Raw genomic sequence first — 568,058 nt, forward strand, 5'->3', positions numbered from 1 at the left:
CACCTATGTGTGGGATATTCCACTTGTCATGGCTCTGACCCCATGGATGACCTAGGGACCCTCCTCAGGAAGAGCCTTGACCCTTACAACCACTAATACAGCTTGTTTCATATCTTAGGCTTTCTGATCTCACACACATCTGTCTTACGGTTAGGTATCCAAAGATCCTGGGCTGAAGGGAGAGGGTGATATTAAGGAGAACTGGGCCTAGGACTTCATCAGGATTCAGGCAAATGGAAATGGAGCTGTCTGATCTGAGAAGACAGCTTCAGATGGATGGCAGTCACTGAGGGGTTTATATTGTGGGGTCTATTTAGGAAGAACTTCCAGGAGAGCATGCCATCTCCTTACTGTATCTTCACTTATCCTGTTCCTATGTCCAAGAGGAACCAGTGGAACCAGAGACACTCACTTTTCTTCCTAGTCACCTTAAGTCCTTCCCACCCTCCATTTTCTATCCTTTCTGCATCCTCAAGAAAGTGATTTGATTAAAGGGAGTTGGGAGAATGGGAGGGAAGACTGTTGGACCCAAATTCCTGGGCTCTAATCACATATTATTTGTCATTATTGCTCTGGGGGATAGAGGGAGATATACCCAAGATAGTTTTCCATGTAAGCCATGTTATGCGCCAGTGGAACATAAATCCATAGCCATTGAAGCCTCAGTAACCATTTAAACCAGTAATTCTCAATGGTCCAAGGACCTCTGGACAAGGAAATTAAGAGGAAAAGCATTATATGCTGCCTACTATGATACAGGCACTATGGTAAATATTTTTTATTTTTTATTTTTTAAAAGGCAAGGAATCATTTTTATCTTTTACCCCCTTCCCATTAGTCAACACTCTGAATCATGTGAAAAAAAAAACCAAGCCTGTTTTCACGCTCTGAATCTGATTTTCTTCCCTTTCTTCAGGCCTGATGGAGCCTGTTTTGCCATCCCAATCTGCACCCATTCTCCACCTACTTCTTGGCATCCCCAATTCCTCCTGCTGTTATTGCGAAGGTGGCTTCATTTTCAGGCATCTCAGGGCTGTCATAAATTTTGGCAATGCGAAGCTCTCCCCTTCCCTTTCGCAAGCAGATCCTTGTCGTTGAAGCATGGGCCAGAATGTGGCCCCCGATAGGCTATTTAGGGTCTGCCTGAAAAGTCATGGTTGCCCCGGGATCAGCAGTCATCTGATTGGTCACAAACACAGCCACGTTGTATTCTTCTGATATTTTCTGAAGCTGAGACAGCATCTGGGCCAGTTTCTGCTGCCGCTCTGCTAACTCGCCCCAGCCACTGAAGTCCACGCGGAAGAGCGCCATGATTGAATCGATGATCAGAAGCTTGAAGATGCCGGCCTCCTCATGGAACTTGGCAGCCACGTAGTCCAGCAGCTCCATCTGATGCTCACTGGTATAAGCGCGGGCATAGAGTACGTTGTCCAGGACAGCATCATGGTCTACGTTAAAGCGGTCAGCGATGTCTCGAAGACGGTCTGGACGAAAAGTATTTTCCGTATCAACGAAGATCACCTTTCCTCCTGGGTAGCCTCCAGCTCCTGGAAGCTGAGCTGTCACACAGAAAGTGTGAGAAAGTTGGGTTTTTCCTGTTCGAAATTCCCCAAAAGCTTCTGTAATCGCCATGCTTTCAATGCCGCCCCCCAGCAGCTTATCAAACTCCTGGCTTCCAGAGGTGATGTGGAAAACCATCTTCCTCTTCTCGCTGTACTCAAAGGCAGTCAGGAACCCTGGCTCAATGAGTTTGTTGGCTGCCTCTTTAATTTTGTCCACTTTGGCTTCTGAGAGGCCTTTGATGTTGCACAGGGCCCTTCTGGTGGTCATCTGGATCCCCTTGACCGTGCAGATCCCCGCTGACTTCATTTTCTTGATATCAGCCACATTAATGCCATGCTTTTGTAACAGGTCAATGTCTTGAAACAATGATTCCTCATCATCCAGCAATCCTTGTTCTTCCTGAACAACCTGATCCTCCGTGGCTTTCATTGTATGAAGTCAGTGAGAGGTCAGTCAGTTGCGCTCGAGGCTCCTGGATCTGCGCTGCCTCCTCCCGGGTCCCCCCCGGCACCCCCAGGCTCCCCGGGCACACCCCAGGCCGCAGAGGCGCCCACAGGCTGCGCGGGAAGGCGGAGGCGGCGGAGCGGCAGCTCCCAGGAGGAGGAGGAGGAGGAGGAAAAGGCGGGATGGGGCGGCGGGGGCCGGTAAATATTTTTTGTGAATATTAACTCCTTGACCCTCACAGTAGCTCAGAGAAGTAGGTACCATTGTGGCCCCTCATTTTACAGTAGAGGAAACTGAGCCAAAAAGAGGATTAAGGCCTTAGTCAGTATCACACAACTAATAAATATCTAACTGATTCCATCCCCAGAATTCTATTCCCTGTACCACCAGGTACCTTTCAGCCCTCAGCCTCTTTTAGAGTCTCTTTATAGGTCATAACTATTTATATAATTGTAATAAGTCTCTATTTGCCTCTTTAAAAATATCTCCCTTTCCCAACTATCTTAGTGTACGTCAGCTAAAATAACCAATTGGAAGAGATCAAATGCAGAGGATACAGGAGAATCTAGCTTTGTCCTACTAAGCCAAAGAATGAAGAGATTTCCACAGTTACATAAAACTCTTCTCAATGATGTTTTTTAAAAAAGTGTTTTAAATTTTGAATTAACATATAATATGTTTACTATTATTTTAGTTAGATCAATCAGTGAATAGATTAATCAAACTTATCAGTTTTAATTTTTAATATGATAAAAAAAACTGTAGCTGTATCTCATACACAAAAGCATATTGAGATTCTCAGTAATTTTTAAGACTATATTGGAATCTGGAAACCAAACATTTCAAGAAACATTGGTTTAAGAGTTCAGTTTGGAGAAAATTCAGAAGTCATTTGTCCATCTGTACATTTTTAGAACTTTTCCTGAATAAATTCCTGACAAAATGGTGAGAACTACATCTCTGCATATGCAGTCTCCTGACCTTTGGAATCTGTCCAGCTCACAGAGATCTCGAGGTTTGAGAGTGATGTCAGGGAGCAGTGAGAACATCCATTATTCTTAAAGATGATAAAAACATAAGGTGAGGCCAGGTGGTATGATCCTCAGTCTTGTCATGTTCTATGTAGGAGAAGAAAGAAAGCTGGGCCTTGGTCATGTGATCTTCCTGAGACAAGACAGACCAGAGACCTGCATAGCAGCAGATGTCATGAGGCTCCATGAATGCTTCTGCCAGCCAAACTTCACAATGATGACATTGGGCTAATCCATCCTGCTGTCTTGTGAATTAATGTAAAGTATCATAAAGTAAAGTAGATGATTGTATCAAAGGTGACTTATTCAGTATCTCAGATATACTCTCTACCAGAAATGGGAGAAATTTATGGGAAGAGTGAGGAAGGAGCCTATTGGTATTCTTGTCAAAGTTTTGAACTACACTCACATAAGTGCTTATAAAGGGAGATAAAAGCTATCTTTGGTAGAATTTCAGATGTGATTTCCGGGTTCTACCATTCATCAGTGGGGGAGGGGAGAGAGGGCAATTAGCCACAGAAGGAAAAGTCATCCCAAAGGCTATCTTGACCACCCTCCTGTTAGCAGGCTATGTCTGATACAAAAGCTAGATGTGTGTTGGAGACATATTACTGATTCTCTCTATAGAAAATATGTGAGATTTTTGTATTTTATTTTTTACAGTGGGGTTCTTTATTCAGATGGCTCTCCTGGTATAATTGCTGGGCTCCACACACAGCCTACAAGTGGAAAATGACTGATCAAGTTTATCTCATTTGAAAGGTAAGGAAACAGAGGTTCAGAGGAGTCAGGCAAATTTCCAAACCAATCAGAAGCAAATATGTGGTTAGATCTGAGGTCTCCCAGCTCTCAGGAAAATGTTCTTTCTAATACATTGTAGTTCCTGGATTCAAAGACCATGCAATAGGAGACTGGTCCTGGCCCATTCCTCATGGGAGGGTTATGGGCTTCAAGAAAAGACAGGGGTAACTTTTTATCCCTTAGAAATGAGTTCTTTATTTATTTATGGATGGGGGAGAATTCTTTCAATAGAATAGAACAGCTGTAGATGTTTCTACTCCAGAAGAAGGGAAGTGCCTGGTCTAGATAGATCCTGTATAATGGGAAGAGGGACTCCTTCTGAGTTAATAGTTGAAGAATGATGTGTTAGTAAGTCAGTGAGCAAGCATTTCGTAAGTGCATCCTATGGCAACTGCTTATTCAATTTCAACTTAATTCAATAAACATTTATCAAGTACCTACTGTATGCTGGGCAACATACTAAGTGTTGGAGCTACTAAAAGGAAAAAGAGACAGTTCTTGACCACAAAGAGTTTGTTGTTTCTTTTTCATCCTTTGGTCTCAAAGAGGAAAAATGTCATCATGAGCATGACATATTACCTTGTGAGTGGATTGGATTTAAGTGAGGGAGAGCTGCTCAAACTTAGCAGCCTCACTCTCTCCTTCAGGGTCATAGGAGTCCATTGGCAAGACATAAGTCAAGATGTTGACCATGGTCTAGCATGCAGTAGGAGTCATTGATCTTTTAAGCTACGTGCCTTTCCAGGTGTCAGATCTTCTGAGCTAACGTTTATTCACCAGAATATTACAATCTTAGAGGAGGAGAGAGCACACAAAAAAGAAATCAGAAAGGGGTATTAGCAATGCTGGGAGTACTCTTTAAAGGAAGGCATTGAGAGGAGTTTGATGCACAGCACTCCTGTCAACCAATTAAAGGAAAGAGGCCATTGAGGATAAACTGTGGAGATGAAGACTATCAAAGCCTGAATCTTGCTTCCTAGTGATGAAATCTCAGGTGATTAGCTTTTCCTGAGAGGAAGCCTGATATTCTCTGGAGTCAAAGTCAAATGGAGCTGTGATGGAAAAGTAAGTTCTTAAGTTATAATTAAAGAACTATGTGAAGTACTGAAAGTTGCAATTTCAAGGTGTGTTTTGAGGTCACCTCAAAAGAATTCACAGACTCAGACCATCACCAATCCAAGCCAAGGACTTGAGGATTATGCTGTCCAGAAGGCTAGGCTCCTGAGAACAACCAGCATCTTAGCAAAACAAAATGGGGATTTTTATAGACTAGAAAGTACCACCAAATATCCTGGATTTGATCCAAAGGTACTGCATGTAGTTCAAGCACAATCCCCTGGTTACTGAAACATACACAAAGACAAAGTAGAATTGTGCATGCAGCTACCCTTAATGTATGCAGAAAAGCCCACTGGTGGGGCATTAATGTATGATAATGATATTATTATGAACCTCTCTATATTATAAATTCACCTAAAAGACAGTCCTTGACATTACTGTGTAGGCATTCACTTAGGGAAAGTTCCTTCAGTCAGTTACTGTCCAACATCCTGTCTAGGAAAGGCATTCATTGATTAGAACATATTTATCTTGGACTAGAGGTGTTCCTCATTGCCTTGGTGATGACTCAAATGTTGCTAAGAATGCAATTCTTGCTAACATTGGTGCCCCCATAACTCCCCCCTCAAGCAATATGGCATCCAAAATCATTTGGGTGGATAAAGGGAGGAGGGATCATTTCCGAGAACTTCTTCAGGTGGTTAAGGAGCTGAGAGCTGTCCCTTCATCAATGATTCCAGAACTTAGCACAGACCATATGCAGGGGATGGTGGATGGGTATGGGTTGGTATCCACTGTTCACTACTAAGTGTAGGTGAATGACCTATAGTCTAGAAAATATAAATCTGACAACCAAATTCAATATGCAGGACCTAAATATGAAAAGCATCAAAATAAATAAAAATAATATGAAAATCTGGAAAAGTAAAAAAAAAAAAAGAAACCAAGAGCCCTATTAGAATAACTTATATTTGACATACAGGATTATCGGATGTTGTTACTTTCTTAACAGTTTCCACTCTGATTCCAATTTCTTCAGGACGAGCAAACACTATTGAGGAACAACATTCTTGCACGTGGAAGCTTTCCACTCCTGGGTTCAATAATTACAGAAATGAATTTACTTATAAGTAGCTGACTTTACTCCAATTGCAATAAAACACTGGGGAGGATACTTAAGTAATTCATTTCAAAGTAGTATAAATCAATAAGTTCTTCATAATAAAATGCGTTTATAATGGAATGGACTTTCATTTCATAAGTTATACCCCTTTGAGAAAATAGATTGTGTTAAATTCTCTTTCCTAAACCAAACTAAAGATATTTCTGACTTACTTGCAGTAATTATTAGAATAACAGAAATGTCCCTGAATCAGTTGTACCAACACATCATTATTCTTATACTTGGTAAATGGGCAACATAGTTAGATCTTGGCACTTGTCCTTACTACAGTGCCTTGCTCTTGGTCTCACATACATTGGTGTGAATATAGGATAGCCTTTTGACCTGGTGCACAGGCTGTTCCTGGGGACGGGAGTGTTCTGGTCCAATCCCATCCCCAATATATACAGCCCTCTCTGCCTGTCTTTCTGGCCTAACCAGAGATGGATAAATGATTCAATGTGACATGCTCTGAATTTCTCCATCAGGAATCAGTCTGCTGCCTTTTCTAGGTGTTTTAGAGGAATTTTGTGGAGGTGAACTTGTCTGTCTGGCTTCCTCCTAGTCTGCCATATTGACTCTACCTACCTAAACCCAATGGTGATCGACAGTTCTTCCTTGAGCCTGTAAAAGGAGAAAACTAGAAGTTTATCTTGTCTTATTGCACTGATTTTTTGTTCTCTCACCCATGAACCCTGTGTGAAGGAATCCAAGGATTCTGGGGTTTGAAAAGAGAATGAGTAGGCAAAGATGCTGGAATTGAGGCTGGGATTCAATCAGGACTCAGGCAAATGGAAATGGAATTGTCTGGTATGATAGGGAGCACTTCAGATGAACAGCAGATTCTAGGGATATGAGGGTATATTAGGAAGGAGATCTTAGAAAGGAGATCTTTGGCAGAAGCAGATGAGGTCTCCTAGATTTCCTCACTATCTCTTCCATTAACCTCTCCCTATGGCTAGGAGGGGCCAATGCCAAATGAGAGACTTCCTCTTCTCTAATTTTTTCTGCTCACACTAGATCCTCCCCACTCAGCCTTAGTCCTTTTTCCAGCTACAAAGTAGGCATTTAACTAAGGAAGGTTAGGAACAAGGGGAGGATTGAATATTGAACACACAATCCTGTAATCTAATCAGAGATTAATCTCCCATTGGTCTGCTCAGGTCTGGAGAGCAATTTCCAGGGTCATAGAACATAGGTCAAGAAATGAAGGAAAGCACAGAGACCATCAAATCCAGAGGTTTTCAAAGTGTGATTGAAGAACCCTTTAGAGTACCTGAGACACTTTTAGAATATCTGCTAGGTTAAAACTATTTTTATCCTGGAGTAAGGCCAAAGTTTTTCCATACCTTCCAATGAAAACAATAGACTGAATGCAGAATCAGATAGGACCATCCAACTATCTTCAATTAATTCTGACTTTGAGAAGCTTTGCAGGAAGATGCAAAATAATGCCATTCTTCTCAATAATTCTGTTTCGTTTGAGAAAGCATTTTTTCATTTAAAAAAGATATTGACATGTAATAGGCTATTATTATTTCTTCAAATGAATTAATAAATATTTTAAAATATTACCAATTCTTATTTATAATACAGTAAACATGGATAAATAGAGCCCCCACAAACAAAAACCCTTTGGTATAATCAATGATTTTGATTAGTGTAAATGGGTCTTGTAACCAAAACATTGGAGAACTGTGGGCATAGGAGGTCAGTTAGGGCAATGCTCTAAGCTTGAACCCACTAGGTGATTTGGTAATTCAACTATTCTTTAAGTTGTTTCTGTATCAGGTCTTGGGTCTGTGGTGAGAACTAACCCTCTGCACAAGTAGTCTCCTGACCTTGGGAACCTGCGCACCACATAGACATATGCAAACATGAGGCTGAATTTAGGGACCAGTCACACCCTATTCTCTTAATAGTGATAAAAAACTCAGGCTGGGATGAGCTCTTAGGATGTTCATCTGGTTAAGTCCCACAAGTAGGAACCCAATACCTCTGGGCCATCATCACATTCATCTCTATGGGAAAAGAGATCAATCAGCTGAATAGTGAAAGACCCTGAGAGGCCTGATTAATGCCTCTTCTGACTTTGCTCCCCAGTGCTATCATCAGTACAGCCTGCTCTCCTTTCAATTGAATGACCATAACTCAAACTAATCAGTTGTGCCCACAGTTACATGTGCAGTGTTTCACATCTACCTGCTGTGTCAAATGACATTGCCCAATAGAGACGTAGACCTTTGATACATCTGATCCCCACCCCCATTTTGCTGTAACCATGATGTTTGGGATGGTAGACAACAAAGAAATGGACTCTCACTGAGACTGTATCATCCCCAAGTGTCTATTCCTTCTATTTTTTCATGTTTCCCCAGAAGTTACCAAGAGAGTTCAGCCTGTACTTTATGGGCTAATCTGTATAGTCCTATCCCTACTCTTGGTTGGTAAGGGATACTCCAGAACAAACTCCTACAATTGTCTTCTTGATCTACTGATCACCCCCCTCAAGTAATCAATGCATCTGTCTCCCTCCTCTTTTTTTTATTTCCTTGACTCTGCAGTGGGACAGTCTCTTCTTTATTATCTCTTATATTAACCCCCAGATGCCCTCAAAAATTCTCTGTAATATACACTCTCTGTAATATATACTCTGTAATATGCAATTCTTTCTAATATACACTCATCCTTTAGGAGAAAGGAGGGGAGAAGCTTTTATGAAATTCTCCATAGCTCTCAAAAGGGATTCAATCAAAGATGTCTTGTGAATGCCATTGTATCAGAGATCCCAGTGCTCAGGAGTTGTTTTGTTCTTCATGGGGTTGGTTACTTGTCTGGGTACCCTGAGAAAGGATTGCTATTGTGTGGTAGCAATGGAATGTAGAAATGAATGAATCCATAAATGTGTGCATGCATGTATGATGTGTGTGTGCCTGTGTGCTAGGACTACTGGAGTTTTACAAGATAATAGATTCAGCTTAGCCAATAGATTTATGAGACTCACAATTCTCTGTTTATTTGTGACTTGTCCCAAGTCCTCCACATCTTTTATCAAAAGACATATTTCATAACATTATCCAATTCAGAGAATAATAACTTGACAAAACAGGAGATAGTAAAATCATGCTGAGATCCCTAAAATTTCAAAGCCCACCTCCAGATATACACAGGACATCTCTTCCATGGTCAGATCTCTCTTTCAAAGATGTCCTTGTTCTCTTTTATTTATTAAAAATACATCATTTATTTTAAGTAACAAAAATCTATGCCCTCATGCTCCTGCCTGCTTTCCACTCTCTCCCCTCACCTGAACTCACCTTCTAGATAAGAAGAAAAACAATACCTCTGGGACAAATATTGTTTAGTCATTTTCTGTCATTTCCAATTCTTTGTTACCAAGTTTGGTAAAGATACAGGTAAATATCAACTAAAGATATGGGAGTGGTTTCCCATTTCCTTCACCTATTTGTTTTTCAGACGAGGAAAGAAGAAAATAGGGTTGTGACTTGTCCAAGATCCTTGAGGTAATAAGTGTCTGAGACCAGATTTGAACGCAGAAGAGGTGTCTTCCTGATTCCAAGTGCAGTGCTTCATCAACTGTGTCACCTAGCTGCCTCAAAATCAATTCTATTGGAACTACTTTTCAAAATATTTGTAAAAGAGGTCATATATACCAGGGTGAGATCCTCTAGTTTATAAGAGCCCATATCAGGAGAGTACAAGAGGGGAAGTGATAAATGTTGTGAAAAGAAAAATAGAAGGTTGTGGTTTCCAAAAAGAGGGGCCTCAAATCTGGTTGGAGGATTACATAGGTCTTCAAGGAGTTAGGATTTCTAAAAGGTGTATTCATCCTTTGTTGCCGAAGACCATGCTGTCAGAGAAATAATGACATGACTTGCACTTAACTTTGTTTTGAGTGAGGGAAGGCTGTGCAGGTCACCAGCCTCACTTCTCCTCTAGAGTCATCTGAATCCAGTGACCACATATTCATCAGGGTGACTGGAGATGACCCAGGAGGAGGCAATTGGGGTTACGTGACTTGCCCAAGGTCACACAGCTAGTGAGTGTCAAGTGTCTGAGGTGAGATTTGAACTCAGGTCCTCCTGACTCTTGCACTGATTCTATATCCACTGCACTACCTAGCTGCCCCAAAAGGTTCTAAAAGGTTCTAGTGAATAAATAGGAATAAATAGGAAGCCAGGGAGCAGGATATTAGAAGCAGGCAAAATAGGAAGGAATAAGGCAGAAGGCAGAATGTGACCCTGTTCTGGAATAGATGTGACTGCACGCCACCCACAATGTTATCAAATGCATCTTAACCATATTAAAACATAATTGAGAAATAGATACAATAAATATAATATATAATGCAGATAGTATTACTAGATGCTTTTTAGAAGTCAAACATAGCTCAGAGTGACTGTAATGTACAGGTTAGTGGTCCTCATTTATATTTCAATTTTATATGGTGTTCTAGAAAGCATGAAGAGCCTAACCTGGCCATAGGGCCAAGGAAAGAGTGAGAAAGAAGAATGGATCAATAATTGAAGGCCATCCTGTGAAAGGTCTTGAGTACCAGGGATTTGAACTTTATTTCAAATTCAATGAGGAGCCATTCTAAAGGCTCAGAGAAAGAGACTGTCCCATCTATAGAACAACAAAATTGTCAGGAAAAGATATGGGGATGGTTCTCATCATAAGAGAAAAAAGGAGATGAGCTCTGAGATCCACTCAGAGCTAAAAGGGCAGGCAAAGGGTTTCAAGGATGTGGCAGGGAATTAGCATGGGGATAGTGGCTGGATTTCCTGTCCTGATGGTCTCCATGTTGCCTGTGGCCTGGGCCAGGCTCAGGATGGCAGAAACATGCATCAGGCTGAGATGTACACTGCAATGAATTCATTTCATTTCCTGTCATTTTGATCCTGAGAAAGCTCAGATTGGCTCCTCTTTTTCCCTGAGGAAAGAAGAGAAAGTTCAGTTGATAAATCTTTCCCTATTGTCTAAAGCCTGAAATTATTCTTTTTTCAACCCATGTGTGACAACTCTTGTTTTCAGTTTTCACTCAAATTCACCCACAACAGATGTCTAGGTACAGATCCCAGCCCTAGGGGCAGAATCAATGGCAGAAAAAATAAACAACCAAGCTACCATTTTCCCTCCTTCATTATCCCAAGTTCTTCCCTCTCCTTTGAGAACACAAGTGTGTCTCCTGCCAGCTCTCCCTATGAACACCATCTCATAGCCTTCAGGTCAATGCCAGAAATAGTTACTTAATTAGAGGATGACATTTCCTCCACTTTGTTTATCACTGTTGGTTTTTCAAGGAATTCTCAATCATGCCACCTCAGGGTCTGGTCCTAAGAATGAGGCTTTTAGAAATTCCCAGGCATCTTTCCTTCAGATCTTGGGGCTCAGGGAGCTGCTTCTGTCTGAGGAATGAAAAGGTCATGCTTCCTGGTACATTGAAAGTAAAGTCAGATTGAGGGTCCCTACTCACCTAGGCCTGTGCACCTGGCCAGGAAAACAACCAGAGCTGTGAAGACTAGAACTTTGGTCACAATGAGGCCACATAGTACTTGAATAACTGGGGAATTGAAGAAAATGGAAGAGTGTGGTGGCCTACGGGAGGAAGGAAACACGAAAAATGAGATATAGGCACAAGGAATATACAAATAGAAGAAATATAACAGTGTTGTGGTGGGGTGAGTGACTCCTTAGGTCTAAGCCTTAGCCCCACCTGTAGTCATTCCCTACATTCCCGCTGCTGATTATCTCCTGGTTGACTTACTGATGGAATCCTCATCAGGTACTGTTTCCATTGATATATAATGCCTACTGCAAAGGGTTAATGGATTAAGGGTGAAGAAGATGAGGACTCCCTGGGACCTCCAGGGAACACTAACAGACTGGAGGCTTCAGAAAATAAAAGAACAAAGGGGACATTCAAGGCAAGACATCAAGGAGAGTGAAGGGAAGAGAGAGGAAATACAAGACATCCTTCAGTAGGAATCCTGGGCACCAATTCTCCAAATGTCAGGGTACATGAACATTTGATTTGTGTTTGTTTAGTTTTCTCTTGTCACAGGGGCCCAGAGCAGGGCTGAGGCTCTCAATGAATCCAGGAGCATTAAGGAATTAAAGGCCTGCTCAGAGAAAGGACCTGCAATGGATGTTGGGAAAGGATAGAAATGAAGGGATCTCATATTGCAAGAAGCTGCCTGTGTTCTGGGGGAATGACAACACATCCACCAACAGGTAGATACAATATTCTAACCAGATAAACACAAAGGAATATTTAGAGAAGTCAATGATAATGAGGGGGAATGAAGAAAATCTCCCCTAGAAGGAGGTGCTTAAGTTGAGCCTTAAAGGAAGGCTGCAGATAATTAAAGTTGGAGGTGAGGATGGATTGTATTGGAGGCATGGGACAGAGCCAGGGCAGATATAGAAATGAGAGCTGGAATGTCATGTATGAGGAAAAGCAATGAATACTTTGGCTAGAGCATGGAGGGAGTGGAATACAGCAAAGTTTTAGAAATCTAGAAAAGCTGGCTGGAGTCAGAGGCTGAAAAGTATCTGATGGAACCCAGTGGATTATATCCTGAAAGTAATAGGGAGCCACTAGAGGTTCTGGGGGTGACATAGCCAGACTCTGCCCATCAGTCATGAGTGAATGCTGCCCAGTTTATCAGGAAGAGAGAGATGTTTAACAGAGAGGAATTGGAAGATTTGTCTGCTTTTTCTGGAGATGAGGAAGTAGGATAAAAATATCTACTATCAAAAATGTGTTGCAGGAGGTGAAGGGCTTAGCATATGACAGAAGGCAGTGTGGGTTCAGCGCTAAAAAATGCCAGGCCAGGGCTAAAAGAAATCAGATGCCAAGTCATCCTCAACTTGGAAATGAAGGAAAGCAAGAAAGCTGGTAAGTATATTTCCATTAGACCTAGGAAAACCCTCTGTTTGCCTTTTCTTAACCCATACAAAAGGGAAGGCTAGAAAGAGCCTTTGGACTAATACTCTGGGCCAGCACAAGTGAGCCCAACGTTAACTGCTGAGACTGGGAGCTCCTGAGACACATCTCTAAAAAGGAGTTGTACCTGCTGGTGGCCAAGGGAATGGTGAGAGGTGTCTCAATGCCAGGTCGAGAAATGGTAGGTCGAGAACATTTGGTGGTCTTTGATATAGTGCCTGAAAGAAGAACAGATGAAGGAAACACTTAGGCCTGAAACGTACACCCTCAGCTGCCTCCTCTTCCCTGAAGAGGCCAGAACACTTCAGTGCTGGCCCAAATAAATGCTGGGCCTTGAAAAAAGTTTATGTATTACATGCATACATATTGTGGGATAATATCGTTTATCACATCCAATTCCTTATGTATTTTCAAGTACTCTATCCTATTGGTTTACTACTAAGGCTACCATCAGACCCCTTTGTCAGCCCCAAGCACTCTGATGACCTGACCAAGAATATCCCCATGGATTGCTTTCTCTACGTCCATTAGTTAGGGTGAGGATGTCCAGAAGGTAGGTAATCCAAAAAATTCCCAGATACAGAGAATTTATAATTCACAAAGAACATTTTCTCCACTCATTATCACAGTATCTTCCCTCTCCCCTATACCTCCCATTTTACAAATGAGGAACTAAGTCTAATAGAGTTAGAATGACCTTTTAGGCTCAAAATACAACCAAGTTCACCAATACTCAACCATATGTCTATGATCTTCTATTAGAACTTGCCAGGATCTGCTCCAACATTATCTCCATTGGAACTACATCCCTCACCTTTGTCTCTGGGGCCCAGAGCTTCAGCCATCCGAAATCAGTAAACCACAATTATATGAGTCTAGGTATATGTTAGGTGGACTTTATGTGTGTCTGTGCCTGTGTAAGCCACAGGTGCATTTGTATGAATGAGTGTGAGTGTGTGACACTGGACACCCAAGACTTGGAAGCCCCAGGACAAATGTCTGCCCTTCATGGAGATGAGAGCAGATAAGAAAAGTCCTCACCTTCAGAAGATGACTTGCCATCAAAACCTTGGAATGGAAGGAAATGAGGAGAGGATGTGGAAAAAGAAGGGACAGGGAGCTGGAGAACTGAAAGAGGGTGAGCAGTTTCTCCCTGGAGACCCCAAGGAAGCTTAACCTCACATCCTAGCCCAGAGTCATATTCACACCAGGTATTTCCTGGTGTGAGGGTGAAGGGGATTGAGTTGGCAGGGACTTACCTGGAGAAACCTTCAGCCCTACTTTCCTAAGAACATCAATAGTGTCGTTGACAGAGTCATAGATTCCACACCAATAGCTGCCTGAATCCTCCACAGTGAGGCTACACATGGTGATGGTGATGGTACCAGTGGAGGTGTCATCCTTCAGGGAGGCTCGTGGCTCCATAAATGGCAACATAAAGGAGTCTGATTTCTTGGTAATTATTCTATCACACACCTCTCCATCCTCTCTCAGTTTACACCAGGTTTTCCACCTGTCCTCAGTTTTCTGGGGCTTGTAGCTACAATTGACTCTGAGTGTTTGCCCCTCCTGGTATTTCACTTGGAACACTTGTCCCTGTGACCCTGAAAAGCAGATCATCAGGTCAGGGGGAGTCCAGCTCATCTTCCCCAACTCTCCTCTCTTCCTTGACTGAAGTATATGAACAAGGTTCTAGGAGCTGGTCTCCTTAAATAATATCTTCTGAGAAAACATGCCTCAAAGAGGCCATCCCTCACCCAAGGGAGTCCCTAATCAGTGGTGGACTAGTAAACAACTAATAACCAGTTCTTTTAATCTTTTTCTTTCCCTCCTGGTGTCCCTCTTCCTCTTCTTTTCTGTCCTGCATCTATCTTTCCTTCTCTCTTCTCTCTCACTTTATATTTACAAACATATCCATAGATATATACCTATTCTTGACAAATTTTAAAATTCAATTTGCATTAACCTTTTCTCCATTCCTTTTTTTAGTTCTAATAAATTAACCAAACAACAAATCAACTCCTCATTTGTATGCAGTGCTTGCCAATTTTCAAAATGTAAATTCTTTCACTGGAAATGTAGCCATCAGCTCTTTCAAGCCAGAGTAAGCTGGCTCCAGCACACCGCTGCTCGCATTTCTCCCCAGGCCCTTATAGCCACACAACATTGTCTTCTTTTCCTCATGCCACTCTCCTCTCTCTTCCTCTGATCCCTCTCAGTCATCACTTCAACCCTTCCCTAACCAAGCCCCACTCCCAGTTACCCATTAACAGCAAAGGAAGCAGCAATAGTTGGGCTGCCTGGCCCATCATGCCTCCATGGGTCCAGAGGAAGGGAACATGGGAAATTGTCTCTTCATGTTGTCCTGGGCTGAGGGATGGCAGGAGGGAGTTGGTCTTGATTCTCCACTGCCTGATTCTGAGTCTTTGAGAAGAAAGAAGAAGTAAGAGAGAGTGGGGGGAGCTATGGTTTGGGAAGTGGGAGGAGTGGAAGGAGGAGATCTGTTGACTCATACAAGAAAACTGAGAGTACTTATGTTTGGAGGATTCTACTGGTCAGGGCTCTATCTCCAAGAATGACCCAGGGACCTTCCTCAGAAAGAACCTTGGCCTTTAAAACCACTAATGGAGTTTGTTTTACACCATAACCTTCCTGATCTCACATATATCTGACCCATTTTTAAGGATTCAAAAATTCTGGCCATAGGGGAGAGGGTGCAGGTAAGGAGACCTGGGCCTAGCACTTCATTTGGGATTCAGGAAAATGGAAATGAAGCTGTCTGGTGCCAGAGGATAAGCCCATATGGATGGCAGCTCCTGAGGAGGTCTATATTGGCAAGGTCTATTTGGGAATATGATCCAGGAGAGGAGCATGCCATCTCCTCACTGCCTCTTCCCTTGTCCTCTCTCTATATCTCCCAGAAGAACCAGTGGGATATGGAGAGACTGAGTCATCGACTCATCATCTTCTTCCTCTTATTCCTGGTTACCCTAAGTTCTTCCCACTCACCATTCTCTATCCTATCTATCCTATCTTCATCTTCAGGGAAATAATTTGGGTAAAGGGAGTTGGGGGAATTCGAGGGAAGCCTGTTGGACCCAAAGTCCTATGGTCTAATCACATGTCATTTGTCATTTTTGTCCTGGGAGATAGAGGGAGATATATCTAAGAAAGCTTTCCATGTAAGCTATGTCACGGGCCCATAGAGCAAAAATCCATAGCCAACAAAGCATCAGGAATCATTTAAACCAGCAGTTCTCAATGATCCAAGGACCTCTGGAAGGGTAGAATGAGGGGAAATTCATTATATGATACGTTCTTAAGCCAGGCACTATGGTAAATGCTTTTTGCAAATATTATCTCCTTGATCCTCTCAATAATTCAGGGAAGTAGGTACTATTGTTGCCCCTCATTTTACATTTAAGGAAACTGAGGCAAAAAGAGGATAATGGACTTAGGAAGGATCACACAATTAATGAATAACTGAGGCTGGATTTGAACCCAGCTCTAACTGATTCCATCCCCAGAACTCTATTCCCTGTACCACCAGGTACATTTCAGCCCCAAACCTCTTTTAAAGGTTTTTTATAGGTCATAACTATTTTTATAATTGTAATAAGTTGTATTCATCTCTTTAAAAATACCTCCCTTTCTGAACTATCTTATCAGTGTGAGCCCAGTTTTTTTTTTTTTAATGTGATCTAGGTAAAACAACAGATTGGAAGAGATCAAATGCAGAGGATACAGGAGAATCTAGCTTTGTCCTCTTAAGCCAGAGAATGAAGAGATTTCCACAGTTACATAAAACACTTCTCAACGATGTTTTTTGACAAAATGTTTTAATTTTTGAATTAACATGTAATATGTTTCCTATTATTTTAGATGGACCAATTAATGAAGAGTTTAATGAAATTTATCAGTTCTAATTCCTAATATGATAAAAAAAAACACAGATGTATCTCATACATAAAAGCTGTTCAGATTCTCAGTAATTGTTAAGACTGTATTTGAATCTTGAAACCAAACATTTCAAGAAACATTGGTTTAAGAGTTCAGTTGGGAAAATATTCTGAGTATGAAATCTTTTGGTTATCTGTACATTTTTAGAGTTTTTCCTGAGTAAATTCCTGACAAAATGGTGAGAATTATCTCTCTGCATATGCACTTTCCTAACCTTTGGAATTTATCCAGCACACAGGGATCTCGAGGTTTGAGAGTGACGTCAAGGGCCAGTGAGAATAACCATTATTCTTAAAGATGATAAAAACCTAAGGTGAGGCCAGGTGGTATGATACTCAGTCTTGTCATGTTCTATGTAGGAGAAGAAAGAAAGCTGGGCCTTGGTCATGTGATCTTCCTGAGACAAGACAGACCAGAGATCTGCATAGCAGCAGACATCATGAGGCTCCATGAATGTTTCTGCCAGCCCAACTTCACAATGATGACATTGGGCTAATCCATCCTGCTGTCCTGTGAATTAGTGTAAAGTATCACAAAGTCAAGTAATTAATTTCATCAAAGGTGACTTATTCAGTATCTCAGATATGCTCACTACCAGAAATGGGAGAAATTTATAGTGAGATTGCCTTTTGAGAAGAGTGAGGAAGGAGCCTATTAATTTTCTTGTCAAAATTTTGAGCTACACTCACATAAGCGCTGGTAAAGGCAGATAAGAGCTATCTTTGGTGGAATTCCAGATGCTATTTCCAGGCTCTACCATTCATCAGTGGGGGAGGGAAGGAAGGGCCATTAGCCACAGAAGGGAAAGTCATCCCAAATGCTATCCTGATCCCCTCCTGTTAGCAGACAAGGTCTGATACAACAGCTATATATATGTTGGAGACATATTACTGATTCCATCTACAGAATGTATGTGAGATTTTTCTATTTCATTTTTTACAATGGAGTTCTTTATTGAGATGGCTTTCCTGGTATAATTGCTGGACTCCATGCACAGCCTACAAGTGGTTTATCTCCCTCATTTGAAAGATAAGGAAACAGAGGTTCAGAGGAGTCAGGCAAATTTCCAAACCAATCAAAAGCAGACAAGTGGCTAGATCCAAGGTCTTCCAGCTCTCAGGAAAATGCTCTGTCTAATACACTGCAATTCCTGTATTCAAGGACCATGTAACAGGAGTCTGCTCCTGACACATTCCTCATGGCAGTGTCATGGGCTTCAAGAAAAGACAGGGGTAACTTTTTTGTGCCTTAGAAATGAGGTCTTTATTTATTCATGGATGGGGTAGAGTTCTTTTAATAGAATAGCACTGCTGTAGTTGTTTTTACTCCAGAAGAAGGGAAGAGCCTGGTCTACATAGATCTTATAGAATGGGAAGAGCAACTTCTGAGTAAAGAGTTGAAGAATGATGGATCAGTCAGTAAATCAGTCAGCAAACATTAATTAAGTGCATCCTATGGTGATTGCTGATTCAATTTCAACTTAATTCAATAAACATTTATTAACTACCTACTATATGCCAGGTAATATCCTAAGTGTTGGAGCTGTGTGTGTTGCTGAAGAAGACCATGACATCAGAGAAATAATGACATGACTTGCATTTGATTTTGTTTTGAGTGAGGGAGGGCTGTGCAGGTCACCAGCCTCACTTCTCCTCTAGAGTCATCTGAATCCAGTGACCAGATATTCATCAGGATGGCTGGAGATGACCCAGGATGAGGCAATTGGGGTTAAGTGACTTGCCCAAGGTCACACAGCTAGTGAGTGCCAAGTGTCTGAGGTGAAATTTGAACTCAGGTCCTTCTGACTCCTGCACTGGTTCTCTATCCACTGCACCACCTAGCTGCCCCAAGTGTTGGAGCTACAAAAAAGAAAAAGAGACAGTTCTTGACCACAAAGAGTTTTTTGTTTCTTTTTCATCCTTTGTTCTCAAAGAGGATCAATGTCATCATGAACATGACATATTACCTTGTGAGTGGATTGGATTTAAGTGAGGCAGAGCTGCTCAAACTCAGCAGCCTCACTCTCTCCTTCAGGATCATAGAAGTTCATTGGCAAGACGTAAGTCAAGAGGTTTGGCATCGCCCAGAATGCAGTAGGAATCATTGTCCTTTTTAAGCATAGTGCTTTCCTATGTGTCAGTTTTTCTGAGGTAACACTCAATCCTCAAGATATTACAATCCTAGAAGAGAAGACAGCACACACAAAAGAAAAGAGAAAGGGATATTAGAAATTCTTGGAGTTCTTTTTAAAGCAAGGCATTGAGAGGAGTTTGGTGCACAGTCCTCCAGCCCACCAACTAGAAGAAAGAAGCAATTGAGAGTAAGTTGTGGAAGTGAAAACTATCAAAGCCTGAATCTTGCTTCCTGGTGATGAAATCTCAGGTGATCAGCTTTTCCTGAGAGGAAGCCTGATATTCTCTGGAATTAAAGTCAAATAGAACTGTGGTGGAAAAGGAAGTTTTTAAATGATTATTAAAGAACTATGTGAGGCACTGAAAGTTGCAGTTTCAAGGTGTGTTTTGGAGTCACCTCAAAAGAATTCACATACTCAGATTATCACAAGTCCAAGCCAAATAATTTTTTGAGGATTATGCTCTCCAGCAGGCTAGGATCCTTAGAGAAGCTTAGCAGTTTCACAAAGCAAAGCAGGGATTTTTATAGAGTAGAAAGTTATCACCAAATATTGTGGATTTGATCCAAGGGTCCTGGATGTGGTTCATGTACAATTCCCTGATTATAGAAACATACACAAAGACAAAGTAGAGTTGCACATGCAGCTACCCTTAATGCATGCAAAAAAGCCCACTGGTGGACATTACTGTGTGATAAAGATATTATAATGAGCCTCTCTACAATATAAGTTCACCTAAAGGACAGTCTTTGCAATTACTGTGCAGGCATCTACATAGGCAAAGTCTCTTCTGTGAGTTAGTGGCCCAGATCCTGTCTGGGAAATTCATTCATTGATTAAAACATATTTATCTTGAACTGGAAGGATTCCTCATTGCCTTGTTGCTGATACAAGTGTTGATAGAAATACAATTGTTGATAACATTGGTACCCCTATCAACATTCCTCTCAAGCAATATGGGATCCAAAATTAATTGGGTGGATGAGGGGTGAAGGGGTCACTTACTGGAACTTCATCAGGCTGACAAGGCATGTAGCACTGTCCCTGGCTCAATGAATCATGGAGGGGAGATTGACCAGAATTTACCACAGGCCACATCCAGGGGATGGTGGGTGGGCATAGGTTGGTATGCACTGTTCATTACCAGCTGAAGGAGAATGATCTATAATCTAGAAAATATAAATCTGGCAAGCAAATACAATATGCAGGAACTAAATATGAAAAGCAACAAAATAATTAGAGACAATATGAAAATATAGGAAAACAAAAAAAGAAACCAAGAGCCCATTGGAATAATTTGCACTTGACTTATAGGATGATCTGATCTTGTTACTTTCTTAACTTTCCATTCTGATTCCAATTCTTTCAAGAGAAGCAAATGCTATTGAAGGTGGAAGCTTTCAATCCCTGGGTTCAGTAGTTATAGAAATGAATTTATTAATGAAGTATTGACTTACTCCAATTTTCATAAAAACCTAAAGAGGAAACAAATAATTCATTCCAAAGCAGTACATATCAATAAGTTGTTTATAATAAAACATGTATATAATGAAATAGTCTTTTATTCTATAAGTTACACCCCTTTAGGAAAATAGATTGTACTGAAATTCTCTTTCCCAAGCCTAACTAAAGACATTTCTGACTTAGTTTCAGTAATGACACATCCCTCAATCAGTTGTACCAACACATCATTATTCTTATGCTTGGTAAATGGGCATATATCCTTGACACTTCATTGGCATAGTCTCTTCTTTATCATCTCTGATGTTAACCCCCAAATGCCTTTTAAAAAATCTCTGTAATATACACTCAACCTTTAGGAGAAAGGAGGGGAGAAGTCATGATGAAATGCCCCAAACATAGGGAGTTTTCTCAAAAGGAATTCAATGTAAGATGTCTTATGAATGCCCTTGTACCAGAGATCCCAGTGCTCAGGAGTTGCTTTCTTTTTCATGAGGTTGAATGTCTCAGGGGCCCTAAGAGAAGATTACTCCTTTGTGGTAGCAATGGAATGTACAAACGAATGAATCCATAAATGTGATCATACATGTATGGTGTGTGTGTGTCTGTGTGTGCCTGTATGCTAGGACTACTGGAGTTTTACAAGGTAATAGCTTCAGCTTAATCAACAGATTTATGAGATCCACAATTCCCTGTTTATTTGTGACTTGTCCTAAGTTCTCTACACCTTTTATCAAAAGACTTTTCATAACATTACCCATTTCAGAGAATAACCTGACAAAACAGGAGATAAGGAAGTCATGCTAAGATCCCTAAAATTTCAAAACCCACCTCCAGATACACACAGGATATCTCTTCCATGGTCAGATCTCTCTTTCAAAGATGTCCTTGTTCTCTTTTATTTATTAAAAATACATCATTTATTTTAAGTAATAAAAATCTATTCCCTCATGCTCCCGCCTGCTTTCCACTCTCTCCCCTCACCTGAACTCACCTTCTAGATAAGAAGAAAAACAATACCCCTGGAACAAATATTGTTCAGTCATATCCAACTCTTTGTTATTTCATTTGGTAAAGATACAGGTAAAGATAAATTAAATATATAGGAGTGCTTTCCAATTTCCTTCACCAGTTTGTTTTCCAGAAGAACAGAAGCAAATAAAGGTGTGACTTGCCCAATGTCTCTGAAGTAGTAAGTGTCTGAGAATAGGTTTGAATTCAGATGAGTAGTCTTTCTGATTTCAAGTACAGTGCTTCATCAACTGTGTCACCTAGATGCCTCAAAAACAACTCTATTGGAACTACTTTTCAAAATGTAGAAAAGGTTACATACCCCAGAGTGAGATCCTTTAATCTATAAGAGCCCACTTCAGGAGAGTACAAGAGGCGAAGTGATAAATATTGTGAAAGGTGAAATAAAAGGTTGTGTGTTTCCAAGAAGAGGGGCCTCAAATCTGGTTGGGAGATCACATAGGTCATCAAGGAGTTAGGATTTCTAAAAAGTTCTAGTGGATAAATAGGACCTACATAGGAAGCCAGGGAGCAAGACATTAGATACAGGCAGAATAGGAAGGACTAAAGAAGGAAGCAGAAGATGACCCTGTTCTGGAGCAGATGTGGCTCCATGCCACCCACAATGTTACCAAATGCATCCTGAACGAGATTAAGACATAATTGGGAAATAGGTACAAAATAAAGAAATATACAGTATAATGTAGATAATGTTGATAAATGCTTTGCAGAACTCAGGCATAGCTCAGACGGACTGTAATGTACACATTAGTGGCCCCTATTTACACTTGCTTTCTATGATATTCTAGAAAGCATGAAGAGCCCAACCTGACCAAAGAGGAGAGTCTCTGCAGGGAAATAGTGAAAAAGAAGAATGGATCAATAATTGAGGACCATGCTGTGGGAGGTCTTGGGAACCAGGGATTTGAACTTTATTTCAAATGCAATGAGGAGCCATTCTAAAGGCGCAGAGAAAGAGACTGTCCCATTTATAGAGCAACAGGGTTGTCAGGAACAGACATGGAGTCTCATCATAAGAAACAAATGAAGTGAGCTCTAAGGTTAACTCAGAATGAAAGGGGCAGGCAAAGGGCTTCAAGGATGTGGCAGGGAATGAGCATGGGGATGGTGACTGGATTCTCTGTCCTGATGGGGCAATCTCCATATTGTCCATGGCCTGGACCAAGCTCAGGATGACAGGAGCATGCATCAAGTTGGGATGCACATTGCAATAAATCCATTTCATTTCCTGTCATTTTGATCCTGAGAAAGCTCAGATTGGCTACTCCCTTTCCCTGAGGAAAGAAAAGAAAGTTCAGTTAATTAATCTTTCCTCATTGTCTGAAGCCTGAAATTATTCCCTTTTCCACCCAAGCCTGACAACTCTTGTTTTCAGTTTTCACCCACAACAGATGTCTAGGTACAGACCCCAGCCCTAGAATCAATGGCAGAAACAAAAAATAAACAAGCTACCATTTTCACTTACTCATTACCACAAGTTCATCCCTCTACTTTAAGGACACAAGCTCAGTGTGTCTCCTGCCATCTCTCCCCATGACCACCATCTCACAGCCTGCAGCTCAATACCAGAAACAGCTCCTTTTATAGAGGATTACTTTTCCTCCCCTTTGCTTATTACCATTGACTTTTCAAGGAATTCTCAACCATGTCACCACCAGGTCTAGCCTTAAGAATGAGGCTTTTAGAAATGCCTGGGCATTTTTCCTTCAGAGCTTGGGGCTCAGGGAACTGCATCTGTCCGGGAAATTAAAAGGCCGTGGTTTCTGGTCTTGTTCATCCATTGTTGAGGAAGACCATGCCATCAGAGAAACGATGATATGGCTTGCATTTGACCTTTTTTTGAGTGAAGGAGAGTAGCCTCACTTCTCCTCCAGAGTCATCTGAATTCAGTTACTGGATATTCATCAGGATGAGTGGAGACGACCCAGGATGCACTGGGAGACGTTGGCCCCTTTAGGCTAAAGACTATGCAGGTACTCACTTAAGGTGAGACAATGCCCATTCATTGAACAGGCCTGTTTAAGAAGTAGCCAAGGCACGGACCCTTTAATGAGGCAAAGACAAAGAAAGACATCAGGCTGGAAGGGAAACAGTAACAGTTACTATTGAAAATCACTCCCAAGGCAGGAGGGTCCTGGTACTTTTAAAATAAAGTCTGATTGAAGGTCTCTACTCACCTGGGCCTCTGCACCTGGCCAACAGAACAACCAGAGCTATGAAGATTAGGCCTTTGGTCACAATTAGCCCATATAGAACCTGCATCACTGTAGAACTAGAGAAAATGGAATAGTGTGATTTCCTATTATAGAGAGTAAAACAAGAAAAGCATGAAGGGGGTGGGGGGAGTGAACCAGGGGAAGGGCATGTTGGAGGGTTAGTGACTTATTAGGTCTAGCCCTGAGCCCCAGCTGTAGAGGTTCCCTACATTCCCTCTATTCATTATCTCCTATGTGTGTTATCCCATACATAGATTTTTCTGTAGAATTACAGGCATATTTTCTGCCCCATTTTCTGTGAGTTCCTTGAGACTTGAGATGGTCTTGTTTTCCTTCCTCTATATCCTCAGAGCTTAGTATAGTATTCAGCACACAGAAGGCACTTAATAAATTCAAGCTAACTTATTAGCTGAATTACTGATGGATTCTTCCTCAGGTACTGTCCACATTTGGTACACAGTGTATCTACTGTAAAGGGTTAATGGATTGAGGGTGAAGAAGAGGAGGCCTCTCTGGCTCCTCCAAGGAACACCAAAAGCCTGGAGGCTTCAGAAAATAAAAGAACAAAGAGGGCATTCATGGTGAGATACCAAGGAGGGGTAAGGGAAGAAAGAGGAAATACAAGACATCCTTCAATAGGAATCCTGGTCACTAACTCTCTGCATTTTGTGACGTCAGGATGTATGAAGTTTTGATTTCTTTTTGTTTAGTTTTTTTATTCTCACAGGGGCCCAAAGCAGGGCTGAGGTCTCTGAATGAATCCAGGAACATTTAGGAATTAAGGGCCTGCCCAGAGCCAGGAGCTGCACTGGGTGGTGGCAGAGAAGGACAGAAATAAAGGGATATCATCCTGCAGGGACCTCCCTGTGTTCTGGGGGAATGACAACACATTCACCAACAGGTAGATACAACACTGCAACTGGATAAATACAAAGAAATATTTAGGGAAGTCACTAGCAATGAGTGGGAATGAAGAAAGTCTCCTGTAGAGAGAGTTCCTTGAAGGAAGCTCCAGATAATTAAATGTGGAGGTGAGGAGTATTATATTGGAGGTGTGGGACAAAGCCACAGCTGGCATGGAAATGATAGCTGACATATCATATGTTAGGAAATGCAACTAAGACTATTTGACTGGAGAGTGGAGGGTGTGGAATACAGCAAAGTTCTAGAAATTTAGAAAAGTTGTCTGGAGTCAATCTGAAGAGTATCAGATGTCTAACTCAGGTCTTTGGATTATATCCTCCAAAAAATAGGTAGTAACCAGGCCTTCTAGAGTGACATATGATCAGTTTTGGCAGCTGTGGAGGATATGACAGAAAATGGAATGAATGGAATAATACTGACCAAGAGGTTGTACTTAGAAAGCTTTTCATATAGTCCAGTCATCTGTGTTTGTAGACCTTGCATAATCCCATGAATGTGGAAAAATGGACTGGGGCTAAGATGTTGCGGAATTGGAGCAGAGGGGATAAGCATTGGCAAGAGATTAGATCTGATGAGGGAAATAAATAGTCAAGGATGATGCTGAGGATGAAAGTCCACATGACTAGCAGGATGGCAGAGGACTAGATAGAAATACGTTGAAAATTTGAGAAAATGATTGGTTTGGGAGAAATGGCAATGAGATTAATTTCTAACATGTTGAGTTTGAAGTTCCTCAAGGACATCTAGGTGAAAATGGCCAATGGTAGTTTTTGCTGTGTATCTGGAGTTCAAGATGGACTAGGACTATGTATTTACCTCTGGCAATAACTTGTGCTAAATTGAATAAGCCATCAATGAACTCCCTGGGAAAAAATCCCCAGGGCCAGGTGGATTGACAAGTGAATTCTATCAAACATTTAAAGAATAGTTAATACCAATAATACATACACTATTTGGGAAAATTGATGGAGTACTACCAAATTCTTCTAATGATACAAATATGGTTCTGATACCTAAACCAGAAAGAGCCAAAAGAGAGAAAGAAAATTGTAGACCAATTTCTCTAATGAATAGAGGCAAAAATTTTAAACAAAATATTAGCAAAAAGAATACAGCAAGTTATCATGAGAAAAATACTTTATGATCAGGTAGGATTTATACCAGGATTGCAGGGCTGGTTCAATATTAGGAAAACTATCAGCATTATTGATCATATCATCAACAAAACTAACAGAAACTGTATGATTATCTCAATACCTGCAGAAAAAGCTTTTGGCAAAATATAACACCCATTCCTATTGAAAACAATGGACAGCACAGGAATAAATGGAGCCTTCCATAAAATAATAAGCAGTATCTACCTAAAACCATCAGCAAGTATTATACGTAACGGGGATAAGCTAGATGGATTTCCAATAAGATCAGGGTTGAAACAAGGATGTCCATTATCAGCACTGTTATTCAATATGGTACTGGAAATGTTAACTTTAGCAATAAGAGAAGAAAAAGAAATTGAGGGAATTAGAAAAGACAAAGAAGAAACTAAGTTATCACTCTTTGCAGATGATATGATGATGTACTTAGAGAATCCTAGAGAATCAAGTGAAAAACTGCTTGAAATAATAAATAACTTTGGCAAATTTGCAGGTTACAAAATAAACCCACACAAATCATTTGCATTTCTATATATTACTAACAAAGCCCAACAGCAAGTCATAGAAACAGAAATCCCATTTAAAGTTATGGTAAACACTATAAAATATCTGGCAGTCTACCTGCCAAAACAAACCCAGGGACTATATGAACACAATTACTAATCACTTTTCACATAAATAAAGTCAGATCTAAATAAGCAGAAAAGCATCAGTTGCTCATGGGTAAGCCAAGCTAATATAATAAAAATGACAATTCTGCCTAAATTAATTTTCTTATTCAGTGTCATACCACTCAAACTACCCAGAAAATTATTTTCTAGAGCTAGAAAAAAATAATATCAAAACTCATCTGGAAGAACAAAGGGTCCAGAATATCAGAGAAACTAATAAAGAGAAATGCTAGGGAAGGTGGCCCAGTCCTACCAGATCTCAAATTGTATTATAAAGCAGCAATCATTAAAACCACTTGGTACTGGCTAAGAAATTGAAGGGTAGACCAGTGGAATAGGTTAGGTACTTAAGACACAGTAGTCAAGGAATATAGCAATCTACTTGTTTGATAAACTCAAGGACCCCAACTTCTGGGATAAGAACTCATTGCTTGACAAAAACTGTTGGGAAAACTGGATAACAGCATGGTGGAAACTGGGTATCAATCAATGCTTGACACAGGAATAAAGTCCAAATGAATACAAGATCTAGGTATATAGATTGATACTATAAACAAATTTGGTGAGCATGGAATAGTGTATTTGTCAGATTTGTGGAGAATGGAGAAAACAACAGATAGAGAATGCTATGATGTTCCAAATGGATAATTCTGATTATATTAAATTGAAAATTTTTTGCAGAAACAAACCCAATGCAACCAAGATTAGGAGGGAAGCAGATAGCTGGGAAAGAATTTTTGCAACTAGTGTCTGTGATAAAGGCCTCATTTCTAAAATATACAGAAAACTGAGTTAAATTTACAAGAATACAAGTCATTCTCCAATTGATAAATGGTCAAAGGATATGAACAGGCAATTTTCAGAGGAAGAAATTAACAATATCTATAATCATATGAAAAAATGCTCTAAATCACTTTTGATTAGAGAGATGCAAATCAAAACAACTCTGAGGTCTCACATCACACCTATCAGATTGGCTAACATGATAAAAAAGGAAGATAATAAATGTTGGAGAAGATGTGGGAGAGCTGAAACACTAATTCATTGGTGGAACTGTGAGCTTATCCAACTATTCTGGAGAGCAATTTGGAACTATGTCGAAAGGGCTACAAAACTGTGCAAACCCTTTAACCCAGCAATTTCACTTCTCGGACTATATCTCAAAGAGATAAAAATGAGAAAGAGTCCCATGTGTACAAAAATATTTACAGCCGCTCTCTTTGCGGTGGCCAAAAACTAGAAATCAAAGGGATGCTCATCAATTGGGGAATGGCTGAGCAAGTTGTGCTATATGTATATAATGGAATATCATTACGCTGTAAGAAATGAAGAACAGGAAGACTTCAGAGAGGCCTGGAAGGACTTATATGAACTGATGCTGATGAAAGGAGCAGAACCAGGAGAACATTATACACAGTAACAACTACTGTGTATGAAGTATTTTTCTGGTAGACATAGCCTTTCATAGCAATGCAAGGACCTAAAACATTTCCAATGGACTCCTGAGGAAAAATACTTTTCACATCCAGAGAGAGAACTATAGAATTGAATCGCAGAATGAAACAGACTGTTTTTTCTTGTGCTATGTTTTGTTTTGTTATGTTTTTTCTCATGGTTTCTCCCATCCATTACAATTCTTCTATGCAACTTGACCAATGTGAAAATGTGTTTAATGAGAATGTATGTGTATAACCCATATAAGATTGCACACTGTCCCATGCAGGGAAGGTGAAAGGAGCAAGGACGGAAGGGGAGAAAACTTAAGACTTACAGAAGTGATCGTAGAAAACTGAAAACAAATAAATTAATTTAAAAAATAACCTGTGTTCAGGTGATAACTGGATCTATGATAGCTAATGACATGAACCATAGAGAGATGAACCAGAGAGAATGGAGAGGTCATTGAGACTGAGAAGAAGCAACTTGGACTAATAAACTGGGGCTGAACAAATAAGGACCATGAAGAATTTTGGGACTGGAGGTACTTATATCACAGTGCATTTTATGAAAGTGTAGGGTTAATGGAATATAAAATCTTCTATGTGACCATGTGCCTCTTTTCCCTTGGAACAAAAACCCTGTTTCCAGGTCCAAAGGCACACACATATTTCAATCACAAATATCTTGCTGCTTTGAACTTCTGTTCAGTTCACCACCATGATACATTCTGAGTCATATAGAGCCCTGGAAGGTGCTGAGCTAAATAGGCACTGAGTTACATGGGTTGTGATGCCTTCTGGCTCTCAGTCTATTATCTGAAGACTATATATACTGGTACGTTGGTATTTTACTTTGTGTATCACTCATGGGAAGAATGTTTCTTTTTGGTTTGGCCAGATGAGACTCTGGGGAGCCATTGTTAAAGGACCCTCCAGCTTTGTGAACCCAGATGTTGGTGCTCCCTAGTCTGGTGAATATGTGTCTATTTTTCTGCTTAGACAGTTGAAGTCCCATCTACTGGATTCTTTCTCTCTACTTATATATCTTTCTCATTATTTAATTGAAGTAAGATTATTAACCCCTTTGAAGCTATCTTTCCTTTAGAAAAGCAGATCAAGAACCTGTGTTAGCAGCCCTCCTGTGTGCTGGTGTTATTTGTCTTACACCTCCACAGCAGCTGTCTATGGGAAGGTTGAGAGGGAAATATTTAGAGCCCAGGAAAGACTCTGGGAGCCAACCACCTCAGAAGAAACCGTAGGCAAGAACTTTGGAATAATATCCACTGATAGAAAATGGGGTTTGAATGGTAACCCAGCAAAGGAGATGGAGAGAGTTGTCTGACGAGCTCCAGGAAAAGAATAGTCATAGCTAGCATCTCTTTGGCATCTTCTGTTGTGCTAATCACTTTACAAGTATTATCTCATTTAATCTTGCCAACAACTCTGAGATATAGGTGCTATTATGATCCCCATTTTACAATTATAAAATGAGGTAAGCAGAAGTTAAGTAACTTCCCCAGGGTTACACACTAAGGAAGTGTGTGAGCTTGATTTAGAAATCAGGTCTTCCTGTCCTGGACCATTTCTCTAACCATTGCACCAATTTTGCTGTTGTTGTTCAGTTGTTTCAGTTATGTTCATGATCCATTTTGAGTTTTCTTGGCAAAGATGTTGTAGTGGTTTGCCATTTCCTTCCCCAGATTATTTTAGAGATGAGGAAACTGAGGCAAACAAGGTGAAGTGACTTGCCCTGGGTCACATATTTACTAAGTTTCTGAGGCCAGATTTGAATGTTTTCCTGACTCCAGGTCTGGCACTCTTTCGACTCTGCCTAGCTGCCCATTGCACCAGTTAGACGCCTCCGGAATCCAGGGAGGAGACAGTAGAAGTGCTTATTGGTATTAGAAACTATGGAGAGATCAAAAAGGATGAAAACTAGGAAAACACCATAAGATTCAGAGATCAATGGTTGCTTTGGAGAGAATGGTATCACTTGGGTAATGAAGCAGATAGCCACATCTTTAGGTGGTTGAGAAATTAAAGAAAGCATTAAGTGTTAGATTGGGGGAGGGCAGAATTAAGATGGCAGAGTGAGAGGGGACCACCTTCTTCTTTTTTCTTCCATACTTCTCCTACAACAGTCGCTGAAAACATGCTAAACTGAATTTTGAATGAGAAAGGCAAGAAAAAGCATAGTGAATCATTGCGCCCATCCAAGACAGCTTAGGAAGAGACGGAGAGGTCTGAGGACATTGAGGAAAATGGAAGCAGAATCATTTGGTTCTGGATAAGAAAGAGAGTGGTTGATCAATACAGAAGATTAGCTACATGATATACAGAAGCAAATGAACACTGTGACTTAGTATTTGATAAACTCTAAGACTGTACCTATTAGAGCAAGAAATTAGTATTTGACAGAAAATGCTGAGAAAACTGGAAGGTGGTTTGATATAAACTAAGCATAGACTAATATCTCACACAGTATACCAAGATAAGCTCCAAAGGGATAGATAATGGAGATACAAAAGGTGATATGGTAAGATAATTAGGGGAACACAGAAAAAAAAACTTCTCAGATCTACAGCTACATGATCAAATAGATAGAAGACAAAATTTCACAGGAGGCAAAATGGATAATTTTGATTGCATAAAATTGAAGTTTTTTGCACAAAAAAATCAAAGTAGAAAAGTTAGAAGAAAAACAGGAAACTGAAGATGGTAGAGAATTTACAACAACTTTCTCTGACCATGGTCTCCTTTTTTAACTACATAGGGAACTGAGCCAGGTTTTTATTTATAAAAATAAGAGCCATTTTCTAACTGATAAATAATCAGAGAAGATGAACAGGTAATTTTCAGAGGAAGGAATCAAAATTATCAATAGTCATATAAAATGCTTTAAATCACTATTAATTAGATAAAAGCAAGCCAAAATGACTCTGAGGAGCCACTTCACACATCAAATTGGCTAAGATGACAGCAAAGGAAAATAGCAAATGCTACAGGAAATATTGGAGGAAAACTGCATTGTTGGTGAAATCATGGACTGGTCCAGCTATTCTGGAGAAGAATTTGGAACTATGTGCGAAGAGATATAAAACTGTGTATACCAATACCAATACTAGGTATAAACTCAAAGAGATCAAAGGAAAAGATTTCATATATAGAAAAATAGCTATAGAAGCTCTTTTTGAGATGGCAGAGAAATGGAAACTAAGGGAATCAATTGAGAAATGAGTGAACAAGTTAGAGAATAAGAATGTGATGGAATACTATTGCATGGAAAAAGAGTGAAAGGGATGGTTACAGAAAAACTGTTAAGATATATGAAATGACACAAAGTGAAGTGAGTAGAACCAAGAGAATAATTTACATAGTAACTGCAATATTGTAAAGACAATACTGTGAAGGATTTAGTAATTCTGATGAATAAAATGATCCACAACAATCCCAAAGGACTATGATGAAAAATGCTATCCATCTCCAGATAGAGAACCAATGGACTCAGAATGCCAATTAAAGGATATACATATACACACATCTGCATATGTATGTGTATATGCACACATATACATGTATACATATATATACATGTATACATGTATATACATATAAGTATGTATATGTATATATACATATATATGGAACATGGCTAATGCAGAGATATGTTTTGCATGACTTGATTTGTATAATAGGTTTTAAGAAAGAAGAGAATTTGGAACCAAAAAAAGAAAAAAATTAAAAACACACAAAAAATGTAAGCAAGACCTTTAGGCAAGTAAACTTTTTCGATATGCAAGTTTTCTCTATTTCACAATTTTACTTGGGGCTATATGCTCTGGAACAAATTGGAAAGAAAGGGACAGACAGCCATTCACTGGGGAGTCTGCCCAGTTTGGGAGGAAGAGAAAGTCCTTTGCAACAGAGGAATCTTTGGGCACCAGCACCCTAGCCTCATTGACTCAGAACTCTTTGGTTGATTTGGAGGTGAGAAAGCATAAACGAGTCAGAGGTTTCTTCATCTTACATGGTTGTTGGTACAACAAGGAAACAGTGGAAATAGGACTTAGCACATAACACAAATCATTGCATAACATAATGTCAGGGCTAGTGCTAAAAGAAATCAGACTTCAAGTCATCCTAAATTCAAAATCAGGAAGAATGGGGAAGAGACAACAAGCATAGATTCCCCAAGCCCAAAGTACCTTGAGTTCCTGGAACCCCTTGGTAAGTTTGTTTGTTTGTTTTGATCAGAATGAGGAAGGTCATTAAGGCTAGGGGAAGTCCCATTTAGATGGATATGCTGGAAGCAGCACAAGTGAGACCATTCTGATTGTTGGAGTTTATGCTCTTGGGACAAGGGATTGCAAGGAAGGAATTATACCTGCTGATGGTCACAGGGGTGGTCAGGTTGGTGGTAGGCATCTCTGCAGTAGTTTGAGAATATTTGGGGGGACTCACTTTTTGTTCTGCAAAAACAACAGAGTAAGGAACAAATCAGATCCAGAGCCCCATTCTCATGTGACCCCTCTTCCCTGTAGCTGCCCAACAAGATTGCTGACCCCTGGGCTTGAGGTACCAGATGCATGCATTCTGTGGACTAACATTATTGCACATTTTATACCATAAATTATATATTATTTAGTACTCTAACCTATTTTTCCTGCTCTTTTTTTCACAAGTAGGCATCTTTGCCTCCTCTATGGATATTCCTATGGGAATGTCAGCATGAGCTGAGTATCCAGAATGAAGGAAATGCTAATAAACTCCCAGATATAGATCATTTTATACTTCAGAAGTGTGTTTCCCTACTCATAACCTCCTCTTCTCTACCTCACCTCAATACATGAACATGGAAAGTTAGTTCGGAGAGAGCTGGAGTGACCTTCCAGGGTTACAACCCAGGTCAGTTTCACAACTAAGACTTAATTTATTCCTGTGTTCTTTCCATTAGAACCTTCCAGTATCTATTCCACCTTTGGTGGACCCCAAAATACCCTGCCCCCGTATGTTATGGGCCAGAGCTGCTGGCACCATAGATCAGTAAAGCATAAGTCTGTTTGTGTGTATATTTGTGTATGTTGGTACAAAAACAGGGGATTCTATGTGTGTTAGTACCTGTGTAATAAATGATCATATTTGTATAAACTGGTGTATATGCTACACTGAAGACCCCAAAGGTAGAAACTCCAGATAAAGCATCTGCTCTGTATGGGACTGAGCCCAGAGAAGAAAATGTCTCATGATGCCTGGAGACCAGAGAGTAAATCTCCTACTCCTCCTTCTTTTACCCCTCTCCCTCCACCCAAATCATAGTATGGAAAGACATGAGGAGAGGATGTGAAAGGGGAGGGGCAGGAAGTTGAAGGACTGAAAGAGGGTGAGCATCTCCTCCCTGGAGACCCCAGGGCAGCCTAACCTCACATCCTGCCCCAGAGTCATGTTGATGGGGTGTTTGAGTGCATGTGCTTGGACCCCAATTCTAAAATCACATTTCTCTTTAAAAATCACATTTCTCCCCAGCCTCAAAACAGTATCCCAGGCAGTTTCTTCCCAGCTCAAGGACACAGCCTGCTCTAGCAAAACTTTTATCTCTTTTCTTGATACAGTAGCAAGCTGCAACTATAGAACTTATTAGTCTGAACCAGCTGTATACTGGCTGAACTGGTTGTGTACTGAGTCATAATGACATTTACTACTCACTGACCAATCATACATATCCTAGACTTAGACATACATATACTTCCTTACATTTATTTTGTCTAACAAGACATTGATGAGAGCAGCCTGGTATTCCTTAGTCAACCCTGACCATTAGTTGACTTAGTGACATTTCAGACCTAAAACCACACCTCTATTTAGCCCCTCCTTGATATATTTTTCCAGTGAACTCTGGGTAAAATATCTGAGCAGTAGATACTAAAAGTGTATGTTCCATTAAGAACTAACCACTCCCTAATCTCACCTTGAATCACCTAATTAGCATATTTGTTACATTTTACTATAGAATATCCTATATAAACTTTACCTGTACTCCTAAAAGGTTGCAGGTTCCCTAAGAACTCTTGCCCATTGAAAAGCATAGTAAATCTTTACCTTGACCTTAACAGTGCTTGAGTCTGTAAATTCTTTTCCAGACAGGCAATGCAGGCAACTCCAGTCTTGGAGTTCCTATTCCTCTCTTTCCAGCCCTCATCAATGTGGTATTTCCTAAGCTCTGCTCGAACTGAAAGGGATTGAGTTGCCAGGGACTTACCTGGAGAAACCTCTAGGCTGATTGTCCTGATAACACCAATAGTGTTGTTGACAGCATCATAGGTTCCACACCAATAGATGCCAGAGTCATTCACCCTGAGGTTAGACATGGAGATGGTGATGATACCAAAATGGTTGTCATCCTCCAGGGAGGTTCGTTGGTCCTTAACTTGCCAAGATAAGATTGACGTCCTGGTAATTAGTCTATCACACAGCCTTCCATTTTCTTGCAGTTTACACCAGGTTTTCCATCTGTTCTCAGCTTTCTGGGGATTGTAGGTGCAACTCAGTTTGAGTGTCTGCCCCTCCTGATATTTCATGTGGGACACTTGCCCCTGTGAACCTGAAAAGCAAATCATCAGGTCAGGGGGAGCCCAGCTGGGCCTGCCTTGAGTCTCTCCCTTCCTTGACTGAAGATATGAACAAGGTAAGGGAGGTTGATGTCCTTTAGTAACATCTTCTATGAAAACATGCCTCAAAGAGCCAGTCCCTCACCCAAGGGAGCCCCCTAATCAATGGTGGGCTAGTAAACAATTAACAGCCAGTTCTCTCAATCTTTCTCTTTGCATCCCTCTGCCCCTCTTCTTCCCTCCCCCTCCTCTGTCTTTGCTTCTCTCTCCTCTGTCCCTTTATGCACATATCTATGTACATATTCATGCTGGTGACAATTGTTAACATTTTGCCCATTCCTTTCTAAGTCTACTCAATTAACTAAACAATAAGTCAACTCCTCATTTGTATGCAGCATTTGCCAATTTTCACAATGTAAAAGCTCTCACTAGAAATGTAACCATCAGCTCTTCCAAGCCAGTGTAAGCTGGCTCCAGCACACCACTGCTCCCATCCCTCCCCAGGCCCTCATAGCCACACAACATTGTCCTCCCTTCCCTCTGCCTCTCCTCTCTCTTCTCTGTTCCCTGTCAGTCATCACCTCTACCCTTTCTTAACCTACCCCCTACCCCAGATACCCATTAACAGCAAAAGCAGCAGCAGTAGCCATGAGGCTGCCTGGGCCATCATGTTTCCATGGGTCCAGAGGCAGGAGAAATGGGAGGTGGTCTTTTCATGCTGTCCTGGCTGAAGAATGGCAGAAGGGTGTTGGTTCTGATTCTCCCCTGCCTGATTCTGAACTTCTAAGAGGAAAGAAGAAGTAAGAGAGAGTTGGGGGAGCTATGGTTAGGGAAGTGTGTATAACTGAAGGAGCAAAAATGCTGATCTCATACAAGAGAGACGAGAGGCACTTATGTCTCAGGGATTCAACTGGTCAGGGCTCTGATCCCCAATATGACCTAGGGAGCCTTCTTAGGAAAAGCCTTGACTCTTAGTACCAACCATGGAGCTTGTGTTACACCATAGGCTTCCTGGTCTCACATACATCTATCCCATGATTATATATCCAAAAAGTCTGAGCAAAAGGGAGAGGATAAGTGGATGAGGTAAGTGTGAGAACTAGGCCTAGCATTTAATCAAGATAGAGGCAAATGAAACAGAGCTGTCTGGTCTGAGAGGATAATTTCAGCTGCTGGGGGGAGAGGTCTATTTTGGGGAATCTATTTAGAAAGAACATCCAGAAAAAGAGGATACCATCTCCTCACTGCCTCTTCCCTTGTCCTCTCTGTATGGCCCTGAGGAATCAGTGGGACACAGAAAGACTCTTCCTCTTCTTCCTGGTCACACTGAGTCCTTACCATCCACCATTCTCTGTCCTTTCTCCTTCCCTAGGAAAATTATTTGAAAATGATTAAAAGGAGTTGGGAGAATGGGAATGGAAGACTGTTGGACACAGAATCCTGTGGTCTAATTAGAAATTATTGTCCATTATTCCTCTGGTGGAAAAAGAGGGATATATCTAGAATTGTCATCCATGTAAGCTATGTCACGGGACCATAGAGTGTAAATCTACAGCCAAATAAAACCTCAGAAACCATTTAATCCAGCCATTCTCAATGGTCCAAAGACCTCTGGAAGAGGGAAGGGAAGGGAAAAGCATTATATAGTGCCTATTTTAGGCAAGGCACTATGCTAAGTGCATTTACAAATACCTCACTGCTCTTCACAATAACATAGAGAAGTAGGTACTATTGTTTCCCTTCATTTTATAGTTAAGGAAACTGAGGCAAAAAATAGAGTAAAAACAGGATCAAACAGTATCTGAGGCTGGATTTGAACCAGCTCTAATTGACTCCAACTGCAGAACTCTGTTCACATTACCACCAGATACCTCTCAATCCCCAACCCTCTTTTAGCAATCTTCATAGGTTACAGCTATTTATATAATTGCAATAAGTCTCTGTTTGCCCCTTAAAATATACCTCCCTTTTCCAACTATATATTGGTGTGAGTTCAGATCATTTTACATACTTCAGTGGAAAACATCAGATTGCAACAGATGGAATGGAGAGGAGACATGAGAATTCAACTTTGTCCTATTAAGTCAGATAGTAAAACAGTTAGTTAAAACAATGACACTTCTCACTGTTGTTTTTTAAATAGCTGTTTTTAACTTTATTAAATAATAATTAATTAAATAAATAATAATTTATTATTTTATTAAAATGTAGCAGTTTCATTATTATTATTATTATTTTAATTGAATTAATAGTACATTCAAATTTATTTTTATAATCATTTTGTTTTATATTACATATTATTTGTATTATAGTTATTTTTAATTTCTAATATGATAAATATCAACAGATATAGCCCATAAACAAAAGCACTTTGAAGTTCTTAGCAATTTTTGGCCATAGGAAGAGGACAAGGGAAGACTATTGGGGTCTTGTGACCAAAAATTTCAAGAACCATTGGTTTAAGAGTTCAGTTGGGAGAATGTTTTGAGTGTGAACTCCTTTGTACCTTGTATATTTTTGAAGTTTTCCTTCAAAAATTCCTGAGAACGTGGCATCTCCTGAACTTTGGAACTAGATCAGAGCACAGATGTATTCAGGTTTGAGACTGAGCTCAGGGAGTAGTGATAATATCCATTGTTCTTAAAGATGATAAAAACCTAAGGTGAGGTGAGGTAGTATGATCCTCAGCCATGTCAAGTCCCACATGGGAGAAGAAGGAAATCTGGGCCCTGGCCACATTCATCTCCATGAGACAAGAGAGACCAAGAACCTGCATAGCAGGAAACACCATGTGGCTCCATGAATGCTTCTGCTATCAAACTTCACAATGATATCATTGGGTTAATACATTCTGTTGTCCTACAGGTTAATTTAATGTAACATAAATTAATCGATTATGTCAAGGGTGACTTGATCAGTATCTCAGATCTGCCCACTACCAGAAATAGGAGAAATCTATGCTAAGATTGCCTTCTGGGGAGAGGGAGGAAGGAGGAGTCCATGGCTCTCTTTTCAAAGTTTTGAGCCAAATTAACTTGAATGCTCATAATGGGAATTAATAGCTACCCTTGGTGGAATCTCTGATACTATTTCCAGGTCTACCATTCATCAGTGGGGGAGAGGAGGGAGTACAATTTGCACGGAAAGGAGTCATCCCAACCTCCCTCCTATTAGCAGACTATGTCTGATACAAGAGTTATATGTGGGTTGGAAATATATTACTGATTCAATCTACAGAAAATATGTGAGATTTTTGTATTTTTATTTTTTCCTACTGACTGCTTTATTGAGATGGATCTCTTATTATAATTTCTGGGCTCCACGGCCTACAAGTGGAAAATGACTGATTCAACTTATTTCCCTTATTAGAAAGATGAGGAAACAGAGGTGCAGAGGGGACAAGCAACACACATAATGAGAAGCAGATCTGGGGCTAGATCTGAGTCTCCCAGCTCTCAGGACAATGCTCTTTCTAACACACCATAGTTCCCAGATTCAAAGACCATGCAACAGGAGGCTACTCCTGACACATTTCTCATAGCAGGATTATGGTCTTCAAGAAAAGACAAAGGTAATTTTTTTGTCCCTTACAAATGAGTCCTTTGGTGATTCATGGATGGGGTAATATTCCTTCAATAGAACAGATTTGTTGACCTTGTTTTTACTCCAGAATAAAGGTAGAGTCAAGCCTGAGTAGATCCTGTGGAACAGGAGGAAGAACTTCTTGTGAAGCAATAGATAAGGAATGATGTATCAGTCACTAATTCAGACAGCAAATATTTTTAAGTCCTTTCTATGGCAAGTGTTTGTTCAATTCCAACTCAATTCAAAAAATATTTAATAAGTACCTAGTATATGCCAGGCAATATGCTAAGTCCTGAAGCTACAAATAAGAAAAATACGAAGTTCCTGCCTACAAGGAGCTTGTTGTTTGTTGTTCATCTTTCTTTCTCAAAGAGGATCAATGTCACCATAAACTTGACATCTTGACTTGCGAGTGGATCAGATTTAATCAAGGCAGAGCTGCTCAAAGTCTTCGGCCTCACTCTCTCCTCCAGAGTCATAGGAGTCAAGTGGTAAGACAGAAGTTAAGAGAATGGCCATGGCCCAGGATGCAGTGGGAGACTTTGGCCTTTTTAAGCCAGGTTTTTCCCAGGTTTCAGTTTGTCTGAGGCAATGCTCATTCTCCAGGAGCTTACAATTCAAGGAGGGAAGACAACACAAAAAAAATAAAGTAGGTAGGAGTTACTAGGAATGCTGGGAGCTCTCTATAAAGGAAGGCATTGAGAGGAGTTTAGTGCACAGCCCCCCAATCCACCAATTAGAGGGAAGAGTCAATTTAGGGTGAGTTGGGAAGGTGAAGACTATCAAAGCCTGAATCTTTCTTCCTGGTGATGAGATCTCAGGTGATCAGCTTTTCTTGAGAGGAGGGCATGATATTGCCAGGAGTCAAAGTCAAACAGAGCTGCTGATGAAAAAGTAAGTTACTAAGTTATTTTCAAGGCACTATGTGAGGTAACAAGGACACAAAAAAGACAAAATACTGCTCCTGCTCTCAAGAAGGTCACAGTCTAAAGGGTTAGACCCCATGGAAACAATCATGCTATACAAGAGAAATTAAAATAATTAGCAAAGGGAAGAAAGTAGAATTAAGAGAGAGTGGAAAAGGCTTCATGTAGAAAGTGGTATGTTAGGTGAATCCTGAAGAGAAGCCAGGAGGCTGAGGTGAAGAGAAAGAGAGTGTTCAAGTCATGAGGGAGAGTGAGTGAAAATGCGCCATCAGGAGATTGAATGTTTTGTGTGAGGAACATGCCACTGTCACTGGAGCCCAGAGGACATGGTGGGAACTTGAGGGTGTAATGAGTAAGAAGACTGGAAATGTAGAGTGGTTATGAAGGCTTTCGAATGCTAAGTAAAGGACTGTGTATTGGATATCGGAGGTGAAAGGGAGCCCTTGAAATTTACTGATTGAGGGATGACATGGTCAGATCTGTACTTCAGGAAATTCACATTGATAACTGAGTGTAGGATGAACTGAAAGCAAGGAGACGAATGAACAGTATAAATTATTGCAACAATCAAGGTAGGAATTCATGAGGTTTCAAAGCAGGAGGATAGCAGTATCAAAAGAGAGAAAAGGATATATCTGAGAAATTTTATAAAGTTAAAATCAACAGGCACTGACAACAAATTTTACTAGAGGAAGTGGAGGGGAGGATACTGGGGAATTAAATATAACACCTACATTCCCAGCTTGTATGATTGGGAGGATTGTGATACTCTCAGCAGTGAAAATGAAATTTGAAAAAGTGCAGGGTTAGGGAGGGAAAAATAGTAAGAGTTGAATACAACTGAAATGACTTAACAATAATAAGACTAGGAAGAGTTCCAACCTTATAAGAGGGAGGTTGGAGAGGTCAACCTTGGGTGATTCTACTCATTAGGGCTTTAAGCCCTAATGTTGACTTAGGTCTCCTCTTGAAACAGCCTGGGACCTTCAAAGAACAAGACTACAGTTTCTGTAAAATTTGAATTCAGTCAAAAGGCCACATTTAGGGACCTAGAAAGTCATGTGTGGCCTTACGGTCACAGGTTCTCCACCCCTGGTATAGAGGAAGGGGAGAGAGTAAGCTATAGTGCAAAATGTGCTAGAACTGAGCTTTAGATATAACCAGGACTCTGACAAATAGGAATGAAATTGTGTAATCTGGGAAGTATAACTTCAGGTGGATAAAATGACAGCTGTTGAACACACAGAAGCATAGCTAGGAAGGACATTCAGGGCAGAAACTGCTAGGTAGCACAGTGGATAGAATGGACTGAGAGTCATTCAAATCATACTTCTGGTTCTTAGAAGCTGTGTGACCTTGAGCAATTCACCTAACTCATCTAAGCCTCAGTTTCCCTGTCTGCAAAATATGGGGTATTTTGAGGCTCAACTGAGGTAATTTCTATAACGTACTTTTTAAGAACCAAATGCTAGTTCTCATTATTAAGAATCAGCTTATGATGCCTACAATTCCTCATGACCTCTTCCACTAACCTCTGCCTTTCTCCTTCTGGCCAAGAGAAACCAGTGGCACACTGAGAAAGTGCCCTTCCCTCTCTTCCTCCTCACATGAAGTGTTCCCCTACCTAACTTTGTCAGTCCTTTCTCCAGCCCAAGAGAATGGATTTTGCTAGAGGGGTTGGGAACATGGGAAGGTTGACTATGGAGATAGTGGATATAAGTTTAACTCCTAGCTATAGCATTGATAGGTATTTAGGTATAGCATGTTCTCCCATAAAGGACAGTGGGGATGGGTGCTAAGCTTCAAAAGCAGAAAGCAAAATGATGACCCTGACCAGAGGCACCTGGCAATAAACAGCTTCTGGGAAAAAGTAAACTCATTGACAACAAGGAGGCATCAGAGAGAGAGGAACATGGATATGCAAATCTTGGCCTCTTCTCTCACTCCAGCTCCACCCATGGCTGTCATGAAAAATGAACAGTTGTGGTAGGATTGTATAAGTGTTGAGCCGGGAGGCTGTGTTTTTAAACTCATCATATAATTTGGCAACCAACATTTTTTTTAAATTATTGCTATAAAAATTCTAGAGACTAGATTGAGTGCTCACCCAATAACCAACAGAACCTGGTCAGTACATGGTTGTTGAGACTGAGCATAGGGCCAAGTCTGGAATCCCACTGTCCTTAACCAATATAAAAAACTCAAGCTTTGTTGAGCCCCACTGTGCATGAGCCCAATACACAAGGGTTGGCCGCATATATCTCTATGGAGCAAGGGAGAGCACAAGGAAACACTGAGGCACATTGTTTATCTTAAGTTCTCATCTATATGCTTGCCTTAATGTATATTTTTATGGTATGGTACATGTAAGATTTCATTATGCCAAGTCCCTATTCTTCTAACTAAAGGTGACAAATTAGTTGTTGATTTTTTCCAATGATATTTTATTTTTCTCAATTACATGTAAAACCAGTTTTTAAGTTTTTAAAAATGTTAATCTCTAATTTATTTCCTTCACTCCTTCCCCTAGTCATTCCTTGAGATGGTAAGGAAATTGATCCGTTATACATGTCCAATCATGCCAAACATATTTCCATATTAATCATATTGTAAAAGAAAACAGATAAAAACCCATAGAACATAAAGAAAGGGGGAAATAGTATTCTTTGATCTGCATTCAGACTCCATCAGTTCTTGCTCTGGAGATGGATATGATTTTTCATCATGAGACCTTTGGAACATTGCTGAGAATAACTAAGTCATTCATAACTAATCATCATATAATATTGTTGTTCCTGGGTACAATGTTCTGTTACTGGTTCTGCTCACTTCATTTTGCATCAATTCATACACATCTTTCCAGGAAATTAACAAATTGTGTTGAGCACCCATTGCTTACTATCTGACAAACAGCCTGAGACAAAAGGTATCCTGAGTGAGACTACCCGCAGCTGGGCTGGGAGAATCAACTATTAACTTTCTAAGGCATTTTGAAAAAATGTTGAGCCTGGTGAACTTGAGTGTTTATAAAAGGAGCTGATGACAGTGATCCTCAGAGGAATGAATGGTGGATGCTGACTCAGTTTCCTCATCTATAAAATGAGCTAGGGAAGGAAATGGCAAAGCACTCCAGTATCTTTGCCAAGGAATCCCTAAATGGGGTCATGAAGAATCAAATATGACTGTAATGACTCAACAACAAAGTCTGACACTAGGTTTATCTAGATATTGGAGAGATATTATGTATTCTACCTATAGAAAGTATAGGTGTTCATTAGGGATAACCTAGGTCTGTTACTTTATTGGCAATGGAACTCCAAGATAAAGAAACTCTACCAATGCAGGATGATTCTCAAAACACCAGGATCTTAGGTGACTTGCCCAGGCTCAAGGAGTCAGCATGTATCAGAGGCCAGACTTGAACCAAGGCCTTCTGACTCCTAAGCTATCTCCTTAATTAGATGATATTTTGCAGTATTTGCTGTCTTCCCAGCCTTGGGGTCCCATAACCCACAGTTTGGGAACTACCAATCTAATGCATACCCCTTATTTTCCAAGTGATAAAATGGAAGTTCAAAGGAGTGAACTTCAGGGGTCTGATCACCTGTTTCCCTCAATAGACTTCTCTCCAGGACCTGATACTCTGCCTGGACTCATTTCTCAATGGTTAACACCCACCCACTCAGTCATATCTGCCCCATTTTTCCTCAGTTTTGAACCTTGACAGTCATATAAACCCTATTCCCCATTTCCCAAGAGAGATTTCTTTCTTCTGTCCCCCTTGACCTTACTCAGGGTCAGTATTCAATCCCAGATATATTCTCCCCTTCCATTGTGTTCTCAAATATCTCCTCCAAAATTTTCATCTTAAAATTCTTCCTTTTCTGCACTCTTTGCTTTCTGTTTCTCACTGAAAGTCAACTCTCTCTTTATGACATTGCATCCCTGGCCACTACTGCCAATACTGATTATATCCCACTCATATTTCCCTATTCACCAATTGTGGTGGAGTTAGAGAACACCTTACACCCCGTGGCCACTTCCATGTTCTCCCTCACCAACCACCACTTAGTAATCCTTCTGCTTTGTTGTTGTTTAGTCAATTAGTCTGGCTCTTCATGACCCAATTTGAGTTTTTCTTGGTAAAGATACTGAAAATGTTTGCTATTTTCTTCTTCAGCTCATTTTATAGATGAAGAAACTGAGGCATATAGGAAAGTGATTTGCCTAGGGTCACAGAGCTAATTGAGTATCTAAGGTGGGATTTGAATTCAGGTCCTACTGATTCCAAGGCCATCACTCTATCCACTATGCCACCTAGCCACCCCTTCTCTTTTGACACTCATTTAATCTCAGTTTAATACTTAATCAAGATTCTAGAGGGGGCAGAGACAAGATGGTAGAGTAAAAGCAAGGACTTGCTTGAACTCTCTCCCAAACCCCTCCAAATACCTGTAAAAATGACTCTAAACAAATTCTAGAGCAGCAGAACCCACAAAATGACAGAGTGAAACAAATTTCCAGCCCAGAACAACCTGGAAGGTTGAAAGGAAAAGTCTGTTGCACCAGGCTGGGAGAGGTGCACAGTCCAGCACAAAACCTGCCAGCACAGACCTGGCCCTAGCAAGCCCAGAACAGGTCTCAGGGGAATGAATCATTGACAGCTATAATGATTTTCAGACTTCTCAACTCACAAATACCAAAGACAATTTAGAAGCTCAGCAGGAAAGGTCTGTTGAACTTGAGTGAGAAAGAAGTGTGGTCTGGCCACTGCCCAGGGCAGTGGCTGCTTCTGGAGCTCTTGGCCGGCAGATGAGGAGGGGGTGGGTCTAGTAGCTGATCAGCTGGAGATCGCAGGGATCTCTTTACTAGCACTGAGGAAGGATTCTCTTGCTTTGTCTATGCTTAGATCTGGGTCACAGTCCTAGGTAGAGGTCCTGGGACAAGGATGAACGCTGGCATGGTGGAGCTTGTGGTGGTGGTGGAATGCTCACAGTTCCAAAGGAGAAAAGAGTGCTTGTGGGCACTCACAGATCAGAGCACAGGCTAGGAGAGGAATAAACACTTCTCTTTTGATCATACAACCTTGGAAAAATGGAAAATTTACAGGTCTCTAGAAGTATCTCTGAAAACAACTGCACAAAACACCTGAAGCTTAGGACAGTGCACCATCCACACTGGAAGCTGGACCCTATCTTAACAAAGAATTATAAAGTCAAGTAATTGGCTGGAAAAATGAGCAAACAGAGGAGCCGAAAAACAAGTCAGACTATAGAATCTTACTTTGGTGACAAAGAAGATCAAAACATACAACCAAAAGAAAACAACAAAGTGGCAAAATTCCTACATCCAAAGCCTCCAAGAAAAATATGAATTGGTCTCAGGCCATGGAAGAGCTCAAAAAGGATTTTGAAAATCAAGGAAGAGAAATAGAGGAAAAAATGGGAAAAGAAATGAGAGTGATACAAGAAAATGATGAAAAATATATCAACATCTTGGTAAAGGAGGCACAAAATAAAATGAAGAAAAAAAGACATCTTAAGATTCTATTAGCTGTTATCTACTGACCCCAAAGACACTCTCATTTCTTCCTCAGTGAGTCTAGGTCTTGCCTCACAATCTTTCCACTTTTCCTTCCACTCCTGTTCTCATAATAGGGGACTTCAGCATGTATAATGATGTTCCCTCAAATTTCTTAACTATCCAGAAATTCACTGCATTCAATTGCCATGAGCTATTTCTCCACTACACCTCAACTATGCCCAGAAATGACTACATTCATGCTCTTGCAATCAGCCACAAGTATTCCATCTCCATGTTCCTCCAAAATCCCTTTATCTGAGCATGATCTATCATTTCATATTTACCTCTGCCTATGACCCCTAACCCTATTCTTCATCCTCATGTTGACCTCCAATCTCTTCACCCTTCAGTTCTTTCACAATTTATTTTTAACCATGTGTTGAATACACTTTCCTGCCTTTTCTGTCTCAAATCATTAGTGAACAAATTCAACTCTATAATATTACCTATACAAAAGTCCTTTGCCCCCTTATCCTATTATAGATCATGCCTTAGCAAATCCTACTCTTAATTTCCAAATTTAATGGCTTTTCCTCCTTTCTGTTGTATTTGTTTTTATCTTGCTTTATTTTGGGGGTATAGAAATCTGTCTTTTATTATTATTTTTATTTTTTAATGTTTATTTATTTATTTTTAGTTTTCAACGTTCATTTCCACAAAATTTTGAGTTCCAAATTTTCTTCCCATCTCTCCCCTCCCTCCACCCTAAAACACCATGCATCCAGATTACCCCTTCCCTTAATCTGTCCTCCCTTCTATTACACCCCTTCTTTCCCTTATCCCCATCTTCTCTCTTTACTTGTAGGGCAAGATAGATTTCTATACCCCATTACCAGAATTTCTTATTTCTCAGTTGTATGAAAAAACAATTCTCAACATTCGTTACTAAGACTTTGAGTTCCGACTTCTCTCCCTTCCTCCATCCCCAAACATCCCCAATGAGAAGGCAAGCAATTCAATATAGGCTATATTTGTGTAGTTTTGCAAAAGACTACCATAATAGTCATGTTGTGTAAGACTAAGTATATTTGCCTCCATCTTATTCTGCCCCCCATTTATGCTGTTCTCTCTTTTGACCTTGTCCCTCCCCTAAAGTGTTTACTTCTGATCATTCCCTCCCCACATTTGCCCTTCTTTCTATTATTCCATCACCCCACTTTTCCCCTTCTCCCCTACTTTCTTGTAGTGTAAGATAGATTTTCTTACCAAATTGAGTGAGCACATTATTCTCTCCTTAAGTCAAATGTTATGAGAGTAAGCTTTACTTTTTCCCTATCACCTCCCCCCTTTTCTCCTCCATTGAAAAATCTTTTTTCATAGTTCTCTCTCTCTGGATGTGAAAGGCATTTTGCCTCAAGAGTCCATTGGGAATGTTCTAGGTCCTTGCGTTGCTGTAAAGGGCTAAGTCTACCAGAAAAATTCCTCACACACTGTGATTATTACTGTGTGCAATGTTCTCCTGGTTCTGCCCCTTTCACTCAGCATCAGTTCATATAAAGTCCTTCCAGGCCTCTCTGAAGTCTTCCTGTTCTTCATTTCATATAGCACAACAGTATTCCATTACATTCATATACCACAAATTGTTCAGCCATTCCCAAATAGATGGGAATCCCCTGAATTTCCAGTTTTTGGCCACCACAAAGAGAGCTGCAAAAAATATTTCTGTACACAGGGGACCTTTTCCCATTTTTATGATTTCTTTGGGATATAGTCCTAGAAGCTATATTTCTGGGTCAAAGGGTATGCACAGTTTTGTAGCCCTTTGGGCATAGTTCCAAATTGCTCTCCAGAATAGTTGAATCAGCTCCCAGTTCCACCAATAATGAATTAGTGTTCCAACTCTCCCATATCTTCTCCAACATTTATCATCTTCCTGTTTTGTCATGTTTGACAATCTTATAGGTGTGACATGGTACCTCAGAGTTGTTTTGATTTGTATCTCTCTAATCAACAGTTATTTAGAGAATTTTCTCATATGACTATAGATAGCATTAATTTCTTCCTCTGAAAACTACCTGTTCATATCCTTTGACCATTTATCAATTGGGGAATGACTTGTATTCTTGTACATTTGACTCAGTTCTCTATATATTTTAGAAATGAGACCATTGTCATAGACACTAGTTGCAAAAATTCTTTCCCAGTTTTTTCTTCCCTTCTAATCTTGGTTCCATTGGGTTTGTGCAAAAACTTTTCAATTTAATGTAATCAAATTATGCATTTTACTCTTCATAATGTTCTTTATCTCTTGTTTGGTCATAAATTTCTCCATTCTCCATAAATCTGAGAAATACACTATTCCTTGCTCATCTAATTTGTTTATATTATCAGTCTTCATACCTAGATGATGTATTCATTTGGGCTTTATTCTTGTGTGTGTATCAAGCACTGCTCTATACCCAGTTTCCACCACACTGTCATCCAGTAGTTTTTCTCAAACAGCGAGTTCTTATCTCAGAAGCTGGGGTCCTTGGGTTTATCAAACAGAAGTTTGCTATATTCATTGACTACTGTGTCTTGAATACCTAACCTATTCCACTGGTCTACCTTCTATTTCTTCGCCAGTATCACGTGGTTTTGATGATTGCACTTTATACTACAGTTTAAGATCTGATAGGGTGAGGTCACTTTCCCTAGCATTTGTTTTCATTAATTCCCTTGATATTCTGGATGTTTTGTTCTTCCAGAATAATTTTGATATTATTTTTTCCAACTCTGGAAAATAATTTCGAGATAGTTTGATTGATATGACACTAAGTAAATTAATTTAGGTAGAATTGTAATTTTTATTATATTGGCTCAACTTACCCATGACAGCTGATGTTTTTACATTTACTTAGATCTGATTTTGTTTGTGTGAAATGTGTTTTATAATTGTGTTCATGTAGTCCCTGGGTTTGTTTGAGCAGGTATACTCCCTAATATTTTATAGTGTCTAGCTTTAAATGGGATTTCTCTTTCTATTTTTTGCTTTAGGGCTTTGTTAGTAATATATAGAAATGCTGGTGATTTCTGTGAGTTTATTTTGTTATCTGCAACTTTGCCAAAGTTGTTTATTATTTCAAGTAATTTTTTTACTTGATTCTCTAGGACTCTCTAAGTATATCAGCATATCATCTGCAAAGACTGATGATTTAGTTTCTTCTTTGACTATTTTGATTCCTCTAATTTCTTCTTCTTCTCTTATTATTAAAGCTAACATTTCTAGTAACATATTGAACAACAATGGTGATAATGGATATGCTTGTTTCACCTCTGATCTTATCTAGATTATATGCCTTGCAGATAATGCTTGATGATGGTTTTAGGTAGACACTTATGATTTTTATGGAAGGCTCCATTTACTCCTATGCTCTTCAGTGATTCCAATAGGAATGAGTATTGTATTTTGTCAAAAACTTTTCCTGAGATAATCGTATGGTTTCTGTGAGTTTTGTTATTGATTTGATCAATAATGCTCATAGTTTTCCTAGTATTGAATCAGCCCTGCATTCTTGGTATAAATCCTACCTCATCATAATATATTATTCTCATGAAAAGTTGCTGTATTCTTTTTGCTAATATCCTATCTAAAATTTTTGCATCAATATTCATTACAGAAATTGGTCTTTAATTTTCTATCTCTCTTTTGACTCTTCCTGGTTTAGTTATCAGAACATATTTATATCATAAATAGAATTTGGTAGGAAACCTTCTTCATCAATTTCCCCAAATAGTCTATATAGTATTGGAATTATCTCTTCTTTAAGTGTTTGATAGAATTTAATTGTAAATCCATTTGGTCCTGGAGAATTTTTCCTAGGTAGTTCATTGACGGTTTGTTCAATTTTGTTTTCTGAGATGGGGTTGTTTAAGTATTCAACTTCATCTTCTGTTAATCTGAGCATTTTATACATACACACACACACACACACACACACACACACACACACACACACACACACATATATATATATTTTAAATATTCATCTACCTCCCTTAGATTGTCAAATTTATGGGCATGCAGTTGGACAAAGTAATTTCTAATTATTGTTTTAATTACCTCCTCATAGAAATGAATTCACCTTTTTCTTTTTTTGATATCGGTAATTTGGTTTTCTTTTTTTAATTAAATTGACAAAATGTTTATCAATTTTATGGGTTTTTTCATAAAACCAACTCTTAGTTTTATTTACTAATTCAATAATACTAATTCTTAATTTCAGTTTTATTAATCTCTCCTTTGCTTTGCAGTATTTCTAATTTCTTATTTACTTGAGGACTCTTAATTTGTTCTTTTTCTGGCTTTTTCTACTGCATGGCCAATTCATTAATCTCCTCTTTCTCTATTTTGTTCATGCAGGCATTCAATGACATAAAACTTCCCCTAAGAACTGCTTTTGAAGCATCCAATACGTTTTGGTAGGTTGTCTCATTATCGTCATTCTCTTGAATGAAATTATTGTTTCTATGATTTGTTGTTTAATCCATTCCTTCTTTAGGATTAGATTATTTGGTTTTCAATTAATTTTTGGCCTATCTTTTCTTGGCCTTTTATTACATATAATTTTTATTGCATTATGACCTGAGAAGGATTCATTGACTATCTCTGCCTTTCTGCACTGGATTGTGAGGTGTTCATGCCCTAGTGCATGGTTAATTTTTGTATATGTGCCATGTGCCACTGAGACAATATAAATTCCTTTCTAACTCCATTCAAATTTTTTTCCAGAGATCTATCATATCTACCTTATCCAGAGTTTTATTCACCTCCTTAACTTCTTTCTTGTTTATTTTGAAGTTAGACTTATCAAGTTCAGAGAGGGGGGAAGTTGTGGTCCCACACTAGTACAGTTTTGCTGTCTGTTTCTTCCCACAACTCCCTTAACTTACTCTCTAAGAATTTAGTTGCTGTATCACTTGGTGCATATATGCTTAGTAATGCTATTGCTTCATTGTCTACTGTACTTTTTAGTAATATATAGTTTTCTTCCTTATCTCTTTTTATTAGATCTAGTTCTACTTTTGCTTTGTCTAAGATTAGTATTAATATCCCTGCTTTTTTTACATGAGCTGAAGCATAATATTTTCTGCTTCAACCTTTTACCTTTACCGTGTGTGTATCCTCCTCTTTTAAATGTGTTTCTTATAAACATCATATTGTTATAATATGGCTTTTAATTCATTCTCCTATCTGGCTCCATTTTATGGGTGTTCATCCCATTCACATTCACAGTTATGATGACTATTTGGGTCTTTCCCTCCATCCTATTTCTCCCCATTTATGCTTTTACTTCTCCCTTACCCTCCACAATAGAGTTTTAATTTTTGACCACCGTCTCCCTCAGTCTTCTTTCCCTTCTTTCAGCCCTCCTCCCTTTTATTCCCCCTTTCCCTTATTACTTCTTCCCTACCTTTTAACCTCCCCTCCCTTTTCTTTCCCCTTTCCCCTCCTACTTTCTGTAGGGCAAGTTAAATTTCTATACTTAACTGAGTTTGTTGTTCCCTCCTTGAACTAAATCAGATGAGAGTAAATCTCAAACAGTGCTCATCCACCTCCCCTCTTTCCCTCTACTGTATTATGTTTTGTGCCTCTTCGTATGACATAATTTACCTTTTTCTGCCTCCTCTTTTTCACATCTCCCATTACAATCCTTCACATCCTTAAATTGCATTTTTATCATCACATCATTCAATTTAATTTGTACCCATTCCCTCTATCTATGCATACCTCTTTTGAATTTCATAACAAATATACAATTCTCAAGATAACCAACTATCATCTTCCCTTATAGGGATGTAAACAGTTTGCCCATATTGAATAACAAGGTTTTTCCCCCTGTTTATCTTCTTATGCTTCTCTTAAGACTTACATTTTAAGATCCAATTTTCTATCGAGCTCTGACTTTTTCATCAGGAAGGTCTGGAAATCCCTTATTTCATTGAATGTCCATCTCCTTCCCTGAAATATTGTGATCAGTTTTGCTGCATAATTGATCCTTGGTTGTAGTCCAAGCTCCTTTGTCTTACAAAATATCATGTTCCAGTCCCTCTGATCTTTTATCGTAGAAGCTGCAAGGTCCTGTGTAATCCTGATTGTAGTTCCTTTATATTTGAATTGTTCCTTTCTGGTTGCTTGCATATTTTCTCTTTAACTTGATAGTTTTGGAGTTTGGCAACAATTTTCCTTGGTATTTTCATTTTGGGATCTCTTTCAGGAGATTCTTTTGATGACTATTTTGCCCTCTAGATCTAGGACCTCAGGGCAGTTTTCCTTGAGGATTTCTTGGAAGATACTGTGCAGGCTCTTTTTTTAGCAGTGACTTTCTCATAGACCAATAATTCTTAGATTTTCTGTCCTGGATCTATTTTCCTGGTCAGTTGTTTTTCCAATGAGATATTTTACATTTTCTTCTATTTTTTCATTCTTTAGATTCTGTTTGACTGATTTTTAACATCTCATAGAGTCATTAGCTTCTACTTGCCCAATTTTAATTTTTAATAGATTGTTTTCTTCAGTTAACTTTAGCATCTCCTTTTCCATTTGTCCAATTGTTACTTTTAAGGAGTTATTTTCTCCAATTAGGTTTTATGCTTCCTTTTCCATTTGTCCAGTTATCTTTTTAAATTGTTCCATGAATTCTTTTTTCATATTTCTAAAATCATTGGCCATTTTTTCTTCTATGTCTAATTTGGCTTTTAAAATCTTTCTTGAGCTCTTCCAAGAATGTAATTTGGACTTGAGAACAACTCATATTCCCTTCTGAGGTTTTAGATGGGAGTACAGTCTCAGTGCTGACCTCTTCAGTATTTGTGTTTTGGTCCTTGCTCTTTTCTGGTTTGTTTCCTGCTCAGAATAATTGCATTTTTCCTCACTTTTAAAGTAGTTCTCTGGTGCAGAGCCAAGATGGTGGAGTAGAAAGATGCACATACACTAACTTTTCTCCCACAGCCCATAAAATACCATAAAGAAAGACTCTCGAGGGGCGGAGCCAAGATGGCGGAGTAGAAAGACGCACATACACATAGCTCTGAACTCACAACCCACAGAACGGCTAGAGGGGACCAACCCATGGTGAATTCTGCACCCAGACGCCATGGAATATTGGAGCGAGGGAGATTTCTGTTCCGGAGAGACCTGCAAACCTCTCGCGGGGGGTCCTTCACGCTGTGGACTGGGTGCCGGGACTGGGAGCTGAGTGCAGCCCTGCAGTGGCCGGGACACCATGAGGAAAAGATCCGAACGGGCTACAGGGACGAGATATCCTGAGGCCACGAGGGTCCCTCCACCCACAGAGGGACCTGCAAACCTCTCGCAAAAGGTCCGTCGCGCTGCAGACGCGGAGCCCAGCCCGGACCTGCGGCGGCCGCGGCTCTGAGAGGTACAGATCCGAGCAGGCTTTAGGGACGGGATCTCCAGCGGCGGCACAAGCCCCCCACCCACAGGTGACAAGGATCAGTGAGAGAGTCTCTTTGGCGGGTCGAGAGGGGAGTGGGATGCCCCCATAATTCAGGCCCCCCCGGGAGGTAGAAGCTGAGAGGTGGCGGCAGACCAGGGCTCCCCAAGCAGGCGGGAGCCTGGATCCATTGTGGAAGGTCTGTGCATAAACCCCCTGAGGGAACTGGGCCTGAGAGGTGGCCCTGCCCTGACCTGACCACCTGAACTTAATTCTCACACTGAATAGCAGCCCTGCCCCCACCAAAAGCCCTAAGGCGGGAAGCAGCATTTGAATCTCAGTCCCCAAACGCTGGCTGGGAGGACCAGGAGGCGAGGTGGGTGTGAGGAGAATATTCAGAGGTCAAGCCACTGGCTGGGGAGAATGCCCAGAAAAGGGAAAAGAAATAAAACTATTGAAGGGTACTTTCTCGGAGAAAAGACACCTCCTCCCTTCCTTTCTGACAAGGAAGAACAATGCTTACCTTCAGGCAAAGACACAGAAATCAAGGATTCTGTGTCCCAGCCCACCCAATGGGCTCAGGCCATGGAAGAACTCAAAAAGAATTTTGAAAGTCAAGTTGGAGAGGTGGAGGAAAAACTGGGAAGAGAAATGAGAGGGATGAAAGAGAAGCATGAAAGGCAGATCAGCTCCCTGCTAAAGGAGAACCAAAAAAATCTTGAAGAAATTGGCACCTTGAGAACTAGCCTAACTCAGCTGGCAAGGGAGGTGCAAGGGGCCAATGAGGAGAAGAATGCTTTCAAAAGCAGAATTAACCAAATGGAAAAGGAGATTCAAAAGCTCACTGAAGAAAATAGATCTTTCAAAACTGGAATGGTACGGATGGATGCTAAGGACTTTATGAGAAAGACAGATATCTCAGAACATACCGTGCAGATTCGAAAAATGGAAGATAATGTGAAATATCTTATTGGAAAAACAACTGACCTGGAAAATAGAATCAGGAGAGACAATGTAAAAATTCTGGGACTACCTGAAAACCATGATCAAAAGAAGAGCCTAGACATTATCTTCCATGAAATTATCAAGGAAAACTGCCCTGAGATTCTAGAACCAGAAGGCAAAATAAATATTCAAGGAATCCGCAGAACACCGCATGAAAGAGATCCAAAAAGAGAAACTCCTAGGAGCATTGTGGCCAAATTCCAGAATTCCCAGGTGAAAGAGAAAATATTGCAAGCAGCTAGAAAGAAACAATTCAAGTATTGTGGAAATACAATCAGGATAGCACAAGATCTGGCACCCTCCACATTGAGGGATAGAAAGGAATGGAATAGGATATTCCAGAAGTCAAAGGAACTAGGACTGAAGCCAAGAATCACCTACCCAGCAAAACTGAGTATAATACTTCAGGAGAAAAAATGGTCTTTCAATGAAATAGAGGACTTTCAAATTTTCCTGATGAAAAGACCAGAGCTGGAAAGAAAATTTGACTTTCTAACACAAGAATGAAGAGAACCATGAAAAGGTGAACAGCAAAGAGAAGTCATAAGGGACTTACTAAAGTTGAACTGTTTACATTCCTACATGGAAAGACAATATTTGTAACTCTTGAAACATTTCAGTATCTGGGTACTGGGTGGGAGTACACACACACACACATGCACACACGCACACATACATAGAGACAGAGTGCACAGAGTGAATTGAAGAGGATGGGATCATATCTTAAAAAAAAAAATGAAATCAAGCAGTGAGAGAGAAATATTGGGAGGAGAAAGGGAGAAGTTGAATGGGGCAAATTATCTCTCATAAAAGAGGCAAGCAAAAGACTTATTAGTGGAGGGATAAAGAGGGGAGGCAAGAGAAAAACATGAGGTCTACTCTCATCACATTCCACTAAAGGAAAGAATAAAATGCACACTCATTTTGATAGGAAAACCTATCTCACAATACAGGAGAGTGGGGGACAAGGGCACAAGCAGGGTGGGGGGGAGGATAGAGGGGAGGGCATGGGGAGGAGAATGCAATCTGAGGTCGACACTCATGGGGAGGGAAAGGATCATAAGAGAACAGAAGTAATGGGGGACAGGATAGGATGGAGGGAAATATAGTTAGTCCTATACAACACAACTAGTATGGAAATCTTTTGCAAAACTACACAGATTTGGCCTATATTGAATTGCTTGCCTTCCGAAGGGAAGGGGTGGGGAGGGAGGGAGGTAAAGAAGTTGGAACTCAAAGTGTTAGGATCAAATGTAATGTTCTTACCACTGGGAAATAAGAAATACAGGTTAAGGGGTCAAGAAAGCTATCTGGTCCTACAGGACAAAAGAGGAGACGGAGACAAGGGCAGAGAGGGAGGATAGAAGAGAGAGCAGATTGGTCACAGGGGCAATTAGAATGCTTGGGTTTGGGGGGGGGAGGGGATAAAAGGGGAGAAAATTTGTAACCCAAAATGTTGTGAAAATAAATGTTAAAAGTTAAATAAAAAAAAAAAAAGAAAAAAAGAAAGACTCTCCACAAATTCTAGAGCAGCAGAAGACACAGAACAATGAGGTGGAGGAGATTTCCAGCCCAGATTAACCTGAAAGGCTGACGGGAAAGGTCTGTCGCACTGGACACAGAGTGGAGCCCAGCCCAGCCTTGGCTATGCGGCACAGTGCCAGGAGGAGAATCAAGCAGGCCTCAGGGGTGGAATCCACCAATCATCTCCTGAAAGAGATCCAAAAAGAGAAACTTTTAGGAGCACTGTAGCCAAATTCCAGAGTTACCAGGTCAAGAAGAAAATATTGCAAGGAGCTAGAAAGAAACAATTTGAGTATTGTGGAAATACAATCAGGATAACACAAGATCTAGTAGCTTCTACATAAAGGGATTGAAGGGCTTGGAATATGATATTCCAGAAATCAAAGGAACTAGGATTAAATCCAAGAATCACCTGCCCAGGAAAACTGAGTATAATGCTTCAGGGGGAAAAAATGGTCTTTCAGTGAAATAGAGGACTTTCAAGAATTCTTGATGAAAAGACCAGAGTTGAAAAGAAAGTTTGACTTTCAAACACAAGAATCAAGAGAAGCATGACAAGGTAAACAGAAAAGAGAAATCATAAGGGACAACTGTGCTCTACAGAAGATATTTGGATCCCTGAGAGAAGATGTTTGGAAGGAATATCAAATCTCCTGTATGAAGTAGCATATTCACCAAGATGGAGAGACTATCTGGGCTTTTTCATTGGAATAGAAGGGATCCATTATCCCCTAAGGCCACCAGTATCTCCCCCCCCAAAATCAATCCAGAGAAAGAGAACCTTGCCAAGAGCAGGGAAAACTGATGAGCACCAGCCCCAAAGATGTGAAGATAGGCCTAACTTCCCTCAAACAAAGTAAAACTGGGAAAAAATAAGCATGAAAATAGATGTGGGAGCCTAGCCCCTTCTATGTACCAATGACAATCATGGAATCCAACTCCTACAGGATTGTAGTCTCTCTTATTTACTCCTTTTGTTTATTTCTGTCGCTTTGTTTTTTGTTTATAATAGTGAAAATCCTTAGAAATCTCTTGAGGTTTCAGACTGCTTATTTTAGAGACAATTGAGTATGAGGAGAAGTGAAAATCTGGGTCCTTCTAACCTTGGAGAACTCAAGCAGAGAAGGAAGGGATACTAGTAAATCAAGGCAACAGAGAGGAGAGCCCTAGGTGTGTGGGAGGGAAAGAACCAGAAACAATAGTTTTTAGGTTTTTTGCAAGACAATTGGGTTTAAGTGACTCACCCAGGGTCACACACCTAGAGTGTCCTGTGTCTGAGGTCAGATTTGAACTTAAATCCTCCTGACTCCAGGGCTGGTGCTTATCCACTTCACCACCTATCTACTGAGGAGATAATAGTTTTAATTACTAAAGGCCTGCCTTGAGACCCAGCAAGAGCTAGGTTCTCATATGCTCTTTCTTACTGTGCGACCTTTGGCAAATCCATCTCCCTCTCTGGGCCACTGTTTCCTCATCTATGCAAAGCAATTGGGCAAGATCATTTCTAAATTCCCTTCTAACTAGAATAGTGCATACATCAACCAAGACAAATGTTTCAACACTAGAAGGAGCAAACTTGCTATATGTACCTCAGGGAGGCTCTCCTGAAAGTGGAGAATGAAGAAACAGAAATATAGAAGTTGAGGGCATCCTCTCCTGGCAGCCAGTGGTTTAGCAAGAGAATACCACTGAGCAGATTTTCCATTTTAAACTTTGTTTTATCTTTTAAAATATTGACCTTAACAGTTATCAACAAACACAAACATTCAAGACATAAAGAAAAATAAGGAAGAAAGTTGCATTGAAAACTCTGGTCCACTTTATAGTTTTTGAAATATTTCTGAATTGTTTTGAAGGATAGTAAAAACAAACAAACAAACAAAAAAAAACCCCCACCATATCTCTATATCCCCTTCTGTACTTTTTTCTTCTATGCCATTTTACAAATATGTTATCTGTGTTTCTTTTCCCTGCCATGTCCATCACTACACATCTCCTCCCCCAATTAGGAGTAGAAACTGTCTTTTTAAACAAATAGGTATAATTAAGCAAAAAAACAATAAACTGATTGTGATTGAACTAATATATATTGTATGTCACATTTCTACTCCATCCCTTCTCTGCCAAGCAATAAGATGAGTGTTTAATATCATTCTTCAGAAGTCATACTTGGTTACTGCTCTTTTCCAAGTTCTGAGGTTTTTCAAAGGCATTTCTCCTTATATTATTACTGTAGTTATTACCTGAGTTGTTTTCCTGTTTCTTTTCTCATTTCACTTTGCATCATTCTTAGAAATCTTTCTACATTTATATGAAACTATATTTTTTTTATTTTTATGGCAAAAAAAATTCCATCATGCTCCTATATTTTTCCCTAATTCATACATTCTCAGAGTGCCATCCATGAACTGCTGGGGATCCTTGGGACCTTTTCATGTAGTCTACAAAGTCAAAACAATTTTTTTAAAATTAATTTTAATGTTCTACAATCACTGTCATAAAACTTAGATTTTTACCCCCCAACCCCCCTCCCTCCCCAAGACGGCATACAATTATAGGATCTACATATAGTTTCCTATTGAATATGTTTTCACTATAGTCATGCTGTGTATACGAACTAAAATGGAAGAAATCATATAACAAATCAAAACATAATGCACACACACACACACACACACACACACACACACACACACGATCTGCTATATCCTGCGAATGAATTCCATAGTTCTTTCTCTGAGTGTGGAAGGCATTTTGCCCATTGGGAATTTTTTTTTAAGTTCTTGCTTTATTATGAAGTTCCAAGTCTACCAGAAAAAACTTCCGCACACTGTGGTCATTGCTGTGCACAAAGTTCTCCTGGTTCTGCTCCTTTCTCTCAGTATCAGATCATATAAGTCCTTCCAGTCCATTCTGAAGTCTTCTTGTTCATCATTTCTTATGATGCAATAGTACTCCATTACATTCATATATCATACTTGATTCAGCCATTCCCCGATGGGCTGAATGATGGGCATCCCCTTGATTTCCAGTTTTTGGCAACTACAAAGAGTGCTGCTATAAATATTTTTGTACATGTGGGACCCTTTCCCATTTTTATGATCTCTTGGGGATACAGTCCTAGCAGCAATATTGCTGGGTCAAAGGGTACACACATTTTTGTGGCCCTTTGGGCATAATTCCAAACTGCTCTCCAGAATGGTTGAATGAGCTCACAACTCCACCAACAATGAATTAGTGTTCCAACTTTCCCACATCCTCTCCAACATTTATCTTTTTCCTGTTCTATCATGTTTGCCAAACTTATAGGTGTGATATGGTACCTCAAAGTTGTTTTGATTTGCATCTCTCTAATCAAAAGTGATTTAGAGCATTTTTTCATATGATTATAGATATCTTTAATTTTTTCCTCTGAAAATTGCCTGTTCATATCCTTTGACTATTTATCAATTGGGGAATAACTTGTATTGTTGTACATTTGACTCAGTTCTCTATATATTCTAGAAATGAGGCCTTTATCCCTGAGCTTAGCTGTAAAAATTCTTTCCCAGTTTACTACATCCCTATGAATTTTGGTTGCATTGGGTTTGGTTGTGCAAAAACTTTTCAGTTTAAACTTTTCAGTTTAATGTAATCAAAACTATTCATCTTGCATTTCATAATGCTTTCTATCTCTTCTTTAGTAAAAAATTCTTCCCTTCTCCATAAATATGATAGATACACTATTCCTTGCTCCTCCAGTTTGTCCATGGTAGCAATCTTTACACCTAGATCATGTACCCATTTGGACTTTATTCTTGTGTACAGTGTCAGGCATGGGTCTATGCCTAGTTTGCACCACACTGTTATCCAGTTTTCCCAGCAATTCTTGTTGTACAGTGAGTTTTTATCCCAGAAGCTGGGGTCCTTGAGTTTATCAAACAGGAGGTTGCTATATTCCTTGCCTACTGTGTCTTGAGTGCCAAGTCTATTCCAGTTGTCTACCCTTCCGTTTCTTAGCCACTACCAAGTGGTCTTGATAATTGGTGCTTTATAGTACAATCTGAGATCTGGTAGCACTAGGCCACCTTCCCTAGCATTTGTTTTCATTAGTCCCTTTGATATTCTGGATCTTTTGTTCTTCCAGATGAATTTTTATACTATTTTATCCAGCTCTAAAAAATAATTATCTGGTAGTTTAATTGGTATGGCACTAAATAAATAAATTAATTTAGGTAGAATTGTCATTTTATTATATTAGCTCGGCCTACCCGTGAGCAATTGATGTTTTTCCACTTACTTAAATCTGACTTTATCTGTGCAAAAAGTGTCTTGTTATTGTGTTCATATAGTCCCTAGGTTTGTTTTGGCAGTTAAACTCCCAAATATTTTATAGTGTCTTCCCTAGCTTTAAATGGGATTTCTCTTTCTATCTCTTGCTGTTGGACTTTGTTGCTAATATATAGGAATGTAGAAAATTTGTGCGGGTTTATTTTGTAACCTGCAACTTTGCCAAAGTTGTTTATTATTTCAAGTAGTTTTTTACTTGAATCCTTAAAAAATAGACTAACTCAACTGCAAAAGAGGCCCAAAAAGTCAGTGAGGAAAACAATGCTTTAAAGAGCAGAATTACCTAAATGGAAAAGGAGGTTCAAAAGCTCACTGAAGCAAACAGTTCTTTAAAAATTAGATTGGAGCAGATGGATCCTGATAATTTTATGAGAAACCAAGAAATTCAAAACAAAACTCAAAGAATTGAAAAAATAAAGATAATGTGAAATTGGCTAAACAACTGACCTGGAAAATAGATCCAGGAGAGACAATTTAAAAATTATGGGACTACCTGAAAGCCATGATCAAAAAAAGACTACACATCATCTTTCATGAAATTATCAAGGAAAACTGCCCTGATATTCTAGAACTAGGGGGCAAAATAAATATTGAAAGAATCCACTGATCACCTCCTAAAAGAGATCCAAAAAGAGAAACTCCTAGAAATATTGTAACCAAATTCCAGAGTTCCCAGGTCAAGGAGAAAATATTGCAAACAGCAATAAAAAACAACTTGAGTATTGTGGAAATACAATCAGGATAACATAGAATCTGGCACCTTCCACATTAAGGGATCAAAGAGCTTGAAATATGATATTCCAGATGTCAAAGGAACTAGGATTAAAACCAAGAATCACCTACACAGCAAAATTGAGTACAATACTTCAGGGTAAAAGTGGTCATTCAATGATATAGAGGACTTTCAGGTATTCTTGATGGAAAGATCAGACCTGAAAAGAAAATCTGAATTTCAAACACAAGAATTTAGAGAAGCATGAAAAGGTAAACAGGAAATAGGAAAGCATAAAGGACTTTCTAAAGTTGAACTGTTTACATTCCCACATGGAAAGAAAATATTTGTAACTCTTGAGACTTTTCTCAGTATTTCGGTAGTTGGAGGGGTTACACACACACACACACACACACACACGCATGCACACACACACGTATATATATAGACAGAGAGCACAGGGTGAGTTGAATAAGAAGGGATGATATTTAAAAAAATAAAATTTAAGGGGTGAGAGAGGAGTATATTGGGAGGAGAAAGGGAGAAATGGAATGGGGCAAATTATCTTTCATAAAAGAGGCAAGAATAAGCTTATTCAATGGAGGAGAAAGGGAGGAGGTCAGAGGGAAAAAGTGAAGCTTACTCTCTTCATATTTGGCTTAAGGAGGGAATAACATACTCAATTTGGTGTGAAAATCTATATTACACTACAGGAAAGTAGGGGAGAAGGGAACAAGTGGGGTGAGAGTGATGATAGAAGAGAGCGCAAATGGGCGAAGGGAGTAATTAGAAGTAAACACTTATGAGGAGGGACAAGGTCAAAAGAGAGAATAGAATAAAAGGGGGGCAGGATAGGATAGGGGGAAATATACTTAGTCTTACACAACATGATTATTATGGAAGTCTTTTGCAAAGCTATACATATGTAGCCTATATTGAATTACTTGCCTTCTCAGTGGGGATGAGTGAGGATGGAGGAAGGGAGAAAAGTTGGAGTTCAAAGTATTAGGAACAAATGTTGAGAATTGTTTTTGCATACAACTAGGAAATAAGAAATATAGGTAATGGGGTATAGAAATCTATCTTGTCCTACAAGAAAAGAGAGAAGATTGGGATAAGGGAAGGGAGGGGTGTGATAGCAGGGAAGGCATATGGAGGGAAAGGGGTAATCGGAATGCAAGGCATTATGGCGTGGGGGAGGGGAGAGATGGGGAGAAAATTTGGAACTCATAATTTTGTGGAAATGAATGTTGAAAACTAAAAATTAATAAATAAATATTTAAAATTTAAAAAAATAGTATAAGATAATCAGCTGGAAATTACTTAGCTATTCTCAGCAATACAATGATCTAAGACAGCTATAAAGGACTTATGATGAAAAATGCTGTCCATCTCCAGAAACAGAACTAATGGTGTCTGAATGCAGATTGAAGCATGCTTTTAAAAAAAAAACAAAAACTTTATTTTTCTTGAGTTTTTTTGTCTGTTTTGTTCTTACAGCATAACTATTATGTATATGTTTTGCATGACTACACATATGTAGCCTATATCAAACTGCTTGCCTTCTCAATGAGGGTAGGCATGGGGAAGGAGGCAGGGAGAGAATTTGAAACTCAAAATTTGAAAAACAAATGTTAAAAACTATTTTTACATGAAACAGGGGAAAAATAAAATTCTAAATTTTAAAAAATACAATCCTGGGAACAACCCCCATGTAGCTACTTGTCACCAAACCCTCTGTCAAACAGCTTGATATCAGATATTGATATAATTTTATCAATGGAAACCACAAGAAGTATTGCCATCTGTGTTGTCTCTGCCACTAAGGACTTTTCCTTCTGATTTTCAGCTGTGTTTTCTCTCTTATTAGATTGTGACCTCTTTTAAGGCAGGGACTGTCTTACTTTTCTCTCTGTTTCTCCAGTGTTTGGTCCAATGCTTTGCATTGTTGTTTAGTCGTGTATGACTTTTCTTGACCCGTTTTGAGATTTTCTTGGCAAAGCATGCCGGAGGGTTTACCATCATCCTCTCCAGCTCATTTTACAGATGAGGAAGATTAAGTAGCCTGTCCAAGGTCACAGTTATTAAGTGTCTGAAACTGAATTTGAGCTCAAATCTCTTGAGTTGATGTCAGGTACTCTCTCCATTGTGCCATCTAGCTGCCCTGCTCTGCAGATGATAGTCACTTAATAAATACTTTATTCATTCATAGAAACAGATTGTTAATTTTCTCTTTAATCATAATCTCTATACAGGCCTGTTAAAGGAGGGTGATTCTTAAGCTGACCCTTGAAGAAAATTAGAAATTCTGAGAAGCAGAAAAGAGGAGGGAGTCTGTTGCAGGTCTGGGGCAAACCTGTTCCAAAGCATAGAGAAAGAGAATGGAATGTAGTGAGTGAAGAAGAGCTTCTCCCTGGCTGCAACACAAAAGGTATAAAAAGGAGAGTAATATGCCATAAAATTTTCAAGGTAAACTAGGGCCAGATTCTGAAAGGTTTTAAAAGCCACCCAGAGGAGTATACATATTATCCTGGAACAATAGGGACCAACTGGAGATTCTGCTTTTTTTTTCAATGTCCTAATTTTATTAATTAGGAAAATGAAGTCCCTAAAGGTAAAGAGAATTGTCTTAAAAATTTAAACTGGTAATAAATGAAAGAGTAGGGATTTAAAAGCAGATACAACATTCTGTCTACTTATATTTAGCTATTTTTTAAAAGGAAATAAATTTTTTCCCCACAAAAGGAAGATTTACATTTTCTTCTTCTCCTAACCCCACTGAGAAAGTAAGAAAAACAAAATCTGCTTTTCAAACACACAGAACGAAGTAAAACAAATTTCTACATTGGCTGTGTTCTCCCCTCCCCATAAAAAAAATACTTCAGTCTTCACTGTGATTTCATTACCTCTACATCAGAAGGTGGATAGGCTTGTTTAATTATGAGTCCCCTAGGATCATAGCTGATCACTGTGTTGATCAGAATTCCTAAGTCTTTCAAAGTTGTTTGTCTTTAAAATATGATTATTGGAGGTAGAGCCAAGATGGTGGAGTCAGAGCAACTACTCAACTTAACTCTTACACAAACTCCTTCAGATACCTCTAAAAAGAGAATCTGATGAAATTTTGGAGGTGCAGAATCCAATAAGAGACAGACTGTGGCAGAGTCACAACCCAGGACAGACTGGAAGGTCAATGGGAAGGACCTGTTCCATGGGAGTGGAGGAGCATACAGCACACAGTGCAGTGCATCCCTGCCATGGGAGGGGTGAGCAGGAAAGGCCCGGGGCAGACTGAGGCAGCAGCAGGATGGCAGAATCTCAAACAAAACATGCCAGGGTGGGAGTCCAGCAGAACCAAATGAGTGAGAGCCGCAGAGTCCTAGGTATCTGCAGCAGCTGCTCCTCAGACAATCAGCCAGCAGATTAAATGTCTGTAAGTCACCTACTTGAACTTCCTGGAGGCAAAATGGTGAAGTGATCAGTAAATGCTCTCTCTCCCTACCCTTGTTGACCTTGAAAAAAACAATAAAATATTTCACCAGAAAAATCCTGGAACAGTGGATCAGCAGAAGGGGCAAACAGCACCTGAGGATAGGAAAATTGCTAAGGAGTATCCGTCTTGCTGTGGTGGAGGATCAGAGCTGTCCCAGACAGCCCTACCTCAGCAAAGTAGGAGGAGATCCAGAGCTCCAACATGGTGGAGCCTAGCAACCATAAACACAAGGACCCCAGGCATGCCTTAGTACTCCAGGCGGAACAGGAAGACACTAGGGCAGCTGGGATCACCAACCACTGAGCTTGCCTCTGCTGTAACTCAGCTGAGAAGATCTCTCGTGACCAGACCACCCCTCCCCTACACTTAACAAGCTAACTCCAGGGTGAATTTGGAAAGCACAAAACAAAAAAAAAAATAATAATTCATCTGCCCTCTGTTTTCTCACACTAGCTAGCTCAGCACCAGGTTCTTTAACTTCTGGCTGAAAGAACCATAGGCCACAATACATAAAGCATCATCGTTATGAGCAAGAAGCAAAGCAGGAAAGAAAAGACCATAGAATCTTTCTATGGGGACAAGGACCAAAACAGGAATACCAAAAAGGTCAGTATTGAGACTGTACTCCCATATGAAACTTCAGAAGGGACTATAAACTGGTAACATGCACAAAGAGCATGCTTGGAAGAGAGTGCTAGAAGAAAAGAGAAGAAAAACTGACCAATGATTTTAAAAATATGAAAAAAGAATCCACTGAAGAGAACAATTCCTAATAAAGGAAAATTGAGCAACTGGAAAAGGAAGCACAAAACCTAAATGGGAAAATTGGACAAATGGAAAAGGAAGTGCAGAAACTAAGTGGAGAAAATAATTCCTTAAAAAGAATAATTGGACAGATGGAAAAGGAGATGAAAAAGTTAACTGAAGAAAACAATTTGATAAAAATTAGAATTGGCCAAGTAGAAGCTAATGATTCTGTGAGACATCAAGAATCAGTTTTAAAAATCAAAAGAATGAAAAGATAGGAGAAAATGTAAAATATCTAAGTGGAAAAACAATTGACCTGGAAAATAGATCCAAGAGAGAAAATGTAAGAATTATTGGCCTACCAGAAAGCCATGATGAAAACAAGAGCCTGGACAATATCTTCCAAGAAATCTTCAAGGAAAACTGCCCAGAAGTGCTAAATCCAGAGGGCAAAATAGTCCTCAAAAGAATCCAGTGCTCACCTCCCAAAAGGGATCCCAAACCAAAAATACCACGGAATATTGTTGCCAAATTCCAGAACTAACAAGCGAAGGAAAAAATACTACAGGCAGCCAGAAAGAAACCATTCAAATATCGAGGCACTACAGTCAGGACCACACAGGACCTTGCAGCTTCTACATTAAAAGACTGATGGAACTGGAATATGATATTCCATAAGACAAAGGAGCTGGGACTACAACCAGGGATCAATTACCCAGTAAAGTTCAGCATAACATTTCAGGGAAGGAGATAGATATTCAATGAAATAGGGGATTTCCAGACCATTCTGATAAAAAGGCCAAATTCAGTGGAAAATTTGATCTTCAAATGCAGATCTTAAGAAAGGCATAAAAAGGTACACAGGGGAAAAGAAGAACTTGTTAATCAATATGGACAAACTGCTTACCTCTCTACAAGGGACGATGATACTTGTTAAACTTGAGAACTGCATATCTTTATGAAATATAAAAGGGAGGTACATAGACAGAGAGAGCAGGTATACAGTAAATGATGTGATGATAAAAATGTGATTTAAGGATATGAAGGGATTGTAACAGGAGATGTGAAAAGAAGGAAGCAGAAAATGATAAATTACATCACAGGAAGAAGCACAAAATTATATTACAGTCGAGGGAAAGAAGGGAGAGAGATGAACATTGTTTGAGATTTACTTTCATCTGATTTAGTTGAAGAAACAACAAGCTTAATTAAGTATATAAATCTAACAAGCTCTATAGGCAGTAGGAAGGAAAGGGGGAAAGAAAGGGGAGGGGAGGCTAAAAGGAAGGGAAGAAGTAATAAGGGTAGAGGAGAGTAAAAGGGAGGGGGGCTGAAAGAAGGAAGGGAAGGCTGTGAGAGGTGGTGGTCAAAAATTAAAACTATTGTGGAGGGGAAGAGAGAAGGGATAACTAAAAGCACAAATGGTAAGAAAGAGGATGGAGGGAAAGACACAGATAGTAATCATAACTGTGAATGTGAATGGAATGAACTCTCCCATAAAATGGAGATAAGTAACAGAATGGATTACAAACCATCATCTAACCATTACAAACAACAATATGTTATTTACAAAAAACACATATGAAATGAGGGGACACTCACAGGGCAAAGGTAAAAGGTTAGAGAAGAATATATTGTGCTTCAGCAATGTAAAAAAAGGAGGGGTAGCAATCCTAATCTCAGACAAAGTAAAAGCAGAAATAGATCTAATCAAAAGAGATAAGGAAGGAAACTAAATCCTGCTAAGAAGTACCATAGACAATGAAGCAATATCATTACTAAACAGATATACTCTAAGTGATATAGCACCCAAATTCTTAGAAGAGAAGTTAAATGAGTTACAGGAAGAAATAGACAGCAAAACTATGTTGGGAAAGACCTCAGTCTCCCCCTCTCTGAACTTGATAAATCTAACCTTAAAATAAACAAGAAAGAAGTTAAGGAGGTAAATAAAATTCTGGATAAAGTAGATATGATAAATCTCTGGAGAAAATTGAATGGGGATAGAAAGAAATATACCTTTTTTGTCAGTGCTGCATGGCATATACACAAAAATTGACCATGTACTAGGGCATAAATACCTCACAGTCCAGTGCAAAAAGGCTGAGATAACAATGCAATAAAAATTATATGTAATAAAAGGCCATGGGAAGATAGACCAAAAATTAATTGGAAACTAAATAATCTAATCCTAAAGAAGGAGTAGGTTAAGCAACAAATCATAGAAACAATCAACAATTTCATTCAAGAGAATGACAGTAATGAGACAAATTACCAAATCTTATGTGATACTGCAAAAGAATTTCTTCGGGGAAGCTGTATATCTTTGAATATGCCTAAATGAATAAAATAGAGAAAAAGGAGATCAATGTCTTGGGCATGCAGCTGAAAAAACTAGAAAAAGAACAAATTGAGAATCCCCAAGCAAACACCAAATTAGAATTACTGAAAACTAAAGGAGAGATTAATAAGATTGAAATTAAGAAAACTATTGAACTAATAAATAAAACCAAGAGTTGCTTGTATGAAAAAAACAATAAAATTGATAAACCTTTGGTCAATTTGATTTAAAAAAAAGAAAGAAGACAACCAAATTACCAATATCAAAAATGAAAGGGGTGAATTCACCTCCAATGGGGAGGAAATTAAACAGTTATTATAAATCACTTCGCCCAGTTTTATACCCATAAATTCGACAATCTAAATAAGATAGATGATGATTTTTAAAAATATAAATTGCCCAGATTAACAGAAGAGGAAGTTGAATACTTAACCCCATCTCAGAAAAAGAAATTAAATGAGCCATCAATGAACTCCCTAGGAAAAAAAAATCTCCAGGGCAGGATGGATTAACAAGTGAATTCTATCAAACATTTAAAGAACAGTTAATTTCAATATTTTATAGACTATTTGGGAAAATTGGTGGAGTCCTACCAAATTCTTTTTATGATACAAATATGATTTTGATACCTAAACCAGGAAGAGACAAAGCAGAGAAAGAAAATTATAGACCAATTTCTCTAATGAATTTGGATGCAAAAATTTTAAATGAGATTTTATCAAAAAGAATACAGCAACTTATCATGAGAACAATACATTATGATCAGTTAAGATTCATACCAGGAATGCAGGGCTGGTTCAATATTAGGAAGACTATTAGTATTATTCATCATATCAACAACAAAACAACAGACACTACATGATTATCTCAACAGATGTAGAAAAAGCTTTTGACGAAATACAACACCCATTCCTATTAAAAACATTGGAGAGCATAGGAATAAAGGAAACTTTCCATAAAATATTAAGCAGTATCTACCTAAAATCTTCAGCAGGCATTATATGCAATGAGGATAAGCTAGATGCATTTGCAATAAGATCAGGGGTGAAACAAAGATGTTCATTATCACCAGTATTATTCAATATGGTACTAGAAATGTTAGATGTAGCAAATGGACAAGATAAAGAAATTGAAGGAATTAGGAGAGGCAAAGAAGAAACTGAGTTATCACTTTTTTCAGATGATATGATGATATGTTTAGCAAATCCCAGAGATTCAAGTAAAAAGCTTTGGCAAAGTTGCAGGTTATGAAATAAACCCACACAAATCTTCGGCATTTCTATATAGTAGTAACAACGTCCAAAAGCAAGAGATAGAAAGAGAAATCTCATTTAAAGCTAGGGTAGATACTACAAAATATCTGTGAGTTTACTTGACAAAACAAACTCAAGGACTATATGAACACAACTACAAGACACTTTTTACACAAATAAAGTCAGATCTAAGTAAGTGAAAAAACATCAGTTGCTCATAGATAGGCTGAGCCAAAATAATGAAAATGACAATTTTGCCTAAATTAATTTGCTTATTTAATGCCATACCAATTAAACTATCAGATAGTCATTTTCTAGAGCTAGAAAAAAATAGTATCAAAAGTCATCTGGAAGAACAAAAGGTCCAGAATAGCAAGGGGGCTAATGAAAAGAAATCCTAGAGAAGATGGCCTAGCACTACCAGATTTCAAATCTTATGAAGCAGCAATTATCAAAACCACTTGGTACTGACTAAGAAACAGAAGGGTAGGCAAGTGAAATATGCTAGGTACTCAAGACACAGTAGAAAATGAATATAGCAATCTACTGTTTGAAAAACCCAAGGACCCCAGCTTCTGAGAAAAGAACTCACTGTCTGACAAAAATTGCTAGGTAAACTGGATAACAGTGTGGCAGTAACTAGGCATACACAAATGCCTCACACCGTACATAAGAATGAAGTCCAAATGGGGACATGATCTTGGCATAAATATTGATATCATAAACAAATTAGTGGAGCAAGAAATACTGTATTTGTCAGATTTATGGAGAAGGGAAGAATTTTTGACTAAATAAGATATAGAAAGCATTATGAAGTACAAAATAGATAATTTGGATTATATTAAACTGAAAAGTTTTTATACAAGCAAACTCAATGCAACCAAGATTAGAAGGGAAGCACAAAACTGGGAAAGAATTTTTGCAACTACTGTCTGTGATAAAGGCCTCATTTCTAAAAATACAGAGAACTGAGTCAAATGTACAAGAATACAAGTGATTCCCCAATTGAAAAAAGCCTCATTTCTAAAAATATAGAGAACTGAGTCAAATGTACAAGAATACAAGTGATTCCGCAATTGAAAAATGATCAAAGTGTATGAACAGGCAGTTTTCAGAGGAAGAAATTAAAGCTATCTATAGTCATATGAAAAAATTCTCTAAGTCACTATTGATTAGAGAGATACAAATCAAAACAACTCTGAGATACCACATCACACCTATCAGATTGGCTAACATGACAAAACAGGAAGATGATAAATGTTGGAGAAGATATGGGAGAGTTGGAACACTAATTCATTGTTGGTGGAGCTGTGAGCTGATCCAACCATTCTAGAGAGCAATTTGGAACTATGCCCAAAGGGCTACAAAATATGCATACCCTTTGACCCAGCAATACTGCTTCTAGGACTGCATCCCCAAGAAATCAGAAAAATAGGAAAGGGTCCCACATGTACAAAAATATTTATAGCAGCTCTCTTCGTGGTGACCAAAAACTGAAAATCAAAGGGATGCCCATCAGTTGGGGAATGGCTGAATAAACTGTGGTATATGAATGTAATGGAATACTGTTGTGCTATAAGAAATGATGAACAGGAAGACTTCAGAGAGACCTGGAAAGACTTACATGATCTGATGCTGAGTGAAAGGAGCAGAATCAGAAGAACTTTGTACACAGAAACAACCACAGTGTGCAAGGATTTTTTCTGGTAGATTTAGAACTTCACTGCAATGCAAGGACTTTAAAACTTTCCAATAGTCTTTTAAGGCAAAATGCCTCCCACATCCAGAGAAAGAACTATGGAATTCAATAGCAGATTGTAGCAGATCATTTTCTTTTGCATTACATTTTGATTTGTTTTATGATTTCTCTCATTCATTTTAATTCATCTAAGCAATATGACTATGGTGAAAATATATTTAATAGGAATGTATGTGTAGAACCTATATAAAATTGTATGCTGCCTTGGGGAGTGAGGGGGGAGGTAAGGCGGAAGGAGGAGGAGGGAGGGAAAAAAATCTAAGTTATATGGTACTGATTGTAGAACACTGAAAATAAATAAAACAAAAAATAAAATAAAATAAAATACAATTATTAAATGAATTGTTCTCCTGGTCCCGTACATCTGGGGAAAAGGGAGAAGGATATTCTTTCAAGTTTCCAGCCTGGTCTTATGCCTTGGGGGAAGCCATTCCTGCAACTCAGAGTATCTGTCCCCTTGACTGAACTACCAAAGGCCTTGAGAGGTTTAAACCTGAGGCCAAACCTCTCTGGACAAGGAAAATAGAAGCGAACTCATGTGCCAATGAGTAACAAATACTACCCCCCTTTCATATCCATGCCTTCACAGAGTCTCTAAAACCCCAGCTGTCATCATTCAAACCCATCCCCCCTGGCCCATTCCCTTACTTTCATTCCCTATAATCTAACTCCCCCAGTTTCCCACTCAAAAAATCTTTCTACCACTTCTACTGTGCTCTCTGTAATGTTTTTTCCATAGGTAACAGACTTGCTTTCACCTCAAATCTTTTCCTTTCTCACTCCTTCCATCTTCTAGCTTTCACTGAGAATTGGGCCCCACCTGATGATACAGTCTCCCTTTCTAGCACTGGATTCAATTTTACTCATTCCCCTCAACTCATAGATCAAAGTAGGGGAGTTAAAATACTCCTTACTCCATAATGCCATTTCCACATTATCCCACTGCCACAATCATTCATCAACCTCTCCTCCTTTGAGGTTCACTCAATCTGTATATCATCCAATCAAGATTCTGGTGGCAATTGTCTACTCACCTCCAGTACACTCTCCTTCCTTGCTTAATAAATTCAGTGCCTGACTAGATGTTTTTTCTGCCCTCTTCAACTTCAGCCTTTATACTAGAGGATTTTAACATGCATAGTGATACTCCCTCAAACATCTTAACCTTATAGTTGATCAGATAATTCATTTCATATGACCTACTCTTTCACCCCATCTCAACTACATGCAAAGAGGATCAGACTCTTAAGCTTTTTACCAACTACAAATGCACCATTTACATGATCATTAACTCTGAAATCCCCTTATTGGATCACAATCTATTGTTATTCCATGTCTTTCTCTGTCTTGGAAGTCCAAATCCTGTCCTTTATCTTTATCATGAACTCAGTCCCTTGAGCCCTCAGTTCTTTCCCAGACCAAGCCCCTCTACTACCTACTATACTTTCCTCTTTTCCCCATCTTTACCCCTCAGAGAATGAGTTCAATTCTATACTATCCTTTTCTGTTGATTCTTTATCATTTTCCCAAACTTGCCCTGCAAAGTATCAGTCTTGAATCATTCCCACAATCCATTATATCCTTCTTACATATGTGTTGCCAAATGAAATAGGAGAAGATAATGAAACCATGTTGCCAAGTTCCAGTAGGAACTTATGTTAAATCATTTCAACTGAGTCCTCATTGCTGTAAAGCAATCCTTTTCCACCTCCCTAATTAACTTGCTAACCCATTCATCACAGTAGTGCTTCCAAACCTTTCATTCTTCCTCAAATATCCAATATCTCTCCCTCTTTCTACCCTCTCAGTTGAGAACCTAACCTCATATTTTACTGGAAAAAAGTTGAAGTCATTTACCAAGAGCTCTCTATTTTCCCCATCTTCATTTAACATAGTCTCCCATTGCATCCTGGGCCATCACCAGTCATCCTGAAGAATATCTGGTTACTGGATCCAGATGGCATAGGAGGAGAATGTGAGACTGGTGACCTTGCACAGCCCTTCCTCATTCAAATCAAAGTCAACTACAAGTCATGTCATCATTTCCCTGATATCTTAGTCCTCTTCAAAAACAAAGGACAAAAACAATCTATGTATGTATGTATGTATATCTATAAATATATGTGTACATACAAGTATAAATACACACATATATACATATGCATATATACTCATATATATATATGTGCATGTGTGTGCATGCATATACTTATTGGGTATCTCAAAACATGTATGAATATATATATACATGCACATATACCTTATATATACATACACATGTACAACTCAGAATATCTCAAAGCATGTATGAATATACATTATATACATACATTATATATGACATATGATAATACACATTATATAAAGATACATACACACAGGTACAATTCAAGATGTCTCAAAACATGCATGGATACTGTATTTCACCATACAATCATTGCCACTGCATAATCATTGCACCCTATTCTTTTCAGTCCAAAACATTACTTTATAACCTTTCATTGTGTATTGTTGCATGGTGATTCTGTTTGTCATGCCACGTATAAGGTAAACAGAGCAGCAACGTATTCATCAGTGGCATATGGATGCACATTTGTCTCTAATGCATTGTGAGTCTAGAATTCTCAGTGCACATACATTTTCAGTATATTTCCAAAAGCTGAATTGCATGATTTGTTTAGAATGCTGCAGTACCAATCATATTGTCATTCAACCCAAAGAAGAGCCATAAGCACAAGGGAAGCAGGCAGGCAGGCAAAGCTGCCATGAGTAAGTCAGGTGATATGGTAAGACTTGCATCTTCCCATGCTAGCTGATCTCTATAGCTCATCTGCCATAATGACTGGAACTTAAAATCAAAGATCACTATCCTTAAAGGAGATGATAAGAAAGGCTGGCCTCCATGAATTCAAGTCCCATGATAAATTACATTCCCTAGGTCCTTAAAAATGGCAGGCATAATTGCTAAACCATTGTTTATGTTTGCAGCACATGTCATTAAAGGGATTATTAAGAAGATCATCTAGAAAAGGAAATGGAGATCACAAAGCGTAATGAACTACATCATAAACAGATCTTACATGGATATCGTTTCTCTTATGACCTGTCTAGTTAGCCCTTCTTCATATCCTTTACTGAATCATCATCCTTATTTCCAAACTGTGTGTCTAGCCCAAGATTTTATCCTAAATTCCTCTCTTGTGCATTGATTTGGACTATTCAATTTTAACATGAATTCTAATCTTACACCAAAGAAAGTTTAGTAATAAATTATTTTTAAGTAATACCTGCACAACTTTTAAAAATCTTCTTATAATGGTCACACGTCACTTTTTGCCAAAAAAAATTGTCATAGAATCTGTAATGATTGTGTAGTGAGGTATGGCGTGTACATGTACACATATATGTGCATACATATTTAATAATTATATATCATATGTACATATACATCCACACATATGTCTATGTGTGTATTGTATATATGTGTATATATGTAAAATCATATTTACAAACATGCACACATTCATAAAGTGTCCTAAAATACTCAGTACAGTTTTCAACTAATAAAGTTTTATACTGTAGTAAGATTTTTAGGACACCCTATATATGTGTGTGTATTGTGTTATTTAACAAGGTAGGAAAAAAGTTATTTTTTATTTCCCTTCTTATAATTCATATATACATATTCGGAAAGAAAGGGAGAGACAGAGACAGAGGAAAGAGAGTTTAGCAATGTATTAATAAGTGGTTCTATTTTTGTCCCTTTCTGATAATTCTTTTTTCCCCTCTGCATTAAAACATTCGTGCTTTTGGTGATTTTTTTCATGTCTGTCACAACCCACTAACACCAACCCATTTCCCACTAACAAGTAACATTAACCTGCCCCACCCCAGCCCGGAGTAGAAGATTGCTCTTATAACAGATAAGAACAAGCAAAACAAAGCCACATATTGACCACATCTGAGAACCCATGACTCATTATGTACCTCCAGTTCATTTCCTCTCTACCAAGAGGTGGGACATATGTTTCAGCACTATGCTTTTGAGGTTGTGATTGTTTACCACTTTGGTCAAAGTTCTGATCTTCTTTCAAAATTGTTTTCTCACATTAGTATTGTGTCACCTGAATTGTTCTCCTGGTCCTATATTCATTTTATTATGAAATAATTGATTATAGTTTTCATTTATGATGGACAATAAAATTCTATTACATTCAGTACCACAGTTTGTTTAGCCATTTCCCAACTGATGGAAACCTTTTGAAAAATTGTTTTTTCTTCGTTAGATCAAAAAGTCCTGCCATAAATATTATTGTAAATAAAAATTCTTTCCCTTTGTCCTTGAATTCTTTTGGAGGGAGGTCAAAAGATATGTACAGTTTAACAAACTGTCGGGTATTCTCCCACATTACTTTCCAGAATGTTTGAATCATTTCACATTTCCACCAAAAATGTTTTCCTGTGACTGTCTTGCCACAACTCTTCTAACAACTGATTATCATCTTTACAAATCTCATAAGTGTCATATGCAGATTCAGAGTTGTATTAATCTGTATTTCTCTGATCATGATGCAGTTTTCATATAGTTATTGATTGCATTACTGTATTTGAAATTGTCTGTATTTAGTTAATTCCAAAAGGCAAAGGAAATTCATCTTTAATAAAGAGAGGTTTTATATAAAGGCAGATTTCCCTTTTCCCTTTCCTAACCCCCTTCCCAAAGGTAGAGTTAGTAGGGAGAAGTGAAAGATAGGAAAAGAGACAGAAATACACACACACACACACACACACACACACACACACACATTGCCTGTGTAGACTGTTTGACCATTATCTATTGTGCAATGGTTCTTATTCTTACATATTTTTATCAGTTCTTTATTTATTCCTATGTTTTCTAGTATTTTTAACTGAAATAGGTGTTGCATTTAGTTCAAAAGCCTTTTCTGCCATCTATTGATATAAACAGGATTTATTATATTTACAGGAAATTCTTATTTTACATAAGTAGACTGTTGCATAGATCTTTACTTAAAGTGATTTTTATGTAATACAAATTTGCCTTGAGGAAAGGAGGGAGAGAGCCTGGAACAGGGCCTTATGAATAAAAGGAGGGGGCCAGCATGTAGTTCAGTTGTTGGGACAGTGGACAGACAAGTGAGGAGGAACAGAATGGGATCAGATCAGCCATGTGGGAGGCAGGTCAAAGTGAGAGGAAGAACATGGGAGAGGGAATGGGGGCAGATACATGACACATGGACCTAGAGGGGACTAGATGGGCAACACCCCTAGGGACAGACACTTGGTACACAAATTAAGATAAACACGTAGGGGTCAGATAGGTGGGTGGGAGATGGATCAGGTCAAAGATCTCCTCTCTATGTAGAGGCTTCAGAAGCCACAGAGCACGAAGCTAGGGACAGAAGCAGAGAGAGAGCATAGTACTGTACAGTAAAGTTAATATAAGTGTGTTGTTGTAGTTGGAATACAGATTTCTTTGAGAATTCTTCACATAAAGTTAAATCTATATAAGCAAATTTACATAAAGAAAGAACTATCTGCACTGTATTCCTTAAACTAAATCAATTGTGCATTCCTGGTGTAAATACAACCTGACCATGTTGGTGTTGTTCAGTCATTTCCATCCTTGTCCAATGCTTGGTGACTCCATTTCAGGTTTTCTTGGCAAAGATCCTGGAGTGGTTTGCCATTTCCTTCTCTAGCTCATTTTACAGATTAGGAAACTGAATTAAACAGCATTAAATTACTTTCCCAGGGTCAAACAGTGTTTGAGGCTAGATTTGAACTCACGAAGATGAGTCTTCTTGACTCTAGACCTGATACTCTATCCACTATGATGTCTAGCTGCTCATTATATATGACACTGGTCATAGGGTATAATCTTTCAAATATTGTTGTAACTTGGAAGTATATGACAGTAAAAAAGCGAGTGACCTAGAAAATAGATCAAGGAGAGACCTTTTAAGAATCACTGAATTGAGGGGTGGAGCTAAGATGGTGGACTAGAAGAATGGACCTGTAGAAGCTCCTTTCTTCCACAGCCCATAAAATACCTGTAAAAATGACAAAAAAAAATTCTAGAGCAGCAGAAGCCACAAAACAACAGAGTGAAAGACAGGACAGCCTGGAAGGTCAACAGGAAAGGTCTATCACATCAGGCATGGAGCAGAGTGCAGCCCGACCTTGGCTGCTTGGCTCAGCATGGACAGGACGAGAGAAGGCCTAAGGGGGCACAATCACAGGGAGCAGCTATGGTTCCCAGATTGCTCAACCCACAAATGCCAGAGACAACTTCAAAGGTCAGTGACAAAGCTCTTTCACCTGGGTGAGAAGGGAATGCAGACTGGCCACTGCAGCAGCAGCATCCATTTTTGGCGCACTTGGCCTAAAGTCCCTAGGGGAATTGAGCAGATGATCTAGGTGTCAGCCCTGAGTGGCTCTCCTGTGTTGAGAAAGAGTGCTGGTGGTGGAGCAGGGGGTGGCTTTGGAGAGGGAACCCTACTGGCAGATCCTGGGCAGAAAAGAGTACTTGTGGCTGCTCTCAGACCAGAGCACAGGCCAAAAGAGGAGGAAACTCCTCTCCTCTGATTGTGCCACCTTGGAGGAACTGAGAAATTATAGGTCTCCAGAGTATACCTTCCTCTTGACAAAGGACTCAAAAGTCAAGTACCTGATTAGGGAAATGCCCAAAAAAGGGGGAAAAGATAAGACTATAGGAGACTACTTTCTTGGTAAACAGGTATTTTCTTCTATCATTTTGGATGATAGAAGAACATACTACCAGAGGAAGACCTAAAAGTCAAGGCTTCTGCATCCAAAACAAATATGCAATGATCTCACACCATGGAAGAGCTCAAAAAGGATTTTGAAAATCAATTAAGAGAAGTGGAGGAAAAATTGGGAAGAGAAATGAGAGCAAAGCAAGAAAATCATGAAAAGTGAGTCAACAGCTTGCTAAAGGAGGCCCAAAAAAATGATGAAGAAAATAACACCTTTAAAAATAGGCTAATTCAATTGATAATGGGGTATAGAAATCTATCTTGCCCTACAAGAAAAGAGAGAAGATGGAGATAAGGGAAGGGAGGGATGTGATAGAAGGGAGGGAAGATTGGGGAAAGGGATAATCAGAATGACAGCATTTTGGGGTGAGAGAAGGTAGAGATGGGGAGAAAATTTGGAACTCAAAATTTTGTGGAAATGAATGTTGAGAACTAGAAATAAATAAATAAACATTAAAAAATAGAATCACTGAACTACATGGATGTCATTTCTGGGGTTGGGGGGAGGAAGAGCTTACACATCGTATTTCAAGAAATCAGTGAAGAAAAGCTACTTAAGTCTTTTAGTATCATATGGCATAGTAGAAACAGAAAGAATCCAACAGTCATCTCCTAAAAGAATCTCAAGATGAAAACTCCCAAGAATACTGAGTCCAAAATCCAGAGCTTTCAGGTCTTGGGGAGGGGGGGGAGGAAGCAATCAATAAAATATTCCAGTACCAAGAAGTCACAATCAGAATCACCCAAAATTTAACAGCTACCATTACAAAGGAATGAAGAGCTTAAAATATGTTATACCAAAAGGCAAAAGATCTAGTCTTATAGACAAGAATAACTTAACCAGATAAACTGAGTACAATCATGCAGTGAAAAATGGATTTTCAGGGAAGTGGACAACTTTCAAAAATTCCTGGGGGATGTACCTGAGTAGAAACATTGATGGAGGGAGAGGAATAAACATTTTTATAATGCCTATTATTTCACAGGCACTGTGCCAAGAAATTTTTACAAATATTAACTCATTTGATCTTCAAGCAGCCCTGAGGGGTATATATGGTTTTTATTCTTGTTTTACCATTGAAGGAAAAGAGACAAAGATTAAGTGGCTTACCCACTGACACAGCTAATGCCTGATCTGAATTCAGCTCTTCTTGACTCAAGACCCAGCATTCTGTCCACTGTGCCACCAAGCTAACTCTACCTCGCAGCCTACATTGAAATGCAGATATAGGAGTAAAGAAAAAAATGTTTAAAGTAAACATGAGTTAAGAAAAAGGGAAATATAAGGGGCTAAAGAAGGAGAAACTGTTTGCCTTCTAGTATGAGGGAATTATAAATAAACTTTCTCTGTCTCAGTTTTCTCAGCTATAAAAAGGGGAATCTGCATCACAAAGTTGTTGTGAGGATCAAGAGAAATAATATTTCTAAAATATTTGGCATGTGCTTGAGATTGGAAAGAAACTCTGACTCAGATTTCTTGCTGGCAGTAGAATAAGAAGAAAATACTGCCTCAATCACATCAATTTCACAATCAAGGTTAGCAAACAAACCACAGCTTTTGCTCTGATCAGCTAGCAGTGAGCCTCGTTCTCCCCTCTTCTGGTGTGTATATCCTTATCTTCCCCTCCTGCTTTCTGTAAAATTCCATTTTCATGTGTTATTTATATATTCACATTCTCTATAAGATAGCTGAAGCTAATGTGCTGGACTCTGACTTTTCATACATATGAATCTGTAATCTGAGAATAAGTAGAAACTTCAGGTAACTCTCTCCATATCATTGTTTCAGTTACTGAAAGCAACCTAATCAATGAGCTCCTATGATAATTTTTATTACAATAAGTTGAGTCAATGTAATAAAAATGACAGTACTACCTGACTTCATTTACTTATTTAGTGTGATAACAAACTACTAAAGGATTTCTAAGTCTGGATTCAAAATATATAAGAACTGAATCAATTTCTTTATGAATAAAAACTATTCCCTAATCAATAAATGATAAAAGCATATGAATAAAAAATTTTCAGAGAAAGAAATATGAGCTATCAATAGCCATATAAAAATGCTCCAAATCACTAATAATTGGAGAAATGCACATTCAAATAACTCTGTGGTAATGCTTCACACTTATCAGATTGGCAAAGTTAACAAGAAATGAAAATAAGTACTAGAGGGACTATGGAGAAAACAAGTTAATTCATGCATTCTTCATGGAGCTAAAACTGATCTAGCTACTCTGAAAAACAATTTGAAATTATGTCCAAAAGCTAGTAAATTGTGCATACCCTTTGACTCAGCAATGCCACTACTAGATCTTTGCCTAAAAGAGATTAAAGTAGGTGGAAAGAGATTTATATGCACACAAATAATTATAGCAGCTCTTTTTGTGAGGGCAAAGAATTAGAAACTGAGGAGAGTGCCTATCAACTAGAAAAAGACTGAAAAAGTTATAGTATATGAATGTGATGAAGTGCTATTATACTGTAAGAAATGATTAAGGGGATCATTTCAAAGAAGCCTGGTAAGACTTCAAGGAACTGGAGTGGAGCGAGTGGAACTAGTATAACAATTTATACAAAAACAGCAATATGGTAAAGAAAAACAACTTTGAAAGACTTAGGAAGTCTAATGAAAACAACAATGAGCCCTGACTCCAGAGGACTCATGACAAAACAAGTTATCCACGTGCTAATAGAGAGGTGATAAACTCAGAGTGTATATTAAGACATTTTTTTAAGCATGAACAATATGGAACTATTTTTTTCTTGACTAAACATACTTGTAATGAGTTTTGTCTTTTCTTACTTTACCATAGTGGGAGGGGGAAGGAAGAGAGAAAATCTGAACCTGAAAAAAAAGTTGAATTTTTAAAAATATATGAGTAATAAATGTAACGTCCTATAATTCAGGTTCAAAACTTCACAAGTGTATAATAAGAAATATACAAATTGGGGGTAGAGTCAAGATGATGGATTAGAAGCAAAGACTTGCTAGAGCTCTTTCCCCAAGCCTAGCCAAATACCTGTAAAAAAAATGACTCTAAACAAATTCTGGAGCTGCAGAACCCACAGAATGACAGAGTGAAGCAAACCTCTCATCCAAGATAGCCTGGAAGGTCAAGAAGAAGCATCTATTGCACCATGCTGGGAGCAGAGCACAGCCCAGCATGGGCCAAGCTAGCACAGACAGAACCTGAGCAGACCTCAAGGAGACAGAATCTCTGGCACCTGTGGTGATTTCCAGACTTCACGACCCCAAAACACTGAGGATAAATTGAAAGGTAAGTGGAAAAAGCTTGTGGGATCTGTGTGAAAGGGCACAGTGGTCCCCTGTGGCAGTCACAGCAAGTAGCAGGGGCAGCAGCAGTGGTTGTTTCAGGCCCACAAATTGTGCAGCTGACAGTACCCCCCCCCCCCACTCACTGGAAGCAGAGAACTACCTTGACAAAGAGCTCAAAAGTCAAGTAAATGGCTGGGGAAATTAGCAGAAGCCAAAAAAAGAAGCAGACTATAGAATCTAACTTTGGTGACAAGGATGACCAAAATATACAAACAGAAGGAGACAACAAAATCAAAGCTCTTACATCCAAAGCCTCCAAGAAAAAATACGAATTGGTCTCAGACCATGGAAGAGCTCAAAAATGATTTTGAAAATCAAGGAAGAGAAGTAGAGGAAATATTACCAAGAGAAATGAGAGTGATGTGAGAAAATCATAAAAACTGAGTTAGCTGCTTGCTAAAGGAAATCCAAAAAAAAAAAACTTCTGAAGAAAATAACATCTTAAAAAATAGACTAACCCAATGGCAAAAGAGACCCAAAAAGCCCACAAGGACAAGAATGACTGAAAACTCAGAATTGGCTTGATGGAAAAGGAGGTCCAAAAGTTCTCTGAAGAAAATAATTCCTTAAAGATTAGAATGGAGCAGATGGAAGTGAATGACTATATGAAAAATCAAGAAATTATAAAAACAAAACCAAAGGAATGAAAAAATAGAAGATAATGTGAAATATCTCACTGGAAAAACAACTGACCTGGAAAACAGATCCAGAAGAGACAATTTAAAAATTATTGGACTACCTGAAAGCTGTGATCAAAAAAAGAGGCTAGATATCATCTTCCAATAAATTATCAAGAAAATTGCCCTGATATTCTAGAACCAGAGGATAAAACAGATTTTGAAAGAATCTACCAATATCTTCCTGAAAGAGATCCCAAAAGGAAAACTCCTAGGAATTTTGTATCCAAATTCCAGAGCTCCCAGGTCAAGGAAAAAATATTGCAAACAGCCAGAAAGATACAATTTGAGTATTGTGGAAATACAATCAGGATAACACAAATGTAGCAGCTTCTACATTAAGAGATTGAAGGGCTTGGAATATGATATTCCAGAAGTCAAAGGAACTAGGGTTAAAACCAAGAAATCACCTAACCAGCAAAACTGAGTATAATACTTCAGGGTAAAAAATGGTCATTCAATGAAATAAAGGACTTTCAAGCATTCTTGATGAAAAGACCAGAGTTGAATAGAAACATTGACTTTCAAATACAAGAATCAAGAGAAGCATGAAAAGATAAACAGGAAAGAGAAATCCTACAGGACTTACTAAAGTTGAACTCTTTACATTCCTACATGGAAAGGTAATCTTTGTAACTCTCGAAACTTTTCTCAGTATTTGGATAGTTGGGTGGATTATACACATATACACATATACACATATCTATATGTGTATATGTGTGTATGCCAGTGTCACTGGATCAAAAAGTACCTATTGGGGAATAAAGTGTGAGAAGACTGAAAAGATGTGTAGGGGAGTGCTAGGGGACAAAAGTATACACACACACACACACACACACACACACACACATATAGAGAGAGAGAGAGAGAGACAGAGACAGAGACAGAGAGCATAGGGTGAGTTGAATAGAAAGGAGTGATAACTAAGAAAATAAAATTAAGGAATGAAAGAGAAATATATGGGGAAGAGAAAGGGAGAAATGGACCTGAATTCAAATCTCACCTCAGACACTTGACACTGATTAGCTGTGTGACCGTGGGCAAGTCAGTTAACCCCAATTGCCTCATCCTGGGTCATCTCCAGTCATCCTGATGAATATCTGGTCACTGGATTCAGATGGCTCTGGAGGAGAAGTGAGACTGGTGACCTGCACAGCTCTCCCTCACTCAAAACAAAGTCAAGTGCAAGTCATGTCATTATTGCTCTAGTGGCATGGTCTTCTTCAGCAATGAAGGACAAACACACTCTACAAGAAAGTAAGGGGAAGGGCAAAAGAAGGGAGTGGAGGATGACAGAAGAGAGGGTAAATGGAAGGAAGGGTAATTAGAAGTAAACGCTTTTGAGGAGGAATAGGGTCAAAAGAGAAAACAGAATAAATGGGGATCAGGATAAGATGCAGGGAAATATAGTTAATCTGTCACATCATGCCTGTTATGGAAGTGTTTTGCATGATTATGTATGTGTAACCTATATTGAATTGATTGCCTTCTCAAAGGGGATGGGTGGGGAGGCAAGAAGGGGGAGAAGTTGGAACTCAAAGTTTTAAAAGCAAATGTTAAAAATTGTTTTCACATGCAACTGGTAAATAAGACATACAGGCAATGGAGTATATAAATCTATCTTGCCCCACAAGAAAATAGAGGGGAAGGGGATGAAAGAATGAAGAGGTATGAGAGAAGGGAGGGCAGATTGAGGGAAGGGTTAATCAGAATGCAAGGTGTCTTGGGGTGTGTAGAAGGGAGAGATGAGGAGAAAATTTGGAACTCAAAATCTTGTGGTGAATGTTGAAAACTAAAAATAAACTTTTTTAAACAAAAATAAATACACAAATTTATTGCAATTGGTTTGAAAAAGATTTGGCAGATTTACTTCAAGGTCAATGTGAGTCAATAAAATTGAATCTAAAGAAATTAGTGCAGCCTTAGGCTATGCAAACCTGGATTTTGTGTTTAGTTCTGGTTACATTTTAGGAGAGGTATTTTATTTTCACCAGTTGCCCAAATGAGAAAGGGAAGGAGAAATGGCCAGAGAGGTAAAGATTGGGAGGAAGAGGAAACTTTTATTTTCAACCTGAATCTATCCTTCATTGCCCTCTTCCATACCCAGAGGGATAGGGCAGCTTTTCACTTTTGTCCCCTAGCACTCCCCTACACATCTTTTCAGTCTTCTCACACTTTATTCCCCAATAGGTACTTTTTGATCCAGTGACACTGGCATCCTCGATGTTCCATAAAGAAGATACTCCATTTCTTGGCTGTAGGTATTTTTTGTCCTCCATTCCTAGATGCTCTATCTTCTCATCTTCACCTCCCAATTTCCCTGGCTTCCTTCAAGTTCCAGTGAAATCCCTTCTTCTACAGGAAAACTCCCCCAATCCCTCTTAATTCTAGAGCATTCAATGATTTCATACTTACCTTGTATATAGCTTGTTAGCATATATTGGTGTGCTTGTTTTCTTCCCCATTAGATTGTGAGCTCCTTGGGAGCAGAGACTGTCTCTTTGTATCTTTGTTGCTTAGAACCAAACCTAGCACATAGTAGGTACTTAATAAATGCTCTTTAGCTAACTGACAAAAACAATAGGGCCATGTATTTATGGCTTCATATTCATTCAGTTCTAAATGACAGGCAGTTTGTACTGACATTCTGTCTCAGCAATAGCAGGGTCACGTGCTCTTGGCTTCATGACATTTTTGGGTGAAAGACAGCCTATCTCCCACCTGGAGTCCCATAACAAGCAGTTCATCTTCCTCACTCATAGTCAACAAAGAAAGAAAAGTTGGAGTTGCCCTGTAGGTGTCTCACCAGCACCCTTCATCAGTTCTTAGCTCTTGGTTTTCAACTCCCATCAACCATGACAAGAATTCACAAGGTCATGGAGAAAGAAAGAGCTGGGCAGATTAATAACAAGAGATCAGATATGCAGCTCTACATTTCTCACATGATGATCACAAGATGAACGATCTCTCACGGTTTTCTTCTCAGAGGCTTCCCAAATCACATTCAAAAAGATGTCACCAAACTGCTAAACTCTGCGACAGAGTCTATTCATCATTTCCAGTTTTTGATATCTTTATGACAGAGCTTATTAAGTAGAAACCCAAAACATGGGAGTCCAGGGTTAGAAGTCCATGGTTTAGGAACTCCTCCCCTATAACTTTTACTATTTAAAATCATAAAATAATAATATTTTTGTATTATATATAATACTATATAATATAATCAATAATGATGATTGATGAAGTGCTTTAAAATTCACAAAGTGATTTCCATGTGTAGCACTTACTCTGGGTTCATTCACCCAGCTCCTACTTCCATAGACCAAATGGTTCCCCAAATGAAGGTTGATTCTTTTCTCAGTGTTCTAAGGGATAATTATGATGGGCTAGGATAATTTTTTAGTATTATCACTCACAAGTATTCACCACTGTGCTCTCCACTGAATATCTAGTTGATATCAATATGCCAGCCAGCATTAACTAACTTTTAGTTAGGGGTATTTACAGAGGGTATTGGGTCAAGGGTATTTATAGAGTAACAATGCTTGATAGAAAACACTTCTCCCCTCGTAAAGTCTGTCAAACATTGTCTCATAAATGCATATGGAATTAAGGACAATATTGGCTCAAGTATATGAGACAAAGAGATAACTCATAGCTCCTGAGTAGATACGTCTTTTTCTCCCTTTCTGGAGTCCTTAGGAATTTCCCCAGAAGTACATGTAGCTCTCTGCTGGGTCCTGGTGGTCAAGAGCCCTTGTAAAGTCCTGAAGTGGCACCTCTATTCCTCCTGAAGAGGTCATGTCAGCTGAATGTGCCTTTCCTTACCTTTTCTGGTTTATCCTCTCTCAGTCCCCAGCTGGATGCACTGGTCCAGTCTCTCTGCTGCCTTGTTTAATGGAGGAGTGGGATATAAAGGGACAGTGTTGACACTCCTTCTGGGCTCACTCTTAACATGAGTTGAGCTATCTCCTGCCCTCTTGCTGTCCTTTTATAGAAACAAGGGTGTAGGTTCTTCAAAGTGTTACCAAAGTTCAACTCTCAAAGCAGTTGCTGGAACCTGGGTGCTAAAACATCTTTTCTCTGATATGTTATATAGGCCCAGAGATGTTTCTAATTATTTCGAACAATTTCAATGCATTTTTGTCATCTGATTTCATCCAATAACTCAAAAGGACTTTATTTCTTTCTTATTTGTAACTAGATTGTCTGTACCTATCCCATCCCTTTGGTTGATTTATTCATAGAAATGCCCAGAAATTATTTACGTTTACTTTAAACCTTTGATCAGTTGATCAATTGAGTGACAAGACTTTAAAAATGGAAAATGGATTTTACTTTATTTACACATTTCTAAAAATATATTTTCATTTGTTTTTCAACAATAATAATTACAATCGACAGTTACGAGGCAATTGTACATATATTATTTCATTTGATTCTCATAATAACCCTGTGAGGTAGATACTTAAGAGCTTTTCACACTCAACAGATAGGTAAACTGAGGCTGAGAGGTTAATCAACTTTCTCAGTATCATGCAGCTAATTAAGTGTTGCACTCAGGATTCAAACCCAAGTCTTCTTGACTCCAAACCTAGCATTCTCTCTACTATATAAAATTAGTTTGTCCATAGATTATTTCAAGGGTAGAAATATATAACCTAAAATTCTGTATAAATCTCAAGGAGGATTTAGTTATTAAGGGAGCAGAGGAGGAAGTATTAGGAAAAATTTAGAATGAAATTCAGAAAATGAAGCTTATTACAATCCTGAAAAGTTGGTGTGTGGAATATTTTTTGTAAAAAAAAAAATACTCAGAATAAGAATAATAACTTCACTGCTATTAGTCTAGAAGGGAAAAGATCGCTAGTATTGAAATGTTCTCAGAGAACTCACTTAATCACATGGTATTGAAAACAGGGGTCCCATAGGATACAGCAAGAGGAACTCTATTTTAAGTTTAAAAAATACTGGAAATGATTCATAAAGGACAGAGAAATTAAATTATTCCCTCAGAACTTTTCTAACTTTTTTCACCTGGCTCTCATAAGCATTTAAGAGAGTTCCTGTACTTATCTAAACCATGACCCATGGACCTTCGGAGTCAGCTGTGCCTGATTCAGGGTTCTGTATAAGTATGATACAAGAATTGGGACAGGGACAGGGCCCGCATCGAAAGAAGGAGTCTAATAATCATGGAAATCTGAGATGGGGTGGGAGAGGGCATGTGGGGTAAGACTTATAGAATATATAACAGGTGAAAGGAATGACCCTTAAACCTTTCCAAAATAAGAATTACATACAAAAGGTAAAACAATTTCAGTTGTCTCCATAGTCTAAGATACCAAGGACCCTAATAAGATAACAATCCAATGAACTAAGAGTGGAGAAGGTTAACCCTTAATCCTCAGCAATATCAACATCCCCTTCACCACCATCCACTACAATCTGTCCTGGATGCAGAAGTTGACCCACAGGATTGCAATAGAACTCAACGTCACCTCACCTCACCTCACGCCACACAAAACAGGAATGGTGCTTTGCCAGAGAGGGCAGCATGGCATGTTCTTTTACGTAACAAGAATAATGATGGCTAACATTTACATATTGCTTACTGTGTGCCACATACTGTGCTGACAGCTTTTTTTTACGTTATCTTATTTGATCCTCACAACAACCCTGAGAGAAATATACTATTATTATTTCCATTTCACAGATGAGAAAATTGATATAAACAAAGGTTAAGTGACTTGTCCAGGATCACACATCTAGTAAGTGTTGAAGTCAGGTCTTCCTGACTCCAAGGCCTATAGTCTATCCATTGTGCCATCTAGTTGCCACCAGAAGTTCTCAGTCCAAAACCATAGAAACAAAGGGAACAGGGGAAGAGAGTTAGTGTCTTGAGGGTGGGGAGTAGAAGTAGGAGAGGAATTCACCAAGACTAAAGGAGAAAATTGGGAAGAAAAAAACACCTATGTGAATAATAACAAAACAATAGAAGAATCACTGGTAGAATCACCTTTCTAAAAGGCCATCCTTCTAGTACATCAGGAAATGGGTGAAAATGAGATGTAAATAGGAGAAGCAATAATGGGAAAACAGACTTGAAATATCATGTACTAAACCTCACAACACCTTACCTACAGATGAATCAGGTTTTTTTGTGAGACTAAAGAGCAAAATGGGAGGGCATATAAAAGAGGAGTGGGGAGGAAGAAGATTGAGGGAAAACTGGTATATCCTAAGTAAAGCAATAGTTTTAAAAAATGAAGGAAAATTCTCCCCAAAGGAAGAGAGCTTGAGGAGAATGATTGAGTATGCAGAAGGGAGGGACTGAAACAGGAGGAAAGGAAGAGGGAAATGTTGATTCAGTGACAGGAAAGTGCCTCACTAAAGAATGTTCTCATGGGGGCCGAGAGATATTCTTTAATGAAAAACAGGAAACTTATAGCTGTTATAAGCTGCAGAGATTCAGTACTTGGAGAGAATTGTACCTCTGAGAGAGTGGACATCATACTGTCTTTAGAGGAGAACCAGTGTTTCTAAGGGCAAGTGACACCCTGAAGAGTAGGAGCATGTGGATCCATAGAGATGTCATGACAAATGGGGGGGGGGGGAGGAGATGATCCTGGGAAAGAAAAGGGGTAATAATGAAATACATAATCTACTTTGTCTCCCTTACCCTCTTCTTAAACCCTTACAATCTGGCTTCTGACTTCATTATTTCACTGAAATTGCTTTTTCCAAACTTACCAATGTTAATTGCTATATGTGATTGGCTTTTACACAATCCTCATTCTCCTTGTTCTTTCTGCAGCATTTGACACTATTGATCACCCTCTCCTCTTTGATCACTCTCTTCTTTCTAGGTTTTTAGGACAACACTGCTGGTTCTCCTTTTACCTATCTGAACATTATTTCTCCATCTCATTTGCTGGCTCATTATCCATATTACTCCCTCTAACTACAGGCCTGAGACCATCTCCAGTCATCCTGACCTATGTCTTGCCACTGGACTGCAATCACTTTGGAGAAGAAAATGACTTCGGGCAACCCTGCCTCACTTAAATCATTTATTTGCAAGTCCTGATGACATTAATCCTCTTTGAGAATGAAAGACAAATAAAAACAATCCAACCACAGATGTTCCTCAGGGTTCAGCCCTGGGTTCTCCTCTCTTCTCCTATTATATTATCTTACTTGTTGATCTCATCAACTCCCAGGGATTTAATTATCATTTCTGTGCTGATGATTCTCAAATCACTATCCTGCCTTAACCTTTTTGTTGACCTACAACTTCACACCTCCTATTCCCTTTCAGATATCTCAGACTGGATTCCAGTAGACATCTTAAATTCAGCATTCCAAAAGTGAACTCATTATCTTCACTCCCAAACCCTCCCCCTTTCCAAACTTTCCAATTATTGCTGAAGGTAACACCATTCCCTCAGTCCCCCAGGCTCACAACCTAGATATTGTTCTTTTCATTTCTCACCTGCCCTTAGGTACAATCTTTTGCCAAGGACTTTTCACTTCACTTTCGTATCTCATATATATCCCCCTCTCTCTTCTGATACTGCCACCAACCTAATGCGGGCCCTCAAATCTAGACTATTGCAATAGTCTGCTGATGGGTCAGCCTGCCAGAGATCCACTCCTCCCCACTCCAGTCTATCTTTCACATGAATGCAATGAACTATTATTGTACAAATAACAAATATGATGAATGTAGAGAAGCATGGAAAGATCTATATGAACTGATTCATATAAGCAGAACCAAGAAAATATGCATGATGACTACACCAATGTAAATGGAAAGAACGACAAAATAATAAAAAATGAATGTTAAAAAACAAATAATAGGCCTAGGGGGAAGAGCCAAGATAGTGGAGAAAAAGAAGGTTACTCACCTAAATTCTCCCCAAAACTCCTTTCAATACCTTTAAATAATGCCATAAAACAATTTCTGGAATAGCAGAACACATGAAAAGATGAGATGAAATAATTCTCCATTCAAAGACAATTCAGAAAGTCAGTAGGAAGGCATGTTGCTCCTGGCTGAGAGTGGAGTCAGAACAAACCATGCCAGCAGCCCTGACCCCAGCAACCCAGGAAGAGGCCTTGTGTGCCATTGAATCAGCAGTGATTGCAGCTGCTTCCTGAGCTCTCAGCCTACAGATGGTAAGGGGATAGAACAATTGGTCAGGAGGAGATTACAAGGGCTTCTTTGCTAGCACTTAGGCAGGACTCTGTTGCTTTGCTCATACCTAGATATGGTTGACAGTCCTATATGGCAGACCAGGGGAGTAGAGCACACCACTAGCAGTGGACCGCAGACCTTGGTCACAGTTATAGAGCCTAAAAGAGTGCTTGTGGTCACTCATAGACCAGAGCACAGGCCAAGGGAGGAATAAATATCTCTTCTTAGATCATGCCCTGTTGGAAAAACTGAAAATTTACAGGTCCCTAGAAGTATCTCTGAAAAGAGCTGCACAATATCTCTGATGTTTGGGACAGTGTGCCCTCCACCCTAGAAGCAGAGTTTCACTTTAACAAAAAGCTAAAAGTCAAGAAATAGGCTGGGAAAACGAGCAAACAACAGAAAAATCTCTGATCATAGAAAGTTTCTATGGTGACAAGGAAAATTGAAACATACACTTAGAAGAAGATAATTAAGTCAAAGCTCCAATATCCAAAGACTCCAAGAAAAATGTGAATTGGTCTTGGGCCATGGAAGAGCTCAAAAAGGATTTTGAAAATTGAGTGAGAGAGGTAGAGGAAAAATTGGGAAGAGAAATGAGAGTGATGCAAGAAAATCATGAAAAATTAGTCCACAACTTGGTAAAGGAGAACAAAAAAAATACTGAAGAAAATAACATCTTAAAAAACAGACTAGGCCAAATAGTAAAAGAGGTACAAAAAGTTAATGAGGAGTAAAATGCTTTAAAAAGCATAACTGGCCAAATGGGAAAAGAGGCACAAAAATTCACTGTAGAAGAAAGAAACTCCTTAAAAAGTAGAATTGGCCAAATAGAAAAAGGAGATACAAAAGCTCACTGAAGAAAATAATTTCTTAAAAATTAGAACGGAGCAGATGGAAGTTAATGATTTCATTAAAAATCAAGAAATAAAATAAAACTAAAAGAATGAAAAGATAGTAGACAATGTGAAACATCTCTTTGGAAAAACAACTGACCTGGAAAATAAATCCAAGAAAGATCATTTTAAAATTAGTGAACTACCTGAAATCCATGATCCATAAAAGAGCCTAGACATCATCTTTCAAGAAATTATCAAGGAAAACTTCCCTGATATTCTAGAATCAGAGAGTAAAATAGAAATTGAAAGAATAACCTCCTGAAAGAGATTCCAAAATGGAAACTCCCAAGAATATTATAGCCAAATTCCAGAGCTCCCAGGTCAAGGAGAAAATGGTTCAAGCAGCCAGAAAGAAATAATTCAAGTATTATAGAGCCATAACCAGGATAACACAAGATTTAGCAGCTTCTACATTAAAGGACCAGAGGGCTTGGAATATGACATTCTGGAAGTCAAAAGAGGTAGGATTAAAACCAAGAATCATCTACCCAGTAAAACATTATAATCCTTTAGGGGAGGGAATGGATATTAAATGAAATAGAGGACTTTCAAGCATTCTTTATGAAAAGACCAGAGCTGAATATAATATTTGACTTCCAAATACAAGACTCAAGAGAAGTATAAAAAGGTAAACAGGGAAGGAAAATCATAAGGGACTTAATAAGGTTAAACTGTTTACATTCCTACATGAGAACATGATACTTGCAACCCATAAGAACTTTCTCATTTTTAGAGCATTTAGGAGTATATATAGATAGAGGACACAGGTGTGAGTTGAATATGAGAGGGTGATATCTTTAAAAATAAAATTAAGGGGTGAAAGAGGAGTGTACTGGGAGACAGGGCAAGGGAGAGGTAGAATGAGATAAATTAGTTCACATAAAAGAGGAAAGAAAAAGCTTTTATAGTGGAGGGAAAGATAGGGAAGGTTAGGAGAGTGAGTGAACCTTACTTTCATCAGAATTTGCTCAAAGAGCGAATAACATATACCCTCTTTTGGGTATAGAAATCTATCTTACCCTACAGGAAAGTAGGAGATAAAAGGGACAAGACAAGGGGGAGAATGATAGAAGGGAGCACAGATAGGGGGAGAGAGTAGTCAGAAGCAAAACACTTATAAGGAAAGACAGGGTGAATGGAGAGAGAGAATAAAATAAACAGGGTGGGGAGGAAATAGAATGGAGAGAAATACAGTTAGCAATAGGAATTATGAAAAAGATTTGGAAGCAAGTCTCTCTGATAAAGGCTTTATTTCTTAAACATATAGAGAACTGAGTCGAATTTATAAAAAATAGGAACCATTCCCCATTTGACAAATAATCAAAAGATATGAACAATTTTTAGATGCAATAATCAAAGATATCTGTAGGCATATGAAAAAATACTCTAACTCACTACTGATTGGATAAATGCAAATTAAAACAATTCTGAGGTACTACCTCACACATATTAGATTCGCTAATAGGACAGAAAAGGCAAATGACAAATGTTGGGAAAAATAAGACTTCAATGCATTGCTGGTAGAGTTGTGAACTGATTCAACCATTCTGCAGAGAAATTTAGAACTATGCCAAAAGTGCTAGAAAATCAGGCATATCCTTTGATCTAACAATAACACTAAGTCTGTACCCCAAAAAGAGATTTAAAAAAGGAAAAGGACTTATATATACTAAAATATTTATAACAACTCTTTTCAGGGGACAAAGAATTTGAAATTGAGGGGAAGCCCAACAATTTGGGGGAAGGGTCGAACAAACTGTAATATGTGCTTATGATGGAATACTATACTGCTTTAAGAAATGATGAACAACATGCTCACAGAAAAACCTAGAGAGACTTACATGAACTGATACAAAGTGAAATGTACTGTGTACAAAGTAATAGTAATACTGTAAGATGATCAACTATGAATAACTTAGCTATTCTCGGTAACAATGATCCAAGACAATTCTGAAGGACTTAAGATGAAAAATGCTGCCTACCTCCAGAGAAAGAACTGATGACATCTGAATATAGATTGATGCACACTTTCTTTACTATATTTTTCTTGAGGTTTTTTTCCCCTGTGTTTTCTTTCACAACATAACTAATAAGGAAATGTTTTGCATTACTACACATGAATAATCTATACTGAATTGCTTGCTTTCTCAATGAGAATGTGTGGGAAAGGAGGGAGAAAATTTGTAACTCAAAGTTTTAAAAATAGCTGTTAAAATTGTTTTTTGCATATAACTGGGGGGAGATACTAAATAAACTCAAAAAATAAAGATAAAAATAAAAAAGATTCTTTTAAAAAATTAATGTTGCCAGCTTACAAAGAATAAACCTGACTCCAAAGATGAGCTAGGAGATGGCCCCACCTCACTCCTTTGCAGAGGTAGAAAATACTCAGATATGATCCATTGTATACAACTTCATATTTTCTCAATGTATTGATCAGTTTGACTCATTTTCTCTCCTTTTTTTATATTTTTCTTTAAAAAAAATCTTGGAGTGGGGGGAGCAGAACCAAGAGATGGGGGAGTAGAAAGACTGACCTGCTGTAGCTCTCCCACCATAGCCCATAAAATACCTGCAAAAAAAGACTCTAAACAAATTCTAGAGCAGCAGAAGCCAGAAAACAACAGTGAAAGAGATTTCCAGAACAGGAAAGGTCTATCGCATCAGACTCAGAGCAAAGTGCTGCCCAGCCTTGGCCAGGTGGCACTGATAGGACTGGAGCAGGCTTCAAGGTGCAGGATCATGAATAGCAGCTGCGGTTCCCAGATTTATCAGCCTAAAAATGGCAAAGACAATTTCAAAGGTCAGTAAGAAAGCTCTTTCACTTGGGTGAGAGGGGAGCTCAGTCAGGTCCGAGACTCAGGGCAGCAGTTGCTGTGGCAGCAGCCACTGCAGCAGCAGTATCTACTGTTGGAGCCCTCAGCTTAAAGACCCTGGGGGAATCAAGCAGTGATGTGGATCTCAGTCCCGAGTGCCAGTCCTGGGGTAAGGAGGTACACCAGAGTCGTAGAGCTGGTGGAGGCTCTGGAGAGGGAATTCTACTTGCAGATCCTGGGCAGCAAAAGAGTTCTTGTGGTTACTCCCAGACCAGAGTGCAGTGCAGGAGAGGAGTAAACTCCTCTCACTTGATTGTGGCACCTCGGAGGAACTGAGAATTTATAGGTTTCCAAAGTATACCTTCCACTTGACAAAGGACTCAAAAGTCAAGTAACTGGCTGAGAAAATGCCTGGAAAAGGGGAAAAATAAGACTATAGAAGACTACTTTCTTGGTGAACAGGAAGAACAAAGCACACCATCAAAGGAAGACCTAAAAGTCAAAGATTCTACATATAAACCTCCAAAAAAATATGCAATGATCTCAGGCTATGGAAGAGCTCAAAAAGGATTTTGAAAATCAAGGAAGAGAGGTGGAGGAAAAATTGGGAAGAGAAACCAGAGCTATGCAAGAAAATCATGAAAAGTAAGTCAACAGCTTGCTAAAGGAGACCCCAAAAAAAATGCTGAGGATAATAACACCTTTAAAAATAGACGAACCTAATTGGCGAAAGAGGTCCAAAGAGCCAATGAGGAGAAGAATGCTTTAAAAAGCAGAATTAGACCAATGGAAAAGGAGGTTCAAAAGTTCACTGAAGAAAATAGTTCTTTAAAAATTAAAATGAAGCTAATGACTTTATGAGAAACCAAGCAATTACAAAACAAAGCCAAAAGAATGAAAAAATAGAAGACAATGTGAAATACCTCATTGGAAAAACAACTGACCTGGAAAATAGATCCAGGAAAGACAATTTAAAAATTATTGGTCCAACTGAAAACCATTATCAAAAAAAAAAGAGCCCAGACGTCTTCTTCCAAGAAACTATCAAGGAAAACTGCCCTCATATTCTATTACTAGAGGTTAAAATAGAAATGGAAAGAATTCACCGATCACCTCCTGAAAGAGATCCCCAAAGGAAAATTCTTAGGAATATTATAGCCAAATTCCAGAGTTCCCAGGTCAAGGAGAAAATATTACAAGCAGCCAGAAAGAAACAATTCAAGTATTGTGGAAATACAATCAGGATAACACAGGACTTAACAGCTTCTACAATGAGGGATTGAAGGGCTTGGAATATGATATTCCAGAGGTCAAAGGAGCTAGGATTAAAACCAAGAGTCACGTATCCAGCAAAACTGAGTACAATACTTAAGGGGAAAAAATGGAATTTCAATGAAATAGAGGACTTCCAAGCATTTTTGTTGAAAAGACCAGAGCTGAATAGAAGATTTGACTTTCAAATACAAGAATCAAGTAAAACATGAAAAGGTAAAAAGAAAAGAGAAGCCTTAAGGAACTCATTAAAGTTGGACTATTTACATTCCTACATGGAAAAATGTTATTTGTAACTCATAAGACCTTTAGGGTAGTTAGAGGGAATATATATGTATGTATGTATGTATGTATGTATGTATGTATATGTAGGTGTGTATGACTATGTATGTATATATTATACATGTGTAGATATGTATATATGTATGTATGTGTATGTGTGTGTTTATATATATGTATACACACACACATAGAGGGCACAGGGTGAGCTGAATATGACAGGAGAATGCCTAAAAAAATAAAATTTACTTTGGAATGGAATGTACTAGGAGTAAGAGAAAGGGAGAGATAGAATGTAACAAATCACCTCACATACAAGAAAGAGTTTCTACAATGAAGGGAAAGAGGGGAGAGATGAAAGGAAATAATTGAGCCTTACTCCCATGGGATTTGGCTTAAGGAGGGAATAACACCCACTCAATTGCATATGGAAATCTATTTTACCCTGCAGGAAGGCAAGGGGAAAGGGAATAGGAGAGGGAAGATAATAGAAGGGACAGAAAATTGGGAAAAGGGATAATCAGAAGCAAACACTATTGTGGGAGGACAGGTCAAGGGAGAGAATGGAATAAATGAAGGGCAGGATAGGACAGAGGGAAATGTGGTTAATCTTTTACAAAATAATATTATGGAAGTGCTTTGCATTGTTACATATGTATGACCTATATTGAATGGTTTGTTTTCTCAATGAAGGTGGATGGGGAGGGAGAGAGAGAATATGAAACCCAAAGCTTTAAGAATGAATGTTAAAAATTGTTTTAGCATGCAAATGGAAATTAAGCCATACAAGCAATGGAATATAGAAATCTATTTTGCCCTACAGGAAAACAGAGAGGAAGGGAGATGGAAGAAAGGTCAGTAATAGAAGGGAGTACAGACTGGAGGAAGAGGTAGATGGGGTGCATGCTGTCCTGGGGTTTGGGTGGGGAGAGATGGGGAGGAAATTTTGAATTCAAATTCCTGTGGAAGTGAATGTTAGGAAATGAAAAATAAATAAATTATATATTTTTAAAAATTTCTGCCTATATTGTTCTCTGAAATGAGTGAGGGGGAGAGATACTATGGAAATTTTGGTGATGCAAATAACAAAAGGTATCAATAAAAATTTATTTTGAAAAGTATGTTCAGCAGGTGAAAGTGAAACCCAGACTAATGGTTGGGTCCTTCTGATAATTTTTAGGGTTCCCTAACAACATGCCTAATATAACTATTGGTTACTCTAACTTTGGGTCAATTTCGGTCAGTTAGTCAATGTGCACTTAATAAGTATTTACCTATGTGCCAGGCAGTATGCTAAGTGGGCAAAAATAGGCAAAAACACAATCTGAGACTAGACACTGAGGTCCACTAGCATCTGACACCTGAACTTGACCTTTATTCTCCACTTTTTTGAGCAACCATCCTGGCCTGGAGAATGGGCAGAGATCCACTCTTCCCAGGAGATTTTTCAAGTCACTCTCAGAGCAAGAATAATTTTCAGAAGCTCATTCTAGTTACACATCCCCTTGGATATCTGTCAATGCAAAGGATCCAGCATTAGGTGGGCAGGGCATCCACGGATGACCTGATTAAAGAGGCCTCTGGCTGCTGATCTGATCTACTTGGGTGCCCCTCTAACCAATCAATTCACTCTATAATCTCATGTTGATCAGATAGCTTAGGGTCATTCTCTTGTTTCTCACCAATATGTATGCCCAAGGTCAGGGACTTAACCTTTCATTGCATCATCAGCCTCCTTTAGCAGTCTGATGAAGCCTATGGATATTCTCAGAATATTTTTGAATTAATATAATAAAATATTATGTTACAAATGTTTATATTCTATTACAAGATTATAAAATGTCATATTACAAGATTACAAAGAAAACTAATCATATTAAAATACAGTTATCAAAATATTTTTTAAAATGAGTTCATCTACCTCAGTTTAAGAAGCCCTGCAAGTGAAATACACAGTATAAATTCAGAGGGAAGGGTCCACAATTCCTTCTATATCTCTGACATAATAGCACAGTACTGAGCACACAGTAAGCTGTAACTAATGCTAAATTGTTATTGAATTATTAATAAATACCAACTATCATTAATAAATACTTCTTGAATGAATGAATGAATGAATGAATGAATGAATGAATGAATGAATGAATGAATGTTAATTGGATGGTGGGTCTTATTTTGCCCAGGAACAGGGTGCACAATCTAATTCTGATCTATAAACTGATTGTGGACCGTGGAGGTTCCTGGAACTTAGACATTAGATTTGAAATAGCCCCAAGATGGGGAGAGGAAATGTCCTGAGGCAAGGAAAGTCAGTTATCAGTTACCCTAATGCTCCCAAAGTTGCCTCTGTCAATGACCAAGCTTACCCAGGAGTGTCCAGAACTGGGACAGTGATGAATGCCATGTTTAAAGAATTTAAATCCCCTTTCACCACCACCCACTCCCAGGAAAACAAGGAAAGTCACAGGAAAGCGACTCTTACCCAAGTTAAAACCAAGGGAACAGATTCAAGTCTGGGGGTAGAAGGAGGGGGTAGAAGCATATAGACTATGAGATTTTTCCCTCAGAGAGAACAGACCCCATTGAAACGGGTTTAGTTTCAATCAGAGACCTCATCTCAGGAACCATCCCAAGAGGGTTTCACTTCTCCTCAAAGGAAAATTCCAGACTTTTTCTTCCTTCAGAGAATCCAAAAAGGGAATCCACAAGTACCTGTGGTCTCCTACATTCCCACCTTCCCCATCACTCCATGAAGCTGAAGTTCAAGATGAGAGAATCAGATGATGCAGTTATTACCCCCCAGAAAAGAAGAAAAGGGAAAGTGGAACTCCAGATTTCTCCAGTTCCTCCCTTTGCAAAGTGGCGATATGTTTTTTTTTTCATTTATAAAATGGGCTTGTTAGTCCCTTACTCTTAGCCATTGTATCTGTTTAGTTGTTTTCAGGCATGTCCAACTCTTGGTGAACCCTTTGGGGGTTTTCTTAACAAAGATACTGGAGTAGTTTGCCATTTCTTCTCCAGTTCATTTTACAGATGAGGAAACTGAGGCAAACAGGGTTAAGTCACTTGCCCAGGGTCACACAGCTAGTAAGTATCTGAGGCTGGATTTCAACTGTTATGCATTAGGATTTATGTTATCTGGGCCTCTCATTGTGGGCAGAGTGAAAGGAATTTCTCTAGTATCATATTAAGGGGTATTTTCCCAAGATTGCTCTGTTTTGGAAGATTCTGCCAACCAGGAGAAGGCTCAAGATCCCCCTGTCTTCAGGAGGTAGTGCTAGAAAAACCTTTGATCTTACATCTAGCCTAGCACCCTGTCTGCAAAAGGTCACAAGGACCCTTTCCCAAGCTGGTCAGGCTGTCTGGGTTGCTCCTCTACTCCTCTGCCCTATCATCAATGGACTGAGCACTGAGCCTTCTCACCCCTTGCCTTCATATTTGAAAGGGGAATAGTATCTGTTTTCACCCCTTGTATTACCCAAATCCTCTTACAATAGCCAGCCATCCTCTGAATCCAGGAGCATTCTCATCCCACTGGATACTGGAGTCAACCCTTCATTAACCATCTTTCTCTTTGCTGAGTCCAGCACCAGAAGACCAGTTGGAGGAGGATCTTTCTTCCATGATGACTGGGACAGGGTAGTCTCAGACTGCCTTGACCTGCTTCAGAGGATTTCAGCTCTTCAGGCCTGTTGGACCAGGGTCAAACTTGGCCATGCTATACATAATAAGCTGTAAAGATATAAAGAGAATAGAGTCTATAGACACTATGCCAGAGTAGTATTCCCAACACATACTGGGATATACTAGGTGTATGTTCTTCCTTCACTCCCATCCCCTAGATTCTGGACTAAAAATGGAGAGGAAAACTTCTTGTACTCATTAGAACATAAGCCCCTTGAAGGAAGACTGTTTCCCTTTTTTCTTTGTATTCCTACAGTGCCTGGCCCAAAGGGATAGGGAGTATACCTGTGATTTCATTGGTACAGGGAACTCCCACATGAGGAAATTCCCTCTACCAAGACAGATCAGCAACAACGGTATAGCTTATAGGGTTAGAATGTTTAATTAGAGCACCGAGGGGTTAAGTGACTTGCTCAGGGTCTGATATCCAGTATGTGTTAGAGTCAGGACTTGAATCCAAGTCTAACTGGTCTAAATGTGCTCTAAAGCTTGTTGTTTGAGTCATTCCCCCATGCCTGGATTGTTCTGCCTACTTCTAGGCTTCCTATAAGATTCAGCTCAAATCTCCCTTTCTGCAAGAATTTTTCTAGGTGCTAATGTCTTCCTCTTTCAAATTACTTTCCAACTACTCTATACATATATGTATGTGTGTGTGAATATATGTATATATGTGTGTAAATATGTGTATATGTGTATGTATATAGATGCATATGTGTGTATATACCTACATATATAATACACATATACTCACATATATAGCATATATATGGAAAGTTATATAAATATACATAGGAAAGTTTTTTATATATGCATATATATATATATATGTATATATATATATATATATATATATACACATACATATCTTGGATATGTCTAGTTGTTTACATGGTCACCAATTAGAATGTGAACTTCTTGAAGACAGGGACTGTTTTTACCTTTGTCTCCCCATTGATCAGAACAGCAAACAGCATATCTTAAGTGCTTAATTAGTTCTTGTTGACTGACTGGCTGATTAGTTGCCCTGGGACCTATGTTCTGCTGTTCCCCATTCCTTTGGCCATGAAGTATCATGAAGTACTCTCTCCCCAGAGACAGGAAGCAGGACATCCAGCAAGAAGATTGAATGACATGGAATGACCAGTAGTAGTTCTGGAGCTGACCTCAGATGAGATCCAAGTCAGCTTTAGGCAGGTCAAGTTCATACTCACTTCCCATGCGTTTCTTTTTCCATAGGATACAGAATACAGCTGAAAACATCAGGATTGTAAAACTTCCCCCCAACAACATGGTAACAGTGAGGCCAGAGTTGTGGAAACTAAAAACAAAACAAAATGGGAAAATGAGGGGAAATAGGGTTAGCACAGGTGTGTTCCTTCTGAAACTCCCATTCTGGATTGAAGGAACTGATAAATCCAGAGTGATGGGAGTAGGGAGGGAGAGGGGAGGGATACTTAATGCTGCTCCAAAGAAAGGACTACAGACACCCAAAGGTTCTTTAGCTGGAGATGCCAGCAGAACTGCCCAAAGAGCACCCTTATTTATCACTGGATTCAGACTAAGGAAACAATAGTCCCTGAGAACCCAGATGGAATAGAAAATTAATGATCCTAAATTTTGGAGGGAGAGGTCACTTACACACAGAAAATTGCCAAAGGATACTTAGTGTGGTTGTGATTGTTTCCTCTGGTAAAAGGAACCCCCCTTCTAGCTCCTTAATCTCTCCTCATCATAAGCTACACACACACACACACACACACACACACACACCAACTTTACTCTTCAATCAGAGCATGTCCCCAAAGAGGTCTCCATCAGTAATTGATGAAAAAATTATTTTTCCTATGAATGATGGAGAATACCTATCTTTTCTCCCATCCCGCATTTCCTGTTTCATATCCATAACCTAATATTCTTCACCCCTTGACTTGCCAACCACTTCTCTCTCTTTCTCCTAACTCCCATCCCCCCATAACTCCCATGATGCATCTCCTATCTTCCATCTCCCATCTTTCCATTTCTGCTCTCTCCTGCCCAAACTGACTGACTCAATAGCATCTCCAAAATGGAAGAAACTTCAGAAGTTTTCTAATCTGACAAATACCTAAGAAAAGGAATCTCCCTACCATATCTCTAGCAATGCTTGTCTAGTCTCTTCTTGAAGATCTCCAATGAGGGAGCATCCATCACCTCCCAAGGGAATTTATTCCAATTTTGCAAGCTCTAATTGGTTTCTTTAAGAGCTCAACTAGGGATTTCTTTAGTAAAAAGTACTCCTGATAAAGAAATTCCCTCTGTCAATGCAACCTGGCACCTCCACTGAAACTTATAATCTGGGAAACTGAGAGGTTAAATGAATTGTCCAGCGATTTATTCTTTTTTTCTTAATTAAATTTTATTTTATTTTCCCAGTGATTTATTCTTAAATAAATCATGCTGATTTTTGTGCTTGTGAATTAATTTTCTAACAATCCCTTCAAAAATACATTTTTGAATTTTGCTGAGAATCTTAGGCAAGCTAATTGGCCTGTAGATGGTGGTCTCCATGTTCTTTCCATTTTTAAAAATTACGCCAATGTTTGGTCTTCCTAGAAGTCTAAGAGATTACTGAGCATTGATCAACAATCATATCTACCAGTCCTTTAAGGACCACAGAATGGAGTTTGTGTGGTCTTGGGAGCTTGAATTCATCAAGGAAAGTTGGGTTTTCTCTTACTATTTCCTTACTTAGCTTCGGTTTCAATTTCTTATCAATCATTTTTGTTAAGCCATTTTCAGTCCAAAAATATCCTTCTTTACAAGGGAAAACAGGAGCAAAGCTAAACTTGCACAGTTCTTCCTTCTCCCTGCCTTTCACAATCACTATCTCATCTGCTGAGAGTGGTAGCACTATTCCTCCTTAGAGCTCTTCTTTTCCACAATTTCGCTTAAAAAAAAAAAAAAAACCAGAACCTTTGGACTTAACTTTCCTCATTAGCCTTAGCTCACTTGAAGCTTTACCAATTCCTTATATTTTTCTCAAAGGGTCATGTAACGCTTTTGTATTCATCTCTGTTCCCTGTCCTTGCCTTCTTCTGTACATGACTTTAAAAATCTAAATTGATTAGTGAGCTTTTTGTGCACCGACATAAATTTCCTTAGGCACTGACCCCCTTTCACTAGTTTTTCCTTCTTATTGGAATTGTTTCTTCTTTATATTTTCAGAATTTCACATGAATTTCCCATTTTTACAGGATGGATTTCCCCTGATTTCTTCATATCATATGTCTTATCTCTCACTCCAACTTCCCAACCAGTTTTCCCCATCTGTATCTCTTATTCCCCATCCCCTGTGCACATGCCCTTATATTTAAAATATCTTGATTTACCATTTTCTATACCTTATCTATCTCCCCCTTCATCATTTTGATTATATAAAGTTCTCTATATCCTATTCCCAAACTCACCTTCTATTGTCAATTCCACACAACTGCAATCCACCTGCCTGTCCCCCATTCTTCTCTCTCAGTTCCCTACTTTTTAATCAACTTTATCTGACAAAATATCAAATCAGAAAACAGAGATTGGGTGGCAGTTCTGATGTGAACCTTGAGTCAGGGAACCATCAAAGCCTGATAGAGAGTTGCTAATGTACTTGACAAATGGCATTGTCATATCCTAAGATTGGTAGGGTACCTGTTAGGAGGTAATTCCTTGGGATGTGACCTGATAGTAGTGGATATGGTACTGGAGGATCTGGCCTTGACTGTGACCAACATCACTGGAGCAACATGGGTGGATCTTGTCTTGCAAGGAGATCCATTGGTTGCTGAGGATCTTGTGGTCATCTTTGACATAGCAGTGGTTATGGGTCTGGTGACTGGTGTGGATCTCATCGTCACTCTAGATACAGTGGTTGCTGCTCTGGCCATTGTAAGGAGAGTAGCTGAGTCAGTTGGCATCCTACCCATTGAGGCAGGTAGAGAAGTAGTGATAGGAATAGCCAAGGACAGCTCCTTGTCCTTGTTGAGGAATGGGACAGTGGTGACAGCAATGCTAAAGATGTGATCTGGTTCCTGGATGGAGGTTTCCTTTGTAATAAGTGGAATGTTTCTCTCAGTTGAAGGTACTGAGGAAGAAGATAGAAGGAAAAGTTAGTACAAAAGTGCTGGCTGACATGAGGGACAGAAGAACCTATCTCCAGAAATTTCCGGTGGGGTTGACCAGTGTTTTCTTCATCCACTTTGGGGGCTTCAAGCATACAAGTTGAGGTGTGTGGATTGGGATGGGAATGAGGGATAGCAATGAAGCTGGGGTAAAACTGAAAACTCCTTTGTGTTTCACAACCCACATTCATTACAACTACTGTCTATGTGGGTGAGACATACCTGGGACAAATTGAGTTTGGGGGAGTGAAGCAAGGATAAGGAGTTATGTGGTTAAGTACAGCAGTCCCATCTCCTCTGCTGGAAGGGGTTGGCCTATTATCCAAAGAGTAATTTCTCTCTTTTCCATAAGATTTGGGAAGAAAGAACAACAGGATTCTAGATCCACTGATTTAGAATTGGAAGAGACGTTTGAGGTCAGCTAGTACAACTCAGCTTACAAATGAGGAAACCGAGTCCCAGAAGAGGTATACCATGGCAATGAGACCCTGGGAATGGCAGCTTTGGGCAGGGTTTACACTAGACCCTCAACATGAAATGAGGCTTGGTCTGGGGAGGAGTGCCCCTAACTGTCATCACCCTGAGACAAAGCTACCTTTCTGGAGTGATAGTTCTGGTTTGGGCTCTTCTTGTAGAGGACATTCGCGTGATTCTTCTTTTCTCTCTTCACCTTGCACTCTTTCCTTATGTTGCTACCCCTTTTAGAACGCATATAGCTTTGTCCAATTCAGAGAAAAATTTTGCTTCCTTAAATACTAATTTGAGTTACCAGAAGTAGTGCAGGGGGTACATGGGAAAGAGTCTCTTCTCTCCTCATCCATGACTTTATCTCTTTGATATCAACCTCAGTAAAGACAGAAGCTGATAAGAATTCAAGGAATTAAAGTGACCTCTTTCCCCCGTCTTAGGTCAGACACTCACTCACCTCGTGAGACCACCAACTGAATACCCTTCACGGGATAGAGGGAGCGTGAGCTATTTCTCATACACCAGTATTTCCCAGAGTCCTGGTGTCGAAGTTTCTCCATGGTGACAATGAGGAGCCCAGCCTGGGAGTCATCATGCAGCTTGTAGGGGGGGCTAAATCCTGAGCCCCGAGTGAACCTTGAGTCACACTTCTTTCTCCTCACCTTGCACCAGACCTTGCCCTCCCATCGATCAGAACGGACAGTATAAGAGCATTGAACAGACAGTGTCTCTCCCTCTTGGTGACGGATTGTTGTATACACATCCTCTGCCTGGGAATCTGGAGGGACACACCCCAGTGGGGATAGATAAAGATAGGAGAAAGAGAAAAAAGGTGAAATAATAAAACTAAACAATGTAGGAAAAGTCTAGGAGTCCCTAAGACTTGGAAGGGACCTTAGAGGCCATCTAATCCAACTTTCTCATCTTCCAGATGAGGAAAGTGAGGCCCAATCACATAACTTTCTCAAGATCACTCAGGCAGTAAAGCAGCAGAGCTGGACTTTGGTCCTCAAGTTCCAAATCCATTCCTTTTTCCACAGTACAAAGGAAGTATTGGTATTAGGAGTTCCTCTATGGGATCTCTATACACTAATAAAATTATGGGTCTAATAAAAAATAACTAATAACTGACACTTGAAAAGTATTTTGCATACAGAATTTCATTTGCTTCTTACAACACGTCTGGGAGGTAAGTAATATTATTGCCTCCATTTTACAGATAAGTAAACTGAGGCTCAGTTTGACCCGCCCAGGACCATACTAATAGTAAGTGTTTGAGGAAGGATTCAAACCCAGGTCTTCTTGACTCTAAGTTCGATGATTTCCATACTATGGTACTGGTCACTATAGCCTTCTTCTACATAGTGTCTTAAGAACTAAGAATCAGCTAGTAAGTGCTGTGTTGAGTATTCCTTGATAGATAGATAGATAGATAGATAGATAGATAGATAGATAGATAGATAGATAGATAGATGTAGATATAGATATAGATAGATAGATATAGTCTTATAGTTGGAAGTATTGGAAGGAAGGGGAAAACATAGTTCCTGCTTTCATAGGACTCCCAGTCAGATGGGAGTCCTCGGAGTCCCCATCCCTGGGATGGGCAGAGGGTAGTGTGAAGGCAGTGTGGTACAAAGAAAAGGGTGGTAGCCTGGAGTCAGGAGAGCACTGAGTCTGAATCCTACCTCTGACCTTGTCTGTGCTTCCGTGGTTAAGTCATTTCAGTGGTCTGAGTTTTCCTGTCTATCAAATGGGGATTATAATAATAACTGCAATATCTGTGTCACACAGTTATTGTGAAGACCTGTAGCTGTGATATCTGTAAAATACTTTGCAAACTTTAATGTACTATACAAAGGTCAGCTGTAAGTGATACTTGTTTAAGTGTGCTTAAATATGAATACATTCTACTTTAAGCAAATTCATGATGTGAAAATCCCGAATTACAAAAATATGATAAAGGAATGACTATTTATTTCACAAGTTCATTTACTATAAGACTTCTTCAATTCGCAAATCCCAGTGTATTTAAAATGAGGTTTATTTAACACATCTATCAATCAACAAGCATTTTATTAAGTACCTACTGTTTGCCAGATACTGATTTCATTTCCACCACACTGCAAGGAGGTAAAACTTTTTGGAAGGTCCTATAAGCACTAAGAAGATTAGGAATAAAATAGAAATCAGAAATGGGTAAGGGCTAATCAGAAGAATTTTCCTGGAAAAAAGATAATTAGTTATAAATGAAATTTTGGAGGCCAGGGAAATTAATAATAGGATTTAATGTTAAAAGAAAACTTTGAGGTCCTCTGATCCTTCTTATATATCTGACTACTCCTTAGTTTCCTGTGCTGGGTCCTCATCTACCATCTCCTGCCTCCTCTAATAGTTAAACTTCGTCACCCTGCGCAAGTCATTTAGCCTCTGTGTGCCTCAGTTTCCTTATCTGAAAATGATTTTGTTAGATTGAATGGCCTCTAAAGGACTTCTAAGTCACATTACCAATAAGACCAAGTAGATTTTTTTTTCAGATCCTTACAACCTATCAAACTTCTCCAAAATGGAAATTATGCACCAAAGATAAGGCAATATCAGGTGTTTAGAACACAGGAGTCCAAAAGAATATTCAAAAATATATGGACTCTGAACCCCTTCAGCATCCCTTTCCCCACCACCCACCATGCTTCTAGCAGCAAGGCTGCTTATCTGATCCAAAGACTTCACCCATAGACTTGCATCATAACCCAGCCCCACACCTCAGCATCTCTTCCTTTTTTCTAGTGCCTTGAGGAAGTTTTCTGAAAGCTCAATGGCCAGAACTGCGGCAATGTTCTACAAATAAAAATTCTATAGAAGGGCAAAGGAAGAGAGAAACATGTATGAGGGCAAGAAATATGTCTGGGGTTGAAAGAATTCAACCCCATGCCTTCTCCACCCAGAGCGTCAGAGATTTAAATTCCAAATGACAGAAATTCTCCCAGCTGGGGTGTATCTAGTGTAATAGCACTGTGGAATAGAGAAACAGAGCATTGGGGGATGGTGATGCAGCACCCCACCAAGCCTGAAGGAAAGAGCCTAGTATCCACCTTGTGACAGTTCTGTCCCCCCAAAGTCAGTTGGGGCAGAGACCTGAACTGGCGAACCATGAATTGCTCACTGTTACAGGATGCTGAGACACTGAGATTTAAATCCAATAGAAACCACCATCAGACGGGAGAGAATGAGAAAATGAGCAATAGGTAAAATAAGGGGGTTGGGGGGGGAAATGGCTAAAATTGCCAAAGATTTTAGGAGGAAGAAAACACAAAGGTTTTGAGGATAAGAAGATAAATCAACAGGGAAAATATTAACAGCAGGAGGAAATATGGGCTTCAGATCTGTAAAATGAATTTGAGCTTCTAGAGGAGAAATACTGTAAAATAAAAAAAATTAATCAATACTTGAGGAGATAGGGAATATGTGAATTTGAGAACAGAACCACAGCAAACCATCTTAAGAGTAATAAAATAGAAGTGATAATAACGTCAGAATTTATGGCCTGCAGAGAAGAATAGAATAGAAAATGATTGTAATAGAAAGTCTCACCAAAGGAATACTAAGGAAGATAACTGATTAAGAATAAAAATATAGACATGAAGGGCAATCTAGAAGAAGAAAATCAAAAGCAGTAACATTCAAAAAAGACATGCTGTCCATTCAATATTGATTTTGAAGATAGGATGCACAGAGACAATATAAGGATTATAGGTCTCCTAGAACATGGCAAGACAAAAAACCCAAACACCCTAATGAAAGAAATAATACAAGAAGGAGTAGAACTTCTGAACACAGAAAAAGGAAATACCAGTTGAAAGACTGCATAGATTGAATCTGGATGGATTCTAATGTTCCTTCCACTTCCAAATCTGATTGTTTGATCCAAGATTGCTCCCCAAAACTGTCATGGTCCTTGTTCTCGTCTATCTATACCCTGTCTGTTTATGATAGCATCCATTCCTATAGGTTCAGCTGTCATATCTATGAAGATGAATCTCAACTCTGTATACTCAATTATCATCTTTCTTCAGAACTTCAGTGTCACATCACTAACTGTTCTGCTTAATGTTTACATCTAAATGTTTCATTATCATCCCAAATTTCCATAACGGACCTGGTAAACTCATCCGCCACTGAACTTGCTTATTTTTGTCGAGAAATCATCCTTAAGTCATCCAGGTTTACAGCCTTGGAACTGTTCTTGACTTCTTCCTCTCCCTCACATCCCATTTTCAAATAATTTGATTGTTAGCTTTATCTTCCTAACTTCTCTGACATTCATCCCCTTATCTCCATTTGAAGGGCCATTATCATTACCCAGATTGTGCTCATCCCAACCCAGACTGCAATGCTATCCTCACTGGTCTCCTACCTTTCAGTATTTTCTTCCTCCAATCCATCCTCCAAATAGCTGTCAAAATCATCATCTTAAAACATAAATCTGGCAATGTTACTTAACTAATAAAAGTGGTTAGTGTCACTCTGTTGCCTCTAGGATAAAATACAAGCTACCATTTAAAGCCTCCACTCTCTGATTCCAATCTGGATTTACAAATTTATTTCCTATTAATTCTCTTTCATACACTGAAATTCTAACCAAATTCACATTCTAGCTATTCCTCAGATTTGTAACAATCCCCTCTACAATCATATAAGAGACTTGCTGGAATTTATACTGGAATGCCCTCCCACTTCATCTCCCTTAGCACAGTGTGTGGCATGTAAAAGGTGCTTGATAAAGGCTTATTGACTGACTTCATCTCCACCTCTTGGAATCTTTGTTGTTGTTTGATCACTTCGGTTTTGTCCAACTCTTTGTGACCTCATTTGGGGTTTTTTTGGCAAAGATACTGGAGTAGTTTGCCATTTCCTACTGATTTTACAGAAGAGAAACTAAGGCAAACAGGGTTAAGTGACTTGCCCAGAGTCACACAGCTAGTGTCTGATGCTGGATTTAAATTCAGTAAGATGAGTCTATCTACTCTATCATCTAGCTACCCTCTTGGAACCGTTAGGTTCCTTCAATGCTTCATAAAGATTCCATTTCCTATGTGAAGGTTTTTCTTCATCCTTCTTCACCATTTCTTCCTCTATTATTTTTTCTCCTCAAGTTACCTTGTACTTATTTTACCTGTGTGCAAGCTATACTCATCCTTCTAATAGAGCATAAATTCTTTGATTACAGAATTTGTTCAATTTTTATAGTTATATTCCTGGTGACTAGCATACAATAGGTGATTAAAAAATGTTTGTTGAAATTGTGGTCATCTAGTCCAGCCCCTCATCCATCCATTTCGTGACTAGGAAAACTGAGATCCAAACAGGAGAAGTGATTTGTTGATGTTGCTATTTCCATTATACTTTGAAATCTTCATGAAGGGGAAGATGGAGTTTTCTTGGGTTGCCTGGCTCCTGCTCCACATTAGATCACCTGCAAATACTAATTTCTTGAGGGCTCCCTGGTAATTCAATGCCAATGACAAGGATGCCAAAGAGAAAAGGGAGAAGGGGTCCAACTCCAAGTCACAGGAAAATCCTAATCCTAATCCAATATCCACTATAGAAATGTTTTTTCCCTTTTGAAAAAGTCTATTTCCTACTCTGAACTGTACGGTCCCAACCTAGATGACTTAATATATGAAGGACTTCTGGAAGCCCCATCTAGAAGTCAGAACTTTACCTGCTAGATCTCTAGCAAAGGGGAGATAGATTTCTATCTCGGATGAGACAGAGCTTATCCTGCCCTGAGACCGTAGGATGGATAGAATGCCTTTGGTAGGGCCCTGCTGACCCAGTGTCTATATAGTTTGGAAAACAACTTGACCTTTGCCTTCCAATCCAACACTTGCATCTGGAGAAGAGGTTTCCTAAATGTTGGAAAGATTAACAGGAAGTGGTAACCCAGTAGCCATGACACTAGGAATGGACAGCGTTTCCAAAAAGACCAATAGTCATTGCTATGCTAGATAGTTGCCTTTAGGGATTGACCCCAACCCAGGACAGGAGGCTGGTATGAGCGTTCTGAGAACCACACACATTCATTTATACTCTCAAGGGACTTGTAAGTTCACCTGTTGATGAAATCAAAGTTGTGATGTCAGCGCCAATCAGAGACAGTGAGTTCATAACCCCTTTAAGAGAGCTTAAGGACATATTTTAAGAGTCGTTTCTTTCAGGAGGAAAGTTAGTATCCAAGGTAGAAACCTAGCAAATGGAAGACCCCCAAACAGAGACTGATCTGGGTTCATTAGTATCTCTGACTTCCTTGGCCCTTTCCCAGACAATTAGCTTGATATGTTCAGCAGTAACTGGCCAGAGAAGTTAAGATCACTTTCTCACAAATAATCACATCTGTCTCAAATAATATTCAAGTTTTTTAGATAGCGAGGGAAAGGAAGAGATAGAAAAGGTCTTTCTGAAACAGAAATAGGTCATGTATAGATTCAGTAAAGCCCAGAAAATCCCTCTCCCACCTCTAAGACAACCTACCTCCCACCCCTCAGAATCATACAGACATCCCAGGCCCCACCTGCCTTCTCAGACTCTCACCTGAGACACAGAACAGCACCAAGAGAAGTAGCAGCAACCAGAGACAGGTCCCTGGCTCCATGGGGCTCTGGGAGGTCACAGCCTCCTCTGAACACTCCCCCAGGGACTTGGGCACCTTGGGGTCCTGAGGTCAACGTCCAAAGCCAGCTCTGGGCCTTGCCACCTGGGTCTGGTGAATAGGATGGTGAAGTTGTAAAAGTGAAATTGCCCATTTAGGGAAATGAGGAAACTGCTGGGAACTCAAATGTGCAGCAAGCCCAGGGCCCCAACCGCAGGGGCCCCAGAGAAAGCCTATCACTGGGAGAGGCAGCCTGCTGTCACTTCCGTTCCTCATTATTTGCAGGTGTGGTCAACTCCACCCTGTGCTCTAGAGCTCCTCTGCCTCTGGGCTTTCATGCCCCTTCAGTGGGGGAGATGATCAACAGTCTAGACAGAATAATTGGCACCTATATTTAAAGCTTGTAAAGCATTTGATACAAACTGTATCTTTTGGTCCTCCAAAGACTCTTGGAAGGTAAACACTGCACGTGTTGTCATCATTCTTTTGCAGATGAAGAAATTGAGGTTCACAGTGAGGTTCAGAAACTTTGTCCAGGGTCACACAGCTCACCATTGCCGGAGGCAGATTCAAAATCATGTCTCACTCAAACCCAAGTTTCCACTTCTCTGTTATGACTCCACAGATAATGTAGGAGTCCAGTTCAGAGGAGAAGAACATTTGGGTAGCTAAGAGAAAAGTCTGTAAAATAAATGTGGTATGGGGGAAAGATGCAGGATCTGGGGTCCAAGGACCTAGGTTTGAATTCTCATTTTGCCATCGACTACCTATATGACCTTGGACAAAGCCTGGGACCCCTCTTTCTTAGTGTTTTCTGTAAAATAAGCTTCAAAATTCCTTTTCAGCTCTCCTGGTACAAACTAAGCGTTGTTATTTGTTGTTCAGCTGTTTCAGTTGTGTCTGACTCTTTGTGACCCACTTTGGACTTTTTCTTGGCAGAGATACTAGAGTTTTTGTCATTTCCTTCCCCAGTTCATTTTACAGATGAGGAAACTGAGTCACACAGGGTTAAATGACTTGCCTAGGGTCACACAGCTAGTAAGCATCTGACACCAGAAACTAGGTAGTATCTCTTTAAAAGGGAGCTTCCTGGGTCAACATGGTTTAATGCCTACAGTGTTGCCCAGAAAGAAGTGCTCCCCAAGAGAAATAATGCTTCATTCATACACACCCATTCGTACTTTCAGAATCAAAGAATATTCAAACAGGATGGGATACCCAGTTCTAATCTGGCTCATCTAGTTCAACCCTTGCCTTTAAAAGAAACTGAGTCACAGAGAGGGAAAGATGTTTACCAAAAGTCACACAGAGAGAAACAAAGCTAGAGGCAAGGTTTCCTAAAGGCAATTGGATGGTATAGTGATTAGAATGCAGGAATTGGAGGCAGGAAGACCTGAGTTCAAATCCAGCTTCAGACACATAATAACTATGCTATCCAGGTGGGAGTTTGCTGGAATTGAGTCATGCCAATGATTGCTAAATTTTCATTGGGAGTGTATGTTGCATTACAAATCAGACACTGTTTTTTTTAATGATTGTCTAGACTTTAAAAAGTATTAAAGAAAATGTTAATAATGCAAATTAAACTCAAAAGTATATCATGCATGTATTTTTCCCCCTGAATGCCTATTGTTAAGCACTTACAGGCATAGCCCTGAACCCAGGGTAAGTCATTTAACCTCTGCCCCAGTCTCCTCATCTGTAAAACAGGGGTAATAATAGAACCTATTTCCCAATGTTGTGAGAATAAATGCAATGGTAGTTGAACAATGCTTTGCAAAACCTAGTGCACCATATAAGTTATTATTCTCTAGTGCCCTTTCCACTATATCTCCTCTGACTCATTCACACGTTCTCCCTTTTAACAACCTTATTTGTACATAGGTGTTTCCTCCTGTATTAGATTGTAAGCTCCTCAAGAACAGAGCCTGTATACATTACCCTCTTAGCACACAATTGGTGCTTACTAAATTTTTGTTGGATCCAGTAAAATGGAACAGAACCATGGTGCATATCCATTTACAAACCCTCATTCCCACTCAACCATGTTTGCCAATTATTCCTTTACACATATCGACACACAGTCCTGCTCAATTAGAATCCTGCTCACTCACCCACATTCATTCATTCACTCCCACATGCATATATTCCCTCCCTTGGAAAAATATTTTGTCACCAAACTGGAAGAGGAACTCTGAGGTCTCCTCAGAAATCCCTAACCCTTTTGGTTTCTCTCCTTTCTCCCACCCCTTATTTTTTGTCTTTAGAGTGGTCCCCATTCACATACCATCTTCCTCATGTCTTCCACACTGCCTTACAAGATCCTGCATCTTGTTGCCTTCTTCCTTTCACTCATCTCTTCTCACAGAAACCACTCCTCAGCACCACCCCCTTCTTCCTCTCAGTCGCATACACAAATACATGCATGCCCTCTTTTCATCCAGCCTCACTCTTATCTCCATCCCACAGCTGCCAGCAACTGAAATGACCCAGCATTTAATAGGAGGCCTCCACCCTTCTTGCTACATCCCTCTAGGTCAACTGTTGACATCTGTTAGCTCTGCACCTTTCTGCTTGGAAAGAATGGTGGATTATGGGAGGCCCAAGAGGGAAGAAGGGAGCCATCAGGGTATCTAGGTGCACAATCTGGAGTAGAGTCCCCTCATTCTTCTCAGATGGGGCCTGGATACCCTCCTGAACCTCTGGAGCCCAAGATTTTAACACTGAGTTCAGAGATCAAAGGAAAAGAAAAAGGTCCTTTGTGTACAAAATTATTTGTAACAGTTCTTTTTGTAGTGGCAAAGAACAGGAAACTAAGAGAGGGGGTTGCCTCTCAATTGAGGAATGGTTGAGTAAATTATGTTATGTGAATGTGTTAGAATATTATTGTGCTGTAAGAAGAAGTGAATAGTTTCAGAAAAACCTAGGAAAAATTGTATGAACTGATGGATGCAGAATGAAGTGAGCCTAACCAGGAGAACCATTTATATAATGACATTGTAAACGGGAAAAATTTTGGAAGACTTAAGAACTCTGATCAACACAATGATCAATTATGATTCCAGAGAATCTGGCATACAACTCCTGATAAAGAAGTGACAGACTAGATACACAGAGAAAGAGAGATGCTTTTGGACATGGTCGATAAAGGAATTTGTTTGTTTGTATTTTTTACTATGTATTAGATCATGAGCTCTTTAGCCTCTTTTTGTATATCCAGCATTTAGCACAATGCCTGGCATAGAGTAAAGATTTAATTAATGTTTGTTAATTAATTGATTGATTATGCACATTTCTTATGAGGATTTTGTTTTTCTTTTTTCAAGTTGGAGAAAGGTGTAAGGGAGGGGGAAAATTAAGTGCTTGGCAACTGAAAGCAAATATAATTTTAAAAAAGCCACTGAACTCAAAGAAGATGTTTTTGTTGTTTGTCCTTCACTCTCAAAGAGGATTGTAACATCAAGAAGGTGATGCCATGACTTTCAAGTGAATTGGATTTAAGTGAAGAAGCCTGGGTAAAGTCATCAGCCTCATTTTTTTTCTCTGGAACTCAGTCCAGTGGCAAGATATAGATCAGGATAATTGAAGATGGCCTCCCACCTACAGTAATAAAGAAATTAGAAGGGAAGAATGTTTGGGGGAAAGATGATGAGTTCAATTTTGAATATATTGGGCTTAAGATGCCTACTGGGCATCCAGTTTAAAATGTCTGAAAGTCAGTAGGAGGTCAGCAGAGAGGTTAGGTCAAGAGATAGATCTGAGAATCTGAGCATGGAGATGTTAATTAAATCTAAAGAACTGATGAGATCACCAAGTGAAAGAATGTAGAAGAAGAAAAAAAGGTCCAAGACAGAGACCTATGTAATACCTACAGCTAGTGAACATGACCTGCATGAGGATCCGGCAAAGGAGACTGAGAAGGACTGATCTGAGAGATAGGAGGGAATCCAGGAGAGAGTATTGTCCCAAAAATCTAAAGAGAAGAGAGTATCAAGAAGAAAAGGATGATTGACGCTGTCAAAAGTTGCAGAGAGAACAAGAAGAATGAGGACTGAGAAAAGGGCATTGGGTCTGACAATAAGCAGATCATTAGATCATCACTTTGGAGAGAGCAGTTTCAGTGGAATGATGAGATTAGAAGACAGATTACATCGTAGAAGTGAGTGAGTGGAGAGAAAGTAGAGGTACATATTGTAAACATCCTTATCAAGGAGTTTGGCCACAAAGGACATATAAGACATTATAAGACAAAGGAGATAGGACAATATTTAATGGTGATGGAAGTGAGAATTTTTTTTAAGATGAGGAGATATGGGCATGTTTATAGGCAGTGGGGAAGATATCAGTAGACAAGGAAAAATTGAAAATAAAGGAGAGAGTAGGGATGACAGAAGGAGACATCTGTTTGAGGAGATGAAACAGAATAGGATTCCCTGGTAATGAAATGAGTAGGGTCACATATTCTTGTGAGAAAAAGGTTAAGGAGGAGATAATGGCAGAAGACATATGAATGATAGCACACGAGGAAGAGGAAGAAAAAGAGAGCTCTCAGGGAAAGACCTTAATTTTTTCTATAAAATATGATGTAAGGTTTTCAGCTGACAGGATTGAGGTAGAGGAAGCCCTAGGACATTTAAGGAGAAATGGAAAGGTTTGGAAGAGCTGCTGTGAAGAATGGAATAGTGTATTGATGAGGGAAGTATAGAAGGATTGCCTATTGGCAGTGAAGACCCAGCTGAGGTTGTATAACATAAATTTGTAGTGGATCCAGTCAGGGTGGTCATATGGTTTTCTCTTGTTTTATTTATCAGCACATATGTAAGAGTGAAAGCAGAGGATGGTGGGAGTCATTCAAGGCACAGAGATATGATAAGGAGGTCAAGGACTTAACAATTGAAGGCAATGTAGAGTTGAATTTCTTCTTCAAAGGATTAAGATGAGGAAAAGAGTGATTAGCACAAGGGTGATGGCCTGGGAGAAAACTGAGAGGTCAAGAGATTAGAGGTTACAGTGTAGTTGAAGATTAGAATTTGGTAAGGGAAGGCACAGGGAAAGGTGGAAAGCCTGTAGATTATGGTCAAGTAAGGTTAGTTAGCATTTTTGAACATGGAAGCAGTACATTTATGAGTGGCGACAAGATCAAGGATTTGACTATCTTTGTGCGTGACTGAAGTAGGTTGGAGGTCATGGGAAATGAGTTGAAGAACTGAATAGTTAAGGTATTTGAGGGAGATTCAATATGCAAGTTGAAGTCCCAAATATGTGGACAAGAGTTGAGGAAGAGAGAAAAATTGTGAGCCATGTTGTTTTTTGTTCTTCATTCAGAAATGATCAGGAAGATGATACCATGACTTGAAAGTAAATTAGACTTAAGTGAGGGAAGGCTGTGCAAAGTCACCAGCCTCACTTTCTCCTCTAGAGCCATCTGGGTCCAGTGGCCAGATATAGATCAGGATGACTGGAGGTGGCCCTAAAGCCAGGTACTAAACTCAATGAGGTAAGAAGCGCAGTAACTGGCAGGTCTGTAAACAATAGCTACCTTGATTTTGATTGCTTGGAAGATGTGGATTGTCTTTCCTAGGTTTATTGTTCCTCCCTCAAGACACTCTGTACTCTTTCTAGGTAAATTTTTAACTGACTGTTTTCCATGACTTGAATATGCTCTCTACTCAGCTCCAAGTCCTGGCTTCCTTCAAGCCAGGAAAATCTTATGTTTTGCAACAACTTTTTTCCAATTTTCCTTAATGCTAGTGCCTTCCATCTGAAATTACTTCTCATTTATGCTATATATATATACTATAGGTACATAGTAGCTTTCATGTTGATTCCCTCATTAGAATGTGATCTCCTTGAGGCAGGGATAGTTTTTCATTTTCTTTGTTTCTCCAGCATTTTGCATGGTGCCCGGCACACAGTAAATGTTTAATAAATGCTTGTTGTTGACTGACAGAGAGATTAAATATCATATAGGATGAGAGATCACAGGATGACAGCTTCAAATCTGGAAAGGATAGAAGTTAGATCATTAAACACTTTCATTTGACATATATCACATTTAGAGAGTATGCGTTCTAAAGGCTCTTTCTTCCTAGACTGAGACTGGCTTATTTATCCCCAGACTTCACTCACACTGCTACTCCTGGTGTCCTTTCCACTTACCAAATTAGTATCAATGACACTATTAAATCTCAAACACGAAACATGTATTAATTGAGAAAGGAAAAGCAAGAATAATTTTAGTATATAAGATGGCTAATATAGAAATGTTTCATATAACTTCTCATGTATCATATGATGGGTACCATATTGTTTGCCCTCTCAATGGGTGTTGGAGGGGTTTAAGGGAGGGAGAAAATTTGGAATGCAAAAATTTTAAAGTGAATGTTTTTAAAATATAAATAAATAATCCCCCCCAAAGAAAGTATTTAAGAAGAAATTTCCTATCAGTTCTACAGATAGGTGAAGAATTCATGACCAAACAAGAAATAGAGAGGAGATAAAATGAAAAGCTTTGAGAACATAAAATTAAAGACTTTGTACAAACAAAACCAATTCATCTAAAATTAGAAGAGAAGCAGGAAATGGTTGGATGGGATCTTAGCAATAATTTTTTTTTGTAAAAGTCTCATATATGGGGAAGTAAGACAAATTTATAAGAATGAGCCATTCCCCAGTTGATAAATGATCAAAGGATATGAATAAGCAGTTTTCAGGGGAAGAAATCCAGACTATCATACAAATACATATTAAAAATATAAAAATTCTAAATCAATAGTAATTAGAGAAATTCAAAATAAAACAACTGTGAGATACCCCTTACACCAATCACATTGGCAAAGTTGAACAAGAAGAAAATGACAAGTGCTGGAGGGTCTGTAGGAAGATGAGTGCATTAATGAACCATTAGTGAAAGCTGTGAACTTGTCTAGCCATTCTGTAAAGCAATTTTGAACTATGCCCGAAAAGTTATTAAACTGTGCATACCCTTTGATCTAGTGATACACTATTAGATCTACGCCCCAGAGAGATCAGGGAAGGAATAAAGGGATCCATAAATACAAAAGTATTTATTGAAGCTTTTTTCATGATAACAGAGAACTGGAAAATAATGGAATGACCATCAATTTAAAAATTGTTAAATAAATTGTGGTACATGAATATGATAGAATACTTACTATGCTGTAAGAAATGGTGAAGGGAATGGTTTCAGAAAATCTGGGAAGAATTATATGAACTGATGTAGAGTGAAGTGAGAAGAATCAGGAGAACAACTTATACAATAACAGCAATAATGCAAAGATAACTTTGAAAGATTTAGAAACTCAAATCAACACAATTACCCATCACAATTCCAAAAGTCTCCTGGTGAAATATTCTTACCCATCTCCAGATAGAGAGGGGTTTGACTCAGAGTGCAGATTAGAGTGCATGCTTTGTTTTGTTTTGAATATATATGATACAAGTTTTTTTCTTTTCTTTTTTTTGACTTGAACATATGTTTGAAAAGAGCTTTCTTTTTCTTGCTTTCTCATTGTAGGAACTTCAGAACTTAATAAAATGCAACTTCAAAAAATATAGTAGTAATAAATGCAAATCTTACAGTTTAATAACAAAACTTCACAAATACATGATAAAGAGCAATTGCTTTGAAAAAGATGTGACTACTTTGGTGGACTCAATGTGAATCAATGTTATAATATGGCAAAAGAAGCTAATGCAGACGTGGGAAGTACCCTGGCTTTAAATATATTTAATTCAACCTCCTCCATTTTACAGATCAAGAAATTGAATCCCCGCAAGGTTAATTGACTTATTCAAAGTCATTCTACAAAAGCAGGACAACCAGGATTCTAACCCAGATTGTGACTCCAAATGAGGTCATATGCAGTGGGTATGGTTGACCAGGGGGAGGTTGCTGACTTTTAGAAAACAGGGAAAATATTTACTACACATTGTGGGAAATTGAATAGGGATTCACTAAGTATTGATAAAGTAATTGTCCTTGTGACACTCATACATATGAAACATATGTTAAAGGAAGACTCCAGGTGCAAAAAGAGGTACCCTAAATGAAACAGAATCAGAATCTGATCCCTCATTCTAAAAGTGTTTATTGTCTGAGAAGACCTTGCAGAAGAAAACTTTCAAGGAAGGAGAGAGAGAGAGAGAGAGAGAGAGAGAGAGAGAGAGAGAGAGAGAGAGAGAGAGAGAGAGAGAGAACTTAGCTGCCCAAAGAAGAAGAAAAGGGTGAGATAATATAGTTTCTAGAGGCTTTTAGGTGAGGAACCGGGTGTGCAGAGCTAAGGCAGAAATCATCTGTAAACATAATAAACCAGGCATTAGGATGTTTAGAAAGTCCAGTCAAGGTCTTAAGTCTACAACTGCTGTTCAAGGTTCCTCTTGAGTTGGGCAAGGCTGGGTCAGTGGTTTCTGGCTGCTACAGGCATCTCCAAATTTGACTAGCATTCACTCTCAAAGAATCATTGGTATGTCAAGAAGTTTTGGACTTCAAAATCCTTTCTGATTGGCTAGTTGTTGTGTAATTCTGACAGATTAATATAGTCATTTCAGAGCCCCTGTTAACATCATGAACCCCTACATGTGACAGAACCAATGACAGTAAATATCCATGTGCTATTTGCTTAGAATATGGGTTCATAGGTACTGCTATACGGGGAGAAATCTAGAGAAGGATTTTGAATAAACTTAGATTGCAGTATCTCATTTAGCCTTCAGGTGGTGCTCTGTTTGAGCTAGTCACCTTGTGTACTTCAGGATGTTCAAAAAAACTTCTGAAGAGTCTCACAGTCTAAACTAGTCTAGGAGATGAAATACTGATAAAATATTTAAATATGAAATTTACTTACATTTGCACTTCACACTCTCTCAGAACTCTTTTCTGATAATCCATATACTCAGTATGTAATCACATAATTTTAATTAAAAATTTATATGGCAAAGGGGAGAGAGGATAAAGATAGTAACAGATCTGTTTGATGAGTTGCCCAATCAACACGATGAGATTATGAAACTTCATCATATAATTGGCAGCTCTATGAATTGTGGACATTCCTACCACCATTTCGCAAATAGAACACAGGAAACTCAAAGTAATTAACTGATAGACTCAGGGGAAACAGATACATATTGAAGAAGCCGTCTCTGCATGTGGAACATAAAAAGTGAGTGGTGAATCAAATGTTCTCAGTATGTGTTCATTACTCCTTCTTTATTTAACTTTAAGACTAGAGCTATATTCTGAGAGAACTAGGATTAAAATTAGAAGGGCTTTTAGATAACTTGCAGTTTCTCCCCCAACCAGGATGGTGGCTTCTGCCAAAAGCATATGGAAGAGGAAGGCATACTTGCATGTGACTCAAGAGGTAATTTGTGGGCAATGTCCCTAAATTCCAATTTCCCATGTAAAAAGAGAGGGATTTTTAAATGTCTCACCTGTATGATCTCAGAATGAATCTACCCTTTTAGTCAGAAAAGGGAGATTTCTTAGAAAGCACTAATTTGGGGTGTTGTCTCTTGGGTAAGCCTAAATTCAAGATTTTCCAAGTTTGAAAGTTTGGTCCTAGACCTTGAGAAAAATGATTCATTGAGGACCCCTACTCAAACTCTAATAAATATTAATCAGTTCATTATGAATTATTTTTAGTAATTATTTTAATATATTCATCTACTAATATATATCTTATCAATTATCTAATAATAGTATAAGAATAAGCTATATATTAATTCATACTTTGTATAAGTTACATAGGAATATAGATTCTAATAAGAGGACCTTATAACAGTCCTCAAACTTTCATATAATGTTCATTACTTATTTACCAGCTATGGAGCTCACTGTGCAATCACAAGAATGCTGACAGAGATCTCCATCCTGTTTTGATCAAATTGCATCGTCAAACCAAGCATGGGTGGTGGTATGGTATGGAAAGTCCACCCTGGTATGTTCTTAAAGCATAGCTTGTACCATCTCCTCCTGCCTAACCAAAGAGGAGCCCATTCATCTTTCTTGCTTCACCTAAATTGTCACCCTGCTGACAGATCATTTCACTTACTTTAGTTTATGTGTCATATGTCAACCAATGGGTTTCTGTATTTTACCATGTCTCTTTTGTATATTTGGATATGAAACTCAACATATACAAAGTTCCAGAAGAAGGGGACATCTCACATTATGAGGAAGATCTGAGGTTCACTTCATTAGAAGGGACCATGGACCCTTTAACAAAGTGCCATTGTTCAGAGCTCTGCCTCAGTCTCTTTTATTGCAGATTGGACAGTTTTCATCTCCGTTCCTCCTAGACAGACAGAGACATTTTCTATTTGTAAAAGCAAGGACCCTAACATACACAGGAGGACCTGCTATCACAGGCTCTTAGATCTGCTTTTCTAAAAGGAAAGCAACTTTTGAGGGGTCAACAATCACTGTAATCAAATACATATATATTATTCACTTAGTTCAGGGGGGTTCTTGTTAGGAACTGCCCAGAGTCTGGTCTGGCCAAACAAACACTTCCAAAGAGTAAGCCCCAAAGTACAACCTCACCTCAGAGTCTTTACACTTTTCAGAGTCAGAAGGTATCACAACTCTTGAGAACTAATGCCTCACTGGAAAATTAACAAAAGGTGTGAGCCCCCCTAATCAAGCTTCCCTTAATGGGCAGGCCTATTAGTGTGTGGGGAAGATCTTTAATCTCATTAGCCTTATACTATTGTAGCCTATTCATTGGACAAGAGGAAAGTTCATATAGTTCTATGCAACATCGTACTTGCAGATCAAAGCTAGTGAGTTGTTAAATGATTTCTTATTCAGCAACACCCAAAGTATTCTTTTCTTTTTATTGATATCTACTGTATAAAACAAGACAACCAAGTGGCATAGTGGATAGAATACCAGTCCTAGAGAAGGGGGGATCTGAGTGCCAGTGTCTCCAGCTGGCCATTATTTCCAAATCTGTGCCAGGCCTTCGGGGCATTAGAATGTTTCACAAAACGGTAGACTCATCCCACAGTTAGGTTATGTCTCTCTATTATGTGCATCTCTTCCTCCTCTTCCACCAGATCTTGTAATGCTGAAGAGTAGAGTTAGTCAGAGAAACTCCACCCTCCCTTCAGTTCCCACCTTCCAATTCATGCATGTTTTTCCTCCTCCAGATTTAATTTATATTACAGCTCAAAAAGAGGATAAGCATAGGTAGTAGATCTATGATTTATTTTTAGTATAAGTAACTCCCAGGTGAGGAGATTCCCCTATCAATTGGTGCCTTCTTTGCAATTTATACTATACTGAGTCACTGAGAGATTAAGTGACTTGACCAAGATCACACAGTCACTGTGTATCAGAGTGGATCCTCATCTTCTGGAAATGTCAGCACTCGGTCCACCAAGGGACACTGTTTAGAACAATAATGGGTTCCATTCATATAGGCTTTTAAGGTTTTCAATGATAGACTAACAGATCTCATCCCCCCTCCCTTGAAGGGGAGACAAAAGAAAGGAGGTGGTCAGAGCACTTGGTTCTCCTCTCTCCCTTTACCCTAACTTGTCCACATTCTTCAACCAAATCCCTCTCAGTTTGAGGAGAGCTGAGATGAGGAAGGGTAAGAAGGAAAAGGTTATTGTGCCCTATAGGAAAAGAAATGGAACAGTTTCTTGCTGAACAGTTGACTCTGATGACAGCCATTGTGGTTTATCCTTCATTCTTGAAGAGGACCCTAACACCAAGAAGATGATGATATGACTGACATTAAATTGGATTTGAATGAGGGAGGAGGTGAAAAGTCACTAGCCTCACTTTCTCCTCCAGAACCAGCTGGGTCCAGTGGCCAGATATGGATCAGGATGACTGGAGATAGCCCAGGATGCATTTGGAGACCTTAACCTCTTTAAGTTATTAAGGTCTTTACACATTCTCACTTTGAGTTGAGGCAACACCCACCCATTCAGTAAATAGGCCTCTTTAAGAAGTGAGTCAAGGGGTGGTCCCTTTAATTTAAAAAAAAAATCAAAATGAGAGGAGAACACCCTTGGATTGCTGACCAAAAGAGAAACTATTACTATTTATATTCACTGAGCCAGGAGAACCTGAGTGGTGTTGGGACTGGGTCCTATTGTCCAATCAATGAGATCCAAAGTGACAACCTTTAAGAATAGAGATGTGTAGTGTGTGTGCTGTACACCATAGTCCCTGATGTTGGAGAGGCTAAGGCTATTTGACTCATGTGAGCTCAATAGTTCTGAGCCATAGCAGGCTTAAAGCTGATCAATCAGGCATCCACACAAATATAGTGGGTCCCAGGGAGCAAAGAGCAACCAGGCTAAGTAAAAGCTAAATTACTTAGGTCAGAAAAAAAAAATGATGCAGGCTAAAGCTTCCATGGCAATCAATACAGGGATCAAGCCCAGGAGTGAATGCTGCACTTCCAAGCTGGGTAAGTTAAAGAGACACAGTCTTTAAAAAAAATTAAACTAAAAAAAATACAGGGATAGGGACCAGATTTGTGATCTCATTGGTATGGGGAACTTCCAGGTGAGGAAACTCTGTTTACCAATGCAGGTGGGCACTTAAGCACAATACGATATATTCTCATTTTTTAAAATAAAAGTTCCAGAGCTGGACTTCATAATCATTGAGTTGTATGGAATTTGCCCCCTCTCCATGCTTCTGTAAAGCAGTTTCCATGCCTTCAGCGTCAGTGGCCTGAGAATGTCAGTCGGCTTGACTGACTAGGAGGAAGGGCCAGAATGGGAGGAAAGGGCTCGGTGCTTGAGGTCATAGTCTCAGGAAGCTCTTGTGATATCAGCTAAAATGGGGGGAGGTGAAGGAGGGATAGCAGGAAAGGTTGGGGATAGGGAAAATCCTAGATGGGACAGAGTAGGTACAAGAATCAATAATAGGAGTTGAATGGCCAACTCTGATAAGTTGCCTCCAGATTCCAAAATAACTTACTCCAATTTCACCAACTCATAGATTAATCATCTCCCAGGACCCAGACATTCCCATTTCTGTGTGTTTGGCACCTACTCTTTTCCATACCTGAAATGCCCTCCCCTCTGCTACCCAAACCCTATCTCTTGTCCCTCCCAGCACAAAGAAGTCCTCTCTCTATGGTGCCTTCCCACCCCACTCTATTCCTCAGAATTTTTTTTCCCTCCTCTGAAATTGTAGCAGGTAAGTAAATACATAAAAACAAATGAATTTGAAAAGACATTTTGGTTGCTTACAAAGATAGTAAGGTGACATGGTGTAGTGGAAAAAATGGTGGGGTTGCAACTAGAAAAAAAAAAAGACCTGCCTCTGACTCAACCACCTGGTTGAATTTGGGCAAACATTTAATACTTAACATATTTAAAAAGGAGGTCAGAAATATTCAATGACTTCTCAGGTCCCTTTTCATTCTCAATCCTGTAATCCTGTGAATTCTGGGCTCTCCTTTGACTCAGATAGCAGCTGAGCCTCCCTATGCACAGTTACCTGCACTCTCATCCCTCCCCAAGCACCACCTTTCCCAAGGAAATAAGTGAAAGGGTGAAATGAAGAGTAATTAGAAAACTCCTTTTCAAGAGCTCCTCACTGGTGCTATACTTCCCCAACTCTGCCCATTACAATCTCCATCATGCTTGTACCTTCAACACAGAGAAATAGCAAAAGCAGTATCTTCCACTTCCAGTGTCCTACCACCTCCATCTTATTTCTAGCTCTTTGATCCACCTGTGACTGACTGTGCCCAGAGTTTCTGTCCAAGGACTTGATGCCACCAGTTCCCCTCAGCCTCAAAATATTTTCAGGATGCTGCCTGATAGGATGTGTGTGGGTGTGGGTGTGGGTGTGTATGTGTGTCATATTGGAGGATGAGAGTTACTGATGTGGGGAAACAATGGAGTAGAATGTGTCATGAAGGAGTTTTCAAAACTTGCCTCTGCAACCTACCACCTGATTGGGTTTAGGCAAAACAATGAACACTCATAGGTCTCATCTATTTAAAAAGAAGCTCATACTCAATGACTTTCCAGATTCATTTTCTTTTTTTATCTTATTTAAAAATTTTTAATACTATTTCGTTTTCCCCAATTACATGTAAAAACATTTTTTAACATTCGTTGTTTTTTTAAGTTTTGAGTTCATGCCCAAAGAGCTATAAAACTGTGCATACCCTTTGATTCAGCATTATCCACTACTAGTTCTGTACCCCAAAGAGATCAGAAAAAAGGAAAAGGACCTCCATGTACAAAAATATTTATAGCAGCTCTTTTTGTGGTGGCAAAGAATTAGAAACTGAGACAATGCCCAGCAATTTGAAAATGGCTCAACAAGGTGTGGTATATGAATGTAAGAGAATACTATTGTGCTATAAGAAATGATGGGCAGATGGATTTCAGAAAAATCTGGGAAGACTTACATGAACTGATGCTGAATGAAGCGAGCAGAACGCAGCATCATTGTGTAATGATCAGTTTTGATAGACTTAGCTCTTCTTGGCAATACAGTGATCTAAGACAATTCCAAAAGAATCATGATGGAAAATGCCATCCACATCCTCAGAGAAGAAGCTATGGAGTCTGAAAGCAGATCAAAGCATACTATTTTCATTTTTTTGTCTTTTTTTCTTGCGTTTTCTTTCCTTTTGCTTTAATTCTCCTTTCACAACATGACTAAAGTGGAAATATGTTTAATATGATTGTACACATATAACCTACATCAAATTGCTTGCTCTCTTGGGGAGGGAGAAAATTTGGAACCCAAACTCTTATAAAAGTGAATGTTGAAAAGCATCTTTACATGTAATTGAAAAAATAAAATATTTTTAATTATTAAAATATTTTTAACATTTTAATAAAGTTTTGAGCTCCAAATTCTATCCCTCCCTCCCCTCATCTCTCTCTGAGATGGTAAGCAATACAGGTTATATATCTGAAATCATGTAAAATATTTCCATATTAGTCATTTTGTGCAAGAACAGAAAGGAAGGAAGAAAGGAAGGAAGGAGGAAAAGAAAGGAAGGAAGGAAGGAAGGAAGGAAGGAAGGAAGGAAGGAAGGAAGGAAGGAAGGAAGGAAGGAAGGAAGGAAGGAAGGAAGGAAGGAAAAAAAGAATAGAATGTTTCAGTCGATATTCAGAAAATATCAGTTCTTTCTCTGGAGGAAGATAGTATTTTTCATTAATAGTCTTTGGGATTGTCTTGGATCATTGTATCACTAAGGATAAATAGTCATTGCTAAGAATACTGTCATTCACAGTTCTTCATCATACAACATTTTTGTTACTGTGTACAATGTTCTCCTGGTTCTGTTGACTTCACTTTGCATGAGTTCGTTTAAGTCTTTCCAGGTTTTTCTGAAAATCATTCAGCTTGCCATTTCTTATAGCACAATAATATTTCATTTCAATTCAGGTCCCTTTTCATTCTTCATCCTGTAATCCTATGAATTCTAGGCTCTATTTTGTTTCAGGCAACACTTGGTTCCCCCACAAACACACATAATTTGTTGCACTCTCATGCCTAGAAGAAATGTTGCCCTTGGTATTCTTCTTGCTAAAATACTGTCTTCATCATGTCACTTCCCTGCTGAGAAACCTCGAGAAGGCTCCTCTTTCTTATCATGTAAATTCTAAATATTTCTGCTTGACTTTTGAAGCATACATAACCTAGCACGTAACTTGTCAATCTTATTTCTATATAGACATAGACATATACACATATACATACATACACGCATATGTATATATAGGCATGTATATGTGTATGTGTGTGCATACATGTATGTTTACATATAAACACACATATATGTGTCTGTGTGTATGTATGTATACTCTGTTACAGTCAGGCTGGTCTCCACAGTGTCCCTTGAACATGCCATACATTTTGCATCCATTTATTTTTACTGTGTAGATTGTCAGACCATTCTATTTTGAGCAATTACAAAGCTCATTGAAAAAACTCCTTAATATTCTGAGGTTTGAAAAATTAACACAATAGAATCTAGAGTATTTGGGGTGTTCAAGGAAACCTAGCACTTCTGGTATGAGGGCATGCTGAGCCTTCTTCAGGACTGCTCATCCACCTTTTTTATCTACCTGCCACTCAATTCTCCCAAGAAGCTACAGCATATGCAGCAGCCACACCCTGGTAAGCCCTCTCAGCAGTCAGGCTAAACCAGGTTGAAGGTAACCAACAGGCCTCTAACCCCTCTGTGACTTAGGAGGGTGTCTAGCACAAGTATGCGAAGACTTCCCCTGGTGGAATGGGTAGGTGAGAATCAATTTGTTCCAATGGTAGGAGTTGCGTAGCACTTGGCGCTTGGTCAAATATCAAGAACACCAAAGTCATGCACTGCATCCTGGGCCATTACCAGTCTTCCTGACTTTTGTCTTGCCACTGAACTTCAATGATTCTGAAAGAGAAAGTGAAGTTGAGGCTGATGACTATGTGACCATGGATGAATCATTTAACTGTCTTCAGTTTCTTCCACTATAAGATAGGAATAATAAAATCCCCCCACCCCAGAGTTGTTGTGAAGATCACATAGTAGGATCTTAACAAATGCATACCCTTTCCTTTCTCCAATAAGAGGCATGATGTCCATAATTAGGGAGATGTAATATCCAATGTCCCTGTCAAGACCACATCTGAAGTAACATGTCCCATTCTGGTCATTACATTTTAGAAGAAACACTTACTCTAGGGAGTATCCAATAGAAGGTAAGCAACTAGAGTAAGGACATTCATGGAGAAATAGTTGAAGGAATTGGGACTATTTAACAGCAGAAGGATAGGATAGCTGTCTTTAAATATTTGAAGAACTTTATATGGAAAGATTGGAGTTGTAAATAACCTAATACGAGGTAGTAAGTTCCCTGTCCCTAAAGGTATTTAATAGGCAGTAATTGAACAGTGTCTGTAAGGGTCATTGAAGAGGAGATTCATATATCACATAGTCCCATAGGGTATCAGATGAGGTGATTCTTAAGATCCCTTCTTCTGGAGGCTCAGCTCTAACACCAGTAATGCTCCTCTTAGTTTGATATTGGGATAAAATGAGGAACTCATAATTCACTGAATATTTGAAAAAGGAGGTTGACTTTTCCCTAATATAGCAAGAATACATTAGAACCTGACTCTTCTGGACCAAACTTTCTCATCTCCATCTGGAAACACTTGGGTCACTAAATCTAGTGGTCTTAGACAACCACCAAGCCTGAGAGACGCAGACTATATATGGCTGAGATTTTTTATGTTCCTAGGGGCAGTTTCAAAAAGTCTCTCCACATTGTTGAGGATGGAAGGAAAAAAGAAGCTTACAGAAGATAATGATACTATCACACTTTCCAACTCAAAAATTTTATTGTTGGGGAGGAGCCAAGATGGTGGAGTAGAAAGACATACATATACTGGCTCTTCCTATACAGCCCATAAAATACCTGTAAAGAAAGACTCTCAACAAATTCTAGAGCAGCAGATGTGGAGGAGATTTCCAGCCCAGGGTGATCTGAAAGGGCAACGGGAAACGTCTGTCACACCAATGTGGAGCAAAGCCCAGTCCAGCCTTGGCTGCATGGTGCAGCTCTGAGAGGAGGACTTGAGCAGGGCTCAGGGGCAGAAACCCCAGTTGCAGTAGCAGCTGTTTGCAGATCCCTCAACCCACAGGTACCAAAGGTCAGTGAGAGGATTTTTTCAGCTGGCCAGGAAGGGAGAAGGACTTTCCCATAGCTCCAGTTTCAGGTAGCAGCTGCAGAGGCCACATCGGGTGGGCAGCAGCAGTTCCCACAGCAGCCCCTACAACAGCCTGCATCCATTGTTGGATCGTAAAACTCCTGGGGGCACTGAGCAGCTGATTCTTACCTCAGCCCTGCAGCAGCTGATCTTTATCTCACACTGAATGGCGGCGCTGCCCATCCGGCTTATCTGAATCTCAGCCCCCAGTGCTAACTTGACAGAACTGGAGGCGAGGTGATTATGAAGAGAAAACTCTACTAAGATTCTGGGCACAAAAATCTCTTCTTGCTCCCAGACCAGTGTACACACTTGATTGTGCCACCTTGGAGGAACTGAGATCTTACAGATTCCCAGAGTATACCCCACTCTTGACAAAGGACCCAAAAGTCAAGTAACTGGTTGGGAAAATGCCCAAAAAAGGGAAAAAAAAATAAGACTATAGAAGGTTACTTTCTTGGTGAACAGATATCTTCTCCCATCCTCTCAGATGAGGAAGAACAATACTTACCAACAGAGAAAGACATAAAAGTCAAGGCTTCTGTATCCCAAACATCCAAAATAAATATTCAATGGTCTCAGGCCATGGAAGAGCTCAAAAAGGATTTTGAAAATCAAGTAAGAGAGGTGGAGGAAAAATTGGGAAGAGAAATGAGAGAGATGAAAAAAAATCATGAAAAGTGGGTCAACAACTTGCTAAAGGAGACCCAAAAATTGCTGAAGAAAATAACACTTTTAAAAATAGGCTAACTCAATTGGCAAAAGAGGTTCAAAAAGCCAATGAGGAGAAGAATGCTTTGAAAAGCAGAATTAACCAAATGGAAAAGGAGATTGAAAAGCTCACTGAAGAAAATAGTTCTTTAAAAATTAGAATGAAACAGATAGAGGCTAATGACTTTATGAGAAACCAAGAAATCACAAAACAAAACCAAAAGAATGAAAAAATGGAAGATTATGTGAAATATCTCATTGGAAAAACAACTGACCTGGAAAATAGATCCAGAAGAGACAATTTAAAAATTATGGGACTACCTAAAAGCCATGACCAAAAAAAGAGCCTAGACATCATCTTTCATGAAGTTATCAAGGAAAATTGCCTTGATGTTCTAGAACCAGGGGCAAAATAAATATTGAAAGAATCCATCAATTACCTCCTGAAAGAGATCCAAAAAAAGAAACTCCTAGGAACATTGTAGCCAAATTCCAGAGTTCCCAGGTCAAGGAGAAAATATTGCAAGCAGCTAGAAAGAAACAATTTGAATATTGTGGAAATACAATCAGGATAACACAGGATCTGGCAAATGGGAGAAGGGAGTAACAAGAAATAAACACTTTCAGGAAGGGACAAGGTCAAATGAGGGAATAAAAAATAAGGAGGGATAGGGTAGAATAGAGGGCAATACAGTTAATATTACACAACATGATTATTACGGACATCTTTTGCAAAATGACATATATTTAGCCTGTATTGAATTGCTTGCCTTCTCAGTGGGAATGGGTGGGGAGGGAGGGAGAGAAGTTGGAATTCAAAGTATTAGAAACAAATGGTGAGAATTATTATTGCATATAACCAGGAAATAAGAAACACAGGTAACAGAGTATAGAAATTCAACTTCCCTACAAGAAAAGAGAGAAGATGGGAAGAAGGGAAGGGTAGGGTGTGATAGAAGGGAGGGTACATTGATGGAAGGAGTTATCAAAATGCAAGGTATTAAGGGGTGGGGAAGGGGAGAGAGGGGGAGAATGATTTTACATGTTACAAAATGATGTAAAAGCAATTAGTATCAAAACAATTGACTGAATTAATTACTGAGACTAAATCAGAGACATCTTTAGTTTGGGGAAAAGAATTTTAGTCTGTTTCCTAGAGGCAAGTAACCTCAGGTAAAATTTGGCATTGATGGAAAAGTTAAGGTTTTAATGGTAAATTTGATTTTATGATTGTTATTTAATCAGGAACTAGAACATGTATAGAAAGGCATGTAATCCATGTAAAACTTGCCTCGAAAGATATTCCTTAGACAATGTGAAATTATAGTCATATCTGATACCTGGTTATTGGAACTTGCTATTTTAAGATTCTATGGGACTATTAACTGACTACTGTTCCTCTGAGTCTAACTCCAGGTGTGGATAGCAAGAAAGGCAGTCTGAGTCTCCAATCCATGATGCCAGTAAGCCTGTGAGATGCTGGTATGAACTGCAAAAGGTGATCTCATGGGAAGGGTGGGAGAGCAGCTGTACAGCCTGGGCTGAGGTAGGATGCTCCTGACTCAATTTCCCTACTGACACCTGGCAAACTTTAAGCCTGACTGAATGCAAGTTGACAATCTACTCCTGCCTGGAACTGACATGAAGCTGGGGAGATTCTAAGTTGACATGAAGTCGGGGAGATACTAAGCTACTCTTAGTGGCAATTTCCTATAGTCGAAAGTTTTGTAAGCTTAATACCAGATCTATTAAATTATAGATTGTTGGTAGGGGAATTTCCAAGGTTAAGTCTAAAATTAAGCTATTAGGCTTAGGACTTTAGACCAACAATAATAAGTTAGGGTCCTTAAATTCTTAGTCATAGTGGGGAGACAATTAGGTCAAGGGCTTGTGAAGTGAACCTACATAGTTATTATTTGTGTCTCAGTTGGTTTAATGTTAAAAAAAATTCATTTGTGGTCTATATTGTAAATGCTTTAAGAGAAGTATCACCTGACCAATAGTTGGAATTGTTTTAATGTGATATAAACTGTGTTAAAAATGAAAAATTAAAAAAAAGAAATTTAATTTTCTTATTTTATAGATGAAAAAATTCAAGCCCAGTGTGGTCAAGTGACCTGCCCAAAGTCATTTGCCTGGACATCACAGAGAACTAGAATTAGAACCCAGTTCTCCTGACTCCTAATCCAGGGTTACATTCAGCATACCAAGCTACATTTTTGTAGCTCATCCTTCTAACTATCTGTCTGGCTATTTCTCTGTCCCAGAAACCAAAAGGCATAGAAGGCATCTTCATTTCCTGACTCCTCCTTGCTGCTTACTGTCACATGTAGTTGGTAGGAATGGGTTCTGCAGGATGAGGGGTTCCTGGGGTAGCTGGTAGATCACACATTGGTATATTCCAGAGTTCTGCTTCTGGACTCTTGTAATTGTGAAATTCATCATAGAGTAGGGAGGTTTGTCTGAAAACAGATAAACTTGTCAGTCTGAACCTGGTTTAATTCTCCTTTCATGTTACTCATTAGTACCAGGGTCTCCAGTTGGCCATCACTCCCTAATCTTTGCCAGGCCTTCAGGACATTGGAATACTTCTTAATGTTGCAGGCACAATTCAGAGTTGCATCTTGTCCCTCTACTGTACACAAGGGACCTTGTCATCCTGGGGGAAAAAAGAATTTGAGTCAGAGAGAAAAAAATTGAGTCACTTGCCTCCTTCCCTCTATTTCCATCCTCTAATTCATTTCAAAGATGTAAAAAAAACTGAGAGATATGAAAAGACTTAAGATAATAAAAGCGGCAGGGCTTGGATCCTGGACCAGATCTCTCTGATACCCTCAACCCAGGGCAACAAACCTGAGCTCTCTTGACTCACATATCCCTTATTAGAACCAATCCAAAAAAACTTTTGATATTTAGCATCAGTTTTGCCAACTAGCTTGTTTGGTCTTCATATTTAGTTCATTATTTTTCAATGCATAGTCACAAATGTCAGAGTATATGATGAGGGTAAGAGAATCTGTAAGGTGTAAGAAGATTGGAAAGGTAAGGGATAGGAAATGAACTTTGAACATCATTATGAGCTTTCAACACCAAGCAGAATGTTTTTATATTTGAGATTTATATTTGACCCTGGTAGTAATAGAGACCTACTAACATTCATTAAGTAGTAAGGGTAGGGGATGGCATAGTCAGAAGATCACTTGACAGCTGAATGAAGGATAGACTGGAATGAAAGATTTGGAGTGATCAAAAGGCTACCACAACAGTCCAGGTGTGGGGTGATGAGGGTTTTGAACATAGAGGTGGAAGTATCATAGGAAAGAAGGGCACATATGCAAGAGGCAAAATTCAAATAAAAACCAACAGTCCTTAACAACCAGTGGTTGGTTGTTGTCCTTCGTTCTTGAAGAGGACCAAAAAGACATCACCATGATGAAGTTAAATTTCAGTGTGTCCAACTGTGACTGATCAAACCAATATGAACTTGGACTGCTCTACCACAGGTTGGGCAGAGAAAGTCCGTGTGAATATTTGGGGTGGATACTCCAAATTTGCACATCCTACATTTACTTTGTGCTTTCTCAATTCTACTTTGCTCATAGAGCACAGCAGATGTGGGTATGCCGTGTTGAGTGGTTCTGTGCCAGTGTCTCCCATGTCACACAGTCAAATCCAAAGTTCTTGACAGAGACCTTGAGTGTGTCCTTGTATTGCTTCTTCTGACCACCATGTGATTGCCTGCCCCATGTGAGTTCTCCATAAAGTAGTCTTTTTGGCAAGAGTACATTTTGCATTAGAACAATGTGGCCAGTCCATCGGAGTTGCACTCTCTGAAGCATTGTTTAAATGCTTGGCAGTTCAACTCAAGGGAGGACTTCAGTGTCTGGTACCTTATCCTGCCAGGTGATCCTCAAAATCTTCCAAAGACAGTTCAAATGGAAACTATTCAGTTTCCTGGCATGGCGCTGGTAGACTGTCCATGTTTCACAGGCATACAAAAATGAGGCCAGCACAATGGCTCTGTAGACGTTCAGTTTGGTAGTCAAATACCTCTTCTCTCCCAAAATTTTCTTCAGAGCTTCCCAAAAACTGAACTAGCTCTGGCAATGCACACATTAACCTCATTGTCAATGTGTACATCCTTGGAAAGTACGCTACCAAAGTAAGGGAACTTATCCACAGCATTCAAAACATATCCATTTGTTATAACCGATGGTTCCACATATGGATGATGTGGTGGTGGCTGATGGAGCACCTGTGTTTTCTTGGTGTTAATTATTAGGGCAAAATTAGCACAGGCAGCAGAGAATTGATGCAGACTTTGTTGCATCTCAGCTTCAGAGGCTGTGTTGAGTGCACAATCATCTGCAAACAAAAAATCATGCACCAACACTCTCTCCACTTTGGTCTTGGCTTGCAGCCTTTTTAAATTGAAGAACTTTCCATCAGTATGGTAGTTGACTTTGATGCCATGTTCATCTTCATTGAAAGTATTAGACAACATGACTGAAAACATCATGCTAAAAAGCATGGGAGCAAGCACACAGCTCTGTTTCACTCCATTGGTGACTAGGAAGGCATGAGAGCATTGTCCGCTATCCAGAACCTGGGCAAACATTATGAAACTGATATACAATACTGATGAACTTCTCTGGGCAACCAAACCATAAGCTCTCATGACTAACAGCATCAAAGGCTTTCGTCAGATCTACAAACATTGTGTACAGACCTCTGTTCTGCTCCTGGCATTTCTCCTAGAGTTGTTGGGCAGCAAACAGCATATCAACTGTTCCTTGGCCCTTTCTGAAGTCACACTAGTTCTTAGGCATATTATCATCCTTCAGGTGAAGGAGCAGTCTATTAAGGATGACTCTAGCAAGAATTCTGCCAGCAATGACTAAGAGAGAGACACCCCCCCCCCCCCCGGGATTGTCACAGGACAATTTATTCTCTTTCCTTTTATAGAGATGGATAATGGAGGCATCCTTGAACTCCTGGAGGATAACCTCCTCCTGCCATATAATCTGGAAAATTTCAGTCAGCTTTTGTGTGAGTAATGTTCTCCCTACCTTGTAAATATCAGCTGGAATAGAATCAGCACCAGGTGCTTTGCCACATGAAATGATTTTAATGGCCCTCAAAACCTCTTCTTCAGTTGGAATTTCAGCTAAGGAGGGATTGACTTCAATCTGAGGTAAATGGTCAGTGGCCTCAGCATTGATTGATGATGGTCTGTTGAGAACACTATGGAAGTGTTCAGTCCATCTCTCTAGGATCATGTCCTTATCACTAATCAATGTGGTTCCATCAACACTGAGTAGTTGTGATGCACCATGAGTTTTTGGTCCATAAATAGCTTTCAGGGAATCATAAAAGCGCTTTGGATTGTTACTATCAGCATAAAACTGAATTTCATTTGCCTTGTTACCAAGTCAGGAATCCTGTATCTCTCTATGTTTTGCTTGTACTTTGCTTTTGATGGAATTAAATGCTGCCCCCTTAGAGGTGGATAAACTATCCAGGGGGTATATCCTGTGGAGTTCTTGTTTTTTGCTTAGCAGCTTCTGAATTTCCCCATCATTTTGATCAAACCAGTCTTAGTTTTTGTGAGTGTTCTGACCCAGATGAGCAAATGCAGTGCTGTACACCAAATCTCTAAAAGCTGCCCACTTCTTTTCTGCTCCACTGTTGCCAACTATGTGTTGACTCAACTTTCCCTCCAAGTTAGTAACAAACTGTTCACTCTTAGAGAAGAGCTTTAATTTGTATCAGCAATTAAAGAGAGAGTGAATACAGGAGGTATTGAACTTGGATGACTGGGAATGGTACCAGATAATGGTACCCTCAACATAAGTATTATGGAAAAAAGATGTTTCTTTTTAGATATGTTGAGTTTAGGAGGATATGCATTTTGAGACCCCTAACATGCAATTACAAATGAGAACCTGGGGATCAACAGAGAGGCTAAAATTATATATGTAGATTTGAGAAGCATCAGTAGGGAAATAATAATTGAATCCATTGGAGCTTATGAAATCATCTAGGAAAATAGTACAGAAGAAAATGAGAGCCCAGGACAGAGTCCTGAGGGGCCCTTCATAGTTATTATGTGTGTCTTGGATCAAGATCCAGCAAAAGAGACTGAGAAGACCTAGTCAGATAGATAGAAGGAAAACAAAGAATGTTATCAAGGAGAAGGAGGAGGGTGGCAATGTGAAAAGCTGTAGAGAGTTCAAGAAAGGTGACAATTGAGAAAAGATCACATTTTGGCAATTAAGTAATCTTTGGAGAGATCAGTTTCAGTTGAATGGTGAAATGGGAAACTAACACTGTAGAGAGTTTTTTAAAGAGCATAAGGGAAGCAAACGCATTATAGATAGCCTTTTTGAAGAGTTTAACCACAAAAATGAGAACTCAGAAAGACCCTAACTTAAAAGGGTCAATGTCTCCCACTGCATTCTGGGTCATTTCCAGTTGTCCCTGACTGATGCCTGGTCACTGAACCCAGATGGCTCTGGAGAAGAAAGTGAGGGTAGTGATCTTGCACAGCACTCCCTTACTCAAATCAAAGTCAATTGCAAGTCATGTCATCATCTCCCTGATGTCATGGTCCTCTTAGAGAACAAAGGACAAGCCACATACAATCACAAAAGAGAAGACAGATACAGGACAATATCTAATGTAAATGAATAGATCAAGTGAGTTTTTCAAAGCTATGGACAATATGGGCATATCTGTAGGTAGGTGAGAAGCAACCAGTAGTACATGGGGAGAGACTGAACATAAGTAATAGAATGGGGACAATCTATTGGAGAGGATGAGAAGGAATGGTATCACTTGTATATGTAGAGGGACAAAGAAAAGAATCACATGAGACAGGAAAGTAGCAGAAGACATCTAAATAACGTAAGATGAGTAGGAGGGGGAAAAAGCGAACTCTCAGAGAATGGCCTCAATTTTCTCAGTAAAATAAGAGACAAGTTTCTCAGCTGAAAAGGGAAAGAGAGGGGGAGTTGTAGGAGGCCTGAGGAGGATGAAAGAATTTGGAAGAGCTACTATGGGAAGTGATTCCGATGTTATTTTCAATTGGTCAGTGGCACCCAACCCTACATGACCCCATGAACTTTGTCCATGGAGTTTTCTGGGCAAAGATACTGTAGTGGTTTGCCATTTCCTTTTCTAGTGAGTCTCCATTTTACAGATGAAAAATTGAAGAAAATAAGGTTTAAATGACTTTCTGAGGGTCAAATAGCTAGCGTCTGAGGTCACATTTGAACTCAGATCTTCCTGAATCTAGGCCCAGTGCTGTATCCACTACACCGCCTAGTTACTCCATGGGCAGGTAATTAGGGAGGTATGAAAGAATTGCTTTGCATTAATAAGGGCCCAATTGAGTTCATGTTACATTAATTTGTAGTGTACTCAGTCAACTTGATTTCATGATTTTCTCTAGCTTTGTTCATCAACATATATATAGAAATGGAAGAAGTGAATGGTGAGAATAATCCAAGGTTGAGGCATGGCAGGGCAAGATCAATGATATGATACAGGGGAAAAGGTTTCAATATGGCAATGAAGAGTCAGATTGGTTCACCAAAGGGTCACGATGGGAAAGAGAGGAGATTATAGCTATTGTAGAAGTGATGGGCTGAGAAAGATCTGAGGGACAGAGGGATTGGAAGTTAAGATGTAGTTAAAGAATAGTGTTTGAGGTTGTAAGGCAGAGAGAGAAGTGGAATGAGAATAGAAGGATCATGGGTATAACTATTTTTGTGTGTGTGGATGAGGTGGGGCAGAGGAGCATGTAAAAAAAAAAATGAGTAAGTTGAGGAACTATGAGGTTAGAATGTTTAAGGTTGTATCAATATGTATGCTGAAGTACCCTAGTATGAGAGTACAGCTAAGGAGGAAAGACTAAGCCAGACACTGAACTCATTGAAGAAAGATTGGGAGAAGTCCTGAAAATTAGTAGACCACAGCTACACCACATCCCATTCAACATGTTCCAAGCTTGTTTGTCTTTTGGTTTTCCCTGAAACCAACTCCTTCTCTTCACTTCCTCATTTCTGTCAATTACACCATTTAAGTAATAGTTATCCAGCCTCAAAACCTTTGAGTCATATGTAGTTCAATCTCATTCTCTTATGTCCTGACTCCTACTGATTCTGCTAGTGACTTCAGAATTTATTTCTTACTTTCTATTCTCAATGTCATTGCCTCAATTTTGTCCTTACTATTTCTTTTTCAAAATTCTCAACATTGTCCAAGTTTTGAGGACAAAAATTCACTATTTGACAAAAACTTCTGGGAAAACTGGAAAGCAGTTTGGCAAAAACTAGGTGAAAACCAACATATTTCATAACATATGTCAAGATCCTTGGGTATTTAATTTAGACATAAATGATGATAGCATAAGCAAATTAGGTGACAGTTTACTTGTCAGATCTATGGATAAGGGAAGAATTTATGATGAAACAAGAGATTACAGGATATAAAATGGATAATTTTGATTGCATTAAATTGAAAAAAAGGTTTTATATAAACAAAATCAATACAACCAAGATTAAAAGGAAAGCAGAAAATTGGGAAGAGGCAGGATTTACACCAAGTTTCTCTGGTAAAGGCCTCATTTCTCAAATATATAGAAAACTGAGTCAAATGTATATGAATCATCCCAAGTTATTTCCCAGTTCATAAATAGACAAAGAATATGAATAGGCAGTTTTCAAATGAAGATATCAAATCTATCTACAATCATATAAAAATGTTTTAAATTACTATTGATTCGAGAAATGAACATTAAAACAACTCTGAGGTACTACCTCATACCTAGCTGACTAGCTAGTATGTCAAAAAAGGAAATTGGCAAATGTTGGAGGAGATGTGAGAAAATTGGGACATTAATACTTTATTGGTGGAGTGTGAATTGATCCAACCATTTTGGAGAGCAATTTGGAACTATGATCAAAGGGCTATAAAACTGTGCACACCCTTTGACCCAGTGATACCACTACTAGGTCTGTATCCCAAAGAGATTTCAAAAGAAAAAGGGGAAAAGACATATATATAAAAATATTTTTGGTAGTTCTTTTTGTGGTGGCAAAGAATTGGAAATTGAGGGGATACCCATGAATTCAGGAATGATTTATAAGTCGTGGTGTATGATTGTGATGGTATACTATTGTGCTATAAGAAATGACAAGCAGGATGCTTTCAGAAAAACCTGGAAAGACTTACATTAACTGATACAAAGTGAAGGGAGAAGAACCCGGAAGACACTGTACACAATAACAGCAACATTGTAAAATGATTAACTGTAAATGACTTAGTTTTTCTCAGCAATACAATGATCTAAGACAATTCTGTACAACTCATGATGAAAAATGCTCTCCATATGCAGAGAAAGAACTATAGAGTCTGAATGCAGATCAAAGAATACTATTTTCTTTTTTGGTTGGTTGTTTTTTTCTTTCTTGTGGTTTTTCCCTTTTGTTCTGATACTTCTTTCACAATAACACTAATGTGGAAATATGTTTAATATGATTGTACGTTATAGCCTATATCAGATTGCTTGGAAAGATCACCGGGTCTAGAGTCAAAAAAAACCTGAGTTTAAATCTGCTGTGTGACCCTGGAAAAGTCACTTAATTTTTGTCTGCCTCTTTCCTTAACTATAAAGTGGGGATAATAATATCCACCTCCCATGGTTTTTGTAGGGATAAAATGAGGTAATATTTGTAAAGCACTTAGCACAATATCTGGCACATAGTAGGCATTTAGTAAGTACTGGTTTCCTTCCTTCCATGCTAGTAGTTAAACAATCAGCTCTCTAGGAGAAAAAAAAGGACACATAATACATTTTTAACCTGCATTATTGACATTTTCTTCATTACTTTCATAAGTCTAAAAATCAACAGAACAATAAATCACACCCTGATTTGTAGCATTTGTCGATTTCCAAGATGTAAATGCCCACAATGAAAATTTAACAGTTGGTTCTCAAAAGCAAATTCAAGACAGCTCTAATACACTACTGACTACGTCACATACCATTTGTTTTACTTTCATTAGCTAAATATAGTATATAAAGTGAAGAGATAAGAGATATGACTCTTGACAGAGACATATGAATTCATCATTTTGACAAAGTTATGAAATAAATTATGAGATTTTTTTCAACCTTAGACTGAACAAGATGAGATAGAATCTTGGCCAAGGCACTAAGAGTCTAGCTAGTCTATTCCTCCCAAAACAGTGGGATAAACAGATGACTCATATTCGAAGCCACAGGTATTCTAATAAGGTCCTGGCATGTTTAAGAGCCAAGTAGGAAGTCTACATTCACATAGGTAGAGAGACCCTGGTCAGATGGTAAGTATCTTGATCTCAGAGCACCACCTGGTGGTAAATACAAAAATTACACTCTGACTCGACCACCCACCCACCTCTCCACTGTAGTACCCACGTAAAGCAGATGCTCCTAAGGAGATGAGAATCCCTGTATCTATATAATGAAAAGGATTGTCTTGTGTGACTTTAAGGATGAACAAAGTAACAGTTGAACTTTTGTCCTTTTTCTGGTTCAACCATGTTAATGACTTTCTGAAGAAAAAGGCAGGGGCAGATTTAGAGGTTCAGCTATGGCATGGTGGATAGAATACCAGACTCAGGCAATCCTGAGGATTTAAATTCAAGTCTCAATTCTGACACTTATTAGGTATGTAAGCCTAGCACCTTGTATAGTATGTAAGTGTGTGTGTGTGTGTGTGTGTGTGTGTGTGTGTGTATACTGACTTAAATTGAATTGAAGAAAGCCCAATGTATGCTCTTAAGTCCTCAAATTTCTTGCCCAGTACTTCATAATTCCTAGGAACTTTTTCTAGGTTCCTTCTTCTGGTATCATTTCTTGTCATGTAAATTGACTGAAGTGAGCATTAATTTCTGGTTTAGAAATTCCTAGAAGATTTTCTTTCACTTCCCAAGCACATGTCCCAGAAAAACAGAAGCCACTCTAATATTTAGAGGCACTATGTAATGGGAGGTAAAACTGTATTCAGAGCCAGAAAATTCCATGGGTCAGAATCCTTGTTCTACTACTGTGTCATCTTGGCCAAGTTACCTAACCAATCTGGACCTCATTTTAATCTGTATGGAAGATATATGTGAGTGGTTTTGTAATATCTAAAGATGACTGGTTTACAGATCACATATATAGATCTGATCTGTAATCTGGCCCACTTTTGCAGAGAGTAGGAGGATGGTCATGTTGACCACCTATTTGGAGTAACTGGAGATCAAAGTACCAAAGATCCTGACCTTTGGATAGAAAATGAACAGTATAACCAATGGAATGTGAAAGGTACTTTTTGTTGTAATTTGGCTTTGAATAGACATAAGGATATTGTGCACATTAATAAAATACACTTTTGTATGTCTGAAGATGAATTACAGAAAAAAACAGAAACACTTGTGCTTCGTAGCAGAAGTGGTAGTCATCCTGGACCCTGAACATAAGGAAAAGTTGATCTTATCCTCAATTAAATCCCTGCTAATTAATGCAGAAACACTACTGTAAAGATACTATCAAGAAAAAGAATTATTGCTTGCTATAATTTCATACTACCTGGGCATAAGTACATTATGCGCATGAAAAAGAATTAGTATTTGGTTCAGAGAAAGCCAATGCCAACAAAACCAGTCTCGAAAACTGAGACCATGTGAATTCACATTTCTTTCCAAAGAATGAGACAAGATTACAAAATTTGGAGGAGTTTTTCTTGGTAGGGATTAGGAATGAAAATTTTGTTTTTCAGGAAGAACTTGAGAAACTTGTGAATCACTTGGAAGTTGTGACATGTGAGATACTAGAATTTTAAAAAAAACCTGAAAATTAAGGGCACAGGGTGGACAGGTGGCACAGTGGATAGAGCACTGGAGTCAGGAGGACCTGCGTTTAAATGTGACTTCAAACACTTACTAGCTGTGTGACCCTGGACAAGTCACTTAACCCCAATTTCAAGAAAGAAAGAAAGAAAGAAAGAAAGAAAGAAAGAAAGAAAGAAAGAAAGAAAGGAAGGAAGGAAGGAAGGAAGGAAGGAAGGAAGGAAGGAAGGAAGGAAGGAAGGAAGGAAGGAAGGAAGGAAGGAAGGAAGGAAAAGAAAGGAGGAAGGAAGGAAGAAAGAAAGAAGGGAGGGAGGGAAGTAGGGAGGGAGGGAGGAAGGAAGAAAGGAAGGAAGAAAAAAATTAAGAACACAAAAGTAATAATGTAACCAGGAATCCAAGTGATACATCAAAAGAAACTGCTCTGCTGAAACAGAAACCAAAGACTACTGAAAATGAGTGTGTCTGAGAACTAACAAAAAATACACTGCTGTGATTCAGAAAAAAGTTTCAGAACTAAAGACTCCCATTCAAATGATCATGACTTAATTGCCCATTGGGCCCAGTCAGAGGTTCAGGGAATTCCACCACTAGCATCTCAGTGAAATCTAAGGAAATTTAAGAGGAATAAAAGTTCAAAAGATGATGAGGAAAGATTACATTTAAAAAATACGCCATTTGACCCGGAGAATTCAGCCGTCAAGAGAGAACAGATTATACCAGTGGGGAAGATAATATGCAACCTAAGTTGTCCATAAGCATCACATAATATTGATAACAAAATATCTAGAAATTTAGAAACTGAGATAAAGATATAGGAATGATCAATCAGTTGTTAGACTTGCATACAAAGGAGAAATAACCAACTGTACATGACATGGAAAAGGAGAGGGACTTATCCACATACAAATAACTAGGTTGTATAGTTAGACTGCTAGGCTGAGAGTCAGGAAGATGAGTTCAAATTCAGCCTCAGACCCTGTGTAAGTCACTTAATTTCTTGTTTGCTTCACTTGCTCCTTTTGTAAAATGGAGTTAATAATAGCACCTACCTCCCAGAATTGTTTTAAGGATCAACTGAAATAAAAATTGCAAAGTGTTTAGTACAGTACCTGGCTCATACTAGTAACTATTTAAATGTCTGCTACTATTATTATTATCCATTGTAAAAAAGTTATTTGTTGTCCTTAAATTAGAGATGCCTGTAGCTTTCTCTTAAGGATTACCTCAACCCAGATGTCTTAAGTCAAATAGACTTCTTTAACAGTTGTAAAAGTGTTATAAAGTATTATTATGGTATAGTATTATAAAAGTATTCTTCTTTCTTGTCCTTGAACAGGAGTTTCTAGGCCAGGTAATGGAAAGAACATTGAACTTGAAACTAGGAAGACAAATTCGAATCTGCCCTCAGACACTTACTAGCTGGGCAGATCACTTAACTTCTCTGTTCCTCAGTTTCCTCATCTACAAGAAAGGGATAAAATAATAGCACCTTTCTTCCCAGAGTGGTTGTGAGGATCCAATGAAATATATAACTTGCTGTGTGAACCTTAAAGCTCTATATAAGTGCTAATATTTCAATAAAAAACACTGCCAATTGCAATCCAAATATTACCCCAGAAATCCACAATTCATTTTCTCTCTTGAATGATTCTCATTTCCTCTACGTCAGCTCTCCAATAAAAGGTTTTACTTATCTGTTCTAAATTGCTACTAAATGCTTTTCATTGGTTATGTACTCTAAAAAGGTCTGAAATGTTATGAAAACCCAATCTGCACCCCCAGAAGCTAAAACACCTACTCTTTGAGCAAATGGTCATCTTTGGTGTGCTGGTAAATTTCCTTTCCTTTCAGTTTGGTTATTGACTTTATTTGATAACTAATCATTCAGCCCTTCTGATGAGTGAGATGCTCCCCAGGCCTTCACGAAACCCAGGCTGAAAAATTTGAAAATGTAATTACTAATAGCCAAATGTCGTCCTATAACAACAAATAGAGATATGTATTCGAATGTGCTTATATTTTATTTTTGCCATTTTTGTCATTTTAATTAGCTTATGAAATGTTGATGTGTACATTTATTATTGTTGTTATATATTTATACATAATTTTACATGTTAATTATGTATGTAGTGGTTTATTTGCTTATGTAAATTATGTATGTATTGATATTGATTGTTATACAGGGAAAAGTTAGCTTTGCCTTCATATTGATCATCGATGAGCCTTGGCAACAGCTTAGGTATTGCGGGTGAAAGATAGTGAGGAACAGAGGATGACAGTTTGCAAACCTAAGAAACTGAGAAGGTGGTATTTCTGTCTATAGTAAGAGGAAAGTTAGGAGAAAAGGTGGGTTTGGGGGAAAAATAATGAGTTCAGTTTTGAACATGTTGAATTTAATATGTCTACATGTAGTTTGAGATATCTGAGAAGTGGTTGGAGATGTGAGACGAGAGAGTAACACTAAGAAAATTTTTTTAAAAATCATATATACACTTGAATGTATATATACTTTGGAATGATTTAAAAAATAATAAAATTATTATTACCAAATTATTAGGAGAAATTTGGGAGGTTGAGACTTTTTAAATAAAAGGCCAGTTTTTAGTTTAAAAAAAATTTTTTTAAATAAAGGAGGTTCTCATATATATCATTGAACTACAACTTCCATAGCAAGAAGAGAATAACAGAAGGGAAAGAGAAGACAGAAACAGCTGGAAAAGAGGACTGTGAGAACTGAATTGCACAGCTGGCAGATTGGGAAAATTGTTGAGTCAGAGCTGCGGAAGTGGAAATCAATTAAGAGATGATTCAGTCCCTGTGATTCTGGAGGGTAGGAGAGAACTGGTGTCGTTGGTCAATAGTTCAAATACTGTTGGTAAAGCTTGTATCAAGAGCTTGTTGCTCTCTGCTGCCACTTCTGGCCTAAGAAGGAAAAGCATAAGGGGTGTTCCGGGGCTTCATAAACCTGAGAAGAGAAAGGAATTGTATTCTGATTGGACAGCACAGCATCCCCGTGAGTGAGTAAGTGGTTGGACTGGTCCAGAGATAACCAATTTGATGGTTTTGTCAGTTTTCTGTTTTAAAGAGAACTACTATTCACAGTAAGAACGAATACTTTCTAAACTCCCTTTTAAGGGTGATAATTAATTAAGAAGATCAACAGTCAAGTAATGAGCAGAGAAGTAATTTCTTATACGGAAAATGTTCCCGAATGGAACGATAACGGAGAAGCCTGTAGTCTAAAGTTAGGAGTTATCTTAAACATGAAATTTTCTCTTTCATGTGTTTCCTTGTAGGTTCCTGTAAGCGTTTCTCCTTTTATTCACCATTCCTATTGAGTACATTTGTAGGAATATGATCTGAGTTTCTATGAGTATTGGATGAATTTTATTATTAATAAGTTTGCCTTAATGTGTGAGTACCTATAATATTATGTAAATATTATATATTAATTGTACTACATATGATATTATATATTACATATAATTGTATTACACATAATATTATATATAATTATATTACTGTCCTGTATTACATTGTACATAATACAATTGTACATTTTTGCATTTTGCTTCAAGGTCTTTTCAGGTACTTCCTAATGTTGTCGCTACTGAGGTCAATTCCTTGTGCTCTTTTTTTTTAATTACATGTGTGAGTCTTAGAGACGGTTATCCAAGATATCCAAGGACTGTATTTCCAGAGGGTCCTTCGCATTTTCTGGCACTTTGTGCATAATCCTGGCCAGTGTGAAAGCTCTCTCCTTTCACCTTTAACAAAGGGCTGTGATGAGAAATTTATTGTAGTCAGGTGCTCTTAAGGATTTGGTAATATCTCTTGGGTCTGAATTTCCATTATATTACTAAGGATAGAAAAATTGTACAAAATATACTTATACTAATTATATTATATAATATAGCATTTCTTTTTCCTTATTAAGTAAATAATTATGTTTAATATATAAAATTGTCAATCTAAAATTATTTAATATCTAAAATTGTCATTATTGCAAATGACTGTTTAGATAGCTAACATGTTGGTTATGGGTTCAAGACTCTGAGTGGTAGAAAGGTGAAGTGTATTTCCCCTCAAACAGGTTTCTCCTAATACCATGAGAGAGTTTGTAACTTGTGGTGCTATTGATTGTTGGGCACTTGATCCTGTTAGTGTTAGAGTAGGATTGAGCTAAATCTAGAGTACTGGGGATGTTTCACATACTTACACAAGATAATATGGTCATTATCTATATTCCACATATAGCGGCCCCTTTTTACCATTGTTACGTGTGGCGGGAATGGAAGAAACCACAGACCACAAATCATACTCCATTATTGCTATTACAACAAGTTATGAAGAGTTTTAAATGACAAATATATTGAATTCTAGAGATAATAAAAAATGCTAGAGCACTGAATCTCTGAGCAGAAAATATGACATGATCATACTTGCTGTATAGAAAAAAAAATCACTTTGGCAGCTAACTGGAGAATAGACTGGAATGGAGAGAGACTTGAGAAAAGAAAACCAACCAGAAGGCTATTGCCATAGTCTAGGTGAAGGATGATGAGGGCCTCATCTAGCATAGTGGCTGTGAGAGTGGAAAGAAGGGGATATATAGGAAAGATGTTAAGATTGTAAAAACAACAAAATTTAGCAACAGATTAAATATATGAAACAAGTGACAGTGAAGAGTTAGGGAAAAAACAAGGTTATAAACCTGGGTAACTGGGGAGATGTTGATTCCCTCAAAGGTACTAGGGGAGTTCAGAAAAGGGGGGGGGGGGAAGATAAGGAATACTTTCTTTGCGAATGTATTATTCAATATTTTGAATCAATACTCATTAATTGATTAAAAATATTCAATACTCATTAATACTCATGTCGGTCTATAATTTTCTTTTGTGCTTCAACTCTCCTTAATTTGGTAACAGGACCATACGTGCCTCATAAAAGAAGTTTAAGATACTTTTTCTACTTTTGCAAAGTAATTTATTTAATACCGGAGCAAATTTTCTTTAAATGTTTGACAAAATTCATTTACAAGTCTCTCTAGATCTGTTTCTTTTTCTGAGATTGGGTTACTTAAATTTTTATATTTCTTAGTCTGTTAACCTCAGTATTTTATGGTTTTGTAAATAATCAATCATTTCATTTAAGTTGTCAGTTTCATTGGCATATAATTGGTATAAATAGTTTTTTAAAAAACCGTTTCCTTTATTTCTTCATCTGTATGAGTTTTCCTTTTTTCATTCCTGATTTTGATAATTTTGTTTCTCTCTTGCATGGTAGGTGAGTAAAAAAGATTGCAAATTGGCTAATCTCTTATTTATGTTCCCTTCCCTCCCCAAAAAAACTTGCTCCTAGTTTCATTTAACAATTCACTTTTTTCTTTTTCATTTTTTCATCTTTTCTTTGATTTTCAAAATTTCTATTTTATTGTTTATCTGAGTTTATTTGTGCTTTTTCTAATCTTCTAGTTGTATGCCTAATACACTGATCTATTATTTTTCTCTTTTATGTATGAAAGTGTTTAGTAATATACATTTTATTCTAAGGATTGTTTTGGCTGAATGCAAAAATTTTGGTATGTTGACTCATTGTTATCATTTTATTTGGTAAAATTAGTTTTCTTTCATCTACAAAATCTTTAGCATTATTTTATTTAACCTCCACTTAAGTTTGAATTGTTTCTTCCATCTAACCTCCTGAAACAAATTTCAAATTGAAAAAATACCCAGATATATAAAAGTCTAAGTTAAGAACTTTCAGGAGAAAAGAAATACTGCAGTCCAAAAAAGAGCTGAACAAGGTATCAACATAAGTGTGTCCTGTAAGGAGGTCCAAAATTAATCTCCCATTCGCCTCAAGGTCTTTTCAGGTTCGTCCCAATGTTGTCGCTACTGAGGTCAATTCCTTGCGCTCTTTTTTTTAACTATATGGGTGAGTCTTAGAGACAGTTATCCAAGATATCCAAGGATTATATTTCCAGAGGGTCCTTCGCATTTTCTGGTACTTTGTGCATAATCCTGGCCAATGTGAAAGCTCTCTTTCTCCTTTAACAAAGGGCTGTGATGAGAAATTTATTGCAATCAGGTGCTCTTAAGGATTTGATAATATCTCTTGGGTCTAAATTTCCATTATATTACTAGGGATAGAAAAATGTGTCTTTAATGGATGACAATTAAATTATGCTGTGAATTTACTGGTCTGAAATATTGAAAAGAAATTCATTAGACAATGTTTACATATCTCACCCGAAGAAACTTTGAAAGTGTAAATAAACATAAAAATTATATTAAGCTGCTTTAAAACAATATGTACAGCTAAAAAGTTGGAGTTGGGGTTATTTTAACTTGGAATTTGTGCCAAGTCTCTTAAATATTGAAACTTTGTGAAATTTTTTTGCTTCTATGTTTTACTTTCCCAGCAGACTACATAAGAAATTGTGCTCTTCCTATTGGTAAAGGAGCTTTCACTGAAATCCAAACGTCAAAGGTTTCCTTTATTTTTCCATGTTTGATTTGAGGGGAAGGGTGGTATGGATGATTGGATGGGTAGGTAGCGCTTATTCATCATTGATATCTATCCTATGAGCTTTCTAAATGTGCTTATTTTATTGAAGTTTATTAAACATCTCCTTAATATTAAAAAGATTTAAAGTATCAAGAAACCACAGTGAGTATCGCACAATATTATACAACAGCTATTATAAAGGAAAGATAATTTTGAACATGATATGGCAAAAATCAAAAGAAAAAAATTTCTTACCAATAATATCCTGCTAAACTGAGCACAAGTTTTTAGGGGGAAATAGACCTTTTATAGGAATACTTTGGAGCATTTCTGCATAAAAAGTAGCAGAGCTGAAAAGAATCTTTCAAAAACAAATACAGGAAATAAAAGAGAGCTAGAAATTTTTTTTTGAGCAACTGATAAAGTGCTTATCTTCTAATAATGTGCCTTTGGAACAATACTATCTATTAAGCACATAGAGTGAAAAATAGCAAATACAGGGCCTGGGTGTGGTTTTATTCTCTTTTTTTGTAGGGATTTGTTTTGTTCTTTTTATTTTAGGAGAAGAAAGAGAAAGAAAGGGAAAAAAGAATATGCTAGGGAGGAAATGAGGAAGAAAAGAGAATTATCATAGGCCAGAGAAATATAAGCTACAATCTAAAAGAGAAGAATAATTTCCTAACCCCTACAATAAAAGTCCAAGCACAGTTTGCCCAGATCAATTAGAACACCTAGAACAAAGGATACAAAAGTTTAAAAATGAATTTAAAATATTATAAACTAAATGAAAGCTGTAGCAGAAAGAATTAGGAGAAAAAGAAAGCAATAGATGAAAAACTTGGAGAGAGATTAATAGCTTAATAGAAGGGATAAAAAAAAATCTTGCCCAAATTACAGCTTCCTCTCAAATTTGAATGGATCAAGCAGAAAATGACAACCCCATGAAACAGCTAGAAAAAATAAAACTAAGCCAAAAGACTTAAAAAAAAAAAAAGATGAAAATGTAAGGTATTATTTATTAAAAAAAAAAAAAACAACAAACTTACCTAGAAAACATCAAAAAGGAGGGATAATTTTAGAATCATTAGACTACCTGAAAGCCAAGACCAAAATAAAAGTCAGACAACATTATTCAAGAAATAATAATAAAAAACTGCCTATCTCTCCAGAGAATAAAGTGAAAACAGACAGATTTTGCCAGTCACCCTCTGAAAGAAACTCTCAAATAAAAACTCTCAGGAATATCATATCCCAAAGACACAGCTCCCAGGTCAAAGCAAAAAAAACAAAAAACAAAACTGCAAACAGACAGAAAGAAAGAGTTCAAGTATCAACTACCAAGAGATATCACACAAGATTTTGCTGCTATCTCCATAAAGAAGTGGAAAGCATGGAATACAATATTCCAAAAGGCAAAAGGTGTAGGCTTATAAATAAGAATAGCTTTCCAGGAAAACTAAATATAATCCAAGGCAAGGGAATAAAGGAAGAGATGGACCTTTAATGAAATAGAGGGGTTTCTAGTATTCCTTTAAAAAAAATTTTAAAGGCCAAAGCTGAGTAGACACTGGTAGTGAACTGAATAAAATGGAAGTCCTAGGAGTGGTTTTTGTTATATTATAGTGATAAAAGAGAAAAGAAAAGTGAAAGGGAGGTGGAAATGACATACTAAAAAAGATAAGAGGATGGAGGGAGGAATGGGAGAAACTTACCTCACATATTCAAGGATTATGGGGGAAAGTGCAAGTAGAAGTCTACACAACAAGGCAGGAGGAGGGAGAGTGGGTGTCACTTGAACTTCCTCACTTTGAGCTGATGCAGAGCAGAGTAAGCAGAACCAGAAGAATAATTTATACAAATTGTAACAATATTTTCAAAAAGAACAATTTTGAAAGACTTAGAAAGTGTAAAGTGAAAAATAAACAGCATTATGTGACTAGTCACCAGTTCAGGACATGAGTTATGAACTAAATCCCCACAAAGTTCACTCTAGGATATCACCAGCATTCACCTGTTCACCATCATCACGACCATGCTCTGGGCTATATTATTGTGGAATCTAGTACTCTGCCAGACATAGCACTTCTGTCCTCAAGAGAGTCTACCTGCTGGTGTCTCCAAGTAATTTCTTTCTCTGAGAAGGAAGAACATTGAGGGGACGGTGTCTTTGAAGTATCCTGATGGAAGTTATAACCAGGATGTAGTGCACTTGGTGCCAGTGCTCCTGCAGAACAGCGGTGACAACAGCTGAGAAAACAGTCTAATCATGGGTACTAGGAGAGAAGGCAGCTTTTCTCTAGCCTTCACAGGCTTCCACAGGGACAGAGACGCCACAGGGGCTAAAAGGGAAGATAGACCTTGGGAGAAGGACGTCAGAATGAAGAGATCCTGAGAGCAGCAGCCTAGGGCAGTTTCACCATGTTGACATTGTGGATAGAGGACTATGAGGCTGGGTATAGAGGTGATAATCTCCATAAGGAAGAAGCCCCTTCCACAGATGTTAATGACCTAAGACAAAACTGTTTATCACCTGTTAGTTTTGCCCCAGAAACAGACCACCTCCCTGCAAACTTCAGTATTTCAATTTCTTCGTAACTCCCTTTCCTTTCCCATCAACTCTAACAATATCTCTGAGTTGCCATATAAAGTCTTCTTCCTGTATTAAAAGCTTATCCTGGTTACTTCCTGTTCTTATTTCTTTTATGCCTTAGTTTTCCATCTTCCTTTTCTGCTATTCCCCAGATGCTACGTTCTAATGTACTTTGTACATGTGTGTACCTTGAATGTATTTCTGCCTCACCTCTACATGGTAGAATTCCTAACTTCCTTGAAAATTCAGTGCAAATGATACATGGAAGCCTCTTCTGCTTTTCATTTCCCAATTGCTAATTCCCTCTCCTTGGAAATTACTTTGTATAGATTTTGAATTTAATTTTCTTTGTATATGTTTCTTGGTTGTTGTAAGGTCCTTGAGGGCACAAGCTGCTTTGCTTTTGTTTCTATCTCCCCAGTGCCTGCTGTATGGTAAACACTTCATACATGCTTACTGAAATGAACTGAATCTCATCCCTCCACACTCATTGCCACACTCTTGCTTCCCTGGGCTCCCCTGCCCCAGGTCACAGTCAGGTCCAGCTTATGCCTTGCCTTGCTATCTCTGAAACTAGCACCCAACTGAGCTGTGATTTTCAAAGCAATCTTACCTCAAGGAACCACAGACAAAAATAAAAATAAGGAAACAAAGGGGGAAGTTACAATGAGGTCTAGATACACTAGTGGTAGATAGGTATCACCTGTCTTTATTGAGCTATTGATGGAACTTTCATACCTTTCCTCACCATACACTGACTCAGCATCTCTGTTGTGGTTTTCTTGGCTTGTGAGTCAACCCACTCTATTCACTTTGATTTTGGGGGTTGTTTCTTAACAGTTTCTCCACTTGCTAATCCCACACAGTCTCAGAGTACAATAACCTTAGGAGTTAATGGTGGGCTCCCACAAAGGAGACAAGGTTTTGTTTATATCCCCAATAACTCCAGTCTGGAGTATAGCATACAGTGGGGACAAACTAAAGGCACTTTTAAAATGTTACTTGGTCACTTCTTCAAAAGGACTACAGTTTCCTTAGGATGAACACTTAATCATCTATACATACCTGATGCCCTCCAGGCTTTAAGAGTTGATCTTCCTCTGTTTTTGTGTCCAAAAGAATTCACTCCCCAGAGGCCAGTTTTCTGGCAAATGAAGTAAAAAAAAAAAAAAAAGCATTTATTAAGTGTTTACTACATGCCAAATATTGAGCTTATTGCTGGGGATACCCTTAGAACAATGAGACAATTACCCTCAAGAAACTCTCATTCAAATAAAAGGGTAAAGAACGTAGGTGAGATTTGATCAAGGAAGGATACCTTTGTCCCTGAAATCATAAGGAGGAATGAGGCAGTCAGTTGACATACCCTTTCCAGAAGCAATCAATGATACAATCAATTTGACTACAGTTTGCAGAGCAAAAAGTGGAAGTGAGGGAGGCTGGGGCGCCAAGATAGAATTCATTTGAATGAGCATGGTCCTAGAGCACCAGAGCTTAGTGGCTTAACTCCTCCTGGGTGTGGTCTCTGGAGGTCTGGTTTATAGGGTAGAAAACAAAAGATGGCTGGAATAAAGTGAATCAACATACTCCTGGGGTGGAAATACAGAGCTGAATAAGTGGTATAACTCCTCTCAGGCACAGTGTCAGGATGATGGAGCAGTAGTATCTGAGATAGCAGGCACAAATTCCATAACTGGGTCAATATCCAAAGTCTTTTTATCTAGGAAAGATCCATCAAAGCTTATTCTCTGCTTAATTCTAAGGGATTGGCTGGTCAAAGAACAAATCGTAGAAATAAGTGATCAATTCACCAAAGAAAATGATAAGATGTCAACACTTTACTGGGGGAAGGGGCAGGGGCAGGAGAAGTGCAGCCAAAGCAATCCTTCAGAAAATTTTTATATTTTTAAATACCCTCATCAACAAAGGAGAGAAAGAACAAATAACTGAATTGGGCATACAACTAAAAAAAACTAGAAAAGCAACAACTCAAGAAAACCTCAACTAACAGTAAATTAGAAAATCTGAAAATCAAAGAAGATATTAACCAAATTGAAAGAAAAAATGAACTGATAAATAAAAACAGGAGCTGGAATTGTCTGGTTTGGGGGTTGGTTTTTGTGTTCTTATTGTTTCTTTAGGAGGGGTGAGGAAGGAAAAAAATGTAAACAATAACCCAGTCTAATTTTAGGGCATTCAGGGCATAGGATAGAGTGCCAGGTCTGAAGTCAGGAAATCTCATCTTTCTGAGTTCAAATCTGTCCTCAGACACTAGCTGTGTGACCCTGGACAAGTCACTGAATCCTATTTGCCTCAGTTCCTCATCTGTAAAATGAGGTGGAAAAAGAAATGGCAACATGAGGGCTGGGGGAAGACTGTGGGGTGCAAAACTGCCAAAAAGAGAATGGAGTTGTTGAAAGGATGGACACTCCCCTCCCCTGCCCTCACCCTGAAAAGGGAACCAAGAGTTCAAGTTCTATGAACAAGACATACATCATAAATTCAGTGTTTTAATGTGTTTTTTTTGCTTTGAAGTCCTAAGTCTGACAATTATAGGTTCTAACATTCATCAAAGCATCATAGCAACATTTAGAGCTGGGAGGGACCTTAGAGACTTTTCAATCCAATCCCCTTATTTTACAAATGATGAAATTGTGGTGGAGAGAACTTAAATGCCTTGCCCAGGGTCACAAAGATAATGGCCTTTTTTTATTAAAGTTTTTTTAACTAACAAATCTATTTTCTCTCCTTTCCGCCCTCTCACTCCCACTCCATTAGGAAAAACAAAAATAAAAACTTTGTAACAAATATACATTGTCAAATGATATAAATTCTCTCATGGGCAATGTTCAAAAAATACATGTTTTATTCTACATCCGGAATCCATCCCCTCTCCATCAGCAGATGGATAGCAGATTTTACCATCAGTTTTCTGAAATCATGGATGGTCATTGCACCAATCCTAATTCTTATAGCTTTCTGAGTTGTTTATCTTGATAGTATTGCTATTATTGTTCTTCTGTTTGCTCATTTCCTTCCTCAATGGTTATAAAAATCTTCAAAATTGTTCATTTTCAGAATATTGATCTATAGCATAAGTTGTTCTCCTGTTTCTGATCACTCAGCTATGCATCAGTTCATACAAATCTTTCTATGTTTCTTGGAGAGTATCTAGTTCCTCACTTCTTACATAGCACTAGTGTTCCATCATGTTCATATATCATACTTTGTTCAGCCATAGCAAGTGTTTAAGGCAGGATGAGTCTCATGTGTTATCCACTATTCTGTGCTGCCTTTTTAACATTCTTTTTCCTATGATTCAAGAACAAATTCCACTACTTTATTTCCAACCAATAGGAGGCTCCTCATTCGTAGACCCATTTAAATAATCTGCTTCTAAGCTGTGAGATAGGAGAAAAGGAGGGAAGATTCTTCAGACACCCTCTTGCATAGGATTATGCTTCTTAGAAGAACTAGCTTCCTATTTTTGCTGTCAGCACACAGAGCTGGGGGCTGTTTCCTGTGCCATCATCTCAATCACAGAGCTACCCTCTCCCCAGTGAGGAATCCTAATCCCACTTTTCTAGTCAAACTTAATTTCCTTTGAGCTGGTGCTCCCTTCCCCAATCTACTTTCTTCTACTCTACCCAACAGGGGCTCATACAATAGAAGTTGCAAAGATGCTCATAACTTTTGACTGAATAATCCTTCTTTTAAGTTTATATACTAAAGAAGTCAAAGGAAAAAAGAAAGAACACATCTGTACAAAAATTTTCCAAGTGGCAGCATTTGTAAAAGAGAAGGAAGGAAGGAGGAAAGGAAGGAAGGAGAAGGAAGGGAAAAAGCAAGGAAGAAAACTATGTTCTTAATGACTAGGGAATGGACAAATAAATTGAGGCATATGGAACTTAACAATCAAAGTAGCTGGATGGAGAAATACAACAATAATATACAGTATTGTTATACCATCAAAAATAATGTATATGAGGAGCAAAAAAGAAATATAAGAGCCAAGATGGTGGAGTAAAAGAAAGGACTTGCTTGCGTTCTTCCCCAAAACCCTCCAAACACTTGTAAAAATGACTCTAAATAAATTCTAAAGCAGCAAAACCCACAAAATGACAGAGTGAAACAAAGTTCTGGCCCAAGACAACCTGGAAGGGCAACAGGAAATGTCTGGGAGAAGAACACAGTTGAGTGTGGGCTGTGGTGGCATAGACAGGGCCTGAGCAGATCTCAGGGCACTGAATCATTGGAAGCTGGGACAGTTTCCAGACTTCTCAACTGCAAAACACCAAGGACAACTTGAAAAGTCAATAGGAAAAGGCTGTTGGGTCTGTGTGAAAGAAGAGTGCCATCTGACCCCAACCCCAGGGTGGCAGAGAAGCTGGGGAGATCAAGTGATCAATCAGAAGGGGATTACAACTACTTCTTCTTTGGTGTTGAAGCAGGGTTTTCTTATTTTGTCCTATTTGGATCTGGGTCGCAGTCCTGGGTGGAAGTCCTGGGGTGAGGAAGAGTGCTGGCATACTAGAATGAATAGGATAAAGCAAGTAGAACAGTCTAGCTGGAATACAAAGTATGTAAGGGGAAATAATTTTAATTAGTATGAAAAGGTAGCTTATAGACAGATTATGAATGGTTTTAAATTTCAAAGAAGAGTCAACTTTGGCCCATGGGGTTCCCCTCCTATTAATGGTTTCCACTGTGGACTCTTATGATCTGGTTTCAGTCTTAAGAGTAATTTGATCCCAAAAATAGGAAATCAGGCCCTTCTTGAACTCTGTCTCATTATGCCCTCACCCTAAAATAGAACTCAAGAAAAAGCTCTTACAAAGCTTGGCATGGCTGATGTCTAGGATCTTTCCAAAAGGATTAACAGAGTTCATTCTAGAAAAGATACTCAGTGGACAAAGTAGATGTCATATATAGGACTTTAAAAAAAATTCTAACACAAAAAAATGCTTGAAATACAAAAGACTCTTGTGTGCCTTACAAATAATTGAAATATACGATAGTCTATCACAACCATTATAATCTTCCCAAGAGGAAAAAAACAACATGTTCAGCTTGGAACTGAACATCTGGTCATGGATCTATCCCAAGAATGAAGCACTCAAAAGAGAGAGGACTCTTATAGACAACTAAAGAGCCAAATCTGCTCGGTTCAGTCATCGATCATCTTTAGTCATAGTCCACTAGTCATGGAGACCAATAAGAATTTGCTGTGTCATTACCAAGTGTGTGTCCTTCAGCAAACAGCCAGGACATCCATCTAACTGAAAGGGGCGAGAATGAATGCCCAAACCTATGGGGATGGTGGTGTCCCAGTTAAACAGATCATAAGGTTCCTCTGATCACACCCACTGTGGAAAAAAAATAGTAAGTACTGAGAAGGAGTCACTTGAGCAAAAGAATGATATGACTAGATTTGTACTTTAGGAATACCAATTTGGTAGATGTAGAGAGAAAGGATTGGAGAGGGTAAGCCTGGAAGCAGAGAGGCCAAATAGGAGGTTATTACAATGGTTGGGGCAAAAGGTGACTAGAATCTGTATTAGAATGATGCTTGTGTGAGTAGAGAGAATGGGACAAACACAAGACATACTGTAGCACTGAACTCAACAATATTTGGCAAACGATTTAAGGAAGAGTCCCAGATTAGAGGTGACTACAAGGCTGCAAATCTGGATAACTACAGGACCCACAATGAAGTAATTAAGAAGATGGGAAGAGTGATAATGAACTCTATTTGGAGCATGCCACATTTGGGATAAGTTTGAATTGAGCCCAGTTTACAGTTAGATCCCTTGTAGTTGGAAGAGGAAAACTGTGTACCAAACCAAGGCATGTGGGAAAAGAAATTATTTGGCTTTTTCCATCTTGGAATCTTAAAATCCCATTTTTTCCATGTAAGCAACAATTTGGGGGCCACTGTAGCTTCTAATGATAAGATGAAGACCCAATAGAAACAATAATAAACAGATTATCTTCTATGAAACTTTAGTAAATACATATCTTCCCCACTGCTATTCAAGTCTAAAATAAACCATTGATTGCCTTGAAGTGAAAAACCAAACTGATGCAGTCTTCTTTTACATTCTGGATACTCAAAATATGACCCAGGTGTCTTGTTTTTGTTAAAAGCACCACCATCCTCCTGGTCATTTAAGCTGCTCATATCCTTGAATATGACATCCTGTACTCTTTCTTCTTCTTCTCTCTCATATATAATCAATTGCCAAGTCTTGTTGAGTCTACCTCCATAACATCACTCACAGTCATCCACTTCTATCCACTTACTGAGCCACTGTTATATATCAGACTTTCATCAACATATGCCAGGATTATCATAGCAGCTTCCTAACTGGTCTCACTGTAACTAATCTTTTCCAACCCTTCCTTTATGTAATTGCCAAAATGATCTTTCTTAGACATGACAGCTAGGGGGCACAGTGGATTGAATGTTGAGCATGGAGTCAATAAGACCTGAATTGAAATCCTGCCTCAGACAAAGACAGGAATCTGAGAGGGTGCCTATAAATTGTTATGGTATAGAAATGTGATGAAATACTATTAAGCATAATGACCATCCAAGATTCCATAGGATTAATGATGAAACATACTACACACATCCTTACAGAAGAGTGAAACATGAGAGAAATTTTATTTGGACATAGCCAAGGTGGAAATTTGTTTTGATTGACTATACTCATTTGTTATGAGGGGAAAAAAAAGAAAAACTTGCTTTCTGAAAAATAAGAAGTATAAATTCTGCCTCAGAGGACTCAGTTTCCTTGGTTGCAAAATGAATGAGTTGGATTCAATGACTTCTAAATCTGTGATCCTATGATTTAAAAACTTTTAGTGTGTCCTTGTTGAATAAAATAATAACCCCTTAGCCCAATATTTAAGGTGCTCCTAAGTCTGGCCCAATCTCCCTTTCCATTCTTTTGTTCCCCATAACCCTTTCACAAACTCTAAGTCTTCACCAAATACTATACACTAAACATGATTCTAAATCTTCCATCTTCATCTACTTAAGCTTGTCTTCTTCCCCCATTAAACCTTCCTTTATCTCTCTAGTTTTAAGTTCTTTCTCCCTCCTCAATTTTTTTGGTCCTATACTTATTTGTGTTCATATTGTGACCATATTTGTAGCCCCCAAGTAGAGTGTGAGTTCCTTAGGAGCAGGAACTATTTTATATCTTTGTATCCCTACTACCTTAGAATAGTGTCTAGTACTTTCGTTGTCTAGATCTGTTGCGGGGAATTCCCACTGTAGAAACAACTTCCTGTAATGAAGGCTATAATTCTCTGAAACTTAGAGTCATAAAGAGGCACCTCATACACAAGAGATCAGATAACACACAGCCAGTATTTGTCAGAAGCAAGACTCGAACTCAGCTTTTCCTAAGAACTCTCTAGAAAGAGTTAGCCCTGGACTCAGGAAGACTTGAGTTCTAATCCTTCCTTATACATTTACTAGGAGTGTGACCCTGGACAACTCATCTAACCACTGTCTGCCTCTGTTTCCTCAGCTATGAAATGGGGATCATAACAGGATTGTTGTGAAGATAAATCAGATATTATTTGTAAAGTAACTAACACAGTACCTAGCACTTTGAAGCTGCTTAAATGTTTGTTCCCCATCCCACTTGCCTAGAACAGAACAGGCAGTGGTAAAATAGATTTAGTGCTGTAACAGACCTTAGATGCCATTGAAACCAAACCCCTCTCAATCATTTTACAAATAAAGAGACTAAAGTCCAGAGAGAGTGAGGGATTTGCCCAAGGTCATTCAGGCAGTAAGTGGTTTGGGCCCAAGTGCTCAATAAATGTTGTGTTGAGTGAAATTGAAAAGGGAAAAAGGTCACTATTTCCATAAGCAGATTGAAAAGTACTTTTGAGGAAAATGTGTGGCAAGATTGATGGAATTTGGATTTTCAGAGGGTACCATGCCAACTTGGATGGCATTTTGACATACAACAGCCATGCCATTTGGGGTCCCTTCAGGAAAGCTTTCATATTTCTAGGTCAAACTCATTTCCATTACCCACAGTATTTATTATTTCAGAGTACAAACTCCAGTCCAAAAGAGGATAGAATGCATTTTTTCAAGGATAATCGTTCATGGTTGACACATGTTTCCAAGATCAAGAACTATGGTTTGCCAGTGAACTGACTAAAAACAAACCATAAAATATGACATAAAGTAGAAATGTTACTGTTATTGGTTTTCTTTTCTGGAGGGGGAAAGGCAAGGCAATTGGGATTAAGGGACTTGCCCAAGGTCACACAGCTAATATGTCAAGTGTTTGAGGCCAGATTTGAACTCAAGTCCTCCTGACTCCAGGGCAGGTACTCTACTCACTGTGCCACCTAGCTGCTCCAAAAGCATCTGCTATCGTTCAGTTATTTTCAGTTGTGTTCTACTCTTTATGATCTCCCATTTGAGGATTTCTTGGCAAAGATACTGTAGCAGTTTGCCATTTCCTTCTCCAGCTCATTTACAGATGAGGAAACTGAGGCAAACAGGGTGAAATGACTTGTCCAGGGTCATACAGTAAGCATCCAAGGCTGGATTTGAGCTCAGGGAGATGAGTCTTCCTCACTCCAGGATCAGTTTTCTATCCACTGTGCCACTCAATTCCCCTATTATTATCGTTAATCTTTCCATTTACGTTGATCCTTCCATCTTTCTTTCATTTCTTCTTTCTTTCCAGGCATGCGGGATGACCAGAATAAAGGCATATCCAGAGCTTTCTTGGAACACATGCTCTATTTTGAAAGTTCATAGTCTGATTAATGTTACTGTTTTCCTGTGCCAGCTGGTGGGGTATGAAGAGAATAGGGAGGGGATGCCTATTCCAAATATTCATCCAAAATGATTCTGGTTTCAGGTAAATAAAGGATTCTTTGAATGGGGTTTTTCAATAAGAATGTCCTTTGCCTGGCCAAGTGCCCTAACTGTGGGATTTGAAAAAACACAAGATCATCATGGCCCTGCCTCAGGGACTTCCCTCAAAGATCATCACAGCCCTGCCTCAGGGACTTCCCTCAGAAAGAGAGTCAATGAAGTCCTTAATGAATATGTTCTCTCAGTGACTTCTGCTCCATCTCTAGGTCTTTATATTATCCCTGGGAACTACTGAGTGTTACCTGGGTCTCACAACCTCATAGTAAACCCTACAAACCAGCTTCCTTTTCTCACTTCCCCATTGTTATTAACAGCAAAACTTCAGCCCTAATTATACCACATTTGAACAATGAAGTTATTGCTAGCTCACCATCCTTCAACGGATAGAAACAAGAGAAAATTAAGTCTTACTGATTTCTTCCTTCTCTCTTTCTTCATTTCATCCTTTTCTCTCCATTTTCAGGGTGACCACTCTATTCTAAAACCCCTTGATCTTCTCACTCTCCCCCTAACTATTAGGGCCTCCCTTCTAAGACTGCCCTCCAATTTACTTACCCTCCAGGGCTGTTGTGACGATCAAATGGGTATTTATAAAGCACTTGGCACAGTGTCTATTATTTTTATTATGATGTAACTTACACGTGCACATACATAATTACTTACATGTTGCCTCCTCCATTAAAATGTGTGCCCCTAATGGACAAAGACCATTTTTTTATTTTCTTTGTCTCTTCAGCATTTAACACAATGTCTGGCTTCCAGAGCTTTGATTCATTTAATGCCATTTTGGCTATAAGTTATTATAGGCATGGGGCATCTAGGTGGTTCAGCGGGTAGAGCAGTGGGCTTAGAAACAGAAAGACTCATCTTCCTGAATTCAAATATGACCTCAGACATTTAATGGTTGTGTGATTCTGGACAAGTCATTTCACTCTGTTTGCCTCAATTTCTTTATCTGTTAAATGAGCTGGAGAAGAAAATGCCAAACTATTCCTTTATCTTTGCCAAGAAAACCCCAAATGAGTTCATGAAGAGTATGACACAACTGAAAAATCAGTTGACTAACATAGCTTTCCCTCTAGGCCCTCCTCTGATCATTTTTACAAACCAGTCTTCATAAAGTACCACTCCAATCACTTATAGGTTCTCCAGTGTCAATTGCATTAAGTCTGAAGTCCTCAGCCTGCCATGCAAGACCTTCATTAGTTGACTCCTTTTATCCACCCCAAATTTCCCACTATTTCCCCAAGTAGAATATTCTGCTCCACTCAGGCTGGTCTCTCTCCTAGTATTCCACAAACCTACTAGGCTCAATATTATTTCTATGCCTTGGCTCATGATTTTATTCAGCCTAAAATGTTCTCTTTCCCATGCTAACCCCATCCTCCAGCTCAGGTGAAGATTCATCTTCTCTAAAAAGACTTCCCCAACAGACTAACCCATGGTAATGCTTCTCAATTCTGAGTTCCCTCAGTGTTTGTTTATATGAAGTCTATAATCTCACAGTCAAGCATATACCATCATATTGTCATAGGTTGCTTTTTAAAGGGAAGTGGGGATTAAGGAAGGTTTGTGTGGGAATCCAATGGTGGTCTAGATTTGAAGTCAAAAGACATCAAGCCTTGACTCTACTGTGTGTGTGAGCAAATGAAGATCACTTCATAGTCGGAGCCTTAGTTTCCTCATCTATCAACTGAGAGAGCTGGCCTATCAAGGGTGGGGAACCTGTAGTCTTGAGGCCACATATGGCCCTCTAGGTGCTCAAGTGGAGCTTTTTAATGGAATCCAAACTTCACAGAACACCACAGATTCCCCACCCCTGGCCTAGATGATATAAAGACATAAGGGCCCCTTCTAGAACTAAATCCTGTGATCATCTGTTATTTTCCCATCTAGACTTGTTATATTTTTCTAGGGCAATCAATTAACATGCATTACTATGTTTTAGATGCTGGAATGCAAATACAAAAATAAGAACTTTTTGTTGAGTCTTATCTAGCTCTTCATGACCTTGTGGACCATACAGTCCATGCATTTTCTTGGCAAAGATACTGAAGTGATTTACCATTTCCTTCTCCAGTTAATTGGATGAAGGCAAACAGAAGTTAAGTGACTTGCCCAAGATCACATGGCTAGTAAGTGTTGGAGGCCGAATTTGAACACATCTTCCTGACTGAGGAGCCCAGAAGGCTATCAATAACAACAACAACAAAAATAAGACAATCCCTGACCTAACATTCTGTGATTCTGTGATCATTGACCCTCTTCTGAATCATTCTACCTTCAAAAGTAATTAGGAAACTTCAAGAAGTCTACAATGAGGGTAGTTTGTGGGGGGAAATATGTAACAAATGCTAGTCCAGGGGATCCTAACATTTTGTATGTCATGGGATCCATGAACCATGAACAGTCCAATAATAACTGTGACCACCTCAAAATAATGTTTTTAAATGCATAAAATAAAATACATAAGATTAAAAACTATATTGAAATGCAGTTATCAAAGGGCTGTTATCAAAGTTATCAAAGTAGATCATGAGGTGGACAGAGTACAGGCCTGGAGTCAGGAAGATTCATCTTTCTGACTTCAGACACTTACCAGCTGTGTGACTCTGGACAAGTCACTTAACCCTGTTTGCCTCAGTTTTCTCATCTCTAAATAAGCTGGAGAAGCAAAAGGAAAAAACACTCTAGTATCTTTGCCAAGAAAACCCCAAATAGTGTCATAAGAGTTTGATATGACTAAAAAACAACTGTGACAAAAGAAAAGTTATGTCAGCAAATAATTAATAAAAGAAGTCAGTGGCACTCTCAGAAGTCAAAGATGAATCAGGGAGGATGCTCAACACTAATATGCCCTTGGAAGAGTGGGTGTTCCTGACAGGTGAGAATCAAGTCTAATTGGCTAACAATTAATGAGAGAATGAGTATTATAATGAAAGGTGGACCTATTCTAATGAGGGCTTGGTACGTGACTCTAATCATGTAATTCATGGAAAAAGACTCACCTCAAGCCAGATCCTTCTATACAAAAGAATCTATCCTCTACCAGTCAGTGAACAATGAACAATGATGGGGTAAGAATTCCACCTACATAGGATGATCTGGGTGGGGTAAATTTCTGGACAAGGTCAGAAATGTCCTTGAGAGACTGGACTTTGAATAAATAAGTAGAAAAGGGAAAAAACCCTGGATCCCCAATATTATTAGTAAAAGACAGAAGTAATCATTTCTCTCACAGTTGAACAAACTTGCTCTTTTAATACGCTATAGATCCCAAGAATTGATGTGAGTCTTTCACATTGGTCAATGCTACCTAAGTTGAGATGCCATTCCACCTTCCTTCCAGGAAATTGTCTTAACTTCTGCCTCCAAAATATCAGCCACAAATAGAATTTATGAGGTACCTACTATGTGCCAGGCAGTGTGCTAAGACCTGGGCATATAAAGAAAGGTAACAAACAATCACTTGGTTTTGAGTCTGGGTGACTGGGAGGATGTTGGTACTCCCAAAAGTAACAGGGAAATTTGGGAGAAGGGAGGATTTATGTGAAGAAAGGGAAGATAATGAGTTCAGTTTTGAACATGATGAATGTCATATGTTCACAAGGTATGCAGTTTGAGATGTTCAAAATGCTGTTAGATATTAGATACTAGAGGTTAGGAGAGAGGTTAGAGATGGACAAACAGACCTGAGAGTTGTCTTCATAGAGATGTGAAAGAATTATGATTTTTATAATAATTGTTATGATATATATAATGAATATACTAAGAAATTAGATTTTTCAGAATTGCCTCTCTTGTGAGTCAGATTCACAATGCAGCTTGAACTGATAAATTAAACTTTGACAAGGTTCTCAATCACTGATATCCTTCTGCCGTGTACCTGAAGTGAAGCAAATCAAAGACTATAGAACCTGTTCCTATCATAGAACTCTGGTCTGGTTCTAGTATCAATCCCCAAGTACTCAAACAATATTGCTCCCACAGGACTCCAGAATTACTGTATAGTCTTCCATTTGTGGGTTTGTTGGGAACTGCTCAAATCAGAAAATACCGTTTGTAATTCACCTTCCCACTTGTGATTTATGTATATAATCTCTGCCTTCATTTCAACCAGTTGGAATTCTGATCAGGAAAATTCCCAATTTGCAAATCAGCTCTTCCTAATGAAACTAATTCATTAAATGACTACCTGATTATTGGCACTTTGTCTCTGGCCTGCTGTTTCATCATTCTCAGGTTAGAGACTGCTTCAGTAAAATCCTGTTAACAGAAGAGAATTCTGGGAAGATGGCAAAATAGGTCAGAAAATTCCAACCTCTCAAGATTTTCTTCCAAAATAACAGTGCCTCAAGGCAAACATAGAGGGGTATAAATAAATTAGAGGAGGGGTAGAACAGGGGTCTTCCTGAGAGAGGAGAATATCTGAAGAAAAGTCCCTGGAGAAGGTTTGGTTCCTGTGAAGAATAAACAAAGCTAGGGACTATTTAAACAACAAGAGGAAAGCCCTGGGGTTAGTTGGGTTGGGAGTCAGTCTCAGCCCCAGCCACAGGAACTCCCCTCTCCCTTCCACAGTGAGGAGAGTTAGGTATCTGAACTGGTGAAGCAAGGAATTTGAGAACCAGCTGTGCTGGGACAACACAACAGGGCCAGGGATGAGAAGGAACAGCACACATCTGGTGAGGACGGAAGCAGTGGGATTAGATGTTGCTAGCTTTGGGCACTTACAGGAGGCTGAAATCCTTGGTTTGGGTTCAAGGTCAGGGAGGAGAACTGAAGAAGGATCTGAGACCACAGGCAACATCCTTCATACCCTTGGACTAGAAGTGATGACAAAAATTAAGCTATTACAAAAAAAAATGTACAGGTGAAAGAGAAATAATCTAACCATAGAGAGTTACTAAGGAAATAGATAAAATTGGATTTCATCTTCAAAGGAGGATAATGAAGCAAAGAAACCTTCCTCTGCCCCAGAGAGTAATGTCAAATAGTCACATGCACAAAAAGAATTCACAGAAAAACTTTTAAAAGACGTTAAAATTCAAATGAGAGATATTGAGAAAAAACTACAAAACAAAACAAAAAAAATAACAATCCAAGATTGTCATGAAAATAAAGTCAACCAATTAAAAAAGGAGATCCAGAATCTTAAGGAAGAAAATGACTCCTTGAAAACCAGAATTAGGCAAGTGGAAGCCAGCAAAGTTATGAGACCAAAAAATAATGAAACAAAATATAAATAATGAAAAATAGAAAAGAATGTGAAATATCTCATAAGAAAAATAATTAATCTGGAGAATAGATCACGAAGAGAAAACAAAAGAATAATTGGACTACCTGAAAGGTATGGTCATGTTTTCTTTCTTTCCTGTTTACCTTTTTATGCCTCTCTTGAGTCTTTTTACTTGAAGATCAAATTTTCTGTTGAACTCTGGCCTTTTCATCAGGAAGGTTTGGAAGTCCCCTATTTTGTTGAATGTCCATCTCCTTCCCTGAAAGATTATGCTCAATTTTGCTGGGTAGCTGATCCTTCATTGTAATCGAAGCTCCTTTGCCTTATGGAATATCATATTCTATGCCCTCTGATCTTTTAATGTAGAAGCTGCAAGGTCCTGCATAATCCTGACTGTGGCTCCATGATATTTAAATTCCTTCTTTCTGGCTGCTTGCAGTGTTTTCTCTTTGACCTGGTAACTTTGGAATTTGGCTACAATATTCCTTGACGTTTTCAATTTGGGATGTCTTTTAGGAGGTAGTAAGTGAATTTTTTCGATGACTATTTTATCTTCCAGTTGTAGGACCTCAGAGTAGTTTTCCTTGATGATTTCCTGAAAGATGCTGTCCAGGATTTTTTTTTCACCATGGCTTTCAGGTAGACCAATAATTTTTAAATTGTCTCTCCTAGGTCAGTGGTTTTATCAGTGAGACATTTTACAATTTCTTCTATTTTTTCATTCTTTTCTTTATGTTTGACTGATTCTTGATATCTCAAAGAGTAGAGGCAAGCTTCCACTAGCCCAATTCTAATTTTTAACAAATTGTTTTCTTCTATTACAGTTTGTACCTCCTTTTCCATTTGGTCCATTTTACATTTAAAGGAGTTCTCTTTAGTGAATTTTTGTGCCTCCTTTTCCATTTAGCCAATTCTACTTTTTAAGGACTTGTTTTCTATGATCAATTTTTGTCCTTTATTTTCCAAACTATTGACTCTCTCTTGCATACCTTTCATTTTTTTTTTCCAATTTTTCTTCTACATCTCTTATTTGACTTTTAAAATCCTTCTTGAGTCTTTCAAGTAGGCTTTTTGGACTTGAGAACAGTTTATATTCCCTTTTGAGGTTTCAGATGTGGGCATATTGACAATGTTGTTCTCTTCTGAATTTCTGTCTTGATCTTTCCTGTCCCCATAATAAGAATCTATGATCATTCTCCTTTTCTGCTTTTTGCTCATGGTGTTTGCCTAAATCCTAGCTTTTAGAGATGAGCTCTCCTGCTGGAGCACATAGGGCACTGACCCAAGCTTCTTATGCTAGGCACCTGGGATCTGGTCACTGACTTTGTGTGCTAGGGCCTTAAGTGCTAGCAGTTGGAGGCTGTAGGGGTCTGACAGCTTATCTGATGTTGAGCTGGGGTCAACAACACTGGAGCTCTCAGAGTTGGGGTGGGGAGTCTGGTTACTGGGGGATGGATGGCTGCTCACCCTGATTTTGCACTCAAATGTTTGGGTGCTGGAGGATGTATTCCAGCCTGGAGCTGTGCCTCCTGGAGTTGTGCTTCCCAGAGTTGTGCTGAATCACCAGGAGATTTGGATGCTGGAGAATGCCAGCACACATGGTAGTTTCCTGAGTTAGTGTCTACCAGTTCCCCTTCCTGTTATGAGGAATGGAGGTAGAGGGAGGGTGGACTCCTGGTATTGGCACTTGCCTGTTCTACCATTCTGGGGCTCAGGATCTCCCCCTGGTTTGTGAAGTGGAACTTGCTGCTGGCATGCCTCCAAATCTGTACTGGTCCCCCTCTCCCAGAGCAAGAAGGGCCTTTTCCATTAATCCCTCAAGCTTCCTGAGCTACAAGACTGTTGCACCCCATCTTTCTGCTGGTTCAGCTGATCCAGAGTTTTTCCTGGGGTGATATTTTCCGGACTTTTAGATGTCAAAAAGGGAGGGTGAAAGTGATTTACTTCTTACTCCACCATCTTGGCTCCCAGAAGCAGAACCAAAAGTTATGATCAAAAAGAAGAATCTTGATGCAATAATACAAAAAATAACTAAAGAAAATTGTCCTGAAGGATTAGAACAAGAAGATAAAGTAGAAATAGAAAAAAAAACCCACCAATCACTACCTGAAAGAGATCCTGCAAGGAAAACCCAAAGGAATTTTATAGTCAAATTCTGAAACCCCCAATTCAAGGATAAAATATTACTAGCAACAGGAAAAAATGCATATGGTGGTGCTGCAATGAAACTCACACAAGACTTAGCAGTGGCAACACTAAAAAAACACAAATCTTGGAACATTATATATCAAAGAGCAAAAAAACTGTGGTACCAAATGAAAATACCATACCCAACAAAGCTAAGCATAATCTTGAATTTAAAAATGGACATTTAATGAACTGTCAGATTTTCAGGACTGTATTAAAGAAGAAAACAACAACCCTGAACTTAATAGACCATTTGACACACAAGAACCAAGAGAAACATAAGGTACATAAAAAAGAACAATTACAAGGGACTCAATAAGGACAGACTGTATACTTTTTATGTATGTAAAATATAAAACATATGGGTAAGACTGCTATTAGTAATTGGGTAATTCATAAGAAAGATTGGGGTAGACCTGAGCATGATAAGACTTCAAAAAGTAAAACTGTTCAGGAACAGCTAAAAAGAATCTTATGCATATGAGGTGATAGAGGAAGAACCGATACAGAGGAATTAGATGGAGGAAGAGGGCTGTTAGTTCTGATAACCTATTTTCATTGAGAATGTGTTTAACAGAGAACAATACACACACATTTAGAAAAGTATAAACGTCTTCTAAATTTAGAAAGAAATAAAATGCTAAGAAGATAAGGAGGGAGGAAAGGGTAAGTAAAGGATCTTTAGAAAGAAGGGTGAGGGAATAGGTCAAAGGAGCATATAAAAGTGTTTAGATTTATGGGAATGGAGGCATAAGTGGGGGTAGGTTAAGCAATAGGAGGGAAACAGCAAGTAGAAGAAAAACAGAAAAGTCAGGAGGGATAGGAAATAAGAGATATGCACAAGCATAAAAACAAGAATTAGGAGGAGACTGTCTTAGTAAAAGTGTATGTTTATATATGTATATATATATATGCATGTATATGTGTATGTATATATCAATACCTCTATATAAATATATCCACTCTTAATTGTAGCCTGGAGAAGGAAGAGGGAGAAAAAAGAACAAAGCAAAAAGTGTACAACAGAGAACAAAAGAAAACCTAAAAGGAAGCAAAGAAAAGATGGACAACTTTCAATACATGTAGTATTTAACATATAGGCTTTCTTGAAATGGAAATTTATTGCTATATATTTTGAATTCTCTCTTATGTTCTACTGTGCATACAACATGTTCTCTTCTCTTACTTTATATTTAAGTTTATAATGTTTCTTTTTTATTATGTATCTAAGTTTTAGTGTTCAAGTCTAAAATTTTTTAAAAGATAAAAAATAAAATGTTGTTAACAGAAATGATGATCAAAACAATGGGGGTTGATGAGATCACCAGATGAAATCATAGAGAGAGAGAAAAGAGCCTAAAACTGAGCCTTGAAGGACCCTTACTGTTAATGGGTGTGACTAGGATAAAGACCCAGCAAAGGAGATCGAAAAGAACAAGTCAGATGTATAAGAAAATCAGGAGAAAGTAGTATCATGAAGGCCTAGAAAGAAAAGTATATAAGAGAAGAGGGTACTCAATAGTGCCAAGGGTTATAGAGAGGTCACATGTGATGACTGAGAAAAGGTCATTAGATTTGATAATTAAGAGATTGATAGAGAACAGTTTCAGTTGCATGATAAGGTAGGAAGCAAGACTAAAGAGTTAAGAAGAGACTGGAAAAGGGGTTGGAGTTGCCTATTGCAAATGGCCTACTCATGGAGTTAAACAAAAAAATAGGAAAGATAGCTATGTTAACTAACAGGGATAGACAGATCACATGAGGGTTTTTTGAGGATGGGAAGATACGGGCTTACTTATAGGCAGTAAAGGAGCAACCAGTAGATGGGGAGTAATTAGAGATTAATGAGAAAAGGGATGATAGAGGCAGTAATTTGTTGAACAAGAAGGAATACCTTAACAAGGAGAAGGGTCATCTCACTATTTGAAATGTGTGTAAAGGAGGAATTAGTAGCAGAAAGCATCTGAGTGATATGAGATAAGGAAGACAGGGTAAGAGGAAGTTCTTAGTAAAAATAGTCTCAATTTTTTTTCAGTGAAATACAAGGTAAGATTCTTGGCCAAGGGACAGGGAACATATAGAGGAGAGAGGAGATGTAGGAGGCTTGAGAGAAGATGAAAAGTTTAGAAAAGACATTGTAGTGAATGGATTAGTAACCTGATTAGAGAGATGTAAAAGACTTGCCTTGCTGTGATGAGAACTGAGATTATGTGATATAAATCTTAGTGAATCTGGTCAGCAGAGTTTTGTGATCTCCAGCTTCTTATGTGAGTAAAAGCAAAGGCAGCAGATGATAGGTTTAATGAAAGACCTGAGTTTGGAAGGGCAAGATCACCTAAAGGATAAAGGAGCAAGGGATTCAAGAGACAAGAACAACAAAGGGTTGAACTGATTCATCAGGGAGTCAAGAAGGGGAAAGAAAGAGACTGTAGCCAGTGCAGCAATGTTGGCCTAGAAAAGAACTGAAAGACTGAGGGATTGGAGGTTACTGTGAGGGGAAAGAAGAGGGTTTGGAATTACAAGGCAGAGGAAGAGATGGAATGATAGATTATAATCAGATACAGGAATTTTGGAGTTGATGGATGTGGAGTATTTGTGGGTGATGACAAAATCAAGGATATGACCACCTATATGGGTCTGTAGATTGTAGAGTGGAGAAGTAGGTCATGGGAAATGAGTAAGTTGAGGAATTGGGAGTTAAGGCATTTGAGGATGTATCAATATGTGTTGAAATCCCCTAGTATGAGAGCAGAAGTTAGAAATGAGAGAAAAACTGTGAAGGAGGGACTGAACTCATTGAGGAAGAAAGGAGAATATCCTGGAGGTTTACCTACAATTGCTAACAAAACTTGATTAGTTGTTAAATATGTATTGAATGAACCTCAAAGGAGAAGAAGTTACTGAATGACTGGGTAGAGAGAGAGCCTAAAAGTGGTGATGAAGAACAAAGAGTAATTCAACTAACTGCTTGAAATAATTAGCAACTCTAGCAAAGTTGCAGGATATAAAATAAACCCACCTAAATAATTGGCATTTCTGTATATTACCAGCAAAGCTCAGCATGAAGAGATAAAAAGAGAAATTCCATTTAAAATAATTGTAGACAATATAAAATATTTGGGAATCTACCAAGATAAATATAATAAAAATGACAATTCTACCTAAATTAATTTACTTATTCAGTGACATACCAATCAAACTACCAAAACATTATTTCACAGAGCTAGAAAAAAATAGTAACACAATTCATCTGGAAGAACAAAAGATCAAGCATATCAATGTTAAGCAATGAAAAAAATGCAAAGGAAGATGGCCTAGGCATACCAGATCTAAAACCAGATCTATTATAAAGCAGCAGTCATCAAAACTATTTGGTACTGGCTAAGAAATAGAGCAATGGATCGTAGATTAGGTACACAAGACACAGTACTAAATGATCGTAGTAATCTGCAGTTTGATAAATCCAAAGACTCCAGCTTCTAGGATAAGAACTCACTATTTGACAAAAACTGGTGGGAAAACTGGATGGCAGTTTGGCAGAAACTAGTCTGAGACCAATATCTCATAGCAGATGCCAAGATAAAGTTGAAATGGGTACATGATTTAGACATAAAGGGTGATATAAGCAAATTAGGAGAGCAAGGAACAGTTTACCTGTCAGATCTATGAGGAAGGAAGAATTTGTGATCAAACAAGAGATATAGAACATTACAAAAGGCAAAGTGGATAATTTTGACTCCATTAAATTGAAAAGCTTTTGCACAAACAAAACCAATACAATCAAGATTAGAAGAAAAGCAGAAAGCTGGGGAACAATTTTTACAGCAAGTATTTCTGATAAAGGCCTCATCTCTCAAATATATAGAGAACTAAATCGAATTTACAAGAATATGTCATTTCTCAATTGATAAATGCCCAAAGGATACGATTTCTAGTTTTCAGATGAAAAAATCAAAGCTATCTATAGACAGATGAAGAATGCTCTGAATCACTATTGATTAGAGAAATGCAAATTAAAACAACTTTGAGTTACCGCCTCACATCTATTAGATTAGCTAACATGACACAAAATGAAATGATAAATGTTGGAGAAGATGTGGGAAAATTGGAATACTAATGAACTGTTGGTGGAGTTGTGAACTGATCCAGCTATTCTGGAGAGCAATTTGGAAATATGCCTGAAGGGCTATAAAACTGTGCATAACCTTTGATCCAGCAATACCAAGGCTAGGTCTGTGTCCCAAAGAGATCATAAAAAAGGGAAAAGGACCTACACATACAAAAATATTTGTAGCAGCTCTTTTAATGGTGGTGAAGAATTGGAAATTGAGAGAATATCCATCAATTGGGGAATGGCTGGACAAGTGGTGGAATATGAATGTAATAGAATACTATTGTACTATAAGAAAGGATGAGCAGGCAGATTTCAGAAAACTGGAAAGACTTACATGAACTGATGCTGAGTGAAATGAGCAGAACCAAGAGAACATTGTACATAGCACACATTAAACAGTATCAGAAATATCATGCAATGGTCAATATGATTGACTTAGCTCTTCTCAGCAATACACCAATCCACAACAATTCCAGAAGAGTTATGATAGAAAACGGTATGCACATCCAGAGGAAGAACTATGGAGTCTGAATACAGATTAAAGCATATTATTTCACTTTTTTGTTTTTGTGGTTTTTCCTTTTTGTTCTATTTCTTCTTTTACAACATGACTAATGTGGAAATCTGTTTACATGATTGCACATGTATAACCTATATCAAATCGCTTGCTGTCTTTGGGAGGGGAGATGGGGGGAGAGAGAAAAAATTTGAAATTCAAAATCTTATACAGAAATGAATGTTAAAAAACTATCTTTACATGTAATTGGAAAAATAAAATATGAAAAGGAAGAAGAAGAAGAAGAAGAAGAAGAAGAAGAGGAAGAAGGGGAAGAAGGGGAAGAGGAGGAGGAGGAGGAGGAGAAGAAGAAGAAGAAGAAGAAGAAGAAGAAGAAGAAGAAGAAGAAGAAGAAGAAGAAGAAGAAAATTTAAAGTCCTACTGGAAAAAGCTTTATTTTGCAAATACCAAAACATGCCATATGTAAAATCAACATCATCAGTGGAAGCATTTAGAAGGCTTACAGCAAAGGGATAGCACACAACAACTTTTATGCATGTTGTTGTCTGCTTTGATAGGAACAAAACTCAATTATGAAAACTAAAAACCATTTTTAATCAACCATGTATTGTTTAATTGTCATATAAACTTTTTATTTTCAATAAAATCATTGATGAATAAAAAAAATAACCGACTCCCCCACCACAATCAATGATTTGGGGTGAATAAGTGAAAATACAACCAATCCTAGAAAGGGTAGCCAGAGGAACTACATCATCAGGAGAGAACCAGGTCTCAGTGATTACAAGGAGATTGTTATTGTTCATTCTTCATTCTCAGAGAGGATCGATGAAATCACGGGATGATGTTTTGACTTGTGTGTGAATTTGAGTGAGGCAGAGTTGCACAGTCATCAGTCTCACTCTCTCTTCCAGAGTCATTGGAGTCCAGTGGCAAGATAAAGATCAAGATGACTATATGGCCCAGGATGCAGTGAGTAACCTTGACCTTTCTAAATTAAGGTCTTTCCCAGGTCTCAGTTTGTCTGCAGCCATGCCTATTCAATGACTAAGGGCTAGGTAAGAATTGAGAGAAAAGATGTCCCAATTTACCGTACCAAAGATACCAATCTGAGTGGGAAAAAAAAATGAAGAAATTTTGGGTCCCTTTGTTAGAAGCCCAAGCAGAGGACATTTTTGTGCTGTGCCAATGCAAAATCAGAATCTCCTGCAGGTTCAACACCCATAATCATACTTGGAGATTGGGTAAAGACAAGAAACTGAAATGAGGGGTGCAAAAACACAGAGAGGGACATTGGCAGGAAATTCTCTCAAATTATACATTCTGCAACCGAACAAATGTTATCTTAAAGGAGGAGTCTGAAGATGTTAGAATTAGTTTCTTCAGACAATGAAGACTGAATGTGTCTACAAAACTTCAGTTAAATGAGGAAAATGTTAAAACATTAGTAATTTGATGTATCTTGAAATGTTTGTATGTTTTGGTGTAATAGTATATTTTTTTCTGTGAAACAGAGTCATTGGACAGGCTTACCATCATTCTGCTCAGTTTAATATGTAATAGTTTGGAAAAGAGAACCCACCAAACAAAATGTGAATGTTTTGAGTCATTGGACAATAATGTTCTACTAAGATACAGTTGCTTGACTTTATGGCGTCCGTGTGTCACTTAATTTCAAAACCCCATTAATAAAATCATAAATACATAATATTACTTTTATGAATTGAATGTTTTCATATAAGGAAGAAAGTTGAAGATAATAAATTACATACCTAAAATAACACAACATTGGGGAATAAATTTTCTTATACAATAAACTGTCTGACTTTGTTCTGATAGATTTTTAACTTAAATGTTAAGCTACACTTGTGTAGTATTATACAGGAAATAATACATCCTAAATATCAAGCTGTATGATTTTATTATTTAACATAATACCAGTGAAGTACCTGAGTTATACTAGAAACATTTGAATTCTGATAAGTCAGATCAGCAATTTTAATATCACTTAGATGAAAATGGATTAGAACAAGTATTAGAACCATCACTGCTTGTTTCATTCACCTCAAGCATTTTGTTCTTCATGTCTTTATTAAAGAATATATAGAATCACTTAATTCTATACATGAATGTACCAAATTAGCTAGTACATTGTTTTTCTTTGTTAATCAAACTGGTAAAAATAATGTGTCAAATTTATTTATAATAATTCTCTAGACGCAAAGTCCTACAGGTTACATACGTTTGGGCCATTTCTGTTTGCACTAGGAAGCTATTGATTCTAGCTCTTCTGGCAGACTCCCTTTCCTATCACCCTTTAGATATTTCTAGGGTGGAAATATTCATTTATTGAGTTGCTCATTAGATTCCTTACCATTATCTAGTCTAGAATGAACTTCTGAGTTTTGCTATAATGACATCTGAGCAGTTTGTTTCCCATTCAGGCTGTCATCTTGACCAGAAATCCTCAGTTAGGTTTATAACACATAACCGGAGATTCAAGAGTTGAATAGCCACAGAGAGTTTCATAACCCCATTATGCTTAGAACTCTAAGTTACCTCTTGCTCCAATACCATCGATCAACATACTTGGCTAAAACAGGACAAGATTATTTCTTAAATGTTACCATCTGTACTTTTTTTCATTAGAATAGGAAGATGATAAAGTGTTTTGGTTTAAAAGAGCAGGCTAACATAAAGTCAAGTTTGTGGTTTTATGTTATAAAACAGACTTCAGAAGTTGGACACATACAAAAATGACTGTTTCATTTAGGGGGCAAGGAGGGAACTTGGAAATGGTTTTGCCTCTGCAGTGAAATTGTGTATCTTCTTCTTGTCTGCAATGATGAATTTGTCTTTCTGGTGTCTGGACAAATTTTTTTTCTTCTGCCTTCTATATGGAGAGTTCAATTCCGAACTATGTAGGCATATTTATAGTTGCCCTCAATGCTGTGAATGTTGCCTGGGCAATATATTTGGCATGAACAATATCAGAGGGTATACAATCTCCATTTGGAGGCAGAAATGATTTAGAGGAAGAAATTAATATCCCAGGATGGGAGGATTTATCGTTTTCCTCCTTAGCAAGGAAATGGGTTAAAACCACTGGACCCTGTGAAAACTGGGAAGCAAGGTTACAGGATGGGGAACCTAGGGATCTGGAAAGGTGTTTGCAAGGAATGCCAATAAGACCAGGGAAAGAACTGGCAGGGGTATATAAGAGAGGCTGGATTTTATTAACATGTTACCCTACTATGTGTGAAAGCAGAGACAAGCTGCTGAAGGAAAAAATTCAATGCAAAAAGAGTTAGCTGACTTCTCAGCATTTGGGCTACCATTTGAAAGAGTAAGCTGGGGGTGAGGGGGCGCAGGTCTCAGATGGAAGAAAAGCTTATTCATTTAGCTAAGAAGAAGCAGAAGGCTGCCAAAAGAAGTGTGTGTACAACCTTTGTATAGACCCAGCATAGTTGCTATGATGATGACTATATTATGAAACCCCAATGCAAATCCAAAGTGACAATGGGTCACATTTCAAAGATAATGAAATGAACACATATCATGTATTAAACAATACAGAATGGATATATCATATTCCATATTATCCACAAGTTTCTGGGTTAATTGAAAAAATGAATGGATTATCGAAAGGACAGTTAAGAAAGTTAACTTATATTAATTCTTATCAACACTGAAAAGATAATTTGTTCACTGCTTTGCATACTCTGAATAATAGGCCATTGGGAGGAAGTACATATCTAGCCAGAATGATGACCCCAAATCTGCAAATTATTGGAATATGTATGAGAATTCCTAAAAATAATTTTGGATGAATACTACCTAAATCAGGATTAGCAGCTCAGGGAATACATGTATTAGCTGGAGTGATAGATTCTAATTATCAAGGAGAAACTACTATGACATTCCAAAATTTAGGTGAAGAGCCCATACAGTTTTGTGAAAATGATAGAATTGTTCAAGTGGTTATTATTCCTTGTGAAACAATACCCCTTATGGAAACTAACCCTCTTTCCAAAATAACTAGCAGAAGAACTGAAGGATTGGGTTCTATTGATAGAATAAGATTGGGAGCTAGCTTATAGGTAAAATGGGAGCCAGACAATGTTCCAAAGGCTGCAGAAATTATGGCACATGGAAAGGATATTACCATAACTATTGTTTATTTGGGAGAAGATGATTTCCAAAGTGTACCCTTAACTCATATATTCTACTATGAATGAGGCTATGATAGTAGGTTCATGGACTCCAGATGCACAGTTGAGCCTATATCTATCCTGCTTCTGGTTATTATCTCCTTGTTTCTTTTGGGGTTTTTTTTTTTTGTCTGTTAAACTTGCTTGCTAGATTTGTTTTCTGTAGGCTTAGTACCCTCCACCTGATTGCTTAAGCCAGATGTCATCCTTTGTCCACTACTGTGATGTGTCACCCCTGGACTTGGCCTTGACCAAGCTCCAGATGTCGACTAAAGAACTGATCCCTTGAGTGAGACTTCTTGGGGCAGAGACAGCCCTACATACAATCTCAGCAGAAAGTAGCTGTGGAAGCACAGACTTTCACCATTTACCTAAGATTTGGGGCTCCCATCAGTTCAAGGAGGGATGATGGGGTGCTTGTGCTCAAGTGCCACCCTAAGATATTATTTTATGTGCTTATTTTGTGTGATCCCTGTTATATTGTTGTAAAGTTTTGTTGATACCACTTGCCTAAGATATTGTTCTATGTGCTTATTTTCTGTTATTTCTGTTACAATTCTGTTGATACCAGTTGCCCCACCAAGCTATGTAATGCATACAAAAGATCTTGGGGCTGAATGTAATGGCAATTTAAATAGGAAGATCTTTCTCATTCATTAATAGACCCATGTGATTTGTTTAAATCACATGGAAGACTAAGTAACATGGTAGGAGGAGCTTGTTGAAGGGATGGAACAAGAAGGGTGGAGTAGAACTTGGAAGAAGTTATTGAGAGCAGTTAGAGTGGAGGGAAAGAGAGGACACAGGCAAGCAGGCATAGCAAGGCTCTGTGAAGTTTGTTTGCAGGAAAACCCCAACAGGGAGTGGGGGGAGGCTTGAGGAAGACTTTGTCCCCCGCAGTGATAATATGTATTGACTTCTTGGTTAATATGACAGATTTGTCTTTCTGGTGTTTGAATAAAAGTTTTTCTTCTGCCTTCTATATGGAGAGTCTGTTATACTTTGTGATTCTGAACTACTCAGGCATATTTATAGTCTCCACCAGTGCTGTGAATATTTCTTGGGTGATACACTAGTATGGAGATTAAAAATCTTATGCTGTACACACTCAGTTGGATATGGAAATCTATCTTACCCTACAGGAAAGTCAGAGGGGAAGGGGATGAGAGAAAGGTGGGGGATAGAAGGGAGAACTTACTAGAGGAGGGATTAGTCAGAAGCAAACACTTTTAAGGAGGGCTTGGGTGAAAGGAGAAAATAGGATAAATGGGGGGTGGGATAGGATGGAGGGAAATACAGTTAGTCTTTCATAACATGATTATTATGGCAGTGTTTTGCATGACTGTACATGAATGACCTGTATCGAATTGCTTACCTTCTCAATAAGGGTGGGTGGGAAGGGAGGAAGGGGGAAAATTAGAACTCAAAGTTTTAAAGTGAATGTTAAAAATTGTTTCTACATGAAAATGGGAAATAAGATAAACAGGTAAAAGGGTATGGAAATTTTTCTTACCCTACAGGAAAAAAGAAGGGGAAGGGGATAACAGAAGGGGGGGAGATAGAATAGGGGATTGAGGGAGGAGATAATCAGAATGAACTCTGTCCTGACATAGGGGAAGGGGAGATATGGAGAGAAAATTTGGAGCTCAAAATCTTGTGGAAGTCAATGTTTAAAAATAAATAAATAATTTTTTAAAAATCCTATGCTGGTTTGCCTCAAGGTAAATTTCTATTGTTTATGGAAGTTCTGAAAACTAAAACATGTAATCTTTTGTGATATTTGAAGGATTATAGAAAATGAAAGAGGTACAAGATTGGGGAAGGCTGAATGCTATCCTGATTTTCCAAAAAGGGAATTGAACAGTCTGTAAACTATAAGCTGATGAGCCCAACTTTGATTCCTGGGGAAATTCTACAGTGGACCATTAGAGATGCTAGGCAAACATCTAGAAAGAGAAGCAGTGATTACAAGGTGTCAGTTCATCAAGAACAGGTTATGTCAGCCAAATCTAATTTTCTTTCTTAATAGGATTACTAGACCAGTAGATGAGGCTAATGATGTAGCTGTAGAGCTGTAGTTTACCTAGATTTTTAGCAAATCTCTTGACAAAAATCTCTATATTTGTAAAGAAAATGGAGAGATGTGGAATAGACAATTATACAAACAGATTCAGAATTGCTTGAATGGCCAGATTCCACCTTATTGCAGCTATGGGTACCTGCCCCCTTCTCAGCTTTCTTTGTGTATTGTATTCCCCCATTAGCTTGGACTGTCTTTATTTTTTGCATTTGTATCCTCCATATATAGCACAGTGCTGGCATGGAATAGGTGCTTAATAAAAGTTTGTCAGCTGACTGAATTCCTCACATCCTGAGTACAGGAAGCTAGGGGAACTTTCAGATGCTTAGCTAATGGGTTTTGAAGGGAGGTTCACTCTGTTGAATCACCTGAAAGGTCTCTGAATGCCCATCCCTGTTAAATAGTCTTCTCCTACTAAAATGTCCTTTTATTAACATTGTAGATCATTACCTATGAATACATCATTTTGCTTCAATATTAGTTTCTAAATTAACAATCAGGTCCAACCCAGAAATTGTGTGTATATATAAACATATATATATATGTATGTATGTATAAAATGGAGATGTGAATTAATAGCAGTCATTCTGAAAAAGTTCTGAGGGCTTTAGTGGGCTGCAAGCTCAAGGTAGGATGTGACAAGAGCCAATGCAATCTTGGGATGTGTTAAAAGTGACAAAATGTCTGGAAATAGGGACATGAGAGTATTTGTATGTGCTGCCCTCCTCAGATCCCATCTGAAGCATTATGGTCATATCTGGGCTTAAGAAGGACATCGATACCCCAGAGAATGCCCAGAGGAGGGTAACTTAGGGGGCAAAGAGTCTTGAGTCTCTGACATATGTGGGTCAGTTGAAGGAATTGTACACATTTACCCTATACAAAGAAGACTCCAGGGGATATGATGGCTGTCTCCAAGTATTTGAAGAATTGTCATGTGGAGGGTGATTTAGATTTATTCTATTTGACATGAGAGGACACAACCAGGAGTAGTGGATGTTTAATTTAGACCCAATGTCAGACATTCCATATGTAGAATGGGAGTGTTGTATGTCTCAAAGGGAGGTAGAATAGGCATCTCTAGTCTCTTCTCCCTTTGCCTTTATCCAAGACAGACTTTACTTCCTAATAGGAGGGGAGGCTGGAGATTGAGGCCACAAGCTTCACTACTTTGCTCTCCTCAAAGAGAAGGGTACTGGGCTAGCATTATATCTATTTTTTCCCTTAAATATCATTAGTCTAGGGCAGAAGTAAAGAACCTGTTGCCTTCTAGATCCTTAAGGGTGCCCTTCTAATGAAATCCAAATTCTATAGAACAAATCTTTTTAAAAAGGATGTAGAGGGCCCCATGTGGCCTCAAGGCCACAGGTTCCCCATTCCTGGTCTAGGGGATGTGGTTTCAGGTTCTAGCTAATCTTCTGATTGCTGTTTCTTAACGGGGAAAGCTTTATATCTCTTCCCACCAAATACCAGTTTCACAATTAACACACATAAGAAGCAGTAAAGAAATCTATTTATCCAAGTTGATAGTGAAATAGAAATCAGAGAAAGTATATATATGATAATATATGCCAAACAATACAAAGTGAAGAAGCTGTCCTACTGAGAGCGAGGTAACTCTGCTCAATTGAAAAAGAGAATCCCAGATCTTACCCAAAGGGGAAATTTCCTCAAAGTCTCTAGTCTAGCCAGCTGAGGTTAGGGATGTGAAGGAGACTGTTAACTCCTCTCATGCTGGCTTCTTCCCAGAGTCTTATTTTCCTTTAGTAACCTGAACAGGAGTTAACATCATCCATTTTTTCTCTTGAAGCTAAAAGCCAGATGCTCCTGAAGTGACTGCATAGTGCAAAGAAACTAAATACTGTGTGTGTGTTTGTCCTTCGTTGCTGAAAAAGACCATGCCATCAGAGAAATAATGACATGACTTGCACTTGACTTTGTTTTGAGTGAGGGAGGGCTGTGCAGGTCACCAACCACACTTGTCCTCCAGAGCCATCTGAATCCAGTGACCAGATATTCATCAGGATGACTGGAGATGACCCAGGATGTGGTAATTGGGGTTAAGTGACTGCCCAAGGTCACATAGCTAGTGAGTGTCAAGTGTCTGAGGTTAGATTTGAACTCAGGTCCTCCTGACTCCTGCACTGGTGCTTGATCCACTACACCACCTAGCTGCCCCTACAAAGAAACTAAAGAGCCTCCCCCAAAGAAGTCCAGAGACAGATTCTCTCTTCTCTTCAGCTCGACCCCACCTTTCCTACAGGTGTGGGCCATTGATCTCCTACAGTGAGGAAAGAGTCCCACACCACTGGTCTTTGGGACTCAAGTTACACCGAAGAAAAAAATAATAATTTCTGACAATTAAAGTTGTTTCAAAGTTGATTAGACTTGAATATGGTGTATTCTCTCTCCTTAGAGGTCTTCCAACAGAGCTTGGTTGACCATTTGTCAGAAATGTTATAATAGAGATTCTCTTGGTGATAGGTTGGACTGGTTGGTCCTTAAGGTCCCTTCCAAATCTCCAATGCTATGATATTGTGATTCCACAGCTCATGTTTCTTGAATTGAACTAAACTGTAGTGACCAACTCTGAAATGAACTGAATGAACTGAATGGATTTAATTGAATCCATGTGTCTGACTGATGCCTCTAGGATCATTGCGAGGTCTCCCGACTCATATACACCCTTAGAAAAGTGAAACTGACAGACATCAGTATTGCTCCCTGCCTTGCCCTAAACCCTGCTTCTGCATATACACATAACTTCCTTCAAATGTTTTATGCTGACCTGAGGAAAGGACAGAAAGAGTTGAGTAAGAAGTCAGTAGAGGTAGGTAATCATTTTTTTCTTTACTGAAAAGAGCTATTTGGCATTTTCTCATAGGGATCATTTTAATGTGCAGAAAGATGAAAACTGATCCTTCTAAATTATGGAAAAAATGCTTTAAGAATAATGTAGATGGCTTAGAAAGAAATAGCCATAATTTATTATTTGATACATCCAAAAGTGAAATCAAAAGTTACCAAATATTAACATTTCAAGAGACCAGAAGTTGCCAAATGGAAACTAAATTCTGGCAAAAACTGAGATTGAAAAGAAAGATCTTCATCCGCCTTTCCAGAGTTCAAATTTAATTTTGCAAATTATTTTCTTCATAAACAGAAAATTTAAGCTCTGGCAATATGTCATGTGATCTGAGATGGTATGGTGGCTAAAACACTGGGCATGGAGTCAGGAAGACGAGTTCAAATGCAGCCTCTGATACCAGCTGTGTGACCCTGGGCAAATCACTCTATCCCTTGCTTGCTTCAGTTTCCTCATCTGAAAAATGGTAATGATAATAACACCTACCGTACACTATTGTTGTGAGGATCAAATGAGAAAACATTTGTGAAGCTTTTAGCATAGTGTTCAGTACATAGGAAGTGCTCAATAAACATAAGCTGTGACAAAATTCCAATAATCCCTCTTTCATCTCCACTATGGTATCTTGGGATAGATGAAGTAAGTCATTTCCGGTAGGTCCAAGGAGGGCTTCATTTCTGTTCAAGAAGTAAATTCATTAAAAAATAAACATCCTGCTCTAAAAAATCAGACACAAAGCAGTATGTTCAGATAGCTGAAAAGTAAGAAGCCATCAATCAGTCAAGTCATTAGGCACCTGGTAGCCTACAGCAACAAAGACTGAAATAATCCCTACTCTCAAGAAAGTTACATTCTGAAAAATTCCGTGCAAATCTTAAAATACATAAATACAACAGGGACCCGTCAACAAGGACTTAATTGTTGTGCTAGTCATCATCATCATATCACTGTAATGTTTTTGTTATTCTTATTATTATGGGAGACACCAAGTTATGGTAGGGACATTTTCATTTGAGGGACAATTGCATTATCGCTACTCTATTTCCTTCATGGGGATGGAGAGGAACTGGGCAGGAATATTCCAGGAGGCCTGCCTTCTACATGCTATGACTCCATCTTCACCTTCCCTGTTATTTAGACAGCTGCCACCCATCCTAGATAACTCTCATCCTACTCCCAGAACCCCATCCATACACCCTCACCAATCACAACACCCCTACCCAGCTAGGTCCTCCTGCTGTCTTTCTTGGAGGGGGAGATAATAAATATTATATAAGAAACTGATCAAGCTTTTCCAAAGCAATGCCACATCTTCTGGTGATCCATGGGGCTTTACAGCCCAATCTCAAGTCTCTCCAACCCCTCCCTTCTGAACTCAGCACTTCTACTTATCACCCTACCCACTTCCCCAAGTAGGACATAAGTTCTTCTTTTGTTTCTGGGATTCAGAAAGAGCCAAAAGAGCAATCAGTCTCGACTGTTCTTTTCAACTCTAACAGACATACTTAGCGGCTTCCTGTATTCCTTGAACCTCTGATCATGGAAAGAAGCAAGTTGACCCCAGAGGTCCTGCTTCATTTGCTGCTGCTGCTTCTATGGATTTCATCTGAGAAGGGTAAGGAGGAAAAAGGAATAATAGGAGAGTAGAGACAAGATGAGCTGGGAAGATGGGAAGGGGAAGGAGAGAAGAAGATGGTGAGGGAAGCTACACAGATGGTATATTCACAGAGAAGTAGGTTTGGCTCCCCAGGACAGGAATGGGATCTTGGGAGACACACTCAGGGTATAACAGTGCTGGTGTTAGAGGGGCTGCTTTCTGAGGAACCCAAGTTCCCTTCCTTTTCTTTCCTTTTACCTTTATCGATTAACATGCTTTAATTTTCTTTGACTAGACTCCTAATTATTTCTAGTCATTGTGTTTTTTAAGTCTTTCCCCATCAACTATTATTATATTTTATTATATATTATATAATATATTATGATATATTATGTTGTATTTATATGTTTTATTGTTCGACTTATTTTTTCTCCCCTCCCAACTGAAAAAAGAGAGAAAGAGAGAAAAATACTTGTAACATACAGTCAAGCAAAACAAATTCCCAGATTGACCACCACAAAAAATATATGTCTCATTTTGCATCTTGAATCCATTAACTCTATATCAGGAGTAGCATGCTTCACAAAAGGTGCCCTGGGATCATGGTTAGCTAGAGAACTGATGAGGTAGCTGGGTTGTACAATGGGTAGAGTGCCAGACCTGGAGTCAGAAAGATCTGAGCTCAAATGTGACTTCAGAACTAATTATCTGTGACCCTGGGAAGGGCACTTTACTACTGCATGCCTCAGTTCCCTCATCTGTAAAATAAGGATGACAAGGGTTGTCGTGAAGATAAAATGAGATAATTTTTGCAAAGTATTTGTGGTTGTTCAGTCATTTCAGTCACATCTGACTCTTTATGACCCCATTTAGGGTTTTCTTGACAAATCACTGGAATGGTTTTTCATTTCCTTCTCTAGTTCATAATGCATTATGTAAACCTTAAAATGTTATGTAAATGCGAACTATCATCATCATTATCATTATTTCTTTTAAAGTTGTTACTCTTTAAAATGTTGTGGTTATAGAAATTGTTCTGGTTCTGCTAATTTCATTCTGTATCAGTTGATACAAGTCCTCCCAAGCTTCTCCTAAACCATCACTTTTGTCATTTCTTATGGCATAATTCCAATATATTCATATACCATAATCTGGTCATCCATTTTCCAATTAATGGTTACTCCTTAGTTTCCAGTTTTTTGCCACAATGCAAAAAGAGCTCTTATGAATAATTTTGTTCATATGGATCTTTTTCTTTCTTTGATTCCTTTAGGAGTAAAGTCTCAATTCAGTAATTTTAGGACATAGTTCTAAATTACTTTTCAGAGTGGTGTGTTGTACAGTCATTTTTCAGTCATGTCCAACTCTTCATGACCCCATTCAGGCAGAGATACTGAGGTGATTTGCCATTTACTTCTCCAGCTCATTTTACAGATGAGGAAACTGAGGCAAACAGGTTTAAGTGACTTGCCCAAAGTAACAAGGCTAATAAGTGTCTAAGGCCAGATTTGAACTCAAGAAGATGAATCTTCCTGGCTTCATGCCAAGCACTCTATCCACAGAATGCCACTAGAATGGCGTGATCAATTCATAATTCCACCAGCCACAATTAATTGTTCCCTATTTCCCTGCAGCCCCTTCAATATTTATCATTTTCCCTTCTTATTGACTTTGCCACTCTAATTATGTGAGGTGGAACTTCAGAGCTGCTTTAATTAGTATTTCTCTAATAATTAGCCATAGGGAGAAATTTTTTCATGTGATTATTGACTATTTGGATCTTTTCCTTTGAAAATTGTCTATCCAATCCTTCAATTTATCAATTGAGGAATTAGTCATTCTTATAAATCTGAATCAATTCTTTCTATATCTTGGAATAACAATGATAATAATAATAATAGTTTCCATTTATATAACACTTTAAGGTTTGCTAAATGCTTTACAGATATTATCTCATTTTGAACTCACAATAATCCTGAGAGGTAGATGCTATTATTATCCTCATTTTACAGATGAGGAAACTGAGGCAGGCCAAGGTTAAGTGGCTTACTTGCTCAGGATCACATAGCTGGCCAGTGTCTGAGGCCAGATTTGAACTCAGGTCTTCTTGATTCTAAGCATAGTGCTGTATCCACCTCACCACCTAGGAAAGAAAATGGTTATACAAATTTTTCCCAGTTAACTATTTCTCTTTGGATTTTAGTCATGTTGGTTTTGTTTACAGAAACACTTTAATTTTATGGAATCTAAATTACCAGTCTATTTTCTGTGATCCTCTCTATCCTTTTTTGTTGTTGTTTGTTTTTGTCATTCATTCTCCCCAGATCCAAATTAGATTAGAAAATATTCCTTTGGTAGTTTGATTGGTATGACACTGAATGAATAAATTAATTTACATAGTATCGTTTATTGTTATATTTGCTAACTCTGTTAACACGATTTGTTGTCAGCCTTGTGGTTATATTTCTCAGAATTGTTTTAATTTGTATTCTCCTAATTATTAGTCATTTAAAGCATTTTTTAAATATGGCTATTGATAGGTTGGATTTCTTCCCCTCAAAACAGCCTATACATATTCTTTGACCATTTATGAGTTGGGAAATGATTTATTCGTATAAATTTTAATCAATTTCCTATATATCTTAGAAATAAGACATTTATGAGAGAGGCTTACTGCAAAGAAGCTTTCCCATTAATTTGCTACAATTCTATCAGCCTTGATTTTTTTGTACAGTTTTTTAAATTGTAATCAAAATTGTCTATTTTACCATTTGTGATTTTCTATGTGGTTATTTTGAATGGAATTTCACTTTCTAACTCTTCTTGCCAGTTTTGTTGGCAATCTACAGAAATGTTCCCTCTACTCCTTCTTTCCTACCTAAGGAAGGATGCTTGTTGTCCAACTGAGCTCCTAGTGACCCAAGGTTGTATTCTGCAGGATCCCTTGGACAAGAAGTCTATGAAGAGGAGCACAGAGTGGTTGGGGAAACCCTCACAGTGAGCTGCCAGTATACACCTCCAAAACCTGACCATCTAGACAAAGCCTGGTGTAAAAAGATAGAAAATACAACTAGATGTACTTTGTTAATCACAAGATCACAATCTCAGTTAAAGACTGAGGACCCTCGATACTCCCTCAGTTATAACACTAGTGTCATCTTGGTCACCATGTCTGGACTCCAGGTGGAAGACTCTGGGGAATATTGGTGTGGAAATAACAATTATAGTGCAAGTGTTATTAGTATTTTCAAGAAAGTTCGTCTAACAGTAGATCCAGGTAAGTCCCTTCCTTGAAAACTGGGCTTTCTTGAAGCTTCCTGTCCTTTGTAAAGTACTTTAATCATCCCACACACTCATACCCTTGAACATATATATGTAACACTAGTCCTCTCACAATTCAGGCAGTTCTTCCATAGCTTGGTCTCCTAGGAAAGGTAAGCCATTTCTTTCCTTGTCAGTCCTTTTTCTGACTGGTGGGCCACTGAACATGACGTTCCACATCACACATGTGCATGTAGGCACAGAAATACTTGTGTACACACACACAAGCATGCACAAAAACAGAAATTCACTTCAACATTTTCAGTTCTTGTAATCTCAGGAGCTAGTGATGGAGGCTGAAAACTGCATAACTGAATCTTGTAACATACTGGTTTTTATTTATGCTAGAACAAGTACTTTGAGGCAGGGAGAACCCCAAAGCTCAATGACAGACATTTTTGGTAATCCCCAGACACTGTTTTCGTCTGTCTGGTAATGGCCAAAAAACTTTCAAAAGACAAGCAGCCTCTCAAGACTCAAGGGCACATGAGGTGGTTCATGGTTCTCATGCCAGACATTGGCTAAAGTCTGCAGTTCTGGGCAATGGATTTGACTCTGCCTTCCTTCTCTCTCTACAAAGACAAATTAGCCCCATAGGCAGAGACTCAGTCAAATCTTGAATCTACCAAATGTCCCTCTCCCACAGCCTTCCCAGCTCTGCCCTAGCCCAAGGAATTGTTTCAGTAGCTTCTTAGATTCATTCCTAACTCTCATTCCCCTAAAGCAATTCTCCCTACACTTTCATGACATAGAACAGTCTTAGATGCAGCATAAGAAAAGAGCTCCATCTCAGGAATCAGACAACCTGAATCAATTCTCACCTCTGACACTTAGTGACTATTGTGTAAGTTTGAGCAAATGATTTTATCTTTCTGAGCTTCTGATTTCCTCATCTGTAGGGGGAGATAAGAGACATTCACAACTGATCCTATGTGCTTGTTTTGAGGATCAAATGTGATTATTAAGTTTTTGTTTTGTTTGTTGAAATTAAAAAGCATTACATAAATGTGAGCTATAGTTATAGCATAAATAGGTAGGTAGGTAGATAGATAGATGGATGGATAGATAGATAGATAGATAGATAGATAGATAGATAGATAGATAGATAGATAGATAGATAGACAGACGGACGGACGGACGGACGGACGGACGGACGGACGGACGGACGGACGGACGGACGGACGGATGGATGGATGGATAGATAGATAGATAGATAGATAGATAGATAGATAGATAGATAGATAGATAGGTAGATAGGTAGATGGATGGATGGATGGATGGATGGATGGATGGATGGATGATTGGATGGATGGATGGATGGATGGATGGATGGATGGATGGATGGATGGATAGATGGATGGATAGATAGATAGATAGATAGATAGATAGATAGATAGATAGATAGATAGATAGATAGATAGACAGATAGATAGACGGATAGATGGATGGATGGATGGATGGATGGATGGATGGATGGATGGATGGATGGATGGATGGATAGATAGATAGATAGATAGATAGATAGATAGATAGATAGATAGATAGATAGATAGATAGATAGATGGATGGATGGATGGATGGATGGATGGATGGATGGATGGATGGATGGATGGATGGATAGATAGATAGATAGATAGATAGATAGATAGATAGATAGATAGATAGATGATAGATAGATAAATAGATAGACAGACAGACAGATAGATAGATAGATAGATAGACAGACTTTATAATATAAGGATATGTCCAAGATGATGTTACCTCTGAAGTGTTAGCTCCTGAGAATTTAGTTGGGATATTGAGAACTACATCCTAGGTGAATCTAATGTGATTTTGAGAATACCAGTCTCTTAACTTCCCTGGCCCTCAGTTCCCCCAGCTATCAAATAAAGCATTGTGCCAAATTGTCTCTAAGGTCTTTTTCCAACTCAAGATCAGGGATTCTTAATCTGACATCCTTCATGAACATAACAAATACATATATATGTATATATACATATATGTATATAACTGCCTTTTCACACAGTTTTCTTTATTTTATGCATTTAAGAATATTATTCTAAGAAGGGTCCCATATGCTTCACTAGACTATCCAAGAGATCCAGATCACAAAAACAGTCAGTTAGAATATTTATCAAGCATCTGTTACATGCCAGGCACTGTCCTAAGCACTGAGGATATAAAGAAACACAAAAAGACAAGTCTTCAGGGAACTCACAGTTTAACAGGGAGGCAACACGCAAACAAATACATCAAAGTAAGTTAAATAATGGATAAAAAGGAAATAATTAACCAAAGGAAGGCACTAAATGTAAGAAAGATTGGGAAGGGTTTCCTTCAGAAGGTAGGATTTTAACTGGGACTTGAAGAAAGCTAGGAGAGTCACAAGGTAAAGATAAGGAAGGAGAGCATTCTGGGCCTGAGGGACAGCCAGAGAAGATGCTCAGAGCTGGAAGATGGAATGTCTTGTTCAAGAAATAGCTACAAAGCCAATATGATGGAACAGCAAAGTAGGAGGGGTTATTGTTTGAACTTCGCTCTAGAAAAGGGACCATGATATCAGGGAGGCAATGCCATGCCATGCAAGTGGATTTGGATTTAAGTGAGAGAGGGCTGGGCAAAGTCACTAGCCTCACTTTCTACTCAGGAGCCATCAGGGTCCAATGGAGAGATATAGATCTGAATGACTGTAGATAGCCCTGGACACGGTGGGAGACCTTGGCCTTTTTCCGCTAGGTTTTTAGCACACCTCAGTTTTGTCGAGGCAATACCCAATTAGTGATTAAAGCTAAGTAAGAAATGAGGCAGAGAATGGCCTCTTTATGTAGTCAAAAAAAAATCAATCTGGGTGGGCAGGGGAAAACTTAAGGCAGGCCTGCTCAACATACAGCCAATGGACTGCTTGTAACTTGCCGATGGATTTCGAGTGGCCTACAAAAAAGGTAGAGGATGTAAAAGAAAGTAAAGATATGAGTACTTATTCTGTGTCCCACTTAACCCACCTTCCACTAGTCACTATTGTGTCTGTCATGTAACTTGGCAGATGGTTTGCCACTGCACCCTTTCTCCCACGGCAGTGAATGATCATCTGTCTCTAGTTTGAGAGGAGGGAGAGTCATATCTTTTTGCTGTGTTTTCATTCATTACTAGCATTAAACAGGGACAAAGTGAGTGCAGTCATGTGCCAACACAGCTGATGCCCGCTGTGTAATGAGCAGTAACAATGTGAGGGTTTCTTTCCCTCTCTCGCTGCATAGCAACCCTCCAAGTCACACGAGTGTCTGGCACCTTCTCCAAGATCAGACACTCAGTTCAGTACTTCTTTTCTATGAGCAGTTGCCATGGAGATCTTTTGGCTCTAATATTAATGTTTTGGGGGTGACTTTGTAAAATGGATGATAAAAAGAAATGGAATATTGAATCAAAACATAGAGTGTTTAATCCAGAGTGGACAAATTGATACTTTTTTACTTACGTGAGAGATAAAATGCTGTGCCTTGTTTACCAAGAAGTAATAGCCCTTTAGAAGGAATACAATCTTTGTAGCCATTTCAGTCAAAACATCCTGACTTAAGCAAATTGGACACCAATGAAAAACGAATTAAAGGATCCAAAATATTGAATAAAATCGGTGGGGACCAGTGGTTTTTCAAGAAATTAAACTCAGAAAATGAGGTGACTACTAAGGTTAATTTTCAGATTTCTAAAGAAATCGATTTCAAACATGATTCTGGAGTATGATAAACTAATTGCTGACAAGAAGTATAATGTATCCCATTAACTAAATGTGAACAGTAAGAAAATCTGAAAAATGTATTAAAATTTGTACCATTTAGCAAAGTAATTTTTTAACATTAATGTGATTTCATGATAAGTAAAAATCTTAATAAGTGCAATTAATTGATATTAATTGAAATTTACCCTTTCTAAAAATATGATTAATTTGCAAAATAGTTCAATCACTAAATATACCTTTACTTTGAAAATGAGCCACTAAAACCTATCTGCAGCCTGAAGAAGTTTAGCCTGTTTTAATTTTGTACCCTACCTACTGCCAAGTTGTGCAGATCTAGTAGAAGGTGTAAGAAGACTGGAAAGGCAGGGAAGGAAGGTTATTAAGTGCTTTGAAGGTCAAGCAAAGGATTTTTTATTTGATCCTAGAAGTGAGAGGGAGTCACTGAAGTTTACTGAGTATGGAGGTAACATAGATTAGTGCTTTAGCAAAATCAAAAAAACTTAAAAACCCCTTCCCTAGACATATGATCCTGTGATCTTAAATTTCCTAATTCCATTTTGCCATGTTAAACCAGATTCTGGTAGAAGGTGGATGTTAGAGAATGGAGGTGACATTGATAGGGAGAGGAGGGGGCTGAGGGACCATGAAGTGCATAGGAATATATAGGAAACTTGATCAATTTGTAATGTGGCCCTGACTGTCTGCCAGCCAGAGAACAGAACCTGACAAGACTGGAGAATTTTTAAGGTTCATTCAAAAGCATAAGGATTATTCAAAAGTCAGATAAAGCCCTGTTCTGGTGGGAAGTAGCAGTATATTTGCTGTCTTTATTTTTTTTTTTAATCTGTAGATAGAGTGTTTCTACATTACCTTTTATTTCCAGATGTCTCATTTGCCCTTCCACTACCCAATGGGCCATCCTTTATTTAAAAAGGAAGGAGAGGAAAATAAACAGTTCAGCAAAAGAAACCAACATATCAACCAAGACTGACTGCACAGACACTTTTATAATCATCATCTCTTACCTTTTCTGCTGCCATTCTAATTAGCAAAGTTGAGGTGCCTCATTGATACCAAGTGGAAAAATGCTAGACTTGGAGTCAGATGATCTGGGTTTGATGCCCAAGTCTGGCAGTTACTACCGGGGTGACCCCAAGTAATCAATTAACCTCTCTAGTTTTCAGTCTCCTCCAGTATAAAAGGAGAGTGTTGAACTAGATTACCTGTGAGGTCCCTATTGGCTCTAAATCTGTGATCCTATGAGTCATATACTCATGGGTTTTACCATTTAATTCAAAATTTTAATCAGCAGTGTATCATAGTCTCCTAGTGCAATGTTGAACCTGGGAGATCCCTTAAGAATTATCTGGTTCAATCCTTTCTTTTCATTTTTTATTAAAAAAATATTTTAGTACCACAAGCACTTCTTAATTAGCCCTCCATCCCCATCCTGTAAGGATAAGGAGTTAGGTAGCCCAGTGGATAAAGTGCCTGGCATGGAGTCTAGAAGATTCATCTTCATGATTTCACATCCAGCCTCAAACACTTACTAATTGTGTAACCCTGGGCAAGTCACTTAACCCTGTTTGTCTCCATTTCCTCATCTATAAAATGAATTGGAGAAGGAAATGGCAAACCACTCCAGTATCTTTCTAAGAAAACCCCAAATGGGATTATGAAGAGTCAGACATGACTGAAACAGTTAAACAACAACAACCATCCTCACAGAAACCTTGCTCATTACCAAAAAAAAAAAAAGCAGAATCAACAACTGACCTAGGTGATACCAAATGAAACATTGCTGACCATAACCCATCACCTCTAATTCCAAGAGGAAAGGAAGGAAATAAAGATTTATTAAGCAACTCCTGTTTCAGGCACTGTGCTAAGCACTTTATAAATATTATCTTATTTGATACTCACAACAACCCTAGGAGTTAAGTGTTATTTTTAATCTCTATTTTAAAGATGAAGAAATTGAAGCAGACAGAGGTTATGCCCAGGGTCACACAACTAGTATTTAAGGCTGGATTTGAACTCAGATCTTCCTGACTCCAGGTCCAGTACATCCATTGCACCACCTAGCTGCCATCTAGAAGAGGAAAATTTTTCATTACTGATCCTATGGCATCAGTGTTGATCATGGCAATCAGTCAGATTTCATATGTCTTTTAGTTCATCATCCTCATTTAAAAGAAGGATCCTAGAGATAAGTCATTTGCCCAAGTACATATAGCATGTTAGTGGCAAGACCAGGTGTTGGATGTAAGTCTCCTTAGATTACATCACCCCTGGTGCTCACACATCATCAGTACCTTCTGCCCCATGTGTCCTCCCTCCCTCAAATTGAAAGGTAGAAAACAGAGAGCTCCTCCAAGAACCTCCACTTAAGGAGGGTGCCCAGGCCAGCCATCCCTTCATTCCCATCCTACAGTACTCCTTCAGCTTTATCCATAATTCCCCACCTTCTCTTTCCTCTTGTTCCCCTTTTCAGTGAATCATTTTTCACTAAGCCAAGCTCTTTCTCCTTACACTATGATCATCTTGGTCACCTTAGTGCCAAGGATAATAGATAGTGACAACCAGAAAAAGACAAGATAAAATGGAAGATGAGAGAATTGATCGTTAATGAGGCTTGATATAATGTCTTTAATAATATCACATATTAATGAGGAACATTTGACTTTACATTGTGCCTTTATTCTGATTATCCCACAGGTCTGTGTAAAGTCTGAGATTTTGACATTAGGCAAACTTATGGGTAGGGAGATGTCAACTGTTTAACCCTTTGTCTTTTCTTTGCAGCCCAGACACAGAGGACAACCCAGCAGAAATTAAGTACCATGAGAGAAGCTATTTCCATCACCTCTGCCACCATCAGGTAAAACTTCTCTCTAGGAACTCTCTCAGTCCTATGACACTCCACCATCCACTCTGCCTCCCCAGAAGTCTGTGTGTGCCCCCTACCCTCCACTTATCCAGAGACTCCCAGAGTGCCATGCTCCTATAGACTCCAGCCTGTATATACCTGGCCTGTTCCCAACCTCACCGACCCTCTTGACCTGTGAGCCTATCAGGCTACTTCACAGTCCACAGCTACTGCAACTGTGGTTCTTATGAGATTTCTTGGCTCAGACCAGAGCTCTGGTGGGGCTCAGGGAACCATACCTCTCATTTTTTCTCTTATCTTCCAATATATATGGTAGGCAATCTGATTCCTTTTTACCTCCTAGTTCTCTATCTGGTTGTACTCTCTTGGATTTCATCACATCCCACAGAAGCCTCTTTATCCTGCAAGATTGTATTAACCCTGGTGCTCATACTTCATCAATATGCTCTGCTCCAGGTCCCCTTCCTCCCTCCGATTTAAAGGTTGAAAGTCAATGACTTTTCCTATAATTTCCGTTTAAGGAGGGTCCCCAGGTCAGCCATGTCTTTCATTTCCCACTCCACAGCACTCCTTTGAACTTGTCCATCATTCTCCACCTTCTCTTTCCTAGCCTTCACCTTTTCAGCTTCCTTTTCTGTGTGTTCTTTCCTCTTTAGATTGTAAGATCCTTGAGGGCAGGGACTTTTTTTTTGTATTTGTATCCCTAGGACTTGGTATAGTGCCTGGCATACAGTAGGCACTTAATAAATGTTTACTGAGTGACTGACCCCTGCCCTGATATTTTTCAGGTCCCAGTTCAATATAACTGGTAAGACGTATTTGGTATACACAGATGTCCAGCTACCAGAAAATTCTACTTCTAGAAGTCAAGTTGTGGATCATGTTGGCTCCGTGGACCTGAGGTAGGTGGTTCCAATTGGGGTCCCCTTACTGTGGAATAGTTGTGCTTCTCCCTCCAGTTTCATTTCTGACCCTTGACTTTAGCTGAATTTCATGCTTTGACTCAGTCCAGTATAAGTAGATCCCTTTGACAAGATGCCTGTTAGAACTGGCAATGAGAAAAGGGCACCTCATTTAGTATTAGATGACCAGGCTTGTCTCTTACTACTTGTGTGACTTTGGTCAAGTCACTTCCTCTAGCTAGGCTCATCTGCAAAAATGAGACAGTTGGACTAGATGATCTCTTAAGGTGCTTTACAGATTTAAGCTTTTGTGATCCTATGATCCATTCAGCAGATTTCAGCATGGGCTACCTACTGCTCTCCCCCTACTCACTCCCCTCCATCCCTTCCTTAACAGCCATTCTGAAGGTAGCAAAATGAAAGTACATTGTTCCCAACCCAGAATTGAGGAAGTTTTCATTTCTGGTGCACTGTTTAGTAAGGGTCTCTACCACTTCCACTCGTGCCAATTCATTAATAACAGAATCTGAAAGCCTTCCCACAACTTTATCAACACCTGTTAATATCAAAGATAATGCAAGTCCATGATGAACCAACTCCTAGCTCTGCCAGAGCTGGAGGATGGGCTCATAGTCCAATCTGCATGACAGAATCAACAAAGGAGATCCAGCATTCTTGGGGAAGCCCTTGGAAATATCTGAGAAGTGGCTTGTCTCTTCTCAAATGAAACTTAGCTCAGGGTTCCCTTGGTCGTGTCAGTATGGAATTCCTACATGCAGATATCCATGGAAAGCTCTGTGTGATAACCCTGAGGACATCATATCTAGAGAGCTAAGGGGGCTCCTTCAGGGTTTGATTCTAGGCTGCTTTGGATTAGGATGGTTCACAACCAGTAGGATTAGTAGCTCATATTTCCAAGCACTTTAAAGTTTACAAAGTATTTTTTTCGTATATTATCTCATTTGTCTATCACAATAACCCTGTGAGGTAGGTGCTATTATTATCCACGCTTCATCCTATAGCATATATAATGTAATCTACACATACACACATATATAGAGATATATATACATATATGTGTGTGTGTATATATATATATATATGTATATATATATGTATATATATATATATATATATATATATGTGGAAAGAGAGAATGCTTTGAGTACACTATACTATTTCTGCTTTTCTTGGCAAAGATAAGGAAATTGAGGTTGGGAGATATTGAGGTTAAGCATCAGCTAAGGCCCCAGCCAGAGTCAACTCAAGCAAACAAAAGCTGATTATTAAATTTTCAGTGTGAGAATTTATTTACACTCCCCTTGTTGTTCTGTTGATTGTCTAGACAAAAAAGGAATGGAGAAAATGTTAATGACGTTGATTAAGATTAAAAGTAAGTCGTGTTCTTTTTTGCTTTTCTTGGAGAACAAGTAGTACAATATTTATGAGCTCACACCTGCCAAGTCACACAATTAGTAAGCTCCTCAGCTGAGATTCCATCCATTGTACCACCTAGCTCTTCACAATAACCTACTTCTGGGCAGCAAGGCGGCATTGTGGATAAAGTACTGGTCCTGGAGGTAGGAAAAACTGAGTTCAAATCCACCTTTAGACACTTACTAGCTATGAGACCCTGGGCAAGTCACTTAACCCTAAATGCCTCCAAAAATAATAACCTCCTTCTACTTACAGCTTCAATTCACCTCTCCTGCCTCTACTCTCTCTCATCTTTCTGTATCGAATCTGTTTCAGAGTCCTGTTATTTCTGGCTTCATAATGTCTCTTCTATGTCATCTCTCCTATATCTTCTCTCCTCTGACTTTACCATCAGCTGGAGCTCTCCCCTCCTCATCTCTATTTCTTTACTTTCCTGACTTACTTCTGCCTCACTTTCTACAAAACCTTCCCCTGGCCTCTTAGTGCCTTCCCTCTGAGGGAATTTCTCCAATTGGTGGGAATATCTCCAATTTTTGCTGTCTGTATCTTGTAACTGAACTTTGTCTCCCCCATTAGACTAGGAACACCTTGAGGGCAAGAAATGTCTCTTAGAGCCTTTCTTTGTATCACCAGCATTTAACACATAATTGGCACACAGTAGTGCTTAATAAATGCTTGTTAACTGATTGTTTACTAAGAGTCTGCTAAGGTAGGATTGTAATTAACACTATTAACGTATGGGGCAACTATGTGCCTCAGAGGATAGAGTGCTGGGCCTGGAGTCAGAAGGACCTGATTTCAAATCCATCCTCAGACACTTATTAGCTATGTGACTCTGGGCAAGTCACTTAACCCTATTTGTCTCAATTCCCCATTTTTAAGATGAGCTGGAGAAGGAAATGGCAAACCACTCCAGATCTCTGTCAAGAAAATCCCAAACAAGATCTTATCACATGTAGCTAAGGTTTGGGGTTTGTCAAGGAGGAAGGGTAAGGCTGCATACTCATTAGCTTACTAGACCAGAGTTAATGAAACTTGGAGATGGGGAAAAGTTCTTACTGAAGAGGGCTTTACTTCTAGTTAGAAATTTACTATCTGTGTGATGAGGAAGGGGCCACCATTTTTTGGGTGGATCAATGAGACTAGAGTTTCTTTGTGGAGGACCATATCTTATAGTGTACCTTCATGTCCTCTCTGATTATCTTGTAGGAGTCTTCAGCTCAGGTGGAGTTAGACATGGCTACGTTTAGGGTGTTGGATTGTAAGATTTCCTGGACTGAAGGTCAGCCACCCAAATTAGACAAAAAAGGATAGCACGCATGGGACCTGCTAAGGACACAGCTTTTGCACTGTGAAAGATGGCCTGTGTTCTGTTAGATTGGACCACACAATGTTCATTGGTGGTTTGAGTTGGTTTTTGTTTGTTGTTTTGTTGGTTTTTTGGAGGGGTGAATCTAATCCATGAATCTAATGTTGTGCTCTACCACTAAGATTTTATTGAAGCATTAATATTGGTCATGGTTTCTGGGTGTTCCTCCTAGTCCCATGTACAGTGGGAAAATTTTGAGGGTCACTGAATCAAATGACAAGGTACCCTGAGGAAACCATAAACATCATCAACTCAGTCCCAAATCACAGAGGAGCTACAAAGTTGGGTAGTCAATCAATCAATTAAGGACCAACTGTGTGCCAGGCACTATATTAAGTCCTGGAGATACAAGTTGTTTGTCCTTCGTTTTCGAAGAGGACCATGACATCAGGGAAATGATGACATGACATGTAGTTGACTTTGATTTGAGTGAGGGAGAGCTGTGCAAGGTGACCAGCCTCACTTTCTCCTCCAGAGCCATCTGGGTTCAGTGACTAGATATTCATCAGGATGACTGGAGATGGCCAGGAATGCAATGGGAGACCCTTGACCTTTTAGGTTAAGGCATTTTCAGGTACCCTCAAAGGAGTCCACACTCTAATGGACCATGATTCCACAAAGAGTTTTTGATAAGCAGCCATCTGTGTCATGGAAAGTGCTGTCCCATAGGGAGCATGGCCCACTTATCTAGATATCAGAAAGTCTATTCAAGCTTTATGAATCATTCAATCAGAATTTATTAAGCATTTACTATGTTCTAGGCCCTGTGTTAAGAGATAGGGATATAAAGAAAGGCAAACACTACCCCTGCCCTCAAGGAACTCATATTCTATTGGGACAAACTGCATATAAGTAAATCAGGTACATATAGGATATGTATGGAGTAGATGGAAAGTAATAGAAGAAAGTTCAGAAGGAAGCACAGACCAACAGAACAGATATGAAAGTAACATGGGGAATTTATTATATACTTTTTTAAGATGACACAGCATGAAACAGAGATTCACAGTTTCATATATAACCTTCTTTTTTTGTGTTCTGTAAATATGTATTAAAGGAGGGCCTTAGCACAAAGGCCAACACTCTCTTAGCTCAGATTCAGTTTTAGCATAAAATAAGACACTTGTAAGTTAACAAAAAGGAAGTTTCCATTGCCCTAATACATATGCAACAAGGTTATGGTGGCACTTCAGTTTGGTAACATGGGACTTCCCTAACCTCCTTATGGAGGTTAGTAGGGCATGTTATGACAATTCAAGAGGTCTTATACCCACCAAGTCTGAGAGACCTCCCTAACCCCACCTGGATGAGACTTTTTATCCCTTTTTATATATTGTTGTTCAGTCATTTTCAGTCATATCTGACTCTTGGTGATCCCATTTGGGGCTTTCTTGGCAAAGATACTGGAATGGTTTGCCATTTCTCTCTCCAGTTCATTTTTGCAAATGAGGAAACTGAGACAAAGAGGGTGAAGCAACCAGGGTCACACAGCTAGTAAGTATCTGTGGTAAAATTTGAACTCAGGTCCTCCTGAGTCCAGGGCTGGCACCCTATAGGTGACCAGAAATCTATCTTGGAAAAGCAGTGCTCAATCAGATCACTGAAGATTTTTTTTCCTTTTGGGGAAAGAGTGGGAAGAGTGGGAAAGCATGAACCCAATCCATCTAGTATAGAAATGCTGGTAGATATAGATATATCAAAATATGAAAATGTTCCTCTTTTTTCTTTTCTTTCCTTTTATGCTTTTTTCTTTCTTTTGTTTTTTTTTCTCTCTCTCTCTTTGTCTATGTGTGTGTGTGTGTGTGTGCACATGCACGCATGTATTTATGCTCAGAATAAATTGTTCCTTAAGTGTATAGGGAAGACACGACCAGGATTCTACCACAAGCACCTTCAGAGCTGGAGAATGTACCAGAGGACTCAGCCTCACAGGTGTTTCACCCTCTTCTCTATTTTCTCCTCCTAGGTTCCCAAATTGTCTCCTCATTCTTGTGGTGTTTGGCCTCCTCCTGATGAAATGTCTGGCCTTCTTAGTCCTTCTCGTTCTCCTGTTCAGGTTCAGGAATCAGGTGAGTGGTGGTACTCCAGAATCATTATAGATTTAGAGCCCAAAGGGACCTCAGAGGCCATAGGTCCCATACTCCTTATTTTACAGTTGAGGAGACTGAGGCAGATAGAGGTTAAGTTATGATTTACCCAGGGTCATAAAGTCCAAGGTAGGATTTGAACCCAGGTATACCTGACATCAAGTCCAGTGTTCTTTCAACAACACCATAATATCTTTGTTTTGGCTTTGGTTTGAGTTAGAAATAAACCAAGGAACATCCTCTCCACCATCCTAGGATGGAAGTAGCTCCCACTGGTACTAGAGGCAGCTAGGTAGTGCAGTGGGTAAAGTGCTGGGCTAGGAGTCAGGAAGACGAGTTCAAATCCAACCTCAGACATGTGCTATCTGTGTGACCCAGGGCAAGTCACTTAATTTCTGTCTGCCTCAGTTTCTTCAACTGTAAAATGGGGATAATAATGGCACCTACTTCACAAAATAATGTTTGTAAAGTGCTTAACACAGTACCTGGCACATAGTAGGTATTTAATAAATAATTGTTCTCTTTCTTCCTACTTGGCCCTTAGAGAGAAATGAAAGATTCTCAAAGTCTCACCTCAGAGCCACACTGCTAGAATCTAGCCCTGAGAGCACAAAAAGATTCAGAACAGTCTACAATGACAAATGAGGGGTATGTAAGGCATCTAGATGACACAATACACAAAGCACTGGAACTCGAGATTGGAAATCTTGTGTTCAAATCCAGACTGCGACACTTACTGGTTACATGAACCTAGGCAAGCCAATTAATCTCTTTGTCTGTTTCTCCAACTCTAAGATGGATGTACATTTTAGCTGTCCTAAGAGCTAACACAGCTCCTATCCCAACAGAGTTGCTGTGAGGATCAAATGAGATGATATTTGTAATTTTAGCACAGTACATAAAATGCAGGGACCACTAATATAAATGTTAGATATGAGAGCAATCACAGTTGTTCACACAATTAGCTGTTTTATGGATAGGTCTGGGTTTACTGGAAAAAGGACAGGCTAAGGGCTGCCAAGACAGTCTGGAATTAGGGTCCTAGGGTGGTAATGGGGTGCTAATTGGATTGAGATGACAGCCAGACATGATGTGGGGGCATTTCTACTGTGCCTCTCACAGGGATTAAAAACCCTGCCTGATCATATGAAGTGGGTATATGAGTTGGAAGGCCTTGGAGGGAATATAAAAATTTTAAGTGGAAAAAAGAACAAGATTGCATAACGAAGGGACAATGATCAGATATGTAACTTGTTTATTTTCTTAACTTTTTCCATCCTCAGGGTAATGGGAACACTGGAAAAATAAAAGAATTGAACGAATTGGAGGTATACGAGATATCTCCCTATCTATCCTCCTATTGATAGAGGTGTCCTATGTGCCCCTAGTTCAACCCAGGATACTAAGTACAGAAATTTCATGTCTTGCCAAGTTCTTAAGCACCAAATGCACCACCAGATTCTGGAGCCAGGTGTGCTAGTAACTATTTAACAACCCACTCTTTGAAAATACATGCTGCAGTTTCAAGTTTAATATGCATGATTAATATTATCTCGAACACTGTGTTAAGTCTTGACAGTCAACAAAGCATTAAATCCAGTCCTTATTTGTAGCTCATACTAAAATGCTCATACTAAAAATTTAACAGTTAGTTCTCCTAGACTTATAACGAACTGATGCAGAGTGAAGTGAGCCAAACCATGAGAACATTGTACACTGCTACAGTGTGCGATGACTGATTTTGGAAGACTTAGCCCTTCTCAGCAATGCAGGAACCTAAGACAATTCCAGGGGACTCATGATGGAGGATGCAATCCACATCCAGAGAAAGAACTACGGAGTCTGAATGGAGAGTGAAGCAAACCATTTTCTTTTTTGTTTTATTTTGTTTTTCTTTCTCGTGGTTTCTCCAGTTTATTATAATTCTTCTATGCAAGATGATTAATGTGAAAATGTGTTTATTGGAATGTATGTGTAGAGCCTATATCAGATTGCATTGGGGAGGGAAGGGGAGAAAATTTAAAACTTATGGAAGTGAATGTTATAAACTAAAAATAAATAAACTAGCTAAGAACAATAATAACCATCAGTTTTCCTGAGTTCTTTGGAAGTTCTGTCTTGTCCTCTTATTGCTTTGAATTTCTGCTTTGTTTTTCCTGGGGTAATGATTCAGGGGAAGAGACAGAGAGGGGCAGAAGTCAATAGTTAGTCCTCTTTCCTCATTCACCTGGCACATAGCGGATGCTTAATAAATACTGATTGATTGATCCACCTTGGACTTCAACTCAATTCAATTTAAAGCATTTTTCAAGCACCTGACATGTCAAAGGTGCTGTGGCAGAGGTTGGGCTTAGGAAGACATTCAACATTTTTGTCCAGTCCTTCTTTAAAAATAATAATGATAATCAACATTTATGTAGTACCTTACGTCCATTATCCTACTGGGCCCTTATAACCACTCTGTGATGGAAATGTAGACATGCAGCTAGTAAACATTCAAGCAGGAATCTGAACCCAACACTTTTCTTATTCCAAGTCCAGCACTCAAATGCTGCCCTATCTCTTCTCCTTTGATTTCCATGTTACTGACCTGCTTGACTATCCCTTTTAGCTTTGCTTTGAAGGTTCAACCTTTTCCTTCCATGTTTTAAGTGTTAATTTCCCTTAAGGTTCTCTCCTCAGCATCCTTCCCTTCCATACTTTCACCCTTGGCAAGCTCATCTATTTCCATGGTCTCAGTTAGTGCCTCTATGCATATGCTGAGTCCCAAATGTATACATCCAACTCTTGTGAGCTCACATCTCACATTTGCAACTATCTGCTTTCTAATCTGTATTCCCACTGATATCTCAAAGTTAACATTTCCAAAACAGAACTTATCATATCTCAACTTAAATCTACCATTCCTTCTAACATTTCTACTTCTAGAGATAGTTCTACCATCCCATCCTCCCAGTAACCCTGACTCAAAACTTCAGAGTTATATTTAACCCTTCTCTCTCACTTCCCCAATCCAATCAGCTGTCATTCTTTATTGATTCTACTTTGACAATATCTCCTGATATCCATTGACAAAATTTCTTGATATCCACCTATAATATCTCTTGACTCCACCACTCACTAAGAGACTATTATAGAGAAGAGTCAAGGGATCAGAACACAGCCCTGGGAGAAACCCATAGTTAGGGGACAGGAGATGGGTGGTGATGTTACTAAGGAAACTGAAAAGATCAGCCTGACTTATAATGGGAAATCAGGATTGAACAGTGTCAGGGGAGCCGAAGAAGAATAGCCAGGAGTGGTTAACATCAAAAGTTGTCAAAGCCTAGAAGAATGAGGACTGGGGAGGAGGGTAGAAGGGAGAGAGAGAAAGCATAAGTTTTAATAGTAAAGACAAATAGAGGCTTATCAATGATCAAAACAAAGCACCAAAATGCAGAAGGTTTGCTGCTGATCCGTATGCATAATAAAGGGAGGAGTGTAGAATGAATAAATGGCAACCTATGAGTAACATAAGTGATGTGGCCTCTTTAGCTTCCCTTACCTTTTTGTTCTGGTTAAATTCATTTACATGCTAAACCAGAAAAAATATGAAGAATGTCAGTGTGACAGTTGATTGGAAGAGAGGGTTACAATCTCCACCCAAGCATAGGGGTTCAAAAGACTTATTCTTATCTTTAGAAGGGCACTGACTGACTTTTGTTGGCTTGCTATGATGGCTATAATTCAAGAATTACCAGGCTACCTTTCCCAGAGAGAGGTTCTAGCCATTATATCCTAACAGACTAGAGCTAAAATGGCTGGCACATGGTAGGTGCTTAATCAAGTTTATTGACTGGTTCCCAAGCTGTAGACTGAGAACTCTAGGCAAAGTGGGGAGTAGGAGAATGGGAGGGAGTAGTTATGGACGAGGTTACTGCAAAAAAAAAGCTGTGCGTATTTACTACCCACCTTTATTTCAACCTTTATTTTGCTCCAACAAAATATGCAGCATGACTCAGTACAACAACAAAGTAAACAGACCTCCTGCAGACTAAATAAATAGTATGTCTCCTCATACATGTATTATTGGGGTGTTTTGTTTTTGTTTTTTACTATAGGTAGATTACTCAGATACTAATTCATTTAAAAGAATGGGAATCTTATGCCATTGTGTATTTTTTCAAATCAATGAAGACAAGCAGAATTGATCCTATTGGGTGAGACTGCAAAACTTTTTGAAATGAAAAAGGGACTTCATGTTTGAAGACTTTGGGAACCTTTGATCTTATTTAGATATGGGTTGATTTAGATGGCTCTGGTATCTCTCCCAACTCTAAAATGCTAATGTATGGTAATATAATTCCATTCAATACACCGTTCTGTTTCTGCTGGTCTTCATGTGTCTTTTACATTTCTTTTCATTCTTCATATTTTTTTTTTCTCTTATTATGCTGAGGCAGCTAGGTGGTGTGGAGGATCAAGTGTTAGATTTGGAGTTGGGAAAAACATGAGTTTGAGTCCCAAGTCACACGCTTCTTAGCTGTATGAGGCTGGGCAAATCAATTCACTTCTCTGGGTCACAGTTTCTTCATTTAAAAAATGGGAATGATTATAGACTCTCACACAGGATTTTTGTGAGGGCTAAATGAGGACTTTGTAAAACATTTATAAATTTTTAAGCTCTATACAAATGTTAGCTATTATTATTAATATTTCAGTCTATCTTTTTAAAAATAAGAACAGACTTTTTCTCTTTTTTGTTGCTGATGGGAATTTAGAACAAAATGTCACCATTCTCTGTCTTGTCCTTTCCGTCTTGCTAACAGAAGCTCCCAAGCCAGTGATTTGCATGAACTATGATGGGCATCACAGACTTGGAAAAAGCTAAAAAGAAATTTCTCAAAGTTAAAGGAGTTAAACTCTTGGATGGGCAGATTAGATAAAGTCGAAGGAGTTCCAAAGACAAATTTAACTTAAGCCTTATGACATTTGATGATCTTCAGGCTAATTTTGGTTTGGTTGTTTAAGTCACCAAAAAAGGGAAATCATTCTAAGATTTAAAAAGCACTTGAAAACTCTTCCCTTCAGGTATCTGAAAGACATATAGTAATATAAATTCCAAAGAAAGCCAGTAGATGGAAGCAGAGAGCAGCTGGACATGGAAAACCAGCCAACAAGTGACAGAATGACTTAGCAGTGAAGTCTCATCAGCAGAGCATAGTGACTCACAGCTTGATGGCATTATTGGGCTGGCTCTGGGACATCAGTGATTCTATGGAGGGAGAGTAGTTACCAGATGCACCAGAGGCAGAGAAGGATGACGTCAAAGAGGCCACCCCAAGAGTGAGAATAACTATCACTATTCATGTTGCATCACCCACAGGTGTCACCATGATCATTTGTGGTTCCCAGGTGTATCGGTTCTCCCTACAAGCTCCCGAAACTGATTCCCTCTCCACTGGTGTTATGATAATCTGTGGGAGAGTGTACCCTTCCCTGTATGTATAGAGGACTTTCCAAGTCAGTTTCTTCTGTGTTGTTTAATTAAATGAATGCTGTTCTTTTTTTACTTTGAATTAATGTGTCCTCTTTTTGGTATGGCAAAAATTACATCAGTGAGGACTTGAAATTGTGGTTTTGAGTGAATACTGACCTAATGTGATCCATAAATCACTGAATCATAGATCTGTGTATCTGGGTGAAAGAACCTCAGAGATCATCTCATCCATCTCCTCTCTGAAGGAAATAATACTTTCTATAACATTCCTGACAAGTTTCTGTCTAGTTATTGATTGAATACATCCAGTAATGGAGACCACATTACCCATTCCATTTTCAGGCAGCCTTTTTCATTAGGAAGTTCATCTTTCTATTGATGAGAAATCTGACTCCTTGTATCTGGACCTTTTGAGAATCCATCTAAGCTTCCCCAAACTCACAGGTCTAAATACTAGGCAATCGGTCATATATAAAGGATCCATCCCAATTCTAGTTTCCTGAATTCCCCCTCCCTTCAAGACTTCTGCACTTTGATTTCAGAGTTTTTACCTTTCACTATTTTCTAAATGTTAACTAGTCAATGGGACCCAAGTCCACACAGAGCATCTCAAACTTTCCTGACCAATTTAGTTTCTTGAGTTCAGAGATTGGTGGTCTGTGATCCCTATTTATGTCTCCTGATTCTTCTCACTTAGTCACTGTGACTGGATATTTGTTATTGTTTTTGCTCAGTTGCTTCAGTCATATCTGACTCTTCATGACCACATTAGGGGTTTTCTTGGCAAATATACTAGAGTGGTTCGCCATTTCCGTCTCTAGCTCATTTTACAGATGAGGAACTGAAGCAGATATGGTCAAGTGATTTGCCCAGAGTCACACAATTGTTGGTTGTTCTTCTTCATTCTCGAAGAGGACCAAAATGACCACCATGCTAGAGTCAAGTTTCAGTGTGTCCAACTGTGGCTGGTCAGACCAATATGAGCTTAGAATGCTCTATCACATGTTGGGCACAAATAGTCCCTGTGAACATTTAGGGTGGATACTTTATATTTGCACATCCTGCATTTCCTTTGATCTGGAACAGCTCAAAGAGCTTTGCTCATAGAGCACAGCACCTTCTCTGATGTGGGTGCGCCATACTGAGTGGTCCTGTGCCAGTGTCTCCCATGTCACACAATCAATTCCAAAGTTCTTGAGAGAGACCTTGAGAGTGTTCTTGTATCACTTCTTCTGCCTACCATGTGAACACTTGCCCTGTGTGAGTTCTCCATAAAATAGTCAGCTTGACAAGCATACATTTTGCTTTCAAACAACATGGCCAGCTCATCGGAGTTGCATTCTCTAAATCAGAGTTTGAATGTTTGGCAGTTCAGTTTGAGTAAGGACTTCAGTGTCTGGTACCTTATCCTGCCAGGTGATCTTCAGAATCTTCCTAAGACAATTCAAATGGAAACAATTCAGTTTCTTGGCATGATGTTGGTAGACTGTCCAGGTTTCACAGTCATACAACAATGAGGTCAGCACAATGGTTCTGTAGACCTTCAGTTTGGTAGTCAGTCTAATACCTCTTCTCTCCTATACATTCCTTCGGATCCTCCCAAGAGGTCAACATGAGGGTACCTGGCAGTCTCCATCATATTCTCTATTGGTACTCTAGAGATTTCAGGGAGTTTCTCTTTGGGTAAGATTAAGACTTTCTCTTCCAGTTGAGCCAAGTCACCTCACTCCAGTGGGAGAGCTCCTTCAATATGTATTGTCTGATATGTGTGTGTGTGTGTAAATCACTTTCTCTGATTTCTGTTTTTGTTATCAATTTGGATAAAGGAGTTTCTTGGCTAATTCCTACATGTGTTCATTGTGGAAATGGCATTTGGTGGGAAGGAACTCAAGCCAGAGATATAAAGCTTAGGGTACTGTCCCACCAAATGATGAAACAGTGATCAAAGTTAGGCTGAACCTTAAAGTCACATCACCTGGATGAAGAATATTTAATGTAGTACATAGATATAGTTCTAGCTTGATAGACCTGTGGAGAGCAGAGTGGTCAAACTTCTGACCCCAAACTTTTGCTTCCCCTCCTAGCAAGAATTTAAAATTTCTTTAGAGAAAGGTGGGGGGGAAACAGGCTAGAGATAACTATTTTACTTCCTTTTGAGACACATAATGACACTCACTCTCATGCTACATACAGGGGACAGCCCTCTTTACATGTAGAAGGCTATGTACCTCCACTTTACAGGAAACACAACAGAAGCATTCAGACTGAACATGGAGTTGTCTCTTTATGACTGCTGAAAATCTGTTTTCCTTTCCCTTCACCTTTATGGTTCTCTCTCCTCTGCCTTGGTTAGACTGCCTCATGTACTTTTTATTGGGTTTCCTGGCTGTTTTAATTTTTGTTATTTTTTTTATTTGATCTCTCCCCTCTCACATAAAACCATATATTTGAATTTGAAATATTTTGAATGATATGTTTGCTATGTGAATACAATGTGGAAGAGATATTGGTAAGAAATGCTAGAGCTAGTGTAAGATGAGATGCTAGTATAAGAGAGATTCAGTCTCTGTTCAATAACTAGAGAGGAAAAAGTCCTTTTCTCTAGCCTGGGGGCTCTGAACTTATCAACTTTCATAAATAGTCAGCATTAAGTATTGGATCCAGCAAACTATTGCCCTGGAGTTAAAAAAAATAAAACAAAAAATGAGCTTTTACTGTGGTCTCCAGCACCTCCTAGGGGTTTCACTGGGGAGCTGCTGAATCACGTATAGACAGTTTTTGCTTCGTGTAAATTCACATTATGAAAAAATTGACTTTATGTAAAAAATTTTGAAAGAAATCCTCATTCCAAAAAGAATTATGAAAATTCCTTATGCAAACCAGACACTTTATGATAAGATAAAAATAATGCAGATAGTGTAAACAGTGGTGGGAAGCTGAGAAGCATCTCTAAGTCAGTCTCTGCCAGACAGTGAATCCGTAGACAGTGAGTGATTCCATGCCTTTCCCTGTGTTCAAGTGATCCTTTTATTTTCACCATGGCTGGTGACAAACGTGCTCTTAAAAGGAAAAGAGGACCATCTTGGGAGCATAAACCAACAAACTGGGAAATGAAAATGAAAATAATTAGAAAATATGGAGGACAAAAATTATCATCAATAGCACATGAATTTAGTCTTGCAGTGTCAACTATAAACACCATAGTGAAGGACGCTGCCCAGATAAAGAAGTCTGCAATGGCAGTGCTTGCAGGAAATCAACTTATCTGTCGAAACAGAGAAAAGGTGCTATTCCAGAAATGGAGGAACTATTTTCTATGTGGATAGAAGACCAGACTCAGAAGAATATTCATTTAAACTTGATAACAACCCAAGACAAGACTAAAAGCCCCTTTGAAGATTAAAGATAAAGTATTGTTAAGGAAGACAGGTGATTGGTTCACCAGATTTAAAAATTGTACAGGAATTCATAATGTGCAAAGGTCAGAAGAGGCTGCCAGTGTAGATACTGATGCACTAAAGAAGTTCCCAGAGTTCTTGAAAAAAAATAGTAGATGAAGGTCCCTACTTACTGGAGCAAATCTTTAGAGACCAGCCTTTTTATCAAAGAATGTCATCTCAAACCTTCATTTTGATGGAAGAAAAAACCATCTGAGATATAAAGGTTGGAAAAAGGAATTACCCTTTTGCTTGCAGGGAATGCATCTGAGATTTGCAAATTAAAACCTGTTCTTGTGCACCATCAAAAAAGTCTGGAACATTGAAAGGAGTCAGCAAGGCGACATCACTTGTACATTATTTTGCTAACCTTATCATCTTTGAACAATTTTTGTAATGATAATAGCATTCCTTTCAAGATTCTACTTACTTTGGATAATACCCCAGGTCACCCTCCTCATCTGGTTGATTTTAATGAAAATGTAAAAGTGGTCTACCTTCCCATTAACACTACCTCATTATTACAACCTATGGATCAGGGAGTGACTGCAAATTTCAAGCGTATTATTTACACACTACATTTGCTCAGGCAACTGCTGCTTTGAATGCAAATAAGGACTTGACATTGAGAGATTTCTGAAAGTCCTACAATATTTACCATGCAATCTAGAATATTGCTAAGGCATGGGAAGATGTAACAGAAACATGTATGAAGAGAATTGGGGGGGGGGGGGAGTGTGTCTGTGGTTCATTCCCAATTTCAAAAAGACAAAATGTTCAAATAAGTTGAGTACAAGATTGTAAAATTAGTCAAGAATTGGAACCAGAAGTAGTTGAGAATGATATAGAAGAGTTGATTGAGTCTCACGGAGAAGAACTGTGGAATGAAGTCTTGACTGAGCTGCTGGCTGCAAAGATTATAAAAGAAGAAAGGGAAGTTTTGAGCCTGAGGTTGAACCAAAAAGGCTCACAACAAAACAGTTGGTGGGAATATTTCATCATTTGAATGAATTTTTTTTCTTGTATTGAAAAGATGGATCCAAATACTTCAAGATTTTTTTAAAACTCAAGGACTTCTTGAGGATAATACTGTTCAGTTATATGAAGAAAAAAAGGGGACACTGTCCAAACATGACTTGATAGCTTCATTAAAAACATTATGCCACCAGCCAGTGATAATGACTAGGTGTAGCGGGTAGAGAAAGAGCAACATACTGCACACCTGTGTTAACTTCACTGTACAGTACTGTGCATACTTTATCATTAACTTTACTTTTCATTTCATAATTCAATTATCATAGTACAATATTTAGTATAGTACATTTTATGACTTACATAAAGGCATTCTTTTCTGTGTGCCTTTGTTATATAGGCTAAGTGACATGGGTGGGTAGGGGCAAATCTGCATTGTGCAAAAATCATTTTATATACAGATCTGCAGTCCATAAAGCAAGAACTATTTGTACAAGGCACTGAGATATAGAAATCTATTTTGCACTATAAGAAAATAGAGGGAAGAGGGAATGGGAGAAGGGGATGAGGGTGATAGAAGAGAGGACAGACTGGAGGAAGGGGTGAATGGGGAGCATGCTGTCCTGGGGTGGCAGGCGGGGAGAGATGGGGAGAAAAATTGCAATTCAAATTTTTGTGGAAATGAATGTTGAAGACTAATAAATAAATTATCTATATATACATATTAAAAATAAAGAACTATCTGTACATTACACTGTAGGAAGACTTAGGAGGGGGAGAGAAAAAGTGAGAAGGAAACCTCTACACTTTACTATGAACTAATTATCTTGGATTCTCCAGAAGAGACACTTAAGTGTCTCCCTCTAGACTTCCTCCTTGAAGCACTTCCTCACTTTGTGCCTGGTTCCCATACTCACATTGAGGGGAAAAGGGCTAGGAGGGTGATAGTAAGAATAGGACTCAAGCATATATTCCAATTCACCATGTGTCTTTCTGTGTGTTCACGAATGCTTATGTGTATTGATTCTGTAATGCACTATTCAAGAAAAATCACTGCAAAAGAAAAAAAATCACAGGAGAAAAATCCTTTCTATTATTGCCCTTTATCAATTCCAATCTCAAACATTTTAGCATCCTTACTTCTCACCTTTTTTGTTTAATAAAGATTCAGGAGTTTGCCCAAGGTAATACAAGTATTCTGACTCAGGTCACCTGACCTGAAACTATATACTTCTTTTATCACACACTCTAGAGGCAACAAGCAGTCATAGAAAGACTTTGAGTAGGTGAGTAACATAGTCAGACCTGAGCCTTAGGACTATTCTCTGGATCTATGTGAAGGCTGGACTGGAGATGGAAAAACTAGAGTCACTGAAAATAGAAGGTATTTACAACAGTGGTAGGAGGAAAGTGATGAGGGCTTTAACTAAGGTGGTAGAAATAAGATTCATTTTAGTATAAAAACAAAACAAAAACAAAACTAGCAAGATTTGAGAACTAAAAGATGTGAGATGTAGCAAAGAAAAGTCAATTACCCCAAGGTTTTAAGCCTTAATGGAAACAGGAAAGTTGGAAAGAGGTACAGGTTTGAGGGCAAAGAGGATAAATTTGATCTGGAATCTACTATGTTTGAGATCCTGGCAAGACATTCAGATGGAGATATTCAAAAGGCAAAAAGTGGATTTGAAGACCAAGAGATATGGTGAAATTAGATATGCAGATCTGGGGGTTATCTGTAATGGAATGATCATTGAAGCTATTAGAGGTGATAAGATCATATAGGCTGAAACTACAGAGAAGAGGACCAAGGACAGAGCATTCAGAGGCACCCACGCTCAAGGGGTGGAGGGAAGAAGTTCAAGGGGTGTAAGAGATTGAGATGGAGGATGACTAGCAGAGACAAAAAAACATTAAGGAAAGAAATGGAGGGTGAAATAAAAAGAAATAGCAGTTGGTCATCAGCGTTAACTGTTACAAAAATTTCAAGGAGAATATAGACTAAGAAAAGTTCATTGGACATAGAAATTGAGGGAATTTCAGAAATCTTTTCAGTAAAGAAATAAGGTTGATGATTAAGCTCAAGTGGTGAATGTAAATTCCCCTCCTTGAAAGTTAAGTAATTAAAGAGTAGTGAAAGGAGGAGATAAGATCAAGAGGTCTTTATAGAGTAAAAGTAATCAGGCTTTGGGGCTTATGGTACAAGACTCAAGTGCAGGGATTCTTTAACCTTGAATACATCAGCTTCTAATAGATAATATAAATACAAAATACATTTAATATATATATTTCATGGTTTCTCACAGCATTTCTATAGTGCCTACTATGTGCCAGGCACTGTGCTAAGCACTTTACAAATTATTATCTCATTTTATCTTCAAAACAACCCTGGGAGGCAGGTGCTATTACTACCTCTATTTTACTATTGAGAAAACTGAGTAAAGCAGAGGTTAATTGATTTGCCTAAGGTCATATAGTCGGTAAGTGTCTGGGGTCAAATCTGAACTCTGGTCCTGCTGACTCCTGGGCAATGAGATGGGGCGGTGGATAGAGAGCATTGGGCTTGGAATCAAGAAGGTTCATTTTCATGAACAAATTCAGCCTCAAAAAGTTACCAGCTGTGTGACCCTGGGCAAACCTCTTAACCCAGTTGGCCTCAGTTTCCTCATTTGTCAAATGAGCTGGAGAAGGAAATGGCAACTCACTCCAGTATCTTTGCAAAGAAAGTCCTAAATTGGGTCACAACTGAAAAATGACTAAGGTGCCAATAAACTATTTTTAGCACAAACTCTTTGGACCATCAAAGCAAATCCCCAAAGGATTTCTCCACTTAGGTCATAGTAACTTGTACTTCCACTTCTCCCTTTAGCCTGAAGTCTTCACACATACTGTGAGTTGTGGTGTTCTAAGGATTTTTACTTCCAGAAACTAAAAGGAAATAGATGAATGTAACAAGACTCTAGATTTCTCTTCCAAAGATTTCTCTTCCTGAATATCAAGGTGTCTCCCTGAGAGTCAATAGGGTAACTTTTCTAATGCCATTGATTTGAGCTCCCTTTCTCTCCTCTGAGCTATTAAGGGGATATCTGTCCAAAAAATCTGGCATGAACAGAAGTACATACATTTCCCCCAACACCTGGGGAGCACATTCTCCTCTTTACTGCCTTGACCTTTTAGTGGAGTGGAGTCAAACCTAAAGTAGTTTCTCCACAGAATTTGTCCTTACCAAGTTCACTTATAAATACGGTCATCCTAATGACCATCTGGTCACTGAATCCAGATGGCTCAGGAGGAGAAAGTGAAGCTGGTGACCTTGCACAGCCCTCCCTCAGTAAAAACAAAGTCAAGTGCACGTCATGTTGATAACAGTAGGGGTAAGAACAGTGGATGGAGAAGTTCACATCTCTGCAAGGTGAAGAAAATCAATGGGGACTTTGCTGCTCATAGTCTGACTTCCAGCAAATCCCAGCATGGAATCAAGCTCCCAGATTCTAGCAGTTTACTCTACTGAACTTTTGGAACTCACAAGGTCATAGCTGTCTCCAACCTATTTTACCTAAAACAGGAAAGAAAAAACACAAAGGGGCAAAGAACAGAGGCCCATATTCACAAGCCACATGTTGGTCTTGGATGCGGAGGGCCTGAAGTCTTCCCCATTAGAACATTGCCTCTCATGCTGCAACACAGTTAGAGAAAAGACAGACCCAGATCCACGCTCTGTCTGATTAATGCCTTTTGAATTCATCCCAGTTCTGGCTACACGATCAGTCAGCTGTCCTCACCAAGTGTTTAACAGACCAGAATTAGCTGCAGAATGTCTACGCATGCTCTAGGTTGAAGAGCAGGATCCTTCTATTACACATCATCATGTGTTTCTAAAAGCAGACTCAACCTCTTCCATATAGGGGAACACCATATATGTGGCAGAGTAGATAGAGCACTGGTTTTAGAATCAAGAGCACTCATCTTTCTGAGTTCAAATCCAGCCTCAGACACGTACTAACTGTGTGACCCTGGGCAAGTCACTTAATGCTGTGTGCTGCAGACACTTCATCTGTCCAATGAGCTGAAGAAGGAAATGGCAAAGTATTCCAGTATCTCTGCCAAGAAAAAAATTCAAACGGGGTCACAAAGAGTAGGACACAACTACGATGACGCAACAACAGCAACAAACTGAAAGAAATTGAGAGACATCTTATTTTTCTATTTTTTTTCTCTATGTTTCTTTGTCTTTAGACTCATCTTCAACCAAGCCCCATCTACCTCTTTTTTCATATCTGGGGCTGGTACTCATCAGTTTCCCCAACCCTTGGTAAGCCCCCTTTCTCCTCCTATACCAAATGGCAGAACAATATATCCATAGGAGTAGGGGGCTACTTTTATGTTTGAGAGAAGGTCCAACCTGGTGTAAAGTCAACTAGAACCACCACCCAGCATCCTTTTCTCTCAAGGCCCAGTCTCAATTGTTCCCCCAAGTTAGGGTACAAAGCAAGGGTCTTCTCAGATAGATCCAAAGCCAAGTTCAATGCCATCTAGGGATCAAACACTCTGTCATTTAGAGAATCTTATTTTTTTATACTTTAAGCCTACTCCCTCCTTCTGGGATATGGCAAAAGGGAGAGGGAGTTAGTTGCAGGTAAGAAAGATGAGTTTTAGAGAAAATGTCAGAGATAAAAGAAGGAGGTAAGTGATGACATCCAAGAACTGCTTCTCCCTACTCCAAGACAGACCCACTGACCCTTCCTGACTCCTCAGTCACTAGGGTTTATCTGGAAGCATGCCTCTCAGGCCAAATATGTGCCATTTTTCCACCCCACCAACCCTTCCAGAGGTTTCCCTATGGGGATGAGACAGTCACACACCCTGGAAAGTCCCAAGATTTGCAAGCAGAGAGGTTCTGGCCCTTGTCCTGAATTTTTGCATCCATTTCCTCTGAACTCAGTGTCCCTGTTCCCTCCACTCCTTTCGCTTCCCCATTCAAGTCTCTGTTCCTGCCTCAGTTCTTTTTCCTTCCTAGTGGTTTCAAGGGAACCCATTTAAGGCAGAGTTTGGCTTAGCTTTTTTATTCTAGATCTCCAGATGCCAATAAGATGTGGGGGCCTCAATGTGCCCCTTTCTCCCTTCAGTACTTTTGGACAAAAATCCTAATCTCTTTCCTCTGACCTTGGGCTAATTGTTTCCTCTCAGCTTCTTCAGCAAAAAAAACATTTCCCTAGGGGAAGAAGGAGTCCCAAAGCCTATAAATAAAGCCTACAAACTCCACCTGTGCAGGGAGGAACTTCTCAGAGTCTAAGCAGGTGTCGATCTGGGGTCAGACAAACAAGAAGAGTGTGCTGGTGCTTCCACAGCACAGGGAACAGGAAAATGAGTCCTAGTGAGGTGTGCTCTGCCTCAGTTGAATCTTGCAGGAAGGTTGGGCTAGAAATGGAGAGGAAGGGAAAATGGTCCTTCCTCTGCCCCAGATATCTTTCCTATAAGAAGCTCCCCTGGGATAGCAGAAGTAGAATCCTAGGATATTAAAGCTAAAAGGAATGTCAGAGATTATCCATGTAGACCAGCCCTCCCATTTTACAGATGGGGAAATTGAGACTCAGACAAGAGAAATGATTTGCCAAAATTCCCTGCCAGCCCTTTCTCCTCTAAAGCAAGTGGAGGGAAAGAGCCCTTAAACTTTCCCATGCACTGGGACCTATGTCCCCAGATAGCTTAGCCAGCGATGGGGAACCTACAGCATCCAGGCCACATGTGGCCTTACAGGTCCTTGGATGCTGCTTTTTGACTGAGTCCAAGCTTTACAGAACAGATCCTTTTATTAAGGAGACTTTTTTCTGTGAAGTCTGAATTCAATCAGAGGCAGCAAGATCCCCACCGTTGGAGCCCCAGTCAATCCTGCTAACAGGGAATAATACAACAGAATTGTCATCATCCTGTTCCTAAACACCATGCCTTTCTTTTTTAATTTTTTTTAAATTTTAGACAAATGCTGAAACTTAAATATATACTTGGAACGTGGAGTTGCTCCTTGAGGCTGAGGCTTCAAGGAGGGAATTATCCCCTCCTGCCCCTGCTTTCCTCCTAAAGAAGAAATGGAATTTTGCCTTTTTTTCAGGTGATAGAATGGCATACATAAAGAACCCTAAAGAGTTGACTAAAAATTAACTGAAATAATAACTTTATTATATAGTTAACTTTTATTATGTGTAATTAATTTTATTATAGAATTAATTCCTATTAATAAATTTATATTCTTCAAAGTTGCAAGATATAACCTAAATCCACAAAAATTATCAGCATTACTGTATAGTACCAATACTATTCAGCAAGAAGAGATAAAAAGAGAAGTTCCATTTTAATTCACCATGGAATGTATCAGCTACATGTGAGCCCACCTTCCAAGATATAAACACGAACTACATAATACAACTATAAACAGCTGTTAAAAGAAACAAAGACAAACCTAAGTAACTGGAAACTGTTAATTGTTCATGAGTAAGACAAATCAATATAATGAAAACAATACATCCTTATTTAATCAATCTAACAGAAATACAGATCTAAATAATTTAAAAAATATTGGTTGTTTATGGTAAGATAAGCCAACATAATACAAATAATAACATATCCTTACTTAATCAATCCCATACTTATCAAACTATTCAACAGAAACAAAGACAAATCCAAATAATTAGAAAAATATTAATTATTTATGGTTAAGATAAGTTATGGTTATAAGTTATAATAATATAATATAATAATATAAGTTATTATTTATGGTTAAGATACGATAAAAAATATATCCTTCCTTAATCAGTCCATAACAATCAAATTACCAAAGCATTACTTTACAGAACTAGAAAAATAGTCATGAAATTGATGTGAATGGGGGGAGAGGGCAAGAATCTTTATAAAAATAACAAAAAGAAATGGGAAGAAAGGAAGTCTAACTGTGCCAAATATCAAACTATACTGCAAAGCACTTATTATTTTAAAATAATTTGCTACTGGTTAAGAAATAAATTGATCGGTGGAACAGAATAGGTGTGTAATATATGGAAGCAAATGTATCCATTACCCTAGTGTGCAATAAACACAAAGATCCCAACCTCCATGCATCACTTTTCATTCTAGAAGTAAAAACAGAGAAGGCAGGTTCTAAATGATGATAAGCACACAGAGTCATTAGAGTCCAGCTCTGTCTAGCACTGGAGTTATTCTTAGGAATAATTATAATAATTATTACTTCCATACTTTATGATCTGTGATTGGTTTGGGTATTCACATCTCTCACAGATGCCCCCTTTTCTCTTCTGACACTGCTATTATCCTACTGCAGGCCCTGATCACCTCCCACCTAGACTATGGCAATCACCTGCTGGTCATTCCCCATACCTCAAATCTCTCTCCATTCCAATCTATCCTTTACTCTGTTGTCAAAATGTCCTCTTCAAGCACAGATCTGACTGTGTTACCACTCCCCTCCATTGAATAAACTTCAGTGGCTCCCTATTACTTCCAAGATGAGATATAAAACCCTGTTTTGATATTCAAAGCCTTTTACAACCTGGCTCCATCCTGTTGGGATCGATATACTAATATGATTATTATTTTGATAGGCTAAATTGGAATTTAGATAAGAGACGTAGATCTCTACAGAAATTAAATAATCACTATATTGTTAGACATCAGATTTTTGTTAAAAGTTAATTCCTAAGGAAAAGCTACTCTTTCTTTGGTTGTAATTTCCTTTTTTGCATCTCTCAGAAACTTGTTGTTGTTTAGTCATTTCGAGCTGTGTTCAGCTCTTCATGACTCTTTTTGGGGTTTTCTTGGTAAAGATATTACAGAGGTTTGTTATTTCCTTCTCCAGATCATTTTACAGATGAAGAAACTGAGGTAAGCAGGCTAAGTGACATGCCCAGGGTCACACAGCTAGTATCTGAGGCTGGATTCAAACTCAGGTCCTTCTGACTCCAGGCTCAGGTTTCTCTTCTCTGCACCACCTAACTTTAAATTAACTGCAGATGATACTGCTGTAGGACCTTCAAGGTAAAATAAGCCTTTGGCAGTCAGGATGATGAACATAAACTCTAGTCTAGTCTAGGAAATGTCACACCCTAGAAAGTCCCCGTTATGCCTCCAACAAACCCCAAGAAACACACTAATCAAACGACTTGCCTCGTCCAAATGGAGTATGTTCAAAAAAAGTTTCTCAAGATTTCTGTAATTTGCAATTCCTCTTTTTCTGTTATAAAACTAAGCTCTGTAAATTATTCCTTTGTCTCTAACTACTGAGGAGTCAGCAGACCTGATTTGTTGGCAACTGCGAACCTTGCAGATAAGTCTTTATCCTTGGAAGCTTGAGCCTCAGTTTCCTTTATTCATAGATTTTTATTGTGATAATTGGTGAACCTAGATAAGTCCTGAGTGAGGTGCTCCAACCCCAAGGACATCTCTCCAGAGATCCGAGGTTGGACTCCTCCTTGGGTTCAACCCAAATTCTTCTGAGATAAGGTAAATAGGGACCCCTACATTACTGGGAAAACTCTCTTAAAGCTCCCAGATGGGGAACCTCCACAGACTGGGTGGAAAAAGTCCTTCCCTAAAAGTCCTTAGGAAGATCCTCTGCATAAAGAAGGTAAAATCCCCAAACTAAGTTCTTTCCATTGGGAAGGCCCTTTAAGGGAGATAGGGGATACTCCACAGTCCCCAAAATGGAAGAGTGTCCAGAGAGACAAAAACAACTTCACCAGCTAGCAGAGACTTGACTCACTAATTTAAGTCTTATTTTTTGTTTTCTCTCTTTTTTTTTTCTATGAATTGGTCAACTGCAGAAAACTTCTTTTCAATGAGAGGAAGATTTTGCCATGCCACTGTTTAAGAGAGGACTTTGAAAACTGGTATTACAGTCAAAAGGTTCAGCTGACAAATTATATGAAATTTTATGAGGGTTTCTAATCTGATCCAAAGAAAGGATTTTTCAATTACGAGTAACTAAAACTTTAAGACTACTCTTTTTTTTTAAGTTGTGCCCACTTTTTTATTAAACTGATTACAAATTAACAAAAATCCTTGTAGGCAAGTACATCTATGTGTCTGTTTATCTGTGTTTCTGTCTTGATAATTAAACCCATCTTTTCCTTTGATCTGATAAATCAAAGGAGAACAATATAGAAAGTAAAAACTTTCTTCAAAACTTTGAAAAGCCTTCAGAAAAAATTTCCCTCTCTGCCTTTCTACCTTTGGCCAGACTGGGGAGGAAAGTGGGGGCAGACAAGAGACATGAATAAGAAGGAAGAAGTCTTTGTTCCCAACTGCAGAAAAGTAAGTAACATTATAAATTAATTAGAGACTAAAAGTTGGTTCTTCTACTACAAGGCTCCAAATTGTAATGTAAAGTTTCTGTAAAATTTACCTTTATCACTCTTTCCCTAGAGAATAACTAGTTTGCTTAGTGTAAAAAGGGCAGGTGACTTCACTGATTAGAGAAAAATAAACTGAAGTAGTAAATCCTCAATTTGCAGAATGAGCACAGCAAGAAGAAAACTTGTTTTAAAAACAGAAACAACTGCAAATGTAAGCAAAATGTAATAATACCACTGCATTTAAAATTAATTGTTTAGGTAAATTAGAAATGTAAATTTGTGTTGAAATCAATGGAAGTGATAGTTCAATATTGTATTTCAAGACTAATAAGGCTATAATAAGTTAAGGTGAGAACTATTGAAGGTAGAATTAAGCAAGAATATAATATTATAGGAGACTATAGGAGTCAATTAACTGTTTGTTCACCTAATGTGAAAAGTGATCATATTTTTTAAAATTTCAAATTAAAAGGAATATGTTATTTACAAATATCAGTATTTATACACAGGACTTTTGAAAGCTTAAAAAGGTTTTTCAGCAAATTATTTCAGGGTATTCCTTGCCTCGTTGTCTTGGGTACTGTTGGGGGACAGCTCTGGACCGGGGTCCCCCGTGAGGACCGTGAGACGCCTGAGGGTCCGAACCTGCCCCCTTGTGGGGTACTGGGATGGCCCTGGTAACAGGCTGGCTCCACCCGCGGGGAGGCACTTAGGAGGAGCTCGCCCGCCCATGGGAGGTACGGGGGAGGAGACAGGGATAATAAAAGGGGATGATCACAAGGGCTTAGAAGGAGAAGGAGAAGGGGAAGAAATGCAATAAAGCTTGCTGACTGCAACTCCTTTCGGGTGCTCTGCCTGTTTATTGCCCTCCCCCAACCGGGAGAGGGGCCGGAGACGTCTGAAGACCGGGGATCAGTAAGTGGAGAGGCGAAGGCCCGGGAGTAGACCCCGGGCAGGGTACCAAAATAAATAAACATTTTATAGAATAAAATTAGAAAGCTTACAATGGAAAACAAATTTTTATCACTTGGGAGTATAATCTTATATTTTCCAAAATATAATTTTATAAAACAAGTGCTTTGTACTTTGAAGGAGAACAATCTGCTTCAGTATCAAAGAATTAGTGAAATTGATAGAAGGGGTGTGCTTTTTTTAAGTCAAAGGATTTTTATAGGTATACTGGCATATGTCTGTTAAGTGTACTGTTGTTTCATCTACATTTAATTGTTTTAATTAGGCCCAATGTGATATTTACTGTTCACTGCATCTCAGAATTATAGCTTTGACATCACTTCTCAGTTTGTGGGGTTAAAAACTTTGTAATATAAATTTGAAATATTGATTTTGAAAAAATACAGCTTAAGTTAGTTGAAAACAGTCAGCTTTTGAAAAATTGAGATTAAATAGCATCATTATAGATTATAAATCTGGGTTTGATCTTGTCAAAATTTCATTCTGAAACCACATTGTAATTATTGAATATCAGAGAATTTAATCAGTCTTTTTTATATATTAAGGAGATAATAAATAATAGCACCTCCTTCCCAGGGTTATTGGAGGAATTCAATGATTCTACAAAGCTAAGCATAGTGAGCCCTGTGTAAATGCTGGTTATTGCTACTGAGTTTTGGATTAAGTAACATATGAAAGGTAATAACATGGATGATTTTCTAAGAAGGATAAGTTAAGATTTTATCAAAGTGAATAGATGAAATTTTCCTTGAGAAGAACTTGAGAAGTTTCACATTATGTTTAAAAAACAAACATGATATTCTTTAGACTTCCAGTTTTTCTTGTATTGTGGAATTTGGAAGAATATTAGATATATAATTAGAAATGTGAATTCTCTTTTAATTAGGAGAATGTGCTTTTAAATACATACTGTTAGGTGAAATTTTTCTAAAATATTGTAAAGTACAGAGGTCACTTCCTTATTGGATTATTAAAATGAATGTGCTAATAATCTTTGGAAAATGGTAATAATAAAGTCTTTTGCCTTAAATTCTTATGATTTAATAGGAGGTTTAAGGACTTATTGTGAAAAAGTGTCATCCATCTCCAAAGAAAAAAATTGATGGAGTTTGAATACAGATCAAAGTATACTCTTTTTTTGCTTTTTGTGTTTTTTGATTTGTGCTTTCTTTCACATAACTAATAGAGAAATATGTTTTATATGACTGTACATGTATAACCTGTATCAAATTGCTTGCCTTCTCAGTGAGGGGAGAAGGAATGGAAGGAAGAAAAGAAGAGAATTTGTATGTGATTAATAAAATACCAAAGGAATTAAGATAGATATTTTCCCTGTAACAAAATTTTAAAATGCATTCCACTGAATTATTGTCATCTGACTAATAGTGTTTCCTGTTTTAATTATATTATATCGGGCGTACAAATTTTTTCTCTTGTAAAATCTGAGAAAAACTCTCAAGACAAGTTACTTTCCCTTTTGATCTGAATTCTGTTAGATCATAAATGTATCTGTTATAGAATGTGACAAAGATGTCTGAAAAACTTAATCTTTAATGAAGTATGTTTTATTTTAGATTAAATATATAATCAAAATGATAAATGGCTTACTCTTAGGGAAAAAAGCAGAGCAAAACCCGAAGAGAGCTTTGTCTGTGAAGTTCCTTGGGATTTCCTATTTGTACGAAGTTAGAAGATCTTACCAGTCCTGCTGATAGCATGCTGTGAAACTGATGTGCTGTAATTTAACGAACAGGAACCTCTCCCAGTCATTTTTGTTGTGCAGTCATGTCTGACTCTTCATCACCTCATTTGGGGTTTTCTTGGCAAGATATCAGAGTGATTTACCATTTCCTTCTCCAGCTCATTTTATGAATGAGAAAACTGAGGAGCACAAGGTTAAATGATTTTCTCAGGGTCATAAAGCTAGGAAGTATTGGAGGCTGGATTTGAACTCAGGTCTTTAAGACTTCAGTCTCAAGACTCTGTCCACTGAGCCACCTAGCTACCTCGGTATTTGTATGGAGTAAAGTTAGATTTTTAAACCAACTGTTTTTTGCACTGTGTGCAAACTATTGTTTGCTATATTCATGTAAAACTCCAGAATTTAGTATTTCTGATTCTTGTCCAACTTATCCAACATTCAACCAGCTTGCCTCTCATTCATTTCCTGTGCTAGTTGCCCTCAACATCCATACTTTGATTTCATATGTATGCCTAAGTCTGGTCACTATAAAGTCTCCCTTCTGCTTTTTCAGTGGGCTAAAGTTTTTTCTAGACCATAAAACTTCTATTGACAAGATGACCTAAATTAAACCTGGCATTTCCATTCCTTTATCTTATCTATAGGGCAGACCAAGGGGGAAGCTGCATTAAATTATTAATTATTTTATACGTTATATATTTTAATATTTATAGAATTAATATTAATTATTAAAAATAAATATTAAAACCTATCACATATTTATCTAGATATGCTTTTGAACATATTTGCATGTGGTGAATTTTGTCTCCAACAGCTATATTGCATACATAAAAAGTCTTCCTGTTAATGAATACATGGTGAATTTGAAACAACCCTGTTAATAATTATTGTCACATGAGCACAATCATTATATCCTGCCCTAACATATGATTAAAGAAGTTTTGCTATTTAAGGCGAAATCTTGTGGGACTTTAACTTGATATGCTTCCAAATTTTGATTTCAGGTATAAGTGTCTGACCTTTCATAAGACCGAGAATCGATCATTCAAAAAAATGTCACTAGCTCAATAGGATTGGCATTTGTGAACTCCCACTAGTGGGCAGCTGTCCCCAGGGAACAGTTGGGTAAGGAGGGCAATGTTAAGAAGACTAAGGTAAGACTATCATGACTCAGTTTCCCATCCAAGACATTTTCCACCTGGTTAATTCTGAGACTGACTATGATATCTTATCATACAATTAGCTGCCTATGACATACCTGAAATGAAACAGAACTAATGAATAGTATTGACACTGCCATGTCCCTCCTTTTCTCCTCACATAACAAATTCCCTTGATAAAAGTAAGTGAACAATGATGCCTCATCTTATTTTAATAAAGCCATAAAAAGTAAATCCTACTGGTGACTTCTGACTTTGATCAGTATAGTGTTTACTATAGTGAGGAATCATTTTATTCTCTTTTCTTCATGTGCCATTGCCCCTCTGAAAATTTTGTCAATGCATTGACCACACATGATAAGGCTTTGATCTGTAGAATAGCCCACTTACTATTTGACAAATGAGTTCTTCCTTCTTTAGGGCAACAAAAACACAAAGAAGAAATATTGTTGCATTATTCATGAAATCCCCAGATTTATACTCATTTTAATAATGCTTCCTGACACTCCCAGGTCAGCATAGCCCATGAGTAGCATAGAGGCTTCCCCATCTGGGTTGGGACTCTCCGGTGAAACACCTCTGGTCAAGTGTAAAAGTTCAGATCCATAAAAAAGTTCTGCCTGCCTGTCCCTAAGATAATATTGTTATGGTGGGTTTAGAGTATTGCCTTCAAGGACTTGCAATGACTTCCTATTGCCTACCAGGTGAAGTGGAAACTCCTTAATCTGGCAGTCAAGGCCCTTCACAATATGGCCCCCAACTGTCTTCTAAGTCTTTGCTTACACTTCTACCCTTAGAGCACTCTGCATTGGAATCAGGCTTTGGAAAATGCCCCTACTTCTTACCTCTCTACTTTTTCACCTTCTGAAACGCACTTTGGGATTGGAGGACCTGTTTTCATTTCCTCCTCCTAAGCTACATTTTCCTTAGATTTTACTGGCAGAGTCTTGGAATTTTGCTTTGTTCCTAGACACAAACACACAAGACGTGGGTGCCTCTGGGCATAGGACTTTTGAAAGAGGAAAGCTGAAGGCAGGGATGCCCAGGAATGGAAGCCATGGGAAGAATTCCTCCCCAAGCCATGGCTCCCCACTAACCACTCCCCCTCAGAGATAGTTTGCATTTTGCTGGCATGTAGAAGACTAGACCAACTGAGTCTCCACCCAACTCCATCATTGAGCAAGCAGTAGTGAAGCCATCAGGATCTAGGTCCCTGCCCACAATAGACCAGAGAGTAAGGAAGAACAGTGTGGCATGGCAGGATCAAACTAGGAATTCTAGTACCTACTCTGCCTTCAGGGGCTCCCTAAATGAACAGATGTTATAAGGGATTGAATGAAGCACCTAAATTGTGTTTCTATCAACTCTGGAGCATTTCTATGTGGTACTTAAATATACAGTATTTAGCAGATCCATTTTCGAAGACACCATAAATTTCTTAGCTCTAGATTCCCCAGAAATTTCTTTAATTCTGTATTTTCCTTTTTGTCTTTCTGTTTTCTTAAATTGTCACAAACTGAGAGAACGATATTAAAATTTCATGCCACTATTTTACTACTGTCTATGTCTTCTTGTAACTTTTCCTTTATGAATTTTGATACTAAGGCATTTGGAGCATATAAGTTTAATAGTGATTTTGCTTTATTGTCTATGGTTCAAGAATAATATATTTTCCTTGTTTATCTCTTTGTGTCATAAATGTTTGGTTTTGTTTTGTCTGATATTATGATTCTAATTCCTGGTTTTTTTTGGTGATTCACCTGATGCATAATTAATATTGTTCCAGGCCCTCTTTTTTATTCTATGTGTGTGGGAGGGAGAGTTGTATGACTATTTGAATATAGCAATGGATTGTGGGGTTTTATTTTCTTAATTCTTAATCCCATTTGTAACTGGGGGTTTTTTTTCATTTTATTGGATTATTTAATCCATTCACGTTTAAATTTGTGAGAACTTGATTTATTTTTTTCCTCCATTTGATTTTAATATAAAGATTTGGTGTTTTATTTTTCAAAATAGGATTTTTTTTCTCTTCCACTGTAAGGACAGTACTTTTTCTCCTTAATTATCTTAACTTGTACTTTAAGGTAACCTTATTCCCATCAGTTCTCTTCCCTCCACCCTTATCCATTCCTTACTCTTCTACTTTTCCATAGTTTTAGAATTCTGATTAGTTTATTAATTCTTTTTTCTTTGTTTCTTTTAACTAGACATCTAATTTTTCTACTTTCATTTAGGAAGTTAAATAAGACCCTCCTTTCCTCCCCTTCAATTTGTTTTGTTAGTTTCTCGTTTAATTTTCTGAACTTCTTTTCTATAGAGAATTACTTTCCCTTATTCTCTTCATTATTTATCTTCCTTTTCCATTATAGAATTTTATGCTTTGATTATGACTCATCTACTTATTATTGCTTCTTCAGTAATAAGATGCCTCATAGCTTTTAAATTACCTATTTGGAGTTCCCTCTTCTAAATAATTTTTATATTATTGCTTACAGATATCATACCCCATAACTTTCTTTTTATGTTATACTTCATTCTTAGAAATAACAATTCCTCAAGGTAGAATAGGATAGTAGATAAAAGTCTTTCCACTTGGTAGGAATTTGCCTATGACCCTGACCGAAAGTTTATCACTGCTCTTTGCCCTCACCATGATCAATTTCTCCCATTTGCCAGGAAATCTATTCTCTGGGTCCATGCCCTCCCATTCTCCTGGGAGAGTGTCCCCAGAGCTCTGATACCCTTTTTTTCAAAGGCAAGATGAGTACCAAATTCATGAAAATTAAATCTAATTTAGAGTCCCTAAATCTCATGATAAAATATCTTTCCCCATGGACATGTTCTTCAGTGGGACCACCTACCAACACTGAAGCAAATTTTATTCTTTTCTTTCTCTCTCTTTTAATTCTTTCTATGGTTTCTTTCCCAAATCTCTTAAAGGCCTTCTTCCTGAGAGACTACAGAAGTTATTTCCCCTTCATTGTTAACCTTTGACCAGTTGGTGTTTAATGCCACATTCCTTTCCGTTATTAATATCTTCCTTCTTGGTTCACCTCTTTATGGTCATAGTTTTTAAATGAGTTTTCTTCCTCATAAAATTTCTAGTAATTTCATCTTTTTTTTTCCTTATATTCCTCTACTGCTTACTTTCAGACTCCTTCACCTTTGGTGGCATTTTCCCCAGGAACTAGATCTCAAAGATATAACGCATTCCTTCTATCTATCTTCTTCCCATCTCCCTTTTATGTAGCCTCCCATTCTGCAGTTTATTCCCATTGAGGGGTAGCTAGGTGGTACAGTGGATACAGCACCAGTGCAGGAGTCAGGAGGACCTGAGTTCAAATCTCACCTCAGACACTTCACACTCACTAGCTGTGTGACCTTGGGCAAGTCACTTAACCCCAATTGCCTCATCTTAGGTCATCTCCAGTCATCCTGATGAATATCTGGTCACTGGATTCAGATGGCTCTGGACGAGAAGTGAGGCTGGTGACCTGCACAGCCCTCCCTCATTCAAAACAAAGACAAGTGCAAGTCATGTCTATTTCTCTGATGGTATGGTCTTCTTCGGCAATGAAGGAGGAACACACACACTCCTGTTGAAAGCATTCATTCAACTGGGAAGTAGTGAAGCTTAATCTGTGATGATCCAGGCTTGTTCCTCCACCATCACTTCTGTTGGGTTCACATTTCACCTTTGTCTCCTTGTGAACTTTTAGAAAGAAATCTCTTAATGGTCTCTCTGTTGTGGTGGTTGTTGTTAACACTTCCTTTTTTTCCATTTTTCCCCTTCTTTTTCTAGTGTTAATGGATTTTGTTATCTGTGCCTTCCTTGGTGGCTATACTTGTTTATCTTTTCTTGTATTTCTGTTTTCTGGAGTGTTGGCAAAACAAATAATCTTAAGTCTAATTTTATTTTTCAGGACTCCTCCAAATGTGTCTTCTTTTTAATGAATGCCCATCCTCTTTCATTAATGGTAAGGTTCAGGTTTGTAGGGTTGTAGGTTGTATCTTGAGCTCCTCTACTCTTAGTAACAATTTCTCTTGCAGTTTCTTGTACATGCAGAATAATCTTGTATTAGTTCAATTTCTTTTCTTTTATATTTAAAATTTAATTTTATTAATTTATACGTTTAATTAAAATTGAAAATACATTTTATTTCTCCTGGTATCTTGTTGCTTTTGTTGCTTATTATTCATTTTATTTTATTTTATTTTATTAATATGTAATAATATATTATATATAATATGTTATGTTGTATTATATATTATAATATGTATAACAATATATAATAATATATAAATATGATAATATAATAATAATTGTATTATTAAATTTAATCATTATGTGTCTTGGAATTTGCAGCAAATGCAATGAATCAATAAACATGTATTAAGCACCTGCAATGTACATTTTTTCCTTCTGGAAGCAGTCTCTGGATTCTTTCAATTAACAGTTGGTTTTCTGTGTTCTGGGGAGATTTTTTTTCTATTATTTCTTATATTATGATGCTCAGGGTTTTTGACTTATCATATTCTTCTGGATGACCTATAGGTCTTCAGTTTTGTCTATACTTCTGTCCTAAAAATCAATATTCTTTGCTTGTATCGAGATCATTTTTTAAAATGTTATTGCTGTTTGCTTCTTTTCTTCCTTATCATCTTTCACTTTTATGTGTTTGCATTCCCAATCAGTTCTTCTTGCTTTTATTTTCTTGGTGGTGTTTGTCACAGTGAATTCAGGTTTTTTTACTTGTTGATTATTTCTCTGTGAAGACCATAAATTCTGTTTTTCCAGTCCTTATTTCCTCAATAAGTCATTTGGGAATCTCCTGCTCTCCTGAGAATCCACATGGTCCTCTGCCTCATCAGGTATTCATTCATCTTCCTTTATCTTACAATATTTATTCATAGAAGTCTAAATTCACTTAGAGGATCTGGAGGCCATATTCTCCTCTCTTATTTTTCTTTATTAACCTGGTTGTGGTCATATTCTTTCAAGAAATTTTCTCCTTAAACCTTTAGCAATTTCAGCCTGTTTTCCTCTGCTGTTCACTTTTCTGACTCTTTCCTTTTTGATGACAGGAACTAGACCTCAAAGCTCTCTCAGACTCCTTTCATACTGGGCAATTCACATTTCAACAACTTTAGTCTCTGCTCCAAGTAGCTTCTAGGCTTACTGTGGTTGGATGTGAGTCCCCTTTGCTTCAGCTATGATGAAGCCACACACATGGAGGCACCCTGCCCTAGCACCTTCTGTTCATTGTAACTCTGCTTGAAAAGTATTGCAGCGCAAAATGCTGCTGTACTGCTGTCTCAGCTAGAGCAGTCTTCTGGCTTTTGACTTTCTGTAGCATAAGAAAGGGTGATGTGAGGAGAATGAAGTTCTATTGTAAGCTCACAAGTTGGTTTGTACAGCCCTGTCAAAGCCTGATGGGGAGAGGGCATTAGTGTGGAAATTAGAGATAAGCCTTCTGTGCTATTCTTACATTAAGATATGTTATTGCATTAGACAAATTAGGCTTCTTGGTGTCTCAGGTCACTCAAAACTGAAATTACTCTATCTCTTTGACATAATTCCTATCTTGGAAGGGTCTGAGCAGTCATGAGGATAGAATCTAGACCTTCATCTTATTGACTCTATGACTCAGATATGTTTCTGACCCTCTTGAAGATAGGAGAGTAGAATGATCTCCCAATCAAAGCCATCCTCTCACTCTCCACAAAAGCAGAAATTGAAGTTTCCCGAAGAGATGTGTAGTGGGACATTCCACAACACATCCATCTATAATTCTCTATTAATATATGATATGAGTTATTATTTATTGAATATTTATTATATCCACCATCTCATACCAGGTACCTAAGGAAGAATGCTGTTCCAAAGTAGGGTGATACACAATGGAAGAAAGCAACCCTATCCATCCCTGTCAAATTTTCCCCAAAATATATTGTCTCCCAAATTTCTGCTGTGGAGTCCCTGTCATTAATTTCTCATGCTTTCCTGGAGCCAGGAAACAATACAATACCCAAAGGAACCAAATTTTTCTAACATCAAAGTTTAGGTTTCTACTATGTCTTCATAACCCACACCCAAAAAGGTAAACGGAAAATAACAATCTCTATGTGGCTCCATTTGGTGTTGGTTGTTGTGGGAAGCTGGAAAGAACTGACCCACTGGGAAGGCAGCATTGACAAAGGCAAGATGGTAAAGTGTTTCCTAATCTGAAGGGTCTCCTGCCAATCCCTGTCCAGGTTCACTTTGACTCCCAAATCCCCATCAGGATTTTTGACAGGTAAAATAACATCATAATCAAGATCATCGTCAAAATAGTTAGATTTATCCAAATGCTCCAAGGTTTCTAAAGTGCTATACTTTATTATCTCATTTTATCTTCACAACTCTAGGAGGGAGATGCTATTATTATTCCATTTTCCAGATCAGAAAACTGAGGCAAACAGAAGTTAAGTGGTTAGCTCAGGATTAGACAGGGAAGTGTCAGAGGCTAGATTTGAACTCAGGCCTTCCTGACTCTAAATCTAGCGCTCTCTCCAGTCTATGCTAAGTCTCCATACTTAGCCTTTGTATAGTACTTTACAAAGTGTTTTCTTCCCAATTATCTGGTGAGATGGGAAATGAAAGTGATACTAACCTCATGTTCAAGATTTTGGCGGGGAAGGGGTTGCCCACTCTGGACTCTGTTGACTATGGATTTGAATGTGAACTCTTTAGTGTTCATGACTTTGTAAATATACAAAGATTAAATGATTTATCCAAGGTCATTCAAACCACATACTGCAAGGCTGGGATTCAAATTGATATCTTCTGGTCCCCAATCCAATACATCACATTGTTACATATCCCTGAACTGGTAGCATCATGTGTTATAAAAGGGCTCTGATTGGAACTCAAGAAGTCCTCTGATTAGCTCTTTGACTTTAAGCAAGTTGCTTCCTCTCTGAACCTCAATTTCCTTAACTATAAAATAGGAAGGATGAACTAAAGCCTACCCCACAGGCTTGTGATCTTCAAGTTATCACCAGAGACCTATCTCATTAGGTAATCCAATATGCTAAAGAAGCACATATGCCATCTGTAGACTAAATAAATAATTCCTCAAATAAATATGCATCAGAGGCTCCCTCTTGACCCTTTGAGGTCGTCTCACTTCTGTAGCTTCTTACTCCCACTAAATAGAACTTGAATATCAGTATCCAACACTCCTCAACCCTACTCAAGGCTTGAAGTTGTAGTTGAGTTGTTTTAGTCATGTCTGACTCTTCGTGACCCCATTTGGGGTTCTCTTGGCAGAGATACTGGAGTGGTTTGCCATTTTCTACTCCAACTCATTTTACAGATGAGGAAACTGAGGCAAATAGGATTAAGTTACTAGCCTAGAGTCACACAGCTAGTAAATGTCTGAGGCTGGATTTGAACTCATGAAAAGGAGTCTTCCTGATTCCAGGTCCAATGCTCTATGCCCTCCACCACCTAAGCCTCCAGGACCCCTTTTTAAATGCCCAGGATCAAAAGGATTAAAATATAAAACAGTTTAATTTACAAAATAATGAACATGAAGAGTTTGCATTCAAATCCATAGTCAAAAGAGTCCAGAGTGGGCAAGCCCTCCCCCAGATACCTGTAAACAGGAATGTGCTGGTAAATGTTTCACAATCATCTCTCCAGAAGGGAAAAAAAATGTATTCACAATACACTTTAAAATGTAATCTTCATTACTAACCTTTTCTCCATCACTTTAAGTCTAGACAATAAACGAAACAATGAATCAAGTTCTGGTTTGTATTTGTTGATTTCTAAGGTGTAAATTCTTATGCTGAAAATTTAACAATTGGCCCTCCGACCCAGGATGAGCTGGCTTCAGTAAAGTCTGCCTGTAAAGCATCAGGCATCGTACCCGTACTGCTCTCAACTCTCTTCATCTCTACCTCAGTGTCTTTCATAGCTCCATCCTCCTCTTTTGCTGATACTTTCATGCAGATGAAATGCATTACAGAATAAATCGGCAGGTGTCCCAAGTCAGCTGTGATTTTTCTCTATCTTTTCAAGTCACTAAAACAAAACTCTGAGAGGCTTAATGCTTCACAAGTACTCTGTAATGAGTTTCTACTTATCCACATTCAGAGCTAATTAGACATTAGCATTACCAACAGCCCTTCTGCAAAGTGTATTGGCACTTAAGGGCACTGAAGATTTCATTTACCTGGGTTTGGGAAGGCTGATCAAGTCATGGGCGTATTGTATAGAATCACAGACTCTCAGAGCTAGAAGATATTAGAGTTCAGAAGACCACAGGTCTGGAGCTGGAAGGGACTTTAGAGGACTATGTCCAACCTTTTCACTTTTTAACAGATGTAGAAACTGAGGCTCAGAAAGTTTAAGTGACTTACAAAGAGAATGATCCAAAGATCAGAGATTTTCTGATATTTATTAAGTTTTCTGACTCCAAATCTAGTTCTCTTCTCCTCTACAGCATGCTGTTTCCTCGTCCAATCCATCCCTGAGCAGGAATTTCCTCTGGAAGTGTATGTCAGTCTTCATTTAAATATCTCCAGTGATGAAAAATACACTATCTTTTGAGACAACCCATTGTACTACTGGATAATTCCAGTTCTTAGGGAATGTTTTCTTTCATTAAGCCTAAATCCTCTCTGCAATTTCCACCCCTTATTCCTCAATTGTTCTCCCTAGAGTGAAGCAAGACAAGTCAATTACTTTGACCAACCTCAACAGAAAGCAGCTTTCATCACCACCATTCCCCTTTCTTCTCTAAGCCATGCATTACTAGTTCCTTTGATCATTTTCATATGGAAAGGTCTCTGCTCTACTCACAATCCTAAATAATCTCCACTTGACAAACTGCAATGTTTATCCTAATCTCTCAATGTTTATCCTAAAATGTGATGCCCAGAACTGACATACTGATCCAGATGTGTCTGACCAGAGCAGAATATAGCAGAACTATCACATTCTTCATTGCAGACACTATATTTCCCTTAAAACCTCCTAAGAAGGATTTGCTATCCAAAATTCCAGTCCCTCCATCCCTTAGTACTTTCTTTGGCTATTACTGCTTGAATCTTGGGCCATCTCCAGTCGTCCTGATGAATATCAGGCCCTTGGACCCAGATGACTCTGGAAGAGAAAGTGAGGCAGGTGACCTTGCACAGCTCCCCCTCACTCCAATCAGTCAACTGCAAGTCAAGTCATCATTCCCTGATGTCCTGTTCCTCTTTGAGAACGAAGAGCAAATGCAACAGCAGCAACCCCTGTCCTAACCTCCTTTTCCTCCTTCCCCAACTTCAACCCAATAATTAACCATTTCAACTCTCTACTGTCCTCTGCTTTCAAAGCTCTTTTGTGGCCCCCATCTTATTATTGCACTACTCCACCCATCTAACTCCTTCATTCCTACTCACAAACTGCTGAGTGACCCTAGAGGAATTTCACAGCTGTGCTGACTGAGTAATTACAGTACATTCATGTTCTCCAACTTCAACTAGCCTCTCACTACAGAACGATATTCAGTCTTTGTTCCTTGTCTCAGTCCCCACAGAAGCTATTCCAAACCTTCCCTTCCCTCTTCAAGCTTCCAATACCTTCTCCTCTCCTCCCTGTCTCTTATTTTACAGACAAAAATGGAAGCTACTCAACATGGACTCCCTCCTCTTCTTTTCTCTTTGTCTCTAAAGCCCTTAACATTATCTCCCATTCTCTCCTCCTTTTGCCTGTCTCTGCCAAAGAAGTGGCCCTCCCTCCTTCTTGCCATGACCAACTTCTTTAAAAGAGTAGTTCATTCCATCCTTTCTCATCTTCTCCAGTAGGTTGAATCCTCAACTATTCCCCATTTCTCTCAAATCTTCAACCCCTCCCTATCACCTTATTCTCTCCCTACTGCTTTCAAGTATATCCATCCCACCCCATCTTTAAAAAAAGAAAAAAAATTCACTGCAGCTCCTCAAGCTATCATTATCTCTCTGCCCCTTCTCAGCCACATTGACAAAAGTCATCTACATGCACTGTTTCCACTTCTCCTTTCACCCACTTCCCAACTCTTTCCAATCTGGCTTCCAGCCTCATCACTCAATGGAAACTGTTCTCTCCAAAGTTACTGATGATCTTCCCTCAGTCTTAATCCTTCTCAGTCTGTCTGTTGCAGCTCATACAGTGGACACCCAGATAGTCTTTCCTCTGAATTTTTGTGATACTACTCTCTGGTTTGCCTTACTGTCTATCAGACTGTGCCTTTTCCTCTTTGCTGGCTCATTATCCAAACCAGACCTCCTAACAATGGTTGTTCCCCAAGGTTTCTTCCTAGATTCTCTTCCTTCCTCCCTCTATACTCTTTCTCTCAGTAACTTCATTAGCTCACATAGGTTTAACTCATCTCTACGCACAATATTTCCAGATCTGTCTATTTATCTAGCCTTCATCTCTCCCCTGAGATTCAGTCAAATATTACTAATTTCCTACTGGACATTTCAAACTGGATGTCCCAGAAACAACTTAAACATAACTGAAAGTTAATCCTTTGCCCTAAACCCTACCCTCATCCAACCTTCCCTATTTCTGTTGAAGACATCCCACCCCCTCAGCTTCCCACTTTTGTAACCTTGGCATTTTCCTAGGACTCTTCGCCCTCCCTCATCCCACATATCCAATATTGTCTTTACCACCTTGACAACATCTCTCACATTATTCCTTTCCACTCACATAATTACTGCCTTATTTCTCTCTCCAACCCACCACATTAGTGCTAAGTAATTCTCCAAATGTATTGCTTGGTCCATGTCATACCTCTACTCAAAAGCCTTCAGTGTTTCTTCATTAACCACCAAATAAGGATAATCTCCTGATCTTGGCATTCAAAATCCTCCATTTATTTTTATCTCATACTACTCTTCTCCATGCACTCCATGTTCCAACTCCAACACTGGAGGCTCTGGGAACACTGACTTGGAAGCCCAATTCCTTTTTCCATGTTCATTATGGGTTGTTTTGGGTAACCAGTTTTTCAAATCAAGGCCTAAGTCCCCTGATAATACAGTAACTCTATTACCAGACCATGAAAAAGACAGGAATCTATTTCTAGAACTCACAATTTCCAGAACTCCTCAAATTCATCACTGTCTCTAGACATTCATCTTCTAGCAAGATCAGAACTCACATCACATGAAACTCATACCTCCCCAGTACACTCTGTCCCTGGGGTCCCTCCCTCCCTCTGACTGGAGAGGATAGAAAGTAGGTATCAGAGACCTCCTCCCAATTTAAAGAGGAGGCACAGTACAGCTACTTCATAATTTCTCATCTAGCAGCTGGTCAACATGCCCTGACTGCGTAGTATCCTTCTGTCCAACCACTGTGCGATCTATTTTTATGCATTATCTTCCCCTTATAGATTATAACATTCCTGAGAGCAGGGATTATTTTTTGCCTTTCTTTGTAATTTCAGCATTTGGCACCTAGCCTGACACATAGTAAATGTTTAATAAATGTTTGTTGACTAACTGATAAATCCAATAGCAAAAGTATTTAGGTAAGACATGAATATAATGTAAATAACAGAAGGGAAAGAAATAACAATGAGTTTTTCCCTACCCCCAGTACACAAATAGGTAGAATACCTTCTACACTCCAGCAGATACAGAATCTAATTCCTCCATCATTCACATTATCTTCAGAAAATCAAGAGAGGGATATAATAACTTTAGAACTTGAGGTCTAGTGGTACAATCTTGAGTTTCAATGCCACCTGTATCAAGAAATTCTATAAAAGTCTCTCAGAACATGCTGGAATCTGCTTACTATTTAGTTGCAGGGTCATTGAATTCCACTTAGACAGGTCAATTTGGAGATACTATGGCATGACCTCTTCGTATACTTCTTCCTTATTCCCACCAACTACATCCTGCAGTTTGCCTCTCCCTATTTGTTCACATCCAACAATTCTGAAAGTCCCATTTACTTTTATTTCTGTCCCCTTTCCAGTCAACTTTCTTCCTTTTTTCCTTTTTGCTATATTGTCGTATCTCACACAGTCCATGTGTCCATCCCAAGGTTCCATTGGGAGACTGATATGTTGGAGTTTTCTCCAAAGAACAATAGCTATATTGCTTTGTGATTGTGGGCACTTAAAGTCATACTTCAAGGTTACTTGAACTAAGCAACTTCCCTATTTCTGTTGAAGACATCCCATCCCCTCAGTTTTCCACTTTTGCCACCTTGGCATTATTCTAGGACTTTTCACCCTCCCTCATCCCACATATCCAATACTGTCTTTTCCACCTTGACAACCAACCCAATAGAAAGATCTGTTTTCTCCCTAGGGACCTATCAAAGGCATAAGAAAACTTTCTAAGATTGGTTGAAATGGATGATTGCTACTCACTTCTGGTGTTTCCCATGGGCGCAAATTATGTTGTCAGAAATCTAGAAAGTATTGCCAAAGATTATGCAGTCTTAGAAAAGACAAGGAGGAATGTAGCAATGCAGGTTTTATTTTCTTACCCCACCCCACCACTGAAATCAAGGGATGCAGAAGAGAAAACTTGATTTGGGAAATGAACATCTAACCAAGAAGCTGTTATCTGAGAATGGAATTTGGAATTTTAGACCAGTACTTAAAATATAGGAATAACAGATGGTTAGCCAAGGAGGAACAGAACAAAAGTTGGTACGAATTCCAGTTAGATACCATGGAGAGTTGTGGCAATAAGGGAAAAGTTGAGATACCCCAAAGTTCATAGAAAACAAAATCCAAGAAAGGAACCAGTAATAAAAACCCATGGTAAATGGATATACATGTATGTCTACAGTATAGGCAAGACGCAACCAGACTTTTACCCACTTCTGGTGTTTCACATGGATGCTAATTATATTGTAAGAAGAAACAGGGAAAGTATTACCTAAGACTATGAAATCTTGGACAAGAAACTGAAGTCCATTGAGACTATTTTCCTTACCGATTCCTAGTGAAGACAGGGATGCTGAAGAGAAAAAAAAATTGATTTGGGAAGTGAACTGTAGTCTACAAAAAAAGAATCAGAAATCATAAAAGGAGGGAAATTTGACCTTATGTGAAATGGTGGGATAAAACCTATAACTAGAAAATGGCTCTGGATGAATAAACCTTCTTCAAAAAAAATTGTATTGATCCAGGAACCAGAGTGAAAGAAAGATGGCGGAGATTTGGGGGCAAAGATCAATAGAATAAGAAACAGTTATTTTTGTCATCCAAGTATACTACAGACTACCTAGACAGAAAGAGGAACCAGATAAGGAGTTTGGAAAATAAATCATAAATGTTTCACAGAGATATGATATAGTAGTGATATTCTTCATTCATCTTGGTCATGTTCAACTCTTTGTGGCTGCATTTGAGTTCCAGTATCTTGGCAAAGATATTAGAGTGGTTTGACATGTCCTTCTCCAGCTCATTTTACAGATAAGGAAACTGAGGCAAACAGGGTTAATTGTCTTAACAAAGGTCACACAGCTAGTTAGTGTCTAAGTTCAGATTTAATCTCAGGTACTCCTGACTCTAGGTCTGGTACTCTATCCACTGAGCCACCTAGCTGCCCCATAGAGTAGTAATGGGAGATTTCAGTGATCCATACATCTACTGGTGCTCTCTTTGTACCAAAAGCAAACTAGCTAATAACTTCTTAATTTGCCTTAATGATAGTATTATCTTTCAGAAGGTGGGAAAAATAAAATTCTATTCTATATCTCATTGTCACTAAGGGAGAAACTCTGGTTATTGGTGTGGAAATGATGGGAACCTTTGGGGAAAATAACCACTCCCTAAGTACAACATGCCTTCCAGAGTTGGAGGAGGCAGATTACAAAGGATTCAGAAAAAGAATAGACAAGATACCATGGCCTGAATTTCTACAGAGGAAATCAGCCCAAGAGAAATGGAAAACTTTGAAGAGTGGCATTCTGGAGATACAAAAGGAAAATAGGACTTGTCCCAAGAGACTTATGTGGATTCACAGATAATTCACCAACAAATAGCTTAAATCTTTCAAATATGTTCAGTAGATGGAGGCAATGACAGGTTAACAGCAGATAAGTACATGAATATGTCACTGTGCTGCAAGAATAACTTCAGCAACACTAAAGTCCAGAATGAGTTGAGAATTCATAGGAAAGTTTAAAAAAAGCTTTTTTTCATAGTTAACATTTACATAGTGCCTACTATGTACTAAGCCTACTATGTACCAAGTGCAAAGTGTTTTACAGTTATTATCTCATTAGATTCTCACAACAATCCTAGGATGAAAGTGCTATTATTGTCTTCATTTTACAGATGAGGAAACTGAAGAAAACAAAAGTGATTTGCCCAGGAACACGACAGATAGTACGTATTTAAGGCCAGTTTTGAGCTGAAGTATTCCAGATTCCAGTGGCACTTAGGTGGTTCAGTGGATAGAACATCAGACCTATTATAGATATTCTATATCTATAAACCTAAAACTGCCATTCAATGATTTTTTTATACAAATTGTGACATCAACAAATTTGAAAAGTATGCCAACAATGTCTTTATCCAAGTCATTGATAAAAGTTTTGATTAGAAGAATACCAAGAACAGATCTCTTACCAATGGCAAATGGCAGACAAAATGTAGTGTAGCCTCCCATTTGGACTCACTCTTCCAGCTCTCACTGGACTAGTAAGTTAGGTTTCCAAAGGGAAGAAGTAAGTTTTAGGAGTGACCTAGAAGAGGTTTTGCTTCTGATAATGCCATTCACGAGTTTCCATCTGGTATTCTCTTCAATATCAAAAAACCAATAGAACTCATATTATATTCAAGAAAAGGATTATTTATTGAGAATGTATAGCAGTAATAGTAGTTATGAAACATTTCTCCCAACTCCCCCACTCCACCCCAGGAGCACACTTTTCCCTTCCACATACATAAGTTCTCTGGGGACACTGGGTTTAAAACTTAAAATAAAATGGAAGTGAAGCAAATATAAAGAGAATATACATGATTAAGAAGCACCTACCAACTCCTGGCCCAGAAGTCCTTTTATTTTTTGTAGAGTACTAACATAACAATGACTCCTTAAAGTCTTGTTGTTTTCAGTCAGTCATTTTCAGTCTTGTCCAACTCTTTGTGAGTCATCGGGGGTTTTCTTGGCAAAGATACTAGAATGGTTTGCCATTTCCTCATCCAACTCATTTTAGAGGTGAGAAAACTGAGGCAAACAAGGTTAAGTGACTTGTCCAGGGTCACATAACTAGTACGTGTCTGATATGAACTCAGGAAGATGAATCTTTCCAACTCCAGGACCAACATTCTATCCATTCATTTCACCACCTAGCTGTTGCCTTTTAAAGTCTACTAACAACATTTCTTTCATTGACAAAGGATCATGGTCCCTGAAGCTACCACCACCATTGGTAGATTATTTGTCTACTTCCCATCCTCTGTCATTAGCCATTACTTCTCTGACAGACTCTGCTATAGATTCCAATAGCTAACAGGACCTATGAGGGATTTAATGAATCTTTTGGTCTCCCCACTTGCCTGAGAACTCCCATTTTCCCATTTCTAGCTACTGATTCACCTAAAATCAAGAAGCAGAAAACACAAAAGAAAAAAAAAGAGACACGTACTTGAGAACACGTGGCAACCAGCTACCCTTCCCTCAACAGCTCACCACCAGTCCTCACTTGAAATCTGACCAGGAAGAGATTGTGACATTGGCTGCTTGAACTTCTTGCACACACATTCAGTTCCAGCTCGTGTTTTTCTGAATCATCGGTCCTTCTAGCTCCAAAGCCAACTAGAGGGCTTTTTATCACATAATACTAACTCTGAGTCATCATGGGCAAAGCCAGTATCTAAAGTTCCACGTGCTGAATTGTCAGCAAGCAGAGGCTATCCAGGCATACTTCAAGGACTGAGCCCTCATTGTCCAGTTTTCTCATTATGTAAAGGGTATCATCAAAGAGACATAAAACTAGAAAAGTAGGTAGGCTGCTCCTATAATAAGAGAGAGAAGGCTAACAGAGCAGTCAATATTAAGCACTTACTACATGCCAGGTACTAGGGGATATGAAAAAAGGCCATAGGCGATTTCTGCTTTCAAAGAGTTCACAGTCCAGAGGGTAGAAATAATATGTGAACAACTGTGTTCAAGCAAGATAGATATAAAGATACAGAATAAACTGAAGCCAGTTGGATTGCAGAGCACATGGGCGAGGGAGTAAGATATAAAAAGACTGGAAGGACCAAGTGTATGTGCTACACTCGTGAAATGTCAAAACCATAGGGAAGGGCCCCCCAGTACATTGAATGGTATTCCTATGGAAAACATGAACGAAAGTTGCAAAGGAGGAGAAAATGTAGAACAGTTGTCATTTACAACATTGGAAGGAAGAACCAGATCAATGCACTAAAGCGTTTTTAATGAATGAATGAATTTTTCCAAAACTCTTTCGCTTACTAAGGACACAAGATGGGATTCCTGCTCAGACATCATTTGAACTAGATAAACTTCTGTAAGGTTACTATAAGGTGAATGGTGAGTGGGGGAAGAGTTAAAGCTCTTCCCTGCCCATTAATAGGCCTCACATACCTTTTGTTAATTTCTAAGGAGGCACTGGGCCACTAGGGTTGTGACCTTCATCCCTGAAAAGAGTATATATCCTCTGAAGTGAGGTTTTACTTTGAGTCTTATTTGTTGGAAGAAGGCTGGTGTGCCTAATGAAACTGTGGGCAGCTGTTTTAAGAAGCCCTCCAGCTTTGAAAACCCAGATGTTGGTGTTTGTCTCTCTGAAAATGAGGTATATATTATCTATGGTCAGATAGTAGGAAGCCCTGTCTGCTGGTCTTTCTGTTCGTAATTTCTGTTTGTAATTCCTATATTTATTTTCTCTGAAGTTCAAGGTGTTGACTTTTTCTCCTGAACTAAGTGAATGAAATATGTGCTTGATTAAAGTGATTGTTAACCCCTCAAAAGTTGTTTTCCTTTTAGAAAAGTAGCTCTAAGAACCTGTACAGTGGACCATTCTGTGTATGTAAGGGTCCTTGCTGATACAACTTCTTACTCTAAATTCCTGCAATTCAATGATTCATATTTTTTGGAGTCAAAATTTATAGGTAAACACCAAATACATTTCTCATAAGTTTACTGTGGTTTCCTTTGGGAGTAGGGAATAAGAGAACTAGTCAAATGACAAAGCCAAAGAATATATTCCCTCTACCATGTATAAGGGAAAAACATATCTTTGTTTTAAAGATTATGGAAGAAAGAATTTGTGATTCACATTTATTATTTCATTTGATCCTCATAATATTCCTATGAAGCAAGTAGGTCAATGATGAGGGTACAGATTTGTCTATCATTGTCATGGTAGCTTTGATGTTACAAACCTATGCTAGGAGGAAAACTTAATAAATGCTTATTCATTCTGAAAAAATCACTGGAGGACACCTGAGGGACAAGTCATCAAAGATGCTATTGAGTGAAAATTTTCACATCTGTCAATCAGTCATTTACAGTTGGACTAGTTCCTTCCCTGTTCTGACAACCTACGATTCTATTATAAGAAGGAGGGAGGGAAAGAGAGAGGGAGAAAGAGAGAGAGAGAGAGAGAGAGAGAGAATGGAAAGAGGGGAGAGAGAAGGAAAGAAAGAAGAGAAAGAGAGAATGGAGAGAAAGGAAGGGAAATTTCATACATACGTGTGTGTGTGTGTGTGTGTGTGTGTGTGTGTATGCAGAAAGAGTAAGAATGGATAGAGAATAGAGACGGGGAGAGAAGAGAAACAAAGAGAATGGAAGGGAAATAATGGAGAGAGAGAGGAGAAAGGGAAAAGAAGGGGAGAGAGGGACACAGAAAGAGAGAAGAGGGGGGGGAGAAAAGGGGAAGAGAGGGAAGAGAGAGGAGAGGAAAGCAGAGAGAAAGCAGGAGAAAGAAAGAGAAGAGAGGCAAGAAGGGAAGAGGAGAGGAGAGGAAAAGAGAGGAGAGGAGAGGAGAGAGGAAAGGGTGGCAAAATTTTTTTCAGGGACAACAGAGAGGCAAAAGTTAAAGAAAGTGTATTTTGCTTGGTTTTAACTGTGGGCATTCTGGTAACCACAGTGCTGAGGGGGGAAAACCTGATATGGAAGAACTAGCAGTCCTTATTTATCCCCTTCATCTGCCTTACCTAAAATACATATGATGCTCTTTTGTTTGTGCTGTGGCAGAATGGGGAGTCAGCTCCATTAGTCACACAAGACAGATCATCTTTCCTAGTACAGAATTGGGATCCCAACCCTCTCCCTACCTCCCTAGTTCTTTCCTAGAGTTTTTCTCTCTCTAACTAGGGGTATGATCATAAACCATTCATATGTTTCAGCACTTCTAAGAGAAAAATTACTACAGATTTAGACCTTTACATCTACCCCATCAATGACAAGCCTAAACCTGTTGTGAACCCTAGTGGTTATACAAGCATACACAGGAATACATATCAACCAGCAAACCCAAATGCGGAAATACAGTTCCTTCTTTGTTAGAGACTAGGAACCAAAAGAATCGTGCAGATTCCCAATTACTGGGTATATGGTAGATCCAACTGATGAAAAATCAGGAAAATGCTTCCAGCAGAAAGACTACTACCCCAAATGCTCAGTGACTCACAGGTAGGAGACTGCTGGTAAACATTTAACACCTGGCTCTTCAGGAGAACAAAAAAGTTACAACCAACACATTTTTAATATTTTCTCCATAGTGTTCTTAAGTCTGGACAAGCAACTAAACTATAAACTAAACCCTGATTTGTAGCATTTGTCAACTTCTGAGGTATAAATCCTCACACTGAAAGTTTAACAATTGGCTCTCTCTGGTACAAGCCAGCTCCAGAATACCACTTTATTGCTTCTTGCTAGATTGGGAACACATTGAAGACAAGGACTGTCCTTGTATGTTTCTTGCCAATAGCAAAAAGCCTTACACATAGTAGGAATTCAGTACATGTTTGTTCAAGTGCTGTTTGAACTGAAGATATGTGTGTGTTAGTGGGATATAAATAAGCCTGGAGAGATAGCATATGTATTGTGAAAAGATAGATACAACCTAAAAAGTTTAGATTTTGTCCTCTAAGCCAGAAGTTCTTAACCTGGAATCCATAAAATTGTTTTGAAAAATCTACTTTGATAACTATATTTCAATATAATTGTTTTCTTTTGTAAACCTATCCATTCTACTTTGTAGACAGCGAATACACTCTGACCCTTTTTCTCTGGTCTAGGCTGCTTATCTTGTTCCTCTCAGTAACTAGCACGCCAGTTTCACTTAACCAATTAAAATCAGTTAGCTTTTACAAGGGATATTTACTCTAAATATAGCAAAACAACAATAATAACATTTTTACCAGTACCTGTGGGGCATACTCTCTTTTATACAACTTCATTCTCAGGGGAAAAGGCTCAAAATTGAATTCAGTTCCTACATAGCACTGATCCCACCAAATTTATGTCCATATGTGACGTGATTTCCAGGTGAATCATTCCACTAAGCTAGAATCCCAAAGATCATTCCCAAAGATGGCTACCTGAGGCACTGATGCTGCCCCTGGGCTGGATTCCAGTCCCCAGATTCCACTGCCAAGCTTTTAAACTCCCAAAGTAGGAGACTCTAATCTCCTTCACATTGAATGAAAAAGAACAAAGGAACAGGCCAAGGTCATTTCTTATGCTCATATGGCCTCAGAGGAGAGAGCTCTAACTTTCCCCTTAAGATACAGTTTCTCAATGGATACTGTGAGCAAAGTAGGAAGCCAACAGAGATGGCTGAGGCTGATTAAGGCCTTCTTCAAGGCACCAAGAATTCTGACTAAGCAGCCAATTAAAAGATGTAAAAAAGGATCCTCCCAACCATGTGCTTGGCAGATCAGAGCTGGTTACAGAATACCCCTCAAGGCACCTCCCTTTTATATTTTTTTCCCAGAAGTAAACTCCCTAGAATTTTTCAAATAGATTCTACTAACCAAGTAAATTATTGGGGTTTGATCATGCAGCAGACCCCCATTTCACATGACTTTCATAAAATTATTCTGTGAATGAGTCAATAAATCTCACCAAACTTTCAAAGCAGTCCATTACATACACACACACACACACACACACACACACACACACACACACACACGCCCTGTTCTATAGAATAGGAAACCATTGAAGGTTTAGAACCAAGAAGTGATATTCCTATTAAGGAACATCCCATAATTCAGAGTTGAAAGGGACTTCAGAGGTCATCTGATCCAATCCATATTCAGACGTGAATCCCCTCAATATTATACACAACTGTTTTGGAAAGGTTCATGTAGTGGGGCCTCTTCCAAAGACTTGATTCAGGGTTTCACCTTGGCATGAAAGTGACCTTGAGTTCTCAATGACTTTGCCAGAAAAGTTATATTGAGAGAGATAATCTCTCCAGTCTTGTTAAGCTACTTGCTGTATGAGCTTGGCAATGCAGTGTCTGTCATCTGTGAACCAACCCAGCCAAGTACAGAAAAACTCATCATCCAAGAGCTGGTCAACAGGTGATCAATTTTTTTTTGGCAACATAATTCATTAAGTCATTTTCTCATGTATGGAAGGATTGTGATCAGCATTATGGAAGGCATCCCCACACAGATCCTTGCAGCACTGAAGCATATCAGTGATGTACTTGTAACCCATCTTTTGGAGCTCTGCCAAAAGGACTTAAAAATAGGACAAGGGAACTAGATGGTGGGGCTGCACAAGGACAGACCTTTTTCTTATATTTTTCAAGTTCTGACGGGATTTTAGACTTTCTGAGGGTAAACTATCCAGACTGATTTTTGACCTAGATCTTGAAGAGAACATGGGAGTAAGAGAAACAGAAACCAAGGCCAGTAAGCAATAGCTGGTGGTATGGAAACTTTGACCTTGGCCAATGGTAGGGAATGGTAAAGGTTAGAGATAGAATAGCTGGCCAAATTTTCTATCTGGGACTGAGCTGAGCAGTCAGTCATTGCTATTTACCAATGACAAGAACAAATCTTAAGAAACCAGGGATAGCAGCCATTTGAGTAGCAGGAACAAAAAACTACCTTGGAGAGTTTCTTCTGTACTTTCTTGAGGGGCTGAGACCCAATCTCCTGATATCTACCCCATTTACTCTCTTGTTTTACTCTTTTCTCAACATTGTTGGAAGCCAAATACACTGGGGAATCCAGGTAAGCTGCTCCCATTTCCCCTCCCTTCTCTGGTGGCTACAAACTGTGACTGCTTCTTTTAAAACCAATATTTTTATGATGTTATTTTAAATGTTACCTCAGTATGCATGTGATAATGTATTAATATCCTGATAGATTTTCGAATCTGTTCCAATTCTACTTACTTGAATACTAGTTGTAAGTTTGAGAATGGAAGAAGAACATCGGGAAAGGAAGATTTAAATTCCCTTAAGAAAAGCAATTTGGATTTTGTCAGCACAAACTGGTGGGAGACTCAGACTTAATGTTTAAGTGATGGTGCAGTAGATTAGAGGCAGAAAGCATTTGGGGCCAGATTCCTCTTGAGACACAAGTGAATAAAAAGCCCCAGACTATAAGAAGGTAAGGCTTGAGCTTTGCTTTTTCTCCTTGGGTTCAGCCATGCTGGCAAACTGGATTTGGAAGGAGAGTCACAGTTTCAAACCCACAGCTGGGTTTGAAAGGAGAGGCAGTGGAAGGGGTGAGTTTCTCTCCCCCTCATATTATTCATATTGTCCCCAGTATCTTACTAACTCAGCCTGCCTTGTTTGCTAGTGTTGCCAAGAACTTATACTGTATAGGGAGTGTGTCTGAACCATTCTCAAACAAACAAGAAAGAAATACAACCCAGACTACATCCAGCCTCATCAAAAGCAACGCCATCTTGACCTGACTGACTGAAATCAGACCCAAGGTACCCCACCATTATAGACCCACAGAAAAACACAGTGTTCCCCCTAGGAACTTTGCCCTTCCAGGAAACATGAGACAAAACTGCCTCGGGGACTCCATCTAGAGATCCCCTGGCAACAATCACCCACTGATGCAATCAGGATCCCAAAACTGTATCTTCAAAGATTCTTGACTCACTAGGCCCTTTCCTGCTTACTGTGTAGGAGGTCACCGTGTGTACTTCTCAGATTACCTGCCCTGAACATGAGCCACTATTGGGCACAGAGGCATCAAAAGTCCCATCCAGTTGAGATAGCACAAAGTAAACACGAGATGTGCAAATTTGGGATATCCAGCCCAAATATTCACACAGACTATCTATGCCAAACCTGTGGTAGAGCATTCTGAGCTCATATTGGTCTGATCAGCCATAGTCGGACACATTGAAATTTCACTTTATCATGGTGATGTCATTTTGGTCCTCTTCGAAGGCAAAGGACAGCAACCAATAATCCTATGGATTATAATCTTATAGTATAGCATATAACACCACACACACACACACATGCACACACATACACACAGAGCTCCTATCTAGTTAGAAGGTACAGTGGTTAGAGTGCTGGACTCAGAATGAGGAAGACCTGATATCAAATTCTTCCAGGAGACACTTACTGGCTATGTCACTTAAACTCTTTCAACCTGTTTCCTTATCTGTGAGGGCAGTTGGGTGGTGCAGTATATAGAGTGTTGTACCTGGAGTCAGAAAGACCTCAGTTCAAATCTGACCTCAGACACTTAACAGCTCTGTAACGCTGGGTAAGTCTTTTAACCCTATTTGCCTCAATTTCTTCATCTGTAAAATTAGACAGAGAAGGAAATGGCAAACCACTCCAGTATCTTTGCCAAGAAAACTCCGAATGGGGTCATAAAGAATTAGACACAACTGGAATGACTGAATTACCTTAACTATTCCTGTGCTTCAATAGGAGCACTTCAACTTATTGTCATCCACAATTTCATGTTCATGAACTCCAAAATTTAGATCACAATATGTTATCATTTCATTTTTCCCTCTGCTTCAGGATCCCTATCCCAGTTCTTCCCCTTCACCATGACCCCCATTTCCTTCCATCTCATGGTTCTTTCATAGACCATCACTCCTATACTCTCCTACATCACTCCGACACTCTCTGTTCCATTCACTATCTAGACCTCTTGGTGAATCAGTTCAACTCCACATTAACCTCTACACTCAAATCCCTTGTCCATATGTTCTATAGCCAATAACACCTTACCAGAGACCAACCTTGGAAAATTTCCGCTATCTACCTTCTTTGCTCCTATGCAGATGCTACTGAACAAAGGCAGAAAAAATCAGGAAACTAGGATGACTGGGTCCACTTTAAATTTCAAACTTTAAATTGATATGAAGCACACAGCACAGAACTATTCCTCCCCTTCCTTATTTAGGTGAGAGAAGATAGTTATTTTTTTAATGTTTTCAAACTATTCATCAGAAACATTTATTAAACAGAAGCAAAGCAAGAATGATCATAACTGAGTATTTTGCCCATAAACCTAGGATGGTCTCCCACGGCTGCACACAGGGTTCATGGGGGGAAGAGGAGATACAAACTTATACAGATGTAACAAGCTACATCATCTCAACTGGGCCCTCACTGCAGCAAGGCAATCTTTTTAAACCTTGAATTTGCTATTTCTCCATCTCATCTATTCCAAATCTTTTCATCCCTCCTCCTCCCCCACCTTCTCAGATAAGGACCTTGCCTCATACTTCATTTGCTGAGTTCCCTCTTCTCCTCTCCTCATCTCATATCATTCAGACATCTTCATTTATTATCTCCTCCTATCTTAGATGAAGATATGACTTTTCGCCATACCAAGACAAACCCCTTAATACATACCCTTGATCATCTCCTCTCCCATTTTCTCCAGCAGTTGGCTTTTTTTAATCAGTCCCACTATCTCTATAAACTTCAATCTCTCTCAATCTACTGGATCCTTCCCTATAACCTATAAATGTACCTGCATCTTTTCTATATTTAAAAAATACTTACCTGATCTGATCATTTCTACTAGTTATGGTCTGAGATCTCTCTTCCCCTTCTCAGCAAATGTCCTTGAGAAAACTGTCTATAATAATAGCCTCTACTTCCTTTCCTCTCACTCTCCTTCACTCACTACAGTCTGGCTTCTGACTTCATCATTTAACCAAAATGCTCTCTCCAAAGTTAGTAACAATCTTTTCATTAACAAATTGAATGGCCTTTTCTCAGTCCTTTTTCTTCTTGACTTCTCTGCAGTCTTTGATACTGTTGATCACTTCTTTTCCTTGATATTTTCTTCTCTCTAGGTTTTCATGAAAACAGTCTCCCTGGTTCTCCTACCTACTGATCTGATCACTTCTTTTCGGTCTCCTGTGCTGGATCTTCATCCAAGTCATACTTGCTAACAATGGGTGCCCCCCAGGGCTCTGTACTGAGCCCTCTTCTCTTTTCCCTCTATATTATTTCATTTGGAGATCTTATCAGGTCTTATGGATTCAGTTATCACTTCTATACTATGATCCTCAGATCTCCTTATCTAGTTCTAATCCTAAATTTCAGACTCATATATAACCAACTAACTATTAGACATCTTAAACTGGATGTCCTGCAGTCATCTCAAATTCAGCATGTCTGAAACAGAATTTATTAACTTCCTTCCCCACTCAATCACTATGCCCTTTTGAAATTCCTTATTACTGTTTAAGGTACCACTATCCAATAATTCCCCTAAGTTTGCAATCTAGGTGTCATCCTAGACTCCTCTCTCTCTCTCTCTCTCTCTCTCTCTCTCTCTCTCTCTCTCTCTCTCTTTCTCTCTCTTTCTCTCTTTCTCTTGCTCTCCCCCCTCCATATCCAATCTGTTGTCAAAGCCTATAAATTTTACCTTCATAACAAGTCTCTTCCCACTTCAATCCATCTTCCATTTAACTCAGACACCTACTAGATGGACAAGTCATTTAACCTTTGTCTGCTACTAAGCGTCTGAGAGCAAATTTGAACTCATGTCTTCCCAACCCCAGACCTAATGGTCTATCCATTGTACCACCTAACTGCCCTAAAATGACCTTCTATTTGCACAATGTATGTCTTATATGTACTTATTGGCTAGAATTAGTCTAGAATAGCAGTTATTGCCACAGCTTCCTCTGCCTTCTAAAAGGAAAAATATCAGCTAGACATATCAAGAATTAATCAGATAATAAGATTCTAATGGAATTAAACTTCCATCAGATGCCAAGTTTCCTGAATATGCCCATCACTACTCTATCTTCTTTTGGTGCCAGGTTTGGGATTTGTATTCAGAAAGCATTGTCACAACTCACTTATTCCCTCGGATAGACCTTCTGGGTGCCCTCTTTCTCTATTAAAAAAAGTTTCCAGTTCATATTATACACACACACACACACACACACACACACACACACACGCCCCTACTCTTACCCCATAGGCCTTATAGGAAGCAAACATAGAAGTGATCATGTGGAATTGTACATAGAAGACATAATACCTTACATCTGTGCAGCATTTTTTGTGAAAGTATCATGGGATGATGGTTAGACGTCTAGGCTTAGAGTCAGAAAGATCTGGTTTCAGATCCTGCCTTTCTGACACTTCTAATCTGCATGACCCTAAGAAAGTCATTTAAATATCATAAACCTTGAACAACTCCCCAGAAATCCTAGATGAATCAATCAATCAACAAGTCTTTATGGAGCACCTATTTAAGGCATTGTGTAATCGCTGGGATTTTACAAAATCAAAAGTGGAGTAGCCCGTGCCTTCAGGGACCTTATATTTCAATGGAGGGAGAACATGTGTGCCTATATTCAGGATATATACAAAATGAACAAGTTAGTTTTGGAAAGGAAGGCACTATCATCTGAAAGGGAGGAAGAAAGAGATTAGGAAAGTATTCATGAAGAAGTTGGTACTTGAACTGTTTTAAAGGCAATCAAGAATTCCAAGGACCACTAGGGAGGAAGGAATAGATTTCAGTCATACGGTTTAGCCAGTGCAAAGGCACAAAGAGGGGAAACTGAATGCTATCAGTAAGGAACATCAGTAAGACAAAAACGTTGGGTGGGAGGAAGATGAATTGTAATTTATATTAGTGGAGGGAGTTTTCAATGCTGAAGAATTCACATGTACTTCAAGTATGTAGTGTTTTAAAGAATGTAAGACTCTCCCCTCTTAAGAGCACACTTATTAAAATATTAACACCCTCATATTTATAGAAGAGCTCAGAGAAGTCAAAACTTGCCTAGTTCATACAGCCAGTAGCTCAGAACTCTAGAACACCAACTTCAGTGTCTCCAGTAGCAGATATTGCAAATGTCAAGGCCATCACCAGTCATCTTGACCTATGAATTGTGAACTCTGATGACTCTGAAGGAAAAAGTGAGGCTGATTATAGCTCTGCCTCACTTAAATTCAGTTCACTTGTCAGTCAAGACATCACCTTCCTGTTGTCACTGGTCTTCTTCAAGAATGAAGGAGGAATAGCTATTGCAAGTATGCACCACCAGGTCTGGCAAAATGAACATTAAGGACAGGAAAGTCAAAGCAAAATCCATTGCTTCCACAGAAAGAAGAATCTCCTGGTACTTTGGCATTTTGACCAAAATTGACTTCCTTTGAGAAGCCCTTCCTTTGACTGCAAGAAAATTTAGCCAAGATTCTAATTTAGAGTTTGTTGTGAGGCCTAGTATCATGTCTCCAAAGGTCATCATGTACCTAGCACTGGCAGCATGTAAAGAGGACCCACAGCTTACTCAGAGAGCTATACTCTCCAAGGACAATGGAGGAACTGCAACAGAATGAAGCTAGAGTTCAGTGCTAGTTGTGTAGATAACTGTCCCATGAGACCAGTATGTTTGTTACTTTATTATGCAGCTGAGTAGAACACCTGCTATAGTAGAACATCTGTTGGATGCTGAAGGAGCTGAATGGGCTGCAAAATGAATGTGGCAGTTTAAAAATATATATAACTCATATTCTGAACTTGTGTATTTATCTCATTTGGACCACAGTTATATCCCCCTTGGGATTTAAATCTAAGACTGCTGCAGTCTTAAAACCACAAGTATTACTGGGTTGTTTTTCAATCGTGTCTTACTCTTTGTGACCCCATTTGGGACTTTCTTGGCAAAGATGCTAGAGTGGTTTGCCATTTCCTTCCTCAGGTCATTTTACATATTATTCGATGGTAATTCTTATTTGTTGTTGTAATTCCCATTCTTTTTATTTTAGATCATAATTAAGTTAGATTTCAAATACATAAAAATGTTACCTATGTTTCATCAGATTCAGTTGATATGTTGGTTAAGTTTTTTTTTTTCCTTTTCTATTTCTTATTTATTCTTTGTTATTAGGGAAAGGGATCTGGTTAAGGAAAGGAAAAGAGAAAGAGATTTGGAAATGGAGACATAAGAGTCACAGGACAACTGAGAACTAGAGGGTTTCAGCAGAGTCCTTTTACTAAAATTATGCCAGTACCCTCAGGTAGAAGCAATTTTTAAGGCAGCTTAAAAACAGTAAAGAGATTTGAAAAAAAAAAAAAAAAAAGGCAGTCAGCAAGAAGGTTCCATAGAGTTTTAGAGGTCTCCCCCCAACGTCTCAAAAATCACTTTTATATTATTGTTGCACATAGGGCTCACATCTGTGTCCCAGATCAATCCAGCTAGGGGCAATGTTAATCCCATTTTTCCCAGGTCTGCACCACAACCCCCTTGCTTACTTCTAATCTTGCCTAATGCTAGTGCTTTCCCTCTAAGGTTATCTTCAATTTATCCTGTATCCTGTATCCTTACTTACACATAGTTTGCATGTTGTCTCACCCATTAGAAAGTGAGCTTCCTGAGAACAAGGAGTGACTTCTCCTCATTTTCTTTGTCTCCCCAGTGCTTAGTACATTGCCTGGCACCTAAGAAATACTTAATCAATACTTGTTGACTTTCAGCGATCTCAGTTGGGGTGTTGAAAAGGGAGAGGGGAAGGAGAAGAAAAGGGTTGTGTGTGTCTGTGGATTAACTCATATTCCCCACCCACAAGAAGAGATGATATAAAAATAAAATCAGTTTTTACAATTGAGTTCCTTTTGTTGTCCACAGTCTGGATAGTATAGACTATAGTATAGACCAAGTACAGTGGAATTTGGATGGGCTAGGATAGACATAGTCTATAGCACAAACAATTTAGGAATGAGGATTGTTCCTAAACTAATTCCATTACTTTCACTAGAGAATTATTCATGTCTACTACATTAGACTGCTTCTTTCTGACACGCATCACTATCAGTAACAGCTGGTTTTACGGTATTTTCGTAGCCTTTTTCTCCCTCTCCATAAAAGCCAGTTTAAGACCTCTTGATCAGAGAGGTGAAGCCTTTGGCTACAGCCTGTTGCTATGATGGTCCCAGAGGAACAGCAGGAATACTTCCCATCCAAAGAAAAGTTCCAGAGACTACCTGGAAACTACATGAAACCTAGTTTCATTTTCACAGTTGATGAAAACTGGAATAAAGAGTAAGATCACTAAACACTTAAACAGTCTACATGACCGCATGTCTTCTATAAGGGGATAGCAAGCTTTAAAAGGATTCACCTTTCGGTAAGCCATATGGACAAAAGGGAACCCTTGGAATGTAATTCATTTAGATTTCCAAAAATCCTTTTGTAATCTTCCACACCAAAGGCCAGTAAAACACCAAGTCACCATGGGATTGGGACAGAATTATTTTACCATGGCTGATTAACTGACTTAAGAAAAGCAGACAGAGGATAGAGATAAATAGGCACTGGTGGCATCTAGAATTTATATGGAGCTGTAAGGTTTAACAAATCACTTCATAAGGTTATTTCATTTGATCTTCACCACAATTCAGGGAGGTAGGCGCTATTATTATTTACATTCTACAGATGAGGAAACTGAGACTGAGAGAGGTTAAGTGACCTGCCCAAGGTCACATAGCTATCATTTCTCTCACATATTAATAGCCAATTACTGAATTTGGACTAAGATTTTTTCCCCTATTTCCTCATTCAGAAATTAGCCCTTTGTGTGTTTTTCAGCCAGCAACAGATTGCTGATAATGAGATTGGATTAACTTTCTCCTCAATCTTGTTCTGACCTCATTCAAAAGGGGAAGCCCATTGTGTTCTACTGTGGCTGGGGGTGAGGGGTGGGGATTGGAGTGGATTGTTAGTCTAAACTGCCCAAGGCTGTGGGTGATCTGTGTAGAGATAGCTAAAAGTGATACAATCAGTCATGGTCCCCACCTCGTCATCAGAATAGGTTTATCTCTCACTATAATATTCATTCTTCCATTAACTGAACCTGGATGGTTCAGAAGAAGAAAGTGAGGTTGGTGACTTTGCATAGCCCTCCCTCACTCAAATCAAAGTCAATTGCAAGTCATAATGTCAAGGTCCTCTTTGAGAAGGAAGGACAAACACAAAAACAATGGTTAGCCAATAAGAATTGTCATCGGTCAGGAACACCCACTCTTCCAAGGGCACATAAGAGTCAATAGGCCACCATGATCTGTCTTTGGTTCACAAGAGATGACCAAATGATGATCCTTTTATTAATTACTCACTAGCCATGGTTAATAAAATGAGTAATTATGCAGAAATTATGTCTCTTCAAACTTTTTATATGTCCCACTAGTAAGTGTTCAAGGTAGGATTTGAATCCAGATTTTCTGATCTCCAAGACCAGCACTCTGTCCACCATACCACCTAGCTGTAGGTTCTCTAGCTAGAAAGCACTGAAGAATAGGATTTTATTCTGGTCTTATTTCTTAACTGGAGAAAGAAATACACATTCTAAGTCTTCAGGTGACCCAAGCTCTTCTGATAGTTTATAAAAAAAAATCCTGGTGTACTGAAAAGAGCCCTGGGTTCATATTCCAGGACTGCTATTTATGACCTGTGTGACCTTGGTAAGCAACTTCAGCTTTCTGGGATTCATTTCCTCATCTGTAAAATGAAAGGAATGGATTCAAAGATGACCAAGGTCCCTCCAGCTTGAAAATCCTGAAATTCTCTCCAATGGTGTGGGTAAACAGGATGCAAACCTCTCAGAGCTATGTGAGTTGGCAGAAGAACAGGAAATGAAGACACAGTATACATAAACATAAGATCATGTATTTAGGGGAAGATTATGCATGCTATGATTATAGTCAGTCAGTAAACATTTACTAAGCACCTACTATATGCCAGGCACTGAGAGAAGTGCTGGTGATGTAAAGAAAGACAAAAAATAGTCCCTGCTCTTTACAGTCTTTACAATCTCTACAGTTTACAGGCTCATGAGAGAAGACAACTTACAAAGGAAAGCAGGAGAGTGGCGTGTGGAAGGAAGAAAGTACCAGTGTGGAAACATAATGGAAAAGTCCAGAGAAGGATAGCCTAGTGGGGAGAGATGGCTGACCTGGGATTCCTCCTTAAGTGGAGTTTCTGAGAGGAGAGGTCTCCACCCCCAGGGAAGAGGGGACTGAGGTGAGAGTTCCAGGGCTGATGTGATCTTGTAGAATGGAGAGATTTCTGGCATCTGATGGAAGACTTCTTGGAGGATGAACTCCAAAATATCACCTACAACTCAAGAAAAGAACGTGGGAGTCTGTGTAGCCCAACATATTACTGATTGCCAGATTTAGAGTCTCAGAGCATGGCTTCCAACTCAGGCTCTGCTCTTTGCTACCTTGTGTGACCTTGAGCAGGTCATATAAATCTTGGGGGCCTCAGTTTCTTCATCCATAAATGAAAGGGCTGGACTAGATAACCTCAAAGTTCTCAAGTAGTGCTAAAGGTATGATCCTACGAACCCATTGGAGCAGCTAGGCAAAGTGAGTAGAGTGCTGGGCCTGGAGTCAGGAAGACTCATCTTTATGAGTTCAAATCTGGTCTCAGACACTTAAAAGCTGGGTGACCATGGGCAAGTCATTTAACCCTGTTTGCCTCCGTTTCCCTATTTGTAAAAGCTGGAAAAGGAAATGGCAAACCACCTCAATATTTTTGCCAAGAAAACCCCAAATGGGGTTACAAAGAGTCAGACACAATTGAAAAATGACTCAGCAACAATTCTTTTTCTCCTCAAGCCTGTAATATTCTTCAAGGACAAAGAAAAATGAAATCCAAGGACTCTGGGAAATGTATGCCCATACATTTGCCTCGTGGCCTCCCCCTGTTTAACTCCCTCTATTTCTTTTCTAGAAAACATTAGAAAAGCACTGTTTCATTCGTATATAGTTATCTCCTTGCCTATTATGACCCTCCCCTCCTTACCAGAATTTAAGCTCCTTGTGATCAGGAACTGATTTGCTTTTTCTTTTCTTTTTTAACCCGAGTTTAGCACAATTCTTGGCACATAATAGGTGCTTAATAAATGCTCTTTGTACTGGATTAGGTTAGGTTAGAACATCCCCCAGATGAAATTTGATGTGGTATTCCACCAAAAAGAGCACTAGATTTGGAGCCAGAGGTCCTATGTTCACATCCCATCTCTTTCATTTATGATTTGTGTGACCTTGGACAAGTCACCTAACTACTTTGAGCCTCATTTTCATCATTTGTAAAATTAGGTGTTGGAGTCTTCCATCTCTGAATCTCTGGTCCTTGTCATTTAGCCTATCCAGTGCCCCAGTGACTTGGCTTTTTTATGATGTAAATGTCTATGTATATGATACATTGTGTACATGTACACGTTGCTTTTGTTCAGTCATTTTCCAGTCATGTCTGACTCTCCGTGATCCAATTTAGAGTTTTCTTGGCAAAGATACTGGAGTGGTTTGTTATTTCCTTCTCCAACTCATTTTACAGATGATGAAACTGAGGCAAACAGGGTAAAGTGACTTGCTCAGGGTCACAAAGCTAATAAGTATCTGAGGCGAGATTTGAACTGGGAAAGAAGAGTCTTCTTAACTCCAGACCCTGGTGCTCTATCCACTGTGCCACCTTGCTGTCCACATACAGTTATATGGATGCATATGTAATATAGGTAATGTTATAATATATACTAGATCATGTATATAATATCTCCTGTGCACAAATATGTGTACAGACTATATTGTATACATAATGCGTATATTACATATACATATTCTACATGTTTGCATTGTTCATGTGCATGTATATATGGTACATATTACATATTATATGTATGTATGAATGAATGATATATTGTGTGCCCATGTGTCTGGTTTTGTGTCTGTGTGTCTCTGTATGTGCATATACATGTGAATAGATGGGTGTGTCTGAGTCTTTCTCCTATATTTAATTATATCTAAGTATTGTTGTATCTCCACTCCCCCAAGTGAAAGTTGTTTGCGTGACTGTACCATTTTTGAATATGTAAACTTAGCGTGAAACACAGTGCCTGGCATGTAATTGGTACTTAATGAACACTCACTAATTGATTAATTGATTGATCTATTGACTTTTTCTCTGTTATCTATGATGTGGACAGATATTCTCCCATACATTAAAAAAAATTTTTTTAACCTTCATTTGTACTTGGCAACCTTTTAGTGTATCATATGCTCCTGGTTCTTTTTAAGACCAAATCTCTAGAAAAAGTCATCTGTATTCATTGCTTCCCACAGTTTCCATCTCAATACCTTGTGATCTGGATTCTGGTCCCATCATTCTACTAAAACTATTCTCTGAAAGTTTTATCAACAGCTTTAGTTGAATCATCTGATGCCCTTTACTCTGTTTTCATCACTGACATCTCTACAGCTTTGGCCACTGTGGACCTTCCCTCCCCCAAGAAGACACTCTCCTTTGGCTTTCATGATGTTCTTTTGTCCTGTTTCTCAGGTTAGATTTGGAATTACAAGACTGTCGCTCCAAATCTGTTCTTCCACTTATTACTGTACTACCTGTGTGACCAGGGACTAGTCACTAAACCTCTCTGGGCCTTAGTTCCTTAACTGTAAAATGAAGTAGTGGGTTGAAAAGGTATCTAAGATCCCTTTTAGCTCTAAATCCATGATCTTCTTTTATCACTGCCTTAACCTCTAGGCTATCCAGGTCCCATGAGGCAGCCTGCTAGGAAGAACTGCCAACCAGTGGTGGTGGGAGGTATCCTATCCCCTCCCTTTCCTTGTCCTTCCCCCAACCCTGGTCAGCCCAGATCCCAGGTGGGGCAGCAGGCAAGGAAGAGCTATTTGGCTGCTCGTACCACCTGCATTATCTGAGAAACACCAACTCCAATCCTTCCAGTGAGATGAAGAACCACTGGGCCTTGCCATCTGCCCTGCCACTGATACCTAAGATTCTCCAGGTCTTCCATTACCATCTTCAGACTCCCAGACCCTGACCTACTACCGACCCCTAAGGACCCAAGAATGAGATGGCAATAGATGAGAAACACAACAGAGCCTCTCTAAGACCACAGCTGTGCAAAAGGCCTCCAAGGGTTGTGGTAATGATAACAACACTCTGTGCTGAGACCCTCATGGGGTTGTTGTGAAGAAAGCATTTAACACTGTGAAGGTTCACATGATGAATAGGTGTTATATACCTCCCATTCAATGACATAGTCGATATTTTCTCCTATACAAAGAATTATAGCAACTAATGTATATATCATAAGAATCATAAAGGCAAAGGTAGAAGGAACCTCAGGTGCCATCTAAACCAATCCCCTCATTTTATAGATGAGGTTAAGTGATTTGCCCAGGGTCACACAGCTAGTTCAGTGTCTGCGGCCAGACTCCAGGGCCAGCCACTGTATCCACTATACCACCCAGCTGCGCAAACAAAGGCATGCTAACTCCTAAATCCTGTGTTCTTTTGTTCTATCACCAGGGACATATAGGAAGGAGACAGGGATTGTCTCTTACAAACAATTATAGACAGTACAAAAGGATTCCCACAGTCTGACAAATGTAGAACACTCCCTACTAGGTTTGCTTGCATAAGCTTTATTTAAGAATACATGGAGAGAGAGAAGATAAGGGTCTCAAGGTAGCTGGAAGTCGTGATAGCTTTCCTGCATGATTCCACTTACCCTTTGCCCTGTGGTACTAGGCAATCTCCATATACAGCACCTTCCTGCTCTGATATTCTGTGACTGAATGATGTATTGTGCCACTTTTGCAAATCCCATCTCCTCTTGATCACCTCTCTGATTGTATGGAGGATACTGAATTTGAGATCGGAAGACCTGGGTTCTAACCTCTTGGGCTTACTGTGACTTTAAATAGGTCCTATTATCTCAGTTTCTTCATTGCTAAAATTAGAATAATATTACATATACTACCTGCCTTGCAGGATTGTTACAAAGAAAGCATTTTATAAAGCCCTACATGATCCCTGTTTTACGGAAGGTATAAATGTGAATTATTATTATTATTAATCTCCCCTTTATATAGGGTAAATTATCAGCTCTCTGTTGCATTTCACAGAAGGGATGCATCCCTAACCTTCCCTATCTTCCCCAGACTCTATTGGACCCACCCCAAACTTTCCTTCAAGATGAGGGTCAAATTCCAAAAGACTCATGAAGGAAAATGCTGTCCACATCCAGAGAAGAAACTGATGGAGTCTGAATACAGATTGAAGAATACTATTTTCACTTTACTTTTTCATAGTTTTTTTTGTTCTGTTTCTTATTTCACAATATTACTAATATGGAAACATGTTTCACACAATTGTATATACACATATACGTATATGCGTACATATACGTATATGTGTACATATACGTATATGTGTACATATATACATATGTGTGTATATATACAAATGTGTTTGTATATACATACTTATATATGTGTGTGTGTGTATATACATATATATACATAAAACCTATATCAAATTGCTTACCATCTTGGAGGGAAGGAAAAAGGGTGGGAGAAAAATTTGAAACTCAAAATCTTACTAAAAAATGAATGTTACATGACTAATGTGAAAATGTGTTTAATAAGAATGTACGTATAGAAGCCATATAAGATTGCAAGCCATCTCAGAGAGGGAGGGTGAGAAAATTTAAAACATATGGAAGTTATTGTTGAAAACTGAAAGCAAAAAAATTAAATTAAAAAAATAAAGATGTAGCAATTTAAAAAAAATAAAATTTAAAGAGAAGAATCTTTTAAAAAATGAATGTTAAAAATTGTTTTACATGTAATTGGAAAAAATACTATTAAAAAAAAAAGATGTGTCAATACAACAACAGCATGTCTTCTACTCAGCCCTGCTCCACCACTCACACTCACAGTCCCCTGGGACACTGGTCCTTCCTAACCAGAGTATTCCAGATATAGGGAACAAATGTGCTCCTCTGTTTCTATTGCATTTTCCTGAAACACCAGTTTTTACTGCTAGCGAATCTAAGGTTCTGGGCCAAGGGTAGACTTACAAGAGCAGGTGGGAGAAAGCGTGTAGTGATATTCTATAGAGAATCCACAAGCATTTTCACCCAGCACAAGGTGAGGAAGGAGTGAAGAATGCTGCTCATTGGAGCTCCTCAGGTGGATTCTGGATGAGAGATGACCACTTTTCCAAAATATTGTAGAGGCCACTTCTGTTTCAGATACAAGTTACATAAGATGACCTGTGAGGTCCCTCCCGGCTCTGAGGTTCTATATGATTCTTTCTCTGGACTTTACCATCATGCCTCAGTAGTCTTTTCCCTTTACTCCCAAGGCCTCCTCCCATTGAGGAATTCTTCCTGGAACTTCCACTTTGAAAAAGAGCCTAAACAAATCCTCCATCTTTCTCAGATTTTGTCACCATGACCCCCACACTAGTGCCTTCCTCCCTTCCCACTACCTCCCAGCCCCATTTTTCATCTCCCTTTTATATGATGTCTTCCCCCATTCAAATTTAAGCTCCTTACAGGCAGGAGTTCTATTTCTTTTTGCCTGTATTTATGTCCCTAACACTTTTTCAGAAATAAAGCCTCTAGACCAGGGGTGGGAAACCTGTGGCCTCAAAGCCACACATGGCCTTCTAGGTCCTTGGGTGCAGCCTTTTGATCAAGTTCAAGTTTTACAAAACAAATCCTTTTATTAAGGGGATATATTCTGTGAAGTTTGGATTCAGTCAAAGGGAATTGAGAAGAATTGGGAACCAAGGAAGAATTGGGCTCAGAGAGTGAATTTGTGAACTGGTTGGATATGATGTAGAAGGGATTTGCGTTCAGGTACAAGTTGTAAGAGGTACACAACAAACATTCTTTCAATCCTGAGATACTGTGATTCTATCTGTCCCCTGAATACTCCTTAGATGCTATGTTCCCATCAGTATTCATGACATTCTCCACACCACATCCCCATATCATCTTTGCCTTTCTCTTGGTCTCCAAATCCTGGCCATTCTCCAGAGCCCACATTGCTTTACCTCCTCCAGGAAGCCTTCCCTGATGACTTTTAACCCAAAGGTCTCTATTCCTTTTTTAAGTTCCCTTGGCATCTACTATCTATAACATTTAATATTTAAATTTAGTATTGTGGCTATTTTTTCATATATTTTTATATATTTTCATATTTTTTTTATTTCTTCAACTAGTCTGAAAGCTCCTTGCCTAACGTACAGTAGAGCCTTCTGAGCTCGTATTGATCTGATCAGCCACAGTTGGACACTCTGTACGCTGACCCCAACGTGGTGATATCATTTTGGTCCTCTTCAAGTACAAAGGATAACAACCAGGCTCCTTGTGGGTAGGGACTGTGTTTCTTTTTATTAATTGCATCCCCAGGGTTTGGAACATAGTAGGCACTTAATAAATGTTTATTGGGCTGGATTGGATTGGATAGGATTGGATGTTCTGCAAACAGAAAATCCCATAAAATCCATATCCAGCTTCCCAGAACCTCTTCTAGGTTTGAGATTAGGAGCTGTGATAGCATCAATTCAAAGAAAGACCCTACTTCCAGATGAGAATGAGAGCCTGGAATAGCAAAGGAGCCACCACGCCATCGTAGGCTTTACTTGGGAGTGTGACTCTGATGTAGGGGTACTGATCACCGCAAGGGGACAGCAGAGTATCAGAAATTGCTGCTGTCTTCAGCACTGTAACTTCCAGGAACAAATCTCAGCTGTAAGAGATCATCATTGGTTTGACCCTCCATCTGGATGAGTCCAGGCTCCTCATCTCACCTCAAAACCACCCCCCAGCCATAGCTGCTGCAAGTATAAGATCACTTCAGTCATCCCTGGAGACTTTTCTAATAAGCATAATTTGGAACCTGGAAAAACTTTCCAAGATACCTCTCCTGGTGTTTCTGAGTTGGGGGATAGGGAGAAGGTGATGGAGGAAGGTTAACTCAGGTACAGAGTTCTAGTGCCACCTCTGCCTCTTCGTTCAAAACCTACCTAAGCTGCTTCCTAACTTGAACAAATCTCTTAACCTACTGAGCCTTACTTTCCTCATCTGCATGATGGGGTAATATTCTCTTCCCTGCCTGCCTTATCCAGTACTATAGGGATTAAATGAGGTTAGGCATGACTTTTTATCCAGATCTATGATTTCATCCATTCAGAAAGTAAATTTCACCAGAGAATTCTCACCAATGCAGAGCCTAATAGTCATAGAGATCTGTCTGTGCACAGAAAGGTTAAGTGACATGACTATGGTCACACACACCCAGCATTTCTGTCAGAGGAAGATCTCTGTCCTCTATGGGAGGCCAGTCTTCTTGACTCTAAGGTCAACCAGTCACTATCTGGTGTGACAGAAAAGAGACTCTAAGGACAGCCTTCTGTTGCTATGGCATGTTCTTCTTGGCTCTAAGGCTAGCCCTCTCTCTGCTAATGGAGGCTGGTGTTCCTGACTCTAAGCCTAGCCCTTATCCATCATGAGACGCTGACCCTCTCACATAAAATAATGGATATGGGACTCTTTACCATGCCTTTTGCTAGTGATATGATCATAAATGAAGATTGGAAAGGACCCAAGAAGTCATCCCTTTCAATGTAGAGAGGAGGAACTGAGGCTCACAGATGGTGACTGACACCTCAAATCTCAAAGTAGTCAATGGCAACACTGGCTTTGGAAGACTTCTAAGACTTCTGATTCCAAAGCAAATTTAAAAAATCACATAAAAGCACCACATAAGTGTAAATTGTTATTATTCGGGGGTGGGGGGTGTGAACTGAAACTCAAAGAGGGAAAAGAAACCATCAGTTTGGGGTCATATGATAGGCTGGGCAAATTAGGGATCCAAAATTCTCATCTGCACTCACTGTTTGTTGCAGTGAACAGAGCTGAGCAAAAGGGGGGCTAGAAAAGAAGTTTTGTTTTGTTTTGCTTTACCCCTGCAACAGATTCTGAAACTCAATGTCACAGTTGGAAGGGATTGGATGGCAAATCTAATGGTGTAGTAGGTGAAGTAAGAGGTCACAGAGGGCCTCTGATTTGGTTCTGTTAACATTCAAAGGCTTCTCTGCTGGCCTCTATCAGCTATTTGGCTCAATCCCCTTGCCTGTAGTGCCCTCGTGGGCCACACAGGGGTGGTATGGGACCACAGTGACCTGTCAGACTGCCGGGAGCTCAACTTCCACCACACTGTGGGGTAGTTATGAGAATAAGAACAGAGCTATGGCTCTGGACTTCTAGCATACATGTGCTCACAATTACACACACACACACACACACACACACACACACAAACACACAGTTTAGGCTCAGAGGCAATGGAGGGAGGACAAACAGTTGTGGCAAAAGGTAGATATACAGAAGGAAAGAGGAAGTTATGAGCCTAATCCCTAACCTTGAACCCTTCTAGCCTCTCTTCTTTCCAGGTCATGTTGGGAGTTGGACAGGGCAGGGGCTTTACTTACCAATCCTCTCTGCACAGCCTTGAATCAACTAATTCTCCCTACCCCTAAATACCAAATTGGGATCAGCCCAAAGTGGGGAGTCTTGTAAACTTTCCCTAGGGATGCTCTGGACCCTTGGTTTGTGTTTCAAATTTATTAGATGGGAATTAGGAGGAGGAATAAGATATCCATGTACATTGACCCTCAATGGGAGGTTTAATTGACAAAAAATAGTTCCAGACCTATGCCCTGGAAAGGAACAGTCTTGGGTGAAGGAGGCTGGATGCAGAGCCTCCTAAAGTCAGTAGGGAACTAAACCAACAAGACCAAGAGTAAAGGCTCTTAACCTGGGGTCTGGGATTAGCTGAACTTCAATATAATCAATTGCTTTTATAAATTTATGTATTTTATTTTAATGCAGTTAAAATTATTCTGAGAAGAGGTTCACTGGTTTTACCAGACTGCCAAAGGAGTCTATAAAATAAAAAAAGGTTCAAATACCCTGAGTCTAAGGGCAAGGGCTGAGTCAAGATAGTCTTAGGCACTGGGGCCTCAAGGATATACCCCCCCCTTTCCCATCCATTTATTATCTATGTATTCAGGGGCCCCAGAGATAGAGCCAGGCAGACCTTTAATTTCATCAGAGCAAAGAGGCAACCCAGTTTAAGTACAGGCAGAAAGGGGTTCTCTGGATCTCTAAGAGTTGACCCCAAACTCCTACCCACCTTCCACTGACACTGGGAAACTCAAAATACAAAGATGGGAATCACTGAATTGATCGAGTCATGGAAAGAGACCTTATTTAAAAGAGACTTCATTTTACAAATGAAAAAACTGAGACTCAGAGAGATTAAGTGATGGTAGAGGCCATGCTACAACGAAGAGAGACCTCCAGTTACCAAAGGCCTTCCCTGCTTCATCTTCATGGGAGGGGGTTGAAGGGGGACATTAGGAAGAGGCAGAAGAATTGATCTCCTGGGGTGGTTCCTCCTCAATCCCTCTATCCCAAGGTCTTTGAGACCATCCTGTACAATGAACAGCTTTAATTCCTGCTCAACTGTTCATTTTGAGGTGGGATTGGGGCTAGGAGCTCAGCTTGTTCTTGGTAAGATTTGCAAATTATACCACGAGAAAGGGCAGAGTCTAACCTGTGGCACCCCTGGAGTGGAGAGGAGGGTAAAAAGGGGGAGAGAAAGGGAGAAAACAGGAGAGAGGAGGGGAGGAGAGAGAGTGTGCCAGAGTATAGAGAGTTAGAAATCTGGACTCCCTGATGGGGAGATGAATGTGATGTGGATGAGGTGAACAGGCAAAAGAAAGAAAATGAAGAGGCCAAGTGTGCGTATGTGAAAGGGGGAATGGGGGGGGGGGGATATAGTGGGCAGAAAGAAGAATGGTGGAGGAGGGTTCCAGAATGAAGGGGAAGGGGAGAGGACATGGGAAGAAGACTGAGGTGTTATAATCCAGGTCACCAGTGGGGAGCTCCTGACTCACAGTGACGGAGAGAGGTGTTCTAGTGTGTAAAAAGTGTGATTGTGAATGTGTTTGTAACTGTGGGGAGGGGGGGAGTGATAGATGTGTCAAGAAGTTTAACTATTGCAAATTCTCCTCAGAGAGTGACTGTAATAAGGAAATATTAACCAAAGAAAGAAAGCAGTACTTACATGGAATGGTGTTTTGAAGGGTGTTGGTGGTGGTTTGGTTTGGTTTGGTTTTGGGGGGTGGGAATAATGTTTCAATCTGAGGACTCTTATTTTCCCTACTTTTCCCTAAAGGGATAGGAGGGAGACAGGTAATAGGGTAAATCAATATGCAGTGACCCCAAGAAACTGGGATACGGAATTTAGTAGGCAAAAACTGAGGGATTTCTACCGAGTTTCATCTAATGTCCTCACAACACACTCCTCCCTCTCTCTCTCTCTCTTTCTCTCTCTCTCTTTCTCTCTCTCTCTCACTCTCTCTCTCTCTCTCCTCTCTCTCTCTCTCAACATCCCTCCCTCTCTTTCTCTCTCCTTCCCTCCCCTCTTTTTGTCTCTCTCTTCCCCCTCCCTCTCTCCTCTGTGTCTCCTGCTCCCTGCTCCATCTCTCTCCCTCAGGTCTCCTGGGAATGTCTCTCACTTCCATTCTCCTTTCCTCCTTGATTTATACGGTAGAGCGGAACGACCTTCCCTGACCTCATTTTCATGACAGGCGAGCACACCCGCCCGGGTACATACATTCCAGCAGAGACACACACGCTGACACACACATACACACAGACTTTCTCACTCACACAGTCACACATTCTCTCTCACACACACAGCCCATCCCACACAAATGCAGGGAGACAAACTCAGACAAGCACATTTCTGACACACAAACTCACAAGGACATAAATATGGCAGACAACTCTAGACAAACATTCTCTCAAAAACACAGACATACAAACTCTCCTATACACATTCATGAATTTCAGGAGAGACCAAACCTCACTGGAATACACCCAGAGACAGGCAAGTGTTCTTTCCTCTCTCTCTCTTTCTCTCTCCTCTTCTCTCTCTCCCTCTCTCGCTCTCTCTCCCTTCCTCTCTCTCCCTCTCCCTCTCTCTCTCTCTCTCACTTTCTCTCTCTCTCCCTCCTTCTCTCTCTCTCCCTCCCTCTCTCTCTCTCCTCTCTCTCTCTCTCCCTCTCTCTCTTTTTCTCTCTCTCTCTCCTCTCCTCTCTCTCTCCCTTTCTCTCTCTCTCTCTCCCTTTCCCTCTCCTCTTCTCTCTCTCTCTCTCTCTCTCTCTCTCTCTCTCTCTCTCACTCCCTCCCTCCCTCTCTCTCTCACACACGAGGCCTGTGGGCTGCCGAGGACCGTATGGTCTGAATTCTCATTGGCTTTGCCACACTATTGCAAATAATGCTGAGCTCTTGACTCCCTAAGAATAGCTGATAATTTGAGTATTTCTGTGAATATCATTTGAATTTTATTCATGCCATGTCAAAACATGCAAGAAATACCCCTCCTCCTTCCTATCCCTACATCCAAGTGGCCCTGGGGTCCCTGCCTGTGTCAGGTTGAGCTGACTACGCCTGAAAACTTGCACCCCCACCTGCATCTCTCGGGCCCTTGGCTGTCTTCTCAAAGCCCAGGCACCTACGGGTTTCATCAGTTTCACCCACCCCAGGCCGGTAAAATGAGTAAAAGAGCCTTTTCATCACAGCCCACTTTAAGGGTGTACAGCTGACAAAACCGGAGCAGGGAAGGAGGAAGGCAAGACCCCAAAAGCTGGGCGCATAGTCCATGGAACCCAGAAGTCCAGAAACTCTGAAACGAATGCATTTTCCGGGTGCGAGCAGGCCACAGATGAAGTCATGGGATTAGGGGACTAAGGAGAGTCTAGGTGAGGAACTGAGAGAAACTCCTAGTTGTCTTGTGACTTCCCCCCTTCTCCAGGGGTTGGGGAGGGGGTGGAGATGCCCCCCCCCCCCCCATCACTCCCGCCTGGCCCGAACTCGGCCCCTGCCGGCCTCCGGTGCTCTACAGGGTCGTCAGTCTGCGCCGGTTAGTTAAGAAAAATAAACAGAGTTCCAAATGAAGGCGATTCCTTTCAACCTGAGCCCCACAGCCTGCTAGAGAAATGCAAACAGTGGGGGGTGGGGGTGAGGGGTGGGGAGTGGGGACGAGCCCCTAGCCCATCCCCGGCCCCTCTCCCTGGGGCTGGGGGTGGGAGGGAGGTGGAGGCTGCGACTCCCGGGGAAGGCCCACGGTAACCTGAGCCGGCCGAACAGGCTTTCCAAGCCGCTGCCCTCTGGGTGCCCCTTCCCCCCTGACCTCGCTAGCAGCGTCCTGTGGCTCCTCCCTGACTCCACCCGGCGACCCCCTCTTCCCCGCAGGGACTCGGACCCTAGAGGCCCCCATCCGGGGCACGCGGTTAGGCCACGCGCACAAAGTCTCTAAAACCTGGCATTGGCAGCTTCATCGTTCATTCTGTCTTTATGTCTGACTCCTGTCTCTGCGTCTCTCTGTGTGTCTGTGTGTCTCTGTCCGTCTCTCTCTCCAGTCTCTATGTCTCACTCTTGAAGTGTGTCAACCTATTTGACTCTCCTGTTTTCCTCCCCTCTCCCATCTTTTTTTAACTTAAATCTTTCCTTACAACTGTGCATATTTCGCAGTTGTGCGAACACACGTCCATTAAGGCAGGAGCTTAGAATTACACACACTGGCAAACATACACACGTTTGAGCACGCGCTTGACTTAAAATCACACTCAAACGCCTCCCCTGGACAGGTGGCCCCTACGCAAAGCGTTTTACACACACACACACACACACACACACACACACACACACACACACACTCACTCACTCACTCACTCTCATCATCCCTCATCTCCCACTTGGAGTTCAAGTCTTTGTTTACCGAGCTATCCCAGGACCAAGGCTGGGTCTCCCCACTTCTCTCACCTTTAAGAGTAACCAGGACCTCATCCAGGAAAATACATACTCCCAAACAGGACGGAGCTTGGAGGAGGAGGGAGGAGATCTGGAATCTTACTCCTCTGGATGCAGATACCTGCAGAACTGAGCCCCTCAAGCCCTATCCTCCTTCCCGCAACTATGCAGTAAATTTTGGGGATGTGTGCTTGGGACCCCTGCGTACTTCCTGACCAGTATTCCTCGGGGATGGAAAGGGGGATGGAGGGAATACAGTCAATGAATCAGTACAGAGATGCGGTTGTGAGTAAAACAGACTCTGTGTTCGTCCAGTTACTCGAGCCAGATCAAAAGGTTCTATTCCTCCAAGCCGCCAACGGTCCACTCATCTCCCGCTAGTCCTGAGACCGGGAAATGCACCTGTAACCCAGGTCCCATGGTCCGCACTAGGTGAGGGGGAGATCACAAGGTAGAGGCGAGGAGAGTCCCACTACTTTCACCATAGGAGAATATTAGTGAAACTATGCAGATCTAAATCCTCACCCCCAAAGAAAATTCCTAGCAGTGTCTTTCCTTCTCTGCAAAAAAGCAGCGGCATTACCTCCAACTTAAGATAGTCTTGTTTGACCAGTTTGTGGTGTTGCACAAGTACGACCAGGGAAAGTGCCACGCACAACCAGGTGTGATTTATATGCAGACGAGAGATGGGGATAATAGTGCGGGGAGGGAGTAAGTCAGACTAGACTGGGTTTGCAATTGAAAGAATCCAATAAAACCTTTTAAATTTAGCCTAGAATCGTTTGCTAATCGCGTCAGCGCCAGACTCGGCTATTTGGCTTAATCCGTCCCTGGGATTCCGGGTCAGTTCATTCTTCTTTTGTCCAGAGTGCGGTCCCTAGGTCTCCTAACCCCTACCTCCTCTGCCCAGGGCGAATCACGTGGCCAGTATCCGCCTGGATTCTTCTGTCTTTCCGGATTTTTTTGTGTGAGTCTGGAGGGCGCTGAGATGCGACTGGGAAATTAGTAGAGACTTGCCCTGGCTTTTTTCAGAATTCTTTGCTAATTACTTGTAGGACGAAGTGAGGAAACTCATCGTGAGGCAGGTAGCCCATTCCCATTCTTCCTTCTAATGAGAGAGAGAGGGAGGAATTGTAGGCTACAACAGCCACGTTATACTCAAGGCCCTGGTACGATCTCTGAAAAAGTTCTTCAGTAATTGATTTCTCTTCCTCCATTTCATTTTCTCCTAAATCTGCATGCCTCTCTTCTTCCCTTACCCGTCCTCTATCCTCTCCTCGCCTCTTCTTGCCTTTTTTCTTTCCCTTCTCTTTTCTTCCTTTTCTCATCTCTTCTCCCTCCCTCTCCTTATCTCCATCTCTTTTCCTCCAGGTCTTTACCTTAGTATCTGTTTCCCTGTCTCTTTATTTAAATTCACATGTTGGGGATTTAATTGATTGGAAGATGGTTGAGTCCTCCTGTAAGAGAGTGGGGGAAGGAAGAGAGGACGAATACGAGGCTACATGTTTAAAACACTTATACATTTCCATAAACACCCTCGCTCTGGGAGTGCTTCTACCTGCTCAAGAATAATGCGCAGTCACCCATACCCAAGGCCTCTATGACTTACCCAGCAGCCTCTCCAACTGAGAAGTCTCTCCTGAGATATACAAAGTCTGTACTCCTGACTCACCTCGACCTGCACCTAATCTCTTGACTCCTGGAGCGCTCTGCCCATTTAGACTAATCCCATAGGGGATTCTTCCTGGCCTGCGCTCCCGGGATGCTGGGGAAATCCTCCATAGAGATCCAATTTTAGGTGGATTTTTTCCCCACTGTTGTTTAGTTGCTGTTGTTTTAAAGTCTGGCTTTAGAAGAAAAAAAAAGCAACCCTTTTAGTTAGGCTTCTACCTATTGAGTCTACGGGAGGAGAAAAATGGACAGTTATTCAGGGAATTTGGACCAAGCAAACAGTAACAGCAGCCGAATTGCGTGGGTTTTTGTTTTTTTTTTTAAGTTTCATTTTTGGCTAACGGTGGATGAGAATGGTGTTTACCCGGCTTGAGTTCTGTAACTGCTCCAACCTCCACCCACTTGAACTGTATAGAGACTTGACCCTTCCTTCTTTCAGGCTTGGACAAATCTTGAGCTCCTTTTCTTTTTTGTTCTTGGGGGAACCTCGGAGACATCAACCCACTTCACTCTGCTCCTGTTCCCCCCGCCCCCCACCACACACACACACACACACACACACACACACACACACACACACACACACACACACACATCCCTCGCACCCGCCCCTCCCCCCCAGTTCCGTGAGGGAATCAAACAAGGATCCGGGAGCGGGGATGATTCTATTCTGACAAGTTAAATTGCAAAGCAGGCAGAGGATGGGGGTGGAGGGGGGAAGGGGGGAAAGGGATCCTGTCTCTTTAACTGGCGCTCCAGACAAAGCCGTCTCCCCTCGGAGCCGAGCGGAGCCGAGCGCAGCCCGGCGCAGACCTGTCAGCGCGTCTCCAGCACTTGGGAGAGAGTTTGCAAAGTCATAATTATATCTCTTAACCTGTCTTGCTCTCTGCAGAAGAAAGTCCCATTATATTGAAATGAGATTATTAGCCATCAAATACTTTCTTTCTCCGGAGTTTTTTTTTCTCCTTTAAAAAAAATTTTCAAATACCTTAACAACCTAGCACTTGCGTTTTCATCCTTTCCTTCAGAGCCCCAGGCCCAAAGCAAGCTAGGTTTGGGGGGCGGGGGTGCCAAAGAAGCCTGTACAGGTCAAATTCCCTTTCTTATGGGCCAAGGCTTCCAGACCAGGAGAGGTGAGGGAGCAGGAGGGGAAGGGAAGCAAAAGGTAGCGAGACGTGACACCCCACAACTTTGTATGAGGTGATGGTGATGACCCCCCACCCACACACTTTCTCCATGACCCATGAAGACTGATTTTCCAGAAATTAAATGGTAAATTCTGCAAGGTTGAGAAGCAAGAAGACGTGGGAGGAATAAGAAAAGAGGAGGTGGGGATAAAAAATCAGAAGCGGCTATCTTGGGGACCAAGGATAGGGACTGGGGTTGGGCGTTAAGATCTGGACACTGGCGGGTGGGGCTTTGGAAGTTGACGTTGGCTCCCTCACCTAATTCAAGTTCTCTGGCGGATGGAATTTCAGTTTGCAGTAAATGGGGTTTTGCTCCAAGTTCAAGGTCTGTCTAGTTTATGGGCAAGATTGTGAGCCCCTCGAGGGCAAGGTACAGAGCTCTTCCAGGTTCTGCTTCACCCCCACCTCCACTCCCATTCTCCACTTTCCTCCCCTCCCCCTACGCTCCTCCCCGCCCACTTCCAACTCTTGGAAGAGAAAAAGAATTTGGGCTTCGTCGTTCTCCAGCCATCTTCCAGATAAGTCCCAAATCTTTGGGGTAGGAAGAGTTTGCCTCTGGGTTTTCACTCCTAAAGGACTGAATGGAATTTGTGGAGGGAAAGTTGGAGGCGAGGGAGTCTAGTTTGAGATTTTGCTCACTTTCTCATTCTGAACATTTACATATGCTTGGCTTCTCCCAACACCAGAGAAGTTCAGAGTTCAAACCTTAGACATCATCTGGTCCAACTCCCTCTTTTACCCAGAAGGAAACTGTGACTCAAGAAAAGTGACTTCCCCAAGGTCAGTTTGACTCATGGCAGAACCAGGACTAGTATTCATCTGTGTCCTCTCAGTCCCATGCTTTTTTTATAAACACTATGTTTTAGTAACTACCCTGAGGCCAAAAAAAGCATTTTTGTTACAATGATCTGGGATTCCCCCCAACCCCTGCCCCAGGTTAAGGGAAAACTTTTTTCGTCCTAAATCGTTCAAATAAGAATCATTTTCTTCTAAAGCATTAGAGACATATTACTAAATTTAGAATGAGTCCATCACAATTAGGGCAATTTATTAGGAAAGAAATTGAAATATAAGAGGTAGCAGTAGAGTAAGTGGATAGAAAGTTGGTCTCAGAATCAGGCAAGAGCTGTATTCAAGTACTCCTTCTGTGATAGAAGGGTTATGACCCTAGAAAAGTCACTTGTCAGTCCACTCAAGCAACTCTCAAAGACTGCTGCCCATCCAGTGGTGGGTCTTCCCTCTAGAAGTGGAGGGTCTTCCCTCTAGAAGCTCCCTATATCTATAAAATCACAGTAGGACCCCAAAATGTGCAATATAAAATACTAATATAAAGCTAGATACAGCCAGATGACTCAGTGGATAGAGTGAAGACCTGAATTCAAATTTGGCCTCAGACACTTGCCCAGCTTTATGACCCTGGGCAAGTCACTTAACCCTGAGGCAAATGTCTCAGATTCCTCATCTGTAAAATGAGCTGGAGAAAGTAATGGCAAAACATTTTAGTATCTTTGCCAAGAAAATCCTAAACGGGGTCATGAAAAGTCAGACACAACTAAACAATACTCAACTATCCAGACACAGATCAGAGGGGCCTAAGGACAATAGAAAATAATCTGATGGATAAAGTGGGCACTAATGGATTGCCAATATTCATGAATTTCAAATATGGAGCAAGACCCTGGGGCTGTAGGAATAGGAATTCAATAAGAAAAGTGAAAAAAGGTAGAGCTGGGCTTAGATCATCTAGTCTTAACTTTCCTACATTGTGGGCAGTTTGGTTAAAAAACAAAACAAAACTATGAACCCCTTCACTGAATATTTTTTCATTCATAATAAGAGAACAATAAATTTCTGTTAGATGGCCATAAAATAAAGAAGTAATTTTTAAAATTTAATTTTTTAAATTTACATTCAAAAATATAATTTTAAATTCACAGACCTCCCCCTGAAATATGTCTACAAATCCTTTAAGAATCTATGCACCTCACATTAAAAACCCCAGATCTGGTCCAGAACTTTCATTTTTGAGACAAAACATGAGACTCAGAAATGTTAAATGATTTGCCCAATGTTAACCATCTATCAGGACTGGGATTAAAACCCAGGTCTTCTGATTACAAATCCATTGCTTTTTCCCCCATAACAAGAGTATCAATTTAAAGAGGCAATATTTACCTCTGGACTGTTTCTTCCCCCATCGGTGCTATGACCCCTTTCCACAAGAGATAAATTTTCAAGGCACGAGGGACACAAGTCACTCTTAAACCAAATATATTTTTTATTCTTAAAATAAATAGTAGATTAGGGGGTTATCACTCTCCCTGGGAGAATGGGTTACGTTCCCCTAAGGTTGGATTGCTAGCTTTTGGGGGGTCTATACTTGGAAGGAGGCAAGATAAAACCTTGGGGCCAAATACCTAACGGAGCCAGCTGACGGGGATGCAGAGGGTGGCTATCGGTCTGGAGTTCAGGCTTCGAGGTTAGATGGAAAGATGACTGAGAAGCCAGCTGTGTTCTGGACCAGGCCTCTGTAGGTGTTGACTCTCCCTTGGATAGTATGTGGGGAAGCTTTTGGGTGGCCTGCCGGGGGAGTGGTGGGGGCCGAGGGCGAAGCACAACCTTTGTTCTTAAACTGCATCCACAGAGACAGGGCCCAACCACTGCGGGGAGGAATGGGCAGAGTTTGTTCTCCCCCCACCATTCGCTCTGCCCCATGAAGTTATCCCCCAATATTGCCTTCTGCCTCCAGCGCCTGAAGGTTTGCTCCTTTCTGGGAATGGAGGGAGAAAAGGAAATTAGATAAGGAGAAAATAAATGGAGGGAGAAGGGCAGTTTAAAAAAAAGAGACTGAGATAGACACAAAGTGGCTAGAGAATTCAAGCAGAAAAAGGAGAAATAGCCACTTTGGGGCTTTGGTTAAAGAATTCAATGACCATACATACCGTGGATTTTTCTGACTGTGGGGGACTACCTCAGTACAGCTGCAGTTGGTGATGGGGTCTTCACTAGAATCTTCATTCATTTTCTCTGAGAAAGAGAGAGATAGGAAGAGAAGGGGGGGGAACCAATAGGTGGAGGGACTGGAATTAGGGAATGAGGGGTAAAGGAGAGACAGAAGTGAAGACCTAGAAGACAGTAAAGAGGAAGAAAAGAAGGAAATTGGGGGTACAAAGGTTAGAAACTCACTCAAACCTCAAATATGAATCCGGACAACTCCTACATAGCTGGGAGAGTGGGAGGGATTAAAGGGGGAGATGATGAAAGGAGGGAGCAAGGGAGAGAGATCATGGGAAGGGGAGTTGGGAGGGAGAGATCTTCTTCCACCTCCTCACATCCTCCCTTAGTCCGCCAGGGTCTAAGGAAGAAATAAACCAAGAGAACCATCACACTCCACCCCATGCACAGCAACCATTGTGATGTCACTATGTCAGCCCAGTCATAGGGTGGAGAATGGGGGAGACGGGGAAAGACAGCCCCGATGCAGTTTGACTGTGCCAGCAAGTATAGGGAGATCCATACTTTCCATAATAGTCATAGACTTCTCTGGATCCTCTGCCCCAAAGCATGGCTTTACAGATACTTTCCTGCCAGTTTTGGGGATGACTGTCATTCTTAAGCCCCACCCTTCAAGGGAATACCCTTAGACTCCCCATCTCAAATGACGCTTTTTCCTGAAAGGGGAGAAAGGGGTAGAAATAGAAACAGGACTTGGGAGTCTGGGCACTTAGAAGGCTCTTCCTTCTAGCAGAAATAATAATAGTGTTTGTATATGTGTGTGTGTGTGTGAGTATACATGTGTGTTTACTTCCTATACAGGTTTATAAAGTGTTTACCTTCCTCACAACCCATTGAGGTAGGTCATATATTTCTTATTCAATGGCCCCCATTTTACAAGAGCAACTAGGTTATATAGTGGATAGAGTGCATGTCTTCCTGAGTTAAAATCTCACCCCAGACAATTACTGGTTTGTGTTATCTTGGGCAACTCACTTAATCCTCTGGGCCTCGGTATCCTCTCTGGTAAAAAACAAGCAACAGAAAGAAATGGCAAACCACTCCAGTAAATTTGCCAAGAAAACCGCAAATGGGATTATGAAAAGTCAGACACATCTAAAAACAGTGTGTGTGTTCATCTTTTGTTGCTGAAGAAGACCATGCCATCAGAGAAATGATGACACGACTTGCACTTGACTTGGTTTTGAGTGAGGGAGGGCTGTGAAGGTCACCAGCCTCACTTCTCCTCTAGAGCCATCTGAATCCAGTGACCAGATATTCTTCAGGATGACTGGAGATGACCCAGGATGAGGCAATTGGGGTTAAGTGATTTGCCCAAGGTCACATAGCTAGTGAGTGTCAAGTGTCTGAGGTGAGATTTGAACTCAGGTCCTCCTGACTCTTGTAGTGGTGCTCTATCCACTGTACCACCTAACAACAACAAATTTTACAGATGAGGAAAAACCTGAGGTTCAGAAGGTAATGTGCTTTGCTCAGTGTAATACAAATAGAAGTGGAAATTGAATGCAGGTTATCTGTCATGAAGATCAATAGTACTTCTTTACACATGCAGAATACAGAAGACCAATATGGCTTCTAAAAATGTTTTTGAAAAAAATATTTTATTTTTCACCAATTACATGTAAAAGCAATTTTTAAGATTCATTTTAAAAATATTTTTTAAAAAATATTTTCCCCAATTACATATAAAAACAATTTTAGCATTCTTTTTTTTTAATTTTGAGTTCCAAGTTTTCTCCCTCCTTCCCTTTCCTTCCCTTTTACAGAGATTATTTATTGATAAGGCAAGCAATTTGATATAGGTTATAACTGTGCAGTCATGCAAAATTTATTTCCATGTTAGTTACATTGTAAAAGAAAACACAGATCAAAACACACATATGAAAATGAAAGTGTTTGCTTCTATCAGATTCCATTAGTTGTTTCTTTGGAGGTGGATAGCATTTCTCATCATGAGTCCTTCAGAATTGTTTTGGATCATTATACTGTTTAAAATAGCTAAATCACAGCTTTTCATCAAACAATAGTGCTTTACTATGTACATTCTTCTGGTTCTGCTCATTTCACTTTTCATCAGTTCATGTCTTCCCAAGTTTTTCAGAGAGCATCCTGCTAATCATTTCTAATAGCACAATAGTATTCCAACACCATCATATTCTACAATTTGTTCAGTCATTCCCCAGTTGAGGGGCATCCCCTCAATTTCCGGTTCTATCAAAAGAGCTGCTATAAATATTTTTGTACGTATAGGTCCTTTCCCTCTTTCATTCATTCTTTCTTCGTCTTCTTCTTCATCTCTGTGGGATACAGACTTAATAGTGGTATTGCTGAGTCAAAAGGTATGCACAGTTTTATATAACCCTTTGTGCATAGTTTAAAATTCCTCTCCACAAAGGTTGGATCAGTTCACAACTCCATCAACGCATTAGTGTCCCAATTCCCCTCCTACATTTGTCTTTTTCCTTTTTGAAAGTCAGATTTTCTCTTCAGCTTTGGTCTTATCATCAGGAATACTTGAAAGTCCTCTATTTCATTAAATATCCATTTCCCCCCAATGGGTTATACTCAGTTTTGCTAAGTAGTGATTCTTGATTGTACTCTTGGCTCCTTTGCCCTCTGGAATATTATATTTCAAGCCCTCTAATCCTTCAATGTCGAAGCTACAAAATCTTGTGTTATCCTGATTGTTGCTCCAAGATATCTGAATTGTTTCTTTCTGGCTGCTTGAAATATTTTCTCCTTCACTTGGGGGCACTGGAATTTGGCTATAATATTCCAGGGACTTTTCATTTGGGAATCTCAGGAAGCGACAGGAGGATTCTTTCAATTTCCATTTTACCCTCTGGTTCTAAGATTATTTCTTGAAAAATGATGTCTAGGCTCTTTTTTTTATCATGACTTTCATTTAGTCCAATAATTCTTAAACTATCTCTCCATCTAATTTCCAAGTCAGTCATTTTTCCAATAAGATATTTCTTTTTTTTTTGTTTTATTGTTTCTTGATGCCTATGGAGTCATTAGATTCTACTTACCCAATTTTAATTTGAAAGTAATTATTTTCTTCAGTGAGCCTTCTGTACAGCCTTTTCCATTTGGTCAGTTCTACTTTTTTAAGGAGTTCTCTTCAGTGAATTTTTGGTTACCTTTTTTCCATTTAGTCAATTCTGCTTTCTAAAGCATTCTTTTCTTCAATGAATTTTTGTGCCTCTTTTATTATTTGGCGTATTCTGTTTTTTAAGGTGGTGTTTTTTCAGGGTTGTGTGTGTGTGTTTAAGTGGGGTGTGTGTGTGTGTGTGTGTGTGTGTGTGTGTGTGTGTGTGTGTGTGTCCTTTACCAAGGACTATTTTTTCATGATTTTCTTACATCATTCTCATTTTCTTTCCCAATTTATCCTCTACATCTTTTGTTTGATTTTTAAAATCCTTTTTGAGATCTTCTAAGAATTCTCTTTGGGTCTTAGACCAATTCACATTTTTCTTTGAGGCTCTGGATATAGCTGTTCTGACTTTATTGTCTTCTTCTGAGCTTGTGTTTTGATCTTCCCTGCCATCACAGTAATTTTCTATGATCAGGTTCTTTTTTTTTGTCATTTGCTCATTTTTTTCTCACCTATTTCTTGACTTTTAACATTATAGTAAAGTTGAGTTCTGCTCCTGGGGTGGAGGAGGAACTGTCCCAAGCTTTGGGGATTTTGTGTTGCTTTTGTCAAAGCTAGTTTTAGGGGTACATAAGTTTTCAGTTCTTCCAAAGTGGTATGATCTAAGGAGATATGTGGTCACTGATCTCCTGGCCTGTGCTCTGGCCTGTTAGCCACTCTTCTCCTTCTTGGAACTGTGACAGTGGTTCCCCATGCTACAGTGTGCTAGGACTCTTTTTCTTTGCCCTGGGATTGCCACCAAGAATCATGCATGGGCAATGCAAAAGAGTTCTGCACCCAGTGCCAGCAAAGGGACCCTTGTAATCTCCTGACCAATTGTCTGACCCCCTTGCTATTTGTGGGCTGAGAGCTCTGGAAACATAGCTACTGATTCAGTTACCCTATTCACTCAGTCACTCTTAAGACCTGCTGCTGGCTTGGTGAAGTATAGCCTTCATTGGACTACAATCCACTTTCACCCCGGTGAGACATACCTTTCCTGCCCACCTTCTAAATTGTGTTGGGCTGAAAAATTGTTTCACACTGTCCTTTTGTTGGTTCTGCTGCTCCAGAATTTGTTTTCAGGCATTACTTTAAAATCATTTGGAGGGGAATTTGGGAAAACTCAGGTAAGTGCCTACCTTTATTTTGCCATCTTGGCTCTGTCCCATCAACACTGCTTCTTTAGCAGAGAGAAGGAAGTTCAGTCTAGATGAAGCAGAAATAGTAAGTAAAAGCATAGAAGTTGGAAAACACAAAAAAATCTCTGAAGGACAGTCAGTGACCAGTTTGTTTGGACCAGGAAATGGACTTTTGGGGAAGATTCATCAGAGCATTATCATATTATGGTAGGCTGATCAAGGAAGCATTTAGGGGAGAGTTCTCTCCCTGGCTTATTTGTTTTGGACCATCTAAAATATGCAAGACTCCTTAAAAGAATCGATTGCTGGACCCAGTACCCAAAGTACATTATGAAATTAAGTGTTGCTCTGTCTGAGCTAGATAGTGCTTCAAATTCTATGGTAGAATGAGCTTGGACTCTTGGTATTTTAAAGTCAAGGTATTTAGCAGACAAGCCTTAAGAAGTAGCAGGATGAAAGGTAGAAAATTGGAGATTCAGAGTCAGAAGCTACTCTAACACTTTAGTGACCATGAGCAAACAAAATATTCATTTCCCTGAATTTCAGTTTTTTCACCTATAAAAGGGACTTAAGGGATTATTCTTATAAGATCATTGTGAAGGAACAATCCTTGGTGTGTTAGAATAATACCCTCCTAGGTCTCCTCCCCCTTTCCTCTTCCATCACCCTTAAAACCTCGAAAGAGTAAAACATTTTTCCTCTAAAGATTCCCATATCATCTTCCATTTGTAATAAACATAACAATAACATAGTCAACACTCTTCCAAAAGATTTTATTGCACTAGCCAGAAACCAGAGAGATCAGGAAGGGTTCTCCCTGACTCCTAAACTTACCAAAGGGGTTTGTGAGGGACAAAAAAAAGATATTTCAGTTCTCTGCCATTTTCCTTCTACAAAGCCTTTGATGAATGCTAGAACATGTCGATGTTCTCACCCCTGCTCTACCTGATGAGCCCTCAGTAGTCACGTCTCCTTCCCACCATCTAACACACACAAATCCCTCGTTCATTGTTAGCAGGTCTGGCCTCCAAGGTTGGGTTGGAGGGAGGAAATAGTTCTCCTTCCCTAGGTCTGCCTTCAGAAAGTCTCTGGACCCAGACCATAAATGTGAAAAATAAAATTCTCTTCCCCTTCATTGCTCCTCCCCCATCTAGCCAGTTTGACAAACATTGATTAAGCCTTAATATGTGCAAAGTGTGTCAGGTTGTTGTTGTTTGCCTCTAATTCTCAAAGAGGACCATGACATCAGGAAGATGATGCCATGACTTGCAAGTGAATTGGATTTAAGTGAAAGCTGTGCAAGGTCACCATCCTCACTTTCTTCTCCAAAACTATCGGGGTCCAGTGGCAACATATAGATCAGGACAACTGGAGATGGCCCCTAGTGTGTCAGAAATGGTGGCTACAAAGATATGGCAACTAGTGTATAACTTCTCACACTTGAGGGACCCCTATAAAAAGCTATCTTAGAATCAAGGTACTCAGTGGATTGACATCCACTTAAAACCATAGTTCATGAGCTCCAACAGGTGTTTCCACATTTATAAGAACATTTTGGCATCAAAAAAAAAAAAAAGGCATTTAATGCAATAGCACAGTTAAAAAGTAGCCATCGAACGCCCCCTACTCATAAACCTGGGACTCATTGTCCCCTAGATACACATACTCTCAGCTGGAATAGAGGACAGACATACGGGGATCCTATATGAGGACAACAAGCATGGGGAACATATGTGGAAGAACAACCCTAACCTCCATGGATGCAGGGCCACTGCTGTTTGCTGGTGATGCAATCTTGTTGGGCTGCTCTCTGCTGAGCTACCCTATTCTAGGCATTCTAGATCTTGACTGCTCCTCCTGGCTGGGTTGTTCTCACTGCTGCCACCTGCTGCTCCTCAGCTTTACATAATTTTCATTAGAGGTGCTACTTCTATATAACAAGAAAAAACTTGGACCAGCCACATCCCTCCTTCTCAGTGTATGGTCCATAGGATAAGCTGCAGATATTTTTTAAAAGCATGCCCTTATAAAAACAAATTTTCTCACTGGAAAAAAAATATGCTATCTATAATTGCCTACTGTCTATCCCCCAGATACAATATTCCATCCCCTAGTTCTCATTGTTGTCCAAGATACAGGCTAGAATGCTCTCTTGACTCAATTATGTCTGTTAGAATCCTTACCTCCTACAAAGCTCATCTTGAAATGCCATTTCCTTACCCCCAAAGTGCTTCTCTAGCCTTAAAAATGGATATTGTATTTACTTTGAAATATATATGTGTGTATGCATATATATGTGTACATACATACGTATATAGCTATATAGAAGTTCATAGGGGATCAGAAACTAATTTTTTTTCCTTTCTATCCCCTAACACTTAGCATTAGTGTCTGACTCACAGTAGGCACCTAATTGTTGCATGCTGACTGATAAGAAAGGTCTTTTAGCTCCCATAGTCTTATTCCAAGGAGGAAAATCTCTTTTGGAACACAGACCAGTCAATCAACTAATTAGAGCTGGAAGTCTCGAGCTAATCTATCTCTTGAGAGGGAACAAAGTGGCTTAGCCCCAGGCTTGAAGTCAGGAAGACTCATCTTCCTGAGTTCAAATCTGATTTCAGAAAGTTCCTAGCTGTGTGACCCACGGCAAGCCGTTTAATTCTTTTGGCCTTAGTTTTCTCATCTGTAAAATGAGCTGGAAAAGGCAATGGCAAACTACTCCAGTATCTTTGCCAGGAAAACCTCAAATGGGGCCAGGAAGACTGGAACACAACTGAAACAAATGAGCCAAATCTGTCTCTTGAACTCACTTTCTCCTACTAGCATAATTCTATTACATACATATACATAGTGAGGATAATACTCTGGGGCTCTCTCCTAGTCTGGTTACATTTGACCCTCAGTCTTCAAGAAAGGTAACTGAGAGGGTAATGGGTTGCAGGTGTGGCTCTTCTGTACTGTCATCAGTCAGTTTGGGGTCCCACCAAGTGTATTTCCCCTTTGTGAGGAGCTCTCTGGACTTCACCAAACGGTGGTTCCAGCTGACCTCTTCGCTCTTTTCTTTTATCTGTTCATTTGCATGAGACACTTAGATGATCTCAGAAAGCTGAAGAAAAGTGTGATGTCTCAGACCCACATCCTCCTTTTGGGTTTGTTGGAAACAAGTCCTCCAAAGAGGTTTGAGAGGAAACTCTACAAACAGGGACTTATTGGAGTTAAAGAAGATTTTCTAACTCTAGCCAGAAAGAATAGCAGGTAGCAATTGTGATGAAAAAGGAGGGCCATTAACGTTTTTCTAAATGGACATAAAGAAGATTAGAAGAAAGTGTAGACAAGCAGAACAGTTTTAAAAATAGCATGTAGAACTTTTTATTTTTTTAAAAACAAGTGGTATAAAATAGAAATTCGCAGTTTCATGTTTGTGTTGTTTAATCATTTCGGGCTTGTCTGACTCTTTGTGACCCCATTTGGAGTTTTCTTGACAAAGATACTGGAGTGGTTTGCCATTGCCTTCTTCAACTTATTTTACAGATGAGGCAAACATTTTCATATGCAAACTTCTTTTTGTGTTCTGCTATGTATATGAAAATGTTCATTTGGGGTGTTTAAATTCCAAACAGAAAAAAGCCAAATAATTAAATAATTTCCTTTTAAATAATTTCCTTTTAAAAAAGAGTGAATGAATAATGAAAACAATTATGAGACACGGACTATGTGCATCAGGGACAGAAAGAAAAAAAGGAAAGGCAATATATACATATGCATATATATACGTACATATATACACATACACACATTAGTATATACATATATACATGGATATATATATATACATATATACACCTAGATAGATAGGTAGATGAACGGACAGACAGACAGACAGAGACAGATAGACAGATAGACAGATAGATAGATAGATAGATAGATAGATAGATAGATAGATAGATAGATAGATAGATAGTCTTTTTCAACAGAATATGAGCTTCTCGAAAGCAGGGATTATTTCATTTGGGGTCTTTCTATCCCCAGCATCTAGAGAAATGCCTGGCATATAATAGGTCCTCTATAAAATATGCTTATTGGTTGATTGATTGGCCTAGGGTAATTGCCTCCAGGAGGAAGATAGGATTATATGTCAGGTTAATGTGAAACCCAAAAAGGAGAGGTTGCTGAGTGATGGAAGCAGAAAGTCTGGAAGTGACAATAAGGATCAAAGAATATACTTAATGGTCCTTCTGGTCCAGTGCATAGGAGGTCACAAGAAAAAGCACATCCAAAACCAAAGAGGATGGCCAAGCATGATGTGTCTTCTGCAGGGAATCAGATTTCCTGAAGTATAAGAAAATGGAAAGATTGCAAAAGGAAAAGGTCCAAAGAGAAAGGAAATGTGTGAATTCTCTAACAGGGCTTCCACAATGGAGGAAAGGACAGACTCAGATAGGGACTTAGTAGGGACAGAGTTAAGGCAGATGAGGATGACAGAGCAGAGAATGTTACAAGGAAAGGAAGTTTTTGCTTAGGTATCTAACCAATTTTAGTCAACTTAGAGAGGAAGATATAGGAGCTTTTTCAATATAGAATAGGGATAGAATATCATTTGAATGGAGTTTCTACTCTCAAGGGTTCTGTGGTAGCAGGAGACAGCATCCATTCTCTCTCCAATGCTATGGAAGAAGGAAGACTGGTCCTGATGTCAGAAACCCTATTCATAAATCTGTTCCTAAGGATAAGGGGCATGGTGTCTAAGACCCTGGTCCTAAGCAGGGTCCTGTAGGTAAAACCAGGTTTCTAAGGCTCTGGTTTTAGAGGTGGGAGGCTTAGAATCCAAAAATCTAATCCTAGAGGCAAAAGGCCTGGTATCTAGCTCTGGTCCTGGAAGTAAGGGACTTGGTTTCTAGTCCTAACTCAGTGTCCCAATTCCTAGAAATTAGAAATCTATCATCTCAGGCACTGGTTCCAGAGATGAGACCTAGTGTCCTAGACTTGAGTCCTGAAGGTGAGAGGCCTGGTCTCCCACCAGGACTCCTAGAAGTAAGATATCCAGTGTCCCAAGGGGTCCTGTCATAGAAGTGAGGGACCTGGGGTCCTGTGCTCTGGTCATAAAGATGAAGGGTCTGGTGTCTGAGACTAGTCCTGGAGGTGAAAGTTCTGGTGTCTGGAACTTTGGAGTTAGGGGTCCTGGTCTCCCAGGCTTTGTTTCTGAAGGTGAGGCCTTAGTATCTGAAACTCAGGCCCTGAGTTCCTAGATAGGATATGAATGGCAAGAAGTTTGTTAAGTCTTGGGCTTAGTCCTGGAGAGGAGGAGCCCAGTGTCTAGGGCTCTGATCCTGGAGGTGAAAAGCTTGGTGTCTGAGGCTCTGGTTTTGGAAGTGAGGATCGTTTAGTTCAAGACAAGTTTCCTCTCCATCAATAAATACCCTTCCTTTACACACCTATTGGATAGTTTATCTCTGGAATTTTGTAAACTGAAAAGAGCCTTGTGAATGCAAGCAACGAAATTATTGGGTGATGAGTCATGAGTAGGATTGCCAACCAACTGATATCAGACCAATCTGACCAGTGTTTTATCATAGAATCTGCTTGCTTCTTCTGGATGTTGTCTTTTGTGGACCCCTTTATTTAGTTTAATTTTGGTTAATCCTAGTCAGGGAGATGGGTACTGAGGAATAGGATTAACATATTTTTACAAACTAAAGTCAGTCCTGGTACATAATAGATCCTTAATAAATGCTTATTTATTAATTAGTGCATTGACTGACAAAGTCTTTTGCAAAGTCTTCTTATAAGTTCACTTTCTTTTCTTGCAATCAGAATTATCCAGGTGGAACAGTGGCCTTATGAGGTTCAAAGTACACCCGTCTGGCCTCTTTCCCAATTTTGCCCTAGGCTAGGCTATGTACCTACTGGAAGTGGCCCCATGCAAACATAGCCAGTCACCAGAGATCTCAATGGAACCTCCTTGCTCTTATTGTTGAATAGTTTTCTCTCTCTCCCATACAGATCTTGTCTCTACCCCTGGGATTTACACTCTATAAAGTAAAATAAATACTTCTGATCAAACATCCTTAGGCTGAGTAGATAATTAGATATCAAGGCAGGGCTTCTTCCTTTGTGTTCATTGCAATGGTTAGGGCTTTGTATTACCACTCTTTGGTCTATCTTGCTTGGAACTCACCATCTCCAAAAAGGAGACTATCATAACTGACCCTTGAACTCAGAGAATTTAATTGAATAAATATTTCTTGAGAGACAACTAGATATAGTGAAGCCAGCCTTGGAATCTGAAAGACCCCAGTTCAAGTCAGACACATACAGAGTGTATGACCCCGGGCAATACACAACCTCTCAATGTACTAGGAAGCTCTATCAGACTGTAAGTTTCAAAGGAGATGCCAACCTGAATTGGTAAAGGAAATTTCCTAGTTGAAAGTTCTCTAAACCAATGAAATCATGGGATTAGTCTAAAAAAAATTTCTTAATCATCTGCTACATGCAGCAAAGCAAATATTTATTGTAGCATATCTTCAGATCACTGTGTCAAGGGGAATACCAACTATAGAAGACTCCATAGGACCAAAGCTTGGTATTGGAAATAAAAGCTCTTGGGATTCTTCTCACCTCATATAGTAAGTTAAAAAGTGACAAGTCACTAAGCTAGGGTCTGAGGATACGAAAATGAAAAACATTACTTAGACGATTGGCTAGAGGGCACTGAAACATTGGTGACTTGCCCTGGGTCACACAGCCAGCCTGTGTCAGAGGTGGGATACTTTCCTTCAGGTTGGCTCATTATCCATTCTATCAAGAAGAGCTAGTGTGTAATCAGGCTATAGAGAGACAGAGCTAGATGGTGGGGTGTTTAAAATCAAGCTAAGGAGTTACTGCCCTCCCTAAAGGTAGTCACTGCAATTTTCTATTGAAAGACAGCTATTGACAAGGGAGTTACTGAAAGTTTCTGAAGAAGGGGAGTTACGTGGTCAGATCTTAGAGAGATTATTTTGACAATTGTTTGTTTTATAGAGGGTGGAGGAAGATAATAAGTAGCATCACCTCACAATATATTAGTGAGAAGTAGAGGAAAACACAAATCTTCAGAAAGCTTAGCATGAATCCCAGAGAAGCTACATCATCCCAAGAATATGGATAGGTGGAATTGGAAAGATGACAACAAATAGATAAAAAATGAAACAGATCTCTCAGTATTTCTATAAAAACTGTTTTGATAATCAAGGGCAATAAAAACCACATTGGTCCTAACACCTCAGTCCCTAAAATGTGCTGTATGAAGAAGTAGAAATGCCACTAAAGATGAAGACAGGAAGGGGAACTATGGATAACCAAGTACAAATAGAAGAAATCGATGCTGTTACAATACCATTTTGAAAACACTGAGGGATAAATTTTCCAAAAATCTCAAAAAGAAGAGGAGGGTAGAGGATGTGCTAAATGCTATGCAGAGCACTACATAAAGAGAGAGAGAGAGACAGAGAGAGAAAGAGAGAGAGAAATCTAAAAGCCCCTGCCCTCAAAGTGCTATATTCTATTGGAAGGAAACAACATGTACACAGATAAATATATACAAAATATTTTGGATTGTGGAGGATCTGAGGGAATCAGAAAAGCATCCCTCAAACAGGAGGCAGTGGCCTTGTGACTAAGTCTTGAAGGATTCTCAGGGCCTCAGAAAAGGAGGATCAAGGATGAGAAATCTTCTGCAGAAAGCCTGGTGTTCATGAAACAAGAAGAGGTAAATTCATGAGAAAGAGATCTAGTATGAGAGCAAATTTGATAACGATGGAGAGAGAAAGTACCAAAGGACAGGATGGAAGGGACTAGGGACTACATAGCAGTAGGCCTGAGAGTGGATCAAGGTTGAAGGGAAAAGCCTCAAGATGTAGATCAAGATTTTTAATCAAAAGGAGTAAGGCAGTGGTTTCTTTCTTTTTTTTTTTTTTAATTTCACAAACCCTTTTTTTTCCCCAGTAGATTACTGAATACTTTTATTCTGCACATGGAAGCCAATAAAAATCTGGCCTGTGGGCTCATCAGGGCTGCATCACAAGTACATGGCTCCACACATCATCAACACCAGGGTTGGGGGTGAGAACAGGTCCTTCTATCCTAGTCACAAGATGATAAAGAGTCTCCCAAGAGAGAGTCAGATGATCAGGAAGTCTCTGGTGTAACACAATTCTAACAAAGCAGTGAGAACATTATAGAAAGGTGGAAGGGAGAGGGAAGTTAAGTAGCAGAGGCCCTTGCTAGTATTTGTTGCTGTCCATTATTAGGGCAGAAGTAGATTTCTACAAAGGTGACTGGCACCAGTGAGCTCTTAGGCCTCCTAGCCACAGAGCTTACTTGGCCTGAGGGTTTTTGAAGTTCCTCCCAGTAAATTTAGCCTTGCTGCCCAGTTCTTCCTCAATTCTGAGAAGCTGGTTCTACTTGGCCAGATGCTCAGATGGGCAGGGGGCACCAGTCTCGATCTGCCCAGTACAGAGACCCACTACTAGGTCTGCAAAGAAGGTATCTTCAGTCTCCTCAGAATGATGGGAAACCATTACTCCCCACCCATTGGACTGGGCCAGCTTGCACTCCTGGAGAGATTCAGTCACAAAGCCAATCTGGTTCACTTTGAATAGGAGACAGTTGCAAGCTTTCTCTTTTACAGCCTTTTCAGTGAGCTTGGGATTGATCCCTGTGAGATCATCTCCTACCACCTGGATGCCTGAAGTAGCAGTGAAATTTTTCTAAGCTTCCCAATCATCCTGGTCAAAGGGATCTTCAATAGACACCACTGGGTAATCCTTGAGGAAGCTCTTCTAGAGGTCCCCAAGCTCAAAAGGGGAGATGTATCTGCTGGAATCATCAGGAGACTTGAAGTCCAAGTCATATTTCACAGATCAGAAGAATTCAGAGGCAGCAACATCCATGCCAATTACAACCTTATCAGTTTATCCAGCCTTACCAATAAGCATTCTTTAGCAGGTCTAAAGTTTCTTTATTTTCCAGGATATTAGGAGCAAAGCCACCCTCATCTGCTATGTTGATGGCATTCTGTCCATATTTCTGCTTAATCACACTCTTCAAGTTGTGGTAGACCTCAGCTCCAATGAGCATGGCCTCCTCAAAGTCTGCTGCTCCAACAGGGAGGATCATGAACTCCTGCATGGCCAACTTGTTACCAGCATAGGAACCACCATTGATCACTCTGAAGGCTGGAACTGGCAGGATGACTTCATCATCACCTGCAAATTCAGCAACATGATGGTATAGGAAGACACCTTTCTCAGCAGCTCCAGCCTTACAGACAGCAAGAGACACTCTCAATATGGCATTTGCACCAAATTTAGATTTATTCTCAGGCCATCCATCTCTATCATCAATTTGTCAATCTTCTCCTGCTCCAAAACATTCAGTTTCTTGCTCATCAGGGTCAGGGCAATAGTTTTACTGATGTACTCAACCACTTTTGAGACATCTTTCCCCATGTAATAGGTCTTATCATTGTCTTGGAGCTCCAGGGTTTCATGGATACCAGTAGAGGCACCACTGGGCACAGCAGCTCAGAATTGACCTTTTTCAGTGTAGAGATCAATTTCAACAGTGGGGTTTCCATGAATGTCAAAGATTTCTCTTGCCTGGATCTTATAAATAGACATGTTGAGTTTCTGGATAGGGCTTCCTCCTCTGGGCTCAGAGAACACAGGCCGAGGGCCACAAACCCCTTTTTAACAACAAATGCTTACTAGTTTGGACCCAGACAAGCCAAATACTATCAAATCAGATATTTCTTTTTTGTGAGATCATTACTGTAAATATCATTATCCCTATTTTATAAAGTGTTATTTTCTTCAGTATTTTTTGTCTCCTTTAGCAAGCAATTGAATCATTTTTTATGATTTTCTTGCATTGCTATCATCGCTCTTTCCAATTTTTGCTCCACTTCTCTTACTTGATTTTCAAAATCCTTTTTGAGCTCTTCCATGGCCTGAGACCAATTCATATTTTTGTTGGAGGCTTTGGAAGGAGGAGCTTTGAATTTGTCCTCTTCTGTTTGTATACTTTGCTCTTCTTTGTCACCAAAGTAAGATTCTATAGTATGATTCTTTTTCCAGTTTTTTGCTTATTTCCCCAGCCATTTACTTGACGTTTGAGGTCTTTGTCAAGGTAGTTCTCTGCTTCCAGTGGGGAGGTGGAGTACTGTCAGCTGCTTGTTTCCCCCCACAATCTTTAGGTCTAGAGCTCCAGAAACAGCAGCTGCTTCTGTCACTGCCCCTGCCCCTGTTTCTGCTGCCACTGCTGTGGTTGCCAAGGGCTCCAACACCCTCCTTTTCCCTGGGGCTGGGGCCAGACCACTCTATTCTCTCACAAGTCCCACAGGTTTTTCCACTGACCTTCCAATTTCTCCTCAATGTTTTGGGGTCGTAGAGTCTGGAAACCACCACAGGTGCCTGAGACTCAGTGCCCCCAAGACCTGCTCAAGTCCTATCTGTGCTGGTGTGGCCCACACTGGACTGCACTCTGCTCCCAGCTCAGGGTGATAGAGACCTCCCAGTGACCTTCCAGGCTGTCTTGGGCTGGAGATTTGCTTCACTCTGCCATTCTGTGGGTTCTGCAGCTTCAGAATTTATTTAGAGTCATTTTTTACAGGTATTTGTATGGGTTTGTGGGGAGAATACTAGCAAGACCATGCTGTTACTCTGCTATCTTAGCTTCACCCCCATCCCTATTTTATAGACGAAGAAACTGAGGTTCAGAGCAGTGATAAAGGAGACAAATTCAAGTGTCTATTAAAGCTTTTTGTTGTTGTTCAGTCATTAAAAAACACTGGAATAGTTTGCCATTTCTTTAACTCCCTTTATAGATGAGGAAACTGAGGTACACAGGGATAAATAACTTGTCTAGGGCCACATTTGGTTGTCTGAAGTCAGATTTGACTTCAGGAAGATGAGTCTTTCTGACTCCAGGACAGGTGCCTGCTCCACTGTGCCACCTGGCTGCCTTCTATTAAAGCTTATTTTTAAAGTATTGATTGATTGATAGTAGACCATAAATTCAGGTCCTAATCCAAACTCTACCATTTGACTAGCAATATGACCTTGAATAAGTCACTTATTCTCTGTTGATCTTACTTTAATATTTTTTGAATCTAGTTGAATTGAGGGTTTTGGATTAGAGAACTCTAAAGTTTCTGTCAATTCTGCCATATGTAAACAGTAGAAAAAAAAATGTATTTTTACCTCAATGGGGAATTAATCTAGAAAAGGGTATGAGAAGAATATGTTATAAAATATACCTAACCTTTAAAAAGTCGATGTCTGACTTCTCGTGATAGAGAGATCACTTGGTACTTTCAGGGCCACATCACACTATATCTGACACAGCTTGGTCTGATTCCTTCCTTCCTATGTTCCAGGACAGATAGAGGATGAGAGAATGAGCTCCTATGCCTAGAAAAGGCAGGCCATGAGATGAATTCTGAATAAGAGAAAAACAGATACCAAACTCAAACAAAGTAGAATGACAGGTGAGCAAATATTTATATAATTAATAAATAGGGCTAGTGACTGGTCCTGTGATTACATTGGTATAGAGAACTCCCAGGTGAGCAAAATCCCTCTACTCCTTCTTCAGTTTATAGTCTTAGAAAGTTGGCTAGAGCAGTAGAGTCAAATGCAAATAGAAATGGAGCCATTAAACCGTACCTAAGGATTCCTACAGGCTTCTTATTTACATAGAAAATCACATTTTATTATTATCTATGTTTTATTGTATTTTCATTTATTTTGTTAAATACTTCCCAATTACATTTTAAGCTGGTTTGGGCTCATTCAGGGGTGTTGTGGGCTCCATGCCTCTAGTGGGCCATATTTGACACCTTTGGTCTAGATGCCATGCTTCTTATATGGGGTCAAAAAAAATTTGGCAACAGTAAAAGGATCCTGAACACGCAAAGACCAAAAACTAATTCAAAATTAAACTTGTAATGAATCCAAGGTATTTCTGGCAGCATTTGCCCCTCTTGCATTTGAAACTTCACTGCAGCCTTGGTTCAGAGCACAAAACATGAAAACTTTGCGCTGCACATGCCCTGAAGCCATGCAACCATAAGTAACAGCTGCCAAAACACAAAAGCAGTGGGCAAGCGAAAGAAGTTTAAGAATCCCTGGTCTAGAATACTAAGAGGTTAATTGACTTACCCAAGTTCACATAGCTTGTACATGTCAGAGGAAGGACTTGAAAAACCTTCCTGTTTTCATAGTCCAGTTGTCCATCTTCTATACTATACTATCTCTCACTATTAATTAATTATTATATTTAATCATATACTTGGTTGATTAATTAAGTCTGCTCCCTGTATGACTTTGGGCACATCATTAAACCTTTCCGGGACTCAATTTTCTCTCTAAAAAATGAGAGCTTTAGACTAGAAATATCTCTAAGGCTTTTTTCAGACTCAATCTTACCATTCTGTGACACTCGAGTAATAAGGGTTGGGTTCAAGATGAGAGAACTGTGTTTTCTGGGTGTTCACAGGGTTGAGAGTAGTTGAGTAGACATATGGAAGGCAATTTTTGGATAATATGTATAGAACAGGCCAGGCCAGTTCCTGTGGCAAGTTTCCATGAGGCCAGGCTCCTCAGCTGAGTGGCCAGGTTCCTCAGCTGAGTTTCCAGGCCTACCTTCCCCCACCTACACACACACACACACACACACACACACACACACACACACACACACACACACACACACACACACACACACACACACACACACACACACACACGGAGTAGTTGTGATTTTGGTTGCCCCTAAAGTCCACTAAGTACCAGACAAACATGTGACTGGTCTCAGGGAAGGAGGAGGCCCTCAGCATTCAATCTGGGAGGCTCTCTGGGCACACAGAGGGTCTGGGGCAGGGTCACCCCAGGCTAGGGAGAGGGATTTCCTGACAGGGTTGAGTTGGAGGGGAAAGTCTGGGGCAGGTGGTAGTTAGGGAGACCCAGCAAGAACAGGAAACAGGGAGTAGGGGGGATAGGGAACTGGTTCTGCCAGAAAAGCCTCATGTAAGGCAATGACTGGGAAACCAGAAGAGGTGTTGGCAGCCAAAGGCTATAAAAGCAGGGTCAGAGCAAAAGGGAAAAATTGACAAGGAGAAACAGAAATGGTGACTTGGACCTGGAGAAGACTGAGGTTGGGGATGAAAGGAGGAGTTTAGGGAAAGGGGGGGTGTAATGTTAATGGAGAGAACGAGGAGGTGGGAGTCAGGCTGAGAGATCTGGGTGTTGAGTTAGTAATCCAAGCCGAGACAACTACCTCAGGGCCGCTGGGTCCTTTTCAGGCTGTGTTTATTTAATAAAAAAAGCCAGTGAAGTAACTGCAGATTTCATTGTCAATTCACCAATGCCTCTCTGTACTATTGCTTTCCATCTCTATGTTTGGGCTCTGAAGCCCACCCTGCTGGGCTAAAGCCCCTACCCATCCTACCCCCAATTCCAACATCCCCCTCCTGCTGCCGCCACTCCTCTTATTATGGCTAGTATGTCAAGTATTTATCATAGAAGTGTCCTGGAGACCCCCTCCCCCCTCCTCACACTGAAAACACAACCCACCTCTTTCTATTTTAAACTTGGCAGACTTTTAGTTTATTAACCACCCAAAAAACTCTCCAGAGTCTCCTGCTCCCGCCGCCTGCCTTCCTTCCATCCTTCCCCTTGTCTCAATTTTCGTCTCTCTTCTCTCTCTCTCTCTCTCTCTCTCTCTCTCTCTCTCTCTCTCTCTCGGGACTTTGGCTCCCAAACTATTTTTTTTCTCCTCAGATTTGGGCAAATCACTCCACTAGGTCTGTTTCCCCATCCATAAAAATAAGCATGTTAGACTAAATGACCTTTAAACCCTCCCTCCAGTTCTAAATGTTATGAGCCTTTGGGTTCCTGAATACACACGTGAGTACACAGTAAAACAAACACTTATGCATCCACTCTGCAGAGTACTGTACTAGACAGGCATTGGGAGAGATAAAAAATTTAGAGAAAATTTCATCCCTACCCTCAAGGAGTTAATCTTTCACTGAGTCATATACTGAGAAGGAAAAGAAAACAATTGACTATGCTAGCCATCAAGTCCAATTCTTCCTTTCTAGGTGCCAAATGAGTACATGAGCCTTGTTCTGTTGGATCAGTCTTCCTTGTTACAACTATCTACAGGTGCCTGGGAGCCAGAACAGATATGACTGATGAAGGACTAAGAAAAGTAATACAAGTCAAAAGCAAGGTAGTGATTCTAAACCAAATTTAGTGATTCCGGTTCTTAAGTTCCAGGATGCAGACAGCATATGACTGCTGAGACAACGATATAAGTTGGAACCATAGATAGTGTTGTATCAGACTGTGACGGATCCCAAACGTGGAACCAGGAAGCAGCGGGTACTACCCAGAGCATACCACCTAATGGCAATGAGTACCTTGTAGGATGACTTTGGACATGACTCAAGCTGGTAAGAAACCAATCTTACTGGCCCAAGATGGACACAGATTTCACCAAAAAGTATGAAACGTGCCAGATGTGCACAATGTGCACATTATCAACTCATGGTGCATATTTGGAGAATGTAAGGACAAGGAAGACTTTGGAACTTATCTTTCTATCTCTGGAATGTGATAGCAAAAATAGAAGTCATATCTTAGCAGTGACTGACCTTTTCACCAGATACACACAAACATTTCTAATGAGAAACCAGAAAAAGCATCTATTGATGCCAAAGTTTTGTGGGAAATGTAGTTCCAGTGTACGAATTCTTTGCTGGACTCCATCATGATCAAAGTAGAGATACCAAGAACCAGTTATTCAAGAAACTACTGGCCTTGGCAAGTATGATAAAATCTGAATCTTTGCCTTACCATTCAGGGTACCCACAACCTAAACACTGTAACCACACACGGTTGAACATGGTGGAACCTCTAACTGGAACAAAAAGTTCAATGGAGGAGTCAACCTGTCATTTCTAGTACTTTGGTACAATTCCACCATGAATTTGAATGGATGCTATGGACTTCATGGCATACTTGCTCATGTTTTAGGCAAGAACCACACCTGCCTATTGACTTCTCTGTTGGCCCCTCTAGATGAAGGATGAGATGCAACCATTAACATGGCTAAGAGAGAAAATAAGGGAAAGCCACCAACAAGCCAATGCTTCAGCTCAGGAAAGCTGTGACAGAAACAAAAAACATTATGATCCTAGAATACAGTATCAGAACCTTCAGCAAGGAGACAAAAGTTCTTTTGGGAAACCTTGGTATTTACATGACTCACAAATGAGCTGACCAATGGAAAACTAATCCATAAAAAGTTATTGAGAGACTTGCTTACTTACAAAATAGGCCCCGATAATGGAAATAATCTAAAGGGATTATTTACCACAACCAACTATTGCCTATAGGAGAACTGGTTAGAATTTCTAATGTGCAAGTGGAGAGAAATGAGGAGTTCTGAGTAAAACAGACCATTCACTGCACCAAGACTGGACTAGATATAGGCATTGAAAAGTATGTTTCCAATGAAGGAGACTAAGTACTAGTACAGACTAGGAAGCCAGAGGCCACTACACAGACTCGAGACACCACTCACAGAGCAAAACATATTGCTAGCCAACCTATCCTTGCTGTCAGCCCAGTTTCCTTGAAAGCTTTCAAGGTTCAAACCCAGCCACAGACCTTCGAGGGGCAGGCTTCCTGGCTCTCCTATGTCTGCTCTACCTTGTGATGGACTCAAAGACCCTTCTGGTAGCCCATGAAATTTTCCAACTTTCCCAGCACCACATCCAGGTAACTCTAGCCTGGGTATCTATGGATATCCTCCCATACCCTAACTTGCACTGCAGCTAGTTCTGGGCCAAGTAAGGGGTAGGGGAGGTTCACAGCAGGCCACAGGCCTGAAGATGGTAGCTTCACTGTAACCTCAGACAGAGGTCTCCCATGAGCCTGAATTTAGTGTTCCATAGTAGAATTCCTATCTTTGCTTCTTCTCAGTCCTTTGCAAGAATCTTTATTCTCTGACCCTAATAGGGGGAAGTGAGAATTTTATGTAAAGTAAAAGCATTGCCCAAGGTCACGCAGAGTATATCCTAGAGCAGCATCTGAGAGCCTGCAAGTCCACTCTCTGCCCAAGCATTTTTCAGGGAAGGCCCCCATCATTCAGTGGGGTGATCAGGGACCTCTTATGCTATCATAATCCAGCTTCATACTTGGTGAACCCAGGTGAGTCACTGCCCCACTCAGGGACCCAAGTGTCTTCAGTTCATAAGGCACACTGCTAGGCATCTTTGTCAAGAGTCTAGCTCCTGCTGCCTCTAAGATAAAATAGAGCCCCTTGTAGGCATTTAAATCCTTCTTCTCTGGCTCCAGCTGCCCCCCTTCACTCTCTCTACCTCTTGGAATCCCTGGTTGACTTCAGAGGTCAATTAAAGTGTGTGACGCCTTCTTGATTTCCCCCAGCAGTGGTCTTCTTCCTCCACCTTCCCCCCAACCCACCTCCAGTTGTCTCAATCTATATCTGGCCCCAGGACCCACATGGCTCCAGAGGAATGAGGCTGGTGACTTTGCACAGCCCTCCCTCACTTAAATCAATTCACTTGCAAGTTGTGGCATCAGCTTCCTGAGGTCATGGTCCTCTTCAAGAACAAAGGTCAACAAACAACAAACCCACCCTCCAATTCCTTTATATTCACTCTCATGGGCAGCTAGGTGGTGCAGTGGATAGAGGACCAGTGCAGGAGTCAAGAGGACCTGAGTTCAAATCTCACCTCAGACACTTGGCACTCACTAGCTGTGTGACCTTGAGCAAGTCACTTAACCTCAGTTGCCTCATCGTGGGTCATCTCCAGTCATCCTGATGAATATCTGGTCACTGGATTCAGATGGCTCTGGAGGGGAAGTGAGGCTGATGACCTGCACAGCCTTCCCTCACTCAAAACAAAGTCAAGTGCAAGTCATATCATTATTTCTCTGATAGCATGTTCTTCTTCGGCAACGAGGGCAAACACACCTTGATGTCAACCCAAGTGTAGACAAACTTGTCTGTAATGATCCTAATGGTCAGGTCAGAAGGAGCAGAAAATCTGGAAGTGACAAAGGAACTAGACCCAAAAGACCAGTCACTGGACTAACATGACATTATAGGTAAATCTAAAGAAGTCGTTACATATGTAGCAAGGGAGCATTGCTAAACTTGGCTACAATGTTAGGCATTGACAATGTTAAGTGTGTTTTGTATGAAATTGTGTATTTGTTGCTGCACATGTTAATTACTTCATGTTTGAATATGACCAGTTATTATTTAACTGTTAAATTCATTTGACTATGTTTTGGGTTATGTTTATGCTATAGTAATGTTCGTTAATTGCTTTGCTTGTTTATTTGCATATGCTCTAATGTTTACAATTAAACCGTATTTTTCTAGTGTTATTGTTGCAGCAATCTGGCTTTGCTTTGTTAATTAGTCATGCTTTACTTTGTTGCTTGTGATTAATTGCCTCATTTTATGGATATGCCTGCATTCTAGAGGGGTGTCTGTACAATATACTTTATATAGTCACAATCAGGTGAGACACTATATAGTGTAATATTTATTGCATGTATATTGTTAATGTGCATTGTATCTATTTTTGTTTTCAACAATACTGTAGATTAGTTACCTGGGAAGCCAGGAAAACAATCCTTTTTATTTGTTTATGTTTAAAGAGCTAATGATCGTGCTCATGCTACATAGATACAAGTTTCAAAATTACTCCCAGCTGATTTTTTGCAAAGGACTGCAAAAAGTTTTGGCTCAGTGGAGGAATGTCAACTGAGATATTGTAGAGTGGCAGCCTGTGCCACCTGCTGCTCCTAATGGAGAGAGAGACATGATTTTTGATTGTCTGAGAAAATGCTGAGTGAAATGCTGCAATACCTGCTGTAAGTGGCTTAATTTAGTTGATTCCAGAAACTCTTCCAAAAAACACATAGAAAAAGAACCTCTAAGGCAAAAGAAAAAAAAGGAGAGGGAAAAGAAAAATGCAGAGACAGAAGAAGAGACAGAAAGAGAGAGAGAGATGCTTTGGTCTTTTGAATACACACCTAGTTCTGGCTTATCAGCCAATCAAACTCTATCTCATCACCACATGGTTAGCATACCAGAAATAGTTACTGAATGCCTAGGCATATTCCAAAGTCCACACTGGGAATTGCATTAGACGGAGCCAGCTATGTGTGCTCATAAAGACTGGGCTCATTAAATATTCCCCCAGTCACCAATAACACAAACAAAGAAAGCTTGGCCTAGAAAGATTCAATGCCTTGTCCAAGATAACATGGGTAACAAGTAGTTGAGGTGGCATGTGAATCTGTTTTCTCACTATGGATCAAGCACTTTGGGGATGTGATAAACAGATATAATGCACATATAATGCTAGTCTATAGCACACTAGGTTGAAGTCAAGAAGACTGGAGTTGAAATCTTGCCTCTCTGCAAGTCACTTAATTTCTGTATGCCTCAGTTTGCTCATCTGTAAAATGAGGGAATTGGACTTGATAGCCTCATTTCCAGCTCCATATCTATAACCTTACCATCCAAACTTCACATCACTCATTTTGACCCAACCTCTACCTTGTTCTCATTTGTTGGTTTAGTTGTTTCAGTCGTGTCCAACTTTTCATGACCCCATTTGAGGTTTCTTGGCAAAGATACTAGAGTGGTTTGCCATTTCCTTCTCCAGCTCACTTTACAAATGAGGAAGTGAAGTAAACAGAGTTAAGTGACTTGCCCAAGATCATATGGTTAGTAAGTGTCTGAAGCTAGATTTGAACTCAGGAAGATGAGTCTTCTTGACTTCAGATCCAGAACTCTACTGTACCACTTAGCTGTCCCTCAAAGAAAATTAAAACCTCTTCTAAATGATTTAGAAGAAGTTGTGAATGTGACCATCTCTATTTTACATGTGGCACCCCAAACCCCACTGGGATTCACAGATTGGGTCCCCAGAAAGTAGCTATTTCTCCTCTCAGGGTTCTGGAGTTTCTAACACATGCAACATGTTCTCCCCAATAATGATGTTGATATCAGGTAGCTTTTGCAAAAGGGGTTTGACTGAGAAGACAGAGCAAGAACAGAAGCTATAAGACATTTCCCAAACTGGAGCACATTCTCTCTCTCTCCTGTATATACTTAGCAACTGGGGAGAGTGGGATCAAACTTAAAATAAGCATGCTAATGAGACACATGTCCTGCCTTGGTGAGTTCATCCCAGAACTATCATTTTCAAGGAGACAGATCAGTCACCTTTCACTCTCCACAGACTTCTCTGTCAGTCATTTTCAGTCTTGTCTGACTCTTTGCGATTCCATTTGAGGTTTTCTTAGCAAAGATACTGGAGTGGTTTGCCATTTCTTCCTCCAGCTCTTTTACAGATGATGAAACTGAGACAAACAAGGTTAAGTGATTTGCCCAGGGTCATACAGCTAGTAAGTATCTGAGACCAGATTTGAACTCAGGAAGATGAGTCTTCCTGATTCCAGGCCCAGCACTCAATCTACTTTACTATAGAGCTACTCTACTTTCCCCATTACATCCTGCTTTTTAGCTCTTTTATATGTTTTCTTTCTCCATTAGAATATAAATTCCTTGAGGGCAGGAGTTGTCTTTTTCCTGCTTATATTTGTATCCCCAGAACTTAGCATGGTACCTGGCACAAAGTAAGTGCTTAATAAATGATATGTAAAGAATTTATGGATCAAAAGGATGTGGGAATCCTTTTCTCTCTTCTAGAAGTCTTCTTCAAGTTCACTTTGGAGGAAAGATGTCCATTTGGCTGGCTCCTGATCAGACTCAACTACTGCTACCATCCAGCCTTATGGTCACTATGACCTCGTGGTCACTATGACCACTATGCCAAAGGGATCTCTGATGGCCCTAGTAACCTTTCATAGTACACAACATCAAAACTTGGTCTATTCTGTATCACTCATAGGCTCACAGCAATCCTATTTACCCTCAAGAAACTCCAGGAAATAGTTAGAGATTGTTTGCTCAACTGTACTAAGTAGCCTGTTAAAGAACTTTGTCACCCCACATTATGTCAACAGGAAACAGTCTGGGGATGCAGAAGTGGGGGCAAGGCCCCTGTGTTATTCATGCCTGCACTCAGGCTCACCAAGCCTACTGCAATGGATTGGAATCAAGAGAGGCATACTGCACACAGTCTAAGGACTAAGTCTTCATCCATCTCATACAGGTGAGGCTTACAGAGACATTGTAATTTGTCACAACCAGAACTTAGTTTTCTGACTTCAAATCCACTGCTTTTTTCATTACACCATCTTGGACAAAGTTGTCCTTCATGTCCTTTCAAGTCCTAATATTCCAGCATTCCAGGGTTCTGAGGGACCAGGATCCAACTTATAACTAGGCCAAATAGTCTCTTTGGTACAATTTCAGCAGACTTTGAAACAGCCTGCCTCTTCTCTCCCCCCGCCCACCCCACCTCCCCAATTCCTCTTATACCAGTTCTCTGAAGCTTGAAACTCCTCTGTCAAGGGACAAAGTCTTTCATCCCACAGCTAGATATAAGGCTTAAAATTCTAAGACCCTTGGGAGAGGTCTCTGGAGGGAGGAGGAAAAGGGGGCCATAGGTTCTCAAAAGCTAAGAAAGGGCCAGAGGGGGAGGCTAAGGGCATACTATGCCTACTTCACAGTTTTGCCTAGGGCTGGCCCAGAGGGTGATATCATAAGGCAAATTATTAATTCATGTTAGAAACGAAAGCACAGATGCAATCCTATTATACACAGCAAGACTACACAAGACCAGCCCCCAGAACACCTACAAGACACTCTTAGAGACCTCCAGTGGCCTGGGGACAGAAGAGCTAGAACTTCAGCTTTAAAGGAAAAAGAAAAGGAACAAAGGCACTAGGGTACCTCACCTAGAATGGGAGCTTCCCCTGGGCAGCATACAGATGGAAAATAATGGGGGGGTGCAGAGGGAGACAGGGAGGAGGGAGAAGTTGGGGGCTAGGAAGATAGATCATAATGAGAACCAACTTCCTCCCCAGCCCCACATCAAATCCAGTCTTTCTAAGAAATCATGGCTCTCTCTCCTCCAAAATCCTGCTTTAAAAACCCACCTCTGGAAGACTAATGACTTGACCTTGCATCCTCTCAGAATATCTGTGGACAAACCTATCTATTACGCTTTGTTCATCAAGTGTCCCTTGTCTTTATAGGAAAGGTTGTCCCAATTCTCTATCCCCAGCTTAACTAGTAACATAAGAAAAATAAGATCATTCAGACCTTTTTTTTTAAAGTGTAACTTTGTTGTATATCTGAAGGGAATAGCAAGTTATACATGGTAGATTTTCAATTTCCAGTGCAATCATCTTTTTTTTATAATACTGTTACAAAAATGTCCATTTTGCTCCAATGAAATATTTTTTTAAAAAAAAAGGATCTCCTTCCTTCCTCCACCTAAGAATTTTTATCTTATTTTGTTTTTTAATTCAGTTCAGCAAGCAACTATGGTACAATGGGGGGAAGCATTGGACTGGGAAGCAGTCAAGAGACCTGAGTTCATTTCCCACTAACTCTTTTGATATTCTTAAGTCATTTAGTCCCTGCAGGTCTCAGTTTCCTCACCTGTAAACTTGAAGGTATCACAGTCGAGTAGATAAGCTCCTGGTTGTGAAATCAGGAAGATTTCAAATTTTGCTTCTGACATTTACCAGTGGTATCACTGTAGGCAAGTTACTTAACCTTCCAGTATCTTGGTTTCCTCATCTATAAAATGGAGTTAGACTAGATGTTCTTTGACGTCCCTTCCAATTTTTAATGTATGATCATATGCCTAGAGCACCTCGAAGGTCCTTCCCAGATCTGATAGGCTATAAGTTTATTAAGCAACTAGGGCAGTTAAAATGGTACAGTGGAGGAAAGCTCATCTTCCTGAGTTCAAATCTGACCTCAGACAGCTTCTAGCTTTGTCACCTTGGGCAAGTCACTTCACCCTGTTTGCCTCAGTTTACTCATATGTAAAATGAGCAGGAGAAGGAAATGGCAAACCACTCCAGTTTCTCTGCCAAGAAAACTTCAAATGGTGTCACTGAGAGTTGGATATGACTGAAACAACTCAACATCAACAACATTAAGCAACTATTCTCTGCAGTGCATGAGACACAGAAATAATATGAGACAAGGTCTTTGGTTGCAGGGAGCTCATAAGGAGACACCTACACAAATACTATAATGCAAAATACAATGTGTTCTGTATAAGAAGAGTACAAACTGTGGGAAGAAGGAAAGATCGGGAAGAAAAATTATTCTCTCTCAATTTTTAGCTTTTGGAAGCCTTCAGCTCTACAGGCATCAAAAATAGCATTTAAAAATTCAAAAAAAAAAATGAAATCAAGCAGTGAGAGAGAAATATTGGGAGGAGAAAGGGAGAAGTTGAATGGGGCAAATTATCTCTCATAAAAGAGGCAAGCAAAAGACTTATTAGTGGAGGGATAAAGAGGGGAGGCAAGAGAAAAACATGAGGTCTACTCTCATCACATTCCACTAAAGGAAAGAATAAAATGCACACTCATTTTGATAGGAAAACCTATCTCATAATACAGGAGAGTGGGGGACAGGGGCACAAGCAGGGTGGGGGGGAAGATGGAGGGGAGGGCATGTGGAGGAGAATGCAATCCGAGGTTGACACTCATGGGGAGGGAAAGGATCATAAGAGAATAGAAGTAATGGGGGTCAGGATAGGATGGAGGGAAATATAATTAGTCCTATACAACACAACTAGTATGGAAATCATTTGCAAAACTACACAGATTTGGCCTAAATTGAATTGCTTGCCTTCCAAAGGGAAGGGGTGGGGAGGGAGGGAGCTAAAGAAGTTGGAACTCAAAGTGTTAGGATCAAAAGTAATGTTCTTACCACTGGGAAATAAGAAATACAGGTAAAGGGGTCAAGAAAGCTATCTGGCCCTACAGGACAAAAGAGAAGATGGAGACAAGGGCAGGGAGGAAGGATAGAGGAGAGAGCAGATTGGTTACAGGGGCAATTAGAATGCTTGGGTTTGGGGGGGGAGGGGATAAAAGGGGAGAAAATTTGTAACCCAAAATTTTTTGAAAATAAATGTTAAAAGTTAAATAAAAAAAATAAAAAATAAAATTTTTTTTTAAATAGCAATTTTTTTAAAAGTTCATGAGTATATAATGCTTTGCCCTGTGAGGTCAGTATCACAAATAATATTTTCCCTATGTTGTGTAGAAGGAAACTGAGGCTCAGAATAAAGAACTGATTTGCCCATAAAGTAGGGGAATTAGAACTTAAACACAGATCTTTTCACTGGATTCATGTCGCTTTCTTCCAAACAGTCTATTTAAATGTTTTTCAACCAACAAAATTATTTCAGACACAGGCTTTAGACCTGGAAGGGACCTTCGAGATAATCTCAGATCAGCCAAGACTCCAAAACTTCATTAGATAGATGAAGAAACAGAACTGGAGTAAGGAGACTTTCCCAAGGTCATTCAGGTAGAAAGAAGAGCCAAGATTCAAGCCTCGCTTGTCTGACTCCCAATCCAGTACTCTTTTTGCAATACCACTTTAAAGGAACTAATGTATGTGTATGTGTGTGCCTGCATGGATGTTCCTGGGGGCAGGATGTATCCTCAAATCCTCTAATCTATATACAATGAACCTTTTATGGAGTAAGTTGTCCCAAGGGCTTTACTGTTCCCAGGATTAGAAATGAGATATTTTCAGAAATTGTGAGCCATGCCAAATACACACATAAACACATCAACTTTGGGATATGTATATGTATGTGTATACATACACACACATGTATTATTCATGTAGGTATATACACATTTTGTTGTCATTCAGTTGTTTCAGTTATGTCCAACTCTTTGTGACCTCATTTGAGGTTTTCTTGTCAAAGATACTGGAGTGGTTTGCCATTTCCTTCTTCAGGTCATTTTTATAGATGAGGAAACTGAGGTAAACAGGGTTAAGTGAGCTGCCCAGGGTCACACAGTGTCTGAGGCCAGATTTGAACTCATGAGTCTTCTGTATTCAAGCACGCATGCACACACACACTATGTGTATATATATATCTATATATATACATATATAAAATGAATAATATAAAATATATCAGCATACAATAGTAGTCATGCATTTTGCATGCACATGCATATATGCATTCATGTATACAAGTACACATATATGCACATATCCCGAAGTTTCAAGGCAAGGTTTATTTTCTTGGTTTTTGGCATGGTTTCACATTTTTTGGAAATATCCCATCACTAAACTAACCTGGTATAGTTAAGACCAAGAGACAATCTGCCCCATAAAATGTTCACTATGTGTAGAGTTACAGGAACTAAGGACATCTCCTACACTCAGACACAACCTTTGTTATATTCTGGCACTCTACATAGATAGATCTCTATCTCTCAATACTCTTTTTGCCCTCTCCTTTAGAGAAGATAGAGATGAAATAGCTGAGAGATAGAATGGGATGACCTCCCCCACAGCGTCCCCACCACGATACTAAACAACTGGGAGACTTCCAGTTGTTCAGAAACTCCCTGTTCTCTATAAAAATAGCAAGCTTTCTGGTTCCCCAAAAAAGTTATGGAGAAAACAGCTAATAGTCTTTTATGAGAGTTTACCTGGCCAACATTGCTCCCTGGGAAGTGTCTGGGATGATAATAGTTTGGGGAGAGAATGGGGCAGAAAGCAGCCCTGCCCACTCTCTATGTGCCTTTGGTTAAGTCATTTCCTCCCTTGGAGGAAATCTATATCTATAATTAGGAGGCTAGACAAATGTAAGTCTTCCATGAATGAAACTACAAACAAAACAATTTTTACAGAAATTAAGTATTTAAATAATTAGAGAACTATTCAGTGTTCTCTGTTAAGCTTCAACAACATGGTAAAAATGATGGATGCTACCCAAATAATTCTGCAGATTTAATGTCAAATCAATCAAATTACTAAAGGAATATTTATAGAATTAGGCAAAAATAACAACAAAGTTCATTTCAAGGAACTAAAAATTATGAAGGGATATAATCAAAGAGGGAAGGGGTGCTTGGTGCTATCAGATAGCAAAATGTACTATAAATCTTTAATTATTAAAACTCATGGATCAAGGATTAAAAATACAGAAAAGTAAGTGAGTAGAACAGACAAGATAAGTAAGACCTTGAAACAGCAACATAATGCTTGACAAATTCAAGAATACAAAATACTAGGGAAGGGATTCTTTTATTAGATAATAACAGTCAAAAAACTGAAGAAAGAACGCAATCTGGTTTAAAAAATCAGCATTTAATAACATATATACCCCAATAAACTTCAAAAGTATAAGTGATCAAAAATATAAAGTCATACCATAAAAACATTAAAGGATAATGAAAGGTTATAGCTTTCATAGTTTTAGATAGAGGAAAAATTCATAGCTAGACATACTACAGAGTATGTCATAAAAGACAAAATTCTCTTAAATAAAATTTAAAGACTTTTGCATAAATAAATTTAATGTACTTAAAATCAGGAGAAAAGCTAGAGAATAGGAGAAAGAATCTTTGCATCAAATATCTCCGATAAAAATTAGACATTCAAAATCTATAAGGAATATGGAATCATGATCCATTCCTCAGCAGATACAAGCTGTCAAATGGTAGTTTTCAAAAGAAGAAATACAGTTAATAATCAACTGAACATTTTTGAACATTACTAATAACACAACACTATAGAGAAAAACCACTTTGCAAGACTTGAGAACTCTGATCAAGGCAATGACAAATCAGCAGCCCAGAAGATTGGAGACTGAAAGATGCCACTTATCTCCTGTTCAAGGGTGATAAGTCTTAAAAGGCAGACAGAAATTTACATTTTCTGACATGGCCAATGCAGGAATTTGTTTTGCTGAATTATGCATGTTTATAATGAGAATTTTCTTTTTTATTTTCCTTGTTCAATTAGTTGAGGGGGGGCAGGGAAATGGAATTAAGGGAGGAGATTATAAAAATTTTACAAAAAAGAAAATTAGTAGTAATTATAGAAAGGCAAAATAAAATGATATAGAAGTGTCACCCCATATTTATCCAGCTAGCAAACATGAGAAAAGATAGGAAAACACTATTAGAGGTATTGGGGAAAGAGAAACATATACTAACTTACTAGTGGTACTACTAGTTTGTTCAATTGTCCCAGAGAAAAATGAATTGGAATTACACAAGAATATTTACTAAATAATTTTAGCCTTTTGACCCAGATTCTACTATGACATCCCAAGGTTATTGAGAGCAAGAAAAAGTTAACATAGGCAAAAATGTTCATAGCAGTGGTATTGGTGATAGCAATCTAGAGACAAAATATATGCACAATGATGAGGGAATAACTGAACAAATTATGGGTATATGAATATACTCATTCATTCCAGTGCCACATGGAATTATGACTACAGAAAATCAACCGACTATTTATTAATTTCCTTCTATGTGTCAACCACAGTGCTAGGTACTGGGAATACAAAAACAAAATAAACTAATCCTAGTCTTGAGGATTACATTCTATCATTTTTACATTCTAACTAGAATTTCAGAATTCAGAGAAACATAGAGTTACTTACTGAATGAAGAAAGTTGAGCCAAAAGAATAATATGAGTATTGGCTGTAACAATGGAAATAAAGGCCCAGATTAACAGGAGAGGACATAGAAAATTTAAATAGCTGCATCTTAGAAAAAGAAATTGAAGAAACCATCAATGAGTTCCCTAAGAAAAAATCCCCAGAACCAGAGAGATTCAGAAGTGAATTCCATCAAGCATCTAAAGAACAATTAATTCTAATATTATACAAACTATTTGCAAAAATAGGCAAAGAAAGAGTCCTACCAAATTCATTTTATGACACAAATGTGGTGCTGATGCCTAAACCAGGAAGAGCCAAAACAGGGAAAGAAAACTATAGACCAATTTCCCTAGTGAATATTGATGCAAAAATTTCAAATAAATACTAGCAAGGAAAAGATCATACACTATGTCCAGGTGGGATTTATACCAGAAATGCAGGGCTGGTACAACATTAGGAAAACTATCAGCATAACTGACCACATCAATAAGAAAACCAGCAAAAATCATATGATTGTTGACAAAATTCAACATTCATTCCTATGAAAAAACACTAGAAAATATAGAAATCAATGGAACTTTCCTTAAAATAAAAAGTAGAATTTATCTAAAACCATCAAAAGCATTATCTGTGATGGAGATATGCTCCCAGCCTTTCCAGTAGGAGCAGAGGTGAAGTAAAGATACCCAGTATCACCACTATTATTCAATATTGTACTAGAAATGTTAGCTATAGCAATAAGAAAAGAAAAAGAAATGGAATAAATTAGAACAAGCAATGAGGAAATAAAAGTATCACTCTTTGCAGATGATATGATAGTATACTTGAAGAATCCTGGAGAATCAATTAAAAAACTAGTTGAAATAATTAACAATTTCAACAAAGTTGCAGGATATAAAAAAAGCCACATAAATCATCAGCATTTCTATATATTATCAACAAAGCCCAGCAGACAGAAAAAGAGAAAGTGATAGAAATTGAAATTCCATTTAAAATAATTGTAGATGTTATACTTAAGAGTCTACCTGTCAAGAAAACTCAAGAACTTTATGAACACAACAATTACAAAATACTTTTCACACTAATAAAGTAAGATGTGAACAATTGGAAAAATATTAATTACTCAAAAATTATAATTCTACCTAAATTAATTTACTTATTCAGTGCCATTCCAATCAAACTATCAAAAATTATTTTATGAAGCTAGAAAAAATATTAACAAAATTCATCTGGAAGAAGAAAAGGTCAAGAATGTCAAGGGAATTAATGGGGGGGGAGGAAATGTGAACACGGCTTAGCAGTACCAGACTTCAAACTTTATTATAAAGCGGCAATCATCAAAACTATCTGGTACTGGCTAAGAAATAGTGGGGTGGATCAGTTAAATAGATTAGGTACACAAGACTCAGAAGTAAATGGCCATTGTAATGTAGTGTCTGATAAACCCAAAGACCTCAGCTTTTGGGACAAGGATTCACCATTTGACAAAAAACTGCTGAGAAAACTGGAAAACAGTTTGGCAGAAACTAGATGTAGACCAACATCTCACACTCAAGAAAAGGTCAAAATGGATATATGATTTAGACATAAAGGGTTTCATGAAATCAGTTTGTCTGAGAAAGACCTCATTTCACAAATGCATAAAGAATTGAGCAAATTTACAAGAATACGAGTCATTCCCCAATTGATATATAGTCAAAGGATATGAACAGGCAGTTCACAGATGAAGAAATCAAAACTATCTATAGTCATATTTTTAAAATGCTCTAAATCACTATTAATTAAAGAAATGCAAATTAAAATAGCCCTGAGGTATTACCTCACACCTATCAGATTGGCTAATATGAGGGATAAGGAAAATGAGTAATGTTGGAGAAGACGTGGAAAAATCAGGGTACTAATGTTTTGTTGATGGAGTTGTGAACCATTCTGGATAGAAATTTGGAATGATGCCCAAAGAACCATAAAATTGTGCATACCTTTTCACTCAGCAACACTACTACTAGGTCTGGATCCCAGAGAGATCATCAAAAAGGGAAAAGTACCAAGATGTGCAAAAATATTTACAGTAGCTCTTTTCATAGTGGCAAAATATTGGAAACTGAGGGGATGCTCATCAATTGGGGAATGGCTGAATAAGCTGTGACATACTAATGTAATAGAACACTACTGTGCAATAAGAAATGATGAACAAGTAGATTTCAGAAAAACCTGGAAAGAAATTACATGAACTGATGTAAAATGAAGTGAGCAGAACCAGGAGAACACTGTATACAGTAACAGCAACATTGTAAGGATGATCAACTCTGAATAACTTGGCTATTCTCGGTAATACAAAGATCCAAGACAATTCCTAAGGACTTATGATGAAAAATGTTATCCATCTCCAGAGAAAGAACTTGTGGAGTCTGAATGCCGACCAAGGAATATTATTTTTTACTTTATTTTTTTCATGGGTTTTTTTGTGTTTTCTTTCACAACATGACTCATATGGACATGTTTGACATAACTGCACAAGTATATTAAATTGTTTTCTGTCTCAAGGAGAGGGGTGGGGAAAAAGGAAGAAAATTTGGAACTCAAAATTTTAAAAAATTAATGTTAAATATTAAGTATTATATAAATATTAAATTAAAAAAAAACAATGGAAATAAAGTCAACATTTAGAAGCAACAAAAGAGCAACTAGGTAGTAAAGTGGGTAGAGTGATCAGCCTAGCATCAACAGGATCTAAGTTCAAATCCAGTCTCAGATATTTACTAGCTATGTGACCCTGAGCAAGTCACTTAACTGTTTGCCTTAGTCCCTCATCTGAGCTGGAGAAGAAAATGTCAAACCACTCCAGTATCTTTGCCAAGAAAACCCCAAATGGAATCGTGGAGAGTCAGACACAACTGAAACAACTCAGTAACAAAAGAGCCAAATAAACTGGTTAAGTCTAAAAATAAAGATTGTTGCCATATTGTTAGAATTAAAGGATCATACCTATTTCTATTGATAACTGGTAAACTGCTTTCAGGAAATGTATTTTCTTGAGAGGCAGAGGTTGTTGGGGCATATATGCTGTAGCAAAACAAAACATAAGATCTAAAAAAAAAATTAATACACAAATAAATTCGGGGACTTGGCTCATGAATCTGAAGATTTGGAAGGGAACTATGTGAGGGCATTCAGTCCCACTATTACCCAAGGCATGGAATGCTTTTACATTGTTTGACAAGAGGACATTCAACCTGGGCTGGAACATTATTTGGAAGAAAAAGAAGAGTTATCCATCTCTGCAGAAGATAAGAAGAAATGGACCTGCACTTTAGCACTGTTGTTCAGGGGAACCTTCAAGAAGTCAGGGTTACTTGGTAGAAAGGGATAGGGAATTTAATATAGATATCATGAAATTCAATGTGGTTCAACAAATATTTAAGTACCTACCATGAGCAAAGCAAGACTCTGGGCACAAAAAAGATGAAAAATAGCATCTCCCCGGACCATGAGGAGCTTACCATACTAAGGGGTATATACAGTGCATACCAAAAAGTATAGCATATGATAGAGTGAGACAAAGAAGAGGTCCAGACAAAATTATCTGTGAATAAAGGGAACTCTTTAAGGACAGGAGTGGGGCAGTGTCTGAGAGGGCTTCAGGGAGGAGGTAACATCTGAGTTGAGAACAAGAAAAATATTTCAGACATCAGCAATGGGCTAAGAAGACTGGCCAGAGGCAATCCGTGTCTTTGCCCATCCTGATCCCTCTTGTTTGGTGGAGGCAAGGTTGAATCCCCCAGGACAGAGATACACAATGTCCAAAGCCTTCATTTGGATCCTCAAATTGGATAAGGCCCAACCCAACCAAGTGATCCCTATTATCTGGCCTTTTCCTCCCCAATTCCTCCACCACCACACCCCATCAAAGCTTTCTTTTAAGTTCTTAGCTCCATAGTAGGGACTCCAAAATGGCAGAGCAGTAATGAGTTGGAAGATTTGGGTTAATCCTGAACTAAATGAGGGGCTAATTCTGCTTGTAAAAACCTGTCAGCTGCTAGTTAACAGCTCCTCTGACCCTAAAGGCGTGGAGGAGGGGGGTGTGGGGGTTTACCGGTAGACCTCTGTTTTTAGGAACACTTGGATCTGTACCTGGGGGAGGTGGGGAGAGAAATCTTTTTTCCTTTTTTTAAAAATGTGAATATAAACTTTATGAAAGGGGCCTGGTCTCTGTTCACACCGGGTGCTAATAACCCACAGCTGAAATCAGAGGTGGAGAGAAAGGGGGTTGGGAGGGGAAGAGGAGGAGGGATAAGGAAGAACAGAAGAGAGAAAGGGAGGGGAGGGAAACAGAAGGGAAGGGTGGAGGTGGACATTTAATATTGAATTTGCTTTTTTTAAATGTGGAAACTTTTAGACACAATCCGGCCCCTGTGTTTAAGCCATTAAAATATGTTTAAGCGTTTTCTGGTTTCAGTTTGCTCTGCAGACAGCCTAGTTACAGAACTGTATTTTATTTTTCTTTTAAATTGGTGAAAGAAGGAACAAGAGAGAGAGACAGAGAGGGTGAGAGAAGGTCAGGAAGAGGGAGACTGACTGGGAGAAAGAGAAAACAAGGGAGAGTTAAAGGGAGGGATAGAGGAAAGGGGGGAAAGGGAAAGGGTGAGACAGACAGCATTTCCAACAGATTTTTTCTTTTTCTTGTTCCTGGGGTGGGGAAAGGGGCGGAGAAGGAGAAAGAACAGGGCTTCCAGTGTCTGATCCTTAATCCGAAGGAATCCCGCTAGGCCTTTTATGGGCTGGGCACTTGTTGACAGGATTTACATTCTTCGTATGTTATCTGAGGCATCGCCTGAGCATCAGGCTCCGGGGAATTGTTACATGCCTGGTTTAAAATCACACCCACCACCCTTGCTGGCTCTGGGGCTGGAAAGGAAGGGAGGAGGGGTAGAGATGAGGTTCGAGGTAGCTCGACACTTCAGAGAAGGCTGACCTGAGAAGGCTGGAGAAGGGAGCTCTATGTGGGAATGAGAGAAAGCCAGGGACAACTCTGTGGTCCCAAACCCACAAGTTCCTGTCCCCAGAGAACAGAGAACAGTGGGTATGAATGAGGACCATGCTCCCCAACTCCTACGGACTCAGGAAGGTAGAAGCTCTTTCCATGACAGGAGCTGAGTAGGGAAGGAAGGAGGGGATACACTTCAATCACTCACATGATCTCAGATCCCTCTGGGTCTGATTCAGGGCTCCCTGGATGGGTGAGAGAGGAGAGTAACATCCAGAATTCCTCCAAATCTGGAACTCTGGCATATGACTAAGACCGAGACCCTCAGTAGAACTGGGCTCTGAATTTCTTTGGTTTCTATTATTGAGCATTTCAGTTTGTCCAACTCTCCATGACCCCATTTGGGATTTTCTTGGCAAAGATACTGGAGTGGTTTGCCATTTCCTTCTCCAGGTCATTTTATAGATGAGGAAACTGAGGCAAACAGGGTTAAGTGACTTGTCCAGGCTCACACAGCTACTAAGTATCTGAGATCAGATTTGAATTCATGCAAAGGAGTCTTTCTGACTCCAAATCTGGCTCTCTATTCACTACAGTCTGAATTATTTGGGTATTGGCAAAAAATGTCTTGGGAAGCTTCCTCTGCTGTCCTTCTGCAGAATGTGCTAATTTGGCTCTAGGAGTGGGAGAGGGAATGAGAAAGAAACCCAGTGTGGCGACCAAGTACTATGGACATCCCTTTGGCCCAGGGCATGGAGCTGGCCTGGCCTACTCTTTCTGATGGAGAGCCAGAACTGGGACTCAACTGGAAATTGACCTCTGCCTCTTTGTAAACCTGATCAAGTCATTTCTCCAACCCATCTTTCCTGTTAGGTGATATCTAAAGTCCTCTCCAGACCTAAAATTCTTTGCTTGTACTTCTACCAGGTTGGCAGCCTCTGGCACATCAGAGATCAAGAATGTGAAACAAGCCTTATGATTTGTCTCTTGTGTAAACATCCAGATCGTTTTTGGCTTTCCCAGCCCCAGTACCATGACTACTCTAAGACTCTTTTGGAACTGTTTCCCCTGGACAGGACCTTAACTTTTCCATCAGAGGAATGGGGAGATTCAAGCAATCTTTCCCTGTTTACCCTTTGTCCACAACCTCTAGCACAAAGAGTTTATACAGGCCACCTCATGGCAGAGGTGAGAAGGTACTGTGTGTTCCCAAACACGTGGAACATGTCGACTTTTTTTTTTTTTTATTAAAATCAGGAGGTGGCCCGGAGAAGGAGGCCTGCATCTGAAAGATGAAAACACAGTAGGTGGAAGGAAGGCTGGGGGGTGGGGGTCACTGGAAGCTCAGCGGGTGTGTGGAAGGCTATGTTTGTGTATGTGTGTGTGTGTGTGAGGGAGAGAGGGGCCAGGCTGGGGGAAATTTGAACCTCTTCATCTGGTAAAGTACTCATGTAAGGCGATCCCTTCCCTCCTCCCCCAATGGGGGGAAGGATTGAGGAGAGTGAACCAAGCTGGGCACAGATGGCCAGTCTACCTGCTCTCTAGGGCTCCCCTTCCCACTACATTCCTCCCATTGCCCAGGAAGGAGGGGCAAACTAAGGAGAGGTGGAGAGCCTTGAGGAATGGCTCAGATTGTATGTATGTATTTACCCCTGTGCCTTACTGACCTTAGACCCTGAGCAGGCACCCCCATACACTAACTTTGGGGAGAGCCACTTTGGTGTGGAAGAAGGGGAATGATGGCAGAATGGGTGTTCTGTGTGCGCCCATGGGAGGGTCACCACATGTGTGTGTGCAGGTACAAGCATGTACCTGAGCAGGTGTACAAGCCTCTAGGAGGAAGCAGCCTAGAGGGCAGGAGGAGTTGGAGAGAGAACTAAGAGGTATTGTGAGTTGGCCCAGCCTCAGACCTTTTTTTGGTCAAAAATTTTATAATTTGTAGTGCTGTTTAACTAAAGGTAGAATGGAGAGGCAAAATTATTTATAACCACGATTAACTTCACTATATTATAAATTAAAGAAAAATGCCCTTAAAAGGCTATTGCCAAATTTTTGAAATCCACAAACACAATAGTCACATTGCACCACGTCACATCTGTGAATCTGCTGGACTACTTGTGGGATCCACCTAGTAAGTGATAGCAGTTCTTCACAACAACAATGTTCTTTTCCCTTTTCTATGAGAACACTTGTAGAGAGATGTCCTGGAAGAAGGTGACACCCATGCGGATGTGATTATCTGATGTTGGACTTGAAAGGATGCCAGCAGGTTACCAGTCATTGAAAAGATTGTCCACATCCTAGAAGATGTCAGCACCATGTTTTTCCAGTATATGAGGTCCCCTGATATGTTCCAACAACATAAAACTCTCAACCTACTGTGCCATGATTTCCTTTAATCTTGAATTATTTTGATGCTAAATCAAAAGTCGACCCAGACATACAAAAATATTTGTAGCAGCTCTTTTTGTGGTGGCGAAGAACTGGAAATTGAGGGAATGCCTATTAGTTGGGGAATAGCTGAGCAAGTTGTGGTATATGAATGTAATGGAATACTATTGTGCTATTAGAAATGAACAAGCAGACTTCAGAAATACCTGGGAAGACTTATATGAACTGAAGCTGAGTGAAATGAGCAGAACCCAGGAGAACATTGTACATAGTAACAGCCACAGCATGTGAGGACTGTTTCTGATAGACTTAGCCCTTCACAACAATGCAAAAACCTAAAATATTTCCAGACTCATAATACAAAATACCATCCACATTCAGAGGAAGAAATATGGAGTCAGAACACAATGAAACAGACTATTTTCTTATGTTTGATTTTGTTTAGTTTTTCTCATGGTCTCTCCCATTCATTTTAATTCTTCTGTGCAACATGACTAATGTGAACATGTATTTAATAAGACTGCCTTGAGGAGGGGGAGAAAATTTAAAACTTATGGAAGTGATTGCTGAAAACTGAAAGAAAATAAATAAATAAATTTGGAGGAAAAATAAATAAATGAATAAATCAAAAACTGAGGTGTCAAAGGTCAAAAAAGTCTTAGGAGCAGCTCTGCCTTTTCTGACTCAGCATGCCTTCCAGACCCCTAGTGCTGCCCCAAACATCTTTAGCAAGCCACAAAAAGTGAGTACTTCAGTTAAAAGCCAGGAATCTGAATCAGGAGACATGGATTCAAGGTTCTGATCCTGGCTCCACTTCAACGTGGAACCTACATAGGAAAGAGCTCCAGAAATGGAATGTCTTCAAATATGTGACCACCTGGGTGACTTTAATTCCTCTGGGCCTTCATTAATCTCTTCTGGAAAATGAAGGAGTTAAACTACATGAACCTTAAGAACCAATCTGTTTCTAAACTGATGACTCCTTGGCCAAAGGGAAGGTTTTGTCACCAGCTAAATGGCCTTGGACGAACCATTTTTTGTTCAGTTATATCCTATTCTTTGTGAACCCACTTGGGTTTTTCTTGGCAAAGGTACTGGAGTGGTTTGCCATTTCCTTCTCCAGCTCATTTTACAGATGAGGAAACTGAGGCAAACAGGGCTAAGGGACTTGCCCAGGGTCACACAGGTAATAAGTTTAGTCTTCCTAATATCAGGCCTGGCACTCTATCCACTGCTCCATCTACCTACCCCAAATCACTTTTCCCGGTGTCAGTAAGTCAACAAGAATTTACTAAGTGTTTATCTTACTGTGCTAAACTCTGGGGATACAAAGAGAGGCAAAAGACAGTCCCTTCCCTCAAGGAGCTTCTAATGTAATTCTGTAATGGCGAGAATAAAGAATTTGGATTCAGAAACCCCTAATTGAAATCCTACCTCTGCTACTTACTCCCAGTAAAAAAATTCAGCAAATCACTTTCCCTTTCTAGGTCTCAGCATTCCCATGTGTAAAATTGAGGTGCTGGAGTCAAAAGATGCTCCCAAAAGTCACTTGTAGCTCTGAAGTCTGTCGTGCTAGGATCCTGCTTACCCTATCTGCTTAGTTTCTTCCTCCATAAAATGATCCTCTGAGGAGATTGGACTAACTATCTCTAACGTCCATTCCAGCTCTGAATTCTATGACCTTACAAGCTCTCTGTGTCTACCCTTTAGAACTGGTATAATACTTTGCATTGCATGCATACTTATGAGGGGAAAACGAGTTCATGGCTGAGAAGCACTATAAAGCCTTGTTACAACATACTCTTATCTTGTAAAGGATATTGATAATTAAATGAATTGCCCATCCATGCCCTCAGTGCACATCATATGGGATTCCCTTCCACTTCAAGTCAATACTAATAATGACTCGTTTTTATATGGACTTTTAAGGAACCTTAAAAGGGTTCTCCTCATTAACAACCCTGTAAGGGAGACAGAACAAGCACGACTATCTCCATCTTACAAATGAGAGAACTGATCTTCAGAGAGGTTGAGTGCTTTGCCCCAACCCATAAATCTTAGGAACATTTGGGGCCATGCTGGAACCTAGGCCTGATTAATAGACCTACTGGTTCTGTTCCCATAGCAGCTCTGTGATGAGGAGAGAGGTGGGAGGGCTACCGGGGCTGAGGGTGGGATGGACAGGTGGGCAGATGGGTGCAGTATACAGAGGGAGGGGGGAAAACTCTTAGATTTAGAGCTAGAATCAATCTTATCAGTGACAGCTAGGGGATGCAATGGATGTAAAGCTGATCTTGGAACCAGGAAGACCAGAGTTTGAATACTGCCTCAGACACTAGCTCTGTGATCTCTGACCAACCACAATCTCTCCGCTTTCATTTCCTCACCTGTAAAATGGGGATAACAGCATCTGTCTAACAGGGTTGTGGTGGAGACCAGCCAAGATAACATAATTAAAGTGCTTGGCAAATCGTAACGTGCTATATAAATGATATTATTATTACCTAGTCCAACTCCCTCATTTTACAGATGAGGAAACTGAGACCCAGAGGAGCTGTGACTTATCCAAGATCACTTCACCTGTCCACAGTGGTAAAAGGTAGGGCCAGGATTCAGAATCCTGTTCCAGTACTCTTGCCATCAGGGCTTGTTCCCAAAGAATAATCCATGGAGAAAACTTCCAGGGTAGAATGTAAAACTTATTGAGGGCAAGAACTATTTCACTTTGCCTTGTATCCCCAGTAATAATCATAATAATAATAATAATAGCACTAATATTTATATAGTTAATTTAATGTCTATAGTTTAAATTTATGTAAGATTAATTTTATTCATTTAAGTGCAAAGCACTTTACAAATATCTCATTTCATCCTCACAACAATCCTGACAGGTGAGTAGCTGGTATTAGTAGCTATTATTATCCTACTTTTACAATGAAGAAATTGAGGCAGATAGAAGTGAAGTGCCTTCCCTATGGTCACACAGCAATTTAGTGCTAGGTAAATTCAGAATTTCAATCTAGGTGCTGCTGGGCTCCCTGCCCACTCTCTAGGCCAAACTGGGAAAATTTAGGGTTTTCCCAGAAACCTTTCCCACTCAAACTCAAGTCTCTCCCTAGTATCTTAAGGAAGGAAACAATTATTTATTAAGCTCTTACCAAGTGCCAGCATTTTATAAATATCTCAATTTTATTATCACAATCCTGAGAGATAGGTTTTATTATTATCCTCCAACTCCATTTTATAAAATTAAGGAAACTCCAGTTGAGAGAGGTTTCAAGTGACTTGTTAGGGTCCCACATAAGGGTCTGAGACTGGATTTGAACACGTCTTCCCAACTTCAGACCAAACTGTTCTAGCCACTGCACCACCTGACTGCCTAATGATCGAGGGGTGGGTGTTCATGGGACAGAGAACAGGGAATGATCTCGGAGAGCTATAGCCTCTGGGGCTCCCCACCGGCTCAGTCTCCACCTCCCTCAGATCAGGCCTAGACTGGCTCTGGAAATTGGTGCCACACAAACATCTGAAGGCTGGCAGGGTCAGCAGCCCCTGAGGTCACTGCCTGTCAGTCCACATTAAGATATGCAAAATCCGAAGCTCCAGGCTCTGCAGTCTTCTCCGACAATCCCTGCAGTGTAATTGGTGTCAAGCCTTTGATTATCATAATTGCTACTGTCTGGGGAAGCCACATCCAGGCCCCTCAGGAGCTGGCCCAGAGCTGGTGGCAGCTGGGCTCCAGGCTGGCCCACACAGATCCTTCTTGACCCATCCATGGCCTTCTGAACTCAGTCTTGACCCCAGCAGACCCTGAGATTCCAGCCTGAACCGTTGCGGGGGGAGGGTGGGGGGAAGAGAGATGGAAAGGAGTTGTAAGAAGGGGAGCTGGGGTCTCCTTATTAAAAAACCAATGCTTTGGGGGACTTTATGTTCTATTTTCATAAATTTCTCTACAGTGTCCAGCACAAAGATTACAACTAAATTCAATTAAAGTGTATTAAGAGTCTACTATTGGCAGAGCATTGTGTGGATGTGGGTTGTAGGTGTGAGTGTGGGTAGAAGAGAGGGTATTGAAATACAAAATTTAAGACAAAGTCCATACCCCTATGGATCTTACAGTCTGACTGAGGGACAAGCCTCCCATCCAGCACCAGAATGTACCATAACATATGAGTACATTTTAGAGATGCCAAACTAATGCTGAGTGTTTTAAAGATGGAAAGTGGTTGGAGGTGATCTGATACAATGGGGAAGAATGTTGAATCTGGAGGCAACAATCCTGATTTGGAATCAGGCTCCACGCCTGGAATCTTAGCAATTCACAATTTCTAATAATTTTCTTAGTTTCTGCATCTGTCAAATGAGAGCACTCCCTACCACAAATAGCTGTTTGTAATTCAAGAGGCAAATTTCAGCTCAATATAAAGAAAAACTTCTTATCTTTGTACTGTTACTGAAAAGCGTAACACTGACTTTATCCTACATAGAGTTGGCATATCAAATAAGTGGATACAGGAAAAAAAAGAAGAACTTCTTTAAGAATTAGAGTGGTCCCGAAACGCAACGGATTGCCTTAAAATAATGAGTTCCTTGTTACTGGAGATTATTTAAGAGAAGGTTAGATACCCATTTGTTGAAGAAATTGCAGAGAAGTTCAGGTACAAATTGGACTCAGTGACCTCTGAGGTTCCTTTCAAACTAAGAGTCCATGGATTCATTGAGTGAAGTCAACTGAATGGGAACTGGCCTCTAACCTGTGGGTGGCCAGAGCCACACAAAGCAGGCCAGAGACAGGAGATTCAGGATACAACCGCAGTTTCATTTATTTCAGAGTGAGGACAAAGGCGTTTGCAAATGGAAGCCCCCCCCCCCCCAAATCCTTTGCACCTCTAAATCTATGGAACTATGACATGGGAGCATAGATTTAGAGGTGGAACTTCTTCACCTTAGTACCTTCCCTCTGCTTGCAGTTTATTCCCTGTGTATCTTATTTGTCCATAGCTGGAAGAGTCCCTTTGTGACCTTGAGCAAATCACCTAATTTCTTTGGGTCTTAATTTCCTGCTCTGTTAAATGAGGTGACAGATTAGATGTCACTCAGATGTTTACTTCTCTTCCAGAGTGGTGTAGAGGAAATGTATTTCAGTGGTTTCCTCCAGTAAGAGGATTTGGGTTAAAAGTAACTACTAGGCAGTTAGGAGGTACATGGGATAGAGCACTGAGATTGGAGTCAAGAAGACCTGAGTTCAAATCCAGCCTTACATATCTGTTAATTATGTGATTCTGGGTAAGTCACTTAACCTGTCTCAGTCTGCTTTTCAGTGAAATGGGGATAATAATGGCAGGTAACTTCCAAGGCAGTTGTGAGAACCAAAAAAACCAGATATCTAAAGTACCGTATAAGCCTTGAAAAGCTATATAGATGCTAGCTATTCCTACTCACTAATAGTGTAACCTTGGGCAAATCACTTCCGCTCTCTGGAAATCCATTTCCTCATCTCAAAATAAAAATGGGGGCTGTGCCAGATGAGTGGTGCCAAATTCAAATAGAATCCATACATAAGGAGCCCCACCAGCTGCATATTGTTTTGTTTAGCTGACTCGTGTCCGACTCTTCATGACCTCATTTGGGACTTTTGGGCAAAGGTACTGGAGTGATTTGCCATTTCTTTTGACAGCTCTTTTTACAGGAAACTGAGGCAAGCAGGGTTAAGTCACTTGCTCAGGGTCACACAGCTAGTAAGTGTCTGAGGCCAGATTGGAACTCATGACGATGAGCCTTCCTGATTTTAAGCTTAGTGCTTTACCTACTGAACCACCTGGCTATCACAGAAACTATTAATCATGTTGTAAAATTAAAAGTAGCCTGCATGATTTCAGAGAGCTGGTTATTAAATATTTACGAACATGCCACTCCTTCTAGTTCTAAATCTTAGGATCCAGTGGTCTGGGTTTGAGTCTTAATTCTGACCTTGCTTACAAATTATGTGACTATGGGCCAGCCATTTAAATTTTCTGAGCCCCAGTTTTCCCATCTGTAAAATAGGGCCCATGATATACTATCTGCTTTGCAGGATTGTTTCAAGGAAACTGCCTTATAAACCTTAGGCGAAACATATAAAAAATACATTACTGTTAGTATTCCTGCTTTAACTTTTGATGAGTCTTGTTGTTATGCTGTCCAGGGGTATTAGCATCTTGGTAGAAATTTCTGAAGACAAAAACCTACAAAACCTAAACTAATGAATCTCTAATAGTGTAACAGGTAATGGGAAGGTTTGGAGATGGGGAGGACAGGGGGAAATAGGTGTTTATGCCCCTCAAATAACACTGCTTTTTCTGCCTACTCAGAATGTAAACTCTGTATCTGTTTATGTGCATGAATTTTCCTGGACAAAAGTATGTTGTGAAATTGCTGGTCACAGCAGCAGGGAGAAACAGGACAGAAACCTCTTTATATTTGAGAATTTTAGGTGTTATCCCTTAAAATCTTGGTGCAATGGGAAGAGGTAGATCTGGAATCAGAAGACCTTGGTTCAAAACCCCGCTCTTCCTCTTATGAAGTGTACGTATTTGAGCAAACCACTGAACCTCCTTAGGTCTTAATTACTCTATACAATGAGTGGGACAGGTCAAATGACCTCTAACATTCCTTTCAGATCTAAATCTAAGATGCTATGAGAATAGTGCTCTTTCCATGACACTAGGTTGCCTGTTGAGTCTGGATCCCTCTACAAAATGGAGGAATACAGCAATAAGGGAAGGGAGTGAGCTTTGTGGAAGGATACTTCATGGCAAGTGGGCCAGGGGGGTGGTAAGGATGTTCCAATTCCAAGGTGAGGAGTTCCCAGGCACTGAATGAAATCCCAAGATGAGACAACAATACAGGAGACATGGTTTTAAAGTTCAGACAAAGTCAGGAATAGGTCTTGGAGGGGAATGTAATTCCCTGGAATTTCCATTCCAAATGCTAACTGACTTGAAGGTCGCCTCTCTTTTATTGATTTTTACCCTTCATAGTAGGTAGTTGATGGGGCAGGTGACTTGGCTAAGCATGATGCAGTAATATGCTAAGAGCTAAAAAATTGCTGTGAGAGGAATCTGAGACTGGAAGAGAGGAACGATGGCAATTATACTAAAAAAATCACCAAGCAGTCCATGCCCTTTGACCCAGAAATCCCATACCACAAGAAGGTCAGATAGAGGGAAAGTCCCATGTATTCAAAAACTGTTGGTAGCACCACTTTTTTGGTAACAAAGAACTGGAATCAGAGTGGGTACTCACTGATTGGGTTATAGTTATACAAATTTTGGGTATATGAATGCAATAGAGTATTACTGTGCAGGAAAAAATGTTGATGAAAAGCCACTTGGTACAGGGAATAGAGAGCTAGCCTCAGGTACTGACTCTGGCACATACCAGTACTGTGACTGTGGGTGAATCATTAAGCTCTCAGTACCCCCAAGCAATCCTCTAAGACAAGGGTATGTAGCTTTCTTTGGGAGGGGAGTCATAGATCCCTTTTGGAGTCAGATGAAGTCTATAGGTGCCTTATCAGAATAATGCTTTTAAAAGCATAAAATTAAATAATAAGATTACAAAGGAAATCAAAGGTTAGTAAAAATAAAGATGTAACATTTTCTTTGTTCAAGTTCATGGATCCCCTGAAATCTATCCATAAGAGATCTGTAGACTGACTGAAGGTTAAGACTTCCTCCTCTAATGACATTCTAAATTGGGTGATTTGCATTAGAGGGAGTACCAATATGAAGTTACAGGAAGAAAAAGAAAGGAAGGAAGGAAGGAAGGAAGGAAGGAAGGAAGGAAGGAAGGAAGGAAGGAAGGAAGGAAGGAAGGAAGGAAGGAAGGAAAGAAGGAAGGGAAAGAAAGAGGGAAAGAGAGAAAGAAAAAAGAAAGGACAGAAGGAAGGGAGGAAGGAAAAGACAAGTATGAGGAATTCAGAAAAACATGACAGGATTTTTATACGTTGATACAGAGGGAGATTAGCACAAACTACACAGTGACCACACTGAGGTATAGGAAAATATTGAAAGGCATCAGAATTCTAATCAATATAGTGACCAATGATGACTTTGGAGACTAGCAGTAAAGCCAGGCTCCCTGGTCTGCTTCAGAGAGATAATGTCTATAGGTGATGAATGAGAATTACGTTGTCATCGCATCATCATCACATCACATTAAATGTGTCCAATGTGCTGATTTGCTCTGCCTACTTAATTTTTTCTGTTCCATGGGTTCTACAGTTGCAGAGAATTGTAATGACATGACAGAGGTGTAAAAAAAGAACATCAATAAAGGGTGGGGAGTGTTGTTTTCTTTTTAAACAATGGATCCAGAGACCCCCATGTGAGAGAATCCCACAATTAGCCTAGCTCTAGAGGTATGATGAAAATAATTCTTGCTGAAGTTACGAAGGTAGTTGGACCGTTATTTGGAGTTTCCCGTCAATGTGGTTAATGGGCCAGACTGGGCTTGGAAAACTTTGGTTGCTGCTCATTCTTGGGACATTCTGGGGAATTCTGGGGGCACGTAATTTTTTTTGTTTTTATTTACAGCACTACTGATCTTATTCTGATGTATTAGCCCAGAATTTTTATACCTTTTTTCTTCCCCCGGGGAATTGGGCCTGACCTGTAATCTCATCAATGTATGAGACTTCCATCAATGCAAATCAGCAATGATCCTATATAACTCCCAGCCTACAAAGTTGCCTGGGGTGCTAAGAGGTTCCAAAAGTGAATTGCCAGGACTTCAAACTCTAGTATTCCTGCCTCCAAGGCCACCGCTCTGCCCATTTCAATGTCCCGCTTCTTTTCTTAAGAATAAATTGTAAAAAACACACCCTTGTGGTTTCCTTTGTGTGGACTCAAGACACAAAAAGGAAAGAGGAAAAGGACATGGGGAATAAGTCTAGGCAAAAACCAGGGGTTGGGTGGCACAGATTACAGAAGGGGAGCCCCGCCAGCTCGGGAAGTGGGAAGATCCAGGAGCCTGTGTGTTTCAGGGATCAGGGAAGCTTAGTAAAGAAAGGAAAGTGAAAACCCTGAGCTCATCTCAAAGACTTATACTCCAAGCAGAGGAGCTGTTGGGGGCCCTGGGAAGCTGACTGTCAAGTCGAAGGCTCAGGTCTGAATTCTTGCACCAGTTACAGTAGCAACACTAAAATGTCAGTTCCTCGAGGTACTGAGAAAAGCATACGATGATCCAGCCGTGAGGACTCGAAAGACCCAGGAGAGACTAAGCATTCCAATTCATCTGCCATACATTACTACCCTTACGGTTAGCTCATCATATTTGTGCCAGACAGTGCCAAAATCCACTTTAGCCCTATTAAAGCTTAAGTAATCCCTGAGCCTCAGTCTCCCCAGATAGCGGGATTACGTGTGGGACATCCCTACTCCTGGCTCTCTTGAACGTGTTGAAAGGGGTTTAGTAAAAACTATGCCCAACTAAGACTCAGAAGACCTTGCTGTATGACCTTAGATTAGTCACTTTCCTCCTTCGGGGGTCCAAATTGCCTCATAAGTAAAACTGAGACTTGTCTAGATAACTTCAGGGTCCCTCCAACCTTGGCATATCCCCATACAAGATCCTCCCACCTTCTGTCATTGGTGTATTCCTCCGTTTTGTGATGGGGCCAGCCTTGACTTCATTCTCTTCCTGCCTCTGTTCCTAAATTTCCCTGGATTTTGAAACCATGCCCATGTGCCCGGAAACTTCATTCCATTCTCAATCCCATCCCCCACTCCACTTATCAACTCCCTTTTGTGTCTTGTCTTCCATTGGAATCTAAGCTCTTTCAGGCTTGTGATTGTATCCCCAGTACTTAGACAGTATCTGCTACATTTGTCGTTGTTCAGTTGTTTTTCAATTGTGTCCTACTCTTCATGACCCCATTTGGGCTTTTCCGGGCAAAGACACTGGAGTAGTTTGCCATTTCCTTCTTCAGCTTATTTTACAGATGAAGAAACTGAGGCAAAGACAGTGAAGTGACTTGCCCAGAGTCACACAGCTAGTAAGTGTCTGAGGCCAGATTTGAACTCAGGGAGATGAGTCTTCCTCATTCCAAGGCTAGTGTTCTATCTACTGCACCATTTAGCTGCCTTGTCTGGTATCTATTAAATGCTTAATAATTTCTTGTTTCCTTCTTTCTGGAAGGCACAGTGGAAGGGGGCGTAAAATGGTAGTGCAATATAGATAGGAAAAGGTTAGGAGAAATGAGGAGAAAACAGAGACCAGGACTAGAGGTATTTTATTCCTGGGTAGCCTATGATTAAATAACCCAGTGAAAGTACCAGGTGGTGGGAGTTTGCCATGAAGATTTACATAAACCGATAAAACATATATAAACTGACAGAGTGGGACCAGGAGATATGCAGTAGCAACAACATTGTAAAGAAAAACAACTTTAAATGACTTAAGAGCCCTGATCAATGCAATGTGTGTGAGTTTGTCCTTTGTTGCTGAAGAAGACCATGCCATCAGAGAAATACTGACATGACTTGCACTTGACTTTGTTTTGAGTGAAGGAGGGCTGTGCAGGTCACCAGCCTCACTTCTCCTCCAGAGCCATCTGAATCCAGTGACCAGATAGTCATCAGGATGACTGGAGATGACCCAGGATGAGGCAATTGGGGTTAAGTGACTTGCCCAAGGTCACACAGCTGGTGAGTGTTAAGTGTCTGAGGTGAGATTTGAACTCAGGTCCTCCTAACTCCTGCACTGGTGCTCTATCCACTGCACCACCTAACTGCCGAGCAATCAATGCAATGACAATGTCTCCAGAAGACTGATTATGAGATGTACTGCCCATCTACCAAGAGAATAGTGATGGATTCAAGGTGCAGAAATAAGACATACATTGCTGAACATGGCAGATGCGCTGAAGTTGCCTACATGGGTAGAGGTAGTTCCCTCACCTGGAATGTCTTACACTGATGATAGATCAGGACCCCTGCCCCCCAAAATTATACAAACAAGGAAACTGAGATACAGACAGTTTCTGTGATTTGCCCAATGAATTAACAAAGATCTTCAGGCTCCAAGTCTCATGTTACTTCCGTTGGACTATTGTGCTGTCCTGTCCCAATATTTCCAGTAGAGAATAACCTAGCACAAACAGCTGACTAACTGATGACTATCTTTTTTATAATCACAAGAACTAAGTTCACATTTATTTTTCCCATGCATTTAAGGTTTGCAAGGAACTTTTCTCACAACAGGCCTAAGACAGATAATGGTAATGTTAGCTCCCTTTTATAGATGAGAACACTGAAATTTAGAAACTAAGAGTAGGCAGTCACCAAGTAGCCAAGTCCAGGCCTCCAGGTGTCTTTATTTCTACCAAATAGCAGGACATCAGAGGTTGGAGGGGCTCTGAAGTTATCTAGTCAAAAATCCCAATTTTACTCATGAAGTAATTCAGGCCCAGAAAGGAGGAAAATGTCAAGGTCAAGGTCACACCACAAGGTCTCTTGAGGCCTAGTTCAGTATACTTTTTACTATGCCCCTTTCAACATGTCCAAAAGAGCAAGGGGTAGTGATGCTCATTTGTAATCCTCTATACCTGGGGAGACTGAGGCTGACAGATCACTTGAGCTTGAGAGTTCCAAGCTTGATAGGGCTGAAGCGAATATGGGCACTGTCTGGTACAGATATGATGATGAATCCCTGAGTGTAGTGGGTGAGGGTGCGGTGGAAAAACCAGGCTGTTTAAGGAGAGGCCACTCAGCCTAGGCTAGAAGTGGAGCTGGTCAAAGCTTCCTGGCTAATGAGCAGAGAGGTCTGGCCCATGAGTAACCATTGCATTTCCAGCCTGGGTGAGATAGGGAAGGCTAGGCTCAAATATGTGTGTGTGTGTGTGTGTGTGTGTGTGTTTACATGTGTATGTGCATACATGCATATATACATATGTATGAGTTGCTTTATATAAGTTCTGTTATATACATAAATATGTATGCATACATATATGTGTTATATACACATACAAGTATGTTTTATTTACATATATATGTATGTATACACACACATCAGAACTCATTACCTTTCCCTTCTTCTGAACTTTCCCATTCCTGTCAGGGGCACCACCAATCCTCTAATGACCCAGCCTGGGAGGCAGCAGCAACATGGTGCAGCAGAGAGCATTCTGGGGTTATGGTCAGAAAGAGCTGAGTTCCAGTGGGGCCTCAGACACTTAATAATGTGAGGTTGTCACTTAACCTTTGTCTGCTTCTATTTCCCCAATTATATAATGTGGATGTTTATAATATTTACCTCCAAGAGTTGTTGTGAAGATCAGATTTTCAAAGTGCTTAATACAGTGCCTCACTCGTAGTAGGAGATTAATAAATTCTTCCTTCCTCCGCTCTCTGTCCCTTTCTCCCTCCCTCCCTTCCTTTCTCCCTCTCTCCTTCTTTTCCTTCTTCCCTCCCCCTTCTTTCTTTTCTTCCTTTCTTCCTTCTTCCCTCCCCTCCTTCCCTCTTCCCTCCCTCTCTTCCTCCCTCCCCTCCTTCCTCCTTCCCTTCTTCCCCCCTTTCTCCCTTTTTTCTTTCCCTTTCCTTTCTTCCTTCCTTCCTTCCCTCCTCCTTCTCCTCCCTTTCCCTTCCTCTTTTCCTCCCTCCCACTTTCTTCCTTCCTTCTTCCCTCCTTTCCCTTTCCTTCCTTCATTTCTTCCTTTTCCCCTTCCTTCCTCCCTCCCTCCCTCCTTTCCTTCCTTCTCTCCTCCCTCCTTCCCCTTGCTTTCCTTTCTTCCTTCCTCCTTTCTCCCTCCCTCACTTCCTTCTTTCCTCACTATCTCTCTTTCATCTACTATATCCAATCTGTTGTCAAGTCTTACCTCTATCTTCACAACTTCTCATGTAAGTCCCCTTTTTTCCACTCACACAGCTGCCAACATCCATCACAACATGCCTGGACCATTGCAATAGCTATCTAGCTGATCTCTCTGCCCCCAAGTTGCTCTCTGGCAGAGTTCACCTTCCACTCAGGGCCAAAGAGATCTTCCTAATGTCCGGGTCTGACCATGTCACCCTCATCTCCTACCCTACAACCCATAATCACTCAATAAACTAGTGGCTCCCTATTACTTTGTCTTTCTACCTTCCTGTCTTTTCATACTGTACTCCCATCTGCACTGTCTGCTATATGGTGATCCTGACTTCTTTGCTGTCCAAAACACTCTATTTCCAGGTGCTACCCCTTTATACTATCTGGCCCCCTTATCCAGAATGCTCTCCCTCCTCACCTCCATCTCCTGGTTTCCCTGTATCCCTGCAAAGTATAGCTTAAATCCTTCCTTCTGCAAGAAGCCTTTGTCAGTAGCTTTCTAAGTTTACCTTCCATTTACACTTTATACAGAGTGCCCCAAAAGTCTTGATGCAGTTTTAAGTTTTAATAATGAAAACCTATATATTTTGTCCATATGTGGCTTACCCCCCTTACCCCACCCCTCCTCCATCTGAATAGGAGTTCCTTGAGACTAAGGACTGTTTTGATCTTTGTTGTATCCCCAAGTGCTTAGGACCGTGCCTGGCACAGAGTAAGAGCTTCAGAAATTCTTGTTGATTTAACATTTAACTTTTTCTGTCTTCTTTCTCCTGCTTTTCTTCCTCCTTCTCTTGTAAAGTGAAGGTTTGTGGCTGGGAAATTACCCTGGTGGAACTCCCCAGAGAATTCTCTAATCTGCCTCTGTGTACTTTCCCTGGGGTGGGAAAGGTCAGGGGCATCCCAAGCACAAGGCCCAGGCTCATGCAAGGCAGGGGTGCCCATTTGCCTGAGAAGCAGGTAGGTGGGGTGGGAAATCCTTCCACCCTGGATGTCTCTACTTTTTTGGAAGGAAAACAAATCTAAGATGAAAAGTGGGGAAGGGGCTTTAGCTATCAGTCCCTGCTACTCCTGATTGTGGGGAAGGTCTCCAAAGTTCTACTGCTATTCCCATTTTTCCCAGCATCACATCCATTAATAGCATCAATTTTGTTCCCTCCCCATTTCCTTCCAGGCTCCTGCCTCCTCCTCCCTTCCCTACTCCAAGGGGGACCAGTCGCAACATGGGCCCAATCCTGAGCACTAGGCCCAGCTTCCTTTTCTCCTGAAACACACTGCCTCACTCCCTTGGGTGCCCAGGGAGTTGGCAGGATAATAACCTGTGGGAGGAAAACTCTCTCCTCGCCTTCTAATCTTCAGCCTCTCACCAAATTAGAAAAGGCATCAGAAACTTGCTGGGCCAGCTGCCACCGGGATGTCACGCCATTAACCGTGAGTCCCTAAGACTCCCTGCCTCTAGGTATAAGAAGGGCAGGGATGACACCTCAGCCTTCTTTCACCCATATCCTTCCTAACTCAGGCTGCTTCAATCACCAAGCTTATCACAGCCTGCCTCTCCCTAGGCTGAGACAAATAGGGTTCACTGTTGGCCTGCAAATCCCCAGGGAAAGAAATGCTGGCCTACCTTACTTACCTATTCCCTTGTCTTAAGGTTCACTTGAGTTTGAATTCTGACTCTGCTGCTAACTAACTGTAACCTTGAGCAAATCACATCCTTTCTCTTGGCCTCTATTCCTTCATGTTCTTGAGGATGCCTGATTTAAGTCTCTTCTGCTACAAATTTTCCTTTCCCTTCCTTCCTCATTTGAAGAGCAGTCAGTTTTCAGCTTCAGTAAAATCGTATAGTGAGTTATCTAAATACCCCTCACATGTTCACTGCTACCTCCAACTTTTCCCACTCAGAAATCCTCTCTCTTTCTACCTTTCCAAATCCTACCTATCCTTTAAGGAGGAACCGGAATTTAAGACAACCTCGAAGGAACAAATTTCATCAATTAACACAGTGGGGTTTGTTTTGTTTTATCTATAAGGCAAAGAAAATAAAGACAGTAGGGGAAAAAATTATTTTGAAATAAAATTATATCTACTTATAATTATTTGCATTTAAAGTACATTTGCACAGGAAGGAGAAATAGAGTAAAATTATAAAAATTATTTCTAATAAATCTTCCATCAATGGGGGCAAAATTTACACATTTGGTCCTTCTAGTATTAAGCCCCAGATTGAAGCACACCTCCACCAGTTGGCCTTGCCAGATTGTTCTAGCCTTCACTGATCTCTCTTAGCTTTGATCTCCAGTAACACTCATGGTTTGTACCAAACAATTTAGCACCTAATTATGTCTGTCTCCTACTGCTCCCTAATTGCTTCCTATGTGTTAATCTGGCCTCCCCATCTAGACTGTATGAGATCCTTGAGGTCAAAGATTGTTTGTTTTTTCTCCTACATCACTACAGTGCCTAGAACCGTGCTGAGCACACAATGGATCTCTATGGTGTTTACTGCTTGCTTGACTAATTAAATCCCCTTTATCAGTACAGTAGAAAGAGTAGCAACCTGAATGGAAGTACCAGCTCTGTCACGAACATGCTGGTGGCCCTTGGGCAACTCGGTTTCTCTCTCTGAGCCTCATTTTCCCCATCTGCAAAACAAGAAGGTTGGTCACAGCTGTATCAGACAGAGTCTGGTTTTAAGTGGTCTTACTTAGGGCCTTGGCTGAGTTGGGAATACACAGCTACCTTCAGGAGGGGATGGGAGGTAATGTACATGGCCATGTGGGTTGGGTTAAGCTTGGAGGATGACCCATCCACTGAATCATAGAACTAGAGCAGGAAGAATCAGGGGACCACAGACTGAGAGCTGGAAATGGCTTTAGAGTCCATCTCATCCAACTCTTTCATTTTACAGATGAGGAAACTGAGGCCCAGACAGGTTCAGTGACTTACCCAAGCTCATATAGAGTGTAAGTAGCAAATCTGGGATTTAAACCTGAGTTCTCTGACTTCAAATCCAATGTTCTTTCTACTCCACTACTCAGGACTGGGAAGAAGAAATTCCCTTGATTCCCAGATCTGCCTTTACAGAGGTAAAGATATATCTGCGAGTACAAGAATCTTTGTGTGTTTTGGTATGTGGATAGGAATATCTTTTACTACATACATGTGTGCCTAAGAACATGCAAGTTTATGTGTGTTCATGAATGTGGTTAAGGTCTATTTGTGTATGGGTATGGCTGTATGTGTATAAAAAAGTAAGAGTAAGGAGAGAGAGAGAAAAAAAGAGAAAGAGAGAGGGAAAGAGGAGAGAAAGAGAGAGGAGAGAGAGAGGGAAAGAGAGGGGAGAGAGAGGAGAAAGTAAGAGAAAAAGAGGAAAGAGAGAGAGAAGGAGAGAGAGAAAGAAAAGAGAGAGAGGAGGGAGAGAGAGAGAGAGAGAGAGAGAGAGATGAGGAGGAGGAAGAGGCAGAAAGGAAGGTCAGAGCCCTCCAACTGAAAAAGAAAGGAAGAGGTAACAAGAAAGAAAAGCTTGTTAGGAACAGTAAATGTGTAAACTAATGTAGATTATTATAATAACAATCAAAATGATAATACAAACAATGACAACACAAACCTTGTCTTTTTCCAAGCTGAATGTGAGCCAGAGCGGGGCTGAGGGGATTAATCTCTTAAAAACTAAGTGCCGTGTGAGGAGACAGGCAGTGATTAAGGTTTTAACTGATCAGTCTGCATCTGACAGTGAACCAGCTATTATCTTAACGGAATCAAACGAACATTCAAAGCCGCGCTCAGCCCCAAACATGAAAGGAGATGTCATCTGCTGGCAGTTGGCAAGCCGCAGGGGGAGAGCGAAGGGGAGAGGGAAAGAGAAAGAGAGAGAGAGAGAGGGAAAAAAAGGAAGGAAAAAGAAGGGGAAAGGGAGAGACTATTACAAATAATCTCCTAGAGCTGATCTGGTGAACCTGCCTCCAATTTTTCCCTCCTCCAACCCATGCTTTTCACCTCACAAACTACCACCAAATTAAGCTGTCTTAAAAAAAACAAAAATCTGATTGAATTACTCCTCTGCTCAAAAACCATCAATAGCTCCCTGTTACCACTAAAATAAAATCCAAATTATTTAGCCTAGTCAGAGGTGTGGGGAACCTGTGGCCTTGAGGGCACACATGACCTTCCAGGTCCTTGGGTGTGGCCTGTTGACTGAGTCCAAGTTTTACAGAACAAATCCTTTTACGAAGGGGATTTGCTCAGTGAAGTTTGGATGCAGTTGAAGGGCCACACTTGAAGACCTATAGAGTCATATGTATCCTTGAGGCCTCCGGTTCCCTAGCCCCAGTAGCATTTAAAGCATTCCACAATCAGGCTTCTACCTACTTTTCTGCCATGATCTCCTACAACTCCACTGCAAGTGCCCTATGCTCCAGCCACCTTCCAGGGTTCATAAAGCCCTATTCTACCTCTGGGACTTTTTTCTGCTTGGCATGACTCTCCCCCTACCACCTCTCACACCACTGTCACCTATCCTTCAAGGCCCATTAGGGCTGCATTCTTGAAATTCCCAGACTTCTTCACCTTTGTCTCAGACCTTCCTTCTAAAAGCATCATTCACCCCTGGATCTCACACACTGGAAGTCTTCTCTGCCCTGTGGCCTTAACTTTCTGATTGTCTGGCTCCTCCCAGATCCTCCATTTTAAAGACCAGGCCCAGGCCAGTTTTGTTCTTGCTCCTCTTCAGCCCGTACTCCTAGACTCTACATTTCCCACCGGCAGGGTGCTTTCATTTCTTCTCCCACTCTCACAACCTGAGTTCCCCTTTATGTGCTGTCTTCCCACACTAGAATATAAACTCCCTGAAGGCAGGGATTATCTCTCTGTTTGTGTTTGGGTACCCAGTACTAACATAGCAAGTGCTTACTGACTTGATGTGACTTCATAAAGCTTCCCCAGATAGCTCTGCGACGAAGTATCTCTCCACTTCCCATATTATCATAGAAATTAATAATAATGGACATTTACATAACATTTTTAAAGTCTACAAAGCACTTTATGATACATTCTCTTTGGAACTTCACAATAACTCTGTGAGGTAGGTAGAATTAATAATCCTGTTTTACAGATTAGAAAGCTAAGTCTCAGAAAGGCTAAGATTTAACTAGTCACACAGAAAGTAAATGGCAGAGATGGTTTCCAAATTCAGGACTTCCTGAAGTTAAATTCAGCATTTTAACCACTGTGCCATGCTATTCCTTATGTGACATTTATCCATTAGATTGTAAAGTCCTTGAGGGAAGAGCCTGTCTTATTTTTTCCTTTCTTTGTATCACCCTTTCTTTGCAAAAAGCCTGACATGTAGTTAAGTGCTTAATAAATACTAGTTAACTAGCTGGCTGTAAGGTCAAGTAAAGTAGAATCTTTTGCTGTTTTTGTTTTACTAAAAATGCCTCTGAATGATGTGATTAAGGAGGATCTTTCCCACCCATTACTGAGCCTGGGAAGATTTGTAGGAAGGTCAATGTCTTTTTTAATGAGACACTGACTCTCAAGGGATGTGATGCCCTCTGGCTCTATAAAAGTATATAAAGACTATGAGGTGGGGTTTTATTTTGGGGCTTACTGACTAGAAGTGTTCAGCCAGATGAGGACTCTGGGAAGCTGCTAAGGAACCCAGATGTCGGTGCTTCCCTCTCTGGTAACTATGGTCAGACAGTTGGACCTGTCTGTTGATTTGTGATATATGTATTGATTATGGTCAGACAGAGGAAGCCATGTCTGTTACAGATCTTTGATTTCTCTGTATTTTCTTTGAAGTTCAGGGTACTGACTCCCCTGAACTAGGTGAATGATATATGTGCTTGGTTAAAGGAATGATACATGTGCTTGACTAAAGTGATTATTAACCCCTCAAAAGTTGCTTTTCCCATTATGAAGGCAGATCTAAGAACCTGTGATAGCAACCCCCTGTGTATGTTGAGGTGCTTACTGATACATTGGCATACCATGTATCATCAATATTTGTATATCCATATCATCAATATTTGTATACCCATCTTATTACTTATTAAAATTTAAGTTCTCCCCTCCCAACAAAAGAAAAAAAAATAAGTTCCTAGAGGGCAGGAACCCTTCTTCAAAATATGTAATCCCCTGTTGAGACTGACTCATTTTTTAGTTGTATCCAACTCTTTCTGAGCCCATTTGGGGTTTTCTTGACCAAGATACTAGAGATGTTTGCCATTTACTTCTCCAACTCATTTTACAGAGGAGGAAACTGAGGCAAACAGGATGGAGTGACTTGCCGAGGGTCACTCAGCTGGTACGTGTCTAAGGCCAGATTTGAACTCAAGAAGATGGATCTTCCTGACTCTATTATGCCACCTAGCTGCCCTACATAATCCCTTAGGCACTTTTAATAAATAGATTCAATAAAATTCCAGAATTAAAAGGGCTATCAGATATCATCTGGGCAAAACTATCTGAGGTGCAAATCCTTTTTGTAACTGCCCCAAGTTATTCAGCCTGTACTGAAACATATCCAATGACAGAGAAATTCTTCCTGAAACAGTCTATTCCATTTCTGGATAGTTCTAGCCAGGGGTGGAGAACCTGTGGCTTTGAGGCCACATGTGGCCCTCTTGGTCCTCAAGTGAGGCCATTTGACTGCATCTAAACTTCACAAAATGTGAGGCTTGGATACAGTCAAAGGACTGTACTTGAGGACCTAGAGGGTCACATGTGGCCTTGAGGCTGCAGGTTCCCCACCCCTGACCTAAGGCAATATGAACTTCTTTGGCCATCATATCACGTTACCAACTGTTGACTCCTGTAGTATTTGCAGTATTTTTCACACCACCTGTTTCACATACATCTAACTACTTCTCTACTCTTGTGAAATTTATTTTTTGAACCCATATGTGAAGCTTCACATTTATCCCAATTAATTTTCATCATGTTAGATATGCCTCTTCATTCCAACCTGTTGAGATCTTTTCAGATCCTGACTTTGCCATTTAAATATATAGTTATCCATCCTTCTTGTCTTCTAAAAATCCAATAAGCATGCTGCATCTTTATCCAATTCAACAAATATCTGTTGGTCAGCACTCTTATACAGAGCATAGTTCCAGGATCTAGGGAAGGGAGAAACTTTATACAAGCCATGAGATAGAGCAGATATGAAGAAAGCTAAAATACAACATTACCTGATCTTTGCATTAGAAAGTTGCAAAACTGGAAAGCAATTACCAGGAAGGCTTCATGGAAGAGGTGATATTGGGATGGGCTTTAAATAATAGCCAGGAATCCAACAAGTGAATCATAGTAACACTTGATATTTATTTATATAGCAGATTTTAAGATTTTCAAAGTGCTTTAAATGGTTGGTCTCATCTGAACCTCAAAACCACCCATGAGGTAGGTACTATGGGGGTAATGTTAACCCACTTATTACAGATGAGAAAACTGAGACTTAAAAAGGTTGATGACTTATTTGTGATCACATAACTAGTAAGTGTTAGAGCTAAGATATGAAGCCAGGCCTACCCTACTCAAGGTCCATCTCTCTGTCAGCTATATCAAATATAGAGAAATGCACAAACAAAAATGAGGAAATGGGAAAGGGAAGTTGGTACTCAGGAGGAATAAAGAGTCATTCAGTTTGACTGAGGCAAAGCATAATATGAGACAAGGCTGGAAAGGTCGGGTGAAATCTGACTGGGAAGGTCTTTGTACACCAGACAAAGGGATTTGAGCTTTCCTCCACAGGTGACCATAGCACAGGGGTGCTATCGTGACATATAGGAACTCAGGAGTGGTATCACACACATATATCTCCAGGGAGAAATCCAGCATGATGATGACCTTTTAGAAAAGGAGTTAACAAGCTAGAGCAGATCTAGAAAGGGAGATGGAGATGGTGATGGGACACCAAACCACAGTTTTAGAATTGATGGAAATAAATGAAGATGTTTGTCTCAGAGAAGAAAAGTTGTATTTTTTTTTATTACAGGTGTATTAAATACTTGAAGAGCCATATGAAAGGGGGGTTAATCTTGTTCTGTTTCACCCCAGAGGTAAGAACTAGGAACCATGAATGAAATTTTTTGGAAGCAAATTTCACATCAGAGTAAGGAAACATTTCTTAACAATGAGATGGAGAGATCACAGATTGAGAGCTGTCTAATAGTCACCTGCATTTGACAAATGAGGAAACTGAGGCCAAGAGTTGAAGTGATTTGCCCAAAATCACAATGGTAGTAAGCATTTAAGGCATTCCCTTGACCATGTGCTTGTTATGGCAGAGAAAAAATCAAAATAGTGGAGACAGCCAGTGTTTGGGGGGAGGTCTTAGGCTATGCACATCCTGGCTGTTTTTTGTTTTTTTCTCAAGGAATTTGGTGTCTGGTTGATAGTTTTACTTTCCACCTCAACCTCTGTCTTATACTTTGGAGACCAGTTTCCATGTTGATGTCTCTCAAACAGCCTTACTTCCTAGTTCACCAACCTCCTCCCTTCCTATGATCTTTGCCTTCACTCTACCTCAACTTCTCTGGGGGATGGTCATACCTTTGGTCCTACCAACATTCATGGCTGTTTCACTTTTTTTTTTTTGGAGAGAATTATGGTTAAGTGACTTGCCCAGGGTCACACAGTGAGTAAATGTCAAGTGTCTGAGGCCACCACATCCTCCTGACTGGATCCAGGACCAGTGTTCTATCCACTGTACCACCTAACTGCCCCAATTGTTTCACTTTTGAAAGCTATAACCCAAATATTCCTTTACTTGACCATAAGCTCCTGTTCTTCCATCTCTCCCTGTGCTGTACCCCTCCTAGACCAATTCTTAACCCTAGGGTTAGGGTTAAGCTCTATTTTGAGTTTTCTCTTTATCTCCAAATGCCTATTGATTATCTAGATGTCTGTGAGTTGCCTGGAACTCAACATTTCCAAAACAAAACTCCTTATCTTTTCCCTTCCTCCTAACTTCCCTATTTCTATCAAGGACACTACCATTTTTCTAGTCATCCAAGTTCTAAACCTAGGAATCATCCTTCACTCTCACTCACTCCCTCATCCCATCAAATCAACTGCCAAGTCTGTTTATTGTACCTTGACATCTCATCTGGACTATAACGATACCCTTCTAAATGGTCTCCCTGCACCAAGTCTTTTCATTTCCCAATGCATCTCCCACAGAACTGCTACATTGACTTACACAAGTCTTACCATGTTATTCCCCCTCTTGAGAAGCTCTAATAGCTGCATGTTGCCTTCAGGATAAAATACAAACTCCTCTGTTTGGTATTTAGAGGTCTTTACAGTCTAGCTCCAGATTATCCAGGATGATTGCACATTTTTATGTATAGCTAGTAGATAGAGTACTGGGCCTAGGATGAGGAAGACCCGAGGTTAAATCTAGCCTCAGATACCTACTAGTTGTGCAGCTAACCTCTCCCTACCTCAATTTCCTTCTCTGGAAAATGGGTATAACACTTCTCTCCCAGGGCTGTTGTAAGGATCCAGTGAGGCAATATTTGTAAAGCAATTTGCAGTTCTCAAAGTGCAATATAAACATGTAGTTGTAGTAGTAGTAGCAATAATAGTAGTGGTGGTAGTGGTGGTGGTGGTGGTAGTAGTAGCAGTAGTAGTAGGAGTAGTAGTAGTTCCCCTCATGTACTCTATACACCAACCAAACTGTCCTGCTTTCTTTTCCCTGCCTAAGACATTCCTTCTTTTACCCCTATGGCTTTGCATAAGATATCCACTATGTCCAGAATACTCTCTCTATCCATCTCCTCTTCTCTGGATCCCTTGCTTTCTTCAGGGAGTGCTATTTTCTTCACAAAGCATTTCTTAGATACCCTAGTTCTTTGTATCATCCCCAAATCACTCTGTATTGATTTTTTATCTTTCATATTTAGTTAACTGGGAACCTGTTATGTTTCCCCAGTATAAATGTAAATTCTTCAAGGACTATCTTAAAATAAAACATTTTCCCTGTCTGTCCTCTTAACACCTTTAGGAAAGACAGATGGGATTAGGTAGAGAGCATGGAAGTGTCCAACAGAAAAAAGAATGAGGATTACCCATCATCTTCAAGACCTCAGGCTTCAGATAGCAGGAGAGTAGTCAGACTGCTGAATAGTAGGAGAAATGGACCACTGTTCAGAGACAGCCTGTAGCAGGCCACAGCCCTGAATAATGTAGTGCATACCTTTATGTGTGTGCATGTTTTGTGTATAGGACTGTTTGCATGAGAGTAGTTAGGGTTGAATATGAGGAAAAACCTAGACCTGGTAAGGGCCAGAAAAGCAGAGCTGACCATGTTCACTTGAGTTCCCACAGTTTCTCCTCAAGTCCCCCAGTTTCATCCCAGGAAATGAATCTGAGCTGTTGCCACCATCACACCTGGCCTCCAGGAGGCACAGAGCCCATGAGCTGTCTCTTAGCCTATAAACACCATTTCCCCTTAACTCAGGCCTAGGCAGGTTTGGAAATTTTCAAGAGCTTTACTAGGTAAAATATTGGAAAATCAAATTAAAGGAGATTACAAAGTGTGAAAACAGACATGTTCATAGAGCAAAAAGTCTTTGTCTTATCATAACTACAAGCTAGCTACAGATAGGCTTTGTCTGATCGCCTCATTCTGGTTCTTCATAGTCCTGTCTCCAGGATCCTGTGTGACCCAGAAGATTCTGGTCCTGAATTTCAAGCTATTTCTGGCATCAGAGACATAACTAACATGGGCTAATGAAGCTTTGCCCTAGAGCGGTGACATGGGAGGGTATCATCCATCATTCTCACACTTCATCTTGTGGTTCATCCAAGTGCTTCCTTCCTCCTCCGCCCCGCACCCCATACCTTGGACTATTCTCTGCCCCTTCCCCATTTGAATTTATGCCAAGTATAATAATAGACTTTTCTGACACTGACCTTGTTCCTCCCTCTACTCCCACTCTATGATCTTAATCTTAGTGCCTTCCCTCTGAGAAAATTTCCAATATATCCTGTATATCTATATCCATCTATATCTATATATGTACAGATATAGATAGATATCCTGGTATATGTATCTTGTATATATATCCTGTATATATCTTGTGTCTACATACTGGTGTGCATGTTGTCTCCCCCACTAGACTGTGGACTCCATGAGAAGAGAGACTATCTTTTGCATTTCTTTGTATCCTGCAACACTTAGCATGGTACTTAACGCATAGTAGGCACTTTATAAACACTTGTCAAAAATAAGTAATATGGAAATGTTTTACATGATTGCATATGTATAACCTATATCTGATTACTTACTCTCTCAAGGAGAAGGGAGGAGAAGGAGGGAGGGATAGAATTTGGAACTCAAAACATAAAAAAAGTTTAAAATTGTTTTATTATATAATTAGGGAAAAATAAAATATTTTTATTTTTTTTTAATTTTTTTGAAAATACTAAGTTTTACTCATACCCCATTGGTAAATAATAAACTTTTTTTAAGGTTTGCAAATTGATTTTTTAAAATTTATTTATTTAACTTTTAACATTCATTTTCACAAAATTTTGGGTTCCAAATTTTCTCCCCATTCCTCCCTTCCCCCCACCCCAAAACGCTGAGCATTCTAATTGCCCCTATCACCAATCTGCCCTCTCTTCTAACATCCCTCCCTTCCCTTGTCCCCATCTTCTCTTTTGACCTGTAGGGCCAGATAACTTTCTAAACCACATTACCTGTATTTCTTATTTCCTAGTTGTATGCAAGAACAGTACTTGACAGTTGTTCCTAAAACTTTGCGTTCCAACTTCTCTTCATCCCTCGCTCTCCACCCATTCCCTTTGGGAAGCAAGCAATTCAATATAGGCCGTGTAGTTTTGCAAATGACTTCCATAATAGTCATGTTGTGTAAGACTTACTATAGTTCCCTCCATCCTATCCTGCCCCCCATTGCTTCTGTTCTGTCTTTGGATCCTGTCCCTCCCCAAGAGTGTTGACTTCAAATTGCTCCCTCCTCCCACTGCCCTCCCTTCCATCATCCCCCCCACCCTGCTTATCCCCTTCTCCCCCACTTTCCTGTATTGTAAGATAAATTTTCATACCAAAATGAGTGTGCATTTTATTCCTTCCTTTAGCCGAATTGATGAGAGTAAGCTTCATGTTTTTCTCTCACTTCCCCTTTTTCCCTCCACTGAAAAGTCTTTTACTTGCCTCTTTTATGAGAGATAATTTGCCCCATTCCATTTCTCCCTTTCTCCTCCCAATATATTTCTCTCTCACTGCTTAATTTCATTTTTTTTTAAAGATATAATCCCATCCTATTCAATTCACTCTGTGCTCTGTGTGTGTGTGTGTGTGTGTAATCCCACCAACTACTCAGATACTGAAAAGTTTCAAGAGTTACAAATATTGTCTTTCCATGTAGGAATGTAAACAGTTCAACTTTAGTAAGTCCCTTATGACTTCTCTTTGCTGTTTACCTTTTCATGCTTCTCTTCATTCTTGTGTTTGAAAGTCAAATTTTCTTTTCAGCTCTGGTCTTTTCATCAAGAATGCTTGAAACTCCCCAATTTCATTGAAAGACCATTTTTTCTCCTGAAGTATTATACTCAGTTTTGCTGGGTAGGTGATTCTTGGTTTTAGTCCTAGTTCCTTTGACTTCTGGAATATCCTATTCCATGCCCTTTGACCCCTTAATGTAGAAGCTGTTAGATCTTGTGTTATCCTGATTGTATTTCCACAATACTTGAATTGTTTCTTTCTAGCTGCTTGTAATATTTTCTCCTTGACCTGGGAACTCTGGAATTTGGCCACAATGTTCCTAGGAGTTTCTCTTTTTGGATCTCTTTCAGGTGGTGATCGGTGGATTCCTTGAATACTTATTTTGTCTCTCCTGGATCTATTTTCCAGGTCAGTTGTTTTTCCAATGAGATATTTCACATTATCTTCCATTTTTTCATTCTTTTGGTTTTGTTTTGTGATTTCTTGGTTTCTCATAAAGTCGCTAGCCTCCATCTGTTCCATTCTAATTTTTAAAGAACTATTTCCTTCAGTGAGCTTTTGAACCTCCTTTTCCATTTGGCTAATTCTGCTTTTTAAAGCATTCTTCTCCTCATTGGCTTTTTGAACCTCTTTTGCCAATTGAGTTAGCCTATTTTTCAAGGTGCTATTTTCTTCAGCATTTTTTTAGGTCTCCTTTAGCAAGGTGTTGACCTGCTTTTCATGCTTTTCTTGCATCTCTCTCATTTCTCTTCCCAGTTTTTCCTCCACCTCTTTAACTTGATTTTCAAAATCCTTTTTGAGCTCTTCCATGGTCTGAGCCCAGTGAATATTTATTCTGGATGTTTGGGATACAGAAGCCTTGACTTGTATGTCTTTCCCTGATGGTAAGCCTTGTTCTTCCGCATCAGAAAGGATGGGAGGAGATATCTGTTCACCAAGAAAGTAACCTTCTATAGTCTTATTTTTTTTCCCTTTTTTGGGCATTTTCCCAACCAGTTACTTGACTTTTGGGTTCTTTGTCAAGAGTAGGGTATACTCTGGGAATGTGTGAGATCTCAGTTCCTCCAAGGTGGCACAATCAAGCGTGTACTGGTCTGGACGCAGAGAGGGATTTTTATGCCCATAATTTTAGCAGATACCTCTCCACAACCACTTGGCCTCCAGTTCCCAAGTCAGCACTGGGGGCTGATTTGCAGATAAGCTGGATGGGCAGGGCTGCCATTCAGTGTGAGACAAAGACCAGCTCTCCCAGGGCCTCCACCCAGGGCGGAGGCAAGACTCAGCTCTTCAATGCCCCCAGGGGTTTTTACGCTCCAACAATGGAGCTTCCTTATGGGCTGTGGTGTGGGCTCTGTGGCTGCTGCCTGATGCTGGAGCTATGGGAAAGCCCTTCTTTCCTAGCCTGCTGATTAAGCCCCATCACTGATCTTTGGTGCCTGTGAACCAAGGGATCTGAGGCCCAGCTATTGCAACTGGAGATTCCCCCCCCCCCCCCCCACCAGGTATCCTCCTCCCAGAGTCTCGTGGCGCTGAACCACTTGGCCAAGGCTGGGCTGGGCTCTGCACTCAGCTCCGTGTCTGGCTCAACCGATGTTTCCATGGGCCTTTCAAGTCACCATGGGCTGGAAATCTCCTCCACTCTGTTGTTCTTCACTTCTGCTGCTCCAGAATTTGTTGAGAATCCCTCTCTACAGGTATTTTATGGGCTGTGGGGAGGACCCTCCGTAAGTGTGTCTTTCTAGTCCACCATCTTGGCTCTACCCCAAATAAAATATTTTTTAAAAATTGGTAAATTATTGTTGACTTGACTCCATATCTCTGGTTTATAAAATCACAGGGTTGGGTTAATTGACCCCAAAGATTCCTTCCAATAGCTCAATCATATGATCCTAGAAAAACTGTCTTTATTCTTGGTCCTTTTCTCGTTAACCAACTAGATTTGCCTTAAGTATATTCATTAGCTAGTCATTAGACTGGGTTCCATCCTTAGGGCAAACTTAACTCTTCACCTGTTTGTCCTAGGATAGCATCTATGCCTAGTTAGTCTGTTTTTATGGAGCCCCAATGACCAGAGCTTAACAGCTAGCACCCATATAGACTTTATGGTTTACTTGCTTTGTTCCATTTGACCTTCACCACTTCTCTGTGGGGTAGGTAGTGCAAGCATTATTTTTTTTCTCATTTTATGAGTGAGGAAACTGAGGGCTAGTGATTTGCTCAGTCTTTTCCATCTCTTATCCTTATGGATGGCAGTGAAGTACATTAAAAATTCTGGACTTGGAGTCCAAGGATCTGGGTTCACTGTGCCTCTGACACTTGTCATCTATGTGATGTGGGACATTTAACTTTTGGGCCTCATTTTCCTTATTCCATAAGATGAAGGACTTGGACTCTAGCAACCTTGGAGTTATGGGCCTATGATTTGATGTTCCATGAAGACTCCACAGCAGAAGGGCTCTTCTCTGTATCTTCTTGTACTTTTGAAATGGCAGAGTATTGTATTTCTGAAGTGCCTCAAAACTTGGATGGAGGCAGAAGTATCTAAGTAGGTAATTGGATTGGATAGAGACATGGGTAGAACATCAAAACCCTACTAGGAATCAGGAGGCTTTCATATTGGTTGAGGATGAATCAGGAATTGTAGAACTGGCTAATGAGCTGGCTCCAGCCTACCTAGGTGGGAGAAATCCAAATCAGTGCTGGGGCTAAAGGTTGAGGGTACAGATTATGCCATTTTCTTCTGAAGCCCATGAGGCCTCACTCCAGGGCTGCAGGAACTCATAGGTGAAGACAGAAAAGCTTTGAATTGAAATATTATCAGAGTTGGTTATTTAATTGGGAGGAGGGGGGTGGAAGATAAGAGGAAGAGCTAGATGGCTCAATAGATAGAGCACTGGGACTAAAATAAGGAAGACCTGAGTTCGAATCCAGCCTCAGACACTTACTACCTGTGTGACCCTGGGCAAGTCACTTAATATCTGTTTGCCTTAATCCACAGGAGAAGGAAATGGCAAACCACTCCAATATCTTTGCAAAGAAAACCTCATGGACAGTACAGTCCACTGGGTCAAGTAGAGTCAAATGTGACTGAACAAAAAGGGTAACCTAGGCAGCTGAAATGTAGAAGGCTCTAACAACTTGCCTGCTCTTTCTGCAAGCTGAAATGATTAAGGGGAAGAGAAGAAAACAAGCATTTATTAAGCACCTACTATGTGCCAAGCACAGTGCTAAGCTTTACAAATATTATCTCATTTGATACTGGTTTAGCACTTGCTGAGCAAATTAGTGAGATTGAAGAGAGGGGGGAACTAGAATCTAAGGGAAGGTGTCTTCAATTGCCTATTAGACAACTGGGAAACAGCTGAACAGATTGTGGAATATGACCTCAGTAGAACATTATGTCAGAAATGACCAGAGGGACAATTAGAGATCTGAGAAGAGCAGACACCCAGGAAAACAACTTGTATGAGGGCAACAAAATTTAGAGAAAAATAACTTTTAAAGACTTGAGGACTCTGATCAAAGCAATAACCAAGCATGTTAGTCATATGGGAACTATAATGAATAATAATAATAGCTAACATTTAGATAACACTTACTAGATGCCAGGCACTGTGTTGAGTGTTTTATGTTTATGGTCATCTCATTTAATTCTCAGAACAACCCTGGAGAATAGGTACTATTTTATATCCCCATTTTACAGATAAGGAAACTGAGGCAGAGGTTAATTTACTTGCCCTGGATAGCACAGCTAGTAAGTGTCTGAGACCAGATCTGAACTTTGATCTTCCTAACTTCAAGTCTGGAGCTGTATCCACTTAGCCACCTACCTACTCCCCATAAGAAAGAAGGTTACCTACCTCACCAACTAGTGATGGATACAAGGGAAAGAGACATCTGTTTTTGGACATGGTAACTGGGTGGACACATTTGGTACCACTAAGCTTATTTGTTAAAAGAAGTTTTTCTATTTTTTTTTCTCTTGGTTCATGGGAGAAGATATCAGAGGATAGAGTAGTAGCAATGATGATGCAATAAAAAAAGGAACATTGTGAATTTTTTTTTGATGCACAAAAGAAAACAGAAGAAAGTTCAAAAGGAAGCACTAACAAGCATGACAGTTTTGAAAGTAACATGTAGAATTTATTATATACATCTTTTAAAGCAAGCAGTATGGAGATTCATAGTTTTGTATAGAATCTGGTTTTTTTATTCTACGATGTATATGAGAACATTTTTTTTATTGCTGTTTAATTTCAGATAAATGTCTAACCACTAAAAAAAAAAAAAAAATGAAAATAGGTTAAGTACAAGCAGGGTACATTCCCCTGCCCCAAGTGGGATCAAGACTCTGCAGAATTCCAGATCACTAATGGAGGGGACCTATAGGGTATCTTTTGCCTCTGACTCCTCCTTCAACTGAATTATACAAGTATAGTGCCAATGTGATATTCACAGTGCCTACGGCAGCCATGAATATCCTGATGCAATTCTGAAGTGAAATACAACAGACTCTCCACGTAGAAGACAGAACCAAAACATTTATTCAAATACCAGAAAGCCATATCCATCATAGTAACAAAAACACTATACACAATAACAATGCAGAGAATAACTCCATCCCCAAGCTATCCCCCTGCTAGCCTTCCCACAAACCAACTTCATTAAACAAATCACAAGTAGGCTCTTTCACTCACACTAGTCAACTGTTTGCTTGCCTGTATCCTTCCTAGCTCTGACCACTTTCACCAAATTTCCTCTCAGCCCTGCTCTAGCTCTGCCTCTTCCTGTTTCACCCTTTCTGTTCTACCTGTTCAGCGAGCTCCTCCCACAACAGGCTCCATGTGACTCAGATTTCCATGTAACCCAGGGAGGTCACATGGATCTATTAATGGGAAAGATTTTCCCATTTAAATTATCATTACAACAAGTCACCCACCCTAATTATTACCACTTTGAGGACTCTGGGAGTGGTTTATTTTCTTTTATTTACATTTCCAAATCCTTTGCCTTGGTTCATTCATTTTAAATTTGTATGACTTTTCCTCTCTTCAAATAAATCCTAGACCACATATGCTTGTGGGATTAAGTATGTGGCAGGCAGAGGAAAAGAGAACATTGGTTATACTGACAAGAGATGTTGTCATTGTTTGTCCTTTGTTCTTGAAGATGGTCAAGGCATCAGGGAAGTGATGTCATGGCATGCAAGTGAATTGGATTTAAGTGAGGGAGGGCTGTGCAGTCACCAGCCTCACTTTGTCCTTCAGAGCCATCTGGATCTAGTGGTGAGTTGTAGATCAAGACAACTGGAGATGGTCCTGGATGCAGTGGGACACCTTGACCTTTTTAAGCTAGGGTTTTAACAAGGCTCAATTTGACTGAGACAATGACCATTTAGTGATTAAGATTAGCTAAGAAATGAGGCTGTGAATGGCACCTTTATCTAGTCAAAAAAAAAAAAATCAATCTGGGAAGGGAAGACCTTCAGAGCTTCTGGCCAAAACAGAAACAACTGCTATTTACATTCACTCTGAGTCAATCTGGGTCCAAACAATGACTAAATTGGGATTGGTGTGGGACCTGTTGTTGGCCAATCAATGAGAGCTGTAAGACTGCACCGTGAAGAAAAAAAAACAAGGTTTCAGCATTCAAAATTTATATTCCTTTGGGCAGAGGACCTGCAGGTAACAGTATAGTACTCCATGAGGAAGGAAGGAAGGAAGGAAGGAAGGAAGGAAGGAAGGAAGGAAGGAAGGAAGGAAGGAAGGAAGGAAGGAAGGAAGGAAGGAAGGAAGGAAGGAAGGAAGGAAAGAAAGAAGGGAGGGAGGGAGGGAAAAAAAGAAGAAAGAAACAAAATAAGTGCACAAGAGCACAAGAGGAGGGGAGAAGTACTTCAGAAATTGATGCGGCAGATCACAAAATTATGGAATCTTGGGGTTAAGAGATTTTACAAGTCCTATAGTCCAGTCCCAACTAGAATAAAAATCCCTTTACATCATAAAGAAATAACTCCCTTTTCTGTAACACTTTAAGATTTGCAAAGTCCTGGTCATACAACAGCCCTATGAGGTAAGCAATGGAAACGTTATGATCCCCATTTTACAAATGAAAGTTCATACAGTGACTATAGTTGGAGTTATGCTATGAACCCAGGCTTTCTGACTCTAAAACATGTGCTTTTTAAAAATTTCATACTAAAAGAACTCTGGCACTGGATAAAAAAAGCCAGTCCCAGTCAGGAAGACCTGAGTTCAACCAGATCCAGGCTCTGACTCATACTGACTATGTCACCCTAGGCAAGTCACTAAATTTTTCAGTGTTCTAAGAAACTCTGAATTTCAAAAGAGTTACTTACCTGGATTGAGCAACTAGATGGCACAGTGGATACAGTACCAGACCTGGAGTTTTCCTGAGTTCAAATCTGGCCTCAGACACTTACTAGTCGTGTGATCCTGGGGAAATCACTTCACCCTGTTTGTCTCATAGTTTCCTCATCTGTAAAATGAATTGGAGAAAGAAATGACAAACCATGCCAGTATCTTTGCCAAGAAAACTCCAAATGAGGTCATGAAGAGTCCTACACAACTGAATATCAACTGATGTGAATTGGTAGAAGGCATTCATCTGGAGTTATCTATATTACTGAAATGACAAATTTAGTCCAAAAACAAAGCTTCCTGATAAGTGGTCATTCAAACTCCAGCCCATTGCACTTTAAATCTATCTCTAACTCCATCAAGCCAAAGTTTGTCCGACGGGGGAGTCAAGCAGCCTCTGGGGCTAGGAAGGTCATGTGGCTGGTTGCTAGGAGTTGGACCAATAATTAAAGAAAGTTTAGAAAGCAGGGGAAAGGTGAAAACCCTGGGGCCAAAGGACAAAGGTCCCTTATGTTCATTCAAAGGAAAAGCTGGGCTCCCTGGGTCAGCAACTCCTAGAATCCAGGACCAGCTCTTTCACATGTGATTAGTAACTACAGGAGGTTCCCAACTGTCTGAGAGCTGAACTACCCAAAGGATGGATGCATGTGTGTGTGTGTGTGTGTGTGTGTGTGTGTGTGTGTGTGTGTGTGTGTGTGTGTGTGTAAGAGAGAGAAAGGGTGAAAGATGTGTGTGTGTGTAAGAGAGAGAAAGGGTGAAAGATGTGTGTGTGTGTGTAAGAGAGAGAAAGGGTGAAAGATGTGTGTGTGTGTGTGTGTAAGAGAGAGAAAGGGTGAGAGAAAGAGAAAAGGGGAAAGAGAGAGAGAAAAAGAGAGAGAGAGAAGGAAAAGAGAGGGTGCAAAGGGAGATAGAGAGAGATTTAGGGAACAAAAAAAAAAAAAAAGAAAGAGAGGGCATTCTAATAGAAATAATGAGAACTTTGCTACAAAGTGGAAAGCACACTGGATTTGGAGTCAGAAGACCAGGGTCTCTGAGCCCTAGTTTCCTCCTCTCAGATTCCTTTCAATTCTAAAGTCCCATGATTCCATGTGAAAGGCCTATGACTCTAATAACTACAAAAAGAGAGTAAAAATGATTCATGCAAAAAAACCCTCTAAGTCACAGGATTCATTAGTTCATGTGAGTTGGCCCGGATCTGCCTTATCCTGCTCTGCCCAGAGGTTTCCCTCTCCTTTCTCAGAGGAAAAAAATTCCTTTCCCTCTTCCTCATTCTTCAACACACACACACACACACACACACACACACACACACACATACATATGCACACACACGCACACACACACACACACACACACACACACACACACACACTCTCAAGGAGTGAGGCAGATGGGCTCCCTAGAAAGGCAGGTAGTCTAGCGGGTAGGTTAGGGCATGTGTGGTTCTGGTCCATTGAACCAACCCACTCAGAGCAAGTTCAGAACTAGCCACCACCCCACACCTACCTACACCTCAAAACTCAGTGTGACCCAGTCCAGCATTCTGAGGTTAGAATATGGTGGAACATTGGCTCCCCAGGAAAAGAGACCATGATCACACAGCCATGTTGGGTGGAGGTGTAAAGAATGAGACTGAGGGGGAAAAAAGCAAGTATCTCATCAGGTTATTTTCCTCTCTCATATTTCTCAGTCATTCCTTCTTTTCCATTCCCCACAATCCTACCTCTCAGCATCTCATATACTTTAAATCAAGGCCTAGATCATTGGCATTAGAATCCTTGTCTCTAGTCACTCTCAATATCCAATCTGTCCAGAAAACCACCTAATAAAAGCTTTTTCATTCATTTTTTCATTCGCCATATGACCCAGTTGCTCATCCCCTCTCCCCACTGAAATAACTTTGCATTCACTTTGAATGTATTTTCTATTTGGGCAAATACATAAGTTAAGAAGATCATAGGATCATAGACTGAGACCTAGAAGAGACCTTAGAAGTCACTGAATCTAACTCCCTCACTCTACAAATGAAGAAATGAGGTGAGGAAGTTAAATGACTTGTCCATGGTTACATAGTTCTTAAGTATCTGAAACAGGATTTGAACTCAGTTCTTCTAGACAAAGAACTACAAACTCCAAGACCAGGACCACCTGTGGCCAGCAATATTCCTTTATTCATCCAGAATCAGATTAAAATGTAATTGAAAAAAGCTGCAAAATAAATAAAAATACAATAAAACATGTTGTTGTCATCCAGTCATTTTTTCAGTCCTATCCAATTCTTCATGACCCCATTTAGAGTCTTCTTCGCAGAAGTCTTGGAGTGGTTTACCATTTCCTTCTCCAGCTCATTTTACAAATGAGGAAACTGAGGCAAACCAGATTAAGTGACTTGCCCAGAGTCACACAGCTAGTAAGTGTCAGAGGCCAGATTTGAACCCATGAAGATGAATCTGACTCCAGGACCAGTATTTTAGCTACTGACAATACAACATCGATAATATTAAATTTGTAAATTTCTAAGGCAACCTGTAGGGATCAGTTTCTAATTGAATTTGATACCACTGTTCTAGACTCCCAGTTTAGAATCCTGGAAACTATTGCATTTTTCTGCCTTTGTATCCTTGGGCTTAGCATACATAAAATAGGGGTTTAATTAAGGTTTGATAATTAATTGAAGAAAATTTTGCCTATAAGGAAAATAACAGTAACATTTGTATAGCATTTTAAGTTTTCAGAATGCTTTCCTTGTAACTACTGTTTGAGGCAGATGTTATTGTTTCTATTTCACAGATTAAGAAACTAAGCCTCTCAGAAGTTAGGTGGCTTATTCATTAATGGATTAATAGTCAAAGCATATGAACAGGCAGTTTTCAAAAGCAGAAATCAAGGCTATCAATAGCCATATGAAAAAATGCTCTAAATCTGTATTGATTAAAGAAATGCAAATTAAAACAGCTCTGAGGTACCACCTCTCTCCTATCAGATATGACAAATGCTGGAGGAGATGAGGGAAATTATACTAATAAACTGTTGGTGGAGTTGTAAATTGGTCTAACCAGTCTGGTGAACAATTTAGAATTTTGTCCAAAGAGCTATACAACTGTACATACTCTTTGATCCAGCAGTACTACTATTAGGTCTACATCCCAAAAGATCAAATGAAAAAGGAAAATGACTTCTATGTACAAAAGTATTTATATGTTTATAAATATTTTTATAAGTATGTAAGAGGTAAGAGGTAAGACTCTTTACTATATTTATTTATATAAAAAGCCTTTTTATGGTGGCAAAAATTTGGAAGTTGAGGGGATGCCCATCCATTGAGGAATGGCTAAACAAATTGTGGCATGTGATTGTGGTGGAGTACTGTTGTCGTACAAGGAATTTGACAAGGAGGATGGTTTCAGAAGAACAAGGGAAGACCTATATGAACTGATGCAAAGTGAAGTGAGCAGAACCAGGATATCATTATGACAGTAATAGTCATATTGTAATGATGATGAGCTACTTTGATCAATACAATGATCAAAGACAGTTCCAAAGGACTCATGATGAAGAATGCTGTCCACTGTCAGAGAGAACTGATGAACTCTGAGTACAAACTGAAGTACAATTTTCTCCCTTTCTTTATTTTTGTTTCTTTTTTTTTAGATATGACTACTATGAATATACATTTAACATTATTTCACATGTATAATTGATATTATATTGCTTACCTTCTCAGAAGGTGGAGAAGGGAGGGAGAGAATTTAGAACTCATTTTTTTTCAAAGAATGCTAATAAACAAATAATAGAAATTTTAAAAGAAAGAAAAAGTTAGATAGCTTGCCAGTAATCACACACTATGGCACAGTGCCTTTCTGGGACTTGTTTTCCTGGGAGGTGAGCATAGTGGGGTAGACTATTTGATATCTGAGGTTCTTTCTAGCTCTAAATCCATAATCCTAGGACTCAAAGAGTTCAATATGAGAGTCGAACTCGGGTCTTTTCATTCCAAATCTGGTATTCAACATCCTCCAAAATCCATCCTTCAATTTAGCTTTTCAATCTAATCTCCCACTACTTCCCTACATATATCTTCCATCCAGACCAGACTAATTTCTTCTCTGTTCTCCCAGTACCATGAACAGATGCACTTTCCTTGACGCATTTATACTCTCCCTTTCAGCCCCTCCCCAATCCTCTCTCCTTTCAACCCACAGACTCCTCAAACTTCAAGGTCCAAGATGAGCCTTACCTCTTCTACAGAGCCTTCTCTGGTAACCCTAGCCATAATGATTGACCCCTTCCCTGAAATTCTATAGCACAGAACCCTGCAATAATGTAGAACAATACTATTCTTTTTTTTTAGTTTGAGAGCATTCAAATACTTTTTGGCAGTTATTGATACTGTCTCCCCAGAGTCTTCTTCATCCCTAGTTCCTTCAAGTGTTTCTCCTTTGACATGGTTTCCAGATCCCTTACCATATGATCCATCTCCTCTAGATATACCCTATCTTGTCAATATCTTGTCTAAAATAGGGTGCTCAGAATATAATAAGATTCTAACTATACACCTGATCAGCTCAAAGTATAAGATTCTACTGTGAATTAAAGCATTAAAAGATCAGCTAGGCAGAGCCATACTGTACAGAGTGCTGTGCTTGGAGCCAGAAAGACTCATCTTCCTGAGTTCAAATCTGGCTTCAGATACTACTAGATGTGTGACCCTGGACAAGTCACTTAACCCTGTTCACCTCAGTTTCCTCATCTATAAAATGAACTGGAGAAGGAAATGGCAAACTACTCTAGTATCTCTGCCAAGAAAACCTAAAATGGGGGCATGAAGTGTCAGACAGAACTGAAACGACTGAACAACAACAAAAATGATAATAAACATCATCAAAGATATACGAGAAGAAAGAGATAAGGCATCAGCTGGTCATGTAACAAGGCAGAGGATTGACAGTTAGATGATACAGTTCATGTACTGTAAAGAGTTCTCACCAAAGTTAATGATGATCTTGTAGTAGCCAAATTCAATGGCCTTTTCTCTACTCTCATTCTCCTTGACCTCTCTGCAGCCTTTGACTTTCTCCTCTTTGCCATTCTCTGGGTTTTCATGACACCATTTTTCCTGGTTCTTTTCCCACCTTTCTGACTGATCCTTCTCTGTCTCCTTTGCTGGGATCACACCTTCTAACTATAGGTATCCCTCAGGGTTCTATCCTGGGTCCTCTTCTCTTCTCCCCTCTATACTACTTCACTTGGTGATCTCATCATTTCTCATAAGTTTGTCATCTTTATGCTGATGATTCTTCAGTCCACCATTCCTGCCCCAATCATTCCTCTGGCTTTCAACCTCTCATCTCCAATTGCCTTTCAGACATTTCATATTGGGTGCTGTAGACATCTTAAACTAAGTACGTCCAAACACAACTTAATGTCTTTTTCTCTAAACTCTCCCCAACACCCACCTTCCCTTTGCTATAGAGGGCAACCCTATCCCTCTAGTCCCTCAGGCTCAAAATCCAGGAGTCATCCTGAATTTCTTACTACCTCTCACTGCCCCCACATCCCCACCACCATTTCCAATCTATTGCTAAGATCTGCTGATTTCACCTTTTCAACATCTCTCAAAGGTACTACTGCCATCACTCTGATGTAGGCCCTTATTATCTCCTCACATCTGCATTACTGCAATAACCTGCTGATAGGTCTGCCTGCCTCAAGTCTCTCCCCACTCCAGTCCATCCTCCATTCAGCTGCTTATGTGATTTTCCTAAAGCATAGGTCTGATCATGTCATCCCCCATGGCTCCCTATTACCTTCAGGGGCAAATACAAATGTTCTGTCATTCAAAGTCATTCATAACCTAGGCATCTCCTATCTTTCCAGCCTTCTTACACCTTTCCCAAAAAATGTACTCTTCTATTCAGTGACGCTAGACTCTTGGCTATTCCACAAACAAGATACTCCATCTCTTGGCTATGGGCATTTTCTCTGGTTGTGCCCCATGTCTGGAATGCTCTCCCTTCTCCACCCCAACTACTGAATCCCTGGCTTCTTTTAAGTCTCAACTAAGATCCCTTCTTCTATAGAAAGCCTTCCCTAATGCCTCTTAATTCTAGTGATTTCTTTCTTTTAATTATTTCCTCTTAATTCTGTGTATAACTTTTTGTGTATATATTTGTGTGCATGCTGTCTCCTCCATCAGACTGTAAGCCCCTTCAGGCAGGGACTGTCTTTTGCCTCTTTTTGTATCACCAGTGCTTAGCTCAGTACCTGGCACATCATAGACACTTAATAAATGTTTACTGATTGATTGAGAGCTGTAAAAGAAGTGCTCCAGGATGTTGGACAGGCTTCCTGAAAAGGATCTACAGAAATGCCTAGAAAAGAATTGAAAAAGGATATGAAGATGTAGAATGATTGCAGTTTGAACCACTGGAGAGTCTACTGACATTGATGAGATCACAGATTCATAAAAGCATCAGAATATCAAAGAAATCCTCAAATTAATTGTCCATAGGATACCCACTTAATATATAGCAGTTCTTCTTCTAAGTCTTAAAATACTGTGGGCAGATCTATCAGAATGGATAATATGACAAAAAAAGAAAAATGCTGGATGTTGGAGGGGACATGGGAAAACTGGGACACTAATGCATTGTTGGTGGAGTTGTGAACTGATCCAATCATTCTGAAGAGCAGTTTGAAACTATGCCCAAAGGACTATAAAACTGTGCATACCCTTTGATCCAGCAATATCACTGCTAGGTGATTCCAAAGAGATCATAAAAATGGAAAAAGGACCTATCTGTGTAAAAATATTATAGCAGTTCTTTTACAGTGGCTAAGAATTGAAAATCAAAGGGATGCCCATCAATCGAGGAATGATTTAATAAGCTGTGGTATGTGGATGGAATATTATTGTGCTGTAAGAAATTATGAGCAGCATGATTTCAGAAAAATCTGGAAAGGCATATAAACTGATGCAAAGTGGAGCGAGCAAAACCAGAAAATGTCACACACAGTAACAGCAATATTGTTTGATGAAGAATTGTGAATGACTTAGCAATTCTCAGCAATACAATGATCTAAGACAATGCCAAAGAACTAATGGTGAAGAATACTATGCACCTCCAAAGAACTGTTATTGATTTAACATAATGCTATTTTTCACTTTCTTTCAGTTTTTCTTTTATTTGAGTCTTCTTCTACAAAATAACTAATAAGGAAATGTTTTACATAATTGCACGTGTATAACCTATGTGTAATTGCTTGCCATCTCAGGGAGAGGATAGGGAAGGGATGGAAGGAGGGATTGGATTTGGAATCCAAAACTTAAAATAAAAATGTTTTTAAAAATTTTTAAAGAGAAAAACTTCAGTGGGCAGCATTCAAGCCATCCATCAGTTCTCTTACATTCTCTCATTCTCACTCCATATCCATATCTACAACCTTTGTCAATCATATGCTTCCTAGATAATGTATTTTACACCACTTTCTTGGTTCATTGTCCAGCTACAGTACCAACAGAGTACAGTACCAGCATATGCAGGTACTATTATATATATGTATGTATGTATATGCATATGTGTGTATGTGTATATATGGAATATACAATATAATACACAATAATGTATAAGATATAATTGTGTAATATATTTGCATATTATATACACATATATAGGTACTATATATACATACTCTTATTCACACATTTATTAATACATATATACTTAATGGACTAGATTATCCAAATACATGCCATAGTCTGAACAGATATTTTTCATCCACTTGGTTTTTCCTGTGTGGATTGTTAAGATGAGGTCTTCTGAGGGATCATGAATAGCTGAAGAGATTCTGTAGTTATTAGGAAGTCTGACACAATCCAATGTCCTTGCAAACAAGAATCTCTGAAGACCTTCAGCACTTTACATGATTCTTTCTTCTACTTGTACCCTACACCTTATAGAATTCTTCCATCTTTTCTTCTGCTCAAAGACAAAGGAACATTCTAAGGATATACCTAAGTCTCGGTTTTGTGCCTTGATTGATATTGGTAGATAATCATGATCTGCTACAATCCTAACATTTGCATGGGCAACACCAAATTAGATGAAAGTCTTTTAAAGATGAATTTTATTCTATCAAAATATTTTTTTAATCAATAAACAATAAGTGCAGCAGAGGCTTGTATTTTGCAAACCTTTTAGTCACTTATGTAACTATGAAGATGTGATCTGCTGTAGAAAATTATTTCTGAAAGGTGACCCGCTCCCTTCTTCTATTTCTCATACTGCCAGGTGGTGTAACAGGGTGATGGACAAGAATCTCAGCCATTGAATGAGTTATATGACTCCTAGGTAAGTCATTTAACCTCTCTCAGCCTCAGTTTCCTCATCTTTAAGATGAAAATAATAACACCTTCCTCCTATGGGTGTTGTTGGATTCAAATAAAATATTGTACAGAAAGCACTTTGCAAAACCTAAAGCGCTATATAAATGCGAGCAATTGTTATTTTCATCAAGTATATGGCTATGTGTATACGTATATACTCTCCAAATATTATAGAAGAGGAAATGGGCATATGCATTATTAGGATCACAGATTTAAAGCTAGTATCCTCTTGACTGCCTTTTTTATTTTGTTGATAATAACCTTATGATCTTTTCCCAGATTTTTTGATATCCTGAAAACATTGTTGACCCCTCAAGATTTTCCAAATGCATTATCTCCAGAACAGGTTTCTTCTGTGTGGATTCTGCCTGCTCCAACTGCGCTTCCTGACCTCATCTCCTTCGTTGGCATTTTGAATTCTTCACATTCCACACCAGGAACAGAAATTGTCAAATATTTCCCTTTTCATTTATTTGAAGCTATATCCACATATGGCTCAGGTAGGTAGGTCTCTTACCAGCCTTTCTGAAGACTTAGTTTCTTTACTATTTTGTGAAGTGATATTATTAACCCCTAGCTTTGTTGAAAAGATCAAATAAAATAATACATTATAAGATCACTTTGCAAACTTTGAAGTACCATATTAATGTGGTTGTTGTTGGTCATTACTATCCTCCATAATACTTTGTAAATGAGTTTGCTCTCTAAATTTGCATTGTCATCAGTCTCTACTTGTTGCTGTTCTGCTATTTGTCCATTGTTCTCAAAGAGGACCATGACATCAGGGAGGTGATGCTATGGCATGCATGTGAATTGGATTGAAGTAAAGGAGGGCTGTGCAAAATCACCAGCCTCACTTTTTCCTTCAGAGCCATCTGGGTCTGGTGACCAGGATGACTGGAAATGGCCCAGGTTGCAGTAGGGGATCTTGGTCTTTTCAAGCTACAGTACTTATACCAGAAATTGTGCCAAGTGCTTTATAAATATGATCTCATTTGATCCTCACAACAACCTCAGGAGTTAGCTGGCATTATTATCCCCATTTTACACTTAAGGAAACTGATGTAGAGGTCAAATGACTTGCCCATAAGTGTCTGAGGTCATATTTAAACTCAGATCTTTCTTACTCAGGTCCAGTGGTCCACCCACTGAGGCACCTAGTTGCTTCTTAGGAGATCAAGTGTAAGCTGGCTGAAGTGATTTCAGGGTTCTTTGGACCTCCTCCTTCTGGTATTTGCTTTATATCAGTTAAATTTCCATGGAAGTGATTCCTGGGCTCTTTGGACCTCCTCCTCCTGGTATTTTCTTTATATCAGTTAAACTTCCATGGAAATGGTAACAATCTGAGTTGATATCTTTTCATTTATTTTTCCTTATTTTTCTTTGTAAGTAATTTATTTGAATGAGTCAAGTTGGAACTGCAATTGCCTATGGTTTCATCTTTTTTTCTTTGCTCTTTTGGTGTTGGTTTTAATTCTCATATTGGTAATTAGTCAATTCCTTTCTAAAAAGATGTAATCAATTTCATATTTTTGTGTTGTTTCTTGCTTATGATGTCCAGTACCTCCTGGACAAATCTTTTATTAAAGAAAGAGGTCATGGTATAAAGCAGCTGTTCTCAAACTGTGATCTAAGGACCCCAAGGGGACCCTAAAATCCTTTCAGGGACTCTAAGACGTCAAAACTATTTTCATAATAATTCTAAGATATTATTTGCCTATTAAAATACTTCTCCTTTTTATAAATACATATCTGTATGAGGCTGAATTCTCTTCCTATATGTCAATCCAAGCAATATATGGAAATGGATTGAATGCAGAAGCAAATAGAAGAATCCAGCTATCTTATGCTGTCAGACATTAGAGATTTTAAAAAATATGTAAAACAATGCTACTTTTCTCACTAATTCTTTTTTTAGAATAGTTATTTTCCATTAAAATTTATTTATTTATTAGTTTAATTACTCATTTATTATTTTAATTAATATTTGAAATTTTATCAGTTTTAATTTCTAATATTGATAATATAACCCACATAATCAAAAACTCATTGGGGTCCTCAGTAATTTAGAAGAATATAAAAGGGTTCTGAGACCAAAAAATTTGAGAAATGCTAGCATAGAGAGATAAGACATATGATTTGCCTTCTTGTGCTTACTCTTGAAACATAATTTCCAATATAGTTTTCACTGTTCCCCCTTGTACCTACTTTCACTCTAAAGTTATCATATATCAATGCATGCATTTTAACTTGGTTTGGAATTACAAGGCACAATCCCTACCCTCGATGAGTTTACATCTTAATTGGAAACATAACATGTAAACATGTCAAAAAAGAAATAAAAGTATTAGGAGCAGCTAGGGGGCACAATGGATAGAGCACTGAGTCTGGAATCAGGAAGACTTGAGTTCAAGTTTGAGCTGAGACATTTACCAGCTGTGTGACCCTGGGCAAGTCACTTTGCCCTGTTTGCCTCAGTGTCTTCATCTACAAAATGAGTTGGAGAAGGAAATGGCAAACCACTCCAGTATCTTTGCCAAGAAAACCCCAAAAAGGGTCACAGAGTGTCAGATACAAACAACACAAATTGAAAACAATCAAACAACAATAAAAACACGCTAAATGCCCAATTAATAATACACACATTAAGTCTATTTGGAAAGCAGGGAGAATTGAGATCCTGTGGACTGGAGTAAACAGAGAAGCCTTCATGGAAGAAGAGAGGAATTTGAGCTGGGCTTTCATACCTGTAATAACAGCCTTGAAACATGAAGAAGAGTCAGACAAGGAGAAAAAAAGTCAAGGGTAAGCTGGTATGGAGACAGACACTAGCAAAGGTTCAGAGATGGAAATTAACACTAATGATAATAAGAATAATAATCTCATAGCTCCAGAGCTGGAAGAGTCCTCAGAGGTCAACCTCATTTTGCAAAAGAGGAAACTGAGGTTCATAGAGGTAAAGTGATTGACCCAGTGTCACACAGCTTGAGCATCAGAGTCTCGAATGGAACCCAGGTCCTCCAACACAGAGCCAGGATTTTTTCAATTGTATTAGTCCCAGCTAACACTTCTTTATATAACACCTTAAGGTATACAAACGCCTTTATATATGTGGCGTCATTTGATTCTCAATAGCAATTAATAGCATGCATCTCACAACAACCCTGTGAGATACATGGCTTTAAAACTTTTTTATTTTATTCTGACCTTAAAAAAGAAAACAAGCATTTCTATAACACAGAATTGAAAAAATATGACTACATGAAACTGCAAATCTACTATGTACCACTTGCCATTCCTTTTAACTATATAATAGATAAATAAAAAGTTATCGTGTAACTTTTTTTCCCTTTTTTTCTCCTCTCCCTCTCACCCTAGAGGTGGCTACCATTAGACACAAGAGATACATATATATGTATATGTACATATATACACACACGTGTGCACACACATACACATATTATACATATATACACAAAGTATATATAATACACACATATACATATATTATACATATAATATATATGTGTGTGTGTGTAAAACCATTCTACAAATATTTCTATTTATCAATTCTTTCTCTGGATGCAGATGATGGCTGGAATAGCAAGTTGTACTTAATGTACACTATTTATCCACTCATTTTACAGTTGAAGGAAATGACACTGAGACAGGTGGAACGACTTGCCTAGGACTACACTGCTATTAAATATTTGAGGGAAGATTGGAGCTAACGTCTTCCAGACTCCAAGTCTACCATGCTACCCACTATACCACCTAGCTATCCCTAAATAAATCGTTTCGGGGACAAGTAGGCCAGTCTTGCAGGGACAAAGTTTTCACTATGGGCAGGTGGTGGCAAGTAAAGTTAGAAAGGTAAACTGAATGCTTTGATTGCCAGGTGAAGGAGTTTGGAACCCCTAGTCCTTCTGGCTTATCCAAGATTTCCAAAGCCCTTCAGCAGTCAGAGAGGTGAGTCTGGGAGAAATGGGGGGTGAGGTGGGGGTTGGGATGGGGTTCAGATCCTCCACCAAGCAGTCCTACCTTCACGTGGCCTCTTTTGCCTGCCCAGCTGCCCAGGCTTCTTTGGGTCCCCAGGGTCATGACTACCCCATTACAGGGTGAGATTTATCATAGGCAGGTGTGCTGTAGGACGGTATATTATCCAGGATTATGAACTGTAACAGGATAATCTCTCTAATGTAATTCAAGCTCTCGACATGGCTTATGGCTCCTTAATGTACCTCAGACTGAAGAATTACAAGAACATTCCCCCCATTGCCTCTCCACCCCCTTTCCCCCTCCCTATCTTGTCAGGCCATAAATGATTTAGGCAATTGCTTGAAGCCAGATCTTGGCTTTTAGTCATAATTCAGCGCAGTTCAGTAAATACGATGGGCAAGGAGTTTTCCCTTGTCTTCCTCCTCTCCTTCTCCTTCTTCACTGCAACCCATCCCTACAAGAGATGGGGTACATTAGTCCATGATTCCTCTCATTTGTATCGGCTTTACAGTTCCCCAAGGGCTTTTCACATCCATACTTTCATCTGATCCTCACAACAACCCTGGGAGGGAGACTGAATGGAGATTGTTGTTTCCATTTTGCAGATGAAGAAATGGACAGAGAGGGAAAGTAACTTTCCCAGGGTCACAAAGCTTATTACTGGGAGGTGGGATGGTGGAGGAGAAGGGGCAATAGACTTACTTCTAGAGGACTCAGGTTTGGAATAGAGCCCTAATACACCCACCAGGTGTGTGACTTTTGGCAAGCTCAGAGTCTCAATTTCTTCATTTTGAAAATGGGAATATCAACCAACAAACATTTATTAAGTGCTGACCTATATGACAACAAGGCCAGCCACTGGGAATACCAAGACAAAAAAATGAAACAATTTATACACACAAAGATCTTATATTCTAACAGGAAAGACAAAACAAGACATATACAGTAGGTCCCCAAATTCTTGGTTTTCAAGGATGGACCAGTGGGAGATAGAGGAGCAAAGAGGCCTTCATGCTGCTATTTACCCAGGTTGTGTGTGTGTGTGTGTGTGTGTGTGTGTGTGTGTGTGTGTGTGTGTGTGCGTGTGTGTGTGTGTGTAATATATTTTTTAAAAAATTTGTGTTATTTTTTCATACAGGGTAGTAGAGGTATGGGGCAGCCAGGGGAGGTTGTTCTCAGGGAAGAAGGTCCCCCTTTCATTTGGGGACCATTTTTTCCCCACTCTACCTCAGCTGAGCTTACAGGAAAGTATTAAAACTAGGATGCATTTCTCAATGCATTTTGACCTGGAAGGAAAAAAAAACCCTAGAAATGGAATATTTCTTTAGGAAGGTGGGAAGTGTGTCCTCCAGACCTGTGATAACACACACTACATATATATATATACATATATACACACACACACACACACACACACACACACATACATACATATGTATGTATATATATACTTTCCTTCCATTAATAAATAAATACACGAATTAATACACAAATTAGTAAATGTGTGGGATTTTTTTTAATGAAAATGTTGGGACACCTGTGTAAACAAATACAGACTAGATATAAAATAACTGAACGTACGTCACAAAGCTGCTAGAAGGAACATTCTTAGTAAAATGGAAAACGTCATGCACATCCGATACTAGTTTGGGCAGAGCTTAGCCTGGAATCTGTCTTCCAATACCAATCAAACAATCGAGAAGCATTTATTGTTTCTGGGGCACCTGGCACTGGACTGGGCACCCAATACCTAATCTAACACCTAATCTATAAAACCTCAGTGAGACTAGGAAACATTATGCACTCGGACCAAACTGGTCTCTTCTGGAGTCATTATTTTAACCTCTCTCCTTGCTCCACGCCCACCTTTAGCCTTAACATACCATTACCCAGATGCCTTTCCTAACACCAACCTTCCTTCAGAAGAGACATCTCTCCTGCCCATGGGGATATCTGAGAAGAAATTATGTTTCCTGCATTAATGCAGATATAACATTTATGTAGAAATAGGAACATGGGATTTAGAGGTGGAGGAACCTTAGAGACAACCTCATTTTATACAGGAGACAACTCATAGGCCTAGAGATTAGTTACCAAAGTCAGAAGTGCCTAAGTTCACACAGGAAATCTGATAGGTTCTAATCAATAGAACCAAGGTTTGAACATAGGTCCCCTGGCACCAAATCCAGTCTTCTTTCAACATGCCACACTGCATGTATGAGTTTGTTGCTCCCATAGGTCCTAAGGAACGTACCAGCCTCTTTCCAAAGGCTCTTTAAGTGAGAAGGGAGAATCCACCCTGCTACTATATTCATAATATTTATAACTTTCATTTTTTATAAACTCAATACTTTGGATAGGGTTTGCACAAGGTAATCCCTGAGGCACCTTCTAGTTTTGTGATTCTATGAATCTAACCCAGATAGTAAAATTTGGGCTACTTAAAATCTATCCTTAAATACCTGACCCTATTAAAATCCAGTCTCTCTGGAGAGATCCTGCTAATTGCCCCCAAATTACAAGGAGAGAATTTCTTTTGGGCCACTGGTGACTATGAAACTAGTCTGGGAAGTTCTGTAGGTAAGACAAGGACGAAAACAAAATTACCGGCTGATAAACTAGTTAATAAGCAGCTTGATGGCACAGTGGAGAGCGTGCTGGGCCTGAAGTTAGGAAGGTTTATCTTCCTGAGTTCAAATCTGGCCTTGGACACTTACTAGCTATGTGACCCTGGGCAAATTACTTAACCCTGTTTGCCTCGTATCCTCATCTGTAAAATAAGTTGGAGAAGGAAATGACAAACCACTCCAGCATCTTTGCCAAAAAAAACCCCCAATCCAAATGGGATCACAAAGAGTTGGACACTACTGAACAACAACAAAAAATACCTATAGATGTGGAGCAACAAGGTAGATGTTCAAGTCTTCTGGGTCAAATGTTGAATAGTTTTGGTTAAACTCACCCAAGATTCTTTGAGTAGAAGATACCATGGGAAATTCCCTAATCCCAGTAAAAGCCATCCTGTTTCTATTTCTGGATAAAAGACCTATTTCTTGATAACAGAAAATTTCTATATATGGAGTAAATGCAAGTGATTTAATGGGCAGACACCACTGCTAAAATGAAGGGGACTGGATCAAGGCTGAATGAAACCCAAAGCATTGCTAAAATGGAGGCTGAAGAAGGGAAGGGGAACCCAGAGGATTTCCAAGCCAACTTCATGATCCACAGGTGCACCAGGAGTGATAGGAAGAGCTAATAGACAGCCAAGTACATTCATTTCCAGAGCTCCATCAGGGTATCAGTATTATATATTCTTGGATACTCAGTTACCTCCCTTCCACTGAAATTCACCTGATCTGTACCCTCATCCTCCTATAGGCTAGGGTCTTAGAGCCCTGCAAGATGATAATTAGTTCATCTGACAAATTAATTATAAAATCATAGAATGTCAGAGCTGGAAGGGACCAGAGAAATCATGCAAACCAGAGTTCATAACCTGGGGTCTGTGAATTTTTCTAAATTTTTGGTATTTTTATCATTGCATTTCAATATAATTGGTTTCCTTTGTAATTCCATGCCTTTTATTTTAGGCATGTGAAATATTTTTTTGAGAAGGGGTGCATGAGTGTCACCAACTGTCAAAGTGGGACATGACACAAAAAAAGTTAAGAACCCCTAATTTAGACCAACTCCTTCAATTTAGAAATGATAAAACTAAGGTCCAAGAAAAGGACATATATGAGAGGCAGTGTGGTATAGGAGTTAGAGGTTGATTTGGAATTTAAGTCTTGAGTTCAAATTCTGCCTAGTGATCACGGATAATTCACTTAATCTTTCAGGGACCTAAGCCATGAGTGGCAAAGAAGATGCTGATCTGCAGTGAGGGAGGAAGGCCCTCAATGGGAATTCCCTACACTGAAGACATCATAAGTCTCCTCCACCATCCCACCTCCCAGTAATAAACTTTGTGACCCTGGGAAAGTTACAGTCCCTCTTCTCCCCCTTTTTCTCTCCAACTACACAGATGTAATGGGCTCTATTAGACTGATAGGATCAAAGAAAGCATATTAAGCCCCAAGAGTCTTACTAGGTAGGGCCTCAACTGAGCCAATGAGAAGGGGCTAGTTTGTTAGGTAACAAGATATTCTTCAGAGGTGGTTCCTAAGTCAGGACAAGCCCTGATGGAAGGGAAGTCAAGAGACAGTAATAGGTAGGGGGAAATAGAGAGAGAAAAAAATCTCCTCCTCTTTCTATCCCTTCCCTAGATCTCTACCACCAAGTGTACAAAGTCAAACCATAGAGAAACGACTCCTTTCATGCCTAATACTAACTCTAAAAGTATTACCACTCTTATCATCCCTACAACACTTAGTGACCTTTATTGAGCATACTCTATAATGAACCATGGACAGGAAGAGACACAGTTCTACCTACCCCACAGAGAATGGGACAATCTCCAGCCTAGGACAGAGACCAGATAAAAAGGTCAACACCACAATTTATTCTGAAAGAACAAAGAGGGGAAATAGTTTTAAAAGGTAAGACTAAAGGAATTAGAGAGAGAGATAGATATGGTCCAGATACCAACATATCCCTAGTGACAAAGACACAACTAGGCATTTATACACCCTTACAGAGACACGGACAGACACAACCAGACATCAATACATGTCTACAGACAAATACAGCCAAACAAACAAAACCAGACAAATACAACCAAGCAAACAGAGAGACACAATCAAATAACAACACATGCCCACAATCATTGAAAGACACAAATAATAATACATCTACACACACAACCAGATATTAACACACACACATACACAGACATACTTCATTCAGTAATTTACTCAATGTTAATATTTACTAAATAGTTAGTAGTTACTAAAATGAGAGATCCTTCCTTTCCACAGTTACCATTCTATCTTTAGCCTTTGAAAATCCTAAATCTTCCCATGTATGGCAGACCAGTGGACACAAGTCATACTTCCTTTTAGTTTTGCTAAGACACCTGTTGAGATTTTTTTAAAAATAATTTGAATAGTAGAATGCCAGCTTCAATATCTCCTTGCCACACATACTCTGGATATTATTACTGTAGCTTTAAGAGAGAATAGGATCTTGGGAGAAAGATAGCTTAATTGTTATCTTGAGAATTAACTGTCATGACTGAAAAGATACTGGAAAGAGAAAGAAAGAACTAAAACAACTTCTTTCCTGAGAGACTGACAGAAGGGAGTTAACTGTCATTTTTGAGAAAAATTGAAGAAGCATTTCCTGAGACCTGAATTTCATTTATGCTTTGAAGAAGGTATACCAACTACAGGTCTTGGGAGACTTTGACTACTATTCTGAGAGAGTAAAGTGGTGGGACTGTGTTCCAGAGTTGAGGAGAAGTAAGCAATTGAGGTTGATGGTTAGAAGTGAATCTAATTGTGATACATTATAACTATGTAAGTCTTTATTTTACTTGTTACTCTTAGTAAATTATATACCTGGTTAACACTGATATTCATAAGTAGTTTAAGAAAAAAGAGATTATCAAAATCTAATGAGAAAAGAGGGTTTCGGGAAGCAAGAAATGAAAAATTCTACATTTCTATTGATTTGTAAGGTGGTATCAGAAGATATAGTTTGGTTTCCTTAGAACCTGGATGAAAATTAGTAAGGTAGTCAAACATCAGGTTGAGGCGGTGGAGGTTTAGTGTAGTTGTCACACTCCACACTGGCTACACAAACAACAAATGAGAAAAGTTGAAATCAACTAGAATTAATGAGTTATGGAACACCTCCTCTTGTCCTAACATATCTCTAAACTGGCTACAGAGGCAGGAACATTTTATGGGTTTAACTTGGCTCCTACCCCACTCCATTCCTGCCTCCATCTATCTGTTATAAAGGTCTATTCTCCTTATAGAAGGAAATGGCAAACCACTCCAATATCTTTGCCAAGAAAACCCCAAATAGGGTCACAACTCAGAGTCAGACACCACTGAAAATGACCAAACAAAAACAATTCTCCCTACATACCAGCCCCTGTTCTCCCTTTAGATATGGTTGGAGCTAGTGATCTCCCCTAGTACAGAACTAGAATCATGCAATGTTGAAGTTGGAAAGGATATCAAAAGCCATCTAATCCAACACTCTCATTTTATGCTCCAATAAATGTATGGTCTTAATAATGTCTCAGTAATGACAATTAACACCCTCAACAATACAGATCACCACCCATCCTTTCTTTTCATCTTGTGTGACTCTTGTCCATGTCCTTCCAGAAATCCAACCCAGGAGATCCACTCAACATGGCAGGGTCTTCCTTTTGTTCTTTATACATTGCAATGATACCAAGTAGGACATGTCATCTTTCCATTCGCTCTCGCTATGTGATTGGCCCATCTTTTTTCTATGGCCATGTGTTTCATTGATGATATCTCTAGCAATGTTTCCCTTGCCTAATTCCTTAGTTGTGATTCTTTGAAGCCTACCCAGGATATACTATGTACCTTTCCACTGACCTTTGGGTGATCCTCTCAATTCTTTAGGAATTGTAGCATTCCATGAGTACCTCCCTCCCATTACAGATGAAGAAACTCAGTCCTAGAGAGAAAAAGGATTGTGGCCAAGATCACAAAACTGGTTGGTAGCAGTGAGGATTTAAAAATAAGCCTTCAGTTTCCAAATCTAGTATTCTTTCCACTACGGCATGCTTCCTTAACCCAGGTTTTTCTCTCTTGGCTTCAAAGTTGGCACCCATCCTTGGAAGATGGCATTGTATAGTGGAAAGAGTAATTGAATTGGGAGCCAAAAGACCTGGATTGGCATCACAGCTCTGATGCATCTTGCTAGCCATGTGAACTTAGGTGAGTTGTACAAACCTCTGTAAAATGAGAAGCACTTGGTAAATCTTAAAGCCATGTTCATGTGACTCCTTTTATCTTTCCATTCAGGTTACTTTGCTTCCTGTTGTGTCATTTCAGTCATGGCTAACTCTCCATGACCCCATTTGGGGTTTTCTTGGCCAAGATACTGGAGTGCTTTGCCATTGACTTCTCCAACTTATTTTACAGATGAGAAACTGAGGTAAACAGAGTTAAGTGACTTGCCCAGGGGATTTGAACTCAGGGAGATGAGTCTTCTTGACTCCAGGCCTGGCATTCTATCCATTGCATCACCTAGCTGTCCTCAGGCTACTTTAGATAAAAGGATATGTAGCTGATTGGAGCAGCTAAGTGACACAGTAGATAGAGCCTAGGAGTCAAGAGGACTTGAATTCAATTCTAGCCTGAGACACTTACCAGCATTGTGACCCTGGCAAGTCACTTAACCTTATTTGCCTCAGTTGCTCAATCTGTAAAATGAGAGGGAGAAGGAAATGAAAAACCACTCCAGTCTCCTTGCCAAGAAAACCCCAAATGGTGTCACAAAGAGTCAGTCATGGCCGAAATGACTTAACAACAAACAACAAACGTAGCTCACGGTTTAATTAATTTGTGTACATTTCCGTTAAATCTATATCATAATGTAATGAAGACAGGACTTGGGTACCAAGTCTTTTCCAGCTCATCATAGGCTTATAATAATAATAACTAACATTGCATAGCACTCTGAAGTTTTCAATACACTTTACATATGTTACCTCATTAATCCTGTTCATATGCTAGAGAATCACAAAATCTGAGAGCTAGAAGGGACCCCAAGACCAACTAGTCCAAGCCATACCCAGATGGAATCCATCCTATAATCTGCACAAGTTATCATTCAGACTCTGATGGAAGACCTTCAAGGTGGGGTTCAAGAGACCCTTCATTTCACCTTAAAATGCCCAAATTATTACATGATTTTCCTGATATCACGTCTAAATTGACCCCTTTGCAATTCCCATCCAAATTTTCTGGTTCTGCCCTTTGGGACAAAACAAAACAAGTCTTGGCCCATCTCCCTCAACAGTCCTTTAAATATGTGAAACCTGCTATCTTCCCTACCCCTGTCCCCTGAACTTGAATCTTCTCCAGTCCCAAAGTACTCAGTCCCAAAGTGGATCCTCATGTGTCCTGGACTCAAATACCTTCACTACCCTGATTACCTTTTTCCTGATGCTCTCCAGCCTAGCAATGTTCTTCTTAAACCATGGGGCCTAAAACTAAAGACAATACACAATATTCCAGATCAGGGTAGGGAACCACATTGGGGGAGACCTCAAGGGCTCAGGTTTCCCACCCTACTCTAGATGAAGTCTGAGGACAATGTATCCCAAGAGGGACTCCTTCCTCTCTGTTCCTGAAAGCTGCATCTGTCTTAATGCATCCCAACATCATTAGGAGTCACATCACACTGCTAATTCACATTGAGCTTGTAGTCCACCAAAATCCTCAGAAATTTCTCAGACAATCGCTATCTAACTATGCTTTCTCCTTCCATATTACACTTGTTAAACTGATTTAATACTAAAGTATAAGACTTTACATTTAACCTTAATGATTTTTATCTTACTAGATTCAATTCAAAGTTCCAGGAGTGGGGAACCTGCACCGTTGAGGCCAAATGTGACCTTCTAAGTCCTTGGGTGCAGCCTTTTGACTGAGTCCAAGTTTTACAAAACAAATCCTTTTATTAAGGGAATATTTTCTGTGAAGTTTGGATTCATTCAAAGAGTTGAGCTTAAGGACCTAGAGGGTAATATGTATGCCCCTCAATGCCCCAGGTTCCCCACCCCTACTAGCTTATCAAATCCTTTTGCATTCTGACCATATCACCTAGAAAAGAACAGGACTGTCCGAGGTTGATAACTTTAAAGATACAGCATCTTCTAGCCACCCAGTCAGTGGAAAAGGTGGCTCCTACCCACAGGGGAATGCTAAATGTCTTCTCCCAAAATTAGTTCCCTGACATTTTCCACTAGGGTGCCTCCATGTTAAGTGATCTGGGCATATGCAAAGCCAAGCCCTGTTATACTCTCAAGAAAGGAAATAAAGTTAGTCTGGAATAACCTGCTTTTAATGAAGCCATGCTGGCTCTTTATCATCACCACTTTTCTTTCTAGACATTCATCAACCAACTCTTTAATGACCCATTCCAGGACTTTCCAAGGATTAAAGTCAAACTCATTGGCCTGCAGTTTGAAGATTCTGTTTTTCCATTTTTTAAAATATAGACATTTGTCCTCCAAGTAGCCTTACCATTTTCCATAATCTTTCCAATATCACAGAGAGAAGCCCATTAATCATATCTGCCAGTTCTTTTAGGACTTGAAGATGTAGATATTATCATCTCCATTTTACAAATGAGAAAAGGAAGACTTAGAGAGGATGAGTGATTTACCCATGATCAGCTTACTAGTAGGTAGGATTTAGTATTTAGATAGTAAGTAGTCCAATGTCACATTTCAAATCCAGATCTTTCTGATTCCAAATTCAGTACTTTATCCATTGTGCCATACTGCATACTCTTAAATTCTAAAAGGAAAAGTGAATCCTCACCAACTCTCCTTTTGACTCTCCATACTTCTCTACCACTCATTTTTTAAAAAAGCCCATTCACTGAATGGGCATTGACTCACTCAGAGTGAGAACCTGAAAAGACCTTAGCCTAAAAGTGCCAGGGTCTCCCATTGCATCCTGGGCCATCTCCAGTTATCCTGATAAATATCTGACCACTGGACCCAGATGGCTCTGAAGGAGAAAGGGAGGCTGGTGACCTTGCACAGCCCTCTCTCACTCAAATCCAAGTCAACTGCAAGTCATGTCATCATCTCCCTGATGTCATGGTCTTCTTTGAAAACAAAGGACAAACACAATTTCTCTACCATTTAGTCTTCCCACCCTGGAAAGCCCTCCTCTTATTGGTGAGTTCCTCCTAGAGCTGTGATTTTAAGGAAGTCCCCAGGCCAGCTATGTTTACTTTTTCAGTCCTTTCCCAGGTGAGCTCATGACTCTTCCATGTCTCCTATCCCTTCCCCTCCCTACCCCCAGGTTCTATGAGCCCTTTCTCCTTGCATTTGTATCCTCAGGGATTAGCATACTGCACTGCACATAGTAAGCAAGCACTTAATAAATATTTCTTGACTTGACTTGAGCCAAAGTAATTTTTCATATTATTACTAACTGCTGAGATCAGCCAGAGCCTGAAGAGAGAGAAGTGCTTCTGAAGAGTTTGAGTAAAGGTGTGATTGACAGAGTTGACCCCTTTCCCCCCAAAATCTGATCATCTTCAGTTTGTCCATAGGGTCAAAGAGCTGGAAGGTACTTCAAAGGGCATCTATTTGAACCCCCTCATTTTGCACATCAGTAAACTACAGTCACAAGCAAAGAGGTTGAGAGACTTGTCCAAGGTCACACAGGTAATAAGCATATATTTTACTGGATTATACGACAGATTAAAAACCTTCCGAAATAGTTCAAGTAGCAACACTCATGCAGCCCTGCACTGGGAGGGGAAAATGGATTCTAGACCCAGTTTGGCCACTCACTAGCTAGACAACCTTGGGCAAGTCATTTCCTTCCTCTGGGCCTCAGTTTACTCATGCACAAAAATGTGTGTATTGAACTAGAGATCTAGTCCTGACACATCGTTCCAGGATTTGTCTAATTCACAATGTTGTCTAATACCCTTTCCATATATTCCTTCCTACTTTCTTCTGTTCTTTTCTCCCCTTCTGTTCTTCAGATAGTGTCCTCAAAAAGGAAAGGACTGCTCTTCTGGTCAGGGCCACTAGGGGGAGCAGATACCCTCTGCCCAAAGTTCTGCCTGGGTTTGGGAGAAATATTGGGGAAGAGCTGGAGAACCCTGAGGCTTGCCTCCCTTCACCCCACCCTCAACCCCAAATGTGACTATCCTCAGCCTGGAATGAAGCTCAGGAGAGGAGAGAAGTAGGAGCTTCCTCTAGGCAGGGAAACTACAGTTCAGAAATCTGAGAAGGGACGGAGGGCAAATGGGGCAAGAGATGTTTTGTTGGGTTTTTTTTTTTTCAACAGATTCTTAACTTATTTTGCCTCATGGTTCCCTTTGGAAGTTTAGTACAACCCAAGAACTCCTTGACAGAATATTGTTTTTAAACGTATGAAGTGAAATACATACGATCACAAAGGAAATCAATTATATTGAAAATATGTCCATATTGGTTATTCTGAAAATGTTTTTAAAAACAAATTCATGGACCCCAGATTAAGAAACCCTGCCCTAGAGTCAGTAGAGAAGGAAAAAGAAGAAAAAGACACACAAAGGCACAACTTTACACTAACACAGTCCTACACATTGAAGTATACAGGACCACTCTGGAACACAGTTCCAGAGACACAGAGATGACTCATTCCATATACACAAAATCGTAACCCAATATTACACACACCCATAGATCCACTGCCACAACCAGACACCAATACAACCTACCTGTAGAGACAGAGACACAAAAAGAGAGAGACACAGAAACCCTTTCAGAGAAACAGAGACACAAATCATGCCTTTGCCTGGTTTGTACCCCACCCCCACCTCCACTTCTGGAAATTTTACTCATCTTTCAAGACCCAGCTTCAATGCTTTCCCTTTCCAGAAGCCCCCTTTGCTAGAGGTGCATAGCATTTAGGGCTGAAAAGAAACTTAGAAATCATCTTAAGCAATCATCTCATTTTCAGAGAAAGAAACTGAGGCCCAGGGAAAGGAAATGAATTGTTTCCTTAGTTGAAAATTATTTCTTTTTTTGTTCATATGTTCATATTATATTCAATTTTGCATTGCATATGTTCATATGTTCATATTATATTCAATTTTGCATTGCAGTCTCTGTGTATTTTTTTACATGGCATTGCATAATTTACATGTGGCATATTCCTTCTTCAAGATTATAAACTGCATGAGGGCAACACAACATTTTAATTATCTTTAATTATTATTTTAAAATAAAGGTTTGAGAAATGGTTGAATAAATGTATGAATCCACTAAATATCAACATATACATATAAACACATAGACACAATCGGACCCCAACATACACCTACATAGGTGACCTCCAATATTTTCTAGCTGTGTGACCCTGGGCAAGTCACTTAACCTCAGTGTGCCTCAATTTCCTCAACTGTAAAAGGGGGAATAAAAATAATACCTACCTTCTAAGGTTGTTTTAAGGATCAGATGAAATAATTATAAAGCATTTAGTACATAGTAAGCACTATATAGATGTTAGTTATTCACCTCTGTTTCTAAAGTTCCTTCCTTTTCTATCCCCTTCTTGAATTCCAAAGGAAGTCTAGGAGTGGCTCATCTGTCTCTTTTCCATGGATTACCCATAATAGAGAGTTGGGAGGCACCAGGCAAAGAAATAGCTAAAACATCAGACTTAATGCTTTACTGGGGATATGGCATCTGAGCCACTGCCCAGAGGTCTCATCCCTGCCTCCTCCAATTCTGATTATTCCTCAGTGCTTAGCACAATGCCTGGCACACAATAACCACTTAATACATTTTTATTGCTTCCCATCATCCTTTGCTCCCATCCTAAGCCCCACAGCTGTCATAGGACCATAGTTCAAGAGCTAGAAAGGACCACCACAAATGGAAGAATCATCAAATCCCACCTTTCATTTTACAGTTGAGACTGAGACCTAGGGAGAATCAATGATTTGCCTAGGGTCACCCAGTTCAATTTGGCTGTCCTTGGGATTCTTGTCCTCAACATCTCCCTTCAGCCCTGTGCCATCAGTAGTCACAGGTGTTTATGATTCAGGCAACAAAGTCTTCTACCTTGGCCCTTCATTTGAAAAGAAGCAGAGAAAGGGACTAATTAGGACTCAACTCAAGGCATAATCTGACACACATTTCCCCAATCCAGCTCCATACTTAGAATCCCAGAAAAATGTAGAATGCCAAGACTGGAAGGAACTTTAGAATAGAGAGTGGTAGCACACAGAACGTAGAATGTCAGAGCTGGGAAAGACTGAAGAAGTCATCCAAGTCCAACCTCACCCTGTTACAGAGGAGGCAACTGAGGCTCCAAAAATAACCTGATCAAGGTTGGATGGCTAGCTAGAAGCAGAATTGCAATCAAGATATTTGTCTCTTGACACGTGCTAGTGAACAAAGGTGCAGAAAATCATTCTTTTATAAATTTATGTTACTCAACCTCAGGGATACTCCCTTATCAGCTCACTAACCTCCACACTACAGTGGCTTTGCCAAACTTTTTCATTCCTTCTCAAACCTTCCATGGCTCCCCATCTTCCATCCTCTCAGATGAGAAACTTGCCTTATATTTTACAGGGGAAAAAATGGAGGCCATTCACCATGAGTTCTTTCTTCTCCCCTCTTCCTCAGCTCAGATCACTCAGATGCCTTCTGCCACTATTTCCTCCTTCATCCCTGCCTCATACAAAAATGCGGCTCTACTCCTTGCCAAGGCAAATTATTCTCCCTACACAAGCAATCCCATTACATTCCATCTCCCGCAATAAATGGTCCCCCCTGTCATCCCCACTTTATCAGTTCTCTTCAATTTCTCTCTACTGGATCCCTCCCTACTACCTACAAACATGCCTATCTCTCCATTATCCTCAAAAAAAAAAAAACAAAACAAAACCTTCACTTGATCTCCATTCTCTTTGTTGGTCAATATCTCTTCTGCCCTTTATGACTCAACTCCTTGAGAGAAGGCTGTCTGCAACAGGTGCCTCAACTTCCTCTCCTCTTACTCTCTTCTCCACAATCCAGTTTATAATCTCATTCTCAACCTCATTCAAGCAAAATTTTCTCTTCAAAGTTACCAATGATGTATTAATTGTCGAATCTAATGGCTTTTTCTCAACCCTCACTCCTTTTGATCTCTCTGCAACTTTGACACTCTTAATTGCCCATTTCTCCTTGTTCTCTTCTTTTTAGGTTTCCAGGACACCCACCTCTCCTGGTTATCCTCCTACCAATCTGACCAGTCCTCAGTCTCCTTTGTTAGTCTCATCCAAGTCATGCCCACTAACTTTGGATCTCCTACAGGCTCTGCTCCTTCTATACTACCTCACTTGGTGATCTCATCAGTTACCATGGATTTAATTACCATCTCCATGCTGATGGGTCTCAAATTCAGACCTAAACTCCCTGTTGACCTCCAGTCTTGCATCTCTAATTCCCTTTCAGACATCTCCACCTGGATGTCCTGTAGACATCTTAAAGTCAACATGTCCAAAAGTGAACTCGGTATCTTCCCTCCCAAATCCTCACCCCTTCTGATCCCCCTATTACTGTTGAGGGTAAGGACCATCCTCCCAGTCCCCCAGCCTTGTGACATAGAAGTCCTTCCAGAGTCCTCACTATCTCTCACACCCCATATCTAATCTGTTCCCAAGGCCTACAGATTTCACTTTTGCAACATTTCTCTAATATGTCCCCTTCTCTCTTCTGATACTGCCACCACTCTGGGACAGGCATTCATCACCTCAAGTTTGGACTATTGCAATAGCTTGCTTATGGGTCTGTCCATCTCAAGTCTTTCCCCAATCCAACCTCATCCTCTATTCAGCCACCAAAGTGATTTTCCTTTTTGAAAACTTGGTTTTACCATGTCACCTCCCCCCCAACTCAACGAATTCCAATGGCTCCCCATCTCCAGAATCATATACCAAATCTTCTGTCTGGCATTTGAAACCCTTCTTAACCTAATCCCCCCCTTTCCAGTCCTTTCTTCCCAGCATGCATTCTGTGATCCAGTGAAACTGGCCTCATTGCTGTTAGATAAACAAGACACTCCATCTCTTGAGTCTGAGCATTTTCTCTAGCTGTCATCCATGCCTTGAAATGCTCTTCTTACTCTTTCCTGCCTCGTGGCATTCCTGGCATCCTTCAATTCCCAAGTAAAATCCCACCTTCTACAGGAAGCCTTTCCCAGTCCTTCTAACAACTATGTTCTTCCCTCTGTTATTTCCTATTTATTTTGAATATCTCTTTTTTTTGGAGGGAGAGTACATATTTGCTTCTTGTCTCGTATTAGATCGTGAGCTCTTAGAAGGTAGTAACGGTCTTTTGCCTCTCTTTGTATCCCCTGCACTTAACACAGTGCCTGATACATAGTAGGAGCTTAATAAATGCCTTATTGAATGACTTGCCCAATAGTTTCTATTGCACCAAGTTGTTCAACTACATGTATGTGCTCCAGATTCTGGAAACACCACACACCGCCCTTTTCTCTCTCCATCCCCCAACTACCTATCCACACCAGAATCGAGGTAGGGCTCTGAAAGGTGGGGCTTAGGAGGGCTGGAGAACAGCCTTTCTAAGGTCAAGGAAACAGTGGAATCCCTCGTTTACAAACCTCAACTCTTGCGTAGCAAACGAGAGGTGAACAGGAGGGAAATATGGTAATCGGACTCTGTGGTTAGGTCCGTGGTCCTAAACCCAGGGCAGAGCGGTTTCTCCAAGCCCTCAAGGTGTTAAGGCCCGGGGTGGGGAGTTGTCCCTAGGGCTGGGAAGGAGGAGGCACTGGGCAGTAGTAGTTGTCCGGGTTTGGGGTGGGGACGTCTCTCGGTAAAAGTGAGGCTGGGAGGAGCCGCGGCGGGCAGGCAGGCCGGCAGGCAGGGAAAGGGTCCCAGAGGAGATCTGGATTTCTTCTCTTGCGACTCTTTTTGACTCGTTTCCTTAAGCTGCAGTCAGATATTTATTTAACCTTGCAGCTTAGCCGCCGGCGTGGGGTGGGGGGAGAGGAGGGGGAGGGAAAAGGAAAAGAGAGGAACTGGGGAGAAACAGAAGGAGGTTAGGTTCCTCTCTTCACTCAAAACACGAATTGCACACGATGGAGGCGTGGGCAGGGGGACTTCCATTTATACCCGTGGGTTCCTACTACTTTACTGTCCTACTTGATATTTGCTGTATATTGGAAAATGAATGTGATCAGCTTGGGGAGAAGAGATGGGGTGGGAGACAGAAGGCAGGGAGAAAGGGGGACCAACGGAGACTACCAAGAGTTCAGCTGTTATCCCTTAGCAACTACTCCCGGGATGGAACTTGGAACTTCCCTTGTCCAGTGCACTGCCAGGAAGTTCAATGGTCAGCGTACATAACTTGGAACTACTCCTTCCAAGTTATGCTCTCTTGCACTGGGGCATAGGGAGGGTAAAGAGTTTCTCTCCCGCCCCTAGAAGGGAGTCTGGTAGAGTGGGAGAGGGGAGGGGGTGGGGGGGGGGGGGTGGAACGGATGTCCCCTCCCGGGTGGCTCCTAGAGTCGGCAACTTCACTTCCCCCTACCCCCGCCCTACCCTGGGGCAGGTGAAGAGGCAAACAGGCTTTGCTCCAGGTGGTGGAGGAGGGAAAGGGGTGGGGGAAAGCCCAAGTAACAATAGCACTTTTATTTGGGTCTGTTTGGTATAGAGCTGGTGGGCGGGGGAGGAGGCGGGCTGGCCGACGGGAGTGGGGGGTGGTGGGAGGAGGGTGGTCATCGGCATCTGGCTGCACACCTGCTCCTGCTTAACCCTGCGTTTGCGGGGTGGGGGGTTGGGGGGGAGTAGTGGGAGGATGCAAGAGGAATCTTGGCACTGAAACTAGGTTGTTGGTGATAGAATGACAAACGGAGTCTTAGACAGTCTTTGATGGAAAGATCCTTGGACTGGGTCCTGCCAGGATCTGCTACTAATTCGCTGAATGACCCTGGGCTTCCCCTCTCTCTACCACTCAGGTTCCCAGTCTGCAAAATGAGCTCACACTAACGTTCTACGTTCTGTACTCCAAAGTTCCATGTTTCGACATTTCGTAGAATTGCAGAATTTCGAAGGAGAAGGGATTCTAATGTCCCACACCCTCATTTTCCAGATGAACAAACTCGAGACAGGTGACTCGCAAGTTCTAAGACCCTTTTCAGCTCGGATACTCTGTTCGGGTCCTCCAACCGATTTATAAGGTCCCTTCGGATTCCGAAATTGTGTCTTCTGTATTTTGATGTTTCATGTTCGAAAGTCCCAACGTTCTGTGTACTGTGATAATATTCTATTTTCTGTGTTCCAACATTCTATGTTCTAAAGACTTCCAGCATCGACAGTTTGTGTATTGTTTTTTGACATCCTTCGTTCCTGAGGTCGCTTTAGACCCTAACATTCTGTGATTCTAAAGGACAAAAACTCAAGTGTCCCATCAACCTGACTGTTGAAAGATTAAGCAGCTAATTAAGCCGCTTCTGGGGTTCCCTTGGCCAGTCTCCAGGATTGTCTGGGCGCCTTGGGCTCCCAGTAGGAATCTCTGCCCAGTTTAAATCTGCGAATCCGTCGTCCCTTTCACCTCTAAAGCAATCTCCGGGGGAGGCGGACAGCATTGCGCTACTGTCCCCTAGGGCATGAGGACAAGGGGGAAGGGGAGAGTCCTGGGCTTTGCGCCCCAGCGCGGATTCCCCGACGCCCTCGGGCCGTTCCGGGAAGCCGGCCTTCCGGAGGCGGCGCGGCGTGGCTGGACCCAGTGCCAGAGAGGTGGAGAGCCAGCCAGGGCCGGGCGGGGGAGAAGGGGGAAGCGGTGGGGAGGGAGTCAGGGAGAGGCCGGACTGGGCGTTCCCTCTCTACCAGCTAACAGCTTCCAGGCTGAGCTGGGGCCCAGTTACTGCAGGTGAGCCCAAGGGATGGGGGGGTTGGGGCGAAAAGACGCAGAACCTTGCTTTGAAAACGCCTTTCTCGCCCAGCGACTTGACCCATCTCAGGTCTGCTCGACAGCCTTAGGCTGTTACTGGACCTTCTAGCTTTTCCACTGAACCCTCGCCCCTCCCCTGGGCAGGGGTGGGGGTGAAGGATGAGTGGCGCCCAGAGCCCTGCTAAGGCCCCGCCGCTGCACCTGCCCAGGCCGGGCCCAGCTCTGGCGGCCGTCGGGGCCTGCAAGCACAATGAGGCTTGTTCGTGGGCGGAGGAGCTGCGCCAGCCCGCTGATCCCATAAAATATTATTTGTGTTTAAAAATTCCAGTAATTGACTATGCAGCCGCTTTTTCCGAGCCCTGTGCCAAAGGCAGTAAAATAGCGGCCCGAGCCCGGGTTATTTTCATCATGCAAATTCCCATTCCTGTAAACAGGGTTAAGCGTCCCCGGGAGGGGGCCAAGAGCTGGGACGCTGAGCTAGGAGCGAAGGGGAGGGGAAAGTAGTGTGTTAGCAGCGGCAGGGAGACGAGCAGACCGGTCTGCTGGCCTGGATTTACCTATTCAACCAGGGCTGCAATTACTCCCATAATAGGTCCCATCTCTGTAGCGCTTTAAAATTCACAAAACGCTGTTTTCAGGATAGCCTTGTGAGGAATGTGGAGGAAACAACCCACATTCATCTTACCAATGAAGAAAACTGAGGCTGTGTCCAGATGGCTAGTCTGGAATTACTGGAAAATAACCAAAGGATCACTTAAAGATTCGGGGTCTTGGAACTGCATTAAAATGCCTTTCAGATTCGTTTCTAGCGTGAACCTATGGATGTATCCTGGCTGGACCCACACCCACACCCACACACTATCCCCATTCATCTATTGCTTTTCTTCTGAGTAGACTTCCCCCAGCAGAAGTAACAGAGAGGTGCTGAGCTCATTTTGGCAAACTATTTCCAGTTGGGCTTGTGATGGAAAAGGGATAGGACCTCAGTTCATTGAGCTGGGGCATCACAAGTACTAAGCCTGGGTACTGGAATGCCTATAAAGTTTGTTCCATCGTCCTTACCCCCACTCCTTATTATAGTCCATTCCTAATAGACTTCAGAGGCCCAGAGGGTAGGTCCGCAAGTCAGACAGTCTGGGGGATGTGGGAAATCCTGAGTAAAAAAAAGTTAATTCTCTGCCCTCCACCCAACAGTTGTCTCAAGTCAAAAATGGGAAACCTAGGCTAGTGAGACCCAGACACTTCTGAAATATGAGTTTACAGACAAAGCTGTGGCAGGCAGGATTCATAGAATTTTTCAACTGGAAGGGATGTTGAATGTTGGATGTGTCCACTTGCCTTGTTTTAATAACAGTTTACTTTAAAAATAATAGTAATAAAGCTTGTGAAGTTTTTCACAGCTCATTCAATGGCCTTGTGGAATAGGTATTGTTACTGAGTTCATTTACGGGGAAGAAGCAGTTTGACTTCCACACTTGCTTACAACTGGTAATACAAAGAGCCTGACTGAAACCCAGGCTCCCAATGATTTTACAACTAAAAAGTTGTTAGGGGGCAGAGTAAAGGATTTTTAGGGACAGGAGAGAACTCCTCCCACTTCCCCACTGATAAACTCCCTCAGGCTTCATGTCTAAGCTGTGGGGTATGTAGGGTATGGATTTGAAGCAAGAGGATGGATAGCATGACCTTGACTTTGCCCATGTGGCTTAGGGAGTCTTGGACTACTCTTTGGAGTAGGATCTCTGATTTCCTTCTTGGTGCTGAGGAAAATAAAAGATGAGGCGAAGGTTCCAATGTCTCCAAAGAGTTTTGATTGTGTTCTCTCATCTCAACTGATCGCTGCCATAGGTGTTTCAGATTTTCTCTCCTCCTCAAATTTCTCATTACATCCCTCCCCTCTTAACTATCACCAGAGAACCACATCTCTCATTTTCTACCTTCTCTCCATCTCAAAATCCCTTGTCATTGTCTTCTTCCATTTTCTGCATTACTGTTGTCTTGGAAGACGAGGTAACTTTTCACAAGGACATTCCCTCTAATTATACCCTTGATCCCATAGCTTCCCCTCTCCCCAGCAGATTACTTCCCTTCATTAATCATCCCTTCTCTTTAACCTTCATTCTCTCTGTATCTAGTGCTTTTTATTACCTACAAACATGCCCAAGTCATCTCTCTAATTCTTTAAAAAAAAAAAAATCTCTTCATCTGAGGTTGCCATATCCTCATACTTTTGTTTTATATCTCATTCCTTTCACAGTCACACCTAGAAAAAACTGTCTACACTAATCACCTCCACTTTCTCTTTCACACTCTTCTCAACCCTTTGCAATCTTGCATCCCCATCTCCTCACTCAACTGAAATTGCTCTCTCCAGTTATCCACGATCTCTTAATCAAATCCAATGGCCTTATCTCCACCCTCATCTTTGTTGACTTCTCTGAAATTGTTGTTGTTACCTGTTGACTTCTCTGAAATATCTGACACTTGAACACCCTCCCCTCCTGAATGATACCTTGTGTCCTCTCTGGTTTTTCATAATGATCTTCTCTCTTTTTACCTGTTCAGTTAATCCTTCTCAGTTTCCTTTGCTGGATCATCATCCATGTCCTATCCCTTGAATTCCTACATACCTCACTACTCTGACCTGGGCACCTCCTGTGTTCAGTTATCTCTATGAACATAACACACACACACAAGTGCACACACATCTCACCCTAATCTCTATCCTAAGCTCCTTCCCTTATGCACAATCACCTAGAAAACATTCTCCTATAAACCCACGCCCTTCTTACTAACTTCCTTAAATCATTTCAATGAATAACTATCCTTCGAATCATTTAGGATGGTAAACTTTTTCTTCCTTTCTTTTCTGACTTTTCCTCCCCTCCATGTGGCTAGGTGGATAGGGCTCTGAATCTGGAGTCAGAAAGATTAGAGTTCAAATCTTGTCTCAGATACCTGCTAGCCATATCACCCTACGTACATCACTTAACCTCAGTTTCCTCATATGTAAAGTGAGATGGCTGGACTAAATGGCTTCTAAGGTTCTGGCTCTAGAGCTCTGGGTCCATTTTTTTTTCTTATATCTTCATATATATACATATATATGTATGTATCTTCGTATATATCTTTATATATGTGTGTGTGTGTGTATATATATATATATATATATACATATGTATATATATATATATATATATGTATATACACATTTCTCTCAATAGCATGTAAACTCCTTGAGGATCCCTAGTGCCAAGCACACAGTAGACACTTAATAAATGCCTGTTGATAAATTGATTGGGAATGGAGGTCCAGTGTCTTTGAATCAGAGGTGACCCAGGCTCATTTCTCCTACTCTCACCCAGTAGTGTGCCTCACTATACCCTCTTTTTTGTTTATTTTCCAACAGACTTCTGTACCCCAGACAAGCAAACTTGTCCATCCACCATTTTGTTATTCACCTGAACCCAGTGTGGTATGTTGGAAAGGGCACTAGGAGTCAGAAGGCCTAGGTTCAAGTCTTGGCTCCATTAGTGACTAAGCTGTATGATCATAGGCAAGTCATGTGACTGAATAAAGAATGCTTTCCCAAAAAAATAAAAAATAAATTAAAAACAAACAAACAAAGAATACTTTCACTCCCACCAAGTACTGTGTGAAATAATATGTCACATTATGGAGGCTTTTTCCTACCTGAGATGTCTTTCCCCCTCCTCTCCTTGAATCCATAATCCTCATTTTCAAAACCCAACCCAAAATATATTAGAGCCTATGGGAATTTTCTTTTTCTTTTTTTAATTTCCCTTTTTATTAAGAACATAAATACTAACAAACATAAACATTTATTTACATATACAAAGAAGATCAGGATGTAGGATTGCATATGAAGCTGTGAGCTTTTGTAATATACAGTTTGAAGCTTTTTAGAGGCAAATATTAAATGTAACATGCTGGCCTGTGGTAATTTCCAGAGTTGAATGAGACAACATTGTAGGAAGTAGATTATTTTTTGAGAATAAACCTTAAGAAGCATCTAATTCCAACCCCCTTGTTTTGCAATTTAAAAACAAGAACAAAAAAAATTTAAAGACCAGAAATGTTTTGGGACTTGCCCAAGATCACACGGCCACTAAGAAGAAAAAATGGATTTGAACCCAGGTCCTCAGGTTCCCATATCCAGTACTTTTTCCACTATACCATGATCACTAGAAAAAGGTGCTCAGAGGAGCTCAGGGCACCCTCATGAAGGCCTGATGAGCTCCCCAGAGTAGGTAAAGTAAGTTCCCATCATACCACGGGACAAAGAATTCAGAGGAAGCCATGGCTGCTCCCTTCCTACATTCTCAAAACCTGAAAATTACAGAAAGTAAAAAACTATCAAGACAAATGATGCACACAGGAGAATTCTTCCCTCCACCCCCTCCCTGCTTCACACACGGGCGAATGCACATGCATGAATTTCAGTGAAACAGACAGTAATGGGGTCTTCAGGGCTGTCAGCCCCACTCCTGGATTTCATGAGTTCATTTTAGAGGTAGCTTACTTCTAACAAATACCAATGTAGTCAACTACCAGTGTGGAATAATGGAAGTTATTTTACCTCTCTCTGGGCCTCTGCGTCTTTGTCTGTAAAACAAGAAAGTTGAACTAGGTTGCCTTCAACTCCAAATCTATGATTCTACGTATTCTTTATGATCCATACAAATGCAGTGAAATTAGAGACATCCATAATCTAAGAAAGCTCTATTTAATAAGTATTTATTAAATATGTACTACGTATAAGGGGAAGTGCTAGAGATATAAAGGGGAGAAATGGCTCCTGGCCTCAAAGAGCTTATATTCAAATTTCATAATTGGTTTGAAGATCCATCTTGATATTTGTGGGCAATAAAGATGAGATTGAGCCACATGGTTTCTCTCCTTCTCTCTCCTCTCCTCTCCTCTCCTCTCCCTCTCCCACTGCAGGTCTCTCTCTGCAATGGGAGTTAAGTGCCCAGAGGACACACAGATAGTAAGTGTCTGGGACTGGATTTGAACAGAAGTCCTCTTGACTCCAGTTACTGCTCTATCCACTGCACCACCTATTTGCCCCCATCATCTTAATCTTTTATCTTATTTTCATCTTATATCACAATACATCCTACAGCATTCCATTATATTTGTGTACCACAATTTGTTTATCCATTTTCCATTTGATGGGCATTTGTTTTGTTTCCAGTGCTTTGCTCTGACAAAAGGTGCAGCTATGAATATTTTGGTATATCTGAGACCCTTTAGTCTTTGACTTCTTAAGGAGTACAAATGCCTGGCATTGGCAGGAACTGATTTTCATTTTGTCTTTGTATCCCCAACACCAAGCACAGAGCTTTGCACAAAGTGTGCATATGCAGCTTTACACCTAACAGATATTTCTTTGTTGGGTTGGATTGGATTGGATTGGATTAAATTGGTGGGGTTGGATGTGATTGGGTATATGGTTTAGAACCCCCTGGACTTACTGTGTGATCTGGAGTAAGTCATTTCACCTCTCCCAACCTCAGTGGTCCTCCTTGTCTGCTTTGCAGGGATAACAATCATTGCACTGCCTACCTCACAGGGCTGTTGTGAGGCAATCATTTTGCAAACCATAAATATGACCTCTCAGAAAGACACACACAAATACTATCTGAATTCAAGGGGGTGGGAAGAACCTTTCTGGCTGGGGGTATCCAGAAAGGTTTCATGGGGGTAGGATGATCTAGGCCCTTGAAAGAACTTCTCACAAAGAGAGAGATAGAAGAAAGGCAGTGACAGCATGAATAGAAACACTGAGCCAGAAAAGAACAAAGTCAATCCATTGGGTGAGTACATTAGTCCCATGAAACAGAATAAAGAGAATTGATCAAGAAGCAGTGGGGATGGATGGTGGGTTCAAGGGAAAGGGGAAGATGCTAGAAAGAGGGAGAGTTTGGGACCAATCAAGAGTCCTCCTTTCCTCCTTCCCAGGGTTCAAAATCAATCAAGAAGCATTTATTAAACTCCTGTTATGTGCTGGGCACTAAAGATAAAAATAGAAATGATGAAATAGTCTGATGGAACTTATTTTCTAACAAGAACATATATATATATATATGTAGAATAAATATAAAAAATAAATAAATACAAGTTTTATAAAACAAGATAATTATAGAGGGAGGGTACTAGCAGTTGCAGGGGAATCCAGAAAGACTTCATGTAAAACTAAGTTCTTAATCTAAGGTCTATGAACAATCTCTCCACCCCCCTCAGATGTCAGGAGGCCCCTAAACTTTGGATGAAAAAATTGCATCTTTATTTCAATGTTATTCCTTTGTAATCTATGTATTTTATTTTATGCACTTAAAACCATGAGAAGGATATTACAGGAGCTTCACTAGCCTGTCAAAGGGGTTCATGATACAAAAAAGCTTAAGAATCCCTGATATATTGATGTCCTTGATGTCATACCTGATGTCTTTGAGATGAATTTTGAAGGGAGAGAGGAGAAAAATTCTATGGAGAAGCCTGTACAAAGCACAGAAGTAGAATAGATCAAGCAACTCTCCCATTTAGCCCTACTCTCCACTTCCAGTCTTCTAACCATTAACAATCATCTCCCAGCTGAATCTCTCTCTTAAGAGAAAATGAGTGGGGACCATGGTAGGCAACAGCCTCCTCTTGACTATGGGCTACTACTGGAGGAAGATGTCCGACTAGTCCGGAAAAGCTCAAGGTATGTATGGACAGCTCAAGGTACATATGGACAGCTCATTCTCCAACTAACTCCCTTTCTTTCTGTCTGTTTCTGCTAGTAGGGAGAGTTTCCTCACTGCTGCAATATGGAAAATCCATGTAAAATTTTTTGGCCCTCCCTTCGTACCAGAGAAGAAGTCTGAATTTTTTTCTTTTTTTTATGGGGTGTTTATAGTACCTTATTGTAAAATTTGGGTTAATATTATATAATACTTTACATATATTTATGCATTAATGAGTTTCTAAACTTTTTTCTGTGTCATCTTCTGGCCTTCTTGAATCGTCTACAGCTTCCACAAAACTCCCCCAAAATTCTCATTTAATTTCTTATTTTGACTTGTGATATGTCAAAACCATAATATAGGAACCGCAATAGGGAAAGTCACTATGTGGAAGGGATAGCTACTAATAAAATCACAAATCCAGTCCTTATCATTATCCGATCTTTTTCTTACTTCTCTCCCTCTGTCTCCATGCAAATCTCACCTTTCTTCCTCCCTGCTCCCCCATTTCATATTTCATAGGAGGGGATGGATACTTGAAGATTTGCAACAAGAGCTCACAGAGCTGGGCATCCCCTTAGATAACCCACGAGGATTGGATCCAAGTAGGAAATCACATGATGTTGACTCTTTTCTACCATCCATCTTTGCTCCCTGTCTTTGTGGATGTGGCTTGAGATCAAAGTCAGTGCTGCACTCCCACCCCCCTTCAGGCACTTCCCGACCCACCACCCCAAAACTCCCACAGTCAACACCTAGGGAGGAGCCAGCACCAACCCTGGCCCAACCACCAGCTAGGCCTGCAACTCCATTGGGTTTTCACACCACATCCCAGACTGGATCCCAAGCTCCTTCTTCTGGTAGGAGATCTCGAACTCCGAGCAACTCTCCACCTATACGACAACTAGTCCCACTGCCTGTTTGGCCTCAACCCTTTCGTTTCAGCATCCCTAAGACCAAGCCTCAAAGGGTTTACCAACCTCCTCTTGAATGCCTAGGTCTCAGGTTCCCAAGATGGAAAGAGAAAAAACAGTCCTCTTTGCCTTCTCCTCCTCCTAGTTCTACTCCCCTTAAAATAAAGTATAGTATTTGATTCAACATGTTTTAGCTTTCTTTTGTGTCTAAGAAGAACATAGCTGAATGCATCATATATAGAAATGATGACAATAACACTTTGCGTGTGTTTAACACTTGCTTATTACAAACATTATATTATTTGGTTCATCCATATATTTCATATGGCTTACATTTAAAGTGATTTGCAAGAGTGATTTTCAAATGACAACACTGAAGCATTGAGAAAAACTGTAACTTTGCCAAGGTCACACAGCTTAGGATCCCAGGACTTCAGGCTGGGTGTCAAATCCCTTCATTTTACAGATGTAGAAACTAAGCAAATAGTCCTCTTCCCTCTTTGATGAGGGAAAGTTTGGGCTGGAGGAGTGGGAAAGGGCTTGAGCTAAAGAAAAAGGAATTGTGAAGGAAGTTTGGAGGGTTTGGGAATTGCAAAGAAGGCTGGAGATTGAATTTAGTGAGGAAATTATGGGAGGACTTGAGGAAAAATTGAAGGAAGGGGTGGAGTACTCATTCTCAAAGCTGAAAGTGTAGGATCTAGCACTGAAGGACCATAGATAGAGAATCCTACATTGATAGCTGGAAAAGAGCAAAATGGTTGTCTAGCCAACTTCCTTCATTTTTCAGAGAAAAGGAATTCAAAGAGAGTAACTCAAGCAGAAGGACCAGAGGAAAATGGGAAGACAAAAGCAGAGCTGAAGGTGAAGGAAAAGGAGAAAAGAGAAGGGAATCAGTAAGATAAGGTATGTAAAATATGAGTGATAAGGAACCTAGGACCTCAATCCTACCTGTTTGAAGGGCAGCTAGAATTTGCAATGACCTGAATAAAGTATGCAAATTTAATATTTCTGGCAAACCAAGTGGCTTATCTTTACTTAAAGTTTAGACTGGTCTCCCTCCTAGAAGAGAAGATAAAGAAAGGGGTTGGGGAATACCTCTCCACTTCAGATTATCAGGGAGAATAAAGAATTCTTTTAAAGAAAGTATGGGGAGGGGTGAGGACAGGCAGAGAATAGAGAGAGAAGAGGAGAGGGAGGGGGGAGAAAAGGAGAAAAAGAACAAGAAGAAGAAGGAGGAGGAGGAGAAAGAGGAGGAGGAAGAAGACGGAGAAGAGAGAAAGAGACAGAAAGAGAGAGAAAAGGACAGACAGGGAAAAGGATTGACAGAGAGATGAAGAAGAGAAACAGAAGGAGAGGAAAGAAAGCAAGTGAGATGGAGAAAAGGAGAGAGAGGCAGCGAAAAGAGAGGGGAGAGAGAGACAAGGAGAGACAGACAGAGAAGAGAGACAGACAGAGAAAAGGAGAGACAGAGGAGAGAGAAAAGAGGAAATAAACAGACATAGGGAAGAAGAGAGAAAGAGAGAAGATTCCCCAAAAAAGGATCTGAAAGTCAAAGAGATCATCTAGCTTGTATTGGGAAATTAGAGAGTGGAAGAACACTGTGTGCTTGTCCTTTGTTTTCGAAGAAATGATGACATGACTTGCACTTGACTTTGTTTTGAGTGAGGACTGTGTGAAGTCATCAGCCTCACTTTCTCCTCCTGAGTCATTGAGATCCAGTGACCAGATATTCATCAGGATGACTGGAGATGGCACCTAATGCAATGGGAGACCTTGGTCTTTTTAGGCTAAGGTCTTTACAGGTATCACTTAGAGGGAGGTAACTAATGCCCATTCAGTGAATAGCTTCTTTAAGAAGTAGTCAAGGAATGTTCCCTTTAATGAGCAAAAGAAAAATAAAAAAAACTAAATCAAGCTGGAAGGAAAAGGGAAAGAAACAGTTACTATCAATAATCACACTAAGCCAGGAGGGTCCAGAGAACAGTCATTAAGTGGAGCTTGGGCAGGGACCAATTGTTGTCCAATCTCTGGACTTCAGAGTGCACTGGATTTAATATTTGGGGAATGACAAGAAAGAGAGAGAGAAAGAAAGGAAAGAGAGAAGGAAAGAAAGAGAGAGAGAAAAAGAGAAAGAAAGACATCTAGCCAGTTACCTCCAAATTAACTGGGCAGCCTCTGGCCATTGTGGTCTACTCATAGGTTGTATTTGTCCTTCGTTTTCGAAGAAGACCATAACATCAGAGAAATGATGACATGTCTTGGAAGAATATGGCACAGAGGAGAAGGAAAGAATGAGGACCATTGAAATTCAACTCCTGAAGCTAAGCAGCAGATCGAAGGCTCTTCCTGAAGAGGATAGAGCTAGACCCCATGAGGAAGAAGCAGCTGCTTCCACTTCAATCAGTGGTGCTGTGGCTTCGGTCAGTGATGCTGTGGCTTCGGTCAGTGATGCTGTGGCTGTGGCTGTCACAGCAATGTCAGATAACAAAATCATTCAGTTAGGGTCAGGAGAAGATGGAGTAAACAGCAGTAATTGGTATCCCTACTGATAGGTATACCAATATAGTTATTTGTTGATCTGATAAGAACAGGTGACTGCTCTTTCAAGGACATATATCCAAAATACAACAGAGAATATCCTAGGACTCCATGGCAGATGCCTACTACCCACTCACAGTGATTTTATGATTACAAATAATATTGCCAGAAAGAATCTAGAAAGTATTGCTAAAGATTATAAAGTTTTATGCAAAAAAACCCCTGAAAATCTTAGGGATGTAGTATTTTTATCATTTCTACCAGTCAAAGGCAAAAATTTTAGAGAAAGGCAGATTTGAAGTGTGAACAGCTAGTTAAAATGATGTTGTCCAAGGATGGAACACAATTTATGATATAGGACTGACAAACCCTAATTTAGGACAGAGTACACTTAATAAGGACTGGTAAGAGTCCATCTGTCTACCTACATGTCTTGCAAGTCTAATCAAAAGGGATTTAATCTGAAAAGGAAGAGGGAGAAAACCCCAGTGCACTTTATACCATGGAGAGTACCTATATAATATAATTCATAGATAAAGCCATAAAGATACCCAGAAACTCAGAGAAGACAAAATCCAAGAAAAATACCAGTAATAAAACCCAAGACCTCAGATTTTTATTGTTGTTCAGTCATTTTTCATTTGTGTCTATGGCTTCATGACCCCATTTTGGGGTTTTCCTGGTGGTTTGGCATTTCCTTCAGTTCATTTTATAGATGAGAAAACTGAGGCAAACAGGGTGAAGTGAATTGCCCATGGTCACACAGCTAAGAAGTATCTCAGGCTGATCTGAACTCAGGAAGATGAGTCTTCCTGATTCCATGCCTGACACTATCCACTGAGCCACTTAGCTGCCCTTGAACTCAAATATCTATACACAAATGCACAAAGTATATATAATAAGCAAGTAATTACAGCTCTTAGTGCAGGAAAGCAAATTTTCCCTCACAAGTATCAGTATCACTGAGACACAAGAATGCAAAAAGAACCAGAGAGATAAAGAGGATATGGTGTGGGGAGAACTATATATTAAGAAGATATAGACATATAAAAAAATACAGGAACCAATGAAGGGAAATATCATGGCATGCACTTGTGTGAAAATCACTGGAGACATAAAGAGAAATGAGATTGTCATCAGAGTACTACAGACCACCTGGACAGAAGAGAGAAATAGATAAGGAATTCAGGAAATAAATCGCAAGCCTGGCTTAGAGACATGGAAATCATAAGAGGGGATTCCAATTTCAGAAGCATCTGCTTTCCACTCAAGCACAACTGCTAATAATTCTTGACTTATCTTAATAATAATTTCATTCTTCAAAAGATGCAAATGAAAGGAAGGGGAAATTCTATTCTGGATATGATTTTTCCTCAAAAGGAAGGACTTATGTCCAGGGAGGAAATTATGAAAGCCTTGGGAGGGAGTGATCACTTCATCTTTGAATTACTGATAGAGAAGGAGAGGAAATCAGATATAGCCTGACATGCCCTCCAAATTTGTAGGGGCTAGATTTCAAAGGGTTCAAAAAAACCAAAAGATTAGTAGGTTCCCAAAAGGGATAAAAATTTCTCATGAACACAACTCTAAGGACACGAAAAGAAACAATTCTGATGATGAAAAGAAAGAGTTGTCTTAAAAGAATAATGTAGATGTACAAGGAACTCATGAAACCACTGAAATGCTGGAAAGACATATATGGAAGACAGAAAAAAGGATAAGTAATGGTAAATGAATGCAAAAACGTGCCATGACCCTATGAGAAGAGCATGAGGTGCGCTAAAGCTCAGAGGGAGCTAAGCCTGAGGGGGAAAACTAAGCATGATAACAAAGACCAGAAATATTAGAAGATGTAGTTGCTAAACCAGTCAGTGATCATTAAAAGAGGCCAGAAGGAAGGACTGCAGAGCTAGTGAAAGGCAAATGATGACCAGAAACGGGGGGGAAGAAGGGAACACTTATCAAGTGCCTACTATGTGCCAGGCACTATGTGGGCACTCCATTATAATGGAATAAAGAGGAGTGGTAAGTTGGGAGCAAAGCCCAGGGACAAGAGTCTCCACCCAAAGGAGTCTACAACATAGTTGCTTCTCATAAGATGAAAATTTAATTGCAAATAAGATGAAATTTAATTATAGCTGCATGTTCTGTTGAAAGAAGTCCTGGGTTCAAATCCCTTTTCTGACACTAGCTGCATGACCATGAACAAGTTATTTAACCCCTCTCAGTTGGTTTCCCCATCTATAAAATGGGAGTAACAAAATTTCTAGTACCTACATCACAGAATTGTCTTTATATGTTGTTGTTCAGTATTTCAGATTCTTCATGACCCCTAAATAAACAAAACCCTAAAAAGACCCCTAAAAAGAGTTTTCTTGGCAAAGATACTGGAATGGTTTCCCATTTCCTTCTCTAGTTCTTTTTACAGATGAGGAAACTGAGGCAAGCAGGGTTAACCCTTGCTTGGTTGACTTGCCTGGGATCACATGTGTAAGTAAGTGTCACAGGCCAGATTAGAACTCAGGTCTTCCTGACTCCAGGTCTGGTACTCTATCCATCGCACCACCTAGCTGCCCCTAATATTTAATTAGTCTTGGCTAATTATCTAATAATATATCTAATAAAATCAGCATTCTATTTTTAGTAAACTTTTTAAAATTTGTTATAAAACAAGCATTCCATAACAAGTATGATAAAAAAAAAGATGATTGCACATGAAACTACAAATCTATTATGTACCACTTACTATTCCTTTTAAATATGTAATAATTATATGTAAATATATTATTAAATATATGATAAAAGGGTTTTTTCTTCCCTCTTGTTACATTTTTAAATGCCTACTCGGTGCCAGGCACTGTGCTAAGCACTGAGTACATGAAGACAAAAATAAAACAGCTTTTGCCCTCATGGAGCTTATATTCAATCAGAATGTTTTCCTCATTGACTTGAGAATGGGCCTTCAATGATTTTTTTTCAGGGCAAGTGACTTAACCACTACCTGCCTCAGTTTCCTCCTCTGTAAAGTAGGGTTAACAGTAGCATCTCCTTCACAGGATTGTTGAAGGATCAAATGAGATAAATTGTAAAGGATTCAGTAAGTGTCTGGTGCAGAGTAGGCGCTTAATGTGTATTTATTTCCTTTTTTCCTACTTAGTAAATTCCTGTGGTTTTCTAGAATTCAATATAGACTCTTCTATTTGTTTGAGATTTTTTTTTTACTCCCTTTATAATCTCACCCCCATCTGTCTTTACAGCCGCATTCTATGTAATTCTCCCACATTCTCCAGTCCACTAAAACTGGCCTCCTTCTTGTTCTTTACAGGTGGCAACAGCATTCCATTGCTATCTTGAACCTTTGTACTGGCTGCCCCTCATACCTGGAACATACTCCTTCCTCACCTCTCTCACAGATGCCTTCTCTTCCTCTGGCACATAGCTAAAGCCAATTAGTCTTGGCTAATTATCCAATAATATAGGTGGACCCCTCAGCATCCTATTTTTAGTAAACTGGGGGCAGGACCTCTCCTGATCCCCTCAACTTCTAATGCCATCCCTTTCTGTCTACTCATATTAATTCTTCATATGCTCATTTACGTACTTATTGTCTCCTCCACTAGAATGTAAGCTCCTTGAAAATGGGAATTGTTTTATTTGATGCATTTGTTTCCCTAGAGACAGAGCACAGGGCTTGAAAAAGACTAGGTACTTAAATTTGGAGACTCCAAGTCTCAGGGTTGGGGCCACTAAACAGTTGGAAGTCATGGTATGGGACTCCTGTGGAGCCTGGAGAGAGGCTCATGGGTCAATCTAGGCCTGTACACCTGTCCCTAGATAGATTAACTAGGGGCCTTAAATGCCATTGAGTGTGAGACTAGGTAGTTTTCTTTTCTCCTGACTTTTAATTACCCTAGTCTTGTGTGTTGTTTCTAAATTTGTATGTCCTCTTTTCCCTTATAAAATAACCCCTAAAAATATAATGTTGTAGCCTGGATAGGTAGAAGAGAAAAAGAGAATTGGGTGCTGGAAACAGACCCAAAATGGTGGTGGGAATTGGAGAGGAAAGGGAATAGGTAATGAAGGAAACATTTTGACAGTTATCCAAAATCAGGTGTCAAAAAAGTTCTTTCCTTCCTTCCCTCCTTTCTTCTTTCCTTCCTTCTTCCTTCCTTCTTTCCTACCTTCCTTCCTTCTCTCCTTTCCTTCCCTCTTTCCTTTCTTCCATCTTTCCTTCCTCCTTCTATTCCTTCCTTCCCTTCTTTGCTCCTTTCTGCTTCCTTCCTTTCTTCTTTCTTCCTCTCTTTCCTTGCTTTTTCTTCCACCTTCCCTCCCTCCCCAGAAGTAAAGCTTTGACTTTCTCCACTTCTGACTTGAGTGGTTTGTCCACTTTTAGTCAGTCTAGTGGCACCTTCCTCCTAAGGGTTTACCATTTTGGTGCCAAATATAGTGAAGACACCTGGGTCAACATAGCCCACTGCAGCTTAAAACTCAGGAACTCAAGAGAGTCTCTCACCTCAGCCTCCCCAGTAGTTGGGATTACAATCAGGCAAAGATAGGACAATGGATAAAAGCTAAAAGAAAGCAGATTTTAGGTCAGTTTTTAAGGGAAGAACTTCCTAAAAATTAGAGCTGTCCAAATGTTGAATGGGCTACTTTTGATAGTTGGTTAGTGCATTTGCCATCCCTGGGGGCCTTCAAGCAGAAGAAAAATGAATGAACACTTCTAGAGGATGTGTAGAAGGAATTCCTTCTTTGAATAAGAACTAAACTTCTATGGTTCTGTGACTGTGAAACATACCTTGTAAGGCTCATCCTCAGTGGTTTTGTGAGTCACTTTTCCCTCACCTTCTTTCCTTTTTATCTCCCAAGAGTAGGAGTAAGTTCTGGGTTCTACTCATAAGACACATTCTATATATGGCTTCTTAGTGAAAGGGCAGAGAAGAAAGGAGGCAGTACCTAACTAGAAAAAATCCAAGAATCCAAATGAGTCCAAAGTGAAAAGAAATCAGATCAAAGACAAGGAATGTCTTCTTTACCTCCTAGCACATAACAGCACCGACTACCCTAAAGAGAACACAGAAGAGGGTGTGGTGATCTCTTCTGTGAATTGGTACCCTATATAGAGTATGGGTCCTTGATAATTGTTAAATTGAACTGAATAAGTAAGTTAAAAGAAGTTTTGTTTGTTTTTGTTTTGCTTTGCTTTGCTTTTTCAGGGAGGAGACAAGTGGAGAGGTCTGGGGTTTGTTTGCAATGCTAACTTTATATTTCTTGCTGTTTTACTCTTGCCCCAGCCCACCCACCTCCCAGTTACCAGTGGGTACCAGAGGGCTCAATAGAGCAGGTATCTCTAAGAGCTCTTTCCCTTGGCTTTCCTGTCAATTCCTCCTTCCATTTTCCTCCTCCTGATTGGATACTGACCTCCAACCATTTCTACCACTAAGATAAGGATTTCAGGGACTTTTGAACCATTCAAACCCTCCACCACACTCCCCTCTTCCTAACAGTCATGAGCCAAGCTCTTCATCCCTCTCCTCTTTTCTCCTTGCTCTGATACAGATACTGCCACTCACCACTTTGATTAGCAGGGAGTCATCAATTACAGTCCTTCCGGTAAGATCGAGGGCCACCAGGTCTTACTTTCTGCCTTGGTTTTGACACCATCCAGACCCCTAGGCTATTGTCATCTGAACTGCTGGAGTAACCAAAGGATTTCTGGGCCTTGAAATCCTCCCTGAAGCCTCTGAATTCTCCAACATGTGTTGTCTAAAGACTGTATCTCTTACTTCTTTATATCCTACAAGGTCTAAAGCAGTGCTCAGTGCTCTATAAATTTATTTTGATTTTAACTTCCCTCCCATCCATACAGACTCACCTCCATCCCACTCTCACCTAGCATCTCCATGGAACATGGTTATCATGGTTTGTGTCACCTTGGACAAGTCATTTGACTTTAATTAGCATTTATTTTCTCATCTGTAATACAGGAAGTAGTAGAAATAATCAGGAGTCAGGAAGTGAAAATGAAACTGAGCTTCTTAAGAGCAGGAACAACTCCAATTTTCTACCTGTATTCCCAATGCTGGGCATTTACATAGTAAGTGCTGAATTTCATTCTTTTTTTTTTCTTCTTACAGAGATTTCCTCTCCCTGGCCCCTTTTTCAGACCATTCCTCCTAGATTTCTTTTTTTCTCTTGCTAATTTATGTCTTGTGTTATCATGTCTATTTTCTGTCTCTTTACATTTCTCTATTCCAAACTAGAATATTTTTATAATGCACTTAGCACAGTGCCTGGCACATAACAGACCCTTAATAAATGTTTATTCCCTATTCCCTTCCCTCATTTTTTTATTTTCCTTTCCTTTTGTGTCTCAGTTTCTTAGTTTCTCCCTCTTGGTCTCCCTATCTTAGATCTCTTGGATTAGAGTAGAAGGAGACATATATTTCTCCTTAGAGACTCTCCTCACATCAGTGGTCTTGGAGACATGGAATATCCCTTTCCATTTGCCCCAGAACAGGTTCCAGGGACCAACGATTACTTTAGCTCCTAAAGGATCAGTCAGTATGGGCAAGCGGGATGGGGGGAGAGGGGGAAGGGAGAAGCAAGCAGATGGAGAAGACCTGTGAGCCCTGCTCGTTCTTATCAGCACTAATTTACTATTGTTCAGGTAGCAGAAAGCTGGAACTGAATGTCCCTCACTTTTCTGGCATGGTTCCTCCTCCATGAAGGTAGAGTTGAGGAGTAAGGGAAAGAATCCAGAGTTGAGAATGGGAGAAGGAATGTGGAGGAAGGTCAAGGCAGCTTCTACCCCACCCTTGGCTCCCTTACCTGTTTCCAAATCCCACTCATCCTTGCAGGCTTGGTTTGAATGAATGATTGGTTCTTCTCTGAAGCAATCCCTAACCACCTCAGCTCTCTCTCCTCTCAACTTTCACATCAGAGTAGTCTATACTACTCACTCAGCACTGATCAGATACTGCTTAAAGGGAAGTAGATGTATACATACCACCTGTTGGGGGCAATTAAAAGAGCACACTGCATTTGGAGTTAGAGGAGCTGGAGTTCACATTCTTGCCTCTGCCACCTGTCATCTGTGTGTCTTCACAAGGATAATGTAAGATAATTACTGTGAGCTAAATGGAGCATGGGCATCGGTATTACCATTTTACAGGTGAGGAAAAGAGTTTCAGACAGTCAGTGACTGACATTTAAAGTTATAAGGCAAGAAAGTAATCCTGCTAGCCTCAATTTCTTCTGTCATTCAGTCAAATAGTCAATTAGCATCTATTTTTTAATTATTTCATACTTTTATTTTTTTCACAACCATATTAAACATTTTCACACTAGTCATGTTATTAAGAAGTACTGGAACCAATGGAAGAAACCATGAGATAGAAGAAACAAAACAAAAAAGAAAAAAAGAGTACAAATAGCATGATTCTATCTGTATTCAGACTCCATAGATCTTTCTCTGGATGTGAACAGCATTTTCCATCATGAGTCTTTTAGAGTTGTCTTAGAACCTTGCATAGCTGACAAGAGTCAAGTCTATGAAACTTAATCATCACACAGTGTGGCTGTTACTGTGTATAATGTTCTCCTGGTTCTGCTCACTTCACTCAACATCAGTTCCTTTCCAGGTGTTTCTGAAGCCTGCCTGTTCATCATTTCTTATAACACAATAGGATTCCATTACATTCATATACCACAAATTGTTCAGTCATTCCCCAATGTAGGGGCATGCCCTCAATTTCCAATTCTTGGCTACCACAAAAGGGGCTGCTAAAATATTTTTGCACATGTGGGTCAAGAAATGGTATTGCTAGCTCAATGGATATGCATATTTTTATAGCCCTTTGGGCATAGATCCAAATTGCTCTCCAGAATGGTTGGACCAGTTCACAATTCCACCAACAATGCATTAATGTTCCAATTTTCCCATATCTTCTCCAAGATTTATCATTTTTCTGTTTTGTCATGATAGCCAATATGATAGTGTGATGTGGTACCTCAGAGTTGCTTTGATTTGCATTTCTCTAATCAATAGTGACTTAGAGCATTTTTTATATGCCTATAGATAACTTTAATTTCTTCATCTGAAAACTGCCTGTTTATATCCTTTGACCATTTATCAATTAGAGAATGACTTGTATTCTTATAAATTTGACTCAGTTCTCTATATATTTTAGAGACACTGGCCATAAAAATTCTTTCCCTTTCTAATTTTGGTTGCATTGACTTTGTGCAAAAACTTTTCAATTTAATGTAATAAATGTAATCAAAATCATCCATTTTGCACTTCATAATGTTCTCTATTTCTTGTTTGGTCATAAATTCTTCACTTCTCATAAATCTGGCAGATAAACTATTCCTTGCTCTCCTAGTTTGCTTTTAGTATCAGCCTTTACATCTAAATCACCTACTCATTTTGACTTTATCTTGGTATAGGGTATAAGATGTTGGTCTTTGCCTAGTTTCTACCACACTATTTTCCAATTTTCCCAGCAATTTTTGTTAAGTAGGCAGTTCTTTTCCCAGATGCTAGAGTCTTTAGATTTATCCAACAATAGATTACTATAGTCATTGACTATTGTGTCTTACATATCTAACTTATTCCACTGATTCACCACTCTGTTTCTTAGCCAGTACAATTAGCATTTATTAAGTGCATACTCTGTTCGCTGGGGCCATCTCCAGTCATCCTGATTCATATCTGGTCACTGGATCCAAATGATTCAGGAAGAGAAAGTGAGGCGGGTGACCTTGCACAGCCCTTCCTCACTCAAAACAAAGTCAAGTGCAAGTCATGTCATCATTTCTCTGATGTCATGGTCCTCTTCAAAAATGAAAGATGAACACAACTCTGTTCACTAAATGAAAGAAAATGATGTTTCCCTGAATGTTCCTAAATAATTACAGTTCTAAAGATTTCATCCAAATGATTCTAAATCTAAAGATTCCATTTCTAATCTATGATCTCACCTAGATGGTGACTACTTGGAAGGCAATGGACTATGTCTCTTAGTTTTTTGTCTCCCACAAGACCTAAAGTGAAGCTAGGTGCTCCATAATTGGATAGAGTGCCAGGTCTGGAGTCAGGAAGACCTGAGTTCAAATCCAGCCTCAGATATTTACCAGCTATGTGACCTTGGGCAAGTCATTAAACCCTGTTTGCCTCAGTTTACTTATCTGTAAAATGAGCTGGAGAAGAAAATGGCAAACCATTCCAATATCTCTTCCAAGAAAATCCCAAATGGGGTCAATAAAAGTCAAACAACAAAAACTCCAAACCCCTCCAATCTCCATCTCACCTCCATCCTGTTCTCAACCTAATATTTCCATAGATCAATTCCAGGAGCTCTATAAGCTTATAAGACCCTAAACAAATCATTTAACATTAGTTAGCATTAATTTCTTCATCTGTGATGGGAGGAAGAAGAACTAACCAGAAAACAGTGAAAAAGTATAATATATGATGTTTATGAACCTGAGATAAATTAAGTGGTGATTTTTTTTCTAAGTTTGTTTAGTACTAGGTTAGAGAAGAAGTATACATGTATATCAAATAAGATGACAGATAAAGAGCAGAGAGTTACCCAGTTAAAAGAAATGAAGCAGTTGGTTTCATTCCTTTCCTGACCCTTCTCCATTTATGATTTGACTGTCTACACAGCCCAGTCACTCACCTTGCTCTGGCCCAGAACTCAGGGTCCTCAGTCACACTATGAGTGTTCCCTGCCTTCATGTTCCCAGAATAATCACCAGTTTGTAACTTCTTCTCTATTGCCATATCTCATTCTGGCATAATGAGGTCATAGAGCCATGGGGTCATAGATCATAGAATACTGGAGTTCAAAGGGACCTCAAAACACTGAATGTTAGGATACATGAAGACTACCAGACCTAATAGTACCTTTAGAATATAGGACATCAAATCTCAGAAAATAGAATGTCAGATGTGGGAAAGTTCTTAGGGGCCACCGTAAATCGTATACAGCTTATAGTTTATAAATAATCTAACTCACAATAACAGTAGGAGAAAATAATAATACCATAATGATAATAAAATAATAATAATACATTTACAGAACTTCCACTATGCGCCAGATACTATGGTAAGCACTTAACAAATATTTTCTCATTGAATCCTTACAACAACCCTGTGAGGTGTATACTGTTATTATTCCCACTTTATAGGAAACTGAGGCAGAGAGAGATTAAGTGACTGTGCCTAAAGTTAGTCAGTGGCAGGGCAGAGGTGGGATCCAAACGTAGGACCCCCAACTCCAAATCCAGAGCTCTTTTCATTCAACTATACCTGACTCTAAAAATCAACCAGTCACCAACAAAAATGACACTAAAGGGAAAGGATCGGGAGGAGGAGAAGGAGGAAGAGAAACACCATAGGTGAAAGTAAGAAGAGGCTTACTACAGTGAAAAGAGCCTTGGCTCTAAGTTTGTGTCTTGGGCAGTGCCTAGAGCACTTTGTACAGTTCTTGGAACATAATAGGTGCTTAAAAAGTACTTGTTTCTCCTCCCTTTCCCTTCCAGAGCTTCAGTTTCCTCACTGTGTTCCAAGATCAATTCCAACGGCAAGGCTGTCCACTCAGAATTGGGGACAACAAAGTGTGGGGTCCCCAGGCCTTGCGCTTCTCCCAATATCCCTTCCTTGACCAAATCCATGACTCGTCTCTCCTCCCCTCCTGCCCCCCACTCCTTACATGCCCAGTTTCATTGGCAAGGCAAACTTCCCAATATCCACCCAGCCTTATTCTGCTCCAAGACCAGGACCAACAGGACAGGTTCTTTTTTTCAGCAGCTAATCTGTCCCAGCCACACTAGGGAAATAGGTGTCATTATCTTTATTTTGATGAAGAAGAAACTGACATTAAGAGACAATAAATGATTAACATTCAAAATTATTTAAGTGTTAGAGCTGGGACTAAAATCCAGGTCTTCTGACCTGGTCTCAAATTCATAATATACAACAGGGTTCAGGAATGGGAAAGTATATATACATGTATGAATCTAGAGAGAGATGGATGGGATATAGATGATAGATGGATGGATGGATATATTACATACAAATATATATATATACACATAAACATATAAATACACACACGTGTATGTGTATGTGTATGTGTGTGTGTGTTCTCACTTTACAGATGGAAAAACAGATTCATGCAGGGAATGTGATTTCCCCCTTTTCCACCCTTCCTCCCAGTCGCACAGTTAATGAGCACCAAAGCTGGGACTTGAAACTAGCACTCCCTATACCAAATCCAGAGCTCTTTCCACAGTATATTGTGGCTTTACATTCAAACTGCATTTCTGTTTATGTCACTTATTTATTTGGATGCTATCTCAGTTTTTGTTTCTTTTCATGAAGACTTGTTCATCTACTTATATATTTAGCTGGAAAAGGAAAAAAAAGCTGAATAATCTGTACCTAATGAAAAGAGAGCTGAGTTTGGAATCAGAGTGCTTGGGTTCAGATCCTCACTCTTCTGCCTCGCTCTCTATGTGACCTTGGGGTAGTCATTATGTCCCTTTGGCCTTCATTTGCTCCATCTGCAAATTGAGGAGGGTAGAGTATATCAGTGGCATCAAAAGGGGGCCAAGGAGGGTACATGAGAATCCCTGCAGCTGCATACTGATTTAGAATACCCCATAATAACATTGTTTATGTTCTATTGTATTTTCATTTATTTTTGTTAAATATTTCCCAGTTACATTTTAATCTGGTTCAGGCAGCACTAGGAATTATTGCTGGCTGGGCTTCATGTTTGACATCTCTGGACCAGATCCATTTTTAGTTCCCAACTTATGATCACACATTTTAAGTAACCTCAGGTGATCTAGGTCTCTATGACCTAACCCATTCTCATAGTCCAAATGCCCTTTGCACTAACTTAGGGAGGGGACTAGAATAAAAGAAGCTTGCTCAGTCACTCCAAAAAAGAGAGAATCTGACATCATGTACAATTATCCACATCTGTAGGTTTCCTGTGTCCAGAAAGCAGAAGGGGGAGGGGCACCTTCCATATCTTTTCTTTGCAGATGAGATTGTTCTTTATAATTTCTCAATATAAAGTTTTCATTGCTCCATGTTTTTCTTTACATTATTGTAACAAGTGTGTTAGGAAGGGAGGAAGGGAAGGAGAGAGAGTGGGAGGGGAGAAGGAAGGGAGGGAAGGAGGGAGGGAGGAAGGGAGGAAGGAAAGAGAGGAGGAAGGGAGGAAGAAAGGAAGGGAGAGAGGGAGGAAGGGAGGGAGGGAGGGGAAGAAGGAAAGAAATAAAGAAGGAAGGAAGAAAAAAGAAAGGAGAGGGATTACATTTTCTTGATCCTGCCTGCCACATAGCCCTTAATGAATGATTGTTGACTTAGTGAATACCGCCAACATTTGGGAAATATGGACCAATATTCTATGTTTCCAAAAAGCAATGCCCCCAACATTTGTTAAATATGGGCCGATAGTCAGTGTATCAAAAAGACACTTGAGAACATAGAACAAATCCTTTACAATTAGGAAGTTCTCTGAAAGTGGCCTTCCCCACTTGGACCCGGACCCCTTGGGGATTTGGACAAAGATGGTGATATCACTTCCTGAAAGCTGTAGAAACCTTTGAGACCCCTATACTCCATCCTCTGCCAAGAAAGAACTAAAAACACCAAGCTGGATTCCTGTGGAGGGTTAGGGTGGCTAACCTAGCTAACCTAGGTTCAGATCAGTCCAGAGTCTGACCAACATGTATTAAGTACCTATTAGGAGCAGTACACTTGACTAGATAGCGAATGAATGAATAAAGTATTTAAGCACTTTTAATCTGCAAAGCAGTGTGATAAGGCTAGGGATGCAAGGATAAAATTTTAAGATAGTTCCTGCTCTCAAGAAACCCACTTTCTAATGGGAGAGATAACATATAAAGGATTCAACTACAAGTCAAATGGAAAGGTTCTTAGGGTCATTAGGGTACAGCAAAGCGTAGGATGGTGCATCTTCTTTATGTTATTTTAGCTAGGTGGGGCAGGAGTCAGGCCTCAGGTACTTACTAGCTGTGTGACTCTGGGCAAGTCATTTCACCTCTGCCTCAGTTTCCTCATATCCAGAATGGGGATAATCATAGTACCTATATCCCAAAGTTGTTGTGCAGCCCTATTGAGATATTATTTGTAAAGCACAATGCCTGGCATGGAGCGATGCTACAGAAAATGTTGGCTAGTATTATTATTATTTCCACTGATAAAAACAAATCAGTTTCTGAGAGTAAATTACTTGACGGTACCAAGGACTTTGTTGAGAAGACCTTTCTTTCCTGGGTTTTCTAGGTTCAGTAGCTGTGACCACGGCGCCTTCAGAAGCAGTGACGGGCTGCCTCTCCACAGGGGCTGCTTCCCAGGGTGATGACTGAGGAGACTGGACTGGAAGTATTGGCATTCCTGGGGCTCTAAGCTTCAGGGTCCCAGGCTGTCTCCAGCTGAGAGATCCTCAGGGGTCTGATGGGAGACAGTGGACAAAGTGGTGGTGATGATCTGACTTGCCTGGCACTTACTACCTCCTATATCTCCCTCATGGTTCCTTGCTGCTTCGGCTAGGGTGACTTGCCTACCCAGTGTAGCAGTTGGTTGGAAACTGGTAGACATGAATAGTCCCTTGATAGTGGGAGAGCCAAAGATAACCACAAAAACCATGCAGTCTATCAAGAAAAGACAGCTAGCTCTGGAATCAGAGAACCTATATTTAAATCCCAACACTGATGCTACCTATGCAACCATGGACAAATCCCTTAACCTCCCTGTACCACAGTTTCTTCATCTGTAAAATGAGGGAATTAGACTAGATAACCTCTGAGGTCCCTTCTAGCTCTCACTCTTATGACCTTACAATTCCTGCTTTTAAGAAGGTTATACTCCAGTAGAAGGAAGGCATGTACACAGATAAATATAAGGTAGAATTTCTATGTCATTTCTTCTGTCCATATCCCATTTTCAGCACCAATAACTTGTTTAAATAGGTCATGCTAGAGTTATTTTAATAGCATGCCATTTCTTTTTCTCATTTTTATTCTTTCTTATAGCTATCTACTAATTTTTATCTTTGTTCTTACAAGTCAGGGATCTGACTGTACATAGAGAGCTGATTCAAGAATGACTCTCACATCAGTAATGAAGTGTTCCCTATCTTAAAATAGAATGAAGGAATGAATTATTGAATGAATGAATTAGTTAATAAAAGAATGAACAAAAGCATGTATCAAGCGTCTGATTTGTCTCATGCACTTTGCTAGGTGCTGCTCATACAAACACAATATTGAGGCAATCCCTACCCTCAAGAAGCTCACAATTTAACAACATATATTGGGGTTGGGGGAGGGGAGAAGTGGTGGCCAGGGAAGGGAGTTTTAGTCTGAAGAGTCTCCCAGTTTATGAGCACAGCCATAAGATGATTTCCCCACCTTTTCTGGTAACAATGGTAGGATTAATTTAATTACTATTACCAGAACAAGAAAAGGAAATAGTGTGAAGGGGAATGGGACAGGAGGAAAGGGATGGAGAATGGGGCAGAGACTAGTACCCTGTGGATAAGGAGATGCAAGATGCTCATGTAAGCCTTTGTTTCATGTTAGATGGTTGGACAGGATATAAAACATCAGTCACTTCCAGGAGAGCTGTATAATAAATGTTATCCATTTGCTGGTTGCCATATCTAGTGATCTGTTTCTTTTGGCAAAGTATTCATGAGGTATAGGTATGAGGTCTAGTCTACCAATATATTCCATAAGGTCTTTGACCTTTTTTATTCCTTATTCCTGATCCATAATTCATAAGGTGTTCTTCATCATATTTACTTATTTCCACCTTTGCCATTGGAATGTTTTATTGATTTCTTCATAGTACCTCTTTGTCACCAACACCAATTTTCAATATTTTCATACAAAAGTTTAAACAATTACCATAACAAAAAGACCAAAAGAGACTAAGAAACAAGTTAGTAGACACTTTCCCCTCCATTTAAAAAATACTGAACTTATCTAATGGCCACTAAAACCCACTGCTCACATACATACTAGAATAGAAAGGCTTGTACATGAACTTGTCTCTATTGTGTATAGCAGTGCTGAAAACTCAAATAAAAGTTAATCCAGCTATTAACTTTGAAAATCACCAATTCACATTATCTGTGTTGTATTTTCATTTCTTTTGTTAAACATTTACCAGTTACATTTTAATCTAGTACCAACCTCACTGGGGAGTGTTTTGCAGACACATTGGGGCAAGTCTGACACCTTGGATATACAGCTTTCTTTTCTTTTTAAGTATATAATAAATTCAACATGTTACTTTCATCACTATCCTGCTTATATATGATTCTCTTTTTTTGGCAACCCTATCCCTAGACTCCCACTCTCCAAAACTGGGGCGGGGGCTTGGGGGGAACCTTTGTAATGAATCTGTATAGTCAAGGAAACCAAGTTCCCAAATTGGCTGTGTTCAAGAATATTATCGGTCTCATTCTACAACTTAAATCCATCACCCCTTTATAAGAAGATGGGTAGCAAACTTTGTCCTTGGTCCTTCAGAGTCACTAGTCTTGTGTAACTTTGGTCAGAGTTCTTTAAGGCTTTCAAGGTTGTTTGCCTTTACAATATTGTGGTCAATGCCTACACTGTCCTCTTGGTCCTGCTCTCTTCACTCTACATCTTCATTTAATCAATAGGGTACAATCATATTTCATTACATTCATATACCACTATTATTCAGCCGTTTCTCAATTGATGGGTAGTCCTTTAGCTTTCAGTTCTCAGCCTGTGAACATTTCACATACCAAGTATGTAGATATGGCAGTTGAGGTCAACACCATCTCAGAATATTAACTACAGTCTTATGAAGTAGGATAGTGAAAGCTTAGGAGTGATCTTGCCTTCATGGAGAGAAAAGTCAATTTAAAAAAGCTTGATTATAGACCCAGCTAATCCAAGTCATGTCAAGGTCACTGTAGAAGCCTAAAGGAGGACAACAAACTTATGTAAGATGGAAGACGTCTGAAAAGATTTTTAATAACTCTTTTCACCATCAGAGAAAGAGGAGATTCTCACTACACATGAACTATAACACCACAGTCTAAGATGTGCTTATAAAGAAATGGCACTAAAGAAGACAAAGATGGGGAAAGCAGACAGATTAAACCAAGTATACACAGAGGAGATCCATGATAGAGAAGGCAATTGTGAGGGTGTTGAGGGCTTCAGTTCACTAAATAAAGGAAGGAGGGAACACCTTATATACACCAACTAAAGGTGACTAAGGAACATCAGTGTCTAAAGTACATGGTTACCTTTCCATCCACGTAAAAATTTATTAAAATAATATATACACCCATTGAGGACAACCTTGATATATTATTCATACAAGACAGAGAGGCTTTCACAAATTATATTCGTCAGTAGATCATATTTTTGCTGTCATACAATGGACCGAAGGACGTATAGATACAAAATCTCACTGAGTTGTGTGTTGTCCTTTGTTTTTGAAGGGCACCATGACATCCGCAAAATGATGACTTGCAGTTGACTTTGATTTGAGTGAGGGAGGGCTGTGCAAGGTCATCAGCCTCACTTTCTTCTCCTGAGCCATCTGGATCCAGTGACCAGATATTCATCAGGATAACTGGAGATGGCCCAGGATACAATAGGAGAACCTGGCCCTTTTAGGCTGAGGCCTTTTCAGATACTCATTTAGAGTGAGGTAATATTCATTCAGTGAAAAGTCCTCTTTAAGAAGTAGTCAAGGGATGGCCCCTTTAATTAGAAAAAAATACTAAGCTATGAGGGCAAGACTCTCAGGGTTGCTGTTCCAAAGAGAAACAGTTACCACTGACATTCACTTTAAGCCAGGAGGTCCCCAAAACAGCCATTACGTGGAGCTTGGGCAGGGACCTATTATGGTCTAATCTATGGCTCCAGAGTGAACTGGGTTTAGGTTTCATGAAAGAAGCAGAGAAAGAAAAGAAAGGGAAAGAAGGAAGGAAAGAAGGAAGGAAAGAAGGAAGGAAGGAAGGAAGGAAGGAAGGAAGGAAGGAAGGAAGGAAGGAAGGAAGGAAGGAAGGAAGGAAGGAAGGAAAAGAAATCTAGCCAGTAAACCCCAAGTTAACTGGGCAGCTTCTGGCCACCAAAATTTACTTCCTTTGGAGAGGAAAAGGAATGGGAAAGGGAGAGGGAGAGGAAGAACTGAGTTACCGAGCTATCTATGTCCCCATTCAGGGAGCTCAGTCTATTCACAGGTTGTGTTTGTCCTTTGTTTATGAAGAGGACCATGACATCAGCAAAATGATGACATGACTTGCATTGATTTCTGTTTGAGTGAGGGAGGCCTGGGCAAGGTCACCAGACTCACTTTCTCCTCCACAGCCTGAGTAGCAAGTGAGTGAAACGTCACCTAGCCTATTCTGTTGGGCGTGGTCCAGACTATGCCTCATATCCCATCCAGATATGTGCCAGGAAACCAAGGGCTCCCCAACACAAGCATCTTAACATCAGCCCTATCCCACCCCCGTAGGCTTCCTTTGCTCTCCCCCAAGCTCCTGCTTTCCACCTCTTTCTCTGGCAACATGAATCAGATCAATCAAATCATTCTTACCATTGCTACGGAAAATGTTTTACAATCCATTGCCCTGTCATTCCACTCAAAATCCCCACTCGCTAGACCAAAACTCCCTTTCCAAATCACAACTCCACAATTTTATCTCTCTCTTTAGGCCTTGAGGACAGAGATTATCTTATTTTCATATTTATATGTCCCCAGTGCCTAGCGGTACTATGCTTAATAACTTTTTCATGTGTTCATTCATTCACTATATTCTATTTTTTAAAATCTTTTTCATCCAGTAAAGAAAAATGCCACATTAAGGTTGTTTTCCAACAAGGTGTTCCCCATGTATATGTTATGTAATGTTCCTTGAAAGCTATAAGATCAAATATATCCTTATTTGATAGCCCTATGATCATTTACATCAGGTGAGACATATAACAAAGGGGCATACGCTCACCAAAGGTGTTTACCACAATCATGGAGCAGCATTCAAGAAGAAGAAGGATTTCCTTTGTATGGTGAGGTCTTTCAGATATTCCTTTTTCCATGTGACTTTGTGCTGATTAGAACCTTAGAATATTGTAGAGCCTTCCAGATGGGGTCTATTAACTATTCTAAAGAGTTTGATCTACTTTCCATTCTGGAAAAAAATCAAGTGGATGAATTCCCATTGTCTAGATTATGACAAACAGGAAAGGAAGTAAAGAAGAGGAGCAAGCTCCCTGTAACTGCCAGCCTTCTATCTACTGCATCAGCAAAAAGAGTAAGTAGCTGAGCTGACTTCATCAGGACCAACATGACTTCCTCAGGCACACTAGAGTTCTACCTCCTGCCCTGAGGGAAAAGGAAGGGGAGCCCTTCTTCATCTCCTGCCACACAGGTTCAACTTGGATCTTCTACTGTGTCCTATGGTCTTCTGTCTTCTACAGATCTTCTACAGTCTTCTCCCTAATCTCCAGAGTTCCTTAGGAAGAGATGAAATGAAACAGGGCCTCCCATCTGACTGTGTGTTTTTCATCTGATCTTCAGCCTCCTCTGGGAGGAAAAATGGCAACTTTCACATTCATATATAGATGCACATATTCACACCTAGTCATACCTTATACATCCCAGTGATTCTGAACCCTTATAGATCATTATCCAAACCTCATTTCTCACCCCTCACCACTTTAGTCCTTATTCCCATCCCCCTCAAAACTCCAACTCTAAAGTCTTAAATGTTACCCACCATTTACATTGTGCCCCCTGGTAAGCCTATTCCATAGGCAGCAAACTTGCCTTCATTCTAAATCTTTTCCTCTACCACTCTTTCCATCTTCTAGCAATCACTGAGACCTGGGCCCCTGGTAAGCCTATTCCATAGGCAGCAAACTTGCCTTCATTCTAAATCTTTTCCTCTACTACTCTTTCCATCTTCTAGCAATCACTGAGACCTGGCTCCTTCCCCTCAATCCCCCAATGACACATCCTCCCTGGCCACCCTTTCCAATACTGATTGCATTTTCACTCATTCCTCTTGGTTCACTACTTAAGACCAGATGAGTTGGAATACGTCTTGTTTCCCATTGTACTTCTAGGTTCCCTCCCTATCGCTGTCATTCGGTAACCTTTCCTCCTTTGAAGTTCAGGCAATCCATATCTACCACCCAATCAAAATACTAATAGCTGTTATCCATAGACATCCAGGTCATCCCCCTTCCTTCCTCAAGGAATTCAATACTTGGCTCATAATTTTCTCTTTTTTCCAACTCCTGTCCTCATACTAGGAGACTTCAACGTACAAAATGTCTCTTCCGTAAATACCCTAACTACTCACTTCCTCAACTTATCCATTTCTCATAACCTATTCCTCCGCCCAACCTTAAATGTACCAACTCCATGTTCAAGAGTTCCAAAATCACCTTATTTGACCCGAATCTATTGGCTTTTCACCTTCCCCTCTGCCTTTCCTTGCCAAACCGTACTCATTGTCCACATCATTACCTCCAATCCCTTAACAACCTCAGTTCTCTCTCTGGATATCACCTCTGAACTAGCTACTCTTTCCTTTTTTCCTCATCTTGACCCCTTGGTGAACCAGTTCAACTCTACAGGCATAGCTCAGAGATATTGTAGGTTCAGTTTCAGACCACTGGGATAAAGTGAATATTACAATAAAGAAAGCATATGAATTTTTTTTTGTTTCCCCATGCATATAAAAATGATATTTACATCACACTTAGTCTATTAAGTGTACAATAGCATCATGTCTAAAAAAAGTACATTTTAATTAAAAAATACTTTGTTACTAAAAAATGCTAACCATCATCTGGGCCTTCAGTGAGTCAAAAGAGTTTGCTACTGAAGGGTCTTACCTCTATGTTGATGGCTGCTGACTGATCAGGGTAGTGGTTACTGAAAGCTGTAGTGATCATGGCAATTTCTTAAAATAAGAAAACAACGAAGTCTGCCACATTGATTGGCTCTTCTTTTCATGACAGATTTCTCTGTAGTATGTAATCTCGCTTGATAGCATTTTACCTAGAGTAGAACTTCTTTCAAAATTGGAGTCAATCCTCTCAAACCTTGCTGCTGCTTTATCAACTAAGACTATGTAATATTCTTCAGTATTTTTGTGTCTCATGGAATAGGGAGGCCTGAGAAGAGGGAGAGAGATAGAGGTTGGTGGAGCAGTCAGAACACATACAACATTTACCCATTATGATCACCATCTGATAGTGGCATGGCTTGTAGCACCCCAAAACAATTAAAATAATGACATCAAAAGTCACTGATGACAGATCACCATAACAGGTATAATAATAATGAAAAAGTTTAAATATTGTGACATTTATCAAAATGTGACATAGAGACACAATGGGAGCACATGCTGCTGGAAAAATGGCATCCATACACTTGCTCAGTATAGGGTTACCACAAACCTTCAATTTGTAAAAAAACAAACACTATATTTGCAAAGTGCAAATATAAGTGCAAAAAAAAAAAAGGCTCTACTGAGCCTCAGCCTTGGATCGCTTCCTATCATGCTACATCTTCATGCTTACACATGTGCCAAAGAGAGTTGGGGGGAAAACGTCACCCAACGGTTTTGTTATACAAATTTATGTTATACAACCTCAAATGGGCCTTCACTGCTACTAGGCAATCCTTTTATACCCTCTCTTATCAACTCATTATCCCACTCTCCACAGCGGTTCTTCTAAACCTTTTCATCTCTCTTCAAACCTCCCATGGCTCTTTCAATCCTCAATATGTCAGCCAAAAACCTTGCCTTATATTTTATAGAAAGTACTGGGGCCATTTGCCATGAACTCCTTCTTCTTTATATCATATCTCTCAGCTGCCTTCTGCCAGTACCTGCTCCTCCAATCCTGTTTCACACAAAGAGGCAGCTCGACTCTTCATCAAGGCTCATCTCTCCACGTGTACAAATGATCTATTCCATCTTGTTTACTCCAACAGATTGTCCCCCTCTGTCATCCCAGCTCTATTGTTTATCTTCAATTTCTCAATCTCTCCCGGTCTACTTGCTCCTTACCTGCTGCCTGCAAACATGTCTCCCCTATCCTCAAAAAAATACCTTACTTGGTCCTTCCATCTCCACTATCATCCTCTATCTCTTCTGCTTTCAGTCTAAACCTGAGAAGGCTATCTATAATCGTTGCCTTCATTTTCTCTCTTCTCATGCTTTTCTTAACCCCTTACAATCTGACTTCTGATCTCATCATCACAGCAAAACTATTCTCTCCAAAGTTACCAGTGACCTCCAAATTGCTACATTCAATGGCCTTTTCTCAGTATTCATTGTTGTTAACCTCTCTGTAGCCTAGTATAGTTAAACTTTATACAGTCCTTACTAAGTGTCAAAGGCAATTAGGTGACACAGTGGATAATGCTGGGCTTGGAGTTTGGAGGACCTTTGTTCAAATCCAGCTTCAGACAACTACTAGCTTTGTGACCTTGGGCAAATCACATAATCCTGTTTGCCTCAGTTTCCTCATCTATGAAATGAGCTGGAGAAGGAAATGGCAAACCATTCTAGTATCTTTGCCAAGAAAACTCCAGATGAGGTCCCAAAGAATCAAACATTACTAAAATGATTGAACAACAATATATGTCAGACACCGTGGTAAGTAATTTATAATTATTATCTCATTTGACCTTTACAACAACCCTGGGAGCTGGGTTCTATTATTTGCCCCACTTTACAGATGAGGAAACTGAAGCAAACTAAGGTTAGATGAATTGCCCAGGGTCACACAGCTAGTTGCTCATGTCCGATTTGAACTCAACCACACTCTTTATCCATGACACTACCTAACTGCCCCTCTAGGGGACCCTCTTCTTGACACATTTTTCTCTCCAGATTGTTAGGATACCACTCTCTCCTGGTTCTCCTCCCATCAATCTCAACATTCCTCAGATTCCTTTGTTTAACTGTTGTCTCTTAATTCCAGGATTCTATCCTCTTCTCCCTCTATATGACTTCACTCGGTGACTTAATTGGCCTCCATGGATTTAATCACCATCTCAATGTTTAAGAGTCTCAGTTCTAACTATCCCACCCTGAGCTCTCTGCTGATCTCCAATATTACATCTCCAACTGCCTTTCAAACATCTCAAACCAGATGTCCAATAGACATAATTAAATTCAACATGTCCAAAATTGAATTATCTTTCCCTCTAACTCATTCCCCCTCCTAACTTCCCCTGTTATTGTGAAGGGCCCACCACCCTCCAGTCCCCCAGGCTTGCAATCTAGGAATCTTCCTGGCTTCTTTACTATCTCTCACACCCCATATCTAATCTATTGCCAAGTCTTGTCAATTTCACCTTTGCAAGCTTCCCTTCAATATGCCCCATTCTCTCCTCTGATGCTGGCATCATCCTGGTGCAGGCCATATAAACTGATGCTTAGATTATTACAATTGCCTGCCTCAGGTCTCTACCTACTCCAATCCATTCTCCATTCAGTAGTCAAAGTGATTTTCCTAAAGCATGTGTTCAATCATGCTACACCTCCCAGTCCCATTTCAATAAACTCCAGTGGCTCCCTATTATCTCCAGGATCAAATAATGTTTTTACATAAAATTGTTTTTACATGTAATTGGAAAAATATAAATTTTTTGAAAAGAATGCCTATTTATCTGTGAGCAGGCAATAACTATGACAAAAAAGAACAACAAGAAAGAACTTGAATAAAGTTTTCAGTCACTAAATCAATACATATTTAAGTACTTACTACGTACCAGGCATTGCACTAAGTACTGTGAAACAAAAAGAGGTAAAATATAGCCCCTGCCCTCAAAAAGCTCATAATCTAATGAGAGAGAAAACATGAAAATAAGTACATACGAACAAGCTATGTACAGGATAAATAGGAAATAATTGGAAGAAGGAAAGCACTTAAATTAAGAGGGGTGAGAAAGACTTCCTGTAGAATGTGAGATTTTAATTGGGATTTCAAGGAAGCCAGGGAAATGTGTAGTCAGGTCTTCCTAATTCCAAGACCAACTATTATTTTCACTTTGGATGGGCAGGCATGGATGGATTATGGTCTGTCTCATTTCATGAAGGGCATACTCAAAATTGTTGAGCTCAAAGATCTATTTGAATACAAGTTAGAACAGTGTAAGCTCCCAGGAGAGGTCAAAAAGAGAACAATGAAAAGTGGAGAAGGGAGGGAGGGACGACTTCTACCTTGGGGGATCTAAGAAGGCTTACTGGTGAAAGTGACAGTATATTTGCCTCAAACCAGGAGAGTGTGGGAGAAGCCAGTGCTCAGTCCCAGATTCAGAGTTTCACAGATTGAATAATTAAGAAAGTATATCAAAGAAAGCTACATAGTATCACAACCTTCATCTCCGTATATACATAGATTAGCATACTCTCTAGTCTTGAAGGTGGTGTAGTGGATAGAGCACCAGTGCAGAAATCAGGAGGACCTGAGTTCAAATTTCACCTCAGACACTTGACACTCACTAGCTGTGTGACCTTAGGTAAGTCACTTAATTCCAATTGCCTCATCGTGAGTCATCTCCAGTCATCCTGATGAATATCTGGTCACTGGATTCAGATAGCTCTGGAGAAGTGAGGCTGGTGACCTGCACTGCCCTCCCTCACTCAAAGCAAAGTCAAGTGCAAACCATGTCATTATTTCTCTGATGGCATGGTCTTCTTCAGCAACGAAGGACAAACATACACACTCTCATTCTACCTGGTTGGTATCCTTGGACATAGTTCCTTCTACTATTCCCAACATAGCTACTCCCACAAAGCTGCCCACACACATTCTCTTCACATCCGTAAAAAAATCCCCTGCATCAAACTCATACCAACATTCCTCTGAATCCAGAGAAAACAGCCCTTAATTTAAGCATCTACTAGTTATCCCCCACCAAATTCCTGCTGGATTTCTTCCATCCAGGAGACTCTCCAACCAATTCTAGGACCGTCATTTTATCCACCAGGGGGAGTCTCTCTATCTGACCAAATCTTGGGTAGGGGTATGAGTGGCAGCCACTGAATGGTTAACAAGTTGGTCCTTTCTTAGGACCTTTAGGAACTTACCTGGTTCTCTGGGAAGATGAATACCTCTCCCCTCATACAGTTTCCTCCATCCCTAGAGGGGAAGACAACCTTCCATCTAACCAAATAATCTAAGAACCAACCTACCAAATCAGACATGGTGTCATTTCCCAAATACAATCCACTTTCCCCATTCCACTAGAGCCAGCCTTGAAAGGAGGGATGCTAGTGTTCCCTCCAGGGTCAGTCTCACCAAATGTTGAGGCAAGGCCTTCCAGAGTTAAGGAGAAGGACTGAAGAGCCAAAAGGTGTAAAGGATGGGAGATTTCAGAGGAAAGGAGACTCTTCCCTTTTACTGAGCTCCCCCAGGCCTGGAGTAGAGCAAGAACTCTTAGCCTGGTTCACACATGGGCTAAGAAGATTTATCTCTAACTGAATTCTCATTCTCCTCCCCCCAGTCTCTTAACAGTTGTGTGTGTGTACACACACACACACACACACACACATGCCTTTTAACCTTTGACCTGGGCTTTCAGGGTAGGGAAGAAGGCATAAATTCAGAGGCTGAAGTAGCCTGACCCTATGACTCTTGCCCCTTCACCTCTCCCCCACTCTCCTCCAGCCTAGCATTAAAGCAAAAGAATTTAAGTGAGCTGGGGGTAGGGGTGTGGAGAAAGGCAGCAGGTCACCAGTGGGAGATTAGTGGGGCTGCTGACAGTGGTTGGAGGTTGGCTGGCTGAAGGTAAAGGGGAGTCCACTAGAAGTGAAGCCCATGCATGGGATAAGGTCAGAAAAAAGAAAGGGTCTGACTCATGCAAGGAGTTCATCTGAAGGATAGGGGAAGGACTGAGGTGGGGGAAATGAGGTGCGGAAATTGAGGGAGCAGAAGCCAAAGGAGTATCTAATGATTGAGGATGGGGACTGGGGTGGAGTGGGGGTGCATCTGGGGAGCGGACATCGAGGGGACCGGGAGAGACTGCATAGGAACCGGGGATATGAAAGAGACACAGAGACATTGTTAGAGAGACAGACAGACAGAGAGAGAGAGAGAAACACAACAGGTATACGCGGTGGGGCGCATGCTGGAGCATAGATCAGAGGCCCGCCCCTCCCCTCAGGCCTGAGCCAGCCGAGTTGGCTCGGGAGGGGCTGCGGCCGCAGGGAGATCCTTTGTGCCGGGCGATTCTTCAGCCGGAACTGGCCTCTCTCTAATCCGCCCACCTCCGGCTCTGACCGCTGAAAGGGATTCCCCTCCCCCGCAGACCCCATTACAATGTCCAGGGGGAGGGGGAGGCCTGGCACCCCTCTAGCTGAGGATCACCTGGTGCAGGCCTCTGACTGGAGCTCTTTTGCCAGCCTCCATCACCTCTCACCTTAGCCTAGTCAGGGAGAGATCAAGGGACACCTGGTAGAGGGACTTTCCTGTTTCCAGAGGGCCCCAATGACTTAGCAAGCGTCTTTCTTTCCTCTCTCCCTCCAGGAATTTACCTCCGATTTCCCCATGCCACCTAGTTTTTCGGAGGGTAGGAAGCCCCAGCCAACTCCCTGGAGTCGCTAGGTACTTAGCTAATCAGGCAGCATGGGGCCAGCAGAGGTCACTATGAGTACACACTCTATAGGGAGCTCCCTGGGGGCTTTGGGGTGAAAGGAGGGTGAGGAGAAGGTTAAGTCCGGAGGTGACACTGTGTGGTCTTTGCTCCACCTGCTGATACCCCCCAGTTCTCTTTGCTTCCACAACTTCCACCCCATTACAACTGCCCTCCCTTCCCTCCCGCTCCCCCCCACCCCAGTACCCCTGAGAAGGACGGAGAGTTGCCTCAAACCAACAGACCAGCACCCAGGGTGGTGAAGTATCCTGGTGAGGGCACGTTGCCAAAGACGGAAGCATAAAAAAAAGGAAGGGGGAAGGAATTCACTGGTAGGAAAACACCGCAGCACCTGGAGAAACAGGAGCTGGGGGTGGGGGAAGAGCTAGGGAGGGTGGTCGCTCCAAATCTTGAAAGCCTGAACCCAAGAGAAGCGATAATTCACAGAAATGTCTTGCTGCCTTCTGCCTTCTCCCCACCCCCCATCCCTCACAGCCTCTGGTTTCAAAGGCGGACAAACAGCGCACTGTACTGGTATGGCATCTCCCTCTCTAAATCTTCCTGTCTTCAAGTTCTTGTAACATGAGCCATTGGGGAGTTGACCCTCTCTCCCGGGGCTGAAGGGGACAAGGCAGGGGAGAGAGAAAAGAGGGGGTGGGGGAAAATGGATTCTTAGTGCCCGGTCCCCTTCTCTCCTGTCTTTGTTGCCCTGCCATTATGAGGCTGCCCCCTTCCCTCCACATCTTTCACCTACGCCCTGGAGGGGTTTTTTTGTTGTTCTTCTTCCACTCCAACCTCAAGGAAGCCCTAGAAGGAAACCAACCTTTGCCACCAATCTGGCCAAAAGGGCAAAAGAATTGGGCTTTAGCCTGTGCCGGGATGTATGTGTGTGCTAACCCATGTACATATATGTGTACCTGTCACCCTAGATGTGCGTAGGTATGCGATACAGGGTAATCAAGTTCAGAAAATGATAACGTTTATTAGGGACATGACTGACAAGGGGCCAAATTCACAAGAGAACATCAGATTTTATCTGAAGGAAGCAAGGAATGTTAAGCTTGGTAGATGATGGCAGAGGTCAGTTTGAGACTAAGTTAGGGATAGGGTTAGTGGTGGGGACTGTGAATATAAATAGGTTTAGGATTGGAAGTGAGGGTAAGCATAGAATTAGGGTGAGTAAACGGTAGTAATAGGGTTGGATTAGTTATGATAGATTGAGGTAAAAATTAGAGGTGTTATAGATGATAGTACTGATACAGTTAGGGGTGAGAGAGTAGAGAAAGTAGAGAGAGGTTAAGGGTAGGGATACAGTTAGAGGAGAGGGTTACAGATGGAGTTGAGAGCTGTAACTAATCAAACATGTAGAGGCCTAATTATTATATTAATATTTGCAAATTGTTACTAATTATCTTATTATTATATAACATATTATATATAATTATTATTTTATTAATATATGCCAAACATGTGTTAAGTCCTGGAGATACAATAAGACAAATAAAACAGTCCCAACTCTCAAGAAGTTCACATTCTAAGAAGTGATGCACTTGATGGAGACAAAATTTAAGGTAAAAGTAAAATCTGGGTTTGGGATAAAGGTAGCCACAGAATGAAGGTGAAGGTTAGTCTAGAGATGTTCTGGGTGTTCATCTTCCTACTAGGAATGTTAGTGGAAAAAGTGTGGTTAGGGGAAGGGGGTTCATTCACAAAGAGCACATATAGGAAGTCTCCTGGATTAGTTTTCTATCAGACAAGGGGCTTTAGTGCTTCAGGAAAGATTTCAAACCCTCTCCTTAGGAATCTTGGTCCCTGGATCTCCTCATTCGAAAGGCAGGAAGTTGACCAAGTCACTAATTATCTTTAAAAATTGTCATCCTCTCTTAGAAAGGAAAGAAGGAAGAAGGAAGGAAAGGAGGAAGGGCGGGAGGAAAAGAAAGAAAGAAAAAGGAAGGAGGGAGAAGGAAGAAAGAAAAGGGAAAGCAGAAAAAAAGATGGAAGGCTCTCTGTCTCTGTCTCTCTCTGTCTCATCTCCTTTTATTCTCTCTCTCTCTCTCTCTCTCTCTCTCTCTCTCTCTCTCTCTCTCTCTCTCTCTCTCTCTCTCTCTCTCTCTCTCTCTCGTCCCCTTTTATTCTCTCTCCCTCCTCTCCCCTTTCTCTTCTCTGTGAGAGCTGATGCAGTTAATTGGAGCTTCTTGAAAGTGCACATTAACACACAGAGAGCCAAGGAGACGTCTTGGCAGCGAAATATCATTATCACTTCTTGAGCTCCAGCCAAAATCCCCTCGCGGTCAAAACACAAGTCTTTAAACTAAACAATTAAAGATTTGTGCAAGTGTTGCTGCCATGAGGTATCAGCCTGGGAGCGGCTCCCCCCGCCCGTGTCAGCATAAGTTAACAATCTGCTCGGCTGGGGGAGCCAGGTGATAGGCTGAGACCGACACCCCGTGAAGCTGCGGCCGAGGGAGTGGGAGAAAAGTCTCAGGCGGAACTGTGGCGTACAGGCTCTAGGGAGAGGACTGCCCCCCGCCCCAGCCTCCCTTCTAGAGCCTCGGGGACAAGGAGCTGTTCCTCCCAGAGGAGGAAGGAAAGCCCCTGTGCCCCACCCCAACATCCTGGATTGGGCCAAAAAGACTCATGGTGCTTCCCCATCCCCACCCTGACCTTGCCAGCTACCCATTAAATTGGCATACAGGTAGTTCCTATTTCTTACCAGGGTCCCTAAGATCAGCTAGTCTAACCCTCCCCACTATCACCTTCACCGTCCAAAGAAAGGTAGGATTTTTTGCTTCAGTTTCAATTTTTCCTTTAGTATTCACATTTCATGGCTTTATGCTAAGTAGTCAATACAATGTATAATTTATTTCTTAATAAATAATATTGAATACAAAAGAATACTATCAGGATAGTGACTTGTCCCAGGATCATTTCTATCTGAACTCCATCAAAAAAAAAAAGAAAGATAAAAAATGAGATCATGATAATAATGATGACACAAATGTATAAGCAGGGGTGGGGAACCTTCAGCTTCGAGGTCATATGTGAGTTCAGACTTTTAGCGGAGCCCACATTTTACAGAATAAATCCTTTTATTAAAGGGATTTGTTCTGTGAAGTTTGGATTCAATCAAAGGGCCTCACTTGAGGACCTAGAGAGCCACATTTCTAAAGCACATTCATATATGTACAGAGCTTGTAACTCTGAAGCTGGAAGACACTTCAGTGGCCAGCTAATACAACCACCTTATTTTATTGAGGAAAAATTTTGATCCTTGAAACAGCTTGAAGATGCAAGAAGGGCAAGATGATGAGCCTGGGACTCAGCTGAGTTGAGGTCTAGCAAGCAAGTGATAAAACCTTCCCTTCTGTCTTCACTGACTCTTTGCCATGGCACCATGCTGCTTCTAAATCTAGGGAGAGGCCCAAATTATTGCCTGACACCCTTCCCTCAAATAACCCAATGCATCTATAACCTTTATGCCAAGGTTCTTAGCCATTGGCTCTTTGCCAAGACCTGCTCCAGTCCCACTCCCTTTCCCCACCTACCAAAGTATTCAGTATTAGGAAGTGATCTGAGCATTTCCACTTCAGCACATGACTAGACAAATGGAATTGGGAAGCCGCCCTCACCTCAGTTATGGAAGTACCAAGGCCCAAAGCAGGGAAAGAAAAAGAAAGGGAGGGGGAGAGAAGGAAGGAAGGATAGAAAAGAAAAGGAAGGAAGAGAGTGGGGGAGGAAAGAAGGGAGGAACAGAAGGAGGGAGGAAAGAAGGAAAGAAAAGAAGAGAAAGAAGAGGGAAGGAAAAGAGAGTACAGGAGGGGAGGAAAGAGAAAAGGAAGAGGCAAAAAAGGAATACATAAAGACTGGTGCCCATGTGCCTACTGTAGATAATTGTCTATGAAGATTCTCATCTTGGTGAACCTCTTCAGTGTTTGTGAGCACTTGTAACAACAGTAATAAGGACAGTAAGCTTCTCCCATCACATATCCCAACAATTCCCTATAAGTATAGGACATTTCATCAAATCAATAGGAATTACTAGTGTTATGGAAGGAGAATATGTGTTGGGGGACTAGGTAAGTGGCTGATTCTCAGAATCAGCATTTTTTTTCTCAGAGCTCCAGGATCTCCTAGAGAATTGAGCCAGGCAAAGCTTTTGGCTCTGGCCTGTTCCCTCAAGGAAAGGCTCAGAATTTCCCACATCTTAGGCACTTCCCCATGAGGCAATGGGCAGAGGTTCTGAACTCCCTACATGTAGGGATTCGCTAGTAGGGAACCTTCCTTCTTCAAGCCCAAGATGGATCCTGCCCAGATACCTCTGGCCTCTATCTACACTTCCAACATGCCCCCAAATCCATTGTCTTTCACCAGTTCCGAACACAGCTCTCCCCACTTTTCCATCACTCAGCCAAGAGCTGACAGCTCTCAGTTTGCCTGGTTGTTTCCGACAAGTGGTATTTACAATAAACTTTGTTTGAACTTTTGTCTAAGTGATAATAATAATAACACGATAATTATACGGAGTATAACGTACATCCAGCTGTACTTAATTAAGGCTGTAATTTTACTAAGGGTTTCTGGAAACAGAATAAACCGCAAGCATTGTACCACCAGTACCCTGCACAGGATTACAGCTGAACAGGAGCGGGGCTGGTTAGAGGAGAGGGCCCCCCCGGCAGCAGAAGTCTCAAACAGGGCCCACCAGGCTCTAGAGATATCCCAGTAGCTTAAGGGCACGCAGGAGCTGTACAGTCTAGAGCAGAATGGCCTGCTGAGATTAGGAGCTGAGCACCATCGCTGAAACTGAAACTTTTCAGAAGAGTGCTTCATAATCCCTTTATTACCATTATTATTCATTTAACAGGTACAAAGATTTCTTCTGCACTGTGCAAAATTCAAAGGAAAGCATTTTCCCCCAGAGCTGTGTGATCCTGGACAAATCACTGTCCCTCACTGGGCTTTAGTTTCCTCCTCTGTAAAATGGAAGTGTTAAACTAGATGATCTCTAGGGTCCTTTCCAGTTCTAACATTGTAGGACTAGACTCTCTCCTAAGGCTCCCTTTTCTGAAAAGTCATCTCATACTAATCTATTCCATCACCTTCCAACTCCTAGCTATGGCCTGTCCACCTTGCTTCTCATAACCACTGGATAAAGAATCATAGATTTTAGAGGTGGAAGGGTACCTAGAAATCTAGTCTGCCCCTTCCACACACATTTTCTACATGAAGAAAATAAGGCTCAAAGACAGAAGTGGCATAAGGCTATATAGCCAATAAAAGTGATATCTAGGTTTTGAACCTATTTTGCCTGACTCCAGATCCTGGGATCTTTCTCTCACTCATAATGATTTCTCTAAACCAACCCCTTATTTAGAGCTTGTGGAAGAGCAGGATTAGAAGGGTTAACAAAGGAAGTGGTTTTAATTGTCAAAAAGGGATTGGAGGCAGAGGCGGGGAGGTTGAGAGAGAAGCCACCTAAAGAGATGCAGAAATATTCCTGGGTAATAAAATATCCCCTTTTCAGTGTCAAAGTTAATGTTCCAGGCCTCAGGTAAAACTGGGTTCTCATCAGCAAGCAACTATCCCTGGAGAGGTCTGGTCTGGGGACTGGAGACTGGAGTGCCTTCCCTTCTCTCTCTCTCTCTCTCTCTCTCTCTCTCTCTCTCTCTCTCTCTCTCTCTCTCTCTCTCTCTCTCTCTCTCTTCATTTTTTTTCCTGGGAAAGGAGGGACCAATAGTCAAGTCTGGAGGCAAAAATCTCTCAAAGAGGTAAAGTTCTGTACTGGGAACTGGGGAAGAGGGTCTAGACAGTGATAAAGACCCAGGCTGTGAGAAAAGAGGTTTGTAAACCTTAAAGGGCTACATAAATGTGAGCGATTCCTTTTATTATTATTATTATTAATATTAATGGAACATGGTCTAACAAGCTATGAAACTATGAGGCCATACTGTAACGCAGTCTTTGTCAAGACTTTGTCTTTTATGAAAGGCATTCTGGCGTGATAGAGCACAGGCCTGGGAATCGGAAAACCTAGGCTCTAGCCCACTAATTTGCTGTGTGTGACTTTGGGCAAGGTATGTCTGGGCCTCAGTTTCTTCATCTGTAAAATGAGAATATTAGATTTAATGAACTCTAAGGTCCCTTCCAGATCTAACATCACGCTAGCTCTTTCTCAGTTCCTGCCTTTCTTTGTTTTTCCAGTTCTCTCTCTCTCTTTCTCTCCTTCTCTCTCTCTCTCTCTCTCCCTCTCCCTCTCCTTCTCTCTATCTCCTTCACTCTCTTTCTCTCTCTCCTTCTGTCTCTCTCTCTCCTCTCTCTCCCTCTCCTTCTCTCTCTCTCTCTCCTCTCTCCTTTTGTCTCTCCTCTCTCCTTTTCTCTCTCCTTCTGTCTCTCTCTCCTCTCTCTCCTTCTCTCTCTCCACCTCTCTCCTTCTCTCATTCTCATTCTCTCTCATTCTCATTCTCCCTTTGCATTTTATTCTTTCTTTCCTATCCCCTCTGTGAATCTTTTGTTGCTGTATCTTTTTGTCCTGCCAGAAGCCCTCAGTGACTGACTCCCTGAAGAGAGAAGAGAGAGCTTCAGTTCCAGTTGTGAATCCCAGCCCAACAGAATCACCCTCCCACTTAACTCCACCATCAGTGCCTAATCTTGTTTCCTTTGACACGCTCCTCTTCCCACACCCACCTTTCCCAATGCCAACATACACACAGAGCTGAGGAGGAGGAACACACTGGGCTGGGAATCAAGAGATTTGGATCCTGGTCCCAGATCCACTGCTGATAGCAGAGCCATCACAGGGAGAGACTGAAGGCTCTCTGCACCATGGCATGGCCAACCAACAATGGTCTTCAGTCCCACTGTCTCCTCCATCAGTCTGCCCCCTATGAAACAACCCCAGCCTAGAGTGTTCTGCCCCATTTCTCCCCATTTGTGCCTTCTAATCTCTACCCACCCTTTACATGTTTCTTTAAGAATTTGGGTGACATAGGTTCCACCTCAGTAAATGGAGCTAGATTTTCCTTTTCCAGGATGACAGTACCAGATCATGATGGATTGTACCCTACACTGCATCACCCCACTTCACCCCAACTTAATTAGCCCTGGGCACCATAATTCCAAGTTACAGCTTTGACTAACAATGTGACATTGGGCAAATCATTTTATCTCTCTAGGCCTCAGTCTTCTTGGCAGTAGAATGAGGGAACTGACCTAGATCTTGAAGATGCCTTCTAATGCAGAGAGTCTATGTTTCTATTCTAGGATTAACTAATTTATCCAAGTGTACACACATTTTCTGGGCAGCTCATGGTAGACATATGAACTCTCATATACGTCTGTGTGCCACCAGACATGCATGCAGGATTAGACTGACTTGTTCATCTTTCACATGCATATCTTCATATGCTCACAGGCACACGCACACACACACACACACACACACACACACACACACACACACACACACACACTCAGAGCCAGGCTGTGAAGGTGCCATGCACAGCCCCTTGTCGGCACTGGGCCCCAAACACTTCGGAGTGTGCCAGCACCAAGGCCTTGGTGACTCTGACACTGCCAGTGGTTTAAATATAGAGCTTCATACGCAAGAAGGGACTAATTTTAGCAGGAATGTGCTCGAAACTTTCTGAGGGTTCTGTTCTCTGGCTGTTTGCTCTGTGCTCATCACTCGGATGCTGAAAGGAAACAAACTTGGTCCTTTCCATAAGCTGTGTCACCCTGGTTCCAGATCCCACATTCTCACTCTGCTCATTCCTTTCCAGAAGGTTCCAGTTCCCCTCCTCTACTTACCTCCTTTTCCAGTCTCTCTGACAGACTCAGAGCTTCCTTTTGGGGTCAGTCCTGGGAAAAATCATTCAGAGGGAAAAATCTGTTTTCAGTGTTAACTACCTTCCCTTTGCCTGTGCCTCTTTTCTCTCTTTCAGATGATTCTCACCCCACCCCCAGTCCCCAAGCATGTTGCCCTTCCCTGTCAAGGAAAAAAGTTAAGTCGAAAAATTAAATCACAGTAAGAGGTTAGGGAATTATAAATCAGAGGCAGCTAGGTTGCACAACAGTTAGAGCACTGGGCTTGGAATTAGAAAAGCTCATTTTCCTGAGTTCAAATCTGGCCTCAGACACTTCCTAGCTGTGTGACCCTGGGCAAGTCACTTAACCCTGTTTATCTCAGTTTCTTGATCTATAAAATGACCTAGAGGAGGAAATGGAAAACTATTCCAGTATCTTTACCAAGGAAACCCCAAATGGGATCTTGGAGAATGGATAGGACTGAAAAAAAATGACATCTACAACAAGAAAATCATAGGCAATTTGGGTTTAGATCTGGGAGGGACCGTAAAGATCATTTTTTCCAAAGCCTTCATATTTACTGATGAGGAAAATAAGATCTCAAAGAAGGAAAGTGACCTGACCAGAGTCATACATGTGGAAACCAGCATGGTTATTCATCCCAGGAGTATTTGCACATAAAAAGAGGGGGACAACTAGGTGGTGCAGGAGTTGGGAGGACCTGAGTTCAAATCTCACCTCAGACACTTGACACTCACTAGCTGTGTGACCTTGGGCAAGTCACTTAACCCCAATTGCTGCCTCATTCTGGGTCATCTCCAGTCATCCTGATGAATATCTGGTCACTGGATTCAGATGGCTCTGGAGGAGAAGTGAGGGTGGTGACCTACACAGCCCTCCCTCACTCAAAACAAAGTCAAGTGCAAGTCATGTCATCATTTCTGTGATGGCATGATCTTCTTCGTCAATGAAGGGTGAACACATGCATGTTAAAAGACGACCAATATTTAAGCCAAAGGAGGGTTGAAGACATTTGAAGGCAGAGAACATTCCACTTGGTTCTTCCAATCACATCCTGTAAATGACTGCCAGCTCTGGCCCTATTGCTTGTTTCCTAACCCTATTTCTCTAACCAAAAGCCTTGGGGCAGGCCCTTCCTTCCCTTGTCCAAACACTGCCAACCTTCTTAGCAATTCACATCTGCTCTGTCTCTTTTCCCACCTTTCCCACCTCCCCACCCCACCCTCCAATTCTGGAGGCTCTGATATTCAAAGAGAAACCATCACTTTTTTTTTTTTTTTAAAAAGAAAAGGGGGGAAAAGAGAGAGAAAAACCAGACATCAAATGCTATTCCAGAAGCATTTTTGTCTGTTCTTTCAGCCAGCTATGGGAAAATGCCCATGTCTCCCCACGGGTCTGTGTTACAGCTCTGCGTGGTTGTTGTGTTGGAGTGTGAGGACGGGTTCCTCGTAATGAGCATTAGAATAGTAACGAGATGGATGACACATTGTAGCTAGAGAGCAACAGATCTCCAAGGAGCAGCGAGCCCCCCCAGCTGCTGACTGGCCTCGCTGCAGCTCTGAAAGCATCTTTGGGGAAGGGTGACAGATGCTGATCCCTATTAAGCTAGCCCAGGATCTTCACTCAGCAAATGTCTGACTCCAGGCCTCCTGGGGGGACTCAGCAGCCAAACTGAGAGAGCTGCAAAGTCCGGGGCCTGTCATGTGGGCTAGCCTTAGCGTGCGTGTGTGCGTGTGTGTGTGCGTGTGTGTGTGTGTGCGTGTGTGTGTGTGTGTGTGTGTGAGAGAGAGAGAGAGAGAGACTTCAATGGTATCCATATTCCAGGCTTAGGGGGACCTAACAAGAAGGGGGGGAGGGACGCAGGTTCTTACAGGTCTGCCTGTCTGCTTATGCCAGTATTTTCGGTGTCCGCTCCCGTTAGGTGATTTTTTTTTACTGCAGAAACACACACCAATATGTCCATTCTGTCTAAGTGTGTGTATGTACACGCGTATGTATGTATGTGTATATATGTATTATGAGAAAGTATGTGTGTCTATATGCACTTTCCTGGTCAGTTATCTCTGAATGTCACATAGTTCTCTCCTTAACAGTCTTTTTATAAAGGGGAAGCATATTGTTCTGGAGAAAGCTCTGGACTTGGAATCAGAAGAACCAGGTTCTAATGTGATTCTAGCCCTGAGAACTTAAGTGACTTTGGAACTAACCACCTCAACTTTGTGATGCTCTGGATCCTCTATAAAATGAGAGTAAAAAGGCCTGCATTGTTTTTTAAAGGGTCATTGTGAGGATGCAAAGTCAAGACGACCTGAGTTCAAATCCTACCTAGGACACATATTAGCTTTAATAAGCCTCAGCAAGTCATTCATTCCCTTGGAGACCCAGGCAACTCTAAGTCTAAAACTGGCAGAGCAGTTGTCAATCTGCATTGACCGAAGAGTTTCTTATACCTGTAAAATTGAAAGCCTAGTAAAGAGAGAGAGAGAAAGAGAAAAGAGAGAGAGAGATGAGAGAGAGAGACAGAGACAGAGACAGAGAGAGACAGAGAGAGAGAGACACACAGAGAGAGAGACGGAGATAGAGACAGAGACAGAGAGAGAGAGAGAGAGAGACAGGGAGATAGAGACAGAGAGAGAGAGAGAGAGAGAATGTAGTAGGACCTTTTCCATCAGAGGGAGAAGGAAAAGGTCCCCAGAGATCAGGAATTCTTAACTTGAGGTTCATGTACTTATTCCTAAAAAGATTTTGATAACTAGATTTTAATATAACTTTTTTCCTTTGAAATGCTATGATTTCATTTTGTGCATTTAAAAGCATAAAAATGTATATATCTAAAATATTTTTTAAATTAATTTTTAAAAATTATTTTGAGAAGGGGTCCACAGGCTTTTTTAGACTGACAAAGGAGGCCATGTCACAGGGCAGATTAAGAACCCTGGCCATTTTTATTGTTCAGTTGTTTCATACTTTTATTGACTCCCATTTGGGGTTTTCTTGGTTTGCCATTTCCTTCTCCAGCTCATTTTACAAAGGAAAGAACTAAAGCAAACAGAGTTAAGTGACTTCCCCAGGGTCACACAGCTAGTAAGTGTATGAGGCCACATTTGAATTCACAAAGAGGAGTCTTCCTAACTCTAGGTTCTGAACTCTATACACTGTACCACCTAGCTTCCCCCTGCCCCCTGCCACAGAGTGACAGATAATTATATAAATCTAACCACTGAATATCAAAAGAATTTTACCACCTTCTCTTGTGCATCTGTAGGTACTGTTTACCCTCTTTAGTGCTCAGGTCAGTCTGTACTGGGGTTGTACACATTTTTGCAAGTTTGACTATTTGCACCTACAATTTCTCTCTAGAGTCCCAGATACACAAAGCCCTTATCAGTGTATGTTTGACACTAAAGCCCATGCATCTGAAGCTATCTAGGATAGCTGATAGAATACAGAGAGTCAGGAAGACCTGGGTTTGAGTCCTGCCTCAAACACTTATTAGCTGTGTGTTCCTGAGCATATCATTTAACCGAACTGGGCTTCAGTCTCTACAGGTATATAATGAGGAGACTGAACTCAGTGACCTCTAATGTCCCTCTCCAGCTCTGAATTTATTTGTCCTAGAATCTCATGATCCTATCTGCACTGCAATCCTTGAAGTAGACTGGGAAGCCCCCACTACCAGCGCTCTACTTACATCCTATCTGTGTTAGGCCAATAACAAGGGCACAAGGTGCCATTTCTAGAACTAGGCATGGCCCAAGGCAGAGGCCCCAACCAATTATCTTGGGGCAACAAGCTGCCTCTCCACTGAAAATGCCAATTGTTGGGTTCTTCTTGTCTTCTAACACCAAGACAGATCACCTAGAGGTCAACCACAAGGTCTCTTGTAAAGAGGAAATAGCTTTTTCTATTCCCTCCTCCTCTCTCTCACCTCAACCCCCCCTCCTCCAACCACCACCACCAAAGGTCACAAAAAGTTGACAAGCTCAAGGCCTAACAGCCTTCTAAGCTCACTCCACTGTACTCCTGATCTCCCTCTCAAAAAAGCTACTCATTTCAAAAGAGTCATACTCACTGGCATTCCCCTTTCCCACCTGTATAGCTCTCCCCTGTGATGAAGGACCACACACATCCCCACACTTGCAACTCCCACACAACACACACTCAGACATGTTCATTCATCATTATCACCATCTTCATCATTATTCACACACTCAGATGCATTCATACTTCACTAGTCACCTCCCATATTGACATACTCTCTCACCCAGACACATATTTAGACACACATGTGCTGTTCTGGTGAGCACGCTTTCTCAGGGTCACATCCAGGCACACCACTATAACTGACCCATGACTCTACAGGCAAAATGAGACAGGGGGACACGCCCATTGTGTGTGCTCCAGGGTACACAGTCAAACTCAATGTGAACGGCCATTAGAATGAGGAATTCTAGGCCCAGTCCGTGTCTGCTCCTGGTCCCCCAGGAATGAAGCCCCCAAATGTCCTCCTTTTCTGGCCTTCTGTACCTCCCCTCCCCCCAGCTTCCAAACCCGGGTATCCTAGTCTCTGCCTCCCTCTCTTTCCCCCTCTGTCTGTCTCTTTCTCTTTAAATAAACAGAGCCTGTTGCTGAGGGCCCTGTAGTGTTTCCTGGAGAGTCCACATTGCCACCTGTTGCTATGGAGAAGCCTCTTTATCACAAACATTGGGTAAACAGCTGCTGCCGGGAGCCCCTTTCTGCCGGCCAGGGGTTTATTTGGAGAAAGTCAATAAGGAAAAATAAACATTCCCGGCCTTGTGTATATAGATCCTTGGGACTGGTCCACAAGCCGCTCAGGCCTCTCAGTCCTGCCAGTTCCCCAGAGGGCTCAGCGGCTTCAGGCCTGCTCCCCACAATCCCAAACTTTCCCCCAACCTAGAGCTTGATTGGGGGAGGGGTGGGACAACCCTCTACCTTGAGCCAGCTGTGGACCACACCAGGAAGCCAAGCCACGGAGCAGTGAATATCCAACTTGTACCCCGCTGCTGCTGCGTCCCAGGCTTGGGAAAGGGCAAACAGGGCAAGCTTCCTCCTCCCTACTGCCACTGCTCCACGGTACATGTCCCACTGTCCTTAGGGAACTAGGGATGGGGGCGAGGGAGATGGATGAGAAGGGATGCTATGGAGAACAAATCCCTGACCTATCCTGGGCAGAGCCCAAAGCAATTTAAGTTGGCTCTTACTCCTGAGGCAGGGTGGTTCTTTTTGCCTTTTTGGCAGCTATGTTCAGTGTGGTACAGTATTACAAACATTAATTGACTGCCTCCCACATGCCCGAGGGATTGGGAGGATGGAAAGAAAAAAAAACACATACCTGCCCTCTACAAGAGTCTAGTTGAGACACCAGCTTGCCCTCAGTGGACCAAAGGACCCAGAGATGGAATTTAGTCCGGCACCCTCGTTTTTGAGATGAGAACCTAAAATCCAGGGAAATGAAGTAACCTTGCCCAGAGTATCACGGGGGGAAGTGTAGAGCTGGGGATTTAACCCAAGACATCTGATTCCAAATCCAGTTCTACCTTCAAACTCTTACCACAATTCCACAAGACCAATAACTATATGAAAACAAATTAAATGATAGAACAGGTAAGCCCAGAGCTGGCCTTAGAGTCAAGAAGACCTGAGTTCAAATCCTACTTCTTATTCATATAACCATGACCCTGGGCAAGTTACTTAAACTTTCAGTGAGCTAAGAAATTTTCTAAGACTATTATAATAGTTTGCATTTATATGGAGCTTTCAGGTCTACATAGTACTCCTCACAACAACCCTGGGAGGTAGGTGCTCTTGTTATTCCCATTTTACAGATGAGGAAACTGAGACAGACCCAAAAGTGATTTCCCAGGGTCACACAGCTTGTAAGTGTCTGGGATCAAATTTGAACTCGAGTCTTCCTGATTCTAGATCTAGCTGCACAACCATAAGTTGCAGAGAAGGGGCCTATGTTTAGTCTAGTCTTTATTCCTATTAAGTTATATAAAGACTACTTACTATAGGCGTCCACTCTGAGGAAGACAGGTTAACACGGGACTGAGAAGACCTAGCTTCAGGGAGGGGATGGTGAGATTTGAATTGCATCTTGAAGGAGCAGGGATGTTTATAGAACCTGAAAAGACTTCAGCCTCAATGGGCTAGGGTCTCCCATTGCATCCTGGTCCATCTCCAGTCATCCTGATGAATATCTGACCACTGGACCCAGATGGCTCTAGAAGAGAAGTAAGGCTGGTGACCTTGCACAGCCCTTCCTCACTCAAATCAAAGTCACCTGCAAGTCATGTCATCATCTCCCTGGTGTCATAGTCCTCTTCAAAAACAAAGGACAAACACCACAACTGGAGGAGAAGAAAGAAGAGGAGGAGGAGAAGGATTTTGTTTGTCATTCTCATACACGTATTACATATTCAAAGATCATAGTCTAGCTATTTGAATAAATGATCTCTCCTCTACTGAAACATAAGCTTCTTGAGGACAGGGATATTCTCTTATTTATCTTTATATCTCCTTCGATGTCTAAAATATACTTTTGTGCATGGTAAGCCCTAAAGAAATAAGTGTGGAATTTGAATTGGACAAGTGATTTATATTCTCTGACCTTCTGTATAGTCTTAGAGTGTTGCCTAGGGCACTGAGATGTTAAGTGATTTGCTCAGGTCACACAGTAAGTCTCAGAGACAGGACCTGAGCCCAGGTCTTCCTCACTCCAAGGCCAGTCCTCTAGCCATCACAATTCATTCATTCTCTGACCCTACCTTATACCTGGTCTAACTGAGATGTGTGGAAAAGTAACTGGGACCAGGTCTTCCTGTTGATTATGGGCTGGAGACCTCTCCATCCTCCCAACCCTTCATCTCTCACCTTTCTCTGAGCTTCTCTGGCAAGTCTTCCCTTCAGAGTCCACAACACTCCCGGTTCTCTTTTCTGGTCTCCATTTTGGGACCTAACTTTCTCTCCCATCTGGCCATGGATCTGAGGGGCAGGAAAGCAATGAAGAAACCTCAAGAACACTGTGACCTCCTCAAAATCCTTGATCTTCACCCAACCAGGGGTAACCAGCAAGTTAGAAACTCCAAAAAGAGAGAATACCAAAGTAGGGTATAGAACCCCTAATGGTCACACCTAGCCCGGTTGGGTCTGTCTATTTGCCAGGTCTTTAATGAGAGTCCCTGCCTCCTTCTGTTCCAGGCACATGCCCTTAGTCCCAGAATCCCTCCTGCCGACCTGCCCCACCCCACTTCAAGGAAGCACGAAGGGGGACAGGATCCCCACAGAGCTGAGCTCTACATATCAGGGACTGGGAATTAACATTCCCAGGCTGTAATTATACCTTCCTGCGGGTGACACCTCCAGAAGCATCTTTTTTTAAAAGCAGGTAAATTGAAGGCTTATGGGATTGTGGGGAAATGGTTTATTTTTAGCGAGATCCCCACACCGCCCTGTGATTGCCAGTGCCCCAGTTAATCACTCAGGCGCCAGTGGCCTGTAGAGAGATTTGGGGGGCTGGGAGATGGGATGGGAGAAGGGATCTTTGGGGCACAGAGAGATGAGGTGGGCAGAGCAAGTATATTGGAAAGAAGACCAAGTACAGACCCTCTCTGTGTAGGAATAATGGAAGGGAACCGTTGATAATCAATCCTGAGTAGAACTGAGGATATAATGGAAGACCAAGGCAATTCTCCAACTCCTTACCCAAAGGGTGTAAAGGTCTAAGGTTTGGCAGGTCACAGATAGACTTGTACCATTTGGGGTAGTCCCATATCACTTCCTGTATCTATCCATGTAGATTAAGTTCTACTTGTTGGGATGATGGCCATTTTGAGAGTGCATTCCCTAGGTCCACCACATTCTGGGGCCTGCCGTGAATTAAGAGTGACTGCTGTTATGATTTTAAGAGTTAAGTAGGAGAACTTTGGTGACCTTTTGGAACCTTAAGAACCATCAAGGAACTGCTTGGGATATAAGCCTTGCCGATAAAGAAAGTAGGAAGGGAGAGAGGATGTTTAGATCAGGGCAGAGGTGGGAGGAGGTCAAGGTTTCTTCCCTAGATGTTTCCTGGTGGTAAAACTGTTGCTGGGCACCTCTTCTCTGGGCAAGGACATTAGTGCAAGAGAGAGAGAAAGGGAAAAAATGTGATTTTAAAGCAAGCCTCAGTAATCAGCTATTTGTGATGGAATTTTATCTGTCCTGGTCTCTAAGGGATGAGAAGCGGGAGTGAGGGAAGAGGGGTCAGAAATTAGTATGCAGAAATATCTGATCAGCCAAAGTAATTTTCTTTAATAATCGTATTCATACTGGCTGCTCTCTGCTCACTAGAAGAATTAAGTATTTAATAGTAATATATTTCATCTGGCAGCGGTTCCGTTTTGTTAGGAGCTGTGATGCTTCATTGGGGTGGGGAGATGTGGGGTGGAATGGGAGGGGCCAGGGCAAGAAGAGGAAAATGGGCACTCAGAAGAAAGTGAACCTGGTGGGGACAGAGGAATAAGAAAGGAACTGGTGGGTTCCCCCTTTGGTGAATTCAGTTCAAATGGCATGATTTCAAATCCCTCTTTAGCTTCTTTCACAGTCACAGAGGTAGACTCTGCCCCCCTCTAGGCTGGCACCATTCTCTGTCACCTAGCTATTGCAAGAGATCTCAGAAGAAACCCCCCACTTCGTGTTGCAACCTGCATCTCAAATCTTGTGCCCAGGGTCACAGAGTAAGTGTTGGAGGCAGGGTTTGTGCTCCCTTTTTCATCTGTCCCCAGTCCCCAGGTTTCTATTCCTATCAAGGTTTTCCCCCTTAGAAACTGAAAGGGGAGTTGGGGTTATCTATCTGATATCAATGGGCCTGGACCTTACAGAGGGCTGTGAAAGTAAGTGCCAAGGACAGTAAGCATACACACACACACACACACACACACACACACACACACACACACCCTCCTCAGCCTCACTGCCCGAAACAGAGGAGAATGGAGAGAATAAATGTCTCCAAGGGCCTCTAACAGCAAGCAAGTGCCTACTATCATCAATTATGTCTGTCTGTCTGTAGAATCACGTTCCTGGCACAAGCCTGGCCTGATTTTTAACTATTAAAATCAAGTAATAGGCTAAATGTTCATCTCTGGCAGCCTGGGGGCAGAAGCAGCTGCAGCTTGGTTCTTCCTGGGTTCAGTGAGGGGGCCTGAAAGGCTACAGTCAAGCACTAGCTCCTTCCCCTCTGAATTCCTGTCTCCTCCCAGACTTGCTGAAGTCCAAACCAAGAATCCCTGCTTCTCCCACTCTACTCCATTACCCTCACCCCTACTCTTAGGTGTCTGATTCTCAGCTTCCTGGATCTCCCTGCACCCAGCTGCCCTGGAGAAAAACAGCAGTGGGAAAGCGATTCATCCACATTTGCCTGAAGAGATGGAGACAAAGGGATAGAGGGAGGGGAAGGAAGGAGGGCTCCAAGCTGCAGAAATCAGAGTTCAGATCCTCACCGCTCTTTTAATAGCAAATTCAACAAACTGATGAGCACTGATGCTGGCATTTCCAGGTGCCTGACAGGCTGGAATTAAACACCTGTCCATTAAACTGACATTTCAGGGAAAGAGGAAGGGCGGGGGGGGGGGGGGGGGGGGGGGGCGGGAAAGCTAGGAACTGAGCTCTGCTCTGGCTCTGCCAGCACTGGGCCCTCAGAGAAGGCAGTGCATCTGGGAGACACAGAGATCCCAGGTCTGGGGACATGCTTTCATGGGTATGTTAAAGGGAAAAGGAGAGGGGAGATAATCTAAGTCCTCTCCCAATAAGAGCTGGTGCCCAGATACATACAGCAAATTGTGATTCAGAGGCACCCGGAAGAGGGAGCCCCAGAGGGGCCAGAGGATTTGTAGGGGAGAAACGATGACTACGGGGAATTCTGAGAAGCATGAGAAGACATATGAACAGATGCACAGCAAAGCTAGAAGAACCAGTAAAACAATATATGCAACCTCTACAACAGTGTAAATGGAGACTAAAATGCAGCTGAACCTCTGTGTAATTATAGTGACCAGTTTTCTCAACTCAAAAACTGCATCTCCATCCCTTTGTTGCAGAAGTAGGGGACTATGAGTGCAACATAATGCACATGTTGTCAGACACGACTGATTCACTGGTTTTGATGTTTCTCTCTTTCTTCTTTCATGTATATTACAAGGGATGGCTCAATGGATAAGGGAGAAAGGGGTATGTTTTGGGAATGAGTGTGATTAAAAAACCAAAGACATTAATAAAATATTCTTTTAAAAAAGTTATTTAGAGTGGGGGGGAAGTCATTTACTTCCCCCTTTCTAGTCAGGATCCTCAGCCCTGCCTGAAGTGCCAAAAGTAGGATGCTTAGCATGGCCCTCCCATATAAGCAGCATTGGGGGACTGCAGTGAGGAGAAAAAGAAGAAGGCTGGGAAGAGGACAGAGCTGAAGAAACTGGCTGAGACAAGGGCCTCTCACAATATGGCCCCAACCACTATTCTAGCTCTATCACTCACTGTTCCTCTACAGGCAAAGCTCTGATCTGGGCTCTTCACCATCCCTTTGACCTGCTTTCAAATTTCTCCTTTGTGGTTTTGGTTGCCCACCTCTATTTTCTACCTGTCTATAACCCATCCATCCTTCAAGACCCAGCTCCAAGTCATTGCTTCTCCATGAAAAAATCCCAATCCCATTTCTGACTTCATAGACTTTCAACACCACGCCTCTGCTAAAGTCTCACCCTGGAACACCCTTCAGAGCCTGAAGCCTCTAAGCATCTCTGCAACCTTCTCCCAGGATACAGCAATATCCTGCCGTAATGTCTGCTCCCTTTGGGGGATCCATCTGAGGAAGAAGCCAAGTTGGCCAACCTTCGTTCTGACTTCCTGGACTTCAACACCATGCCTCAGACTATGAGCCAAATCCCACTCCCCACCCCGTTTTCAGCTCTATTTTGTGTGTTATCTCCCCCTCCCCCCATTAGAATGTAAGTCCCTTCAGCACAAGGAATGTTTTTCTTTTTTATTGTATTTGTCTACACAGAACTTAATATCGTAAGTGCCTGGCACACATAAATACATGCTGTCTTCTTGTGGCCTTGCTTTGCCACTCCAGCCCACGATGGTTGCTCCCTCCTCTGAACTACCAGAGGACCGTTGTCTGCATCGCTCTGTGAACAATTAACCACCAATTGCCTTTGGACATCTCTCATAGTGTCATTTAGCTTTTTACGTGTGCCACAGGGCAATTAGTGGAGAGAGCTCGAGCCCTGAAATCAGGAGGACCTGCATTCAAATCCAACCTCAGACACTTACTAGCTGTCTGATCATGGACAAGTCACTTAACCCTGTCTGCCTTAGCTCCTCATCTGTAAAATGAGCTGAAGAAAGAAATGGCAAACGATTCCAGTATCTTTGCCAAAAAAAACCCAAATGGAGTCATGGAGAATGGGATACAACCGAAACAACCCAACAACAAGAAGGTAGCTATGCATTCCAGCAGTATAGGGGATGCCTTTCGTCAATGCAAGTAAGTGCCTAGACCTGAGGTATCAAATTGAAATAAGAACAGGGGCCACTAATCCATATATAAGGACCCATGTGGGTAGCATATTGATGGTTTCTAAAATATAATACTATCTATGTTTTATTTTATTTGGATTTAGTTAAATATTTCCCCATTGCATTTTAATTTGGTTCACATTGAGTGTTGTGGGTTGCTTGTCTCATTCTTCCATATACAGTAATAACAATAATCTAGGTATATGACCATATGCAAGTCTCAACCTCTCTATACCTTAGTTTCCTCATCTGTAAGATAAGGGGATTAAGCTGGATGCTTTCTCAGGTTTCTTCTAGCTCTATCACTCTGTAATTCATTAAGTACTTTAAAATTCACAAGGAACTCTTCACAAACACCATATTCACACCCTACTTACCCCAGCTATGTGATGCAGCACATAAAACATTGACCTTGGAGTCCAGAAGAGACCTGAGTTCAAACCCAGCATCAGACACTTCATAGTCATGTAACTAGGCAAGTCATTCTGTCTGCCTTGGCTTTCTTTACTGCAAAATGGGGGTAATAATAGTGCCTACCTCCCAGAATTGTGAGATCAAATGAGATAATTATAAAGTGCTTAGCACAGTGCTTGGCACATAACAAGCTTAATAAATGGTTTTTTTTCTTCCTTTCTGTGAGGTAGACAGGAAAAGTATGATACTCCTTTTATAAACAAGGAAACTGAGACTCAGAGAGGTTCAGATTTATCCAGTTGAGTAGAAGCTAGAACATGGCTGTACATTTCTCTGACTTTGACCATCCCCACAGCATTTAGCACAATGCCTTGTGGTAACAGATGCTTGATAAATTATTTTTGATGATTGGTTAACAAATACCAAAACTGAGTGGAATGAAGAGAAACTGAGTCTATCTAGGTGATGGCTGGAGGAAAGGGGTGCAAAGCACAGTCAAGGAGGTAGGGAATAAGATAAAGGTGGAGATCCAGAAATCCCTCAGTAGAACAGAGAAGTAAGAGAACTGTATTTGAGGAACCATGAAGAAGAGGAAACATTTCAAAGTATGTGTCTTTTTGTATGTGTTGTGTGTACATATGTCTAGATGATATGTGAACATATTACATATCATAGTATGTCTGTTAATACATGTTTATATAGCATATATCCATAATGTGCTGTATATAGCATGGATGCTAGAAAGAGAGAGATGCCCATGGTATCTACCCCACTCAGACATATTCTCCTTGAGGGCAGAGCTATTTGACTTTAGCCTTTGTAGCCCAGTACTGGCACATAGTAGACACCCAATAGATCCTTGTTTGATTTACTTACTTACTTGCTTGAATGAGGGAGAGTAAGGTGAGCACCATGGTTCAGTGAAAAGACCATTAGTGTCAGGACACCTGGGTCTTATCTTTGTCTCTGCTTTACCAGTAACTAATTGCAGGCCCTTGCAGGCCCTGTACAAATCTGCATTGACTTCAATGGGCCTTGGTTTCTTCATTCAGATGTTTGTTGCTGTTGTGGTCCATCTGTGTCCGACTTTTTGTGACCCCATTTGAGGTTTTCTTGGCAAAGATGCTGGAGTGGTTCACCGTTTCCTTCTCCAGTCCATTTTACAGATGAGGAAACTGAGACAAACAGGGTTCAGCAACTTACCCAGGGTTACACAGCTAGTAAGTGTCTGAGGCCAGATTTGAACTCATGAAGACAAATCTTCCTAACTCTAGGCCAGGCATTCTATCCACTGCACCTCTTAGCTGCTCTCATTTACAAGACAGGGATAAGAATGCCTACACTGTTTCTCTTACAGGGTTGTCCAATGCAATAATGTACATAAAAAAACGCTAAAGAAAGAGAGTGCCTACTGTGAACAGTAGAAGTGACCTGTGTGATAGCTTGAATTATTCTGATTTCTTTTAAAGTAATAGCCTGCACAATGGTTAGAGAATGAGCCCCAGAGTCAGGAGTTCAAATCCAGCCTTAGATACTTACTAGCTATGCTACCCTAGGCAAGTCACTGAACCCTGATTGCCTCCTAAAAAATAAATAGACTATTGTACTTATCCTCCACTGCCCTAAATTGGGTTGGGGTAGAAGGGGGATGGGGTGAGAAATACCTAGTTAGCTAAGGGATTACCAAGTAATATGGATAAAGCATCAAAAACACAGAATTTAATTGGGAGTCTTGCTAATTGGCTGGAGGATAGAGAGAATGATTTTGATCCCTGAGGTCAGGTAGATGAACTCTCAAAATGACTGAGAGTGCTTGAGGAAGAAAGAGGTCTTTCTCTTCTGGGATCTACTAGGTAGCTAGACAGGAGTAGTATACATAATAATATACAAGCCAAACTGGGCCTGGAAAGCTATCTCTAGACAGAATAGTTTAGGATCACCTAATTGGGAAGTGGCTAGCCTTCTTTTTGAACTTCTAATTTACTTTACCCTAACAGGTGAAAGGAGGCATCTAGATGGTAGTGGATAGAGCACTGGGCCTGGATCTGGGAAGATAGTAAGTTTAAGAGGGGCCCTGGGCAGGTCACTTAAGCCCTGTTCGCCTCAGTTTCCTCATTTGTAAAAGGAAAAGGAAATGGCAAACCACTCGAGTGTCTTTGCCAAGAATATGCCAAATGGGTTCACAAAGAGTTGGATGCAACTGAACAACAACTGCAAAATGAAAAGTTGGGAAAAAGGGGGGACAATTTGGCCTAAAGCAAAAGGTACTAGATTTGTAGTCTGGAAACCTGGGTTTGAATCCTAACTCTGTCCTTCACTACTGTGCGATCTTGAGCAAGTCATGACTGCCCCTCTCAACCAGTTTTCTCATTTATAAAATGAATAGATTGGACTAAATAAGTCCCTTCTAGCTCTAAATCCTGTGTTTATTTTCTAAATTTGTATGTTGTCCTTTCCCTTTTAAATAAACCCATACACTTCTGGTCTAGAGTATGTGAAGAGAGAGAAGCAGATGGTAGGAACTCCCCCAACAAAAGGGGCCATCACAGAAGAAGGAGAACAGATAAACAGGTCATGAGTACAGGTCAATGAATTCCAGGAAAAAAAAACAGACTCAGGGACCCGTGCCTTGAGTTGGGAGTTCCATCACACACACACACACACACACACACACACACACACACACACACACACACACACACACACACACATAAAGTTTAAGAAGTAGTAAATCATAGGATCATAGATTTATAACAAGAAGAAGGACCTTAGAGACAGACCATCTAACCTAAACTGTCATTTTACAAGTGAAGAAACTGAAGCCTAAAGAACTCAAGACACTTATCCAAGGTCACGCAGTTAAATGTCAGAGGTGGAGAAAGGGGTGAAAAAATCCCCAAGACTGAAAGCAAAGGTGCTCTGCAGTGACTCGGAGAAAAGAATCTAGTACTTCAGGAAATTGAGTTCAGGTCGGTGGGGCCACGTCAAACCATTTGTATAATAACAGCAATATTGTAAAGGCAAATAGTTCTGAAGAAACTCTGATTGATGTAATGACCAGCTAAGAGGCCAGAAGACCAGTGATGTGGCATGTTACTCAATTCCTATACAGAGAAGTGATAAACTCAAGATGTGGAATGAAACCTACATTTTTGAACATAGACAATGTGAGAATTTATTTTAATTGAACATGCATATTTATTATGAGGATTTTCTTTTTTTTTCAATGAATTGGAGGGGAGAGAAAATAAATACTTGTTAAATGAGAACAAAAATGAATTAGTAAGAGATCAGGTTTCTTTTGCCTGTGGAGCTTGACCCCTTGACTGGTTCATGCTCCCAGAAATCAATACGTTCCTTTACCTCACAGAAGGGAGAGACACCAGTATTTCTAGACCAGCAGGTGTGACCCTGGCAGTCACTGCTACCAGTCCCTCAGACAGAAAACCGCACCTATGTGATACATGGCATGTCCAGGTGACTAGAAGCCTTGCCCATTTATTCATTCCCAGTGGTTCCATAGGTCCCTTGACAGCCCCACGATTAATCCAGCTTTCTTTGTGCCATTGCCCTTTGGATTTCCATATTTGAAATGTGGATGAAATTGTCCCCATGGGAGAGAAGGGAAGAAGTACAAAAGTACAAGTCTAGAAAGGACTAAGACACTGGGAGGGAGACTAAAAGAGGGAGATATCCTAGTGAGAAGAAAAGGGTGGATAAGGAACAGACCAATTCTAGAGTTCAAATACTGACTTTGCTCCAGAAAGAGCTGGACCCCAGTAATCTTTGAGGTTCCTTCTGAGCTCTAAATCTATAATCTTATCATCTGTGGGACTCCACAAAGAGTCCTCTCTTTCCAATAAATGAATGAAAGAAAAAAAGATTTATTAAACATTTACTATGTGCAAAGCACTGTGCCAAGTATTATCGATACAAACCATACAAAGAGAAAACTAAGACAGTCTCTGTATCAAAGAATTCACATTCAAGTAGAGAGAGACAACACATATAGGAGGTTTTTGGCCGCAACTCAGATTAAAAAGGTCCAGTGATCCTAAGGGAAAGCATCTTATTTAGTGCCCATTAATGAATAAAACCATAATTAATAAATAACGAACAAAACCATGTCCATTCCTATTAATAAAATCATTTCCATTTCTGACGCTGAGCCATTTGACAGTGTCAAAGACTAGTGCTGAAAACTTTCTTTGTTAGATCTTGAGTAGCTGTGGCCCAGTTTGTTCCTAGTGGCATCAGACCTCCTCACTATCCAAGCCAAAGGCTACATGAATATGCCTTCAGGATATACTAAATATCCCTTTAATAAACCACAACAACTAATACTATACTATACCACATTATACAACAACAAATACTAAAATATTGCTTTTCATCCTTCATTTTCTAAGAGGACCAATGACATCACGAGGGTGATGCCTTGCACATGAATTGGATTTAAGTAAGGTAGAGTTGCACAAAGTGTCATCCCCGCTCTCTCCTCTAGAGTCATCAAAGTCCAGTGGAAAGACAAAAGTTAGGCCCATTCTGACAGGGGAATTCTTTACATACTTGGGGTAAATAGCCCCATAAACTAACAGGTTTGTGGCCTATTGTGACCTGGTTTAGTCCATTTGTCAAGGCAGTTTTACTATGGTGGACCAGCGCCAGTGCTCCCTATAGCTACATGGAGTCATAGGTGATAACTGGGTGATAGATGAACATTAAATATGGATGAGCAGCCCATAAAAGCACTCAGTAAGTCCAGAGGCTAGTCCTCCTGAACACTGCATATACCCCAATATTAAGCTATACTATACCATACCATACCATACCATACCATACCATACCATACCATACCATACCATACCATACCATACCATACTTAACATAATTGACAATCAATCATATCCTTCCTTCTATGCGGAGAAGTAAAGGGAATTATTTTTATCATCAAAGGAAAAAATGACCTTATAGAAAGATGGCATGAGACCTAGCTGAGGCAGATCATCCAATGGGCATTTGTAGAGCAAAGGATTTAGAGCTGTAAGAGACCTTAGACATCACGTAGTCCAAATCTCTCATTTTACATTTGAGGAAAGTGAGGTCCAAGGAGGTTAAGTCATGGGATCGTAGAATCTAGATCTAGAGATGGAAGGGACCTAGGGGATCATCTGGACTAATATTTTCATTTTACTGTTGAGCAAACTGAGACCTAGAGAGGTTTGTCCAACATAAGTACTAAGTAACAGATGGGAGATTTGAATACAGATCTCCTGATGCCAATTCCAATGTACTTTCTATGCCACCACCATTATCTGTTCTCTAAGATATTTTTCATTCTTTCAGTTACTCAGAGTTCAATTTTCTTTTTGTTAAGTTTATAGATTTAGTATTGGAAAGGATCTTTTCCCATCTAATCCATCTTCCTTATTTTACAGATGGTGAAACTGATGTCCAGAAAAAGAGATCTGCCCACAAGACGTAAGTAGCAGAGCTGAGATTTTAGTCTTGGTCATCTGATTCCTCTCAAAGCTAGTACCTCCTACTACCTCTGAGAAGAAATAGAGAGAACCCCATCTCCCCAAGTACATGAGGTGCTAGAGGGCATAGAGTGCTAGATCTGGAGTCAGGAAAACCCGAGTTCAAATCCAGCTTCAGACACTTACTAGCTGTATGACCCTGGAAAATAACTTTGCCTTTTTCTACCTCAGTTTCCTCAACTGTAAAATGAAGATAATAGTAGCACCCACCTCACAAGATTGTTGTGCAGGTCAAATGAGACAGGATCAAATGAAGTAATGTTTGTGAAAAGATCAGCACAGCGTAGTAGGTACTGTATAAATATTAGCTGTTATTATTACTAAATCCAGCCTCAAACATTCACTAGCTGTGTGACTCTAGGCAAGTCAGTTGACCTCTGTTTAACTCAGTTTCCTCTTCTGCAAGGTGAGCCTAATAACAGGAACTGGCTGTCAGGGTTTCTCTTAGGAAAAAATGGAATTATGCTTTTAAAATGCTTCGCAAACTTTCAAGAAAGCACTCTCTAGATGGTGTCTACTATTATTACCTGGGCACTGGGTAAAATTGCCAATGGCGGTCACTCTCAAGCATGGAGCACATCCAAAATGCTCATGGTAGGGATTAATGTCACCTGGAACTATAGCGATAGGTGGTTATAGTAGAAACCCCAAGGTTGATTTTCCAGTTCTGAGAAATGGTGATGATGGTCAGCAGGGGCAGAGGTTCTCAGAGGGTTGGATCTTCAGTTCACCCCTTTTCCCCACAGGGACTAAGGGCTGACGCAACTGACAAACAATTCAGCAGATCTAGAATATGAGGCAAGCCATGTACTAGTCCCTTAATGTGCAACACAAAAGTTGCTGAAACCAAGGTCATTTTCTAGGATTATTTTTCAGAGAGACACATACTTTCACTAGTGTTTGGAAGGAGAGAAAGTCCACATTTTCCAGCCTCACCTAGAGTATACAAATGCTTGCAACCTAGAGGATGAGGGGATTGCAATAGACTGGCCATGGTCTCAGTTTCTTCATATGTAAATGAGGAAGTTGGAATAAGTGACATGGAAAGTCCTTTCAAGCTAAAACATTCCATGAGACTGTGAGGGCCTGGATGCCTACGTCTGAAAGCCCAGAAGTGACTCCCCGCACTTCATCTCCACTTGAGAAGTTGGATAAGTCCCTCTACTGAGTGTTCAGGGTAAGTCTCTTGTCCATGAAGCTTGATGCATGGGGCTTCAACAGGGCTGAAGGTCTACATTAGGCCTGTTTAAACCATATACTTTCTCTTTTTCCTTTCTTCCTCCTTCTCCTCTACCACACAGCCCACTCCATCTCTCAGGGGTTGATACGTCAGACCTATGCCAAAGTATTCTTGGGGCTGGTTGGGTTCAATAGTTTTCTACCTGAGTACATTACAGTTAAAGGTCCTAGGTTCAAATCTCTTCTCTGATACTTACAACCTGGGTCAACTTGGGCAAATCACTTAACCTCTCTGAGCCTCATTTTCATCATCTATAAAATTATTGATGGCCTTGGAGGTCCATTGCAATTCTAGATTGATTATATTGTTGCCCTCTGACTTCTCACTCCCCCCTTCCTCCAATCTAACCTTAATCTCAAATCAACATCATTTAAATAAGTCACCAGTCTAGGATATAATAGATTGATTGATTAGCCAGGTCCCATGCACTCCACTGTCTCAAAGCAGCCTCTAGGTACCCAGAGGTAAAGCATCACAGGATTTCAAACTAAAGGGAGCCTTGGAGGTCATCTCATTTAAATCTCTTATTCTACAAATAAGGAAACTGAGGTCTATGGAGTTGAAGTGACTTCCTGAAGGTCATAGAGGATATATATTTAGATGCAAACTCTGGTCTTCTGCCTCCAAATCCACTACTTTTTCCTCTTAGGTCCCATCCCAGACCAGTCATCCATTTCAGCAGAGGCACCCCCCCAACCCCCACCCTAGCTGCCCAGTTCCTGGACTCTCTGGGACCCCACAACCTCTCTCCTCTGCTGCCTACCCTTTCCTCACTTCTGTCTCCCATAGCTCCCTCCTTCTCCCACCCTCAGGGTGCCCCAGAGCCAGGCGTGTGTTTGTGAGCTCACAGGGAACGGTGGGACACGGGCCTTTCTCTCCGCCGTAATGAAACCCTTTAATCATATTCAAATAGGTTACTGTTCAGGGGGAAAATAGAAATATGGATTTGATAGCAATAAATTTCCCTGGCTGGCTAAGCCCAGTTCTTAATTGTCCTGTCCCAAGGCTCGCACATTTCATTGTTCGTTAGGTGCTTAAGTCTCTGCTCTCATTTTGTGGCGGTGACATTACCGTTGATGGCTCTAATACTCTCATAATTTGAAAGGGGATTTGCATGATAGAACGCAGAGTATTAAAAGAAAAAGAAAAAAGAGAGAGGGAAAAAAACCAGGGAGGGGGGCAAGATGGGAGGGGGAGCCAGGAAAGGAAAGGGGGGCGGGAGGCGGTTGGAATGGGGGGAGTAGAGAGACTAGATCTAGCTTTCACTTAAAAAAAAAAGTCACTTTGTTCAAAGTCAAATCATTGTTTTCATTAAAGTAAAAAAAAAAAAAAAAGAGCCGAGCCTGCACATTGGGCCGGCCGGGCACTGGTATTCTCCTTATTGTTCCTAATGATTATTAATTATTATTATCCGGCTGCGCAGGGCTCTGTGGACGTGATGTCCCCAATGTCCTTGGGGTGGCATCAGTGGGGGAGGGGGCATGTCAGGGGAGGGGGACTTACTCTGCACCTAGAGGGCTTTCTCCTGGTTAAAGGAAGGTTAGGGACACCATCATTGGGACAGATGCGGATTTGCCCCTACTTTGGAGGGGAGGGGGACCCCTGAGGGCAGTCTTTCCTGAAAATAAATTCTCCTCCCTGTCTGAACCAAACCTCCTGGGTCCTTGCCAGATGTTCTCCAGCTTTCCTAGAAGCCTTCTCTTTCCAAGTAGCAGGAAACCGTGTAAAGACTTAAGCACCTAAGTCTGGGAGCTCCAGGCTGAAGGTAGAGCCTCCCTTAGCACCTTCTCCAAGTTCCATTTTTATACTTATATTTAGGAAGTCTAGAAAAGAGACTGGCACTCCACAGAGACTTGCCCCCATCCCCTGTCTATGCTTTCGATGCCCTGCCCTCCCTGCTTAGGGAAGGCATAGGTAAGCTTCCTTTGTCTCATCTTCTGGCTCTCAGAGGTTCTGTCAGGTCCCTCTAGCTAGTCCATTTTTTTTCTCTATCTCGGGTGCTAAAAGTTTCAGAAATCCTTCTGGCCCCAGGTTTTGGGGAGTTCTGGTATAGAAGCCTCATATACAGTTGCCCATCAGAGCCAACAAATGAGTTCCCCACAATTTCTACAAGCTGATTGATTTATGTGCCTCAGGAGAATGTGAATGCAACTGGAGATTTTCTGTGCACACAAAGGTGTGTCACAATGGACACAAATGTGCAGGAATAGGATTTCCATGTGAGCGTGCGAATATATGAGGAAATAGATATCTATGAGTTAAAATAGGCTTGTATGTAAGAGCAAATGAGAAAGTGTGAGCAGGTGAGTGGGTGGGTCTGCCTGTAAGTGAGAGGTCATGTCTTAATTTTCTTCTCCATGGGCACTTGCTGGTCATTTTTCACATTACATGTGTACCAAGAACTCTAACCCCTCACCTTCCAGTATATTTAGGGATTCTTCCGCCCAGTACAGAGAACTAAGGGGCTCAGGCCCATGGCAGGAGTTGGGAGGGGCAGGCTGGATGTCCTGATATCCCTACATATATGCCCTTGGCATGCCCCATACCATCCAAACTCCTTCCTGCCTTCCTTCTGCATGGGAGTTCAGCCAGACAGCCTATCAGTTCCAAGCCTCACCCTAGAACAAACCTCACTCTCCTTCCATTTCTTAGGGGCTTTCTTCTGGATTAGAGTTTTAAGTCAAATAAATTCTGGGCTCCGAATAAAGCTGCCTGCAGAGATCCTGGTAGGCCCCTCCTTTCCCTTTCCCTTCCTGGCCTGGTGCTAGAATTGAGAAGGTTGGGACAGCCTGTTCTTTCCCTCACACCCCCTCCCCAGGCCGTTCTTTCCTGCCAGCCACACCCTGCCCCACTCTGTTACCCTCTCCCCAGCCCTCTCCTTCTTCTGGGCACTGTCTCTCAACACCAGCAGCCCTGGAAGCCTAGACCTTTCACAGCTGAAATGATTCTATGGCTTCCTCCAGGGGATGTCACTGCAGAGAACCAAACTGTTCGGTTTTCTCTTTGTTACATAAAAATGATAATGATGATAATGATGATAAACCACACATATATCGAGCTTTATCATACATTTCATAGTATATAATGCTTTATATATTCCAGAGTGATTTCTAATATATGTATGTATATATACTATATACAGTATATATAATATATAGATATAGATATGGATCCTAACAGAATATTGGTGTATGTATATAACTGTTTTTAAGTTACTTTCTTTACATGGGTCCCCTGAGGTAGGTAGTGAAAGTACTATGATGCCCATTTCACAGATGGGTATAACTGAAGCTCTGTAAAGCAGTAGTGGAAAAGTCACTGAATCAAGAAAGGCCTGGATTCAAGTGCCTACTCCATTATATCTCCTAGCTGTGTGGATTTGGGTAAATCATTTAATTTCTCTGAATCTGAGATTCCTCATTGGCAAATAATAATCTTCAAAGAAGGGTGAGTTTGTTTTATTTTTGTAAACTTGAAAGAACTCTATTAATGTGAGTCATATTCATAATTATGGCCATAATAATCATAATTAAAAGGTAACTTGTCCAAGGTCACACATATACCACATTTCCTTCCTCCTGCTCTTAGAAAGGGGGTAGGATTAATCTGTCTTTGGTTTGTTGGTTGGTTACAAAGGAAGCAGAATACCGAAGGGTAAAGATAGCTGGAAGAGGTTCGGGGTAGATTCTGAATATCAGGACAGAGGGTCTGGCTGTGGAGTTCTTGGGTATTGGCAAATTTCCCTTTTTACTTTACTAGCCTGGAATCCAACTGGAAAGTCTGAATTATAGTGTCCTCTTCCTATCGCTGGGCACCCAAAAAGGTTAGGATGCCTACCCAGGCTGCCAAATGCCTTCCTAAACTGCCTCTTCCACCCCTACCCCAACATCAGACGGAACCTGCCCCCCAGTCCCCTCCATTTTAGGAGCCCCAGTTTAAAGGCTCAGTACATTTACCCAGATGCCCTGCTGCTACCTCCCCCACCTCCCTTGTAGACCCCCAAGGAGAAACTGTCTCAGGAAGGGAAAAAAAAAGGCAGAGAGACAAAGTGATTCTTAAATATTTTCGTTCTCTCCAGTCACTCGGGGAGGAGGGGGTGAGGGGGCCAGGGAGGCTGGAAGGGGGGACAAAGGGGGTTTAATAGGCTCCTGTGACAGCCCAGTGTCCACATTGGGAAAAGATTAATGACGAAAATTAATCGCCTGACCTTTCTTTCCAGGAGCTGGAGGTGAGGCGGGCCATTAAAGCCTCTTATGTTGTAATTAACGTTGGAGGGGAGAAGAGAGCTGCCTTCAGAATGGATGTGATCATTTAATTAGGCTTATGCGTCAGTGCCACAACAGGTTCAGAGAAGTCATAATTTAACTATGGCTTTAAATTACACAGTCAGAATGTGCATGGCAGGGTTTAATGGCGGGATCGCCTGCCACAGAGCATCAAGGAAAACAATTAAATAAACACCTCCAATAAGAGATGGAGGGGAAAAGAGTAGGAGACAAGGGAGCAGGAAGAGGCCTGGAGACAGCCAGGGACATGGACAGGGAAAAGACAAAGAGAGTGGGGGAGAATTGGGATGGGCGAAGATGAGTGTGATAGACACACAAAGGAAAGTTAAGAAAGGCATGAGGATAAAAGTAGACAGAAAATACACTAAACGGGGTTAGGAAGAGGTAAAAGGAATCTTTCCTTGCCCCCCAACTCCCACAAAGCAGTATTGTCGTTCAGTCACATCTGACTCTGTGACCCCTGTGGATAATACTATCCATGAGGTTTTCTTGGCAAAGATACTGGAATGATTTTCCATTTCCTTCTCTAGCTTATTTTACAGATGAGGAAATTGAGCCAAACAGGATGCAGTGACTCGCCCAGGGTCACAGAGCTATGTATTTGAGGCCAGATTTGAACTCAGGAAGATGAGTCTTCCCAATTTCAAGCCCAGTGTTCTGTCCACTGTGCCACCTAGCTACCCTAAACCACTGGAGCAGTTTGCTATTTCCTTCTCCAGTGAATTTAGGCAAATAGAGGTTAATTGACTTACCCAGGGTCACACAGTTAGCCAGATTCTCAGGTCTTCCTGACTCCCTCTGGAGAAGGAAATGACAAACCACCCCAGTATCTTTGCCAAGAAAACCCCAGATGGGGTTATAAAGAGTTGAACACAACTGAAACAACTGAAAAACAATTTCCTGACTCCAGGCTCAGAGTTCTATCCAAAGAACCCACCTAGCTGCCTCCTGTTACAGTGGGAAAAGCATTGAATTTAGAGCCAGGGAACCTGAGTTCAAATCTCACTCTGGCCATTTACTACCTGTGTGACTTTAGGAAAATCACTTAACCTCTTCTGAATGAGGAAGGGGGATGAAGGGGACAAGGTGGCTTTTAAGGTCCCTTCCAGATTACAATATGACAAGGAAATATGTATGCTGACAGAACACCGCAGAGCATAGAAGGGGACATAGAAAGCTTAGGTAAGATACCAGACTTCTACCCTCAAGGAGGTTTAATTCTAACAGGGGAATAAGCCAAGAACACAGCAATATTCAATGATGAAAGCATCAAAGAACTCACAAAACAAAGTGTCCTATGACTTCTGAAGGGGAACATCATTTTCTTTTTCCAAGGTGGAAGCCATCACCTCCGATCATCCCTCACCTCAGCACAGAGTGGTAATTCAATTCCACAAACAGTTATTGGAGTCTAAATGCAGGGCATGATAAAGATTCTGAGCTCATACCAGCAAGTAGTGCCTACTGGGCACCCAAGACTCCCAAAGCAGTTCTCCTTTCTCCCCTCCATGACCCTTCCAGAGGAGCCCTCAGCCCCACAGCCCCTGTCCTAGAGAACAATTGAGGAATGTTGCTGGCTCCTACCACCTAGCATACTTTGAGCTCCAGAGAGGAAGCTAGGAGCCAAGGTACAGCACAAAGTTCAAGGATCCGGTTACTAGGACCAGACTCATTTAATTTGCAGAACTACACAGGGGCTGAGCTGAATCAAGGACAGTCAGGAAACGAAGATCGGCAGGACTTGGGAAAGGAAACAGACAGAAAAGGGGAAAAGGACAGATAGTGTGAGATGAGAGAAGAGAAGAGTGGGTAGAGATGAATGGGCACAAGGAAAGAGGAACCAGAGGGAACATGAGGCTTTGGAGGGACCCATCTATCTCCTAGAAGCTTTTGTAGTGAAATTGTAGGAAAATTGGAGGTAGGGACAAGTAGTGCAGTGGAGGTGATTCCTAACAGGGGCTTAGATCTAGGACCCCTGAACCCCTCAATCTCTGATCTGAACCTGCCTGGCCTCTCAGGGGCCAGGATGGGCTCTGACCTCGACCTCAACTTTTTGGATAATATTTTCAGTTCTAGAGTTTTCCTGAAAGCAATGTAGTTCCATTCTAGGCAACTAGTGAGAAGAGAGGAGACTAGCAGGGATGGCCCTATGAAGGGTGTGGAAGTCTGGTGGTTAGAACCATAGACCCAGCGTTCTGGATATTCCTCCATCCCTTATACATCCACCACATCAAAGGCCCTGGGAACTTCCCCAAATGCAGATGCCCTCTCTCTGATACAAGACTCTTGTCATCGGAGATGGAGTGGTGCTCCAAGGTTAGAATGCCAGCAGAGCAGAGAATAAGCGTTTAGTGATGAGGCAAAGACAAATCCCTCTATCTTCTCCTAGTGACTTTCTAGTCGCTGATGACTCAGGTCCCAATCTGTCATCACCTGTACTCGCTTTCCTTGGAGGGAGGGGATTGAGATCACTTCCCCTACCAGATACCAAACACAGGTTCTCCACATAGATCCCACAGTACCTGGAAATCCTTCATGAATGTTGTATTTAGAGATAATTGAAATCAAACTCTGCTTTTGTTGATTGATTAATTAGGTTTTCAGTCCCAGCCTTTCTCCTTTAGGGCCCTGGGCTGAAGACCTCGGATGAGCAATATTCTAGAAGTGTCAAAGTGGAAAAAAGTTCCTTTGAAAAAGTGGGGAGGGGAGAAGTGTGAGAAAATAAAGCCAGAGCAGGCTAAGAGGGAACCCAGGTGATAACTGGTCCAGGTGCAGGCTCACCCTACTGACCTCTGCCTCTCACAGTTCTCTCTTTCCTCCAGGCTTAGCCTTCCTGATTTCCTCAGCTAGTCTCCTTCCTCGTTACCTTACCTGTTGTAGGAGGCAGTGTGGTCTAGTGGATAGTGGGCTGGCTGATCTTGAAGGCAGAAAGACCCCTGTTCAAGTTATGCTTTTGGTACATACTAGCTGAATTTCAGAGAATGAATCATATGATCTCTAGGTATACCCAAATAACTCCTTAAGACTAATAACTACTAAACTCTTATGCCCTACATTCCTGGAGAGAGCTCCTCCAACTTCGAGGAAGTCACAGGTCTAACCAAAAAACAAAACAAAAGCAAAAAATGTATCCATGAATATGCTATCTCTCTGCCCATCCCCAGTAGAATATAAACCCTTTGAAGGCAGAAGTTTGTTTTGGTTTATTTTTGTAACCTCAGTGCCCACACATAGTAGGTAATTAATAGATATTTTTTGGATTGTAAAAGCACCAGCCTGGGGGAAAGAAGATCATGAGAAGGCTCAGCTACCTTCCTTTGATTTGAACCTGGACTCAGAAGCACAGGTAGAGGCTCTGCTTGGGGTTTGTCTAAATCTCTCCAGTGTTAGTGACCAAAGGGGAAGAAAGAAAGAAAGAGAGAGAGGGAGAGGGAGAGGGAGAGGGAGAGAGAGAGGGAGAGAAAGAAAGAGCGAAAGAAAGAGCGAAAGAAAGAGCGAAAGAAAGAAAGAAAGAAAGAAAGAAAGAAAGAAAGAAGAGAAAAGAAAAGAAAAGAAAAGAAAAGAAAAGAAAAGAAAAGAAAAGAAAAGAAAAGGCCAAACTGGTGAACTACAGGGAAGGGGAATTCCTAATTGTAGAAAGAAGGGTTGCAAAACTATGTACCACACAGGGTATGAAAAGCCCGGTATCCACCAATATGATGGAGCAGACCAGCAGAGCATGAAGTAACAAGGGAAGGAAGAATGTGGTAGAGATTGGTCTCTGCAGTCCTTCTGATTTAAGTAGTCTGGACAAAAGCAAATGTTGGAAGCTTCCCTCTACTTCAAGTGTAAACAGCCCCTCAGTGGTGACACCCCCTTCTTCCTGACTGGGGACCCCATCTCATATAAAATGGCTACAAAAATAAGTAGTATTGTTTGCTAATCTTCTTAGGAAATGCATTTAGGCTTGTCAATCAGGTTGCAAATTCCTTATGGGAAAGGTACCTGTCTTCCTGGTCTTTATATTCACCATTTCACCCCCTACTGGAGCATGGAGCATAGTTGGCTCCCAATAAACCTTAGATGAATTAAGTTCTCTGACATCCCCAAGCAGCTAGCACCCAGCTGAGAACACAGGAGGCACACAGCAAATACTTGGTGATAGAATCTGAAGCAAGAATTGTGAGTCAGAAATATTGCCCAATAAGGTAGCCCATAGTACTGTAGTTTTTTTTTTAGTCAAGAAGTCATTTAGAATATTGTTTTCATTTTTTTTAGAAGAGATACTGACTAGATGATTGAGGACCAGGATAAAGAAGCAGTCTCTAAAGTATTCTGTGCAATGAAAGGTAACTGAACCTGGGCAGTGAATGTTTAACCTAGAGATGAGATGACTGGGATGAAGATGGATAATATTCTTTATCTCTGGAATATTTGAGAGGCTGTGCGGAAGAAAGGATAGAGTCATTGTTTGACTCCCATCAATCAATCAATAAGCTTTTATTAAACACCTACTATGTGCCAGGCACTGGGATACACAAAACCAAAAACAATCCCTGTCCTCAGAGTGGCTTACATTAGAATTAGAAGCAAGAAGGGTAAGTTACAAGGAAAGAGTTTTCAGTTCAATAAAAGGGAATGCTGCAGATTAATTAGAGCTGTCCCCTCACTCTGTAAGTGCTTGACAAGGCCCTTACAACCACTTGTCAGGGATGTTGTAGAGACATGGGGTTCTAGATTTAACAACAGGCCTTGAAACTCTAAGATTCCATAGTGATGTTTTCCTTATATGGGACTGAGATTGTGCCTCCCTAAACTATTTTTTTCCCTGCTCCATTCTCACTTCCTTCCTTTTTCGTCAATGTTAAAGTCAGATTCCCTTTAGCTCTGAGACTTAAGGACCCAATTTTCTTTTCAGAGAATTGAACTAAAGTGCTTCGAGAAAGCCATAACTAAGCAGAAGACAAAAAAAAAAGTCATAATTCAGGTGATAGAGTCAGAGGGTTCAGAGTTGGAAGACACCTGAGTTATCTACTTCAATCCCCTCATTTTTCATATGAGATAACTGAGGCTCAGAGAGGTGAGTGAGTGGCTTGGTCAAAGTCACACAACTAGTAAATAGTATAGGTTGGTCTCCCCTTTCCCCAAAAACAGTTTTGCTGTCTCCCAATCTGGTGCTTTTAACAACCCTACACTGTGCTATCCAAAGCCCATTCCACAAATATGCAGTCATACACAATTCAATTGAAGAAACAATGATTAAACACCTACGTTGGGCAAAACATTGTATCAAGAACTGGAGGAGATTTTTAAATCTAGTGAAAATAAAGCCACCGTCTCATGGAGTTTACAATCTAGTAAGGATGTATGACATATAGAGAGGAATATCTCTATCTCCTATAAAATTCACTTAAACCTTCTCATCCAGTGGCTCCATTTTTTTCATTTCATTCAACTGATGGTAAACGCCTCCATGTAATACTACCCCGAGGAGGTCCACACCTCTGAAGAAAAAAGCACCAGCAATCTAGCCTCCTTAAACCGGACAGTCCACCCTCTCCCCCGCCTGCCCCTACGCCAAAGCTCTATCCAGTAACTCTTGTAGAACCCGAAATAAGCAAATCAGGCTAACCCCGTTTTACACAATTGGCCAAACGGTCCACTTCCGATGCCCAAGTGGCTCAGACTCCAGAGGAATTCGGAGGGAGGGGCCCTGTGGCTTCTGCGTGAGAACCGAGTGGGCCTTGGGCCTTGTTTGTTTTTCTGTCTGTCTGTTTGTTGGATGGGGGCCGGGTAAGGGGGTGCGGTGGGGGGAATAAAGGGCGTGGAAAAAGCCTTAAAATAGCCTCCCTGGTCCCTTGGCGCTGCTCTCGCCGCTCAGCACAGACCCTCCTGCTGCGGCTGGGGGCAGGGGCGGCTCGCTTACTTGTGGTTCGCGGGATTGTATGGCAGTCCCGGTCCGTCAGTCTGCTGGACGCCGGGGGGCGGCAAGGACGATAGCCAGGCCTTTCCTGTGCAGTGGGGGCATCTAGGTATCTCTGAGCCCCTCGAGGCAGCGCTGTGATCTCTAGATCTCTGGAAGATCTGATGACATAACTAAGAGCTACGTCTGATCCCCTCCCTCCCCACCCCACCCCCCAACCTTTCCACTTCTCCCCGATCCCCCGCCCCATTGCCTGGCTTTCGGTGTGCCTGAGGCGATCTTCGGCCAGACTGCGCGCGGGAGATAAATAAGCCGGTGCCGTGTGAGTTATGAGGTGGGGTCCTGCCGAGGCGTCGCGGCCACATAAACCATAAGGGTCGGAGGCTCAAGTGGACCCAGTGGAGCATCTGGGTCCCTGGGAAGGAGTTACGACTCCGTAATTCAGCGTTTCTCGCTCGTTTTTTACCTTCCTGCACTTAGATGTGAGAGTGAGATTCCCTCCCTTACTCAGATATTAGTTATCCGCAGGAAAACTCTCTCCACAACGCCACCGCTCCCCCACTCAACACACTCACACACACACACACACACACACACACACACACACACACACACACACGATCCTGCCTTTTAAAGTGGAGCATCTCTCTTCCGGGGACCCTAAATCGCCTCCTCTCCTCTTTCTCTAGGCCTTCCCCTTCTCCAAGATTTTACTTCCCTAGAACTTAGGCCCAGGGTCGTGAGCATGCCCTGATTCCCTAGTCCCGCAGTCCTCATTCATCAACTTTTAGGAAGGAAGGAAGGAAGGAAGGAAGGAAGGAAGGAAGGAAGGAAGGAAGGAAGGAAGGAAGGAAGGAAGGAGGGAGGGAGGGAAGGATTGCTTAAAGGGAACTCAGAGGGAGGGGAGAGAAGGGAGGAACGGGAATGGGGAAAAGGATAAAAAAGTGGAAGGAAGAAAGGTTGTGTGAAGGAAAGAAAGAGGGAAGGAGGGAAACAGGTAAAGGAGAAAGAATTAGTCCCCCCTCACTGGAAGTTCACAGACTTGGAACTGCATGACCACTTGTCAAGAATGTTGGGGATTCTTGCTGGGGTTCAGATTGGATGAGATGGCCTCTGAACTCCTTTCCAGCTCTCTTGAGATTCAGTGCTAAATTGGTGTGATGTTGACATTTTACAAGGAACCCGGGGCTTGGAAGATTTCATAGGGTCAGAAAACTAGTAAGCATCAGAGCCAGGACTCAAATCTAGGATTTCTATCAGATTGCTTCCACTACAACATGTAGCCAGAAGGCTCCTATTCACTTCTTTTCTCTCCTCCAACTTTCCTCCACAGATACCCACAATCAAGAACTAGCAGGTGGTATCCCCTTTCCTCCCTCCACAGGCTGATCCCTCCAGCTGACTTTGAGACCTGCCCAACTCTTCCTGATTTGAAAGCAGAAGGACAAACTAGCTAGATTTAAATCAACTGAGCATTTAAAAAAGGAAAGGAAAGGAAAGAGGAAAGGAAAAGAAGAGAAAAGAAAGGAAAAGGAAAGAAAAGAAAAGAAGAAAAAAGAAAAGAAAAAAGGAAAAGAAAAGAAAAACTCTTTTTATGCCTGTAGAAGCTGCAGCGGCTTTACCCTTCCCTCTGTCCCTAGATGCCCATCCACCCAATTCCTTCACTCTAGTTGCCGAAGCCCTTCAGTTCTATGGTTTGCGTCCTGTCTCTTTTCCTTATCTCTCAAGCTGCAACTAGGCTATTTCTCAGAAACCAAAATGTGGCACAAAGCCTGCAATTACCTGGAATAATTGGCTAACCCCCTAATCCAGGCAACTGATGATCTGATTGTACAGTTACCAAAAGAACCACATGTTGCAAAAAGCAGAAGTGTTTCAGAGGCTGGACAGTGGCAACCAGCGCTGATTCTAGGCAAAATGGTAAGACAAGCAAGATCTGTCTTAATAGCCCTTTCCCCATCCTCCTTTCTGAATTTCTGTTGCTGTTGAATCGTTTTTCAGTTGCATCTGACTCCTGGTGATCCCATTTGGGGTTGCTTGGCAAAGATACTGGAGTGGTTTGCCATTTCCTTCTCCAGATCATTTTACAGATGAAGAAGCTGAAACAAACAGGGTTAAGTGACTTGCCCACAGTCACATAGCTGGGAAGTGTCTGAGGGCAGATTAGAACTCAAGAAGGTGAATCTTTCTGAGTCTGGGCGCACACTCTCTCCACTGTGCCACCTAGCTGCCCTCCTTTCTGAATTGCCAGGTGGCATTTGGCTGTGTCCCTCAGGCACCTCTGCTATCTCCAGTTTATCCTGTATAGATCTTATTTGTATGTAGTTACTTATGTATTGTTTCCATTAGTTCATAAGTGCCTTGAGGTAAGGGATTGTTTTTTGCCTTTGTATCACTAGGGCTTCTCTCAGTGCCTGGAACATAATAGACTCTTAATAAATAGTCTTTGACTGACTGAACAATTCCTTCTAGCTCCCTAAACTCCCCCTACTTCCACTCTCATTTTTGCACCCAACCATGGTCTACCCTTTGCCAAACATTAGAGGCAAATCTCTTTCAAATACTCATTAGTCATGATGCAGTGGATATAGTACTGAACCTGGTGAGGAAGACTTGAATTCAAAGCTTGTCATGGACTCTTGAGTATTGGGAGGATGTGGAGAGGAACACCTTGACTCTTGCCTTGGGAAGTGGTTACATAACTTGGTTTAACCTCATTTTCTCACCTGTAAAATGGGAATAATAATGCCTGTGGAAGTTCAAATAAGATATTTTACCCCAAACCCAGCTATTTTTAAGTGTTACTTATTTCCTTGAAAACAATCTGAATATGTAATTAAAATCAGTTCACACTAAGGTGTGAAGGCTTAACCATGCTCAGAATATTTACCTGACAAAGAAGGTTTTGTTAATCTCAAAATATATGCAACCAATGAAGAAGAAAAAAATTTTGGAGGTGGAGACTTCACAAGGGCCTTGTTTCTTTTGAACTATCTCCCTCTCTCACCCACCTTCCATACAAGAAGAATCTTGATTTTGAAACGATGCTGACACCTGCTTCAATTACCAGAAGCAGAACGGTTTACAAAAAGTAAAATTTAAATCCGAACAGGACTAAGGGGTTAAGTGTTTAAAAACATCAAGTGAACCAGTTTCTACCTGAGGCAAATGTCTGATGTTGGATTACAAGGATTATATTATAATTCACTTTATATACATTACCTCATTACTTCTCACCCTGCATCCAATCTGGCTATGAGCCTCCTGGAACTTAGTAAACTAAGGCATATAGAGGAAGGGATTTGCCTAAGGTCACACAGCTAGTAAGCAGCAGTTTCCCTTGCTCCAGGTGCCATACCTGGAGCCAAGAATTGAGCCCAGGTCTGCCAGATCTGAAAGAAATTGCTTCATTCTGTGTAGAACCCCTGGGAGTTGTTTCATTGTCTTCCTCCCCAGCATATATATTTATATATAAGGTATGTGTTGCCCATGTAGTTATGTATACCCATATAGGATGCCTAAATATAGTGACAGGAGATTCAGAGGGAAGCAGAAGTACATAACTCTGGAATCTTGCCTACCTTGAGGAGAGTAGGAAAAGAAATCATGGCCACTCTGTTCACTTCTGGAAAAGGTTGGGAGGGGGCTGTTACTGAACTATATATATGTCTATCTGTCCCATAAAGATTACCAACCTAGAGATACAATTTTAAAGTTCAAAACTTATAACTTCCCTGGCCACTAACCCTTAAAGGGGGAAGGTACCCCCAAGCTTAACCCAACTGACTTAAACCCTTCCAACCAAATGCTAGTTACACTAAAGATCCTCACCAATAGTGAAAAGCAAGTACATCTACTTATCTAAACAGATAGTAAATAGAAATAGAAATCATACCAATCCGAATATACTAGAAAATATGAGCTATTTCAATGGAAAGAACATCATCTCATTCAGCCAAGAAGAAATGAAAAGAATATTTATTAAGTATCTACTCTGTGTCAGGTGCTGTGCTAAGCTCTTTACAAATATTATCTCATGGGAGGCAGAGCCAAGATGGCTGAGTAAATGCAGGAACTTGCCTGACTCTCCCAAATTTCCCTCCAAACAACTTTAAATAACACCTTAAAATGAATTCTGGAATGGTGGAACCAACAAAAGGATGGAATAAGACAATTTTCCAGCCCAAGACAACTTCAAAGGTTGACAGTAAATGTCTGTCTCACTAAAGTGAGAGTGAAGTGCAGTTTAGTGTGGGCTGTACCTCAACAAGCTAGTCAATATCAGGTCTTGGGAGTGACTGAATTGGCAGCAGAAACTTCTGGAGTTCTCATCCCACAGAGAGTAAGGGGTGGTTAGACAAATGGTAAGAAGGAGATTGCAGAGGACCTTTTGCTAGCACCAGGGGCAAGACTCTGTTGCATTGCCCATATGCAGATTGAGGATGCAAACCTGAGTTGCAATCCTAGGGCAAAAAAGAACACTAGCGCATGAGAGCTTGCAGCCACAGGGGAGCAGGGACTCTGCTCACAGTTTCAGAGTGGGAAAGAGTGATTTAGGTCACTCACAGACCATAGCACAGACCAAGAAATCATACCACCTTGGAAGAACTGAAAACTTACAGACCCTCCACAACTAGCTCTGGAAATGACAGCACAAAAAACCTGAAGCTTGGGATAGTACCCCCTGCACCCCAGGAGCAGAGCCCAACTTTAACATAAAGTTGGAGGTCAAGAAATAGGCTAGAAAATAAGCAAGCAAGCAACAACAAAAAAAAGAACTTGGCCTAGAAAGTTACCATGGGGATATGGAAGATCAAAACACAAACTCAGAAAAGAACAATATCAAAACATCAACATGCAAAGCCTCAAAGAAAAATGAAAACTGGTCTCAGGCCCAAAAAAAGATTTACTGGAAGAGCTTTATAAATCAAATCAGAGAGGCAGAGGAAAAATTAGGAAAAGAAATGAGAGTGATGCAAGAAAATCTTGGGAATAAGAGTCAATACCTTGGTAAGGGAAGCACAGAAATGGAAAAAGACATACAAAAATTCACCAAATAACACAACTCCTTAAAAAGTGGAATTGGTCAAATGGAAGAGGAGGCATAAAAGCTCACTAAAGAAAATAATTCCTTAAAAATTAAAATTGGACAAGTAGAAGCTAATGACCCCATGAGACATCAAGAAACAATATGACAAAATCAAAAGAATGAAAAACTCAAAGAAAATGTGAAAAATATCATTGGAAAAACAACTGACCTGGAAAATAGCTAATTTAAGAATTACTGGACTACCTGAAAGCCATAATCAAAAGCAGAATCTGGACGTTATATTTCAAAAATTTAGTAAGGAAAACTACCTTGATATTCTAGAACCAGAGAGAAAAATAGAGATTGAAAGAATCCACCAATCACCTCCTTAAAGAAAATCTAAAAGGAAAATTCCCAGGAGTATTATAGCCAAATTCCAGAGCTCCTAGGTAAAGGAGACAATATTGCAAGCATCCAGAAAGAAACAATTCAAGTACTGTGGAGTCACATTCAGAATAACACAAGATTTAGCAGCTACTACATTAAAGGATCAGAAGGCTTGGAATATGATATTCCAGAGAGCAAAGCAACTAGGAGTACAACAAAGCATCACATCCCCAGCAAAACTGAGTATAATTCATCATGGGGGAAATGGATACTCAGTGAAATAGAGGACTTTCAAGCATTCCTGACCAAAGCTGAACAAAAAATTTGATTTTCAAATACAAGACTCAAGACAAGCATAAAAAGGTAAATAGGAAAGAGAAACCAAAGAAGATTCAATAAGGGTGAACTGTGTACATTCCTACATGGGAAGATGGTAATTGTAACTCATAAGAATTTTATCATTATTAAGGCAGTGAGAAGGAGTATACATGGACAGAGGACATGGGTATGAGTTTACTATAATGGAATGATATAAAAAAACACACAACAAAATTAAGGGGTGAGAAAGAGGATGCACTGGGAGAAGGGGAAAGGGAAATGTGGAATGAGGTAAATTATCTTACAAAAAAGAGGCATGAAAGAATTGTTACAATTGAGGGGAATTTGGGAAGGTAGTGGGCATCACTTTAACCTGTTTCTCATCAGAATTGGCTGAAAGAAAGAATAATATACACACACTGTTGAATGTAGAAATAGAAATTTTACCCAACAGAGAAGCAAGAGAAAAGTTGCATAAGCAAAGGAGGTGGGACTGATAGAAGGTAGGGAGTATTGGAGGAGGTGGTGGTGAGAAGTAAAGCACTTTTAAGGAGGGAGAGGATGAAAGGAGAGAAAGAAAGAGAAAGAGAGAGAGAGAGAGAGATAAGGGGGAAATAGGATGGAGGGAAGTATACTGTTAGTAATCATAACTGTGAATATGAATGGGATAAATTCACCCATAAACTGCAAATTTGCAAAGTGGACTAAAAACCTGAATCCTACAATATATTTGTTATAAAAAATGCACTTGAAGCAAAGAGAGACACACAGAGTAAAAATGAGGGGACAGAATCTGGAACAGAATCTACTGTGTTCAAGCAGAAGTGAAAAAAAAATCAGGACTAGCAATCATGAACTCAGACAAAACAAAAACAAAAATGAATCTAATTAAAAGAGATAAAGAAATCACGTCTTGCTAAAAGGCACAATTGGCAATAAAGTAAATCAATATTAAACATATGCAAACTGGCATAGCATCCAAATTCTTAAAGGAAAAGTTAAATGAGTTATGGGAAGAAATAGAGAGTAAAACTATAGTAGTGAGGGGTTCAACCTTCCCTTCGCAGAACTAGACAAATCTAACAAAAAAATGAGATGAATAGAATTTTAGAAAACTTGAGAATATATCCTTTTCTCAACAGTACATGACACCTACACAAAAACTGACCATGTATTCAGGCATAAAGACTTTATAACCAAGTGCAGAAAAATTACTAAGTGCATCCATTTCAGATCATAATGCAACAAAAAATACATTCAATAAAGGGCCATGGAAATATAGTTTAAAATTAATTAGAAATTAAGTAATCTAATCATAAAGAATGAGTGAGTCAAAGAACCAATCCTAGAAACAGTCAATAATTTTGCCAAAGAGTTAATGACAACAATGAGACAACATATGAAAATTTATGGGATGCAGCCAAAATAGTATTTCGGGGGGGAAATCATATCTCTAAACACTTAATAAAATACAGAAGGAGCAAATCAATGAATTGGGCATACAACTAAAAAAAACTAGAAAAAAGAACAAATTCAACACCAAATTAGAAATCTTGAAAATCAAGAAAGATTAATAAAATTGATAAAATAGCTATTGAACTAATAAATAAAACTAAGAGCTGATTTCACGGGGGCAGGGGAACAACAAAATAGATAAACCATTGGTTAATTTGATTTTAAAAAGAAAAAAAAATACCAGTACCAAAATGAAATGGGTGAATTTGCCACCAATGAAGATTAAATTAAAGCAGTTGCTCAATAGGAAAGTATATGTAGAACCTATACAGAATTGTATGCGGTGGTGAGGGGGGAGGGGGGTGGTGGGGGGTAGGTGTGGGGGGGATAAAATCTTAATTTTATGGCAGCGATTGTAAACCATTAAAAATAATTTTAAAAAAAAATTAAAGCAGTTGCTAGGGTCTGTTTTGCCCAACCATATGTCATATGTGACAATCTAAGTAAGATGAATGAAAATTTACAAAAATATAAATTATCCAAATTAACAGAAAGGGAAATAGAATACTTAAATAATCTCCTCTTAGACAAAGAAATCAAACAAGTCATCTTTTAGCTTCCTAAGGAAGAATCCCTAGAACCAGATGGAGTTACAAGTGAATTCTACCAAATATTTAAAGAACAATTCATTCCAATGCTATATACATTTATTCATGTATACAAAGAAAATAGGCAAAGGAGTCCTACCAAATTCCTTTTATGACACAAATATGATGTTGAGACCTAAAACAGGAAAATCAATAACAGAATATGAGAAATTTTTAGACCTATTTCCCTAATAAACGTTGATGAAAAATTTTTAAATAAGATACTAGCAACAAGATTACAAAAACATATCACAAAGATCATGTATTATGACTGGTGGAATTTATATAAGAAATGCAGGACTGGTTCAATATGCGGGAAACTATCAGCATAATTGACCACATTGATAGCAAAACCATCAAAAGTCATATGATGATCACAATAGATGCAGAAAAAGCTTTTGACAAAATACAGCATTCATTCCTATTAAAAATGATAGAAAGCACAGGAGTAAATGGAGCTTTCCTTAAAATAATAAGTAGTATCTATAAAACCACCAGCAAGCACTATCTATAATCAGGGACAAGCTGGAAGCTTTTCCAATAAAAACAGGGGTGAAGCAAGGCCCAATATCATCACTAATATTTAATATTGTGCTAGAAATTGTAGCTATAGCAATAAGAGAAGAAAAGGAAATGGAAGAAATTAGAATAGGAAATAAGGAAACAATACTGTCACTCTAGAATGATATGATGATATGGCATACATGTAGAATCCTTGAGAATCAACTAAAAATTAGTCAAAATAATTAACAACTTAACAACTTTAGCAAAGATATCAAATAAATCATCAGCATTTCTATATATTACCTACAAAGTCAGGCAGCTAAAGAAAGGAAGAAAAATTTCAATTAAAATAGCTGCTGACAATATAAAATACTTGGGAGTCTACCTGCCAAGACAAATCCAGGAACTGTATGAACACAAGTACAAAACACTTTTCACACAAATAAAGTCAGATATAAACAATTGGAAAAATATTAATAGCTCATGGGTAGATCAAATCAATATAATAAAAATGATAATTCTATCTAAATCAATTTACTCATTTAGTGTCATACTAATCAAACTACAAAAAAATCATTTGATAGGGTTAGAAAAAATAATAACAAAATTCATCTGGAAGAACAGGTCAAGAATATCAAATGAATTGATGGGGGGGAAATGTGAAAGAAGGTGGTCTAGTAGTACTAGATTTCCTACTGTACTACAAAATAGTAATCATCAAAACAATCTGGTACTAGCTAAGAAACAGAGTGTGGATCACCACTATGAAATAGATTAGGTGCACAATATACCATAGTAATCTAGAGTTTGATAAACACAAAGATCCCAACGTTAGGGACAAGAACCCAGTATTTGACAATAACTGCTGGGAAAACTGGAAAGCAGTTTGGTAAAAACTTGGTATAGACCAACATCTCACATCATATGTCAAGATAAGATTGAAACAGGTACATGATTTAGACATAAAGGATAATGCCATAAGCAAATTAGGGGAGCATGGAATAGTTTATCTGTCAGATCTATGGTTAAGGGAAGAAATGAAAACCGTGTGTGTGTGTGTGTGTGTGTGTGTGTATGTGAGAGAGAGAGAGAGAGAGAAAGAAAGACAGACAGACAGACAGAGACAGAGAGATAGAGATAGAGAGACAGAGAGAGAGAGAGAGATCACGTTACAAAAGTAAAATGGATAATTCTTATTTCATTAAATTAAAAAGGGGGTTGCACAAACAAAACCAATGGAGCCAAGATTAGAAGAAAAAAAGGAAAGTGGAAAAAAATTTACAGCAGCTTTCCCTGATAAATGCCTCATTTCTCAAACATATAAAGAATGAGTCAAATTTATAAGAATATGAGTAATTTTGAACTGAAGAAGTTGTTGTATATGAATGTAAGGGAATACTATTGTGCTATAAAATGATAAGCAGGTGGACTTCAGAAAAACCTGGCAAGACTTATATGAACTGATGCTGAGTGAAGTGATCAGAACCAGGAGCTGTACACAGTTATAGCCACATTGTAAGATGATGAACTTTGATAGACTTAGCTCTCCTCAGCAATGCAAGGTTCTAAGAACCAAAAGGTTCATGATAGAAAATACTATCCACATCCAGAGAAAAGAACTATAGAGTTTAAATACAGATCAAAGAATACTATTTGCTTTCTTTGGTTTGGTTTGGTTTGGTTGCTTCTTTCTTGTGGTTCATTCCATTAGTTATAATTCTTCCTTATAACATGACTAATGTGAAAATATGGTTAATATGAATATATATGTAGAGCCTATATTAGATTGTATGCCATCTTGGGAGGAGGAGCGGGGGGGGGGGGAGAAAATTTAAAACTCAAAATCTTGTGAAACTGAGTTGAAAACTAAAAAAATTAATTAATTAATTAAAAAAATAAATTTGCTTTAAAAAATGAGTCATTTCCCAATTAACAAATTGTCAAAGGATATGAACTGTAAGTTTTAGGAAGAAATCAAAACCATCAATAATCATATAAAATGCTCTAAATCTCTTTTGATTAGAGAGACGAAAACTAAAACAACTTTGAGGCACCATATCACATCTATCAGATTGGTGATCATGACAGAGAAGGAAAATTATGAATACTGGAGGGCATGTGGAAAAATAGGGAAACTAATGCACTGTTAGTGTAGTGGTAAACTAATCCAGTCATCTTGGAGAGCAAATTGGGACTATGCCCAAAGGTCTGTAAGACTGTGTGTACCTTTCCACTCAGCAATACCACTATTAGATCTGCATCCTAAAGAAATAAAAATAAACTAAGGAAAAGGACCTATATGTACAAAAATAAAGCAGTTCTTTTTGTGATAGCAAAGAATTGGAAATTGAGGGGATGCAAATCAATTGGGGAATGGCTAAATAAGGTATGGCACATGATTGTGATGCAATAGTATTGCACTATAAGAAATAATGAGCAGGATGGTTTCAGACAAACCTGGACAGACTTATGTTAACTGATGCAGATTGAAATGAGTAGAACTAGGGAAATATTATACACAGTATTAGTAATATTTTAAGATGATCACTTGTGAATGACTTAGCTATTCTTAGCAATACAAAAATCCAAGATAATTCCAAAGGACTTTTGATGAAAAATGCCATCCATGTTTGAATCAAAGCATGCTGTTTTTACTTCATTTTTTTCCATGTTTTTGGGTCTGTGTTTTCTTTCACAACATGACTAATATGGAAATATGTTTTTATGACTACACATGTATAATATGTATCAAATTACCTGTCTTCTTAATGAGGAGGAAGGGGAGAGAAGGAGGGAGAGAATTTGGGACTCAAAATTTTTAAAAATGAATGCTAAAAATTGTTTTTACATGTAATTGGAAAAAAATAAAATCTCATTTGATTCTCACCATAACCCTAGAAATAGGTGCAATTATTAGCCTCATTTCACAGTTGGAGGAATTGGGGTAGATGGAGACTGAATGACTTGCCCAAGATCACACAACTAGTAAGTATCTGAAGCTGGATTTGAACTCAGGCCTTCCTGACTCCAACACCATCATTCTATACTCTACACTACCTGAGGAACTTCCCTAAAATCTTTAGGGAGGCAAACTGAAAAAAAAAATGGGCAAGGCAAAGGAGCCTATTTAACCTTCACATAGAAAAATAGATAGAGATCCATCACTTATCTTCCACAACTCTCCTTCCTCCCCAGACAAAGAAATGACTTTTTTTGAAAGGAGGAGAGGAGGAAGGAGAAAGACACTACTTGTCCCTCTTGAGGAAGACTCCCCTTAGTCTGGGCAGGACCTGTAACTAGTCTCTTCGATCAGAGCCCTAGGGAAAATAAGTAGCCCACAGCAGTGTCGTTTAGGTCATTCATCTCTTTGATTCACTCTTTTACTCCAAAAGGAATGGCAAGAGGAATGAAAAATGTTTAGCCTGGAAAAGAAAAGAGCCATCTTTGGCTCTATGCTAGAAGCCACACCTATATCCCGGAATCTTGGATTAGAATTCTCATCTCTCCATTCAGGAAAACTTAAATCCCTAGCCAATCCCAAGCCAAACCAAGAGGGTTGTTTTTTGTTTTGCTTTGTTTTTGTTGCAGCCCAGTGTAGCTGGAAGATCATTGGACTGAGAGTCAGGAGACCTGGACCTTAGATCTGTTTCTGCCATTATCCAGTTGTGGGATTTTGAGCAAGTCACTAGGATTGTGAAGGGCTCTCAGTTCATGCCATATGTAGACCAGGTGAAGAATCAGGGGTGTTTAGCCTGGAGAAAAGAAGATTTAGGAGAGACATGATAGCTGTCTTCAAGTACTTGAAGGGCTGTTCAAGGGAAAGTAATTAGATTTATCCTAATTGGCTAAGAAGGGCAGAAGCAAGAAGGGTGGATGGGAGTTGCAAGTAGACAAATATTGGTTTAACACAAAAGAAAACTTCCTTCTAATTAAAGCTATCCAAAATTGGAATGAGCTGCCTATAGAGATAGTGGATTCACTGAGACTAGAGCTCTTTAGCAAAGGGTAAAGTTCTAACCTGATCAGTAAGTATTTTAAACAAAGGGTGAATGACCATTTGTTTGGTATGTTGTAGAAAGGATTCTTATTCAATCAATAAACATGCATCAAATGACTACTATGTGCCCTAGGGATACAAAGTCAAAATCAAAACAATATATGCACATATAAGACAACACAAAATATATACAAAGTAATTAGTGGTAACAGCAGCAGCTGGGGAATTGGGAAATGTATCGGGTAGGAGGTAGCACATGAACTTGACTTTGAAGGAAATCTGAGTCAGCAGTCTAAGCATCATCAATAAGGAGCTATTAAGGTATGAGTTAGGGTATTAAGATATGAGTTGGATTCCTGAATGAGGGCCCTTCCAACTCAGAGGTTTTGGGATTCTGCAAATATATTGGATTTGGAAAAAGAGAGAAGGAAAGAGGGTATTCTAGGCAGGAGGGATGATACAAAGGTCCAGAGATAGTATACTTGAAAAGACAGTGGGAAATTGGTCTGGCTAGAGTGAAAGGAATAGGATGAAGTAGTGGTGCAAGAAAAGTCTGGAAAAAGTAAGCTTCAGTCCAAACTGTAGAGGACACTGAACATCAGCTAAGGAGTTTGAATTAGTCTAATGAGCAATAGGGAAAAACTGGTAGTTTTTGATCAGGAAATAATATAATCAAAAACTGATTTAGGAAGATTAATATGGGGCATCAGAGGGTAGTTTAGAATGAAGAGAAATGAGCCTGGAGGGTTTTGGAACTACAGTGAGTGCTAGCTAGAAGGAAACGCAAGGAAGCCACAGATCCTTCAAGTTGTGAGAATTGAGAGTAATCATAGGAAGACTTGTCTGAGGAAGTGAGCATTGAGCCTCAGAATAAATTATTTTCCCACTATTATGTATTTCTCCTTCCCTGGTGGCCTAGAAGCCTCCAACTACTTCTAAAGCATAAAGATGCTGTTTAAAAATTAGTGATCAGAATTCTTAGCACCTAGATATAAAGCACACAGATATGAACATTCCTCTAGTATCTCTTGCTCTGCCTCATTTATAGGGATAAGAAGATAAGGGAGAGGGTTAAGAGGGAGAGCTGAGATCTAGTAATGAGACTAATAATAATGCTAAGCTTTGGGGGGAAATGCTGTCGTAAGAAACCACGAGTATGAAGAATTCAATGAAACATGAGAAGATTATGAACTGATAGAGTGAAGAAAGCAGAACCAGAAAAAATAATATATGTAAACACAATAATGAAAATGAGAGAAACCAGAACTAAACACCATGTCATTATAGTGACCAAGCTAGGTCTGGAAGAATGTTGAGAAAATGTCCTTCCCTCCTCCCTTCTTTTCAGAGTATGGAATAGGGGGGATGGAAAGGAGATTATCATTTATAAAGCATCTACTAGATGCCAGACACTGCTGTGTTTTTTAGAAACATAATCTCATTTTATCCTCACAAAAACCCTGCAACTTAACACCTTATATTATCTTAATTTTACAGCTGAGGAAACTGAGGTAAGCAGATTAAGTGACTTCCCCAAGGTCACACAATTTGTAAGTATAAATGTTCACACTAGAAACTGAATGGTCAGATCTCTGGTACTGTTGGGTAGGGGTGAGGCGAGATGATAGCTAGGCCACCATGCTGAGCTCAGCATCTCACACACAGACAGCACTTTTCAGTTATTACAGAAAAGCCCTGAAAATTACTCTGAATCTGGCTGTCAAAGGACACACTTAGACACAAAGACTTTCTTAAAGTGTCTCTTTCATTGGGAGTGGATCAGGGTCAGGAGTCAAGAAGGTGTTAGACTGGAGCAATAGAATCATGTGACAGTCTTAGCTCCGGTGAAGGGAGCAGAGTGCCCTCTCAACTGGGGTCTCTAGAATAGCCCTGAATGATGCCTATGGACTGAAGCTGGGGAGAGGGCAGTGACTGTGGAAGGCAAGCCAGATGGGAATGCAGCCATTCTTTCTCAGTCCCTAGAACAGTATGTTGTACAAAGCAATCAAGTGGTAGGCATTATCAAGCATCTACCTTATGGGAGGCGTGCTAAATTCAGGGGATGCAAAGGCAAAGAAACAATCTCTGCCTTCAAGGAATTACAATCTATTGTTATGACTTTATCAGGGTTGGTATACTTAAAAATATATCACAATAAGTATACATGTATATATGCAACTACTTTAATATAATTGACTTCCTTTGTAATCTTTCATATTTTATTTAATGCATTTAAAAGCATAATTCTGAGAAGAGGTTCAACTGGCTCCACCAAAGGCATCAAAGGTTAAGAATCACTGTCTTAGATCAGCTCATTCCACTATACTTTACAGCTTCTTGGGAGCTGTTCAGTTATTTAGTCATGTCTGACTCTACTTGACCCTGTGGACTTTTGTCCATGGGATTTTCTTGCAAAGATATTAGAATGGTTTGCCATTTCCTTCTCTAGTGGGCCTCCATTTTACAGATGAGGAACTGAGGTAAATGTAAGTTAAGTAACTTAGTCACCCAACTAGTAAGTGTCTAATATCCAGATTTGAACTCAGATCTTCCTGACTTAAGCCTACTGCTCTATCCTCTGTGTCACCTAGCTGCTTCACATGTGTATATATAAGTTTATACAGAATATTGATATAGAGGTAGGGAGTCATTTCCCCTGCCTTCCTACACCCAGCTTAGGGAATATAACCAGAGAAAATAGAGGCAGATAACAGAGGAGACTCAGTGTTAATGTGTTAAACTCAGTGAAAAAATGTGTCTGAGGGCAACTAGATGGCACAGTGGATAGAGTTCCTGCCCTGAAGTTACGAAGACTGAAGTTCAAATATGGCCTCAGACACTTCCTAGCTGTTTGCCCCTGGACAATTCACTTAACCCTGTTTGCCTCAGTTTCTCATCTATAAAATAAGCTGGCAAACCACTCCAGTATCTTTGCCAAGAAAACCCCAAACAGGGTCATGAAGAGTTTAACATGACTGAAACAACTCAATAACAATAACAAAAATGTGTTCATGCCCTGCTGTCCCTTTAGGAGATGGAAGAAATTCTCTGATGGAATTCTAGAAGCAACTTTCCATCAGTGAGCCAGAGACTGGCCATACCTCTGATGACCCTTCAAAGACAAACTTGCCAACCCTGATGATCAAGCCAAAGTCAGGAGCAGGTGGGGGTCTCTACCAGAGGGCAGGAGAGAAGAGGGGGGATTTTCTTCCCTCCTACCATCATATATGACACACTAGATGCCATATCTAGTGGGGAACAAACAGAGAGAGAGGGGTAAGAAGTAGCTTCATAGAGTTACCTCTGGCAGCAGAGAATAGGAACTGATTGTGAATTCAAGAGAGAATTAGTTCTAAGAGCCCAGAAACTAGGTATAGACTAACAACTCACATGATCCACCAAGACATAGATCAAAATGGGCATACAATTTACACATAAAAGGAAATATCCTAAGCAAATTGGATAAACATAGAAAATGTTTGTTTATAGATAAGGGAAGAATTTATAAGAGATGGAGTATTATGGCATATAAAAGGAATAATTTTAATCTCATTAAATTAAAAAGGCTTTGAGGGGGCAAAACCAAGATGGTGGAGTAGAAAGATGCACATACTCTAGCTCTTCCCCCACAGCCCATAAAATACCTGTAAAAAATGACTCTCAACAAATTCTAGAGCAGCAAAAGCCACAGAACGACTGAGTGAAAGAGATTTCCAGCCAAAAGTAACCTGGAAGGCCAACAGGAAAGGTCTATACCACTGGATGCTGAGCAGAGTGGAGCCCAGCCCTGGCCTCATGGCTCCAGGAGGAATAGGACTGGAACAGGCCTCTGGGGCAGAATCCCCAGAAGGGAAGGTCTCAGATTCCTCAACCCACAGGCACCAAAGAAAGCTTCAAAGGTCAGTGAGAGGTCTTTCCCAGCTGGCTGAGAAGGGAGCAGGGTCCCCCCCAGCATGGGCCCCAGGCAGCAGCAGTAGCTGTGGCTGTGGTGTCCATCTGTGAAGCACTCAGCCTAAATAAAGCCCATGGGGGATTTGAGTAGCTGATCTGAATCTCAGCTCTGAGCAGGTCCTGGGGTGAGGAGTCACACTAGGACCCTCCTCTTGACAAAGGATTCAGAAGTCAAGAAACTGGCCAGGAAAATGCCCAAAAAAGGGGGAAAAAATAAGACCATAGAAGGTTGCTTTCTTGGTGAACAGGTATTTCCTTCCATCCTTTCAGATGAGGAAGAACAATGCATGCTGTCAGAGGAAGTCAAAGCTTCTGCATCCAGTGCCTCCAAAATGATTATGCAATGGGCTAAGGCCATGGAAGAGCTTGAAAAGCAAGTCAACAACTTGCTAAAGGAGACCCAAAAAAATGCTGAAGAAAACAACACCTTTAAAAATAGGCTAACTCAATTGGAAAAAGGGGTCCAAAAAGCCAATGAGGAGAAGAAGGCCTTAAAAAGCAGAATTAAACAAATGGAAAAGGAAGTTCAAAAGCTCACTGAAGAAAATAGTTCTTTAAAAATGAAAGTGGAGCTGAGGGAAGCTAATGACTTTATGATAAATCAAGAAATTACAAAACAAAACCAAAAGAATGAAAAGATAGAAGATAATGTGAAATATCTCAATGGAGAAACAATTGACCTGGAAAATAGATCCAGGAGAGACAATTTAAAAATTATGAGACCACCTGAAAGTCAAGATCAAAAAAAGAGCCTAGAAATCATCTTTCATGAAATTATCAAGGAAAACTGCGCTGATATTCTAGAACCAGAGGGCAAAATAAATACTGAAAGAATCTGCTTATCACCTCCTGAAAGAGACTCAAAAAGAGAAACTCCTAGGAATATTGTGGCCAAACTTCAGAGTTCCCGGGTCAAGGAGAAAATATTGCAAGCAGCTAGAAAGAAATAATTCAAGTATTGTGGATATACAATCAGGATAACACAGGATATGGCAACTTCGACATTAATAGATTGAAGGGCTTAGAATAAGATATTCCAGAAATCAAAGGAACTGGGATTAAAACTGGGATAAAACATACCCAACAAAACTGAGTATAATACTTCAAGGAAAAAATGGCCATTCAGTGGTATAGAGGACTTTCAAGCATGCTTGGTGAAAAGACCAGAACAGAAGAGAAAATGTGACTTTCAAACACAAGAATCAAGAGAAGCATGAAAAGGTAAATAGGAAAGAGAAATCATAAAGCACTTCCTAAAGCTGAACTGTTTACATTCTTACATGGAAAGACAATATTTGTAATTCTTGAGACTTTTCTTAGTATTTGGATAGGTGGAAGGTTTACACACACACACACACGCACACGCACGCACACACACACACACACACACACACATAGACAGAGCACAGATTGAGTTGAATCAGAAGGGATGATATCTATAAAAAAAATGAAATTAAGGGGTGAGAGGAATATAATATATTGGGAGGAGAAAGAGAGAAATGGAATGGGGCAAATTATCACTCATAAAAGAGATAAGAAAAATATTTTTCAATGGAGGAGAAAAGGGAGGAGGTGATAGGGAAAAAGTAAAGCTTACTCTCTCCACATATGGCTTAAGGAGGGAATAGTATGTTCCTAAATTTGGTATGAAAATCTGTCTTACACTACAGGAAAGTAGTGGAGAAGGGGACAAGTGGGGTGAGGGGGATGATATAAGGGAGGGCAAATGGGAGAAGGGATTAACTAGATGTAAATACTTTTGGGAAGGGATAAGGTCAAATGAGAGAATAGAATAAAGGGGAGACAGGGTAGGATGGAGGGAAATATAGTTAGTCTTACACAACATGACTATTATAGAAGTCTTTTGCAAAATGACATATATATAGCCTGTATTGAATTGCTTGCCTTCTCAGTGGGCATGGGTGGGGAGGGAGGAAGGGAGAGAAGTTGGAATTCAAAGTATTAGAAACAAATGTTGAGAATTGTTAGTGCATATAACTGGGAAATAAGAAATAAAGGTAATGAGGTATAGAAATCTATCTTGCCCCACAAGAAAAGAGAGAAGATGGGCATAAGGGAAGGGTGGGGTATAATAGAAGGGGGGGGAGGAGCCAAGATGGCAGAGTAGAAAGACACACGTATGCTAGCTCCAAAACCCACAGCCCATAAAATACCTTTAAAGAAGAACTCCTAACAAATTTGGGAGTAGCAGAAGCCACAGAACAATGGAGTGGAGGAGATTTCTGTTCCAGAGAGACCTGAAAACCTGACGCAAAAGGTCTGTCACACACTGGACCAGAGTAGAGCCCAGCCCTGCCTTGGCTGCGCAGCACTGAGAGGAGCAGATCCAAGCAGGCTTCAGGGACAGAAGCTCCAGCAGCCGCGCAGGTCCCTCCACCCACAGGTGCTGAAGGTGGGTGAGAGGGTCTCTTTGGCTGGTCAAGAGGGGGTTAGGGTGTCCCCATAACTCAGGACCCCTTGGGAGGCAGCAGCAGAGGCAGGAGCAGACGGGGGCTCCCCAAGCAGGCAGGAGTCCAGATCCATTGTGGAAGGTCTCTGCATAAACCCCCTGAGGGAACTGAGCCCTGTGAGGTGGCCCTGCCCCAACCTGAGCTTAATCTCACACTAAATAGCAGCCCTGCCCCTGCCCAAAGCCCTGAGGCTGGGAAGCAGCATTTGAATCTCAGACCCCAAGCACTGGCTGGGTGGATCTGGAGGCAAGGTGGGGGTGGAGAGGACATTCAGAAGTCAAGTCACTTGCTGGGAAAATGCCCAGAAAAGGGGAAAAAAAATAAGACCATAGAAGGCTACTTTCTTGGTGAACAGGTATCTCCTCCCTTCCTTTCTGATGAGGAAGAACAATGCTTACCATCAGGGAAAGACACAGAAGTCAAGGCTCCTGTATCCCAAACATCCAGAATAAATATTCCATGGGCTCAGGCCATGGAAAAGCTCAAAAAGGATTTTGAAAATCAAATTAGAGAGGTGGAGGAAAAACTGGGAAGAGAAATGAGAGAGATGCAAGAAAAGCATAAAAAGCAGGTCAACACCTTGCTAAAGGAGACCCCAAAAAAATGCTGAAGAAAATAACACCTTGAAAAATAGGCTAAGTCAATTGGCAAAAGAAGTTCAAAAAGCCAATGACAAGAATGCTTTAAAAAGCAGAATCAGCCAAATGGAAAAGGAGGTTCAAAAGCTCACTGAAGAAAATAGTTCTTTCAAAATTAGAATGGAGCAGATGGAGGCTAACGACTTTATGAGAAACCAAGAAATCACAAAACAAAACCAAAAGAATGAAAAAATGGAAGATAATGTGAAATATCTCATTGGAAAAACAACTGACCTGGAAAATAGATCCGGGAGAGACAATTTAAAAATTATGGGACTGCCTGAAAGTCATGATCAAAAAAAGAGCCTAGGCATCATCTTTCATGAAATTATCAAGGAAAACTGCCCTGATATTCTAGAACCAGAGGGCAAAATAAGTATTCAAGGAATCCACAGATCACTGCTTGAAAGAGATCCAAAAAGAGAAACTTCTAGGAACATTATGGCCAAATTCCAGAGTTCCCTGGTCAAGGAGAAAATATTGCAAGCAGCTAGAAAGAAACAATTCAAGTATTGTGGAAATACAATCAGGATAACACAAGATCTAGCAGCTTCTACATTAAGGGGTCAAAGGGCATGGAATATGATATTCCAGAAGTCAAAGGAACTAGGACTAAAACCAAGAATCACCTACCCAGCAAAACTGAGTATAATACTTCAGGGGAAAAAATGGTCTTTCAATGAAATTGGGGACTTTCAAGCATTCTTGATGAAAAGACCAGAGCTGAAAAGAAAATTTGACTTTCAAACCCAAGAATGAAGAGAAGCATGAAAAGGTAAACAGCAAAGAGAAGTCATAAGGGACTTATAAAAGTTGAACTGTTTACATTCCTACATGGAAAGACAATATTTGTAACTCTTGAAACTTTTCAGTATCTGGGTAGTGGGTGGGATTACACGCATACACACACACACACACACACATATGCATGCATGCACACACAGAGACAGAGAGCACAGGGTAAATGGAATAGGATGGGATCATATCTTTAAAAAATGAAATTAAGTGGTGAGAGAGAAATATATTGGGAGGAGACAGGGAGAAATGGAATGGGGCAAATTATCTCTCATAGAAGAGGCAGGCAAAAGACTTTTTAGTGGAGGGAAAAGGAGGGGAAGTGAGAGAAAAACATGAAGTTTATTCTCATCACATTCCACTAAAGGAAGGAACAAAATGCACACTCATTTTGGTATGAAAACCTATCTTACAATACAGGAAAGTGGGGGAGAAGGGGATAAGCAGGGTGGGGGGGGGATGATGGAAGGGAGGGCAATGGGAGGAGGGAGCAATCTGAAGTCAACACTCTTGGGAAGGGACAGGATCAAAAGAGAGAATAGAAGCAATGGGGGGCAGGATAGGATGGAGGGAAATATAGTTAGTCTTACACAACATGACTATTATGGAAGTCATTTGCAAAACTACACAGATATGGCCTATATTGAATTGCTTGCCTTTCCAAAGAGAATGGGTGGGGAGGGAGGGATGAAGAGAAGCTGGAACTCAAAGTTATAGGAACAACTGTCGAGTACTGTTCTTACTACTAGGAAATAAGAACTACAGGTAATGGCATACAGAAAGTTATCTGGCCCTACAGGACAAAAGAGAAGATGAGGACAAGGGAAGGGAGGGATGATAGAAGAGAGGGCAGATTGGTGATAGGGGCAATCAGAATGCTCAGTGTTTTGGGGTGGGGGGAAGGGAGGAATGGGGAGAAAATTTGGAACCCAAAATTTTGTGAAAATGAATGTTAAAAGTTAAATAAATAAATTTTAAAAAAATAGAAGGGAGGGCACATTGAGGGAAGGAGTAATCAGAATGCAAGGTGTTATGGGGTGGGGGGAGGGGAGAGATGGGGAGAAAATTTAGAACTCAAAATTTTGTGGAAATGAATGTCATAATCTAAAAATAAATAAATTAAGTAATTAAAAAGGTTTTGCATGAATAAAACCAAGATTAGAAGGAAAGTTGGAAACTGAGAGAAAAATTTTTCACAACATTCTCTGAAAAAGACCTCATCTCTCCAATATGTAGAAAACTGAGTAAAAATGTATAAAAATATGAGTCATTTCCCAGTTGATAAATGGTCAAAACATATGAACAGGAAGTTTTCAGATGAAATCAAAGCTATCTGTAGTCATATAAAAAAAGTACTCCAAATCACTCTTGATTAGAGAAATGCAAATTAGAAAAACTGTAAGGTACTATCTCACACCTTGGCTAATATGATAGAAAAGGAAAATGATCAATGTTGGAGGGGCAGGAGGAATAGAGTTCTTATTTCCCATCATTCCTTGTCCCTTACTTTCAGTTAGGCTGTTATCTCCTCACTGTCCATAATTCAGTCTGATTCAATACAATAAGCATTAATTAATTAATTAATTAATTAATGTGCAAATAACAATGTTTATTCTTCTAAATAAGAACAGGTACAAATCATAGTACAATGTAGGTGGGTTAGGATGAATCAAAAGTGGACAGAGGTATGGGGGGAGGTGGTGGATTCCATGTCTCTAAAGATCTTGAAAGCAAAGAGTGGATGACAACTTGTTGGGGCTGTGTAGAGAATTCCTTCTTAGATGACCTTTGAGGTGTCTTCCAACTCCAAGGTTCTGTGATTCTATTCCTTCCTTCATGTCATAGGACCATACATTTTAAAGCTGGAAGAGTTCTCAAAAATCATCTTTTTTACAGATCCCTTTTTTTGCAGATGAGGAAGATGAGGCTGAGGGAAATCAAATGACTTGTCAAATGTAAACATCAGAGGAGGGACTTGAACTCAGGTCCCCTAAAGACAATAATCTTCCCATCCCTTCAATTAATGACCATCTAAGACAGAACTCACTAGGAGAGATCTGATGATGGGAAAGATTGAGGGCCAAAGGAAAAGGGCACAGCAGAGGATGAGGTGGATAGATAATGTCACGGCAACAACAAACATGAACTTGGACAGACTACTAGAGATAATGGAGGATAAAAGGGTTTGACATGCTATGGTCCATAGGGTCACAGAGGGTCAGATTTGACTGAGCAACAACAGCACCACCTAACTTTTGAATATAGAGATCCTACGCATCCTTGAGGGACAGTTAGGTGGTACAGTGGATAGAATATGGACCTTGGACTCAGGAAGACTCAGCTCCCTCAGTTCAAATCTGGCCTCATATACTTCCTATCTATGTGACCCTGGACAAGTCACTTACCCCTGTTTGCCTCAGTTTTCTCATCCATAAATTGATCTGGAGAAGGAAATGGCAAATCATTTCAGTATCTTTGCCAAGAAAACCCTAAATGGGGTCAGGATGAGTTTAATACCCATCCTTGAGAGTCCAGACACAATACTACCTCTTCCGTTAAACTTTGCCTGAAAGAGGCACCAACCTTTATTAATTTATCACTTTTCACTTCTGAACTCCTCTAGCACTGCCTGTAGTACAAACAGTTTAGTACTTACATATTAATTAGCACTTAACATTCTGCCTTGTGTGGGTGCCTATTATCTCACGTGTATCTATAAAGTTATAAGAACCTTGGTCCTGGAGTCAGAAGGCTTAAGTTCAAATCATGATTCCTATCTTATTATCATTCAGTCATGGGGCAAGACTTCGAACCTCTATACAAAGGGGATATGTTGTTTTGCTCTATCTCCCTCCCTCAGTGATTATGAAGAAAGCACTTTGTAAGCCTTAGAGAGCTAGATGAGTGTGGGCAAGTTTTACTGTCTCTGTGGCTAGACTCCTTGAGGACAAGCACTGTGTCTTATACATCACTTTTTGTCAGCCACATTGCTGTGGCCCCAGGAAGGGCATCCTAGGTAATTCGGAAGGTGATAGAGACAAGCAAGGAAGTTATTGTTGAGTTAAAAATTAGTATATACCTTTTTTAAAAAACTGAATAGAAATTCAGTTTCATATATAATATTCTTTTTTGTTCTTTGCATATTAAAATATCATGTTTGTGACTGTTCAAAATGTTCATAATAAAAAACAAAATGAAAAATAAGAAAACATATTCAGCACATATTTTGATTGCTTGATTTGGTATATGTTCCCACCATCTCTGGTCTAAATGACCTGGAACATCTTCATTCCAGATCTTATCACTACTACTCTAGGTGAGGAACTTCTCAGATTTTCCTACCCATCGCAGGCTCTGCTGTTAAGAGTGCTGCTCTCTAAATAAAGATAACCTTCTGGGCTAATCGAAACCAGATTCTATCTATACCATGTCACTGTAACTGCAGTCCTATAGAAAATCCTTGTATCCTCCTCCGTCTAGCCAAGGAAAGTCATAAAATCCTAGAATGTTGAAGACTGGGAAGGGTCTTGTTTTATAGATGAAAAGCAACACAGAACAAAACAACCAAGACTTGAAGTTATGTGACTTGCCCAAGACCACGCAGTTGATTGTTAGCAAAGTTAGAGCTACAACCTAGGTCTTCTACTCCTGGTTTGTCCACTGTGCTGGGCTAGCACTCCCAATTAATTTTCATGGTTCTCAAAAGGACTGTCTAGACTGAACTTGTATTAGAATCATAAGATGTAAGAAAGATGGGAGAAGAGAAGAAGCTTATATTCACGAAACTGAGTAACCACAGGAAGAACCACCAGCCTCTTAGAGTATAACAAGAGACAGGCACCCAACTGTGTCTGCAAAGCCTTTTCCTCAATAAATTCTACAAGGAAGATAGATGCCAAAGCTCCTGTGGGTACAGTGTGCATAATTGTTGGAGATGGTCCAGGAGAGCCCAAGGGATTATAAGGCACATGAGGGTATCCCAGATTTGGAAATGTTGCAATTGTACCCAATTTGGCCACTCATTATCATTCACTCCCAGAGGGCCTGGGTTCAAATACCAGCCCTTAGTACCTATAGGACTTTGGACAAAATCATTTAACCTCATTGGAACTCAGTTTCCTTACCTGTAAAGTGAGGTCTGAGGTCCATTCCAACTCATATCCAGAAACCCTATGGTTCCACTGAGCCATAAACTCAGAAGTTGGGGGAAATGAGTGTGGTTGCCATTTCTCCAAACCTTACTCTCAGGCTAACCCCCTGTTCTCTCTGCTTTGCCTTATGCCAGCTCACTCACAGTTGGTTTCTTAAGGCCTTTGCCCCTGCTGCCCACACCGCACCCCCTCCTTCCCTAGGTCCCAATCAATCTTGTTTCTGACTGCCCCATAAACTAGAGCCCACAAAACACCAATGACGTGCCTCCTTCACGGAGGTCTGGGGCCTTAAAACTTAATAGTCTCTCAAATGCCGTAACGCTAGAGGGGACTTTTATGGACTCCACCAGGGATAATATTATGAAGGGGTGTTAGCAGCCCAATCTCAGTGGCTCTTGGTGGAGGACTGGGGGCCAGTGACCCAATGCCCTCCTGGGCAGGGTTCAGGCTGGGAGGGGAAAGGGTGCCTTGCTGGCCTGGGATAGAACCAGGAGATGCTCACAGTTCTCCATTTGGAGCAGGTCTATAGGACCAGATTGCTGTCTGACAAGGTTATTACTGAATGATTCCCTTTGGAAACAGGGGCCTGGTGGGAGGTTGGGACCCCTGTTGCCCCAGCATGATTGAAGTGAGACAGATTGGTAGGAGGAGGATGGGGGGGAAATAGCCTGGTGACTAATGAGCGGCGATTTAAAGCTCTCGCCACCATCAATGGGGAGCAGATGGAGAAGGAGGAGAATTCCTGAAGCCAGAGAGGTGTGGGTTGCTGGGAAGGGGAGGGGGCGGATGAAAGGGGTGAAGGGGAGAAAGTGACAGGAGGGAAGTGGAAGGGGGGAGGAGGGGACCAGTGCCTGGACTGCCTAACCAAAGAAGGTGGGGGAGGTGGTTAAGTCAAAACTACCACCCCCCAACCACCCAGTTATAGACAGATAAACATGCCACCATTGGAGCCCAGCTCCAGAGGACAGAGTAGGGCAAAGAAAGGACAGTGTTCTGGCTTAGCTGATGCACCCAAGCAAGATGCTGGTAGTGTTTTCTAAGCTGTTGCTTTGCTTGCTTTTTTTTTTTCTCTTTCTCTCTCCTTTCTTCCCCCTATCTTTCTTTTGCCCTCTATTTCTACAGGCTCCCTCTAACCCTTCCAATTTTCCCCCTTTTCCACTTCTGTAATCGCCTGTCCCCTCTTCCCAATTCTCTCCTTATTTTCCTCCCAGTCCCCTCCTGCCTACTGATCCCCCTCTCTCCCTGTCCCCTGGCTCTTCATTTCTCTCCCTCTATCTCCCCCTTCTTCATTTTTACACCCTGCTTCAGTGTATGCAGGGAAAACACTGGGTTCAGGGACCTGAGGAACTGCCCAGACTTCAGTGTGTGTGGGCAGCCCCTCAAACAAATGCACACTAGATAAAATACCTTGATTCATTTGCTAATACACACATACACACACACTGTCACACTCATACTTACATGTATACTCACCTTCACACACTCACACATGCATGCACACACACACACATATTTTCTTCATTACCTCTTCTAATACTGTCTTTCTTCCATCTTGAGTTCAATGTTGTTTTTTGTCTCTCTGACCCTCCCCCTCCACTTCCCCTCAATTTATTCCAGCTGTGAAAACCTTTTTCCCATCTCCTCTGTCACCCGGGCAGATAGGTGAGTGGCAGGGAGAGGAGCCCACTCCGCCACCGTGGGTAATCGATCCCAGATGTTAGGGCTGGCAGGCAGCCCAGCCCTGAGGACGGCTCCTGCAGCCTCAACTCCATCGTCTGGGTGTGAAACACCCGCCGACAGCCTCAGCCCTGATCCTCTGATGGAGTTAGGGAGACCAGAAGCCTAGGGATACAGAGAGACTGGAACATAGAGGTGGCCAGTTAAAGAAAAGTCAGGTTGGAATTGGGGTGGGGTGGTGTGAGGAAGTGAGGGGCAAAAGGCTAAAGTGGAGCAGGGTGGGAGATGACAGAGCCCAAGAGAAGCCAAGGCAGAGGAAGCTGGGTCACTGGGGAGGGCAAATGGAAGGTGACAGCCTAACATTCTCTGTATCTTTCTCCTTCTTTCTATTTTCTCTTCTCTCCTCCTCTCTCAACCTACTCCTCCCCTTCCAATTCTCTCAACTGCTGCCCCCAGGAAGGGAAGAAAGATTGTCTTTTAGTGTAGTGGAAAGTCAGAAGGACCTGGGTTCAGATCCTACCTCTGATAACTATGGATGAGTCTGGAGAAATAATTTCATCTCTCTGAGCCTGTTTCCTTATATTAAAAAGGATGATAATAATAGTTGCAACTCAGGTTATTTTGAAGAAAGGACTTTTGTAAACTTGAAAGTAATATAGCAGCATGAGCTATAATCTTTTGTCTATTTTTGTTAGTGATGTTTTAGATTTAAAAAAAACTTCCAGAGAAAAGGAAGAGCTCAATCCATCATTCAACAGGTATGTTGTTGTCAGCAGCTAATGAACACAGGGTAAAATCAGGGGCGTGTTGGAGCCAGCTATAACCAGCTCTCAAAAGTCAGTTGTTAAATTTTCAGCATAAACACCGATACCTGCGAAACTGGCAGATGAAACAAATCTGATTTGATTTATTAGTTGTACATTACCTTGTTAATTGTTAAAACATTTGCTATCATGATTCTTGTTTATTATTGTTGTTCAGTCATGTACAATCCTTCATGATCTCATTTGGAATCAAGCAAAAATGCTGGAGTGATTTGCCGTTTTCTTCTCCAGTTCATTTTACAGATAAGGAAACTAAGGCAAACAAGGATTAAGTGATTTGCCCAGAGACACAGAGCTAGGAAGTGTCTGAGACTGGATTTGAATCCAGGATGAATCTTCCAGATTCTAGGCCTAGCACTCTATCCACTATGCCACCGAGCTGCCCAAACCTCTGTTAGAAAAATCTAAAAGCACATTATTGACCTTTCACTTCAACCTCCAAATCCCAATATGACGACAGCTGCCATTTATGTAAGACTTTAAGGTTTAAAAAAAACCTTTTACAAATATTAATTATCTCATTTGATTGTGCATCCCTTAGATATTATCCCCATTTTACAGATTATAGAATCATATATTTAGAGTTGTAAGCAACCTTAGTGCTCATCTAGTTCAACCATCTCATTTTATTTGTGAGAAAATTCAGCCCCAGAAAGGCTGTGACTGCTCACATCGCTGGTTAGAGCCTGAGCTCTGCAGTCCCACAGAAATCAGATCATCGAATCCAAGTACATAGACCTGAGTAGAAACTTAGGCATTTTATAAATGACCCAGTGAGTCCTCAGTCCCAATCAAATGAAATGTTTCAAAAAAAAAGTTCAATCTAAATCCTTTGATTTCAAATCCTGTACCCTTACCTCTCTACACCTGATTGCCTCCTGTTTGAATGTCATGTGTGTATTATAATATAATTGAATGTTAGGCACGTATTGATCCTGTATGTGATACAAGAGAAGCAGGGCCATCCTCAGTTGTCCTGATCTGTATCTTGTCACTTGACTCAGATGGCTTTGGAGGAGAGAGTGAGGCTGGTGACCTCACACAGCCCTCCCTCACTTAAATCCAATTCACTTGCAAGTCATAGCATCTTCCTGATGCCATGGTCTTCTTTGAGAACAAAGAACAAAAATGAGAAGCACTCTACACCTACCCCACCCCCCATTCCCCAGGAGGTTTGCAGTCTGTCTAAGAAGACAAGACCTCTGATCCTCTTCCTGGTGTAATAGATGAACACTTGATTTGGAAGTCAGGATACCTGAGGTGCGTTATTTCCCTGTCTCTGGCATTCAGTTTTCTTACCTGCTCAAGACTCTGTGCTAGGTGCTCAGAGAAGGCTTAAAATCATGGAACTTCAGAGGTTAAAGAGATTTCAGAGATCATCTAACCTAGGGGCTCTCAACTTTTTTGTGTGTCATTGACCCCTTGAGCAGTGTGAAGGCTGAAAATAAAATACATAGTATATAAAAGAAACCAATTATGTTGAAATGCAATTAACAAATACTCCAAGTTAAGAACCCTTGATCTAATCCAATCCCCTAATTTTTGTGAATATGGAAACTGTCCTTCAGAAAGGGAAAGTAACCTGGCCAAGATCACACTTTGAATTATTGACAGAGCCCAGTCCAGAATCCAGATATACTGACTGACGGGTGTTTTTTTGACTGCCTCATATTTTCAGCTCTACATGTCTCCAGCTATGTCCCTGGGGAAGGAGGAATCACCAAACATTCCGTTAATAGCCCACCCTCTAAAAAGAAGTAAGTTTTATCTTGGTTTTGAAGGAAATGAGGAGTATAGACTGATACAGAGGAATGAAGAAGGCATTCCATGTAGGAAACAGTGGACAATGCTGAGTTCATAAATCTGGAGTACTTGCACAGGATCATTAGTCAACTAAGTATTCCTCAAGCACTATTATGTGCCAACTTCTGTAGTAGGTGATGTGGATAGAAAGGCAAAATGAAATGATCCCTGCCCTCAAGTAGCCTACAATTATATCAAGGGAGATAACCATCTCCATTGCAATAGATGTAGTCACAAAATATAGTCTGTCACACATGATGAGTCTGGTACATCCTGATGCCTTTCTCAGACATGAATGCTTCTCTGAATGGGTCAAGATGGAACTGTTTGAGCAAGCAATTTGGCCATGCTTCAGGAAATTTTAAGTGCTTGGATTCTAGATGAGTTTCAGAGATAAAGGCTGAGTTGTAGAAGTGATACCTGCATATATCAAAGAGCAGCAAGGAAGGGACGGGATTTTCTCTCCTCTCCTTTATTGGGCATGTCATGGTAGATGGTAGCTACTGGATCAGTAGAAGACATGGCAGTTGATAAGGAGCAGAGACATACACTCCAAACAGACATACAGAGTCACTTGAGGAAGGCAGCAGCTTCAAAGAGTGTGACCCCTGGCAATTGAAAAAGAAGTTATGGAGAAGAGCAGGCCTTGGTAGTTACCAAGCATGAGAACTCTATAAAAATAGAAAGGACTTCCAGACCCTACAATGTCAATTAGAATTTGCTTTTGCTACACATATATCCTGCATCTCTACCTCCCCACCATTGTACTCTTAAGTCTGAACCCCTCTCCCCATGGACACTGAGTGTATTTATAGGGGATATTTAGGCAAAAATGTTTTGTAACTATTCTTACCATTCCATCTCATTAAATGCTTTTGCTAAGAGTTGATTATATCTACTAGCTGATTGTTAATGGGAAACACAGTGGAAGGGGCCCATGAGCTACGTTAGTAGTATTAGCTACCCACAGGATTAAATCTAGAACTCTAAGGTAATTTATTGCTCTCTGAGGACACAACCTATAAGTGTGAGTTAGTGGATAATGTTATATAAGTACATACAAAATAAATGCAAGGTCACTTTGGAGGGGAGGCACTAGCAGCTAAGAAAATCAGGAAAGACTTCACCTAGAAGGAATCCCTTGAACTGAGTCTTGAAGGAAACTAGAGGTTCCAAGAAGCAAAGGCAAAGAGGGAGTACATTCCAGGCATCAGGGACAATCTGCAAAGGCAGGAAGATGGATGACGGAGTGTCATGAGTGAGGAATAAGAAGTTCAGTTTAACTGTATCACAGAGTTCAAGAAGGGGAGTAATGTGTAATGAAAATAAATAAAAACTAAACAATGGAATTTATATTTTCTCCTAGAATATGGAGCCATTAGTTTATTGAACAGGAGAGTGACATGGTCACACCTGTGCATAAAGAAAATCACTTTGGCAGCTGTGTAGAGGATTGAGTGAACAGAGTACAGACAAAGCAGGGAGATGAATTAGGAGGCGATTTCAACAGGGCAGGTGAGAGGTGATGAGGGCTAGAAATAAAGCATTGGTTGTATAAATGAAGAGAAGGGGACAGATGTGAAAAATGTTGTAGAAATATAAAAGGCAATGTGAGGAACAGGTTTGGCAGGAACGAAGTCATGTTGGGTAGAGCAGAGCCCCAGGAGGCCAGGACACAGGGCAATGTCCTGTGACCCAAGGAACCATAGCCCCTTTCTTTCCAGGAAAGAGCAAATGGGGCAAGAGATTCCTCTGTGTACCAGGTGCAAACCAATTCAGTTCAAAACCAACATTAAATGCTGTATCCAAGATACTGGGCTAGAAATAAGGGTAGAAAAAAAGAAACATGATACATCTCCCACTTTAAAAGAATTTGTAACTCAAAAATGATGCATATTCATCTAGAGCCTTATAGTTTTGTGTTTTTGATTTAGGAACCTCATGATAACAATTCAAAGTAGGTAAATAGGTAAGATGTTATTCACCTTTTACTGATGAGGAAACAGAGGCTCAGATGGGGTTTAGTGACTTGTTCAAGGTCACATAATCCATTAGTAAGAGATTAAGCTTCTTTAACCTTGGTGTTCTGATTCTAATATAGCTAAAATTTCAAATATTGGTTCTGGAGTCAGAGGGTCTCGGTTTAAATCCTGTCCCTGACACATTACCTTTGTGATCTTTAAGCAAATCATTTAACCTCTTTGGGTATCAGTTTCTTCATCGGTAAAATGTCTTCACATATTCTTAGGTCCCTTACAGCTCTGTGCCTAAGATTCTCTGCTCTGCTCCAGACTAGCCTGGCAGGTCCTTCCAAATGAGAAGGTCTTCAACACACATCCAGCACCAGACAACACTTCTATCATAGAAAACTCAGGCTGGCTAAGTTCCAAAGGGATCCTTAATGAAGGGTTAGTCACCATGGAGTGAATAGGGAAGAGGAGGGCTTACAGAAACAAATCAAGCCATTGACAAAGGCATGATGAAGGAGATCTGTGGAAGGAGAACCCTGGAAAGAAAATAGGCTTTGAAGTTAGAGGACAGGTTCAAATCTCACCTCTGACACTTACCACCTCTGTATGACCTTGGGAAAATCACTTAATCTCCCTAGGCTTCCATTTCCTCATCTGTAAAATGAAGGGATTGGACTGGATCACCTCTCAGGTTCCTTCTAGCTTTATATCTATTAATTGAACCTTTGAAATCTTGAAATGAAGAGGCACTAGAAATTCCCCAGCCAATTCAAAGTCAATTCAGCCAACATTCAGGGATCACCTGAGCACTAACGGAGATAAAAAGTTGAAAGAAGACCCTATTCCTGTCCTCATGAAGCTTATAGCCTAGTAATCATCAGAGTGAGATGTGAAGATATTCTGCTCAAGGGAGAGGTGGAGTGAGAAAATTAGGGTCCTACATTTAGGTATTAGTGTATCCCTTAGAGCATGGTTCCTAAGTGTAGCACCCTATACCTCCCTGGAAACTCACAGGCTGTGATGGGACTGAGAAACCTTGAAATTGACAGGAGGACTCAAACCTCTCACCTTTCCACTCCCCAGCTGTGTGGTTCCCTGTGATGGATGGCCTCTTGTCTCCTGCTTTATTAAATTCATACAGAGCCATTCAGCCTGGGATTTGCAAGAGGCTTAATGAGCATTTGGAAAGCATCGAAGAGGGAGGCCAGGATTTCAAGGGGTTACCAAGACCCAGACAGGAAACAACAGCTTGGGCTCCCAGGCAGTCCCAGAAGCAGGTCAGGTGTCAGAACTGGGGGAGGCTGTCAGTTTCACATGAGGGACTTCAGGTCCCTAAGTGAAATGGAACCACAAATTCTTCCCTGTCTTTCTCTGCACCCCTCAATACCACACACTCAGATTTCTGTGGTAGAACCAGTCACCATATACTGAGAGCCCTACTCTGTAGAGCCTTAAATCTGGGTGATGGGGATAGCTGTTCAGAAAGTTGTACACCTTTCCTCCACACCCCCAATTCCCTGCTCTCCCACCTCCCAATGGACTTATTCCAGGTGTAGTTTTTAATGGTAACCTATGTAGTGGAAGAATCATGAGATTTGGAGCTGAATGAAACCTCAGAAAACATATAGTCCAAACTCTATGTTTAACAAGGGAGGAAACTGAGGGACATAGAAGGGAAGCCAGATAAAAGATTTAGGTCTCAAAAGAACTTTACAGGTTCATAAATCTAAAGTCAGAAGGAATCTCAGAGGTCATCTAATCCAACCCTCCATTTTACAGATAAAGAAACTGAGGTCCCTAGAGATTAAGTAATTTGCCCAAGGTTACACAGATAATAAGTAGCAGATTCAAGATCTGAACCTAAGATCTCTAACTCCATATCCAGCATTCTTTGCTATAACAAAAGTAACTACATAGTCACTACAAAGTAGCAGAGCTGAACTTCAAACATAGGTTTTCTAACTCTACCTCAAGGGTTTTAACCTACTCTGTGCCATGGACCCTTTTGGCAGTCTGGTGAATCCTTTGCATCCCTTCTCAGAAAAATATTTTTTAATGTACACAAAAATATATAACATTAAAAAGGGGGACCAATTATATTGAAATCCAGTTATTCAAATAGTTTTTAAAAACCACAAATTCACGGAACCCAGTATAAGAACACCTGCTTAAATCAGGGGCTTTTTCTACTTTATCATGATCCTGGGTGTCAAAATTCTTGTGATTTATTATCAGTTTTTCTGTGTGATCTTCAACAAATCATTTCCTCTCTCTGGGCCTCCTAATCCAGTCCAATAAGCATATGTTAGACATCTTCTATGTAGAGACATTACAAGCTAGGTGCTTGAGATGCAAAGACAAAATAATTCACCCTGCCCCTACGGGGCTTACATTCTACTAGGGTGCAACATTTATACGTCTAAGTATATATGAAATATGTGGTTATTTGAAAAAGGGAATGAGAGGGAAAGAATGAGCATTTATAAAGCACCTGCTATGAGTCAAATGCTTTCACAACAACCCTAACAAGTAGGTGCTATTATTATCCCCATTTTACAATTGAGGAGACTGCAGCAAATAGCTAGAAAGCATCTGAGGATCTCTTAGAACTCAGGTCTTCCTGACCCCAGGCCCAGCATTCCATTCATTCACAGTTACTACTAACAAGTCAAAGGATCAAGAAATGCTTCCAGTAGGCAGTGGTATGTGAGCTGAACCTTGAAGAAAATCAGAGGTTCCAAGAACCAGAAATGAGTAGGAATTGCCCTTTAGATGTAGGGAACAAGAGCTAGGTAAAGATATGGAGTCAGGAGACAGAGCTTGAGGAACAGCAAATAAGTCAGCTGGATTGGAACATAAGGTGACGGGGAAGTTTTATCTTATCTAATTGTTTTATTTCTAGAAGAGAAGAAAAGAGAAAACGACGAAAGACAAAATTTGGTAGGGTACCTGTGATTAGGAGGTAGGATGTGAATGATGACACAGTGAAAGTAGCTGAGAAGTTTTCAGACAAGATAAAAGAGAGTTAGGGAAAGAGTATTTAGGAGGAGGTGGTCAATAGTGTCAAATGCTACAATGAGGTTAGAAGGATGAGGAATGAGAAAAGGCCACGGAATTTAAAGCTTTTGGAGAGGAGTCAGTTAAGCAATGGGATTAGAAACCAGATTTTAGGGGAATGTGAGAAGAGAAAGAAAGGAGATGAAGCAAGGAATATAGATTACTTTTTCTAGGAGTTTGAGAAAGAGAGGAGATACATAGCATAACTTGAGGGAATGGTAGGGTCAAGTGAATGTTTCTTATATATTCAGGAGATCTGTTCATTTTTTAAGCAGCAGGGAAGGAGTCAGTTGATAAGGAGAGGCTGAAGATTAGAGATTGAGACATGGTATAATGGACAAGCCTGCAGGAGAGACAAGAGGTAATGGCCTCAAGTTCAAAAGTGGACATGTTGGTTTGAGCAAGGATAAGGGTCACCTCTTTGTCAGAGGCTGAAACAAAGGAAGCAAGGAGAGGGGGAAATAATGTTGAGTGTTTTTGAGGTATAGGATAGGAAAGGAGTTTGTGATAGATGGTCTCTCATCTGTAAAACCAGGAATTCATACAAGATGATTTCTAAGGTCTCTTCTAGCTCTGAAATTCTGTTCTGTCTTTTAATATTCTTTGTTCTGAGAGCCCTCTCTGCTCTGAGATTCTTTTATTTTTGTCCTGACATTCAGTGTTCTAAAGTCCTTTCTAGTTATAATGTTCAGGGGGCGGAGCCATGATGGAGGAGTGAGAGCAACTACTCACCTAAGTTCTTAGATAAACTCCTTCAGATACCTCTAAAAAGAGAATCCGAACAGATTTCAGAAGGGCAGAATCTAGTTATAATGTTCTAGGATTGCAAGTCTTCCTTAAAATGTTAAGTAAGTACTTTATAAAAAAATTATATCTCCATCAAATCATTTCTATAGTCTGTGTCTGATGGGAAAGACAGGACACATATGTACAGACATACACACATGCACAAACATAGATACAGAGGAAGCTGATCTAAATTCCTTTAATTAAAAAAAATCCTCCCACCATATATTCCCCAGATCCCAATGTCCTCTTTTGGAACCTGAGAGAGCTCTGGTCCTATAGAAACTCTTTGAAAGCAAGGGCCAGATCTAATTTCTCTTCTTATCTATTATAATTTTTAAAATGTCTCATTCAATAGAATTATAAATCTATAGATGGAAATTTAGAGGCCATTGAGGGCAAATCCTTCACTTTTAGATGTGGAAACTGAGGCTCAGATAGGATTAGAGTTCTCTGCCCAAGCTCACACAAGTAATAAGTGACAATCAGGATTTGAACTCAGGTCTTTTGGCTTCAAGTTCAGTGTTCTTTCTACTATAACCAAACTTCCTCTTGATAAATGATTGTTGAGTAAACAGAACACAAACAAACCAACAAAAACAAATAACCAAAAGTCAATGTGAATCTAGAGATTCCAAGAGGATAAAGACAAGGAGGAGTTGCAATGGGGGAGAGTTCATCTGAGTTTGCCATAGTCCTCCCTTGATGTCTCATCTCCATGTGGAAGATAGCCTAGGTTTTCCAAGATTATGATAGTGAAGCACATGATAGAAAATCAGTCCACCAAATAGGTTAAGTACTGAAAGGCTCACCCCAGAAACATGGCCACCATGTGATGCATCTGTTTGGCCACAGAAACTCTTTAAGACAGACTACTAAGGTCAGGTTTGGGGGCTGTATTACTAAAAGGGACATTTATATGAAGAGTCTTGTGAAGTATTTAGCTATTTAGAAGTTATAAGGATCCTTGAGGAGTTAATCTAGGAAGACTTCCTCAGAGAGGTGAAGTTTTGAAATATGAGAAGTTTGTACACATATATCAAATTGTTTTTGATATCAGAGGGGTGGGAAAGGAGGGAGAGAATTTAGAACTCATTGTTTTTAAAAAGAATGTTGAACATTGTTTATATGTGCAATTAGTAAAAGATAAAATACTAAATAGAGCATTTTTTAATAAAATAGAAGAGGAATCTGATAGGCCAACCTTGTCTCAGGATTACAGTTCAGGTATGAGACTGGAACAAAATGATATAGCTATAGTCCATATAACAGTTAATTTTTAAAAAATATATATTTACTTAGCTATAGTAGATAATGGATATTTAGCACAAGTACAATATTAATTCATTTGGATGTAGCTTCTCTGCTTCTATATTGAACATGTTGGTCTAATGGGCAGAAGCCTGAGTGAACAGCTGGCTATTCCCTTATCTATTCCCTTATGCTTTGACTTTTTGTGCCTAGGCTCCTGTGTCAATTGTCCAAACCCTCCTTTCTTTAACCAGCTCAATCTGGAGAACAGTTTCAATATCTTTTAAGAAAAAAACTAAAACAGGAGGGGAATAGAGCCAAGATGGCAGAGTAGAAAGATGCACATACTCTAGCTCTTCCCCAACAGCCCATAAAATACCTGTAAAAAATTACTTTCAACAAATTCTAGAGCAGGAGAAGTCACAAAATGACAGAGTGAAAGAGATTTCCAATCCAAAGTAACCTAGAAGGCCAATAGGAAAGGTCTATCACACCAGATGCAGAGTGGAGAGCAACTCAGCTTTGGCCATGTAGCACAGGACCAAAACAGGCCTTGGGGATGGAATCCCAAGCAGCAGCGGAGGTTCTCAGATCCCTCAACCCACAAATGCCAAGGATAACTTCAAAGGTCAGTGAAAGGGCTTTTCCAACTGGGAGGGGAGGGAGCAGGGTCCTCCCTTAGCCCAGGCCCCAGGTGGCGACAGAGGCAGCAGCATCATTCATTTGTAGAGCCCTCCACCTAAAGCCCCTGGGCGATTTGAGCAGCTGATCTGAATCTCAGCCCTGAACACTTTCCTGGTGTGAGGAGGAGTGCTGGACTGGCATGGTGGAGCTGGAGGTGGTTGTAGAGAGGGAATTCTACTGCAGACAGATTCTGGGCAGAAAAATTTTTGGTTGCTCCCAGACTAGTGCGCAGTCCAGGAGAGGAGCAAACTCTTCTTCCTTGATTGTGCCACCTTGGAGGAACTGAAAACTTACAGGACCCCAAAGTATACCTTCTTCTTGACTAAGGACTCAAAAGTCCTTTGGGCTGGGAAAATGCCAAAAAAAGGGGTAAAAATAAGACTATAGAAGGTTACTTTCTTGGTGAACAGGTATTTTCTTCCATCCTTTCAGATGAGGAAAAACAATGCTTACCATCAGAGGCCTCCAAAATAAATATGCAATGGTCTCAGGTCAGGGAAGAACTCAAAAAAGGATTTTGAAAATCAAGTAAGAGAGGTGGAGGAAAAATTGGGAAGAGAAATGAGAGCAATACAAGAAAATCATGCAAAGCGAGTCAACAGCTTGGTAAAGGAGACCCAAAAAAATGTTAAAGAAAATAATACCTTTAAAAATAGGCTAACTCAATTGGAAAAAGAGGTCCAAAAAGCCAATGAAGAGAAGAATGCTTTAAAAAGAAGAATTAGCCAAATGACAAAGGAGGTCCAAAAGCTCACCGAAGAAAATAGTTCTTGAAAAATTAGAATGGAACAGATGGAAGTTAATGACTTTGTGAAAACCAAGAAATTACAAAACAAAACCAAAAGAATAAAAAAATAGAAGATGCTATGAAATATCTCATTAGAAAAACAACTGACTTGGAAAATGGATCCAGGAAAGGCAATTTAAAAATTATGGGACTACCTGAAAGCCATGTTCAAAAAAACAACCTAGACATCATCTTTCATGAAATTATCAAGGAAAATTGCCCTGATATTCTAGAACCAGAGGGCAAAATAAATATTGAAAAAATCCACCGATTACCTCCTTAAAGAGATCTAAAAAGAGAAACTCCTAAGAATATTGTAGCCAAATTCCAGAGTTCCCAGTCAAGGAGAACATATTGCAAGCAGCTAGAAAGAAACAATTCAAGCATTGTGAAAATACAATCAGGATAACACAAGATCTAGCATCTTCTACCTTAAGGGGTTAAAGGGTGTGGAATAGGATATTCCAGAAGTCAAAGGAACTAAGATTGAAACCAAGAGTCACCTACCCAGCAAAACTATATATAGTTTTGCCATATATATATATATATATATACCATGTATATATTATATATATCATATATATAATATATATATGATATATATACCATATATATTATATATATCATATATAATATATATATAGTATAATACTCAGGGGGGAAAATGGTCATTCAATAAAATAGAGGATTTTCAAACATTCTTGATGAAAAGACCAGAGATGAAAAGAAAATTTGACTTTCAAATACAAGAATCAAGAGAAGCATGAAAAGGTAAACAGGAAAGAGAAATCATAAGAGACTTACTAAAGTTGAACTATTTACATTCCTACATGGAAAGATTATATTTGTGACTTTTGAAACTTTTCTCAGTATTTGGGTAGTTGGAGGGATTATACACACACATATATGTATGTGTGTATATATACATATATACACATGTATATATACACATGATAGATAGATAGATAGATAGATAGATAGATAGATAGATAGATAGATAGACAGACAGACAGACAGAGAGCACAAGGTGAGTTGAATAGTAAGGGATGATATCTAAAAAAATAAAATTAAGGGGTAGGAGAGGAATATATTGGAAAGAGAAAGTGAATAATGGAATGGGGCAAATTATCTCTCATAAGAGAGGTGAGAAAAAAGCTTTTTCAATGGAGCAGAAAAAGGGGGAGGTGAGAGGGAAAATGTGAAACTTACTCTCATCACATTTGGCTCAAGGAAGGAATAACATGCACACTCAATTTGATATGAAAATCTATCTTACACTGCAGGAAAGTAGGGGGAAGGGGATAAGCAGGGTGGGGGATGATGATGGAAGGGAGGACAAATGAGAGGAGGGAGCAATTAGAAGTAAACATTCTTGGGGAGGGACAAGGTCAAAAGAAAGAACAGAAGAAATGAGAGGCAGGATAGGATGGAAGAAAATATAGTTAGTCTTACACAACAAGACTATTATGGAAGTCATTTGCAAAACTACACATATATAACCTATATTGAATTGCTTGCCTTCTCAGTAGGGATGGGTGGGGAGGGAGGAAGAAAGAGAAGTTGGAACTCAAAGTTTTAGGAACAAATGTTGAGGATCGTTTTTGCATACAACTGGGAAATAAAAATTACAGGTAATGAGGTACAGAAATGTATCTTGCCCAACAAGACAAGACAGAAGATGGGAATAAGGGAATGGAGGGGTGTTAGAAGGGAGGGAAGATTGGTGGAAGGGGTAATCAGAATGCTCGGCATTTTGGGGTGGGGGAAGGAGAAAGATGGGGAGAAAATTTGGAACTCAAAATTTTGTGGAAATGAATGTTGAAAACTAAAAACAAGTAAATAAATGTTTGAAAAAGAGAAGAAAAACTAAAACAACAATCATGAGTTAGAGTCTTATGATATTGCCTTAGATTAACAGAGACAATGTGGCAGAAGGTGTCCCAGGTAGGAGTAATGGCTTGAGCCAGAGCCTGTAAATCATGTTAGGAAAACAGCAAGCAGAGTAATGTGGCTAGAGTTGAAGAACAAAATCTGTGAGGGACCAGGACAGAGGTTGGTGAAATACGGAACACAGGTGGCAGTGAAGGAGCATAACAGAGGACCACAACTGCTGGAGGAATTCCCAAAACCAGACTGATTTTATGCAATGAGTAATAAGGATGACCACTGAATTTGGAGTCAGAGAAGCTGGGAAGCTGTGTTCAAACATCATCTTTGATCTCTATCCTGAACATACACAAAGTCCCTAATGGGAAAATGGACCCAAACTTGAAGCACAAAGATAGTGCAAAGCATATATAAGAAACATGTATACTCCTTGGCCCTGGAAGTTCCTTTCTTCCTTTTCTGCAACTCCAACAAATATAGAATAACTCTTAGATGAGCTGCTTTCTTGCTTACATGGTGTCTCAGCTACTGGAATGATTCACTCTGGGATGGGTCTAGCAGACTGTTCCTCATGGCTGGCTCCTCACTGATCAGTAGGTACCAGCAAACTCTGTTATTGATTACAGTTGCTGGACCTCTGAGAGTTCTTCAGTTCTGTTGAAGCTCATAAGCTCAAAATGTAGTCCATTCTGTTTCCAAATATTCATTCACTTAAGATCAGGAAAGAATAAATACAAGAGATGAAAGAAACAGAGACACTATATGTTCACAGACACAAGGTGGCCAAGTGGGGAGATAAGGCAGTTACATCTGCAGCTAAAGCTACTGACTGCCTAACCCATCCCACTCCACCTTCATCCAGAGGCTCATAGTAATTCTTGATTTAATTGATACCAAGGAGCCAAGAGAGGCTGACTTTTTTGTATAACAACTCAGTTCCAACTCTGTCATTGGTCCTTCTAGTTCTAAAGTCAACTAGAAAGCTCCTCATCACCACAGAGTCCCTGGACATTCATGGCCAGGATCTGACTCCACATGTTAGGCTGGTAGAAGGGAAAAATATTGTATAATTTTGTATAAACAGAAAGGTCATATTTGCACATGCTCTAGGGACTGAACCCCCATTGGCATCAAGACCTAGTTATCCATTTCTTTAACTCCAGAGACCTTGATGGGGAGGAGTGGTTCCTCAGACCTGTTGAAGTCCATAAAGTCAAAAGAAAAAGTACATATGAATGCTTCAAATTCTGGTCTAATAAGCACAAAACTAGGTAGAATGCCAGACAAAGGTGGCATAAGGTGGGCAAGGAGGTTTTTACATGGCTTTCAGTTTCCTCATTTGTAAAATGCAGTGATTGGACTACAAGATTTCTCAAGTCCCTTCCAACTCAAAGTCATATGTTCCCTGGGGCTTCTTGATGATAAGGGAAGTAATTAAATTCTCCTGTCACTTACACAGCTCATGTTTTAATGACACTTCTCTTGACTACCTTAGCTACTAAATAGTAACCTCTTCATCCTCTGACCTCCTATAACCTTATAAGTTTATACAGTTAAGTTAGAAAGGACCCCACATTCCATCTAATCCAATTCCCTCATTTTACATATGATAAAACATAAGATGGGCTCAAGGAAGTAAGCAACTTAGCTAAAGTCACACAGGTAGAAATTGTCCAGTTTACTGTTTGCACCATTGATTTGGGGTTACTCTGTGTTAGTGTTACTCGATGTATACATAGGGCTTTTCTCTCTAACTGGATTGTAAGCTTCTTGAAGGCAGCAACCATGTTTTATATTTATATTGTATCCCCTCAGTGCCTAGGACAGGACTGGACACATAATTTATAATCATAGAATTTTATATCTGAAAGGGAAGTAAGTAAGATCTGGAGAAGAGATTAAGAGATCTTTTGTTGGATAAAAGTGAATCTGTGAATCAGAAGAGATGACCTCTTTTTTCCTGCTGTCTCTTGACATAGAACCTCAGGAATGCCCCTCCTAATCTTCCCTCATTAATGGATTGATCTTTAACTCCAATTCCTAAAGTGCACTTGCTCTTGATGTCTGTGTGGGAGTATCCTCTAACTCTGGCCACAGCCCTTCTGTATCTCTCATTTTGTCCCATTCTTGTCCACATCTTTCTATGTATCCTCCATGAGGTACAAACTTCTTTTGGTTCTTTTAATGTTTCTTAGATATTAAATGTCATAATGAAGTACTTTGTCTATCACTCTCACAATACAACAGATCCACCTCCTGAGAGATGTTGAAGATTCCGCTAAAAAGCACTTGATAATCACCCAATAAACATTTGTTAAGCACCTGGTCTGTGCCATGCACTAATCTAGATGCTGGGGGTAAATTGAGGAAAAAATGAAACAATCTATGCCCTCAAGGAGTTTAAATTCTGTTTGGGAAACCAACACACAACACACATATAAACACACATACAAACAACACCCATTTAAGTAAATTTAAAATAAATACAGAGAAATTATGGTGGGGGGAGTGAGTGGGCACAAGTAACTGAGAAAATCAGGAAAGGTCTTCCGTGTGCTGAGGTGTGAAAGGAACCAAGGTTTCTCAGATGTGGAGATGAGGCAGGCAGGGATGAATGTGTTTCCAGGCATGGGGAAACAGCCTGTTTAAAGGCATGGAGGTAGGACCGGGTCTTTAGATTCCCTACCCCTGAGATAGGAGATAGAAGACTGTATATGACAGAAAAATAGGCCATTTGACTGGAAAATAGAGTCAAAATGCCTCTTTAAAGGCTCTCCTCAAACAAGATATCTCTTATGCATATGGCAAGATCATACAAAATTTCATGACAAATGAGACCAATCACTCCTACTTTGTTCAGTTTTCTGCTGAGAAACACAGAAAGACATTTGTTTAGCAAAAGTATTCAACCAGTGTTAAAAGGGATACTCTAAAGAAAGCCCCAAAAGAAAAGGAATTCCTCAATAAAGGAGATGTTTCCCAGCTTTTCTTGTTTGTAGATAACATTATGTTGATTACTTTAAGGCCTCCTCAGTGAGGTCCATGGCCATGCAATAGATTTCACCCTGGTCATCCACACAGAGAACACTAAGCGGACAAGGATCCTCAGTAAAATTCATGACCATGAAAAGAGGTCATCCTACTCATCTACACAAGGAAAATCAAGTGGATGAAGAATAACAGTGCATATCACAACATGTGGATAAATAGATAAACCCTCTGAATTAGCCCATCAAGTATAATAGCTTGGACAGACACTGTAGGTAAATAATGAGCGATGCCCAGAATGAATAGGCAGAGAGTGAGTTGGATTGCATTTGTGATACTGCACAGTACTGTCAATAACCCCAAACCAATCCCAGCCATAGAAGTTTATCTAACATCAATGTTCTTCTGTCTAAACTTTATGGATTTACATCCCGGAGCACTACAATCTCTGAAGATTCATTGACCAAAATGGCAATAAAAAGACAAATGTTGACTATAGGTAGGCAGCTGCACATTGCCAATGATGATTTTACTTCCGAAAATTGAGTAAAAGACATTATTGAGGACATGCATGATGTGAGATGATGGAACCTATGAGTCATGCTTGGTGTATGGTGGCAGATACATGAATTGGTTTATCATTTGTATTCTGCCATTCCTATGTTCTATATATCTGTGCAATAGAGGTAGTACATTTGTGTGGGTGACTATCAACTCCTAAAGCACCAGCATGTAGATAAGGCTTTATTGGCAATTTTCAAAGACTTGCCAGATTTGACTCTAAATCAGTTGCTAATGTCATAACCTCTCTTTGCCCCTTACTGTCTTTGTCTGTGTCTCTGCCTATCCCTGTCTCTTTGCCTCTACATCTTTCTGTTTTTTCTGTGTCTCTGTCTTTCTCTTTGTCTCTGTTTCTCTCTGCCTCTGCCTCTCTGTTTATCTGTCTGTCTATTTCTTTTTCTCTTAGAAATTCCTAAGGAGAAAGAAAGCATAGTTGGCCATGTTAGTCCCCTATTCTGTTCAAATTCTTTTTTGTTAACTCATTTACCTGATCCTACTGGTTAACTCCAGGCATCAGAAAAATTGAAAGGTAGCAAGGAGGTTAAGAACTGAGACTGTTTCCTCATCTGTTAAGCAGGGATCATAATATCTCTAATATCTACATCACAGGATTGTTGGGAGACCCAAATTAAATAATGTATGTAAGTCTTTAAACTGCTACCTAAACTCTAAAATGCCAGGTAAATGTCTTCTTCACGCAGTGCTCAGCACATTTACATGTTACATGTTAAGAGCACAACACAACCATGTTAAAGATATTCTGATGGGGTGGTGGTGGTTATCATGATTAAAGTGATGGTTATGGAATTGAGTTAGACAGTGATATACCTTTGCCAGGCTGGTGCAGTGGAAAGAACATTGGATTTAAAGTTAGAGGGCTTGGGTTTGAACACCAAATTTTCTACTTCTTACCTGTGTCTCCTTGAACAAGTCATCATTTCTGAGCCAAATTTCCTCATGTCTAAAACCCAGGGTATGCGTGTGGGAAGGGAAGATTGTACAAGATGACTTTTAAGGTCAGTGGTATGGTGATGAATGTTTAACAACCAGATCTTGGGGGAAGTAGAAAGAATATCCTTGGCACACTTTTAAGTTTAATTTGCAATTAACATTTTCTCCCTTATTTTCTGAAGTTTAGAAGACAATCAACAAGATAATAAATCAAGCTGTGGTTTATAGTTTGCTGATTTATGAGGTGTAAATGCTCACGCTGGAAATTTAATCATTGGCTCTCCAGTGGCAGCCAGTCCAAGCTGGCTCTAGTATATCCCTCCTAAGATCCTTTTCAACTCTAAATCTGATAACTATTGTAACAGTCATAGCAAAAGTAATGGTGTTGCAAGTGGTGGTGATGGTGAAAATGTCAGAGGTGATGACAGGGATGACAGTGATAACATTAGGGATGATCTTCACAGTGATAGTGTCAAGGATTATGGTCATAGTAATAATGATAGTGTTCGGCATGCAGTCATCGTGGTAAACTCTACTTGTAGCTGAGAAGAGCTGAGTTCAAATTCTGCCTCTGAAATGTGCTAATGGTGTGACCAAGAACAAGTCATTCATCATCAATAAATTCCAGTCGCCCCTTTGTAAAATGAGAATGTGTAGTGCCTCCCTCCCAGACTTGTCAGGCTCAAATGTAAGTAAAGCACATCATAAATCTTAAAACAGCATACAAATCTTATGATGGTACATGGAGTGATGAGGACAGCATTAGGAATGGTGGTGGTGTTGGGGACGATGACTGGGGAAGACAGTGAAAGTGATGATGACGATGATGATGATCTTACTGAAGTGGCTATAGATGGCGAAGAAACTAATAATGATAGTGATGATGATATAGATCAGAGGGTTCCTAAACTTGTTTGATCTACTGCCCCTTTTAAAAAAATATTCAGCATCCCCCCTGGAAATCTACTTTCTTTCACCCTTCAATAGTTTTTTTTAATGCCATCATTTCAAAGACATATACTTTTTTAAAATAATGTGTATTAAATTTAATAATGTATTATAAAGTTGTGGGGTTTTTCCTGCATTGAAGTTTTGATGATACAATATTGTGTCATGTAACTGTATAGTATGGTATCGTAAACAAGTCATTACATGCACTTACTCCTGCTGATGCATGCTAGACTTCCCAGCATTCACACTCAACACTTGCTTATTAAGACCTGTCAGCAGAATTGACCACTGATCGGTTATAATTTGGATTTTATGTGTTTATTTGGAAAATAAAGTAGTCACTACAACTTAAACTCTGTTACACAACAAATGGAAGAGGTAAAAATGGTTTTTCAAAATTTTCTTATCTTTTCTTCTTTCCTTATGCTTTCACTGCCCCATTATTTTTATTTAACACTCACAAATTGTGCCCGAGGCTACTAATCCCTGCTGGATGGTTCCAGCACCCCCCAGGGGAAGGTAGCACTCACTTTGTGAACCTATGATAGATAATGATAATGTTTTCCACTATCCAGTTCAGCTTCAGTAGGCTTCAGCAAACCAAATTCACCATCAAAAAATTCCCCTTTCCTACTTGTCCCAGGGAAGTTGTTGTTGTTCATCCTTCATTTTCGAAGGTAACCAATAACATCACAATGATGGAGTAAAATAGTGAATGATGGGTAATATCTTGACATGCAAGTGAAGTGGAGTTAAGTGAGGCAGAGTTGTACAAAGTTGTTAGCCTCACTCTCTTTTCCAGAGTCATCAGAGTCCAGTGGCAGAAAAAAAAAGTCAGAATGACCAGCAATGGTCTGGGATGCAGTGGAGGACCTTGGCATCCACTTCAATATCTCTCCAAGCTCTAAGCACTTCACAGCAACTGCTTCAGCTACTTTAGTGGCCATTGGAACAAACTGTTCTCACCCCTCTCTTCTACCCAGTGAAGTCTTCACACACTTGGAGCAGACATCCCTCTAACTTACTGTCAGACTTGAGGTCCGTGGGTTACCCTCAACCTGGTTTAGCCCATCTGCTAAGACAACTTGACTGGAGTGTGGCCATTGTCCATGCTCCAGCTTCTTTGAGGAACAGGTAGGAGTGGGTGACAGGTGGACACCAAAGATGGATGAGCAGCCATGAAAAGGATTTACCAAGCCTCACACCAAAGGTGCTAGTACCTCTTTAGTAAGCTGCACCCACAGTGCATTTCTTAAACTGTTCCATTCAAATTTCAGTCAAATGATTCTCTACATGGTTGCTTTGGTTTATTAAGCTCTCTTTCTTTTTCTCTCTGTCTCTCTATCTTTGGCTGTCTGTCTCTCTCCCTCCCTGTTTCCCTCCACCCCTCCATCTCTCTTCCTCAGTTTCTGTCTCTCTCCTTTTTATGTCGGACTCTCCATCTCTTGCCTATTTTATTCTCTGCAAGTCCATTTACCTCAGCCTATCTCTGTCTTTATGCTCTTTCTCCTATCCTCCTCCAGAGTCAATTATTAAGTGCCTACTATGTGCCAGGCATTCTGCTACGTCGAGGATACAAAGAAAAGCATATGGCAGTCCCTACCCTCGGGGAGCTCCAGATCAGATGGGGTAAGATGATACAGCCTGCCTACAGTCCCTCCTGACCTCTGCTCAGCCTTAGTGCCATGTTGCCCCCTCTGGACCGCTGTGGCTGGTTGGCACTCTCCAGACAAATGCCTTTAGGAGTAGCCTGAAAAGCTGAGCTCAGACACTCTCTCTCTCCCAGGGAAGGTCAGAACCTAGGAAGTGCCCTTCTGGCCTCTCTGTAGTCTCTTGTCTCCCTTTCCTTTCCCCTGGCTACTCCCTTCCTTCCTCATTCAAATGTTCCTTCTTCCTTTTTTCTCTTTCCCTTCCAGCCCTTTTCCTTTTCTTTTCTTTGCTTTCTTCCTGTCCATCTTCATGTATTCATCTTATATGTCTCAGCTCCAATTTTTTTCCATCTTTCTCTGTTTCCACAGTCTCTGTGTGCCTGTCTTTCCACCTTGCTCTCTTTGTCTCTCCCCTGCATCTCTATCTGGACCTCTCTGTGTCTCTCTCTATGTCTTTTTCTTTAGCTGTCTCTGTTTCTGTTTTGCAGTGTGGCCCTCTGTTTTCTCTCTCCCCTCTGTGCACATTTGCCTATGTGTTTTTCTCTCCATCTCACTACCATCTTCAGTTATTCCCTATCTCTCTTTTTCTGTCTCTCTGTCTCCCGGGGTCTCTCTCAGGCAGCATTAGTCAGACTGCACTTTGGAAGCTCCCCGAGGAGACCCCCGCTCACCCCTCCCAAAGTTCACTGCCTTGTCAAACGGAGCTAATCTCCTTCGGGAGGAAAAAGCCTCATTCAAACCCTGCACGTTGGGGGGGTGGGGGGAGAAGGGGAGGGGGTTGAGGGGGATGGGAAGGTCTCCCGGCTGCAGCCTGAAAACACCCCAGCCCATAATGCCCCTTTTGTTCTACGATGGTAGGAGGGGGGTGGGCGGTGGAATGAAAAGGGGGGGATATTAAAGGAGCAGGTGAAAGACATATGTCTTCAGCAGTCACAGATAAGAGCTTACCCCCTTCTAATCTGACTGAAGCCTATTATCTTCCCGCCACAGTCATTACTATTAATATTAAACACCCCCCAAAATCTGGCTTGAAAACAACTTGAAGGGGCTGACTTTCAATCTACTAGCCATTTCAGAGGAAGAGGCACTGCCCTGACCCCACCAACTCCCACAGCCCCCCTCCTCACTACTGGCCAGCCCCCAGGCCTTCTGGGCCCTCTCTGCCACCCTAGACCCCTATTCCTTCCCATTTCTCCTAACCCCAACTTTCAGCATCTCTGTCTCCCTGTCCTTCAGGTACTATCCTTTCTGACTGGGCCGCTCAATGACTCTATGCCCTAGGCCATACCAGTTTGTCCATAGTATATCTGTAATGGCACACAGCCTGCTGTCTATGTGGGTGGTTCTATCCAGCATCTCCTGTGGTCATGTCCATGTACCAGCTGCCCCTCAGTAAAGGAAGACCAGAGGAAAACAGGTACTTAAGAGAAGCAACATCCATTGCCTATTTCCTGAGCATCTGCCCACTTGTATTAGTTGGGTTTGCACCATGCTGTCACCAAGGGCTTATAGGGTTAAGTCCCAAATGCCACTACACACACACACACACACACACACACACACACACACACACACACACACACACACACACTAGTACACGCACCAAATTCTGGCATTCAAAGACCTCCTCAATCTCACTCCAACCTATTTATCTGGCTTTATCTTATATAGTCCTTTGTAATAGTCTATTTTTTACTAAGTTGAACAGTTATCCACATTTTCCTTCCTCATCTTGCCCACTCCCATTACTGTTTTCTTGTTCCCACTATTGCCCATATCTACAATGGACTCTCTTGTCCACCTCAACCCAACTATATCTATTGAAATCCTTCCCTTCCTTCAAAGATCACTTCATCCATGAATTCCCCTGATTCCCCAGCTGAGATTGAGTTCTCCCTTCTCCAACTCATTTAACAGATGAGGAAACTGAGGCAAAGATTTTTTTAAGTGACTTGCTCAGGGTCACACAGCTAGTAAGGTCAGATTTGAACTCAGGAGTATGAGTCTTTCTGCTTCCAAACCCAGTGTTCTATCCATTGTACCCTTTGTATCTTAGAGACTCATGTTTTTGACCTGCCCTCACTTCCTTTCCCTACTGGTTACTTATTCATATATTCCTTAAGGGCAGGGACTGTCTTTGGCCTCTTTTTGTATCCTCAGGGCTTAGCATAGAGCTTGGAACCTAGTTAGCACTAAATAAATGTTGATTGGTTGATAGTAAGCGCTATGAAAGCAGTGCTTGAATTATATCTATTTTTATATTGTCTGTCTAACAAGTGCCTCAAAAGAAGGAACTCAATCAATGAATGAAGAGACGGATGAATGAATAAATGAAAAGTATTTATTAAGTGCTTACTGTGTGCCAAGTACTGTGCCAGTCCACATATGCTGAACCCATAAACCTACAGGTAGGAAAGTGAGCATAAAATTACTACTTAGAATGATCATTCAGGTTTACACAGCAAATCATGTTTACAAAATATTTTCCAATGTTTAAGCCTCACAACAACACTATAAAAAGGATAGATGGATTATCCCCATTTTACAGATGAGGATACTGAAACTGCAGATTAGGTTAAGTAATTTGCCAAAGGTACACAAATGATGAGATTGAGACAATCCCAAGCCTTGGGACTCCCAAGTGAATCACTTATTCCACTAAGGATAATGGAAGATTATTCATGGCAAAAAGCCATTGCTTGGAGGATCTTGGGAAGGACAGGACATTACTATACAACTCTCAGAAATTAATAGAATTGTAGCTTTAGAGTTACAAGGAGCCTTGGGCCTAATCTAACCATATCATTTCCCAGATGAGGAAACTGAGGGTCAGAAAGGTTACATTTATTTGACCCCAGGTCCTCTTAACTCTAAACCTGTCATTCCCCTGTGTTCCAGATAGAAAGAAAGAATCTCAAGAAGTATTCCTAGGCTATCAGTTTCTAAACTTTTTGGTCTCACAAGCCCTTTATCCTCTTAAAAGTTACTAAGGACCTTCCACAGAGCTTTTGTTTATGTGGGTTTATCTATTGATATTTACCATATTAGATCTTGAGTACCCTCTGGAAGTTCCCTGACCACAATTTGAAAACCGCTAGAGCAGGCCATCCATCTGCTTTTAGTCAAGAAGGCACTGAAATTATTCCAGAAAGCAGTCTAGCCTCTCCAGAGAAGACTTCACAGACTGCTTTGGTGACCCATTCTAGGGTTCTTCTGCCCTTTTAGTCAATAAATCCTTCCTGAAGACTGACCTGAATCCCTTCTGCTGTATGCTAGGCCCACTATCTTCTTCCTTCAGCAGAAATGGGAATCATCTGAATCCTTCATTGTATTTCCCACCTTTGTGCCTTCACATAGCTAGAATAAACTCTTGCTGTACTTCTGTCCTGTAGAACATCTTCATTCGGGGCTTAGCTCAGGAACTCCTCCTACCAAAACCTTCCTCTTTTCTCCAGTTGTTAGGGCTCTCTTCCTCCTGCATTTATGTCCCTACTTATTTTCCTCCTCAAAGGGATGTAAACATCTTGAGGACAGGGGTTGTTTCCTGTTTTGTCTTTTTATTCCCAGCACCCAGTAGGTGAATAATGAATGTTTATTGATTTAGAGGCGAAAGAGAATTTAGAGGTCATCTAGTCCAACCCCTACATTTTATAGAAGAGGAAATTGAGGTCCAGAGGCTTGCCCAAGGTTACACGGGCAGTAAGAACAGCTAGGTGGCACAGTGGATAGAGCACTAGGCCTGAAACCAGAAAGACTTGACTTCCTGAACTCAAATCTGGCCTTAGACACTTATTAGCTATGTGACCTTGGGCAAGTTGCATAACTCTGTTTGCCTCAGTTTCCTCATCTGTAAAATAAGCTGGAAAAGGAAATGGCAAACTACTTCAGTATCTTTGCCAAGAAAACCCCAAATGGAATCATGAAGACTTGGATAGGCCTGAAGAAAAAGGACAGGATTTGAACTCATTTCTTGTGACTCTAAGATTAGCCCTCTTGTCACTATAGATTCAGAGATGGTTACATGATTTCCCCCCTAAACCCTTCCCCTTGCCCCAAGTAGAACCAGGGACTAAGGCCAATTCTTCATAGATCATTCAACCTCAAATTCAGGATTTTTTAAAAAATCCTAGAATAGGCCCACTTGTCCTCTATTCATTGTATGAATTTGTACTTCTCTGCATGTTGTCACATACTGGAAGTACCTAGGTTTGTGTCTTCTTTGTGGGTGCCCTGTTCCCTTTTCCAGACTGAGTTGTCCCCCAAAGAAGTACCGTGCTTCCCTTAGCAGATTAGGAGTAACTAAAGAACAGCCCCTCCTCAGACTCAGTACTTCCTCAAACCAAGTAACTCTTCTCTGCACAGGGCTCTAACCCATATCCAATCAGTTGTCAAACACTATTGTTTCGACCTGTGTCACATCTCTCATATATTCCCCCTTATCTTTTCTGACATTGGAACTATCCTAGTGCAAGGCCTCCTCACCTCATACCTAGAAGTAAGCTTCTTGTTGGTCTCCCTGCCTCCAGTCTCTCCCCACTCTAATCTACCCTCCATTCAGCTGTCAAATTGATCTTCCCAAAGCATAGGTCTGAGATCACATCACATACTCCCCCTACTATCCCACACTGAATAAATTCCAGTAGCTCCAGGATCAAATGTAAAATCCTCTGCTTGGTCTTTAAAGCCCTTCACAACTTGACCTTCTCCTATCTTTCCAGTCTTCTCAAACCTTACTCTCCTGCACATAGTTTTTTGATCCAGTGACACTGACCTTGTTTCTGTGTTCCCCACACAAGATACTCTATCACCAGACTCAGCATTTTCACAAGTCCTCTCTTCTGTCTGGAATTATCTCCCTCCTCATGTCATTCCTAGCTTCTCTGGCTTCCTTCAAGTCCCAGCTAAAGTTTCATCTGTGAGAAGCCTTTTCTAGTTCTCCTTAAAATCTATGCCTTCCTTATGTGATGATCTGCAATTTTTTCCTGTATACATCTTTTTTTTTTTTTGTAGAGAGTTAACTTGCATGCTATCTCTCTCATCAGATCATGAGCTCTCAGGGACTATTTGTTTGAGGTTTTTTTGTTTTTGCCTTTCCTTGTATCCCCTGAGCTTAGCACAGTGCTTGTCACATAAAAGGTACTTAATAAATAGATAACTGCCTACTTGACTGACTGACTGACTGACTGACTGACTGACTGACTGACTGAAAGGACCCATAAAGGGTTCTTAGGATCATAGCTTTATAGCTAGAAAATACCTCAGAGATCTTCTAGTCCAAATCCCTCATTTGGAGGAAATTGACTCCCAGAGAAGTGAAGTGTTGTACTCAAAATCACACAGGTAAAAAGCAGCCAAACTGAGATATAAATTCCCCCAAAGAGCAATTTCCATTTAACTATGAGAGACTTCCATTTTGGTTTTATCAAGAGTTCCAGATAGTATAGGGCTATCTGATGGATAGTTGGTATGTTACAGTCTAGGGAATTTCCAGCATTTGTCTTCCTCCCAATACCATGTACAATCAATTACAATAAAAAGTTTGCTGTATAAATAGGTATCTTTCCCCACCTTTCTTCTCTAGAGATGGATGGGAAAATAGATCTATGAAAAGATAGACAGATGAATGGATGAAAAGACAGGTGGAAAGAGATGGATGTATGGAAAGATAGATGGATGGATAGACAGACAGACAGACAGACAGACAGATAGATAGATAGATAGATAGATAGATAGATAGATAAGTAGACAGACAGACAGACAGACAGATAGATAGATAGATAAATAGATAGATAGATAGATAGATAGATAGATAGATAGATAGATAGATAGATAGATAGATAGATAGATAGACAGACAGACAGACATACCTATGTGATCTCATTTGAGCCTCAAAATAACCCTGTGAGGAAGATACTACAGACATTATGAACACTGTTCGATTGTTCAGCCTTTTTTTATTCATGTCTCAATCTTTATGACCCCATTTGGGGTTTTCTTGTCAAAGATACTGGAGTGGTTTGCCATTTCCTTCTCTAATTAGCAATATACAAATGAAGAATTTGACACTGAGATTAAATGACTTGTCCAAGGTCTCACAGCTAAGCAGTGTCACAGGGAAGTTCTGAACTGAAATCTTTAGGACTCTAACTCCACCACTCTTGACCACCAAACTGTCCCCTCAGGCTCAGCATCATTACCATCCTGATTGCTATTAATATCACCATTATGGCCTCCACTGTAACTGTCAAGCTTTTCCGTAATTTCAAGGTCATGAACCTACTCTGTGGAGTAGCTTGGTTGGTTGGTTGGTTGGCTTGTCTCAATAATATGACTGCAATCTCTACTCAGTATATTGGTATGAGTCTCTATCCTAGACTCCTTAGAAGGCTTACACTGGTACTCTTCACTTATTACATTCCCAGTGGCTTATATGGGGGCACCATGATCCATTTCACATCCACTTACTACATTCCAAATCTGAACACACTTTCCTTAGGTCAAGATCTTATCACTAGTGATCTTGATGTAGTTAAGGTCCTCTCTGAGGGCAGCTTTCCTGATGTCACCAAAGCCTTGGCAAAGCAGCTTTATGTAGTGAATAAGGAATTGGGTTTGGGGGGTCAGGAAGACCTGGGTTCAAATCCTACCTCAGATATTAGCTTGTGGCTCTGGGCAAATCACTTAACCACTCTGTACCTCAGTTTACCCATTTATAACAGGAGGGATTTGGACTTGATACCCTCTAAGCTTCCTTTTGGCTGTAGAACTATGCTATACCTATGATTCTTCCAGGGGCTGTTTGTGTATCTGGGGCAAACAAACCTAGACTGTTGTTCGGTTATTTATGTCATGACCAACTTTTATAACCCCATTTGGAATTTTCTTGGCAAAGATCCTAGAGCAGTTTGCCATTTCCTTTTCCAGATCATTTTACAGAAGAGGCAACTGAAACAAACAGGGTTATATGACTTGCCCAGGGTCACACAACTAGTAAATGTCTGAAGATTCATCTTCCTGACTAGACATGGCATCCTATCTACTGAACACATCTAGGCCTAGGAAACTTTATCTCTACGTGTTATTGTCTCAAAACAGGGCTTTCAGAAAAGATGGTCACCTTTATATGGAGGTGGAAGTCATTGATTAAGGCTTAAAGGCTTTGTTCATTTATTCTTTGGGTATGGAGGTTTATGGGAGGTTGGGAGAACCTTAAAGTAAAGGAAGATAGCTCTCTCAGTGTAGAATTGATGGCATCAGTTAGTATTATTAGCCTGAAAACATCCAGGACTTCTTTGAGATCCTAAAGTCAAATTGCAGTACCAATCCTAATTAATACTTCCTCGCCTCCAAGTTATTGGAATTTCCCAGTTCAACAGAACTCAGCATCCCATGAAACACAGTCCATCAACCTGCCAGTGGAGCACCAGGGCATGTTCCGGCCTCTGTTTCATCCATAACAGTCTGGGCAAGGACAAGAGAACCCAACCTAGTTCACTGAGCAGTGTCTCCAGTGTCCCTGAACCATACAGGATGGGAGAAGGGAATGGAGGAATCTGCCTAAACACTGGGAAGTCTGGCCCCTAAAGATAGAGAAGATGATTTCAGAAAGCACAATGGGCTATTGTGCCCCTCCCCCAACATCCCCCTTAAAATCCCCCCACCTTCACACACACCTCAGCACAGAGTATCCTGTTTACCTGCCTTCAGGACCTGGCCCTATCCCGTGTGCCATTCTGACTAGGGCCCACGCACTTCTCCTGCCAAGCTCTCTGCCTACGCAGGAGCCATTGGCTTGGTGACAATGTCTCCTCCATGGGGACTTTCCCCCTTTCTCTGCTCCATTTCACTGTCATGCTGGAAGTAAACACACACCCAGACACAGACACACACATATACACATATAGACCAACCAGACACACATCTGGTACCCTCTGCATCTAGGGTCCCCTAGAGACAGGAACCTCTGGCCTAGAGGGGTGCTGAGAAAGGGCTTCCCTAGCTCCTGAAACTGGGGATTAGGAGGAAAAGGATCTGTGGTGGCAGAATGTTGGGGAGGGAGGGAGGGAGGAGGGAGCAAGGAAGTAGACAGTAATCAACCACACAGTTAGGAGAAGGTCCAGTCACACAATGGCTCCTGCATCCCTTTCCCTCAGCTTGGTATACTGAAGGGAGGGAGAGGGGAAAAGGGGAGGAGAAGAAGGTTTCGTGGGAATGCTGAGCCAGCCTGTCCCTGGGGACAGAAGACCCATATTAGTAGATTTCTGTATCCAAATGGATTGACATTATCCCAACACTAAAACCTCCTGGGAGAGGTGTCTGGGACAAATGGGGTAGAAAGACTTACGGACCCATAGTTATACTTGAAGAAAGCAGATGGGGTGAGGGGTGGAATGAGAGGACCAAGCTGTCAAAAGAAGAGAATCCAAGCTTCTCTTGAAGATGAACCTCCTCTAGGTTTGGGGATTTATTGGGGGAGGGGGGTGCTAAAATGAGACACAATTCATGGGTCTTCAGTGGGAAAGGAGAAAGGAGAAAAGGATGGAGGAGGGAAGAGGAGACAAGAAAAGGGGAGGATAGGGAAACAAAAAAGAGATGAGGAGGGAGGAAAAGTAAAAGAGGGAAAAGGGGAAAAGGGGAAAACATAGAAGGGAAGAGGAATAAAAAGAAGTGAGAGGAAAGGAGAGGGTTTTTTTTCCATAAAAGTGACCTTAAGAGACAAAACAAAAATATCCCAATCAATAAGCAATTATTAAGCACCTACTATATGCTACACAGAGGCAATGTGGTTTAATGGACAGAAAGCTGGTCTTAGAGTTCAGAAGACCTAGGCTTGAGCCTTATCTCTGGCACATACTGGCTATGTGACCCTGGGAAAGTGACAACCTTTCCATGCTCTAGTTAGTCAACACTTTAAGATTCTAATTTGCAGAGAAGTTATGGTCTTGCATTGGTAAGGGAAGTTTAGTTACTGAGAGTTCCTGGTGCCAGTGAGATTCCAGGCCCAGACTTTATGCCTTTTCCTACATATCAGGTACTATGCCAGTCACTGTGAATGCAAAGACAAAACCAAAAGAGGAGGGAATCGTGAAAATGCCTCCATCTTACAAGGCACTGATGTGCCTCGCTACTGAGTAGAGCAAAGATATCTTCAACCAATACTTACTCAATATTTATCAAGCACCGTCTGTATGCCTGAGATTAGATGTGGTGCTGTGGGATGAAAGAGAATTGCATGAGATTCTCCCACAAGGAGTCTAGTTGGGGAGACATCCAGCACCACCCCCATTCCCACTCTCCCTTAGCCTTTTCCTCCCAATGCTCCACAGCTTTGGAAAGATTGGGAGGTGGATCTAGTTGGGAAAACAGTGCAGAGACACAGAGAAAGAGAACTGAGAACATCAGGGAAATGAAATGCCCAGTAAGTTGTACTAAGAGTAAGGGTCAGAGCTTTCACAAGGCATCCTAGACAGAAACATGGTACTGAGTAGCATGGGCTCCTAGCCATGTGCAACAAGCTAACTATATTGGGAACAGGTCTACCCAAATGGATGTTTAGGGCTAGGCTTTCAGGGTGCCAGGAATCTAGCTTCCTTAACATACTGGAAGTAGATTCAAGAGGTCTGGATGTCCCTGGATACATAGGGAAATGGGGCTAAAATACTGAGAACTGAAAAGGAAAAAAACAAAAATAAATACACAGAGAAAGAATTCTGTAGTTTTATGTATAGGTATCTTGTGTGTAATTATTGTCACATATAAATGTGTGCATGTGTGACAATAATTATCTGGAACAGTAAGGATCAAACTAGTTTTTTAAGGAAGAAGAAAACACAGAAATGTTTATAGGCAGTAAGAAAGAATCTAGTAGATAGGGAGAGACTAAACACTGGAGACAGAAAATGGGGATAAAGAATTCAGAAAAGCATGGTAAGATTTACATGAATTCATACAGAATGAAGTAAGCAAAACCAAAATATACATATAAACAATTTACCAACAAGATAAATATAGCAATGGAATAAAAAAAGAGCAACACAATAAACTTGAATTATAATATCAATATAATTATGTTGCATATTGATATAATATATATATTATATATTGATATATATCATATACATAGTATATATTATACATATATCAATATAATTATAATTATATTGACCAATCTTGGTCCCTGTAAAAGAGATAAAAAGAATGCATCCATCTCCTTTAGTTGGAGAGGCTGGAGAATAAGTGTGCAGTGCTATATATGCTCTCAGGTATGGTTGATGTGACAGTTTGTGTTTGTATCTTTGTTACAAAGAAAGGTTCAATGAGTAGGTGAGTTTGCATATCTGGAAATGAAGGTTCTGTAAATACAAAGGACATAAATAAAATCTTTCTTTAAATTAATGAATCTCTTAGCTTGGGTCTCTATCAATTAATAACATTCATTAAGCACCTACTATGTTCTAGGCACTATGGTAGGTCCTAAGAATTCAAAGACAAAATATGAAATAGCCCCTGACTTTAAGTCATTTATTATGCTCTATGGGAGCCTACATTCAATAAAGTATACCTAATTGATATATCAATTAAATGTATACAAAGTAAATTAAATCCAAAATAATTTGAGAGAGAGGAGTCACGGATAGCTCGGAAAGGTTTCATGTAGGAAGTGGACCTCATGTTGAACTTTGAAGGAAGTTAGGAATTCAAGGAGGCAGAGGAGCACAATGGAAGATATTCCAAGCAATGAGCCTAAATAAAAGCCTAGAGATGATTGAAGGAGGCTTGTATTGTATGTGTCAGAAGTAACAAAAAAGTCAATTTGACTAGGGCCAAGTATGAGTGAGGGGACCATCACCAAATCAGGATCCTAGGCACCAGAACAACTTTCTCCTTCATCCTGGTCCTACTTAATAACAAGCTCCTGGTCCAAGAGCACGGAAGTGTGTGCTTTGAGGCAAGTGATGATAGACCTCTGAAGGACTTGTGGGGTAGGTTAGAGGAGGGAGACCCAGTCAACTAAGTTTCTGCAGTGCGCTAGGAGAAAAATAGTGGAGGAGGAAAAAAAGTCTACTTCCTTTATACTCCATTAGAGACTATTAGTGACCTTTGAATCTTAAAAATACAAATTGTTTAAAAACTAATTTGTAAATAAAATAACAAGCCTGTTTTCTACTGTTAAAAAGTATTGAAATTTTTAGGGATTTTTTCAACATGACACCATGAATATTTGTTGTTTTCTAAGATAGGCTCATTCAATTCAGAGCTGAAAGGAACCTTAAAGAAGTAAGACCAATCCCTCCTTTTACAATTTGGAAAATGAGGCAGAGAAGGGAAATGATTTATCCAAAGTCCTATCAGTAGTAAATCCTAGAGTTGGGAGTGGAGCCCAGTTTTTCTTATTTCAAATCGTGTTCTTTTTGCTACAGACATTACAAATTATAAAGAACCCAGAGGGTTTTCATCTGTCTCTGCCCAAGCAATCAATATCTCCCTGGTTGCAGGTGCCTAGGTCAGTTCTCCTTGCTTCACAGGCTTTATTTTCTTTGTAATACCCCTTCCCACCTCTCTCTTCCTCCCTTTCACCCCCAGACCTCAGGAACAAGGAGCCATGCTTATTCAGAGGGAATTCAGACAGATTATTGGGCTGTGGAAAGTAGAAACAAAGCGATGGAGAGACTAAGGCAGAGAAACAAGGACCGAGAAAAACAATTGGAGACAGAGAGAAAAACATAGATAGCGGGGTGGGGGGCGGGGGACAAAGATAGAGAGGCCCCTTGGGAAGGAGAGGAAGGGGAGGAGAAGGGATGGGAAGATTGCTACAGGGAAGGGAAGTCTCTACTTCTCCAGGCCAACCTTAGCTCTGGCACAGGCCCCATTGGGCAAGGGTCCCAGGGATTTATTGAGTAATCCTCAAATGATACACTTTCCCTGATTTTTTCCCTCTCCTTCTCCTCAGAGGATCCCATTGTCTCCTTGACACTCTCTGCCAGGCTCCCAGGCCTTCACCATGGCCTTCCCACAGGATGCTCTCCCATTGGGAGTCCTCATTTTTCATTTCTGTCATCTAATGATGATCTACAGTCACCTCTGGCCCAGGGTGTGTGTGTACCTAGCCTCTGGGTGTGTGTGTGTGTGTGTGTGTGCGTGTGTCTAGCAGAACCACCATGTGTTAGCCTGAGGTGTCTATGTGCCTTCAGACAGTACCAGGCACGAGGTTGGCAACACCTAATAAACATTAAGAGAAGCCAGTTAGCAGGGCTAAAGCCTACGCAGAGGTTTTGTCTGTTGTGAGGTGACTGTACCTTAGGGTGTCTTCAGCCGGTGGGTCAAAGCCAGGATGTGGGCTGGTGGCATAATCTCTGCTAGGTCTATGGGTGTAGGGAGGACTCAATGAAGGCCCAGGGAGATGGGTTCCATGGAATACTGAGGCGGGGTGGGGAAGAATGTTAGGGCAAGGTCAGATTCTGCATTTTCACAGAATGTAGGAGAAAAAAGGTGAACTCCATAGACATTATCTCTTCTTTAACTTTTTCATCCTACCTTCTCTTTCTCCTCTCTCCTTTCCTTGTGTCTTCTTCCTTTCTTCTTTCCTTCCTTCCCTCCTCTCTTTTCCATTCATCTTTCATTCTGCCCAGTCTGTCTCTGTTTTACACACACACACACACACACACACACACACACACACACACACACACACACACACACACACTCACACACGATGAGCAAAACCAGGAGAAAAAGAAATTGAAGAAGGGAAGGCTAGCAGGGCAGACTCTTCACCAACGACACTTAATTCCCAGTCTGGACTAGGCCAGGAGCTTGAAAGCAGCTAAATTAGCAAAACAGAAGTAAACTGTTGATTGCTTCACTGCAGGATTAAGTGTGATAAATGGGGGGTTTGTTCACTCCCCAGTCCAGATGTTGTGTCTAAGCCTGGATTTTTTTTAAGTTTTTTTTTAAACATTCTTGGCCCAGAGCCCATATATATTTTGGATACTGCAGGGAGTATATAATATCATTGGAAAATGATGCGGTCTGGTAACCTTTTAAATAACATTTCCTCCCTCCTCTATTTTCTAATAGTTTGTTTTTCTTTCCATGTTTGCCTTTTATTGGGGGAAATTTTTTTTGGAAATTAATGAGGCTAAAGTTTGGAAGGCGGAAAAAAAAGGAAGGAGGGAGGTAGAGGAGTGTTGGGGGTGTCGAGCTGAGGCGTGAGACTGGGGGTTGGTCTGGCTTTTATGTCTTTTAAACCTTGCAGGGGGGGTTCCAGCCCGCTACCCCTCTTTTCCCCCTCCCGCGTTCTGCCCCCTTTCCCTGTCCCCCCAGCCTGGCTCTGGTCCGGGGAGGGCCGTCCCAACGGCCGGGGACTCTCTGTTCTGCTCTGGGCTGGCCCTCCTCCCCCTGCCCTCCCCGAGATGAGGGGCTGGGGCCCGATCGGACTCCCAGAAGAACCTGCCATTCCCCAGCAGCCGCTGCTTGACATGAAAAGAGGATTGGGGGAGGGGGGCTGGGGGGGCGCCTCCTTCCTGAGTGAAACATACGGAATCCGGCAGGAATTCGGGCCTCCCAGATTTAGGAAAACAAACAAAGGAAAGATTGTCAGAGTGGGGCCTCCTCGAGCCGCCGGGCCAGCGCGCTGCCCTCCTCTCTCACCCTCAGGGGGCCGGGGCTCGACAGCTTTGGAGGGGCGGGGGAGGGGCGTCTGTGCAGAGGCCAGAGGCTCGGGGGAAGGGGGCCTTCCCCGTGTGGTCCCCGCCTGCTTCTCCTGCCCCCGGCTCTGGCAGGCCAAGGTGGGGGCCTATTGTCTCTGGGGGGTCCGGTGAAATTCACCTCTCCCTGCCTCCAAGGTTATGTGAGTGAGAGCGAGGGGAAGGCTGGGGGGCAATCTAGGGGGCAGTGAAAGCCTTCTCTGGACTGACTCGGCCCTGGACAGTTAGGTCGTCTAGTCCATCCCCCTGTCTCAGGCTAGGACATCACCTTGCTATCTTTCCGTCAGCCCGTCCCCAGGGCTACTACGGAATTTCGAAGTTCTGGCTCCAGCCACCGAGAAAACTTGGCTTCTTGGAACTCCTTTTTTAGAGGAGAAGGAGAGGGTCTTTTCTTATTCCTCGACCCCTCCCCCTGCTTGCAGTTCTCAGACCACTTTTTCAGCAAAACATACTATATAGAATCTGGGAGTCGGAGGACCTGGGTCCCAGCTCTGGACGAGCTGCGAGATCCCATCTTTGGGTCGCAGTTTCTTCACCTGTAAATCGAGGGGGTTGGCCTAGGGTCTCATCCAGTTCGGATATTTTGAGTCTGGGACTCTGTCCTGGGTCAGGCCTCCTGGCCCCCGAAACGGGGGGAGGCCTGGAGGGAATTATAATAGGTGAGAATGTCGGTATATAAAACGGGAGAAGGGGGGGGGGAAATTCTGGGAAAACAGCAGCGATCGAGGCAGTAAACACCTGGGAAGCACGCGCCCGAGAGTCCTTCCTCACTCCCTCCGGGTCCCCTCCACCTTCTCCTCCTCCACTTCGCCTCTCTCTCTCTCTCTGTCTCTCTCTCTCTGTCTCTCTCTCTCTGTCTCTCTGTCTCTCTCTCTCTCTCTCTCTCTCTCTCTCTCTCTCTCTGTCTCTCTCTCTCTGTCTCTCTCTCTCTCTCTCTCTCTCTCTCTCTCTCTCTCTCTCTCTCTCTCTCTCTCTCTCTCTCTCTCTCTCTCTCCCTCTCTCTCCCTCTCTCTTCCTCTCTCTCCCTCTCTCTCCCTCTCTCTCTGCCTCTCTCTCCCTCTCTCTCCCTCTCTCTCCCTCTCTCTCTCTCTCTGTCTCTCTGTCTCTCTCTCTCTCTCTCTGTCTCTCTCTGTCTCTCTCTCTGTCTCTCTCTGTCTCTCTGTCTCTGTCTCTCTCTGTCTCTCTCTGTCTCTCTCTCTCTCTCTCTCTCTGTCTCTCTCTCTCTCTCTCGCACCCCCCCCCCCCTTTCCTTCTTCCTCCCTTTCTCTTTTCTGTCTTGCTCCTTCTCTCTGTCTCTCTCCCCGCTAAAGGTAGCCGGCCGGGCGGGCGGGCGGGCGGGCGCGGGGCCAGAGCCCGGGGTCCCCCGGGAGAGCTTTGCTCGCGCTGAAAGAGCCCTCGCGCCTGCCAGCCCAATTAAAGGGCCGCACAAGGGAAGCAGCATCTGGAATTGCGCTGCCGCTCACAGCCAAGTCACAATTGTTTAGTCTGCACGTCGGTGCAGGGAGAGAGCGGGGCTGGCGGCCTGCGCGGTGGCCCCCACATCTGGAGCCGCGGCCAGACAGCCCTGCTGGCTGCCGGCCTGGGTGCGTGTGCATTTTTAACTTTGGGATTTGCTGACAAGTTAAGAAGTCAGAAAGTCAGCAGCGGGGAACAGGCGCAGCAGCAGCACGGAGAAGAGGGCTAGGGAGGAAGGGAGGGAGAAGGAGGGGAGGTTGGGGGCGGGTGGTAAAAAGGGAGAGGAGAGGAGAGGGGAGGGATGGGGAGGAAGAAAGTGAGAGGAGCTACCAGGAGGAGGGGAAAAAAGAGCAGGATAGGAAGGTATGGGGCTGTATGAGAAGAGAAAAGGAGGGGGGGAGAAAATCGGAGGAAAGGAGAATATTTTGGACAATTAGAGGGGAAAGTAGGGAGAAAAATAGGACAGGGAAGGGCAAAGGGGGGAGAAGAGAGGAGGGGAGAGAGAAGAGGAGGGAAAAGAGAGGAGGGGGAGGGAAAGGAAGCAAAGGAAAAGAAGAAGGGAGAAGAGAAGGGAAGGGAAGGGGAGAAGAGAAGAGAGGACAGGACAGGAAAGATGGAGGGAATGAGAAAACAAGAGAGAAAAGACGAGTGGGAGGAAAAAGAAAAGGGGAAGGGAAAGATTAGCCCAGAGGTACAGATATTTGAAAAAAAAATCAGATACACTTAGACAAAGAGACATACAGACTCTCACAGAGACACATTTATACCATCATGTTGCCTAAATATGGATTTCTCTCCTCTTCATCAGGACCAGCTGTTTTATCCCCTTCTGTTGATTTTTCTTACAGGCTTACTCCCCTCCTCCTCCTCCTTATTACACTCTTCCCCATTCTCCTTCCTCCACATTAATGAAGTGTGTGAATTAGTCTGAAAACCCAGACTCCTTAGCTGAGCAGAATTCTCAGGAGAGTTAGCCTTAGAGCAAAAAAACCCTATAATATTTTTAGCTTGAAGGGGTTTATCTAATCCCCTCAAATTTTACAGAAAAGGACATTGAGGCCCAGAGAGGGGCATCATCTTGCTGCAGTTGCACAGCTATTTGGTAGCATGGATAAGACTAAAGCCCAAGTCTCCTGACCCCTGTGTAAGTAGGTGCTCTTCTTTATTAAGCCATCTCTTTCCTGCAAGTCCATATGACCTGTTCCTCCTTGAACTTATAGTTTGTACTGTTGTAAAATTTACTACTTGATTATAAATTGTTTTGTGTGATTCTTAGATTATACATTGAGCAGATAATTTCATCTCAGGTCTCAGTTTCTTCATTTATAAAATTGGGGGGGCCGTAGAATAGATGGCTTCTTAGGTCCCTTCAAACTCTTACTTTATCATGTGTTTAACTTTTCTCTGTGGTCAGGTTTCTTTCCTTCCTCCTTGGTGCCTAGCAAAGTGTTGAGCTTGTAATAAACCACTTGTAGATACTTGTTGGAAAAGACCTTCACTATCTCCCTTCCTCTCTGAATATTCATGAAGTCTTTCCAAGGCTTAAACTTTATTTTCTCTTGTTCAGTCCTTAGGGGGAAAAAAGAGAATTGGCTTTTCTCTCTTAATAAGAATGTGTTTTCCTTTCTATACAAAGGTGACCCATTATCAATTGGTAATAATAGCCCTCATTTCTCTATTGAGTTGAGGTTCACCAAGTAGAGTTTCTCCACAGCAATCCTGTGAGGTTACAGGTAATGTGCATATTTTGCTCCTATTGTGTAGATAAATAGAGTTTACAAAGCACTTTTCTTTAAGTAGTACAGGTCTTAGAGTTCAGTCGTAGAGATGAAAAAGTAAAGGTCGGAGAGTTTAAATGGTTTGCTTGTAGTCACACAGATAGTAAATGTGAGGGACAAGATTTGAAGCAAGATCTTCTGACTCCCAGACCATAAAACACTGGGGTAGAGGTGTGCTTTGAGGTTTCTACAAAATCTTGCTCTTGGAATCAAAAGACCTGAGTATAAATCCTGGCTCTAATGACTTACTAAATGTGTGTCCTTGGACAAAGCAGTCACATCAGAAGGAACTGACTTCTAGTACTGGTTACGATGGTGATTGTGCGATTTTGAACTGAACCTGTTTCCTCATCTGTTAAATGGGAATAATGATACTTTCATAACCCACCTTATGTCATCAGGAGCACTTTGTAAATCATAAAGTACTAAAGAAATGTGAGTTATTATTGTTGCCTCCACTAGATTGTTTTATCGTTTGTGTTCCTTGCTTTCAAGGCAAGTCTTTAGGAAAAGGCTGGTCAGAAATTCAGCCAAAGACTCTAAAATGAAGCACACCTAAGTTTACACCATTAAACTCTGAGGTCTTTGAAAACAGGTGCTGTTTTTGACCTTCCTTTGTATCCCCAGTGCTTTTCAGTGTCTAGCATAAAGTAGGTGCTTAATAAATGCTAGTTGATTGACATCTAACTTACCCTCCCTGGTTGGAATCTGTTACCTTGGTTTTAATAGCATGGTGTGCCACCCGTCTCTTAACTAACTAGCCCCTAAGCTACTCACTCTGTGGACTTGCATTTCAACTCTCTGGACCTCAATTTTCTGATAGGGACTTGAACCAGATAATCTCTAAAAGTCTTTTCAAGTTCTGGAGCATCCCAGGTTCTAAGAACCCAAATATGGACCCTGACTTTTTTATCTTGTCTTTATGAGCAGATAAGATAAAAGCTTTCTTTTCTGAAAATTCCAACTCCTTAATATATAAAAAGTTCATAGGATTAGAGTCTGCTCCCCTTCTAAGGAAGTATTGAAGCAGAAGCCAGAAGCTGCTTATTGAGGTTGGTATGGAAGGCATTCTTGTTCAAGTACAGTTTAGATCAAATATCCTTTGAGGTCCTTTCCATCTCTGAGGTTCCATGAGCTTTTGAATATTCCTTGACTTGAGTCATTTCAGTCATGTCTGACTCTTTGTGACCCCATTTGGGGTTTTCTTGGCAAAGATACTGGAGTGATTTGCCGTTTCCTTCTCTAACTCATTTTACACTTGAGGAAACTGCCTGGTGTCACACAACTATAAGTATCTAAGGTCAGATTTGAACTCAAGAAGATGAGTCTTCCTGACTCCAGGCCTAGCATTCTATCCACTGACACCTAACACACCTTGACAATTTTCTTTATTTCAACCAGAATTCCAAAGTAGAATATAAACTGCTTGAAGCCAGGAACTGCTTCCATTTCCTTAGTGCTTCCAGCAGCATTTTGGACATAGCAGGACATTAATAAATCTGGATGTAAGTAGGTTGTCCAAGAAAGAGAAAAGTAGAGATGAAAGGAGGAAGTGCTCTGAGTTTTGACAATGAATAAGCCACATGAAAATAAGCATGTCTGAATGCCATGCCAACTGGCACCTAGTTCTTGGCACCAAAACTAGGGTGCTATTTGGAGAAAGAATAATGTCTACATCACCTAACATTTACATAGCACTTTTAACTTTCTGAAGTACTTTTAAAGTTGGTATCTGTATCTTCACAAAAGCCCAGAGAAATACATGAGGTAGGTATTATATTATCCTTTTGTCAGATAAAGAAGCCAAGGGTCACAGAATGGAAGTAACTCACCCAAGGTACTACACTAAAACCCAGGGATTCTAACTCCAAGTCAATTATTTTTTTCCACTAAACCATGGTGCCTACCTCTTAGTCTATCAACAGATATGTAGTGAGCATCTGTACTATATGATACATAGTGAAATAATGTGTAGCTGCATATAGGAGTCAGAGGACCTGAGTTCAAATTCTGACCCTAACACTTAATCATAAAGCACATAATGTCTTTGAGGCTGTTTTATAAAACTGTAAATCAGGAATGATAGTAATACTTGCACTAATTACTCTTGGTAAGTATTTTGTGAACTTCAGAAAATAGACCTATTAAGTACTAAAGAATGGGCAAGGTACAGTGGAAAAAGCACTGAATTTTGAGTCAGAAGACCTGGGTTTGCCACCTCCCACCCCTTCAAACAGCACCAGACACTAGGGTCCCTTATGGGCATTAGGGCAACATCAGTGCAGTACCAAATAGAAAGCCAGGGTCTTCTGTCCCTGGCACAAGAAACCTGAGACAGTGCCCTTTCTACCCTGGGGAACAGAGCTCAAATTTGAATGAAAGGAAAAAGTCCAAAAAAGGTGAGAAAATCACAACAAAAGAATCTGACCATAGAAAGTTATTATGGTGGCAAGGAAGATCAAGATACAAATTCAGAAGAGGACAACAATGTCAAAACACCTACCAACAAAGCCCCAAAGAAAAATGGGAAATGGGCTCAAGTCAAGAAAGTGCTCATGGAAGAACTCAAAAAGGAACTTAAAAATCATATAAGAGAACTAGAAGAAAAATTGGAGAAATAAATGAAAGTGATGTAAGAGAATTATGAAAAAAGAATAAACAGCTTAGAAAAAGAAAATGATTGCTTAAAAAGTAGAACTGGATAAATGGAAAAGGAGATACAAAAATCCACTGAAGAAAAGAACTCCTTAAAAAGTACAATTGGCTAAATGGAAAATGAAATGCAAAGTTAACTGAGGAAATAATTCCTTAAAAGTTAGAACTGGGCAAGCAGAAGCTAATGACTCTATGAGACATCATGAATCAAATTCAAAAAAAGAAAAAGAAGAAGAAAATGCAAAAAACCTTATTGGGAAAACAAATGACCTGGAAGTTAGATCCAGGAGAGACAGTGTCAGAATCATTGGACTAACTAAAAGCCATAATCAAAAGGAGGACCTAGAGAGCATCATTTAAGAAATTATCAAGGAAATGTGCCCTTATGTACTGGAACCAGAAGGCAAAATAGGCATTGAAAAAGATCAATGAATGACCACAGCAAGGAGATGACAAAATAAAAATTACAAGGAACATTATAGCCAAATTTCAGTACTATCAGGTCAAGGAAAAAATACCACAAGTGGCCAGAAAGAAACAATTCAAATATCTGGGAGCCACAATGAGACTTACACAGGACTTAGCAGCTGCACCAGTAAAAGATCAGAGGACATGGAACACAACATTCTGAAAGGCAAAGGAGCTAGAACTACAACCAAGAATCACCTACTTGGCAAAACTGAGCATATTACTTCATGGGAAAAAATGGTCATTCAACAGAATAGAAAAATGCCAAGCTTTCACATGGAGAAAACCAGAATTAAGCCAAAAATCCAATCTCATATCAAGACTCAAGAGAAACATAAAAAGGGGGAAGGAAAACATAAGACCTAATTTGATAGAGCTAATAGAGCAATAGAGCTAAATTGTTTACATCCCTACAGGGAAAGATGATACTTCTAATTCTTAAAAATTGTACCATTAAAAATAAATAAATGAATAAATGAATTGTACCACTAAGAGTACAACTAGAAGGAATATACATAGATAGAGGGTACAGATATAAGGTGAACTTGAGGGAATGATATAAAAAAATTAAAGGATAAGAAAGAGGAGTATACTGGGTAAAGAATGAAGGGAGAGGTAGAACAGGGTAAATCATTCCACATGAAGAGGTATGGAAAACCTATTACTGTGGAGGGAAAGATGGGGGGGTGTGCAATGGGAATCACTTGAATCTTATTCTCATCAGTATTGGCTCAAAGAAGGAATAATAAAATCAGCTGACTATAGAGATCTATCTTAGCCAACAGGGAGTAGGAGGGGAAGTCATTAAGTAAAGGGGTGGGAGGGGGCACTGACAGAAGAGAGGACAGATCAAGGGGTGCAATAGATGGAAGCAAAATTGGTACATGATATAGACATAAAGGATGACACCATAAGCAAATTAGAAGAGTAAGGAATAGTCTACCTGTCATATCTATGGAGAAGAGAAGAGTTCATGAGCAAACAAGAGACAGAGAGAGGGTATTACAAAATATGTCATATTAGCAATCTGATAGGTGTGAGGTGCTATTCACTTGTTTTAATTGCATTCCTCTAATCAAAAGTGATTTAGAGTACTTCTTCATATTCCTATAGACAGCTTTGATTTCTTCATCTGATGACTGCCTGTTCATATACTTTGATCATTTATCAATTGAGAGAATGGCTTATATTCTCATAAATTTGACTCAGTCCTCTACATGAGAAATAAGTGCTTTATCAGAGACACTTGCTGTAAAGATTGCTTCTCAGCTTTCTGTTTTTCTTCTAATCCTGGATAATATGACAAAAAAGGAAAATTGTAAATGTTGGAGAGTGTGTGAAAAGATTAGGACTGTTGCATTGTTGGTGGAGTTGAGAACTGATCCAGCTACTCTGAAGAGCAATTTGGAATTATGCTCAATGGGCAACCAAACTGTGCATATCCATTGTTCTAGCATTACCACTACTAGGTCTGTATCCCAAAAAAGATAATAATAAGTGGAAAAGGACCTATATGTGCAAAAATATTTATAGCAGCCCTTTTCATGGTGGAAAAATATTGAAAATTAAAGGGATACTCATCAACTGGAGAATGACTAAACAAACTATAAATGTAATGATGTAATGAATATAAAGAAATAATGAGCTGGCAGATTTCAAAAAAACCTGAAAAGACTTATACAAACTGATGCAAAGTGAAATGAACAGAACCAGGAAAGTATTATACACAGTATCACCAACATTGTGTGATGATCTCAACTTTGAATGACTTAGCTCTTCTCAGCAACACAACAATCCAAAACAAGTAGAAAGGATTCACTGTCAAAAATTCTATCTACATCCAGATAAAGAACTGATGGATTCTGAACGCAGATTGATGCATATTTTTTTCACTTTATTCTTTTCTGGTGTTTTTTTTTCCTTTTGATTGCTTTCTTCTTTCACAACTGTGACTAATATGCAAGCATATTTCTACATGATAGCACATGTATAACCTGTATCAAATTGCCTACCATTTTAGGAAGAGGGGAGGGAAGGGAAGGAGGGAGAAAAATTTGAAACTAAAAATCTTATAAAAATGAATGCTAAAAATAGTCTTGATGTATAATTGGAGAAAATAAAACTATTAAAAACCTAAAAGTACAGAAAAAAGACAGAAATGGACAAAAATACCTGGGTTTGAGTCTTTCTGACTTACTACTTGTGGGACATTGAACAAATCTCCTCTCCAGCCTCCACTTTCTTATATACAGAGTTATTTTGTGGCTAGAACAATATTCATGGATAATAAGGAAGAAGACTAGTGCAAAACAGTGACATTCTCAAGAAACTGCAGTTGATTGGGTAAGAATAAAATAATGAAATAAGGGGAGACTGCGCAAGGTGTGATGTGATGATAATATTAATAGCTGGCATTTATATTTCACTTTAAAGTTTGCAAAGTAGTTTACAAATACTATCTCAGTTTATCCTCACAATAACCCTAGAAAGTAAGCCCTCTTATGGTCCCACTTTACAGATGAGGAGGCAGACAAAGGTTAAATGACTTGTCCAAAGTCTACAACAGCTACTAAGCATCTAAGGCAGGCTTTAACTTAGATGTTATTGACTCCGGATCCAGCATGCCATACACTTCCACACTTAGCAGACTGTAGAGAAGTGAATGAGACAACTGGGCCTTTGGGCATTCTAAAAAAGGATAGCCCAGTGGGCTAGGGTCACCAAGGATGGCTGCAAGGAGAAGGTGGCATTTGAGTTGACCCTTGAAGGAAGTGTAATATTCTTATAAATGGAGTGGAAGGAAAAGAACATTGTAGATGAGGAAAAGGTACTAGGTAGGGAAAGAATAAGTTTTAATTGGGGAGCACATGAAGAAGACTTGGTCTCCCTGTGGAGTGGAGGGGTGGGTATTAAGGAAAAGTGAGAGAGAAGGTAAGAAAGATAGGGTAGGATCAGACTGCTAAGAGAAGCTTGAGGTCTCATCATTTAATCTGTTAGAGTGATTTCTGCTGCTTCTTCATCTCCCACTTCCCTCTCCCCCCGCCAAAAAAAACCCCCAAACTTCAGAGAGTTATTTGGTATCTATTTTCAGAAATTAAGGGTTAGCAAATGGAGAGGAGTCCAGCTCAGGTGTATGAAGAGGGGGTATCCTCACCTGATTTGGTCTCCATTCCCTGACCAGGTATCCCCTGGCCCTGATCATCTCCTCTTTTCCAAGCAGTAAATAGATGTTAAAAGCAACAGGTTCCATGTAAAGCTATGCAAGGCAGGGGCGGTGTGGGAAAGAGGGGGCCTGATGGGTCCTTGTTTGGCAATGTTTGTACTGCAAAACAAGCTTAATGGATGGAGATTTATCACCCTTTTCATTAGCCAGAGTTGTGTCGGTTTAGAGTTTTCTACCAGAGTTGAAGATTTATGGTGGGTAGAAGGGTTGGGGTCTCAGGAAATAGGGAATAGGAGTGGGGGAGGGATGAAGATTCGGGCTCATTCCATTCTGGGAGGAACTACCCTTCCCATGATAACAGGGGCAAAAATAACTGGCTCAGGGATCCAGACGATTTATGCAGCCTATAGAGAACCTCTTCCTCCAAAATTCAACTCCCTCTCCCCCAAATTATTATGACTGATAAAACATGAAAAAAGCAGAAGACTTAAAAAATCATTTGACCAGGGTTTAACAAACATTAATTAATTGGCTACTATATACTATGAATTTTGGTGGAGGTGGAAGGGAGGAAAGAGGAAGGATAGAAAAGCGCAAAAGAAAGCAGTCCTTACATTCTGTTGGATTCCATGGGTTCTTGCCTATTCTGCAACTACAAGCCAGCTGTGTGGCCCTGGGAAGATCACTTAACTTCTTGGGGACTTCATCTGTCAAATGCTCACAGTGATGCTGGAGAGGGTTTTGGAAACCATCAAGAATAATTAAAATGTGAGCTAATTTTATTAATTTTGAAGGTTGAAGGAAGCAGAGATCTGTAGGGGCAACTTCTCAGCACATTTCAGCCCTCGTTGATGGTCATCCCTGATTATCCCTGGAAGTGAATATTATTTGAATTGAATTGAATTGACTCTATTCAAGAGAAGCCTTAAGTAGGCATGGGTAGGAACATATCCTGGCCCCCAAGTATTTCTTTTATTGACACCAGACATTTCACCATTAAAAAGGAACTGGAAATTAGAAGACCAAACTTCTAGTAATGTCTCTGTCCCTAACCATGTGATCTTAGAGCCATCTCTTCCCCTTCTCTGTGCTTTAGTTCTTCCATGTGTAAAATGTAAAGACTGAAGGGATTCTCTTAGGTCACTTTCAACTCTGCCATGCTGTGTTCCATGTTCTAACATTTCATGTTCTAGATTCTAAATGTGTTAGCATTCTAAGTTCTAAGGTCTCTCCCCATTGTAATTGTTAATATCCATTCCTCTTTGCAGTAGGGGTTAAACATTGCCTTTTTTCTCTCATTTCCTTTTTGGAAACACAAACCTTCAGTCTGAAGACAGTAACGAACATGCTCACTGTCTTACTATGAATGAGTCTAGCAGATGTTTTTCTCTGTAAGGGGATAGACTGGGCAGCAGGAGAGTCCTGGGCTGGGGAAGGTGGGAAGAGGGAGGAGTACCCTTAAGGATGGTACATCACAATTCTGCCCTGGGGTGTTGTTCAGGTTCTATAGGACAGAAATGTAATTGCCTCTTCTAACCCACTTCTGGGAAGCAATCTAAACCAACCTCCTACCAAATTTTTACAGAACAGTCCTCTGTGGAAGGTTAAAGAATGAAAGAATCGTGTCAACACAATTTATCAATCAATCAACAAGAATGCATTAATTGCTTACGTTATGCCAGGTTGGGGATATAACAAAACGTCAAAAACAGTCACTGACCTCAAGGAGTTTATATTCTAATGGGGAGGGGGGATTAACATGTATGTAAATAGGTATATATAAGATATATAAAAATAGTTGGAAGATAACCTTAGAAGGGAAGACACCAACAACTGAAAGAGAGGAGGAGAGTTCCAGAGGAAGGTGGTGGTGGTGCTGATGGAATTACTGCTGTTAAGATGTCAGGAGGGTGAGATCTTGACTTGCAGGTGAATTGGATTTAAGTGGAAGGATTGTGCAAAGTCATCAGCCTGGCTTTCTCCTCAAGAGTCATTCCGAGTCAGGATTCCCTAAGAGGCAGATCCCAAGGGAAAGAACATTCCAGGCATGGGGCACAAGTCAATGCAAAGGCATTGAGAGGGGAAATGGAGCATAGTATAAATACAGCAAGTGTGGCTGGAGATCTAAGAATTCATGGAAAGGAGTAATGTGTAAGAACACTGAAAAGATTGGAAGGGGGTCGGATTGCAAAAAACTTTTAAGTACCAAAAAGCTTTAAATGTCTTTGTTTAGACATTTGTATTTTATCCTAGAGTTAATAGGGAGCTATTGGAGTTTAGTAAGTAGGGGAAGTGATGTGGTTAAACCTATGATTTAGGGAAATCACTTTGGTTGCTGAGTGGAGAAGTGATTGGAATGAGGAAAGACTTTAGACAGGGAGACCAATTCAGACAGTTATTGAAATTGTACAGGTGAGAGGCAGGCCTTAATTCAGATGTTAGTTGTGGGAATGTAGCAAAAGAAAGATATACGGGAAAGATGTTGTGAATGTAGAAACTAGCAAAAAAGACTGAATTTTTAAAAATGAAAATATTTGTTTTTCATACTATACATATTTGTAATGGGTTTTGTTTTTCTTATACTCTCAGTGGGGCGGGAGAGAATTTGGAATTGAAAATAAAATAAAAGTGAATCAAAATTACAAGATTTAACAATTTATTGGATATTCTATGTGAATGAGAGTAAGATTTTGAAAATGACACAGAGCTTTAGAACCTGGCTGACTAGAAGGATAGTAGTGCCCTTGAAAGAAATAGGACAATTCAAAAGAAGGGTGAGATGGATGGGGGAGTTAATAAGTTCTATTTTGGATTTGCTGAGTTTTAAACATCCAGTTCAAAACTATAATTCAATTAAATAAACATTTGTTAATAATATCTTTATATGCAGAGCGTGTTGCAGAGTGCTGGGGAATATAAAGGTGAAAAAAATTGACAGTGACTCCACCCTTTTAAAGTGCTTATGATTTAATAAAGGAGGATAGGGCATGCACTCAAATATCTGTAATTGAGTCTATAGTGAGATAAATATATGAGAGGTCAAATGGTCAAACATAATAGCATGAGAATTTTGAGGAGTGAAATCACTTTATTTCATTTAAAAAATTTTCTTTTATTTTATTGTAATTTTTATTATAATAATATTTTATTTCATCCAGTTATATAGAAAAACAATTTTAACATTTTTTTAAATTTTGAGTTCCAAATTCTCTCACCTTCTACTCCCCTATTCCTGAGAAGACAAGTAATTTTATATAGAGTATACATGTATAGGCTTGCAAAATATATTTCCATATTAGCCATTTTGCAAAAGAAAACACAGACAAGAAAAAACCCAAAACAAAAAAATAAGAAAAATAAAGTTAAAAAGCATACTTAGATCCAAATTCAGAGTCCATCAGTTGTTTCTCTAGATGTGAACAGAATTTTTCAGAATTGTCTTGGATAAGTGTATTGATCAGAGTAGCTAAGTCTTTCACAGTTGATCATCTTTACAATATTTCCGTTACTGTGTACAAAGTTCTCCTGGTTCTGCTCACTTCACTCTGCATCAATTCATATATGTCTTCCCAAGTTTTTCTGAAGCTATCTCCCTCATCATTTCTTATAACAGCAATAGTATTCCATCACAGTCATATACCACAACTTGTTCAGCTGTTCCCTAATCGATGGGAATCCCCTCCATTTCCAATTCTTTATCACCACAAAAAGAGCTATTATAAATATTTTTGTACATATATAGGTCCCTTTTCTTTTTCTTGGAGATCCCTTTATTTTTACAAAGAGCTTTTGTACCCTTTATTATTACTTTATTGGTCCTTACAGCAACCCCATGAGAAAGGGAGGAAAAACCTATTCCCATTTTAAGATGAGGAAACGGAGGTTCTGAGCAGCTAAGTAAATTGCTTGAGGTCCTACAGTTTATTAAGTAGTGTGGTCAGGATTCAAACCCAAGTCTTCTGAAAACTCCTCTTGTGCTCTTCAGACTACCTCAAGGGCTGCTTCCAAAAATAAAAGTATCCCAGACTCCAATGAGTCTCATGAGCAGTGAGTCAATGATCTAATGAGTCAAATCACCAAATGAGATAATACTTGTTTAAAAATGAGAGAGAAAAAGAAAAATGGAAGAAAGAGAGAGGAAGAAGGAAGGGAGGTACTTAGCACAATGCCAGGCACATAGTAGGTGCTTTATAAATGATCATTCCCTTTCCTTTCAGACTCTTCTCTTTACTATCTCACCCCATGTTCCTTAGCCCTTGGAATAAATCCTGCTTAAGATGACCTGTTAGAGCCAACACATGTCATCTTGTAGGACAGAGCTTGGCAATCTATGAAAAGTGTCATATTATAGTTCCTATACCTGGTCATTTCATAAACCAGGGAGTGGGGAAGGGAGAAGAATGAGTGCTCACACCTGCTGTCACTTCACTGCCACCAGAGAAGTGGGGAGTGTAAGCCAGATGCTGAGACCAAGGCATTGCAGCTCTTGAAATCAGTAAAGTGGGGATATGGCAGTGATAAGTGACCTTTGTGCTGATGAGATTTGGCCTACTGTGAGGGTGCTCACACCTGCTATGGGGATCCCTAGTCAATCCTCCATTTTCCCTACTGTGGCAAGTGATCAATCACAACTTTTACTTTGAGCATCTGGTTGCCATTATCACCCACTCTGCTTACTTAAGGGTCCTTTGTTGATATTGCCACCATTTTAATCTGGTCCTGTACAGACTGCAAAGGGAAGTCTTTTGAAGCCAAATTATTTCAGTAGCCCAAGGGAAACCAAACTTCCAGGGAGAGAGAACTGCTTTGCCTAGGTTAGGGTTTTGCAAGCCTGTGCAGGAACACTGCCTATCACTATCATAGAGTGGGCATGGAGAAAACTTTATCAGGTGGATGAGATGGGAAACCTCAGGAAGCTGGATGGTTTCCTGGCTCTTCTTTGCAAATAGCTTCATTATTAGGTTAAGAATGCTGTAAATTCCCAAAGAATTGGGACCTATTCCAAAATCAGTTCAACTCATGAAGTATTTGCTGAGTGTCTGCTTCGTGCCTAGCACATTGCTAAACAGTAAGTAATATATAAGGGATGTGGTCCCTACATTTTAATAGCTTATTAGTCTATGTGAGGAGAAAAGATAAAAATACAGAATCAGGGTTAAGAGGGAACTCCAAGGTCATGTGATGTAACTTATACTAGAACAGCTGTCCCTTCTACAAAATACCTAAAGAAGTGGTTATCCAGCCTCTGAGAAAAAAAAAAAAATTTCCAGTGTTGGGATCCTCTTTACTTCCAGAGGCAACCTGCTCCACCTTGAGATAGTTCAAATTGTTTTTCTCTTACATGAAATCAAAATCTGTGTCTTTGCAAATTCCATTCTTTGCTCCTTCTCTTGCCCTCTGGAGTCAAATGAAACATGTCTAATCCCCCTTCCATGTGACAGCCCTTCTAATACTCACAAAGAGCAAGTATGTATCTCCCAAGTGTTCACTTTCCTGGCAAAACCAACCAGTGCTCATTTGACATGGATCCATGTCCCCTTACCATTCTGATTACCCTTTTTCTGATGAACTTCATCTTGTGGATCAAAGTCCGTCTTAAAATGTGTCACCCAGAAAGCATTCAAAGTCCTTTGGATTTAATGTGATCAAGGCAAAGGACAACTGGACACTCACCTTCCTTGCTCTGAACACTGTGCCATCTTAATTCCTAGGATGGAATTAGTTCTTTATATTTGCCATGTCATCCTGTTGATTCACATTGAGCATTCAGTCCTCCCCAAAAAAACAGATCTCTCTCCCTGAACAGCAGTTTCCCAAGACTAGAGTCTGAGTCCCATTTTGGTCATTAACTAAAAGTGTGACTTTAAGGAAATTGATCCACCTCTATGAGCTTCATTTTCCTCACCAACAAAACGAAAATGATAATACTACTTTTTCTACTCCACAACTTGGTTGATAGGATCCAGTGAGACAATGTTTGTGAAAGTGATAAAAAAAAAAAACTGTAAAACTCTTATGCAAATGTGAATTATCATTGTAATGCCATAGGTTTGGGATCTAGATGCAACCTTATGGCCTGTCTGGTCCAACTGGTTCATTTTACAGATGAGGAAATTAAGACCTAGGAAAATGCCTACAGTCTCCTATCTGTTCTCTTTCTTTCTTTTTCCCTTCCTTTTTCTCCTTCCTCCCATTTTTTTCTTTATATTAATTTCTTGTATTTTATTTTTAAATGTTTTATACTCTTTTTTACATTACTTTCAAATTGACTCCTCATTCATTCCCATTAGAATATTCTACTTGCAAAAATTTCATGTGAATAAATGAAAAATATGTATTGAGCCACTGATATGTGCCAGGCATAGTATTAGGCATTGGAGGTACAAATGAAAAAATGAAACAGCCCTTGCCTTCAAGAAGTTTGTATTCTAAAAGGCAGTGACAACACATATAGAGAAATGGTGGCTAGAATAAGGAGGTTTTTATATATGTTTTTCCTCTAGAGAAGAAAGGAATAACCACTTTCATAGTATCTACTCTGTGCCAAGCACTGCACTAAATACTTTTCCCACATTATCTCATTTGATTCTCACAGCAATTCTTTGAGGCAGATCCTCTTATTATCCTCGTTTTTACAGTAAGAGGAGCTTAGGCGGAGAAAGATTAAGTGATGTGCTCAAGGTCACACAGACACCTCTCTAAGGTCAGTTTGAATTCAGGTCTTCCTAACTCCAGACCAAGCACTCTACCCACTGAGGCACAGGAATAGTGATTGGAGCCAAAGGCAATGGATTGTTTTGCTCTTATCATTCTCAGACCCTAAGGTGGAAAGTCTGGGGGTTGGAGGGGAGGGAAGAGGTGAGTACTTCTGAACAGTATACAAACCAGCTGATGAGCTGGTGGTGAGATGTTTAGGGGGAAGAATGTGAAGCATGGGGTGGACACTGGGAAGGGGGGGTTGGTTAAATATAATAACGTGAATTTGTACTCAATTATCTATCAAGGGAGATCAGTTCTAATTCTACATGAACTACTCACAAAAAATAAAGGATCCAATCATATTACTTTTATGACACAAATATGGCCTTGATACCTAAACTAGAGAGAGTCAGAACAGAAAAAGAAAATAACAGACCAATTTCCCTAATGAATATTGATGCAAAAAATTTTAAATAAATTATTAACAAAGAGACTACAGAAATATATGTCAAAGATCACATACTATAACCAGGCTGGATTCATACCAGGAATGCAGGACTAGTTCAATATTAGGGAAACTAGAATTGATCATCTTAAGAATATAAACAACACAAATCATATGATTGCTTAAATAGATGTCAGAAAAGTTTTAGACAAAATATAATACTCATTTCTGTTATTAAAAAGAAACCTCTAGAAGACACAGGAATAAATGAAGCTTTCCTTAATGAGTAATATCTATCTAAAACCAAGAGCAAGCACTACCTGTAATGGAGATAAGTTAGAAGACTTTCCAATAAGGTCAGGGGAGAAGCAAGGATGCCAGTGATCACCATTACTGTTCAGACTTGTACCTGAACCTCTAACTATAGCAATAAGATTAAAAAAAATAAATTGAAGGAATAAACTTAGGTTTTTTCCATAGGAATAAAGATAGCCCAGAGTGGTGATCCAAAACTTAGTTGATTAATTCACCCAGGGAGGGAAACATGACCTTTTTGAGGTTTAATTTTGAGGGTGCTACTCCAGGTGGGAAGAGGGAAGAGGTAAAACAGATGACAAAATATCCGAGATAGAAGGAGTGAAGCATGGCGAAGGGAAACCAATTACTCCAGTGATCAGGTCTAAAAAAGTATAACTCTATCTATAGCTCACTACTTGTCTGGGAAGATGAAGGAGACAAATTTAGCTCTCAGTCTACTGATATTCTGAGTGGGTACTACATTGATCAGGGTTGGGAAGTCTTCCAGCATTGTTATTCTCCTTTACATTATTGTTTTCCTATTTCTACTACCTTGATCTGCATTAATTCATATAAACATGAATGATTTTTTCCTATATTTCTCCAAAATCTTCATATTCATCATTTCTCATGGACAATAAGATCCCATCACATTCATATGCCACCATTTATTCAAGCAATTGCTGCTGCTTTCCTCTAGTCTTTTCCTTGCACCCTCCTCTACCACCCATTCTCCTGTCCTTGGCCATCAATAAAACCCCTGGAAATTGTGGTGGGATGAGGCTTTTGCAATCATGTTTCCCACCCAACCCCCCACCTTTACCCTCATCCTCAGGGCGGCACTCTGGGTCAGTTGTTGCCTGAAGTGGCTTTTTAAGCAATTAGACTGAGCTGTTGGACACTTGCAAGCCTAATTGTTTCAAAAGCCCTTGAAGGATCTGAGTCCCTGCTCTTGGAAAGCTTGTGAAGTGGGGCATCTGTGAAGACCTAAGAAGTGTGAAGAATTAGGGCTTCTCCTCCTTCTCTTCTGTGTTCCTCAAAGTCTTCCTCCAAATGGGAGGGTAAGAACAGAGGCAGATGATCCCAAATCTTCCCAGAGCTGTTGGACTCAGTGTCAGATTAGACCACTGGGCAGAGGATTCAAGAGCTCAAGCCATCACTGTCTGTCTCCCTATGTCTTCATCCAAGGAAGACTGGGCAAGTGTTCCACTACCCCAGGCTTCTAGACAGATGTCCCAAGGAGGTGGTTCTCCTTTTGAGTGATTCCTACAGCCATGTCAGTGGAAAGCAGAAAAGCCTGTTGGGCTTTTCCAAGTGGAAAGCAAAACCATCTTAAAAGCTCCCTTTTAAAAACCAGTCATTCATTCAACAAACATTTCTAGATATGAGTACTAGTCACAGATCCTGCCTAGGAGAGGAATCATTTTGTAGTGCCCTTGCTAACTGGGAGATTTTCACATCACTCAGGGAGTTTCCTCCTTTGTAAATAATGAGTTGAACCTCTAAGATTTTTCCTAGCTTTAATGAGCTATGTTTGGGGAAGAACAACCATGCCAGGGGAATAGTATAGGCTTAAACAGAAAGGGAGGTTGAGACCAGAACATGGAGTGTCTCAAGTCCTTGGCAAGCATTTAGAATGTATCCTCTGGGCCTTAGGAAACAATTAAAACTTTTGGATTATCAGAACTCTTTTAGGAAGATTGATCCAGAGTAGTATGCTTCTCCTCTCACCTGAGCTCAGCAGAGGAGAAAAAAATCTAAGATGGATGTTCTGTCACCCATCCCATATACCATGTTTTCTCACTGCCTGACACATAGTAGGTAATTAATAAGTGTTTGTAGGTTGACTGACTGATTGCCTCCAGCTCTGCCATTCTAAGTGGTACATTCTAACATTTTAAGTTCCAAGGTCTCTTCCAGTCCTGACATTCTAACTTGGTGTTTTCCAACAGTCTTTGTTCTAAGGTCCTTTCCAAAGGCTAACCGTTCTGTGTTTTCAGGTCTCCTCCAGCTCTAACAAACTATGTCCATTCATTCAACAAGCATTATTAAGAGCTTATTTGAGACAGCTTCATGTTTTGTGGTTCCTCAAGAACTCATTTATTCCTTTCAATCACTCTCAGCCCTCTTTTCAAAGCCTTGAAAGGGCAGCTGTAGCCTAGAGTACAAAGGGCCTGGGATCTTCAGTCAGAAGTCAGAACTCTGGTGATCACCTGAGTGACAGTAGGCTAGTAAGTCACTTCCCTCTCTGATCTTCAGTTCCCTCATGTGTAATATGAGAATGTTGGAGTAGATGATAATCAATACTTATAAACTCTAGGCTCTAAATCCTGTGATACTTGATATGAGAGAACAAAGGTAGATTTTCTGATTTATTCTGTATACATCTTGTTTGGGGCAGCTGGGTAGCACATTGGATAGAGCACTGGTCTTGGAATCAGGAAGACTCATCTCCATAAATTCAAATTCAGCCTCAGATGCTTACTCTCTGTGTGATCCTGAGCAAGTCACTTAACATTGTTTGCCTCAGTTTCCTCATCTGTAAAATAAGCTGGAAAAGAAAATGCCAAACCACTCCAGTATCTTTGCCAAGAAAATCCTAAATGGGGTCCAGAAGACTCTGCAAACACTGAAAAAAAATGACTGAACAACATTTTGTTTGTACATAGTTGTCTGCATATTATTAGGATTGTGAATTCCTCAAGAGTTAGGATGGACTTTTGCCTTTCATTGTATTCTCAGGGCTTAGCACAGTACCTAACACCGAGCATGAGCTTAATCATTGTTTATCGACCAATTGACTGACAAAAATGTAATAAGCCAATTGGTGGAGGAGTGGGGACTATTCAATCTGAGTCAAACTCCAAAGAGGGAGAAAGTGGAGAGCTATCACTTAAGGCTTTGAGTTCTATGGTCAGACTCCCATTCACAGTTGCATTGACCTAGGTTAAAGCTTTCATCTTTCTGAGATTGTGACCCTTTCAGTGGCAGGGATAGCCCCTGAACATAATAGTAGTAATGAAAATGCTAATTTATATGTAGTGTTTTAAGGTTTGCGGAATTCTTTATATTCATTCTCTCATTCGACCCTGAAACAGATGCAATTCTTATTCCCATTTTACATATGAGGAAACGTAGGTCTCAGGTGAAGTGACTAGCTCAATGTCACAGGCTAGTCAGTATCCATTGGGTGAATAGCTCTTGGTTGAAATACAAACTCCACTGGGAGAGGTAACATTTTAAATGGCTATCTGCATTTCGTATCTTTGCCTGAATGGAAATTTTGTGGCCTGGTTTTCCTAAGAGAAAGTGAAGACAGAGAAACATTACAAGGATCATTGGGTTTAGAGATGGAAGATATCTTCCAACCCTTTATTTTACTCAAAGGGAAACTGAGGCCCAGAAAGGTGAAATGGCTTATCCACCTGGGGTAGTAAAGCAGAATCAGGAGTCTAAGGTAGATATTCTGATTTCAACTTTAGTTTTCTTTCCCTTAGGGTGTGTAATCTTAAAATATACTGAGAATCTGGAGTAGAGGGTCACTGGAAGAGAAGTAACCACTAAGAAGAGGAAATCCTGTGCAGAAAAGAGGGAGTTTTAGAGAAGGAGTCGTGAGAGACAATCTTCTGCATGTCTTTGTTCCAGCAAACACTGCCCACATCTGTATTCCTAACTATTCTCTCAATTAAATCCAGCATGATTTTATTAGTCACCTACTGTGTGCGGAGAACTATTTTAGGTACCAAGGGAAACACAACTTTTAGATAACAAGGTTTCTTCCCACAAAAATCTTATAGGAAGATTGAGAAGTCCACATAGAGAACTATAATATATCCCATTCATCAATCATTCAGTCAGTAAGTATTTAAGCACCTACTATACACCAGGCCTGGTGAAGGGTGTTTAAGAGTCACAAAAATCAAAGGTCTATATCAGGTCTTTGGGGAGAAATCATTACCTACACTAATAATCTCAAAAGACCACATGGAAGATAACTCATTTAAGCTAGGGTTTAAAGGAGAGAGAAAAGTTAATGAGTGAAAATCATGGATGATGTTCCAATCCCACAATAGGAAGCAATGAGGAGCAGCATGACAGAAAGAACCATCGGCTGTTTTCAAGAAACAGTCAGCCATCCAATGGGCTAGAAGCATAGAGCAGGTGGAGGGGATGAAGTTGATGAGATGAGACTGGGAAAGTCAAAGGTCATTGGATTTTGGAGGACCTTGAATGCCAGGGAAAGGCATTGGAACTGTATTTGACAAAAGAGAGCCGCTGAATGTTTTTTAGAGCAGAGATTTGAAATGATCAGTCCTATGCATAAATAAGAGAAATTTGGTAGTGTGTTTTTTAACCTTTAAACTTTAAAGGATGGGTGGGGCGAGAAGGAAAAGGAAGAGAATAGAAATGAGTGTAGTACAGTGGAAGAAATTTTACATGTGGAGATAAAGGATTTGAGTTCAAAGCTTGGCTTTACCATTTCTTACCAAGCCATTCCAACTCTGTGGGCCTCAGTTTCCTCACCTGTTAAATGAGAAGTTTGGACTAAATCATCTCAAGGGTCCTTCCCAACTAAAATGAGTTGCATATTATCTTTGAGTTACATTATATAATACACATTATTTTTATAGTTACATTATCTTTAAGGTCCATTTTAACTTAAAATCTATGATCCCAAGACTTTCTGAGAGACTTATTGCAATAGTCCTGGCAGATGGTGATGAGAGTGTGGACTAAGGCAGTAGCAGTGAGAATAGGAGAGGAGATAGTTTCGGGTAGTGGTTTCCCTTGTAAGCTCTCCACCTCCCCTCTCCCTGCCCTGGCCCCACCTCTTCACCGCTCCTAGTCCTTCACCTGCCTACGAGGAGGCTGGCCCCATCCATCCTAGGGCCCCAGTGCTGAAAAGAGCTTTCAGGGTGAAGGGGAAAGGTATTTGGCCCTGAGGCTGGGGGAGGGCGGAAGGGGGTGGTCAGGGAGTTAGGCCCCTTTTCCAGGAGGGCTGGTGGCTGTTTATATGTAAACATTAAGGAGAGGGAAAGCAGCTTCCTGTGAGTTTAATTTTTAGAGGGGGAGGGGTGAGGAAAGAACTGAAATCCTTACCTGGCAGTTTTCTCTTTCCCTCCTCCTCCCCTCCCCTCCCTTGAGGCTTCTTAGGGCCCTTCTCTTCTACAAACAAATTCCAAACTGAAAGCAAGTGGAATCTTTTTCAACTTTCCCCCAAACATCCGCTTCTTCTGGAAGAGACGCCTCAGACAGACTTCATGATTTGCACCCATTAATTCCTATCCTTTAAACCCTAGCTCAGATGCCTCCATTTTCCATGAAGCCTTCCAGGATTTTTCCTGTAAGGAATGAGGCTTCTGGCCTCCAGAAAGCCAGGGCCACAGCCTTTAAAAAGTGAAAAGAGGAACTGGATCTGGAATGAAACACCTGGGTTCCAATCCCACCCTGGACAAACTACTCCCCCTCTTCTAGCCTCAGTTTCCTCATCTGTTAAAGGAGGATGGATTAAATCATCTCAAGGGTTCCTCCAAACATTAAATCCATGATCCCAGAAGTGGCGAGTGTGTGTATGTGTGTATTTGGTAAGGTGATACTATTTGATAGAAAAGAAAGTCTAATCCCACCTCAGCACTTTTTCCAGGGATTTATTTCACTTGTCTTTGCCTCCCCAGAGCCTGGCACATAGGAGTTTCTTTAGAAATGCTTATTAATTAACTGATGCTGAGTGAAATGAGCAGAACCAGGAGAACATTGTACAGAGTAACAGTCACATTGTTTAATGACTGACTTTGATACACTTAGCTCTGCTCAGCAATGCAAGGTTCTAAGACAGCTCCAAAAGACTCACAATGGAAAATGCTGTCCATATCCACAGAAAGAACTGTGGAGTCTGAACGCGAATGGAAGCAGACTATGTCTTCTCCTTTTCTTTGGTTCTTTTGTTTTTTTCTTTCCTGTGCTTCCTCCAATCAGTTCTAATTCTTGTTTACATCATGACTAATATGAAAATGTTTAATATGAATGTATAAGTAGAACCTATATCAGATTGTACGCCATCTTGGGAAAGAGGGAGGAAAGAGAGGGGAAGAAAATTTAAGTCAAAATCTTATGGAAGTGAATGTTGAAAACGAAAAAGAAATTATTTTTTTAAAAAAGAAATGCTTATTAATTGATGGATTGTTTGACTGAGTTCCATTAATCAATCAACAAGCATACTTACAGTGCCTCCAGCCTTGGAGGCCAAAAGGTCTGAGTCCAGACTTTGACATATCCTTGCTGGGTGACTCTGTGTAAGTCACTTGACTTCTTAATAACCCAGGCAATTTGACAAGACAATAACTTGCAAAGCAGATGCTGACCTGAATTGGCAGAAGACATTTCTTCACCAGAAGTTCCTTATATCAATGAAGTCACAAACTAGTTAAAAAATGTTCTAGCTACTGTGCTAATAATTGTGGAAACAAAAACAAAACATCCTTTTCCCTCAAGAATACTTGGGGAGATGCCATATGTTCATGGGAATAGATTCAACATATATAAAATATAAGTACAAGGTACTTTTAAAATTTTTTTATTTATTTCAGTGAATTTAATAATCATAATCCAGAACAAACATCTCAATATGTGAAGAACAAAAAATAAAATTGAGTATGAATCCATGAACTGTAACGTAGTATATGGGTATATAACACATTTGTCTTGTGTCTTCAGGAAATTCTTAATTAAAAAAAAAATTTCCGAATTTATTAATTTATGTGTTTTTAATTTTCAACAATAACTTCCATATGTTTTAAATTTTCTTTCTTCCCCAAGACAGAATGCAATCTTATATGGGTCCTACACATACATTCTTATAAAACACAATTTCATATTAGTTATGTTGCATATAAGAATTAAAACAAATGGGAGAAAACATAAGAAAACAAAACATAACAAAAGAGAAAAATAGTCTGCTTTATTCTGTGTTCTGACTCCATAGTTCTTTCTTTGTTATTTTGCATCATAAGTCCTTTGGACAAGATACTTTTTGAAGAGAGATTTGTCTTATAATCATAACTCATGTTTCTATGCTATATAAAAGTTGACAAGAAATGCTTTTAAGTTGTGTTCTATTTTGTGACCTCTTTGTGCAGTGGGGGGGAGGTTTCTGGGCAGAGATACTGGAGTGGTTTGCCCTTTCCTTCTCCAACTCATTTTACAGATGAGGAAACTGAGGCAAACAGGGTTAAGTGACGTGCTCAAGGTCACACAGCTTATGAGTGTCTGAGGCTGAATTTGAACTCAAGACTTCCTGACTCCAGGTCACATACTCTATCCACTTCACCATCTGGCTGCCCTATGAGAAGTAAGTTGCCTCCCATCCATGCTGTGAGGTAGGAAGTCTGATGGGGACAGCTAGGTGGCACCATAGTGCGCAGAGCGCTTGGGCAGGAATTAGGAAGACTCCTCTGAGTGCAAATCAGACACTTACTAGATGTGTGACCCTAAGCAAGTCACTTCACCCTGTTTGCCTCAGTTTCCTCATCTCTAAAATGAGCTGGAGGAGGAAATGGCAAACCACTCCGGTACCTCTGCCAAGAAAACTCCAAATGGGGTCAAGAAGAGTAGGACATGACTGAACAACAACAATAAAAGTCTGCAACAATGCAGCAAATTGAATTACCCTTCATGTTATCTAGCACAACACCTAGTCTAGCCCTAAGGCAGTGGTAATTACTCAATAAATACCTGTTGACTTTTTTTTTTTTTTTTGTAAGAGGAAGGGAAAAGAGGTTGGAGGGAGAAGGGCGGGGGGGGGGGGGGGGGGGGACAGAGAAGGGAAGTCATCTTTGTGTTTAAGAACAAAAATCACCTTGTCTGGGGAGGTGGGAGTCAAGGAAGGGGTCTGACAAAAGAAAATTATAGAAGGAAAAGAGAAGAGTGAAACCTGAATCAAAAGCCACAAAAGGACAGCCTACTCACTGTAAAAGCAGACCATTTACAGTGGACATGTAGGAGAAACATTGATATCCAGTAAGGGATAAGCTCAGAGGGAAGCACAAATTCAACATTTTAGTATCCTAAGAAGTCCTGTTTTAAAAAGGGGCTTTATCTAGCCCAACCCCTTGATTTTACAGGTGAGGAAACTGAGCCCCTGAGAGAGAAAATCAAAATCCTAGCATTTGAGAGTTGGGAAAAACCTTATCTGAATTTAGTCCAACTCAAAAAAATTCCCACTATGACTTACTAGATGATTGGTTAAGAAGGTTTGCCTTGAAGACCTCCAAGAAGTGGAAAACTACTAACTATTATTTAACTAGCAGGCACTTATTAAATGCTCATGAGGTATTGGTCACTACATTAAGTGCTGATTATGTACTGGTCACTACAGTAGGCACTTTCTGGGACAGAAAAAAAGTGCAAGTCTGTCCACTCAAGAAGCTAATAGTCTAGCTTGTGTGTGTGTGTGTGTGTGTGTGTGTGTGTGTGAGAGAGAGAGAGAGAGAGAGAGAGAGAGAGAGAGAGAGAGAGAGAGAGAGAGAGAGAGAGAGAGAGAGAGAGAGATTGCAGGAAAGGAAAGGAGACGTGCAGATATGTAGTTGTGTATTATGTATAGGAATTTATAACATGTACATATGTACAAAATTATTATGTTATAGATAGTTTGGGGAAGGGAAGAGTACTTGCATTTGAGATCAGCAAAGACTGTCAGAGCAACATTAAAGCTGAACTCAGAAAGAAGCTAGGCATTCTCAGAAGTGGAGGTGAGGCTGGAGTGTATTCACAGGAGATCAGCCAGTTCAAAAGCATGGAGGTGGGAGATAGAGGGCCATCTATGGAGGACAGTTAGAAGGCTGGTGTCAGAAAGCATCTAAAAAAGAAGTAAAAACATAGTAAGACTGGAAAGGTAAGTAGAGGGCTCAGTTGTGAAAGGCTTTAAATCCCCAAAGAGAGGAATTTATTTGCTAAAGGGAGTCATAGTAGTTTATATCTGAATGGGGGAGTGACCTACACTTCAGGAAACTTACATCAGTAGCTGTATGGTAGATGGATTATTAAAGTGGATTGAGACTTGAGACAGGGATCCCAATTAGGAAGTTATTATCTTAAGGTGAGAGGTGATGAAGATCCAAACTAGAGTGTTGGCTGTTTGAAAGGAGCCAAAAGGATGTCTAGCAGAGACATTATGGAGAAAGAAAATACAAGATTGGGAACTAGTTGAATATATGGGATGAATAAGTATGAGGAATTCAGGATTACCTGGCAGTGAGTGACTGGGAGAATGGTGATGCCCTTGACAGAAATGGGGAAGATCAAGAGAGGGGTAATTTTTTAGACTTGTTGAGTTTAAACTGCTTTCTGGACATCCATTTTGAAATATCCAATAGGTGATTGGTTGGTTGGTTGGTTGGCATCCTTCTCTCTCAGAGATATAACAATGACATCACTATGTTGGAGTCAAGGTGCTGTGTGTCTGACTGTGGCTGATTAGAGCAAGATGAGCTCTGAAGACTGCCACAGGTTGGGCACAAATAGTCCATATGAACATATAGAAGGGAGAAGTCTCTAAATTTGTGCAGCTCATGCTTCCTTTGAACTACTACAATTCTGCTTCACTCATAGAGCACAATGCCTTCTTTGATGGGGGCACACTATGCTGGGCAGTCCTTTGCCAGTGTCTCCCATGTCCCACAATCGATCCCAAAGTTCTTAAGAGAGACCTTGAAAGTGTTCTTGCATTGCTTCTTCTGACCACCATGTGAGCGCCTGCCTCATGGGAGTTCTTTATAAAACAGTCTTTTAGGCAAGTGCGCTTTTGGCATTTGAGCAACGTGGCCAGCCCACTGGAGTTGTGCTTTCTGTAGTAGAGCTTGAATGTTTGGCAGTTCAGTTCAAGAAAGGACCTCAGTGTCCAATACCTTATGTTACCAGGTGATCTTCAGAATCTTCCTAAGACAATTCAAATGGAAGCACTTCCTGGCAGTTTCCTGGCATGGCGCTGGTATGCAACAGGTTTCACAGGCATCCAACATCATGGTATCAGCAAAATGGCTCTATTTTTATGTAATATCATAATTTTTATTTATTATAATATGTAATATATATTTTATCTATATTATCTACCTTCAGTTTGTTAGGCATCTTAATACCTCTTCTCTCCCACACTTTCCTTCAGAGCATCCCCAAAAATGAGCTAGCTCTGGCAATGTGTGTGTCAGCCTCATCATCTGTCTGTACATCCCAGGAAAGGATATTGATTGCTAAGGTAAGTGAACCTATCCACAGTATTCACAATTTTTCCATTTGCTATAACCAATGGTTCCACATATGAATGGTGTGCTTCCTGAACCAGCCCATACTACTTTTGGACTGCTCTAATTGTTAGAAGGGTCCTCCCTCCCCCGCTCCAGCCCCACATCAAACTTAAATTTATCTTATTGGAACTTCTTAAGATCATAGGTTTATACTCTGCTTTTCCTAGGGGAGAGGGAACAGCAGGGAGCCTACAATCCCTGAAAACTCTGTCCTGAAGCTTAGCATCTAGGACTTTGCCTAGATCACCTTGGGTACTCATTCTGGACCTGGCCTGGAATCCAGACACTCAGGGGTCCTGAAACAGAGGAGAAATCTAATTTAGGGATACAAGAATAGGGAATTTGGGACTCTCCCCCATATTTTAAGATGAAAAGCGCTAAAGGACCCTAACCAGATCATGCCTGCTTCTTATTCCCAGAGACGCATATTTACAAAGTGCTTAAGAGATAATTTTCCTAGCTCTATCCCACCTTGGAAAGGGGAGTAGTGAGTGCCACCCTCAACCCCTCAAAACACCAGGGCTATAGGATGACACTCCTCACCCCCCTTCAAGAAGACTCCCTCCTTCAGCTCTCCCTTGCTTTATGCCAGCTGCCCAAGATCTCCTGAGCAAGCTGGATCCCATCTCCCTCTGACATATTCCCTCACAAACCCTACCCCCAGAGTCTGGCAGACTGGAAGGCTTAAGAATGGGGGGGAAACATACTACTGGCTATTTTTCAGGAAGGAAAGGGGGGAGGGTCCCTGACCCAAGAATTAACCCCAGAATCACTATCTACCCTCCCCAGTCTTCTTCTACTGACTCACCCTACCCCTAGGTGGCAGGCTCCACCCCTCAGGAGGACAGGCCATGGGGAAGATCATAGAAGGATCATAGAGTGCACATTTATGTAGGACAACAGCCCTGTTGGGGGAGGGAGAAAAAGAAAGGGAGCAGAAAGGAAATTGGATGGTGATTTCATTAGTGGAAGGGCAAATCAGCACCTGCTCTGCAATTTCAAAGTTTTGCCTTTAAGATTAGATGTCATTATTTCCATTTTACAAATGAAGCTCTGTGGCTCACACAGACAGTAAATATCTGAGGTGGACTTGGACTGTAGGTGTTCCTTACTCCAGATCTAACATGCTATCCACTCTGTTAGACACAGGATTAAGAACTAGGGATGTGTGTTAAAGATTATTTACCCATTTTACAAATGAGAAAACCAAAATCTGAGTCTCAGAGAGGGCAAGTGACTTGTTCAAAATCACCCAGATTCAGACCACTTCTATCTCACTCTTCCCACTCCTCCATTTCAAAAAATAAAATAAGATAAAATGGCAGAGGGGGCAGGCTCTTCTTTTCAACTTCCAAGCACATGATGGCAAGGCAGAGTTTGGGAGGTAGGGGCCCCAAGGGGATGGCCATTTGTCCTCTGACCAGGAGTCCAGAGTACAAAGGAGTCCCAACCCTTTCCGGAGGCCACACCAATTCATGCTGACCAACAAGGGAAAGGGGCAGCCCTGACCTGCCAAGTGTGTCTGGAATCACTGACAAGAACCAAGACTGCTTCCCCTCAGCTGCCCTCTCTTCCCACCCCCCCCTTAAATTTGTTATTTTCTTTTCCAGAAAGATTAGTCTATGTTACTCCTCTATCAAAGCCAAGAGAATAAATATGTGGTTGGGAGACAGAAAAACCCAGGCCCAAAGGGCCCCACTCCCCCTGCAGCATAAACCCTGGGGCTTTTAACCAGAATGGCTTTCAGTAAATCTCTCCTATCAGCAGAAACCTTTGAGAGAGTTTGTTTAAAGGCCCAGGAGATAAACAGCTCAGAGAAATGTTTGTTTAAGATGTATGTTCTGTGCCCCCAATCCGAGGCTAGGATTTCTATCTGTGGGGAGAGGAGGGAGCCTAGCCCACTCCCGTGACCTGGGGTAAGGGAGGCCTCCTGGAGGGTAGAGTCACTCTGGTGGGGGCTGGGACTAGCACCTGAGGTTGCTCTATGTATGGCCCTTAATGGAAGCACCAGGGTTGGGGGAAAGAACTGGGTCCCCCACACCTGCCTGGATCTCTGCAGGGGGAGGGGAGGCTGACAGGAAAGGCCACAAAGAAGGAGAGAGTTCATTGAACATTGAACATGTATTAAGGCCTACCCCATGTAATGTGATCCACACAAGAAAAAATAAGATCTGGTCCCTGTCCTTTGGGAGCTTCTAGTCATAAATGCAAGGAACTGTAGAGATCAAGTAGTCTGACATACACCCCCTGCCCCTATTTTACAGATGAAAAAACTGAGGCCCAAGGAGGTTAAATGATGTATCCAAGGTCACACAGGCAGCAAGGATGACAGGTGGGATTTCATCCCAGGTCCTCTGAACTCAGAGCCAGTGCTGCGTCCACTTTACATGATAATAATGGCTAGCATTTCTATAGTGCTTACGATGTATGAGTCAAGCACTGTGCTAAGGGCCACAACAAATTGTTTTTTAAAAATAGCTAATATTTATATAGTACTCACTATGTCAGGTACTGTGCTATGGGCCCTAACAATAATTTAAAAATAATAATAGCTAATATAGCTATAATTAGCTAACAGCTAATATGTAGCACTTACTATGCCTCAGACTAAGCTCTTCACAATTTTTAACTTATTTGGTCCTCATAGCAACCCTGGGAGGTAGGAGCTATTATTATCCCCATTTTACAGAGGAGGAAACTGAAGTGACTTGCCCAAGGTCTACAGCAAATAAATGTCTGAGGCCATATTTGAACACTCTATACACTTTGTTGGATACAAAACTGAACATAAACACACAGAAAGATAGTAGCAAAGGAATATAAGAGCTTAGAAGAGAGAAGACTCATTTTCAGCTGTGGTATCATGGAAAGAGCCTGGGTTTAGGGTCAGAGGACAATGGGTGAGCTATTTCCCCTCTCTGGGGCTCAGATTCATGTTCTGTAAAATGAAGGAGGTAGACTAGGTGATTCCTAAGGGCCCTTCCAACACTAAAACTAAGATTCTAAGTTTTGGGGTTTTCTTTATACTATGTTTTTATTGACAGCCTACTATATGCCAGTCCTTGAGTCAGACGGTATATAGAACACAGGAAGTTTGAGATGTAGACCCAGCCCTCAAGAATCTGACAAGTACAGTTAGCAAGGTAAATAAATCTAATACACTGGTGGAGAAAATAAACAAAACCAGGCAGTATGTAAGCGATAAGTGCCTGATCCCCACTCTAGGTAGGTGCTAGAGGAGCTGGGGGGAAGGGAGGGGGAAAGGAGAGAGACATGGGGATTCTGGGATTCAGGGAAGACAATGCAAGAGGGAGCACCTGAATATGATGTTCCCCAATCTCACTTTCCATCTGAAAATAAAAAAGAAAAGTGGAACAAGGTCATTGTGCTGAAGAACCCTTGAGCCCTGGGTAGGGGTGAATGGGAGGAAAATTGGGTTTGAAGGATAGAGAATATCTAGGGGAGAAAAAGGAATATCTTAAGGGAAAGTGGAATATTGGCTAATAACTGCAAGTTAGCAGATCCCTGAGAACCTCCGGTTCTCCCTGGAGAAGCCAAGATAGGACCCAGGCATAATTGTGAAGCAGGCCAAGGGTTAGCCCTTTGAGAATAATCCCTCATGTCCCCCCTACACTGACCCCACTTCCATCTGTTTTTCTAGAACGCTGAATTTTCTTGCTTGCCTCTGGCCTCTTCCAGGCCAGCTCCAGAATTTTCCTAGATTCCTGTCCAGAGATGTCCTGGCACTCCTTCGTGATGGAACCAATGGGGATTAATGATGGTAATTCTAGCTAAAAAGACTTAATGATTGACATAGGCTAAATATTGCCCATTTTTCCCAACACTGCTCACTTTCTGGACTTTTGTACTTCCTTACTTAGCCTTTTCAAAATGCTTCCTCCCAAGGAGCAGTGAGTACCTAACTTTGTCTAACATTTCAAGAAGGGCCCCAGCCAGGCTTATTTCACTCCCAGTTTAATTCCAACTTTAGACTTCTCATCTGCTCTCCAGCAATCTCTTCTTCCGTTCTCTGTCACCTTCCCTAAATTAGACTATAAGCTTCTTGAGGTCAGAAATGATCTTGATTACTTGTATCTGTAACTTCAGGGCTTAGAAGAGTGTCTGGCACATGATGATAGCTTGATTTTTTTAATTTTAAAAATAATTTAAATATATCATTTACATTCTTTTCTTTTTAAATTTTGAGTTCCAAATTTTCTCCCTACCTTCCACCCCTTGCCCACCCACTGAGAAGGCAAGAAATATGATATGAGTTATACATGTGAAATTATACAAAACATTTTCATACGAGCCATATTTCTTTAACAAAGCAAGAAAAATAAAGAAAGTGAGAAAATTATAGTTCAAATTGCACTCAGAATTCATCAGTTTTCTCTCAGGAGGTGGAGCTTAAAAGCTTAATAAATTCTCTCTCTCTTCCTCTGTCCCTCCCCTTTCTCTCTCTCTTCTTTCTTTTTTTCTCTTTTCCTCTCTCCCTCTCTGCTCTAACACATAGTGACCATAACACACACACACACACACACACACACACACACACACACACACACCCCTATCTTCTTAAGTAATACCAATTCATTTTAATAGAGTCCATTAATACCATAATGCAAAAGAAGCAGTAATAAAGGAATTTCTGCCATGAAATAAAGGAGGAGACAAATATTTTGGGACAGGCAAAACTTTCTCCAACCCCTCCTCAAATTACACCTTGAATTCCTTCTTCCTATATGAGAGTAGTATAGTTTAGTGAGACACAGATTGAGTTTGTTGTCAACAGAGACCTGGGTTCAGATTCCGCTTTGCCACTTCATAGCCATGGAAAAGTCATTTTATTTCTCTGAACCTCAGTTTCTGCCTCTTGAAAATGGGACACCTTAATAACTTCTGTACCTATCTTCCAGGGGTATTTTGAGTATTGAGTGTGATAATGGGCATGAAGTTTTCCACAAAAAACCCTAAATGTCAGCTATTATAATCATTGTAGTTATGTGAATAAGACTATGGGCCAAAGCCCCTAGATTTCAAGGGCCAGCATGCCTGACTCATCTCTGCCTCTATGGCTAGACTTAAGTACTAGGGTCTCCCTGGGACGCTTTTCTCTTCTCAATGCCTCAACAAGGAAAACCCTCCTGCCTGGCTGCCACGAAGCCAGCACTTTTCTTTTCAAAGCTTCTGCATCTCCTTTCCCTCCTCCCCCTACCCAAAAGGAGGATGCCCCTTCTGTTGAGTACACAGCCTGTAATTTGGCTGTCAGATCCCAGCCAGCAGGTCAGTGTTGTGACTGACTGTATAAGGATCGCTCCCTTAAGGGTAATTACACTAAATTCCCCTCTGAAGGACAGCTCTCTCTGGATATAATACAAGAAAACCCACTTCCCCCATTCACTGAAATTCATGAATTCGGCGCCTGTCACCAGCACCCCAGAAGCTAGACACTCAGCTCCTGAGTCTCTGTAAAACCATCAAGGTGAGCTGTAAGAAGTATTGCATTCCTTGACACTCTTTCTATACACACACACACCCCATAGTAGAAGAGGGGACAGAGAAATAAATATTCTGGGATTAGGCAGGAAGGGCTTAGAGGTCACACACAAGGGCATGACTCTGACCCTGGGTAGGCTAAATTGAGAGCTAGAGATGCTTTCATGTGAGAAATCAGAAATCAAGGAGCACCAGGTCAATCCAGGCCCTGGAATAGGACACCCAAAAATCCCAGTAGCTGCTGGGAGAGACAATGTAGGACCCTCAAAGCAATCCTTGTCCTTACATCAACTTACCCAATTGAGATTGGTTTCATAGTTGTATAGATTTAGAGCTGGCAGAGACTTTGAGGGACATTTAACTCAACCCCTTCATTTTCCAAATGAGGCAAATGAAGCTCAGAGAATTGAACTTCCTCACATCACACAGGTTAAAAGCAGTAGAGTTCAGATTTCATCACAGATCCCCTGACTCCAGATCCATAGTTGGAATGATAGAATTTAGGCCTAGGAGAGACTTTAAAGATCATCATGTTGACCAACCTCTTGATGTTAGAGAGATAAGGAAACTGAGGCCCATGAAAGGGAATAATTTGTCCAAGGTCTTTCCTTCCTTCAAAAGTAAGTCCAAAATAGACATGACCTACCCTTCTTGGTGCTCAGCATGACAGGAGATGGAGAGAAGTAGGAAATATAGTCTTTACCATGAAAGAGTTGACAGTCTTAGTGAGGGAACAAGACCCATGCCACCCTAAAAAGTTAAGTATAATGTAAGATCCTATAGAGAAAAGAATGACTGAAAGAACAAAAAAAAACCCAACCCTTGCTTCCTCCAAGAGTGAAGGCAATAGGTAAGGTAGGGCATAGCTTCCCATTTGGCAGCCTAGACCAGTACTCTCCAAGTTCTCCCAGTGACTCTCTTAGCGACACCTCTCCAAGAGTCTGGGAGTCACTCACCCACAACAAACAGTTAAAAGGAAGAAAGTGGGGCTGGCGATATCAATGCACTTTGATAACAATAAACTCTGCTTTTAATTTATGCTAATGTGTGGGGCTGTGGTGACAGTAAGAACTAAATTACAGAGTGGCTTTCCAGCTGGTAATTATCCCCCCATTTTTCGCTGCTCTGGAAGATGGACACACAATTATGCTCTCTTGCTGTATATTAATACGGATTCTTGACATCTTCAGCAGACCCGGAGCTGTCATCGGGCTTTTTGTCTCCTTTAATTGAAAATTAATGGTTACTGGGTTGCCACGGAAACAGAGGCCACGGACGCCAATGGCGCTCACGTCTCACCGAGGGACTGGCGGCATCGGGAGTCCGGAATGACCTTGAAAGTTAAAAGAAAAAAAACTTAAAATAAAAAAGAGGGGGAGAGGGAAAAAGAATGGTAGATGGTGAGTGGGAGATTATGTGTCAAAGGCAAGAGAGAGAAAGGGAGGAGAAAAGAGAGAGGCTTAAGGAAAAAGCAGGCTTGGGGAGGGGGGCAATGAATCTAGGGGACCTTATGCCTTTTATGTCTCAATTGTTTTTCATGGGAATACCTTATCTAAAGGGGTAAAGAGGCTGGATTACATGATTTCTTGAGGCCCCTTTCACCTCTAAGATAGTAGAAAAATCACCATGATAAGACCAGGATGTCACTGCAGATGACCACACTGAGGGCAAAGAGGTGCGGTATATAGGCAATGACCAGTTGGCTTGCGTGGGCAGTGGCCCAGTGGCAAAGTGGGTAGTATGGGCACTAGCCAGGCAATAGGGGAAGGAAGATGGTTGTTCTATGTGGACACTGGCCCAGTGCTGAGATGGGCTGTGCCGTCAGCATGAGGGAGGGGCTGCCTCACTCACGGGTGAGTCCTGAGAAGCTGCCACAACATTGCCATCAATTTGAAGACACAACAAAAGAACTCAAATGAGTCTGAGAAGGGGAGGGAAACAAGGAGGGAGGACTGAGGGGGAGGGCCCTGGCAAGGAGGAGTTAATGGGTTTTTTTCTAGAAAGATAAGAGGTAAAAAGAGAGGAAGAAGGTCTCTGAGAAGGGCTTCTCCACAGTAGGTAAAATGGTCATTGTAGAGAAGCTTGGATACTTTGAGACACTTTCCCTAACAGAAAGCTTTCAAGGAGTGAGGGAAAGGCAACTAGGATGTAGGGGAGAAGAGTGACACCCTGTTTGGGATGGCCCCCACATCATCTTAATTGTTCCAACTCTCAGAACCCCTAACCATTGTGTCCTAGAGACTAGACCCCTCAGGCTAATCACTCCCAAACCAAACCTACCTGGAACAGTTTCCTCAGGCCAGTCAACCAAGAAACACATTGCCTCAAATTGGGGTACATAATCTTTTTGGTTTCTCAGATCCTTTGACAATCTGGTGAAGGCTATGGACCCCTCTTCAAAACAATGTATTTCAATTTATAATTAAAGGAAGTGCTCTATTTCATTTAGAGATTAGTGAAAATTAAAATGCAATTTTTTCCCATTCAAATTCACAGATCTTCTGAAATCTATCCTCCAACTAGGGACCCAGGTTAGAAATCCCTGCCTTTGACCAGTCTTCCCAAAGACAGTTCCCCCCACCAGACCAATCTCCCAGAGCAGAACCATGACATCTGTCCCCTAAGAACATCACTCTTAAAATCAGAATCCCCAGAGACCAGTCTCTTCAAACCAGTCTCCCCAGACAATAGTCTCCTCCACCAGAAAATTTCTCACATCCCAAATCAGTCTTCTCTAGCCCAATTCTGGTCAGCAATAAGTGTACTATATTAGCTGTCACTGCAGGAAACTGGGCAATAAGCCAATTAGATAGTGAGGGGTGAAGCACAGTCAGGAAGAGTATGTACAGACTTTTCTCTACACTAGTAGAAGTCCAGGGATCTCCAATGAGAAGCTTTAGGGAAGCCATAGCCCGAAGGACTTCACTTATCTTTGTGGCTACATCCCTTTTGCGGGAAAACATCCTTGAAGAGAAGAAAGAAATTCTTTGGGACAAGGACATCAAGAAAGAACCCATTCCCAGTCTACTGAGGGCATTTCTTCAGATACTTCTCATTAACTATCAGAGGGACCAGATTCCCCTAGAAATATTCAAGAATATTTTGGATGTCTCAAGAGCCATTCTACCAAGGTCACTTTGCACCCCTCACACAGTATCTTAGAATAGCAGAACCGGAAAGGATCCCAGATATCATGAAGTCCAACCCTACCTGTACAGTAATCTTCTCTTGCAAAACCCCAGACGAGTGATCTTCCACCCTCCCATTTGAAGACCTCCCATTCCCTCACAGCTTTACCTTGGGGAATCAAATAAAGAATTTGGCAGAGTTAGTTTTATTGTGCACCTAAAACATCAATTTTGGGGACAATTAGCTGCCTTGCTTTTGTAGTGCTCATGATGAAAATAAACAAAAAAGACCACCATGAAGATGATTGCAATTTAGAGACCAAGAGCTGTTGAAGAGGAGGAGGAGCATGTGATATCAACAACTTAAAAAAGTTCTCCAAACTGAGTCATCACATATTTATTCTAATTATCTTCAACATGAAAGTGGACATGGTGAGGATAGAAAAAAAGTATTGGGAATATGGATCAGTATCAACAAATTAAAGAGGTCAAAGGCTAGTGGATGATGTGGAAATCTCACACCTATATACCAGGAGTGTTTTATTTAAAAAGAAAATCAGAAGGCCCTGGATTTGGTAAGCACAAAAAAGTGAAAGTGATTATATCCTAATAGACAGGAAATGACTAGTTACTAATGGAGAAAACTTTTCTGAATCATCTGTACATGAACATTCAAACCACTGGCTTTTTAGAAAAAAAATAAAAATCAATACCAAATAAGAAGAAGGAATGAAAGGATATGGTTTACCACCAAAATAGTTTCTGCTTGAACTAGTTAAATCAGCTATCAATGTAGAAAAATGGAAGATGGGAAAGGGAACAGACATTGACATGAGTTATTTGCATTTCTTTTCTAATAATTTATTTGTTTTCAGTTTTCAACACTAACTTCCATAAGTTTTAAATTTTCTCCTCTCCCTCCCCACGATGGCATCCAATCCTATATGGGTTCTATACATACATTCTTATTAAACACATTTTCACATTAGTCATGTTGCACAGAAGAATGAAAACTAATGGGAGAAATCATGAGAAATATCAAAACAAAATAAAACATAACAAAAGAGAAAATAGTCTGCTTCATTCTTTGTTCTGACTCCATAGTTCTTTTTCCGAATGCAGATGGCATTTTGCATCATGAGTCCTTTGGGAATGTTTTAGGTCCTTGCATTGCTGTGAAGGGCTAAGTTTGTCTGATACTATGTTCTCCTGGTTCTGCTCACTTCACTCAATACCAGTTCATATAAGTCTTTCCAGGTTTTCCTGAGATCCTCCTATTCGTCATTTCTTATAGCACAATAGGATTTCATTATATTCATATACCGCAACTTGTTCCTCCATTTCCCAATTGATGGGCATCCCCTCTATTTCTAGTTTTTGGCCACCACAAAAAGAGCTGCTATAAATATTTTTGTACATGTGGGTCCTTTTTCCAATTATTAGCATTCCTAAAAAAAAAAAAAATGAAGCTCTTACCATGAGGGGAAGTCAAAAAATCCTAGAAGGCACATTAGCCAGCAAACACATGATGTCTTTGCCGAGCAGAGGGATATAGCAACCCATAGCATGTTTTAGAATACTGACTTGTTTGTAAAATTACGCAAAGGAAGATGATGGAAGACTATGAGTGATATTTCCTCATAAAACCCTAAGTAGTAGTGGAAGAAATAGGGAGTTTACAGGAAGCTTGTCATGAGACCCAATGAAGTCAGGTCATTCCAAAAGCATTTGAAGAATAAACTGGAAGGACAGCAAACAAATGAAAAATGGAAAGTATCGTGTCAAAATTTCTAGAATAAACTATTTTCTCTGATATCAACGACATGTGGATTCTACCCTCACTGAATCCTTTTTTCACTATGGGGGAATGAAAATTGAGCTAAGAGTGAAGACAGAAAGAGTGGTTAGACCAGAGTAAGTGTAGAGTAGGTCTCTATGATGGTAGCAAGACAGTTTTTCATAGGACCGTTGATCCAGTGTAGCTGGACCACTTCTCAAGATATCTAAAAGGGAAGATACTGAATGACTGGGGGAAATGATGAGTCTTATTACTATTTTAAAAGGGTTATCAAGAGAATATCAGTAACTATTATCCCATATGCCTATCTTTTTCATCTTCATGAAATCTTTACGAGAATAAATTACACATATATTGAGGGGTTTCTTGATGAAAATATAAGAAGAGAAGAGGCAAGTATTGTCAAACAATATTCTAAAGCTGATCACATCTTTACAGTCAGTCACACAATTGACTGAATGGTGCAGAGAATACAAGATCCCACTGAGCTCATTGTTTGTTGATGATAGGGGGAAAAAAAGAATTTAATGAGGTTGAACAAAATAGAACTGTAAAGGTTCTCTCCAAAAATGTGCCTCCTTTGCATATGTTAAAACCCTATGAGATTCCTTAAAATATTACACAAAAATTTCATTTTAATTATTAATTAATAATATTAATAGTCATTTAAAGGCATGAAAATAGGGAGAACTATGCTCCCCTAGGATACTATGTGCTTGTTACTTATAGAACATGTCCAGTGTAGAATCTAACTAGAAGTGAGAATCCCTAAACAGCAGTGAGGTCCTTCAGATGATCCTATTTGTGGACTATTGTGCTGATTGAATCAAGCCTTTAGGAGGCAGAGCCTCCTCAATGAGATCTAATATCACTCAAAAGAGTTTGGCTTAATTATCTATGCAGGAAAAATTCAATGGATGAAGGATGACTGTTGTTCAAACAAAGAGTGTCAATTAGATAGACAACTCATAGAGATGATCCATCAGCACATATACCTTCAACAGACACTGTAGGTGGACAACAAATGAGGTCCAGAACTGAATAGGAGGAGAATAATAGCCCATGTTGCATTTGGGAAATTGTGTGGTACTTTAACTGATCTTGAGCTTCTCCCTAAAATAAAACTCCATCTTTCTAATGCCAACGTTCTTTCAATGGTGCTATGTGGTTCTTAATCATGGAACATCAGAGCTGCTGAGGCATCTAAACTCTGGGTCATTCAAAGGGCAATGGAAAGATGTATAGAAGACATTAATAGGCTGGACCGTGAAGCATCATAAAAGATATCGTCAGGGAGATGTATGACTCAAAAAGGAGGCTGGCCAGTCATCACCAAGAGCAAAGGATAGGAGATGGACAGACTGACTATAGCATTGGTGCCCACATAATATGAAAACCACAAGAGGACAGCCCCCCAGTGCCTTGAACGGACTGATTTATGGAATCATTTGTGGAAGATTTATAATAGGACACAGAGAGGATTCCCACAGGAAGGGAGAATGGATGGATCATAAGGCTGCAGATTTGGAGTCTAAAAGAGACCCAAAAAATCCTCTAGTCCAACTTCATTTTACAGATGAGGAAACTGAGCCCCAGAAAGGTTAGGCAATTTGCTCATAGTCACACAGATAACAAATGACAGATAAAAAATTCCTCTGGTACTCTGACTCAAAATCTAGCAATCTCCCCATTGCACCACAGATAGGTTGCTGGTTGTGCCATTGGAGGGAGCACCCACATCAATGATATCACATTTGATTTAAAATATTGACATATGTATAATCATGTAACCATTTGGGGCTGCCATGTCACAATGTGGATTCCCCTTGTGCCAATAGTGCTAAGGCAGGCAGATGTACATCATTGGATCAGGGAGTTTAAGGAATAAATTTGGGGAAATAGAGACTGAAAGTAGGGTGGTAGATTTAGAGTTGGAAGGGATCTTAGAGGATATAGAGTCATTTTATGGATGAGGAAACTGACGTTCAGGGAAGTTAATCGATTTATCCAACATCTCACAGATAGTCAGTGACAGAGCTGGGATATGAACCTATGTCCTCTGACTCCAGGTCCAGTACGTTTTCTGTTATATCACACTACTTTCTAGGTTCCTCAGACATTTTTTTTCTATTCTCTATCTCACCATATTGGCCCTTGGCATAATAGAAAGAACACTAACTTTGGAAATTCAAAATTAGTTTCAATTGTATTCCTGGGATTCAGTTTCCTGGTTTATAAAAGGGCTATTAATCCCTGCCCTGTCTGCCTCATGGGATTGTGATCAGTCTACAGAAAGAATGGATGTAGGGCTTTATAACACACTGTATATACATCACCTCCAGACACTTACTAGCAGTGTGACCCTGGGCAAGTCACCTGATCTTGTTTGCTTCAGTTTCCTCATCTGTCATACGATCTGCAGAAGGAAATGACAAACCACTCCAGTATCTTTGCCAAGAAAATAAAAAAAAATGGGGAGGGGTGCATCAAGAGATGGACATGACTGAAAATGACTGGACAATAACATTAATATTTCTTACAAGGACCTCACCCAGACTCCTATTTTGAAGAAATCTGCTTCTTATCCCTCACTCACAACTTAAGTCATGCTTACCCATGAGACTAATAATTATTCATTTACCTTCACCCTTACATGTCAATCCATTCCCTTCTTCCCTGTGACAGATCCAGCTCAAAACTTCCCCTGGTCAATGAGTCAGCTTAAAGATCCTTCATTCATGAAATATAGATCTGAAAGAAAACTTAAGACTTCATGTAGTTCAATCTGCTAATTTGGCATATAAGAGAAACTGAGGTCCAGATAGTGGGCATGATGTCCAGGAACACACAGGTGAAATGGATAGAACTGGAATTTTAACTTAAGTTGTCATTTTCTTGTCTTCCTTCTTCCTCCTCTTCCTCATTATTCTCTTTTCTACTTAACATAAAAAGTTTTGTTGATATGGTTAACTTTGGTTTCCTAATGTTACCCAAGTCTTTTGACTCCGGGTCTTATATTCTTACATTGTTCCATACCTTCTTGATTCCTTAGAAGGAAAGTGTCAAATGCACAGATTAAAATATAATTTGGAAATGTTAAGATGAATAAAAATATAATAAGACATAGATATGTTACAGTATGGTTTTCTAAGTCAATATGTGCCTGCAGGGATCCTTCTGCATGGTTTAGTGGCCCTGTTTTTATCCGAGTTTGACTTTACTGCCTTAGAGCTCATCTATTAGTGTTTCCTGCCATTCTCTTGCCCTTGACATTGTAAGCATTTCAAAGTCATTTCAGACATCGAGTCTTTCTTGTATGACCTTTACTCCCCTGACAATACCTGCCTGAAGATATATCAGCTTGCATTGGTAGTTTGAATCTATTTCAGTGGCTGCCCATGGCTGAGTTTTTCTTGAGTTATGCTAGAATATTGCTGTATCAAATAGTCTTAATATTAGTAGACTGGTGACTAGGGTTTGGAGATATTCTTGTTCCAAAGACATTTTAGTTGGAATGATGTTTAAGAATAAGGAGATTTGGTCAGTAGGTTCACTTGTATTTGTTGACCTTTCTTTGTAAAGTGCTTATGGATGTTCCCTATATTTCTTGTTGTCTCTATTACTACCCCTGCAGAAGAGGAGAAGCTCCCTGAGGGTAAGGATTGTCTTTTCCCATAAGACTGAGAACTTCCTAAGGACAAAAACAAAATCACAGAATTTCCTGGACCTTAGAGGTTTAATACAACTTTACAGAAATCTTTTCTATTATATCCCAACAACCATTTATCCAGCTCCTGGAAGACCTGGAAGGGGGAACCTATTGCCTCCAGAGACATCCCAACCCACTTCTGGATGGTTATAATTGTTAGGAAGTTTTTTTCTAAATCTGCCTCTCTCTGAATTACACCCACTGTTTTTAGTGCTGCCCTCTGGGGAAAAGCAGAAGTCTAATCTTTCTGTATGGAGGGCTCTTCAGATGAGGCCAGTGACTATGGCTGTCATGCTTCCTATATCTTCTCTCCATCCAAAAGCATCCATTTCTTCAGCTGATGCTTGTGTGGCAAGATATTGGGTCTTCACACTATGTGGTCCTCTCTTCGTATCTGTCATCTTCTTGTGGTCAAACTCCAGTTAATCATTGTTCTTCCAGAAATGTGGTGCCTTGACTTGAACACAGTGCTGACCAGTCTGACCAGGGCAAAGGAACCACAACCACCGCCACCATCCCCATTTATATAATTCTCTAATACTTGCAAAGCTCTTTTCACATAATAACTCATTTGATACTTGCAATAATCTAGTGAGGTGGATGCTATTATTGTTCCCATTTTACAGCTGAGAGATGCCTATTGACTTGCTTAGGGTCCCAAAGCTAGTTAACTATCTGAGATAGCATTTGAATGCAAGTCTGCCTGACTCCAGACCCTACAGTGGTACCGGTTGTAGCCTCACATTTTCTGGATGCCTTTCTAATGCAGTCTAAGACCTTACTAATTTAGTTGACATATCACACTGCAGACTCGTATAGACTCCACTAACATTAAAACCCCAAATCTTTTTTACCCCAGCTACTGTCTAGCCACATCCCCCCATCTTATATTTGTGAAGTTGGATTTTTAATCCAAGTGTAGAATTTTACATTCATCACCATTAATCGAATTAGATTGGGTTCATTGTTCCAGTCTGTTTGTTTATTTATGTATTTATCCATTCATTCATTCACTTATTTATTTTGAGAGCCTGACTCATTCAATATGTTAGCGAGCTCTTCTTCTGAGTTTTGTGTCTCCTGCAAATTCATAATCACGTTGTGGATGCCTTCTTCCAAATCACTGATAAAAATGTTGAACAGATTAGACAGGGTCAAGAACAGAGACTTGGTCCAGTCTATTAGTATTCTCCTTCCATAGGATCATAAAGATCAGAATTTCAGAATTGGACGAGAACTCAAGGACATCTAATCTAAACAGATCCTTAAAAAGAGTTCGTCATTCCTTTTTGCTGTTCAGTCATTTTCAGTCTCGTCCGACTTTATGACCTCATTTGGGAGTTTCCTTGGCAAAGATACTGGAGTGGTTTGTCATTTCCTTCTCCAGCTCATTTTACAGATGAGGAAACTGAGGCAGACAAGGTTAAGTGACTTGCCCAGAGTCATACTGCTAGGAAGTATCTGAATTCAGATTTAAATGCATGTCCTCCTGACTCCAGGCCTAGCACTTTATCCACCATGCCACCTACCTACCCTCACCATCTCTACTTTACCCTACTCTCCCCCTTACAGTAGATAATAGTTCCTTGATGACCTTTAATGAAAGACATCTATTTCCTCCCAAGATAAACTACTCCACTATCAGATTCCTTTAAGTATCAGGAAGTTTTCCTGACATCAAACCTAGATGTGCCTCTACAAAGCTTTCACTTATAGCTCTTACTTCTGTTCTCTGGGGTCAAGCAGAATAACTATTATAGTATCAAATATTTAGAAGGTACTTAGAGGTAATCTACTCCAACTTCTCCATTTATAGATCATCAAACTGCCAACACAGGCTAAGAGATTTACCCAAGGTCAGATAGGCAGTAAGTAAGTCTAGATGGCTCTGATGAAACCTAGTCCCTCTTCCACATGTAGTTCAGTTGTATCCAACTATCTGTGACCCCATTTTGGAAGTTTTCTTGGCAAAGATAGAGGAGTGATTTGCCATTTCCTCATCCAGCTCATTTTACAGATGAGGAAACCAAGTCAAAGAGGATTAAATGACTTGCCCAGGGTCACACAGCTAGCAAGTGTCTGAGGCCAGATCTGAACTCAGGAAGATGAGCCTTCCTAACTCTAGATCCAGCATTCTAGCCACTGTGCCACCTAGTTGCCCAGTCTCTTCCACAGCAGGAGTATCAAATTCTTGAAGACAACTATCATATCTCCCCTGAAGTTTTTCTTCTTCAGTATAAACAATCCCAATTCCTTCAACTGGTTGTCATATAGCATGAACTTGAAGCACTTCATAATCAAGATTATTTTCTCCTGGACATTTTTCATGGATTTTCCTAAAATGTAATGTCACCATTGCATTACTGATCTCTAATATTTAGGAACGATTCATCAACCAAGTCCAAATCCTCCTACCACACATCTTTCTTTCTTCTTTTTAAGTTCATCAAGAAATACTGAAAAATCCAAGAAATTCAAGTAAATTATATCTATGACATTCCTCTGGTCAATTGCTGATCAGTCAGAAATTGAAATAGAATTAGTCTGCCCTTGGTGAGCCTATGATGGCAAAGTAGGAATTGTCATTTTATTTTCTAAATGTTCCTTTATGATCCTCTTATTAATAATTTCTAGAATGTTACCAAGGATAAGGCTGGTAAGAATCTGCCCACTGCTATTTTTTAAAAATTGATTATATTAATCCATAACTAGCCTTGTGTCCCTTCTCTTGTTTTTTGTGATTTTTTCCCCCTAATGATCACCAATAGTGGTTAAACAATAAATAACATCTATAAATCCTTTCAGTACCTTGGAATGTAGTTCATCTGTGCCTGGTAAATGAGCGAAACTAGACCCTTCTTTGGGGCAATTTGGTAGATCAAATATTCACTTCTTCCCAAGCTTTTTCATTTCTTTAAGCAGAAAATTACTGGTCATAAACAAATCCAAAATAGCATTTCTCTGCATTGTTCCCTCTCCTATTTAATAAATAAAATCACCATTAAGTCAAGTGAAAATTTAGCAGCTTCCCTCATTTTAGAAGAATGAGATCTCCCATGGATGCTTAGGGTACTTAAATTCTGGTAGCATATTGTATTATATTTCTGTTCTGTTTGTGATATGTTTCTAGAACTTATCTTCCATGATTTCTTTCTGTCCAGGTGGGTTGCAGTACATTCCCAATACAATATTACTTTCTTTTTTTTTTTAACTCTTTTTCCACTCAAACACTCTCCACCATGCTTCCCCCATGCTGTGTATGTATTTTCTTACATGAATATATGTTCTTAATACATGATGCTTCTCAATCTTGCTGATTTTTATCTAATCCATTCTTTTTGAATGAGGAATATACTTCTATAACCATATTCTAGTGACTTTATTCACCCTTATAAAATCTCAGTGATAACTATAAGATTCAGGGCAGAACTTTGCAAATTGATAGTTGAAGCCTTGGTTTCACATACCAGGAACTCTTCTGGAGTGTTTGTCTCTTGTGATTCACTGATCCTCTCCACTGATAAATCATCTTTTTCTTATGTCATACCTGCTTCACTCTGTCATATTTGATTAGACAGATATTGATGATCAGTTTTTTACCTCCTCTTTCATTTTCAGTCCCTCTGCTTTCCCCATCAGAGTGGGAGCTCCCTGGTGACAAGATGTTACTCTCTCACCAGACTGGGAGTTCCCTTAGGTAAAGGGCTATATTTCCACTATTAGAATGAAAATTCCTTATTCTCTGGTACCAGTTCTAGCCTTCAGTATTCCTACTTAGAAGCAGCATGTTGTAGTGAAGGAAGAGCTGCCCTTAAAGTGATGAAGACCTGGGTTCAAGTCCCATCTCTGACACATGTTGGTTGAGTAATAATCATAGCTAACATTTATATAGAGTTTTAAGATTTGCAAAGCGCTTTAACAATATTATTCCATTTCGAGACCTCACAATGACCCTGAGAGGTAGGTGCTGTCATAGTAATCATTTTAAAGTTGAGGAAACTGAAGTAGGCAGCATTTAAGTGAATTGCCTGCAGTCACAGAGTAAACATCCTAGGACTAGATTTGAACTCGTGTCTTCTTAGAGTGGTCAAGCACTCTATCCACCGCACCACCTAGCTGAGCAAATAGCTTAACCTCTCAGTATCTCCCATAACTTCAAGATTATAAATTGCATATGCCCACTTCAAATGCCAACTTGCATATCCGTTCTTCAAGAGTACCCCTTGCCAACAAAACAACTCTGAGGTACCACATCGTACCTGTTAGATTGGCAAACATGACAGAACAGGAAAATGATAAATGTTGGAGAGGACGTGGGAGAGTTGGAACACTAATACATTGTCGGTGGAGCTGTGAGCTGATCCACCCATTCTGGAGAACAATTTGGAACTATGCCCAAAAGGCTACAAAAATGTGCATACCCTTTGACCCAGCAATATCGCTTCTAGGACTGTATCCCAAAGAGATCATAAAAATGGGAAAGGGTCCCACATGTACAAAAATATTTAGAGCAGCACTCTTTGTAGTTACCAAAAACTGGAAATCAAAGGGATGCCCATCAACTGGGGGATGGCTGAATAAATTATAGTATATGAATGCAATGGAATACTATTGTGCTGTAAGAAATGATGGACAGGCAGACTTCAGAGGGGCCTGGAAAGACTTATATGAACTGATGCTGAGTGAAAGGAGCAGAACCAGGAGAACTTTGTGCACAGCAACGACCACAGTGTGCGAGTTTTTCTGGTAGCAATGCAAGGACATAAAAAAAAAATTCCCAATGGTCTTCTAAGGCAAAATGCTTCCCCACATTCAGAGAAAGAACTATAGAATTCAATTGCAGAATGTAGTAGATCATTTTGTTTTTGTTTTTTGTGTGTACATATGTATTATGTTTTGGTTTGTTATATGATTTCTCCCATTTATTTTAGTTCTTCTACACAACATGACTATAGTGAAAATGTATTCAATAGAGATGTATGTGTAGATCCTATATAGAATTGCATTGTAGAACATTAAAAATAAATAAAATGAATATATTTAAAAAAAAAAAAAAGTACCCCTTGCCAATGAAGTCATTGGCAAAATCAATCCCATCTCATCTATCCCCCAGAACCCAGTGCAGAGGGAATAAGGGGGGTGATCAGAAGAGGAACTTACTAAGGTCTGTTACTCAGGACTCCCTTGCTGAAGCAGATGTCTCTGGGAAGTGCTTAGAGATTGCAGGTGAGGGAAGAAGGAAGGGAGCAGAGCTCCTGGTGGAGGAGGCCAGAAGCTCCAGGAGCCCTTCTCTTTAGCTGGGCACTGAGTCCGGAGATCTCTCCCTCTCCCTTCCTGCTTCTGTCTCCCCTCTGACTCTCCTTTCCCAGAGTGAGAACAAGAAGAAAATAAGTCAGAATGGAGCTGGCCCCGGGAAACAGCAAGAACCTTCCTTCATTTTTCCCCAGCTTCCCTGATCCCGACCTTAATCCCCTGCTCAGAATCCTGTCAGCTGGGCTGTTCTCAAGCTGACATTGCTGCAGGCGCCTTCTCCGAAGCTTTCCCTCAGATCTGCCTCCTCCGGGGACGTCTAAAGAGGAGCCTGAGATTTCTCTGTTACAGGCTGGTTCACTCCGTGCCCTCAAGCGAAGCCAGAGCCCCTTGGGGGCTTGCAGAGGAGGGAGGGAGGCTGGTGAGGAGGGGCTGGGAGGAAGAACAGGAGAGGGTGATGTGTAGAGGATGAAAGTCCTGCAGAGGAGAAGTGTGAGGGTGCTGAGGAGCTGGGGAATTCGACTGGAGCCCTCGTTACAGCCTGGGGTTTTATGAGAGAGGGGCCTGTGCTATGGGTTCCTTCCACCCCAGACTGGGAAAGTCCATGCTTAGGTGTATGGCATCATTAGACTGTGAGACAGACAGGATAAACTGAGGCTCCAGCCTAGGCAGGGGTTGGCTCTTGCCTGATTGTGGAAATGATGGGAAAGAGGGCTTTGTGCCCTAAAGCCTTTTTGGTTAGTATAGCCCAAAAATCAGTCCATGTGAACTCTGATCCCTAAGCTGAATTCTAGACCACTTCTTCCATTAAATTACTGTGTGACCCTGGATAAGTTATTTCCCCTCTCTGGGTCTCAATTTAACCTTTTAATGGGGTATATAAGGTGTTCAGAGAGAACTAGCACCACTAATGTGCTATTCCTTTTCCAGACTACTCATTCACCTTTGGTATCCACCTACCACCTAGTTCTCACCTATGGCTCCAAAGCATGGGCAGTGGCCACACCCCAGTAAAACTATCTGGGCAGATGGGCTAAAACTAAGTTGAGAGTCACCAAGAGACCTCAAATCTGCCTGTGAGTTAGGGGGATGTCAACCCCAAGCATATGAAGCCTTCCCCCTATGGAATGGGAGGATGAGAACAATTTGTTCCAACAGTCATAAGGGTGGCTGAAGCAGGTACAGTGGAGCACTTAGAACTTGGTCAGGCATTGAAGATGCATCCCAGGCCATCACCAGTCTTCTTGGCTTTTGTCCTGCCACTGGACTTTGATGACTCTGGAAGAGAGAGTGAGACTGATGACTCTGTACAACTCTGCCTCACATTAATCCAGTCTACCCACAAATCATGCATGACATCACCCACATGATGGCATTGATCCTCTTCAAAAATGAAGGATAAACAACAACTTTTTTATATTTATGAAATAAGTGGGTTAGACAAGATGGTCTCTAAAAGTACCTTCCAATTTTCACATTCTGTGGTCCATGGCTCTATGAACAGAGGCAGATTAGAGTAGGCTGAGAAGACAAGAGGACTCAGGTTTCAAAGTATTTAGAGGAGAATGGAAAGAACACAGGCTGTGAACTCAAAGGACCTAGTTTCATGTCCTTTCTCTTATACTTGCTACCTGTTTGACTTTGAATGAGTCACATCACTGGGCCTTGGTTTTCTCATCTGTAAAATGATGGTATTGGTCTAGTTGGCCTCTGAAATTCCTTCCAGCTCTAGATCTATAATCCTACTTTCTCTGTCCAAGAGCTGGAAGGTACTGTAGAGATCAGCTATCAATTTCTTTATTGAAGAGGAAACTGAGGCCCAGAGAGGTCAAATGACTTAGTAAGTTAATAAGTAGTCAAGCCAATATTCACACTTGGGGCCTTTGACCCCAAATCCAACACCTTTGGCATATTACATGACACTTCAATTAGATATATGTGTGCATGTTTGAAAGAGCACCCATATTAATCACATCAACGTCTTGCCCCTTGTTTTGTGGAGGTTACCATAGAACAGACCTGTACAACTTGGCAGTAGGTAGTGGCCAAAATTAAAATAGGCTAAACTTCTTCTGACCACAGATAGGTTAGACTAGAGACAGACTGACAATGGTTGGTTGTTGATGGTCACATGACAAACAGGAAAGAGTACACAGTGGCAAACTTACATTTTTCTAGGATCACCCAAAATCCTTTGACAGGTAACAAGCTGTTTTATGTTATGTAGGCCTGCCATAGTATAAATCACATTTCTAGCCCACAAGGAGCTTATAATCAGATCAGACGTTATCTTTTTTGTGTGGGAGGTATGTTCCTATGCCCATATACACATTGATATAGATTGAGTGGTTGGTTGGTGACCTTCACTCTCAAATATGACCAAAATGCATCACTACGTTGGAGTCGAGGTGCTGTATGTCTGACTGTGGCTGATCAGAGCAAGATGAGCTCTGAAGGTTCTACCAGAGGTTAGGCATAAATAGTCTATATGAACACATGGAGCGGAGGTGTCTCTAAATTTGTGCAGCTCATGCTTCCTTTGAGCTACTGCAATTCTGCTTTGCTCACATTCTTTGATGGGGGCACACCATGCTGGGCAGTCCTGTGCCAGTGTCTCCCACGATCCCAAAGTCCTTAAAGTTAAAAGACTGACCACCATATGAGAGCCTGCTTTCAGTGAGTAATTTGTAAAATAGTCTTTTAGGTAAACATACTTTTGGCATTCAAGCAATGTGGTTGACCCATTGGTATTGTGCTCTCTGTGGTAGAGTTTGAATGATTGATAGTTCAATCCAAGAATGGACCTCAGTGTCCAATGCCTTATGTTGCTAAGTGATCTTCAGAATCTTCCTAAGATAATTCAAATGGAAGCAATTCAGCTTCCTGGTATGACTGGTATAATGTCCAGGTTTCACAAGCATATTAAAAAAAAGTTCAGCCCAATGGTTCTGTAGACTTTCAGCCCACACTCTCCTACACTTTCCTTTGGAGCCTCCCAAACAATGATATAGATGGAGATTGTGTTTTTGTTATGTCAAAATCCTACAATCTCAGAGCTGGCAAGGATTCCAGAGGCATCGAGCCTAAGATCCTCTCTCCAATGACTCCAACTAGTAGTCATCCAGCTTCTTCTTGAAAACCTGTGTGCCCCATGATGAAATCTACTCCATATGTCTGTATTTGGAATTGATTCTACCCTATGAACAGTGTGCTGCTGATGACCCCTTTGGATGTGTCCCCACCCCATGGTCATCCCTTCCCCTAACAACTCATAGAGATGGCAAGTGTTCAAAGTACTGAGTGTGATGGGGTCAGAGAACAGAGCATGGGCTGTCTGAGTGTGGCTTTGTTTCCCAGTCCCTTACTACCCACCCACCACACCCACTCCAGGATACTTCTCTTTTACCTTTGCCTTCTACTGTCCCACAGGGAAGGAAACTGAGATTTAGAAAAGGTAGCCCAGAGATGGTGGTGAAAAAAGATCTAGACTTCTAGGACCCTCCTCCAATCCCCAGGTGTCTATTCTCCCTCTAGATGAGATTTATTGGAAGTTAGGCATGTGATACAGTAAAAAGAATGATGGGTTTGGAGTCAGAGGTTCTAATCCTAGCTCTGTCACTTAGTACCTATGTAAACCTGGGAAAGTCACATCTTTTTCCTGGCCCTCAAGTTTCTTCTTCTGTAAAATAAAGGGATTAGATTAGATGACCTCAATTGGATGACCTCTAACATTCCTTCTGGCTCTATATCTGTGATTCTTTTGCTGCCCAACATGGCACCTCCACTCCAATCAATTATTCTTACTGCTGTCTTGCTCAGAGGACTCACTCCTTCCCATCCTCTGAAGGCTCATGTGTCCCTCTCCTGGGATGCCCTTCCCCTCTCCTCAGCCTCAGTGCCTGTTCTAACCCTCCTTCCAAACTCACTGAAAGCTTACCTGTTCCAGGAAGCCTTACCTCATTGACTTCAGTTAGCTTCCCACACTCTACTACTCCTGGTTTCTTTAGGGTTTATCTACTGACTTTGCACCATTTTCTCATGCACAGTTCTTGTCAGAGTCCTAACTTCAACACTGGGAAGGCCCTTACAATTTTCAACCTTCTCATCCTACAAATAAATGAACAAAGTGAGGACTGAAGACACGACAGGTCCAAAGTGATAGTAAGAAGCAGTCAGGTGTAGAAGGCTACCCTCTGTCTCTACATCCCATGCTCTTTCTATCATGCTAGGCTGCCTCTTGCCCTTGCTTCATAAGCTTAAAAAAAATGTGCTTGTGTCTGTGAATGTTTGTAATGTCTTTTTCATCAGACTGGAAGTCCCCAAGGGAGACCACAACTCCTTTCATTAGACAAGCAACTCTTTCCTCTGAATTTTTAGTGCAATGGACAATGCACTGATGAGGTGCATTTATTAGCCAAGAGACCTTGAGGATATCACTGACCCTCAGTTAATTCATCAGCAAAATGGGATAATCAAGAGGAGTTGGAGGAAAGAGAAGAAGAGGAAGAGAACTGAGAGTACTATAGTGCTTTGTTAAAGATCAAATCATTATCTGCAAAGTGTTCTGTATGAAATATCTCCATTGAATCTCCCAACCACCCTTCAAAGGAGGTGCCAAAAGCATTATTATCTCCATTTTACAGACGAGAAAGCTAAAGTTCAGCTATATTCTACTTTCCTCACAGGGCAGTTGTGAGAATCAAGACTATCTCTGTGAAAATGCTTTGTAAAGGGCTACACTAAAGGTGGTACTGTTGTTAATGTTCTGTCTAGGGTTCTGCCCACATCTGGCCCAATTTCCTGCAAGACTGACTGGGTAAGATACAGCCAGTATTGAAAATGGGAAGCTCGGGTAGCCAGGCCTTGAGGGATGGGAGGGGAGCTTGCGAAGTTATGTCTACTTTCAAAACAAAACAAAACTCACTTTTTCCTTTCCTTTAGCATAGAGGAACATGGTGGTATAGTGGAAAATATGCTAGACTGAGTCAGGAGAGAACTGGGTTTGAATACTCCCCCTAACACTAACTGGGGGTGGAAAGGAGGGGGTGACTCTAGGAAGGCAAATTACTGATATGTGCCTCAGTTTTCTCATCTGGAAAATGGGTGTAATAATACCTGTAGTGCCTACTTCAAAGGGCTGTTGTGAGACTCTATTAGGGCAATGTACCCGGAAGTACTCTATAAATCTTAACTAATATGATTGTCATCATCTACATTCCCAAAAGAATTCCTATTTTTCCGTACTCCTAAAAGAATGAGGAAGCTTTTCCGAGATTCTCCACCTCATCATTCTTGCGCCCCCTCCTTCTTCCCACACACATACCCTTACTCTCCCACCCCCAATGTAGGGTCAGTAAACTTTCAATGAACTTTCCCAAGGTAGGTCCTTCTCCCTGGGAAGGGAAGTAGGGGTGGGCTTGGGGGGGGGGGGGTGTCTTTCTCCCTTTCACTTTCTGCCTTGCAAGCAGGTGCAGCCCACCCAGAAAGCCCTTCTTTGCCTTGTTCCAACTGCCTTTGCTCAAGGAATCCCAGCCCCCCAAGTTCTCTGAGCTCCCAGAAGCCTGTCTGGACCGGAGTGAGAGGGTGGGGGTTCCTGCCCCACCCCCAATCCTGCCAAAGAACAGCATGGGGAGGGAAGTAATGACAACTCCCCTTTGAGGACAGGCCTTCTAAAGTGAAGTAGGCTCTGAGGGGAGTGGGAAACTGATCTCGAAAAATCGTCCTCCCCACCCCATGGGTGTGAGCCAAGACGCAGGACCCCCACCCCAGCCACTGTCCGGAAAAAATAAACGATTTCCTGCACCCAACTCCGAAACAAAGTCTGTGAGTGAGCTGTGACACATGTTACATAAATAGAAGCCGCAGAGGGGAAAAGCCTGTTTTCTCTTTCATTATTTATCACTATCTAACCATCTCCAGCTGGGTGAGTAAACAGCCTCATTGGCCCGTAATGAGAACAGGCTGCCGCGATGCTGCCGCGGCTGCCACCGCCGCCACAGCCGGGAGAAAGAGGGAGGGAAGGAGAGAGTGGAGGTTGGCGGGGGCAGGGGCGGGGATCGGGACGGAGGAGAGTTTGCGTGGAGGGCCGTATGACTGTAGAAGGTAACAGGGCACTTCGCGGAGTGGCTCGGGAGAGGCGGGGGGTTGGGGATAAGGAAGAAACAACAGGGGTGGCCCCTTGCCATGGTACTAAGCCCCAAGCCCTGGGGGTTTGTGGGTGCCATGGTGGGTTGTGTAGTGGAAAGGTTGGGGAAGTGGGGAGGAGGAAGGTGGAGATGAGAGTTTAGAGGAACTGTGTCTCTTCGTGTGTGTAAGTGTTCGAGCACTAGTGTGTAGACCTGGAAGGGCACGTGAGTGAGCATTTGGAGCATGGCAGTGTATATGTGTATAAGAATATATCCATGAAAGATCGTGAATCAACGACGACGAGAATGGAAACGGAAAACAATGCTACACTGAAGCCCAAGGCTGAGTAATGGTAGCCACTGACCTTGGCACCAGGGAGAGATGAGAAAGCATTTTCCTTTCCATAGGGAGTGGGGGAACTATGGGTGGGAATGCTGTATACACTGAGGAGGGACACTTTGTAGGTCGATTTGGCATAACTATATTACTGGGGAGGGCTCCTGGGAAGAGGCAAATTTAAAATATAAAAAAGAAAATGTGTTAGTATGGGGATGTGTACGTGTAAACACAGGAGTGTGTATGTAAGCATTGATTTGTCCAACAAACCTTAAGCCCCTACTTCACACAGAACACTGGGATGGTATGTTATAATGGAAGGAATACTGGCTTGGTCATCTGAGAAGTTGGGCTCAGATCCAAGTTATAACTTACAATCCCTGGGCCTCAGTTTCCTTATGTCTAAAATTAGGGGGAAAGGTGTAACCAGATGATGTCTGAAGACCCTTCCAATCTAAATGTATAATCTTGTGATAGAAACTTTAGACATATAGATAAGATACACTTACCCTCCAGGGTGATACATCAAGATTTAGAAGGGATGTTGAGGACTATCTCCCTCATTATACAAATGAAAAAAGTTGAGGCCCAAACTGTGACCTTCCCACCATTCCATAGGTGGTCTGAGTGGCAGAGCCAAGATTCAAACCCAGGCCTGCTTATTCCAAATTCAGTGATCTTTCCAGTCTACCAGTATGTCTGTCATGGCATTTACAGCCTACCAGGGGGATGAGAAATGTACAAAATAATATACAAATGTACAAAAAATGTACAAAAATAATAGTGAAAATGCAAGAAAAATCTGTGGTTTGTCTCAGCCTCGGAATTGCTAGTATAGTATTCCCCTTCCACAACCCAGATAGCAACCTATCTGACTTCGTGCTGAGAGATGCCTAAGGCACACAGGTGCTTAAAGCGACTTGCCCAGGGTCATATTAGAAGAGTCAGAAAATGCAAATTTGAACTTGAGTCTTCCTGACCACTAGCCGAGCGCGTATCCACTGTAACATGTTCCCTTATGCAAATAAACTATGTTACACAAAAATACATTAAAGAAATGAAGAACAAAGTTCAGTGTGAGGCTCCAGGAGGAAGATGGGAGTATATTCAAGTATGACTGTGTATGTGTGTGTATATCTATCTATCTATAGATCTATCTATCTATCTATCTATCTACATGATATATATATGATATATAAATATGAGAGAGAGAGAGAGAGAGAGAGAGAGAGAGAGAGAGAGAGAGAGAGAGAGAGAGAGAGAATGACTCCAATCGAGATATATTGAGAGGAAGAAGCAAACAGGGATGCCAGAGGTCCAGTGTTATATATCCACATCCTAATGCTTTAGTCCCCCCTTCAAAGGTACCTGGGTTCTTTGTTCTGTGTCTTTAAGACAAGTCCCCAGAGGTTCCTGACTGGGGACTAGAGAAAAGACAGTTCTGCAGTTGGCTGCCTAAATACCCCATTTCCCACTGTCATCACAGCATCAAAAATGGGTATAAGCATAGGAATTAGACCAATGATTTCATTTGCACCAAAGAACAGGGGAGCTGTCTGTTGAGAAAACTCATTTCATATACAGGTTTACGCCTCTTGCAATTTAGATTGTTGCTTAGGATGCTGACTCCTTAACTTTCTTGTCTAGGGTCATATAGTCAATATTGTTGCTGCTTTGTCCTTCATTTTCAGAGGATCAGTGATATCATAGGGTGATGTCTTGATTTGTGGGTGAACTGGATTAAAGTGAGGCAGAGTAGCACAGTCATCAGCCTCATCGTCTCTTCCAGAGTCATCAAAGTCCAGTGGCAAGATAAAAGGCAAGATGACTGGTGATAGCCTGACATACAGTGGATAACTTTGCATCTTCATTGCCTGACCAAGCTCTAAGGGTCCCACAGTGCCTGCTTCATGGCCATTGGAAGAGATTGTTTTTATCTTCCCATCCTGCTGGGCGAGGGCTTCTTATGTTTGGGGTAGACATCCCCCTAACTTACAGATGAAATTAAGGCTGTTGGTTCTCCTCAACCTGGTTCAGCCCATGTGCTGAGACAGTTTTATTCAGGGTGTGACCACTGCCCATGCTACAGCTTCTGTGTCAGAAAGGATCTCTCTCTCTCTCTCTCTCTCTCTCTCTCTCTCTCTCTCTCTCTCTCTCTCTCTCTCTCTCTCTCCCCCTCCCTCCCCATATATGTATGTATGTATGTATGTATGTATCACAAGAGGAACTTGAATCTGTCTCCCTGGTTGCCAGGCTACTTTTCTATCCACTATAACATGCTGCCTCATTGATATCAACAGTAAACACCAAGAATGAATACCCAAGGCTCCAATACCCCATGATCCAAGGGTTTCCAATTCTTTGCCACTATAAAAAGAGCTGCTATAAATATTTTTGTACATATAAGTCCTTTTCCTTGTATCTGTTTGGGATGCAGACCTAGTAGTGGTATTGCTATATAGTTTTATAGACCTTGGGGTACAGTTCCAAATTATTCTCCAGAATGGTTGACTCAGTTCACAACTCCAACAGTGGATTAGTGTTCCAGTTTTTTCACACCACCTCCAACATTTGTCATTTTCCTTTTCTGTCATATTAGTCAATCTGATAGGAGTAAGGTGGTACCTCAGAGTTATTTGAATTTGCATTTCTCTAATCAATACTGGTTTAGAGTATTTTTTCATATGACTATAGATAGCTTTGAGTTCTTCTGAAAACTGCCTATTCATATCCTTTGACCATTTATCAATTGGGGAATGACTTGTACTCTTATAAATTTGAGAAATGAGGTCCTTACAGAAATTGGCAGTAAAATCCCCCTCTCCTCTCCCCCCCCTCCTCCCTCCCCAGTTTCCTGCTTTCCTTCTAATCTTGGCTGCATTGGTTTTGTTTGAGCTCTTTCTCATTTCTTAACCTCTTACAATTCAGCTTCTGACTTCATCATTCCACCTAAACTACTTTCTCCAAAGTTACTAGTAATCTCTTAACTGCAAAATCCAATGCCTTTTTCTCAATCCTCGTTCTTCTTGGCCACCTAGCAGCCTTTGTTTGACATTGTTGGGCACTCTTCCCTTCAGATTTTTGGGACACTACTCTCTCCTGGTTTTCTTCTTACTGATTAGACCTGCTTCTTCTCAGGCTCGTTTGCTGGATTCCCATCCCTGTAATAGTAGGTGTCCCTCAGAGTTCTGTCCTGGGCCCTCTTAATCTTTTTCTTTTATACTACTTCACTTGGTGATCTCATCAGGTGCCATGGATTTAATTACCATTTCAATGATAATGAATGATGATTCTCAAATCTACCTTTCCTGCCTTTAACCTTTCTCCTGACTTACAGTCTCACAACTCCAAATGCAGCATGGCAGACATCTCCAACTGGAGGTCCAGGAGACATTACAAACTCAACATGTTCAAAACTGAACTCATTATCTTTCCTCAACATTTTTGTCCCTCCTAAATCCCCTATTACTGTTGAGAGTACCACCATCCTCAAGGCTCGAAATCTAAGTGTCCTTCTTAACTTCTCACTCTTACCCTTTCTATCCAATCTGTTGCCAAGATCTGTCAATTTAACCTTTGTAATATCTCTTCAATATACACCCTTCTCTTGTCTGATACTGCCACTAATCTGGTGCAGGCCTTCATCAGTTCATGCTTGGACTACTTCAATGGTCTGCTGGTGGGTTTGCCTGCCTCAAGTCTCCTCACTTCAATCCATCCATCCTTCATCTCACCAAAGTGAATTTCTTAAAGTGCAGATCCAACTCTCATACCCTTCCTCACCTCCCCAAATAAACTCCAGTGGCTTTCTGTCACTTTCAGGATCAAATATAAAACCTTTCTCTCACCCCACCCAAGAGAAATGTACAATTCCGTGCTGTCATCACAGGGCCCAATGTCCTACAACTCCTCTCTGGATAGTTTTCCAACCAGCCAAAGTTGGAAGTCTGGCAAGAAGAATTACTTGTTGATCCTTGTATTCCCTGTTGTCTGCATGTCTAGACTTTAAGACCAGAAGATAGTCAAGGGCAGGGAACCTGTGACTGGGTGTCTATAAGGTTAACCAAAGAACCCCTCATGATTATTATATCCTTAGGAAAGACCCTGGCTATCTTCTCGTATCTCTCCTCACTACCCTAATATGTTTCCATGCACACTAACTCAAAAAAGTGATTTTAATATCCTCATTCTCATAGGATTTAGAGTGAGAAATGACCTTGGCATATCATCTTGTTTAATTCCCTCATTTTATGATGAAGAAAATGAGGCCCACAGAGGGAAAATCCCTCATCCAAATTTACACAGTTAAGAAGTAACATAGTTGGGAATTGAACCTGTTACGACTCCAAATTCAGCACTCCTTTCCCTCACATTAAGCTACTTTTCTGTAGTCAGTCTAACTTTTCCCCATGGCCAAACCGTGATCCATGCCATGCTATAGTCCTGCTTACATCATCCCTCCATTCCATCTGCCAAACTATGTCCCTGTTCTTAATGACATCATGGTGAAAGGCTTCCTCCCTCAAGAGGCCTTTCTAGATTGGCCCAGATCATTTGTCCCAAAACACCAGGGCTATCCCTTTTTTCCCCACATTCTTAGCCTCTTGTTGCCCTAGTGAATTATGGTAATTCTGTAATAGTACAAGTCAACTGATGGGTCTTATCTTCCCTTGGCCTTAGTAGATGGTGAGCCCCTCAAAAACAAGGGTCATGTTTGCCTTGTAAATGTAAATGTTTTCTGACTCATCAACTAGGTTGATTTTTTTTTTTTTACATTTTATTGATGATTTTTGTCTTTACATCATAGTCTTTCCTTTACATAAACTCTGGACTGAACCTTCCCCTTGTGACAGAAAACAATTAAGCAAAAAGATCTAATGAAGTCATAGAATTTGACAATGTATTCAGTATTTTCTCCTAGTAGTCCATGTTTCTACCTCTCTGCCCCCAAGGGAGGCATGGCTCATTACCTGTTTTCCTGGACCTTTGTTATTTTCTCCATTACTCAAAGTTTTGACTTCCTTATAATGATCCTTTTCACACTGTAAAGTCATTGTGGAAATAGTTCTTTTGGCTCTGCTTACTTCACTCTTCATCAGTTCATGCAAATCTTCCCATATCTCTCTGAATTTCTCATGTTCATCTTTTCTTTCTAAACAATGGTATTCTATTATATTAATATACCCGAATTTTTTTCCAATCTTTTTTGTTAAAGAAAATATAGTTTTATTTAATGGAGGGAAAACAAATAGAATTTTCAATCAACTATTAGTACCAAAGATGTATATAAATCTTGTAAATCCCAAGAGTAATTTATAGTCTGGAGTAGGAAGGTTAGAATTAGGGAGAGCTCTAACCTGTAAAGCTTGTCTCTAGGCAGGTTTGGGAATGGTGATATGACCTTTCTTTTTGAATTCCTGCCAGTGCTCATGGCTGTAGCATATAGTCCACTGATTTCTCTACTGAAGTCTTCTATTAATAGTCAAACTGATGATTAATCAAGGGACTTGTCTCCCCCCAGGGAGTTTCTTTGAATGATCCAACAGGCCTTCTACTAGAAACTTAGAAGTAATAAAGAACACTGGGGCATCCTCATCTTCTGGGGCCTGCTACCTCAAGACTATCTCCGCTTGAGGGTAGTGGGCAGAACCTGGAGAACAATTTATACAATAACAACATTGGAAATAAAAACAACTCTGAGAGACTTAAGTACTCTGATCAAGGCAATGAACAACCACAACCAGAAGGGACCAATGATGAGGTACCCTTCCCACCTCCTGAGAGGTAAGGGACTCAACACGTAGGATCCTTTTAGTACCATAGCACTTTGCAGGACTTGGATTCCCTGATTTTGTAGCCCTCATCTAAGAGGCTGTATCCTTCCCAAGACTAAGCAACTTGAGTTTCCTGCCATATTTAAGTTCTGCTAGGGAAAGGGCTTCCCTTTTCTGACCTTTGGCCCATTTCTAGAATCTCCCTCTGCACATCCAGGAAAGGGATGCCTTGGAGTATGATCTGGAAAGAACTGTCCTATCTTTGGTGTTCATGGGACAGATGGGAACATAAGACATGAAGTTGAGGCTAGAGATGCAGGGACAGGAGCAGGAAGGGAATGTTTGTAAGTGAGCTCTGAGAACTCCTAGACAGTCCTGTCTAAAACTGTTTCTCACTACCTGCCACACATTTAGTTCCAGGGAACTAATGTAGATGAGGGATGCCCAGAAGGGAAGAAGGAAAAAGAAAAGTAGAGACAGAGAGGAAAGACGGGCCCTCCAAGGGAAAAGAAACTGGATCTAGTGAGAAGGGTTCTTCCTCATCTCTTTCTCTGCCCCACCCCTCCTTTTCTTATCCTTTGCCCTCCTTCTACCTTTCTTCCATCAATGAATCAGAAAGCCATTACTGAGCAACAATTATGTGCACAGCACTGTACTAAATACAGTGAGAGATACAAATCATAATAAATGACATTGAAGTATGAGGTTAAAGTTTTCAGAATATCCTATTTGAGCCTTACAATAATTCCATGAAGTAAGGGCTCTTAGTATTCCCCATTTTACAGGTGAAGAAATTGAGGCACAAGAAGGTTAAGTAACTCCCTTGTGATCACACAGCTAGTATTGTGAGGGGTTGGGTTCTGCCCTAGATCTTGACTACAAATCTTTCCAGAAGCATTTTGGTGCAGCTAGGTCCTGGAGTCAGGAAAACCTTAGTTCAAATCCAACCACAAACACTTATTAGGTGTGTGACTCTGGGCAAGTCACTTAACCCTATTTACCTCAGTTTCTCATCTGTAAAATGAGTTGGAGAAGGAAATGGAAAACCACTCCAGTATTTCTTTGCCAAGAAATCCCCAAATGGGGTCACAAAGAGTCGGGCACAATTGAACAACGAAAGACAAATTCTTTGCCTAAAGAGGTCCACAGTCTAGTTCAATTCTATCCAGTTCTGAAAGCTTCATACACACATACAACTGTGTGTATGTATCTGGCAGATAGGAAATTTTAGCATGACTGTCCTTGCCCTCAAGCATTTTATAGTTTAGTAAGGGAAAATGACATATACACAAATATCTATGTGCTCTTAAGAGGTATGTACCAAGGGTGCCCGGTGAAGTATCAGGGTGGAGGAAGGAGACCTGTATTTGTGAAAAGGCTACTCAAAACAGAAGGTGGGGCCTGGTAAGGGACAGTACCCATGGGTACTGTCAATAAATTATCTGGGAGCTCAAGGGAGGAAACGTTCACAGAGGGCTTGGAGTGCTCTGGGAACTTAAATGGGTCTTGAAGGATGGGTAAGCATTACCTGGGCAGAGGAGCTCCTTGGGTCTCAAGCCCCTTTTTCTTTCTGTCCCCTGATTCTCTCTCACTCCACTTTGGGTCTTCAGTTAACACTGCCTCTGGGTGAAAATCTGAGATGTGGGCAATAAAGGGGGGGAGGAGGAGAAAAGTGAAAAGGGAAAGATTCTGATCTCTGAGACTTCTCCCCGCCCCCCACCTTCGGGAATCAGGCTAGGGAAGCAGGCTCGGGACTCAATTTGACCCAAAGACGCAGCCGGGTTCTAACTGATGGAAAATTGCTGGCTCCTTGTCAGGTTATTGTTCATTTCCTGGTTCTTAACGACTGATTTCCCACCAGTCAGCCTGCACTCCCTCGAGCGGTCCCCTAGGCTGCCCAGTCCTTTAGGGCGGGTTAAGGGAGAGGGTTTGGTGAAAACCCCTCAGAGGACAGGTAGGTCACCGCCGGCTGTGCCTGGGAGTTGGGGTGGGAGGAGTGTTGGGAAGGTAGGTGGAATCCAGGAATTAAAAGGACCTAATTACTTCGTGGAGGCATGGGCCGCCCCCAGACTGAATGTCCTCACCTTGCCCTCCCCCTTTTCCAAGCCATCTCTCCCACACAACTGCGGCCTCTATTCCGGCCATTACGGTAATTTGATAAACCAACTCAAAGGTAAGACTTTCCCCTTGCTTTAAAAGGGAGTAGGGGGGAATCTTTGCGTTTTTGACGGCTCCTGGGGACAGTTCATTAAGGTATCAACTACTTAATGAAACATTTCTTTGTTAAAATATTCACTGATCTGCAGGGGACAGTGCGAGGGGGTGAGAGATACTGAGGGGGAGGGGAAAGCCTTCCTCGTCCAGGGACCCTAATTTGCACTGAGCACTGATCCTCCGGACCTGTTTCTTACAGAGAGGAGGGAGGGCGCTACGTAATGTGTCCGGTTTTGTATTTGGATCCCTAGTACCCCCTGCACACAGTAGGAGATTAATAAATGTTTGTTGAATTGAATTGGATGGAAAGGAAGAACCAGAGCCAAATGGAGAGGAGAGGTGGGAAGCAGATTGGCCATTTGGCTCAGCCTTCTAGTTCACAGAGGGCCTCAAATTTAGCAAGGATGGGACAAGAGTTATTAGATAAGGATGGCCTCACTATGCTTGACATCAACTATGACACTGCACAAAAGGTAGGTTTCCTGCCCTAATTAATTCATTTGTTTTTTTTAAAAAGCTAAAACATTCAAATTATATCTCAGTCTTCTTTATTTTAATTTCATGTACCTTTGAAAAATGATGAGGTCTTTGGAAGTAGTGTATTTAAGTTCCTTGAGGGCAACGACTTTCGTATTTTAAGTCTTTTTTTTTAATCTTTGTATCCCCAGATCCAAGCAAAGTGCCTGGCTTTGGGGAGGGTTTAGTAAAAGCTTGTTGAAATAAATCGAACCAACTTGACCTAGTCTCAGAAACCTTCTAACCCTTAATAGTTGCGTGACCTTGCACAAGTTACTTAACTTAAAGTGGAGATCATAGATTTATAGCCAGAAGGAACCTTTGGTGTCTTGGAATCCAACCTCTTCATTTTCCTGAAGAGCAAACTGAAGCTCACAGCAACTCAGTGACCTTCTCATTTTCACAGAGTAAGTGTCTGAGGCAGGGTTTGAACCCATGTCTTCCTAACTCCAAATCCAGTGCCCTAGCTGCTACTGCATGTTGTTTCTCAAGATGATAATGCTTGCCCTACCTATGTCAGAGGGCTGCTTTGAGGGAAGTCTTTTATAAATATGATTTTCTATTTTAAAAATTATTATTATTATTATTATTATTATGGCTGAGGCTTCAAATAATGGAAGCTGCCCTAGCTTCTTTGATCCACTGCTTATACCTGATAAGATCCCAGAATTAGACCATTGGGAAGGGAAAGAAGAGGGTATGAGAGAAGGTGAAAGAGCAGTCTTGGACTGGAGAGGTGAGGGGAGAGGCATTGGAAGAAAAGAAGAGTGGAAAACTCGAACCTGAAAAAAACTTGAGCCAATACCAGCCCTAGAAATGATGCTTGGGCAGGGCAGGGACCTATTGTTGTTCAATCAATGAGCTTCAGCATGAATTGAGTTTAAGTCTTTGAGAAAGCAATGTAGCCAGTAAACCCCAGGTTAGCTGGGTAGGTTTCAGCTATCAAAATTTACCTTCCTTTGGACATAACACCCTCTCATAAGGGCATGATACCCTAGGAGAGAAGAGAAGAGAGGAGAGGAAAGGAGAGGAGAGGATGAACTGAGTTACCCAATTGAAACTGGCCAGCTGGGTCCCTAACAGGGAAGCTTGTACTACTTACAGGTGGTTGTTTGTCCTTCCTTTGTGTCTTCGTTTTTGAAAAGGACCATGACATCAGGGAGATGATGACATGACTCACAACTGAATTTGATTTGAGTGAGGGAGAGCTGTGCAAACTCACCAGCCTCACTTTCTCCTCCATAGGCATCTGAATCCAGTGGTCAGATAATTGATCAGGAGAAAGGGAGATGGCCCAGCTTGCAGTGGGAGACCTTGGCCAGCCCTAGAAGGCATGAATGGGGAGGAGGAGAAAAGAAAGTACTTATATGGAGGGAAAAGAAAGCTAAAGGGTTAAGATAGAAGAAAGTAAGGTTTTGAGTACACCATGGAGGGAAATCTGCTCTCTCCAGAAGACCTCAGGATGAACAATGGGTCTCCTCCATACACCATGCCAAAATGAGTTTAGGAAGGAGAATCCAAAAGACTAGATGAACCCCTATTAGGGATTGTGTAGAGGATATTCCTTTTGGTATAGGATTAGATCTCTGAAGTCTAGTTCAGCTCTGAAGTCTTATGATCTAATTAACCAAAGAAGGCAGCAAAGCCTGGCCCTCATGCCTACTACCTTAGCTGATTGGTGTTTTGAGGCCATGAAGTACAGGGGATTGAGAGACTTTTCCCTGTCTGGAACAAAATCATATATAGCATCATAAGATTTGAGCATTGGAAGGGACATTAGAGATTCTCTAGTCCAGCCATTTTACAAATGCGGTAACTGAGCCCCAGAGTCATAAAGTGACTTACCTAAGGGGTTGACTTTCTATTTACACAAAATCCTGAGAGAAACTCAAATAGTGCCCCCTTTCCCATGCCATAGATCTTAAGGGATTGATGACCATGATGTTAACAACCAAATCAGTTTCTTCTCCTAGGCTCCTTCTCTCATGCTAGGGAAATAGAAAAAGCAGAATATGGGAAGGGGAGAGGGGAGGGAGGGTTGGATATTCCCAAAGAATGATTTGGAAACATTCATATCTAGACAATTAGAAGAGTTGAGGAGAGCTGAAAAAGAGAGGATACTCTGAGCAGATCCCAGAGGCCCTACATAGAACCTTTGCCAATTCCTTGGGAAGAGAATGAAGAACAACTCAGATGAAGTTGGAAAGTCCAATTCTGAACTTTCCCTCTCATCTTCTCATGGGGAGGGGGTGGGGGGTAGGATGTTTTGGGTCATTTGCTTTGATTTGGTTGCATTTGTTTTGTAAATTATTTTTTTCATAAGGTTTTTTATTTGTTTGTTTGTTTGTTTGGGCTTTGTTTTTTATCAGTAAGTTCCTGGAGGTCAGAGTCCTTGTTTTGTGATCCCCTTGCATATCTCCCAGTGCCCAGTAAGGGACTTTGTACATAGTAGGTATTCAATAAATACTTGCTGACAGATTGATGGAAACGAAAAGGAAATCTTTCCAGGAGAAATCCCAATGGGAAGGACAAATGAAAGATGGGTATTGGAGAGAAAAAAATGAGTTGTAAAAAAGCCGTTGAATCATATAAGGTCATAGGATCATAGAACTTCCCCAAGTACACATAGGTGAGTATCCAAGGTGGAATTTGAAGTTGGGTTCTCTGACTTCAGAGAAAGGAACTTTGAGGTCTTCTAGTCCAATCTCCCTCCAAACAAATAACTCTTCTTTAGCATCTAAAGTGATTGAACCATAGAGTTTCAAGAATAGGAAGGACTCTGGAGACCACTTAGTCCAATTCCTTCCTTTCAAAGGTGAGAAAAGGAGGTCTAGAGAGGATACATATCTTGTCCAAGGTCATCTAGAAGGTTGTTGGCAACCCCACCATTCGTGAACCCAACTCACAATCATGAAATCACAAAATACAAAGAGCTAGGAGTCCAAATGTCATCTATTTACCCACCAACCCCTAACTGAATAAGAATCCTTTCTGTAATACCCTTGAGAAGGGGTTATCCAGTCCCCATCTGAAGACCTGTAAGGTCTGGGAAGCCACTTACTTTCTGAGGAAGATAGAACCTAGAGTATAACTATTGAGCTAGATGACCTTTTCTCCCCATTTTCTCCTCTGAACAAGCATTTATTTTCTACATACCCCAATTTAAAATAAAAAAAGAAAACGCCTCTAGTAAATATAGTCAAGAAAAACAAATTTCCACATTGTCCATGCCCCAAAAATGTGTGTCTCATTCTGCATCTTGCCACCTAATTGTATTAAAAAAAAAAAAAAGATATAACTAATTGGCCTGGCCTAAAGGCTGTGACCACAGAACCACAGATGTCCCAAGACTGGCTTTATGATGAAGGCAAATTAAGTCTCTTTTATGACTTCGTATTGGGTCAATACTTACTTGATGGGACCAGTCAGAGCATGAGCCCAAACCCTTTATAGACAATAATATTCTTTTCTTCTTCACCCTCTCCAGGTGACTCCTGAGCCAGAAATGTTCACTAGAGAGAAGTCTATAAACTCCTTTCTTGATTCCACGGGGAAAGAACTAAATAAAATAGAAATCTGATACACTGTCTTCCTTCTGCACACTCCTAAAGATCCCAGGGAATTCAGTGGCCTTTCAGAATGCTCTTCAATCTTCCAGTTAGCTTGTGGGGACACAAGAGGTCAATTTAAGGTAGTTATTGGAAAAGTGCAGGTATTGCTAGAATCACCACCCTGTTCCTTCTGAGCCAGAGAGGGCAGCCTATGTTGGAACAGCATTAATTACTCATAGGCCTTGTACTTCCCTCTTCTTCTCTATCCATCTAAAAGCACCTTTTATCCAAGAGGAGCTAAACTAGAACTGATCTCAGCCTTAAATATATGTAATCTTAGGCTGCATTAATTGTAACGATAGTATTTTACAAATATCCTCTCATTTGATCATTACAATAACCTAGGAGGTGGGTGCTGTTATCTTTCCCATTTTGTTCAGCTGGTTTTTGTCTATTTCAGTCATGTTTGACTCTTCGTGACCCCATTTGGGGTTTTCTTGGCAGAGATATTGGAGTGGTTTGCCATTTCCTTCTCCAGCCCATCTTACAGATGAGGAAACTGAGGCAAGCAATGTGAAGTGATTGTCCAAGGTCACACAGCTTGTAAGTGTGTAAGGCCAGATTTGAACTCAGGAAGATGAGTTTTCCTGACTCTAGTCCCAGCACTCTGTCCACTGAGAAATTGATGCAGATAGAGGTTAAATGACTAGTCCTCAGTCACAAAACTGTAAGTGGCTCGATTGGAACTAAGTTCATCTTCACTCCAGTTGATGACCAAACAACTTCCTGAGAGCCCCCATGTACTCTGCTGCCCTGGTCAGATGATATCTTAAGTTTTGTGTTCAGCTGTGGGCACTACAGTTTAGGAAGAACATTGACAAGATGGGGATCATCTAGAGGAAAGGCAACCAGGATGAGGAAGGACCTGGAGATCATGGTGTGTAAGGATTAATGAAAGGAATTTTCATTTGTTTAGTCAGGAAAAGAGAATGTGTATTTTATATATATATATATATATATATATATATATATATATATATATATATATATATATATATGTATATGTATATGTGACTTTATAGGTATAGTTATGTATATGTATTCACATGTTTGTATAAACACATATGTCATGTATGTGTATATTTGTAGGGCAGTCAAGCCACCACTGGATGACTGGCTTTGAGTATTTGAAGAACTGTCAGTGGCAAGAGGGAGGGGACTCATAGGAAGCTGCAGAGATGCCAATTCAGGCTGCTCCATAAAAGGACACTTGTTTTCTCACATTTAGAGTCATCCAAAGTCCAATGAGATGACTCTCAACAGAGCTCTTTAAACCCAGGCTTGGTATTGTAGAGAGGATTCTCAGTCAGGTACAGGATGAACTTCATGGTCTGAGCCTTCACTGCCTAACCCGATCTGGACCAGGCCATCACTCCATGTCCCAATCCTGGGTCCATCTGGCTTATTTGAACTGGAATGTGAACTCCCCAAGGGAATGCCTATAGCTTAGTGTGCCCATTTGTTGGCACTTGGCTCCCCATAGCAGCGTTCCTAGTGATTGTCTAAACAATAGACACAGAGCCTTGGAATTCCTTAGCAATGATAATAGCTCACATTTATATACACTTCTAGACTGACACAGTACTTTCCACCAAACCAAGTGCATTGTCATTCTTATTTTACAGGGAATGAAAGTAAGGCTCAGGGAGATCCAACAACTTACCCAGGCTCATACACTAGTAAATAATGGAACTAAGACTAAAATCTGCATCTTAGGGTAGAGAAGCAATATGTTACAGTGGGAAACTCAGATGCCATGGTTCTAATACCTTTTAGTCCACTCTACCATTTGTGTGACCTTGAATAAACCACATCCACCTCAGTTTCCTTTTCTGTGAGAGTCCTACCTTATCTCTAAGACCCCTTCCATGCAATCAACATGCATTTAGTAATTGTCTACTATGTACCAGCTAGGTGGTATAGGGCAACTTAGTGGCATAATGGATAGAGTGCCAGTCCTAAAGTCAAGAAGTCCTCTTCCTGAGTTCAAATGCAACCTCAGACACATACTAGCTGAGTAACCCTGGGCAAGTCACTCAACCCTGTTTGCCTCAGTTTCCTCATCTGTAAAATGAGCTGGAGAAGGAAATGGCAAAGCACTCCTGTATCTCTGCCAAGAAAATTCCAAATGGGGTCAAGAATAGTTGGACACTACTGAATAACAACTATGTGCCAGGCACTGTGTTGAGGCTCAGGGAAATACACACACACACACACACACACACACACACACACACACACACACACAGGAAACAGTGCCTCAAAGAGTTTACATTCTTTAGAAGGATATAACATGTTGAACATGTATAAATATACAGTAAAAATTTTATATATATGCATATATATACACATTATACATATACATACATATGTATATACACACATTTACCAGACTTGTGGTTACATCTGTGTAGTGAGCTCCAAGTAAGCAGTTTCATCTAATCTGCCAATGCAGGTTGGCACGTGCATTCCAACCTATAGTTTTTGAAAGATGTTCGAGGCTGGGGGAAGTTAAGTTACTTCCCCAGGTTCTTCTGCCTCCTATACAAAATACATAAAAATATGTATGTTGAGGGAAGGAGAGATACTAGCAGCTAGGAGAATCAGAAATGGTGGTGCTTGAGATGAGCTAAGAAGGAAACTAGGTATTCTAAGATATGGAATGAGAAGAGAGACATTCCAGACATGGGGGGCAGTTGATGCAAAAGTGAGAAGACAGGAGATTGGAGTGCCGTGTTGGGAAAAGAAAAGTGGTCCGATTTAACCGG

At 40.3% G+C, this 568,058-nt stretch overlaps 4 protein-coding genes, 5 long non-coding RNA genes and 2 pseudogenes across 18 annotated transcripts; 4 read left to right on the forward strand and 7 right to left on the reverse strand.

Annotated features, from left to right (window-relative positions):
• Nucleotides 1-1,128: 1,128 nt before the first annotated feature.
• Nucleotides 1,129-1,992, reverse strand: LOC140526106 (meiotic recombination protein DMC1/LIM15 homolog pseudogene; annotated as a pseudogene).
• Nucleotides 1,993-10,626: 8,634 nt separating this feature from the next.
• Nucleotides 10,627-15,618, reverse strand: LOC140526107 (natural cytotoxicity triggering receptor 2-like). The gene is made up of 5 exons (XM_072642045.1): nucleotides 15,294-15,618; nucleotides 14,290-14,634; nucleotides 13,158-13,248; nucleotides 11,558-11,679; nucleotides 10,627-11,014 (listed from the first exon to the last, which is right to left on the reverse strand). Exons 1-5 carry the CDS (start codon nucleotides 15,541-15,543, stop codon nucleotides 10,962-10,964), a joined length of 861 nt encoding a protein of 286 aa, XP_072498146.1. The 5' UTR covers nucleotides 15,544-15,618; the 3' UTR covers nucleotides 10,627-10,961.
• A 1,172-nt stretch (nucleotides 15,619-16,790) lies between these two features.
• LOC140526108 (trem-like transcript 4 protein) lies at nucleotides 16,791-35,419 on the reverse strand. Of its 5 annotated transcripts, XR_011974237.1 has the most exons (6): nucleotides 35,242-35,419; nucleotides 34,275-34,616; nucleotides 32,403-32,487; nucleotides 23,792-23,886; nucleotides 23,233-23,658; nucleotides 20,295-22,888 (listed from the first exon to the last, which is right to left on the reverse strand). XR_011974237.1 is itself a non-coding variant. In XM_072642047.1 (5 exons), exons 1-5 carry the CDS (start codon nucleotides 35,291-35,293, stop codon nucleotides 22,836-22,838), a joined length of 627 nt encoding a protein of 208 aa, XP_072498148.1. In that variant the 5' UTR covers nucleotides 35,294-35,419; the 3' UTR covers nucleotides 20,294-22,835. The 5 variants fall into 5 exon arrangements, 3 of the variants coding, with proteins under 3 accessions (XP_072498149.1, XP_072498148.1, XP_072498147.1); XR_011974238.1 differs by lacking the exons at nucleotides 20,295-22,888; nucleotides 23,233-23,658; nucleotides 23,792-23,886 and adding exons at nucleotides 16,792-18,849; nucleotides 18,957-19,170; XM_072642047.1 differs by lacking the exon at nucleotides 23,233-23,658 and having other exon boundaries at nucleotides 20,294-22,888.
• A 60,248-nt stretch (nucleotides 35,420-95,667) lies between these two features.
• Nucleotides 95,668-109,071, reverse strand: TREML2 (triggering receptor expressed on myeloid cells like 2). The gene is made up of 5 exons (XM_072642049.1): nucleotides 108,428-109,071; nucleotides 102,294-102,614; nucleotides 100,899-101,331; nucleotides 98,435-98,541; nucleotides 95,668-97,271 (listed from the first exon to the last, which is right to left on the reverse strand). Exons 1-5 carry the CDS (start codon nucleotides 108,486-108,488, stop codon nucleotides 97,258-97,260), a joined length of 936 nt encoding a protein of 311 aa, XP_072498150.1. The 5' UTR covers nucleotides 108,489-109,071; the 3' UTR covers nucleotides 95,668-97,257.
• A 20,300-nt stretch (nucleotides 109,072-129,371) lies between these two features.
• LOC140526118 (uncharacterized) lies at nucleotides 129,372-440,286 on the reverse strand. The gene is made up of 4 exons (XR_011974249.1): nucleotides 440,200-440,286; nucleotides 337,514-337,653; nucleotides 148,973-149,051; nucleotides 129,372-129,583 (listed from the first exon to the last, which is right to left on the reverse strand). It is a non-coding gene; the product is annotated as an uncharacterized lncRNA (long non-coding RNA).
• LOC140526111 (trem-like transcript 4 protein) lies at nucleotides 179,476-197,466 on the forward strand. Its single transcript, XM_072642050.1, has 6 exons — nucleotides 179,476-179,653; nucleotides 182,574-182,912; nucleotides 189,498-189,573; nucleotides 190,371-190,484; nucleotides 195,257-195,359; nucleotides 196,661-197,466. The coding sequence occupies exons 1-6, from the start codon at nucleotides 179,578-179,580 to the stop codon at nucleotides 196,739-196,741; spliced, it is 789 nt and encodes a 262-aa protein (XP_072498151.1). The 5' UTR covers nucleotides 179,476-179,577; the 3' UTR covers nucleotides 196,742-197,466.
• LOC140526116 (uncharacterized) lies at nucleotides 266,745-284,476 on the reverse strand. Its single transcript, XR_011974248.1, has 4 exons — nucleotides 283,085-284,476; nucleotides 267,683-271,850; nucleotides 267,433-267,517; nucleotides 266,745-267,260 (listed from the first exon to the last, which is right to left on the reverse strand). It is a non-coding gene; the product is annotated as an uncharacterized lncRNA (long non-coding RNA).
• On the reverse strand, nucleotides 267,683-283,087 carry LOC140526114 (alpha-enolase pseudogene; annotated as a pseudogene).
• LOC140526112 (uncharacterized) lies at nucleotides 291,720-305,880 on the forward strand. 2 transcript variants are annotated; one of them, XR_011974240.1, is made up of 3 exons: nucleotides 291,720-292,055; nucleotides 304,704-304,749; nucleotides 305,631-305,880. It is a non-coding gene; the product is annotated as an uncharacterized lncRNA (long non-coding RNA). The 2 variants fall into 2 exon arrangements; XR_011974239.1 differs by having other exon boundaries at nucleotides 291,721-292,055; nucleotides 305,642-305,880.
• LOC140526113 (uncharacterized) lies at nucleotides 345,825-353,866 on the forward strand. The gene is made up of 4 exons (XR_011974241.1): nucleotides 345,825-345,886; nucleotides 346,263-346,421; nucleotides 349,820-349,890; nucleotides 353,763-353,866. It is a non-coding gene; the product is annotated as an uncharacterized lncRNA (long non-coding RNA).
• Nucleotides 373,147-385,998, forward strand: LOC140526115 (uncharacterized). Of its 5 annotated transcripts, none has more exons than XR_011974245.1 (4): nucleotides 373,147-373,344; nucleotides 374,123-374,234; nucleotides 375,958-376,073; nucleotides 383,268-385,998. It is a non-coding gene; the product is annotated as an uncharacterized lncRNA (long non-coding RNA). The 5 variants fall into 5 exon arrangements; XR_011974246.1 differs by lacking the exon at nucleotides 383,268-385,998 and adding an exon at nucleotides 377,396-377,415; XR_011974247.1 differs by lacking the exon at nucleotides 383,268-385,998 and adding an exon at nucleotides 377,370-377,387.
• Nucleotides 440,287-568,058: the final 127,772 nt, after the last annotated feature.

This window comes from Notamacropus eugenii, chromosome 2 (genome assembly GCF_028372415.1).
Source record: "Notamacropus eugenii isolate mMacEug1 chromosome 2, mMacEug1.pri_v2, whole genome shotgun sequence".
Classification (NCBI taxonomy): Eukaryota; Metazoa; Chordata; class Mammalia; order Diprotodontia; family Macropodidae; genus Notamacropus; species Notamacropus eugenii.

Coding starts and splice junctions, on each gene's coding strand:
- LOC140526107 (XM_072642045.1), bottom strand. CDS start 15,543: ATGAGTCAACAGATCTCCTCCTTCCACTCCTCCCACTTCCCAAACCAT. Junction 11,680..13,157: donor ATTCCCTTGGCCACCAGCAG/GTACAACTCCTT, acceptor TTCCTCCCGTAG/GCCACCACACTCTTCCATTT. Junction 11,015..11,557: donor GGCCAGGTGCACAGGCCTAG/GTGAGTAGGGAC, acceptor TTCTTTCCTCAG/GGAAAAAGAGGAGCCAATCT.
- LOC140526108 (XM_072642046.1), bottom strand. CDS start 35,293: ATGATGGCCCAGGCAGCCTCATGGCTACTGCTGCTGCTTTTGCTGTTA. Junction 23,887..32,402: donor ACCCCTGTGACCATCAGCAG/GTATAATTCCTT, acceptor CATTTTCTCTAG/TTCTACAGTGATGCAGGTTC. Junction 23,659..23,791: donor GGCCAGGTGCAGAGGCCCAG/GTGAGTAGAGAC, acceptor GCCTCATTAAAG/GGTCCGTGCCTTGGCTACTT.
- TREML2 (XM_072642049.1), bottom strand. CDS start 108,488: ATGGAGCCAGGGACCTGTCTCTGGTTGCTGCTACTTCTCTTGGTGCTG. Junction 102,615..108,427: donor GGTGCTGTTCTGTGTCTCAG/GTGAGAGTCTGA, acceptor GTGTCCCTCCAG/ATTCCCAGGCAGAGGATGTG. Junction 98,542..100,898: donor AAGGAATTACCTCCTAACAG/GTACCCTACCAA, acceptor TTTTGTTTTTAG/TTTCCACAACTCTGGCCTCA.
- LOC140526111 (XM_072642050.1), top strand. CDS start 179,578: ATGGAAAGAAGCAAGTTGACCCCAGAGGTCCTGCTTCATTTGCTGCTG. Junction 179,654..182,573: donor ATGGATTTCATCTGAGAAGG/GTAAGGAGGAAA, acceptor TGTATTCTGCAG/GATCCCTTGGACAAGAAGTC. Junction 182,913..189,497: donor TCGTCTAACAGTAGATCCAG/GTAAGTCCCTTC, acceptor TTTTCTTTGCAG/CCCAGACACAGAGGACAACC.